The sequence below is a fragment of the Lissotriton helveticus genome, chromosome 5_1 (genome assembly GCF_964261635.1).
Source record: "Lissotriton helveticus chromosome 5_1, aLisHel1.1, whole genome shotgun sequence".
Lineage (NCBI taxonomy): Eukaryota > Metazoa > Chordata > Amphibia > Caudata > Salamandridae > Lissotriton > Lissotriton helveticus.
The window spans coordinates 1,144,547,695-1,145,124,410 of record NC_136065.1 but is presented as its reverse complement, the minus strand read 5'-3'; positions in this window follow the sequence as shown (position 1 = coordinate 1,145,124,410).

The following is a 576,716-nucleotide window of genomic DNA, read 5'->3' as shown; positions in this document are numbered from 1 at the left end:
TACGAATCCCAACAGGCCCCCATGTCCACAGGGAGGGTGGTGGTGTGTGGTGGGAGGTGGGAGGGGTGTGTGAGAGACCAGCACTACGAATCCCAACAGGCCCCCATGTCCACAGGGAGGGTGGTGGTGTGTGTTGGGAGGGTGGCGGTGTGCGTTGGGAGGTGGGTGGGGTGTGTTGGGAGGTGGGTGGGGTGTGTTGGGAGGTGTGAGGGGTGTGTTGGGAGGTGGGTGGTGTGTGTGAGAGACCAGCACTACGAATTTCAACAGGCCCCAATGTACACAGGGAGGGTGGTGGTGTGTGTTGGGAGGTGGGTGGTGTGTGTTGGGAGGTGGGTGGGGTGTGTTGGGAGGTGGGAGGGGTGTGTGAGAGACCAGCACTACGAATCCCAACAGGCCCCCATGTCCAGAGGGAGGGTGGTGGTGTGTGTTGGGAGGTGGGTGGGGTGTGTTGGGAGGTGGGTGGTGTGTGTTGGGAGGTGGGTGGGGTGTGTTGGGAGGTGGGAGGTGGGAGGGGTGTGTGAGAGACCAGCACTACGAATCCCAACAGGCCCTCATGTCCACTGGGAGGGTGGTGGTGTGTGTTGGGAGGTGGGTGGGGTGTGTTGGGAGGTGGGTGGGGTGTGTTGGGAGGTGGGTGGGGTGTGTTGGGAGGTGTGAGGGGTGTGTTGGGAGGTGTGTGGGGTGTGTGAGAGACCAGCACTACGAATCCCAACAGGCCCCCATGTCCACAGGGAGGGTGGTGGTGTGTGTTGGGAGGTGGGTGGGGTGTGTTGGGAGGTGGGTAGGGTGTGTTGGGAGGTGGGAGGGGTGTGTGAGAGACCAGCACTATGAATCCCAACAGGCCCCCATGTCCACAGGGAGGGTGGTGGTGTGTGTTGGGAGGTGGGAGGAGTGTGTGAGAGACCAGCACTACGAATCCCAACAGGCCCCCATGTCCACAGGGAGGGTGGTGGTGTGTGTTGGGAGGTGGGTGGGGTCTGTTGGGAGGTGGGTGGGGTGTGTTGGGAGGTGGGTGGTGTGTGTGTGAGAGACCAGCACTACGAATCCCAACAGGCCCCCATGTCCACAGGCAGGGTGGTGGTGTGTGTTGGGAGGTGGGTGGGGTGTGTTGGGAGGTGGGTGGGGTGTGTTGGGAGGTGGGAGGGGTGTGTTGGGAGTTGGGTGGGGTGTGTAGAGAGGTCAGTGATATGTAATATTTCAAAGATTAAAACATGTCATGTCCACTGCATTGATCATTAAAATCTTGTCCCTCAGGTGATCGCAACCTGACTGGCGAAACCAGCAACTGCCTGCAACAGTCACCACACTCACAGCACGGACTCTCTGGGGACGATCCCACTGTCAGCTCCGGTGCGGAGGACGAAGGGGGCCCAAGCCGACTCCCAGGGCCATCTGCCTCACAGGACATCCCTGCCTCCACAACCTTGGCCTGTGTCACCCCACCGACACCTGCCATAGTGACCTGTGCAGCCACCACCACCATCACCACCACCACCACCTGTACCACCACTCCTGCCTGTGCCACCCTGCCTGAACCATCGCAGGACGCAGGCCCATGTACATCCCAGCCAAGCAGAGAGAGTGGACGGCAAAGGACAGACCAGAGGCCACATCTCACCCACAGGAGTGCCTCTCACCGGTGAGGTGTGGAAGGACACCCACCCCATCCTGCTGCAGAAACACTGGAAGCCCTAGCCAGAGTCCAGGCCTCCTATGACCGGGGGCAGGCACAGACTGACCGTGCCCACCAGGACTCAGTGGAGAACACAAATCAGTTGCGGTCAATTGACAGGCGCATAGGGCAACTGGTGGACATCATGGGCCAGGTAACATCACTGTGGAGGGACTGGTTATCCCGCAACACCCCCCCCGCAGCCAAGTGCCCAGCCGCCACGGTCACCAACACCACGGCCACCGCCACCTGAGCCCATGGACATGGATGTGGCCCCTGACCAACCTGCCCCCCCAGCTGTCTCCGCTCTGGCTACAAGACTGAGGGGCCGTCCGAGGCTGGAAGTAGGTGAGGGCAGCGGGGATGCACCATCCACCCGCCCAAAGAGGGGCCGCAAATGACATTAACCGTGCCTGAACCTGCCATTCACCCACCAACTATCCTGTCCCACAACGCCAAGTATTGGCACCGGTCTGCTGGACTAGCTGGACATCACCCAATGTTGTGTCACCACGGTCTTTTCATCTACCATGACCTTCAACTCACACTCCCCCACCCAACACTTACTTGTAAATATCCACCTGCATCAATTCACAACCTGTAAATAAATTTCACTTACACACTCAATTATGTGTTGGCTCCATGTTTTAATCACATGATTGTATCTGAATCAGACGTCACAAGGCGCAGGGAACTATATCGGTGAGAATTATGCCTCAGTGGGAGTGACCTAGGGAAAATGAGAGACAACAAACAAACGTCAGGAAACTGATTCACACCCATCACAACACACTGTACTGCAACATACCACACTCACCACCAAATCTGTGGATGAGAGTACACACATCATGGAATACAACACACACATGCAAACATAACAAACCAGAACAGCCAGCTTCCAAACACCACATCCACACACCACCAGCAAACATGCATCACACATTGTCAACCTGCACAAGAGGTAGTCACTCACATTCAAGGAAAATAGCGATCAATGAGCTGACGCCTCTGGTCCACACCTTCTTCTACACCACTATCCTCATCAGTCGACATGGGTGGGATGGGAGGCCGAGGGACTTGTTGGTCTTCAGGGTCCAAGATCAGTTCAATGTCATTGCGCACGGCCAGGTTGTGGAGCATGCAGCAGGCAATCACGATCCTGCATACTTTGCCTGGTGAGTAAGGCAGGGCTCCTCCGGTTTTATCCAGGCAGCGAAACCTAGACTTTAGTAGTCCAAAAGTACGTTCCACCACTCTACGTGTCCTTCCATGGGCATCATTGTATCGCATTTCACCAGCTGTAGTTGGATTACGTATGGGACTCAGCAGCCACGGCCTGTTTGGGTACGCTGAATCGCCTATGTGGGGGGATGACAGACACAGATATCACTACCAGGATTTGTGGGTACCCCATGCCACACAGAATACACAACTGTCCCCACAGCATACTCACCAACGAGCCACGCACGTTCTGGTCGCAGATTTGCCATCAGTTGGGGGACAATGCTGCTCCGCATGATGTGAGAGTCATGTGCGGAGCCTGGAAATCTGGCACACACATGTGATATGATGTTGTCGGCCAGGCACACCACCTGCACGTTCAGCGAATGAAAGTGTTTCCTATTGCGATATACAGGCTCACGTGCCTGGGGTGGAATGAGACCGATATGGGTGTCATCAATGGAACCCACTACGTGTGGGATCTGGCCCAGTGCATAGAAGTCTGCTTTGACTGCTGCCAACTCTGCCGCCCGTGGAAAATGGATGTAATCATCCTTGAAAATCATCATGTACCTGAGAACATCCCGCAGTACCATGCTGAACAGGGACTGTGACATCCCCCCGGCATGTCCAACTGTGTACTGGAAGGTGCCAGTTGCAAAGAAGTGAAGTGCCACCATCACCTTTGCTGTGGGTGTAATGGAACCAGGATATGTTCTTCGTGGCTGCAGATGAGGAGACAATTGGTCTACAAGCTCCAGCAATCTACATCGATCAAGCCTGAATTTCCTGATCACCTCCTCGTCAACCATGTCCTCCAGCACAGTGTATGGGCGATGCACATTAGGAGCCCTCCTGTGTGGGAGTAGATGTAGTAGATGTCAATTTACCAACAACGCATAGCTGTGCCACTCTATCACATGTAGGACAACACAATCAAAATGAGAAAAGTAGACAACAATTATCATATGTGTGACATGTCTGCAATTACCTACAATACAGAGTAGCATGCAAACAATGTGCAGCCTCTAACAACATGATGTATGCCAACATGTACAATGTAACGTACTCACACGTCAAAAGAACTGCCAACAAGACATGCCTAATGACCCTAATGTGGACAAGCGTCATCACAGACACACATGCACGTGCACACACAATACAATAATACTAAACACACTCCATATCTTCATGCACCAATTACCACTCCTACAATAGTGAGCATCCTCACATTACATGCATGGTCACACAAGAGGCAACACACATACGCATACACTGAATCCATGTGTACTCCCACCATTGTTACTTGCACGCACATACCACACACTCATAACAGATCCTGAATGTGGCCAGACAGCCTTGATGTAGTGTGTAGATGTGTATGAGTTGAAACGTGTGTACGGTAAAACAAGAGGTCGACACGTAGACATGCACATGTGTAGCAAATTGGGTGCACATCAATGGCCATAGTGTGAACACACATGATATAGTGCATGACATATGGTGTTTTGCCATCACGTTCACACCCCTCATGACGCATGTGCGGACTAACACGACGGTGCTGCATTTGTAAATATACAATCAGTGGCGTCGACATGGCGGTGCACGGCTTCCGCCATTGTCGATGGCGCATACGCGCCCCACGGTACCTCTTCCCATTGGCTGCCTGTGCACGTGCCGTCACGGACACACATCGGCAACCGCAAGTGCGCACTACCGCGATGGTTGGATGTTTTGCAACAATGTTCAATCAGTGGCGGCACCATGGAGGTGCACACCTTCCGTGGGGGTGGTGCAGGCCAACACATACTTGTGATTATGGAAATCAAAATGGCAGTTCATGATCCCCCTTACAGTCACATTGCATCATCCAACATAGACCGACCCTCCCAGCCCGGTCACCCACCGCCGTTCCAGCCCGGTCACCCACCGCCATTCCAGGCCGGTCACCCACCGCCGTCCCAGGCCGGTCACCCACCGCCGGGCCAGGCCAGTCACCCACCACCGTCCCAGGCCGGTCACCCACCGCCGGGCCAGGCCGGTCACCCACCGCCGTCCCAGTCCGGTCACCCACCGCCGGGCCAGGCCGGTCACCCACTGCCGTCCCAGCCCGGTCACCCACCGCCGGGTGTTGACTGGCCTGGCCCGGCGGTGGGTGACCTGCCTGGGACGGCGGTGGGTGATCGGGCTGGGACAGCGGTGGGTGACCGGCCTGGCCCGGCGGTGGGTGACCAGGCTGGGACGGCGGTGGGTGACCGGCCTGTCCCGGCGGTGGGTGACTGGCCTAGCTCGGCGGTGGGTGACCAGGCTGGGACGGCGGTGGGTGACCGGCCTGGCCCAGCGGCGGGTGACTGGCCTGGCCCAGCGGTGGGTGACTGGGCTGGGACGGCGATGGGTGACCGGCCTGGGACGGTGGTGGGTGACCGGGCTGGGAGGGTCGGTCTACGGTGGATGATGCAATGTGATTGTAAGGGGGGTCATGAACTGCCATTTCGATTTCCATAATCACAAGTATGTGTTGGCCTGCACCACCCCCACGGAAGGCGTGCACCACCATGGTGGCGCCACTGATGGAACATTGTTGCAAAACATCCAACCGTCGCGGAAGTGCGCACTTGCGGTTGCCGATGTGTGTCCGTGACGGCACGTGCACAGGCAGCCAATGGGAAGAGGTACAGCGGGGCGCGTATGCGCCATCGACAATGGCGGAAACAGTGCACCGCCACACAAGGGCCTGTCATTGGCCCTTTTCGTATGAGGCATCCAGGGGGAACCAATAGCTGGCGACGTGTGCCACTGACATGGCCTCTGGGCCCTATATATGTGTGACTTTCACAAGCACACATTCACTGCTTTGATCCAGTGCTGCCTGTGACCATCACCTCGACCTGCTGCTGCTGAGCTGTCCAACGGCTGCTGCCTGTGACCATCACCTCGACCTGCTGCTGCTGAGCTGACCAACGGCTGCTGCTGCTGTGCCACAGTCCAGGACCTTGCCATGCAGGGAGTGCGAGAGAGCGGGTCTCGTCCCTTCACTGCAGCGGAGCTGGATGTCCTTGTGGACGGTGTGCTCAGCCACTACCAACGGCTCTACGGTGCACCCGGACAGGTGGTAAGTACAGTGGTGCACATGTTGTTGGTCATGAGGTGTTCAGTGGCTCCTGTCTTCTGCAAGCCTGGCGGTGTGCTGTGGGACCTTCACATGTGTAGTGCTGAGCATGGCTGCATGTAGAAACGTGTTACTACGATGTTTGTGCATGTCATACTGTCCACTTACGTTACCCTCTTGTCTCCCATCATGGTAGGTAAAGCTGCACCTTCGCAAGGCCGTGTGGAGGACCATAGCACGTGATGTATGGGCAGTGGGGGGGTGCAATAGACGATACACACACTGCCACAAGCGCTGGGACGACATTTCCAGGCTTAGCAAGAATGTGGCGGAGATGACACTGGGGCTGATTCCAAGATCTACACGTCTGGCCCGCCGCACCATGACCCCTCTTATGCACCGTATCATTGCTGTGACGCATCCTGACCTGTCCGCCCGGCTGAGTGGGGATCCACAGCAAGCGGTAAGCAGAATGTATGTGTATGTGACTTGGGCCAGCAAAGCATGTATTGGTGCTCACACACAGTAGTGGCTTCCGTGGTGCGTATGTTTAGCTGAAATACCATGCTGGTGCCATTAGCGGAGTAAGCGTTGGCATCCATGTCCGCCAGGTGGACAGCCCACTTGCTTAGTAGTTGAGGGTTCCAGGACATGCCGTTGAGGTCTGTGGTCCCATGGCATGACATGTGTGCAGATCTACAGGCACTTGCCATGTTCGGGTGATGTACATGTTTGACAGCCAACACCGGTTCTTTGATGTGAGGATCACTGGTAGGGGTGGGACGTGTGCAGGATGTGTGCTACATGTACTATGTATGTAATGGAATACTAGATCTGTTGTCCTTAAGTACGTGAGTGTGGCACTTACTCACACCTCGTTTCTCTCTATTTCAGCTTTGGCAGAGAGCACTGACCCACAGACTACGGAGATGAGTGGTGGCAATGCTTCTGGATCAGAGGTCACACACACGCAGACTGACACTGAAGAGGGCAGCCCCGGAGAGGGGAACAGGACCGTTCCTGAGGACTCACATGTGGAAACACCATCGCCCTCATCCTCAGAAAGTGTTGGTGAGTCCGCACTGTTGACACAGACAGGGAGTGGGCAATCGACACCTTCAGTCGGGACACAGCACACAGGGCCCACACTGCCACCCACTGCAACATGTACTGCTCGTGCTCGCCAGAGGAGGGGGAGCAGAGTTGCCTTCGGTGCAGGAACCGCCGCCCCTGCCCCAGTGACACAAAGTGCACTTTGTGCAGAGGCTGTTGATCTGCTGTGACAGCTGTGTGTAGGGCAGACCAACATGATCAATGCATTCCAAGACCACAATAGGAAGTTGGGGCAGGTGGTGGCATTCATGGAGGGTATGCATGGCGATGTTGCTGGTCTACACAGAACAGTTCAGTCATTGGCAAACACTGTGTCTTCTGCCATTGTACAGTCGCAAAGACAGGGTGCTACTTCTGTTCCCCCATCCACACCACTTGATGTCTCAGGGGGGAGTGACTTCTCAGAGCAGGACTCTTTTACAGGTTATTGCACTAGGAGCAGCAACAGGCAGCAGGGCAGGGCACGGAGAGCACAGACCCCATCCCCTAGGACTGGTAAATCTGGCACCAAACACGACGTGAGCTACACTGGAGTTGACACACATGATCCTCAAGGAGTGTGGGTGGAAATGGCTTCACATGCTACACAGGCATCCCCCACAAAAGGTAGTCCCAAGGGAAGGGCAACTCCCAAGTCCAAGGACACCACGAAGGAAGGTACAACTCCTAAGAGCAGGGACACTCCCAGGGACAAGAACACTACAAAGGCAAGGCCACCTCAAAAGAGCAGGGACACTCCCAAGGACAAGGACACTACAAAGGAAGGGGCAACTCCCAAGAGCAGGGACACTCCCAGGGACAAGTTTGCTTCTAGAGACAGGTACACTACAAGGGAAAAGTCGGCACCCAGGGACAGGGCACCGCCCAGGGAACAGGGAACTTCCAGGGACAGGACACCTCCTACGGCCAAGGCACATCCAAGGGACAGGGCTACTCCCATAGACACTAGCTCCATCAAGGACAGGCATACATCACCCCTGGCTGCACTGCGGCCGATGTTGTTGAGGGAACATATTAAAGATGTGTCCGCGGTGGAATCCCCCATACCTCCACTCCCATCCAGGCCCGTCAGAAGCAGAGGAAGGAGTACCCTGTTGTTGCATCCCCCATTAAACATGATGCAGAGGCCAGAAGGCAGGCACACAGCAAACGACAAGCAGGCTCCAGCGCGTCCTCAGAGAGCAGACCCCCAGCAGCAGATGCTCCACCTTTGGTGGGTGATATTTCATTTGAGTCCGCACCACTTGCCAGTCCTGTCATGTCCAGGGTGCCCTCACATGTCCCTAAGAAACGTAGACACACACCATTGACACATGAACACCCCGATGTTGCTCCAGTACAGCTATCCCCAGCTCCCAGAGCCACCCTGCCTCCTGGCCCATTCAGCCCTGTGGCTCGTCATTTTCAGTGGTACCAGTGGCGCAGATGCAGTTGACTCTCATGTGTCAGATAGTGGCACTGTGTCTGTTGTTTGCTGTCATGCATCATGTAGTAGCACTGTCTCAGTTGTGCCCTCTCCTGTTTCTGGTGCTGGCAGTGTGTCTGGGTCTGTGGCTCATGTGTCAGTCACTCGAGCTGTGGCTGTGTCTCACATTCCTGTTTCTGGTGCTGGCAGTGTGTCTGGGTCTGTGGCTCACGTGTCAGTCACTACATCTGTGGCTGTGTCTCACACTCCGGTTTCTGGTGCTGGCAGTGTGTCTGGGTCTGTGGCTCATGTGTCAGTCACTCGAGCTGTGGCTGTGTCTCACACTTCGGTTTCTGGTGCTGGCAGTGTGTATGGGTCTGTGGCTCATGTGTCAGTCACTCGAACTGTGGCTGTGTCTCACACTCCGGTTTCTGGTGCTGGCAGTGTGTCTGGGTCTGTGGCTCATGTGTCAGTCACTCGAGCTGTGGCTGTGTCTCACACTCCTGTTACTGGTGCTGGCAGTGTGTCCGAGGCAGGTAGTTCAAGCAGTCCATCTGATTCTGTGATGTGAGGTGCTGTTCACTTCACTCACATGTCTTTTCACATGGTGTGTACATTGTCCATTGTAACCAGCCTTGCACTGTTGTTGTCCTTGGGACGGGTGGCTTGAAACACGTACTTGTGTTGCTAGTGATGTACCTGCTCTGTTGTCCACAATGCCCTGTTGCTGTTCTGATACTGCATTCTGCCCTCTCACGTGCTGCCTCTGATGTACCTGCTCTGTTGTCCACAATGCCCTGTTGCTGTTCTGATACTGCATTCTGCCCTCTCACGTGCTGCCTCTGATGTACCTGCTCTGTTGTCCACAATGCCCTGTTGCTGTTCTGATACTGCATTCTGCCCTCTGACGTGCTGCCTCTGATGTACCTGCTCTGTTGTCCACAATGCCCTGTTGCTGTTCTGATACTGCATTCTGCCCTCTCACGTGCTGCCTCTGATGTACCTGCTCTGTTGTCCACAATGCCCTGTTGCTGTTCTGATACTGCATTCTGCCCTCTCACGTGCTGCCTCTGATGTACCTGTTCAGTGCAATGGACTGTTGATGCACTTAGCCCCTCTCATGTGCTGCCTCTGTTGGACCTGTTCAGTGCAATGGACTCTTGATGCACTTAGCCCCTCTCACGTGCTGCCTCTGATGGACCTGTTCAGTGCAATGGACTGTTGATGCACTTACACCCTCTCATGTGATGCCAGTGATGTACATGATCTGTTGTACCCAATGCCCATGCTCTTTGATATTCTGATATTATGCACCTATTATGTTGAATAAAGCTAATAAATCATGTTTTGTGGTTTGTCGCTGTCATTCCTGGTTGTGTACTTCAATTGTGTATATTTTGGTGCGTTCCTCAATGTATTTCCTGTGACATGACACTCCCCCTCCCAACGTCACAGCCCTGCCAGATACTCCCCTTCCGACAGTAAATGGTGTGTAGCGTACCTGCGTCGTCGTCGATGATGGTCCATGACTTGCTGGTGGAGGATCGCGAAGAGTATCGGAAAAGCGTGTAGTGCTGGGTCCATGTGGGCGAGCTGCTTGTGGTGGGTATCTTCGCAATGTGTGGTTTGTTAGCTGTGGGGAATCCGCCATGTTCAGGCAGGTTGTTTTTCCGCAGTGGTTTTATGTGTGTTTTCCGCCATCATGATTTGGGACACGGTCGGAGACGTCATTCCGTACGGCGGTGTCTCTGGATTGGTTACGTCTGCCGCGGGGTCGGGTGTGATTCCGCAGCGGTGCGTTCTCTTCCGCCGCGTACGGAGTTTTGGCAGTGTTTCCCATCCTAATATGGCGGTCGGACTGTCCGCCGCAGGCAGACGGAAAAAGGCTTTTTCCGCCTACACCAGGACAGCGGTCGTCCTTCCGTCCGCCATCCTAATGAGCCCCTTAGTTTGAACTTTAAAAGACACAGCAGTAAAATCTGTTCTCACTTTCAAAATGCAAACAAGATTGCATTTCCACATGCAACTTAGCATCTCCCCATATGTAAAAACAATGCCGGCTCAAGAAGGAAAACGTGTGTAGTGACGGAGGCGCTGGATGGTTGTGGTGTGGGTGTATACCAGCCACGAGGGACTGTGTGTGCCGATCTGACAACTAGACCTGGAACTAAGAAATCACTACAATGGAAATCTGGGCCATATACTGTTGTTGTGTTTTCCTGGTAGCATAGATCGGGTCACGTGTGTAGTGACGGATGCGCTGGATGGGTGTGGTGTGGGTGTATACCAGCCATGAGGGACTGTGTGTACCTATCTGTCAACTAGACCTGGAACTAAGAAATCACAACAATGGAAATCTGGGCCATATACTGTTGTGTTTTCCTGGTAGCGTAAGCACAGTGGGCTGTACCAACATATTCAGTCTCGATTAATTTACACCTCCCCCCGGGGCTTTTAAATGTTGGGAAGGGGGCCGCGCGGCTCCGGGACACTGCAGAAGCTGGTCTTGGGGTGTGGCAGTCTCCAGGGCCTTCGAGGGCTCTGGACATAGGGTCACGCAGTCTGCCACACACAATACACTAAAAAGAAGAGAAAGTGATGAGAGATGATTTCTGACGTGTTTAGGCTTCAGAGCCTGGATAATCATTAAATGGGGTCTTGCAGTGAAGTGCGTACTTATTCTGGAAGAAGCCTTTCGGGGTCTTGCGAAAGCAAGTCATCTTTAATAATTGCCTCTCGCTGCGTGTACATGCAAACATATCTGATTTGCTTGTATGTTAAAAACAGAAACTTTCAACATCTCTTTTTGATTGGTTGTGAAGCATTGTAAGAAGACTATTCACCTGTGAGGATTTCCGGGCGCTGGGGGAGTATGTGGGGGGGATTTGTGCAGCTTTCATCATTCCAGAGGCAGGTGTTATGGCTCTACCTGAATGCTTTCAGTGTGGGGGTTCATCTGATGCTGAGGGGGAGATCTTTGCAGGCCTTGGCCATGATGTAGAAGAAGTGTGTGCCTCTTGGTTATCTCATTACAGAGGATTTCAGCCATGGCCTGGTCACAGGAGTGGGCCCCCCTCTGGGCCACCCATTATAAATAAGAACATTCCCCCCCTGGATTTGGCCCCCCGGGGGGCTAATTAACAATAAAGCGGGCTTCGGTTTTTTTTCTTCTTTTTTACAGCATTCGCGTACCTTACGCGTATACCGCGACTTTTTATTTTTTAAATGTTTTTTGCCTAGGCGGTCCTTGTGGGACCCCCTGAGCAGGCCTACGGGGTCAGGGTGTTTCTACCCTGCCCCCTTTGAGTGTTTTTCACGTTTCTTTCGCTGCTTTCTTGTGCCTCGGTTCTACCGAGGCACAAGATGGCTGCCAACACTTCCTGGTTTGGAGTGTTGACAGACAGTCGACAGCCAATTAGCATGCAGCTCATGCTCGTAATGGTATGCACACTATCCTCGGACAGTACTCGTACGGTACTTCATCTATAGATATATCCATAATTTTACTTTAGATTTTCTCAGAAACTACTGAACGGATTTACACCATTTAACAAAATGCGTAATCTGCGAACCAAACTCTACCTTTTTGCCAAATTTGGTATAATTCCTGTAGCCCGTCTAAAAGGTCCCTTTGGGAAATTGCATGGAGAAAACACATTTTGGGACCCCCCTTTTTTCTCGGCCCCCGCTTCACAAATCACCTTGAAACTTTCAGGGAGGGAGCGGAGTGGAGCAGGCCATTTTCTTGGACAATTTTACGTGTATTCGTTGACCGGTCTCCAAAGTTATTCCAAATAGAATGATGCGGATTTCCTATGGAAACTAGGTCCTAACTATAACTACCTACTGGCGTCCGAGCGCCAGTAGGTTTTATATATATATATATATATATATATATATATATATATATATATATATATATATATATATATATATATATATATATTCACTGAAAAAACCATAGGTTATAGACTATATATAGTTAGGAATTAGCATTTACAAAACCTTGAAAATTCACTGAAAAAACCATAGGTTATACACCATATATAGTTAGGAATTAGCATTTAAAAAACCTTATTTTACTCACACAAAACCATTGAAATTCCATATATAGTTAGTTGCACTAACTATATATCGCGCACCCGCAATCCACTGCTGATCATGTCACATATTACATCATTCATGACATGGTCAGTGACATCACTGATGACATCACTGATGACATCTCAAATGACATCACTGATGACAACATGCAGTGACTGTATTTTTCTGTAAAGTTAAAATATGTCTTGAGTGGATGTATAAGTGTCTGGATGAAGGATTTAGTAGGTGCATGACTGACTGTATGAGTGAGTGATTAAATGTGTCTCACTGAATGCATGGGTTAGTGACTAAACTGTCTTAATTTGTGCATCATTATGTCTGTTGTTCTGTAAACTGCTGCATGTGTTGATCATTAGCTATACGAGAGGCTATATGTGTTATTAATTGGTTGCCCAAGTATTTCTATGGGAGATTGAGTTTGTGTGGGGGTGGCTGGAAGGTGTGTGACTCTATGCATAGATGTGTGAGCAGTTTATTCACTAGGTGTATGAGTTCAAGAGTGCATGTGGAAACAGCTACATGGGCAGTTGACTGTGTGCATGAGTGTATTGATGAGTGAATGGATATCTCAATGCTACATGTCATAGTAAGTACATATGTAAAACACAGTACATGTGAGAGTTGGCATATATAAATAACTGTGCATGAGAGCCACTGAATGAGTGAGTGGTTGTATCGATCATTGTGAACTTGTATCAGGGATTGTATAAGAGAGTAAATATGTGTTAGTATATGTTTCAATAAGTAAGGTGTGTTTAACTGTATAGTTGAAGAAATGGAGGTGAGATTGTTTCTTTGCATGACTGACTGGGTGTGTGAGTAACTCCATGGATGAGTGGCAGTGTGTGAGTGTCTGTTTACACTGAGTGTATCTAAGGTTATATTAGAGTCTGAAGAGGTTTATCGTATTAGCACAAGAATGATGTCAAATGAGATGTCATCAGTGATGTCATCAGTGATGTCATTTGAGATGTCATCAGTGATGTCATCAGTGATGTCACTGACCATGTCATGAATGATGTAATATGTGACATGATCAGCAGTGGATTGCGGGTGCGCGATATATAGTTAGTGCAACTAACTATATATGGAATTTCAATGGTTTTGTGTGAGTAAAATAAGGTTTTTTAAATGCTAATTCCTAACTATATATGGTGTATAACCTATGGTTTTTTCAGTGAATTTTCAAGGTTTTGTAAATGCTAATTCCTAACTATATATAGTCTATAACCTATGGTTTTTTCAGTGAATTTCAATGGTTTTTTAATAGCAAATATCATAAGCTGTCGAATGTCAAGTACGTGGTAAGTAAAAACATTTTCGTGTTTATGCACACTGATCTGCTTTGAATACTGCCCCCCACCCCTCATTTCTATTAGGAGTACTCTCTCTTTGCAGATAGTGAAGGGTAGTTAACGCAGCCCTTTGCCCCCTTTGTAATACGTCGTGCCTGCTTCTCTCTCCATTTGATTGATTGTTCTCTTTGGTTCATTCTCTATTTACAAACAAGCACAGAGTCGCAATACTCTGTTTAGTCTTTGCAGATAGCGAAAAATCGTGTAAAAAAACAAAAGGAATCGAGCAAAATCAGTAGGCCACTAATGGGATCTCTTTTTGACCTCGCTAAAATAGAAACATTAGGAACAACCTGTTGAAAATAGCAATGCGTATGTACATAAGCGGCGTTCATTTGTGTTCACAGTACCCCTTGTTGATTGTATCAATCGAGCATTGAATTGTTCGAAGTTAATTCTCTTAAGGATCTTCTCTACCTGCAAACGAGGAAGAATAGGAATATTCTCTCTCCCTTTGCAGATAGTGAAGGGTAGGTAACGCAAGCCTTTAACACGTCGTACCTATTTCATTCCTCATTGATTGATTGATTGTCCGAACATTGACTGTTTGGGAATTAGTTATTTTTGGAGGTATTCCCTGTTTGCATATAAACGTAGGAAAATCTTTGCAAGTAGTGAAAGGGTACGTAATGCGGACCTTTCTCCCCCGTTGTAATCTGTCATGCCTATCTACTCCCCACTGATTGATGCACCTTTTTCACCCGGACCATTTACTAGAGATACGTCATCTGGCCCGACCAGAGAGCACCCCTAGTGAAAAGGACATATGCAATAATAACGAAGTGATCACTGTATCCTGTTAACAGAAACTTTACCATGAAACAACCTGGAAAGAAAAAAATAGGAAAACGAAAATCAGTAGGCCACTGATGAACATGAACTTTTATTAAACAACAAACAAAGAAACGATAACATAACGTAATGATAAAACCTATTAATGTCCTAGAAACAAGAAAACGTTAAACTATGCCAGTGGTGAGAGACCAGAAAAACAGTCCGAGAAACCAAATCCGAGAAACCAAATCACCCCTCGCTGTCCCAACTCATGCACTCTGAAAGTTCAAAGTTTTGAGGAGTGCTTGTAACATTGTCTGAAGCCTATTTGCAATTGCTTCATCTTCACTATTCTTAAAGTAAGTGGGGGCTGTTGTGATGCGGTGCCACCCTGAACCGCTTGACGGAGGCCCCCGAGGGACGGTGTCATGTCGCGGACTCGGAGGGGGCGCTTGGCTCCGGCCCCCTCCCCAAGTCGTGTTGCCCTGGTGTGGCCTGAGATCGCCCCCGACATAGGTGGCCGGCTCCCGGGGTCAAGCGGAACTTTTTTCCTTTTGGTGACTCTTCCATTCTTCACCTTGTCCCACAATCCGTTTCACCTAAAGACACGCTGTAGTGGGGCACCCCTTTTCCGTTTCATTTGCCATTCAGCCCGCTTTTGCTACACTGTGCCTCTTCCGCTATTCAGCTGTTTACCGCCCGCTCTTTCGACTACAGCGTCTCGCTCACCATGTACTTGAGTTGCTCCCGCTCTTGCGGCGCAGCGATAGGCGGCTGCCACAGGACTCTCAAAATGGCGGCCATCTCTTCAGATTTGGGCGTGGTCCACTAAAATGGGCCTGCGACACCTTGGAACTCGGACGCTTGTCTGCTAGAGCTTGGGCTCCATTCTCGAAAGCGTCCCCTCATCCTTGAAGATTCTACAAAAGTCTTGGGGGGCCCCCGACTCCCGCAGGCTTCTGGTGGGGAGCGCCTAGCATGATTGCTCGTGGAATGGCCACGACGGAGCTACGAAATGGTGGTGCTCTCATGCTAACGCCAGCTTCAGTCTGAAACATCCAGAAACACTGTAGACTACCAATTCGATCAGTTCCGGTAGCGCTCCAACGTGACCCGGTAGAGAAGAACTTGCCCTCCCCTCTTTGACTGATGGTTCTTGTTGCCTGTCCCTTCTGTTGTCATTTAACAGAACTATTTAGCCTGCTGAAAGGGGTTGTGTGCCGTCCGCTGGTTGGTGGAGACATTTTCACTATATTCTGGACCTGCGTTGTCGCGTAATGCGTCATATGACGCGCCGCGTTAGAAAGTTTAATAAATTATTAAACACAATAAACAATCCTTAAAAAATAAAAGTCTATCATTCATTTTTCATTGCAGTACGCTGCCCAGAAAGCTTCCCGGTTCCCGGACCGGGCGCTACCCACGCAAAAAAACAAAAAAAAAATTATTTTTTTTTGCCCCGCGGGGCCGTTTTAAAGCCTCCACATTAAACCTAGGGGGTCAGGGAGGATCTACTATGCCCCCTTATGGTTATTTGCCCCTTTGTTTTGGCCTCCTCTTGTCTCTCGATCCTACCGAGAGACAAGATGGCGGCAGCTACGGACTTTTTGGAATGTTGACAGACGCCAGAGAACCAATCAGCTTCGCTTCACAAAGCTCCGTTGCGCGAAAGGTACGCGTCCTGGAGCGCTGCCCGGTCCGCTGCTACAGATATATATCTTTTTTTAAACGTTAATTTCTCAAAATCCACTGGAGCACATATATTGAGACCTACAAAAGGCACATCGGGCTACCAGTCCCTACAATTTTGCCAAGTTTCGTGCAAATCTATTCAGCCGTTCGGGCTAAAAGTGAGGCTAACCGCCCTATGGAAAAATCAATGTTAAAAACACGTTTTGGGACCCCCCTTTTTTCTCGGCCCCCCCTTGACGAAACCCCCCCAAATTTTCAGGGGCTGCTCAGAAACAAAATGTGCCATTTTCCTGAAAATTTCAGCCAATTCCGTCCACAAACGCCAAAGTTATTAGACATAGAATTTTCAAAAAACCCATAGGGAAAAAATCCTAACTATATATACCTACTGGCGACCGCCAGTAGGTAATATATATATATATATATATATATGAGAGAGAGAGAGAGAGAGAGAGAGAGAGAGAGAGGAGCGAGATGTTATTCTAATTCCTTGAGGCAAAACTTGAAAAGGGCTGTCATCTGCGGTGTTCTTTTTTATTCCCATTGACCTTGGGCCTGTGTTGTCTCTCCATCTTGTGTTTGCTCTCTGTTTCATTGTCCCATGTGTGCTTTTTCATATGCATAGAAGATAGCTATTCTGGATTTTACTATTTTTAGCACACCTACTTAAAGTTTTACAATAGATTTTAATATTTGCTTATGTGTTAGTTAACACCTTCAAGTTTAGCCCTTCTATTCTATTCTGGTGCACCAGGTATTAACCCCTTCTATGCCATGTGCGTATGTTTACGTTCTCAGCTGCGGTGCACCTGTGAATAGGACGTAACCATTACTTTCTTGACATAGTAGTCAGAAATCCCTCCGCTGTAAACAGCAGAGAGATTTCTTTTTTTCTTTTTCAGCCTCTGGAGCTTCCCCAGCTGCCTGTGGCATTTATTTTTGGTGCAGTGATGATCGACGCGCATGGCAGACTGAAGCAGAAACAGCCGGTCTCATTTCTCTTTCACTGTCTAAGTGCTCCTGGGGCTACCTCGGCCCCCCAGGCACCTAGGCAGATGGGAGAGGTACCATTGGAATGGGGAGACCCTCTCCTATTCATTGGTACCCTTGTCCAGTGGATCCCTGCTTGGACATTGCCACAGCAGGGTGATCCACCCACTAGACACCAGGGATGTGGAAGCGGCCTCATGGGCAAGGGCATTTGCTCCCCCATAAAACTTTGGACATTTTCAGTCTTTCTGCCCCCAATCTAGCTCCCTGGGGACAGAAAGCACACTAGACACAGGGATTTTTTGTGTGAAAACTTAGAGGTGGGGGCTGCCCTGAATGGGTATTATAATGCACCCACCCCTGTCAAAAAATTGGCCCGCCTAGTCTATATACCCTTCCTGGGGAACAGATGGGGCAATATCTCCCAATATGCCCATCCTGGAGGCAGAAAGCCCACTAGGTACCAGGGATGATTTTTCTTTTTTATAAAAGAGGGTGTGGCCTGCCTACAATGTGCCCTCCGAACACAAAAGGGACAGTCTTTCTGCCCCCCCGGAGGCAGATCGGGATTATTACCCCCAATCTGGGCCGGGGGGACAGAAAGCCCACTAGACACCAGGCATTTCTTTTGTGAAAACGTAGAGGTAGATCTGCCCGTAATAGGCATTATAATGCCCCCACCCCTCCCAAAAATTGGCAGTCTTTCTGGATGCAGAATAAATAAAAGAGGGGTGCAGGCTGCCCACAATCGGCATGCCAATGCCGCCACCCCCAGGACAAAAGGGACAGTCTTTTTGCCCCCAAGAGGCAGATGAGGGTTATTTTGTAGCTAAATTTGAGGTTTGAGGAGGATTCTGAGTAGGAAAATGATGGGGGATCCACACAAGTCACACCTCCATAGACTTCCCCAGGAGTGTAGATTTCAAAAGTTTCTGGGTTTAGTGGGTTTTCCTAGATGGCCACCTAGTGCGGGACCAAAAATGCAGGTGCTCCCCCATGGAAAACAAAGTTGTTTCATGATACATCATGCTGTTGGCTCCACAATACGTTTTGGGCCCTTCCTTGTCGCAGGTACTTGGCCCACCCACACAAGTGAAGTACCATTTTTGCAGAGAGAACTGGGGGAATGCTGGGTGGTAGGAAATGTGTGTCGGCCTAGTGATCCCAGAACTTTCCTACACAAAAAGGTGAGGTAAATGTGATTTCTTTAAGCTAAAAAGTCTGAGTTTGGTACCTCTCCCTAGATGGCTGTCAAGCCCGTGACCAGATGTGGGTGACACCCTTGCAAAACCATGATAACTAATTTTGATGTCTCCAAAATAAGTTGTGGCCCATTACCTGTTGCAGACACTAGGCCTACCCACACAAGTGAGGTATACTTTTTATCAACAGACTTGCGGGAATGCTGGGTGAGTAGACGTTTGTGGCTCCCTGCAGATTCCAGAAGTTTCCATGACAGAAATGTGAGGAAAATGTGTTTCTTTTGACAAAGTTTGAGGTTTGCAAGAGTTTCTGGGTAACAGATCCAGGAGAGTGCCACACATCTCACCCCATCCTAGAGTTTCCTGGGTGTCTAGTTTTAAAAAATATACAATTTTGCTAAGTTTCCCTAGGTGCCAGCTGAGCTAGGGCCCAAATCACAGCTAGGCACATTGCCAAAAAGGGTCAATTTTCAATGGAAAAATGTGATGGGCCCATGTTGAATTTCGGGCAGTTTACTGTTGCGGCCATTGGGCATACCCACACAAGGGAGGTACCATTTTGATTGGTGGACTTGGTGAATACTGGGTGGGTGGAAGTGTGTGGCTCCCCACAGATTCCAGAACTTCCCATCACAGAAATGTGGGAAATTTTTGTTTTTTGACAAAGATTGAGGTGTGCAAGGGATTCTAGGTAACAGAACCTGGTGAGAGCCACACACTTCACCTAAACCTTGATTCCTCGGGAGTCTAGTTTTTAAAAATGTACAGGTTTGCTAGGTTTCCCTAGGCGCTGGCTAAGCTAGGGCCCAAAATCCACAGCTAGGCACATTGCAAAAAAGGGTCAGTTTTCACTAGAAAAAATGTGATGTGTCCATGCTGCGTTTTGGTCCGTTTCTTGTCATGGGCACTAAGCCTACCCACACAAATGAGGTAACATTTTTATCGGGGGACATGGGGAATGCTGGGTGGGTGGAAGTATGTGGCTTCATGCAGAGTCCAGAACTTTCCATGACAGAAATGTGAGGAAAGTGTATTTTGTTTTACAAAGTTTAAGGTTCACAAGGGCTTCTGGGTTACATAAGCCTGCGGAGAGCCACGCAAGTCTTCCCCCTTCCTGGATTCCTCTGGGTGTCTAGTTTAAAAAAATGTACAGGTTAGCTAGGTTTCCCTGGTTGCCGGCTGAGTTAGGGCCCAAAATCCACAGCTAGACACACTGCAAACAAGAGTCAGTTTTCACTGGAAAAATATGGTGTCCATGCTCCGTTTTGGGCTATTTTCTGCTGCAGGAACTAAACTTATCAACACAAGTGAGGAACCATTCTTATAGGCAGAATTGGAAGAATGCTGGGTGGGTAAATGTTTGTGGCTTCCCGTAGATTCCAGAACTTTCCATCACAGAAATGTAAGGACAATGTGTTTTGTTTTTACAAAGGTTGAGGTTTGCAAGGGGTTCTGGGTAACAGTACCTGGTGAGAGCCACACAGACCCCCCCCTTCCTGGATTCCTCTGGGTGTCTAATTTTAACATATTTATGGGTTTGCTAGGTTTCCCTAAGTGCCGGTGAAAAAAAGGGTCAGTTTGCATTAGAAAAACGTGGTGTCCAAGTTGCATATTGGGCCGTATCCTGTCGCAGACACTAAGCCTACCCACTCAAGTGAGGTACCATTTTTATCGGGAGGCTAAGGAGAACACAGAATAGTAGAACAAGTGTTATTACCTCTTGTCTTTCTATACATTTATGCCTTCCAAATGTAAAACAGTGTGTAAGAAAGAAGTCATTTTGAACAGTACCCTCTAATTCACATGCTACTATGGGTATCCACAAGTTCAGAGATGCACAAATACCCATTGCTTTTAAATTCCATATCTTGTTTTATTTCAGAAATACATAGGTTTCCTTGATACCGATTTTTCACTCTTTACATTTTACCAAATTAATTACTGTATACCCGGGTTCATAATGAAAAACCATTGCAAGATGCAGCTCAGTTATTGCCTCTGGGTACCACGGGTTCTTGGTGAACCTTCAAGCCTCATATAACTCTGCAACCAGAAGGGTTCCACGATTGTACCGGTATAAAGTTTTACACTCATTTGTACCACTAACTGGAAGGAGGTTGAGAGCAGAAAAATTAAGAACAATAGGCTATGTGCTAGTAAAATGCCAACACTGTGTAGAAAATACTGATTATCTGACAAAAGTCTGCATGTTCCTGCCCGGGAAATCACCACTCGAGGAGAACATGGCGGCCGCAGGCTAGTGCGGTGCGCGCGCCAGACGCCGAGCTCCGCACCACGGAGTTGCTCTTCCTCGTTCTGCTTCTTTCAAAGCCTCTCAAGCCTGATATGACGGAAATCACTTTGCTTTTACCTGTTAGGGTCCCGAACATGTAACCACGGAACTGTGACTGCGTCTTTGTGTAAACACTGTGTCTCCGGATCCCTCGCCTGCTCGTTCACCTGAGGCCTGCGGGGGTCGGTGTTTACTCGGCGTTCCTTCGTTTCTCGGATGTGTCACGCCTCGCTATCTCCTCCCAGCAGCTCTCCGCTCCTCCAGGGCTTGTGGCACAGGGCAGCCGTGGAGCTACGTCGGGGCCGCTTGGCGCGGGGACAGCAGAGAGGTAGGCTGGGCTGTGCAGGCTCAGGGGGGGCAGAGGTCCAATTACTGCAGAAACAAGGTGGTGAATTCATTTTCCCTTTTCAAACTAGACGTGAGCAGGAGGTTACGACTGGAGGGGGTTTAGTCTCAGTGATTGGAGAAAGGAGTCGGGAGGGGGTTAATGTTTGCCCAGGGACTCCTGTGAATCAGAGGGGTGAGAAAGACAAGAAAATCTCCCAAGGAGGGGGCAGTGCTAAAAACTTTAGATCTGTAGTAGGGCACCTGGAGAGGATACAAGGGGTCAGCAAAAGGTTACTACAACTCCCAGAATCCCCTGTTTCAGGGACAGTGGCAGCAACTGACCCCTCTACACCTACTCTGACAGCGACTGACCCCTCGGCTTCTACTCTCAAAGACTTAGTAAAGGGGAAGGGGAAGTCAAACCAGAAATCTAAGCCAAAACCTAAAGGGAAAAGAAGTAAAAAAAAACAGTAATACTGGCCCTCGGGGGGGTTTTAAGGCTCTGAGCTTAACATGTAATGCTGGGAAAGTAACTCCCTCTCTGCGCTCTATTTTCAAAGTGTTGCCCCAGGTACTAGACTTGGTACCTGTTAATAATCTGTATGAGAATGTCAGTATAGGCACCCCCTCTGGTAGTCTGCCTACTAATAACACCGATCCGAATACCTATAGCTCTACCAGAGTCCCTGAAATATCTGGTATACCCACTCTAGTCACTTTAATGGCTAACCCACTGTCCCCACCGCCACTTAATACATTAGCAAATACCCTGGAAAATGATGGAGAGGGACAAGCTTTGATCTTTACAGGCGAGTTACAAAGCTTAACAGTGAGAGATAAAGAGGAAGAAGAACGAGAAAGCCATAAGAGCCCTATTAACTTAACTAACACCGAGTCTGCATTGGAGGCTCTGGTTGCCTCGATTGCCTCAATGAGAGTAGAGATCCGCAATGATTTTTTGGTCTCTAAGACAAACCAGAATGATATTCTGGCATCTTGTGAGGCACTGGAGCGGAAAGTAGATGGCCTGGGAGAAAGAACAGAGGCACTGGAGAGCTCAGTTGGAGCAATGAAAGCTAACTTAGATGCAGCTGAGTCCAAGATTCAAACTCTACGGAGAGAAGGGGACGCAATGAAAGAAAGACTGGAATCATTAGAGAATTATTCACGCAGAAACAACTTGCGCCTCTTGAAAATCCCGGAGGGAAAGGAAGGCGGAGATCTTAAAAGTTTTATAGTTAAACTTCTGAAGGAATCCCTAAACCTTGAGGAATCAGTAGAGGAGTTGGACAAAGACATACAGAGAATCCACCGTGATCCTTTCCGATTAAACTCTGGCAGAACTAAACCCAGGAAAGTTCTTATAAATTTCCTGACCTACGCCTTGAAAGAGAAAATTCTGAATGTGGCACATAAACCCTTTTGAAGTCCGCTCTGATCTATCCAAGACCACGCTTGATAGGCAGTGGGAGCTGGGCCAAAAGATGGATAAATTTAGAGCGGCTGGCGCAACAGTTCAGATGAGGTTCCCGGCGTTCTTACGTGTTATGTATAACAACAAGATGCATAATGTTAGATCCTCTTACGAGGCATACGAACTTTTGGAAACCATCCGTAATTACTCTCAGGGTAAACTGTGACCGGAAATATTAAGCCCCGTTTTCTATTATACTGCACCAGCACCAGTTGAATCATAAAGGGGCAATATACAGGCTTATAAGGGCTACAGAAAGTTTTCAGGAAGGAAGGATGGGAATCCACAGATATGGATATTTGTTCTAACACAATAAAAAAAAAAAATAATAATAAATAAATAAAATGAATAAATAAATAAATAAAATAAATAAATAAATAAATACATATAAAATAAACATATGAACAACAAAAAAAGGGGAAGTAATATGTATAAAGCCCCTGTACAGGTAAACACACAGGCAACTTCTTCTTTAGTTTTTGTAGGATGAGCACTTCGTGGTGAGGGAGGAGAAGGCGCAGTCGGCGCGAAACCGCCCTTACATCTGGTCGGAGTAGGTATGGGAGGGTTCTCCAAGGGGGGGAGTTGGGAGTTGGTGGGGGGGGGCACAAAAATTCAAAATAATCATCAGGAGTCAGGTCCTCCAAGACTAGGTTTCTTATTAAACAAATCAACTGCCACAGGCAAGATAAATAAAGTTAATAAAGGCAACAATTTAAATGCCGACAGTAGAGAGGCATACGCTAGGGAGGATTGTGATAAATGACCTCAATCCAGTTTCTATCTTGGAATGTCAATGGTCTGCGCGTGCGAGGGAGAAGAGAACATATTTTACAATATCTAGAAGATTCCCCAGCGCAGATCATTGTCATCCAAGAATCCCATCTTTTAAAAAGTGAGGCCAACGAGATATTGAAAAAACAGAAGTGGATTGACAAATTCATCAGCACTGATCATAACGCCAACATAAGAGGAATCCTTTTAATTTGCAAAAAAGCTGCAAAGGTGCAGATTCTTAACTTCAACGAGGACAACAGTGGAAGATGGCTTTTAGTTAAGCTGTCTATTGATGGGTGGGTGTGTAACCTAGTTGGCTACTATGGTCCCAACATAGACGATCCATCCTTCTTAGAAACAGTGAGGAATAACTTAATGACCACTTCGGAACCTATAATATGGACAGGGGATTTCAATGTCATATTGAACCCAAAACTAGATAAATCCACCCATTACAGTAGACATAAAGGTCATCCTACATCCAAAGCTAGACAGTCTCTCAAAGGAATTCTGGAGCAAATAGGTCTGGCAGATTTATGGACGGAAAGGGTGGGCTCCAAACAAGGGGTATCTTTTAGGAACCTAAAATATAAACATACCTCAAGAATCGATTTTGCCTTGTTCAGCTACTGCCTTCAAAACTCTATAGCTAGCATTAAGTATCTGCCCTCCCACTTATCGGACCACTCGGCTCTCTTATTTACACTTAAACTCCCAGATCAAGTTAAACATCCCTCTTGGTCATTCGACCGTACCATTTTATTGGAATCGGAGGAAGTGACATACTTAAAGACCGAAATAAATATGTTCCTAGAAATAAACTTGTGTTCAGCCTCTCTTGATACAGTCTGGGAAGCTTTAAAAGCCTACCTGAGAGGTTGTATCACAAATAGAGCCTCGTATTTGAGGAAAATCTATTTATCGAAAATTCAAAATCTCGAATTGGAACTAGAGAAAGTCGAGCAGAGACTCGAGGCATCAACTGGGTCAATACAAGATCAAAAGAATCTGTCTGATCTGAGAAATCGGTTGGATAATATACTACAAGAGAGAGTAACAAAGAGATGGGAGGCTAGCAAAATTTCAAATGATGAATTCGGGGAAACAGCGGGCAAGATTCTGGCTTGGAGGGTCAAAGCAGATCATGCCAAAAGTCATATAAGAGGGATAAAGGCTGAAGGCGAAAATGACCTTAGAACATCAAATCAAGAAATTAGTACTGCCTTTAGGGAATTCTTTGAGGAAATATACAGGGAAGATATCCCTGACAACCAACAGATAAGAGACATTTGGCTAAATCAGATTCCTTTACCATCCCTTTCACCCATACAACGTGATGGGATTGAGATGGATATCTCTGAAATAGAAGTAAGGAGGGTCATTCTGTCACTTAAACATGGTAAAGCTGCAGGTCCGGATGGACTCCCCGGGGAACTATACCGCGTCTTGGTTGACGAAATTGCCCCTACTTTAACAGCCCTCTTCAATGGCATCTTGAGGGAGGGATTCGAGCCTCCCCGATCATGGAGTGAGGCTACTATAGTATTGATTCCCAAACCTGGCAAAGACCCAACTTTATGTGGGTCATATCGCCCAATATCTCTATTGAACAGCGATTATAAGATCTTCGCTTCCATCTTAGCATCTAGAGTGGGCTCAGTAGTGGGGGAAATTATTCACCAGGACCAGAAGGGATTTATTAAAGGCCGCCAGCTTTCTGACCTAACGTACGACCTTGTGGGGGCAATTGACATCGCCTCATCCTTTTCCCTTCCGCTGGCAACACTCACCTTAGATGCGGCTAAAGCCTTTGATAGGGTAAATTGGACCTATCTTAACGCTGTACTGAAGAAATTCAACTTCGGGGAGAGATTTTGTCGTACCATTGAACTTATGTACAACTCACCATCTGCCCGGCTCCTAATAAATGGTACACTGTCTGAAGCATTGGGGATTTCGAGAGGCACTAGACAGGGCTGCCCGCTTTCCCCCCTCCTCTTCAATCTGTACATTGAACCGTTTGCGGAAGTCTTAAGACGAGATGTACTTATTCCATCTTTCAGGTTTGGAGAGTGGGAAAAGCGGGTAGCTCTTTATGCAGACGACATCCTAATCTTTACTTCAGACCCAGAGACAACATTTCCAGAGGTAATAAGGAGAGCCGTAGAGTTTGGCCGTATCTCGGGCTATGAGATCAACCCAAGTAAAACCGACATCATGGCTTGGAACATTCCTGACTTACAGCTAAACGTAACCAATTCGATGAGATATCTGGGTATTCGGATAGTCCATGACATCGACAAAATCGCTCAAGTTAATCTCGCGAGAGTGTTTAATGAAAGTAAGAAACTCTTAAAATCTTGGTCTAGTCTTCCACTGACTGTCCTCGGCAGAATAAGTCTGATGAAGATGTCCATTCTTCCTAAATTCACTTTTATTTTTAACACTATCCCTCTCGCTTTTGATAACGTGGCCTTGGAGAAATGCCAAAGAGAGCTTAATTCCTTTGTTTGGTGCTACAAATCGGCAAGAGTGGCATGGAAGAAACTGAGAAGGAGGAGGGAAAAGGGGGGATTGTCTCTGCCTGATTTGCAGTATTATGTGTGGGCATTCCAATTGTCTCATTCAAGAATGCTCTTAAAAGTCCCAACTAATACATCTACAGGTCTCATGTTTAATGCGATGCTTACCGGAGCCGGTTTACCAACTAAAGGCTATATGTTTAAATATGGCGATCAGAAATACTTTAAAAAAGTGAAATTAAAAATTCTTATGTCCCAAGCGAAGGCCTGGTCACATATAAGGAGGAAACTAGGATTGCCATACTATTCTAACTTTGCACCCATTTGGGAATCTCCGGGTTTGCCACTTTGTCTGGAAGACAGGCTGGCAATTCCGTTGAGAGAAGGAGGAATAGCAACATGGGGAGATCTGCTGGCAGGCGAAGCATTGAGGCCTTGGGAGGAGTTACGGGACCAACTGGGCTCAGAGCTCTCGAGGTTTAAATTTCTACAATTAAACAGTTGGTTTAAAGCAATGATCAGGTCAGGGGTAACATTTGGGAAGTGTAGCACCACTGAAGAGAAATTGGTAGAAAGACCAGGAGGGGGTAAGGAAGTCTCGCAGTGGTACTGGAGTCTGTTAGAAGAGATAGATGGAGAGTTTATCCTCCCGGAACAACTACGGGGCATAGAACTTGGGGCCCAGAGTATTGAAATCTGGCAGAAATCCTGCACCCTGCTATATAAGTGTGTTAAACCAGCATGGCTTAGGCGTAACCATCTCTTTACGATACATCGAGCCTATTTTACCCCTTTAAAACTGTCTAAATTCATTCCAGGGAAGAAATGTAATAAATGCAATTATATCGCAGCTTCGGACATTCACATGTTTATAGATTGCCCTACACTATTGCAGTTCTGGAATGAAGTAAAAGCGACCCTGGATTCGATCCTTAACATCTCGATTTCTCTTACACTTCCCTAAGCGTGGGCGTAAAATCCGCTCCGCATTCCGCAATCCGCGAACTCTCGCGGATGTAGCGAAAATACGCAAATACGCGCGCTGCGTATTTTTTGCTTGTGTTCGCACTGCTCGCGGTCCGCGGCGCGGGCAGCAACAATCTCGCACTCGCGAAATTATAAAAATTACAATTGGGGAGGGGTGAAGGAAGTGGCCCAGTCTCCAACTTCCTGTTCCTGTCCAGCAAGCTCCTCCCATTGCTTAGTCCATTTCCTGGCCACTTTGAATTCGATCTTGACTGGGAAGGATTACTTTTTGTGGATGCTGCTGGAGATTTGGCTTTGAGGCCTTTTGGATTACTTTTGGATTCGAAATTTGATTTCACAAGTAAGTTGATAAGTTGATGTTGTTTGTTTGTGGTGATTTTTGTGTGTGTTTTTCGACTTTTTGGGGTGGGGTTGGGGGCTGGCTATGTTGGTGGGAGGCCATTTTAAGGCATGGTCCTGCAGGTCCTGGCCATGTGGATGGGGTCAAGCGGCCATTTTGAAGTCAGGCAGTGTGCTTTGTGCCCTAGGGCTACCCAGTCTGCTCTGATTTTTTTCATTATGCCCAGGCGAAAATCGGATTTTAAAAAAAAACTTTTGCCTGTGTTCGCACTGCTCGCGTCCCGCGCAGCAACAATCTCGCACTCGCGAAATTGTAAAAATTACAATTCTGCACATGAGTTGAAAACTACCAGGCTTAGTTATGGGTGCATGCATGATACAACTGTTTTGTTGAATTTTAACATGATTCTGGCCAGGGCATGGATGGCATTGGATTGTGGTGATATTTGTATGTTTTACGACTTTTTGGGGTGGTGTTGGGGGCTTGCTATGTGGCTGGGGGCCATTTTATTGCCTGGTCCCGTGTGGGTGGGGGTCTAGGGGCCATTTTTAAGCCAGTTTGTGTGCTTTAGGCCATAGGCCTGCACCCAGTGTGCTGTGATTTTATCATGCCCAGGGGGCCCAGAATCGGTCTGTTCGCGGATTTTGCTGGTTTTTCGCCACGTTTGCGTCGTGAAGCAACAACCTCGCACTCGCGAAATTGCAAAAATTGCAATTCTGCACCAGAAAACCACAAGCAGGCAGCATAAACCTTCTGAAACTTGATGGATGGCATTGGATTGTGGTGATTTGATTGGTGTTGTGTTTTTTGACTTTTTGGAGTATGGGTTGGGGGCTGGCTATGTTGGTGGGGGCCATTTTGAGGCATGGTCCTGGCCATGTGGATGGGGGTCAAGCGGCCATTTTGAAGGCAGGCAGTGAGCTTTGTGCCATAGGCCTGCACCCATTTTGCCTTGCTTTCACCCATTGTGCCCAGGGGGAGTCAGTGGTACATGAAACTATAACCCTTTGTGTGTGTGCTATCTTGGATCAATGTTAAATTCCTGTTTCCCAAAAATTTAGCAATTCTTAATTTTGAAATTTCCACGTGTGTATTCATAAGTGCCTACTTGCAAACTATTTATTGAAGCGCTACATATGCAACATATATTTACTGATGTTCCTGTGTCTTCGTTTGCTTTTAGGTGCACAAAGTCAATAACTCCGCATCATCGTTGAGCATCAGTGCCAGGAAGAAGTCCTGCTGCGGCCTGCTGTTCCGACATCTGAAGAAGATGGCTCCAAAAAGAGGTGACCGTAGCTCCTCTTGCAAGAAAGATGTCTCTACTAAGGAGAAGAAGAAGCAAGTGCACCACTTACCAAGGAGACTGGTGGCTCGACCACTAAATTTTTGTGGAAAAAACAAAGGCCCACCATGAGTGCTGCACAGGTAGCCTGTTTAGTGGTTCAATCACCAACGACCAGTGATGTTGACTCATCGCAAGAAAGTAGCAGCACACCATCAACACAGGTTGTAACTCATCTCACAAGTACTATTCAACAACCAAAGCCGCAACAACAACTGCATGGGCTACTAGTACAAGCACAAGTACATGCGCAAGGAGCTGTCCGAGAAGGAGCTGTCCGAGAAGGAGCTGTCCAAGAAGGAGCTGGCCGAGAAGGAGAAGGTCGAGAAGGAGAAGGTCGAGAAGGAGAAGGCCGAGAAGGAGAAGGCCGAGAAGGAGAAGGCCGAGAAGGAGAAGGCCGAGAAGGAGAGGTCCATGGAGAGTTGCAAGTAGAGGTCAGTGAAGAGGCCCATGTAGCGGCGCATGGAGCGGTGCAAGTGCCCACAATGGTTCTTCTTCCAGGAGTAGGGGCACAGGAGGAAATTGACTTTGGAGCCGGGGTATCATGTCAGGAAGACGAAGGCACTCCTCCTGATGATTCATTTTCTCCCAGCTCCCCAGCAAGGAAAAGATCAAAGAGTGTGTGTAGAAGTTCCTTTTCAAGCCCCGCCTCATCGGATGATCTGGATCTAGATTGGCAACCATCTCCGACGTCTGAGAGGGAGGCACACCATTCGCTGCGAAAGGTATCAAATGTTAAAAGGAAGGGCCCCGGAAAGCTCATACTTATGGATCCGAACGCCGGACTTGATGAAGTGGTGCATTCTGATGTTGATGAACAGGATGACAGCAATGACCTAGTCATCACACACATCATTCCAGCCACACCGGCCATGCAGCAGACAGACATTTATACCCTATCCCAACGTCATGCTGAGCGTGACCCTGGCGACGTGGCACTGGTAGCACCAACAACGCAGTCAAGTAGTACAACAAGTTCAACAAAACCTACAGCTCCCATATTTTCTCCCCAGAGGGGGACTCCATCCAGCTCGACTCCCTCAAGTAGGGTTGCTGCAATAATTGCACAACCCAGTAGATGTCTGCAAGGCTCATCCACCCCTGCTTCATCTGGCATTGGCAGTATCATCTTGTGCGGCAAAACCAGAAGTTTCCAGTCCCCAGTTTGGAACTTTTTTAGTGTCCATGCAAAGTATGATAACATAGCCGTTTGTTGCATTTGTAAGACTAGAGTTAGCCGTGGTAAGACTGGTACCAACTATGGAACCGGAGGCCAGATAGGTCATCTTAAAAGAAGGCACGCTGTCGAATGGTTTGCGCACCTAGCAAACATCAAGGGAAAGCAATCCCAAAGGGCAAGTGGCCAAAATATACCCATACTAGGTGTTTCATCTGAAGATGACGGGGAGGTAGAAGAAGCGTCAGACATTTGTCCGGTTGCACCCAGTACCCCTGGCAGCACCACACCCTCCGGAACACATAGGAGGCACACAGAGAGTCTGGGAGACACACCAATGCGGAAAATGTCAACACTGAGCAGAAGTGGGTCGAAGAAGGCATCAGCATCATCCAGTAAATTTGTCCAGCGCACCATTACAAAAATGTTCTCCTCAGATGCGCAATTTCTACGCAACCACCCAATTGTACGCCTGTATAACACTAAGCTGGCTAAAATGCTAGCGGTGGACCTTCTCCCTTTTTCGTTTGTCGAAAATGTGGGTTTTCTTGAACTCGTGGCAACACTGGCCCCTAAATGGAAGGTTCCTAGCCGGTTCTATTTTGCCAGGGTTGCTGTTCCAGCATTACATAAAGAGGTGCTTGAGTTGGTTGGGGCAGCTTTGCAGAAGAGTGCTGTTCACACTATACACCTGACAACAGACATGTGGACCAGTTGCCAAGCCCTTGATTACATGTGCATCACTGCACACTGGGTCTCTTTTTCAGGGGTTGCAAAACAGATAAATGCAGGTGGTGACTTGGTCGAGATTTTTAAGGGTGCTCGTAAACATGCAACATTAGCCATGTTTGGCATGGAGAAAACTCATACTGCAGCCAACATTTTGGATAATTTTAACAAAAAGGTCTCGCAATGGCTGCCCCCAAGAAATTGCAACGTTGGTCATGTTTCTACTGATAATGGCAGCAATGTAGTTAAGGCCATGGAGAACGGTTACTATTTCAGAGTGCCGTGTTTGGCGCACTGTATGAACCTTGTCGTGCAAAAGTTCTTGAAAAAAGAACTTGCAGTCGACAAAATACTGACCATCTGCAGAAGAATATGCACACATTTCAACCATTCTTTTAAGGCCCGGAAGGAGCTGAGGCGCCAGCAAAATGTACGTAGAATGCCAGTGAAAGCACTTATCCAGGAGGCGGCAACACGTTGGAACTCAACCTTCTACATGCTGGAGCGTCTGCATGAGCTGTTTCCAGTAGTCAATGAGTATTTCTACAACCTGGGTGGTGATACGACAGAAATGATGCTAGCGGTGGAGCAATGGCAGCTAGTTAAAAGCCTGACAGACATGCTTCGTCCTTTTGAGGTCTTCACGCGTGACGTCAGCAGGGAGAACTGTTCTTTGAGCAAAGCTATCCCATTGTTGCTGAAGCTCGAGCACCAAGTCAATGTGGTGTCTTCAGAATTAAAAGATGCTGGAAAGAATGAAGCATATGAGTTGGGGCAGAGATTATTACAACGCCTAGTTAGCAATAAACGGCTTGTAAATATCAAGAAACAACAGCACTGCATTTGTGCTACTATTCTGGATCCACGTTACAAAAAGCCATTGTTTGGCAAAGTAATAATTCCTTTTGAAACATCAGATGTTACAGAGTACAAAGGTTGGCTAGCTCAGTCAGCCATTCGTTTTGAAAGAGAGCGGAAGGAAACTGAAGGAGAACTTGAAGACAGTACTACTAGTGAATCAGCAGGCCATCAGGCGTCCCAAAAAAACACTTCTGCATCTGTGCCTGTGGCAGAAGTGAGTGACTTTTCCTCTGAGCCGTTAACCACACCAGCAACCGTATCATCTGCACCAGTCACAGGCGATATATCTGAAGCGGATTGGCTAAGTGAGCTAGGGTTTCCTTGTCCCAGAAAGGACACAGAAGTGCAAAGTACAGGAATCCGGTAGAACATTGTTTCAATGGTGCAGGCCTATCTGGATGACTCAACAGCGGTCAATATTACTGAGGACCCATTGGCGTATTGGCATGGGAAAAGAAACATATGGCGAGAGCTCATCAACCTGGCTATCAATTACTTGTCTTGCCCACTCGCAAGCGTGTCTTCAGAACGTGTTTTTAGTTCTGCTGGTGGCATTGTGACTTGCAAAAGGTCCTGCCTCTTGCCCGCAAATGTGGAGCGGCTCACCATGATAAAGATGAACCAGCACTTCATACCACCAGATTACAAAGTACGAGAATGCACGCAGGAAGAAGAGGACACCGACCTACCTGAGGGAAGTTTTCATCAGTTACCAGAAGTACTACCGACTCAATTTGCAGAGTTTGAGGACGAGCTCTGCTTCCCTGACAGCGAGTTCTGAAAATGAGTCAATGATTCATTCATTTTATTTTTCGTCCTTATTCACTTTTATTCCTGTGTGTCTGTCTTTCTTTGTTTAGCAAGTGCTTCATCACATTCACAACAAAACTGTAATCACCCAATCAAACAACAAGCCCATCAGCAGAACTGTCTTGATTTTGATGCCGCAGCATTCCTCAGGTTCACAACAGTTAGTTGACAACTCAGTCCTGGTCGTCTATCCTCCTCCTCCAGACTCACCCTATCCATTTGTTTCCCGTAATGCTGATGCCTGGATTCTGCACAATGAAGAAACTTACGTTGACGAGTCCCCTAAAGAGGGACTGGAAGTAGTGAGTCCTCATTTAAATACATTTTGCTAAGTGTGACTTTTTTTCCCCGATTTGCTTTTTGGCTGTTTGGGGGGTGTCAAACTTGTTTGCGCTTGGGTTTACGGGTCTTGGCTGGGCCATTGCTGGCAAGGTCTATTAAGGGATGAAATTGGTTAGGCATTTACTTTGGAAAACATTTGGTCATTTACTCGTGAACGTTTAGGCGTTATTATTGCTCGCTTGCCTGTCTTAGGGGTGCTGTCTGTGGGGCTTCTAGGTTTTTTGGGTCTGTGAGCACCGCTGCCACATTTATAATGTTGATTGCTTTTGTTTTGCAGAAAATCCACGCCGGGAAACTCCAGTTGGGGCCCTGCTGCAGAACGCTTTAGGACAATGTGAATTCCAGGTGGAGCCAGCCCTCAAACACAAATTACAGGTAAGATAAGCGTTTGGATGGGAGGTAGTATAATGGAGTATTAGGAGAGGCGAGAGAGTGACAGTGGTACTAGTAGTAAAGTCCTAGGACTCTTGAATTAACAAACTCTGTGAAAGGCATTTACTTTGGAAAACATTTGGCCAATTACACGTGAACCAACACGATGACAGTGTTCAGTAAAACGAACTTACTGCAAACCCACCACCCACCAGGCTCAAAAGTAGTAAAAAACAAGTATGCTCAGATAAAGTTTGAAAAAGTGCATTTTTATATCCCTAACAAAATAAACTCCCGCAAGACCCTCCCTAACCCCAACAAATAAATAGTCCTTCAAAAGTCCCCAAAAACCCCAACTCCCAATTCCCACCCCCCAAAAGTCACTAAAAAAGGGCAAGGGACACTCTAGGGATGCATGGTGTTGACTTTGGACTCCAGGGCATCATGCCTTAGGGCCAGGGCATCATACTGCTCCCGGAGGGTGGCGTGATCTAAACGGAGGCCCTCCAACAAATTTTGGTACTCTTTCAATTTCCGGACCTCCGCCTCCAGGTCGCACACTCGGTGGATTGCACAGCGCAAGCGAGCCTTTACAGTACTATGAGGGGCAGCCTTTGCTGCTCGGCGGTGGTGTCTGACAGCACGGCTCCGTTTCGCCGGAGCACTGCGATGACCGGCAGAACGTGGGGTCACGGAGGAGGATGCAGATGTCCATTCGATGTACTGGACTGCGTGTCGTCCCCCTCCAGTTCCACCAGCTGCCGATATTGGGCAACAGTAGCATCCAGCCTCCGTTGCCGGGCCAGTACAGCCTGCATACTCCTTGTAGGTTTTGATGTTCTAGTATGACCAACTATATGAAGAAAGAAAGACATAATCTGTAACCAATGCTCTTTAAGAATATGATTAACACAAAATGATTCAGCAGGAAGTTGTGTCACAGTACAACTAGCAACTAGCCAGCGCAGTACAAAACTATTCAGGCCAGTATCATGGGCGTCCACAGGGAGGGACATGAGTTCAACCTCATGGTCATAGTTTTTTTTGTTGCTCTAGATCCACCCCCCTCCCCCACTGACCCTGCCCCCTTCGGTGCGGCCCTTGGCCACAAACCACACTGTCAATTTGGCCCCGAGAGAAAGTTTGTGAGGACCCATGCTCTATAACCACATCCTCCTGATTTAGATTGAATTGTTTTTTTCTGGCAATTTTTTATTTTTCCCTCTGTTTTAATGTAGTTGCCAGGTCGTCTGCTGTGGTGCCGCACAAGATTTTTCTCTTCCCCCTATGGGGTTCTTTGTTTATTTAAGCTCTATGTCGTGTTAGATTAAAAAAAAAATTATTTAATACTTGTGCTCAATCATGTCAGGAGTAGGACTCAGGAGATGGTGATGATGTTGCACCCCCCCCTGGAAACATTTCATAGTATGTTCGTAGTTCATCCAGTGACCGTCTACTCTCTGTAGATACACATCATATGCTATCTAAGAGTCAGATAGTACCATGATCCAGCTTACCTGTACCCGCCACCACCACTGTCTGCTTCCTCACAGTCTGTTCTTGTTCCTCTTGCGCCGCCTCCTCCCCAGAGTGGTCCTCGGAGTCGATCACCACCACCACATCCGAGCTGGCCCCGCCACCAGATGTTCCACCTACAAAGTAGATTTAAGAATGTTAGATTACACCACTCACTAGTATTTGGTCTAGGAATGAAGAATGTGAAAACAACAGAAAAAGTAATTGACTGTCTACTCTAGTCTAAAGTAAAAATGTCCCTCCTTCAAGGGAAGGCTGTTGTCTTGCTGCACTTTTTTGTCACAATTGATGAATGCTTGCTTAATTTTAACACACACCATTTTTCTCTGAACAGACAGAAACTGGACTTCTAAGGACAAGAGCAACATCAACTTCAAACCAGGTGAAAGCTCGGCTCGACCACAAGAAATGTGTTCCATTACTCATCAACTCAGCACCAAGCACTTTTCCATTTCCAGCTAACTTAATTTTAATATATGTGTTTACTTTAACTTTTAATAAAGCTTTTAAACTTGAATAGACTCTGTGGTTTTTGGTCCTCCAGACTAGAGTGACTGAGCGAAAGGTTTTGCAATTTTTGCAAGGAGGAGTCCGTGCCGCTGACACTACCAGATTTATACAGTGTGCCAAACACGCCACTCTGAAATATTATTACTCTGGTCTTTGGTGTCCATAGTTCGGTTTGTGGAGAATTGTCCCTGCAACAGTAGTATTATGGATTTTGCTCCTATCTAAACACTATTTCGAAAAAATTAAATTAGGAACGCTTGGACAACAATAGGTCCTCTATATTTAAATGAAAACTTACTGGGGCCAGCAAAGGAGCACTCGCCGCCCTGGCCTGCATCCTCCTCCTTTGGAGCCACGGCATCCTCCTTTTCCGTCCGCTTGCCCCTGGGCGGACCTGACGTACAACATGAAAGAAAGAACAGAAAACATTGATGATTGCTGTTTGTCGATGTCCTTGTCAACCAAATCAAACATTTAGAAAGAACAAGAACCAACTATTTCAGCCAAAAAGAGGGCTACAAAAGAAGGACTGCACCTGAGCCTCTACTCTAGGGGCAGATTTACAAGCCCCTTGCAGCTCTTTTGCTCCGTTCTTGCATCACTTTTGTGACGCAGCGCCACAAAAAGAGAGGCGCCATGGTGTGGCGTATATTAACAACATGACGCATATGGGAGATGCATCCCATTCTAAAGCCCTGCGCCATAAGGGAGCATTCCAGCGCAAGGGAGGGCGTTCCTGCGCAGGAACGCATGCTAAAAGTGGCTATGGGGAATATATAAAATTTCAATCAGTCATTTAGGACAATGATGCGTCACTGAAACCCTGCGCCTGCATGAAGCAGACGTACGGCTTGACGCAGCATTGCTGGAGCTGCGCCATCGTTGCAACGCATCTCCATCAATGAGCCGCCTTTACGGCACCGATGCGTAACGCTTCGGTGACGTTTTGGGACCATGGTGTGCCGCATTGTAAATACGGCGCACCATGGGTGGTGCTGGCGTGCCGCACACTTTGCAGGGATGCGCAGGTAATTGCTAATCTGACACGTAGGGGCATACTTACGAGTTCTGGGCTGCACACCTCCAGAGGTGCACCAGAACAAAAGCTTAACGCAAAACTAACCTTGCGTCACGGCAGATGCGCCGCAATTACAATGTGGCAAACCCTGGCGCAAGGGTAGGCAGATGCGTGACGCATCTCGTGACGAAAGAGGGGCGCATCTCTAGAGTCGCGTCGCAGGCGCGATGCAACTCTAGCAATGCTCAGGGCTGCCCAATACTCAACATACCGCATCAGTCCTTACGCCTGCTTCAAGCAAGCAGGCATAAAGAATTGACGTAGCAGCGTCGCGGAAGTGCCTGCGTTAAATCTTGTAGATTTCACGCAGGCACTTTTGCGAGGCGCACAGCTGCCTGACCGCCACCCCCCACCCCCCCCCTGCGTGGGAACGCATCCATTGTGGCGCAGGCCCAGGCCTTAACGTGGCGCATCTCCCTAGATGCATCACGTTGTACATGACTCGCAGGGATGCGCCACGTTTACGTCGCTGTGCGTCAGGTAAGGCAGCGTAAACGTGGCGCAAGGGGCTTGTAAATCTGCCCCTTTGTGTCTAGCATTACGCAGTTCTGTAAAGTACACTCATACATTACTCAGCCCAATTAAATGAACACAAAATAGAAAACAAATAAGCAATGGCACCGCCACAGAGAAGGAGAGCAGTGCACCTGAAATGCACAGAAGATTTTGAAATATTAATTTACCTCTCCTATCAATGTAATCGGCAGCATTATTGCTCTTTGTAAAAAAGTTAAAGCAAACATTTGCAATATAACACACAGAGCAGGAGAAAAAACAGAGTAGTGAGTGATTAAAAAATTGCTACTACTACTCACCAAGCCCGGGGACCTCCACTCCCAGCACGTCGAGCAGGTCGCGCTCCCGGTCCAGGATATCAGTCCAGCGGTGGGTCACCTGGTTGTAGGTGCGCTGGACCCCCGAGATGTCAAACAGGGCCCGGCACACCTGCTCCCACCGCTTCCGTCGCTCCTGGCGGTTGGTGTAGCCACCAGCGATCCTGCCGCCTGCCGCGATGGTCCTGGGGAGGCGGCGCTGTACATAGAAAACGAGTGCGCCCACCTCCTCAGGGCTGAAGATCTCCCTGGGCACCACCATTTCCGCCCTCAAACGGCCACACGGGAGCCGGGCACGGGCTGCGGGGCCCGTCTTGGGCAGCTTCACAGCTGTCTTCACCATGGTCTGGGCAGGTGTTAGGAACAAGGAGACAAAATGAAAAAGAATAGGACTAGGGAAGAAGAAAATAAAAGTTTAAAAAAGTAGTTGAAAAGTAAACAAAAGTAGCCTAAAACACAAAATTATAGACCTAGAAAACTAGAGGGATAGAAAAAAAGTTAAATAGATAAAAAAAAATATTAAAACAAGCAAAGGATGGCAGAGATATAGAGGATAGAAACACCATGCCCAGACACATAGGAATGAATGAAAAACAAGATGGCGGCCCGATCACGTGCGCGTAAGTAAGTTCGCACGCGATTTCTCTCGCGAACTCGTGCGAACTTGCATTCGCAAGGCGCTCATTCCGCGAGATTACACATAGCGGGCGGAAACGGAAATACGTCACGTAAACAAAATGGCGGCGCCCGTACTCAACCTTGGGGTAACTCGCACGAGTTCGCGTCTTCCACGGTCGAGTTTGCACGACGCCGTGCCTCGCGAATAGGGCGAAATTACAGAAAAACGAGTTTTGCAAAAGCAAAACCAACGAGCAGGTGCAAAAGTTCGAGCTCATCATTTGTAACCATTTCCCTGTAGTGCTTCCTGAAGGGGCCCTCCAGAATCCGGTTGCCTACTTGCAACTATTGTGTGACCCTGCTCTGACAGTCACAGAATAGTTAGAAGTATGCCATTGCATCCTGTTAAAAAAAAATTACATTGCAACAAAAAGGAAAGGGAGCAGACAAGCAGGTGCCAGCCTTCATTAATGTCAGTTGGGGCAGGGCAGGTGTTGTTGTTTGCAAAACTTAAAGCACTTAGCAGGTGTGCTTTGCTTTGCCACAATAATGTACACTCACTTGTCAATCAGAGGGTGCTGTGATGACACCGAGGGTGGCATGGGTGTGCCAGCCAGAGGGTGGCATGGGTAAACCAGAGTGCCAGTGTTGACAGAGGATGGCAGTGCTTTGCTTTGCCCCAATAATGTACACTGGTGAACCAGAGGGTGCTGTGATGACACAGAGGGTGACATGGGTGAGCCAGAGGGTGGCATGGGTGAACAAAGAGAGTGCCAGTGGTGACAGAGGGTGGCAGTGATGAAGAAAGCCTTGCAAACAGGCTGGGCACGTAGAAACAACAAGTTCGCAAAACTGGCGACCCGACAAGTAAGTTCGCAATTTGCGAAATTGTACAAAACCCTCGCGAACTTGCAGAAACCCGTGCGAACACACATCCCAAAAAAAATCCGCAAAATCCGTGAGAATTTGCGGATTTTGCGGATTTTCGCAATCCACAAATTCGCAAATCCGCAAATTCGCGGATTGCGAATCCGCAAAATCCGCCCATGCTTACACTTCCCCTGATTATTTTTGGATGGGACAATAGTATAAAGGGCCATGCAAGGACGTTTTTGTTTTATGCAACATTGCTTGCAAGAAGAGAGATATGCAAGGTTTGGATTGAAAAATCGCCACCAACACATGCAAATTGGCTAACATCTTTGTATACAAACTCTAAAACTGACATGTTGAGATCAGGTGGCTCGCGTAACCGGGCGTTTTGGAACTACTTGGTACAGTGGAAACAATAACCGGGGTTTTTTTTTTTTTTTCCCCCGGTCCAATGATTATGCCTTAGTAACTCCAAGAACTAGGCCCCCTCCACTTGGCTCCAAGGCTAGTTCAACTGGCGTAACACCAAGTTTGGAGTCACATCCCGCCCTCTCTTCAGGCCATCTCCTGCCGATGGTAACCAATCGCATTTTCATGTGCGGCAGGAGGCTTGCACTTTGAGTCACTTTGAGTCAACATGCGCTTGGCAGTTGGAGGCTGAATAAGAGGAGGATGAGGCAAATGAGGATTAAAAAAAAAAAAAAGTCTGCATGTTCCTGAAAGCTGGGAAGAGGGTGATTTTATCACCACCACCCTTTGTTGATACCATTTGCAGGGAAGAAACAGACGCTTCTGCAGCACTTTTAGCATATTTATCATCCAAAAAACAAAGTTGAGCTGTACTTTACCTAATTTCTCAGTCCTCTCCATGGGAATCCACAAACTCCTAGTACCTTTAGAATACTCAGGATGTTGGAAGAAAGGGATGCAAATTGGCCTGGATACCTTATGTGGACAAAACATTATGGGGGCCTAATTGCCACTACCACAGATACTCAAAAAAGGGCATGGTACACGGGTGGGCTGGCAGCAAAAGGGTTAAAGGGCACACATGTTTTCACACATATTTGGCAATTTCCTTATTTTCCCTCACCAAAACATCCTTGTAGACTTGTATGCGTTGGTAATATTTTACCCTTACAGTTTTGCTGCAACATTTATCCGATATTTTTACAGACTCTGTTTTGGCCGTTCCCTCTTTTAAGCTATCTGGCTTCTGGTACCCAAAACTACATAGATTATGAAAAGGAGGGAAATAATTATATAGTTATGTATTGGGATTGACCTGGTAGTAGAGTTGCGAAGAGGCTCACAAAGGCATTTACAAACCTGAGTACTTTGGAATACATTTCATATCCTCGTGAAGTCCTCTTCAGATAAAACCTTCAGGTTTCTCCCACAGAGATACATTTCTTCTTGAAAGGTTTTCAAGTGTGAAGGTAGGAACATTGAGCTGGCCAATTGTTAATGCATATTTCTATTTACATTCACTCACCTAGCATCCAATCACAGGTATAGAGGGTACTTAGGATTTTGCATTTTCTTTTTTTCTGCATTCCACCTAGGATAATATTGGTTAACCTTTCCCAATCATTTAACATGGAGTGGTTTAATTTCTTATAGCTCTCATTTCCTACATCTGATTTCTTCCTTTTTTTCTTATGTTTTCTTATCAAATGCTGGTCGTTTGCAAGGCATGGCTGTCTGACACAGTTCTAAGAGGGCTGGATTCATAAAAGAGTTTCAGAATATAACTATATATGTAATGCCATGTGTGCTCCACTATAAGGCAGAGTACATAATGGAGGGTCATGGTGACCTCAGGAAAATCCATTCTCCTGTTCTGTTGGGATGCTCTTCAGGTGGACACAGGGGACAGCACCTTCTGAACTAGGTATTGAATGGGTAACATAAACATGCAACAAATTGTTATTGTTGCAATGTGTTTACTATCTTCCTTGTTATATTTTAGGTAAGCCTTGGTGGAGTCTGCGGAGTACGCAGAACTCCGCGAAGTGCAAAAAACCTCCGCTGCGCTATGCGGAGCTCCGCGAGCAGCGCAGTGTGTGAGATAAATGCAGTTGACAGTGTTTTTCAGTGCCAGGTGCTTGTCTGGACTGTGCAATCATTTCGAACAACACCATGCACAGCGCAAGCGGGCGCGGCTTCCTTTCAGCTGCTCCAGTAGATTTTTACTCGAGCGGCAGCTTTCTCAACGTGAACGGATGGTTTCTCAACACGAGAGGTCACGAGCATACACGACCACTCGCAAGGAGAAATCTGACCGCCCACGTTGGGAAATCCTGCCGGGAGGTTGATTTTTCATGGGATGTATGACGTTACAACGCAAACTATTACAACGCATACTTTTACAACGCAACTATTACAACGCAAGTACCTTTACAACGCATGTTTTTAGAACGCATACCATTACAACGCGAATAAGGTAAAATAATATAAAAATACCTTTACAACGAAATCCACTATATCGCATACCATTACAACGCATATATAGCGAAAAAAAAAATATATATATTTTTTTGTAATATACAATCTGGCACGGGATGCAGGGAAAATAGGGGTTTTGGGTGGGGAAGTGTATTAAAATTTGGTAAAAATCTATGCATTAGATTTCCGAATTATAAGTATATTTTCATAAATTAATACTCGAGTATTAATATTAATACTCGAGTATTAAATAACGAAAACGATAATGAAAACATACATATATATTAAGTTTTCAAAAATAAATTTGAAACAAGACCTACTGAATATATATATGTTTATATATTTTTCTGTAATATAAAATCTGGCACGGGGTGCAGGAAAAATAGGGGTTTTGGGTGGGGAAGTGTATTAAAATGTGCTAAAAAACTATGCATTACGTTTCCGAAATACAAGCATATTTTCATTAATTAATACTCGAGTATTAATTTTAATACTCGAGTAGTAAATAACGAAAACGATAACTAAAACAAACATAGCTATTAAGTTTTGAAAAATAAATTCAAAACAAAAGCTACAGAAATAAGTTATATTTCAATTGAAAGTATATTAATACAATACTAAAAACTACACGAACATATAATTAAATGATTAATTATAAAAATAATATTAATACTCGAGTATTAAATAAAATATTCGAGTATTAAATAATAAAAACAGTAAAATTTGAAAATATTTTACACACTAAAATACGCTCATTTTCCATTTAAAATAATATCATTATTTAGATATTGAAACTTAATTTAAGAAAAAACAAACATAACCTAAACATATAGCAGCCATTTTAGTTAGGGAACATAATAAAATAGTCCTATCACTATTTCAACCAAGCAAATACCACAACAATGGAAACAAAATGGAGGGCAAAACGGAGTTAAAAACGAAAACATACACTTTTTACTTACTAACTAATTTTTATGTTTCCACATTAAATCAAACAATATTAAACGCTTTTTAAAACGCACTTTTTCTCGAAATTAACGAACACATTCACACAAACATATAAATACTATGTAGACACCATTTTAAAATCAGTTGATTTTCAACTCGCAGAGAGAGCAGACGCCTGAACCTGACCTTCTGACCTAGTGAACCTTGAAGAATCAAAAATTAATATTCGACACATTTCTCTGAATGAACAAGTAAGTTTAAAAATCAGAATAACCATGAAGTAATATTTCGAAAATAAACACGTATTAATATGTAAAACAAATATATTTAATTTCCAGATTATTAATGTGTTTCTGTTAAAAACGTCATTTTCTGATGTAGAACGCGAATAATTAGAACAAAGTTAGAACATATTTTAGTAAATGTATAACGTACTAAATTGTCAAACTGCAAGTTAAATCTCTATTTTATAAATTTTTTAACCTAATAACTAAACTTAAAACAGAAGAAAGATCTCATAAGCTAAATTTTTAAAAACGCATTTCACACACACACACATGCTCGTAAAGCATATATGTGTAACACAACCCAGACAAATATGTAATTCTACTAGTAGAGACTGTAAAAGTAACAGCCCATTTACATTTACTAAACTAATTAATAAATGAATGGATCAAAACAGACTAAATAGTCCACATTGATTGCAATGAACTACAAGACCAATGAAAATGAATGATTAAAACCGATTACATATTTACTGAAACGATAATTTAAAAAAATTACAAATTGGGTTTGTATCTATTCTGAATTACCTTCATTACCTCTCCTCTAAAATACCAGTTTTAAAATACATAATTGGTATGCTTGTGTATTTGAAAAATTATAAATTAGATTTACTGATATCGAGCTAGAAATGTTATAACTGCCACAATAATTCGTACTCTTTAAAAATAAAGAAAGCGCCAAAGTTACAGTTATCAATTCTGAACAAATACTAAAATAATAAATTTTAATGTTTTAAATAGTGCTCAAATATGTTAACATTTCAACATTCGCAAAAAAAACAATGTATATTTAAAAATAATTTTCTTTTTAAATTCAATCAGAATTTGATCACGTGAGCCTCATCAAAAACATCACCTTCAAGAAAGTCACCTTAAGAAGAAAAACACTCCAATCTAAAAAGGTAAATATAATCGAAAAACACTTTAACAAACAAATAGATAGAGTAGAATTAATAATAGGAAGGTGCAGCAAAAAGGAAAGTAATGGACAAAGTAAGGGTGTAATTTACTATTCCATCTGCAGAAAGATGTAGCTGTAAAAAAAATCTGAAATATTTAAAAATGTAATTTATTATTCCAACTCCAGGAAGGTGCATCAGTAGGGAAAGTGATGGACAGTGTAAGGGTGTAATTTACTATTCCAATTCCAGGAAGGTGCAGCAGTAGGGAAAGTGATGGACTGTGTAAGGGTGTAATTTACTAATCCAACTCTAGGAAGGTGCAGCAGTAGGGAAAGTGATGGTCAGAGTAAGGGTGTAATGTACTATTCCAACTCCAGGAAGGTGCAGCAGTAGGGAAAGTGATGGTCAGTGTAAGGGTGTAATTTACTATTCCAATTTTAAGAAGGTGTAGCAGTAGGGAAAGTGATGGATTGTGTAAGGGTGTAATTTACTATTCCAACTCCAGGAAGGTGCAGCAGTAAAGAAAGTGATGGTAAGTGTAAGGGTGTAATTTACTAATCCAACTCCAGGAAGGTGCAGCAGTAGGGAAAGTGATGGTCAGTGTAAGGGTGTAATTTACTGTTCCAACTCCAGGAAGGTGTAGCAGTAGGGAAAGTGATGGTCAGTGTAAGTGTGTAATTTACAATTGCAACTTCAGAAATATAGAAATATAAGTCAAACACAGTATTAAAAACTGCATCAACAACATTGTATAATAAAATAACATTGCCTTTTCCTATTTTCTTTTCTAAAACTAATTCACAGCAATCTTCTGAGATAAACATCCTGAAATCACAGAGAAGCCAAGGACAAAAAAGCCAACCAAGAAAGCAGAAAGAAAACCTGAAAGAAGACAGAAAAGGAAATAAGTACTAATCAAAAGGTAAATTTAATCCATACATGTTCTATAGTGTAAAGATCTCAAGTACAATTTCAACTCCAAAGAAGTGCAGCAACAGAGAAACATAATTATAACGAAAGAGTATTATTTAATATTCTAACTCCAAATAGAAACTACAGTATGGAAAGTGTAGGATGGTAAAGAGATGTAATTTAATCTTGTATGTCTTAGTAGATGCAGCAAAAAAGAAAGTGATGGTAAGTGTAAGGGTGTAATTTACTAATCCAACTCCAGGAAGGTGCAGCAGTAGGAAAAGTGATGGACTGTGTAAGGGTGTAATTTACTGTTCCAACTCCAGGAAGGTGTAGCAGGAGGGAAAGTGATGGTCAGTGTAAGTGTGTAATTTACAATTGCAACTTCAGAAATATAGAAATATAAGTCAAACACAGTATTAAAAACAATTTTTAACTGCATCAACAACATTGTATAATAAAATAACATTGCCTTTTCCTATTTTCTTTTCTAAAACTAATTCACAGCAATCTTCTGAGATAAACATCCTGAAATTACAGAGAAGCCAAGGACTAAAAGCCAACCAAGAAAGCAGAAAGAAAACCTGAAAGAAGACAGAAAAGGAAACAAGTACTAATCAAAAGGTAAATATAATACATATTGTGAAACAACATGTTCTATAGTGTAATGATCTCAAATACAATTTCAACTCCAAAGAAGTGCAGCAACAGAGAAACATAATTATAACAAAAGAGTATTATTTAATATTCTAACTCCAAATAGAAACTACAGTATGGAAAGTGTAGGATGGTAAAGCGATGTAATTTAATCTTGTATGTCTTAGTAGATGCAGCAATAAAGAAAGTGATGGTCAGTGTAAGGGTGTAATTTACTATTCCAACTCCAGGAAGGTGCAGCAGTAGGGAAAGTGATGGTCAGTGTAAGGGTGTAATTTACTAATCCAACTCCAGGAATGTGCAGCAGTAGGGAAAGTGATGGTCAGTGTAAGGGTGTAATTTACTAATCCAACTCTAGGAAGGTGCAGCAGTAGGGAAAGTGATATTCAATGTAAGGGTGTAGTTTACTATTCCAACTCCAGGAAGGTGCAGCAGTAGGGAAAGTGATGGTCAGTGTAAGGGTGTAATTTACTAATCCAACTCTAGGAAGGTGCAGCAGTAGGGAAAGTGATGGTCAGTGTGAGGGTGTAATTTACTATTCCAAATCCAGGAAGGTGCAGCAGTAGGGAAAGTGATGGACATTGTAAGGGTGTCATTTACTAATCCAACTCCAGGAAGGTGCAGCAGTAGAGAAAGTGATGGACAGTGTAAGGGTGTAATTTACTAATCCAACTCCAGGAAGGTGCAGCAGTATAGAAAGTGATGGACAATGTAACGGTGTAATTTACTAATCCAACTCCAGGTAGGTGCAGCAGTAGGGAAAGTGATGGACAGTGTAAGGGTGTAATTTACTCTTCCAACTCCAGGAAGGTGCAGCATTAGGGAAAGTGATGGTCAGTGTAAGGGTGTACTTTATTAATCCAACTCCAGGAAGGTGCAACAGTAGGGAAAGTGATGGTCAGTGTAAGGGTGTAATTTACTATTCCAACTCCAGGAAGGTGCAGCAGTAGGGAAAGTGCTGGTCAGTGTAAGGGTGTAATTTACTAATCCAACTCCAGGAAGGTGCAGCAGTAGGGAAAGTGATATTCAATGTAAGGGTGTAATTTACTATTCCAACTCCAGGAAGGTGCAGCAGTAGGGAAAGTGATGGTCAGTGTAAGGGTGTAATTAACTAATCCAACTCCAGGAAGGTGCAGCAGTAGGGAAAGTGATGGTCAGTGTAAGGGTGTAATTTACTATTCCAACACCAGGAAGGTGCAGCAGTAGGGAAAGTGATGGTCAGTGTAAGGGTGTAATTTACTATTCCAATTCCAGGAAGGTGCAGCAGTAGAGAAAGTGATGGACAGTGTAAGGGTGTAATTTACTAATCCAACTCCAGGAAGGTGCAGCAGTAGGGAAAGTGATGGACAGTGTAAGGGTGTAAGTTAAAAATCCAACTCCAGAAAGGTGCAGCAGTAGTGAAAGTTTAGGATGAAAATTATTTTCAATAATTAATGTACAGATAATATTTTGAATCTATTATTAAACTTAAACATATATTGATTTTTTTTCTAACTTTTTCTACAGAAAATGACAAGCCAAGCAACAGCAAAATATATCAAATCCAGGAAAGGAAACAGGTTATTACAACATTGTGGATATATATATTGCAATGAAAGGATAAGTGAACCAAGGAGACATTGGAGATGTGTACAATATTATTCAGCCAGTTGCAGTGGCAGAGCGGTTACTGTTGGTGAAAATGTTATAAAAACAACTGAACATAACCACTCTGCCTCTGCAATGGAGATTGAAATTCAGGAGACTATTAATGAAATGAAAGATATTGCATCCACCTCCAATGCCACACCTGGTTCAATTTTAAGAGAGGTTGCACAGCATGTCCCAGGTCATGTTGCTTGTAATATGCCAATTATTCCTAATTTGCGACGAATTATACAAAGAAAAAAGCAGGCAAGTAACACTCACACTGAAACTCCACAAACTTTTGCTGACATACATATTCCTAATGAACTTTCTACCTCTTTCTCCAATGAACCCTTCTTACTGTACGACAACCAAAACCCTCTGAAACGTTTACTAATCTTTAGCACTCCCCGCAACCTTGTGAAATTAGAGAATACTGAAATTTGGATGATGGATAGAACGTTTAAAAGACCCCCCATCCTTTCACCCAAATTTACAGTATTCATGCACAGATTCAAAATAATGTAGTACCCTTAGTATATAGTTTGCTACCTGATAAGCAATCAGCAACTTATACTGAATTTGTCAGTAATTAAAGAAAAAACTTCACATAAAAGTCCTAGGAAAATCATCATGGATTTTGAATTGACTATGATGAATGTTATCACCAAAACGTACTCAGATACGCAAATTCAGAGATGATTTTTTCACTTTTCCCAGGCTTTTTGGCGTAAGTTAGAAAAAACATCCCTAGTTACTGATTACTGTACAGATAGCAAACTACAGGTAGAATTAAAGAAACTAACTGCACTTTGTTTTGTACCTCCTGAAAGTGTAGATGAATACTACACTGCAATTTCTGAATCTGATTATTATATCGAAAATGAAGATAAATTGGCCCCCTTGTTAAATTACTTCGAGGACACATGGATTGGACATCTAAGTAGATCGGGTCGCAGGAGGAAGCCACGTTTCCATATGGAGTGGTGGAACTGCTACACAACCTGCTTAGAAGGAGGTGCAAAAACAAACAATGCCATAGAGGGATGGCATAACTTCTTTAACCATACAATTGGAAAACCACACCCCAATTTCTACTCATTTTTACTAACTTTGAAGAAGGAGCAAAGTTATCAAGAAATGAGAATTGCACAAACTTTGACAGGTAGCCTAAATCCACGTATTTCAAAACAATCTAAGGAAATGTCTGAGAAACTATTGGCAATACTTCAACAGTTTTCGTTGAGTGTGGCATTAGACTACCTGGAAAATGTTGCTAACATATTACATTTTAAACACATACACCCACCTTACTTGCCTGCTTTTACCTAAAAAAAAAATGTTTAATTAATTAATTAAATTGTGGTTTTTTTTTAATTTAAAATTACAATCAGGTCAACAAACCATTAATTTTATTTTTTTTATAAAAAAAATATATTTTTTATTTCCAAAAATATTTATTTTGGAAATATTTTACATATTGTTTTTATTAAAAAAATAAAAAATTATTACTAATTCTATAAAACATTAATAATATAACAAATAACTTTTTTAATTATTATTTTTTTTTTAAACTTTCCGAAAGCATTTTGAACGTAACATTTAATGTCTTTAACTCCACCTTTGCACTAAATATTTCAAAAAGTATTTTTTGGTATTATTGCTATATATTCAGCTGGTTTTTTGTTACTTAATTTATCTAAATGAATCATCTTCCAATTATGGAAAATCAAGGTTCCAAAGTATAATTAAAAATATACAAAACATTTTATTAACAAGATAATTTCAAACTTTAAATCAACAAATTTGTAAACTCCAGTGTCAAAATCAATAAATCAGAAATAGAAACATTTATATGATATTAAATCTCGCTAACTAATCGTTTTCATTATCTTTTGATTCCCTACCTGAAATATTTCTTACTAAGCAGCCCATTTAGAAATGAACTTTTAAAAATCAATGTAAACAACAATCGAATAACTAAAAACAAATCTCCAACTAACCTGACTTGAAAATAGAAAACTATTTTTCAGTAGTAACACAAAAACCAGTATGTTTATACCTCGATAGAACCAAAATACCACTTTTTACGATACTGTCATCTTTTATTTCCAACTTATTTCATAAATACTTTAAAAAAAATTATTTTCAATTAATTATTTACGTTCAAAATAATTTCTATTATCAAAATTGTACTTATTTAAAACAACTTATCCGTTTACTCTTCTATAATTGCGACCCGACAAAGGCATATTCAATTAACATAATCTGCGACATGTTACAAATTGTACAAAAACATCAAATTTAACTTAGGCAACCTCTACTTATCCTTACGTTACAATATTTATATCCACAATGTTTATATTAGCTAATATAAAAGAAATTTAAGTTTCCTACCTGTGCGCAGATCAGCTTCCAGCTACTTCCTCCAATCGATGCTGTTCAAAATGGCCGCTTGCGTCGACGTTGACGTGACGACGTCATGCAAGACAACTAAGATCAAAAAAGGACTATTTTGCCAAGATTATATTATTTAAAAGTGTTATATATGTCTAAAATGTAAATCATTTGTGAATAAATTATTTGAAATATGTATTATTTATAATAACATTTGTACAATTTTTTTTTTTTAAATAAAAATATATTATGAAACAATAAATACACTGTCATTGTATATTTTACTATTCTCTATTTTACATTTATATTAATAATTATATTAAAAAAATTAATGTTTATTTTCACTTACCTTAATACTATATGTATTTACTTGTATTTCTGCTTCTTTCCTTTTCTATAACGACTTTCAAAAGTATCACGCGGGATGCTATGGAGAAGTTATCGAAATAAAAGAAGGACAAATTACTCCATAGAAATCAATGTTAAAACGTGGGAAAAAATAAAACTTACCTTTTAATATTATATCATTTTTAAAAAAAATGTTAAATATTTTTCTAAATTAGTCAATTATACATTAGAGTACTTTAAATATATTATAGTATTTTTTTTGAATATATTTGTATATATTTATACATTTTTAACTTTTTTTAAAATGTTTGAAAATAATAATTTTACATTCTCTCTTCTAATATTTATAAAGAAAAACTTCAAAAATAATACTTTATATTTTAACATACTTAAATATTTTATTTATCTTTTTTAAATTGAAAAATGTTTTTATTAAAAATATTTCTACTTTTAAAAATCAAACTATTAATTCTAAATTACACTTCAAATATACTCCATTAAAATGTTATCTATCAATCTTATATTTTTATATTTAACTTTTTTTAAATTGAAAAATGTTTTAATTAAAAATATTTTTACCTTTAAAAATCAAAATATTAATTCTAAAACATTTCAAATATACTCCATCTAAATGTAATCTATCAATTTAATCTATCAATCGTATATTTTTATATATTTTTTTTTTTTTTGGTAAGACTTTATTTGCATTTGCCAAGTTTGCAGTACATACACAGCAGAGCAGAATGAAGCAGTTCTTAAACAATCACAGTTCTATAGTGCAACACAGCTATTCAGCCGACAACCTTCCGGTCCGGCAGCAAACGTTTGGTATAGCACATCAGGCAGTCAGAATACATCAGTAGCTGGTACGTCGTCTTACTTTTTAACTATATAAAACAAACAACCCAAACTTTAGACTCATGCCAATAAAGATAGACACAGGTAATCATTCCAGTCATCCCCAATGTCACTTACTAGGCCCAGGTTCCTATGGTACCACCTCTCCTCCTCCCCACGCCCGTTTAGTTGGTATCTTAGTCTTCCAGCTCTCCGTCATCGTCGGAGCTATCGCCCTCATCCTCCGGAAGCGGCTCGCATATGTCCCCCCTGTACTTATTCCATGCCTCCCAGATTGCGTTCCACTTGCGCGGGTTAGCCCTCATTCTGTACACTGCACGTTCGATCAGCATCAGTTTGTCCATAGTTTTACACCATAATGCTAGTGTAGGTGTTTCCGCCACTCCCCACCTCTGCGCGATGTCGCGTTTGGCCACCATAGTTCCAATTATGACCCATTGCTGTTTCCGGTGTGACAGGTCAGTCCCCTCCCACACGTTCAGAAGACACATACGTGGGTCTGGTGTTAGGGAAGTGTCAAGGGTCTGGGAAACGGTGCGCATGATTTGCTGCCAATAAGTCGAGATGGTCGGACATTCCCAGAGAGTGTGTTGCAATGTTCCTTCCTCCCCACACCCTCTGAGGCAATACGGGGTCTCCGCCCTGTGCATTTTGTGTAGCGATGTCCTGGTGTAATAGACCCTGTGCAGTATTTTGAGCTGTATTAATCTAAATCGGGCCGAGATTCCCGCCTCCCGTGGTGATGCCAGTGCGGTGTTCCAGTCTGTCTCATCCATGGAGCCTAGCTCAGATTCCCACCTCTCCTTCAGCTGCTGCAAGGGATCTGGTAAATTGTTCAATAACTTGCGATATGTAAGTGAGGTGGCGCGTGCTTGCATGAAGTCTGTGAGAAGACGGTCCTCCAGAGGTGAGGATTCCGGGACTGTAGATCCCGGTTCAATGACCGCCATGAGTGCATGCCGTATTTGTATATATCTGTAAATCTCATTGGGGCTTAATGCATATTGTTGTTGCAGGTGTTGAAAAGGGATCATGCCAGCAGAAATCCACAGGTCTCCCACCGTTGAAATGCCAATATTGTCCCACTGGGTAAAGCCCTTACTGGATCTAAGACAGCCTAATTGTTTAGTGTCCCACAGTGGAGTGAGTTTGGTTATGACTCCTTTCCATTTAAGCCGTGCCAGTGCCTTATGCCATAGTGCGACTGTGTGTTTGGTCGGACCGAGTAGTGTCTTCGCGAGGCTTGGTGTATACAGCGGGGCCAGCAAACTGTGTGTCCCTAATTGTGTTCTGTCTGCGAAGTATGCCGGGTCATTCTGTGGGGCATGGATCCAGTGATTACCAACTTTGAGTTGTGATGCCCAGTAATAGAGCTGCATATTTGGTAAGGCTATCCCTCCATCGTACCACCCACGGTTAAGCTTAGCGTGCGCTATTCTGGGCGGACTCTCTCCCCACAGCAACTCGGTCACCATTGCCGTCACTTTTCGGAAATATGATGGTGGAATCAGGACCGGGGTGTTTTCCAGCACATAAAGGAGGCGCGGCAGTGCCATCATTTTGAACAGCGCCGCGCGCCCCAGCAGTGTGAGGGGTAAGGTCTTCCAGTGTCGTACATCCGCCCGCAGACGGGTAAGGGGAGGTGTCAAGTTTAGGTCGTAGAACGCATCCTTGTCACTAGTGACCTGGATGCCCAAGTATTTAAACGAGGCATCGGCTATAACCAGCGGGCAACTGGTAGGGAGAAGTGGCGCCGGACCTTTTAGTACATAAACCACTGACTTCGTCCAGTTGATCATGTATCCTGAGTGCAGTCCATGCGCATCACAGATTGCCAACAAATTTGGAATGCCCGCTTCCGGTTGAGACAGGTAAATCAGCATGTCGTCGGCATACAGGGATATCCTGTCCTCCCAGGCATCTCCCCATGTTAGACCTTTTAGTAGTGGAGTAGTCCTAATGACAGTGGCCAGCGGTTCCAGCACCAGGGCAAACAGTAGGGGGGACAGTGGACACCCCTGACGCGTCCCCCTGGCCAGGGGGATCGCTCGAGAGATGTGGCCATTGGCCGCCACGTGCGCCACCGGTTCCGTGTACAGCAGTTTGATCCAGGAAATAAATTTGGGACCAAAGCCCATACGAGCCAGAACCGCGAATAAGTATTGCCATTCCACCATATCAAAAGCCATTCTGGCATCTAATGATAGAATGGCCGCCGGTTCCAACAGCAAGTGGGCTCGTGCCAACACCCCGTGTACACGCCGGAGGTTTAGTGCCGTGTTCCTGTGCGGCATGAAGCCCGATTGATCCGGGTGGATCAGACATTGTAAGTGCGGGGTCAGCCTGTTCGCAATTAGTTTCGCCAGAATTTTGGCTTCTGCATTGAGCAGTGAGATTGGGCGGTATGACGCGCAGTCCGTGGGCGTTTTACCTGGTTTTGAGATAGTTACTATGGTCGCTACCCGTTGATCCAGGGGCAAAATCTCCGTTTCTCGACACTCCTCAAACATGGCCAGCAGTGGCGAGCACAGGGTGTCCGACACTGCCTGAAACCACTCAACTGGAATCCCGTTAGGGCCGAGTGCCTTACCCGTACGTAATGCACCAATCGCCGTTCGGAGCTCATCCTGCGACAGATCTGCCTCCAGTTCAGTCATTGCCTCCGACGGTAAAGTAACGACCGGTATGTCTTGCAGTGCTGCTGTCGCTGCCTCAGCTGTAACCTCCTCTAGCGGGGTGTAGACCGTTTGGTAGTGGTCAGCCATGATTTCAACAATCTCGGAGGGACGTGTATGGTACGTCCCTTCCGGACCCTTTAATTGTATAATATGTCTACTACCCTCACTTTTTTTATCTAGCCAAGCCAGTAGTTTGTTGGCTTTGTCCCCTACATCATAGATTCTTTGCGCAGTCGACTCAATGTTTTCTACCGTTCGTCTCTTGAGGAGATCGCCATGTAACTGTTGGCTGAGGTGGAGTGAGTGGCGTGTATCTTCCGATGGGTGCGCCATATGGGCCTCAGTAGCTTGCTCCAGTTGCAGCTCCAGAGCTATCAGTTCTGTTTTCTGTTCACGTTTGTGTCGCGTTATCGCTGCAATCGCCTGCCCCCTAAACACCGTTTTATATGCTTCCCACAAAGTCGTTGGGGAGGATACTGAGCCTGAGTTTTCCGCAAAATAGAGTTTAGTTGTTTTCTTCAAGTCTTTACGGACGTGGGGAATCTTAAGATAACCGGGGTAGATGGGGTATATCCTCTTACGAGCCACCGCTGCACAGGACATGGACATAGTCAAGGGGGAATGATCTGATATACCTCGGGGTCGTATCTGCACATCATGCACCGTGAGTCGGCCGCCCCCCAGTGTAAGGAAGTAATCAATACGGGAGAGGCAGTCGTGTGTGGCAGAGTAATAGGAGTACTGTTGATCATCGGGGTGTAGGTGCCGCCATATGTCCACCAGCCCTTGTGCCTCAATAAACTCACTAAATCTGGACAGGCCAGGTGTCTGCGCCCTGGTCGGGAACCTATCACGTGTAGCATGGGCCAGCGCGTTGAAATCTCCTCCCACCACTAGGTCTCCGTCGGGGAGTTCCAGGAGGAACTTTCCCAGGTCCGGAAGTGCAGTCGCATGTAACGCTGGTGGGATATATACAGACACCACATTGACGGAGACTCCCTCCCACTGCCCACAGGCTGCTGCAAAGCGACCATAACCATCAACCTTGGTAGTCTGTAGAATAAATCGGGATGTTCTCTTCAGTAAGATTCCAGTCCCACGGGACCCCGTAGTGAAGTCCGAGTGTGTGATCATACGGTATCCCCGTCTATCTAGAGCCTTGTTAGCTGCACCCACTAAATGTGTCTCCTGAAGGAGGATCAGATCGCAGCGAAACTGCCTAATACTTTGAATAACCAGCCCTCTCTTCACCTTATCCCCCAGACCCCTGACATTCCATGACATGATCTGCATCGGTGGCACAGGCCCTGCTCCGGGACCATCGATCACGTTACTGGAGTGTGACAGTCCTGCCATTGTAAATCCGTAGTCACGAACTCATGACCCGGAGAGCTTGGTAGTGTCGTATCTGACGTGTACCTAATCCCAGGGCGTCCCGCATGTGCCAGCGGTGGCTGGCCTAGCGTCTTCGAGGCAGTACCAGGCCATTCGGTGTGTGTAGACAGGCACAGTGTGCCTAATGTGGATGTCAGTGTAATCAGCAGAGTCAAACAATACAAATCGATAATTCGTAACAACCCTCCCCTACCCAAAACTCCCCCCTCCCTGCCTCACGGACTCAGAACTGCCCGCCACCCCAATTTAGCAGAGTGCTTGAACGCACCCAAGTAAAAGTACAAAGTTACTTGCTCGTTGGGGGTGAGGAATACTCCAAAGTCAGCGACCCCTCATACCCTCTGCAGAGGCCCTCAGCCCAGCGTCCATGGCAGCCCAGGCAACAGCCTTTTCGTCTACGGAGTCTCGTACCTGCCGTGTCATTAAGAATCGACCTCCAGTTCAGCATCAGTATTGTCTTTTAGCGGCGAACTCCCGCCGGCCGCCAGGTCGTCCTCACGAACTTCACCATGATCCACCGGAAGCTGGTCCTTGTTACTTCGCCCTCGACGACGGGGTTGAGAGGCTGGCCGCCAGCCGTCCAGCCAGTCCCGGGCAATCTCCGGATTATCGAAGAACCAAGTCCTGTTTTCCGCTACCACCCGCAGTTTAGCCGGGAATATCATGGAATATTGGATCTCCCTCCGTCTGAGCTCTTTTTTTATGTCCATAAACGTTTTTCTCCTTCTGGCCACCTCCGCTGTGTAGTCCGGGAAGAATGCCACGGTGGAGTTCTGAATCTTCACGGGTGGGGACACCCGTGCCGCTTGCAGGATGGCATCCCTATCTCGGAAGTTGAACAGTCTCGCCAGGATAGGTCTAGGGGACGCTCCCGGTTTAGGCTGACCGCCCGGTACTCTGTGCGCCCTCTCGACCGAGAAGAACGCCGATAGTCCTTTTGGTTGGAGCTGCGATTTGACGAGTCCCTCCACAAAGAGGTCAGTCGCTGCAGTACCTTCCGACTCCGGAACTCCAAGAATTCGGATGTTGTTCCGCCTGGAGCGTCCTTCCTGGTCATCCAGCTTCTCCTTCAGCATTTTGTTCTCAGCTACGACCGCCTCCATCGCCGTCTGGAGCTCCGAGACATCCTCCACCAGTGATTTTGTGACCAGCTCTAGCGATCCCACTTTTTCGGCCATTTTGTGGAGGTCTGCTCGAATGAGGGTAATTTCAGTCGAAATAGAACCCACCGTAGTCTGGACCTGCGTGAGTGCTCGCATCACGTCATCCAGGGTCGCCTTTTTCGGCCCCGCATTGTCCGTTGACCTCGTGGAGGCGTGCCGTCCGTCTGCCGGAGGGGAGGCTTGTTTGTCACTGGTGTACCGCTCGATACGCGTCTGAGTCGTACCGCCTTTGGCGCCTTTTCCTGCCATGATGTCTACCGCACAACACCTCAAGCCAGCTGGAGGGAGGGATCGGGAGAGAAGAGGCTAACCACGGGCAAGGGCCCGCCCGCAGTCCAGCCAGGGCAATCAGCCGGATGTAGATGGGGACCGCGTTTCAGTCAATAGTAGAGAGGCAGCCACAGTACACCTGCCCTGCCAGGCGCTCCGTCCCCCCCGACCGCTCCGCCCAAGCGCCACCGGGCCGCAGCTGCGACTCAGTGTGGGGTCGTATTGCGAAGTATCACTTGTAGCGCCTCGTATCAATGATGTCTCTAGGCACCGCAGTGGGCCCGCGGCAAGCGGACGGGGCGGCCAAGCACGAGTCCAACATTCGTGCCCCTCAGCGCCTGAGCCGCGCAGCCCCACGTCGCAGATCCAGCGTTCAGCGCTGCTTCTCGGCTCAATGCGCGCGGGCGGCGGAGAGGGGGGGGAGAGCCCCGCAAGTGCCCCACAGCCCCCGTGGATCTTGTCCGCTCCGGCGGCTGTCACGGATGGCTCCTCACCGTTTCGCCACAGTCGGCCCCGCTCGGCGTCTCAGCCCTCAGCTGTCCCCTCGTCCCTCCAGCAGCACCGGATCTCCTGTGCGGTTCACCTCCGCAGCCAGTGTCGACAAGTAGGCTCGTCGAACTCTTCGCGGCGCTCCCCTCCAGCCCCGGTCACTTCCGGTCCGCCGTCGCCGGGTCAAGCACACTTCCGGTCGGCCTCACCGACCACTGGGCCCCCCGGACTCAGGCCTGCGCTCCGGGCTCACTGATACTCGGCTGGAACTCCACTCCCCGGCATCCGATTTTCATCCGGTTGCCTGCCGCCTGCACCGCCCGGTCCCGGGCCGTCGGGTCCTCCGTCTGAGGTTCAATTCAGCCACGGATCAATATACGGATAGTTGGAGGGGCCGCTTCGTGATCGGAGCTAGTCCTCTAAGCTGCCGCCATGTTCGGCCGCTAGCCACGCCCCCATATTTAACTTTTTTAAATTGAAAAATTGTTTTTATTAAAAATATTTCTACTTTTAAAAATCAAAATATTAATTCTAAAACACTTCAAATATACTCCATCTAAATTTAATCTATCAATCTTATATTTTTTTAATAAACATTAATTAATATTTTTTTAAATAAAATTACGATATAAAAACATGCGTTGTAATAGTACTTGCGTTGTAATGGTAAGCGTTGTAGAAACATGCGTTGTAAAGGTACTTGCGTTGTAATAGTTGCATTGTAAAAGAAATGCGTTGTAAAAGTTGCGTTGTAATGGCTGTTCCCCTTTTTCACGCTCTCCAACTTGTTGTTGACAATCGCGAACAAGGATAAATCTCGCTAGGAGGTGGATTTTCCTCACTCGTGATTGCCAACTTGACGTTGACGAACATGAGCGGGGGAAAAAACTCTGCTCCATTATTTTTGGAACTCCTCAAGCTCCCCGCAAGTCGGAGTGCGGCAAACTCCATGAGCGGAGCGGAGCGGAGTTCACCACCCAGACTTAATTCTAGGTAAGCGTAGGCGGAGCAGGGATAGTGCCTCTATGCGAAGTTCCACGGAGTTCTGGAAGTAGGGTCCTGCTCACTGCCTTTGCTTACAAGGCCCAGTGGTGCTGGAAGTAGGGTCCTGCTCACTGCCATTGCTTACCAGGTCCCGTAGCGCTGGAAGTAGGGTCCTGCTCACTGCCATTGCTTACCATGCCCAGTAGCGCTGGAAGTAGGGTCCTGTCCACTGCCATTGCTTACTAGGCCCAGTAGCGCTGTAAGATGAGTAGGGGCTTCAGAAATGAGACAGTTAGCTGTTTTATTTTATTTCAAATATGTTTATTAAAATTTTTGCAAAGAACAGAGGTCATCACAGGCAGAATAAAACACTGGATACGTCTTATGGCATTGGGAGTTTACTACAATAGCAAAAAGGGTTGGACTATGGTTAGGAGTAGTAATTCATCAGGTACCTTTGTGCAAGTAAGAAACAACATAAAATTGCTATAACATATGGAGATTTTGGGTATCATCTGCCATAAGGTGTATTTGGGAAGGAGGGTTAGCTTTGCACTATTGAGGCAAGCTTAATGTTTGCAGCAAGTGATGGAAGTTCGTTGATAATAATCAAGTAGAAAAACAGTTGGGTTAACCAAGTAACAAGGGGGTTGGGGGTACCATAACAGGGGATAAGGAGTGGGCGGGGGAGGAGTAAGCTTAAAGTGCAGTCAGGTAGGTTGAGTGGAAGATTTAGGGGGAAGGAGGAGCCTCATCCGAACCATATGTTGGGGGGCTGATTGGGAGCCACCCTAGAGTACAGCAGGAGAGAGTCCACAAACAGCTGCAGCGCTTGCAGCCGAGGGGGGGGGGCATAGTGACAGTTCTCTAGGCAAGAGAAGTGTTGAATAAGCGGCTGCCAGCTGTGGGCAAATTTAGTGTCTGTGTGATTTAAACGGGCAGTTAATAGTTTACAGAGCCATGACATGCCAGGGACGAAGGAACCATGTTGAGATAGGTGGGGGGAGGGAGTTTTCCAGTAGAGGGCTATAGATTGTCTTGCCTCCCCCAGCATCTGTGCTATAAGGTGCTAGTCAGAGTGGGTCATAGCAACAAGCCGAGAGGGTTTAATGCCTATCACCATGGGAGAGCTTGGTATCGGAAAGCCCACTGTGTCCTTAATGTGACTGAGGACTTCTTTCTAGGTTTGGTCAGGTCCACCAGATGTGAATAAAATCGCCTATTGCAGTTTGGCATCTCCAACATATCGGGGAGAGGTTTGGGCATATCTTCTGGAGGTGGGCAGGGGTGTAATACCCTTGCGTCCCCAGTTTGTAAGCTGATTTGCGTTGGGGAATGTTTCTGTGAATTTTGGGAATATCGCGCCAGAGCTGTTTCCAGCTTTCTTCAGCATCCATACTTCATTGTCTCTGGTATGTGTGGGATTAGATCTGGTGAGAGTTTTGGAATACCTTGCATGTGTGGAAGATTAATCCCTGTAAACCCTCAAAGCCCTGGAACAGGGCTTCAAAGGGGGTGAGTGGCCTAGTTGCTCCCTGTATGTAGTTGGGGGCGAGCAGCCAGTGACGAAGTTGGTAGTATTGTAATCTCGAGGAGTCTGCAATATGAAAATAATTTTTACATTGTTCAAAAGTTTTCAAGGTGTTCCCTCAAATAGGTCCTGGACTGGGCGACATTCACCCTCTGCCCACAATAGGAAGGCATGAGGTTGCAAGGCCGGCGGTAAGGTGGGGTTGCATGCTATAGGGGTATTGGGAGATTGGAACAATGTTAGACCTCTAGAGGCCTCTAGATACCACTTGTTTGTCCCAGATTTCAAGTATTTTTTTCGTAGGGGTAGATATATATGCACTGCAGGGGTACGCCTACCTGGGGATCCAGGCTAGGGCCCACAGGGGCCTACAGGAGACTACACGGTCCATGTGGAGCCATTCTGACATATAGCAGATGTGACATGACCAGTAATATTCTAGAAGATTAGGGCATGCCAGGCCTCAGCGGTCTCGGGGAAGCATAAGTAGTTAATTTGAAAAGCACGGGCGACCTTTGCCCCATATAAAGGCATTTAGATATTGTTGGGGAGTCTGTTTGTCTACCTGTGGCATTGGATTGGGAGGAGTTTGAAACAAATAGAGCACTTTTGGAAGAATAGACATTTTAATTGTGTTGAGACGCCCCAACCAAGAAAGAGGGAGGTTCTTACACCAGTGTCTTCCTGTATGTCACGTCTACACGATGGCCAGTTGACTTGGATCCAGGGTGACAGTGAGGGGGTGAGGCTGAGGACCAAATACCATATTGAGTAGCCCAATGTAGTGGGACTGTAGTCAATGCACCTCTGGGGTTGAGAGTGTAAGATTTAGGGCGTGTGATTTGGCTATATTAATCTTGAATCCCAAGGCTCTTTCAAACGAGTGGAGAAGCGAGGCAAGCATCGGCAGGAAAGAGTCAAGGATGGTTAAGGAAAGGAGAAGGTCGTCGGCAAAGAGAGATATCTTGAACTTGTTGCCTCCAAAGGGGATACCCAATAGGTCTGGTGATTGGCGTATTGCGATCGCCAGAGCTTCCACTGCCATGACAAAAAGGAGTGGAGAGAGAGGACAGCTTTGCCTGGTACCCCTGTGTATAGAGATGGGGGGCACGAGTCAGCCATTGTACGAATTTGGGTGCACGGACGAACATAAGGAGCCATCAGTTTAGAGATCATGACCGGGCATAGGCCTATTTTGTGTGGCACAGCAAGTAGAAAGCACCAGTGCACCAAAATGAATGCCTTCCCCGCATCTAGGGACACAAGGCAGGCCAGGATGTTTCTTAGCTGGACCTTTTCAATGAGATGGGCTGTGCGACATATGTTGTCCACCCCCATGTTGTCCACCCCCATGTGATGTCAGAGAAATCCCACTTGGTCTGGGTCTAATATACCGGGAGATAGGATTCAATATGGTGTGCAAGGATCTTGGTGTAGATCTTTGTGTCTGTATTCAGAAGAGCAATCAGCCAATATGATGCGCAGAGTGAAGGGTCTTTTCCAGGCTTTGGGATGAGTACCACTCCCACTTCCAACATTGAGGTGGTGAGGCCCGAGACTTTAAAGAAGCTGTTGAAAAAGTGTGAGAGATGCAGTTGAAGTTGAAGTAAAAAATGCAATAGATAAGTCAGTTCAGGAAATTAATCCTTTGGGAGCAGCTTTAGTGCCCATGTCAGTTTGTTTAGAGTGATTGGCTTGTCTAATAGTCGTGCATGGTAATCTCCTCCGGCGCACGGGGGTTGTCAGCGTAGAGATCCAGAATGCCAATCCTTCGTCGCGCTCAGAGGTGGCCCAAGAGCCGTCGACCCGCTTGTGGCAGGGGCTCACAGGCGGCGCACTAAGCAGGCACCGACTTTATCTTACCCCACGTAGAATTTCTGTTTAAGAGACAAAAGGGAGCACCCGCCTTGTTGGTGTGATGGAAACGCAACTGTCCCCAGAGCATAGCAAGTCGCTTTCTTATTTTGAGCCGAGGGCAGCTTATGATCTCTATGCTCTAGGGCACAAATTTGTTTCTACAAGGCGAGCTTCTAGAGATCAAGCAATGATAATGGAAGAGATAACTCCCCAAATGGTCACCTTGAGGGCATCCCATCTATTGGGTTCAGGCGGTTCTGGGGTCTTGTTCATGATAAAAAAGGCCTCAATCTCCTGGTGAATGTCTGCTAGATCTACCGGATCCCGCAAAATGTGGGACGAGAGCCATCATGAATGGGAGAGGCATGATGTCTACCTGGAAGTTGGACGATTACAGCGACATGGGAGAAATCTGATAAGGAGATGTGAGATATCTCAGCTGATTCCAAGGAGCAGTCAGGGGAAGAGAGAGAAAGCAATAATCGATCCATGAGTATGAACAGTGGACATGTGAGAAGAAGGAGTAGACCCTGGTGTCAGGGAATAGATATCTCCAGGCGTCCGAGAGGCCCAGGTCGTTGATAGCCCTCCTGAGAGCCACCGAAATAACTCTGGTGCCTTGGTATGCGGGCGTGCTGCGATCTAGATCTGAATCCTATACCAGATTGAAATCACACCAGAGAATATTCACTTCTTCAGGGACAGGTAACACATCGCCCAGATGGGTCCTCAAGAATGTGTCCTGCACTTGGGTGGGTGCATACATTTTGAGAAGGGTCATGGGATGGGTGCCACAGATGTGCTTGGACCTTTAGATAACGACCCTCGATGTCCCAGACCACCCAAAGGGTCCCCTCCTCCAGCATGGCATTTGTTAGTATTGCATCCCCACAGATTTAGAGGCAGAACAAGCCCAATAATGACATGGTTATTTGGGGTGCGTCATGAGGCGTGTGTCAGAGATGACTAAGTGAGTTTCCTGAAAGAATATAATGTCGGGATCTTGTAGGAGTTGGTAGCCCCAGACATGTCTAAGAGATGGGCATGGACACACAAAGACCCGACTTGCTCTGAACAGTGAACTGTATTTTTAAGACATAGGGGGAGTTTTTTTAACAAACTTAAAACGTCCCTCACAGGACAGGCTCACGGCCGCTAACCTGTTAGTCCAACTGTTCAATTTCAGGGAAAGCGTCAATACACCACATTCCATACAAGCATCAAGAGGAAATTTGTAACCACAAAAGATTTGTGACCAAATTAGTAAAAAGTGTGACAAAGGTCAGAAAGTACCTCACGATAGCCTCACCCTGGGGGGCTGCTGGTTGGTACTTACCAGTTTGCTCACGTTACCATCATCGGTAGCTTTCTTGACCATAAAGAAAAAGAGTACGTCTTTTTAAATTTCTCAGAGGTGAGAAATCAAAAGAAAACCTGACCTCCATGCATTGAGAATCTCGCCAGGAGATCAGCAACTTGATGTTCTTTGGGATTATAAGGGCCAGGTCTTAAATCACTTCTTCCCAAGGAAGAGGGTGTACAATTTACCAAGAGAGGTCTCCTTAAATAACAAGGTAGCAACTACCTTTAAGGTGCACGTGTGCAAGCCTGGGGCGGGCGCTGCTCAGCAAAGACTTTGAAGAAAACTCAACAGTATCAACATCACCAACAGTGTAAGACGGCAGGGAGAACATCAATGGAAGAAAGGGCAAAATCAATGTTAGGTCAGCCATGCAGAATTCATTTATCGTCAGTATAAAAAAAAAAAGATTAATTGCAAAGTCTCTTAACGCCCAGTGCTCTCTTCTGCGATGTCCTTTCTGTACGTCTGAGAAAGGAAGGAGGCTGCTTTAGCTTCCACAGAGCGCTTACAACTCATCTTTTCTGAGCAACCTATGACGGATTATATCTAGACCTTTTTCTCAATGATCGTAGTTAGTGACTGAAGGGCAATGTTGCTTACCACTGACATCTCCGGATCTGAGGTAGAATTGCACTCCAATTGGAAAACTAACATCCTCCCTGAGTAGTTTTCACTCATCAAAGGCAGTCAGTCAAACAATCAAGGTTCACTTCAGAAAGTGACACATGGTTTGGAATTGAGATACTGCATGACACGTGATAACACTTAAAGTAAATGTCTAATCAAAAACTTGGCTTTGAAAAATGTTAGGTTCCTTATGTAAAACATGTCCAGAGAACATTTCGGAATTGGATAGCGTTTTATTGACAATAGCAGCATCGGTTTCACCAATTGTTTTGATTTGGGGGAATTAACTGATGGAAATTGTATTTCCGACGGTCATCATCCCAGGATTCTTCTGGCAGCAAAAGGGTAAATAAGACATTTTCAGGAGGTGTGCAGTGCTACTGGGGCACATCATGGTATTACAACTGAGCTCCTATTAATTACTGACAATGTTTGTAATGACCAGAATTAGAACAAATGTCGAGTGATCCAGTTATTGGTCAATTACCAAATGTTCACATCAAGACCGTTATTGGAAGGTTTCTGATATACAGAAAAGTGACACGCCCCGACACGCATAGCTGAGGTATGAGTTGAAACACAAATATAGTGCTCGCATAATAAGGTAGCACAATATGAATACATGATGCCCTATGCAACTGTCATTTTACTGTGATCGTTTTTTAGAGTCCTCTGTAGACTTCATGAGCTTTCCTCTTTACTGTGGTTCATCTTTAATACAATTAGTTATTGTGGCAGAGATACCAGATGGAAGGCTCCACGGTATCAAGTTGGATATGCCATGGGGGCTGCTCAGTGGGTTTGAACCCAACTATCTTGGGATTGAAAATATTCGGAAAATCCAAATGAGTGAGCTTGGATATTAACATAAATAGAGCTGTGGTTGCCTCTTAGTATGGCCAAGAGTAAATTCTTAAGTTGACTTGGGTATTATCAAGAACATGATTCGGTATGAATGAATTGGGGTTGTCCAGAGGACAGTGATCCCGGCAGACCTGGACCTGCATGTACATATGTGTAAATGCTCTGAGGCAGCTCTGCATCCATAAATATGCAAATATGTGCAAACAAAGTCACTACAAGCCACATGCTCACATGCTTTGACTGACTGCCTGTTTCTGAAAATGATTGGCCTTTCACTAGAGACTTTCAGTATTCCACAGCATGGCGTGGCATTCACTCTCAGTAACATAACACATGTGTAAGGGCAGGTGGTGCTGTTCTGTTTTATTCTGCCAGTCCTTTCCTTTCCTTTTCAATGGCATTGGTACCTAGAGGTGGAGCAACAGCTGAGGAGAAGAGAGGTCTGAGCCCCAAATGAACTGAAGCAGAGGGCAGATCAGCAATCAACAGAGGAGGCAGCCATTGCTGGATGGGTATGTGTGCTAGAGGTTGTGGAGTGCATCAACTGAGGGTTAAGTGCATGAATGTGGTTGTGCTGCAATGTTCATATTAATACAGCATATTACAGTATCATAATTAGGCCTGTTTGAGACTGGAGCTTCTACATTTGGAGTAACCATGTGGCTATGTCTAGGCTACTTTTTGAACCTGTCCGATCCTTGATATCCGAGTAGCAGCTATAGAGACTGAGCAAGTGAGAGATGTCTAACCTCGGGCATAGCTGAGCTGTCTGATGGCTACGATTCTGTAGCTGGTGTAATTTACAGTAGTTCCATGCTCTTCCTTTCAAGTAGTCTCTCAATCGTAGTAGGAGAAGGAAAATTGACAAGATTGGAATATAGAATGGGTTAAAATTGAGGAAAGATGATCTATACATAGAGAAATATGAGGTCAAATTGCATAGAGATTATTTAAACATCCAAAAGCGTAGGCTTTGTTAGTCAATTTCTTTGAGAAGTTGGTTCGAACATAAACTCATTTGTGTTACTTTTTTTTAGGTTTCCTTTGAGGTGGACCTCTTCAACCAGTATTGGTGGAGAGGATCCAAATTGCATTGCAAACATTGGTTGTGTTAGAATATTACTTGTGCCCCTTGAGTACTGCCTAGATAATCAATTGCCTCTTTAAAAGTGTATTAATGAATTGTTTTGTAAAGTGCACAACTTAGCCCCATTGTTTCAAATGTTCTTGGGGACGGTCTTCCTAAAAATACCCCAAGAAAATTTGAAACATTGGAGCTAAGTCAATTCATAAATACATTATCTATATCACACCACTTTAAAGGTATATCAACAACCACTGACATTTTGTTGGGGTGACTCACTCACCACTAAGCCCTCGTTGCAAGGATTTGTTTAGCTCTCTGTACTATTCATTGGAAAATGTCATGAATAGCTTTTTTGAAATGGCAATAAAATCTACTTTTTTCACCAACATTTTTTAAGAATGGTTCAGAACAATGCACCGTAGAGCTCATCTTTTGCTAAGATATTATTCAGCACTGAAGCTTAGCAGATGGAGAGCCCACTACTCTGAATGAGCACACCCCTTTATGTTGTATCCATGTGCTTTTGAAAATACTTTAGAAATGAATAATTGTATCCCAATTCAAAAAAATGCTAGGGGTAGGAGAGAGGGTAAAAAGGATTAATCACTTGATCATAGAAATATCTGGGTTATCCCAATTCAAAAAATGTTAGGGGTACAGAGAGAGGGGGGAAAGGATTAATCACTTGATCATAGAAATATCTAGGTTCTTTCTGTACATGATCATTTGATAAAACCATACTTAATTGTTCAAAACTCCTACCACAAAATGAGGTCACACTATTGACTAGTCATCCGCTCTCTTACTTGTAACAGCTTCAATGCAATAAACACACCAATACCAGACAGTTATGCAACCAACACAACACCATAGTGCATAGAAATAACAATATATTGATTAAAAAAAATTACAAAACACGAACAGAAAGCCTCTATACTTTCCACTTAATTCAAAGACAGAGCTCTGAACCTACAATTCATAAACTACAGCACGAAACATAGCAGAACACGCTAAATGTGTCTGACGCTCCAAAAACCCTAACTCAAAAATGCAGCACAGCGTGGGTACTTTGTTCCTCTGTCACTATGAACGTGGTTTCTCAATTTACCAGAAAGGTTTGCATTGAAAGCAGGTAATTACCCATTCCTCTGTCCTAATTTGGAGTACACTGTTGAAAGATCTGTGACTACTGCTATCTTGAAGATTAGAAACGTTTTAGAAATCTGCCTATATCCAAACTAAGTTTTCCAGCAGTCACAGCCTGCATGGCTCTTGGGTGGTGGGGCAGGTGGGTGGGTTGGGGGCCGGGTGATGCGCGAGAGGGATGTGGGGGGCAGATGTTGTGCGGGGGAGGAGGGGTGATCGGAAATACATTTAAAAAAATTACCTCGAGGCTGGGTCCCACGTCTTCTCTGCTCCTGCTCTGCTGCCTCTGAGAGGAACAGGAAGCAGGCAGCCATGGTTCCTCCCCAAAGCTAATCACAAGGCTGCAATGAAGCATTGTGATTGGTCTGAGCGTCTTGACACGGCGCTCAGCCATAGGCTGGAGGGGTGGTCATGTTCTCCATGCAGACTGTAATGCAGCTTGCATGGAGAACAAAGAAGTGCGAGTGACTGAGTTAGGCGACCCGAGAGGGCTGACCAAACAGTCATTGCATGCTTTAGGAGTGGACAAACAACTCCTCCCCTGCCCTGCTCGAAGAACAGAGCAGACCTGACCACCCATCCACCCGCCCACCTCAAAGCAGCAGGACACGAAACATAAAATGACAATAACTCTAAGTTATTGTCATTTTATGTTTCTCACTGCTTAAAAGCAGTGGGGCGACACTCCTCCACCATAGAGGAGTAGCCGCCCCCTGTTTACCAGTAACCATTGCCTATTCTATTTATTGGCAGCTCTATCCAAAATAACCTAATACAACATAGCATATCATAATCTGTAACATAATACGAGCACCACAGTCACATGCGACACAGGATAAAAAGCCAAACAGGGAACAATGCAGCACTGTCCAACAGCAAAACCACAGACACAACCCAATGCAGAAACCATTTGCCTCACTGATACTATACCATCACCTGCCATTTATACTGTGTCCGGGTGGCCTACATCTTATCTAACATATATAAAACTGTTTCTGCATTTTTGCATTTGACTGTTGCATAACAAATTACATTAGACATCTATTCTGTTAGAGATACCAAATTCCATACTCAGTATAGTGAGAACTGTGCCACCGTCGCCCTTCAATAATACAAAAATCAGATAGCCACAAGCCTGTGGTTCTCATTCCAGGTACTTTGTGATAAAAGTGGTGCATCCATAGTTTCCTATGGACTGAACTATATTGGACTATTTAAGAGTGATATCTTTGCTGTTGTATGTTGGATTTCTTTCATTTTTTGTCTTGTTTTAGACTGAAGATTGGTTATTTTTCTAAACTGGTGTGGACTTAGTTTAAGGTGTTTTCACTGTGTTACTGTGTGTATGTGCTCACATGCTTTACACATTGCCTATGAGATAAGCCTGACTGCTTGTGCTAAGCTACCAAGTGGGTTAGCAGGGGATATTTTAGCTGTGTAATCCCCTTACCCTGACTAGAATAAGGGTCTCTACTTGGACAGTGTGCAAGCCACTGCCAACTAGAGACCCCCATTTCGAACACAATCTAAAATCTGATAATAAACTCTGTAATAAACACACTTTGTCTATTTATAAGACTCAGAGAGAACTTCTTAAACTTTAGGAGAGACCTGAAGATATATGATTTCCACTAGGCCTGTAGACTTAATTTAGGGTTCTCTCTCATCTCGCACTGTGAATACGAGCAATCAAGTCCTACTAATAACAACGGTTCACAGTAATCTGAATCCAGCCTGCTCCATAACCAGCAGTAAGGCAGTTGTAAGATCCTGTGGGTTGCCAACCCAATGGCCCTTTACATTTTTATGTATATATGTATCAACATGTTTTCATTTGTTTCAGTATAATACATATTTCCAAACTCAGTAGATGCTTCCTCAATTCGGAGGCAATAATTTTCAAATTTGCTAGCACTGACTTTTCTCAGTATAATAAAATGAACATTCATACCATCATAACAATTATTACATGGCTAAAAACGACACACAGAAGCTTTGTAGTATTTTGCCCAACACTTTAGTCTTCTCATGAATGGAATCAATAACTAGAAGTATGTCCACCACCAATTTAGGAGTATCACACAGAGGGATAATATGCTCACATTTGCATACATATGAAAACATTATTACTGGTTGACAAATTAAATTCATATACATAAAGAAAATAAAAAAAAAGGAATTTACAAAGAAATACTTTAGCTATAATTAAAGCCAGAAAAGAGTCGGTACAGGCAATTATCTGCCGACAGCATGCATATCATTTGAGCGTTATCGCGAATGATTTACATTTTAAAGAAAAATGCTAAAATGTATGTATTTAACTCACACTTTGGGCGGGTAGATCCCCCTTTACAGCACTACAATACATCATGTCAGTCTTGTGTTTTCATTTACGAAATTGCAATATGAGCATCGTAGTATTCCTTTGCTGTAACTCTCCTTATGGTCTGTCATAGGTTGGAAGGTTCAAGACATGAGAAGAAATAATTGTGTTGAATGACTTCATCTCAAAGGTACCTCGGTTTAACTGCAGAGCATGCACTGAAACTCGACTCTGAGAAGTGGTTAATCCTGAGATTGATGACTGCAATAATCTGCTCTGTGAACGAAAGATCTTAGTGCTGTTTGACAAAACCTGAAGGGTATATTGCAAGGATTTATAGAGCGGGAGTGCTCTATCCTATAAGCAACCCCCCTGGAGCTTGCATTGGTAATTCGCTCATTATTTTTCCTTTTTCGTCAGATTTTTAATTAGTTCAATGGGCGAGTTTAATGTGCTCCCATGGGTGGCAGTTTCAAGGTCAAAGGAGCTCTCTTGACAGCTGAATCCTACTTCTTAGGATTGGGGATGGTGGAGGACATCAGAGCTTTTAATATATAAATATACCAAAATGGAAGCTAAAATAGAAACCATGTGAGGTAAGAAGGGCCTTGAAATGCCTTGAAATACGAATCAAAGTATCTTACCACAAAGGGCCTTGTTCAGGAGCAAGACAAAAGGCGCACTGCGAATATTCTACAACCAACCAGCAGAGCCCACCTCCTGCGCCGGTGCCCGGCAAAGAGCTCGTGAGGGCTGGATGGGCATGGGATGCACATGAGTATGATGTTGCTGAGGAGCAAGGAGTGTGAATGCTCAAAGAAAGGAGCATCAGATGAACGTCGGATAGATAAACAGAGGAAGTAGGGAAAGAGAGAGGAGAAAAGGGGAGCCAGGATGTAGGCCTTGTCCTTGAGCCAGCAGGCTAGGTACGGACAGGCAGATTTTCAACAAAATAACGCAGCATGGTGCAGCGGGTCATTTTGCTGCACCGTGCCGTGTTAGTTTGGAAAGCACAGAGATGCGACATATTTACAAGAATATGTTGCATCTCTGTGCCTCCCCTGCGCTGGTGCAGAAAATGCAGCCATGCGCTGGCGCAGGCACGAGGATGCCTGCGTTGTGGGGAGCTTGTTTTTGTGCAGGAGGGGACACCTTCCTGCACAAAAACAATCACAAGAGGCTTTTTCCTCTTTCAATGCGTGCTGTAGAATGAAGCACGCATTGAAAGAGAAAAAAACTAGGAGAAATTAACACATTTCTCCTCGTTGAGCCTCGCTACACCACCTCTAGGGTGGCATAGCATTCACACGCATCTCCAGATTTACAATTTCTCGTAAATCTGAAGATTTGTCTTGTTCCATGGGTGTTGCAGGGGAACACCCACAGCAACACCCATGGAACGCCCCTTCCACGCACGTGCTGCGTGTGAAGGGGCCATATTTACGAGGAGTGGAAAAGTCAATAGGGGTCGCTTTTCCTCTTCTTGTAAATATGGAGGAGCCCACTGCACCACCAGTACGTCACGACAAGTGACGTAGTGGTGGCGCAGGGGGCTTGTAAACCTGCCCCGGAAAGTTTCGTTTCAAGGGATAGAAGGCAGAGCACATACAAAATGTAGGCGTTAAGTTTGGTTGAGAGTTTATTGTTGATACAAAACTGTGGAGTGCGAAATGAAAGGGTGGGAAGTTCTTTAAATGATAGGAGGAAGGATTAGTAGTAATTGATAATGTGCTGGTTGTAACATGAGAGATTGTGTGACTCACCCACAGAATGTAAACATGTGAGTAGTGTAACTAACTTCCCCCCTCTGGGTTGGACTGGCTAAAAGGGCCGGTCTGACAGGTCAGGGTGTGTCATTTTGTTGGATGTTTGAGGCCCTGTTTTATGGTCTGGTGGGCACTTTTTTACTGTTGATTTCCCTGATATTACCACGCAAAAAAGAAACACAGCGTGTCTTGCAAGTTCAAAGAAAGGGCCCGCTATAAATAAAAACAAAGTTCTACTATAATTTGTGAGCACCATTCTTCAAAAACTTCAGAAAGTTGAATTTGTGAGCATTACTTAATTTTTTTATTTACATGTATTTATTATTAATAAAACACACACACACACATATGTATTTATGTGCACATAAACTGAACTAATATTAACAGATGTCCCCACGCTGACTCATTTGGACGTGCTGGTACAGCTCTGTTTGATTTTGGAGTCTCAGTTGGGTTTGCTGTTGTAAACATCCTGCCTGCCAGGAAATTAATGGCTATGCCAGTGTGAACCTTTAACCTAGGAGTCCGTTTGCAAGAGTCCACAGTGACGATTCATGGAGGCCACCTGTCACTCATTCTCCCTGCATATGTCCTCCATTAATCTGCTGGAAATATGTCAAATAGCCCCCATGCACGGGAGAAAACCCCTGGTGCGTCAGGTCGGTTTATTTTGTCTTCAGTAAAAACAACATGCTTTTTGAGTTTGTTTTCTCTATCGGAGAACGTTGCAGAGTGGGAGGGTTTATCCATGGAGCTTGCCCTTCCTTCATGCTGTAAGGGGAACTGCGGTGGCGGCGGCTTGCTTTACAGCGCAGTGTAGTGATGACTTCAACAACACTCAGTTTAAGGAAAGTCTGAGCTGTATCTAACAGCCTGCCTGGTACGTGGCTTCCCTCCTCCCTGCACAGATCCAACTGGCACTATGGAATATACGCACTCAAAAGCTCCAATATGACATAGGTAATTGAACACAAGGCATGCGATGCCTTAAAGACATAACACATCTCCCTCCCTCCTTTACAAATAACAAGAATAAAGGAGAGAAAGAAAACACAAAAGAACAACTGAAGACAAAGGAAATGTAATAAACAAATACTTTACAATAAATACAATGTGTATAGTATTGTTTTGATAAGGAAAAGGTACAGAAACACATTTCCATTATATACAAGATTTGCTAAAAGTACATAGTAAGTTAAGGTGACTAAGCCCCAATGAGGAACAAGGGAAACAAGTTCTGCAATACTTATTTTTTTACGTAATCTCCTAAGTACACAGGTTCAGTGCAACTACTCTGATTTCTGCTCAATGATTCCTCGCCCGCTTCTCTAAAAACACCATTTCCTCCTCCCTCTCTTCTGCTTCCAATCATGTCACATCCTCCATCATAATAAAACCACGAATGCCGCTATTGTTAAGGCACAGGGACGACTCACACTCACCACCCTTCTGGTATAATGCAACTCTCCTCTTAATCTATTTGGCCCCATTCTTAAGCACAACATTCCATTCATGAACTGTCCTAACTCTAAAGATAAACCTTCCTCCACTTGTCCCTTCTTGATCTTAACCCAATCTCCTGCCTCCACCTTGTCCTTCTTGATACACACTTCACCCTCACCAATCGTGAACGTTCCCCCATGCATCAACAGCCACACTGGAAGTAACTTGGTACCTGGTTTCCTTCCTCTCATGGATTCAAAGGGAGAAATTGTGGTTGCCCCAATCTCCGTAGAGGGATAACCCCACACTAACTCATCAACCATTCTCTCCACATCTTCAACACTCTGGAGTCCCATCACAAAGGTACCTTTCATCAATTCATTAGCCCTTTCCACAAGACCATTACCTTGAAGGTTGTATAGGGCAGTGTGCTTGTGTTTGATACCACACCTTCCTAAAAATTCCTTAATCTCATGTGACGTAAGTTGAATGCCATTGTCAGTAATAAGTATGAGGGGAAATCGTTTGTCTCTAAACATCCTCTCTAACACAGACATAGTATTTATCATTGTCACCTTCTTCATAAATGTATCTAGCTGCCACTTTGAATGAATATCAATCATGACAAGGGCATATTTTAAGTCAGATCGCAAATCCTGCATGGGCTCTATAAAATCCATGCAACTGTTACACCACTGTGTTCCAGAATCCTCAATGTGTCTTCCTTCTGACTGTACCCCTTTCGTTAGCCTCTTCTCGCTCTCCTTGCAGTCCTGACACCTAACAACCCAACTTGGGACTTTCTAATTCATTCTTGGCCATCAAACATTTTACTGCAACCTCCTTTTGGCCAGTGTTTGTCATAGGTGCCCTTCTGAGCCAAATTTACAATTCATTTCCTCATACCTTGCGGAGGTACAAAATTGTCTATCCTCACCCCCCCTCCTGACCACATAAGGACAATTCTTCCAGAGTCTTCACATACAGCCTTACACTAGGGGCCAAATGATTTTCTCTTCTACCTCCTTTTACAATCATTTTCTTTACTTATTTCATCTCCTCATTAACCTCAATTTCTCTCTTCCACTCCTCCATATTAAACAACACTCCAACCTTGTTTTTCTCAATATCTACGAACCACACTGTAGCCCCTTCCTGTTCCTTAGCCACTTCTGCTTCCTTATCTGTAGCTCCCTAATCCAAGAAAAGACACAACAAGCTTACTGCTTGAGCAATCCTCCATCCTGGAATAACTCCACTCTATACCGGTATTCTTTTAACCCTGCTGCCAACTTTGCGAGCCTTGTAGATACTTTTCCTGCTCCCCAGTGTCAAAAACATTACATAGGGTGTGTGATCACTGCGGAGCACAAACATCAAACTCCACACCTATGTATGAAAATATTTAACGATCCAGGCTGCATCTAATGCTTCCTGTTCTATCACAGAGTAATTGTGCTTCATGTCAGTCATGGAATCGGAGGCAAAAGCCTCAGGGGTAGATTTACAATTACTGGCACATTCCTGCATATTGACAGGGATGTGCAAGTAAAGTGTGCGCCGCAGCTCCGCCACCCTTGATGCGCCGCATTTACAATGCGGCGCACCATGGGGCTAAAAAGCGGCGCATTGCTGGAGTTGCATCGCAAGCACGACGCAGCTCCAGCAAATGAACAGGGGGGCCCTATGTGCACAATGCTGCGTCAATCCTTACGCCTGCTTCAAGCAGGCGCAGGGCTTTGACGCATCATGGGTCCAAAAGTGACTGAGTGAAATCTTGTAGATTTCACTCAGCCACTTTTGGGAGGCGTTCCTGCGCCGGAACGCCTCCTCCTGCGATGGTACGCCTCTTCTGGCGCAGGGCTTTACAATGTGATGCATCTGGGAGATGTGTCACGTTGTAAATACCCCGCACCATGGCGCATCTTTTGCGCCGCCGCTGCGTCACAAAAGTGATGCAACGGCGGCGTAAAAGCGGCGCAAGGGGCTCGTAAATCTGCCCCTCAGTATTTTATACATCATTGTGCACTTGAGACATGATGGCTCCAATGCATCCGCTGTTAGAATCGTCCTCAAAGATGTGTCAAAGAACACAAGAATACCTGCACTACAAATTTCTTGTTTGATACAATCAATAGTATGTTGCTGCTCTTTTTCCCATTCAAAAGTCCAGCCTTTCCTCAACAGGCCTCTCAAGCTTTCAGTTTTTTCAGCAAATTTTGAAACATTTTCTACAGGACCCATAACGGAACCCATGTCTTGTGGAATGGCAGCCATTCTTCTTGCTTTGAGAAGATCATCTTTTGTCCAGTCACCTTTGCTAGTTATAGTGTGCCCCAGATACATGATCTTCTGTATTAGAAATTTCCGTTTATCCTTCTTCAGGGTGAGACCAGCCTCAAATAACCTTCTCAAAGCTTGCTTAAGAACACAATTATGTTCTTCTTCCTTCCTACCAAATACCAGAATATCATCTTGCATATAGATGATACTCCTTTCTCCCCTGAATACCAATGATACCATTCACTGAAAAACACTAGTTGAGGAGGAGAGGCCAAAAGGCATCCTGGTGATTTGAAACGTTCCCTCCATAGTCATAAAACACAGTAAGATTTTGTTTACTTCTCATATAAAAAATCTAATGGTATGCATCCTTGAGGACAAATTTCAAGAGTAAAATTTCCCATTCAATAACAAGATCATTTTATTTATATTCGATAATGGAAAACTGTCTGTAACTATTTCATGGTTCACTCTCCTCAAATGTTCACAAAAGTGCAAACAACCATTAGACTTTTCTGTGATAACCACTGGTGTCACCTATCTTGTGGCTTCCACCTGCTCGACCGGCTCCATTATTCCCTCGGAGAGCATTTTAGCCAGCTTTTTTTTACCTCTCGTCATATCACTATAAACAACCTCATCACTTTGTGTTTGACTAGTATGGCTCCCTTCCCAAGTACAATCTCATGCACCTAGCCCTTCAATTGGCTCAATTCCTCTCTGAACAACTGTTTGACTTCTCTAGGAATTCCCTCAACACTGATTACTCCAACCACTATCACTTAATTGAGCACTGAGATTTATGATTATATGAAGGTCATATTGGGGAATCCATCCTAAAATTGGTGGACCATCTTCTGCCACATAAATTTTGCCCAACACTTTATCGATTCGAATTTTATGAGAGCCAAAAGAACACTTAAAACAGTTTCTATTTGATAACTCATTGGATTGATATCCTTGGGAGACAGAATGACCTCTGACCATTTTCCACAAAATAATGTTTTTAGAATAATAGTAAGCCTGGAACGTGAATCCACCATCAATTCCACCTCACTACCCATGATCTGAAACAAAGCTACAGGTCGAGTTTTTCTGCCCACACAATCAACTCCATCATGCTGTAGCGGCCTCAATTGGAGAGTGCATGCGTTCCAGGTGAATCGCATGAATTGTGCTGGTAGCGGCCTCCTCTTTGCCCACTCTCCTCTGCTCCGTGCCTCACTTGACTTATGCTGCAATTTACCCACATCCCTTGGAATGCTCTAGCCGGCAATGCTAGTGGCACGTTTCTTCTGCCTTGCCCTGGGCTCGCGCTCGTCACCACTATAGCTCAAAAGGATTTACTCCTCAGTCAAGCGTAAAAGCTGTGGTGCTTGATGTTATTCAAGCTGCCCTGTATACTTCACTGGTCCTACGCACACATTAACAAAATGCCAGCGCTGCAGCTTACGATACCTATATATGTCGTTGGCAGTTTTTCAGGGCAATTGAGGCCCTTTATGAACGGCACCCTCTGTTGTCACAGCATGAGTTCTTTGGCCACAAAGCGGGCTGTGTGCTGGCTCCTAGTCGCCAAATTGTAGAGATAACTCCTACAACACTACACTCAGTTTACAGAAAGAGTGAGTTATATTAACAGCCTGCTTGGTACATGGCTTCCCTCCTGCTAGCACAGATCCAACTAGCACGAGTGTAATCCATGCACCCAGAAGCACCAATATGACATAGATAATGAAACACAAGGCATGAGATGACTTAACACACAGCAATCCCAGGCTGCCAGCAGGTGGTCCACCCACCCCCAGCATACTGTTGGACCGTCCACCAAGCGTGAGAGGGGTGAGTGGAATTGAATGGGGAGAAAGTGTAAGGTTAAAAATCTAAGGGAATCAGGGGAAAGAGAGGCATATGAGCTAACAGGTAAATGAAAGCAGCATACAGCATGCCGTCATGGGGCAGGTAAAGATGACAATAGCAAGTGTGGGGATGCCAGAAGAAGGAATAAGGTTGGGATGAAGGTAGGCTTTATGGACGTTAACAACACGATGACAAGACAAAAAGTGCAGAAAAGAAAAAGTCATACCACCCTTTGGTGTAAATAGTCCCACACACAAATAGAAACAACTTTAATATGCTCTATCATGAGCATAATTTTATGGGTACATTGATTGGCTAAAATGCAAAGCAGCTTCTACATGATAAATGCAAATACATTCCCAGAAGACCATATATTTCACATGATATACATCTGAAAAGATGTTAGAGGTGCTCATGTATTGGGTACAGCACTATTTAGAATAATAACAGAGGGTCAAAAGCCGTGTGCTGAGAATGCCCATTTCAACCCTGCAACTTAAAAGCACATTAACTTGTTCTGCCCTTGTCTCTGTTGACTATTAAACAATCCAGACAGACGCTGAATGAAACCTGACTTAAAAAGTGCCAGACTATATTAGCCCTTATATTCTATGCTGCCTTGTCTATTTGGTCAAAGATAGCCAGAAGTGGAGGGGTTGCCTGGAGGAAGAATGCATGGAAGTATGTCACAGTTGCAAATGCCCATTTCTGTAACAAATACTGGAAATATTTTCATCCACATTTACATAAGCCATTCTCCTTCTGTTCTCCTAGATAAGAGATAATGGTTGAAAAACCCCTCCTGATATAGACTAGATATCATTGAATTATGTTAGGCAGAGGCCATCAAACTCTAGCACTGTCACAGTTGTTGTCATTTGGCATTACCACCTGAATTTCTTAATCACGAAGTGCCTAGATGTATTTACAGGGTTATGTCCTGCCAATTGATGATCATTCTGTGCCACCGTACCAGGTATACATATGCTAAGTCATTGGCCTCTCTGCGATGGGGGTGTAGTGGGTGTGGTTGCTGTTTGTTATCATGATCCACACTATCATTGGAGTTTAGTTTCATGTACAGTGTAAAATATATAAAAACTTCATCTATGTACCAATGCAACCACAATTCATGTAGCCTGTACTTATAAAACAACTGCACCTGTGAATCTTTGCAGTCACATGTATCTGTATTCGCATTTGCTACTTTGTGCTGTTTCCTGAATTTCTTTGTGGCATATACCACATCCTGTACATGTACATCTTTATGGAAATGCCATCCCCAGAATGCTTACAGATGGCAGACTGGGGTTTAAACACTACTAAACCTCTTCTCATTCTTTTCTTTACTGCTTGTTAACGTCAGTATGTGCACTAACACATTAGTAGTTCCCATTTCCTGTGACTTACATCTGTTTCCTGTTAGCAGTTCTCAATGTTTAGCCTTATTCCGCAACCTGTGGCTCCCTGGCTTTCTCAAGTTGCCCTACTCTTCACTGTTCTGCCATCAGTAATGCCATCTTGTTCTCTTATATTAACTCATTATTACAAGGAGACTGAACCTTAGGACTATTACATTAAGGGTGAATATAGGCTCTTTTCCTGAACACCATAAGTGTTGAGGAAACCTGCTGCTCCATAAACCACTAGGGATACACCACAGGCACAACACTGTAGCTGTGAAATTGTATGCCCAAGTTTATTACTTTGCTAACCATATGGTGCTGTTTGTTTATATAAAAGCACTGAATTGTATGGAAGGTGTGAAAGACATTTTTTAGTTGCTCAGGTTTTGAATGAGACTTCAGGTGGCTTCGTGGTCACTAGGATGTTCTTTTTGCTGCACATATTATGATGTCTCCCAGGGTAAGTGTTTGCAGACTGAACAGAGAAGTTACTCAGATGAACCAGATATGGATTTAGACTACACCCCATGTTTGGCATTGGCGGAGTCCCCTTCTGGACCGCAGGTCCTTGAGCCATATCTCTTGTCGTCATTCCATCTACCCAGTAAGATAATTTGACTAAAAAAATACTGTGTGATATTACTGAATCCACTTTGTGTATATGTGTCACTATTTGTATTTTGCTAAGCGATGTGTTTCTTTCTCCTAATTTACCCAATCCACTTTTGATTCATTATATGACTTCCATCCACTGTTTTACATCCTTATGATAATCTTGCATTCCCTTCCAAGTTGCCTATGTAGTCTTTATCCTACATTAGGGGCTATGTTCTGATCAACTTCAGCATAATCTGTTTATGTTTGTATCCGCAATTGTGGATCCTGCTCTCGACTCCACATCTGGGTGCATCCATTGTCCAGACAGGTACTAGTATTACACTCAGCATACTCTGAATTTTGGAATTGTGTAAATACTCAGGCCTTAAGTAGTGTGAGCATCCCCAAACTGCTTGTTTATGTATATAATTCTGCAGATGTTAAGTAACATTAATATGAAGACTGGCCTGTATTTTGCTTCGGGCTGAACCCCTTCTCTCTCTGCATGTGGAATAAAATAATCCAAGTAAACATGTGCCTGAGTCTGTTGTACATTCTCACAGGAAGACTCTTTATATGTTATTCAACAGCCTGGCTACACTCCTCCTGCACTGCAACAGTTTTCCAAATAAGCAGACATTTTAAATTATACCCTCTTTTTTCGTTTTGCATCTTACCTAGACTACCAATCTAGGTTAACCAGTTTCTGGCAAGAGATATGATTATGCTTACTAGTCTGTGCTTAGCGAGTATCAACTCAGTGACATCTCTAGAAATGTTTTTTAGTAGAGGGTGCACAAGGGTAAAAGAAACCTGCTCTCTGCCCCAGCAGCTCCACTGTAGTGCCACTGCCGCTGCCCTGTGAAGGTAGGTGTTCGAGGCCCTCCTCCACCCGTAGGCTCCTGCTTGCGCCTCATCCCTGGTGGTCCAGTGAGGGAGCCTTGCTCTTCTGCTGGTCCCCCTGTTGTCTGTATTGTGTTGTGCCCTTTTTCAGTCTATGTGTTATTGTGCCCATTTTCTGTCTTTTTGTTTGTCTGTGTAGTTGTTATTGTGGCTCTGTCTTACTTATTTGTTATTGTTTGTGTGATTTTCTGCCTGTTCCCTTCCCGCCGCTGCTGCCCCCATGGCCCCTCAGCCTGCCGGTTCCCACTCCCAGCTGTACTTCCCTCCCCTTTCCTATTTAATGGTGGCCCGTCCATGCCCGTCCGCGACCTGCCCGCTACCAGCGCCAGAGCGACAGAGTATCAGCTGCATTACTGATCACCCCATGGACATACTTGGCCTTAAACAACACAATCAGTTTCATGCATTGTAGTACTATCTCCTTCAACAGCTGCAGCATCATTTTGCATTTAGCTGACGTCTGGTTAATGCAATTTGTTAGATCTGGAGGTCTCTAGTTGGCAATGGTTATCACCTTTGTCCAAATAGGGCCCCTTTCTTCTAAGTCAGGATAAGGGGATTACACTCCTTAATAACCCCTGCTCACCCCCTTGGTAGCTTGGCACAACCAGACAGGCTTATCTCAGAGGCAGTGTGTTAAGCATTTGTGGATATACACAGTAATACAGTGATAACACTACAGATGGACACAAAACAGGTTTTTATAAAAATAAGTATTCTTTATATAGACTTAAACACAAGACCACAAATGACAAAAATCCACAATACTACACATAAGATTACTTAAAAGATGATTAAAGTCTCTTAATTCAAGTTGTTGGTAAAGGCGACAAAGTTCTCAACAAAGTACCTGGATGCGTAAGGCAAAGTAAACACAAGGCTCTCAAAAGGGGAGATGCGTCGGTTCCATGATCCGGGAGAACGGTTGCGTCCATCCTCAATGCTTGCGCAGAGTAGGGGACTCGTCGTGAGCCTTAGCAGAGCTAAGGTCATGCGTATATTCTCTGGTTGCGGGCCCGTTGCGGTTCGCAAGATGGCGCCTTGATGCGATGCGATGATCCGGTTGCGATGCAAGAAGATGGTGCCCTTGATGCGGCGATGCGATGACGCCCTAGCAGCCTTGCGACGACTCTGTACTTTGGAGCCATGACAGGCCCTGCGACACGCTTCTCCGGTGATGCGATGCGACTCTCTCGATGTTGTCAGGCTTCTCCGGTGATGCGACAGCAGGCAGCTTCGATGAACACACGCTTCCAGGGAGGTGCGGCAAAGGCTCCCTTCACCGGCGTTGCGATGATTTCAGCTGCGGCGGCGACACTCTTCTTCTCGATGCGTCGCGCTTCCAGCTCCCAGCGGCACGCACATGACTGGAGTCAGAATTCCCAGCAAGAAATTCAGGAGGGAGCTACAGGTGAAGTCTTTTGGCCCTGAGACTTCAGCAGGAGGCAAGCCAAGTTCAAGCCCTTGGAGAATATTCCGTAGATGAAAGTCTTTACCAAGTCCTTCTCCTTTCCCTTGGCAATGAAGCAACCACTGGAGGACAACCCAGCAAACAGCACACTGGCACAGGGGCCGTCCAAACTCCTGCAGCTTCCTTGGTTCTTCTCCTTGGCAGAAAGGTTTCTTGTTCCAGAAGTGATCTAATTTCTTGGGATCAGGGTCCCAGTACTCCCAAAATCTTGTGTTCTCTGAAGGCAGAGAGGCCTCTGCCTAGTCCGAACCAGTTCCTGGGCACTTTGTTTACATGACTCCCTCCTTCCTTTCACTGTGCAGGGCAGAGACATCAAATGACCCACAGGAGGTGGAGCCAGATCAGGGGAGGGAAGATACAGCTCTGGAGCACTCAGTTGACATGATACCTCCTCTCCTTTCACAGTGCAGGGCAGAGACATCAGACAAGCCACAGGGGGGTGGGTCCAGCATTGTAGAGGGAAGGCCCAACCCTATTCAGGTCCTAGGTGCACTCCTCCCTCCCATCTGGATGTAGATCTCTCTATTCACCATTGGGCTGTCCCAGCCTGTCTCCTGGAATTCCCCAGCCCTGTCACTCACAAACCCAGACAAGGAATACCCAACCCAGCAGAGGCAGGCTCAAATGGTTAGGCAAGCAAATACCTGCTTTCTAAAAGTGGTATTTGCAAACACAGAATATTAAAATAAACTTTACTAAAAGATGTATTTTATTATTCTGAGTTCAGGCATACTACATTCGAATTTCTACCATGTTCCCTGAGTCAGTTAGGATTGTAGGGATGTAATAATCTTTACTGCCCTCATCGCATTGCCGCATCAAGGGAGCCATCTTCTCGCATCGCAACTGGAACATCGCATCGTCATCGCCTCGCATCAAGGCGCCATCTTGCGCACCGCAACAGGTCGAGAATCTACGCATCACCTCCGCACCGTTAAGGCTCACGACGAGTCCACTACTCTGCGCAAGCATTGAGGAAGGACGCAACCGTTCCCCCGGGTCACGGAACCGACGCATCTCCCCTTCTGCGAGCCTTTTGTTTACTTTGCGTGCCACATCCCAGAACTTTGTTGACAACTTTGTCGCATTTACCAACAACTTGAACTAAGAGACTTTTATCATCCTTTAAGTAACCTTTAGTATAGTATTGTGGATTTTTGTCGTTTGTGGTCCTGTGTTTAAGTCTATAAAAAGAATACCTATTTTTATAAAACCTGTGTTGTGTCCCTCTGTAGTGCTATCACTGTATTACTGTGTATATTCACAAATGCTTAACACACTGCGTCTGAGATAAGCCTGTCTGCTCGTGCCAAGCTACCAAGGGGGTGAGCAGGGGTTATTAAGGAGAGTAATCCCCTTGACCTGACATAGAAGTAAGGGTCCCTATTTGGACAAAGGCGATAACTATTGCCAACTAGAGACCCCCAGATCTAACAGGGACCAAGACCACTGGGCTGGCCCAAGGACTGTTTGAGGACTCAATGACCCCTAAAGCAAACATCTTGGAGATTTCTCCTTAATGTTAGCCCTAACCTTCTCAGTCACTCTGTAAGCCTTGTGCTTGACAGGAGGACTGTCACCAGTGTCCACATCATGGACGCACCACTCTGTGACACCAGGAACCAAGGAGAATTGCCCCAACAGCTGGCGACAATTTTGCTGCTGATCAGGGGACAGTGTGGCAGAGAGGCTGACACCATCCACTAACCCATCTTACTCTGTTGCAGACAGGAGGTCAGGTAGAGGCTCAGTCCCCTCCTCCATTCCATCATCTGTCGCTAGGAGCATGCCCACTTCGGACCTCTCTAAGTGGGGCTTTAGGCGGTTAACATGCAGGACCCCCAAGGGGTTTCTGGGAGAGCGCAAGTTCACCAAGTAGGTGACATCACTCTTGCGCTCCACCACCTCATATGGACCGATCAACCTGCCCTGGAGTGCACAAGGCTCCACAGAGGCCATGACCCAAACTTTCTGTCCGGGTTGAAGCTCAGAGTGGCATTCTGATCGTACCACCGCTTCATTTCCTCCTGGCTGGCTTCCAGATTTGCCTGAGCAAGATCCCTGAAACGCAGAGTCTGGTTCCTGAAGGCCAGCATGTAGCTATATACATCCTGGGGAGGTTTCCTGGGAGATTGCTCCCAGCCTTTCTTGACCAGACTCAAAGGTCATCTTACCGGGTGACCATACAAAAGCTCAAAGGGGCCGACACCCAAGAGACTTTTGTGGCACCTCACGGTAGGCAAACAGAAGGCATGGCAAGAGGACGTCCCACTTACGTCTCATGGGTTCCTCAAGACCCATAATCATGCCTTTGAGGGTCCGGTTGAATCTTTCAACAAGCCCATGTCCTTGTGGGTGGTAAGGAGTGGTGAACTTGTAGGGAAAACCAGACTCCTTCCACAGAGACTTCACATAATTAGAAATTAAGTTTTTACCTCGGTCAGACACAACCTCTCTGGGGAACCCCACCTGGGAGAAGATCCCCATCAGTGCACGTCCCACCACGGGGCTGTCACTGTCCTGAGTGGAATGGCTTCCGGGTACCGGGTAGCATGGTCCACCGAGACCAGGATAAACCTGTTGCCAATGGCTGTCTTGGGGTCCAGTGGCCCCACAATGTTAATCCCCACCCGCTCAAAGGGGGTACTCACTACAGGGAAGGGTTGGAGAGGGGCCTTGTGCCTCCTTCCACTTTTCCCACTTGCCTGGCAAGTTTGACAAGTCCTACAATGAGTATCTGAACTCTTTTGCATCTGGTGCCAATAAAAATGGGAGAAAAGCCTTTTAAAGGTCTTGTTCTGCCCCAGATGACCAGCTAAAGGAACATCATGAGCCAAACCCAGTAGGAAGGCTCTGAAGCGCTGGGGTACCACCAGCACACAGGTTGACCCAGGCTCAGCAACCTTAGACTTGCTATACAGGAGACCATTCTCCCAGTAGATCCAATGTGATCCAGACTGATCACCTGCTGCCTGGTTTGTGGCCTGTTGCCTCAAACCCACAAGAGAAGGGCACTTCTGCTGCTCTTCACAAAATTCCTCCCTGGAGGGACCCCCTTCTTGCTGCCAATGGGTCAGCTCAGGAAGGTTCCCCAGTTCAGAAACTTGCTCCCCGGTAGGTTCCAGGGCATCTTCCTCAAAGTCTGCCTCCTCCTGGACCGTGGGAACAATGGGGGCTGGTTTCCTGCGCCCCCTACCCCTTCTCTTTAGGGAAGGTCCCTAGGCCATACTTTCAGGCTACAGGGTCTCTTGAACACCCTTAGCTGTCATTGACCGAGAGGTAACACATGCCCACTCAGGCAGACCCAACATCTCTAAATGCGCCTTCCTCTCCACCTTAGGCCAAGGGGAGCGTTCTAAATCATTGCCTAACAAACAATCAACAGGCAAGGCTGGCCTCACAGCTACTTAAAGAGTACCAGAGACCCCCCCACTCAAAGGGAACTTGAGCCACCTTGCAATGGCTCTCTGTGTTGTCGGCGGCAACAACTAGGAAGAATGCATGAGGGACTACCTGCTCTTCAGAGACCAAGTGACATTTGACAGCTGTCACACTTGCTCCTGTGTCTCTGAGAGCCTCCACTCTATGGCCAGTGATGGTCACCCACTGCCTATATTTTTTAGTGTTAACAGGCAGCTGAGTTTGAGGGACCATCTCAAAGTCTCCTAATGAGACAAGGGACATTTCTGCGGGACCCCATCCACCTTGGGCACCCATCTCCTCCCCACCCAGGGCTGCACTGGCCATCTGATGGGGTGGTGCACGGGGTGTCACATACTGTCCTTTATGAGGACATTGGGGATCATACCAACGGTGTCCCACCTGCTTACACTGAAAGCAGGTAACAGGCCCCCTATGAACAGGTTTACCTGTCGGGGGTCCTGACTTCTTTTCAGGGGGAGGCTGGGAACCCTTACCTTGGTTCCCTTGGGAATTATTTTGGGGACCTTTTTGAAACTCCCTCTGTTTACCCTTGTCCCCCCACTCTTCTGCTGGGGACCCTGCCCACCTTTGGCGGAGTCTCCCACAAGACCCTTGTGGACCCTGGTACTGACCCAACTCTGGTCCGAGTCTTCAGCAAGCTTTCTAGGATTAGTCAACTTGCTATCACTAAGGTGCTGGTGTAGCTCTGGAAATCAATTAGCAGACAAGTGCTCCCTAGCAATCAAATCATAGAGCCCTTGAAAATTATCAACATTGCTACCCCTCACCCAACCATCCATAGCTCTTCAAAAGAAAGACACCTATTCTACTCAAATGGTTCCAACAGTAAGCTCCAAGATGCAAGACCACACGGTTCACATGGAACAAAATGATGAATCCTGGGGTTCAATTAAGGATTATGATTTAGCAATAAATGAAGAGTTACTGGATCCTCTTGAGTGTTCCATCAAAGCCACGTCATCAAATAAGCAAGGTCAATTAAACACCAGTATGGCCCAAAACCCAATCGAGTTACTGGATCCTCTTGAGTGTTCCATCAAAGCCACGTTATCAAATAAGCAAGGTCAATTAAACACCAGTATGGCCCAACACCCAATCGAGGTAGAGGTCAAAATCATCAAGCCGGCCTCAAGTGTCCCACAACATGAGCATCAACATAAGGTACCAATCTCTGATATACAGAAAGCGATCGTGATAGCAGTACCTCGGAGGACACAGAATACTACAATAAATGAGATTCCAATAGAGCCAAACGACGAAGGCGACGGAGCCGAACCCAACTACAGGGACACCCACTTGCCAGATTCCACAGCCCCGAATAATAAAGAAAAGACACCACCTTACCCGATTGAGTCGATAGCCAAAAGTGTGAGCCCTTGCAACAATTCCATGACCAGGGGTATCTCAGAATAACCTCAGACGCAGGATCAATTTGGGACCTATTCTGTAAAACATCTCAACTCACACTCGAGGCACTAACGTACCAATCAAATAAGATGGACGTCCAAGTAGATCTGCTGAACATTATGGCAACCACAATATCTGGGATTGATTCAAAGTTAGCTAATTTGAACAAGCTGATAATACAAGCTCAAGAATATACTTTAAATACTTTAAATACAGACTGTGCATGTGGGCCTACAATCGGTAAACTTGCATCCATCTCAGAAATGCTCACTACTCTAATTGATGATTTAAAAACTCACACACCTCAAACATTTTGCAACAGAATAATGGAGGCCAAAAAACAACACGTCCAAGAAAACATTATAACAACAGCCAGTGCAAACCCAATTTCTAAAATAAATACGGATTCAACAGCAATTAAACAAATTACTGAAATTCCAGCATTACGGGACAAGGAAAAGACCCTAGAGAACACTACAAAAATAGTGCCCTCAATCTCAAACTTAGACCTAAGTAACACAAACTCAATATTTGAAATCACAGAAACCACTGAGGAGGATAGGACAAAGGAGAATTCAACTAGTAATACAGAGACAAAACTCTCACGACGAGAAAAAACAAAAAAAACAACTAAAACGTCAAAAGTCTGCTCTTAAAATAGGAAACACGTCTCGGCTTACACATAGGCCCATAGAGAGTACAGACCCACCGCTCAGTCATGAAAGGCCAACACCAGGTAAATTCTACCCGATATTTATCAAAAATAAAACTCAAAATAACTCCACGAGTAAAGAAGAGCACATAAACAAGGGAATATCAAGATCATCATGGTCGCAGGCCTCGCAACACTCAAGAAGTGGCAGCTTAACAAAGGAAATTGCACCAACAATAAATGAACAGGAAAAGAAATCCGAAGATGGGGCCGACAAGGAAACTATAAGTTGGGGCGGTAAAAATCAAAGAATTGTGCAAACTACCTCGGATCATGCCACAGAGACGATAGAGCCATGGATGGAACCCTCGTTTAGAACCACACCAACCCCACCAAATGCCAGCAACAGCCATATAACAATCCTACAACCCCAGTATAAATCAAAGGGGAGGCATGACATCCTAAACAGAGGGAAACTTTTACGGCTCCTACAACACATACCGATACTATCGCACATAAAAAGTAAAGACATAGTCTCTATTCAATTTGAATCAACGAAAGAAGACACTAATAAAGAAGATACCATAGTCACCTGGTTAAACGAACCCACCGCGGCAGTAGTACTGAGAGAAAAGGATATTTTCAAAAACTGGGGAATTGGGGTGAGTCAATTAGAACAAGAAAAGTACCCATCAATTCTTCAGGAGCCAGCAAACTTAAGAACTAAAAGCATGAAAGAGCCCGCCCAAGGAATACTTAGAGGGGCACCAACAATAAACGAAGATAAAAATTATAATAAACTGATAATATCAGTCAGGAGAAAGGAGGACGCAACCATAAGTAGGACCGTAACAGATGATGACTCAACCAGAACGTATACAAATGCTCCTGCAAACAGAAAAACCCAAGAGCCACAAAGATCAATTCGATACTCCTGACGCCCAAGGGGGCACACTAGAATGGAAAGGGCGGACTTTAATCAGGAAACCGGCAGCACCGGAACCGCTTAGGGCATCCCACACTAATTATAAAACGTTCTCCAACCTCAAAATTATTTCGTGGAATGTGGCAGGGATACACAAAGCACTTAAACATGAAACCGTCCTACAAACTTTGCAGGAAGGAGACATAGTATGCCTACAGGAAACTTGGGCCACAGATAACGTACACCTCGAAGGCTATGCGGGTTTTCATAAACCAGCAACCAAAAACAATCACTTCGGTAGACCATCGGGGGGCATTTCGATCTACGTAAAACATCAAATGATGACGATGGTAAAAATGGTAAAAATAGATTCTGACTCACTACAGGCGCTCATAATAGAGGGTGATAGGACCCGAAAAGAAAGTGCACCCATTTTACTGATAAATTTATATCTCAATGCACAGGGAAAGTACAAGCTGGACGCCACCAAACTTATTATAACACTGATAAAGGAAATACTACATTCCAATGCGCTCCTGGCCAAAGTTATCACAGGAGACTTTAACCTGCATCACCTGGGTACATACCAGAGTGATACGCTCGGGTTAAGCAGCTCCGAAAGGGTCTTTAATTCCTTCCTAAAAAACTACGACCTAAAATCTGTAAGGGACACTTGGAAATCACCAGACTCTAAGCTCGTGAGTGTGGCCACATTTCGGGATTGCTCCACCATAGATTACATATTTTTGTGTAATCTCTTATCCCAGAAATAATAGCACATGAGACCAGTGATCACAAACTACTGCAGGTGGACCTAAATCTGTGCCTACTACAGAGGGAACAAGCCGAGGCTATATCGCAATCAATAGGGACCGAAGAACACTCCCTAGTCAAAAGGATAAAGTGGAACACGTCCCAAGCCAAGCGGTTCAACCTTTGGAAAAAAAATCAAGAGATGAGCCCGGGGAATCCACCCACCATGGAAAACTGGACAAAGTGGATAGGAAACCTAAAAGCTAAATTGGTCAACAATCCTAATGTCAGCAGCCCGGGAAATAAAATGCTCACCTCAAGGTTTAGACATAGTCAAATTTGTATTATGTTGTCGCGCAAACTAAAAAAAGCAAAACGAGTACACAAAATTAGAGGAACAAAAGAAACAAGGGAGAAATGCACAGACCTATCAAAGAAGAAGAGACACTTAATATGGTCACTCAAACAGGAAAAACTAGAGCACGACTGGGTAACAATACACGAGCTTTCAAAACCCAACAAACAACGACAACTTTGGCAATACATCGCAAACGTGGCACACCCACAATGAGCTAGGGCTCGCTACTCCGGCGTTGCAATGATTTCAGGTGCAGTGGAAACACGCTTCTTCTCGATGCGTCGCGCTTCCAGCTCCCAGCAGCACGCAAGTGACTAGAGTCAGAATTCCCATCAAGGAAATTCAGGAGGGAGCTGGAGGTGAAGTCTTTTGGCCCTGAGACTTCAGCAGGAGGCAAGCACAGTTCAAGCCCTTGGAGAATATTCTGTAGATGAAAGTCTTTACAAAGTCCTTCTCCTTTCCCTTGGCAATGAAGCAACCACTGCAGGCCAACCCAGCAAACAGCACACTGGCAGAGGGGCAGTCCAAACTCCTGCAGCTTCCTTAGTTCTTCTCCTTGGCAGAAATGTTTCTTGTTCCAGAAGTGATCTAATTTCTTGGGATCAGGATCCCAATACTTATACCCCAAAATAATTTGTTCTCTGAAGGCAGAGAGGCCTCTCCCTAGTCCAAACCATTTCCTGAGCACTTTGTTTACATGACTCTCTCCTTCCTTTCACTGTGTATGGTAGAGACATCAGACGCCCCACAGGAGGTGGAGCCAATACAGGGGAGGGAAGATACAGCTCTGGAGCCCTCTGTTGACATGATTTCTCCTCTCCTTTCACAGTGCAGGGCACAGACATCAGACAAGCCACAGGGGGGTGGAGCCAGCATTGTAGAGGGAAGGCCCAGCCCTATTCAGGTCCTAGGTACACTCCTCCCTCCCATCTTGATGTAGGTCTCTCTATTCACCACTGGGCTGTCCCAGCCTGTGTCCTGGAATTACCCAGTCCTGTCACTCACAAACCCAGACAAGGAATACACAACCCAGCAGAGGCAGGCTCAAATGGTTAGGCAAGCAAATACCTGCTTTCTAAAAGTGGTATTTGCAAACACGAAATATTAAAATTAACTTTACTAAAAAATGTATTTTATTATTCTGAGTTGAGGCATACTAAATTCAAATTTCTACCATGTTCCATGAGTCAGTTAGGATTAGAAATATGTAATAATCTAGCTGCTCATTCTGGCCTATGAGACCAGGTAGCCTTCAATTGTGAAAAACAAAAATGGTTGTAATTCACTATTAGAACATGCTACACACATCAGAGCATGTCCCACCTTGTACTTACAATGCACCCTGCCCTTGGGCCAACCATAGGGGTGGCTAATATGAAGCAAAGGGAAGGTTTAGGGACTGAGGTTTAGGGACTGGCAAGTAGGTGCACTTGGCCAAGTCGACATGGCAGTGCTAGACTGCACACAGGCCTTGCAATGGCAGGCCTGAGACACACCTTATAAGCTGCTTCTGTGGGTGGCACAACCAGTGCTGCAAGCCCAGCAGCAGCATTTGATTTACAAGCCCTGGGCACACATGGTGCACTGTACTAGGGGCTGACAGATAAATCAAATACCCCAATCATTGAATAACCAATCACTATATCAATTTAACATAGGGAGCACTTGCACTGTGGCACTGATTAGCAGTGGCACAGTGCCCAAAGCATAAATCCAGCAAAAACGTATCAAAACAGAGGAGGCAATCCGTCAAAAATGGAAGGGAGACTCACGCCAATGATGCCAGGTCTAACACACTCCACCTCTGTCATGTTGTCGGACCAAGAAATTACTGATTGATTGTGAAGCTGATCTTGTGAAATGGTCAATGCCACCAGGATGGGGAAAGGTTCCAAGAAACCTATGTTGGTAGTCAAACCTGGGGACCAATGCTGCACAGACCATGCTGGGTCCAGGATGACACCAAACACTTTGCTTCCTGCTGAATCTGTCAGCAGGCCCAGCGCCTCGTTGGACTTGGGGGGCTGGGCCACACCACGGAGCCATTTAAATCTCGCAGGAATGCCATGCAAGTACGCATGTCCTGGTGGGCCTCACTGGATAATCTGGTGTGGTGTGGTTCTCCCTTAGGCCTGACATTTCATGCGTGATGGAACACGAAAATGGGCGGGCCATGTGGATGATTTTCAACGCAAAATTGAACTACCCTCCAGTTTTTTGTAGCTGGTGCAAGGTTACCTTATCCTTACTCAAGCACTCCTGGAGTGCGAGTGAGAAAGCAGCACCCTTCCCGTGCGGGAGTCAGGACACCCCAGTTACCGAGTCTAGCTCGATACCTAAGAATTCAATTGCTGTCGACGGCCCCACAGTTTTGCTTGGTGCTAATGGGACTCCAAATTTGCCCATCATTGCGCAGAAAGACTCCATGCCTTCCTACCCTCTGGCAAGCCTGGTGAGCCTTTAAGTAATGCAGAACCCAACGATGGCCCGTCTCCTGCCTGAAAACCCATTCAAGAAAAGAATTGAACTTCTCAAAGTATGAGCAGGAGACTGAGCAACCCATGGGTATGCAGCATGCACTTGTCCATATAGTACTTCAACTCAAACTGAAAACCCAGCTGATGAAAGTCCTGAGGGTGCACCAGGAGTAGGCGGAATGCTCACTCAATGTCTGATTTTGCCAAGAGGGTACCAGGCCGCAGCTCATGGAGCATTTGTACCGCCTGATCAAGAGAAGCATACCTGAGCAAGCATAACGTACTGTCTTCGGGAGCGGACAAGTTATGAAATTCACTGGTTCGTTCTTGGGCACCACCTCTAGCAGTGAGCAAACAAAATCCTCCGATGGTACTGATTCAAATGGGCCAACCACCCTCACTAATCTCACTTCCTTCTCAATCTTTGCTACCCCCACTGCCCTGTTAGATCTTAAAGACCGCTGATTTCTGCAGTGGGGAATGCCCAGCTAACCTGGTGCCGGTATCTGAAAGCCTCTGTAAAACCTTCAAAAATAATTTGGGCTGTGGTTGGAATAACGTATCTATTAAGCCATGGTATCAGTGCCGGTAAATTCGCAAGAGAGGCACAGCAGTCAAATTGGCCACCTAATCAGGCTGACTAAGGATTACCTCTGCATTCACTCCTCTCCCTGGCACCTCACCTGGAGCCCCGAGACCAGCAGGCATGTGCGTCCTCGCCTCCTCACCAGGGTCCCTTCCACCCGGCCTTGAGAGCCCCGGGATCTCCTCCTCATTTACCTGCTGGGCCCCTTGACCTTCGTGGCCACTGGTGGTAATACCACAGTGCAGTGGGAGCTATCCCAACCCTCCAAGGTCTCTCCTCAGCCCTTCCATGACCATCTGCCCGAGGGCAGTTCCTCAACTCCGCCAAGGACCGGCCCATATCGTCCATCCTGTGTATCGTTGCATCCATCAGCTCCTCTATCCGTGTGTGCTTCTCTCATTTCTGTGCCCTAGGTGCCATTCTTAGCCCACCACCTAAACTTCTTGCACCAATAATCAACTGAAAAAATGCCTACCAAGTGCTGCCTACACAACCCTCACTAATTGATCAAAATGCAGCATGCAGGCCTTAAAAGCTAAGAACCTTCCCCAGTGAGCAAGCGTGCTTGGCCAATAACAGCTGCACCCTTGACTTCAACCTGGGCAGTGCCTAAACTAGTAGGGGCAACACTATCATCAATTCACCCCCCACCCCACCCCCCCCCCCGCTCACAAGGAAAAAATAAAGTACCAAAAATGCCAGCGAGCCTGGACAATATCCGCTGCACCTGTGACCCCAACCAGAGGCCAGCATCCACCGCTGTGGTTTGACTAACTAGTAAAGGAGAAAACAAGAAACCAGCTTAACTGTCCACGCAAGCACAACATAAAAGCCAAATGTGCAGCAGCAGGGAACCCAAAGGGGACCAACACCTAAACACTCTCCCCTCTTTTGCACCTCTCACCGAACCGTCACCTCACCTGGGCCTCCTTGCTAGAGCCGGTACCACAATTACCAAAATGAGGGTCAGGCGAGTTAAACACTGTGCTGCTCCCAGCTGGCCCTGAATTGCTCCTCCTGCAACTTTTAGAAAGCAGCTTACAAGGTCCGATGTCAGCAGCGCTCCTGGTGCTCGTGCAGCGTCCTTGAGTGGAAAAACAAAAAGAGAAATATTATTTCCAAGCCCCCGATGGGGCAGCTGGCAGCGAGTCCTGGAGTGAGCAGCAAGTTGTGCAAAAGAGACCGTATCGCCACTCTGCCGCCCCTTTAAAAGGGCGGATCTGGCACAATCCAGCTACCCCTTCCCCGGAAGTGCTTGAGGCACTTCGGGTCACTGCGCCGGGCGGGCCAATAATGGTCTGGCGTAATAGGGGCTGGGACCGGCAGAGTCACTCCCTGCGTCACCAGTCCTGCACCCCCTCCTGCGGGGACCGGCACACTGCCATAGACCAGCAAGCCCTGAGTCCATGGGACACCTTAGCAAATACTTTGCAAATGTGCACCCTTTTGTTCATAAGTAATGCAAAGTCTGGGAATTAGTCCACAATAATCATGAACAATTACCTGTGTTCGGCAGGCAGATATATAAATGCTTATTAACTTACCCTAGGCAGAACCTACATGGCAGAAGGGGTTTAATAACAGTACATTATAGCTGTCAGAATCTTAAAAAAATTGAAAACCCTGAGATTGTGCTCATCCACATATAATATAATAGATGTGTAATTTTCTTTTTCTCCAGATTCCAGAAGCTAAAGATTATTCCCTAATTTATAACACACACTGAGATAAATAACTTGCTGAGTTTCAAGATTTGTTGGGACAAGCTGTATCAGAGTTTTTTCAAAAGTTTAAGCAGGTTTACGCAAAGTTCAGTAAAAAAGCAAGGCCAAAATATACTGTTTCAGACATTATTTCAGTGTTCTGTAGCTGAGCCAGCGTTCTGTATCTGAGCCAACGTGGCCATTTTGAAAAGAACAGTTTAGCATCGCACATCGCATTGGAGTATTCGGGGACTTTAACACAAAATGTATTTTCTGTAAAAAAAAAAAGTTGTTGACACAAATAGATCTGTAAAATATTTGAAAACACAGTCACACACTGGTTACTTCCAACAGATATCTTATTACAAGTTAAGAATGGTGAAGAAAACAACAGGTTCTCACTGGTTTGATTCCCAATACCCCCTGTAACTTAAATTTTGATCAACTGTTTCCTATTGATTTCATTTTTGACATCCCCCCGCAATGCTAAAAATGCAAGTTGTGCATTTCAATGCACCATGTGACAGGCACCGCGCGGTGCCTTCCACGTTGTACATTGAAATGCAGGAGGTACCATAGGTACCCCCATGTGCACTCCCACTCCCCAGAATCCCTGGGGGCCTGCTACGGGCCCCCAATGTTGAAGACTGTATGCATTTCCGTGGCGGCAACGCAAGACAACAGTCTGAATGTATCTTAATAAGGATGACGGTGTCTACCAGACACCACCACCATATTAACAGCTTTTCCGCACGGTTGACTCATCACAGAAAGACCGTCCGCCAGGTACTTTTTGAGCGGAACCTGCGTGAGTCCTGTAGCTGGCTTGCCCTCCATCGCGGTCGGCCTGAACTTTGGATTTACCCCAATCCAGCACAACCACAAATAACCCCTAAGCGCTATATGTTTCTAAGCATTATTTTTACCTTATTCTTTCAAAATGTATAACTTCAGTTCTACTTTTTGGATTTTGTCACTTTGTTCTTGTTTTACCCAGAAAAATATAATCTTTGTTTCTACCCCTGTGTGGAGTATTTTGTTTTGGTGTTTTCATAGTGTTACTGTGTGTGTCGCTTTACACTTTGCCTCGTTAGATAAACGTGACTGGTCTATGCCATGCTACCAGACGGTGAGCACATATTATCTTTTAGTGTGTATCTAGCTTACCCTGACTAGAGAGGTGGTTCTTACTTGTACAGGGTGCATACTATGACAACCAGAAACCCCAGTTCTCACAGGTACAATAATTCTGGAGTGGTAGAGGGAGGTCATATCTGCTCCTATGATCTTTGCTGCTTGTTTCTTTATATCCCTGACTACATTTCTGTAGTTGCTGGGCTTTCACGTTGTGTTTCATATTTTAGGTTTGGCTGTATTCTTATTGTAACACCCCTTGATACACACCATTGTGTACAAGTTTCCAGTCCGAGGAGAATTGCTCAAGAGTGTTTGAAAAAGAAACATAACTTTTCACATGTTCCCCTCCCATTCTCGCTCTCCCTCCCTCACCAGGTCAACTCAGAATGTATACTCATCACGAGTGGTGTAAGTCTTTTACATTTGCTAGCTTCCATTTTTTGATGCTGCTTAGCTTCTGCATTACAGCAGAGGACCAGTGGCAACCCACAATTTGAGTTCTGTCTTCTGGTATTAGTCTCAAGACCTTGAGATATTGTGGGTTTGATAGTTCTCTTAACTCGTGCACCAATAGCCCTATGAAAGGTTGCTATGTAGCATCAGGCCTAACGCTTATTATCCACGGAGAATGTTAACTTCTGCATGGTCAGGATGTCCCAAATCCATAGAGGCCGGGAATGCTTTGGGGTCCAGTACTTGACAGAGAGTGCCAAGATTACTTGTGTCGCTGCCACTGTCAGCTGTTTGCCTCTGAGAGGTTTGAATGTTTTATATTTTAATATACATATTTTATGACGTTACAGTCTAGTGGATACACATTAAGCATGACCTCTTTGAAGACTCATGCATAAGTAATTACATAAAGGTGTACACTATTTTGATCGCTCATGAGGTTTTGGCTGCAGATTTTTACATAGGGCAAAGGATGTATTTCCGATCAGGTTATTCACAGGGAGTACAATTTAACTATTGGTTTCGCATATATACATAAATGAAATTAAAGAACAACGGTAGAATGAAAAGGCCAAAAGTTAACGGCCAGACTCCCATGGACTGCGAAAACGACGCTCAAGAAATGTTGCAACGCATCTGGAAATTAGTTTTGCTTTGTTTGGTACCGCAAGAAAATTGGTGTTTGAGAAAAGTGAGAATAATACGATTCAAAGAAGCTATGTTGTTGCACTAGATAGTCGTGACGGGAAGTAGACATAAATCAGTCAAATTATCTCACCTGGATATCATTTTAACATGGCAAGAGCAGAGGAGCTGATTTTCCTTACAATTTCCAGCCTAAAGCCAGCCCTGAACATATTGTTGTACTATTAGCGCAGAAATATGTAGATTTCGGTTTCATGGATATTCCTGTGCCAATGATAATAAAACAATATTAATAATCATCACTATTTACAAAGCAGACACCGCAAATGTAATTGCCGTTGGGCAGCTGCTGAATTGGTGCTACCTTTGTGTCTGTGAATTTCTGTGTCCTCCCAGATACTTCCGAGACAGAAATGGAATACAGAACGTACAATACAGAAGAGGGGTTTAGATTATTTGGTGAGGGGATGGACCCAGCCAAATATTGTCAGTAAGAGAGAGCTTGAGTGTGCCCCCTGGGGTGTGAACAGGTGGATTCACTGAGCCATTGGAAGATGACAGTCATGATAGCACTGGAAAAGAATTGCCAGACTTGCATCTGCCAAGTCTTCGCCATCTGGGTGCCCAGAACTGAGGTACCTTGAGTGGTACTGTGGTTCCCAGGGCTTACGAGACCCAATAGGCGCGCCGTAGTTGCCGGCTGAGAGGTTCACTCAGCTAGGGCTGCCTTTTCTCAAGCCCCTGGGATCTGTATTGCTGCTCCCTGCACGTCCAAAACCAAAGTAGAAATTTCCTGCAAGAAGGTTTGCAATGAATCTGCCTTTTAAAGTTGCTCTAGTTAGCCCAGTTCAGGTGTTCGTTGTCTTTCCTTTGGCATCGTGGTTGTTTCTTCCTGGGTGCCTACCTGCTGTTCCCAGTCCATTAAGTTTCTTGTCATATGCTGTTTGTTGTCTTTCCTTTCCCTGTACTTTTACTATGTCTGGTTGGAGGACGAGTTGCAACAAAGTCATTTTTTTTGCTTATTTCCTCGCTCGGGTTGACGTATGGTTCAATAAACAAAACTGACTGACCCCAAGTTGATTTCATATGTTTATTCCACAGTGAGTTTGCACAACCACACCATAAAATACACCACATTTCCTCACATTGGTGCCTAGCCCTTGGTAACAGAACTTGTGTTTAGCTGTACCAGATAAATAATATTTTGATAACCACTAAAAAATCTGCCAACAGGACACCAAAGAAGAAGTTTGAAAAGTTGTGCCAATTTCTGATTATCCAAGTTACAGTTTTCCTGAAGTTTACCAACTTTTAGAAAATGTTACAAAATGTTTGGCAAAATACTGTGAAATTATCAAAACTTTGGGGAACATAGAAATCGACGTGACCACCGTGCCCTTCCTGAGGATTAACGACCAGAGGGCTCTGTACAAGGAAAGAAAAATCAGTTGGGGCATCTCTGCCAAAAGGGAAGACCTGGAAAAGGCCCTCAGGGTTGCAGTGCAAGCCAGGAGAGGCCAAGCGTGACTATAAAGTGAAATTACCCCTGACAGTGGGGATGGAAAAGAAGGCAGAAAAGAAATCAAGGAGGAGGAGGAGGATGGGAACAATGACAGCCTGCCCACTACCATCCGTTCAAGGAGGCACTCCACATCTGTTAGTGAGATCAACTATACTTAAGTAAGGGGGCCAAAAAACCCTAAGGCCGATAGGTTTCGTGGACCTAGAAGAGCGAAAACTGACCTTAGAGGAGAGAAAGTTGGTCCTGGCAGAAAGAAGGGTCACGCTGGGTGTCATTCCCAAAGAAGATGGTGGCAGCAATGATCCAGAGGTAATAGCAAGGACAGTCTATGAATGCTTCTGTGAAGTCACAGGAGGACTGGATACAGGGTAACAGAGTAGAAACTTATGAAGGGCTCTAAAACGTAATATTTAAAGAACACATACTCACTAATGTTTCACCAGCATCCGGTAGATTCAAATCTATCTTGCCCCAGAGAGTGGGGAGTGGGACAAGATGACCAATGGGTGGGTACACAGTAGGGTGCCCAAAAATGTACATGGCAGAAATCATAAGACAGTAGGATATCCCCCATTCAGGGAATAAAAGGGGACAAGGATAAAAAGAAAGGGTCTCCCAATGAGTCCCCAAAAGATGGACAAGGGGGAGCCCAAAGCCATATCCTATTCCAACGGGAGAGGGTACCTGGGAAAGAGTTATGACCTTTCAAAGGCTGACTGTAGGAAGCCAGAGTACTAGATAGGAGATGTTGTGTGCCCCAAAAGATCACCCACTGGTGACCGTTGAAAAGGCATTTCTAGTGTAGGGATGGGGATGGGAGTTGTCCATGGAAATTGCAAAGGGTACAGAGAGGCTACCTTAGTTTCCATGGGTGGAGAGGAAGTTGAAACTATGACCCACTGGCTTCTAAGTATGGAAATGTTCAGGAAGTGGCCAGGAATCAATGGGTTTGCAGTACAGCCTCTGAGCATAACCAAGGAGATGGCTAAACTGGTTTCCCCAGATGAAATAATACAGATTGTGTAACTCTGACAATACTAAAAAAATCATATCCCTTAGCTGTAGTAGACTGCAAGTGGGGAATGTTAACTGTTCCAAAGAAGGTCCCCTACCATCCAAATCGAGTGGCTGTTGTAAAATGACCTTGAGACTGCTGCCTGGGCAGAGGTGGAGAGAAGGACTCATGCAGAAATCCTGGATGTACCTGAGTTGATTTGTGTCTCCAGAAGAGCACAAAGGGCCTGTGGAAAAGTCAATGGATCCAGGGGCATGGCATAATGGTCCAGGGCGCTACTTCCAGCCAAGAGAAAGGGTCTGAAGGCTGTTTATGCAACTTCCAAAACTCATAAGGCTCTGAAGGAGCCCAACCCTGAGGGGGGAGGCCTGGTGCCTGAAGAGGTGGCTACTTTCTTAGGAAACTTGCCAGAGTTGGCAGAACTCCAGGGAGCAGGAGGTCCCTCCAGAGAGGGCATGGGCCAGGGACAAATGTCTTGTCCCACTCTTGAAGACCTGAGACAGGTCTATCAGGCAAGAACAAGCTAATGTAAGTGTTACCCATAAGATATACTTGAGGAGGGATTCCTGTATAGCAAGGCAAGAGAGCCCAAACCAGGGGCAACCAGAAGAGTGGTGATCCTCCAGCTTCCTCCTTTACCTGGCCCATAACATCCCCTAGCTGGACATCTGAGGCCACCCAGACATAAGAAAGGTTTTTAACCATTGACACTGGCTTCAGATGTCTGAAAACATGAAGATCTGTAGTTCCTGTGTCATCTGTCAAACCAGTAACAAGACAGAGGGAAACCCAAAGGCTCCTCTAATACCACTACCTGTAATGGGGACTCCCTTTGAGATGGTGGGGATTGACATTGTTGTCTTCTAGACCCACAAACAGCATCTGGAAACAGATTATCTTGGTAGGAATGGACCATGCCACCAGATATCCAGAAGGTATTCCACTTAGATCAGTAACTGCTCCTGTAGTGGCTAGTGCCTTCTTCGGAATCTTCATCAGGGTTGGGTTCCCAAAGGAGGTAATTTCAGATAGGGGTAGGAACGTCATGTCTGCCTGTCTGAAAGCAATGCGGTACAAGTATGGAGTGACTTATAAATTCACTACCCCTACAATCCTCAAGGAAAGATTCAACAAGACCATGAAAGGCATGATTTGGGGTTTAAAAACATTTGTTGAGAACTGCATACCTTAATTAAAGTCATACTTAGCAGCCTAAAGTAATTGTATACAAGTTTCCAACTAAAGCGTGCTACACGGTATTTGAGGGCTGCCTGTCCCTCATTGAAACATACATGTAAGGTTGGTCAGGCTTTGTATGCATGATACCAATTTATGTTCATCATGATGATGTAACAATCATGAATGTTTAAATACTCAGAATGAAAAGAAGTTGAGACACTTGATCTGGAATGTTGTCTTGTGTACTATAACCCGTAGAAGTATTGTTAAATGCATTCATAACCAACTTTTGTAAAGACAGACGTATATTGATTTGTGCTGTGCACGTGGTTTCATCAGGCTACCAAGCCTGACCAACCTTACATGAATTTGGGATTGCCTGAGAAATTCAGAAAGAGATAGGATGTTCTCTTGCCATGCTTGTTGCTTCCCTCCGGCGATGTTCCACAGAAGGGATTAGGCTTCAGTCCCTTTGAGATACTCTTTGAATACCTTCTAGAAGTTCCCTGGAGTTTGGTAAGAGAGGGTTGGGGTAGACCCCTCAAAGATCCGAAGCAAGATATTGTTAATTGTGTGTTAGGACTTCACTCTAGGATGGCTGAATACCTAATAAAGCTAAACAAAAACTTGGTGGACAGCCAGGACCTTGCCAAAAAATAGTATGAACAAACATCCTCAATGTATTTAATACCAGCCAGGACAGTTGATGTGGGTGTTGGAGCTTGTGGTACCCAGAGCACTTCAGGACAAGTGGACTGGGCCTTAACCTATTCCGGAAAAGAATGGGGAAGTCACATACTTGGTGGTCTTAGGAACCCCAAGAACCCTCATAGGGTTTGGCTTTCATTGTGAACAGGCTGAGACTCCACCATGACAGAGCAGACATTATAATGCTCATGGTGACAGACAGACGGGAGGAAAAGGAGAGTGAGCCTCTCCCTGGCTTGCTGTCATCAAATGTCAAAATGGTTCCGTGGAGGGAGCAGTTTTCTTTTTCAGTCTAAAAGATGAATAGCAGAGGGACTGCTATCAGTTGTTAAGGCACTTTGCTGGTTTGTTTCCATTGATCCAAGGTCTGACAACTTGGTGTGATCATGATGTGGAAGCAAGTGACAGCTTGCCTGTCAAGAGTAACATTTACATACTGTCAGACTAGGTCAAGGCTAGTATTAAGGCTGAGGTTGCTAAGATGCTAGAGTTCGATGTGATAGAGCCATTTAGAAATTCCTGGGCCAGCCCAGTGGTGCTGGTGCCTATCCCAATCCAAAAGGAGGGATACATGAGATGAGGTACTGTGAAGACTGCAGAGGCCTGAATGCAGTCATCTATATTGATGCCCTACCCCATACTCAGATAAGTTTGAGGCTGCAAAGTATCGGAGCTCATTTAACCTGACTTTATAGTACCATACTGGCACCAGTGACTGAAGGTACTTCTAACAAACAACCCAGAAAGGTTATCTGGACTGAGCAGTATAAAAAGGCCTTTGCCATCCTCAAGGAAGATTTGTGCTGACACCTGTCTAAAAGGCACCTGATTTCAATAAAGGGCTCATTGTCCCAACAGATGCTTCTGGACATGGAACTGGAGCAGCGTTGTCAAAAGTGAATGATATGGGCCAGGATCAACCAGTTTTCTTTATCAGTAGGTAATTCCTCCTCAGAGATCAGCGTTGGGGTGCTATTCAAAGGGAAACCTTTGTTGTTGTTTGGTCCTTGGAGAAATCTTATCTGTTTTGGGCTCACTTTAGATTCCAAACTGCCCACAGGCCTCTCTGCTGGCTGATGCAGATCAGAGGAGAGAACTCCAAACTGCGGGGTGGTCGATTTCCCTACAGAGTATGAACTTTGCAGTAAAACACAGACCTGGGACTACTCATGCCAATGCAGATGGTCTTTCGAAGTTCTTCCATTTAGATGATAAAAACTACCAGTGTATAGGTTAGTTGCTTATCACTTTTCCTTTGGAGGGGGCCATGCAGAGAAATACCTATTTTTGCATGATCACCCCCAATGTTTTGGACTGAAACTGCTGTTATGTGATTCTGAGAGTGCACTGAGGCCTGCTAACCAGAGCTCATTTTCTGTGCCCTGAGCCTACAAAGTTTATGTCTGATTGGCCTACACCCAATTAGCATACCTTTACTTACTTATAAGTTATTAGAATATGGTAACAGTGGCACCCAGGGCCTGTAAAGTAAAGTACCCCACCAAGGCTGCAGCACATATTGTGCCACCCTGGATGTCACATAGTGAAAACATGTCTCCCATTCTGCCACTGCAGGCTGGAAGAGCAGTTTTAACCTGCTATCTAGACATTGCCATTTAAACTAAAGGTGAAGCCCAAACCTCACCATTTAATGAATATAATTAATTCTTGCATTAGGCCTATCGAATCTTAATTCGGGGTGTTGTTTATTAAAGAGTGGTAACATGTATTTTTACATGTCATAACATTGAAAAACAAATTTTTCTTCACTGCAGAATTGTTAGTAGCCTCATTGGCAAGCACAGTTACACATTGACAACTCAGCTGTGATAACTTCTGAATAGAACTGTTAGAGCTGATACTTCAAAGTATCAAAATGATCATTGCATTAAAACCAACTTGGTTCCCAAGTCCAATTTAATGTAACTTTTTAGGAAATATAACTTTTAAAAAGTTGCTACTCTGTTGCCCAAGCCTTCTAGTGGCCACTCGCAGATGTTGGCTAAAAGACAGCCTTCTGCCCTCCTGGAGAGAAGTGTGAGGAACTCCTAAGTGTGTGAACAATGGAGAACTGCCATTATAAGAGGTGTCATTGTTCTCTAGCTGGAAACAACACATGGTGTGAGCCCAAAAGGCAAGCTTCAAAGAAGTAGCTCATTTGAATGGCAAATAGTGAACATACATGAGAGGAGCTCCTTTTTGTTTTAGGTAGAGGGGTTGGCATCATGGACAGAGATAGGAGACCGGTTGCTAAACCGGTTTATCTGTAGGTGTGTAGTTCATTTGCCCTCAGGTAGCCACAGCTGTAGGGTGGGGTACCAAGCTCCACATACCTATAGAGGGGTCTTGCCATTGTGGGAGCAGGAAGAAAAAGCCACTCTGGGATAGCTAGAAACCGTACATCCTAAGAAGTTGTTACCAGGCGAGGAGGGTCCTAATAATCAATTGGCTTGTAACCACTACTTCCCCTGCAGGCAATATCTGGGCATAAATATGACATCCCTAGCACCCAGACCTCAGATCACATCTGTACTGGAAAGTGAACAGAAGAAGGACTGCCCTGCTGTTCCCTGGATATCGAAAGAAAGGCTTCACCAACCGTTGGACTGCACCTGCTGATACTTGGGCTAGCAAAGAACGGACTGCTGCTGTGGTTCCTGGCTCATGGAAACATCACTCCTGCACCGCAGACAGAAGAGGTGAACTCCAAGAGTCATTTGGCTGACTTCCTGTTACAGCAGTAGGGCCACAAAAAGCTGAAGAAAACCGTTCTGATCAGTCAGTAGCCACAATCACCTCATTGCCACTGAGGGCTGCCAATCAGCCCAAATGACCATGTCCCACTGCTCAAGTATTGCCCCCACGTTTTTTGGACCTAGGAGAGTCATCGGAGTGCAGTTTGGGAACCCAAGACAGACGCTAGCCTTCGCCAAAGGGAATAGCTGGTTTCAATTGTGACCGGAGACATGTGGTACAGTGGCAACTGAAGTTTTGCTGGACCAAACAGGAGTTTGAGGGACATTGACCCCATAGCCAAAGAGATCCCACCTGGACTATGATCCAAGGAGTAGCCCCAGGAAGACTTCTGTTGCCCACAGAGCATCCTCAGCATCTTATAACATCTTCAGCATCCTGTATCTCTTGCATTACAACCACTCCAATGAAATCTATGTTGGTTCTGCTGTCGTTTCTAGAACTGGACTTGAGACTGCTTTGGTGCCAATGTATCTGCCCTACTAATCCTCATTGTCCCCCTTGACCATCCTTTTGTCAGATTTGGTCACTCAAAGTGGATCAGAGTAGCCAAATATAGCCGTATTAAAGTTTTTAAAAGTTTCCAAACTCTGCAGTTACCAATGGTTGTTCACAATTTTGAGCGAAAAGTTAAGATGTACATCTTACTTAAAAATCTGTATATCCAGAACCCTCCAGGGAAGTTTGTTAATTTTGGTGTCTAAATATTTGTAAAGATAAGATCTTTTTAAAAAAATTGATGCTGGATTTCTTTCTTGTTGTGTTTTTTATTTCATTGTTTTGGTAATTCTCATTGCTTTACACTTGACGCATTGTTTAAGCCTGACTGCTCACTGCCACACCTACCCAGGGTTGAGCTAAGGTTTAATAGATGAGCCTGGCTGGATCCAAGTTGGTTTGGTGAGTGTATTCCACAGTGATATTGCACAAACACATCACGCAATGCACCAGAATTCTTTACATGGACAAACATGTGGAAGTAATGGTATGGAGAAGACATTAATTGAAACAGGAGTAAGGCAGAGCAAAAGTACTTTGAAAAAAGATGGAATAGAAAATGCTTGCTTCTTCTGTTACAATTGACTTTATTCGTGGAGAGCAAGATTCCGCAACTGTTCTGCCACAGTGATGTACCATAAGTCACTCTGGCCCATGTGTCTTCGAGGCTTCACATTTCTAAGGGATAGATAGATAAATTCCTTTATTCGGCATTGTACAAAACACCATAAAAGTTCAGATAAAAATACCAATAAAAAAAAGAGAAATATTAAAAAGAAAAGGGCACATTTCTAAGGGAGGTTGTGCTGTACTCAGAAAAAATCGGTATTGCCACTTCAACATGTTATTCCCATTTCAGGGAAAATACTTTGCAATACTTCTTAATTGACGGAGAGATATTAGCTACATTGTTAATGTGTAACTGTAGTGTCTCTCTGCATAAGTAACACATTCGTGTGATGAGATTCTTAGTATGTGTGTGTTTGTGTGTGGAACATACACACTAATTACACAAACAAAAACAAAGCATATCATGTGTCCACCACCATAATACCGGTAACCACAAGATCTTAACTATTAACTGTATGATAAAAACGACCCCTACTCACTAGAATGCAAGATCAAAGATAAACTTATATGATTCACATAGGCATTCATAGCTGCAAACACTCATCAAAAGTGGGCCAACTACTAATGTTTTAATACGCCTCCTAATATCAGTCTTACTTACAGTGCACAGAGACTACTTGACATACATTTTGGTCTCCTGAGAAATGTATTCCTTTACAGCATTGTACATATAAACCAATATATTTCAAACGATGCAGATATTAAATCCTCTAGCATACTAATTGAAGGTTATTTGCATTACAGGAAACTATTATATTAAAAATAAACAATATTCCCATAGTGAAATAATTTGCATATATTTCCATATAGAATTGATTTCCATAACACATACTATTGGCTTGGAGTATATATTAAATAATAACTAAAAGAGTACATTTTATTTCTTATTTCTATCACTCGCTTCAAAGAATATTATATTTTTTTAATTCTAGCTACATGCAAAATTAGCTGTCTGCCAGAACTCAAATGATCAAAAAACACTCAAAGGCAGAGAGTAACTTTGGAGCAGCCAAACTCAGTCATTGCAAGTCAGAATTTAATTGAACTGTAGCCATTTAACTTTGCATGAAAGAAACGTTTAGGAACTATTTGATCAGCCCCGTTCTGCCATTGTTTTGTAGCGGAATCATACATTCTTTACGAGTTCATGAGACAGTATGCAAATGCGGTGCAATGGATTATTCCTCGTCAGTCATCACTCGGTTTTCAGTGATTTGGAGGGGATAATGCACAGTGCCTCTGTGAGTGGGCGATCTGCGTATGCAGATAAGCCTGTTCCAGGGCAAAGGGAGACGCAGAGTACTTACTCCACGTGGCACACATACCTGCCACAGTCAACAACACAAAGGGGGGACTTTTCCTTCTCAGCCCAGACTCTACTGCTTCCCAGCTATGTAAAAGATCAACACAACGGTGAAAGTAATCCGACAAATCTATTTCAATGGATCAAATATAGAGGTCTGATAGAAAGTGTCGGTTTCATTTTCTGAAAGACAACTTCGCACGAAGGCGCACTCCATGAGCTGATATTTTAAATGAGGTGGTCAGATGGGAGATTGCAAATGGAAGTTGGCAGCCAGGCAACAGAGGCTTCTATGTACACCACTGCTGCAAAAACACCTGCATGCTCACTCTGCAGTGTTGCACCTTGGCGTGTGTAGTGTTGGGCCTCCGGCCCACATCACGTAAATGATTCGCACAGACACCAGGGATTGTACATCAGTAACTGGCCCTGAGCACGTGCACCCGGGCCCTTTTATTGACGGGGCTACGTCACTCGTGGCACCCGTGATGGATGGGTGTGCGTGTGCAGTGTGCCCAGCCCTCGAGGGAGTGGCTGGCGTTACAACTTCCTGCGGGACACTAGAACGTGTCTCGCAGGATACTACATTCCTCCCCAACTTTATTGAGGAACAAACAAAAATGGTAGTCCAACCTGTGGGGATAAAAGAAACAGTTAACTAGTTACCACAGGGTCCATCAGTCTATAGAGTCAGGTGGCAGGACGACAGCAGACCTGGATTAGTGACTTGGCTTGCAGCAGAACCTTCTCGGCGGGCACCCGTAGTTTAACCTGAGGGCCTCAGGGCACGACCGCTGGCTGGGAGATGTCCTCTGCATGCCGACAGTTCGTTGACGGTGATATGTCTTGCTGCCTTGCCTGGTTTCCACTTTGCTGACATCCGTGATGGTCCGTGGTGGGTTCTAACAGTTCATTGTAGTGAGCTGCGTCATAAAAATGGATGGAGTCCTACAGGAGAGTTCGCAGAGGTGTGGCTGGGCTGACTGTCATTGTTGAACGGCTTGGCTGTGACTGGAAACCTGTCGGTGAAACAGTCTCTACTCACTCTCCCGCCTGGGGAGGCCCGTTGTTGGGGTTGCTGCGGGACTGTAGGAGGGCTGCGCTGAGGGGTGCTTGTGTGCCATCTGGTGGCATCTGCAGGACCACTGCGGAGCCATTACTTAGTCAACGCCCAACTTCCACGGGTGGATGAGTCATGGACAAGACTTGCCTTTGCTGCTGTGGTTTCGGTGTATGCCAGGTTCACAGGTGGCCTCTGGTTTCTTTTGTCTGCTGGTGTGGCAACGGTGCAGGACTCCAGTCCGCCAATCTTCTGGGAGTAGCGATGTTTGACGCAGGTGATGATGGCTGTCTTGATGGCGGTTGCCAGCCATGTGGTGACTTGGGATGACAGGTGGTGGCTTGGTGGGAGTGTTGGGATGTCCGGGGGGGACTTGGCAGCCATGTGCCTCCGCTTTGCTGATGTTGACCTTAGTTGGCGGCTTGACACGTAGAGTGTTCGGTTCCTCTCTTGCCTTGGTGGGGCCACTGCCGACTCCATCTTGAGGCGGTGAGAGGGCGGGCGCTCAGTGCCGGTCTTCGCCCATGGCATCTGCGGACAGGAGCAGGGGTGCCGACTGACTCAGACTGCCGGCGCTCGGGGACGGACGGTCGCCTGGGGAAGCATTGGGATGAGACGTGGACTGCGCTTGCTGCGGCTTATGTTTGGTTCATCCGTGAGGCTGTGTCCTGGGACGTTGGTCCGTCACCTGGGGAAGCATTGGGATGAGACGTGGACTGCGCTTGCTGCGGCTTATGTTTGGTTCATCCGTGGGGCTGTGTCCTGGGACGTTGGTCTGTCGCCTGGGGAAGCATTGGGATGAGACGTGGACTGCGCTTGCTGCGGCTTATGTTTGGTTCATCCGTGAGGCTGTGTCCTGGGACGTTGGTCCGTCGCCTGGGGAACCGTTGGGATGAGACGTGGACTGCGCTTGCTGCGGCTTATGTTTTGGTTCATCCTTGAGGCTGTATCCTGGAACGCCGGTCCGCGTTGGTGGCTGTCTGGCGTGTCAGGGTGTGCTTCTTGGCTGGCTGTGAGTCCTCGGTTTTCTCCCTTTGTTGGCTTGTTCAGCCCACCTGTGCTCATCCGGTCTTTGGGGTGACAGGGCTGTCACTCTTCTTCTTTTCTTCGAGGGCGTTGCGTTTGGATCTCGAGGCGGCGCTGTCGTGGCGCCGGCTTCTGCCTTTGCTCTGGCGTGCTTGTCGGGACTAGTCACTTGGTGACGTGTTTCTTGCTTGTTGGGCGACGTGATGTCCGGTCTTGTGTCGCTGTTCGGTGGAGCGCATGGTGCTGTGGCGGCCTGCCACGTGGAGTGTGCGACTCCTCTCTTGCCTGTCGTGGGTCACCGCCAACTCCATCTGGAGGCAGTGCGAGGGAGGACACTGTTGTGTGGTCTTCGGCCTACTGCAGGGCTTCACTGTGGCGGTGGAGATGTGGGTGCTCTCCTACCTGCGTTCAGCAGTGCTTCTTTATGGAGATGTCTCCTGGGTGGTGTCTGTGCAATCAGGTGCACTGGCGCTGCTTTCTGCGTGCTTCTGGCTTTGCGTGCTCCGTTGCCTTGGATGCTTTTTCTGGCACGGGGGGTGCCTGTACACCGGGAGGAGCAAATGACGTGATGTCCGCGCTGTGGGTAGTGGCGTTAAGCGGCCACGGGTGGTGCGTGGTCTGCACCAGTCTTTTCCTGCGCTGTCAACGGGGACAGTTTTCTTGAGGGGATGCAGTTATGGTTGGACTTCCACTTTGATGATGGGGTCTATATTGCAGCAATGGTTTGCCTTGAGCGAGGGCGGTGCAGAGCTGTAGACGACCCTGTTTTCACCTGTTAGTTGAGGTGGGTTAGGGTACTCTTCAATTGGCACGCTTTCTTTATTTTCTTGGTCCCATTTGATGTGCTGGGCTAAGCTTGGCCACTTGACGGTGTCCTTGGCTAAGTTAGCTTTGTGCTCTGTCTCTTTGGCTTATCGTGACTGTAGGCACCTGCTGTGAACATGCTCTTACTTCCTGTCACTCAGGTGAGCTGATTAGGGTGGTTGTAGCTTGTGGCAAAGTCTTTCTGGCTGTGTCTTGGAGCTTGACTGGCTGTTGTTCTACTACTTAGGCTCGGCTTCTAGACTTCTGGGGGCGAGGCAGCCTGGGCTCTCACTCTGGGGCAATCAGTCTCTTCCTTTTGTTGTACTATAGGGCTAATCCAACTGGGACATTGCAGCCTGTGATTTCCTTTTGCTTTGCCCGGTGTGGCTGAGGCTTTGGGACCGACTTCTGGACGGTGGTTTCTTTTTATTCCTTGTTGTGCTTGTCTTGCTGGTCTAGCTGACTGTGCTGATAGTGGGGGAGTGGCTCTGTAATCGTCGTGCTACATTTGTCAGGACAGGCCTGCTGAAGCTATTCCCTTTTCTCCTATGCGCAACAGTTATAGTTGGCCACTAGGTGGCACTGCAGTGCAATTGTGTGTCCCGATCGTGTCAGCCGTCTTGGCCGAGGCTGGAAATTGTTCTGAAAGTGGAGAGGCATGTGAGGGGCGCCAACAGGGCTAGGGCGACTCCAACGGCCCCGAGATGCTTCACATGGTCAGGGCTGCCACACGGTGCTGGCCGTTCCTATGTCCAAAGCAGCCATGACTAGTTCAATAATGGGCAGACGAGGGTTGCTCCAGCATGGTCATCCAGCTTATGGTTTCGGAGGTTGTCCTGGCACCATTCCACTGGGACAGTTGGCGTGGGGAGCAGCTGTGTGGTCACAGGGCTAGGGGCACTGACTCGCTCCCAGCGCTGCTGCTGCTTTGCCTTTACTGTGCCCTCAGTCGCTCGTGGGGAAGGGGCTGTGCGAAGCTCATCTGGCTGCCCCGGGCGTTGGGACAGCCATGCTGTGTCGGGAGAAGAGTGTCTACCTCCTTTGTCTGAGGTGGCAGCCTCTCAGCGGGATTCGCGGTGCGGTGCTGTATTCAACCTCTAGATGGCGCGGCCGGTGCTCATGCCGTACATTGTAGCAGTTCACCTACTCGGGCTGGAGTTCACTTGTGGGTGTCTCCTGAAGGCCGCTGGGTTTCCACACTATTTCCCCATCAGCTGCTGGAGCTTGGGGCCGTTCGATCGTGGCATCGGCGCTGGGCCCAACAACGCGCTGGATGAAGGTAGGGGCGGTGCACACGGGGTGGGCAGCTTGCTGGCAGTGATGGGGTATCTTGAGCCCAGGTCGCGCAGCAATATGTTTTTTCGTGTCGTGGCTCTCGCAGCTGCAGGTTTTGCTCCGGTTGAAGACTGCCTCAGCTCTCTTCCTCGCGGGCTGGGCGCTACCCTCCCTCCGGTGCCAGCCGTTGTTAAAGGCGGTGCTGGAGCATACTGTGGGCAACTGCAGGCCTTGTATATTAGATCCGCCGGCTGGGCCTCATCATGCCCTGCGCCGGTGCGGTCTGTGGCTGCGGGCGTGCACACTCAGATCGTTGCAGCGCCTTCTTGACGTTTTTAGTGCTGTGGATGCAGGGAGCAGCGCAGTCGGCGGAGCGATGCTTAGGTTGGGGTTGGCAGGTCTGCCCTCGTGCGCTGCACAGTGTGGGTCGCAAAGCTCTTGCGGCGGCCATTGCCTGAGTGTGGGGGAGACTCACGCTTTACTTGGCGTTCGGGCGGCCGCTGCGGGGGTCCTCGTCCATGCCTCCATTTGCCGGGCGATGTGGGTGGGAGACGGCCAGTCTCTGTGTCTCCTTCCTTCAAGGTAGGGCCGTGTCTTGATGCCGAGCACAACCCTCACCACCGTCAGGGCGTCTGCTCATTACCTCCTCATAAAAGCTAGGAAGGAGCGGGCATGCGGGGTCAGCTACCCGCCTCGTCGCCAATGTAGTGTTGGGCCTCCGGCCCACATCACGTAAAGGATTCGCACAGACACCAGGGATTGTACATCAGTAACTGGCCCTGAGCACGTGCACCCGGGCCCTTTTATTGACGGGGCTACGTCACTCGTGGCACCCGTGATGGATGGGTGTGGGGGTGCAGTGTGCCCAGCCCTCGAGGGAGTGGCTGGCGTTACAACTTCCTGCAGGACACTAGAACGTGTCTCGCAGGATACTACAGCGTGCAAGCTGCCTTGGGTGACCTACCTAAGCTGGCAGCGGTGAATAATGCCCTGGACTGCTGTGGCCACCACGGCATAAGTCGAGGCCCAGGAGCCACCGAGCTATAAAGCTTACCATTACCTTCGTATTCACGCTCTTTGCTAAGGTTCAATCTCCTTACTTTCCCCGAGGCAGGGCAAAGCAGGACACCAGAGAGCTGACTGCTGCATTGCACAGAGTAAGTTTCAGAGGCACCATGGTCTATCTTTAACGAGGGGTAGAGTGAGGTCACTGCATACATTCTCCCCACATGTCAGTCTGCAAAGGGAACTAAGGAGGAGTTGTGGCAGACTCATACCTCTGCTTTGCTTTGCTTTTCAAAAGATTACCCTGGATGAGGTCCTCACTGTTCGAAAGAACGTGAGCCTAACACATGGGAGATCTCTGTCCATCAACTGTGCTCAGTGTGTGCTCTAATAAGCTCCAGCCAAACATCACAGTGTTTGCACCCATCTCCTTCCAGACCAGATCTAGCTCTAATTAAGCAAGTGTGGACCATATATGGGGTAGGAGCCTTCAACCAATACCTACAATCCTGTCTTGGTTGAAGGTCCCGGGGAAGGATTCTTCTATGTAATCAGTATTCTGGTCCAACAGGGGTACAGCAACTAATCTACTAGATGTTTAGTCCACTATTTTGAGGGGCAGGACAGATGCAATCCAGTTCAGCAGACATTGGTGGATTTATCAGCAGCTTTGAAAATCCTTGATCACTTCCTTATGCGAACGAGAATGTGAGAGACGGTGGACAGACGTGTCACAGCAGGCAAACTACTGGTTATTTTTTTTTCCAGTTTTGGAGTCAATTGAAAACCTGCATCTGGAAGACTTCCTCCACACGTTTACAACCAGTAAACATTGGGGTTCTCCGAGGTTCTTGTTTACCACTGTTTTGTGAGAATTAGCCTCTCCTTAGTCAGTTTCTACAAGTACACACCTGACACTCACCTGCACTTTGCTTGGCCAACAGACGACTGGCTGCATTGCCTTTGTTCAATATGTATTTCATAACATTATTTATGAGTAAGAGTACATTGAATATTTATGTACAAAAGTCAAACATGGCACCATAAGAATACTTGCAAGGGTATTTGATTGGTGGGCATATTTAGATTTCTCCAGAAGATCAGGCATTTATATAATGAATAAAATTACGCACACCTTAACACTCCAGTGAGGCTCATCCACATACTGCTTGAGACCTATTACCGCCTCCTTTATCTATGGGTGGCAATATTCCTTACCTAATATTTAGTTAGCAATAAAATTGGGCATTGTCACTTTTTTATAACAGTGTGTCTAATTTATTTACTATAACAGCAGTTATGCCTGCAATTTCACCCACAACATTGTCCACACACCTCAAAGGCTCCAGCTACAGTTGTGTTGTGTCTCATCTCCTCGGTGTGTGTGTGTTTGGCACATGCAATGTGTTAATATCTGTCTTTAAATGTGTGTAGTCTAGAAGTGACGAGTCGTGTTTTTTAAGTTACTAGTAATTTACATATTTTTAATTTTCCGTCTCTGTGCTTCCTTTATATTTACATTCCCATAATGTAATTTATGAAATGCATAGTTTTCTGATCATCCCTACATGAATTCATTATCTTGATTTGAGTTTTTAATGGCTTTTTTTTTAACATTTGTATGGTTGAATGCAATTTCTAATGTCATAAACCTCTTTTATTTATTTTCAATTTTTTGGGGTACTGTAAGTACATTGTGTTGTTGCTGTTATTCACTATCTCCAGTGATTCAAGTGGGATTGCCTTGCAGCACATCTGATTGTTCATGTATGTTGTATGACTTACGAAAAGGGCTGACTGGAGCAGATTTGAGCCGGTTAGGCCTGTAATACTACAGTAATAGATATGGTTGTAATATTAGTGACTGCAACTGACCTACTCCTTTTTAGGTGTGTTTTTTAATTTCCCTGTCTCTCTCCGTGCCGGTCCTATATTTCCTCTTTTCTCCTCCCATTTTGTAGTACATACTTCCTGTTTTCCAGCCACTCCCTCTCACCAGTCACACATTTACACACAACTATAGACCTACATGTTTGCAGTTCTCTCCTCTTAAAGGCAGAACATTGCACGCACGAAATCTAGGATGGGAATAGGCAGATATCTGTCTCCAGACCTTTGTGAATTGCATTTGTGAGTTTGTGTAGTATACTACAGGATCAGTACTTCACATATTTGTGAAATTTATTGTGAACTGGCCCGCTTATTTTTCAAAGTTGTTTATATCCTTTCAGTGCTACTCTATGAACATTCTGACCAGTTAATATTTCAACCACACTCATCTAGAGACTTCTATTCCCCTACATCCAGGTGCACGTGCCTACTGTACTGGTGTCACTTTCATTCTCTGTTTTATATTTATTCATTTACACACCTCACAACCGATAAGTACAATATTTTCTGCACATTTTTATTCTCAGATTGTTAAACATGTTGCACAATGTATTTTAAGTTTTCAATACCTGAAAACAACAATTTTGATTAAACATTAACGTCTTGATAAGCGCACCAAGCCTGTTCTTTGGACAATCAGTCCTCAGTCAATTGTTCAGCATCCTATTTTGTGGAACCGAGACATAATTTAAACAACAGGCATACTTCGAATACAGTGAGTTTAAAGTAAAATTCCACCAGAACAGTATCTTTATAGTATGTTATAGTAACGAGGGATCACCAGATGAGTACGTTTCAAATCGTACTTTAGGGCACATTTACCAGGGAAGTGGCGGCATGAAGCTCTAGCCTTCCTGGCTTATTGCTTCACTCCGCCACTTTAGAAAAGCAGGGCTGCACCATATTTACAAGAATATGGTGCAGCTCTGCGTTTCCCCCTGAGCTGGCGCTAAACTCAGCAGCCTAGCGCCAATGCAGCTTGCACCTTAGTGCAAGGGTGTCTGCGTTCAGGCGAAAATTGTCTATGAACAGAAAGGTACCCCTTCCAGCACATAAACATTCTTTAAATGCCGTTTCGTAACTTCTATGTAAGCAGCACACATAGAAGTTGCAAAACAGCATTTTTAAAAAATGATTGTTTTGTGCAGGAAGGGGGACCTTCCTGTACATAAACAATTATTGGTATTTTGCTGTTTCCATGTGTGCAGCACAGCGCAGCACACATGAAAACAGTAAAATCGAGGAGAAATTAAAAAAATGTCCTCGCTGCCTCAGGGTAGGGCCAGGTTTTCCCTGGTCCTAATTTTGGCGTTGCCTCCTATTTACGCCACCCTTGTAAGTAGGGGGCAGCGTCAAAATCAATGGGTGTTGCGGTGGAACACCCACAGCAACACCCATTGCTCTTCCCTTTCATGCTAAGCATAGCGTGACAGGGGGCCTTATGTACAAAGCAGCGTTAAGCTGCGGCTTAACGCTGCCTTGTAAATAAGGTGAAGCCCCTATCATCACAGGAATGTCGGAGAAAGTGACGTTCCCGTGGCAATAGGGGCTTGTAAATATGCCCCTTTGTGTGTTAGTTGTGCTATGATAAGTGTGCAACCATCAACAAGTTTATGCCCTGTGGCTTACAGGTACACTCAGCAGCCGAGGTCCTGTAGTTATCACCTAAAGTAATCCAGGTACAGAGATAAGTTGATAGCAGAAGGTTTAATGATGAGAGACAGCTTAAACAACCACCTTCAACAGATATCTAACACTAACTCGCCAACTCCCACATACAGAACATTGAGGCATGAATGTACAATAACAATTCTATTGGAACGATTAACTAAGAATGCTACACACCTTTCCCCTTTGGAAAAAAAATTAAAAAATAAGAGCAATAAAATGAAAAAAAAAACAACATAAAAAAAATTCAATGAAAATAATCACGCAACTTAACAGGAGTATGTTTAACACGGGCACTTTTTCTTAGAACAACATCTGTAGCATCAGTATTTTGTACTACAACATTATCATTTTTTCCATAGTCAATCTTCCTTGAAGCATCAGTTTGTGTACAATCATCAATTGCAGGAATAAAAACATCAGAATTTTGACTTTCACACCCAAAGGTATCTAGCATGGCAGAGCAAGATTTTTCATTATCTTTGTCTAGACTTTGTGATACATTTTCAGCATGGTTCAACATGGAATCATTAATGGTTAAAGGTAGACTTAACTGTGAACTCCAGAATTCAAAGCTTTGCATAAAGAAATCCGTCTAAAATTCCATATTTTACCACCCTCAACTCTCACTGCCTTGGAGAATATTTATGTTACCTTACATGGATCAGACCACTTGTTCCATTTATTGCCAAAAACTCTACCAAACTTGACACGTACAAAATCACCAACCTTGATCTTCCCACTACGGTTGTTTAATGCCAAATAACTACCTTTCATCTTCTCCTGATAGTTCAAAACTCTGTCTCTTACCTTAGAAGGATCAAATGAAGCCTCACAAGGAATTTTAACCTTCATCCACCAAGGAAGAAGCTTAGAGCCAGGTTTCCTACCACTAAGCATTTCAAACGGAGAGAGACCCGTAACAGAATTAGGAGAAATACGATATGACAATAATGTAGCCCGTAATGTTTTCTTCCAATCCAGATCACTTTTAATAGCCAATTGTATGAATTCTGTAACAACTCTGTTGAAGCGTTCTGTTTGACCATTGGCTTGGGGATTGTAATTTGACACACGTTTATGCACAATACCACACCTTTCAAGAAAAGATACAAATTCTTTACTAATAAATTGCGGACCGTTGTCCGACACAATTTCTGACGGAATACCTTCCCTACAAAAAACCTCATAAAAAAATTGAATCACTTGAGTTGAACCAATCTTGTCAACAATCTTTAGCTCTGGCCATTTCGAGAAGTAATCAATCAACACTAATGCAAAAACATCCTTGTGAGTAGACAAATCAAGAGGGCCAATAATGTCAATCCCTAACTTTTTCCAGGGACATGTGACAAATTCAATAGGAGAAATACCTACAGCCAATGGTTTAACAGTCTTGTCACTTCTAGCACAAGGAGAACTTGAACTGACCCATTTGTCAACCATTCTATCAATGCTCGGCCACCAATAGAACTCTCGAATACACCTCTTTGTACTGGACATTCCCATATGACCTACATGGGCCATAGAAATGATTTTTTCCCTCAACCCTACTGGAGGGATTATTTTGTCGCCCCTGATTATAAAACCCTGGTCGAACATAAGTTCATCTTTTACCTTACAAAAAGATATCACGTCACCCGAAAGATTTCTTTCATGTGGCCAACCATGCTGCAAGTAATTTACAACAAAAGATAAATTAGTGTCATTACTCATCGCTTCCTTCCATTCAGTTTCAGAAATACTGTTAGACAACTCTCCACTACCACTACCATTGACATCATCAATTGTAAAAACAAAATCTGAGTCCCTACTAAAATTTGCAAAATCAATAGAATTGACTAAGGGCAATCTGGAAATACAGTCAGCGTGTACATTTAAAAGACCAGGAACATATTCAACTACACACTGAAACTCCTGCAATTTTGCAGCCAAGCGTGCTAAACGCGCAGTGAGGGTCCTACCACCACCAGCAGCCAACATGCTTATCAAAGGCTTGTGATCTGTCGGTAACCGAAATTTTGTTCCCCAGATAAATTGTCTGAAATGTTCAGCAGCCCAAGTGCATGCCAATAATTCCTTCTCGATTGTGGAATAATTATATTCAGCACCCCGTAATGTTCTGGATGCATAAGAAACAACATATTCTTCGCCCTTGTCCTTCTGCATTAACAAAGATCCCAGTCCCACATTGCTTGCATCCACACACACTATGCATTCTTTACCCAACTCAAATGGTCTTTAAAAAGGAGCATTAATGATCTCTTGTTCAAGTAATTCAAATGAAAATTGTTGTTCATTGTTCCATACAAACTTAACAACTTTTTTTTAACAAGGTTCTTAAGGGATGTACTTTTGAAGCATAGTTTTGAACAAACTTACTATAAAATTCAGTGAGACCCAAAAATGACACAAGTTGTTGTTTACTTGATGGAGCAGGCGCCTTTGATATGCTCTGAATATGATTAAACTTTGGTTTAATACCTTGAGAAGAGATCTCATGGCCAAGATATTCCACCTTGCTTTGTCTAAACCTGCATTTAGATAATTTTAAGGTCAAACCCTTTTTTTGCACACATTGTAAAACATTTTCCAGATTCCTGTCATGATCCTCAAAACTTTTACCATAAATCAGAATATCGTCCTGAAAGGCGATAGCTCCATTGCAACCCTCCAAAACCTCTTTCATGAGTCTTTGAAATACAGATGCCGCACTGGCTTAGCCGAATGGCATTCGACGAAATTGAAACATACCTTCAGGTGTTATAAAACTGGGTAAAAATTTAGACTCATCATGTAAAACCACCTTTGGTATGCACTAGCCAGGTCTAATGTTGAAAACACACATGCACCTGATAAAGTGGAAATAAGCTTATGAATATGGGGTAAAGGATGCCTATCAATCCAGATCTCTTTGTTAAGGCTTCGAAGGTCTACACATAAACGGAGTTTGCCGTTGCTTTTAAGGGACAAAACTACTGGCGAAACCCAAGGTGAGGATTCAACAGGTTCGATAATTTCCTTAGCAACTAAATCAGACAAAATTGTTTTCAATTTATCACGATACGCCAAAGGTACATTCCTGACCTTATGTCGAACTGGAATTTCTGATTCTTTAAGAATGATGCGGTGTTTGAAATTAGCAAATACACCCAAATCATCACTGAAAATGGAAGGAAATTTGTTCTTCATTTGGGTTATGTAATTATTTTCAGGTGGTACCACATACACTGGTGGTGAAGCATTCGGATCAAGTTTAATGCCTAAATCGTGTTGATGAGGTCATCCAAGAATTGATGCACCTTTAGTTGCAATATACACCTTCCCCTTAGTTGTTCTGTCCTTAAATTTAATATCAGCCCACATAAACCCCTCTAAGTCAATTTTTTGGCCTGAGTATCCACCTGGATGTACATCAGGAGGTGACAGTTTCATTGTGCCCCAAAATTTGTTAAAAACATTTTTACCTATAATAGTATACCAAGCACAAGAATCAATGAGTATTGAAATGTTTTCCCCGTTGATAATGATAATGTCACTAGGAAAACCCTTACATTTGGTATCTCCAACACACAATAAACTGTTGATTTCTGAAATTTGCTCTGAACTTTCACCCTCATCATAGGACAATAAATTCACCTTTTGTGACGATTTACTCATCTTGTTAAAGTGACCTGGCCTCTTGCACTTTAGACATATTTTGTTCCATGCTGGACAACCCCTGTAGCTTCCCACATGATCGTTAGCTCCACATCTGTAACAAATAATCTGGGATTTTTTCCCAAAACATTTATTTTCTTTCCCAAAAGTCTCTTTTTTAGCGACAGGAAATGGAGATTTCTTATAATTAGGAAATGTCTTTACTAATGAAACTTCAGGAATTACTACTTTGCTTTTGACTTCCTGGCCCCTTATCTCACTCACAAATAACTCAGATTGTTAAATCCCTTTTGCAATGTTTAACACTGCACTGAGATTCAGTCCCCATCCACAGACGTTCTTGGATCTTTTTACTTTTTGTTCGCATCATAATCTGATCCCTCAAGACCTGCTCAAAATGTATTGTCTCAAAAGCACAGGATCCAGCTAAAGTGCGTAATGCAGCTACATAGTTTTCAATGGATTCATCTTCTTTTTGTGCACGGGAATAAAATTTAAATCTCTCCATGACCGTATTAATTTTCTTTCCAAACCTAACACTTGGGGGTCCATTATGATGATAAGTCCGCCCGCCATCACATCGGGACCCGGGACCGCCCGCCATAAGGGCGGGGGTCCCTATCAGGGCATTAGGATGCGCCCGCCACACAGGCGGGCGCATCCTGTATGGTTGCAATTGCGGCAGGCGGAGCAGAAATCTCCGCCCGCTGCTATGTGAAAAGTGCACGTTTTGCTTTTCAAAGTGCAACATGACAGGCACCGCGCGGTGCCTGCCATGTTGCACTTTGAAATGCGGGGGGGTACCATAGGTACCCCCATGTGCAACCCCCCAAGCCACGGACTCCCAGGGGGCCTGCAATGGGCCCCCGCAGGGAGTCTCCGCATGCCTTTCCGTGGCGGCATTGCCGCCACGGAAATGCCGTGAAAAGCACATTGTAATATGGCAGGCGGTGTCTACAAGACACCGCCACCATGTTACAGTTTTTCCGCCCCGGCCGCTAGGCGACCGGGGCGGAAAACAGGCGGGCGGTGTTTCGCACCGCCACGGTCCCCTCCGCCATCCTAATATGGCGGAGGGGAATTGTGCTGATGATGTCGGGCGGATTTCCTCTGCCAGGCTGGCGGTAGCCACCGCCAGCCTGGCGGTGGAAATCCGCCTGACATCATAATGGACCCCTTAATTGTTTTACAACAATTTCAAAAATATTCAAATCACCAGCACCTACATTTTCAATGGGAGGTACATTTTCTAATTCTTTAAGCCCTGCACCTCCTAAACAGTTCTTTAAAAGAGCTAATTTCCTCTTAGGTGAACAACCATCTTCTTCCACCACATCTACATATGCTAGAAAAGTTGGATACCATAAATCCCATTCCATCTTGGGATCACCAGCTACTGGTAAAAAATGCACAGGTGAGGTGATATTATTAGACATATTTAAATATAACCCAATAACACTAAGTACCTGTAAAATAAAACTAGATTGGATTACAATTAAATTCAGGAATAAAACAAATGCTAAAAATAGAAGAGAAAGAAAGAAAAAAAAATAAGATAGTCACTGTTGTCTGTTGTAGGTTAGTAAATCCGCTTAAAGACGAAAATGGTAAATTCCTACAACAAAATGAAGATTTAAAAGGATTTTATCCATTATGAGAAGAATAAAAAAAAAACAGTCTGTAGAACTTGCAATGTAAACATATCCTTCTTGAACAGTTTTAAATACCTTTAATCAAAAGAAACGATGTCCATAGGTGAGTAAATCCATTTAAACAAAATTGTGTGTTTGAACACGTACACTCGGCAAACTTAAATCCATTACAACGATATTGTGTGCTTGAACACGTACACACGGCTAAGTTGACTGGTTGCCAAGGAAACAGGTGCTTAGATTTTTAAAATGGCCGCTGCGCGTAACCTTTCAACGTGATGAGCTTATTCCTGTCAATGACGTTCTTCCTGTCAATTGACCTTTCGTGGAGATGAGCGCTGGAGAATGCTGGGGATTACCATGCGTCATACAAGACTGGTGCTCGAGCGCTCCGCGTGAGGAATCCAGCGGCAGATTTAAAAGTAAGCAGCTTGAGCGCTCACTCACCAACAGCAGAGAAACTTCACAAAACAGCCTCCGAAATAAAAAAAAAACGAATTGCTGGTCTTGTGAAAGCTACAGAATAGCCTCCGGAGCAAAACTAAATTACAAAATCAGTTCCACACACAAAAATGCATATATTCCAAAAAGAACGAAAAACGTAGATCAATAAACTCCCGCTGGTGCAATCAAAGCACTAAGGTAAAACCGCCACTGGTGCAATCAACTTACACACAAATAATAAATACCTTTTTTAATAAGGTGAACGCTGTCTCCAATTTCTTTTACTAAAAAATAAAATCTCTGTGGAGATAAACGGATTCTTTCTTCTTTCTTTAAATATCGCGATCGTCGCCAAATTATAAAGTAATCCAGGTACAGAGATAAGTTGATAGCAGAAGGTTTAATGATGAGAGACAGCTTAAACCACCACCTTCAACAGATATCTAACACTAACTCGCCAACTCCCACATACAGAACATTGAGGCATGAATGTACAATAACAATTCTATTGGAACGATTAACTAAGAATGCTACATCACCCACTAATATCATTACCTCTAACAGAGACTGCTGTTGTATAGATGCTGCATGTTGACCAGTCAGCTGGCACAGCTTAGAAATGCATGTGCTGACCCAGGTTTATTGCAGGTGCCTGTGACTTGTATTCTCACGCCATCTGTGAGAAATGAATGCCTGACCTACACAGTTTTTCTAAAGATGGCAATGCCTTCCTGGGCTAACTTATATTTCACAGTAAAGGTGCCCTGCCCCTGTTGGTGCCACAGTGCACCTTGAAGTAGATGTGCTGGGCACAAATAGGGAGAGTGTGCCCTATCACTGATAATGTACTGCCCCCATGGCAGTTGAGAACTCATGCTATCCTGGGGGTATCCTGGGGGTAGAGCATTATTGAAAGACGGATGTGCTGATTGAAGCTTTCAAAGTGCGGGCAGTATCTGTAACACACTTTCAACGGCTAGAGACTACCCCCTGCAGACAGGTGCATTGAGTGATGGCACCCGTCTGCAAGGGGATGTCTGGGGGGTCTATGGGATGCCCTTTTCTCCTGTAGAGAGGAACACCCTTTGGTGCTGCACAGTCAATGTGCTTTATGATGGCCTCCATTATAAGGTGCAGGTGGCAGAGGCAAAATATTTTCATCCTTTGTACCCAGGAGTGACTCCTCCACAATGGCGAAAGAGCATTCACCCCACTAGTCTGTCTGTCAGCGGTCTAGCAAATCACCACAGACAGACTGAGCTGATGCCTACAGTGTAGGGCTGGTCTTGACACAGCAAGGTGGAGTGGAAGGCGCAGTGTAAGTGTACATGTCTATTTGGCCGGCTATCTTCGGCTGACCAAACAGACATGCTCACTTACGTTTCTCCAACCCAGCTGTGTTACGCAGCCGAGTTGTAAAAACGTCACAGGTGCCTAGGCACTGTCTGAGCGATGAACCACACCACCCAGACCAATCCTGGTGCTGTTCTCATAGCATGAGAGCAACGCCAGGATTGGGCGCGGAGCCGTTGCCCCAGTAAATGCTGGGACTAGAGGAGAGCCGAAGAAGAGGAACGAGGTAGCAACCGCGTACTCAAGAACGTTTTTAAAATGTATTTATAATTCCCCTGTCTTTGCACCCCCACCTAAGTGCTGTGGCATCCGCCCCTGTTTGTACCTCATCCAAAATTTAGACTCATCATGTTCCAAAAAGAACGAAAAACGTAGATCAATAAACTCCCGCTGGTGCAATCAAAGCACTAAGGTAAAACCGCCACTGGTGCAATCAACGTACACACAAATAATAAATACCTTTTTTAATAAGGTGAACGCTGTCTCCAATTTCTTTTACTAAAAAATAAAATCTCTGTGGAGATAAACGGGTTCTTTCTCCTTTCTTTAAATATCGCGATCGTCGCCAAATTATAAAGTAATCCAGGTACAGAGATAAGTTGATAGCAGAAGGTTTAATGATGAGAGACAGCTTAAACCACCACCTTCAACAGATATCTAACACTAACTCGCCAACTCCCACATACAGAACATTGAGGCATGAATGTACAATAACAATTCTATTGGAACGATTAACTAAGAATGCTACATCACCCACCAATATCATTACCTCTAACAGAGACTGCTGTTGTATAGATGCTGCATGTTGACCAGTCAGCTGGCACAGCTTAGAACTGCATGTGCTGACCCAGGTTTATTGCAGGTGCCTGTGACTTGTATTCTCACGCCATCTGTGAGAAATGAATGCCTGACCTACACAGTTTTTCTAAAGATGGCAATGCCTTCCTGGGCTAACTTATATTTCACAGTAAAGGTGCACTGCCCCTGTTGGTGCCACAGTGCACCTTGAAGTAGATGTGCTGGGCACAAATAGGGAGAGTGTGCCCTATCACTGATAATGTACTGCCCCCATGGCAGTTGCGAACTCATGCTATCCTGGGGGTAGAGCATTATTGAAAGACGGATGTGCTGATTGAAGCTTTCAAAGTGCGGGCAGTATCTGTAACACACTTTCAACGGCTAGAGACTACCCCCTGCAGACAGGTGCATTGAGTGATGGCACCCGTCTGCAAGGGGATGTCTGGGGGGTCTATGGGATGCCCTTTTCTCCTGTAGAGAGGAACACCCTTTGGTGCTGCACAGTCAATGTGCTTTATGATGGCCTCCATTATAAGGTGCAGGTGGCAGAGGCAAAATATTTTCATCCTTTGTACCCAGGAGTGACTCCTCCACAATGGCGAAAGAGCATTCACCCCACTAGTCTGTCTGTCAGCGGTCTAGCAAATCACCACAGACAGACTGAGCTGATGCCTACAGTGTAGGGCTGGTCTTGACACAGCAAGGTGGAGTGGAAGGCGCAGTGTAAGTGTACATGTCTATTTGGCCGGCTATCTTCGGCTGACCAAACAGACATGCTCACTTACGTTTCTCCAACCCAGCTGTGTTACGCAGCCGAGTTGTAAAAACGTCACAGGTGCCTAGGCACTGTCTGAGCGATGAACCACACCGCCCAGACCAATCCTGGTGCTGTTCTCATAGCATGAGAGCAACGCCAGGATTGGGCGCGGAGCCGTTGCCCCAGTAAATGCTGGGACTAGAGGAGAGCCGAAGAAGAGGAACGAGGTAGCAACCGCGTACTCAAGAACGTTTTTAAAATGTAATTATAATTCCCCTGTCTTTGCACCCCCACCTAAGTGCTGTGGCATCCGCCCCTGTTTGTACCTCATCCAAAATTTAGACTCATCATGTTCCAAAAAGAACGAAAAACGTAGATCAATAAACTCCCGCTGGTGCAATCAAAGCACTAAGGTAAAACCGCCACTGGTGCAATCAACGTACACACAAATAATAAATACCTTTTTTAATAAGGTGAACGCTGTCTCCAATTTCTTTTACTAAAAAATAAAATCTCTGTGGAGATAAACGGGTTCTTTCTCCTTTCTTTAAATATCGCGATCGTCGCCAAATTATAAAGTAATCCAGGTACAGAGATAAGTTGATAGCAGAAGGTTTAATGATGAGAGACAGCTTAAACCACCACCTTCAACAGATATCTAACACTAACTCGCCAACTCCCACATACAGAACATTGAGGCATGAATGTACAATAACAATTCTATTGGAACGATTAACTAAGAATGCTACATCACCCACCAATATCATTACCTCTAACAGAGACTGCTGTTGTATAGATGCTGCATGTTGACCAGTCAGCTGGCACAGCTTAGAACTGCATGTGCTGACCCAGGTTTATTGCAGGTGCCTGTGACTTGTATTCTCACGCCATCTGTGAGAAATGAATGCCTGACCTACACAGTTTTTCTAAAGATGGCAATGCCTTCCTGGGCTAACTTATATTTCACAGTAAAGGTGCACTGCCCCTGTTGGTGCCACAGTGCACCTTGAAGTAGATGTGCTGGGCACAAATAGGGAGAGTGTGCCCTATCACTGATAATGTACTGCCCCCATGGCAGTTGCGAACTCATGCTATCCTGGGGGTAGAGCATTATTGAAAGACGGATGTGCTGATTGAAGCTTTCAAAGTGCGGGCAGTATCTGTAACACACTTTCAACGGCTAGAGACTACCCCCTGCAGACAGGTGCATTGAGTGATGGCACCCGTCTGCAAGGGGATGTCTGGGGGGTCTATGGGATGCCCTTTTCTCCTGTAGAGAGGAACACCCTTTGGTGCTGCACAGTCAATGTGCTTTATGATGGCCTCCATTATAAGGTGCAGGTGGCAGAGGCAAAATATTTTCATCCTTTGTACCCAGGAGTGACTCCTCCACAATGGCGAAAGAGCATTCACCCCACTAGTCTGTCTGTCAGCGGTCTAGCAAATCACCACAGACAGACTGAGCTGATGCCTACAGTGTAGGGCTGGTCTTGACACAGCAAGGTGGAGTGGAAGGCGCAGTGTAAGTGTACATGTCTATTTGGCCGGCTATCTTCGGCTGACCAAACAGACATGCTCACTTACGTTTCTCCAACCCAGCTGTGTTACGCAGCCGAGTTGTAAAAACGTCACAGGTGCCTAGGCACTGTCTGAGCGATGAACCACACCGCCCAGACCAATCCTGGTGCTGTTCTCATAGCATGAGAGCAACGCCAGGATTGGGCGCGGAGCCGTTGCCCCAGTAAATGCTGGGACTAGAGGAGAGCCGAAGAAGAGGAACGAGGTAGCAACCGCGTACTCAAGAACGTTTTTAAAATGTAATTATAATTCCCCTGTCTTTGCACCCCCACCTAAGTGCTGTGGCATCCGCCCCTGTTTGTACCTCATCCTGAGTCAAATGAACATCCTTCACTTTAGGCTAGGACAAACACTATCTGCATTAGAGAAGGGAACATACAACAGTCTGCAGCCCCCCTCTGTAATATCAAAGTACCTCCTAGCATAGAAAGCGGGCAATCACATCAGTTGTGCCCTATTGAAACTATTCATAATATGGTCTCAGAGGTTGTCACTGAAAATGGAAGAAATCAGTTCAATACTTTAAACATAGAGTAAGGGTAGTTTTTAGGACAAGTTACGAAGAGCCCTTCTTTTGAACAGGAAGCTGAAAAGGCAAGTAGTGCAAATTCAGCAGCCTTTCTTTATGTAATTCCATTCTTTTTGCAGAGCTGTTTGATAACGCTTTCATTAAACACTTTGCATTGCATTGCTGCACTGTCCGTTTTTAATTTTTAATATCCCACATATAACTGAATTGGGTCTTTGAAATACTGCTGAGTGCCGGCTTTAAATCGTCAAACACGCAGGTCTAAGAATAACAAGGCAGAACTGTCATTCTGGTTTCATTGTGTTCAAATGTTTGTATTCTGTAGTGTGCCAAAGTCTGGCTCTGCACAGCACTGCATTTATATTGCACAATATAGAAGTACTAAGTCGGGTGGCACAGCAATACAGTTCTGGAACTTGCTTCTTAATTTGTGCACAGAAGCCATATTGACTGATGGTCTCATGCAGAGATAAGGGTTGCAGAGCACCCAACTACTGTGGACCTCATAATACAACAAGCACTGGCAAAACCAAACAGCCTTGCCTACGCAAGTGTTATTGGCTTTGCCAATATGTTTTAGCCAAGTTGTGCACAAGCAAGTTGTACACCAGGGTGGCTGCTGTTCAGCATGGCTAAATGGTAGTCGCATAAAGGAGACTGGAGTAAAGAGAGTGGAGTGTTTTGAAGTGGCATATAGAGTCTTGAAGTGGTGTAGAGTGGTACATGGTGGAGTGGAGTGGCATATAATGGAGTGGTGTAGGCTGCTGTAGAGTGTTGTGAAGGGCATAGAGGGCCTGATGTACGACTCACCAATTTGTGACGGGCAAAGTGTGCCGCATTTGCGACTCCAATTTGCGACTCACATATTGGGATGTGGGACAGTGTCTCAGGCATTCCTAATGGGGTCGTAAATTGCATGCCTCATGAATAGTAATGAGGCTGTCACAATTAGTGACCCGATTAGGAATGAATAGCACTCCCAGGGATGGTGGCCTGCTCGTTTCAGCAGATCACCATGTCTGGGACTGCTTTTAAATAAAGCAGTCTTGTTTTTTTGTTAAACGCAGCCTGTTTTCCTTAAAGGAAAATGAGATGCATTTCAAAAGAAAAATGAAACTTCTCAGTTTCATTTTATTAAGGGCAGGCAGTGACCCTGGGACCACTGCCAGCTCTTAAAAATATTTTCTCACATACTCACAAATGGGAAGGGGTCCCCTGGGGACCCCTTCCCGTTTGCGAGTGGTTTACCATCCTCTTGAAGTAGGTGGTAAACTACAAGTGTTTTGCAGCCGCAATTGCAGTCGCAAAACAATTGTACAAAGCATGGTAACTCGAAGGGGACGTACCTTCCTAATAGCGGGAGTCGCAAATGCTCTTTTGTGAGTCAGTGACTTGCAAAATAAAATTTGTACATGCATTAACCTTTTTTGCAGTCGCAAATGGGAGGATATCCTGTTTGCTGCCGCAAAAAAGGGTCGTACATCTGGCCCATAGTGTTGTACAGTGGAAGTGTGTGGAATACAGTTGAGTGGCATAGAGTGTCGTGGAGTAGTTTATAGAGCAGAGTGAAGTGGCATAGAGGGTGTTGCATAGAGTGAAGTAGAGTGCCGTAGAGTGGAGAGACGTAGAGCAGAGGAGATTTCTGTAGAATGGAGTGGCATAGGTCAGAGTAGTGTAGGAGAGTAGAATCTCAAGGACCCACTCAATCAATCAATTAGGGTTTGTAGAGTGCACTACTCACCTGTGAGGCAGGGGTGTAACACAGGCCCACACATCCCCCGCAGTGCGGGGGGGCCCTCAAGCTCAAGGGGGCCCCCTCAGCACTGCACTTCAGCCTGAGAGCTCCTAATGGAGTCCGTAGGGGGACCCTCCACCTACCTGGCAGGGGGGCCCCCTCAATTATCGTCACACCACTGCTCTGAGGGTCTAAATGCGCTGGGGGTGTAAGCAGCTCCACTAGGGTCAGTCGAAGAGCCAGGTCATGAGGTCCTCCCTTAATTGGTGCAGTGTCAGGCACTGTCTGAGGTGAAGGGGGAATTCGTTCCAGGTCTTGGCTGCAAGGTAGGAGCAGGATCTGTCACCTGCTCTGGTTCTGTGGTAATATAGGACTAGGGTGAGGTTGGTTGAATAGAGGTTTCTCTTGGGAGCATGGAAGGAGATTTTATTGTTGAGGTATTGGGTCCAGTGTTGTGGATAGGCCTAGGCGGTAAATTCCGCTCCGCTAGCAGAATTTGGGTAATTTGGGTAATGTTGGGTTACGCGGAGGACACGGAATTGCCCAAAATTCTGCATTCCGCGGCTTCGCGGAATTGTTTGCTTTTTATGCGTTCTCAAAATGCGTGTTCACGAGATATTTCCCCCGAGCACGCAAACAGCGTCCGTGAAGAGGAAAAAAACACCGCCAACAAGCAATACCGTATGTTAGCGGAATTTCTGCCTGTTCGCAGAGATTTTTTACAGTTTCGCGGAGCTTTGCGTAGCGCGACTACACAAATTCCGCCCACCCCTATTTGTGGAGGGCTTTGTAGGCATGTGTGAGCAGCTTGAAGGTTATTCATTTTTTGATGGGGAGCCAGTGGAGGTCGAGGAGGTGTTGTGTGATGCTGTTGTGTCGTGGAATATTAAGGATAAGTCTGGCTGTGGCGTTCTGGACAGTCTGGAGTTTGCAGAGGAGTTTTAGTTGATTCTGGCCTAGAGGGCATTGCCATAGTCCATGTTGCTGGTGATGAGTGCATGAGTGACAGTTTTCCTGGATTCGGGGGATCCTCCACTTGAATGTTTTGTGTAGTTTGTGGGTGTCGTTGAAGCAAGCAGAGGATACAGCGCCGATCTGGCGATTCATGGTGAGTGATGTGTCGAGTATGATGCTAAGATGCGTGCATGGTTTGTTGGGGGTGCGTGGGATTCTGAGGGTGGGGGGCAACCAGGAGTCATTCCAGGTAGAAGGGGTGGAGCTGAGGATGAGTACTTCTGTTTTCTCTGAGTTGACCTTCAGGCAGCTGTTCTTCATGTAGGTCATGACAGCTTTCCTCCCTTCTTGGAAGTTGTGCCTGGTGGTGTCAGGTTCCTTGGTGAGGGAGAGGATGAGCTGGGTGTCATCAGTGTAGGAGACCATGTTGAGCCCCTGGTTTCTGATGATGGTTGCGAGGGGGCCATGTAGACTTTGAAGAGAGTGGGGCTGATAGAGGATCCTTTGGGTACTCCACATCTGATCTCTGTCAGTTCTGGAAAGAAAGGGTGGGAGTCTTATTCTCTGTGTTCTGCCTTAGAGGAAAGATTGTATCCAGTCTAATGACTTTTCTTGGATGCCGGCGTTGGGGAGCCTGGTGGCTAGTGTGCAGTGGGATACAGTGTTGAAGGCTACTGAAAGGTCCAGGAGGATGAGGGCTGCCATATGGCCTTGATCAAGGATGGCGCAGATGTCGTCGGTGGCGGTGAGGCGGGAGGTTTCTTGCTGCAGTTGCTGCGGAATAAGGATTGAGAGGTGTCTCGGATGTTGTTGGTTTCTATGAAGTGTGCTAACTGGGTGTTGATGGCCTTTTCGATAACTTTGGCAGCAAAAAAACAAGCAGTGAGATGGACCTGAAGTTCTTGAGGTGTGCTAGGTCTGAGGAGGGCCTCTTTAGGAGGGGGTTGACCATGGTGTGCTTGCAGTTGTTGGGGAATGTGGCTGACTTGAGGGAACAATTGATAGTTTGGCGTAGCTTAGGTGCGATGGCAGTGGCGGCTCTGTGGCTCAGAAGGTGCTCCGGAGTGGATGCTCTTGTCTATAAGGTGTCTTCTGTGGTGAGAGGGGTCCAGGCGAAAAGGGTCTTTTGAGTAGCGTTGTTGGGAGTGGGGATTGGGGCAGTGCAGTGGTCTTCGTCATCAAAGTTGGCCTACAGCATCCTGTTCTTGATGTGAAAGAAGGAGGTGGGTTTGTTGGAGAGGTCCTGGGAGGGAGAGATGTCGGTTGTTTTACTGTTGGGTTTGACAAATTCCTGTATGATGGCAAAGAGCTCCTTGGCGTTGTGGATGTTGGAGAGGATTCTGTCTTGGATTAAGTTTTTGTTTGTTGATTTGATAAATTGGTGGTGTGCTGTGATGGCTGTTTTGTAGGTGGAGCACACACTCATACACTCAGACATCGAGCCACTCAGACTCTGACGAAATCAGTCACATACCCAATCAAAACTCACGTATCCACACACAGATCTTTTTACATACTCACACACTCACTCACAGACCCACTCATACTTTCACACAACCACTCACAGACCCACTCAGACACTGACACACCCATTCACAGACCCATTAAAATTGTCATACACCCACAGACAGACCCACTCAGACACACACATACCCACTCACAGACCCACTCATACACTCACAGACCCACTCACACTCCGACACACCCACTCACAGACCCCCACGCACACGCATGAACCAACTCACAGATCCACTAACACACTAACTCACCCATTCAGATACTCACACACCCACTCACAGACCCACTCAAGCTCTGACACACACCCCACAGACTCACTCAGACACTCTAACACTCACACACGAACTCAGACTCACTGACACTCACACCCCCACTCACAAACCCACAGACACCCCTACTCACACACCCACCCAGATTCACAAAAAAACTCATGCACCCACTTACAAACCCACTTGGACACTCACACAAACATGTATACTCACTCAGTCATACCCACTCACATCCCCACTTACACTCTCACTCAGCAACTCATAGAGCTACTTAGACACTCAAATACTGACTCACAGACTCACTAAAACACTCATGCAACCATTCACAATGTTGCAGCTAGATAAAAGGGATTGGTCACCAGTTGTGAGAATTTACAAACAATTAAGTGGAAGGGGTTTGGGTAGAGATACCCTGACCTCATTTGTGCAATGTAGGGATTTATGGTGGACACATGATTGAAAAGAAATTGGCATATATGTATTGTTTCCCCATATATGTGAATTATGTCATGGCGATCTGCAAATTTGTACATAAATTAAAAAATAAATTTCCAACCACTCCCTGAGATACTCATACACCCACTCAGAGACACTTAGACACCCACTCACAGACCCACCCAGGCATTCCAACACCCACTCACAGACCCACTCAGACATTCTTGTACCCACTCACGTACTCACTCAGAAACGTAAGCACACCCTCACAGATCTACTCAGACACTCATGGATCCACTGTCAGACCCCCTCACAGGCTCTCTCCCCTACTCCTAGACCCAGTCAGATACTTGCACACCCACTCACAGACCCACTCAGACACTAACATACCCACTCATAAATCCACTTAAAGTCCATGAGTGGATCCACAAATTCACCACAAAGTTACATGGGGCTGCGCTGAGCACTGCAGTAGATTCGAGGAAAAAACTACCAAATTGGGCTTCTTCACAGAAAACCTGCAAAGGATTAAGGAAATACTGACCATTAAGAAGTGGTATAGCAAAAATAATAGGTGAATTGAAAGTTGTGATTTGTTAACTAGAACAGCATAAGAGCCCATGGCGAATATTAGCCATTTTAGCTGCTTTTGTAATGAGAGTTGATGTGAATTACCAGAGTTCTCACTGGAGATTTGAAATTAAACAGATGTTAAAACACTTTGAAATAAAACTGGGAGAACAGAAAAGAACATTTACATGTATGTTAATTAGGTTGTAGTTGATAACGTATATTTAGATAAAAAATCTGAGTGTATATAAGATGAAAGAAACTGTGTAGTTCCTAGATGCTATACTAGAAGGGAAAAAAGAAGGGAGCTTAAATGAGAACATTAACTAAAAAGCAGGAAAGGAGAAAGAGGAATTGGCATACTGAAAGTATGTCAATTTTATTAAGCCTGTATGAATGATTTTTTTTATTAGATGTGGGTGTATTCTTATAGTATGTAATTTATTAGTATGTAATTTTCACACACTAATACAGTCAGGCAGGCACTTACACACCCAGCTACACTCCCACAAAAGCACATATGTACCCACCACAAATATAGCCAGACAATGACTATAAAACTCAGTTGCACACCCACAAAACCATTCACACACCCATTTACTCACCCACACGTCCAGGATGTACACCTTTAGAGCCTGGGTATACATCCACAGAATGCAAACTGCACCACAGGAAGAGTTCGAAGAGAACTACTCAGCACTCCAGAGAAGACAGAACCCTGATTGTCAATTACTTCAGAATCAGGGCCCCAAAGGGTAGTGGCGCTGAGAAGGAGGGGGAGGAACAGAGACATGACTGGGCACAGGCTCCAGCGGAAAGAAAAGATCCCACAAAGAGATAGTTCCCCACTGGATTCGATGCAGGAAATAGTGTCTCCTCCCAAACCAAGTTGTCTGAGGAAAATAGGGCAGACAGGCTGAGAGGGACCTGAGGCTCCAACTGACCGAACTGGCTGCAGAGGAGAGAAAAGCTGAAGATCATGAACTGAATGTCAAGGAGCTGGACTTGAAGGTCAAGCAAAAATAGTGGGAGTCCATATACCCAGAGACTTGGTGCCTTTCTTTACGAAGGGGGTTATATAGGCAGGTGGTTTCAGGCATATGAATTCGCTATATAGGTACGGGGATCTCTAAAGGGGATCGGGGAGATGACATTTGGATTTGGATTCCTGGTGATGCAAGGGACACCCTACTGGCCCTAGAGAAGGGGGACAGGTTGAGGTATCCCACCACGAAGGAGGCCCTTTTCAGCATGTATGAATACACCCCAGGAAATTGCAGGTTGAAATTCAGGGGCAGTTAGAAACTGAATCACCAGTCCTGGGAGAATGATGTGGGATACTTTTGAAATGGTTGTAAAAACTACTGTTGTTTTTTAAGAAGGTTTTTTCTAACAGTTTTATACTTTTTCGTTATTTTCAAAGAGAATTGGAAAACCGGGAACAGGCTTCAGACTGTGAAAAACATGAAGGTTCAATGCAACAATGAGCTAAGAAATTAATTAAATATTTCAGCTGACAATACTTTCAACATCTATAAGATTGGAAACCCAGTACAAGCTGCTGTAGACTTTTTTCCTCAGTGTCGTCCGGAATGCTACATGTAATATACTGTTCCATGAAAGAAAGTATAGACTCATCTTTGTATATTCCAAATTTAGATGCATCTTTTACCAGAAAAGCACATGAATATGAGGAGCAGCTCTTGCTTAGGACTCGTTTTGCAAAAATAAATCCCTAATTTCTGCAAGAGGTGGATTTTTTTTATTGCAGATGAAAGACAGCAAAGTTTAAAATCTGTGATTAAAGTTTTTGTAAATATTTGGCAGATCCAAAGAGCAAAGTTCTCCTGGGTCCTCAATTTTATGCCTTTATTGTTATAGTTTGCTTCTCTCAGAAAGTCATGTAAGTCATCCCATGGGTATTTTGCACAGCTCACAGTTGGAAACCAGGTTGGTGATCCTAAATTTCTCCATCCCGTAAATCTTACATACACATGGTATGCAGTTTTGTTTTTCTTCTACAATCCTTATGATTGTTTTCCCCCTCTGTTCATTGGTGATCTTTTCAAAAGTGCATCACTTTTGGTGTATGAGTATATAACCTGCAAACAGTAAAAAATGGAAAATTCACCCACATACAATCTGATCAGCATGTGGCATTTGCATAGTGAGTAATCATCTCACATACATTTTTCAAGGCGGGTGGAATTATAATTATTGCAGCTGATGGTGGTTCTCCCTAGGGCGCTGTACAGGTGGACTGTCCTGCTGCACCTAGTTAGCCATGCATCATGTATTAGTGGCCCCTTTCTGGGTTTGTTTATACGTTCTTCACATAATATATGGTTTCCAGTGCCCCTGGATAAATGCTTGACGCAAACATTGCACTACAGACATTTATCTCTAACCTTTTCCTTTGATGGTATTGTGAGATGCTTCAAAACTTAATTTTGTTTAGTGCATCCTGAAGTACTTGTGTGCAAAAGTGCATTTGTAAATAGTTAAATAAGATATGTTATGTTATGTTGATTTGTTAATTATTTGGTTTAAAGTGTTTTGTAATGTGTTAATAAAATGTATTTGCAAAGTTATGAAAATGTAGGGTACTATTTTAACTTATGGGTCACAAACAAGCCCCTACTGGAATTCATACATGAACTCACATACATATAGAATCATTCACACATGTACTGCCACATCCTCTCATATACTTATACACCTAGTAAAACCCCATTCAGTCAGTCACACATCCATTTACACATGCAAACAGCTACTTTAAAAAAGTCATACACTCATACATCCACTTGCACCTCTCACACTGATACAACTAGTGACACACCCAGCCACCCTCTGATCTAGCAACTAACATGCCCAGACACATAGAGCCAATGGCGCACCCACTCACATAGCAATACAGCCACTTAGACATTCAGCAAAACACTGATACAGCCTCTCAAACACCCAAATGCGTACTAAAACAGACATTTACACACCCAACAATACCCTAACACAGACACGAACACACCAAGCAAAACACGAATCCATCCAACAAGACAACCAGGCATACACTGATGCCTATATTAACACACCCAGGCATACACCAAAGCAGATTCTGCCACACTCAGTCAAACACTAATGCATCCACTAATGCATCCAATAATACACCCAGGCACACACTGACGCAAACACTGACACACCCAAGGATACATCGATGCACACAATGACACACCCAGCCAAACACTAAGGCACAAAATGATGCACACACTGACACGCCCAGTCATACACCAATACAGACACTGACACACCCAGGCATACACTGAAGCAGACACTGACACACCCATCCAAACACTAATGCCTCCAATAATTCAACCAAGCACACACTGATGCATGTATTGACATACCTAGGCATACACTGATGCATACACTGACACACCCAGCCAAATACTAATGCAGCCAATAACACACCAAGGTACACACTGATGGATACACTGATACACCCAGGGACATACCATCGCAGACACTGACACACCCATACATACAGCAATGCAGGCACTGACATACCCAGCCAAACACCAATGCATCACATAAGACACGCAGGCACACACTGGTGCATACACTGACACAGCCATGGACAATCCAGTGCATACACGGACACACCCAGGCATAGAACAATGCAGACACTGATGCATCAAATAAGACAGCCAGGCACACACTGACACTCAGACTGACATGCCCAGGTATATACCAAAGTAGACATTGGGACAATAAAAGCATAGAGTTCGCTCTTTGTTTGGCCAGATGGTGGTTCTAAAAAAAAGCATGTTTTTTTCTAGAATGTTGTTTAACAGTGTTTTTTAATTGTATTTCTTCTTTTTTCATATTTTCAACTCAAAGTGAACAGAGTAGTTAGTCAAAGGGTTAGATAATATAGCCAGTCAAAAGGCAAAGTTTGGGTGTGTCTTCGGCTGACTTTGCGAATCCAGTCCTTAGATTTGCAAATTCGTAAAACTAGTAAAGTGGTTAACTTTCTTAAAAAACAGATATAGGGTGCCTTATATGTACTTGTAAATATGTTCACACTGATATCAAAATGGAGTGGTGTACGTATTTAAAATAATTTATAGTATTTTGGGTGAATCTACAGTTTTACATTTGCAAATTCATTCTGATCACATGATTGGGATTAAAAACCTGATAGTACTGGTCCTAGCTGATGTACAGCGGACCTAAAGAATAATCGAGGAAATAAACCTTGTATAATTACATTAGGAAAACCATTCAATATTTTACGTTAAGTACATATGTGATTTTCACCATTTAAAAGTATATTTATTTATAAAAAAGATTGCAGTTTAAAAATCTAAATAAATTAAAATAGACTTGGTATTAACAGTAAACCCTGGAAATTAACAGGAAAAAAACTAAACATTACAGGGACATAATACAATACATATAGGATTTGAAAAACCTTAGAAATTCACTGGAAAAAAGTATTAGAGGGACGTTATATTTAGAAAATAATAATAAAGAACCTTAGAAATTCAATGAATAAAACAATGGTTACAGAAGCATGACATTAAGAAACAGAATTTAACCTCTTCGGTGCTCATGAAGGCACCCGGCCGTCATGAGTCACGTTAGGCGTGTGCTCATGATGGCCGGGAGCCGTCCGAACGTTGCTGCTCCTCCCACGCGGTGTTAATTCCTCGCCTGTGCGGGAGAATTAATCAGTGGGCGGAGCTCGGACGGCTCCTACCCGTCATGAGCACATGCCCACCGTGATTTATGACGGCGGGGAGCGGTCATGAGCACCGCAACGACATGCCCACCCCATAGCCCCACCCCCCCCACCCCTGCAACACGGCAGACTTCGCGCCGCGGCGAAGGAGCTAAAAAACCATAGAAATTCACTGAAGAAAACAAATGTTGCAGGGACAGTATTGTTAGGAAATATAATAAAAAAAGCTTATAAATTCACTGAAAAAAAACAAAGGTAACAGGGATGTTATAATTAGGCTCAGATTTCACTCGTACAAAAACCATAGAATCTCAGCAGTTATAGTTACCTGATATAAGTATAACTTAGACCCCCGCAATGCACTGCTTATGACCTCACATATTACATCACTCATCTTATGACATCACATATTACATCACTCATGACATGGTCAGAGACATCACTAATGACATCATTGATGACATCTCAAATTACATCACTAATGGCATCACTGGTGGCATCATCAATTGAGTGTGTTTCGAAAATATGATTGGCACTTAAAGATATATACTAAGCTACTGCATAACTTAAATTACTATTCTTTCTGTACTACTAATGAGTGATACTGTTTCTTACATATGTCATCTGAGTGGTTGTGTGATTATCTGAATCTGTGTGTGAGTGGTAGTCTGAGTGGCTGTATGGGTTTATGAGTGGGTGTGTGAGTGGCTGTATGGGTGGATAAGGGGGTATGTGAGTAACTGTCTGGGTGTGTGAGTGGCTGTGTAGGTAGCTATATGGGTGGTAGGGTGACTGTTTGAGAGACTGTATTGGTTATGGAGTGACTGTGCGAGTGGCTCTTATGTGTAAGTGGGTGAAAAGGTGAGTGAGTGGCTGTTTGAGTTGGTGTAGGGGGACTTGAGCTGGTGTGTGAATGGCAATATTGTAAAGTTAGTGTCTATTTGCGTGGCAGTATTGGTGACACAGTGAGTGTGTAAGTGCTTGTATAGATGAGTGAATGGGTGTGCAAGTGGTTGTGTGGGTGAGTTAATGGGTATGGGATTGGTTGCATGGGTGAGTGGCCAGCTCTGTTAGTAGTTACAGGGGTGAGTGAGTGGCTGTGTGAGTGGCTTTATAGTTGAGTGAGTGGGTCTATGGGTGTCTCTATGAATGAGTAAGTGTGTGTGTGTGAGTGTTTTTTTGGATTTGTGAATGGATATGTGAGTGGGTTTGTGAGTGGGTATATGGGAGGTTTATGGGGATATGAGTCAGTGTGTGAGTTGTTCTGTGGATGATTTAATCAGTCATGTCATTTGAGATGTCATCAGTGATGTCACTGACCAACAAATCCACTCAAAAAGGGGGAGAGGACTACTTCCTACCTCAACCTCCCCAAACTATCACTGTCCACACAAAAGTGAGGTAGGAGTGAAGGATGTAACTGTATAATCGTGTGCAAGTGGCATGTGCTTAGTGTGAAAAAACTGCCCTCACTCACAAATTATGACATGCTTCATCATTGGGCTTGCTAACTAACACCCCCACGCAGAACAATGCCTGGGGTGGAGCAAAGGGGATGGGAAGACCATACAAACATACAAATATTAAGAGGATTTAAAAATAATAAATGTGCAGTTAGTGATCATTAAAATTAGCTTAAGTATATCCGCTGCTACGCTTTATTCCTGGATTACCCGGCCAGGGTTAAAATAGAATAGGATGGTGGTGAAAAAGATTATTAGTAACCGTTCACCCCTCCTTACTAAATGTTCATCACCATGTTTCAGCTGGTTTTCAATAGCTCTCAATAGAAGGTCTGTACGGCTTTCATCAGGACCTCTTGACCCCTTTTTAAGACCACTCCTATCCTACCTTAATTCTGTAGGTTATTTTGTGAATAAGTGGTCAGCAGCTGAAGGGGGATCACCCATTGCCCAGTGAGGTAAACTGTGTTGAGTCAAACTAAAATGTGAGTGTCACGATAACAGATCAATGGCTGATTGGGATCACCTATTGCCCCACAATATATGCTGTGCTGGGTAGAAGTCAAATGTAAATGGCACATTAATTAATGGCTGAAGTGGGCTTAGCTATTACCCCATGATGTATGTTGCATTAGGTGGGAGTAAAATATGAATGCTACAATACCTTATCAATTACTTAAGTGGGCTAGCACATTACTGTATGCTGTGATGGACACATGCAAAATGTGAATGGCCGAATAAGTGATTAGTGGCAGGAGTGGGTCCACTTACAGCCCTGTGATATATTGTGTGCTGCTGGATTGAAGTGAAATGTGACTGGTACAAAAAGGGATCACTAGCTGAAGTGAGCTGACATATTACCCAATCCTGTGGAGGGCAGAAGCAAAATGTGAATGGTTAACTAATTGATCAGTGGATGAAGTGGACTAACCCATTCACACATGATGTATACTGTGGTGGTTGGTAGTAAAATCTTAATGGCATGATAAGTAGCTAAAGTTGGGGCCAATCACTAACCAGTTGCTTAAGCAGCCTGTCACATTACCCTATGCAGAAGCAGAGGGGCATATGGAGCCGATGGCTAAATGCATTGTGAGACATCCACATTCTGCCCTCTCACAAGGAGCATGTTGTCTCTGAAAAAAGTTTCTCATGGCATCACAGACAAATATGGCAATATATACCTTTGCCTTATTGGGTGTGTTGCTATTTTATTTCGTCCTCTTTTAGCTTCTTTGAGAAGTTCATTGCAGCTTGGAGATGAGTGTATTTTCTCTTTTGAGACCGTTAGTATGAATGCATTTGACAATACACATGCAGAATTACATTGCATTCGCTCAGTCTATAGCACACTCACACACACACACACACACACACAGTATTCATTCTACGAGTACTTCTGCATTCTGCAAAGGCCAGAACGTTTTTGAAAGAAAACAGAGGACATCTCATTAGATGACTGTTTTCCAGGCTGTAACTCAAATAATGGAGGAGACCTCGGAGGCAGTGTCTGATACTGAGACAGCATCTGAGCGGGTGGGTCAGTGGGCCAGCGAACAGAATCTGGAAGTGATTTTTCAGTTGCATTGCTTCATGATGATGACTCTTTTTCCAGTGATCCTGAGGAACATGCCCAATCCAGAGTGCATCAAACACCAAAAGGTGATGGGAGAAATGCTTGCAATTGGTTCAACCACTGCTCAGGCAGAGTGTTCACATAACAGCCTCATAATTTAGCTCATCCACACATTCTCATATTCACTGCAGATGCTGGATGTAAAATCATTAGTGCATTCTTTTTACTTATTGACTAATGTCATCTTTTTCTGGATAAAGACTTCCTTTAGGAAAATGGTCACCAAAAAATGTACAGTTTATGAGAGAGGTCAAAAAGCTATTGTCCGTCCAATGTGGTTCCTCCCCTAAAACAACCGGTTGGTTTGATACCGCTTGTTCTAAAGCGTACTCCAGTCTTAAACTGGAACTCCATAAACAACCTAGACAACAACAGGAGGTAAAGAGGGCAAGAGCCACTCATAGGAAAGCAGTAGCAGATAGAAAGAGATCACTGAGGGAAGAAGCGTGGGGGGAGTTACATGAGGATGCACAAAAAAGGACTTTGTGGCCTTCTCAATCTTAAGAACTCCATCCCTGATAGGGCAGGGGAGACCTACCATTGAATTGGCCATTTTAGAAAAGGACTAAATAACCCATTACTCCACCTTATATAATGGTCCTTCTTTTAATGAGTATCCACTTCCGCAGTCCACGTCCACATACAAGGGCAACCTCCATGTCACTCTAGATGAAACTATGTTAGCCCTTGAGCGCAGTAAGGGGGGCAAGGCCCCTGGTCCCGATGGGGTTCCAGTAGATCTGTTCAAGTCCAATTAATGTTATGGGCCCCTCTTTTAACCCAGCTGATTAATGCTAGTGACCTTTCCTAAGACCTGGTCTGAATCAATCATTGTGCCAATTTTCAAGAAAGGAGATCGTCAAGATCCTGTTTGTTACAGACCGATCTCCCTTCTTGACTCCATGGTAAAGGTTGGCCGAGTCATCCTCCAACGCTTGCAGGACTAGGCAACTGAATCTAAGGTTTTATGTGAACTGCAGTATGGGTTCAGGGAGGGCCTGGGTACCCTGGAACAAAGTCTCAACCTGGCTATGTTAGTCGGGAAGTACACTCGAGCAAAAAATTGGAAACTTTATTTAGTTTTCGTCGACTTGACTGCAGCGTTTGATTCTGTTGTCCATGTGAGGCTATGGGAGACCCTTGTCGATCTTGGGGTGGACCATGGTCTAATTGCTTTCCTGCATCGTTTCTATGAGAGAGCTTCAGCCAGTGTTAGATATGGGATGAAAGGGCAATGCACCTCGGGATTTCCTGTCAGAAGAAGGGTGTGCCAGGGCTGCATGCTGGCCCCCTTTCTTTTTAACCTATATATAAATGGTATGGCCGAGGTACTTCTCAAGGGGGGCTCAGATTTTCCCCAAGTTGGCGGGAGAGGAATTCCTGCTCTCCTCTACGCCGACGACGCGGTCATCATAGCGCGCACAGGCAATGGCCTACAAAAAGCCCTGACCAGTTTTAGCACTTTTATGGGTGATCTTGGATTAAAAATAAACCTCTCTAAGACTTTCACAATGAATTGTGTATCTGGGTCTCGGAGCACTACTGGCCAAGACATCTTTCTGGAGGGAAGTAAGATAGTTAACACAAGGACCTTTTCATATCTTGGTGTCCTCTTTAGCTACAACGATACTTGGAGTCAAGCAATCGCCCAGAAAAAAAACTGTCCTTTAAAAGATCCACTAGTGCCTTGACCACTTTTACTAAAAGATTAGGGAGGAAACCACCCAGGGAGCTTCTACATATATATAAGGCTAAGTGTGTATCGGCTGCGGTATATGGGGCTGGGGTTTGGGGCATTTCTAATCCGACTTCCCTGCAAACAGTAGAAAATCTCTTTCTTCGTTTTATTCTTGGTGTTACAACCGGTACATCCTCTTTCATTTGCCATGAGGAGTTGGGTCTTTCATATATTATGGATCTTATTAAACTCGAGCCTTACTCCTTTGGCACAGGATTTGGTCTAGTGAACAGACCCAATTAAATTGTGATATCCTGTACGATTGTATGAAGCTAGATGTAGCATTGGAAATTCCTTGGCTTAAGTACATATTCCAGTTTGCCAAAGATCTTGGCCATCCTGAGAATTATTTAAAACCAAACTCAATGACCCAAATGTCAAGGAAATGCTTGAAGAAAGATTGTTTGGATATATTGGGAGTTGTGAGATTAGCAGTTGAAGCCCCAAAACCCACTGTCATCTACCATCAGCTAAGGCTTACAACTTTCGATATGGAACCCTACTTAAATTTTGTCTCTAAAGACCATGACAGAATGTTGTTAATGAGATTCCGATTAGGAATAGTCCACAGAATTTTGACTATCCCACTTATGAATGACTGGTCAAGAGAACTCCCTCGGTGCATGTGTGATTTGACATCAGAACAGTCTACCATTCACTTATTCTTTTTTTGTAAATTTTTTAATGAACTAAGGAAATTCTGGATACTTCTTTTTTAAGCTCCTTCGGCCTAAGACAATGTCGTCCAGCGCTCATTCGATTGCAATATTTAGAGAATGAACTTGTGGCTTGGAGGGTTTCTAGCTTCTTGAAGAAAGCTGTGAGGCTGAGGAAAAGTATGTGCTTTGATCCTTGATGGGCCTTTCCCATTTTAAACCTGTTTTGTATACAAAATTAAAAATGTAGAGTTTTATAATTCGCTTGAGATCTGTATTTTTATATATTGTGATTTGTCTTTTGTATAGATTCTGATGCTTGCTTTTATGATTATATGTATATGATCGAATAAAGCTTGATTTGACTTGAAAGAGAATGGAGGCACTCTGGGGTCTCACTTGAGGGAACACCTGTGGACTCCCAGTTTGCTTGGGGAGTTCCAAAACATTCCATCATAATGACCAACAAGGGACTAGTACAAAGCCCAACTGTACAACCCTTCTGATCCACTCATACAGTTTGGCAACATCCAGTTTCACAATGGTCAGGAGCCTAGACAGGGGTTTGATTTTGCACAGCATACTGTCTTTCAGTGATAATTCTTCTGCATTGCCCAAGACCACCCAGACTATGACAAGTTGTTCACATTTCAGCCAGTTGTGGACCATTTGCCTACCATGTTTCCAGACATTCATATTCCTGGAAAAATAAAGTAGTCAACAAACCCTTGATCTTATACAAAGGGTGACCACTGTTCAAACACTACGCCCCAAGTAAAAAAGCTCCTTAAGGCATCAAGCTGTGCATTGTGTACACATACACTGCATTGCTATGAACTGCTTGCAGTCACATTTTCACACACACTGAAGTATATGTGCACCCTATACTTCGCGATGAGAGCAATTCGACAAGTCCTCCTGTATTCTTGATCACAACATTAATGAGGGTGGGGTGGATAGAAATGACTACTCTTGTCAACCAATATCATCACCACTTTTGTCAACTATCATCATTGTCTACTTTATCGCCCCCCTGCCATAGACTTCAACAACTACATTTTCCTCAGCGCCCTCAACTTCCGTCTCGATGACCATAATGACATCAACACTACCAACCTCCTCAACACCATGAACAACATCGGACTCACCCAACTCATCCACAACCCCATGCACACTATAGGCCACACACTAGACCCCATCTTCCCTTCCTGCGACTGCATCAGGTACAGCCACGCCAAGAAACACACCTGGACCGACCACTCCATTGTCCTCATCAGCCCTGATTGCAGCTGGAGCAAAGTCTCAAAAGACACATGGATCCACACATGGATCAACACCCTCAACACCACCCACCCCATTTCTTCCAACAACCTAGACCAGAAAATCAGAAACTTCAATAATTTGATCACCAACTACGCCAACAACATCACTCCCATGTGCAACAACACTCACAGAAGGTCCACCAAGCAGGCTAGCTGGTACACTGGAGACCACAGAACTGTTTAACGGCACCGCAAACAATTGGTAACAAGATGGCACACCAGCAAGGACATGCCCTACAAGACCACCTTCAAGACAGCCGCTACCACAGACAGTTGAGAGAATCAAAGAAAAAGGCCTTAGCCTCATGCATTGAATCCCACTCCATTAACAGCAAAGAACACTGCAATATTGTCAAAGAATTCTCCAACCACTCATCTGCAATAAACAACATTTTCCCCTCACAAAAACTCCTTTGCAAACTTTTTCCAGTACAAGATCAACAACATCTACATCAACTTCAAACCCCAGCCAAGGCCACCGACTTCTTCAAGCAACACAATGAACTCGCTACCACCATAGACATCTAACTAACCAGATGGAGCCAGCATGCCTCACAGAACACTGCCTTCATCATGAACTCGGTCCACTTAGGGACCCCAGCCAACCCATGTCCTCACCACACTTTCAACCTAGGTAATGCCAGAATCAGCCATGTATTCACCACTGTGTTCAACACCTCAACTGCCATGGCCACCTCCCGTGAGGTTTGGAAACACACAGAAGTCAACGCCCTACCAAGGAAATCATCAGCAGACCTCTGACAACTCAACCTCTATCCAACCGATCTACATGCTCCCGTTCTCAGCCGGAGTATTAGGAAAAGCCATCAACCAACAACTCTCCTTATGTCTGGAATGGAAACTCCTACTCAACTCCTTCCAATCTTGATCTCGCAGCAACCACAGCATTGAGACAGCCCTCATCGCAGCTACCGACGAGATCCGAGCCCACTCAACCAAGGAGAGATTGTGGCTTTGATCCTCCAAGACCTTCAATATGGTCCCGCCCACACCCATCACAAGGGATGTATGACATAACAACGCATACTTTTACAAAGCATGCTTTTACAACGCAAATTTTACAACGCAAGTAACATTACAACGCATTACTTTACAACGCATACCATTACAACGCAAAATAGTAAAAGTAATGGAAAAGTACCATTACAACGAATACATTTATTACGCATACCCTTACAACGCATAATACATAGGTTTTTTTTGTTTTTTAAAATATGTACAATAAAACTGGCACGGGATGCAGGGAAAATAGGGGTTTTGGGTGGGGAAGTGTATTAAAACGTGGGTAAAAATTGGTACGTTAAATTTACTATAATGAAAGCTTTTTTACAAAATTAATACGCAAGTAATAAAATTAATACTCGAGTAATGAAATTAATACTCGAGCATTAAAATTAGTACTCAGTTTTTTTTTTTACTTGAGAATAATGACTATTCATAAATTACATTGATAAAAATTGTACATACTTACAAATGATTTTCCTTAATTACGATCTATTTACAAACTCATAGCAGCCATTTTAAAAAGTGTAGTTGCGAAAATTGTCCTACAACTCTTTTCATTAAAATAACACCACAACACTGACATCAAAATGGATGCCAAAACATATCATCGAAGTAAAATAACACTATTTTATGCATAATTATTATTTACATGTTTCCACATTAACAAAATAGTTTTTAAAAGAGATAAATAATGCAGTGTTTTTCGTAAATTAAGTGCACACTAACCAAAACTTATAAATACAACGAGAACACCATTTTGAATTCAGTTGAATATCAACTTCCAGAGTGTGCAGACGCCCAAAGCTGAACTCTGACCTATACACCTTGCGACGACCCAGAAACATAGCAAAGCCGTTTTTTTCCAACTGCCAAGTAAGTTTTAAAACAAAAAGCACAACTTGTTAGTGTTTCCCTTTCATACTACGAATTAGTATTAAAACTATTTTTTAAATAATTTGCAGAGACAGCTAAATTGTCAGTTTCGTGAATTTTTTTTTCAACTTGACAACCAATCCTTCACACATCTGTAAGCACCTAGAAATGTTCGTTAAAAAAATGAACTTTTTTTTAAAATTTGCAGCATAACGCAAGTAGTTTTAAATTATGGACATAAATAATAAAGACAAATTTCCTCATTTAAAATTATATTTTATCAATAAAAAGAGTTTGTAACAAGGCAACGAACACAGCGTTACTCATTAAATTTTGAAAAATAAATTTAGTAAAAAAGCGTGTGTTAAGAGCCATTCGAAATTAATCAAATAAATAATTAATAAACATATTTTTAACATTTCCGAAACGGATTAAAAAAATTCCTTAAAGACCGTCATTCCAAATTTTGCAAAATTAAATGAAACAATCAATATCAAGATCTATTTTTTTCAATTTTAGCAGAATCTCAACGAACAAAGCAACGAAAACCAAAGGAAAGTCAACAGCAAGATCCCAATACAACGAAAAGAGAAATAGACAAGACTAAAAAGGTAAATCAGATCTCAATACTACATTTCTAAACAAAACAACTAACAAAGCTTGAGTATTGTTACTCAAGTAAATTGCAGCATTGGTGTAAGTAAAGGATATAGCCAAATTCAAATCAAATCAAATCAAACGTTATTTCGATTGAATTTACAATCATAAAAGTTCATTGTAGTAAAATTTTCCAACAATTAAAAGAGAAAAGAGAAAAAAGAAACACTTATTAATTGCTATATACAAAGGTATAAAATTAGTAATTCCTAACATCGTCTATACATTTGGAACCTATGTGATCCCTGTGAGAGTTTATACACACAGTCAACAAAGATATTTTACGATGCAGAGACAGCAGATAGGGAGCGAATTTTCAAACAAGCCTTTAAGAAGCAGGCTATAGATTTGGCAACATATGGAGTGTCTAAAAACTGTAATGCCAAAAGGGCAGGTCTACATCTTCTCAGCCCAAACTGACGTAGTAGTGGAACCAGCCAGCGTTTACGCGGGGTCTCATACAAGCTGCAAAATAATGTTAAGTGCAAAGTGGACTGGACGGAACAATCGTCACAGGGACATCTGGATAGCCAAATTTAAAATATAGATGTATAATCCTTAAAGATGCAAAATATTGGAAATAGTGCAACAGCTGTAGGTGCAACATTTACCAATGAAACGTAAAATATGTTAAACATTAGAGAAAGTGAAGAACAGTGAGAAACCCAAAAAAACTTTTCAAAATCAAGAAAGTGGCAACAGTGGTGAAAGAATGTGATAAAATAAATAAACAATGTTCAATTTAAAATCCATGAAGATGCAGCAGCAAAAAAATTGAAAATCTTTTGGACAGAAAACCAATCAACTGTAATTTTATAAAAATATTTTAAACAAGCAATAATTAAATTTTCTGTTGTCATTATTTGCAGAAATACTCAGATCCAACGAAATAAAAGGAAAGACAACCGAACACCAAAAACACAGCTTCCCAAATAAAGGATTCAACACAATACTTAAAAGGTAAACCAGATCAGAATACAACAGAATTTAAGCAATCAAATAACAATACTTGAATATTGTTTCTTAAAGACATTATAGCATTTGTGTAAGTGAGAGATAGAGTAAATTAGAAATTAGCAATCTAAGTCCAAGAAGGTGGAACAAAACAGCCATGTAAAATATTGTAAAAAAAAATTATTAAAGCAATTACAAATTGTTATCATTTCTTTTTCAACAGAATATCAAAGACCCAACTAAATAAAAGCAAAGAAAACTCTACTTCTGCAACACATTCCACACAAAAAAAAAGACAAGACTAAAAAGGTAAATCAGATCAGAATGCAACACTGTCATACCAAAGAAATAAAATGTTTATTCTTAGTCCAGGAAGGTACAGCACTAGAGAAAGCTTGAGATAGTGTAGGGTCCAGATTTACTATTTTAACTTCATAAAGGAGCAGCAGTATGTAAAGTGTGTGATAGTGTATAAGCAAAATTTATTATTCTTACTCAAGGAAGGTGAAACAGCAGGGAAAGTGTAAGATAATGTAGGGGCTAGACTTACTATTCTTACTCCGGGAAGGTGCAGTAGTAGGGAAAGTGTGGGATAGTGAAAGAGCAAGATTTACTATACTAACACCAGGAAGGTGCAGCAGTAGGGAAAGCGTGGGATAGTGTAGGGGTTCGACTTACTATTCTTACTCCAGAAAGGTGCAGCAGTAGGGAAAGTGTGGGATAGTGAAGGAGCAAGACTTACTATCCTTAATCCAGGTAGGTGCAGCTGTAGAGAAAGTGTGGGATAGTGTAGGGGTTAAACTAACTATTCTAACTCCAGGAATGTGCAGCAGAAAGGAAAGTGTGGGATAATAAAGGAGCAAGATTTACTATTCTAACTCCTGGAAATGCAGTTGTAAGTAAAGTGAGGGATAATGTAGGGGCTAGACTTATTATTCTAACACCAGAAAGGTGCAGCAGTAAAGCAATAACAAATTGTTATCATTTCTTTTTCAACAGAATATTAAAGACCCAACTAAATAAAAGCAAAGAAAACTGTTTATTCTTAGTCCAGGAAGGTACAGTACTAGAGAAAGCTTGAGATAGTGTAGGGTCCAGATTTACTATTTTAACTTCATTAAGGAGCAGCAGTATGTAAAGTGTGTGATAGTGTTTGAGCAAAATTTATTATTCTTACTCAAGAAAGGTGAAACAGTGGGGAAACTGTAAGATAAAGTAGGGACTAGACTTACTATTCTTACTCCAGGAAGGTGCAGCAGTAGGGAAAAAGTGGGATAGTGAAAGGGCAAGATTTACTATTCTAACTCAAGGAAGGTGCAGCAGTAGGGAAAGTGAGAGATAGTGTAGGGGTTCGACTGACTATTCTAACTCCAGAAAGGTGCAACAGTAGGGAAAGTGTGGGATAGTGAAGGAGCAGAACTTACTATTCTTAATCCAGAAAGGTGTACCATTAGAGAAAGTTTTGGATAGTGTAGAGGTTTAATTTACTAATCATAACTCCAGGAAGGTGCAGCAATAGGGTAAGTGAAGTATAGTGTAGGGGTATAACTTACTATTCTTACTCCAATATGGTGCAGCAGTAGGGTAACTTTTTGATAGTGTAGGGGTTTAATTTACTATTCTAACTCCAGGAAGGTGATGATGATTTCATTATTAAAACAACAGAACACAACCACTCTGCCTCTGCAATGGAGATTGAAGTAAGGGAAACCTTAAATGAAATGAAAGAAATTGCATGCATCTCCAATGACACTACTGGATCAATATTACGAGAGGTTGCACAGCATGTTCCTACTCATGTTGCTAGTAGTATGCCTATCATTCCCAATTTGAGAAGAATGATACAAAGATAAAAGCAGGCAAGTAATACTCAAACTTCAACTCCACATACTTTTTCTGACATTCAAATTCCTAATGAACTCACTATTTCTTTTTCTAATGAACTTTTTCTCCTGCACGACAACCAAAACCCTCATAAACGTATTCTTATCTTTAGTACACCCCGCACCCTTGTTAAGTTAGAAAATAGTGAAATTTGGATGATGGATGGGACTTTTAAAAGTACACCCCATCCTTTCACCCAAATTTACACTAATCACGCAAATAATAACCCTTAGTATATAGTTTGCTACCTGATAAGCAATCTGCAACCTACACTGAGCTTTTATCAGTGATTAAAAACAAAACATCCAATAAAAGTCCTAGGAAGATAATTATTGATTTTGAATTGCCTATGATCAATGTGATCACTAAAATGTACACGGATACCCAAATTCAGGGATGTTTTTTCCATTTTTCCCAGGCATTTTGGCGTAAACTACAAACTATAAACTACAAAAAACATCCCTGGTTGCAGAGTTCTCAACTGATAGCAAACTACAGTTTGAATAAAAAAAAACTTACAGCTCTTTGTTTTGTCCCTCTTGAAAGTGTAGACGAGTCCTACACAGCTATTACAGAATCTGATTTTTTTTTAATGAAAACGAAGACAATTTGGCACCCGTACTAAATTATTTTGAAGACACATGGATTGGACATCTAAGCAGATCGGGTCGCAGGAGGAAGCCACGTTTCCATGTGGAGTGGTGGAACTGCTATACGAGCTGCTTAGAAGGAGAAGTCAAAACAAACAATGCCATAGAGGGATGGCATAACTCCTTCAACCATACAATTGGCAAACCACACCCTAATTTCTACTCATTTTTGGAAACTTTGAAAAGGAGCAAAGTTTTCAAGAAATGAGAATATCTCAAACATTAACTGGTAGTCTAAACCCACGTATTTCAAAAAAATCAAAAGAAATGTCTGAGAGACTATTGGCTATTCTACAACAGTTTTCGTTGTGTGTGGCTTTAGACTACCTTGATAATGTTGCTAACATCCTACATTTCTTACTTTAATCTACACCTTACGTTCCTGCTTTTACCTAAATTAAATAAAAAATTCAATTCAATTGGCATTCACATTTTTCTAAATTATTTTTAAAAATTTAATGTCGGGTCAGCTTACCTTGAGTTGTCTTCTATTTTCTTTCTTCATCTTGTTTCTCCAATATTAATCCATTTGGAGGCAAAAAAAATTCACCCAAACAAAAAATGCAAAAATCCGAACTCCACTAAATCCATATTTTTACAATGTCAAGCTTGAAAAGTATCTAAGATCCAAATGCATCATTTTCATTATCCAAAGTGCACAAAATACACAATTTTTTAAAATCCATCCTGAAAATAATCCAAAGTCAACGAAATCCACGTTCTATTCAAATCCATTACATCTGGTATCCTAAGTCCATATAATTTAATAAAATCATCCATACTCCACGAAAACCTTTTTTTTCCCAAGTCCATCTTGAAAATTTTTTAATGACCATGTACATCCAAAAAAACATCCAAATACTATGAAATCCATTTTGGTTCAAATACCATTGAATAAGGTTTTCAACAACCATTGTACATGCTTTTTGCCATCCAAACTCCACGAAATGCATGTTTTTCACAAGTGCATCTTGAAAGCTTTCTTTGCTCCATATCCATCCTGATAGTAGTCCTAAGTTCCCGAAATCTCTTTTCTTTCCAAATAAAACTTAAAAGGATTCTGTAGTCCATATCCATCCTGATAGAATTCGAAAATCCTCAAAAACGATTTTCTTACAAAGACAATTTTGCAAATTTTTGGCAAAGTTCAAAAACATGCTAAAGGCATCCAGAGACCACAAATTCATTTTTTTTCCAAAATCATTTTTTACTTTTTCAAACATCCATGTGGTGTCTATTAGTAAATCATAGCCCACGAAATCAGTGTCGCATTGCCTTCCGCAGTACGATACACAATTACAATTTTTTAAATGTATCACAAGATCAACACCAAATTAATCTGAAATCCTCTAAACCAGCTATATGTCAAACTCCATCTTAACTTTTTCACATTACATTTATTCTGTGCACTTTCAGATTTGTATAATCAATGCATTTCACATTATAACTTTTTACAAGCAATATAAAGTCTAAGGGGTCCATTAGGATGTCGGGCGGATTGCCTCCGCCAGGGTGGCGGTGGCCACCGCCACCCTGGCGGAGGCAATCCGCCCGACAACCACTCTCGTTTTCGCCTCCGCCAGATTAGGATGACGGAGGGGACAGCGGTGGACGGTGGACGCCTTGCGACCGCGGCGGTAAAAGATTAATATGGTGGCGGTGTCCAATGGACACCGCCAGCCATATTACAATGGCACAATGTAGGGGCCTTTCCGCGGCGGCAATGCGGACACGAAAAGGCAGGCGGAGATTGCTGCGGGGGCCCCCTGCAGGGCCCCCAGGTTGCCGCCACTGTCGGGGGGCACATGGGGGTACCTATGGTACCCCCCCCAAATTTACATATGCAAAGCGGCAGGCATCGCGTGGTGCCTGCCGCTTTGCATATGTAAAAGCGTCAACTTCTGTTTTGCATTGTGGCGGGCGGTGCAGAGAGCACCACCCGCCACAATGTAAAACATGTAGGACGTGCCCGACACTGTGGCGGGCACATCCTAATACCCCCAACGGGTCCCCCGCCCTTAAGGCGGGCGGTCCCGATCTCTGTTAGGGTGGCATCCTAATGGACCCCTAACTCTCTAATGTAAAATTTTCTATTACTTTTTTAAAACAATAAACATCTATATTTTACTTTTCCCTTTCTTTTAAAGTGACCCGACAAAGGCATAGTACAGTAAGATGATCGGCGACAAGCTGAAATAACATCGTATACATTACATCAACATATGCAACCTCTCCTTATCCTTTCTTTATAATATATATATCCTAAATTACATTTTAATGTTTATAAATAAAGTTTAATGAGTTTCCTACCTGAGCGCAGATCAGCTTCCTGCTGCTTCCAGCTTCGACGCTCTTCAAAATGGCCGCTTGAATACACGTTTACGCGTCGACGTCATCTGGAGCAACAAAAATGAAAAAAGGACTATTTATTGGTATTTATATTAATTGAAAAATAAATTTGTTTTAAAATGTTTCTTTACATTATAATTTTTTTTAAATTGTATGTAAATCAATAAAAAAAAATTTAAAATTACATGATTTTTTTAATAAAAAAATAATCGAAAAAAAGCGAGTCACTTTTTTCATTAATGTAATTATTGTTAGTTTTAATTTAAGTTACTTGTAATTACATTAATAATTATGTTAAATTCTACTTACCTCTATACTGCTGCCATTTCCTTCTTAAACTTGTCACAAGTACCTTTCTTGTAGCTTGCAAAGTTGTTCCGCGGGACTCATAACTTCATCTATGAAAATAAATAAAGGACAAAACTCTCCATTGAATTCAATTGTAAAGCGTGGGAACATTTCTTTCTATAATGTTTATTATTATTTTTGTAACATTTAAAAAGTTCATAACATTCTAGAAATGTCTTTTTATGTTTATAAATATTTTTCTAAGTTTTATTTTATTCTTTTTTTTTGTTAATTATTTTAAAATATTTCCCTAAAATTAAAATAAATAATTTTTAAATTTATATTATTAATTTATCTTTTCTTATTATCTTTTTTTATAATTTTTTTAAATATAATTTTGTTTACACAAGACATTACTTATTATATTTTTTAATAATAATTAAAATATGATATTTATTTTTAATTTTATATTTTTTATTAAATATGTCATATCACATTTTTCAATGCTAAAATAGTAGTAAAATTCTTGACCTATTTACATATAATTTTTTTAAACTTTACTACAGGTTTATTTTAATTCTATTATTTAAAAATAACACTATAGAAGTATTTTATAAATTCCCATCAAAATTTAAAATAAATTAAGTAATTGTATTTCTATACTTACATACAATAAACATTTTTTTATAATTTACTCAGTACTCTTTAATTTATTAATAATTGAGAAATATTTTTTTAATCTACTCTTGAAATATTTTTTTATTTACTTTTTTTATTTATTTATTACTTATTACTTTTTTGTTACGTATTACTTAATAATTATTTAAATAAATAATTTTTAAAATAAATTATTCACATAACATTTACTTATTTTTAAATTGAGTATTAATTTATTATAAAATGTATTACATTTACTCATTATTCATAATGTAATTATTACTTGAGTATTAATTATAACTATTTTTTTAAACATTCATCATTACTCATAATTTAATTATTACATGAGTATTAATTTATTAAAAAAATTAACGTTAACTCATTACTCATAATTTAATTATTACTAGAAAATTAAATTAAATTATTAAATTTTGTTGTGCATTCATTTTAAATATATATATTTACATTAACTCATTACCCTAAAAATAAATATTAATTATAAAATAATAAAAAAATGTTTTATTAAAGAATAAAAAAAAAAATAACCTTAAAACATACTTACGTTGTAATGGCATGCGTTGTAATGACATCTGCGTTGTAATTGCATGCGTTGTAAAGACATGTGTTGTAAAAGCCCTTGCGTGGTAAAACTTGCGTAGTAATGGAAGTGCGTTGAAAAAGTTGAGTTAAAAAGGATTTTCCCCATCACAAGACTGCACAACATAGGCATCCAAGGAGCCGCGCTCAGATGGATCGCCTCTTTCCTAACCAGAAGAAAGCAAAATATCCACCTTCTCCCCTTCAACTCTGCACCAAAGGAAATCATCTGAGGAGTACCCAAAGGATTCCTGCTCAACCCCACCCTCTCCAATACTTATATGACACCTCTGACAAGGCATCACCAAAACCCATGGACTCAACATCGTGTCCTACACTTATGACACACAACTCATTCTCTCCAAAAGACATCACCAATATCAAGACCAACTTCCACAACTTCATAACAGACGTCGCCAAGCAGATGAAGGACATCTGCCTGAAGCTTAACAGGGACAAGAAACATTTACTGATTTCCAGAAACAAGAGCTCCCCATGAGTAACATCCTGGTGGCCCTCTGAACTCAGACCTACTCCTACCTCCATTGACCTTGCCAGGAATCTAGATATCATATTGGATACCAAGCTAACCATGACGACTAATGTCAGCTCTGTCTCTTCCTCCTGCTTCTTCATCCTTTGCATGCTTCATAAGATATTTAAATGGCTACCACAAAGCTAAAGATGCACCATCACCCAGGCCCTCATTGCCAGCAAATGGAGCTATGGTAATGCTCTCTACACGAGGATCACAGCTCACCTCCTCCGATGACTACAGACTATACAGAATGCCACAGTCAGATTCCTATTGGATCTACCTAGACTACCCACATCACCCCCACCTCAGGGAGCTCCACTGGCTCCCTGTACAGAAAAGAAGCCAGTTCAAGCTCCTGACCTATGCAAATAAGGCCCTACATAACTGCGAACCCGCCTACTTGATCTGCTGCCTTAACTCACATAAACCCATCAGACACCTCAGCTTTACACACCTTTCGCTAACCCTCACCCATGCATCCGACATAACAGATGTGGAGGCCACTCCTTCTCCTATCAAGAAGCAAAGACATGTAATGAGCTACTCTATCATCTACAGACCTCTCTATCTCTTCCAGAGTTCTGAAAGAACCTGAAGACCTGGCTATTCGGCTAATCAATTAGACCCTGCCAGTGCCTTGATACCCTCATAGGTGACGAGAAGCGCTCTACAAATCTACGGATTGATTGATGGAACCGTATAATTCAAGCTATAAAATGTGCACATGGTATAAGAGGTTGGTTTTAGACTAAATGCAGATGGCTATACAAAGCATATATTGCCTATTGACAGATCATCATAGGAATACTGACATCCTTGCTTGACCTTCAGCTGCCTGATATTAAAAACATTACTGCTGTAGAAGTAGTAGCTTTGATATCATCTGGTGTGTAGGATATTGCAAGGTTTCAGGATCACCGCTTTCCTGACCCCATTTTTGGAACGGGGTAAAAGAGTTGCCCATATCTCTGATGCAGAGTTTGTGCTTGGCAAGGAAAGAAAGAGGAAAATAGATATTAAGGTGTCGATTCCGATCCGGTAAAAAAATCCGGCGTACGATTCGTATTCGTAGCCGATTCCGTACGAATGGGAAACTACCGTCCGAACAGCGAATTCCGATCCGTTACCGTTGATTTCCGTACGATTTGCTACGATCCGTACGATTGACATTCGTATACCCGTACGAATAAGCCTCGGGCAGACCACCGTACGATTCGTAATCAGTCCGTACAAACTCACACCCCTCGGCCAAGCCTACGCGAACACCCCCACCCGCCAACGGTCCGTACTACTCACTCGCACGCACAAGTACGACACGCACACCCCTCGGCCAAGCCTACGCGAACACCCCCACCCGCCAACGGTCCGTACTACTCACTCGCACGCACAAGTACGACACGCACACCCCTCGGCCAAGCCTACGCGAACACCCCCACCCGCCAACGGTCCGTACTACTCACTCGCACGCACAAGTACGACACGCACACCCCCCCAACAAGCCTACGCGAACACCCCCACCCGCCAATGGTCCGTACTACTCACTCGCACGCACAAGTACGACATGCACCCCCCCCAACAAGCCTACGCGAACACCCCCACCCGCCAAGGGCCGTACCGCTCACTCGCACGCACCAGTACCGCAGGCACACATAACGCCAACACCAAAACGACCACAAGGACCTTGCAAACGAGTCGCACTACCACACTGAACATGTCTCCTGTGTACACACCTTTGACAATCAATGTCCTGGTCACAGCCAAGCAGCCAAACAGAGGACAACACCAACACCCACCCCATATAACACCCATACCTACAATTCAAATTAAGCCACACCCACCATTTGACCAATAAAAGGGACCACACATACAACCCATCATCCTTTGCAACATACCCATTCTTGCGAGGAAACTGAGAGCACACAAACTATTGCAGACACATACCTTCACACATACACCCTATCTCATCTACACCCACACCACCCCCTTCACATTCTGACCCAAACACCCTCATTCATACACACCATCAACCCCTCAATCACATACACTACACACCATGACCGCACACAAGCATCCAAAATTCACTAACCCGGAGATGGAGATATTTACTGATGAAGTCATCAGAGTTGAGCCGCAGCTGTTTGGCGCATTGGTCAGACAGACCAGCCTGGCAGAAAGAACACGCCTGTGGGAGAGGATTGTAGACCGGGTCAATGCTGTTGCACCCATCAGACGCACCAGGGATGATTGCCAGTCCAGGTGGTACGATCTGCGGAGGATGGTGAAGAAAAAGATGGCACAGGATTACGCCAATGCACACCACACTGGAGGCGGTGGTCCCCGCAGACCTCCTGTATACCAGCCCTGGGAGGAGAAGGTCATGGTCCTACTGCCAGCGGTGGGAGTACATGGAATAGAAGGAGCCATTGAGTCTGGTGAGTGTACAAAAAACACAACTTACATGGGTAGACTAACAACAGTGCCCAGCAGCATGGGGTGGGTGGCCATGACTCCAAGCAGTACACAACCAAATGGTGGTAGTTGCAAGGGGGAGGCACATAGGGTGCAATGTGTAGGGTAAGAGGCTGCTCTCATGCCATATGTCCCAGGGACACACACAAGCATAATGCCAAATGCACAGGGATAGGTAAAGATCACACAAGATACTAGACCACAGCTGCTAAATATTAACATTTTGCTGACACACCTTTCAGAGATGCATCATTTTGTGACAAAGTAAGGCAGTGTAGCAAGAGAGCAAGCACAATCTACCTGTCTCCATCCCTGTCTCGCCCTCTGTCTCTGTCGCCCTCTGTCGCCCTCTCCCTCTCCCTCTGTCTCCCTCTCCCTCTCCCTCTGTCTCCCTCTCCCTCTGTCTCCCTCTGTCTCCCTCTCCCTCTGTCTCCATCAGTCAGTGTTTGTCCCTCGGTCACCTCAACGCACATCCCTGGGGCACACACACAGTTGCACACAAGCACTGCACAGGCCTCACAAACTCCATAGAGCTGAATGTTAAGGGATGTCTCACAAGTACCAGCAAGCATCTGCTATGTGCCTGTAAGTCACCCACCATTTGCTGTCAACACTGTACTGTGTCAGGACACACATCTCAGAAAGCTCTATAGTACACAATGGGCACAGGTGTAGGCAGCACAAGTCCCTCCTGTGCTCATTGCCAACACAAACATCAGGACAAGGTCACACATCCTGTGCACCAACACAAATCCAACATAATGGCAGCATACCACATGAGGGGACAGCCAAAACATGAACAATGGACGCTTACAATTCGCAAACAAAGTAATAGCATGGCCTGTTGTACACACCCCTTGCAGAAACTCATCCCCGGGGGACAGGCGTTGTATTGCAACACTGTCCCAATTGCCATGTACCACAACAAAACACGTACTCATATGAATATGCATACAACTCTTACATGCACATAACAGAAGCTCCAGTCCATTGTGCCCCTCTAAAAAAGCTAGTGCCCCATCTCATTACCTTTGTGGATGTACATAAGTACCAACATGGACATGGGTATTGACACGGTGATGCGTCTCAGAGAAGTGCCAAGTTCTAAAGCCATGATCTCCAAGTGGGTGTACAGGTCCAGCGGTGTTGGCATTGTTTGGCCAGCATGGAACAGCAAAAGACATCCAAAGTAGTCGCTGACATGCTAAATAATGATGCTCTGTCTCTTACATCAACATGCTGCATCTAAACTCTGTGCATGCTTGACGCACACATAAGAATTTTCACCACATCCAGGATGTTGCGTGAAACTTACAAATGCTTTACACGTGTTGGGCCGGCAACACAAGACACAGCAATGGCTGTGTCAGTCATTGTCAAGAGATTGGAAGAATGTATATACCCCATCGTACTATTGTTTTTTCTACCACTAAATACACAACTGTACAATGTCAACTATGTATAGCTTGTGGAACAGTGATGCTGATAATGGATAACCAAACCACATGTCACTTGATATAGCCCTAACAGTGTCTCTCTCTCTCCCACACACAGGGCAACGTGCGGATCTCCCCCCCAGCCAGGGGGGCCAAGGATCCCAGTCCCAGGCTCAGCAGGACCCAGACTCCACCGCCAGCGCCGTCCCTCAACGCACTGTGGATGACCCCAGCCAACCTGGATCCTCTGGATCCCAAACCCCTGCAGCAACTATACCAGCTACATCTCTGGCAACCACCGGACCTATTCCCACCACATCCCAGCAGACAGGTCAGAGCCCTGCCCATGATTCACAATCGAGCCAGTCTGAAAATGAGGGACACCCTTTGTCGGGCGCCCCTGAGGTTGGTGACAACCTCCACCCTCCCAGCACTCGGGGGGCCCGTCGATCGGATGTGCCCACAAGCGCAGGCCGTGCTCATGTGGGTCAGGGTGGTGGGAGTGGCGCAAGGCGGAGGCGAGAATCTGGGCAGTCAGCTGCAGGGACCGGTATGGCTGAACTCGGTAACATCCTTGAGGCATACCGGCGGGACACCAGTGAGGTAAGCCAGCTTGCGGAGACCCTCAACCAGCTCAAAGAACAGCAGGCAGAACAAATAGCCAGGCAAGACCTGCATTATGGACGGGTGGAGGCACACCAGGCTCAGCTCTTGATGGTGCATAGGGACATTGTCCATGTGCTACGTCAGATGGCTGCCAACATGCAGCCCCCTCCCTGTGTCACAAGGCCAGCAACATCACGGCAAAGTGCAACACCAGCCACAGGGAGGGAGGAGAGGGAGGAGGATGAACCCTCTGACGTAGCGTCCCATGCATCGTCCATGCCTGCACATGAGGGTCCCCCAAGGAAGGTGGGTCGTCCACGCCGAAGACGTTGAGGGCCTGTGGCCCATGGACTTCTCCCAGGACACTGGACCTGGCATATAGCCCCTGGGTGCAACAGCATCCCCTATGAGACTCTCCCACATGGACTTGCTGGTCCCAGTCTGCCTAATGATGTCAGGCACTGTGGGCTGGACTCTGTTGACTGAAACAGTAAGGCATCTCATCTCCAGCAGTGAATTTTGGATTCCCCCCCTTTCTGTACAGCACCTATTCACGTTTCATGCACTAGAGCACCCAATAAATAATTTAAACATCATACGCATTTGGTGAGTAATCTTTGAAACAGCATACATGTATATGTGTCAGCAAATGTCATAAATGCAAGGTATACAACAAACAGCAGTCATCCACACACTTGGATCAGAATCTGAGTGAGGACACACATTGGTCAGAAATTTCCACAAACTACATACATGGATGGTAAGACACACCTGTGTGGGACAGTCAATGCTGGAGGGGGGATTGAATCCCAATACTGCTAGCACAGGCAGGCCCAGGAGAGTCACTTTGAGGAGTACATGTCAGTGTCACAAAAGTAGTAGTCCATGTAGGGAGTACCTACAACTGTGTCCTCAGGTATGTGAGCTACCATCAGCATGATGCATTACTGTGTATGTGATTAATGCCGCACAGGATTACGGTGGCAGGACAGACTGTGGGCAATGGGCTGGAGCACTCTACACAAGCACACATGATTAGGTGACCACCCCTATGGAGCTACAAGTACTATACTACTGTAATGGGAGCAACGCATACAGAAAAACGACACACATCAGACAAATACCAACCCCGGAACGGCCAAATCACACCACACCCAAGAGACAGGGTCATGGTGTGTGTCCCATGTGCCAACTTGACTGACTGTGACAGCAATGTTGAAGTGGTGTGAGCATGTTGTGTTCTGGCACGTGACTGTAAGCTAAAAGTTTTCGGATCTAGTGGTGTTGACAAGCTAACACTGTACAATATTGTGCCTATGTAAGGTGTGTGTGTGTTGGACACGCCACATGACCTGGTGGTACGTAGACCCAATGTCATGTGAATCTGCATAGTTGTGCCAGTATGTGTTGCACACACACGCATAGCAGCAGCTATGGCTGAGTACACAGCATTTTCATAGCACGAGGGTGAATGTCTGGTGTTGTCTGTGTGTAGGGTGGCCGGAGCATGCTCTATTAATGGATGGAAGGAGGGTCATCCTGTAGGTGTCTGTGTTCCTGGATAGTGTGCGCTGCATGTTGGCTGTGTATGCAGCTGCAGCAATGAGAATGACGGCAGGAGGGGTGTGACTAATTGCTAAACAAACACATAACACAAGGGCAGCCGCAATGCACAAAGTGACATGTGGATGTGAAGGCAGGAGTGTCTGCCTCACTCAGGATCACTGACAACTAAATGGCACAGTAATCACCACACATCACAGTCAGTGGATCAGGGCCCTTACGGTCAAGTGGGGCACAAGACACACAGCGTCTGCAGGTGTATACAAGAGCTAGTATGTTCAAAGGAAAACTGCACCAACAAAGACATGTACCTCACACACAACATAGTATTCTAGCCTTCACCCACCCCATGCGTGTGGTCAATATACAGTTACACACCTAACAAGCATGAGGTAACTACGTTCAAAATAGTATATGTGCACGTTAGAAGGACATGTGTGTAGAGCCACAAGCAGGCACTATATTCTGTAGGAGTCAGACGTCATGCACAACATGATAATCTACATTGTGAGCCCATGGAGCTTTCACAATCATACATGTGCATTGTCAATAAGTCCAATTTACACTAATCATGATGTCACCTGTAATGCCGCTTTACAAATACCTACAAGGCTGTCAACGACTGGCCGTACCTTTCTTCATCAGACTGGTGTGATGCTCTAAGGGTTCCACCTCCAAATAGCCCATTGGTCTGAGTACAAACAACAGACACAAAAGGGTGATCAGGCGAGGGAAGGAGAGGATGGGAACTGCTGGGAGGGAGACCTGAAACAGAGGCAATTAAGCATTAGGACAACATTCTCATGTCACAGACACTTCAAAAACCTCATTAGCTACACTGTACCAGTCACACCTGTGAAGTGTACTGTCTGGTGACAAATAATGATGATTAATCATGCCATCACATTAGATTCGATGCTGTGACACAGACACATAAAAACTGGGACAGTCTGTCATCCATTAGAGTCATGTGTAACGCTCACAAGTGAGCACCCATGCAAAAAGATCTATGTAGTATAAACACATTCCCAGGCACAGATGAGGTAGACCTCAGTAACAAATGGAAACATATGGAAATCCAACTACCGCTAACTCTAAAGTCTGTATGTGATATTGGTTAGCCATAAGGGCCCTGTAGGCTAACTTGAGCAAATCCACTACAGCTGTTAGTATCACATATGATGAGGAAGCTAATGATCGACATGCAATGAAGGCACTCTGTAGCCAGTCTTCTGGCGTGTCAAGTATGCATCACAATGCTAAACATGATATGCATGTACAAAAAATATTACGTGCAAGTGATGTCCATCCAAGCTACATAATCAGACCCTACCATAGCACAGTCATGGTGCCGGCGACCAGAGATTCATGTGAATGACCGCACTCCACTGGTGCTACACAGAAATTCACATATGCATCTTTCACACTTTTTACTTTGTCATGCTAAACATACATGGCATCATGTGCATCTAAACATCACGGCTACTCACTGTGAAGGCTGACGTAGCAGCATTCTCAACCTGCACTGAGGTAACGACATGACAGTGACATGATATACTGCTGCAAGGGGCAATGCATCCATGTTAACTGAATCACAGGACAGTTGTCTTAAGATGTGGAACATACACTGGGCAACACCAACACCACATGGTTTCATGGTAATCACACTGGACTGGCCCACAAGCTGGAGGTGAGGATCCAGTCACATTCTAATGCACACAGTGAGGCTGCAATCCCCCCCAGAGTCCGTGGTTGTGACCTCTGACACAATGTCATGACATGGTATGTGCAATGTTGCTGTGGCAATGTCTACACACATTGATGCATTCACCAGAGTATCAAAGTACAACAGATGACAGAAGGGGTGACTATCCTGTCATGGGAGTGGCCATACATGTCATGAGGTACATAATGGAGTAGCATGTATGCAAGATGACACCACATGCACATGAACATGTACCACACATTTCTACACATACCAACGCTAAACAGCCTCATATGAGTCCTTACCCAAATTGACTTCTCCACATGTTCAAGCATGCTCCGTTGATGTGGCTGACGTTGCAATCATAATGAGCAGTAGCAGGATGACCACGATGTACCCCAACGGACAACAGGCAGGGCGAGCTGTGGATGAGAGTGGCACACAAGGGGTCACGTTCGGTATAATGTCATTTTGTCAATGTCTGTTGAATAGCCAGATGTAGTATGACACCTGTACATTCCGAGTGCACTCATAGCACGTATGTGTGTAGCATTACAACTGAACATGTGACACAGCACAACACACATCCAAGTGATCTTGCTTACAGTCTGTTGCATACACAGCATGCTACCCATGCTACTCTATAGTCCATCTTTTACTTAAACGATGAAAGGACTCACCATCATGAAAAGAAGTTGCGGATGAGGTGACCGCGGATATCATCTTCACCCTCCTCATCACTGGCATCCTGGCCAAGGCCTTCATCCTCAACGGGCGGATGTTCCAGCTCATCAGGATCCAGGTAGAGTGGCACAGCCTTCTCCACTGCCATGTTGTGTAGCATGCAGCACACGGTGAAGATGTCACACACCTTGCGTGGGCTGTATTGGAGGGCTCCGCCTGTCTTGTCCAGGCACCTGAAGCGGCTCTTCAGGAGTCCAAAGGTCCGTTCGATCACCTGCCTGGTCTTCACATGTGCATTGTTGTAACGCTGGTCTGCAGCTGTCCTGGGGTTGCGTAGCGGAGTCATTAGCCACGGCATGTTTGGATATCCAGCGTCTCCTGCAATTTGACATCATGTACAAGAGTGAATCATATGATGCAGATCATGAAGTTGTGACATACTGACATACAGAGCTCACAGTGTATGCTCACCAACTAGACATGCCCGGTGGTTGTGCAGCTGCAGCATCATCTGTGGTACCCTGCTACGCCTCATGATGAAAGCATCGTGGCACGATCCTGGATAACGTGCACAAACATGTGAGATAATCATGTTGGCAAGACACACCACCAGGGCATTTATCGAGTGGTAGTGTTTCCTGTTGCGATACGCTTGCTCCTGAGCCTGTGGTGGGACAAGAGTAACATGTGTACCATCAATTGCACCAATTACATGTGGCATACGGCCCAGGGCATAGAATTCCCCCTTGACATCTGTCAACTCTTCTGGAGTAGGGAATGTAATGAATTCATCAAGGTGGAGCAACATTGCTCCCAAAACATCACCCAATACCCGGCTAAACATGGTCTGAGACATCCCTCCCACATCAGCTATGGTAAATTGGAAGGTACCTGTGGCAAAGAAATGGAGGGCTGCCATCACCTTTACCTTGGGTGTCAGTGCACTTGGATACCTGTGGCGTGGTTGTAGGTGAGCCTCAAGCCTGCCCGTCAGGTCCTTGATCAACTGTCGGCCGAAGCGATATCGACGGATGCAGTTGCGCTCCCTCATGGCTTCCAAGTCAGGCAACGGCCTTTCCAGAGGGGGTGCCCTGCAAGACACAATTTTAAGGATATGTCTACAACTGTCTGACTAAGACTATAACAATGTACATGGCACAAGCAACACTTCTTCAAATAATGTAGACAATTTGGAGTGTGGTGTGGGATACACACAGATGCCAGCTCCCACACACTCCTCCGTGGCGAAGGAAAATACCTGTAGTGTGTGGAATGGATGTGACATGCATACAAGCCTTCAGATGTAAAGGTCTTAGTGACCATGACAATGTATCATGTCAGTGAGACACGTCATGTCAATGTCGGTAGGAGGTTGTCTGCACACCCAGAGGGCAGACTGCAATACACACACACACCACATGTGCAATCATTTGCACTGTTCAGCCTTAGTCATGTCGCGGTGTGTACTTTCAGTGACAATTACATGACCATCATCATACAGCATGATAATTACATTTGTCACTGACGGTCTGTGATGCCATCACACATGTGAACGGGTCATTAACACACGTGGCATGGTGTGTGTAGATTAGTCACCCTGCCATCACAGCAAGGACACAACATAGATGCTCCTACAGCAGATGCACAGTACTTTCAAGGACTAGTTACTTACCTTTTGTAAACCAATATCTGTAAGGAACAGTAGGCAGTAGCGAAGTGTCACGTTTCAATACATACATAGCTTTGGACTAATTAGCCTCCCTGGGTGTCATCGATCTGACCAGTGAGTGGTGGCTATCCAGGCCACACTGGAACAAAACTAGTGTTGTTGATTGGCATCCGACAAGGGCGTGGGCACGTTTTGGCCGTACCTACAACGCATACACTGGCAGCTGTTACACAAACATATCCCACAGAGAGTGTGGGTAGCAGGCAAAGATGCATGTCAAGTAGCTAAACATCACTCCCAGAGTCAGGGAGGATGATGACATCTTTGCGTAGTGCCTGTACCTCTTGGATACCCTCTACAGCGTAGGTAACGGGAATGTGTTCTGTGGTTTTGAGGGCTGCATGCAGATGCTTCCTGGGATGGGGTGGTAGGACAGGGAACATGGTCAGTCCGGGTAGGGCAGTGGGGGTCTGACAACGTGCCTATGTACAGACAAACATGCTGCGTGGCTGTACATGCTTGCAAATATACATACAGTACTCTCATCAAGATAGGCCTGCAGAGGCTCAGCGTAGCGTTAGTGTAGTTGAAGGACCTGAGTGACAAGTTGGTCCTCACCGCAGCAACAGGGAGATGAAGGGCCATGGTTCCAACCGCCCACATAAACACTACACTGAACGTTGCCCAATCATCCAAATACATCTTTTGAGTTGAGACATCACCTGTGTCTGGCTAGGTGTCCACAACACTCGCATCCCCCAGTCCACCTGTCCTGTGGTGTTGGGACTGACACTCACGTGCCAGTGGGTCTTCTTGACCCTCCCAATACTCATTAGCGCCTATTGTAATGAGGTGTGGCCAGCTCATTGATGTTTACATTCCCATGCAGCATTAAGAGCGGTGTTCTGCCACACAGTTACCACGGCGGAGCCGTACAGTGTGTGGTATCGGGGCCAGCACCACCCCAGAATGGCGCCACGGCTGACACCTGGGGGAGATCTGGCAGTGAGGTTGTGAGTTGAACCAGCGGGGACCAGGATGAACATTCCGATCATGTCTGTCACAGCGGTTCTGGGACGTATGCACCGCCTGCGTCCGTCACTCAGCGAATGATGGCGTCAGGGGCATATCAACAGAGGCGCAACTGCCCCCTGACGGGTACGGTGGGCCAGAAGCTGATGCGGAGTCAGTGGGCGGGGTGAGGGACATCATGGACATGAGGAAGTGCACTTACTCCTCCTGTGTCACATGCAGGGCTGGGACCGTAGGTCGTGGTGCTGGCTACGATGGCTGCTATTCTGATGGAGCCGTGTGGTCGCCGTCACCCTAATCCCATGCAGCATAGCACTTGCATCGTGGTTATTTGTCAATGCAATTACACATCTCTGACTTTTGTTGTTTACCTGATGAGTTTGCCCTGGGGAATGATGTACTAATGAGGGGCTCACATGTCTCCACACCCACACACATGCACTGGTCCTACATCCCAACCATGAGCTATTGTGGTGCTGTGCCAACTGCTGGAGTCTAAGTGGCTTGTGGGACATATCACACCTGGATTCATATGTCAGGTCCCCGCAATTGGAGCAGCTCTTGTTGTTGTGCCTGACGTGAAAACCGTGGAGACACAGACGGTGAGGGTCACTCACCAACATGAGGCCTTTTCATTCCTCACAGGCTTTGTAAGTGACATCCCTATTGGCACGGTCTTGAGTATGACAATAAAAGATACATGTTCTGAAGTGTTAGTACAATGATTTAGGGTACAAAATGTGTAAGCTTTAACTTAGACCGGACCTGCGTTGGTGTTGAGAAACAAACAGAGGACCTGACGTGTGGACGCAGAGGTGACATATGACTACTCAGATAACGTCATCAGGGCAGACACAACGCCAAGGATACTTGCAGAGCCAGAGGATTTACACACCAACACACAAGTGTACGGTATTACGGAAATTGCCATGTCCAGGATGACATGTGGGGATATTCTGAGGGGAGTAATACTTTACTGACCTGTTCATGGCATATGCTAACAGCATGCACAATGTAGCACATGGCACACACATGACGTGGTCACACAGGGTCATGCTGTGCGGCTATGACACCTCTGTGACAGTGGGCATGTTCCTGTCATCATGTGCCAGTTCCCTGTACTGAATTGTGGCCCATTCGAGTGTTCATGTGCCTCGCTACATGTTGCAGACGTTAATCGTGTTGAAATTGTTGAATGCATGTGATGCACATGTGCATCATGAATGATGACATGTTGTGCAAGCTATTCACACATCAACTGAGGCACAGGGTCACAATCCCTGTGCTTCTTCAATGTCTGCCAAACCTGGCACATACTGATGTATGTGTGCCATGCTGATGTATGCATCCACATGGTCGACATGAGTGTAGACTACATCCCTGCTGTGTGATTTCCTAGTGTGACTCTGCCAATGGTGACATGAAGGTGGACAGGGACGCAGCCTACACAATCGTTCACTTGACCATGTCTGACACAATGTACCCCAATGGTACGTGCCTGTGTACGCATCGTTTCCCTATCGCCTTTAGGCTCTGCGCGAGCTGAGCGTACCCCAATGGTACGGGCGAGTGTACGCATCGTTTCCCTATCGCCTTTAGGCTCTGCGCGAGCTGAGCGTACCCCAATGGTACGTGCCTGTGTACGCATCGTTTCCCTATCGCCTTTAGGCTCTGCGCGAGCTGAGCGTACCCCAATGGTACGGGCGTGTGTACGCATCGTTTCCCTATCGCCTTTAGGCTCTGCGCGAGCTGAGCGTACCCCAATGGTACGGGCGTGTGTACGCATCGTTTCCCTATCGCCTTTAGGCTCTGCGCGAGCTGAGCGTACCCCAATGGTACGTGCCTGTGTACGCATCGTTTCCCTATCGCCTTTAGGCTCTGCGCGAGCTGAGCGTACCCCAATGGTACGTGCCTGTGTACGCATCGTTTCCCTATCGCCTTTAGGCTCTGCGCGAGCTGAGCGTACCCCAATGGTACGGGCGTGTGTACGCATCGTTTCCCTATCGCCTTTAGGCTCTGCGCGAGCTGAGCGTACCCCAATGGTACGGGCGTGTGTACGCATCGTTTCCCTATCGCCTTTAGGCTCTGCACGAGCTGAGCGTACCCCAATGGTACGTGCCTGTGTATGCATCGTTACACCATTCAATGTGTAGCATTGGCAATGGCAATGTCACCGTACTTGTGTGTGGATTTTAAAATATGCATAGGGAACAACTAGGGGAACAGTGTACTGTTCAAAATGCAACCAGGTTGTCATGGATACGGAGTTTTTTTACACTCCTACAGGTGTCCTGGAAGAATCAGTTAGGAAAAAGTATACAATGTTGCGAAAGTTGTTGTTCAGCTCTGGCTCTATTTTCAAACCATGCATATGTGTGTCATGGGCATAGGTGTGATGTGATTGGATGGAACATAGGATGCAAATTATGGTGGCCTATCACACACTACTCCTTGGACTCACAGACCCTCTGCAGCACAGATATAAGGCAGCATGTGGCTGTGGGAGGGCACTTGCCTGCACAACATTGGTGTGCTAACCACAGCTGCTGTCTCTGAATCCTCTGGCCCTGATTAGCTGAACATGGAGAGGGCACCTGCATTCACTGATGGTGAGAACAAGGCCCTTCTGGATGCCCTCCTGCCAAACTTCAGCAAGCTGTATGGGAGACCAGAGGATCAGGTGAGTGATGTGTGCAATACCTTGGAGTGTGCACCTGTTGTGTGTGTGACATCATAGCCACTGTGTAGTAATAGTGGATAGATGCAATGTTGTTGTGAGTGAGTGCCAGGGTGCACAGTGTTGTTAGAAGAGAGTTATTTGTTGTAGTGTGGTGTGTGACAGCATGTCACGTGCTGCATTGCACCCAGACATAGCATATCTTGTTCAGTGAGTGTCATGCTCAAAGAGTGTTTTACAGCCCTCATGTAATCTGTAGATTTTCAATGTCATGCTAAGCAGTTGTGTTAGCACACAGGCCACATACTCCTGGACAATGATGCTAATGTGTGTGCCATACGTTGCCCTATTGTCATCATGTATTTTGTGGACATATGGGTGTCTTGGGAACATGCACCAGGTATACTGATGTTCTGTAACTTTACATTTGTGACAGGTATCTGCCTATGAGAAGGGTGAAATCTGGGTGGACATCGCCAGGGCTGTCCGGAGAGAGGGGGGGCCTCGCAGGAGGCTTCAAAACATAAAGAAGAGGTGGCAGGACATCCGGTGCTGGAGCCGCCGCATCGCCCGAGTCCAGCTGAAGCTGGAAGCTCCACGCCGGCATGGCGGCAGCCGCCAACTCACCCCCAACATGCTCCGGGTCCTGGAAGTGGTGTTCCCAGACCTCCATAGGCAGTTGCAGGAGGGACAGCAGCACGAAGGGGGTAGGTACATGTCTGTTTGTAGTCATGTGTGTGAGAAATGGTACCTGAAGAGCTCTAAGGCATGGTCACACTCCCATAGTTTGAGTGGTGTGGTCAGACAGGCAGTTCATGCATTGGAATTCGATTGTCCCTCTGTCAGCAGCTGCTTCTTTACATGCCTTGCCCTACTCCACAGTAGAGGTTTGCTTTGGCTAATGCTTGTTTTTGACATGTACTCCTATGGTGCAGTGTCTCAAGTTGCATCTTCCTTTGCACATCTTCATGTTGTAGGGGGGTATGTGACACCTGTTCGTACCTTAGATGTAGCACCACATGTGCACTATGTCTGCCCTTCTTCATATTGTGGCACTGTTCTTGAGTCTCAACAAGTGTTTTGTGCACAAGTCAGCCTCAGTGGCCTTTGTCCATGGTACACTTTCTAATTATCTTGTGTTAGCTGCAGGTGCACAATGTACATGTGCTATATTTTGGACTTCTGCATACTCACACTGGGCAGTGCGTGTGTGCATATTCTCAACATCTGTGGCATGTTCTTTGTACATAGTATTGATGGTTTGCCACACAATGTGACTTGGGATGTACAAAGCGGTGATGGCAGTGTGAGGTGATGGAAGACTTGTTTCAGGTCCCAGGATGGCATCACATGGCAGTTTGCCCAGGACTTTTCTAATGTGGCACAGAGTCAAAGCGAATCAAACATGGACAGGTCTTCATTTGGGTGGCAGGGTTGGCTAATGAACTGTTATGCATCATCAGCTATCCTGTTGTCAGGCAGTGGATCATGATTGTGTCTCTCATACAAGTATTTTCCTTGCCTATACCTTGTCTCCTACCTTACATTGAGCTTTGTGTCTCTGACATTTCTCCACAAGTAGAATTGTCATTATGAAGAGTTATGTGTCATGTGACTCATGATGCATGCCATGTTGACGAAAGAGGCCATATGATTTGCAGCTGATATGTCTGATGTGTACAGGTGACTGATATGTTTTCATTCTTCTCCTTGCTCACAGCATCATCATCTGAATCTGGAGGAGACAGAGGCGCGGACCAGGCGGAGGGACACACCGACAGTGCCACCTGCTGGGAGGTGTCAGAGGGAGGCAGTGGCACAGAGTGGGAGGAGAGTCTACAGGCCGCACGACATGTGACTGACACATCGTACCATGCCGACGAATCTGAGACAGACTCTCAGGAGGGGGGGGGAATATGCAGCAATGGTCACTCATACATCTTTGGCTGCCCTCCCCTCCTCCAGTCCCATCTCCAACCTCCCACTCCCTGGTGTGCCTAGGGTCCGTGCTAGCCCCCGTGTCTCCTTTGTTCCCGGCACCGCAGCCCCTGCCCCTGTGTCCCCTGCTGCCCTCAGTGCTGAGACAGTGGACCTACTCCGGCAGATTGCAGTAGGTCAGGCATCCATGCTGTCTGTCCTCCATGGACATACACAACTGATTACACAGGTGGTGTCGTTCATGGAGGGCATGTCATCAGCCATGTCTGATCTGCGTCGGAGTGTGGCTGCCATTGAATCAACACTGACGGCAGCTATGTACACCCAGCAGCATCTGTCCCCCCCCATCCTTCAGAGCCATCCACCTCTGCCTCTCACATACCTACACAGCATACACGCACACGCCACAGGTCAGACACACCCAGCGCACACACACAACATAAGAAGCTCAAAGCTCCACGCACACAGTCTCAAGGGCAAGTAGGCACACCCACAGGGAGAGGGGAGACACCTCACACACGCATCCACACACCCAGTAGGACTGACTCACAGCCCTGTACCTCCACCCCCAATGTGTCCCCGGGTTCAGGTGGTAGTTTTTCCGCCCTGGCTGAGGTGTGCAGCCAGGTTTTTGAATCTACTTTCTGCGATGCCCCAACCAGTGTGGATGAATCCACTACACCTGCACCCACTCCACCTGTCCTTCCCTCTCCTGTCCATGCGGTGCCGGAGGATTCCACAGATGGTGCCCCCGTAGTCAGCACAGCTGATTAAACGCCATGTGCAGGCAGGTTTGGGTGAGATGACACCCATGGAGGCACAAACTATTGCTGAGACTCTATTGGACTGGCCATTGGCCTTTAATGAGCGAGGACTCTCATTTGCTTTTATTTTGTGATTCCGCTGAATAAAGCTAATTTTTGCTTTTCAGATTTGTAGTTTGTTTGATGATGTCTGTGACTGCTGGGTGCCTGGGAGCTGGTGTGATGTTCACATTTAGGTATACTAAAATGTGTCTATCTCCTGAGGGTAATGAGGTTGACATTGGTATGTTTATGATGTACGAGCTGGGCAGTGGTGGGCACTCTGATGCTGGGCAGTGGTGGGCAGTGGTGGGCACTCTGATGCTGGGCAGTGGTGGGCACTCTGATGCTGGGCAGTGGTGGGCACTCTGATGCGGGGCACTCTGATGCTGGGCAGTGGTGGGCAGTGGTGGGCACTCTGATGCTGGGCAGTGGTGGGCACTCTGATGCTGGGCAGTGGTGGGCACTCTGATGCGGGGCACTCTGATGCTGGGCAGTGGTGGGCAGTGGTGGGCACTCTGATGCTAGGCAGTGGTGGGCACTCTGATGCTGGGCACTCTGATGCTGGGCAGTGGTGGGCACTCTGATGCTGGGCACTCTGATGCTGGGCAGTGGTGGGCACTCTGATGCTGGGCAGTGGTGGGCACTCTGATGCTGGGCAGTGGTGGGCACTCTGATGCTGGGCACTCTGATGCTGGGCAGTGGTGGGCACTCTGATGCTGGGCACTCTGATGCTGGGCAGTGGTGGGCACTCTGATGCTGGGCAGTGATGGGCAGTGGGGGGCACTCTGATGCTGGGCACTCTGATGCTGGGCAGTGGTGGGCAGTGGTGGGCACTCTGATGCTGGGCAGTGGTGGGCACTCTGATGCTGGGCACTCTGATGCTGGGCAGTGGTGGGCACTCTGATGCTGGGCACTCTGATGCTGGGCAGTGGTGGGCACTCTGATGCGGGGCACTCTGATGCTGGGCAGTGGTGGGCAGTGGTGGGCACTCTGATGCTGGGCAGTGGTGGGCACTCTGATGCTGGGCACTCTGATGCTGGGCAGTGGTGGGCACTCTGATGCTGGGCACTCTGATGCTGGGCAGTGGTGGGCACTCTGATGCTGGGCAGTGGTGGGCACTCTGATGCTGGGCAGTGGTGGGCACTCTGATGCTGGGCACTCTGATGCTGGGCAGTGGTGGGCACTCTGATGCTGGGCACTCTGATGCTGGGCAGTGGTGGGCACTCTGATGCTGGGCAGTGATGGGCAGTGGGGGGCACTCTGATGCTGGGCACTCTGATGCTGGGCAGTGGTGGGCAGTGGTGGGCACTCTGATGCTGGGCAGTGGTGGGCACTCTGATGCTGGGCACTCTGATCCTGGGCAGTGGTGGGCACTCTGATGCTGGGCACTCTGATGCTGGGCAGTGGTGGGCACTCTGATGCTGGGCAGTGGTGGGCAGTGGTGGGCACTCTGATGCTGGGCACTCTGATGCTGGGCAGTGGTGGGCACTCTGATGCGGGGCACTCTGATGCTGGGCAGTGGTGGGCAGTGGTGGGCACTCTGATGCTGGGCAGTGGTGGGCACTCTGATGCTGGGCACTCTGATGCTGGGCAGTGGTGGGCACTCTGATGCTGGGCACAGGTGGCCAGGGGGGGGGTCTCAGACACACACTCTCATACTTACACATACAATTACTTAGCAGACGTATGTCCCACACGTCTATTGCACTGGTGTTGTGCGGTGAGCTGGATGACGTACATCGAGCTGGATGACATACATGCGGCACGTATAACACTGGTGGAGTGCGGTGACGTACCGTACCCCGAAGTCGATGACGTAGGTGCGGTACGTCTCCGTATTACACTGGTGTTGTGCGGTGACTTACCGTACCCCGGGCTGGATGACGTACATGCGGCACGTATAACACTGGTGGAGTGCGGTGACGTACCGTACCCCGAAGTCGATGACGTAGGTGCGGTACGTCTCCGTATTACACTGGTGTTGTGCGGTGACGTACCGTACCCCGGGCTGGATGACGTACATGCGGCACGTATAACACTGGTGGAGTGCGGTGACGTACCGTACCCCGAAGTCGATGACGTAGGTGCGGTACGTCTCCGTATTACACTGGTGTTGTGCTGTGACGTACCGTACCCCGAGCTGGATGACGTACATGCGGCACGTATAACACTGGTGGAGTGCGGTGACGTACCGTACCCCGAAGTCGATGACGTAGGTGCGGTACGTCTCCGTATTACACTGGTGTTGTGCGGTGACGTTCCGTACCCCGTGGTCGATGACGTAGGTGCGGTACGTCTCCGTATTACACTGGTGTTGTGCGGTGACGTACCGTACCCCGGGCTGGATGACGTACATGCGGCACGTATAACACTGGTGGAGTGCGGTGACGTACCGTACCCCGAAGTCGATGACGTAGGTGCGGTACGTCTCCGTATTACACTGGTGTTGTGCGGTGACGTACCGTACCCCGGGCTGGATGATGTACATGCGGCACGTATAACACTGGTGGAGTGCGGTGACGTACCGTACCCCGAAGTCGATGACGTAGGTGCGTTACGTCTCCGTATTACACTGGTGTTGTGCGGTGACGTACCGTACCCCGGGCTGGATGACGTACATGCGGCACGTATAACACTGGTGGAGTGCGGTGACGTACCGTACCCCGAAGTCGATGACGTAGGTGCGGTACGTCTCCGTATTACACTGGTGTTGTGCGGTGACGTACCGTACCCCGAGCTGGATGACGTACATGCGGCACGTATGACACTGGTGGAGTGCGGTGACGTACCGTACCCCGAAGTCGATGACGTAGGTGCGGTACGTCTCCGTATTACACTGGTGTTGTGCGGTGACGTTCCGTACCCCATGGTCGATGACGTAGGTGCGGTACGTCTCCGTATTACACTAGTGATGTGCGGTGACGTAACGTACCCCGTGGTCAATGACGTTGGTGCGGCCTCTATCCGTATTACACTAGTGATGTGCGGGAGTGTGTGGTGCAACGTACCCAGACATGACAGTCGTGCAATGGAGATGTGCCCGTGTGGCAACACGTACAGGTATGTTGGAGTTCGTTGTACTCACCTTCTGTGCCGTCGTCGGTTTCTATATACGAGGTGGTGGGCGTACAGAATAGGGATGACACGGACGATGGCGTTCATGTCTTGCTTGTCGTGTACCGGGTGCCGGGTTTGCCGGAGTGTGGATTTACGGTAGTTTAGAGCTCTCGTAGCAAAAGAGCCGTACGGTGTGTGTTCGACACGGATCGTACTTCCTGGGTCGGAAGGCGCGGCCTATTTACGTACGGACGCTGCGTGGTGCGTCAGCCGACTGCAATTCGTATGGATTTTCGATTTGTACGGTGTTTTTTACGAGTCGTACGGAGTCACGCATTAATTTGTGATCGTACTTGCTGAATCGTACGGGGACGCCTACGGGTGCGATTCGTACGGGGAAAAACGCTCCGAACTGCAATTCGGAGCGCTTTTTACCGGATCGGAATCGGCCCATAAATGTCCCTAGTGTCCATCTCCGCATGGTTAGTGTTTTCCAACTTCCTTCAATTTGTACAACATAAAAGAGAAGTTCTGGGCAACGGACCGAAGTGGAGAACACAGACTAATAGAAGGTATCTGCTCCAAACGGCTGTCCATGGATACATACCTTTAATGGCCCACTAGTTGAGTATCTGTGCATATTTTGAAATGTGTTCATCTGATTTGGAATGAAGTACTGTTATCACTGATTCTTTCTTCCTAAAAAAGGTTTGAGCAACTGTTCCTTTGCTGACGACTCCAGTAAAGAGCATACATTGGTACTGATTTTGGCTGCTTGCCACCTTCATTGTTGGTCAAAACCTAACAGTTGTTCTGTTAACTGTATTACAAGTGGATTACAGGCAATACACTGTACATTAAGGTAAACATGACCATATTTTGACTGTGTACCCTGTTCTCCAAACTTTATTTAGGCGAGTCAGCCCTGGCATATATACCCCAGTTTTCAAATATATCTATGCTCAAACTGTCAGAGGAATGGGCCAAAAGTGCATTCACAGACACTACCATATTACTTCCAACTCATCTCCACATACTTGAAGGAGTTGTATTTAGTGCAATGAGTTTGCTGAAGGTGCATGAAGGGCAAGTCTTTCCGAGCCTAAGCAGGCTACCATGGGGAGGTATTAGTAGAAATAATTCTGGCATCCATGTGGTATTAGGACTCTGTATGAGACAGACATAACAAGAGAGTCAAAATGTAGCCAAGGTTTGATTTTATGGGAATTGTGTGGAGGTGGAAGGCAGATGGTCAAGGTAGAACTTTGTCAAGACACTAATCCCAACTGTGCCTGGCAACTGTGTGTCTGTTGGCTTATGGAATGTGCAACTCTTGGCTAGTGGTATGTTTGGTTGTTGACTGACATAATGTGTGGCTGTTAACTGCAAGATTGTGTGACTGTTGACTGGCAGTATGTGTGGCTGTTCACTGGTAAAGTGTGTGGCTGTTGGAATTTCTGACTGCTGCCTGCTGGAATATGTGGCTGTCGGCTGGCAGCGTGTTTGGTTGTTTGATGCTGATATGTGTGTTTATTGTCTAGTGGAATGTGAGGCAATTGGCTGGCAGTATGTGTATATTGGGACTTTCATTGTCCCTGCTTTCATCGGTTCCTATCAAAGGGCAGTAGGCACAGACACATAAGTGGGTTAGCAATTGTTTCAATAGAAGTGAGGGATAGCTGGGTGGTAGGAATTGTTTGGATCCGTACTGCTTTCCAAAGATTTTCTCACAGAAAAGTAAGGAAAATGGTTGAATTTGGAAAAAGCTTGAGATTTGCAGGGCTTTGTGGGTACGAAATTGTCCTGTGATCCAGGCTAGACATATGATCTTGGAATACCCAGGATGTCTTATTTTTAAATATGCCTGGGTGCGTAGATTTCTCTGGGTGGTGGCCTAGTCTAGGCACAAATGTGACAGCTACTACCATTGTCAAATCAGTTCATTTTTTTGCCAGCAAATGTTGATGTTTTCACGTTACGCTTTGGAGACTGTTGTATCCCAGGTACTATGCCGAACTGCACAAGTATAATGGCGTTTTTATTGGAAGAAGTATGGAAACAGATTAGTTTAAAATTTTTTATAATTAATTGAATTGCTCTCTATCATTGCCTTCCAAATATAAGTCACTGTGCAAGAAACATCACATTTTACGAACTACCCTCTGAATCCCATGATGGTTTGGGGAATCTCAAATTCAGAGGTGTACAAATACCCACTGATTTTAAATTCAGTGGCTTATGCACATTGAAAAAAACACATAGGGGCATATCAGCAAGGGCGGAAAAGCGGAGATAATGTTTTCTCCCTATCATCAACAGGGTGCTTACATGCATAATCGCATGTTAGCACCCTTTTCCCCACGCCTCCCTTTGCAGCTCTAATGAGATGCAAAGTGGGCGTTCCTGCCCGAAATAACTGGAGAAATGTCACTAACCGACATTTCTCCAATTATCAATGGGCACGCTAACAAGCATAGCGGTAAGAAAAGTAGCGCTAGCCGCGGTTAACACTACTTTCCTTATGCCTGCTTTTAGTTTGACTTAGCCATGATATCCAATGGAAGGTGGATATCATGGTTAAGTATGCCCTTCCCTATCAGCAAGGTAGCGCCAAACAACTCGGTTGTTTTTATCGCTCTGGAGATAAGCGTCACTGATAGCACGCTATCTTCGCGATAAAAAGAAGCGATAGCCGGCGATAATTATCCTAGCGCCAAGTGCACTTAGCGATAATTATCGCCGGCCCTTGCTGATATGCCCCATAGATTTTCTTCATATCCATATTTTATTTATTAGATTTTACCATATGAATTGCTGCAAGCAAGGTTGATGTAATATGAAAACTCTTTACAATCTGTAGCTCGGTTTTTGGCTCTGGGTATCGTGTGTTTTTGTACAACCAACAAAAAACGTTGTAATGCTGCAATCAGATGAGATGGACATAACAGTATGTTACTTTTGTAAATAATCACCAATTGCTATTTGTTCCTACCTATTTTCATAGTTTTTGTACTTCATCAATTATTTACTTTTGGAAAGCAAAGAGAAATATACAAAATGACCCCTTGATTAACTTGTGATGCTGTCTAGTATTCAGAAATAAAGAGCTTTCTGGGTTCAGCTCATACATGTTCTGCACACGTGTGTCCTCCACAAACTGTAAGTGGGTGGAAACAGCAAAAACTGCAATAAAAAACTAGGTTTATTTTACCAATCTGCTTGTTCCTGAAGGCTAGGAAAATTGTAATAATTTTGGGAAAAACATGTTTTCCTTCTCAGCACCTTTTTCCCTCGACAAGAACAATCTTTTGCTTGGTTTTTGGTATTTTCTTGTTTTCCTTCAGAAGGATCCTCAAACCCTGGGTACTCCCCGAGATGTGTGGAAAAAGGACGCCAATTTAGTCTTCGATACCTCTTTTTGAAAAAAGTTATGAAGGTCTAAGTATAAAGTGCCCTAAACATCAAAAAGTCTCAGTACTAGGGAAGGAAAAGTCTCAGGAGCTAATGGGTTAAAGACGACTAAATCAGAATGCATTAAAGGTCTACAAGCCAACTTTCCCTCTTATCAATTGTTGTCTTTATGATTCTTTGTGACCCTGCACAGCACTCCGTAGCCTCAAGATGGGTTTGCGCTATAGAAATACCATCTACGTACATACAATGAAAATGTACAACCAAATGAGAAGTCATTGCTATTTTCGTATCATTATCAATACATTGTATTGCTTTGAATCCATTTTATAAACGAGGTGACAGTGCTAAAATGTTAGGACGGTGTGAGAAAGCATTGGCAAATGCAATAGGGTACTATCTATGTACAACAGTCTCCACAATTTAAAACCTCAGAAATACATTATAACACATTTTAAATATTATTTTCCTCAAAATGGGTTTGCAAAGTTTGGTGCTCCTGCCTTGAATTAAATAAGTAATTATGTATGACATTGTGAACGCGTCCATTTTTCACTGCATTTTAGCAGAGCTAGACTGGATAGTAGTTTGATGCTGTTCTACCGTCAGGAGCATGCGGGTCGTTGAGTAGGCTCAGTTAAAAAATGTAGGCCAATAAAAGAATTTAAGACTGTGAACTGTGCGGGCTTCTAGCTGTGTTTCCTTTCTTCTAAATGGATAAACCTACTGGAAGCTTTAATGGAACAAGTGTGAAATCATAATTTCCCTAATTTAGAAACGTCCTAGAAACATTCCGGCATTTAAAATCCTATTTGCTGTCATAAACAGAATTTGACATTTCACTCCTATTTTCTGGACTTGAACAGAGGTGAGGAATGTATTATCATACAAACCGCTACAACATTATGATACTTAATAGTTTTTCATAGTAACTACTCTTCGGGGAGCAATATACTAGCATGACAAATATGGACAGAGTCAACGGATACACTTAACTGATGGCTCAGCTATTGTTTTAAGGTGTTTATTTCAGATACATACACCTGGAAGGGATATTGAGTTCTTGTGTTAATCCCAATTTGTTGGGTTCAAACATGTTAGATCCCCTATGCGCCAATAGGTAAATAAATATAAACATATCCAAGAAAAGAACTGGACAGGATAAGGTAATCTTGAGAAGAGGTTTTTAGAGGGGCATGTTATTATGAGACACATACCCACATAAGATTAAGACAATTGCTATTAACACAATACACTTTTAATTTTATCACAGCCCTAATTTTAACAATTCTGTATTTAAACTAATTTACAAATTAATGCAGAAATAAGTTAGGTTCACGAGGTAGTGTTTTGTATCTGTTTTTCGCAGTCCTAGTTTAATGGTATTTGTTTTTAAGAAAACTGCATTGATATTTTACAGAAAAATAAATTAGATTTTTTATTTTGAAAAAAACTTTATTACCTTTCTGCACTTTTCCTTCTTAGAGAGCTGTGCAGCCTGATCGGTGTGAGTCATAGTGATCTAGCGCAAACACTGTTTTAAAGTTTAAGTCATCTGTCTGTGAATGATAGTTGATAGTCCAATAGTGCATGAATCCTGACCTTTGCAATCAATCTCGCATTGCAAGAAAGCAGTAGGGGGACACTCATCAGCCATAGCGGAGGGGCCTGAGGCCTCCACTGGATCTAGGAGTACTAAGTTTCCATCAAAGGGAGGGAAATCAGTCACGGACGTACTGGTTTCCTTCCGAATATTTTAGTTTGAGCACACTGTTGCACATATTGATTTAGATATTTTCTCATAGATGGCTATCAGAACTGACGTGATCAAATCTCTAGTTTTTTTTATTCCCGAAGTTGAGCTGTAGGTTGGTCATGTTCCCACATCACGATCTGTTGTAAACCCATTAGAGGGTTTTAGAATTACAATGGTTTCTGGTGGTGCCTTAAGAGGTCCTCATGGTCTCTATGTAGTTGGGGACGCTCTGCTACCTCCATTAGGAGGGACTGGGTATCAATTTCAGTGAGCAAAGCTTCCAAGGCTAAAATGCTTCCTTTCAATGAGATAAAACAAATTGCGGCCGTTGACAGGTTGCACCTATTTTTGTATCAATCTAGAGCAATAACTAAACTGATAATGGAACCTGGAGAAAAAAGGTACAATCTCACATGTCAAGGTTTCATACTTTTTAAGGACTTTAAATATTCTAAGTGCTTATCATTTTTTCTGATGGAAAAACAATGTTGAGCTCCTTCCAAATAATGTATCTAATGTTCAAAAGCCTTCTAATTGCCAATAAATCTCTGTCACAGATACTATAATTCATCACTGAAGAAGACAGAGTTCTGGAAGAGTGAGCAACTAGATGGACTGCGCTTGCCTTTAGTTCCTTTTGCAAGAAAATGGATCTGACAGCAAAAAAAGAGGCATCTGTTACCAAAATGAAAGGAGGAAAGCATTCAGAATTTTTTAAAATAGGTGAAGTAGTGTATAAACCTTTTAACCTTGCAAAGGCTGCTTCCTGTTCCCCTCTTCAACAAAATTCGCTAGTCTGTGCCAGTCATTCATCAATGGAAGCTGCCGTCAGATATCTACCATGAATGGCCAGCGCTGCTTGGCTTTTATCATCATCCCCCATGAGTCTTTGGATCCAATGGACACCTAATGGTTTCAATCTACATTCTACACCTGTGCTCATAAGTTGGAAACAATAAGCATTCGAAATAAAGCATTAGCTTCCTGTAGTACTAAGAGGCGCACCTTTAGTTTAGGTATTTGTTATATTGAGTCACGAAAGGGCTTCACGTGGAGATGCTTTATTTTAAATTCATAAACTTCAAGCACTTCCTCTATAGCTGCCCTGGCAGCAGAGTACTTCTGTTTTGTGCCTTTCTCCGCATTTTCTGATCCTCCCTGGTTAGCAATGGGGTGATAATCATTTATAGTTTTTATAAGTGGGGTGTATAGCGTTATTGGTTGATATAGAGGGAATTCCTGCATTCTTAGTGATAGATCATGCTCAACTTGAATGTCCAAACTAGCTTGGTTTGAGGCCCATTACACCCAGCACACATCTAAGGCTCCAGGCGTTGGTATGTTTCTTTAATAGATGCCTGAAATGTCCGTATCAGCATAATTATCTTAATTTTCCTGCCTCGTGTGGTGTTTTTTCTTTTATAATGGCCATCTGCTTTGCTTTGAGGAATGTCTCTGGCAGAGCACATAATTCTTCTTTAAAGTACTAGTACTCATTTCCAGAACTTATGATCTTTCAACATCAGAAAAATAAGGGTGCTTACAGGATATGGGTATGGGCTTGGTATTTGGTGTTCCCTGATATAGCAATTCACCCAATATGCATTTCAGAGCTTGCTTTCTGTTGGGTTTCATTGGATATTACAAAGGAATTCCATGAGGAATAACTTTTTTGTTCTAGCCCACTTGATTTTATATATATGGAGCCATTTGTAGTGCCAATTTTGTCTCAAACCAGTCCATCAATGGCTGTGACACTAGTAAAGAGAAGGCTCCTGTTTCCTCGGCAGTGTTTATTTTTTACTTATGAAGACTTGCCTTCCTCGGACAGTATCATATCATGGGAATCTGTCAACTGAGTACTGAAAATCCTTTCCAGCTCACTCGCCTTCAATTTTCATCCAGTTTTTGTCAATTATAACTGGTTAATTTAGACATCTAGTTGGTATTTCTAATCCAACAAAGTCATTAGTATTCTCTCTGATCAGCAATGGCTGGAGCTTTAGTTGGGCTATTGTGATTTATGTTGTTCTGGTAAGGACGAACACCATTATTTCCCACTCTTCAGCAGATCCCTCTTTCTGTTAGACGTGCTGTCGTCTGGTAGCAGCAACTTTCATTTTTTGGGAGTACTGTTTTAGGCCCAGACCTGATTCCTTTCCTTTCCCTCCCCTCTCCCTGCTCATACAGCTGTCCTTTATCAGACCATTGGTAAGAATTGGCATCTGTAACGTCTGACTTTACTTTTAGTCCTACTATACTGTGAAGAATAAGAATGATGTTCATCAGAGGAGTGACATCTTTCTCATGAATTATGCCCTCTGTGTTCTTTGTCTTTACAATAATATTGCAATGTATTTTACCTGAATCCATGCTGTTTCTTTTATAAGAATCACTGCAGATCCAGCAATGTCTTTTCTTAGGTTTTAGGTTTGTGGTTTTGTGGTTTTGTACCCATGATGCCACTGTCCATAGGGGTATAACTTGAGTAATTATTTTCACTATCTCCACTTCTGCCTGATCATGTAGGCTGGTAACATAGCCACATTACTTTTGATGTTCACTAGAACTACTGCAGCCACCGTGTATACATTGCCTATCAATTTTATACCAAGGCCCAATGCGAATGAGGCACCAAGATCCTCCTGTACTTACAAGCGGACCTGGGGAACACAGATATTGAGGGTATGCCATCTGCAGTAATGTGTAGGTTTGGCAATTATGTTTACCATGATTGTCATTGATATGAATTTGGAACCATACCTATTGGAAGGCACATATTTAGTAGCCAATGTTTATCCTGTCAAGTGAGTGAGAATAACCAGCCTAGGTTTTTCTAGCTACCCAAGTGGTGCTTTTTACCTCCTAGCCCTTCTGCTGTAATACAAACCATCTCAAATGTCTGTATACAGATATTACCTACTTCAACATTTCCCTAGTTTCTACTATGGGCAGTCGACCACTTTCTGAATGAGGTATATATGTAGCTAATATGGGCTAATTCTACCCTGCAATGTTAGAGATTCTAAACCCAATGCATATGTTACATGCTGTTGTCTTCCTTGACACAATGTTATATGTTCTATTTATGTTAACAGCACTTAAATTAATTTGTATGTTTTATAAAGTTCTGGAGAACTTGCATAGTTCGAAAATAACCCGGTTTCATCTGCAGTTTCTCTTTCAATTCATGAATAGGGAATCGTCATCTTATATACTGGGTCTGCTTCAACTAACTAACATTTTTTCTCTCTTGGTTAATGGGAATTCCCTTGCTGCCAGTGAGGCAGTAAGGTAAGGGTGTACATTCGCTTCAAGTTCTACCTCCTTAGCTTCTCCACCATTGCTTACAAAGACTTAGAATCTAAACTAATGTTTGGGCAAAATCCTTTAAAACTGTTAAGTACTCAAAAGTAGGGGTGGGCATAGCGTGTGTGATGTGCTGTGTGCACAATGACAGAACAATGATGTGAGATTACTTGGAATTATGTGAGAAGTATAACCCTACATTTTGTGTTATTTTCGTAAGACACAATGTGCTCTTGCATCCATAATGAACCAGAGGATGCCTTTTACAATAATAAGATAGAACTAAATGCAACAGAATAGAATTATCAGTCCCCATCAGCTGTTCGCTGTCTGTTCATTTGCTCTTGGGTAGAAATCTTTGCCCAAATTTACTTTGAATTTCATGAACGGGCATAATCATGTATTTTTTTGTAATTTTACATCACAAGAGAAATGCAAAATTTCTAAAATTACTCTGCTTTAATTAAAACTTCATCCAGACCTACTCAAAAGTCCACAGTTGGGTAAAAGGGACTCATTCCTGTTACTGAGAAGAAGCATGAACTACCTGAGTATGCCTCTGGTTAAGTTTGTATACGTGATATATTTTTGGATCATGTGCCACATTGGCTATACAAGTCATGTTAACCCTAATTTGTGGGGTCCACACCAGGTAGATTCTCTCTGAAGGTAAATTCAACTTTTTGGGAGAGGAGAAGGAGCAAGATTCTTTCACTCTGCCCTCACTGGGCTAGGCTGCAATGAATGGGATTGTTAGATGTTTAGACAAACCTGTCAGACAATCTCTCATCCTCAGGTAGAATAAATACAACTTTGTGCTGTACCCTGAAATCAGTATTCACATACAACGATTGATATTTTAGAGGATGAATATTTAAGGTACATTATTTGTCAACAAATCAGGGTCATTATACTGATTGTTAATATTCTATTCACCTTAGTAACAATAATGCAAAGTAGGGGAAGTTGAAATATGTCCCAATCATGTTTCATCACATATCCCTAACCTATTTGTTTTACCGAAGCTATAACAAGCCATCTAACAGTATGGTTTGCTACGTCCTAAACAATATGCCAAGCTGTGCAATGCCTCCTTTGTACTTATTGTGCTTTCATGCTCAAAACTTCCTGTTTCAGTAGGACTCCCATCCAGAGTGAGTAACTCCACTCCACTACCAACATCCTATATACCTTTTGTAGGCATGGTACTCAATAGAGCGAGGAGTGGTCAGCTCACGCTCGTCTCCTGGATAGATGGAACACACAAGGTGATCTCCCATGTAGCTACCTTTCCGCTGCTACATTTATAAACAATCGGTTCACCAGAAAATCTAAATTCTCCTTCTTGGTCCTATTGGAGTTAGTTGAGAGGAACCATGGCCTAACAGAATAATAAAAATATCCCTAATCGGGTGAAAAAGTACAGAATTTCAACAGTACCATTTTAGAGGTAGAACACACTGTGGTGTTGAATACTCACACTGCATAGAGTGCTAATTATAGCAAAATTAGGGTCCTCAAAGGGCAGATCAATCCAGGTGGTAATACAGAAAGGCAGATTTCCTACAGATGTTTAATAATATTGTACTATATGTAGATTTTTACACAGACAATACACACAAACCAACATATGTACCATATACTTATGGTTCAGGACAATCTTCTGCTGAAAATACATTTTTGATTTGCCTATAACTATTGTCCCCATGATGGTATTCACACAAAAAGTGTGCAGTTACATAATACACGCAGCAAAGGTCCAATCTTCGTGTGGTGAAATGGAGGGGATGAGAAGTTAGATGGCAGGTAAAACAAGCACTGGAAATGCAATCAGTTTCGCATTTGTTTGTGTTGAAGCTATTGGTATTGTAAATGGGAATGGATTTTGCTTATGTGTTATGGAGTGTATGTATGTGGTGTGTGGTGGAACTATGTGGAATGGATTGGATTAGTTAGTAGTGTAATTGTGTGGAGTGGGGGTGTGTGGTGTGAAGTGAATTTGTGTAGTGGCAATTTTGTGGCATCCAGAGTAGTTGCATTATGTGTAGTGGGATTGTGTGGAGTGGTAACTTGAACAGTTTAATTGTGTGGTGTGCAGTACAATTTTGCAGCACAATGTGGAATTGTGTGCTGTGGATTGGATGTACGTGGTGTTGTGTCATTGTATGTGTGAGTTGTATTATGTGGTTTGGTGTTAAATCATGTGGTGTGGGTTAGAAATGTGTGGAGCTGTATTGTGTGACATGGAACTTTGTTTATATCTTTGCATTTTTGGTGACAGAAAAGAACAAATAGGTAGGAGATAAGCATGAGATCTATGAGTTTAAAAAAAAGGAAAGAGTTGGAGCTATTAGCATTGTAAAGGTAAATGTTTCTTACCTATGTGTTATGAATTGGAGTGGATGTATGTGGTGTGTACCAATTATGTGGGTTGGATTGGACATGTTAATTGTGGGTTTGTGTGGTGTGAAACTGTGTGATGTGGATTTGTGTAGTGGAATTATGTGGTATTGTGTGCAGTTGTATTATGTGGATTGTAATTATGTATTTTTGAGTGTATTGGAATTATGTGGTGTGAGACTGTGTGTAATGGAGTGTACGTATGTGGAGTGGTATGTTGTGTTGTGGAGTGTTCTGTAGTGGAGTTTAACTCCTTGGGCGCGGCCGCAATTCTGTGCCTGTGCGGCCGTTTTGAAGAGTGTGCGGGTTCATTATGGCCCCCAGCCGTCATCAGCACACGAGCACTGTGATGCATGATGGACGGGGGCCGTCATCAGCACGCAAGGGGTTAAAGAAGACATTGTGTCCAATCGAATGACTCTTTTAAAAAAAGGATTATCAAAAAATGTCTTTTCGGTTTTTTTTGTCCTTGCAATGCTGGCAACCACCTCCTGCCTGTTGTAATGCTTGTTTGTTATAGCTTTCTTTGTTATGCAGTGACATAAACAATAGGAGGGTGGACATTGAGAAATAGTTCCTGAATGACAACACGAGCAGCGGACGGGCACTGGGATCATTCAGATGCCAAATTCCGAGGGCAAACTGAGGTGGTGCTGAGTAATGCTGAAGTGGTGCTGAGGTAGTGGTGTGCTGGAACAGATGTGATACTCAGGTGACACTGAATGAAACTCAGGTAGTGCTAAGTGATGATGAGGTAGTTGTGTGCTGGTGTGGAGGTGATACTGAATGTTACTGAAGTTTTGCTGAGTGATGCTGAGGTGGTGCTGAGTGTTGCTGAGGTGGTGCTGAGTCATGCTGAGGTGGTTGTGCAGAGCTGGTGCTGAGGTGGGGCTGCATGGGTCCTGAGTTGCTGCTCAGGTGGTGGTGGTACACTGATGCAGAAATGGTGCTGTGCTGATGTTTATGTTGTGCTGTGCTGGTGTTGAGGTGGTGCTGTGCTGATGCTGATGCTGATGCTGAGTTGGTGGTGAACTGATGAGGAGGTGATGATGAGGTTGTGCTGAATGATGCTGAGTAGGGCTAAGGTGGTGGTGCTGCGCTGGGTCTGAGGTGGTGCTGAGCTGGTTTTCAGGTGGTGCTGGGTGATGAGTTGGGGCTGTGCTGAGGTAATGATGCACTGATGATGAAGTGGTGCTGCATTGGCACGAAGTTGCTGCTAAGGTGGGGCTGCTTTGGTGCAGAGCTGGTGGTGATGCACTAATGCGGAGATAGCACTGTGCTAATGTTAAGGTGGTGCTGCACTGGGGCAGAGGTGGTGCTGAGTCATGCTGAGGTGGTTCTGCTAGACTGGTGCTCAGATGGTGCTGAGCTGGTGCTCAGTTGGTGCTAAGTGATGCTGATGTGGTGTTGTGCTGCAGTGGTGGTGCACTGATGTGGATATGATGTTATGCAAATGCAGAGATGGTGCTGTGCTAAAGCTGAGTTGGTGGTAAACTGATGAGGAGGTGGTGCTAAGTAATATTGAGGTGGTGCTGAGTGATATTGAGGTGGTGCTAAGTGATGCTGTATTGGTGCTGAGTGATGATGAGTGTTGTTGGCTTATGCTGAGGTGGTGGTGCTGCGCTGGTGCTGAGGAGGTGCTGAGCAATGCTGAGTTGGTGCTGCGCTGATGTATGGGTCCTGAGTTGCTGCTGAGGTGGTGCTGTGCTGATACTGGTGCACTGATGCGGAAATTGTGCTGTGCTAATGCTGAGATGGTGCAGTGTTGATGTTGATGTGGTGCTGCGCTGATGCTGAGTTGGTGCTGCACTGAGGAGGTAGTGCTGTGCTGATGATGAGATGATGCTGTGCTGATGAGGAGGTGGTGCTGTGCTAATGCTGAGTTGGGGCTGTGCTGATGCTGAGGTCGTGGTGTTCAGGTGGTGCTGTGCTAATGAGAAGATGGTGCTGCACTGATGCTGAGTTGGTGCTGCACTGGTGGTGGCTTACCGATGAGGAGGTAGTGATGTGTTGATGCTGATGAGTTGTGCTGATGCAGAGGTGGTGCTGAGTGATGTTGAGGTGGTGCTGAGGTAGTGGTGTGCTGGAACAGATGTGATACTCAGGTGACACTGAATGAAACTCAGGTAGTGCTAAGTGATGATGAGGTAGTTGTGTGCTGGTGTGGAGGTGATACTGAATGTTACTGAAGTTTTGCTGAGTGATGCTGAGGTGGTGCTGAGTGTTGCTGAGGTGGTGCTGAGTCATGCTGAGGTGGTTGTGCAGAGCTGGTGCTGAGGTGGGGCTGCATGGGTCCTGAGTTGCTGCTCAGGTGGTGGTGGTACACTGATGCAGAAATGGTGCTGTGCTGATGTTTATGTTGTGCTGTGCTGGTGTTGAGGTGGTGCTGTGCTGATGCTGATGCTGATGCTGATGCTGAGTTGGTGGTGAACTGATGAGGAGGTGATGATGAGGTTGTGCTGAATGATGCTGAGTAGGGCTAAGGTGGTGGTGCTGCGCTGGGTCTGAGGTGGTGCTGAGCTGGTTTTCAGGTGGTGCTGGGTGATGAGTTGGGGCTGTGCTGAGGTAATGATGCACTGATGATGAAGTGGTGCTGCATTGGCACGAAGTTGCTGCTAAGGTGGGGCTGCTTTGGTGCAGAGCTGGTGGTGATGCACTAATGCAGAGATAGCACTGTGCTAATGTTAAGGTGGTGCTGCACTGGGGCAGAGGTGGTGCTGAGTCATGCTGAGGTGGTTCTGCTAGACTGGTGCTCAGATGGTGCTGAGCTGGTGCTCAGTTGGTGCTAAGTGATGCTGATGTGGTGTTGTGCTGCAGTGGTGGTGCACTGATGTGGATATGATGTTATGCAAATGCAGAGATGGTGCTGTGCTAAAGCTGAGTTGGTGGTAAACTGATGAGGAGGTGGTGCTAAGTAATATTGAGGTGGTGCTGAGTGATATTGAGGTGGTGCTAAGTGATGCTGTATTGGTGCTGAGTGATGATGAGTGTTGTTGGCTTATGCTGAGGTGGTGGTGCTGCGCTGGTGCTGAGGAGGTGCTGAGCAATGCTGAGTTGGTGCTGCGCTGATGTATGGGTCCTGAGTTGCTGCTGAGGTGGTGCTGTGCTGATACTGGTGCACTGATGCGGAAATTGTGCTGTGCTAATGCTGAGATGGTGCAGTGTTGATGTTGATGTGGTGCTGCGCTGGTGCTGAGTTGGTGCTGCACTGAGGAGGTAGTGTTGTGCTGATGATGAGATGATGCTGTGCTGATGAGGAGGTGGTGCTGTGCTAATGCTGAGTTGGGGCTGTGCTGATGCTGAGGTCGTGGTGTTCAGGTGGTGCTGTGCTAATGAGAAGATGGTGCTGCACTGATGCTGAGTTGGTGCTGCACTGGTGGTGGCTTACCGATGAGGAGGTAGTGATGTGTTGATGCTGATGAGTTGTGCTGATGCAGAGGTGGTGCTGAGTGATGTTGAGGTGGTGCTGAGTTGGTGATCAGGTGGTGCTGAGGGATGTTGAGTTGGGGCTGTGCTGAGGTGGTGGGGCTCTGATGCTGAGTTGGGGCTACGTCGGCGGTGGTGCACAGATCCAGGTGGTGCTGCGCTGATGCTGAGTTGGTGATGCACTGGTGGTGCACTGATAAAGGGGGGGGTGTTGTGTTGATGCTGAGACGGTGATGTTGAGGTAAGGCTAAGTGATGCAGATTCCCTCACCACCACCCGTTAACAGTGTCCCTTAAGGCTCCATAACCACTAATGTTCAGATGCATTTCATTGGTTATAAAGCTCCACACATACCAGCGTAGGGTGCCAGAGCACTTTGCATCACACACAAATTACACAGAGACAATCAATCATGAGCGTATAAATTAGTGTAAAGGAAATGTAACATAATACAGAGGACTACAGGGTGTAGGAGTCACAAGTCATGCATATTGGTAGGCAGCATTGCTTAAGAGTGCATGGGCCCTCGAAGCACAAACTCAGAATTGAAAACAGAACACCATAGTTGGGGGTTCTCTTAAATAAAAAATATCAATTTCCATCCAGGTGAACCCTTTTTGCAACTTTAATATCTCCTCTAACCTTTACTTTGCAGTGAATGCATTTCTTTGATGACAGTTATAAATTCACTGTTATGTTAGGATTTTACTCATAAGCTGCAAGTAACAGAAGAGCAGTAACCCATTGACCTATTTACATTTTATGCACTTTGTAATCTGCATGGTACACTTTCTTTGCAGCTGGCATATTAACCCTTTGGCTGCCATGCAATGAGTTAAAAATTCTTCCACTAGAGTCTGATCTTTCCATCAAGAACAGAGTTATCTTGACATTTTATTGTCTGGAAATTGCAGGAGCCCAGGAATGTGTGGAGTGCTTTTCAAAGCAAATTAAACTCAGAAAACTCTCAGCCCTTGCTCCAGCCCTGTGTTCTTGTTCTGCTCTTATTTAATGTAATACATTCAAATGCACATTTTAAAGGGGACATTTTTCCAGAAGGAAACATTTTGGCCTCAGCGCAAAACTGATGAGGAGAAACCAAGCACAAGCCCTGGAGGGAATGAAAAAACACAAGCAGCATGCATACTAAAGTATCATTTCAAGCTGTGTTTAAGTTTTTGTTTAGCTTTTTACACGATTAAGAGCTGCAGTAGCTAGAAAGCATGGCTGGCTGCTGCTGGCTTCGGAAAGGATGGACAAAACATGAATGCTGCAATAAAATGTAAGCAGTTACATCTGAGCACCCACAGTGTAACAAGAGGTTGAAAACATAATAAAATAGTCCCCCCACGTGCAGATCAACAGAACAAATTGTAATGATATTGTGCTAAGTCCCTGCTACTTGGAGAAAAAAGGAGGGACAACGAGGCAGGACTGGCCACTAGTAAGAAAGGATTTTTAAAGGACATTGATAGAAACAAATGAGAAGCACGGAATGGCATTTGGACCACAGAGATATATGTATACTTTAAACAAGAGGTCGTATGCTTACACTCAACCTAAAGATAGGTGTTTTGCCAATTTGAGTTCCATATGAATGTTTTCTCACTGCCAAGAAAAAATAGCTGAACAAATGTACGCCAAACTTAGCATGAATGTAGATCGTTTCTCCGAAATCATGCTTTCCATTGCTTGGTGTAAATCTGTTCTCCGTTTTTTGAGAAATTTAAGTTGTAACATGATGCTAGGAGGGCCTGAAAGGGTTAAGACTTTTGTATATCTTGACGATTTGTTCAATGGACGGGCCACAAAAAATATATCCATCCAGGGCTTGTGAATTAGAAGCATCTTATTGGCTGGTGAAACACAGACATCTCATAAGTGACTCACTGTGGGTGAAAACAAAATGCCTTTGTCACAGAGTTTGCAAACTTAGGGAATGGGTTAACAGATCCCAAGAAACATTCTTATTTTGTTAACCATTCCCAGATTCTGCAAACCATAAAACAAACTTTTAAAAGGGAGAAAAATGTTATAAAATAGTGGCTCTTTTAATGGAGGTTTGGGTGAGGAGTAATTTTAATTACGTCAGATTAATTGGAGTATTTTTGGTAATTCTGGATTCCCCTTTTATGAGGAATCCAGATAGTTACACAATTATGCCCGCTCACATAATTAAGAGTTATTTAGGTCTGTTTATTAGTGCAAAATAAAACCTCACATCCTTTTTGGGTGTGAAGGGGCATTTCTATGCTACAAAATAACATTAAATGCAGACTTACTCTTTTTGCATAATTCCACACAATATTCCATCCAATTCTATGTTATTAGACTACACAGCACTGATCGGAATTATGTGAGCTAGGCCACCCTATTTTGGGTATAGAGTCTGGCCCAAAGCCCAATTACTGAGGACAACCCCTGCAATGGGGGTTGCCTATCCATGGAAGTTGGAGGCAGGGCCTGGCAATCGGCAAGGCCTTCAAGCCAACCCATTTAGTGCATTGCCAAAGGCATTGTGCATTAGAAAACAAAACAAAAAAAATCTGAAATTTATGAATTATGGCTGTGTCCACAGTCTATAATTCAAATAACATCCACGCAAACCAGTGTTTGCCAACCTTGTGACTCCTGAGGACCCCCACTGAATCACTGCTGGAAGCCGGAAACGTCCAAGCAATTTGAACATTTTAAATTTCAAACATTAAAACAGTTATTCACAAAAAATGCAGAACCAAGTACACACCAAATAAGTACTCACATTTTATTATTCTCTATTGTAATATATTCAAAGGGGGTTTTGGAAGGCTGTGTCCCTAGGAAAATTTGGGAAAAAATGGTGCATTCCACAACACATTTGTCATTATATATTCAATTGTATCAGCTTTTAAAGTTTAGTAAATGATGGCCATACTATGCACCAAGATACGACAATCTTTGCTGGGGCTCTTCAAGGATTCCCTCACAATCAGCTTCCAACAGTTCCTCTCATATCTCCATGGCCCCTCTGTCACATGTATTCCATTTCTTTTATAGCACCTCTTATACCACTTTAGGGTGTCAGAGCACGTTACCTCACACACATACAGATTCAATGAATCATATGTGTGTAAATCAGTGTATAGAAAATGTTGCATAAGCCAAATGGGACCGCAAGTTGTGGGACACACATGTCATCCATACTGGTGGCCATTTTGCTTGGTATAGAGAAGCACACACTCAGGATTCAGAAAAGAACTGAGAGGTTAGAGTTGACTTTAATATTAATAACTCATTTCTACCCAAGCATCCATTTTGGCAGGATAAGGATAATGAAAGGCTGGGAAAAAATATAAATTTATGACTTGTACTATTCGGTTTGCCTGCAGCTCTATGATGGCAGTTTGTAGCTCACTGTGCAAGATTACAATTGTATCTCTATTACAAAATCAGTAATCCACTGAGCTATTCACATAAAAAACATTTTTTTCAAATACATGGTACATAATCTTTTCTGCAGTAATTTTTACCCCTACACTATCCAACACGTTCCCTACTGTTGTACTCACTGGAGTGGGAATAGTAATTTTTACCCTCCCACTATCCAACGCTTTCCCTACTGTTACACTCACTGGAGTGGGAATAGTAATTTTTACCCTCCCGCAGTCCAACGCTTTCCCTACTGTTGCACTTTCTGGAGTGGGAATAGTAATTTTTACCTGTGCGCTAGCAAATGCTTTCCCTACTGTTGCACTCTCTGCAATGGGAATAGTAATTTGTACCCCTACACTATCCAACTCTTTCCCTACTCTTGCACTCACTGGAGTGGAAACAGTAATATTTTCCCCTAAGCTATCCAATACTTTCCTTACTGTTGATCTCTCTGGAGTGGAAATAGTTATTTTTACCCCTACGCTATCCAACTCTTTCCCAACTGTTGCACTCACTGGAGTGGGAATAGTAATTTTGACCACTACGTTATCCAGCGCTTTCCCTACAGTTGCACTCACTGGAGTGGGAATAGTAACTTTTACCCCTACGCTATCCAACGCTTTCCCTACTGTTGCACTTTCTGGAGTGGGAATAGTAATTTTTACACCTACCCTATCCAACGCTTTCCCTACTGTTGCACTCTCTGGAGTGGGAATAGTAATTTTTACCCCTACGCTATCCAGCGCTTTCCCTACTGTTGCACTCACTTGAGTGGGAATAGTAATTTTTACCCTCCCGCTATCCAACGCTTTCCCTACTGTTGCCCTCACTGGAGTGGGCATAGTAATTTTTACCCTCCGGCTATCCAACGCTTTCCCTACTGTTGCACTCACTGGAGTGGGAATAGTACATTTTACCCTCCCGCTATCCTACGCTAAAAATATTGAATATTTTTTATTAATATTAAGTTAATATATATATATATGTATTAAAAAATAAAAATGCATGTTTATTATTTGTTTTAACTTACATTAATTATTTATTAATTTTAAGGTTATTTAAGTATTTTTAAATATGTTTTAGTTAATTATATTTATTATTTCATGAATTTTACATTACTTTTAAGACATTGAAAAAATTTGATAGTTTAACAAGTTATATTATTTACAACGATATTTTGGATTCAATATTTTTGTACTTAGCTGTTTGTAGATAGGAATTCGATATTCTGGCATTCTATATTTTGGCCACAATATTTTGGCAGGTCGATATTTTGCTCCTCGATATTCTGTCAGTGGTCCATCAAATGACATTAAATCATTTCTGCTATTAAAACATATTTTTACCCTGGATTATTGTGATTGTATAATGTTGTATCGCATTGATGTATTTGATTTTACGTGCTTCTATGGCAATGTGCCGAAATAAAGTTTGATATAAAGATAAACGTTATCTAACTGAGGTAGCAAAAATGCTAATTAAGCAGCAGAATCCCTTGCAGTGTTCTTTTCAACCATTTTGAGCTAGAAACATTGGGGGCTATTCAGAAAGGCATTTTTAAAAAGGGAAGCAGTACATCTCCAATACCATATCCCATGCTCACAAATTCCATTCATAAAACTCTAGCTGGGTTTTCTAACCTCTGCCTTTCCAGTCGATCTCCAGCATAAAGAAGTATGCTTTTTTGCAGTAAATGCGGCTGAAAAATATGGAGTATTTCTACTGAATGGGTGTGGTTAAGGGAAAATGAAGGACATACATATACTAAAACACACCTACAAACGAGTAAAGCAATGGCTAGCAGCAAAGGTTAAAGCAATCTACTAAAGTACTACTGACAAAACAAGCTAAAATCTACTCCAATCAAGCATCACACATGGCCAATCACTGGTATTGTAAGATTCTCCTATAGAAATAAACGGAAGATAGGAGTAACACTAGAACACATATGACAATATAGGAAAATAAAGGAAACATATTGTTTAATCTTAAAGATATTTCTTTTCATTCAATTTCTAAAATTGATAAATAGTTTTAGTTCGCACAGGTATATTAAATCACATATTCAAAAAAGACTTCCAACACATTCAATACACCTGTAACTGCATGTGGAAAGGGAGTGAAAAGCCAATGCCATGCCTATCAACGCCTCAAAGTAATTGCAGCATCAACCGATCATACAAAAAATGGTCAAACAAAACATTAGCACACAAATAAAAAAGATTTTGGTTCACCCTGTCAGTTAATATCTTTATACCGTTGCCCCTCATTTGGAGGAACAAGTGTTTGAAGAGGAGAGAAATAATTTACAGGAAGAGGATCAACATCTTCGGCATATCCAAGGTTCAGCTTCTTTCCAGATGTGATCTTTGTCGTGATTGCAGACTAGGAAAAGAAGTACATTTTACCTACAGCCCTCTCACAAGAAACCAAAATTGCATGTCAAAATACTGGCTACACTCCACAGTCAAGCCAAGTGCAATGCTTTGAATAGGTACTAAGATGCCTCGTGAACTTAGTGCACCAGTTTATTGACATGCCAATGTCACTGGCAGAAAGGCAACAGCTGTTAAGCAAATTCGAAGTCATTTCTCACTTCACATGGGTATCAGGTGCCATTGATTCCACCCATAAGGCACTTAAGACATTCCATCACAGAGAATACCCTTTCTGCCACAGACACTGCTGACACTGCGTCAGCATGCAAGCTGTCTGCACAGCATGAGCCTGCTTTACTTTTTTGTTTTCAGCATATCACTATACTTACTCCTACGTATACCCCTGGGTGCATGCATGTATAGAATGTCTGAAGCTTTTACAATGAACGTACAACACAAAATATTAGCATGTCTATGTTGTAGATGATATGTGTAAAAACAAGGACCCCCTGAGAATAAGAATTTTCTAGGACAGGGAAAACCAATATGTGGGTATATTCCTAGACAGTGTACAATGCGATAAACAATAAGATAATAGAAAATTTCAAACTAACAAAAACATGTACAGGAAAATATATTCATTGTAATTATTGAAATAGATATTTTATAAAAAAATATACATATACAATGGATTATTAATCACGATGATGTGCAAATCATACAGTACATAAAAATAATCATGAGTTAAAAAACATGTAGATATGATCAATCCAATAAAAAGGTTGTGGCTGAGCTAGTGTCTCATTCTTCGACGCGCGTTTCGGCGTGTGAGGACGCCTTCATCAGGAGATTTGTTTGTAGGCTACAATATTGCTGGGTCTGCAAGGATCTATTTGATTAATCAGCAAAACTTGGAATGCTGGAGGGATTGATCATGGTTGTCAAGGTCTGAATAGGATAGTGTGCTGCTTGGCCAGTGTAGATGGAAAGGCTTCAGAACGGGAGCAGCACTTGATAAATGTATATGGGGAAATGACTAGCCAGGATGTAGAAGATGATGATCTTCAATATAGTATTATGGGGCTCCCAGTGGTAAGGAATATCACGTAACCCTGTTAAAAGTGTTCATATGGCGCAGCGATGCTTCTGGACGACAAGGATGATTGTCTGAAGCTGACAGAATGCCGTGCAGACGATACTGGTGGCGGCTCCCCTCGGCTCTGATCTGCCCTTGTGAAATAGTCTAGGAAGATACCCACAAATTATGTTGTAGATGATACCAGTTGTGCCCTCTCACCAGATCCTCACCCCGATCATATGTCCAATTCAAAAGCCTAGAGATGTAACAGGGTACACACAAATGTATAAAGCTAACATTTTTTAAATCTTCTTGTCGCACTACAGAAGTTTTGATTTGACAGGAGTGGGGTGCTCCACTACTCCCGGGTAGATAGGTGAAAGGTTGTTGGAGCTTGTTTCACAACATCACCTTATGACAGATATATGTGCATTTGACCCATGAACTATGACCCTATCAAGGTTCCAGGATCTGGACACGTAACAGAGGTCATGGTCTGCAGGTGTGACCAACAATTTTTTTTTCCACATGAGCTGCTATTTTAGTTGCTGTATCACAGTATTACAAAAGGGGGTGGTGATGGACGGAGCATCTTAACCAATCAAACACTCACACCCAGTCAAGAGATCTGGGTTTAATCCATCACCGTTCTTTAGCCCACTCTGCCACCCCAGTTCAGACATGGCCATATGCAAATCAGTCTGACCCTGTGCCTCATGGGAACAATCCAGCCCGAACTGCCAAGCCATGCCTTCCCTGGACCGGAAACAAGCTTCCGAGGTTCGGGCTGGACTGTTCCCATGAGGCACAGGGTCAGACTGATTTGCATATGGCCATGTCTGAACTGGGGTGGCAGAGTGAGCTAAAGAACGGTGAGGGATTAAACCCAGATCAGTTGACTGCGGGTGAGTGTTTGTATTGTTAACGCTCCGTCCATCACCACCTTTGGTTTTTCTTTGTGCGCCCTAAGTTGGCAGGGTATGCTCAGACGTGAGTCCCTTGCTCACTTTGCCACTGGAGTCAAGCAAGCCCGGCTGAAGACAGCTGAAATGCCAGAAACCGGTCCTGGGAGGCTTGATTCCGGTCCAGGGAAGATATGGCTTGGCAGTTCGGGCTGGACTGTTCCCATGAGGCACAGGGTCAGACTGATTTGCATATGGCCATGACTGAACTGGGGTGGCGGAGTGAGCTAAAGAACGGTGATGGATTAAACCCAGATCAGTTGACTGGGCGTGAGTGTTTGTATTGTCAACGCTCCATCCATCACCACCTTTGGTTTTTCTTTGTATCACAGTGTTTGCACAGTGTTGAGTCTAGAAGAATGGAGGACTATTACACTTGTCAATAATGCCATCGCTGTTGTTGCACTACCACCATGCCACCATCATACACGCAAGTCTCATTGTCATATGCATTCCCTTACACATTACTTTTAACTCATTGTTTCACTCTTTACCTGTGCTTGAGTCCAACATCAATTGTATACAATACCCGTTCATTTATATAGTGATATTTTAACATTTGTTATTTTTCTGTATTTCAAGTCCAGACCTGATTTTTCAGCCTTCTCTATGTATGTAGAAATCCCCGCATTCGGGTGGACATATCCATAGCTATGCTGGAGTTCTCCACCCACTATGCCAAACAGCAAAAGAGAAACAGGAACAGGAGGTACGCCACTACTATCCATTCACCATAACAGAATCACCACAACAAAATCTTCTTTCATCCTGCTGCTCCTTTTATCAACTTTTCACCCAAAAGGGCTGTGGATCACAAATGAGAGGTCCCCTATCTTTTCTGCATAGGACTTTAACATAATTTCCATTGAGGTCCTCTAACATTATCCTCAGCTTTAAGGGGTCCTGAAAAGCGGCTGAGTAATGGAGGCTGAGATATGGAAAGGAATTACCACACAAACTGCAGTACATTCATTGGGTGTCCAAACCAAAAAAGTGAAAAGGTTCCTCAGGCTGGCAGGACCCCAGGTTCTGGGCACTCCTGAAGTCACCAGATGTGCTGTGAGTTACTTCCCAGCCACATTTTTAGTGCTTAATTGGAGCTGGTGGTTGTAGATGGGACCACCAGAACCTTCAAGAGTGGGGTTGTGTTAGTGTATTAAAGAGGCAGGAGGTTGAATGAAGACTACGCAGCCTTGGTATTCAGCACCTGCCCTTCAATATCACCGGCCATAGGATTCTGAGCTAAACTTTGATCACCAGCACTTATTATTTTAAAAACTTTGCACTGCAAGTTTGTGACACTCCAGACTGATAGGTCTGCCAGACTGATAGGTCCAGGTGCGAGGCCATCTGCGCAACTTATGGCGAAGGCCGTGAAAGCAGAGCCGAACCATGGAGGGACCATGAAGAGCACCTCCTGAGGGCAGGGCCTTTCAGAGCACAGAGGCTAAAACCTGCAAAAAGGAGCCGGGAGCCCAGGTAAAAAGGGGCCAGGTGATTGGCTGGCAGGGTTTGAACCCCCCCCCTAATCTGAGCAGAGTGCTTGGGGGAAACAGGGATAAGAAAGGGGGTAAGGGGCAGGAAGGCCATACCTTAACCTCCTGTTGTTGGCCCACCCACACAGACTGCAGAGCTGGCATCGCAGACGCAAGTTTGGAGCCGTCAAGAAGGCTATGGGAAATGGCACAAAGTAGATAGACAAGAAAGAACCTAGCCTAAGATGACAAGCTGCGCAAAACGGTGTCCTTGGGATTCCTTTTGGCAGGGGCACTGGGGGAGCAGGGGAATGGGCAGCTTGGGGTCAATGGCAGACAGTCATGACACTTACAGCCTGGGTTGGGCCTGACAGCCAGCCACTCAGATATTGGTAGCAAGGGAAGCCTGGAGGCCGCAAGTGCTAGACACCAAAGGGGGATGATCCTGTTTTGAAATAATGGGGCGAACGGATGACCAAAAGATATGCGATGTTTATGTTTCATGCTTTAAAAATAAACTGCAGCTGTTATGCACCAGCTAAAACTCTGACTGTGATTACCCACAGTAGCAAGTAATGGTGCTTGAGTAAGGCCGTGGGAGAGGGCGGTAATGTAGGGCTGGGCGTAGTTTGCGATGTAGCGCTTCGAAAGCTACGCGAAGTGCACTTCGCACTACGCGAACCACACGTAGCACTACGCAGACTTCGTAGTAGCATGTTCGCACTGTGCAAGATGCCGTTTTCAATGATTGCACAGTGCGGACAAGCATCCGGCACTGTGCAATCATTGAAAACGGCATCTTGCACAGTGCGAGCTGTAGTTTTCTGCCTCTCGAGGAGATTTTTACTTGAGCGGCAGCTTTCTCAACGGGGACTGGTAGTTTCTCATGGCGTGTGCTCGCGAGCATACGCAACCACTCGCAATGAAAAAACAGACCTCCCCGCATTGAGAATCTCGCAGGGAGGTTTATTTTCCACGCTCGGGATCGGCAACTTGATGTTGCTGATCACAAAAGAGGAAAAAGTCTTGCCAGGATGTCATTCTGCTTGCTCGCGGTCACCCACTTGACATTGAGGACCGCGAGCAAGCAAAAAATTACTGCTTCTCTACGCTACGCTACGCGTGTTCGCACTGTACTACGTGCAGTTCGTGTAGTGCGAAGTTGCGCAAACTTCGCAAACTACGCAAGCGTATCGTAGTGCTTTGCCCAGACCTAGTAATTAGCACATCTGGTAGGGGTTCGAGCCAGGCTGAACACCCTTAGTTCCGTGCAGGGGGTGTGGTCTTGTGTGTTGTGGCAGCTCTGCACAGTAGGGCTGTTGAAAGAAGGAGAAACAAGGGTAAGAAGGCGGATGAAGGCGAGTGTGTGTTTTTCGCAGAAAACATCAGTATTAAAGAGCAACACCCAGCCCGCACCACAACGTGATAACAAGATATACTAGAAGGAGCAGCTTGACATCAGCCGGAGGGTGGTGGTGGCCGTGGTCAAAGGGAGGAGGCAAATCTTACCTCATCAAAATTGCATGTGTTAATTTAATTAAAAAGTTAAAACTACGGTTGAGAGTTCCAACTAATTAGTTCACTCAAGGTTATACCAAGTAACCTGAGCTGTCTAACTCTCATTCCTGTAAGGGTTCCTGTACGGGCTTCTGAACAACACAGCTGCATTGTGAATTGTACTGCTTTATTTTCACTCACCGGTGCTCCTTGGCTGATACCAGTTTTGAGAGACTGCAAAATTTGACAAGCTTGCTGCACTTGTTTCACTAATATTGTGATAAATACATAGAAGCCTGGAGTGGCAACGAGGACACACAGTTTGCTCCCTTTCCGTCTGTGACTAGAGAAAAAAGGGAAGATCCTAAAGAAAAAGGCTTGCTGAAGAGTGCCGTTCCTCCTGCTGTGTTACAAAGCAGAAATGGTTGCTTTCCCTCTGGCATTTTGACCATCGACTCACAGATGCTTCCTATCGTGGATTTAAGGGCAGTGCATTTTAGCCCAAAGCAATTATGTTAAGACCTATTTTAAGGGAACTCTCAGGTATCTCCAGCTTGAGACAAATATTCACAAGAGTGAAGAGGAGAATGAAACCAATCCTGCTCCTTGCAGGAAATGAAGGCGAACCCCATCACCTCAGGGCATAGGACAAGACAAAAAATTCAAATGGCACGCAGCAGGAAACACCATAGAGCAAAGTGTCGCATACAAGTACCTAGGAGTAGTGGTAGACTTAAGGTTGACTCTAAAAGATCACTTATTGTACAGAAAAGCCCAGGCTAACAAACTACACTTTGCTCTAAATCTACTAAAAACAAAACTGAAGTGCCCATCCAACTCATACTTGTTAAAAGTCAATGCTGCTAAATTTCTTCCAACCCTTACGTACGGCTCTGAATTATTCAGAGGACAAGATGTAAACTTCCTGAATCTCCAACAATCAGGGTTATTCAAATACATGTTTCAGATCCCGCAGTTTGTATCTCAAGCACAAGTATGTCTGGAATTTGGGCTATAAAACCAGCACCCAGTAAGACAAGCAGCAATATTAAAAATGTGTTGAAAACTAAAAGCAGCACAAGAGGATTGCTTGATGGGGCATTGTTGGATCGAAATAAAGAATCAGACAAAGGGAAAAAAAGCCTGGAACACAGTTCTAGAAGAAGCATTGGTAACCCTCAAAATGCAAGAAGCCTGGAATATCAACTACAGCTTTGCAGCTTTTAAAAAAATAGACAACAATGCGGCAAAACAAAAAGACTGGATCATAGACAAAGCCGTCCTAGCAAAGAAAACATGGCTGGACGGTATTATCTTCATATAAGAGATGCTCCACACAACCATACCTAGTCAACTATAGAACAACAGCTATCCAAAATTGCTACTTCGAACTCGGTTGGGGGCTTATATCTCAAAAGAGCAGGTTCCAGCATGGAAGCAAACATGGCCAACAACACTCTGCATATTTTGCGGCCAAGCAGAAGAAACTCTGATTCATTTACTGTGCATTTGTCCAACTGTGAATAATTTGAGACGTTATTATCTATTACAAGCATTTTGTACATATCAAATTAGATCATGTCGGCCAGCAGTAATATTAGCACTGAATAGTCAATTGTTACAGGTAGCATGCAGGGCCACCAGATTCCTGCAGAAAGTCAGTTTCTTGCTATAGAAATCTGAAAAATAGCGCTTCTTTTGAATCTTTGGCAATGGGAAAAGTATGATGCCAAATTCACAGTTTTCTTTTCTCCTGGCATCATTTTTTAATATTTAATTTTATTATGTAAACATTATATTGTTATTTCAGGATCTGCACACTGTGGTACATTACAGTGTATGAAATCAAATGTTTATAACCACAGAACTGAGGTGTAAATCACTGCACAGCACCTAATTCAATTTACATTTTGTAAATATGATAGCATATATTACCTGTGCATCCTTTTTACCTTTTAAATGTTATCTGGATGATTTTAGCATACAAATTGTAAAGGTTTTAATTAACTATATACAATAAAATGTACTTACTTACTTACTTAAACATCACCTCAGGGGGAAACAAAATATTAGCAACTGCTCTATTAGTGCTTATCAGCAACATCTAGTGAGGATGACCAAGAAGTGGCCAGCAGAGAAGCCAAAAAATACCCACTTTCACCCATGAAAATAGTAGACAATTGGAAAATGAGCCGCTCACCCTGAATTGCTGACAGGGTGTTTTGTACGAGGTGTACGATTGCTCTGCTCAGTCTGTCACCAAAGTGTGCTGCGGGGAAAGCAGGACAGGCATTAGGATGCTCAGCCTTTTGCCCGAGGGGGCTGGGAGAGCAGAACACTACCTTAGGTCATTCGACCTGCCACCAGAAGGCATTTGTGAGAGAACAGGACAGGGTCTCATGAGGCTCAGTCTGTCACACAGGGGTGCTGGGAGAGGAGGGTAGCACCTAAAGGAGCTCAGCCTTTCACCCGTGGGTGCTGTGGGAGCACTCAGTCTGTCGCACAAAGGTGCCAGGAGAGGAAGACAACGCCTGAGGGAGCTCAGCATGTCACTCCAGCTTGCTGATGGGCAAGTTATCCAGGCATTGGCGAGCTCATCCTTTCACCCGAGGGTGCTGTGGGAGCAGGGAAGTGACTGCATGAGCTCTTTTTGTTAACGCAGGGTGCTGAAGTCATAGCAGGGCAGGCATCAAGGAACACACAATTTTGCCCAAGGGTCACAGGACAGGGCTTGCTGAGCTCAGCCGTTAACCTAAGGGTGGCAAACCAGAGACCAATGAAGGCCAGCATATCACCCAAGGGTTCTGGCCGAGCCGGACAGGGCCTGGGAGTCTAAGCCTTCAAGGCAGGGTCCTCCTGGAGGGAGAGCAGGACATGGTCAGGTCCGGATTAATTCAGCCGGTCATCAGACATGCTGACTGGACAGTAGAACAGGGCAGAGCTCGGCCTTTCACCCAATGGTGCTGATGGTGAGCTGGACAGGGTATGTATGAGCTCAGCATGTCAACCGACAATGCTGATGAGAGCAGGACATTATGGAACTCAGCCATTCACCTGAGCATTCTGATGGGAGAGTGCGACAGTACTCGACTGAGCTCAGCCTGTCATCCAAGCATGGTAATGGGTTAGCGGAATAGGATATGGCGGGATCCACGTCTTTTATCCTTGGATGATGATGGGAGAACAGAACAGTGTCTTTCACCCACCAGTGCTGATGGGAGAACAGGACCTGAGGGAGCTCAGCCTTTCACCCATGAGTGCTGATTGGAAAACAGGAAAGGGCCTGACGGAGCTCAGCCTTTCGCTCATGAGTGCTGATGGGAGAACCGGACAGGAGCGCAGCCTTTCACCTGGAGGTACTGATGTAAAGTCTTGTTTCTGTGAAAGAACGTGCAAGGAAGGAGCCTTCATGCAAACATGACCCTTACTCACCCTCACCGGCCTCTGAGTCACTGCGTCCCACCTTTTAGGCTTTGTCCCACCGTTTGTTTTCCATTAAAGCCCACAAACAGAAGCTCCCAGTTTTGTTTTTCTTTTGCCAGGTGAGCAACCAGTTTTTTTAAAGGCTTCATTTGCTTTGTAAGTAGGAAAACTGAAATGTTTACGGAATACTGGTGGTCATTTTCTGAAAATAAATTGTAGTTTCTCAAGGGCTGAGCTACCCAAACAAACAAAATGGTTGAAGAGCTGGCTGATGCCCTTGGGGTGGATTTGGCAAAGAGTGGACTCTACAGGTGTGGACGGGCCTGCCTAGTGAGCGCCCGGAGGACTGGAAAAGAGGCCAGTGTTGGCTGGTTTTCTGTAAGTATCAGTTGGGACTGGATTTGAGGCCAGTTGATTCACTAGTGTCTCGTGTTTAACTTCTAGAAGTGGAAGGACTCTGAGCAGGGGCTTTGGGCCCAGGTCCTGTTGTTATCTTCCACCTCTCTCATCAGTATTCAAAATAGTATCAGTTGACTACCCACCTCTCCCTCCACTCTTCCAAAACCTGGTCATCATGACATACCCAAACTCCAGTCCTCTCCTCTTGCTGGCTTCCTCAGCCATTTTATGCGTAGTGCGCAGACCTCACGCACATCGCTGGCTTTTGAAGTAAAACACTGTTCATAATTGCAAACTGATTGGGGGATGGAGCATATAAGCATCCCTCGTATTTGTCACAGTCACTTTGCAAGTGCAAGAAAACTTCAAATGCAATATACCTGGGAAATGTATTTTTACTGTTTGGCCTTCCGCCTAGTCAAACACTAGCACCACAACTCTCAGAATGATAAATTTCAATCCTAGGTAGGCAAGTTGGTCTGGTCTGCCTCCGAAGATCTGTTTTCAGAAGAAGGCTCACTTGGCCCACTGCTCCATCCCCAGTGCCCGGTAGGGGGAGACACCCCAAGCCATTCCTGCTAGACTTGATCAGCCAGACTACTATTGCCTGACAGCTGGAACAACGATACGGTGCACCACAAAGGGTCCGGGCCGCCTCCCTTGTACAACCTGAGCCAAAGCCGCGGGCTGTGGGAGCACCCTGCCCAAGCCAAGGTCCCACAGCTGGAGGAGGAGTGCCAGTGCCATGAGTCAAGTTCATTGCAAGGTAAGCGGTACCCCCGAGTTATGTGCCCTCATTTGAAATGGCTTAGCCAGCTTCATCAGCAACTGCTAGAAATACCTTGAGTTGGTGAACTGCCACACACAATACCCTGCTCCGGTCGAGCGAAGTAAATCTGTATTGTCAAGCGTGAGCCATAGGAATTGGAAGCTTTTTAAGGGCTGTTAGTTGTGAATAGACAGTGAATGGTACTTGGAACCAGTCACTGCCCAGGCCTAGTTAAAAGATGATGCCTTAAATAATTCAATGTGGTACAAAAGGGGGTGGTGATGGACGGAGCATCTGAACCAATCAAACACTCACACCCAGTCAACAGATCTGGGTTTAATTCATCATCGTTCTTTAGCCCACTCTGCCACCCCAGTTCAAACATGGCTATATGCAAATCAGTCTCACCCTGTGCCTCATGGGAACAGTCCAGCCCGAACTGCCAAGCCATGCCTTCCCTGGACCGGAAACAAGCTTCCGAGGACCGGTTTCTGGCATTTCAGCCGTCTTCAGCACGGCTTGCTTGAATCCAGTGGCAAAGTGAGCAAGGGACTCAGGTCTGAGCATACCCTGCCAACTTATGGCGAACAAAGTGGTACAAAAGGGGGTGGTGATGGACGGAGCATCTGAACCAATTAAACACTCACACCCAGTCAACAGATCTGGGTTTAATCCATCACCTTTCTTTAGCCCACTCTGCCACCCCAGTTCAGACATGGCTGATCAAGCACTATTTCTGATCTTAGATTTATTTGATCCCCATGCAGTCCCCAGTTTGAAAATCCACCACCCGCTCGTCCAAGCCTATCTTCTTCTTCTTTAGCAAACCCAGATGGCTGCCACCGTCCTATTGAACACAATTTGAGCAGTGGGCCCACGTGGAGAGAACACTGTTCAATCAATGAGCACAGCAATGTCCCCCCTAGGGGTATCTGGGCGCTGTGGATGCAATGTCTCCCGAGGAGCCAGTATAGAAATGAGCAGAAAGAGGAAAAATAAAGGTCAGAAAGGAGCAGAAACAGGAAAAATTAAGGTAAAAAACACTAATAGAAAGAGGAAAAATGAAGGTCAGAAACAAGCTGAAAGAGGAAAAATAATGAGCAGAAAGAGGAAACATAAAAGTAAAAAATGAGAAGAGGCAAAATAATGGGCAGAACGTGCAGACAGAGTACTTACCTACTCTGCTGACTCGCCTCCTCCATTCCTATAATGCAAATTTGGGTACTGAAATTGTTGGCCACATATATTAGGGCCAAAGACTTCCAGGAGAACTCGGGCACAGCATCCTCCAGCCTTCCGAATGGGAAGCTTTTAACATAATAATTAGGGGGACATCCATTAGTAGGACAGTCAGAATGCGACACTCAATATGCAAAGACCTAAAGCGGGTTGAGGAAGCACTATGCAGACTAGAGTAGGAAGCAGCACAAGACCCATAAAAAGCGCCGAAACTGCGGGAAGCACGTGTTGAATATGCTGACTTACTAGAAAGACTTTGAGTACTGGATCAATGCACGTATACACAGAAGATACAAACAGATGCTGACTTGCCAGGCACACTACTAGTGTGCCTTCTTAAACAGCCTCCACCAGCCACCGCTATACTAGAAATAACTACCCCAACAGGACTTTATGGCCCCCATTAGGATGGCAGGTGGACTTTGCCCGCCTGCCATCCCATTGTGGAAAGGGTCTGCCTGCCATAAGGGCAGGGGTCCTGTGGGAGAAATTAGGATGTGCCCGCCACAGTGGCGGGCGCATCCGGTATTTTTAACATTGTGGCGCAATGGTAAACATACATGTAGTGCACTTCAAAGCACAATGTGACAGGCACCGCGCGGTGCCTGCCACCTTGTTCTTTGAAATGCTGGGGGCTACCATAGGTACCCCCCATGTGCACCGCCACCCCCGAAGTACCTGGGGGCACGCAACGGGCCCCCATAGCAGACTCCATATTTGGAAAATGCCCATACTAATATGGCTGGTGGTGTCTGATAGACACCGCCACCATAGAGAACCCTTTTCCGCCCTGTCGCAAGGCGACCGGGGTGGAAAAGCGGCGGTCGGTCTTTCCGTCCGCCGCAGACCCCTCAGCCATAATATTATGGCGGGGGGTCATTCCGGCACGGATGGCGGGTGGATCGCCCCCGCCAGGCCGGCGGTGCCTACCGCCCGCCTGGCAGGAGCGATCCGCCTGCCATCCTAATGGAGGCCTATGTCACTACACAGCGAGAGATTAATACTGCATTCCTAAATTATTATAAAGCCCTATACACACCTCCTCATGCGTCACACTCACAGAAGATAACTGTTTTCTAGAAAATGTTTCAGTCCCGCAGGTAGCGGCCGAGCACAGGACGGACCTGGAAGCCCCAATAACGCACACAGAGATTAAAGAAGCTATTATGGAACTCCCTCATAATGAAGCACCGGGCCTTGACAGCCTCCCAGTTGAATTTTACAACATCTTCGTGGACAGCCTGCTACATATGTACCAAAAAGCGCAGCAAAAACACAAGCTTCCCCCTTCCAAAGCACCAGCACTAGTGACATTGCTACCTAAACCTGGAAGGGACATCGGAAGATACAGACCCCTTTCATTACTAAACACTGAGTACAAAATATTAAGTAAAATAATGACCAGTCATCTACTCTTGTTACTGCCCAAAAGTATAATTGCAGATTAATGTGGATTTATACCTAGCCGATGCACATCCTTGAACATAAGGAGACTGTACCATTTAATGCATGCCACCCCCAATGAACTCCAAGCGGCGAGATGCATCACACTTGGCCTGCGGAAGGCGTTAGATTCTATGAGTTGGGAGTATATGCTTGCCGCCCTCAATATATTTGGAATCCCTCAAGGATTTACCAAATGGGTCCATCTTCTTTATGCATCCCCATGGCGATAGTGTGAACAGGAACTCACATCTCAGAGCAGTACTCGATACAAAACGGTATGATGCAAGGACGCCCTCTATATTTATATCAATGTGGCAACAAGTTGAGGACTCTGAGATGGGGATCCCGCCCGTAATCAAAAACAGTACCAGGGAAGTATGGAGTGACTTCCTGTTAGCCAGCACCCTGAATAATTTAGGCCTCTGAGCTCGGAGTGTCATATTCCCAACTGATAATCCTGCTTCATATACCTGCATCTCGGAAACCAAAGAATCAACATTGGAATACATCTAGGTTTCAGAGGCTCACTTTAACAGAAGAAAGTATTTCAAAGTTGACTATACCAGTGACAGTGATCATGCAATGATTAGGTGCTGATTACAGGTGAGCCTATGTGTAAGGGTCCCTATTTCCCTGCTAGGCAATCAAATTGACATCACAACTATTAATAACATGTGTTGGCAATCAGAGCCTCAGGAAGAGGATATTATCAAACTGACAATGTCCTTGTCTGACTTGAGCAAGGAAAAAGGAGTCTCAACAGCATCCTAGCCTGCCAATATAGACAGCACATGAGAATGATTTGAAAGCCTGGACCCTTCTAGTGATATAATCAGGCCATAATCTGTCCTTTACTGCAATGGCATCAGGGAAATTAAAAAGAAGATGAAACCGTTGTGCCAGATCTTTGGCAAGAAATAAAGAGAAAGAGTTGGCACAAAGGAACATAGAAAGAAGAGATGGGAATCTGACCAATCATGAAAAGAAAAACAATGGATAAAGCTATATAATGTAGCAAAATCCACTAATCCCTGTGCTTTTGGGGTGCTGTCACATGGAATAATGAACGCCAGGAACCAACGAAGGTGTCGCAACATTGCAGCCTCAACTTGGTTGATCTATGCAGCATATTTGTAAGGGGCCCATCAAGAAGTGGAATAATTAAGCTCTTGTGCAGGAATAGAGCCTGCTTGTGGACAGACTCCTGATTTACAATGGCCAAGCATTGAAGAAATACAAAAGAGCATAATGTCTATGCACACAGAAGGAGCACCAGGACCAAATGGCCTTCCAGCCAGAATGTTTAAAGTAGCAAGTACTAAATGGGCAGGGATGATGCACTAGCTATTTGTTCAATGTCAGATGCATAACAATTCCAGAACGCTGGAGGGGCTCAATCCTGTTTTTTTATACACCAAAAGTGATCCAGTGATAACCCTGCCAATTAATGTGTCCATTAATTGCTTTTCTGGATGTTGACAGTAAGGCATACATCAAGGTCAGACTTCAAGAGCTAGAACAATGAACTAGGAAAAAGAGAATAATACCTCCAACCCAGATGCGTTTCTGTAGTGGCTGTGAGACAGAAGACAACCTAATGGCACTGACTTGCCTATCAGATATGGCAATGAAAAATAATTCTCTCCTGGTTCTTTTCATATTTTACCTCGTTGATATAATATCAACAATTATCTAGCCACTTTGAGAGTCTTTCCACCAAAATTAGCAGGTGCTAAGATTCACCTCTTCCAATATGCTGAGGATACCATCATATTTCATCAAACCCAAATAAGTCTGCAGCGCTCCTTGAATGCTCTTGATGAATACTGTATAATGAATAATATTTAAATTTATAGTTGGAAAACTAAAATCTTAGTGATTTCTATGAATGAAATCAACAAAGGATCATGGTATCTAGGCACCGAATAATTGGAGACAATAACAACAGCTGAATACTAGGCCCAGGTGGAGCTTACGGAGTTCCACTCCACCGAATTCTATGGAGTGAATAAAAAACTCTGCCTAATTCCACAGACTTTCATGCCAGGCGTAGTAGGCAAGTAAGGCAACCTGATGTAAAGTGCGGAACTCGCTTAGGCATAGAGAAAACAAGGGCCGCTACTTGATTGGATCACCACCTGTCTCACCACCCTAGCTCCCTGTTGGGACATGGTGTGTACCTGCAAAGAAGGCATGAAACATCATGGGGCACAAGGCACTTGGAGTGCATGACTCAAGTTAGGCAAATGAGATCGAGCGACATCAAAGTGAAACACCGTAAGCGCTATCATACCTAAACAATACACACCCCATCCCTGACATTCAAAATAACAATTCACCCATCAGTGGAGGCTGCGGTGTTTACTGCGTTAATGTGAGTCCAAAGCTGCACCAGCTCGACTACAACTACATCCTGAGGCCTGTGCAGTGGGAGGGTGTCGGGGGCTGCTCTCACTCCCCGGCACTACCCATCATGTCCTTGGAACTTCTGCTGGTACTGGGAGCCATGGCTCACCTCCTCTCTACACCGGGACTGTAGATGCAGTGGTGCAGCTAGGGCACTCGTGCTACCAATGTATGGGTGACAATGGGTTCTCCCAGCCACTGGTGCCGTTGCTTAGGTGTGAAGGCGCAGCTGCTGATTCAAAGGAAATCAGCCAGTCCTACTTCAGGGGCAGAGCTCAAACAGTGATATCACAGCCTCCCTTCACACAGAAGGTCCTGTGAGAATGTGAGAGGCAGTATGAGCAATGGAAATAGTTTAAGGACAAAAGGTTAAGATTAACCAGTCGCCATCTTGAAAGTGTGCATATTCAACTGCCCAGAACTAATAACGCTTGACACTGGTAAGTAGCAAACTCTGCTACGGCAGGTCACAGAGTTTTTTGCTGTACTCCACGCTCCATGAGGAGCGCAGAGTTGCAACACTCTGCAAACTCCGCCAACGGAGCGGAGCTTCAAACCCCCTGTTAAATACTTGGGAGTATACTTCAATGGTCGACTCAGCCATAAAGGTCATCTAGCCTCAGGTAAGCAAGTTGCCCTAACATTATTACACAAGATGAAAGGTCCACAAGTAATGCTGCTATGTCGAGTGATCAACTCCAAACTAATGCCAACTGTAATATATGGAGCCTTCACTTACAAAGATCACTTATAAGTCTGGTTTGACCGTGCCCAGACCAGATGGTATTGTGCCATCTTTTAGCTGCCTAATTGCACACCAGCAGCATGCCTGCGCCTCGAATTCAACTTGACATGGCACAGTCCAATATTAAAATCCCACTATATTGCCTATTGTGCAAAGGCATGGAGCACAGACACTGGCTCGATGAGACATTTGATCAGGCAGACATTTTCCAGCAAGGATTTGAAGTGGCATCAATATCTTGTATCAGCAGGTAATGCATTAGCAGTAGAAGAAATCTGGGACAGTAAGATACCTTTAAAACCGTTGTCCAGAGTCTTATCAAAGCAAGCCAGATACATTTCTAGATCAATGGATATTGAGGCTGTCGCAGCTATGAAGAGGCCTGTAATTCCACTCTCCCAATATAACTGAACGGGAGTACCCAAGTTTCTAGATTTGCCCTAGAAAATGACAATGATGCAGAGTTTATTTCGCCTTAGGTGTGGGGCGATACCATTAAAAGAATATACAGCCAGATTCATCAAGGCAAAATTGTCTCGCAAAGGGCCAGATTCTGAGAATCTGGCCCTTTGCGAGCGCTATTTTTGCATTTGGGATTCATCATCCCAAATGCAAAAATCGCAATTCTAGAAATCGCTAAATTGCGAATAATTGCATTTAAGCAATCTCAATTTGAGATTCCTTAAATGCAATTCATGAACAATTTTAAAATTGCGAATTTGCAATCTGGGGCCGCTATTTACCGCGAAATCTAACTACGTGCTAAATAGCGAAAACTTAGAAAAATGCACTAAGTTGTATGTTACACACACACATGTCCTTTGGACATGTGTGTGCGTAACACCAGTGTACATGACCATTTCAGGGGTGCTACAGGGTGTCCTTTGGACACCCTGGCACCCTTGAAATCGCTTCCTTATATGCGATTCGCTATATGCGAATCGCAAATAAGGAATGACTGCCCATTCATTCCTATGGGCCTTTAGGCCCATAGGAATGAATGGGACAGCCATTCCTTATTTGCGATTAGCAATTAGCGAATCGCAAATAAGGAAGCAGTAGAAATCGCTAAAAATATTGTGATTACTACATGCATCCCGTTTTGCGAGTCTTTAATAGCGATTCCTTAAAAATCGCTATTAAGGACTCGCAAAACAGGACATTGATGAATCGGGGGGATAGTTTCGGGTAAATTAATGGAACAACAGAATGGACACGTTGACTTTGCAAACTGCAGTCGGAGTCTTTAATGCACATAACTTATGTTTGTCTCTCACCTCTATGTCTCTTAGAGGATATTGGATGTTGACACTCTTCCTGCAACTAAACTTGAGAACTTGTAAAGGTACTGTTGCTGCATGTCAGTCCCGGAAATTACCACAATTGTCAACCTGCTATTTGAAATGTATGCGTCAGGCAGTTAAGCACTTGAAAGACAAAACTCTGTAAGCAGAATTCACCAGCTGAAGACTCAGGAAGTGTGTGGACTTCAACCGCACCAATGATCTAATCGACAAAGAGATTACTAACCAATTAATGAATACACACTTTGTGTTAGAATGATCAGTAGTTTTAGAAAATAATCATAGTTCATGAATTTTAAGTGCAGCATTGGACATTTAAACTAAAAAACAGCAGCTTCCACTGAACTGCTATGGCTCTCGGTTAAAGCTTTGAAACAAGGAACAGATCCTTATTACGAGTCAAGCATAAAAGAACACTTTTTAACCTATCATTTGATCGAATTGAACAATTCGTTTATGTACTTAACCACTTTAGAGATACTGGCAGTTGAAAATTGACCTCGAGGCAATCGGATGTGCTGGCTAAGGTAGTGTACCAGATTTCATATGTTGAATTGTGACATCTTTTATCATTATCTTCTGTTTCAGTGCTCTTTTTTGTATGGTATGTTTTTGTAATGATTTTAATTACCTGGAACACATAAAGAATTACTTTAAATTTCACTGGAAAAAGTGACAGCATTTCAGTCTTTGTCATATTTGCTGTTGGATGTTTGGTAAAAATGATTTTAATGGACATGAAGTATTGGACATGTACACTCATCTGTCATGTCGTGACTTGAATAATGACAGACAAATGATTATCTTTTAAGGAGCTTTATTCTTTGCATCCTTCTTCTTTCCTGTCCCTACTCTATCTGCCCCTTTCCTGTTCTCGCTCCGCCTCTTCCCCCAGCCCCGAAACTCCTCCCATCCCAACTACTAGACTGTGCACAACATTACCTCTCCCCCTTTGTTAACGAATAACCTGAACAGCTTCTAGTCCATTTCCTCAAACAGTCTCTTTGGTTTGATTATGTCTCTTCGTGGCCTGAGACGTGTCCCGGTGTCAGTCAGCGCATTTTCCTGTGACCGGTCAAACCTCAAGGACGTGCTTGGTTGACTTGATTCGCCAACCTCTGGTTGCGCTGTGTCTCTCTCAAGTATTTCTTTCATACCTGGTGTGCATTTCTGAACATGAGATGCGTTGCGGGTAATTCGTCTCTGCTCAGACTCAGCAGTAATCATGGTGCCTTTGTGCTGGGTAACAGTGAGGGGTTCATCTTTGAACCTACAATCCGTTTTCTTGGTCTGCTCTTGTTTGACCACCACACAATCTCCTGTTTGCAAGGAGGGAGATTTAGCATGCCGTCGGGCGTCGGCATATATTTTCATTCTGTTCTTCTCCGCACAGTCAGCCCTGGCTGTTTCTTAATAAGTGCGTGTCGGGGACACCGGTGCCAGAGCTCCTTCCCACGTAGGGATCCTTGTTCTGATGGGTCGACCTAGCATGAGTGTAGCAGGGCATTTTCCGGTGGTGGCGTGTGGAGTGGTTCAATACGCCCTTAATACTTCATTCAGAGCCACCTGTAGGTCTTTCTTTTCTAGCGTGGCCTGTTGAAATGTCTTCTTCAGGGTGGCCATGAATCTCTCAATGGTGCCATTGGCTTGGGGCCACAACGGGGTAACCTTTCTATGTCGAAAATTTAGATGCTTCGCAAAGTCACTGAATTCATGGCTATTGAAAGGAGGGCCATTGTCTGTTTTGAGTTCCTTGGGAACGCCCCATGCAGCAAACACTTCGTCCAGTACAGCTATTGTGCTGGAAGCATTGGTGGACGACACAAATTGAGCAATTGGGAATCGCGAATATTCATCCATGATTGCCACCACATACCGGCCAGATTGTAGGGGGCCATAAAAGTCCATGGCGAGTTCCTGTCATACTCCTTCCGGCAATGGAGTCATCTGAAGAGGAGCTGGAGGCTTGCCTGATTTTACCAGTTGGCACTGTGGACAGTCTTTCAAAGTGGACTCAACTATTTGATCTACTTGCGGGAACCAAACTCTCTCTCTTAATGTTCTCTTGGTGGCAACCACTCCTCTATGGCCTTCATGTGCCAGGTTAACCACTCCTTGACATAGCTGTCTCGGGATGACGATCCGATGGTCCCTCAGCAAGAGCCCCTCTGAGGTGGTTGACAGCTGTGGTTGACAGCTCGTCCCTGACATGACGGAAGGCTTGCATTTCCTGACGTATTTGTGAGTCTTTCATTTCGTCCTCGCTCTCATGTCTCCATCGATGTGTGCGCAATCGGCGCATTACTTTCTGGAGGATGTTGTCTTGGGCCGTAGCATCCTTGATTGCTTCTAAGGGAACTGCGGGCGGTCGGGCTACACCTACCACAAAATGTATGTACTCTTCAGCCATCGATGAGCTTGATTCATGGGATGCCTGTGGGTGTCTGGACATGTAGTCCACCAGATTCCCACCCTTCCCGGGTTTGTGAATGATTGTGAAGGTGTACTCCTGCAGTCTCAGACCCCATCTTTCAATGCGGGGTGGCATCTTGGCCTTGGGGTTGCCAAAAATGGTGACAAGAGCCTGGTGATCCGTGATCATGGTGAAATGTTTGTCAAAGATGAACACGTGGAAATGTTCACATGCCCACACAACCGCTAGGCTCTCTTTCTCAGGCTGCGAATAGGCTTTCTCAGTATCAGAGAGGCTGCGGCTGGCGTATGCCACGATGTGGCGTCGCTCCGTTTCGTTGTCATATTGAGCTAAAATGGCGCCCAGACCTACAGGCCTGGCATCCCCCGTTATTTCCGTCTTCCTTTTGGTGTTGAAATAGGCCTAATTATCCGCTGATGCCACTGCTTGCTTGATTTCTTGGAAGGCTCTCTCACACGAGGGGCTCCACACAAACGGTTGCCCCTGTTTCGTGAGGGCACGAAGGGGGTGACTGATCGTTGCATAGTCCTTGATGTATCTGGAGCAGTAACTGGCCATGTCCAGGAATGATCTGACATCGCTGACATCTTGAGGGCTCTTGGCGGTGTTGAGCGCAGTCACCTTCTCCGGGTCAGGCTTCATTCCAGCCCCTGAAAAAACGTGACCAAAGAACTTGAGCGTTGACTGGTGGAACTCGCACTTGTCTTTGTTCAACGTTAAATTCGCTTCCAGGAGAGCATGACACACTCGATCCAGGGCTTGATCATGTTCTTGGGTATTTGATCCATACACCAGTATATCGTCACTGTAATTTAGGGAGTTCGGGATATGCCTGATGGTTTGGCGTATCACCTCTTGAAAGATTTCGGCTGCGGAAGAGATTCCGAAGCTTAGTCTTTTGTAGCGGAATAAGCCCAGATGAGTTGCGAATGTTGTGATGTATCTCGATTTTTCATGTAACTCCAACTGATGATACCCCTTGTTGAGATCTAACTTGGAGAATACCCTGGCTCCATTCAACGCCGCTATCATGTCGCTCAGGTGAGGCCCTGGATGTCGTTCCCGTTCTATCGCTGTGTTGGGCAGCCTCATGTCCACACATAATCTCACATTCTCAGGGGTGCCCTTTTTGGGGACGATCACAACTTGGGACACCCATGGTGTGGGACCATCCGTTTTCTCAATAATGTTCGCTTGAAGCAGTTCGTGAATTTCGTCCTCCACTGCCTGCTGTAGGTGAAAAGGTACTCGCCGTGGATGTTGAGCAATAGGTCGCACTTGGTCGTTTATATGTAGGCGAATCAGGCACTTGTTCATTTTTCCAAGTCCATGGAAGAGCTTGGGAAATTTCCGGACAATATCTGGATTGTCATGTACTCGGTATAATATTTCGACCAGTCTGAGTCTCTCAGCCGTGGGCAAACTGAGGAGACAATCAGTCTCCGGTCCATGAATGACGTGAATATATGCTTGAATTGCTGTGGACTCATGTTTGAGCGTCGTTGCGAACTTGCCCAGACAGTGAAGTGGTTTTTTCGCCATCCAGGTGAACACTCTGACGTGTGCAGGGCTCAATGTAGGCTGCGGTCTCATCTTGTTGTATTCAGTCACGGGCATGTAGTTCAGCGATGCCCCACTATCAAGTACAAATTTGGTGGCATGAGTCCCCACTTCAATGTCCAGAGGAGGATACTTTTTTAGTTGATCCGGGTCAGCCACCATGCAGACGTATTCGTCGGTGTATGCCGTCTCTCGAGAACTTGATCTCGATTCCCTTGATAATGATCTTCTGGTCCGATGAGAGCTGTGAGACCCTCTGCTGGAATGTGACGAGCCAGAAGACGACACTGCCCTGTCTTGCACGGCCTTTGCGTGGTGTCGCCTTTTATCCGTCTGAGACCTGGTTTTTTCACTCTTTCTCTCCGTGTTGTACACTCCACACATGGCTTCAAAATGGTTCATGCGCCCACATTTCCGGCACTGTTGCCCCATCGCTGGACAAGTGTCTGTATGTGGGAAATCGTACCCACATCGATAGCATTTCCTTGGACGTTCTGGCTTCCTGGTATAGCTCGATCTCTTTCCTCTCCTTTTTGATTTGTGGCGTTGATGACTCTGATGTGTGTGTCTAGACGCTGGACGAGACCTTCTCTGATGGTCGCCGGATCTTCTCTGAGGACCAGAGCTTTGAGTCCAGTACGCCTGCTCCTTTTTCTCGCCCCGTCCTGTCTCCATGACCTTCGCGTGCTCTTCTGCCTGGTCATGCACTCTCGTCATCTCCTCAATCTCGTCAAGATTATGAGTCTTTCTCAGCAGTCGCCTGCGAAGGCTCTCTGAATGACAGCCATCGATGACTTTCAATCGGATGCATCGTCAGTTGAAAAGGAGTCAAAATTGCAATACTGTGATAGTCGACGCAGTCGTGAGATGAAAGTACTCATCATTTCCTCTTTGTCTTGGCGTGCCTGATGAAACACGTACCTCTCGTAGTCCACATTTCTTTTGTGCACAAACTTTCTGTTGAGTGCATCACGTACTGTTAGAGGAACTAGAGCTCGTGCAAGTGTCAGTTAGAGTATCAATGCTTGTTTTCTAAGATCGTGCTTCAGATAGCAGTTTAATTGCCAATGCTTGCTACTTTATGCTGTCTGTACATGGCACATTGCTCACTAAACAGTTAGTTACCAATGCTTGTTTTATCTATGCTAATATCATAATGTTGTGCCCTTGTATTTTGTTGATACCAATGCTTGTATGGTTTCTTCGAAGTGATCATTCCCCTGAGTTCTGGAACTGCAACACGTGCTCGGCGCTCCGCGTGAGCAATATGTTAATTTTCAAACTGTGAGCCTGCCGAACATATAAAAAGGGAACGCTTGTGCAAGACGGTGCTTCGTCTCATTGCACTTCATGTCAAGCGCTCCTGCCGGCTATCAAGATCCTGTCTCTCTTCCGGTAACCTCATTCCCTCCCTAGAAACCTCGGCTATTCTTCCTTTGAAGAATCTCGTCCCTGCTCCCTCCTCCCGGTTCCCGTCTCCTCACCTGGAGCTCCGGTCCGAGCATTCGACTCTGCGAGGCTTCCTGGCACCGGCGAACTTCATCTTGGACTTCAGGACCTCCAGAGGACGCGTCATCGACCACTCCCACGGGAACCAGGACATCGCCTCTAAAACAAAGGAAGGACAGTAAGAGTTAGCGGTTGCTAAGCAACTTGGAACAATTTCGAAGCTGCATTTCGTGTTTAATTTTAAAGACTACAACTTTTCTGGTTATTTTACAAAGACTATTTTCTCGAGTGTGTAAAGAATATTGTAGTGATTTCAAGACAATGTATCTTGTGTGAACTAAGAACAATTGTGTAATATTGCAAAAAGACTAAAGGGGGATTCACAGTCTACGAAGTAGTAGTATACAAACAAGCCTAAGGCAATCCAAATTGGAGTTTATTTTAGGACTAAGTTTTAACATTACCAAACAAATCGAGCGCATAATCAGCTTATGAGTTTAATAAGTTGAGCCACAGGAAGTTCTTCAATTGTAAGAATTAGACCAGGATGCTTGGTTGTTTCTTTCTTTTTATTTATTACAGAATCCCTCTTCCTGCCTGGCAACTGGGTTTTCAAGGTATGTGCATGGTGTGTGTGTGCAAGTTCTATTCATAAAAAACTAACCTCATTAACCAAGTTGTGAACTCTTGTAAAGAATAGGCACTTTTGAGAATTCTTATTCATGTCCATGACTTTTTCTTTAAAAAGGTAATCAAGAGTAAAGATAACCTTCAAACTTCAGAACCCAGTGAAGTGTATACAAGGTCTGGTTCTTTTCACGGTTGGTTCAACTCTTGAATATGTTCATACCTATAGACTAGATTTAAGGAGAGATTCTAGAAACTGATTGTATGTTTGTATAACTCCAGAGTTACGTAAAAGCTATCAAGCCGTCACCAGCCCTGAACACTTGAATGAGAAACTGCGACTGGACGAAGACAGACCAGTGTTGTCTTTTTCTTGTTGTTGTCTGTTTCTCAATCCACTTCCCCTTTCCCTTGTTGACTAGAGATTTAGCAAGTGTTCTATAATCCTTGTTGAGTACCTAGTTCACAGGGGAGCTGGGAGTTGGCGGCGTCAAGAAGGAAACACAACAGGAGCGTCTGGCGTGATTACGCAACAGAAGACGAAGCCACACCCTGTTTCCTCTTGATTCCGTTAACTCATTCCCATGGATGTTCCACAGCTCACCCAGTTAGTACAAAAATTAGCTGAGGAAATGGAGGAGTTGCGAATGGAGAATCAATTCCTTCGACAGGAATTGGACAAAACTAAAGCAGGGTTTACCTAAAAAGGAACCAGAACCAGTAAGAGCTGTTGATGGTTCTGCGTTATCATCTGGTCTGATTAGATTTCATACAGAACCATTGACCATAGTTGCTGATAATGGTCATACAGAACACACTGTGTTTGACCTAATTGATACTCCCACCTTTGAAGTTATTCTGGGTATTCCTTGGTTGGAACTACATAACCCCAAAATAGATTGGCAAAAAAGAACTGTTACTTTGGACTCTTCTCATTGTAAATTACACTGTTACCAAGAAACCAAGGATCCGGTAATGCCCTTGTTTTGTGCTGCTGCCATTCCCGAAGTCGTTAGTCTTCCATCAAGTTATAATGACTTTTCAGATGTCTTTGACCCTGTGAAAGCCACCAAACTTCCACCTCATCGGGTTTATGATTGTCGAATCGACTTAATTCCTGAAGCAGTACTACCATGTAGTAGAGTCTATGCCCTTACGGAACCAGAAAATGAGTACCTGAAAAAATATATTGATGAGCTATTAGGGCTGGGTTTCATTAGACATTCAAACTGATTGTATGTTTGTATAACTCCAGAGTTACGTAAAAGCTATCAAGCCGTCACCAGCCCTGAACACTTGAATGAGAAACTGCGACTGGACGAAGACAGACCAGTGTTGTCTTTTTCTTGTTGTTGTCTGTTTCTCAATCCACTTCCCCTTTCCCTTGTTGACTAGAGATTTAGCAAGTGTTCTATAATCCTTGTTGAGTACCTAGTTCACAGGGGAGCTGGGAGTTGGCGGCGTCAAGAAGGAAACACAACAGGAGCGTCTGGTGTGATTACGCAACACGTACTTTATCATAGGTCCCTTTATCATCTGTCGGTAATTCTTTGATCACTTTCCCAATCTCTTTGCCAACAAGATTGCGGAGTGCAATTAGTTTGTCTCTGTCTCCTGTGACCTTCGACCCTTCTAGGTAATCCTCAAAGTCTTCCAGCCACTCCTGCCACCGAGGACCCATGCTTCCGCCCGCCACCAGTGTCAATGGTTCCGGGGGGCGTAAATGTGAGATGATGGGTGCGACAGGGGCAGCCACGGCCGCGGCTGCACCACCTCCGTTTTGAGTGGGTGAGGTTGACATGGCTGGACTGACGTGGCAACAACACACTCGTGTTCTTTACGGGTGCTCGCTTTTGCACGGCTCACTGCTTGTGTCTGCAGTCGTCACCTTTATTGCCTTTTTTTTTTCACTTGCATTCGGCAATGCTTATCTGGCAATTATTGCTTGTCCTTGCACTCACCAGTGCTTGTTTTGTATTTATCAATGCTTGTTTGGATTTTGAAATGCTTGCCCTAGCTTCAAACGTGAGATGCCTGACTTCAAAATGGCCGCTCATGTACTTCACAGGGGATGTCCTGCACGGCTGCCTGACTCTAAGATGGCCGCCACAGATCACCCACGAGGCTTGACTCCTCATTCACTCTGCAGCTCACTCGGTCTCATGGGGTACTCACCGAGAGTCTCTCGCTCGCACAGCAGGAATTTTCAGCTCAGCTTCCACTTCCAGGCCACTTCCACCATCCAGGTAGGCCAGGAGCGAGCTCCGATTTCGTTAGTCTGCCGCTTGCCGTTCCTCACGCATCGGGGTTGAGACCCGATGTCGGTACTTTCTTCCGGCGCCTCTGCGGGGGTCCCTGGCTTCGTCTGGCGCTCCCCACTCCCTCAGGACACTTCAGGAGGACTGAGGTGGGCTCTCAGTGCCTTCTCCGGGGCCCAGTCTACAGGGCGCACGCGCGACTTCTTTTGGCGTGAAATAGCACGTCGGTGGCCAGAAAGGCAGCGCTGCACTTGCGCTGTTTTACTGGGGGCTCTACACGATCGGCAGCTCGAGGAGCAGCTCATCTACCGCTCGCCTAGGGCTGTAGGCGGCGGCTTCCTCGGGGCACATGTGTCCTGCAGGAGAACTTTCTCTTTCTTCGGGGTGCCCAGGGACAGGACGCTTCTTCTTGGGTTCTGGGGATGATTACCTCTCCATCATACCTTCGTCGCCAGTTGTCATGTCGTGACTTGAATAATGACAGACAAATGATTATCTTTTAAGGAGCTTTATTCTTTGCATCCTTCTTCTTTTCTGTCCCTACTGTATCTGCCCCTTTCCTGTTCTCGCTCCGCCTCTTCCCCCAGCCCTGAAACTCCTCCCATCCCAACTACTAGACTGTGCACAACATTACATCATCCTTTCTTTATTTTGTTACCATTCCATTTCAGTGGTCAATGATGACAAACCAAGAGATGAGGAGGAGGTGAGGCAAATATCTGCAGGCACATACTTTAAGTTCTACCAGTGTGGAGGAGGAGAAGTCACCCTGATCCATAAGGGACACTCTACCCACCAGCAAAGTAACTTGATTGCAAAAAGAATTACTCAGGGCAGAGGCTGTTGAGCCACATGAGGACATGGAGAAACTGATCATCATATGCTAGGAGAAATCAGATAATGTTTTCCTACTCATCTATCTAGAAGAAGATGCATCTTGGTGTCCAAGGAACAGGCTCCACCATCATCTGGGCCGGCAGCCACTCCTTCCATCACTTGAATAGCCTCCCCATCAATTGGGCCTCTAGCTGCACTCACTGATATGTCTCTAACCCCACAAAGCAATTGTCCCAGACACCATTAAGCAATCACATTGCCCCCTACCCCACATTTAAGTCACTATGGCTTCTTTCAAGGAGGCCAGGAGCAAAGTCAACTAGTCTTGAAAGTGAAGAAAATGACATGAAATACACACTTTCCAAGACATGATAGTTGGCCAGCATCGGAAATTGTGTTCCCTTATGATGTCCTCAATAGCAGGAATAATGGGTTTGCTGCCTTCCTAAACCTCCCAACATGTCTTAAAGTTTGTCTGTGTAAGTCGTTTCAATCCCGGCCCCTGTGTGTTCATATCCTCCGGGGTTATCTAGTTCTGCCAATCTAAGCCACCTGTCTGCATCACTGGAGGAATTGCATGTGATGGTGAAATCTGAGCGTGCAGATGACCAGGAACATTTGCTTTCAACACCGATTACGAGATCCCTTCTGGTAAAGGGAAAATACAACTTTTCAGTTGGACTTTTTGGCTCATCAACTGACTATTTTAGAACTTTAGAGCTATCATTTGAACTTTTTATGTTGGACATTTGTCAAATGTTATCATATGTTTCTCTTTACACAATGCAAATAGAACTGTCCCCTGATATTCCAGCTGTGGTTTGCTGTGTTGCCCTCCCACTTCCCAGTTAACTTTCCCTTAATGTCAGAAAATGGGTTGTTTGTAGACTGGGGTGTGAGTTCTGGTCAAGCAACAGGCAGAATCTCTTGCAGTGTGAATCACAAAAGGTCACTAAATTAACCTGTGTTAACCCTGGGTAACTTGGCACAAAAAGCAGTCAGACTTAACTTAGGTGCAGTGTGTAAAGTATTTATGAAGCACACAAACAGTAATAAAGTGAAAACACAACGCAAGAGAAATTGCACACCAATTTAGAAAAATACAGTAAATCTTAATACAGTATTTGACACCAATGCGCCAAAAATCCAATCAGTAGAATCGGAATTATGAATTTAAAATGGTTTTTTAGTAAAATCTAGCGCTTAAAATTTCAAAGCACCAACCACGGACATCTAGTCAAGCAAGAACAGGTAAAAGTTGAAAAATATGACCGACCGCGATGGAACGTGATTCAGATACAAAAAGTGTATTAGGGTCTGTCAGTTCTTACCTTCAGAATTAGAAGACATTTTGGGGAGAAGTTTTTTGGGGGGGTAAATTGCAGCGGGGCTAGGCTGCAGGGGGTGTATGAGTAGGGAGCATCCTCATCGGAGAGCCTTTGATAGAAGCCGCAATGAAGATTCTCAGAGCCTAGTGAGTACTTTTAATTCACCATACCACGGTTTGCACACACCTCACTGATACTCTAGAGTCTCGGAAAATTAGATGTCCCACATCATATGTCCTGAAGAGACTCTATATCGAAACGCCGTCGACAATTAAGAAAAGCGAACCTTTGGAATATAGCACTCTATGATTGTATGGATGTTATGTAATTTGCTGAAAGAAATTGGTTGCTTTTATGAAAAACAAATGACTGAAACCTTGAACGTATTTGTTTCACATATGTCATTCTAATGTTTTGGTTCTTACTCTCACTTGGGACACTTTACACACCTGTAAATAACTTAGCGTTATGTATGTAACTTTTTTACTGCAAATCAAATTTTCAATACAACTCATTGAACAACTATATTGGTGCATTGGTAATTCTTTCTCTTTGACGTCTCACCCAACCCCAGCTTTAATATACGTATCTTACGTTCTTTTTGAATTTATTATCTAGTATCTATTCCACAGGAACTGCTGTTCTTTTTAAAATAATACATGCACTAATGGCATGTATGCTGCAACATGGCACTGAAGCAATTTGTATTAAATTGCTTTTTGAGGGGTTTTCGTTATTTACCACCAACTTGTAGTTGGTGGTAAATAACGAATCCTAACATGGGATAAGCACTAATTTAAGTGCTCCCTACATTAGGAATTCGGTAATTTACCGAATCAGTATTTAAGAAATCGGTACTTTACCAATTCCTTAAATTACCGATTCGGTAAATTACCAAATCCTTAATTTCGGGCCCCCTACATAAGAAAAGCCCATTACCGGTCGGTAACGGCCGAAATTCGTTAATTTCGGCCATTGCCGACCTGTAATGAGCCACCTACATCTGATAAATAGTATACCCACTTTAAAAACAGGATTATAGATCAGATTACATATTTTAGCACTAGTATCACACATTAGCACGGAAAAAATAGTAATTTAACTTATGCAGTAGCTTTGTATATATCTTTAAGTCTAAGCAACCTTTCTGAAACACATACTCTCTGGATGATGTCATCAGTGGCATCATCAGTGATGTCATTTGAGATGTCATGAGAATTCACTGAATCCTTGTTTTATATTGCCGATTTGCTGTTCTGTCAGCCCAACTTTTAAGTTGGCCACTTGATTTGAGTTGGTTTTACAAACATTGGCACCGGAACTACAAGATGGCACTCTAAACATTGACAAATTATATAATCAGATAGACAGTTCCTCGAGGATATCCATCAAATTAAGAGAGATTCAATCATACACAAAATCACAACATCTGTATCCATTGATAACAGTATATATTGTCTTTCATTATTTAATTTCACTACATAAGCAACGTTACCATCGGTGAACAGTCAAAATATCGACTACAAAATATCGCCTGGACATAATATCGAGTTTTAAATATCGAATGGACAAAATATCGACTGGACAGAATATAGACATCAAAAATATTGTTTTTAAGGTAAGTAATGTAATATCGAATGTTAAGAATATAGACAGTTAAAATATCGAAGTATATAATATAGGTTATTAAAATGATCGAATTTTTAATAATATTGAATTTTTTATAGTGTTTTTTATGTTATTATATGTGTTAAAAGTGTGTATTTATGTTATAAGTAATTTTAATTAATGAAATATTTATTTTTTAATTTTTGCGTAATTTAATTCTGTAGCAGGTTGTGGGTTTATAGGGGAATAGGGTGGGAAGTAATTTAATTATAATTAATTAAATATGTACATTTATTTATTGTTATTCAGTTTTAATTATTTGCTAATTAATTTATATTTGGTTATTAATTAACTTTTAATGGGCAATTAATTATGTTAATTTTAGTAATTTATTTTCTGTAGCGGGTTGTGGGTTTATAGGGGAATTGGGTGGGAAGAAATGTATTTATAATTAATTAAATATGCTAACATATTTATTGGTATTGTTTTACAATTAATTGTTAATTAATTTTTTATGGGTAATTAATAAAATTAGAATTGCTAATTAATTTTATTTCATTGATTAATGGCTAATTATGTTAATTTAATAATTTATTTTCTGTAGTGGGTTGTGGGTTTATAGGGGAATAGGATGGGAAGTTATTTATTTATAATTAATTAAATAAATCAATTTATTTAATTGTATTTAATTTGAATTTATTGTAAATTAATTTTTAAATGTTAAATTATTAATTGTTAATTTGTAATTAATTTGTATTAATAGTTAAATATTTGTAATAATTAAATTTAATTTGTAATTTTAATTGATTAATTATTATATTATATTAAATTTGTAATTATTTTTAATTAATTTTTTATAGATATTAATTTATATTTATTGAATTAATATATGAAGTATTTAATTTCCCTACTGTTGCACTCTCTAGAGTGGGAATAGTCATTTTTACTCCTACGCTATCCAACGCTTTCCCTATTGTTGCACTCTTTGGAGTGGGAATAGTAATTTTTACCCCTACGCTATCCAACACTTTCCCTACTGTTGTACTCACTGGAGTGGGAATAGTAATTTTAACCCCTACGCTATCCAACGCTTTCCCTACTGTTGCACCAACTGGAGTGGGAATAGTAATTTTGACCCCTACGCTATCCAACGCTTTCCTCACTGTTGCACCCACTGGAGTGGGAATAGAAATTTTTGCCCCTACGCTATCCAACGCTTTCCCTACAGTTGCACTCTGTGGAGTGGGAATAGTATTTTTTACACCTCTGCTATCGTACGGTTATAATATTGGATATTATTTAATGATATTATGTTTATATATATATATGTTTTAACAAATATGATTGTAATTTTTTTTATAACTTTCATTAATTATTTAATTATTATAAGTTAATTTAAGTATTTTAAGTATATTTTAGTAATTAATTTTTAATTGTAATTTAATTTAACACTGTTTTAATAAAGTCAATATTTTTGAAAACTATATTTTTGTAAGCGATATTTTGTACTCAATATTTTTTACTTACCTGTTTATAGATACAAACTCGATATTTTGTCTGTAGATATTTTTTCCTCGATATTTTTGCTAGTCGATATTCTGTCACTCGATATTATGTCAGTGATCCATTACCATCAGCACTGGATAACATCCTTGTCGATATTAGGAAAGCAGTGCCAGCACAAGCAGTGCCTGGTGTGGCCCACACCAGCATTAGTAGTCAGCAAACAACAAATGCAAGAAAAGCCTAGGACCCCAAGGCCCAGGTTAAGCTAACTGCAATTGCGGCCCAGACAGCAGACGGGAGGCAGGCTCCTGAGGAAGGGGAATTACTGATATCAGGGTTAAATAACGGTGCACTAGCCGAAGGAACAACAGCAACCCTGATGAGCAAGATAATTCAACCCAGCAAATCCCCGGAAAATCAGGAACCGACAGACGGTGCACAGTTATCGTCTAAACAGCAGAGAAAACAAAGGAGGAAGGAGCGGAAACAAAAATCTATTCAGGAACTGCCACAGAGTAAGGAAGAAACATACAGTCCCCGGGTCGAACTAACAGGGGATCAATTGATCTATCCTTGTAGGGAAGAAGCAAACGCGGTCTCAGGTCGAGAAGAGGAAAAGAGCCCAACCCAGTATAAAGCACTAGAAATCACTGTGCATTCAATTTCCAATGACTCAATTACTGATGGTCCGGCACAAAACCTAAGGACCAAGAACAGGAGTACGATAGGGGAACCATTGATAACTACAACATCATCAACCACTGGACCGCAGGAGCCAGTGGGGGAAAAAGCAGCCTCACAAAGAAGCACTTGCAGGGAGGGAGAGACAACTAAAACATCAGCGTCAAGCACAGAGAAAGCCGCAGCAAACAACAGCCAGTTTCTCGGTCTGACTATACCAGTGCGGAGGCCATCACTATTAACAGAGGTCTCAATAGCAATAGAGAACACTCAGGACTCACAAACAGGGCAGTCCGGTACAACAGATACAATTATGTTCTACCCAGAGTATATATCAAAGGGACGGGTCAACATATTAAACAGAGTCAACATTTTGCGCTTGCTAAGGTCCATCAACGCTTTAAAGAACATAAAAACCTCTGACCTGGAATCAGTTGAGTTCAAAGAATTGCCTGATCACCCATGCGCAGAGTCAATGAAAACAGTCTGGGCTACACCAGACCTAGCTGAGAGAATCCTAAAAGAACAAAACAGGTTTAACGATTGGGGCATCAAACTTTGGCTACTTGAAAAACCAAGGTATCCTGACCCCTTGTTGGCCGAACCTAAGCAACGGGAAGAAAACCCTGGCTCTGGACAACTGAGCCCACGATTATTCTCAGTACAGCGAGGGGCACGTAGCAACAGCACAGAGCACAGGGGTAGTAGAGAACACATTGCACTTAGGGCACATGCGGACAGAAGCAGATCAACACCGGAGTGGAGCCGATTACCAGGACAATAAACATCAAAACTGAAAGACCGTGACATTCTCAGAAGTATGCACTCCCACTCAAAAATTAATTGAAAATCTGCTCCTGGAATATCAACGGGCTGGGGGATAAGACCTCAGACCCAGAACTGCAATCTTACCTGCAAAAACTTGATATCATTTCACTCCAAGAAACATGGAGCGAAGCACCGACGGCACTGCACGGCTTCAACATGCTTCACCTACCAGCAATTAGAAACGCTAAATTCGGACACAAAAAGGGAGGTTTAGCTACATACAGTTCTATAAGTAGTATCTACGCAGCAGAACCTTTACCATACAACCTAGCGCCACCAAACGAGATGCAAGTAATCCGAATTACTTTACAGGGGAGGATAAGAAAAGAATATATAATACTTGTGAACCTCTATCTGCACCTACGTCACAAAAACGAAGGGAGTCAAAAATTAAATGGAAGGAGCTGGTGAAAATTATAACAGAGGAGAAAACAAATAACTGGATAATCACAGGGGACTTCAACCTAAACATGCTGAGGAAACGAGCTGTTGACATGAACTCAGAAGACGATCCATTTGCATGGGAGGAAATGTCCCAAGACATCAGCACAGATGGAAGACTCACAAACACCTCAAAAAATCTGTTGTCGCTTTTAGAACAATTGGGCTCACGAGCACTAAACAGCAGATTTCCTGGAGATCGTCCACAAACAGCAACTTTTAACAATGCATTTACAAGGTCTACAATTGACATTCTGCTCTCGCTATATGTTCACAAGAGTAAAAAACTATTGCATTGGAAGTGTAGATTTCAGTGACCACTTACCCTAAGAAATCACGATAGAACATCAATCATTATATAAACTGCCCGTAGCAAACACAATCTGCTCAGATTATACCAACAACGAAAGAAGAGTAAAATGTAGAACCAATGATCCCGAGGGACTCCTATCGTCAGCAAAACAACTCTGGGAAAAAGGGAAAGCAGCCAACTCTGACATAATTGCAGGCTGGGAGGAATTCACAAATGCCCTACGTAATAGCTACGGAGATTTAAAGGGGCATTCTCGAAAGTAGGAGAATAAAGTTCCACCAAAACCTACGGTCAGGCCCCATCTTATGGAACAACGTTAAACTAAAAGAGCTAAAAGTACGGATAAACAACACACTGCGGTGGCTGAAGAACGATCACTCAGCACTGCAAGAATTGCGGCAGTTGAAAGCTACCCACAAAAAACTTATATGGCAAGATAAAAAGGAAGCCGAGGAATCTCTTTGGGCTACACTCCTGTACGATATTAAAAGCAACAACAGTGCACAGTTTTGGAAAAAGATTAATGCCCTATCTAACCCGCAAGGTCAGCACATCAGCTCCAATGTCACTGAAGAAGCTTGGATAAGCTACCTCGAATCCCATTTTAACAAAAAAACGACTTCCGAAATTGGCTTAAATACCCCGCGCCCAGCATGGAAATCCACCTGCACCAGCGACACCTCAATAAAGAACACGGTCAGAAGCTCACATTCACAAAGAACCAAGTTTATAAGAGAATTTTGAAGGGTGGGCAAGAGGGAGCTCCTGGCCCAAATGGGATCCCACCTATACTCTTCAAACAAGATCCTGAATTTTGGTCCAGAGTCCTAAAACCGATCTTTGAAGAAATCATACAGACATCAATAATACCAGCATCGTGGAGGGGCTCAATAATCTCACCCATTTACAAAAAAGGCAACAGGAGCGACCCAAAAAGCTATCGGCTGGTAGCTCTTCTGGACAATGAGGCCAAATATTATGCCGAGGTTCTTCTACAAGAATTAACAACATGGGCCACAGAAATCAAAGCAATACCGTATAATCAAACTGGTTTCTGTAGAGACATGGGCACTGCTACTAACATCTTCGCCCTCTCACTAATGATTGATACCGCACTTGTAATCAAACAGCCTTTATACATCTGTTTCATTGATTACAATTCAGCATTTGATCATATAAACAGCAATATTCTGTGGCGCAAACTAAAAACCTTAGGTATCCCACCATTACTCCTGAGACAACTAATCCTTTTGCATAGTAACACCTGGGTACAAGTAAAGCTGGGGACAGGAGACCACCTATCAAAAAAGATCAATACACAAACAAGGGTGCTTACTTGCCCCGACACTCTTTAATCTATTTATGGCCGAGCTTTCAGTCCAACTCAATGGAATTAATGCGCACGCCCCGAAGTTAGGAGGTCATCAGCTATCTAACATTCTATATGCAGATGGCTTAGTACTCATCAGCAGGACACCCATAGGACTACAACACCTGCTGGATACTACACTTCAATACTCAGACATCAATAGACTAAGCATCAACCAAGATAAAACAAAAGTCATGTGTGTAAACCAACGGAAAACAAAAACAAAGTATAACTGGCACCTGGCAAAAGTTAAACTTGAAGTCGTACAAGAATATAAATATCTGGGAGTCATGATTGATAGCAAAGGCAACTTCAAAGCACAATGCGAGGCCATAAAAAAGAGGGGATTAACAACAGCCATTGCACTAAGAAACTTGAAAAATACAACCGCTGGGCCAAGCTTTCTCCCTCTGACCAAGGTGTTACAGGCCAAATTTATTCCATCAATCACATATGGAAGCAAAGCCATGAGAGGGAGGGATGCGGAAACATTGAATAGCATCATCGCCAGAGCGCTGAGAATAATATATAGGTTGCCTGGATATACAGCTCCTGCGCAAATGCGGCTCGGATTTGGGATACAAAGACAGGAGCTAGCTAGAAAAGGAGCTTTTGTTAAAACCTGGTTCAAGATCAAAAAGGGGCAGCCAGAAACACTAAACTTCTACTTGTGGAGAGAAGTAGAAACCACAGAAACCTGCCCAGCCAGACACTTTCTGGACACTGCACTTGATCAGCTGGGGTTACGGTATCTCTGGGCAACGTCGGGGACTATGGCAAGCTTCAAAAAAATTGTGACAACATTGTTAAAAAAGAGTCCATTTTACAAGACAAAGCAGCTTTGACGGAGCGTTCACATGGCTGGCTCACTATTCAATCTTACAGTAAAGCGACTCCTCAAGCTTATCTACTCGCCAACTTCTCTAAAGCCACCAAAGAGAAGTTTTACCATCTGCCCTGAACTGATGCGGGAACGCCGGTAACTTCTTAGACCCATTTTTAACAAAAACCAAATATGGACGTGCCGACAAGCAGTGCTTGCAAGCTTCTCAGGCGATGACATTCAATTAAGCTGCTACTTGGTAAAATTTTTAACTGCAGCAGATCTTAGATTAAAACAGTTATCATCGGATCATCGATGAAGCTGTACTGGAACAGAGATGTGACGACCTGTCAATCCTCTGCGCTCACATCTGTAACTTTGTTTTTAAGCATACAATTTTTAAGCATTTTTTTTTGCACAGACAAGCTCCAAAGAAAAATATCAAAAGGTTATTTATCCTTGTATAAACCAATGAATGTTGAGACATAACTATGCACTACAAACATGCACTGATCACGGCCTCACGAACTGCTATTTACCTCAACAATGTGCACTTTTTAATTGAGGTCATAAGCTTATTTTAAACAAATGTTTTATTGCTTATAAACGATGCTCATATATTTTTTTTGTAATGGTTTTAATTAACTGCACAATAAACATACCTTACTACATAAGCAGTGTAGCATTGTAGAGTGATCTGTGCATAGTGAAATGTGCTGAGAGGCAGTGCGCATGCATAAATATACGTACAGTATAAATTAAATTGGTAATTTAATTGTTCCAGTCTTTCTATCTTAATTTCAACATTTGTTTGGACCATGCAGTCTTCATGGTCTCTTAGTGATAACCATCCGAACTGTGTGGTACACACAAATCATTGTGTTGACATTTCAACCCCAGTTAAAGTTCATGCTATTTGTTCGTCTATCAGGGTTTTGCTCAGGTAAATATGCAGAGACCTCCTGTATGTCGAGAGAATGCAATTATGATCTACATTATGAGGTCGATTCCGATTCGGGAAAAAGCGCTCCGAATTGCGGTTTAGAGCGTATTCCCCCGTACGAGTCGTACCCGTAGGTGTCCCCGTATGAATCAGCAAGTACGATCACAATCTAAAGCGTCACTCCGTACGGCTCGTAAAAAACGCCGTACGAATCGTAAGTCCATACGAATTGCAGTCGGCTTACGCTCGACGCAACGTCCGAACGTAAAAAGAGCGGGTCTCCCGAACCAGGAAGTACGGATCCGTGTAGAACACACTCCGTACGGCTCTCTTTCTACGAGAGCTCAAAACTACCGTAAAACCGCACTCCGGCACGAACCGCACTCCGGTACGCGACAAGCAGGACATGAACGCCATCGTCCGTCTCATCCCTATCCTGTACGGCCACCACCTCGTACTTAGAAACCGACGACGGCGCAGAAGGTGAGTACAACGAAGTCCAACATACCTGTACGTGTTGCCACACGCGCACATCTCCATTGCACGTCTGTAATGTCTGGGTACGTTGGTCCACACACTCCCGACCTCGGGGTACGGTACGTCACCGCACAACACCAGTGCAATACGGAGACGTACCGCACCTACGTCATCGAAGTACGTCACCGCACTTCACCAGTGTAATACGTGCAGCATGTACGCCATCCAGCTGGGGTACGGAACGTCAACGACCTCGGGGTACAGTACGTCACCGCACAACACCAGTGCAATACGGAGACGTACCGCACCTACGTCATCGAAGTACGTCACCGCACTTCACCAGTGTAATACGTGCAGCATGTACGCCATCCGGCTGGGGTACGGTACGTCAACGACCTCGGGGTATGGTACGTCACCGCACAACACCAGTGCAATACGGAGACGTGCCGCACCTACGTCATCGAAGTACGTCACCGCACTTCACCAGTGTAATACGTGAAGCATGTACGCCATCCAGCTGGGGTACGGTACGTCAACGACCTCGGGGTACGGTACATCACCGCACAACACCAGTGCAATACGGAGACGTGCCGCACCTACGTCATCGAAGTACGTCACCGCACTTCACCAGTGTAATACGTGCAGCATGTACGCCATCCTGCTGGGGTACGGTACGTCAACGACCTCGGGGTACGGTACGTCACCGCACAACACCAGTGCAATATGGAGATGTGCCGCACCTACGTCATCGAAGTACGTCACCGCACTACACCAGTGTAATACGTGCAGCATGTAGCCATCCAGCTGGGGTACGGTACGTCAACGACCTCGGGGTACGGTACGTCACCGCACAACACCAGTGCAATAGACGTGTGGGACATACGTCTGCTATGTCATTGTAAGTGTAAGTATCAGAGTGTGTGTGTATACAACACCCCCACCACTGCCCACCAGGGCCCACCAGTGCCCAGCATTGCCCAGCATCAGAGTGTGTGTGTGGACAACACCCCCACAGTGCCCACCAGTGCCCAGCATAAGAGTGTGTGTGTGGACAACACCCCCACCAGTGCCCAGCAGTGCCCAGCATCAGATTGTGTGTGTGGACAACATCCCCACCAGTGCCCACCACTGCCCAGCATCAGAGTGTGTGGGTGGACAACACCCCCACCAGTTCCCACCAGTGCCCAGCATCAGAGTGTGTGTGTGGACAACACCCCCACCACTGCCCACCAGTGCCCAGCATCAGAGTGTGTGTGTGGACAACACCCCCACCAGTGCCCACCAGTGCCCACCAGTGCCCAGCATCAGAGTGTGTGTGTGGCTGAGACCCCCACCACTGCCCACCACTGCCCACCAGTGCCCATCATCAGAGTGTGTGTGTGGACAACACCCCCACCAGTGCCCACAAGTGCCCAGCATCAAAGTGTGTGTGTGGACAACACCCCCACCAGTGCCCACCAGTGTCCACCAGTGCCCAGCATCAGAGTGTGTGTGTGTGGCTGAGACCCCCACCAGTGCCCAGCATCAGAGTGTGTGTGTGGACAACACCCCCCCCCAGTGCCCACCAGTGCCCAGCATCAGAGTGTGTGTGTGTGGACAACACCCCCACCACTGGCCACCACTGCCCACCAGTGCCCAGCATCAGAGTGTGTGTGTGGACAACACCCCCACCACTGCCCACCACTGCCCACCAGTGCCCAGCATCAGAGTGTGTGTGTGGACAAAACCCCCACCAGTGCCCACGAGTGCCCAGCATCAGAGTGTGTGTGTGGACAACACCCCCACCACTGCCCACCAGTGCCCAGCATCAGAGTGTGTGTGTGGCTGAGACCCGCACCACTGCCCACCAGTGCCCACCAGTGCCCAGCATCAGAGTGTGTGTGTATAACACCCCCCCCCCACTGCCCAACAGTGGCCAGCCTTTACAACAAAAACCTATCATTCTTATCCACATTACCACCAGGAGATTGACACATGTCAACATACCTAGATTTTAACATCACACCACCTCCCAGGCACACAGCAGTCACAGACATTTTCACACAAACTAAAGTTCAGAAAAGGAAAATAATAGCTTTATTCAGCTGGTTCAAAATAGAAAAGCAAATAAGAGTCCTCACTCATTAAAGGCCAATGGCCAGTCCAAAGATGTCTCTGCAACAGTCTGTGCCTCCATGGGTGTGCTCACACCCAAACTTGCCTGCACATGACGTTTAATCAGCTGTGGAAACTACGGGGGCACCATCTGTGGAATCCTCCGGCACCGCATGGACAGGAGAGGGAAGGACAGGTTGAGTGGGTGCAGGTGTAGTGGATTCATCCACACTGGTTGGGGCATCACCAAAAGTAGCTTCAAATACCTGGCTGCACACCTCAGCCAGTGCCGAAAAACTACCACCTGAACCCGGGGACACATTGGGGGTGGAGGTACAGGGCTGCGAGTCAGTTCTACTGGGTGTGTGGATGCGTGTGTGAGGTGTCTTCCCTCTCCCTGTGGGTTTGCCTACTTCCCCTTGAGAATGGGTGCGTGGCGCTTTGAGCTTCTTATGCTGTGTGTGTGCGCTGGGTGTGTCTGACCTGTGGCGTGTGCGTGTATGCTGTGTAGGTATGTGAGAGGCAGAGGTGGATGGGTCTGAAGGATGGGGGGGGGACAGATGCTGCTGGGTGTACAGAGCTGCCGTCAGTGTTGACTCCATGGCAGCCACACTCCGACGTAGATCAGACATGGCCGATGACATGCCCTCCATGAACGACACCACCTGTGTAAGCAGTTGTGTATGTCCATGGAGGACAGTCAGCATGGATGTCTGACCTACTGCAATCTGCCGGAGTAGGTCCACAGTCTCAGCACTGAGGGCAGCAGGGGACACAGGGGCAGGGGCTGCGGTGCCGGGAACAAAGGAGACATGGGGTCTAGCACAGACCCTAGGGACACTAACAACTGGGAGGGTGGAGATGGTACTGGAGGAGGGGAGGGCAGCCAAAGAAGAAGATGTGACCATAGCTGCATATTCCCCCTCCTCCTGAGAGTCTGACTCGGAGTTGTCGCCATGGTAAGATGTGTCAGTCACATGTCGTCCGGCCTGCAGACTCTCCTCACCCTCCGTGCCACTGCCTCCCTCTGACTCCTCATAGCAGGTGGCACTGTCGCTGGGTCCCTCTGCCTGGTCTGCGCCTGTGTCTCCTCCAGATTCAGATGATGCTGCTGTGGGCAAGGAGAACAACAAAAACATATCAGTCACCTGTGCACATCAGACATATAAGCTACAATACATTTTGCCTCATTTCTAAACATGGCATGCATCATGAGTCACATGACACAGAACTCTGCACAATGCAAAGTCTAGTTGTGGCCAATTGTGAGAGACACAACACTCAATGTATAGTAGGATACAAGCAACAGGCAAGGAAAAAACTAGTATGAGAGACACAATGATGATCCACTGCCTGACAACAGGATAGCTGATTATGCATCCCAGCTCATTTTCCCACCCTGCCACCCAAACCCAGACCTGGACATGTTTGAATTGCTTACACCTTGTGCCACATGGGACAAGTCCTGCCTGAACTGAAATGTGATGCCATCTTGGGACATGAATCAAGTGTAACATCACCTCACACTGGCATCACAGCTGTTGACACCCAAAGCCTCATTGTGTGCCTGACCATCATTATTAGTTAGAAACAACATTCTACGTATTTGGCAAATATGCACACACGCACTGCCCAGTGTGAGTATGCATAAGCCCAAAATATTGCACATGTACATTGTTCACCTGTATCCAACACATGACAATTCGAAAGAGTACCATGGACAAAGGCCACTGAGGCAGACTCGTGCAGAAAACACATGTTGAGACTCAAGATCAGTGCCAAAATATGAAGAATGGCAGACACAGTGAACATGTGGTGCTACATGTAATGTACCAACAGGTGTCACAGACCCACCTCCAACATGATGATGTGCAAAGGAAGATGCATACTGAGACATTGCACCATAGGAGTACATGTGAAAAACAAACATCAGCCAAAGCGCAGGGCAAATGTGGAGTACGGCAAAAATTGTAAAGAAGCAGCTGCAGAAACTGGGACATTCTAATGCCAATGCATGGAGTGCCTGTCTGACCACACCACTCAAACTATGGGAGTGTTACCATGCATTGGGGCACTGCAGGGAGCATGTGACACACATGACAACAAACAGACATGTACCTACCCCCTACTAGCTGCTGTCCCTCCTGCAACTGCCTATGGAGGTCTGGGAACACTACAACCAGGACCCGGAGCATGTGGGGGGTGATGTGGCGGGTGCCGCCATGCCGGCGTGGAGCTTCCATATGCAGCTGGACTCTGGCGATGCGGCGGGTCCAGCACCGGATGTCCTGCCACCTCTTCTTGATGTTTCTGAGCCTCCTGCGAGGCCCCCCCTCACTCCTGACAGTCCTGGCAATGTCCAGCCAGATTTCACCCTTCTCATAGGTAGATACCTGTCACAACTGTAAAGTAAAAGAGCATCAGTACACCTGGTCCATGTTCAAAAGACACACATATGTGCACAAAATACTTGATGACAACAGGGCATCATAGGCTCCACACATTTGCATCATTGTCCAGGAGTATGTGGCCTGTGAGCAAACACTGCTGCAGTACATGCCATTGAAAGGCTACAGATGACATGTCGTGCGCTAAACACTCTTAGAGCATGGCACTCACAGAGCAATGTATGCTACATCTGGGTGAACTACAGCCCGTGACACGCTGTCACACACCCCACTACAAGAAATAACCCTCTTGACACAACACTGTACACCCTGGCATTCACTCCCAACAACATTGCATCTATACACCATACATACACAGTGGCCATTATGTCACACACACAACAGGTGCACACTACAAGGTATTGCACACATCACTCACCTGATCCCCTGGTCTCCCATACAGCTTGCTGTAGTTTGGCAGGAGGGCATCCAGCAGGGCCTTGTTCTCAGCATCAGTGAATGCAGGTGCCCTCTCCATGCTCAGCAAATCAGGGTCCAGAGGATTCAGAGACAGCAGCTGTGGTTACCACACCAATGTTGTGCAGGAAAGTGCCCTTCCACAGCCACATGCTGCCTTATATCTGTGCTGCAGAGGGTCTGTGAGTCCAAGGAGTAGTGTGTGATAGGCCACCATAGTTAGCATCCTATGTTCCATCCAATCACATCACACATAAGGCCATGACACACATATGCATGGTTTGAAAACTGAGCCTGAGCTGAACAACAACATTTGCAACATTGTATACTTTTGCCCAACTGAATTTCCTAGATCACCTGTAGGAGGCTAAAAAAACTCTGTATCCATGACAAGCTGGTTGCATTTTGATCAGTACACTGTTCCCCTATATGTTGGCTATGTATTTATTCAAATACCCACACAAGTACGGTGACATTGCCGTTGCGTATGCAACCCATCCAATGGTGTTACGAGGCGGACACACGCACGTACCATTGGGGTATGCTTGGCTCGCGTATGGCTGAAATGCAATAGGGTAACGAGGCCTACACACGCACGTACCATTGGGGTACGCTTGGCTCGCGTATGGCTGAAATGCAATAGGGAAACGAGGCGTACACACGCACGTACCATTGGGGTACGCTTGGCTCGCATATGGCTGAAATGCAATAGGGAAACAAGGCGTACACACGCACGTACCATTGTGGTACGCTTGGCTCGCATATGGCTGAAATGCAATAGGGAAACGAGGCCTACACACGCACGTACCATTGGGGTACGCTTGGCTCGCGTATGGCTGAAATGCAATAGGGTAACGAGGCGTACACACGCACGTACCATTGGGGTACGCTTGGCTCGCGTATGGCTGAAATGCAATAGGGTAACGAGGCGTACACACGCACGTACCATTGGGGTACGCTTGGCTCGCGTATGGCTGAAATGCAATAGGGAAACGAGGCGTACACATGCACGTACCATTGGGGTATGCTTGGCTCGCGTATGGCTGAAATGCAATAGGGAAACGAGGCGTACACATGCACGTACCATTGGGGTACGCTTGGCTCGCGTATGGCTGAAATGCAATAGGGTAACGAGGCGTACACACGCACAAGCCATTGGGGTACGCTTGGCTCGCGTATGGCTGAAATGCAATAGGGAAACGAGGCCTACACACGCACGTACCATTGGGATACAGTGCTTCAGACATGCTCAAGTGTACGATTGTGTAGGCTGCGTCCCTGTCATACCCCATGTCACCATTGGTAGAGTGACTCCAGGAAATCACATAGCAGGGATGTAGTCTACACTCATGTCTAGGATGTGGATGCATACATCAGCATGGCATCCATACATCAGCATGCCCAAGGTGTGGCAGACATAGAAGAAGCACAGGGACTGTGACCTTGTGACTCAGTTGATGTGTGAAGAGCTGGCGAGACATGTCATCAACCATATTTCACATGTGCATCACATGCATTCAACACTTCACACCGGAGTAAAGTCTGCTACATATTGTGATGCACATCAACACTGGAATGCCACACCATTCAGTACAGGGAACTGCCACATGATGACAGCAACATGCCCACTGTCACAGAGGTGTAATAGCCGCACAGCATGACCCTGTGTGACCACGTCATGTGTGTGCCATGTGCGACATTGTGCATGATGTTAGCATATGAAATTTACAGGTCAGTATCATATTACTCACCTTTGCATATCCCCAAGTGTCATCCTGGATATGGCAATTACCGCTCAGCACTACACTTGTGTGTCGGTAGGCATGGCCTGCGGCTCAGCATGTGTTGTTGGCGTTGTGTGTGCCGTGATGACGTTGTCTGAGTACTCAGACGTCACCTCTGCGTGCACACGTCAGAATCTTTTTTTCACAACACAAGCGCTGGTCCCGTATGAGTGTAAGCGTAGTCATTTTTCAACCAAAATCATAGTATGTTCACTTCTGACCATTTCACTTGGATTGTCTGACTCCGGACGGTGCCAATATGGATGTCCGTTTCAAAGCCTGTTAGGAATGCCAACGACTCATGTTGGTGACTGACCCTCGCCGTTGGTGTCTCCACTGTTTTCACGTCAAGCACAACAACAAGAGCTGCTCCGACTGCCAGGAACACACCTATGAATCCAGGTGTGATTGGACCCACAAGCCGCTCAGACTCCAGCAGTTGGCCCTGAACAACTATAGCTCATGGTCTGGACGTAGGACGAGTGCCTGGGCGTGGGTGTTGAGACATCAGAGCCCCTGAATTATACATCAGTCCTCCAGGGCTGAGTCGTCACGTATCCCAAATAAGTCGAAGATATGTCATCGCACTTCCAAATCCCCACAATGCACGTGCAATGCTGCATGTGATCCGGGTGACACCGGCCATGCGGCTCTGTCAGATTAGCCGCCGTCGTAGCCTGCACCAGGACCTCCGGGCCCTGCCCTGCATGTGAAGCAGGAGGAGTCAGTGCACTTCTTCATGTCCATGATGTCCCTCAACCCAACAACGGCCTACGCGTCGGCTCCTGGCCCAGTGGACCCGTCTGGGGGCACGAGCGCGTCTGGTGAATTGCCCCTGACGCCATCACTCGCTTTGTCCCTGACGCAGGCGGCGCATACGTCCCGGAACCGCTGGGACAGACAGGATGTGAATGGTCACCCTGGTCCTCGCTGGTTCACCTCACAACCTCACTGGCAACAGTCCCCCAGGTGTCAGCCTTGGTGCCGTTCTTGGGTGGTGCTGTCCCCAATACCACACACTGTACGGCTCCAGCGTGGAGACTGTGCGGCTGAACACCGCTATTAATGCTGCATGGGGAGTAAAACTTCAATGAGCCTGCCACAGCTCATTCCAATCGGTGTTAATGGGTATTGGTAGGGTCATGAAGACACAGTGGCACGTGAGTGTCAATCCCAAGACGACAGGACAGGTGGACTGGGGGATGCGAGTGGTCTGGACACCTAGCCTGACACTGGTGATGTCTCTACTCCAAACGTGTTTTTGGATGAGCGGGCAACGTACAGTGTAGTGTTTACGTGGGTGGCCGGAGCCTTGCCCCTTCATCTCCCCGTTGCCGCCATGAGGACCAACCTCCTCACTGAGGTCCTTCAACTCCACTCATGCTCCGCTGTGCCTCTGCAGACCTATCTTCAGGAATGTACTGTATCTATATTGGCCAGCATGTACAGGCACGCTGCATGTTTGGCTGTAGATAGGCACGTTGTCAGACGCCCACACCCCTCCCCGGACTGACCATGTTCCCTGTCCTCCCACCCCACCCAAGAGAGCATGGGCATCCAGGCCCCCAAATCACAGACCACATTCCCGTTAGCTCCGCTGTAGAGGGCATCCAAGAGGTATGAGCACTACGGAAACATGTTTTCATCCTCCCTGAGTCTGGGAGTGGGCTCTTCCTACATCACATGCCTCTTTGTCTGCTACCCACACTCTCTGTGGGACATGGTTGTGTAACTGCTGGCAGAGTGTGCGTTGTAGGTACGGGCAATACTTGGCCACGCCCTTGTAGGATGCCAATCACCCACACTGTCTTTTTTCCGGTGTGGCCTGGATAGCCCCGACTCACTGGGCAGATCGATGGCATCCAGGGAGGCAAATTTGTCAAAAGCTTGTCATGTATTCAAAGTCGGGATTATGCGACTAACTACTGTTCCTTACTGATATCTTGTTACAAAACATAAGTAACTAGTCCATACATTTTAGTACATGTGCTGTAGGAGCATCTATGTTGTGTCCTTGGCGTGATGACCTGGTTTCTAATGTACACACACCATGCCCCGTGTGTTAATTACCCACTCATATGTGTGATGGCAGCACAGACCATTTTTCACAAATCTAAGATTTATGATGTATGATGATGGTTATGTAATAGTTAGGGAAAGTAAACACCGCAACATTAATAAGGCAGAACTGTGCAAATGATTACACATGTGGTGTGTGTGTATGTATTGCTGTCAGTTGTCTGGATGTGCAGACAAGCTGCTACTGACATTCACATGACATGTGTCACTGACATGATACACTGTCAATGCTCACTAAGACCTTTCCATCAGATCATTTGTATGCATGTCATATCCATTCCACACACCACAGGTCTTTTACTTTTCACGGAGGAGTGGCTGGGAGCTGGCACATGTTACATCAGTGTGTATCCCACGCCACACTCTAAATTGTCAAGATAATTTGAAGCTGTGTTGATTGTGCCATGTACATTGTTATTGTCATAGTCAGACAGTTGAAGACATATTTGATAAATTATGTATTGCAGGGCACCCCCTCTGGAAAGGCCGTTGCCTGACTTTGAAGCCATGAGGGAGTGGAATTGCATCCGTCGATATCGATTCAACAGACGGATGATCAAGGACCTGACGGACAGGCTGGAGGCTCACCTACAACCACGCCACAGGTATCCAACTGCGCTGACACCCAAGGCAAAGGTGATGGCAGCCCTCCCTTTCTTTGCCACAGGTACGTTCCAATTCACCATAGCTGATGTTGGAGGGATGTCTCAGACAATGTTTAGCTGGGTATTGGGTGATGTATTGGCAGCTATGTTGCTGCACCTGGATGAATTCATTACATTCCCTACTCCAGAAGAGTTGACAGATGTCAAGGGGGAATTATATGCCCTGGGCCGCATGCCACATGTAATTGGTGCAATTGATGGTACACATGTTACTCTGGTGCCACCACAGGGTCAGGAGCAAGCGTATCGCAACAGGAAACACTACCACTCGATAAATGCCCTGGTGGTGTGTCTTGCCAACATGATTATCTCACATGTTTGTGCACGTTTTCCAGGATCGTGCCACGATGCTTTCATCATGAGGCGTAGCAGGGTACCACAGATGATGCTGCAGCTGCACAACCACCGGGCATGTCTTGTTGGTGAGTATTCCCTGTCAGCTATGTATGTCAGTATGTCACAACTTCATGATCTGCATCATATTACACACTCATTTCCATGATGTAAATTTGCAGGAGACGCTGGATATCCAAATATGCCGTGGTTAATGACTCCACTACGCAACCCCAGGACAGCTGCAGACCAGCGGTACAACAATGCTCATGGGAAGACCAGGCGGGTGATCGAGCGAACTTTTGGACTCCTGAAGAGCCGGTTCAGGTGCCTGGACAAGACAGGCGGAGCCCTCCAATACAGCCCACGCAAGGTGTGTGACATATTCACCGTGTGCTGCATGCTACACAACATGGCAGTGGAGAAGGCCGTGCCACTCTACCTTGATCCTGATGAGCTGGAACATCCGCCCGTTGAGGATGAAGGCCTTGCCCAGGATGCCAGCGACAAGGAGGGTGAAGATGATATCCGGAGTCACCTCATCCGCAACTTCTTTTCATGATGGTGAGTCATAGCAGCTGTAATCTGAAACATCTACTGTAGAGTTGCATGGGTAGCATGCTGTGTATGCAACAGACTGTATGCAAGCTCACTTGGATGTTTGTTGTGCAGTGTCACACAGGTGCAGATGTAATACAACACACATACGTGCTATGTGTGCATTTTGATTGTACAGGTGTACTACAACATCTGGATAATAAACAGGACATTGTCAAAATGACATGAAACAGAACTTGACCCCTTGTGTGCCACTCTCATCCACAGCTCGCCCTGCCTGTTGTCCGTTGGGGTCATCGTGATCATCCTGCTATTGCTCATCATGATTGCAACGTCAGCCAAATCAACGGAGCATGCATGGACATGTGGAGAAGTCAATTTGGGTAAGGACTCATATGAGGCTGGTTAGCGTTGGTATGTTTTGAAACGTGTGGTACATGTTCATGTGCATGTAGTGAGACCATGCATACATGCAACTACAAAATGTTACTTATTACATGTATGCCCACTCCCATGACAGGATAGTCACCCCATCTGACTGTCATCTGTTGTAGTTAGAGATTCTGGTGAATGCATCTATGTGTGTAGACATTGACACTGCAACATTGCATATACCATGGCTTTACATTGTGTCAGAGGTCACAACCACGGACTCTGTGGGGGATTCCAGCCTCACTGTGTGCATTAGAATGTGTCAGGATCCTCTCCTCCAGCTTCTGGGCCAGTTCCGTTTGATTACCATCAAACCATGTGGTGTAGGTGTGGCACAGTCTATGTTCCACATGTTGAGATAACTGTCCTGTCATTCTGTTTACATGGATGCATTGCCCCTTGTTGCAGTATATCACTGTCATGTGGTTACCGCAGTGCAGCTCGAAAATACAGCTACACCAGCCTTCACAGTGAGTAGCAGTTCTGTTTTGATTCACATGATGCCATGAATGTTTAGCATGAGAAATGACAATGTTTAGGTGATGCATATGTGATTTATTGTGTAGCACCAGTGGAGTGTGGTCATTTCCATGAATCTCTAGTCCCGTGCAGCATTACTGGGCAATGCTAGGGTCTCACTATGTGGCTTGGATCAACATCACTTGCACTTTATATATTTTAAACCTGCATATCATGTTTAGCATAGTAATACAAACTTGACAGATCAAAAGACTGGCTACTGAGTGCCTTCATTGCATGTAGATCTTTAGCTTCGTCATCATACGTGATACTTACAGCTGTTGTGGGTCAAGTCAAGTTGGGGTACATGGCCCTTATGGGTACCCATAATCACATGCAGACATTACAGTTAGCGTAAGTAGCATTGCCATATGTTTCCATTTGTTTGTAAGGTCAATCTCATCTGAGCCAGTGAATGATTTGTAACAACATAGATCTCATTGCATGGTAGCTCACTTGAGAGCGTTACACATGACTCGAATGGATGACAGACTGTCCTAGGTTTTATGTGTCTGTGTCATAGCATCGGATCTCATGTGATACCATGATTACTCATCTAAAATTGTATACAGTCAGTAAACTTCACAGGTGTGACTGGTACAGTGTAGCTAATGATGTTTTTGAAATGTCAGTGACATGAGAATGTACTCCTAATGGTTATTTACCTCTGTTTCAGGTCTCCCTCCCAGCAGTTCCCATCCTCTCCTTCCCTCGCCTGATCACCCTTTTGTGTCTGTCGTTTGTACTCAGACCAAGGGGCTATTTGGAGATGGAACCCTTTGAGCATCACACCACTCTGATGAAGAAAGGTACGACCAGTCCTTGACAGGCTTGTAGCCAATAGTACTGCTGCATTACAGGTGACATCATTAATAGTGTTATTTGGAGTTCTTGCCAATGCTCATGTATGTTTCATAATGCTCTATGGGCTCACAATGTAAATAATCATGTTGTGCATGACGTCTGACTTCTACAGATTATTGTGCCGCCTTGATGTCAACGCACATGTCCTTCTAATGTGCATGTATACTATTTCGCATGAAGTTAGCTTATGCTTGTTATGTGTTTACCTGTAAAGTGACCACACGCATGGTGTGGGGGAGGCTTGAATACTATGTTGTGTGTGAGGTAGATGGCTTTGTAGTTGCTGTTTGGCTTTGAACACACTAGCTGTAGTCTACACCTGCTGACGCTGTGTGTCTTGTGCCCCACTTGTCCGTAAGGGCCCTGATCCAGTGGCTGTGATCTTTGGTGATTACTGTGCCATTTTATTTGCAGTGACCCTGAGTGAGGCAGACACTCCTGCCTTCACATACACATGTCACTTTGTGGCTTAAAAATGCCCTTGTGGTATGTGCTTGTTTTGCAAGTTGTCACACCCCTCCTGCCAGCATGTCTGCACTCATTGCTGCTGCGGCATATACAGCCACCATGCAGCGCACATTATCCAGGGACACAGAGACCTACAGGATGACCCTCCTTCCATCCATTTATAGACCATGCTCCTGCCACCCTACACACAGACAACCCCAGACATTCACCCTCCTGCTATCACAATGCTTCTAACTCAGCCATTGCAGCTGCTATGCCTGTGTGTGCAACACATACTGGCACGACTATGGCAGATTCACATGACATTGGGTCTATGTACCACCAGGTCATGTGCCGTGTACAGCACACACACACGTTCCATAGGCACAATATTGTACAGTGTTACCTTGTCAACGCCACAGCAGCAAAAACATAGCTGACACTGTCAGTCAAGTAGCCACAGGGGACACAAACCATGACCACGTCTCTTGGGTGTGGTGTGATTTCCCCGTTCTGGTGTAGGTATTTGTCAGATGTGGGTAGTTGTTCTGTATGCGTTGCTCCCATTACAGTAGTATAGTACTTGTAGCTACATAGGGGTAGGTCACCTATTCAGGTGTGCTTGTGTAGAGTGCTACAGCCCATTGCCCACAGTCTGTCCTGCCACCCTTGTCCTGTGCGCCATTCATCACATCCACAGTACTACATCATGCAGAACATAGTTCACATACCTGAGGACACAGTTGTAGGTACTCCCTACGTGGACAACTACTTTTGTCACACTGATCTGTACACCTCAAAGTGACTCTCCTGGGCCTGCCTGTGATAGCAGTTTTGGGCTCCAAACCCCCCTCCAGCATTTACTATCCCACACAGGTGTGTCTTTCCATCCATGTATCTAGTTGTTAGGATTTTGGGCCCAATGTGTGTCCACACTCAGATTCTTAACCAAGTGTGTGGTTGGCTGCTGTTTGTTGGATACCCTTGCATTTCATACATTTGCACACACATATCAATTTATGCTGTGTTTCAAAGATAACTCACCACATGCGTATGAGGATTAGTATATTTATTGGGAGATCTTGTGCAGGAAACGTGAATAGGTGCTGTACAGAAAGGGGTGGAATCCAAAGTTCACTGCCGGAGATGAGATGCCTTACAGTTTCAGTCAACAGAGTCCAGGCCACAGTGCTTGGCATCATTGGGCAGACTGTGACTAGCATCTCCATGTGGGAGAGTCTCATAGGGGATGCTGTTGCACCCAAGGGCAATATGCCAGGTCCAGTGTCCTGGGAGATGTGCATGGCCCACTGCCCCTCAACGTCTTAGCCGTGGACGACCCACCTTCCTTGGGGGACCCTCAGGTGCAGGCCTGGACGATGCATGGGATGCTACGTCAGAGAGTTCCTCCTCCTCCTCCTCCTCCCTCCCTGTGGCTGGTGTCACACTTTGCCGTGATGTTGCTGGCCTTGTGACACAGGGAGGGTGCTGCATGTTGGCAGCTATCTGACGTAGCGATTGGCTCATTTCCCGATGCACCGTCAGGAGCTGAGCCAGACTTGCCTCCACCCGTCCATAATGTAGGTCTTGCCTGGCTATTTGCTCTGCCTGCTGTTCTTTCACCTGGTTGAGGGCCTCCGCAAGCTGGCCTATCTCCCTGGTGTCCCGCCGGTATGCTTCCAGGATGTTAGCGAGTTCAGGCATACCGGGTGCTGCAGCTGACTGGCCAGAATCTCGCCTCCCCCTTCCGCCACTCCCACCACCCTGACCCACACGAACACGGCCTGCGCTTGTGGGCACATCCAATCGACGGGCCCCCCGAGTGCTGCCAGGGTGGAGGTCGTCAGCAACCTCAGGGGCGCCCGACAAAGGGTGTCCCTCATTTTCAGACTGGCTCTCTTGTGGATCATGGGCAGGGCTGTGACCTGTCTGCTGGGATGTGGTGGGAATGGGTCCGGTGGTTGGCTGAGATGTAGCTGGTACAGTTGCTGCAGGCGTTTGGGATCCAGAGGAGCCAGGTTGGTTGGGGTCATCCACAGTGCGTTGAGTGGCGTCGCTGTCAGTGGGGTCTGGGTCCTGCTGAGCCTGGGACTGGGATCCTTCTCCCCCCTGGTTGGGGGGGGGGGGCACACGTTCCCCTGTGTGTGGGAGAGACAGACACTGTTAAGGCACTATCAAGTGACATCTTGTTTAGTTATCCATTATGAGCATCACAGTTCCATAAGCTTTACATTGTTGACATTTTTCTGTTGTGTATGTAGTGGTAGTAAATTGACATGTACTCTGGGGTATTTTCATTCTTCCATTCTCTTGACAATGACTGACACAACCATTGCTGTGTCTTGTATTGGCGGCACAACACATGTAAGGCATTGGTCATGTTCACGCAACATCCAGGATACGGTGTTAATCCTTATGTCTGCGTCAAGCATGTACAGATACAGCATGTTGATGTAAGAGACAGAGCATCATTAATTTGCATGACATCTACTACTTTGGATGTCTTTTGCTCTACCGTGATGGCCAAACAATGCCAACACCCCTGGACCTCTACACACACTTATAGATAATGGCTTTTGAACTTGGCACTTCTGTAAGACGCATTACCTTGTCAATACCCATGTCCATGTTGGTACTTCAGTGCATCCACAATGTTCATGAGATGGGGCACGTGCATTGTTTGAGTGGCACAATGGACTTGAGCATCTGCTATGTGCATGTATGAGTAGTATGAGTTTTCATATGAGTGAGTGTTTTGTTATGGTACATGACAATTGGGACAGTGTTGCACTCCAAAGCCTGTCCCCAGGGGATGAGTTTCTGTAAGGCGGGTGTAGGATAGGCCATGGTAGTAGTTAGTGTGTGATTTGCAAGCGTCCATCGTTCATGATTTGGCTGCCCCCTGATGTAGCATGCTGGCCTAATTGTGGTTTTGTGTTCATGCACAGGGTGTGTGACCTTGTCCTGGTGTTTGTGTTTGCTGTGATCACAGGAGGGACTTGTGCTGCCTACACCTGTGGCCATTGTGTAATACAGAGGTTTCCGATATGTGTGTCCTGACACAGTACAGTGTTGGCTAGAAATGGTGTGTGTGTTGCAGGCACTTAGTGGATGACTGCTGGTAATTAGGAGACATCCCTAAACATTCTGCTATATGGTGTTTGTAAGGCCTGTGCAGTGCTTGGGTGCAACTGTGTGTGTGCCCAGGGAGATGCGGTGAGGTGACAGTGGGAGGGAGGGCGACAGAGGGAGGGAGGGCAACAAAGGGAGAGGGTGACAGAGGGAGGGAGGGCGACAGAGGGAGGGAGGGTGACAGTGAGAGAGGGTGACAGTGGGAGAGGGTGACAGTGGGAGAGGGCGACAGAGGGAGAGGGCGACAGAGGGAGAGGGCGACAGAGGGAGGGTGGGTGACAGAGGGAGGGAGGGTGACAGAGGGAGGGGGTGACAGTGGGAGAGGGTGACAGTGGGAGGGGGGTGACAGAGGGAGGGAGGGCGACAGAGGGAGAGGGTGACAGTGGGAGAGGGTGACAGTGGGAGAGGGCGACAGAGGGAGGGAGGGCGACAGAGGGAGAGGGCGACAGAGGGCGGGAGGGCAACAGAGGGAGAGGGTGACAGTGGGAGAGGGTGACAGTCGGAAAGGGCAACAGTGGGAGAGGGCGACAGAGGGAGGGAGGGCGACAGAGGGAGAGGGTGACAGTGGAAGAGGGTGACAGTGGGAGAGGGCAATAGAGGGAGGGAGGGCGACAGAGGGAGAGGGCGACAGAGGGAGAGGGCGACAGAGGGAGGGAGGGCGACAGAGGGAGAGGGCGACAGAGGGAGGGAGCGCGACAGAGGGAGAGGGTGACAGTGGGAGAGGGTGACAGTGGGAGAGGGCGACAGTGGGAGAGGGCGACAGAGGGAGGGAGGGCGACAGAGGGAGAGGGTGACAGTGGGAGAGGGTGACAGTGGGAGAGGGCGACAGAGGGAGGGAGGGCGACAGAGGGAGGGAGGGCGACAGAGGGAGAGGGCGACAGAGGGAGGGAGGGCGACAGAGGGAGGGAGGGTGACAGTGGGAGAGAGGGCGACAGAGGGAGGGAGGTTGACAGAGGGAGAGGGCGACAGAGGGAGTGAGGGCAACAGAGGGAGAGGGCGACAGAGGGAGAGGGCGACAGAGGGAGAGGGCGACAGAGGGAGGGAGTGCAACAGAGGGAGAGGGTGACAGTGGGAGAGGGTGACAGTGGGAGAGGGCGACAGTGGGAGAGGGCGACAGAGGGAGGGAGGCGACAGAGGGAGAGGGTGACAGTGGGAGAGGGTAACAGTGGGAGAGGGCGACAGAGGGAGGGAGGGCGACAGAGGGAGAGGGCGACAGAGGGAGAGGGCGACAGAGGGAGGGAGGGCGACAGAGGGAGAGGGCGACAAAGGGAGGGGGGGTGACAGAGGGAGGGAGGGAGAGGGTGACAGTGGGAGAGGGTGACAGTGGGAGAGGGCGACAGAGGGAGGGAGGGCGACAGAGGGAAAGGGCGACAGAGGGAGGGAGGGCAACAGAGGGAGAGGGTGACAGTGGGAGAGGGTGACAGTCGGAGAGGGCAACAGTGGGAGAGGGCGACAGAGGGAGGGAGGGCGACAGAGGGAGAGGGTGACAGTGGAAGAGGGTGACAGTGGGAGAGGGTGACAGAGGGAGGGAGGGCGACAGAGGGAGAGGGCGACAGAGGGAGAGGGCGACAGAGGGAGGGAGGGCGACAGAGGGAGAGGGCGACAGAGGGAGGGAGCGCGACAGAGGGAGAGGGTGACAGTGGGAGAGAGTGACAGTGGGAGAGGGCGACAGTGGGAGAGGGCGACAGAGGGAGGGAGGGCGACAGAGGGAGAGGGTGACAGTGGGAGAGGGTGACAGTGGGAGAGGGCGACAGAGGGAGGGAGGGCGACAGAGGGAGGGAGGGCGACAGAGGGAGAGGGCGACAGAGGGAGGGAGGGCGACAGAGGGAGGGAGGGTGACAGTGGGAGAGAGGGCGACAGAGGGAGGGAGGGTGACAGAGGGAGAGGGCGACAGAGGGAGTGAGGGCAACAGAGGGAGAGGGCGACAGAGGGAGAGGGCGACAGAGGGAGAGGGCGACAGAGGGAGGGAGTGCAACAGAGGGAGAGGGTGACAGTGGGAGAGGGTGACAGTGGGAGAGGGCGACAGTGGGAGAGGGCGACAGAGGGAGGGAGGGCGACAGAGGGAGAGGGTGACAGTGGGAGAGGGTAACAGTGGGAGAGGGCGACAGAGGGAGGGAGGGCGACAGAGGGAGAGGGTGACAGAGGGAGAGGGCGACAGAGGGAGGGAGGGCGACAGAGGGAGAGGGCGACAGAGGGAGAGGGCAACAGAGGGAGGGAGGGCGACAGAGGGAGGGAGGGCGAAAGAGGGAGAGGGTGACAGTGGGAGAGGGTGACAGTGGGAGAGGGCGACAGAGGGATGGAGGGCGACAGAGGGAGAGGGCGACAGAGGGAGGGAGGGCGACAGAGGGAGAGGGCGACAGAGGGAGGGAGGTCGACAGAGGGAGGGAGGGTGACAGTGAGAGAGGGTGACAGTGGTTGAGGGTGACAGTGGGAGGGAGGGCGACAGAGGGAGGGAGGGTGACAGTGAGAGAGGGTGACAGTGGGAGAGGGGGACAGTGAGAGGGAGGGGGACAGAGGGAGGGAGGGCGACAGAGGGAGGGAGGGCGACAGAGGGAGAGGGTGACAGTGGGAGAGGGTGACAGTGGGAGAGGGTGACAGTGGGAGAGGGCAACAGAGGGAGGGGGAGACAGGGTTGGAGGCAGGTTGTTTGTGCTTGCTCACTTGCTATACTGCCTTACTGTGTCACTAAATATTGTATCTCTGGAAGGTGTGTCCACAACATGATATTGTTTATGAGCTGTGGTCTACTTTCTTGTGTGATATTTCCCTATCCCTGGACATTGGGCATGGTGCCTGGGTGAGGCCCTGGGGCATATTGGATGAGAGCAGCCTCCTACCCTCCACCTTCCACCCTTTGTGGGTCCCACTTGCAACAAACCACTTTTAGTTGTGTCATGCTAGGACTCATGGCCACCCACCCCATGCTGCTGGGCACTGTTGTAAGTCCACCCATGTAACATGTATTTTTTGTACACTCACCAGACTCAACGGCTCCTTCTATTCCATGTACTCCCACCGGTGGCAGCAGGGCCATGACTTTCTCCTCCCAGGGCTGGTATACAGGAGGTCTGCGGGGACCACCACCTCCAGTGTGGTGTGCAGAGGCGTAGTCCTGGTCCATTTTCTTCTTGACCATCCTCCGCAGACCATACCACCTGGCCTGGCATTCCCCCTTGGTGCGCCGGATGGGTGCAACAGCATTGACCCGGTCTACGATCCTCTCCCACAGGCGTGTTTTTTCTGCCATGCTGGTCTGTCTGACCAATGCGCCAAACAGCTGTGGCTCGACTCTGATGACTTCATCTGTAAGTATCTCCATTTCCGGGTTAGTGAACCTTGGATTCTTGGGTGTGGTCATGGTGTGGGGTGTATGTGATTGAGGGGGTGATGGTGTGTATGGATGAGGGTGTGTGGTTGTGATTGTGAAGGGGGTGGTGTGGGTGTAGATGTGATAGGGTGTATGTGTAAAGGTATGTGGCTGCAATAGTTGGTGTGCTCTCTGTTTCTTTGCAAGAATGGGCATGTTGCAAAGGATGATGGGTTGTATGTGTGGACCCTTTTATTGGTCAAATAGTGGGTGTGGCTTAATTTGAATTGGTTGTGTGTGTGTTATATGGGGTGGGTGTTAGTGTTGACCTCTGTTTGGCTGTGACCAGGACATTGAATCTGTATGGTGTGTACACAGGAGACATGTTCAGTGTTGTTGTGCCACTTGTTTGCAAAGTCCTTGTGCTGGTTTGGGTGTTGGCGTTATGTGTGCGTGTCGTACTTGGGCGTGCGATTGACTGGTAGGGGCCGTTGGCGGGTGGGGGTGTTCGCATAGGGGGGTGTGTGTGTCGTACTGGGCATGCGATTGACTGGTACGGGCCGTTGGCGGGTGGGGGTGTTCGCTTAGGGGGGTGTGCGTGTCGTACTTGGGCGTGCGATTGACTGGTACGGGCCGTTGGCGGGTGGGGATGTTCGTGTAGGGGGTGTGCGTGTCGTACTTGGGCGTGCGATTGACTGGTACGGGCCGTTGGCTGGTGGGGGTGTTCGCGTAGGCTTGTTGGGGGTGTGTGCGTGTCGTACTTGGGCGTGCGATTGACTGGTACGGGCCATTGGCGGGTGGGGGTGTTCGCGTAGGGGGGTGTGCGTGTCGTACTTGGGCGTGCGATTGACTGGTACGGGCCGTTGGCGGGTGGGGGTGTTCGCGTAGGGGGGTGTGCGTGTCGTACTTGGGCGTGCGATTGACTGGTACGGGCCATTTGCGGGTGGGGGTGTTCGCGTAGGGGGGTGTGTGTGTCGTACTTGGGCGTGCGATTGACTGGTATGGGCCGTTGGCGGGTGGGGGTGTTCGCGTAGGGGGGTGTGCGTTTCGTACTTGGTCGTGCGATTGACTGGTATGGGTCGTTGGTGGGTGGGGGTGTTCGCGTAGGGGGGTGTGCGTGTCGTACTTGTGCGTGCGATTGACTGGTACGGCCCGTTGGCGGGTGGGGGTGTTCGCGTAGGGGGGTGTGCGTGTCATACTTGGGCATGCGATTGACTGGTACGGGCCGTTGGCGGGTGGGGGTGTTCGTGTAGGGGGTGTGCGTGTCGTACTTGGGCATGCGATTGACTGGTACGGGCCGTTGGCTGGTGGGGGTGTTCCCGTAGGCTTGTTGGGGGGGTGTGCGTGTCGTACTTGGGCATGCGATTGACTGGTACGGGCCGTTGGCGGGTGGGGATGTTCGCGTAGGGGGGTGTGCGTGTCGTACTTGTGCGTGCGATTGACTGGTATGGGCCGTTGGCGGGTGGGGGTGTTCGCGTAGGGGGGTGTGCGTTTCGTACTTGGGCGTGCGATTGACTGGTACGGGCCATTGGCGGGAGGGGGTGTTCGCGTAGGGGGGTGTGCGTGTCGTACTTGGGCGTGCGATTGACTGGTACGGGCCGTTGGCGGGTGGGGATGTTCGCGTAGGCTTGTTGGGGGGGTGTGCGTGTCGTACTTGGGAGTGCGATTGACTGGTACAGGCCGTTGGCGGGTGGGGGTGTTCATGTAGGGGGGTGTGCGTGTCGTACTTGAGCGTGCGATTGACTGGTACGGGCCGTTGGCGGGTGGGGGTGTTCGCGTAGGCTTGTTGGGGGGGTGTGCGTGTCGTACTTGGGCGTGCGATTGACTGGTACGGGCCATTGGCGGGTGGGGTTGTTCGCGTAGGCTTGTTGGGGGGGTGTGCGTGTCGTACTTGGGTGTGCGATTGACTGGTACGGGCCGTTGGCAGGTGGGGGTGTTCGCGTAGGCTTGTTGGGGGGGTGTGCGTGTCGTACCTGGGTGTGCGATTGACTGGTACGGGCCGTTGGGGGTGTTCGCGTAGGGGGTGTGCGTGTCGTACTTGGGCGTGCGATTGACTGGTACGGGCCATTGGCGGGTGAGGGTGTTCGCATAGGCTTGTTGGGGGGGTGTGCGTGTCGTACTTGGGCGTGCGATTGACTGGTACGGGCCGTTGGTGGGTGGGGGTGTTCGCGTAGGCTTGTTGGGGGGGTGTGCGTGTCGTACTTGTGCGTGAGCGAGGGGCACGCGTGTGGTATGTGTTGACGCTGCTAGATGCGAGCCGCATATTGCCGTACGAATCATTATTCAAGTGCGATAACTTTGTTCCGTAAGATTCGCTGTCAGGCTTCTCGTACAGGATCGTACTTGTGTGTTTGTACGGGCTGGTTACGAATCGTACTGTAGGATTCCCGATGCATGTTCGTACGGATCATCGACTGTGATTCGGACGGTTCGGTGATATTCGTACGGAAATCGACGTGAACGGATCGGAATTCGCAGGTCGGACGTAAAGTTCCCATTCGTACGGAATCGGATACGGATGCGAGTCGTACTGCGGAATATTTTACCGGATCGGAATCGAGGCCAATGTGTGTGTCTGATCCTAATAGAGCTTTTAAAGTTTAGTGTAAAAACTAGCCACTTACTAAGTCTCCTTCGAAAGATTAATATAAATCAATTATGTGCAGTAAAATATCTGACTTTGGGGCGGAATTTATTTAGTAAGCTTCTCTTAGTGTTTCCCACAACACATAATATTACATGGAAGGGATTTGTAAAAAAATACTCAGCATAAAAACGGGGTAATCATCGAATTCCAGATCGTATATTTGAGGGCCGTTTTCAGACTCTTACCTCCCCCCTAGTGCACGTATGCTATAAACATGTAACAAGACTGGGAGTCACCCTACATTGGGAAAGTTGTGTGCAAGCGACTCTGAGCTGATGCACGGTAACATCCTCTACCAAGATGTCTGCTCGCCTGCTGTGCGCTAGTGTTTCAAGCTAACTGTGTATGAGATTGCGTGCATAAAATTTGAACTGTATGAAACACTTTTTCATAATCTCTATAAAGCACCACAAATACACTGTGTCACAGAGCAGGGTTAATGTGTTAATGATGTGATAAGTCATCTATGGGATATCGTCACGTGAACAGTTACACACTTGCATGACAAGAGTAAGTCATAAGAATTGCACAAAAAAATCAAAGACACATTATCCTATCCGATTGCAATACTATGTAAATCTCAGTATCAGCAACCTGCTACAACATCTCAAGTAATCAACAAAATAAAACGGGCAAGATAAACAATTGCGCATTTTTACAAAAATTAGACCACCATTGTGAAGAAATAAAAAATACAGACGCAATGGTATTCTATATGATTTTTTCTGAAACCAACTATTTAATCTAATTTACCTGATGTTTGGCTCTCTGGAAATGCCTATGTGTCACACATCCTATCTGGCTGTAATTTTGCAGGATTCTAGATTTAATCTTTTGTGTTGTCTGGCCCAAGTATACCAGATTACAACAACAGTTAATCATGTAGATCACATTTGTACGATTGCTATTGGTAAAACTGTTCAGCGTGATCTTGAGCTTGTTGTTTATGCATTCCTTAGTATCATGCACAAGGTCATATAGTTTGCATTGCTACATTTATAGTGTCCCTTACTCATTACTGAGCAGCGGAACGCCCGTACGTGGACTAGGGCCGGAGACTGGGTGACTGCTAGGGAGCAACTGTGGAGTGTGATGAAAGATTACAAACCATTTGTGCAGTAGCATGCCCTTAAGCACATATTGGCTACTGATTGCACTGTGGGAACAGTGTTTCAATGATGTAGCACCCAGATTATTTATGATATTAGGGATCATGTATATGCTGCTGATATGGCACCTGGTGAGGTTTTTATTAGTAACGCTGGTCACCTATTGAACTAGGCTGCTTGAGAAGAGCCCAAAGACAGTATCCCAGTTTCAGCTGGGGGAAGTCCATCCCATATACCACCCTGAAATACCAGAGCTAAGGGATCAGCATAATGTTGTTACTAGACCACGGGTCGAGGCCCGGTTCCAAGAACAGTGGGTTTACACTCCATGGAAAAGGAGTGAAATTGTATTCCTTAAGACTCAGTTGCCTGATCCTATGAAAAAACTGACAGCATACCATAGGAAATTGACTGAGGCTGCATTCTCAATGGTTATGACTCTTGAGAATATTGAGACGTTCTTTGGCTTGTTGGTTCCGGTTGATATTTGGAGACAAGTGCACAAGCAAGATCATGCTGCAGAATTGGGGGGTACCTGGGATCAAATAAATGCATGGGATCAGGAGAGGAAGCCAGGAAGACTTGCCTTGCCCAGCCGTATTATTACTTATACGCATTCTCTCATCGCGGCTAAAAAGGTAGATTGGGACAAGTTCTCAGCTTGTCGTCAGAAGAAAGACGAGAGTGTGTCATATTTTTTCACTCAGTTTGAAGGTGTATTTCTAGAGTACATTGGGCAGGGTTTTCCTGTTGATGGGGGTGTCCGGTTGTTTGTTAATAGGTTTGTGTCTAATTTACTTCTGGAGATCACGACTCGTTTTCAGGCTTCTGAAAGTACTTGGTCCACTTCTTCCCCCTCTGTTATTTTGAACATGGCACAGTATTATGAGCATAGGGAAAATGAGGACAAGGAGAAGACGGAGAAAAAGCATAAGCACTTGAATATGTAGGTGTTATTGCAGCAGGCTTCTAGAGGGAATGGTAGAAGACGTGGTGGTTCGTACTGCCAGCTTCCGCGTACTAGCCGGAAAACTACACCTGTATAGCCGAATCAGTGTGCGTATTGTGAAGAGGAGGGACATTGGCGTAGCAAGTGACCGGTGTTGTTGCAGAAAGTTGGGGCCCATAGAGGACAAGGTTCTCGTGGAAGAGATCGTGGAGCTAGTTGACAGGACAGAGCTCAGCATGGCGCAGCCTCACAGGATTGTCTGGATAATAACTACTTCAATGACAATAGGGGTGGACAGAATTATCACAATGACTATGACAAGGACGGGGTGACAGGGATGTCTCACAGCAAGGAAAGCCAGGGACAGGGTGAGGGACCAGTTCAGATACCTGTAGATCAGTGCAGTCCTTACGTTACCGCAGATTTGCATGGCTCAGCTAAATCATTTTTGGTGGATAAAGGTGCAATGAATAGCTCTATTTCCCATTCACTGGTGCCCGGGGCAGCTCTGTCTGGGCACAATAATGTTTCGGTAGGATTTTCTGGTGTACCGGTTGTGAGCCCCATTTCCAAACTTCTTACACTGACTATAGGTCCTTTTACTGTGGATTCACCATTTTATGTTGACATATAATTGCGGAGAAAACCTGATTGGCTTAGACTTATTAAAGAAGTTGTATGCTACTGTTAGAAATCGGGGTCTCTAGTTGGCAGAGGTAGGTACCTTTGACCAAATGGGGACCCTTGTTTCTAGTCAGGGTAAGGGGCTACACTTCTAAAATAACCCCTGCTCACCCCCTTGGTAGCTTGACATGAGCGGACCGGCTTATCTCAGGGGCAGTGTGTAAAGCATCTGTGAACACATACAGTAATACAGTGAAAACACTACAAATGGACAACACACCAGTTTAGAAAAATAAGTAATCTTTACTAGACTTAACAGAAGACCAAATGACAAAAATCCACAATACTTTATTCAAAAATAGACTTTAAAATGGTAGGAAATAGCTTAGTTCAATGTAGATGGTAACACTTTACTCTCAAGTACCTTAGATGCGTCACGCAAAACAAACAAAAGTGTCGCAAGGAAGCTGATTCGCCGTTCCTTACACTCAGGGGAGTGGATGTGTCAGTTCCTTAGTGCTGCGCAGGGGAGTTGAGGCTCGCTTCCTTACTGTGTGGGGAGTTGATTCGTCGTTTCTTACTGTGGACCAGTGACGATGCGACAAGATGGCGCATCAATGCAATGTGACGGTCCAGTGCGACACGACGAAATGGCGTCTTGATGCGATGCGACCACATTGGATGCGATGCGTGCACGCTCGACAGCCGTGCAGAGAACTCAGTAACATCTGAGCCATGACAGGCCCTACGACGCGCTTCTCAGGTGATGCGACGGCAACCTCTGTGGCTCCAACACGCTCCTCCGGTGATGCGACAGGCTTCGTCGGTGATGCGATGGCGAACAGCTGCAGCGGCGGAACGCTACTTTGGCGATGCGATGGCTACCGCTGCAGCGGCCACAAGCTTCTCATTGCGTTGTGCTTCCAGCTCCCAGTGACAGGCAGTCTTCTCAGAGGGCCCAAACAACAGTAGGCACCTCTCTGCAGGCAGAATTCCCAGCAAGTGAATTCAGGGGAGCTGGTGGTGAAGTCTTGTATCCCTGAGACTTCAGGCAGGAGGCAAGCACAATTCAAGCCCTCGGAGATTCTTCTTCAAGATAGCAAAAGTACACACAAAGTTCCTTTCCTTGCAATAAAGTAACCACTTCAGGCCAGCCCCAATAGCACAGCCCAGGGGCAGTCTCCTCCTTCAGCTTCCTTGGTTCTTCTCCTTGGCAAAGGGTTGTCTTGATTTCCAGAAGTGATCTAAAGGTCTGGGGTCTGGGTCCCCCTTTTTATACATACAAATCCCTTTTCTCTGAAGGCAGAGAGTGTCTGTACCTAGTCCAAATCAGTTCTGGTTGCATTCTGCCAGTGCACAACTTCTTCCTTTGTCAGTGTGGGCCAGGGTCATCCGATGCACCAAAGAAGGTGGAGCCAGCATTGTGGAAGGCAGGCACATCCCTATGCAGGCCCAGGTGCTACTCCTCCCACAACTCCCAATGCAGATAGGTATATTCAGCCTAGTGCTTACTCACCATGCCTCCTGGAGCCACCCCAGCCCCTGTCACTCACAAACCAGACATGGAATACACAACCCTAGCAGAGGCAGGCTGGATGGTTAGGCGAGAAAATACCGACTTGCTAAAAGTGGTATTTTCAAACTCAGAATGTTAAAACCAACTTCACTAAAAGATATATTTTATCATTTTGAGTTCAGGCATCCTAAACTCAAATTTCTACCTAGTTCCCGGAGTCAGTTAGGATTATAAGATGTTGTAAACAAACTGCTCATTCTGCCACAGGTATCCTTGCAGTAGTGAAAAATGAAATTGGCTGTAATTCACTATCAGGACATGCCACACACATCAGGACATGTCTGACCTTTTGCATATAACCTTAGGGGGGGCTAACATGTAGAAAAGGGAAGGTTTGGGGACTGGCAAGTGGGTACAATGGCCAAGTCAACATGGCAGTCCCAGACTGCACACAGGCTCTGCAATGGCAGGCCTGAGCCACATTTTACAAGCTGCTTCTGTAGGTGGCACAATCAGTGCTGCAAGCCTACCAGCAGCATTTGATTTACAGGCCCTGGCCCACATGGTGCACTGTACTAGGGTCTGATAACAAGAACATCAAATAGCCAATCATGGAGTCTCTAATTCATTAAAACAATTTATAATTGAGAGCATATGCACTTTATCACTGATCAGCAGTGGTAAAGTGCCCAGAGTCATAAAACCACAAAGAACAGGTCAGAAAAAATACAGGAGGAAGGCAAAAAGTTCAGGGATGAACCTGCAAAAAGGGCCAAGTCCAACAGCTACCATTTATTTTCCCCCGGAAGTTGTTAACATGACAATGGAACCGAATGTGGTCAGCACTAAGCAGTGTCTGTCCAAAGATGTGCCCCTCCCTGTTGAAGTTAAGGACGTGCCGCCCACTTGTGAGCAACAGGTGACACAGACGAAGGACTATTGAAGATACCCCCAGTTTCCATCAGAATTAAAGACAATGCTATTTTGCCTCATATTCCTCAGAACAAATTACTGCAAGCAGGGGAGCGAGCCTTGTTGCAAATTATACAAGACTTGATTAAGTCATGGGTTGTCGAAGAGACAACTGCGAATGTGTGTAATAGCCTTATTCTTCCCATACTTAAGAGGGCACCTTCAGGCACCTCTGATAATCATCCAGATGTTTATTGTTTTGTGATTGACTTGCGTAAAATTAATAAAATAGTAGTTCCTCAATTCCCGGTGGTCCCTGACATTACTACCCTTTTGACGATGATTCCTTCTACTGCTAAATTCTTCACAGTCATTGATCTAAAAAATTAATTCTTCAGTATTCAGATTGATCCAGATAGCAGGTACTTGTTCGGTTTTACACTAGCTGGCAGAAGCTTTAAATTCTGTTGCGGTCTTCTGGGCTATACTGGGAACCCTAGTAGATATAGCCAAGCTTTAAAAGCCTAATTGGATTCCCTCACCCTTCCCTATAGTAATGTATTGCTCCAATATGTAGATGACCTTCTCATTGCGTCTGACAGAGAAAAGGGTTGCAAAGACAGTACAAGTAAATTGTTGCATGTGGTTCACCGCGGACATAAAGTGTCCCTTTCCAACTTTCAACATTGTTGACAAGAGGTCACCTACTATCGAAGGAGGGTAGGAGATTGACCCCTGAGAGCATCAGCACCATTGTTAAATTGCCTATCCCTAAAACTCACACATTTTTATTGGCTACTTCCTATTGTCGCCAATGGATCCCTAACTACTCGTTACTAACAAAGCCCCTGCTTGCACTAACCATTAAAGATGGGCATGAACCCTTGCCTTGGATGCCTGATTGTCAGCAGTCTTTTGAGCAATTAAAAGTTGCACTTTGCTCTGCACCTGTGCTTGGTACACCTGACTATGCGAAGCCGTTCGTGGTGTACGTACACAAGACGCCTGGCTGTGAACTTTCTGTCATAACACAGGCCTTTGGAGGTAAGCAACTGCTGTGCCCTTATTTTTCTGCCCTTCTTGACCCTGCTACAAGAGCCCTCCCGAGCTGTCTAAGAGCGGTCGCGACTGTGACCGTCTCCATAAGGCAATCGGCTAGGTTCATACTTGATACTGATCTCACAGTCATGGTGCCCCAAGATGTGGATACCCTTTTGAATAAGACCAAGAAGCAGCACCTCACCAGTGCACGTCTGACCGGTTATGAGCTAACTCTCTTTGCACCACATGTCACAATCAAAAGATGTGCCACTCTGAACACAGCCATGTTACTACCCCTCCCTTCTGAGAGTGAGGAAATTGACATACATAATTGTATCTTCCGGATGGAGGAAGAGACGCAAGAACGGGTAGACCTGACTGATGTTCCCTATTCTGACCCCCAAGGGGAACTATATGTTGATGGCTCTGGTTTTAAGTTACCAGATGGCACTACAACCGCCGCATATGCGATCATCACACTGTACATGGTAGTTGAGACGTCACAAGTTCCCTATCACTTGGCAAAGCAGCAGACTCATTGCCCTTATTTGAGCCTGTGAGTTGAGTGAGGGACTGACTGTCAATATCTATACTGACAGTCAGTATGCATTCGGAGTTGCCTATAATTTTGGACTGCTCTTGGCAGAGAGAGGGTTTCTCACTGTCCATGGGATGAAGATCTAGGATGGTACCTTACACATAGGCTCTTGTCAGCTTTGATACTCCCCAAGAAATAAGCGATAGTAAAGTACAGCACCCACAAGAAAATTACTGGTGATGTGTGTAAGGGGAATGCCTTTGCAGACCAGACAGCAAAGGAAACAGCCCTAACAAAGATGCAAAGAATGCTTGTAGCAAGTCCCGCTAGGTGGGTGCTGGGTGCCCAATGTCACCATGTTTGAAGATGTGCTGGAGAATGTCAAGGATATAGAGAGTGAGGCAATTTTTGAGGAATTAGCACTATGGCAGGCAAGCAGGAAAGCACAGCACTTTTGGATGAGGAGGGGTGTTGGACTGATAAGTCAGGGAAACAGAGATCGATGTTACTCGATGCATATGTTCTTCCCGTAGTCACCATGGCACATGGTCTAACTCATATCAGTGCTAAAGGTATTTTTAAGTGGTTTGACCTTGTATAACAAAATGATAATATCCCAAAGACTGACGCTCCTTTGGTCAAATATTGCATGGTGTGTATGATGCCCAATCCTGGAAAAGGTACCCCTACGCCACCTGGTAAATTTACACCTCCCACTTTCCCTTTTGAGGTCCTTCCGAATGATTATATAAAAATGGATCGAGTCAATAATTTGAAATATGTGTTAGTGGTTGTTTGTGCATTCAGTAAATGGGTTGAAGCCTATCCCACGAAAATACAGACATAGCGACTGCAAAAGTACTCCTGAAGAAGTTATTTCTTCGCTTTGGCTTGCCCCGTTTTATTTGGAGTGATAATGGAAGTCACTTTAAAGCCAAAGTAATACAGTTAGTTAATGTCAGACAGACGTTTCATGCTGCAAACCTCCCCCAGTCCTCAGGTTTGATTGAGAAGTACAATGGTACTCTCAAACTGAAATTGGCAAAGATTCAAGAGACCACAGGGTTGCAGTGGCCAGATGCTTTACTATTAGCCCTTTTGTCCACAAGAACTACAGTGCATTCTAGAACAGGACTGTGACCCTACGAGGTTGTGTTTGGGTACCCGGCAAATGTCTGGGGCGTCCCGCGTCCTCATAGATTCTCTGCAATTGAATATGCTCTGTTAGTGGATTATCTGTATGAGTTAATTAAAAGTTTGCGTTCTATCCAGGATTCTCTTCCGCCAGTACCCAAGGGGCCAGGACCTGATATTTGGCCTGGTGATTTTATACTAATCCAGAATTTTCAGAGAAAAAAAGAACTTGGAGCGGAGGTGGAAGGGGCCAGTCCAGGTCCTCCTTGCCACCCGCACTGAAGTGAAGGTCACTGGCCGAAAGAACTGAATTCACAGTCAACACTGCTGCAGTGTGCCTGTACCCTTTCCCTATGATCAGTGGGTCAAGGAGGGAATAGGGGACTCGGAGTAGGAGTAAGTCCCACGATTTGTCTCCTTTTCGGATGCTAAGCTCAGCGGACCCAATCTGAAGCCAAGAACAATGAAGTGCTAAATGTGGCAGTGCCCCCGGAGATTAAGGCAGCTCAAGAGCCCCTTCCTACTGGACCCTCTGTGTCTGAGCACCTTTTTACTGACCCCTCTGTCCCTGAAGTAGCTAGGTAAAATTTACGCCCCAGAAACATTGCACCAAAGTATGAGTCAGATTAGCAGGGATGAACTGTGCAAGTTAGGGTGTACTTTGCCTATAGTACCAACAACAACTTGCTGGGTCTGTGGCCTGCTCCCCTCATTTACTCCCAAAAGTGCTAACTTGTTGTCCATGCCATTGTCGTGCTTGGGAAGTTGTGAGGGATGGTTTGAACTGATTATCATGGTGCACTACCATTTTCTATGCTAATCAAATGGAGGGGGGAGAAGGAAAGTACTGATCCCTCAGTTTCCTTGGGTAATTACAATTAATCAAGAGGGAGGGATCACTTGTCCTGCGTGAACCAGGGTATGCAGGAGATCGAACAACGGTGTCTCCAAAATTAAACCCTCATGCACGTGTAGGGTAGCGTGGTAAGCGGTATATCTTGATTCTCCGCTCTTCTGACACGTGTGTGCATAATCATCGGGTTTTTCGGTATGCAGCCTCCACCAGGAGGATCTTACCCTCGGTAAAAACAGTAGTGACCCAGTGATGTGGAGGGAGTGTAGGACAATAAAAATCCCCCGGAGACCCAGTAAACGGACTTTTATTAAATCTGGGTTCGGGTGGATCCCATTAGGGGAATGCTCCAATAATGTGCGCTCTGTTGAAAAAGTTAAGTTTTCAGGACGCACTAGCATTCAAAATAATTTAAAATGGCCAACATGTTTCAGCCCTCTAAGAAAGAGAGAGTTGACACTGCCAATTACTGGGGGTTACGAAGTATTGCTATTTTAAGTTGCAACAATCTGCATTGATTAGTAGTGAATTCACTACATTATGTGTCTCCCTTACCCTTTTTGTGTATTTGTGTATGTCTGTGTATGTCTCTTATCATTATGTCTGAACTATAGGTACATCGTGACCTCGAGAACCAAGAAACAGGTTGAGAATTTCCCTTTTTCTACACACCTGCTTGCTATAAATATAATAGTCTAGCATCACTATCACCTTTCACCACGGGTCCTGAAGAAAGCCCTAAAGTCCGATTCACTGCATAGAGGGCTGAAACATGTTGGCACGTGTATGCAAATCAGCCTTGACCCTGTTCCTCATGGGAACAGTCCTGCCCGAACTGGGGTGGCGGATTGAGCTAAAGAACTGTGATGGATTAAACTCAGATCAGTTGACTGGGGGTGAGTGTTTGTATTGTCAACGCTCCGTCCATCACCACCTTTGGTTTTTCTTTGTTCGCCCTAAGTTGGCAGGGTATGCTCAGACGTGAGTCCCTTGCTCACTTTGCCACTGGAATCAAGCAAGCCCGGCTGAAGACGGCTGTAATGCCAGAAACCGGTCCTGGGAAGCTTGATTCCTGTCCAGGGAAGACATGGCTTGGCAGTTCGGGCTGGACTGTTACCATGAGGCACAGGGTCAGACTGATTTGCATATGGCCATGTCTGAACTGGGGTGGCGGAGTGAGCTAAAGAACGGTGATGGATTAAACCCAGATCAGTTGACTGGTGGTGAGTGTTTGTATTGTCAACGCTCCGTCCATCACCACCTTTGGTTTTTCTTTGTTCGCCCTAAGTTGGCAGGGTATGCTCAGACGTGAGTCCCTTGCTCACTTTGCCACTGGAGTCAAGCAAGCCCGGCTGAAGACGGTTGTAATGCCAGAAACCGGTCCTGGGAAGCTTGATTCCGGTCCAGGGAAGACATGGCTTGGCAGTTCGGGCTGGACTGTTCCCATGAGGCACAGGGTCAGACTGATTTGCATATGGCCTTATCTGAACTAGGGTGGCGGAGTGAGCTAAAGAACCGTGATGGATTAAACCCAGATCAGTTGACTGGGGGTGAGTGTTTGTATTGTCAACGCTCCGTCCATCACCACCTTTGATTTTTCTTTGTTCGCCCTAAGGTGGCAGGGTATGCTCAGATGTGAGTCCCTTGCTCACTTTGCCACTGGAGTCAAACAAGCCCGGCTGAAGACGGCTGTAATGCAAGAAACCGGTCCTGGGAAGCTTGATTCCGGTCCAGGGAAGACATGGCTTGGCAGTTCGGGCTGGACTGTTCCCATGAGGCACAAGGTCAGACTGATTTGCATATGGCCATGTCTGAACTGGGATGGCGGAGTGAGGTAAAGAACGGTGATGGATTAAACCCAGATCAGTTGACTGGGGGTGAGTGTTTGTATTGTCAATGCTCCGTCCATCACCACCTTTGGTTTTTCTTTGTTTGCCCTAAGTTGGCGGGGAATGCTCAGACGTGAGTCCTTGCTCACTTTGCCACTGGAGTCAAGCAAGCCCGGCTGAAGACGGCTGTAATGCCAGAAACCAGTCCTGGGAAGCTTGATTCTGGTCCAGGGAAGACATGGCTTGGCAGTTCGGGCTGGACTGTTCCCATGAGGCACAGGGTCAGACTGATTTGCATATGACCATGTCTGAACTGCGGTGGCAGAGTGAGCTAAAGAACGGTGATGGATTAAACCCAGATCAGTTGACTGGAGGTGAGTGTTTGTTATGTCAACGCTCCATCCATCACCACCTTTGGTTTTTCTTTGCTCGCCCTAAGTTGGCAGGGTATGCTCAGACGTGAGTCCCTTGCTCACTTTGTCACTGGAGTCAAGCAAGCCCGGCTGAAGACGGCTGTAATGCCAGAAACCGGTCCTGGGAAGCTTGATTCCGGTCCAGGGAAGACATGGCTTGGCAGTTCGGGCTGGACTGTTCCCATGAGGCACAGGGTCAGACTGATTTGCATATGGCCATGTCTGAACTGGGGTGGCGGAGTGAGCTAAAGAACGGTGATGGATTAAACCCAGATCAGTTGACTGGGGGTGAGTGTTTGTATTGTCAACGCTCCGTCCAGCACCACCTTTAGTTTTTTGTTATAATTTGTGATGTCATGTGCTATGAAGTCACTTGCATACTGCCTAACTTGATTAGTCCCCCCACGTCTTTTTTAGGACTTTTGCCCTGCTTAGAAACAATTACCTCACCCTGCCATGACAATGACATGAGTGCAAGTTAGTTGTAATGTGCGGTCTGTATGTAACCTAGATTCTTATTATGCATATAGTAACATTATAGTTTATTAAATCAAACACAAAGAGGTTTTAGTGCAGCACACATCCTGAGTTCATGTATTTAACTGCACGCTCATATATTCTAATGAAGTAATTAGCAAGTGTGAGAGCACCTTAATATTTTGGTCAGAATGTGTGCTGCACTAACAGGAATCCTTTTTGTACAAGACACATCCTCATCTCACATATTTCAATGAATTCTCATATGTATTAATGCAGTCATCAAATTAATTTACAAAAGTGAACCCTTTCGAACTCAACTTCCATAAAGCATGAAGTTACAATTCCAGTGGTTGCAGCAAGGTAGCATAAATGCGTTTAGTGCCTCTAAAATTGACTATAACCTTTGCCAATAATTTTCGGGTAAGAGGAGTCAAATATCAGATACTGTTAAATCTCTTCAGTGGTGATAATACAACACCTATTGCGATGTGCCATTCAGGTAAATGCTTATGGTTTGACAGTGACAGGCGCATAATGGCTTTTTTTCTTTGTGTGCAGTAGATAATACAGAGTGCACTACAAGGGTCAACCTAGTCTTTAAAGGTCCAGCTGCTGCTAAAGTTCTAAGAGGCCTCCCAAATGACATCAGTGACCTATACAGGCAGACAGACATAAACCATATACTTGAGAACATTTTGCACAGTGCCAATCTTGAACAAACGTATTTTTATGTGGCCCTAAAACATTACGATGAAGCAGTGCTACAAATGGAGACAATTTAACCTGAATACCATAAATTGGGGGTCAGGGTATAGCAGCAGAGAGACAGGGGCAGAGCCATGAAAAGTGGAATCTGACAGTTAAATTAATAGCTGAAACATAAATGGTAACAAGGACAAACCAGATAGAAACATCACAAAGAGGCAGCATTACATAATATCTTAAGAGTCTAAGGGAAGGCACCGTCTGCAGAAAAACATTGGGCCTCATTTATGGGGATTTGACATAGCACAGTGCAGCAAGTTGCTGCACTTTGCTGCCCTGCATCAAAGTGAAAGGGCAGGAATGCACCATATTTATCCACTATGGTGCATTCCTGTCCTTTCCCCCTGGGCTGGTGGCATTTCAGCAGCCTAGCGCCAATGCAGGCACCTTGCACCATGGAGCAAGGGTGCCTGTGTTGTCAGCAGGATTGTTTAAGTGCAGGGAAGGGCACCTTCTTACACAGAAACAATCCAATGAAATATGTACCTCTTTCTATCTGTGCTGCAGACATAGAAAGATAAATACATTAGGAAAAATAAAGTAACTTATCCTCGTATGCCTCATATCAGGAGGCGTACGATTTTGGAACATCCCTAGGTTTATATGGTCTTGTAAATCTAGGGAAGCATCAAAATCCATGGGTGTTGAATGGGAGCACCCATTTGCAAGGCACATGGAACGCCTACCTAGTGCAAAGTAAGGCACCACAGTGATCTGCACTGCCTTGCCATACTCCATATCTATGACGCTTTATAAATAGGATTTGGTGGCTTGCCCACCAGAGTGTCACAAAATGTATGCTTTGGCAGCACAAGGGGCTCATAAATATGCCCTGTTGTGTGCACAAAAGGGGGTGGTGATGGACGGAGCATCTGAACCAATCAAACATTCACACCCAGTCAAAAGATCTGGGTTTGATCAATCACCGTTCTTTAGCCCACTCTGCCACCCCAGTTCAGACATGGCTATATACAAATCAGTCTGACCCTGTGCCTCATGGGAACAGTCCAGCCCGAACTGCCAAGCCATGCCTTCCCTGGACCGGAAACAAGCTTCCGAGGACCGGTTTCTGGCATTACAGCCGTCTTCAGCGCGGCTTGCTTGAATCCAGTGGCAAAGTGAGCAAGGGACTCACGTCTGAGCATACCCTGCCACACTTATGGCGGCCAAAGCGGTACAAAAGGGGGTGGTGATGGACGGAGCATCTGAACCAATCAAACACTCACACCCAGTCAAAAGATCTGGGTTTGATCCATCACCGTTCTTTAGCCCACTCTGACACCCCAGTTCAGACATGGCTCAGAGTGTTTGATTGGTTCAGATGCTCCGTCCATAACCACCCCCTTTTGTACCGCTTTGGCCGCCATAAGTGTGGTAGGGTATGCTTAGACGTGAGTCCCTTGCTCACTTTGCCACTGGATTCAAGCAAGCCGGGCTGAAGACGGCTGTAATGCCCGAAACCGGTCTTCGGAAGCTTGTTTCCGGTCCAGGGAAGGCATGGCTTGGCAGTTCGGGCTGGACTGTTCCCATGAGGCACAGGGTCAGACTGATTTGTATATAGCCATGTCTGAACTGGGGTGGCAGAGTGGGTTAAAGAACGGTGATGGATCAAACCCAGATCTTTTGACTGGGTGTGAGTGTTTGATTGGCTCAGATGCTCCGTCCATCTTCACCCCCTTTTGTACCGCTTTGGCCGCCATAAGTGTGGCAGGGTATGCTCAGACGTGAGTCCCTTCCTCACTTTGCCACTGGATTCAAGCAAGCGGGGCTGAAGATGGCTGTAATGCCAGAAACAGGTCCTCGGAAGCTTGTTTCCGGTCCAGGGAAGGAATGGCTTGGCAGTTTGGGCTGGACTGTTCCCATGAGGCACAGGGTCAGACTGATTTGCATATAGCCATGCCTGAACTGGGGTGGCAGAGTGGGCTAAAGAACGGTGATGGATCAAACCCAGATCTTTTGACTGGGTGTAAGTGTTTGATTGGTTCAGATGCTCCATCCGTCACCACCCCCCTTTTGTACCTACCTGTTGTGTGCACAGCAATTTCCAGAGTATACCAACATTAAGTGATTTGCCTGGAATCACAGGATGTTGAGCAGATTCAGAAACGTGAACTTGGATCCCCAGCTCCAGAGACAGCAGTTCTGGCCACAGTGCCACATCCTCTCCCTCATCATTAAGAAGCCCCAATCAAGCTGCAAGCAATAGGTTTAGAAATGTAAGGCTTTATTTATAATTTGGTGGATGTGTTACTCTACCACAAAAAGACGGATATTCCGTCCACTTTATTAAAAGTGCCATAGTGTGAGAAATTGTTTTGTTGGTTGAGGGTGTGTGAGCTCTTCTCAACCAACACCCACAATTCCTGTCTGGGTGAACCACAAACAGTCACTAAATTAACCTGTGCTTAAACCTCTTGCAGTTTCGCACAAACTTAACATAGGGCCAGATTTAGATCTTGGTGGATGGGATACTCCATCACAGGATTGTTTGACTGTCTGGGAGGAATAAACAAAGGCCAACTGCCAACTACAAGTAGTCATGTCATCCAGAAAACAGTCTGCAGGCATCAAATGGTTAGGACTAGAAAATGCGAACTGTCTAAAAGTGACATTTTCAGAATTGTGACTTTAAATCCGACTTTACCATTTATGTGGGTTTTAAATTTTAATTCCTCAGACACCAAACATGATATTCCTATCTGCTCCCAAACAAAAGTCATCACTTATCAAATCTAATAAGGTAGCCCAATGTTACCCTGTGGGAGAGGTCAGCCCTACATTAGTGAAAAACACATTTGAGAGTTTTTCACTGCCAGGACATGTAAAACCTGTCCATCTTTTTCAATTCAACGCACCCTGTCAGGGCCTATCCCGGGGTGACTTATATGCATTAAAAAAGAAGGTTTAGGCCTGGCAAAAGGTTTATTTGATTAACTCACTGAAGATATATACTCCTACAATTTGAAAATAGAGTGGGGAATATGTGAAAAAATATTCCCTTTAATGGATGAGAAGCCTCCCTCACTCAAAGGTGACATGCTTCATCATTGGGCTTCCTCCACACATCAGGCCCACAAGGTCCCTGATGTCGGCTATGACTCCCCACCAGGTGTAATGGGTGGGGAGAAGCTGAGGTGTTTCAAGACAAAGAAACGTGAAATTGTATATGAAGGTTAAAACTATCTCATAGGCACAGGCAATTTTATTCTGTAGTGTCTTTGGGTAGGATTAAAAGAGCAGAGGACAGGAGGTTCAAAACAAATATAACTCCTTAGAGGTCAGAGGTCAACATGTTTCTGCCTTTTACAGGCTCCGATGGAGTTCTCAGGCATTCTTCAGAACCAAAAATTTGAACTAGTCACTCTGTAAATTCTGACACATTCGTATGCGTGAAGATGGAATACCGACCGTGTTTTGAAGCTGGTACCCCTCAGCCCATCTGGCTAATCAAACTGAAAAAAATACAAGAAAGAAAACATAATGGCAATCAAGGAAGAAACAAGGCTATTTATCTTATACAGTATAAAATGACAGGCTCAGCCAAAGGGTCCCTTGACAGGCCAACCATGCGAAGGTGGCCTTTGAGATGAGTCAATGACATGAGGATATAGGCAAATTCAGACAATCACGGAAAGCTAATGCTCCATATGCTTATCATAGGGAGGAAACCTTTGCTTCTCAAGATGTTACGGTTAGGGGCATGTATTACCCTGGGGGCTACCAATCTTTGTGTCTGGGGTCAGGTATCTCAATAACAATGCTGATCCAAGATCTAAATTATTGTTTTCAACTACACGACCCACCGGGAGAAAAGTGGCACCAAGACGGATGCAGATTTTCTTGACCGAACTATCATTCCCATCTATGAAGGCCAATCATAACATATATACTAGGCACTATAATTACACCAAAAAGCGTTAGTGGGGGTCAGGGATCGAAAGAATTCAGGAAGTAGTAAATTAATTTAAAGAGGCCAAGAGAGTCAAAAGTGTACCCACAACGCAAAACTAAAAAGACATGCGCTGAACTTCGACGTTCAGCGCTCCGACTGTTAGAAAATATAGGGTCCACAAACTAATTCGTTTCTGTACTCACCACAGTCCTCGGCCGAGTGTCCTGTGTGTAGTGGTCCTGGCGAGAGAGACAAATCGTATGTCAGTCATCATTTATCAAAAAGGACAATCCTTCCGGTAGACCACTAACTCCGAGTTGTATACAAAGCAGATGGCTCGCAACTCGCTTCTGGAATACATCAGTTTCCACCCTCATTCTCTGAGGAGTAATCTACCAGTGGGCCAAAGGGGGGTCAAAACGTGTCTTAACTGGAGATATATTACCTACTGGCGGTCGCCAGTAGGTATATATAGTTAGGATTTTTTTGAATAGGGATTTCTGAAAATTCTATGTTGAATAACTTTGGCGTTGATGGACGGAATTGGCTGAAATTTCAGGAAAATGGCACATTTTGTTTCTGAGCGTCCCCTGAAAGTTTGGAGGGGTTTGGTCAAGCGGGGGCCGAGAAAAAAGGGGGGTCCCAAAATGTGTTTTTAACATTGAGTTTTCCATAGGGCGGTTGGACTCACTTTTAGCTCGAACGGCTGAATGGATTTCCACAAAACTTGGCAAAATTGTAGGGACTGGTAGCCCAATGTGCCTTTGCTATGTCTCAAGATATATGCTCCAGTGGTTTTTATGAAAATTAACTTTGAAAAATATATATTGGGCTACATTGGGCTATATATATGTTAGAGCCCAAATGTAGCCCAATGTAGCCCAAAGATGGCCACCAGAGACAAAAAAAAACAAATGTAGCCCAAATATCAGCCAGATGTAGCCCAACTATAGCCCAGTGACAGAATGTCCCAGAGTGTTCTAAAGAACAACTAGAGCGCTAACAGTCTTACTTATGACAAAAGTATGGCACACCTGAAGTCATCTTGATTGGAATAAAGTGTTAACACTTAAAACCTTTAATTTGCAAAGGAACAAAATGAGGGGTTTCATTTTGCCATAGAAATGTTATATATTACCTACTGGCGGTCGCCAGTAGGTATATATAGTTAGGATTTTTTTGAATAGGGATTTCTGAAAATTCTATGTTGAATACCTTTGGCGTTGATGGACGGAATTGGCTGAAATTCTCAGGAAAATGGCACATTTTGTTTCTGAGCGTCCCCTGAAAGTTTGGGGGGTTTCGTCAAGCGGGGGCCGAGAAAAAAGGGGGGTCCCAAAACGTGTTTTTAACATTGAGTTTTCCATAGGGCGGTTGGACTCACTTTTAGCTCGAACGGCTGAATGGATTTCCACAAAACTTGGCAAAATTGTAGGGACAGGTAGCCCGATGTGCCTTTGCTATGTCTCAAGATATATGCTCCAGTGGTTTTTACGAAAATTAACTTTGAAAAATATATATTGGGCTACATTGGGCTATATATATGTTAGAGCCCAAATGTAGCCCAATGTAGCCCAATGTAGCCCAATGTAGCCCAAAGATGGCCACCAGAGACAAAAAAAACAAATGTAGCCCAAATATCAGCCAGATGTAGCCCAACTATAGCCCAGTGACAGAATGTCAAAGAGTGTTCTAAAGAACAACTAGAGCGCTAACAGTCTTACTTATGACAAAAGTATGGCACACCTGAAGTCATCTTGATTGGAATAAAGTGTTAACACTTAAAACATTTAATTTGCAAAGGAACAAAATGAGGGGTTTCATTTTGCCATAGAAATGTTATATATATATATATATATATATATATATATATATATATATATATATATATATATATATATATATATATATATATATATATATATATATATATATATATATATATATATATATTACCTACTGGCGGTCGCCAGTAGGTATATATAGTTAGGATTTTTTCTCTATGGGATTTTTGAAAATTCTATGTCTAATAACTTTGGCGTTTGTGGACGGAATTGGCTGAAATTTTCAGGAAAATGGAACATTTTGTTTCTGAGCAGCCACTGAAAATTTGGGGGGGGTTCGTCAAGGGGGGGCCGAGAAAAAAGGGGGGTCCCAAAACGCGTTTTTCCCATGTTAATTTCCATAGGGCGGTTGGCCTCACTTTTAGCCCGAACGGCTGAATGGATTTGCACGAAACTTGGCAAAATTGTAGGGACTGTTAGCCCGATGTGCCTTTGCTAGGTCTCAATATATGTGCTCCAGTGGATTTTGAGAAATTAACGTTCAAAAAAAGATATATATCTGTAACAGCGCTCCGGGTAGCGCTCCGGTTCGCGTACTTGACGCGTAACGGAACTTCGCGAAGCGAAGCTGATTGGCTCTCCGGTGTCTGTCAACATTCTAAACAGTCCGGAGCGGCCGCCATCTTGTCACTCGGTAGGATCGAGAGACAAGAGGAGGCCAAAACAAAGGGGGAAATGACCATAAGGGGGCATAGTAGATCCTCCCTGACCCCCTAGGTTTGATGTGGAGGCTTTAAAAGGGCCCCGCGGGGCAAAAATAAATAAATAAATAAAATCGTTTTTTTCCGTGGGGTGCGCCCGGTACGCGTAATGGAAAGCGGACTGGGGAGCGTACTACAAGGAAACAAGAATGATTGACTTTTAACTTATTGTATGTTTATAGACTTTTTTTTTTTTTTTTTTTTTCTGATGAGTGACGTCTCGGCCTATCTCCACGGGATGCAGTCCCTACCATCTCGGCGTTTAAGCCCAGGGGGACCGGTAGTGTGGGAGAGATAACGTCTGTTAACGTTCGATTCGAAGGAAATCAGGAAGTGTTGAAAAACATTGTCTGCGCCATCTTGCCTTTTTTCAAATGCCACACTTTTGTCGTGCACGGCAGCCATTTTAGATGCCTTGACCAGACCCACTCTCTGCACGCTGTCGATCCTTAGCATGGCTCCCCACCCTCGCAAGCATCTCCCCCAGGCACTGGTCACCCCCGCTCTCTGTCTTATGCATGGGCAATAAACCTCCCCCCATCTGCGCTGCTCTTCCTTGAGAATCACACCCTGTGCCCGCCCGACACCTCCCTTTCGCCCTATTCACTACCGCACCCTCTGACACTCCTCTTCCTCTGTGTCCGATTGTCCAGGCCGGTCCCAGGCTATCACCTAGCCTTGCAGATGTAGTTTATGGCCCCAGCTGTAAAGAATCAACCCTCTTCAAAGGAGTTACAGTAGATCAAGGCCCCCACCCGATGAGATCCGTCACACCACACGCGTTCCTACTATGTGAAAACCATCCTGTATTGTGATTGGGGAGGGGACCGAGCCTGAAGCGGAAGATTCCAGGGATGCCTCTTTGTACATCAAAGTTTTTACAATTATGTGTCACATTAAAAATATATAGCACTCCAACAAAGTAGTAGGATTATAAAACTTTAATAACTTATAAATATATACAACGCAACAAAAACAGTAAATACATTTAAACATTTTTTTGAAAAAAGAAGCAACAATGGTCAGTAGCTGTGTTTTGTGCGAATAGTCCCAAGGCAGCACAACGTGCTGAGTTCTGGACGGCACCCAGGTGATGTTACCTGGGTGCCGGACTGGTTTTTGGTATCCTACAATGCACCTCCGAAAAACGGCGTGGGGCGTCCCGGGGGGTGCGGGGGGAGGCCTCGTCAGTAGCGGTCTGTTGTGCGAATAGTCCCAAGGCAGCAGAACGCGCTGAGATGTGGATGGCCCCCAGGTGATGTCCAGTAAGTTGCCGCACTGGTTTTGGTATCCTACAATGCTGCTCCGAATAACAGCGTGGGGCGCCCCGGGGGGGGGGTAAGGCGGCGTGAACGGGCCTCCCCAGGTGGAGGCTCGTCTGCTGTAGTGGGGCGCCCCTTTACCGTTTCAGTTGCCATTCCGCCCGCTTTTGGTACACTGTGCCAAAATCCGCCATTCAGCTGAGTTGCGCCCACTCTTGCGGTGCAGCGATAGGCGGCTGCCACAGGACTCTCAAAATGGCGGCAGGCTCTTTCCTTTTTGGGCGTGGTCCACTGAAATGGCCCTGGGACACCTTGGAACTCGGACGCTTGTCTGCTAGGTCTTGGACCCCATTCTCGAAAGCGTCCCCTCAGCCTTGAAGATTCTACAAAAGTCTTGGGGGCCCCCGACTCCTGCAGGCTTCCGGTGGGGAGCGGCTGCCATGATTGCTCGCGGAATGACCACGACGGAGCCACGAGATGGAGGTGCTTTCATGCTGACGCCAGCTTCAGTCTGAAACATCCAGAAACAAGGTGGGGCTTTCATCGTTTGGGAAAAAAAAATGTTTTAATCCAATGAAAAGTGTTATTTTTAGGTCATATGATCAAGCCTTCCATCATTAGGAAACCAAAAGTAAAATGAACCAATGAAAAGTTTTATAAACAAGTCACATGACTTGTTATGCGGCATAGGGCTATAAAAAGCGTAGAAAATCCGTTGGCACGTAGCGGACCGATGTGCGAATAGGCCGAAGGCAGCACAACGCGCCAAGATCCGGATGGCACCGAGGTGGTGTCCAGCAAGTTGCTGCACTGGTGTGGCCATCCTACAATGCTGCGCCGAAAGTCGGCGTGGGGTGCCCCGTTGGCCTGTGAGGTGGCGTCAGTAGCGGACCGATGTGTGAATAGGCCGGAACCAGCACAAGGCGCCAAGATCCGGATGGCACCGAGGTGGTGTCATAGTTGAGAGTTCTGAGCAGCGCTTGTAACACTGTCTGAAGCTTATTTGCACCTGCTGCAGCTTCACTATTGCCCTGGTATGGCCTAAGATCGCCCATGACATAGGCGGCCGCCTCCCGGGGTCCGGCGGAACTTTTTTCCTTTTCCTTTGTGCATCTTGTCCCACAATCCGTTTGACCTGAAGACACGACCATGTCCCTGAATGTGTGCAGGGGGACGCTATTGATTGAATCAAAATGGCGGCTTCACACAAAGCTGACTCAAGCGTTGCTGCTGATGCTATACAGACAAAAACTGGTTTTCAGTTTGTACATTCTTCAGGATTTTTCCATCCAAGGCTGGTTGAGAGTTTGTAGAACAATGTCTTCAGATTTTCAACATACTACTCTTCAACATTCTTCCTAAATGTAACAATGTGAGAGTCACTAGGAGAACGGTGTAGTGAGGGCCACAAACGGCTGTTTATCTTTCCTTTCAAAATGCTGCCAACAATATTTTCGGAATGGAAGACACCACAAGGCGCTGAGATTCGGTTGGCACCGAGGTGGTGTCCAGCAAGTTGCCGCACTGGTGTGGCCATCCTACAATGCTGCGCCGAAAGTCGGCGTGGGGTGCCCGAAGGGGGGGGGGGAGGCGGCGCAAACGAGCCTCTCCCGCTTCTCCATGTGGAGGCACTTCATCTGCAGTGGGGCGCCGAGATCCGGATGGCACAGAGGTGGTGTCTAGCAAGTTGCCGCACTGGTGTGGCCATCCTACAATGCTGCGCCGAAAGACGGCGTGGGGTGCCCGAAGGGGGGGGGGGAGGCGGCGCAAATGAGCCTCCCCCACCTCTCCAGGTTGAGGCACTTCATCTGCAGTGGAGCGCCGTCTAGCTGAGTTTCACCCGCTCTTGCTGCTACAGCGACAGGCGGCTGCAACAGGACTCTCAAAATGGCGGCCTGTTCTTTGGATTTGGGCCTGGTCCACTAAAATGGCCCTGGGACACCTTAGAACTCGGACGCTCGAATTATTTTTCCTTTCCACTACATGCAAAAAAGGTAAATGCCCGGTACGTTACCTGCCTCATCTGCTACGATGTACTCTCCAGAAGAACCGAAAAAAAATATAGTTATGGTAATTATACCATGCATCGTCATATGGAGAGGTGGCACCGATTAATTATAGTGCTGCACAAAAGAGAGATTTGGAGGACAACCCCCGACCTGCCAGTACATTCACCAAAGAAGTGGCAATGACAGCATGAGAGGCAAGGGAAACGGTCCCAAATATTCAGAGGAACTTTGGAAAGATTAAAATGACATGTTTAGATTGTGGCAAATTAATTTCATGTGGACAGATGAGTGTTACTCTAATAAATACAGCATATGAACATCATCATAGTCGATGGTTGGTGGAGACATTTTGACTATATCCTGGACCTGCCCGTCCTCGCCCAAAATGGCGCCGGAATAAATGGGACTCGTAACTCCTTGTTGTGTACTGGTTGCACAACCTTGATATCACGAGATACGTATGCAGTTTTGAAGCACATGGCGGGCGGGGACGAGAATTGATTGAATATTTCGACATCCCTATTGATATTAAGTTCTGATGTGTTATTGATTACTGTACTATTGAAAGTTCGAATTAACGTCACCCATGGTACTTGCCCGCAAATGTATATCTAGATAATTTTATTGTAACTGGCCCTGTCGTATTTTAATTATAAAATGTACGTCCACCGATTCCGCAACTGTTAGACACCTTAGTTCTTGCAACCTAATGGCCCGCCCGTTACGTTCCTCTACAGTGTAAATGTCTCCTCATCATACACGATTACAGTTTGCTCCGTGGCCAGCCCACGTGGTTATAGGCCCGTATTTGTATACTGACATTTTCACAATAAAGGTTTTTAAAAGAAAACATGGTAGTAGTATTTACATTGGTAAAGTTTTTAATAATAGTCACTGTTTTCGAATCAGTAAAAGGCAAGTGAAATAAAGCAGTCCAATTACATGAAGGGTAAAAGGTATAATACGCAGGAACGCAGTAAAGATAAATGGTCAAGGGCTGTTGTGTTTTCTACTCCTTCAACATAAAGTGATCGATAAGAATCTGATATTCAGGCGTATCGGCGACTAAGACAGCAGGCCGAGCCTCTTTTGCTCAACGGCTCCGTCATGGGACGAAGAAACGCCCTTTTTCTCGAAAAAGGAATATATTTTACTTGCAGGACAGTTGTAAATTTTCCGGGAAAGTACATTAGCTTGGAACATTATAACATATATGTTTAAGAAAAAATAATGTTCGAAAGTAATAAAAAGTGTAATTTTTAGGTCATATGACCAAGCCTTTCATCATTAGAATAAGAAAAGTAAAATGAACCAATGAAAAGTTTTATTAACAAGTCACATGACCTGTTATGCTTATGTTACGCGCTGCGCGCCGCGCCCCGGATCGCTTCCGGGAAGCTGCGCTTCGCGCACCGGAGCACTTCCGGATGCGCTAACGCGGCGCGTCATATGACGCATTACGCGACAACGCAGGTCCAGAATATAGTCAAAATATCTCCACCAACCAGCGGTCGGAACACAACCCCTTTCAGCAGGCTAAATAGTTCTGTTAAATGACAACAGAAGGGACAGGCAACAAGAACCATCAGTCAAAGAGGGGAGGGCAAGTTCTTCTCTACCGGGTCACGTTGGGGCGCTACCGGAACTGATCGAATTGGTAGTCTACAGTGTTTCTGGATGTTTCAGACTGAAGCTGGCGTCAGCATGAGAGCACCACCATCTCGTAGCTCCGTCGTGGCCATTCCACGAGCAATCATGGCAGCCGCTCCCCACCAGAAGCCTGCGGGAGTCGGGGGCCCCCAAGACTTTTGTAGAATCTTCAAGGCTGAGGGTACGCTTTCGAGAATGGAGCCCAAGCCCTAGCAGACAAGCGTCCGAGTTCCAAGGTGTCGCAGGGCCATTTTAGTGGACCACGCCCAAATCTGAAGAGCCGGCCGCCATTTTGAGAGTCCTGTGGCAGCCGCCTATCGCTGCACCGCAAGAGCGGGAGCAACTCAACTACAAGGTGAGCGAGACGCTGTAGTCGCAAGAGCGGGCGGTAAACAGCTGAATAGCGGAAGAGGCACAGTGTAGCAAAAGCGGGCGGAATGGCAAGTGAAACGGTAAAGGGGTGCCCCACTACAGCGTGTCTTTAGGTCAAACGGATTGTGGGACAAGGTCAAGAATGGAAGAGTCACCAAAAGGCAAAAAGTTCCGCTTGACCCCGGGAGCCGGCCACCTATGTCGGGGGCGATCTCAGGCCACACCAGGGCAACACGACTTGGGGAGGGGGCCGGAGCCAAGCGCCCCCTCCGAGTCCGCGCCATCACACCGTCCCTCGGGGGCCTCCGTCAAGCGGTTCAGGGAGGCACCGCATCACATTGTTTTCAAATGCAGTCACGTCCTCAAACAGCCCCCACTTACATTGAGAATAGTGAAGCTGTAGCAGGTGCAAATAAGCTTCAGACAGTCTAACAAGCACTCCTCAAAACTTTGAACTATCAGAGTGCATGAGTTTCATGCTCGATCGATTGAGCTAGCCGGATCAGGCAACAAAAAGTATAAAATAGTTATGTAAATAGTTATTTAATAAAATGTTTTACCCTGTTACTTTGCTGGTGTGTTGTATATATTTGTAATATTTGCATAGAGTTTATCGTTATTTTGGGCGGGGTGGGTGTCGGAGCCGAGCTGTCTTGCAGCCATCATGGTGTGGAGCTCAGTTCATCTCACTAGTTTCGTATTTCTCATGAGGGGTTGTTCCTAATGTTTCTATTTTAGCGAGGTCAAAAAGAGATCCCATTAGTGGCCTACTGATTTTGCTCGATTCCTTTTGTTTTTTTACACGATTTTTCACTATCTGCAAAGACTAAACAGAGTATTGCGACTCTGTGCTTGTTTGTAAATAGAGAATGAACCAAAGAGAACCAATTCTAAAACAGTAAATGCTTGGATAACAATCAATCAAATGGAGAGAGAAGCAGGCACGACGGATTACAACGGGGGCAAAGGCCTGCGTTAACTACCCTTCACTATCTGCAAAGAGAGAGTACTCCTAATAGAAATGAGGGGGGGGCAGCATTCAAAGCAGATCAGTGTGCATAAACACGAAAATATTTTTACTTACCACGTACTTGACATTCGACAGCTTTTGATATTTGCTATTAAAAAACCATTGAAATTCACTGAAAAAACCATAGGTTAGAGACCATATATAGTTAGGAATTAGCATTTACAAAACCACGAAAACTCACTGAAAAAACCATAGGTTATAGACCATATATAGTTAGGGATTAGCATTTACAAAACCTTATTTTACTCGCACAAAACCATTGAAATTCGCATATATAGTTAGTTGCGCTAACTATATATCGCGCACCCGCAATCCACTGCTGATGATGTCACATATTACATCATTCATGACATGGTCAGTGACATCACTGATGACATCACTGATGACATCTCAAATGACATCACTGATGACATCTCATTTGACATCATTCTTGTGCTAATACGATGAACCTCTTCAGACTCTAATATAACCTTAGATACACTCAGTGTATACAGACACTCACACACTGTCACTCATCCATGGAGTTACTCACACACCTAGTCAGTCATGCAAAGAAACAATCTCACCTCCATTTCCTCAACTATACAGTTATACACACCTTACTTATTCAAACATATACTAACACATATTTACTCTCTTATACAATCCCTGATACAAGTTCACAATGATCCATACAGCCACTCACACATTCAGTGGCTCTCATGCACAGTTATTTATATATGCCAACTCTCACATGTACTGTGTTTTACATATGTACTTACTATGACATGTAGCATTGAGATATCCATTCACTCATCAATACACTCATGCACACAGTCAACCGCCCATGTAGCTGTTTCCACATGCACTCTTGAACTCATACACCTAGTGAATCAACTGCTCACACATCTATGCACAGAGTCACACACCTCCCAGCCACCCCCACACAAACTCAATCTCCCATACAAATACTTGGGCAACCAATCAATAACACATATAGCCTCTCGTATAGCTAATGATCAACACATGCAGCAGTTTACATCACAACAGACATACTGATGCACACATTCAGACAGTTTAGTCACTAACCCATGCATTTAGTACGACACATTTATTCACTCACTCATACAGTCAGTCACGCACCTACTAAATCCTTCATCCAGACACTTATACATCCACTCATTCTTCAATATATCAAACATATTTAAACTTTACAGAAACACACAGTCACTGGATGATGTCATCAGTGATGTCATCAGTGATGTCATCAGTGATGTCATTTGAGATGTCATCAGTGATGTCATCAGTGATGTCACTGACCATGTCATGAATGATGTAATATGTGACATCATCAGCAGTGGATTGCGGGTGCGCGATATATAGTTAGCGCAACTAACTATATATGCGAATTTCAATGGTTTTGTGCGAGTAAAATAAGGTTTTGTAAATGCTAATTCCTAACTATATATGGTCTATAACCTATGGTTTTTTCAGTGAATATATATATACATATATATATTCACTGAAAAAACCATAGGTTATAGACCATATATAGTTAGGGATTAGCATTTACAAAACCTTATTTTACTCGCACAAAACCATTGAAATTCGCATATATAGTTAGTTGCGCTAACTATATATCGCGCACCCGCAATCTATATATATATATTCACTGAAAAAACCATAGGTTATAGACCATATATAGTTAGGAATTAGCATTTACAAAACCTTATTTTACTCGCACAAAACCATTGAAATTCGCATATATAGTTAGTTGCGCTAACTATATATCGCGCACCCGCAATCCACTGCTGATCATGTCACATATTACATCATTCATGACATGGTCAGTGACATCACTGATGACATCACTGATGACATCTCAAATGACATCACTGATGACATCACTGATGACAACATCCAGTGACTGTATGTTTCTGTAAAGTTAAAATATGTCTTACATATTGAAGAATGAGTGGATGTATAAGTGTCTGGATGAAGGATTTAGTAGGTGCGTGACTGACTGTATGAGTGAGTGATTAAATGTGTCTCACTGAATGCATGGGTTAGTGACTAAACTGTCTTAATTTGTGCATCATTATGTCTGTTGTGATGTAAACTGCTGCATGTGTTGATCATTAGCTATACGAGAGGCTATATGTGTTATTAATTGGTTGCCCAAGTATTTCTATGGGAGATTGAGTTTGTGTGGGGGTGGCTGGAAGGTGTGTGACTCTGTGCATAGATGTGTGAGCAGTTTATTCACTAGGTGTATGAGTTCAAGAGTGCATGTGGAAACAGCTACATGGGCAGTTGACTGTGTGCATGAGTGTATTGATGAGTGAATGGATATCTCAATGCTACATGTCATAGTAAGTACATATGTAAAACACAGTACATGTGAGAGTTGGCATATATAAATAACTGTGCATGAGAGCCACTGAATGAGTGAGTGGTTGTATCGATCATTGTGAACTTGTATCAGGGATTGTATAAGAGAGTAAATATGTGTTAGTATATGTTTCAATAAGTAAGGTGTGTATAACTGTATAGTTGAAGAAATGGAGGTGAGATTGTTTCTTTGCATGACTGACTGGGTGTGTGAGTAACTCCATGGATGAGTGGCAGTGTGTGAGTGTCTGTATACACTGAGTGTATCTAAGGTTATATTAGAGTCTGAAGAGGTTTATCGTATTAGCACAAGAATGATGTCAAATGAGACGTCATCAGTGATGTCATCAGTGATGTCATTTGAGCTGTCATCAGTGATGTCATCAGTGATGTCACTGACCATGTCATGAATGATGTAATATGTGACATGATCAGCAGTGGATTGCGGGTGCGCGATATATAGTTAGTGCAACTAACTATATATGGAATTTCAATGGTTTTGTGTGAGTAAAATAAGGTTTTTTAAATGCTAATTCCTAACTATATATGGTCTATAACCTATGGTTTTTTCAGTGAATTTTCAAGGTTTTGTAAATGCTAATTCCTAACTATATATGGTCTATAACCTATGGTTTTTTCAGTGAATTTCAATGGTTTTTTAATAGCAAATATCATAAGCTGTCGAATGTCAAGTACGTGGTAAGTAAAAACATTTTCGTGTTTATGCACACTGATCTGCTTTGAATGCTGCCCCCCACCCCTCATTTCTATTAGGAGTACTCTCTCTTTGCAGATAGTGTAGGGTAGTTAACGCAGGCCTTTGCCCCCGTTGTAATCCGTCGTGCCTGCTTCTCTCTCCATTTGATTGATTGTTCTCTTTGGTTCATTCTCTATTTACAAACAAGCACAGAGTCGCAATACTCTGTTTAGTCTTTGCAGATAGCGAAAAATCGTGTAAAAAAACAAAAGGAATCGAGCAAAATCAGTAGGCCACTAATGGGATCTCTTTTTGACCTCCCTAAAATAGAAACATTAGGAACAACCTGTTGATAATACCAATGTGTATGTACATAAGCGGCGTTCATTTGTGTTCACAGTACCCCTTGTTGATTGTTTGAATCGACCATTGAATTGTTCGAAGTTGGTTCTCTTAAGAATCTTCTCTGCCTGCAAACGAGGAAGAATAGGAATATTCTCTCTCCCTTTGCAGATAGTGAAGGGTAGGTAACGCAAACCTTTAACACGTCGTGCCTATTTCGTTCCTCATTGATTGATTGTTTCCCCAAACATTGACTGTTTGGGAATTGGTTCTTTTTGGAGGTATTCCCTGTTTGCAAATATACGTAGGAAAATCTTTGCAAATAGTGAAAGGGTACGTAATGCGGACCTTTCTCCCCCGTTGTAATCTGTCATGCCTATCTACTCCCCACTGATTGATGCACCTGTTTCACCCGGACCATTTACTAGAGATACGTCATCTGGCCCGACCAGAGAGCACCCCTAGTGAAAAGGACATATGCAATAATAACGAAGTGATCACTGTATCCTGTTAACAGAAACTTTAGCATGAAACAACCTGGAAAGAAAAGAATAGGAAAACGAAAATCAGTAGGCCACTGATGAACATGAACTTTTATTAAACAACGAACAAAGAAACGATAACATAACTTAATGATAAAACCTATTAATGTCCTAGAAACAAGAAAACGTTAGAAATATGCCAGTGGTGAGAGACCAGAAAAACAGTAAGAGAAACCAAATCACCCCTCGCTGTCCCACCGCCTGCCACGGCAAAAAAATCGATAGACTAGGGAAAATGCAAGTCAGTAGAACATCCGCCCCCACTCTGGAAACTTCCAAGGTGGGGCAGGGTTGCGGCTACGCCCAGCCGAGAGCAGCCCATATAAGGCGGGTCCTGCTGCCACGCCTCGGCCAGGAGATCCTAACGTAGGGTGTAGCCGGAGGAGAGGCCGAGGCCAGCGGGACCCGGCCAGGGAATTGCCTTTACAACGCTGAAGAGTTGCAGGGGGGGGAATGTCTCCTCGACCCTCCCCTCTCTCTCCCAGTCCGGCCGCGGTGGCCCTTGAGAGTTTCAGGTAGTCCCGCCACATGCTCTTCCGGTCCGGCCACCAACGGTCGGGGGGCCGAGGCCGACGGGATCCGGCTGCAGCCGATAAACCAAGGAACCCGTTCATGGGGCCAGAGCCAGGGGCGTCCGGCCGACATCCACCGGAAGCCTGGCCCAAAGACGGACGGGACATTTTTTCTTTTCTCCTTCGTAATAGCAGCGGCAACACGCCAGGCACCACTTCTTTCTTCAAAAATGGCTTTGACAACACTGGGGGGGATGTCTTGCACATGCCTCCGACCCCCCCACCCCGTCCTCATCGCCACCGGCCATAACAAATGTCAAGCGGGGCGCCGTGGGGTGCACTGGGAGGGAGAGACGGTGCGAACAGGCCTCTCCCGCCTCCTCAGGTGAAGGCTTCCCAGCTGCACCCTCAGCGCTCCAGGCGCCCCGAAAAGGGTTCGTCCACTGTGGCGATGCTGCAACGTCTCGCCCGGCAGGGTGGAGCCCGTCCGCTCATGTGACCCCGCGATCGCCGGTAGCTGCCGAACTCTCAAAATGGCGATCGACCTGGCAAGAGCGGGCCCAGCATTAAGAAATGGCCCGGTCACTGGTTGACTCCACCACCGTAGTCCTCCACGACCTTGAAGATTCTACAGGAGCCGCGGGAGTCTCCGACCCCCAATGGGGAATGACTGCCATGATCGCCCGTGGAGTGACAAAACTGTATCCGCGGGACGTCGGCGCTCCCATGCTGGCGCCAGCCTCACTTTGAATTACTAGAATCCTGCAGACCTCAGTTCCGGTGAAAGCACAGTGTGACCCGGTAGGAAAAATTGTTGCACCCCCTCCCCTTTTGAAGTGATAGTTCAAACCACCGATCCTTTCCTTTGCCCTTTTAACGGAACTTTGGACTGCCCCCCCCTATTTTACATTTTCTAGAGAAAACAAAACATTAACCACTACATTACCATAGCAGTTGACACCAGAACTGTTTTCAAATTGAAAACCAACAACATCTTCAACAGAATCCTTTTTGTTTCTGCTGTGACCCTGCTACAGCACAGGCATTGTCCCCAGCAGTAATTCTGCAATGCCGGTAAGAATAGCTGTGGTGCCTACTGGACTCACTCACCCCCGCGGCGCCCCACGCCGTTATTTGCTGGGCGGCAACTTACTAGACATCACTTTCGTGCCATCTAGATTTCAGCGCGTTCTGCTGCCTTGGAACTATTCGCACAACAGACTGCTACTGACGACCCACCCCCAGGCAACATCTTCTGAATTTTCATAATTTGAAAGAACTAGTAACATGTCCTCATCAGGAATTCAAAAGAAATTGCCACGGTCTCTTCGTTGTTTAAATGTTTTTATTGTTTTTGTTTTGTTGTATATATTTATATGTTATTAAAGTTTTATATTCCTACTACTTTGTTGGAGTGCTATATATTTTTAATGTGACACATAATTGTAAAAACTTTGATGTACAAAGAGTCATTCCTAGAATCTTCCGCTTCAGGCTCGGTCCCCTCCCCAATCACAATACAGGATGGTTTTCAGATAGTAGGAACACGTGTGGTGTGACGGATCTCATCGGGTGTGGGCCTTGATCTACTATAACTCCTTTGAAGAGGGGTGATTCTTTACAGCTGGAGCCATAAACTACATCTGCAGGCCTAGCTGATAGCCTGGACAACCGGACACAGAGGAAGAGGAGTGTCAGAGGGTGCGGTAGTGAATAGGGCGAAAGGGAGGTGTCGGGCGGGCACAGAGTGTGATTCTCAGGGAAGAGCAGCGCAGATGGGGGGAGGTTTATTGCCCATGCATAAGACAGAGAGCGGGGGTGACCAGTGCCTGGGGAAGATGCTTGCGAGGGTGGGGAGCCATGCTACGAATCGACAGCGTGCAGAGAGTGGGTCTGGTCAAGGCATCTAAAATGGCTGCCGTGCACGACAAAAGTGTGGCATTTCAAAAAAGGCAAGATGGCGCAAACAATGTTTTTGAACACTTCCTCATTTCCTTCGAATCGAACGTTAACAGACGTTGGTGCATATTACCAAACTTAAGCGATATTTATCGCTAACGATGCTTACCAACGAATTTTTTACCGCTAAGCATCGTCAGAAATTATCGAAGATAAACCTTGCTATTATCAAGGTTTATCGCAAATGCGATAAAAAACGGCCGCAATGCATGAATATCGCTAAAAAGTCAGCGATATTCATGCATTACCGAGCTAATGCTCTTAGCCATGTTATCCACCTCCCATTGGATAACATGGCTAAGAACTGCTCAGGGCAGGTGTTACTTTTTGGAGATATTCGCGCTTAGCGCGAATATCTCCAAAAGTTGGTAATAGGAGATATATATCTTGCATGTTGTAATGCAAATTATTGTGGTATATGGAACTCATACCATAATCTCTCAGGAAAGCAGAAACTGATCCTTTTGGGACCGCCTGAGAAGGCCTAGGGGGTGAGGGGTACTCTACTTTGCCCCCTTTTCACGTTCCGAACTATTTTATTTTACTCTCTTCTGTAATTACACAAAATAGCAGCGATAAGATGCATCAGAGACACACAGTGAGAGAAAGGAGGCCGGAGATGAAGAAGAGATGTCAAATACACATTGGAGATAATATAGTGGGAGAAGGGAAGTAAATATGAGTAAACTTACCATGTAACATAAAAATGTTGCACTCTATACTATAAGTCTCATTTTATACTACAATCACTTCGCTACAACCTCATAAATTAAAAATAAAAATGAATAATGTCTCAAACAATTTTTGATTTCTAAATATAAATTTATTCTTCAGAATTTTCTAAATTTGAAAGAACTAGTAACATGTCCTCATCAGCAATTTCCTCTTCAATCATCTCATCTGGAATCTCCTCATTAAAAGTCTGCAATGATGATTCTTGTAACTCTATGGTCTCCAAACATTCGATAAATTCGCCATCAACAGATTGATCAAAAAAATCATTCAAGTCATCTCCTCCTTGTGACAATATTTCATTATTGGTGCTGTCAATTTCAATCAATGTAGTGGAATCATTCAAGTCATCTCCTCCTTGTGACAATATTTCATTATTGGTGCTGTCAATTTCAATCAATGTAGTGGAATCATTCAAGTCATCTCCTCGTGACAATATTTCATTATTGGTGCTCTCAATTTCAATCAATGTAGTGGAATCATTCAAGTCATCTCCTCCTTGTGACAATATTTCATTATTGGTGCTGTCAATTTCAATCAATCTAATGAAATCATACAAGTCATCTCCTCCTTGTGACAATATTTCATTATTGGTGCTCTCAATTTCAATCAATGTAGTGGACAATGCAAAAGAAATTGCCACGGTCTCTTCATTGTGAGCCATTTTATTTTGAAATTGCTTGCTGTAAATTGCAGAAAAAAATAATCACTTTCATTTATCGTTTTTAGTAATACATAATATAAAACTAACTTTATCAAGTATTTAGTATAACAGAAGGACTGCAAATAAATAACAGAAAACATTTTTCAAATTATCTTCAAGTGTACAACATAGTTCCCCTTACAAATTAACAACTCACCTTTTTAAAAGTAGGAGAAGTGTTAGTACTGTGTAAATCAAACACCAGAAATTCACCACCAAAAATTCCTCACAAATGTACCTCAGACAGTAGTATCACAAAATGGCTGTGGTTTCCTCTCATTTGAGATATATACATAACCAATTAACTTTCATCACACACAAATACAAAACCAAAGTAACATTTTAATTGGTTCTAAATTTCAACACTTTCAAATGTGTTTTCCCCATGCAATTTTCCATAGGACATTTACATACGTCTACATCCTGAATGGCTGAACGGAATTACACCAAACTTGGCAAAATGGTACATCAAACCGAAGAGGTCAGGAAGGATCTACTATGCCCCCTTATGGTCATTTGCCCCTTCGCTTTGGCCTCCTCTTGTCTCTCGATCCTACCGAGAGACAAGATGGCGGCCGCTACGGACTGTTTGTAATGTTGGCAGACGCCGGAGAACCAATCAGCTTCGCAAAGCTCCGTAACGCGAAAATGAACGCGAAGCGGAGCGCTGTTACAGATATATATCTTTTTTTGAACGTTAATTTCTCAAAATCCACTGGAGCACATATATTGAGACCTAGCAAAGGCACATCGGGCTACCAGTCCCTAATATTTTGCCAAGTTTCGTGCAAATCCATTCAGCCGTTCGATTATTGACATTTAGATACGTCTACAGCCTGAATGGCTGAACGGAATTACACCAAACTTGGCAAAATGGTACATCAAACCTAAGAGGTCAGGGAGGATCTACTATGCCCCCTTATGGTCATTTGCCCCTTCGCTTTGGCCTCCTCTTGTCTCTCGATCCTACCGAGAGACAAGATGGCGGCCGCTACGGACTGTTTGGAATGTTTACAGACGCCGGAGAACCAATCAGCTTCGCTTCACAAAGCTCCGTTGCGCGAAAAGTACGCGAACTGGAGCGCTGCCCGGTCCGCTGTTACAGATATATATCTTTTTTTAAACGTTAATTTCTCAAAATCCACTGTAGCACATATATTGAGACCTACAAAAGGCACATCGGGCTACCAGTCCCTACAATTTTGCCAAGTTTCGTGCAAATCCATTCAGCCGTTCGGGCTAAAAGTGAGGCCAACCGCCCTATGGAAAACTCAATGTTAAAAACACGTTTTGGGACCCCCCTTTTTTCTCGACCCCCCCTGGACGAACCCCCCCCCCCCCAATTTTCAGGGGCTGCTCAGAAACAAAATGTGCCATTTTCCTGAAAATTTCAGCCAATTCCGTCCACAAACGCCAAAGTTATTAGACATAGAATTTTCAAAAATCCCATAGAGAAAAAATCCTAACTATATATACCTACTGGCGACCGCCAGTAGGTAATAGATATATATATATATCTATATATATATATATCTATTACCTACTGGCGGTCGCCAGTAGGTATATATAGTTAGGATTTTTTTGAATAGGGATTTCTGAAAATTCTATGTTGAATATCTTTGGCGTTGATGGACGGAATTGGCTGAAATTTTCAGGAAAATGGCACATTTTGTTTCTGAGCGTCCCCTGAAAGTTTGGGGGGGTTTCGTCAAGCGGGGGCTGAGAAAAAAGGGGGGGTCCCAAAACGTGTTTTTAACATTGAGATTTCCATAGGGCGGTTGGACTTACTTTTAGCTCGAACGGCTGAATGGATTTCTATGAAACTTGGCAAAATTGTAGAGACTATTTGCCCGATGTGCCTTTGCTAGGTCTCAAGATATGTGCTCCAGTGGATTTTGAGAAATTAACGTTCAAAAAAATATATATATCTGTGACAGCGTCCCGGTTAGCGCCCCAGTTCGTGTACCAGACGCGTAACGGAACTTCGCGAGGAGAAGCGGATTGGCTCTCCGGTGACTCTCAACATTCTAAACAGTCCGGAGCGGCCGCCATCTTGTCTCTCGGTAGGATCGAGAAACAAGAGGTGGAAATATACGAAGGGGGAAATGAATGAAAGGGGCAAGGTAGACCCCTCCTGACCCCCTAGGATTAATGTGGGGGCTATTAAAGGGCCCCGCGGGGCAACAAAATAAAATACATTTTTTTTCGATTTTTCGCGGTGGAAGCGCTACCCGGTACCCGAAATGGGTAGCTCACCGGTAGCGTAACGGGAGTCCGCCATCTTGTGTTTCGGACGAATTTAGTCACAAGATGGAGGATAAACAATGTTGGGAATGGGTATAAGGGGGCACGGGAGACATATCCTGACCCCCTAGGTTTTCTGAGGGTGGCTGAGGAGGCCCATATATGTAAAAAAACAAAAACCTTTTTTTTTCAAAATTTTGCACGGTTAGCGCCCGGTCCGCGCACCGGGTAGCGTTCCGGAAAGCGTAACAAGGGGAAAACCAAGGGAAATAGTAAAATAATATTTTAGAGTGCTTTGAGGAAGGGTAGCTCTGAATAGAGCTGTTGTGTTGTGTGGGTGATGTAAGTACCAACATGTAGGTACCAATGAAGAGTCTAAAATTCAATGTACACCGTCTCCTCTGTAGATATTTTGTATGTTCTAATATGGGTTATTTAAATGTAAATGTGTGGAAAAGCACTTCATGCTTTAAAGCAATTGTATTTTTGAACTGATTGTTCTTTCCTCTTAGTCCTCCTCTTTGGTTTTTTTTCCCCACACTCTTCTTCAGCATGATAGTTGATAAATTCGTTCCCTCAAAATATTTATATACATAAAAAAATTATATTAAATACATATAAAATATATTTTTCCTTTAAAAGAAGAATGCATTTTACAGCTTTTGATATTTGCTATTAAAAAACCATTGAAATTCACTGAAAAAACCATAGGTTATAGACCATATATAGTTAGGAATTAGCATTTACAAAACCTTGAAGATTCACTGCAAAAACCATAGGTTATAGACCATATATAGTTAGGAATTAGCATTTACAAAACCTTATTTTACTCACACAAAACCATTGAAATTCGCATATATAGTTAGTTGCACTAACTATATATCGCGCACCCGCAATCCACTGCTGATCATGTCACATATTACATCATTCATGACATGGTCAGTGACATCACTGATGACATCACTGATGACATCTCAAATGACATCACTGATGACATCACTGATGACAACATCCAGTGACTGTATGTTTCTGTAAAGTTAAAATATGTCTTACATATTGAAGAATGAGTGGATGTATAAGTGTCTGGATGAAGGATTTAGTAGGTGCATGACTGACTGTATGAGTGAGTGATTAAATGTGTCTCACTGAGTGCATGGGTTAGTGACTAAACTGTCTTAATTTGTGCATCATTATGTCTGTTGTTCTGTAAACTGCTGCATGTGTTGATCAGTAGCTATATGAGTAACTATATGGGTTATTGATTGGTTGCCCAAGTATTTGTATGGGAGACTGCGTGTGTGTGTGGGTGGCTGGGAGGTGTATGACTCTGTGCATAGATGTGTGAGCAGTTGATTCACTAGATGTATGGGTTCAAAAGTGCATGTGGAAACAGCTGTATGGGCGGTTGACTGTGTGCATGAGTGTATTGGTGAGTGAATGGATATCTCAGTGCTACATGTCAAAGTAAGTACATATGTAAAACACAGTACATGTGAGAGTTGACATATATAAATAACTGTGCATAAGAGCCAGTGAATGTGTGAGTGGCTGTATGGATCATTGTGAACTTGTATCAGGGATTGTATAAGAGAGTAAATATGTGTTAGTATATGTTTGAATAAGTAAGGTGTGTATAACTGTATAGTTGAGGAAATGGAGGTGTGATTGATTCTTTGCATGACTGACTAGGTGTGTGAGTAACTCCATGGATGAGTGACAGTCTGTGAGTGTCTGTTTACACTGAGTGTATCTAAGGTTATATTAGAGTCTGAAGAGGTTCATCGTATTATCACATGAATTATGTCATCAGTGATGTGATCAGTAATGTCAAATGAGATGTCATCAGTGATGTCATCAGTGATGTCATTTGAGATGTCATCAGTGATGTCATCAGTGATGTCATTTGAGATGTCATCAGTGATGTCATCAGTGATGTCATTTGAGATGTCATCAGTGATGTCATCAGTGATGTCACTGACCATGTCATGAATGATGTAATATGTGACATGATCAGCAGTGGATTGCGGGTGCGCGATATATAGTTAGTACAACTAACTATATATGCGAATTTCAATGGTTTTGTGTGAGTAAAATAAGGTTTTGTAAATGCTAATTCCTAACTATATATGGTCTATAACCTATGGTTTTTTCAGTGAATTTTCAAGGTTTTGTAAATGCTAATTCCTAACTATATATGGTCTATAACCTATGGTTTTTTCAGTGAATATATATATATATAGAATTGTGTACGGTGGAAAATGTATTCTGTTTTTAACAGTCGGAAGGATTTGAGTGTCGACCCATGCATTATGTCGCCTAAAGTGGAGATGCCAATGACATCCCATGCCCGTAAACCTGGGAGTGCAGCCACTGGACATAGATACGTTCCTTGCCACAGAGGGGTTGCCTGAGCCAGGCGCCCCTCCCAAACCATCCTTTTCACTGTGTGGCACCAAAGTTGTATAGCCAACAACAAGGAGCTTTAGAGGGAATAAAGGTCATAGGTCGCCCTCCACTCAACATATGCTTTCCACAAATATGACCTAGACCAGATTGGCACCTAACAAATAATTATTTCAATAGTGTATCTTGTGCTGGAAAACCATTCCAACTAACTCCCCTATTTTGATTGATGGGGTAGGAGATACACCTATATTTTGCCACGTTAAAAATAGCCCAATCCCTTTAAACAGACGTTGTGAGACACACTACACACACCCATGTGTTAGACTCAGATAAAGAAAAAAGTGTGTATGAGTGAGATGGAATCTATGACAGATTATCGAGGGTCAGAATATCGACAGACAAAATATTGATGCTTGAATATCGAAGGCAAGTATATCGACACCCTATCTACAACATGGTAAGTACAAAAATATCGAAACAAAAATATCGATGTTAAAAATATCGTAATTAAAAATATTGGGTTTTTTTGTGAAAAAAACAAAGTTAAAATAAGTTAATAATACTTTATATAATTTAAACTTATTTAAAAATATGTTATAATGTTTAAAATGATTAAATAATACATATTTAATATTAAACATTTAATTAAAATTAAACATACAATATTTAATATATACTTATTTAATAATAATATATAAATAATTTTTAATTATTTAAAAAATATTAACAAATACTATAAATTGCAAATACATCAACACTCATAAAATAATAACATAAATAATATTAAATAATTATATTTAATAAATAAAAACAATTAAATATACTTTCAATATTATAAAAAATAATTAAATACAACATTATGTAACATATTAAATACATTAATAAATATAAATAATATTGGATAGCGTAAGGGTAAAAATTACTATTCAAACTCCAGAGGGTGCAACATTAGGGAAAGCGTTGAATAGCTTAAGAGTAAAAATGACTATTCCAACTCCAGAGGGTGCAACAGTAGGGAAAACTTTGGATAGCGTAGGGGGAAAAATTACTATTCCCACTCCAGAGAGTGCAACAGTAGGGAAAGCGTTGGAAAGCGTAGGGAGAAAAATTACTATTCCCACTCCAATGAGTACAACATTAGGGAAAAGGTTGGATAGCGTAAGGGTAAAAATAACTATTCCAACTCCAAAGGGTGCAACAGTAGGGAAAGAGTTGGATAGCGTATGGGGAAAAATTACTATTCCCACACCAGAGAGTGCAACAGTAGGGAAAGCGTTGGATAGTGGGTGGGTAAAATGTACTATTCCCACTCCAGTGAGTGCAACAGTAGGGAAATCATTGGATAGCATACGGGTAAAAATTACTATTACAACTCCAGAGGGTGCAACAGTAGGGAAATCATTGGATAGCGTTGGGGTAAAATTACTATTCCAACTCCAAAGAGTGCAACAGTAGGGAAAGAGTTGGATAGCGTAGGGGGGGAAATTACTATTCCCACTCCAGAGAGTGCAACAGTAGGGAAAGCGTTGGATAGTGGGTGGGTAAAAATTACTATTCCCACTCCAGTGAGTGCAACAGTAGGGAAAGTGTTGAATAGCGTACGGGTAAAAATTACTATTCCAAATCCAGAGGGTGCAACAGTAAGGAAAGCGTTGGAAAGCGTAGGGGGAAAATTTACTATTCTAACTCCAAAGAGTGCAACAGTAGGGAAAGCGTTGGATAGCATAGGTGGAAAAATTACTATTCCAACTCCAGAGGGTGCAACAGTAGGGAAAACGTTACATAGCGTAGGGGGAAAAATTACTATTCCCATACCAGAGGGTGCAACAGTAGGGAAAACGTTGGATAGCGTAGGGGGAAAAATTACTATTCCCATACCAGAGAGTGCAACAGAAGGGAAAGCGTTGGATAGCGGGTGGGTAAAAATTACTATTCCCACTCCAGTGAGTGCAACAGTAGGGAAATCATTGGATAGCATACGGGTAAAAATTACTATTCGAACTCCAGAGGGTGCAACAGTAGGGAAATCATTGGATAGCGTAGGGGTAAAATTACTATTCCAACTCCAAAGAGTGCAACAGTACGGAAAGAGTTGGATAGCGTAGGGGGAAAAATTACTATTCCCACTCCAGAGAGTGCAACAGTAGGGAAAGCGTTAGATAGCGTAGGGGGGAAATTTACTATTCAAACTCCAAAGGGTGCAACAGTAGGGAAAGCGTTGGATAGCGTAGGTGGAAAAATTACTATTCCAACTCCAGAGGGTGCAACAGTAGGGAAAACATTGGTTAGCGTAGGTGGAAAAATTACTATTCCAACTCCAGAGGGTGCAACAGTAGGGAAAATGTTGGATAGCGTAGGGGAAAAAATTACTATTCCCACTCAAGTGAGTGCAACAGTAGGGAAAGCGTTGGATAGCGTACAGGTAAAAATAATATTCCAACTCCAGAGGGTACAACAGTAGGGAAAACATTGGATAGCATACGTGTAAAAATTACTACTCCAACTCCATAGGGTGCAACAGTAGGGAAATCGTTGGATAGCGTCAGGGTAAAATTACTATTCCAACTCCAAAGAGTGCAACAGTAGGGAAAGAGTTGGATAGCGTAGGGGGAAAAATGACTATTCCCACTCCAGAGAGTGCAACAGTAGGGAAAGCGTTGGATAGCGGGTGGGTAAAAATTACTATTCCCACTCCAGTGAGTGCAACAGTAGGGAAAGTGTTGGATAGCGTAGGGTGAAAAATAACTATTCCAACTCCAGAGGGTGCAACAGTAGGGAAAGCTTTGGATAGCGTAGGGGGAAAAATTACTATTCCAACTCCAAAGGGTGCAACAGTAGTGAAAGCTTTTAATAGCGTAGAATTTTAATTTAACATACTTATAATTAATGTTTATATTTGCAATAATGTATAATTAATTTTTTTAATACATCAACATCAATAAAAAACTATTAATAATTATTAAAAACAATAACATAAGAAGAATTATTTGACAATAAATTAACAAACACCAATAAATAATAATTATTAAATATTACTCACCAAATAATAAATATAAAAAAATAAACTATTTATCATAAAAATAGTATGTATTTTTTAAATTTAAATCACAATTCTAAAACATTAAAGAAACAATATACAAATTTTAAAAAATGTAAAAAAAGTTTACCAATTAATTGATGAATATTTCTACTGATTAAAATATAATTACAAATTACAAATATTAATTGCCAATTAAATAAATTAATTATGTATTCAAATAATTAATTGCCAATTAATAATTAATTAATACATTAATTATCCATAACAAAAAATGTACAAATAATTAAATATTTACAATTAAATTACTTCCCACCCAATACCCCTATAATCCCACAACACGCTCCGGTACTAAAACATAACATTTAATTTAAATTAACATTAATGACCAATTAAATAATTAATTTATCAATTAAAAATATTAATTGCCAATTAATAAGTAATTACAAAATAAATTATACTTAACAAAAATATTTAAATACAATTTAATTACTTCCCACCCTATTCCCCTGTAAACCCACAACCCGCTCCGGTACTAAAACAAAACATTTATTAAAATTTAACATTAATTACCAATTACATAATTAATTTACCAATTAAATAATTAATTTATCAATTAAAATAATTAATTGCCAATTAATAATTAAATAAAAAATTATTGATACATAAAAAAATCATTAATTATTTACAATTAAATTACTTCCCACCCTATTCCGCTATAAACCCACAACCGGTACTAAAACATATAATTTACTTAAAAATAAATTTATTAATATATAAAAATAATACACATATAATATAAATTAATTTAAATATTTAACAGAAACATATAACACATACATAATAAAAAACATAAAATTAATAACGATATTAGTGACATCGAAATTAGTTACATCGATATATATGCTATCGATATTACTAACTTCGATATTACTTACCTTAGGGTCGATATTCTGTCCTACGATATTCTTGACATCGATATTCTGTACCTTCGAAATTTCAAACACGATATTTTGGTAGGTCGAAATTTAAAACTCGATATTTTGACTGTGTACCAGCGAGATGGCACCTCCCGGGCGAACCACCAACGGGAACCTGGCAGGTACTCACCAGGATTGCCCTTTTCTCATCATTGGCACCATCAAGCTCTAAAGAAAATGTGTCCAAAAACAAACAATGTGTTTGTGAAAGAATGCAGTGTAGAAAAACCACGAACAACACATACGGTGTCAAAACAACATATAAAACCACAAACAACACGATCTCTAGCTTTATTCTGTCTCTTTCGTGTTGGTTGTGGACTCTAAAAAAGTAGGTACGGCTCCTACTTATCCCACCATACTCTACTTACTGCCAAAGTTGTATGACAGTGCAACATGCTGGGGGTAGATGCTCAAGGATGGAGCAGCTATTAAGAAGCCCCAGTCTATCTACTGCATACTCTGGTTCTGAATGCAAGCCTTACCACCACTTGTTTATATTCAGCAGGTGGGAAGCAGCATAATGCCCAAATATATCAGCTGCCTCTATCCCACCACAATATGTCGACTGAGTGCAGGTATGTAATGCAACACGGACAGCCCCACCCTCCACAGGAAGCCATTCAGGAGTGTGTTTATTTGGGTAAACCAAGTCTGTGGGATGGGATATGGATACTTTTGGAGCTGGTACAGGACACGCGGAAGGGAAACTATTTTAAAAATAGCTGACCGCTCAAACAGAGACAGTGGCAGAGGTGACCATCTCCTTGTCTCCTCCTAGAGCCGGGACAGGAGAGGGCTGATATTCTATGACCAGGACATTTTTGGATTCGGTGAGATATAGACCCCTAGGTATTGGAAGTCCTCATTTGCATGGGACAGTTGTGATGCCCATGTCGCACGGCCCTGGTCGCCGCACACTGGGAACAATAATGATTTTGCTGTCCGTCAGGAAGAAAAGCACACCATCCACGTATAACACAATCCTGTCGGACCTGTCTACTGACCAGTCAAAGCTCCTTATCACAGGGTCACGCCTCACCCACACCACCAGGGACCAAATTGCCAGAGCGAATAATAGCGGAGAAAGTTGACACCCCTGCGTTGTACCCTGATGGATGGGGAAGTGCGCCGAGCACCTCCCCGCTTCCCGCACCAAAGCTGAGAGTCCTGTATACAGTAATTGTACATAGGACAAAATGCATCTGCCAAAGTTGAGGGCACAGAGGAGCTGGAATAAGTAGGTCCAACTTAAGGAGTCGAACGCCTTGTCTATGTTGGCTAACAAGAGTGCTGCAGGGCGGCCCAATTCCAGGCCTTTCGCAATGGCATAATACACTTGCCGAATATTGTGCCGGGTGGAGCGGTGTGGCATAAAGCCGGACTGGTCAGGGTGAACCAGCTTCTGAATGCAGGCACCAAGATGGTCTGCAATGACCTTGCCCAGCAGTTTAGATTTTAAATTTAAGAGGGAAATTGGGTGATAGGATCATGGCTCTTTCGGCTGGCGCCTTGGTTTAAGGAACACCATAATTTCAGCGTGATGCCAATCGGGGGTAGAATGTGCTGTTAAAAAGCTTTATTGGGTGCCGCTGGGAGATGTGGACCTAGTTTGGGCATGTGGGAGCATCAGAATTTGCTGGGAAATACATTAGGGCCTCCTGCGCGGTCGGGGTATATGTTTGACAGGGTTATTTCAAGCTTTGCCACAGTTATGGGAGCATCCAGCTGCTCGAGCTTATTGTCCGATATCTTTTGAGGAGGTATATTTTTTAGGAATTCTTCTATTGGCTCACTCGATATAAGATCCTGCTGAGCGTACAGGGATGCATAGTAGGAAGCAAATGCTTGGGCACCGTGTCAGGGGTTGTCCATAAGATTTCCTCCGTATTTTGCAGCACCAGCTCTGGGGCGGGGGACAGCGTAGCTTGACACAAGCGGTGTAGCATCTTGCTCAACTTGTCCCCCCATTGATAAATTCTGTGTTGGGTCGCTAGCCATATATCCCTAGCCTCATTAGTAAGGTGTTGGCGTAGCTGCTGCTGGGCTTGGAGGAGGTGGCATTGTGATGCTGGGCCTTTAGCTTCCCTTACCTCAACTTCTAGCTCCCGCTTGTGATTCTCAAGGGCCACTACATGGGCTAGGTGGCTGTGTTTTTCACCTGCACGAAAGCTGATGTCTACACCACGGATCGTGAGCTTGAGGGTTTTCCACAATATTATACTGGAGGGAGCAGTTTCGACATTGGATGTTAAATAATCTGAAATCGCCTGCCGAATGGCAGTTTGATAAGCTGGGTCGCGCAAGTGCCACTGTGGCATTCACCATCTGAAGGGAGGTTTGTTCGGCCCAATGCTTAGTTTGAGAGTGACCGAGGAATGGTCTGAGAGACCACTGGAGAGAATAGAGACCGACAAAGCACTATTAATGTATTGGCATGGGCAAAACAAATAGTTGAGCCTGGATAGAGACCCATGTACTGAGGAGAAGAAGCTGAAGCCAAGTTTGGCTGGGTGGTATGCATGCCATGCATCCGTCCACCCCAGGTGGTGCAATTTTGATTCTCCTCTTTGTGGACTGTGATTTGTCTCCCGCCAGCAATCCATGGGCTCCATGATATCATTCCAATTGCTGCCCATCACCGTCAGACCGTCCGGGAGTTCCCCCCAAAGTCATGTAATTCTATCTACATAGGTCTGCCTCAGTGGGGCTGGGGCGTAGAAGCTGCCCATCATTAATGTTTACCCATGCAATAAATGTGCCGTCACTATGATGTAGCGCCCACCGGGGTCTGACCAGTGTTTGGACACCATGTACGGGATCCTATGATGTATGAGAATGGCTGTGCCACACGACCTCAGAGCAAACCCAGCATGATATACTCTGTTGTAGCCGAAATGGGCCAGGCATGGGGCTTTACTCCCCAACAGGTGGGTTTCTTGTAGAAGGAGGACATCAGATTCGAGTTGTTTGGTCTGCCTAAGGACTGCACCCTTTTAAGTTTATCGAGCACCCCTGGACATTCCAGGTCATGATGGTGAGCCCTCCTAGTAGGGGATTAGTATTGTTTGCAGCCATCTATCGCTTAGGGAGTCGCTGTGTCTGTGCCTTAACTGAGCTAACTTTTGCACTAGTGTACCAAATACCCCATCCCCCACCCCAATACTTCCATAAACAGGGAGTATATGTTGTGGTCTGAGGGTACCCAAGGCCACAATTGGGGACCTCAAGTCACCTCCACCAATAGTACCTCAACTTCCCAAAGTACTTAATCATAATTGCTCAGGGCGTGCAATGGGCACTGGGCCTGGACACCAGCCTTGTACCACAGACAAGAGTTTGTGTCTGGACTCATAACCACCGACAGGGAAGGGGCGTGGCTTAGCGTGCAACGGAGACAGACGCTCTGATGTAGAGCTCCAGCCCGAGCTCTCCTTCTCCAGGCGTTAGCCCCGTAAAATTTCTCCGAAACCGGCCCAAACACAGGGCGCTGCCGGGAGAAGCTGGAAGCTACCACTGGGTAAATTTTGAGGCCCGGCGAGCATCTCCGCCCGCACCGAGGTCTCTTGACAGGCCGTGGTCGCCTGCGCTGAGACCTGCGCGGCAGGTTGAATTACGAAATCCGGCCTTAACATGCGGAGCCCACAGAGAGCTGGAGAGACTGTATTTTGCGGGGACGATCGCGGGTGCGGCCAGTGAGGTCGCCGGAGGCTGCCCCTGCCCCTAACTACTGCCGGACCTGAAGGGAGGCCCCCACCCTCCTCTCCTGACCCGCAGAGCCGAGCGACCCCTTGATGCAACTGGAGGGCGCGGGACACGGCATCAGACGCGGAGTGGCCCCGGGTGCTGGACTTGCCGGCGGGGGGGAGGAGCAGAGGGGCTAACAGTACGGAGCCCGCACGACCGCCCACGCCGAGACTAGCACGGCACGTTAAATCACGCGACATAGAGGCGGCAGGTACCGGTGCAGGCCCGAGGTGTGGCCTTGAAGTAAGGAGGTGGTGGCTGGCTGGGGACACTGTGCCACGCGAGGGCGATTACACTGTGGCAATCCAGGGGAACACTTAAGGGGGCTCCCCCCCTCCCCGATCTGCTAGGTCGAGCGCCCACCTGAAACACCCGGAGGGGTGCAAAGTGCAACATTGGCCATAATACGGCCCGGAGAGCTGGGAAAAACCCGAATTGGGGGGTCACGGAGGAGTTAACTGCGCAGAGCCCACCCGAGGGAACCCCCCCAACATACAAGTGCTGAGGCCTCGCTGGAGAGCAACAGGAGACAAGGGAGACACTCGGGGAGGCCCACATGAGACCCCTTGCCTGGCACTAAGCGGAAACACCGGACGGGCCTGGGAGAAGATACTGGCGACCCCCTTTGCTGCTGCGCCACTGCCGGCGGCGCATCGCCGGGGCACCCTACGTCTGGCTGATGGGCCCATCTTCTTGCAGCCCACAGCACCCGAACAACCGGGGGCTCCCCTTCCCCCCTCCCGGGGCCCTTGACACTGGCTGGAGTTCTGCGGACTGTGAGACATCGCTACTCTGGGCGCTGACTCCATACTCACTGTGCCGCCCATGTCTGGGGGCACCAGGACGAGAGCTGGCTCTGGCAGTACACAAACAAAAGGGAGAATGGAGAAGTCCACCAAACCGGCGGATCCTGACCCAACTGCGACCAAGCTTGACACAATGCTGGCGGCCATGGAGCGGCTGGAGAAGTCGATGCAACTCACTCACACCTCCCTGGAGACTAAAATAGACAGCGTGGCTGTCGACCTCACGCATCTGCGTGCCGACCACAAGAAGTTGGCAGAACGCACCACCACCTTGGAAGGCGCCATCGCAGATCTCATGCCCAGAGTTGCCCAGACTGACAAGCAGGTGCAAAACCTTCTCAACCGGGTCGAATTCTTGGAAGACCGTGCTGAGGATGCGGAAGGACGGGCGCGAAGAAATAACGTAAGAATAGTAGGGGTGCCGGAGAAATGGGAGGGGAGAGAGCCTGCGATACATATGGCGAATTGGCTGAAATTCTGTTACCGGACGGGACATTGTCACCTCATTTTGTCGTGGAGCGGGCACACAGGGCACCAACGAGACCTTTGCCTACGGGATCAAACCCACGGCCAATGCTCCTCAGAATATTGAATTACCGTGACCGTGACTCCATATTGCGGGAAACCAGACAACTTAAGGACGTCCGCATTGACAATGCCAAAATCATGTTTTTTCCAGATTACACAATACAGGTTCAGCGCAAGAGGCACTCCTTCCTAGCAGTCAAGCAGAGACTACGCCAACTGGATCTTAAGTACTCCCTTCTCTTTCCTGCCAGACTGCGGGTGATCGCACAAGATAAAGCACACTTCTTTGCCAATCCAGAGGAGGTCGAGACCTGGCTGGATAGCGGAGTGGACACGGGATCCAGATCAACCTCGGTCCCCTCCTCGTTGCCACGTTTCAGAGGACCGCGATGCCGCCACAGGAACAGGTCATCCCCAGTTCGCAAGACGCGAGCAGAGCCACAAATTAACCCACCGGTGGAACTCATACACAGTGAGCAACAAGACGCTCTCTGAATGGTAACGGAACTCAGTGGCTCCCCAAGTACGGATGCTGCACTGGACGCCAGCCCGCGAGAATTGCCTAGCGATGACGAGAACGTCTATGGCTTACCCGACTCCCAGATGTTCACGGACCAACCAGACGTGACCCCACAAACAGCAGACCTGATCCATTGACTGGCTAACTCCCTTATGCACATTTGCACACTCGCCCTACAGTGACCCTGAATTGCAACAAGATCAAATGCTGGCCAGACCCCTGGACCTGATGATGTTTGGAACTGGACACCTGCTTTGATCTTTGCTGCTGGCCCGGGTCGCAGTGAGTACCAGCGCTGAGTCGACTGGTCTCTGGGACGGGAGAGTTCTGCCGGGAGCTCCCTGGCGACCTGTGTGGGCGTGCATGACCTGGGGCCCCATTGCATTGGCAAGGAACTGTGGTAATTGCTGAGCTCCCAAACATGGGCCCTCCACTTCTTCTCTGAAACTCTGAAGGTCACCTATAGCAGGTAACACTATTTCTAGCTGGTACATTTTCCATCTGCTTACCCTGATACGGGATGCCTGGGGACGGAGACTTTCAACCCAATTGTTCCACAGTTGTAACATTACAGCTGTGACAAGCGCGCAGCGCCCCCCCTTGGACTTAAATACGTGTTACCTCATTGGAGAGTTTGGACGGCGATATGTTGGGTTGCCGACCTTATGGTATTTTCTGCCTGTTGTGTATCCTTAGGTTGTATGCGTTGTTAGGACTACAATTGTGTTTTTATTTGGTGCAGCATTCACAAGCATTCACTGACGTGTTTTCTGAGGATTGTGGGCAGGGGGGTGGTAGAGGGGCCGGAGAGGTCACTTGTTGTAGAGATGTGTCGACTGAGGGATGGGGAACTTGCTTAAGACTGTAAACGTCAGTGACTAAAATATGTACGTGGAATGTACGTGGTATGCACACACCTTCCCGCAGATACCAAATCCAATCTTATCTTAAGCGTCATAACGTGCACATAGCCCTCTTACAGGAAACGCACCTGAATGGTGCGGAAGTACAGAGCCTGCGCCGTAGATGGCGCGGACAACTCCATGCTACTGAGTACTCGTCCTATGCTCATGGGACGCTGCTGTGGGTAAGGCCCGGGACCCCTTTTGCGATCTCCCATTCACACTCGGACCCTGAGGGTAGGTTTGTAATTGCACAGGGCAAGCTAGATGGTCAACCAATAGTCCTGGCCTCGATATATGTCCCGAATAAGGATCAGGGAGTTTTCTTTGACCGGTTGTCTACAGCAATGGTGACCTGGCACGAGGTCCCCTGGGTGCTGGGGGGAGACTATAATTGCATATTGAATATTGCCTTAGACCGCTCTTTCCCGCCCCTGCCTGTGGCTCCTGTACATGGCGCTATGCAGTCACTGATAAATTGGGCCCTACATTGGGACTTACACGACGCCTGGCGGATCCATAACCCGAACACGAGGGTGTATTCATACTACTCGGGCGCACACACCTTGCATGTCCGGTTAGATATATGTTATCGGGCGAGATGCTCCCACATGTCACGGACACATACTACATGGGTCGCACCCATTCAGACCACAACCCACACGTCTTAGAATTGGCATGGGAATGGCCACACCCACCAATACCCACGTGGAGACTTCAGCCTAACCTACTACTTGACGCGCCCTTCCGCAACTCGCTACACACATGCCTAGCGCAATATTTTGAGGAAAACGACAACACCGCATCTACCCCTTAATTTGAGTGGGATGCATTTAAAGTTGTAATCCGAGGCCACTGCTTGGGCACTCAAGCAGGTATGCAGAAACAGCTAGACACGGAACTGAAGCACATAGAGGCTGATTTACTTGACAAAGAATGCACAGTGGTGGAGGGTGACAGAGAATCATTACGGGAGGCACGCGCAGAACATGCTTGCCTATTAGAGAGATTACGTCATCTTAACTATGCGGCCCACTCAGCACGCACCCACTATCTCGGAGACAAGCCAGGGAAATTACTGACGTGGCTGATTCAGCAGGACACACGGACAGCGCATGTGGTGGCAATATGCAATAGCCAGGGAGATGTAGTATACACACAGCGCGGCATACATACAGCTTTTGTCCACCATTACACGGAACTATATCGCTCTAGGCTGCGACTCTCTCTTGCCGACATAACTGCATACCTCTCTGACATAGAGCTGCTGAGGTTACATGATGCGCAGCGCGATGAGTTAGAAACCATACTCACACCTGAAGAACTGCGCACCACTATTTTTTCCCTCTCTAACGGAAAGTCCCCAGGCCCAGATGGGCTACCAGCCGAATTCTTTAAGGCCTACTCAGATCTACTGATCCCCGAGCTTTTGAGGGTATATGCGGCAGCCACCACAGACTCTTCCCTCCCCCACTTGATGAATGAAGCCAACCTCATTTCACTCCCCAAGCCTAACAGGGACTGTTCACAACTAGGCTTGTACCACCCACTGGCCCTTCTAAACACTGATTATAAGATACTTGCTTCCATGCTGGCACAGCGGCTGGCCCCCTTGGTCCCCACCCTTGTACACAGCGACCAAAATGGCTTTGTGCCCACCCGGATCACCTCCCACAACATCCGACGCTTGTTTAGGGTGCAAAGCTATGCCGTGCAGCAATAGCCCCGATCTGGGTGCTTGGTACTTGACCTAGAAAAAGCATTCGACTGAGTGGAGTGACCCTACCTTGTTGAAGCGCTGAGGAAGTACGAACTCGATGACGATTATATTCACATGGTTGGCTTGTTATATCAGAGGCCCACGGTGTGAGTACGTACCGGTAAACTGATATCAGATACTATCAGCGTCAGGAGGGGCACCAGACAGGGGTGCCCTTTGTCCCCGCTGCTCTTGTCGCTCGTGATGGAGCCCCTTGCGGCACTATTGCGAGCCCAAGGCGCGGAATGGGGATCCCTCTAGCGGACGGCCTACACACAGTATCGTTATATGCCGACGATTTATTATTGTATGTCAGGGACCTGACCCACTTCCCACCGACCCTGTCTAGCACCTTCAACGTATTTGAAACCATGTCACGACTGAAGGTTAACTGGGCCAAATCTGGGGTGTACTACTTCAGCGCAGACACACAGGAGTGTGAGATTTGTATTAGCAATGAGAGACTCACTTGGCACCCCACCACGTTCCGCTATCTTGGAATACACATCTATAGATCCCTGCCAGAAGTACTGGATGGCAACATAACACGAGCCATATCCTCCCTGAGGGCGCAGATGTCCTTCTGGAAAACCCTGCCCCTGAATGTCCCTGCTCGAGTCACATTGACGAAGATAATCGCCCTACCTAGACTACTATACTATTAATACCGGTGTACGTCTGTAATACAGTTGACAAACTTCCTAAGGTCCTGTCGTAGGAAGGAGACCTATGATCCCACTGCACTGATCTTCGCATCCAGCGTATCACAAGCCTGGGTAATTGCAGCCAGTAGTGCAGCATTGTCAGGGTTGGAGATTCCACTATCATCATTACCAATGCTGCCTGGGGCCACTGTAAATTGGTACAACGTACTTTGCTTGGTCATGTGGCCCGATGACTTATCCTTCCTCGTGATGGCTGGAATTGGTCAGGGCCATGTGTGCACTGCACCTGCCTGCTCCTTCTGCTCGGGCTCTATTTAGTTGGATTGCGGGCTTCTGCGTGAGGTATACCTACCACATGAGGTGTTCTCTTGCAGGAGTATGCGCGCAGACCGCCACGGGTCGAGCCTCACAGATTCAGGCCTCCCTAGGCTGCAAGCCACACCAGGCCTAGCCTGACTGCTTCTCCAGCCCAGGGCAGCTTGCCAAGGGGGGCCCCTAACAGGATCCGACTCGCCAGACCCCCAGCTGCAGCTGCACCTGCGTAATCACAATCTTCCACGGTAACCTGTCGCCAGGCTCCACGAGGCACCAGAGGGTGAGGCTGTGGTCCGCTGCTCCTGCAAGGTCCACATGGGTCGAGGTGCCTCCAGCTGCAGACCACCCCTGGCCCAAACCAGATGCTCAAGATTAGTCCTCACCCCAGTTTTCCAAGAGAGAAAAGACAGGGGCCCGGCACTGTGAGCCTACCTTACATCACAGCCGAATTTAGAGAGCTGCTCGGGCTCTTACCAGGCTATTCCTGCTGGCCTGGCAGAGAATGAAGTCTGGGTGGTGTGGCCCAAGGGAAGGCCGCCGCTCGAATCAGGCTTCAGCGGATCCCACCACTGTGCCGCTGCCACCAGGCCGCCACCCATCTCACAGGCCGCACACCGGGCTCTCTTGTGCATTCATGATGATCCCTTCAAGCCACACCCCGGCACCCGCCCTTGCCCGTCCCAGGCACTTATGGGCACCTCCCGCGAGGTGGCAGACCCACCCTCGGCAGGACAGAATGCAGCGGTCCACTTGGGGCCCAATGCTGCAGGTCTGGTGCTTCGCACCGGCAGGGCCTCCCTAGCCACCCGGGCACCTACGAGTGGCACAAGAGGCTCACCCCCAGCATATCAGGATGCTTCGCCCGCCGCAGCCAGATTCATAGGGTTCAGTGCCCCACACTGGACACCTCCAGAAACCGCGGGCCTCATCCACGGCCCTAAGTGCCCACCTACGGTTGGCTTTGACAGTCGATGCGACCCTGGTCCATGAGTTCGCAACCTCTCTCCCCGAGCTCGGCCCACCAAACACTGCAGTCAGATCCCCAGCCAGGGCACTGCTTTCCAGATCGACGTGTCCTGGGCTGTCTGTGCTTGGTTGCATCGGATTATGGCAGATAACGGGCTTGGGCGGCCAGAGCTCTTCTAAGCTGTGTCCGCCATGATGGCTGTCCACGCCACGCCCCCAACTTTTACATTTTTTAATCGTATAGTTGGATTTTGGGTCAAAATTCTTGAAATTACAGTTTTTTTGGCCAATCCATTTGGTGCCTGGAGCCTGTTCCTGGGTCAAATGCTAGGAGTAACAGGCAGTGGTCCTTTTTGTATTGCTCCCATACAGTGAGATATTGGAAAGATATGTGTTTGGCAGGATGAGCCACTCTGACTTAATGAGGGGGCAGCACTGTTCACCTACCACACTTGCACATCACAAAGACCCTGTATGAACACACTTATAAAGGGTATGTCACTATTCAAATTCAAATTCAAAATTCCTTTATTCGACTGTATAAAATGCAGTCATAAATGTACAATAAAAACAGTGTATACATTCAAAACAGTATTAAAAAAGACAGTTTATCAATAGCGAGAAATTACAAAGAGCAAAAAAGAGACCATTTCCTGAAAAAAGAATATGAATAATCTAAGGAACATCTTATTCAGGGGGGCATATTTCCTGGGAGAGTTAACCTTCCATACTTTTTCTGAATTTCAGGGCTGTTTTTAAAAAGTTACATAAAAACAGTGTACTTTCACAATGTAGCATTTGAAGATAAAATAATGCAGGTCTTATTTGTACAAAGTTCATTTGTTTAAAAAGAGGTTTTAAAAACAGTTTTCGTGGTATCGTGTAATAGGAGCATATAAATAAAAAGTGAGCCAGATCTTGTGGAGACTTATTGTCGCAGCCGCAAGCTGGCAACACTTGGGTATGTCACTAGTTTTTTTGTATCTCCAGACAAGGTGGGGCCAGGGTGGGGAGAAAGGGGATGCTTGACACCTCAGGGTAATGGAAGTCTCCTGAACATTCTTCTACTTCAAAGGCGGTGCCATGAATGAATAATGGACCCTCAAACTCAACTCTTCAGTACACTTCCGGTCCTTTGGAAAACTCAGAAAAAGGACTGCTATGCAGCTTTGCTGCAAGAAGGCCTGCCACTCTGCTGCCCTGTTGTAGTGCCCTGCTGCCTGTGTGAGAAGGACCAAACCTCCATCTTGAGCCCAGGACCACCAGAGTGACTCCAATGACTAGTTGCCAGGCCTCCTGATCATAGCATAAGGGACAGAACAGACTCAAACAACCTTGCCACCCCAGTCCTTGGAAGTGGGCCTGAAGGTGCTCTGCTAGCCCAGCTGTAGTCCCATCAGAACCAACGTAGTGCTACGCATTGTAAAAACTCTGCATCAGAGCCACTGCACGACACATGCCCAATGCAGGACATCATATCACAGCCTTGCAGCTTCCCAGAACTGCTCCTACATAACGCATCTCCACACCAGGACTTCATATTGCCTCTGCTGCACGACACATCCTCGACTATGGACAATGAATTGCTTCTCAACCAGGATTTCAGGAACTAACCTAACTGGGCCCCTGTATCCAGCCTGTGCTCCATCATGTTCGGCCTGAACTTGTGACTTTGACCTGGTCTAATGTGGCCATATAATCACAGTTGGCAGTCTGTGCTTTTCAGTGCTATTGTCACTTAAATCTTTAAAATGGCATTGCTCTGGTTCTATTAATTAGATTTTTGTCATTTTGGTCTCAAAATGATTTTTAAAAAATACTCTATTTCCTTTAATAGGTGTGGGATTTTTCATGTGTTGTCTTGCACTTTATTTCTGCATAAATACTTTGCAAATTGGCTCTAAGTTAAGCCTGACTAGTATGTGCCAAGCTATTAGAGGTTTGAGCACAGGTTAATTTAGGGTTTGCTTATGACTTCACCCTGACAATGGCTTTGGTTGCTAGTAGGGTTTCACCCCCTACCCTAACTAGAGACTCAATGTCTTATAGTAGCATTTAATTGACCAGGTAATATGGTACCCACTTTACTAGGGACGCACAATTAAATGAAAAATCTGGTATAAGCCAAAGTTATCATGTTTATAGGAGAGAGCCAAAACACTAGTTAGCAGTAGTAAAGTTCACAGGCCAGATTTAATGAATTCTTTGTATATAGGGTTGAAGGTCCCAGGGTGACTAGTCATGTCTCATAGTGCTATAAGTGCTGAAACACCATTGACTTTGAAAGAGTCATAGAGGGACTTGTAAGATTCAGTCTGCTTGTAAAGCCTAACCTGAAAGTTGCCTGCTAGGAATGGGGAATAATCACTACCAATATTGAGCCAAGCGGGGCTTATGGGCCTGCCTATCTAACACTAGAATGCTGACCTCAGCAACTCTTTAATGGGTGCTGACACAAATCACATGAGAGTAAGAAATCATAAGGTCATAACTCAGATGTTCATAAAAACTGATACTTTTGTCAAAATTGATTCTATATATTTTTGTGGTGCATTTGAATAGGCATTGCAAGGCCATGATAACACTAAAGGTTCTCTAAATCACAGGGTGTTCAGGGGGCTGGTTGAGTTTGTCTCTGGCACTGATAGTGCAATTAAAAAAACTTCATTTACAGTATTGCAGCAGTGACAGTGCAATTTAAAAAACTGTTTTTTTTAATACACTTCCAAGACTATTCAGATTTAGTTGATGTCCTGTATACTAAAAGCATTAAGGCATTAGGAGAATACATTATACTACAGCAGAGAAGCACTGATTATGTGGCTATCGAAGCAGATGATACCACTGATGTCTTTACTAAAGACTCAGTCAGTGCTTGTCTCTTGCTAAATTGATGGTAATTACAAGGTAATTGAAAGTTTATATTGTTTCACACATCTGAAGGACAGTTTTCAGAAACAATTGCAGCAGGGATATTTCATGAATTAAACCTTGTTTTCCTAGAGCAATGTTCTAAAGAAAAAATACTTGCTCAAAGCTATGATGAGGGAGAGTCTGAACCTGTATCTGACCTAATAAACAAGGCTAGATTATGGTGTGCTGACTCTTTAGTGGCGGGACGAACATTTCCAATTTGATTATTATGGAGAGAAGGGTGGGTTGGATTGGAAATTGTAGAAAGACGGTAGAAGGGGGCTGTGTCATAGTAAACTTCGACAGATCTGATCTGGCTGACAGATTGTTCTGGGATGGATCGGAGATTTCAGAAACAGCCCAAATGAGACTGGTTCCCCTGGGTTTTTTCTACCCACCCCCAGACTCACACCACGGGGCACGCCGCCCAGCCATGGGAGGGAGGGGCTGGAGCTCAGTATCAGGAGGTGTAAGATCAGTTGTAAATTTTCGCCCGTATCCCTCAAAGGGGGGCCAAGTTGCCTCGACGGCATTTCACCCCCAGATAGTTCATACACCTGTTGAGGGGCTTGGGCTGGTTCTGTGCAACCGATTTTCCCCTCTTTCAGATATAGAGGAAAACGATTGACAGCCAGTCTCGACGCCGCTTGTCACGTCTGGGGTTTTCAACCCCGACGCGACAGCGGCATGTAAATTAATCAGTTGGAACGTAGCTGGCATCAGAGCAAAAAGGGCAGACACAGCTTGGGTTGATTATGTCACCAGCCATGACTTCATAGCTATTCAGGAATACTGGGACTCTTCCTCTAGCTTTTGGTTGGATGGCTTTGCCAGTTTTGCCGTCCCGGCCATCCCAAGCATTGCGGGCAGAGCTTAGAGGGTGGCCTCATTTCCCTTTTTTCGTTAAAACTCATGGGGACACTAAACTTGGTTAAGGCCGGTTCACCAAACCTTTTAATTGTGGAATGGGTAGTTTCTCCCACCCGCAAAATTATTCTAATTAACTTTTATAATTCTTGGGAAAGGGACGATGGTAATGAACACATTGTCTCCTTAGAAAACTTTTTATCTAACTTTAGTCAAAACAATCACACTAACTTCGAGCTCATTTTAATGGGCGATTTTAACATTCACCCCTGTAGCAACCTATGCTACACAGGAGAGCATGAGGGACCAACAGGCTCGGTGGCACCTCATTTCGAGCACACAAAGTCAGGAGAGGCCCTCGAAGAGTTGCTGGCCAATTTTAAGATATTATTATTATTATTATAAAGGCTTTTGTAGCGCGCTCTATTACTAAAAAATAGTATCCTGGCGCGGAAAAGTGAAGGCAGAGCAAAGGAGTTCCTGGAATGAATTACAGAGAAAGGAAAGAGACCTACAGAGTATTGTTAAAAAGATGGGTCTTCAGTGCTTTCTTAAAAGCAATGATGGTAGGCGCTGTTTTAATGTGAAGGGGGAGAACATTCCAGGCTTTCGCGGCTCTGACTGCGATGGATTGGCCGCCTAGTCTGCAATACTTAAATTTAGGCACGGACATTTGGCACAACTTGGCTGACCGGAGGGAGCGGTTAGGGACATAGAGGGAAAACCTTTTCCTCAGGTAAACTGGGCCAATTTGATGAACCGCACGATAAGAAAGGACAAGAATTTTAAACATAATCCTATGGGCAACTGGGAGCCAATGGAGGTCACGAAGTAGAAGGCAAACACTGGAGCATCCAGGTATGTTGAACAGGAGTCTCACAGCGGCATTTTGTATGACCTGAAGACGGTGGATCAGATAGGCCGGTAGTCCACAGAACAGGCCATTCGCGTAATCCAACCTGGAGAGTATCAGAGCGCAAATAACAGTCTCTTTGGCCTCTCTTGGGAGGAGGGGAAAAAACCTACGTAGAGTTTTCAAAGTGGAGAAACAGACCCCCGTAAGTTTTTTTAAATGATCCTCTAATTTGAGGTCATTTCCGAACCAGACTCCTAAATTTTTTGCGGGGCCGCCAATGGATTTAGGCAGGGCAGGTCAGCAGGCCAGAGGAGGTCACTAAAATTGTCAGGAAAGGAGCCATACAGCAAAATCTCAGACTTACTTTCGTTACACTTTAGCTGGGCGAGTGCTAACCATCGGAAAACAGAAGATAGGCAAAGTTGGGCCGCCGACGTGTCTAAATTATTCTTAGGCCAGGTGAACAAAAGTTGGGTATCGTCGGCGTAGGCCATAATTTTTGCCCCTAACTGTTCTGCAAGGTAAATTAAAGGGGTATGATAAATGTTAAAAAGCAGGAGGCTGAGAGTGGAACCCTTTGGGACTCCCGTAGTAAGTTTCTTAGGGGAAGAAGCAATACCGCCTCCTCTACCCAGTGGACAATCATTCCTAGAAATTTTGTAACCCCGTGGAATAGCAAGTTCAACTGATGGGGCGCAAGTCTCATTAAGCCAGGTTTCAGTAATAAAAAGTAGGTCCAGCTGATTCTCACTCAACAGTTCAAAAATATCTGCTGCATGCTTGACCAGTGACCTTGCATTAATCAAACCTGCTCTAATGAGTGAGGAATCAGCAAGACTTCGAGCAGGATGATTTAGAATGGGTTGGAAGCGAAAATTACACGCATGACAAACCCGAGATGCACTGTCTGCCACCTCCCATATAGCATTGCACATACAGGTCCTGACTTTCAGTGCCATGAGGTACTCACAGGAGTATCGGGCGGTGGTCCTATAGGGCATCCGTGAAGCACCGGCAGGGGGGCTGGCACTGGGCACGTCCGGGACACGGACGGGCACAGACGGGCCCTCCTTTGGCGCTCCTTCGGCGCGCCCGCTGCGCGTGGCCGCTGCGCGTCTTAAAGCGCATGACTATTTGTAGACCAAGCCCCTCCCTCCGCTGGACCGCTAACTCGGGTCCCGCAGGGTCCGGGCCTCACACTAATTGAACCGATTAATACCGAGGGGGGGGCTAGAACAATTACCTATAAGGATACTGACCCTGGTTCAGTCATAGATTATATTTTTTTAACCCCCGGTCTCCTATATAGGGTCGTGACCTATAAAGTAACTGTCTCGATATACAGTGACCACAACCCGGTGTTGCTTGAGTTGTACTGGGGCGACTCCACGTGTTTTAAGCCCTGCACCTCTCAATTGAGGTCTGCCCTACTCCCCACGGACCAAGGGAGAAGGCTCAAGTGGGCTAAGGTGGTCCCCGAAAATTTCACGGCTATATTATTCCCCAAAATCGAGGGTTACATGGCGATCTGTCAGGATCAAAAAGCTACCAACTTAGATATCATGGGGGCCTTTGAGCTAATATGCGTACAAATCTCAAATGATTTGACGACTAAAGCAGGCAAGGGAGATAACAAGCCCTATAGATGGTTTGACTCTAACTGCACAAGAGCCCACAGGGCACTAAAACAAGCATTGCAATCTTCCCCAAGAGATAATGCAGTTATTGCCAAACTGAGGAAGGTGTATAAGTTAACTACTAGCGGTAGGAAAAACGACATAAAAAAGGCAGCATGGGAAAAACTTCTTTCAATCGATGTACTGCGCGACAGCAGACAGTTCTGGGCCACAATTAATCAGCCCTTTTTCTCAGACTTAGATAACTCGGTCATGTACTGTGTTATCTCTGATGATAAATGGCTTCTTCATTTCAAAGAAGTTTATGGTGACTCAGATCCTGGTGCCCAATGTTGTTCACTGGTGGCCCCCGAGTCTGCTCCCCTACTTTTCAATTATGACAAAGTGGAGAGAGCAATTTCAGAGACCTCGAAAAACAAGGCGCCGGGGCCGGATGGCGTCCCGGCAGACCTTTACAGACACTCACCGAAACTCTGGGCAAAGGTGCTAACAAACATCTTTCGTGCTGCTAATGGTAACACTTTCCCTACCGCCTGGGCCACTTCAATCATTGTGCAGATCTTTAAAAAGGGTCAGCGTGATGACCCGGCGTGCTATAGACCCATCTCCCTCCTAGACTCTGCGATTAAGATACTAGGCAGAGTCTTATTGTTTAAGTTAAGGGATAGCATAGAGAGAAGTGGGGTTCTCTCAAACATACAATATGGGTTTAGAGAGAAGAGAGGCACCCTGGATCAATGTTCAAACTTGCATCTTTTAATTTCTAAATACAGGGTAGCTAAGGAGGGGTCGTTATTTCTGGCCTTTAGGGACCTCTCCTCGGCTTTCGATTTAGTAAACAGGGACAAGTTGTGGACAATCCTATTGGAGACCGGGATTGACTCGCCACTTGTAAACTTTATGGCGTCCCTTCACCAGGAGCTGTTTGCTACGGTTAGGGTCACCAGGGAGGGCAGGTGCACTAGTCGTTTTAAATCAGAGAAAGGAGTGCGCCAGGGCTGCATTTTGGCCCCCCTACTCTTCACCATTTATATTAATGGTTTGGGAAATGATTTAGAGGCAGTGGGGGTGGACGTTCCGCGTGTAGGAGATGCAACAATACCGGTTCTCTTATACGCGGATGACGCAGTTTTATTAGCCCGCACTGGCATCGGACTGCAGAGATTGTTGGATCTATTCGGGCCTTTATGGATCGGCTGGACCTAAAGATATACGCTAAAACATCCCATTCAATGGTGGTTGGCCACCATAGAAATAAGTGCAAATCCAAAATCTTCGTGTGTAAGGGTGAGGTGGTCTCCATGGTTGCCGTTTTCCCCTACCTAGGGGTTCTCTTTGACGAGAAGGGGCCGTGAGCCCCTCAAATTAAGGCCAAGAGCATATCCATGGCTAGATCTACGTCAGATTCTCAAAAAGGTTAGGGGCGAGGCCCATGGAGGCCCTCTTAAATGTTTTGGACACCAAATGCATCCCAATTGCCACATATGGCTCCCCGTTATGGGGCTATGTATCTCACGAAAAGATCCAAAGAGTGGAAAATGGGTTTTTGAGATGCCTTTTGTCTGTTCCCCAGTCCACCCCCACCTTTTCGATCCACTCTGAGGTGTGCCTGGACTACATTACAGACAGGTTGAAATTGGCCCCACTAACATTCTGGGCAAAAACATGACTCAATCAAGAATTAACTCTGAATCACGGTATCTTGATTGATGTCATGGCTTTGGATCACGCAAAAAAAATACCCTGGCTGGAATACCTGAGAAATGCTTTCACACAGTTAGGACACCCGGAACTCTTTCTGTCACCATCTAGCATTAGGAGGGAGTACGTTAATTGGATTAAGAAGCACTTCATAGATAGGGCTAGATTGGCTCGTGAGGAGCAGGAATTGTTGAAACCTACAGTTAGATCGCACTATATGCTATCAATTTCCCCCTCACTCGAGCCATATCTTAAAATCGTAACTAAACCTTTTCATAGATTTTTATTGATTCAATTTAGATTCAACCTGATTCATCTTTCCCTGGGTAGCTACCAATCATGGTCCAAACCCGAAGGGGGACCACCTTGTAACTGTGATAAATTTTCCCAACAAGATACTATGCATTTTACCATGTTTTGCGGGTTTTATTCGGTTTTAAGGAAAAAATATTTGTTACCAATCCTGAGAGAGGCCGGCTTTATTCAAGTCAGGCCCGCACTAACCTATCTCCAGTCATTGAGTAGCACCCGCATCATATTTTGCGTGGCCAGTTTTTTAGTGGCGGCAAATAGATCTAAAACAAATAATGTGCCACCCAATGTATTTGCTTAACTAACTGTTTTATCCACGCTATTCTAACCTGTCTAATTGCAGTGTATCTGTTTATAAGGGCCCTGTACTGTATTTGTAAATATATGAATTGTTTGTTTTTATGTATGTATGTTATCTTTTATGCCCTTTATGATTTTAACAAATCGAATAAAGTGTATTCGACTGACTGACTACGTGCTTTGCAACCATTTCTTTGTGAGAGAAAATATATAGACAACACATAAGGATACAATGCGGTTTTGGTGCAAAGTACATATAAAAAAAACAATGGTCACAAGACAAACATCAAAAACTTATGTGTGCCAGCCTGAAATTAAACCAGTCCTGTGTTTATACTGGAAACACTAGGCGGACAATTGCTCATTCAAAAACACATGTCTACTGTCCTGCCTGTGACAGGATGGGTATACAGATCATATTACTGGGTGCTGTCAACATAGCAGAAAGGGAAATAATTTCATTCAATTCCCTTGTGGCACACCCTATATATAGTCCCACATACTCAGAAGCCAACGAGTTTCGAATCCCCAACAATTCCAGGATTCTCTTCAGGACTCGGACTTGGTTTTTATGGCTCTAAAAAGTGAAAAGAAAAGATTGTTGCTAAAAATCTGACGGAACCTTGTATGAACAGAGCTTTGTGTATTAGGTACCTTAATTGTACTGGAGACAGATGTCCAATATCTGTGCTTTAGCTCTCAGTACTGATCGAGGCTAATGTGCTAAATGGGGAACACTCATCGTGCTGCAGAAGTCAAAGGAACCGAATTCCTACCTTGAATTATTTGGGATTGTGGAAGCGCTCGGTATTGTTTAAAAAGCAGTCCAAAATCTAAAGACAACAAATGAGATCAATATCAGCACCCACTCTGTCTGGGGTCAGTGTGCGCAATACAGTGCGACCAGGAAATGCTGACTGCCCTGAAAAGTTACCTTGAAAATCAAGAAGTGCGGTGAGTTTCTTCTACAGTGTTTTATGTCTGTTTCCTGTGCGGACCAGGACAAAACACCCGCGAAAAACAGCCCGGCCCAAACAGCAGGGACAGGGATCCCAAACTCCCAGGACACCCAGAAAAGGGAGCAAACACAGGCGAACCGCCACACGAAACGCAACACCGGGGGGAACAAGAGCAAGAAAAATGGCCCCCCAAACTCCCACCAGCCCAAGGCGCACCACCAGCCAAAATGCCAGGGCAGGAGGTGCACACTCCAAGGGTACAGGCACCCTAGGGAAAGGAAAGACCAAACCACAGCCAACAGCCAGGCTGCAAGGGGGCCCGGGGCACCAAGGCCCCCAACGGAAGGCCAGAAGTAGACCTCAGGCGCACCGCCCAACCACCAAAACGAAGAGCACACAGAGGAAACAGGCCTCAAAAAAGACAGGGAACAAACACCAGCACCAACCACGAAACAGGAGAGCACATGCACCAAGCAGAATCACCTTGCAGAAAGCAGCCGCAGCAGGAGCGACAACAGACCGAGCAGCACCACCGGTCGAACCAGGAGACAGGGGAAGCCCGACCAAAAGAGAAAGCAGAGGCCACCGAAGCAAGTCCAGCCAACAAACACAAGCATGCGAACAGCGGAGAGCCCAGAACGCCATGAAGAGGTACCAGGGCAGCCCCTGAGAAGCAAGTGGAGCACAACAGAAGTGCCAAGCCAAGGATCCCATGGAAGCCAGGAACTGTGCAACTGCAAGAGACAGCAGCCCCCAGCCCGGAAGAGACACGCATCCGGACATGGCAGCTGCCAGCCAGACTGCACGAAACAGCCCAAACGCAGAAGACAAACTCCCCAGGCCACACGCAGCCAAAGCCAATGCGGAAGAAAAGAGCACCCCACATGCAGGGGGCCCCAGGCACAAAGCCCTGCACCCTCAGGCCACACAGGGCTCCCAAGAACAGGAGCACACAGAAGCCAGCGCAGCAGGAGGGGACAAGAAAGGAAAGCCAGCCCCCTCCCCAAAGAGTAGACCGACCACCCTAAGGCACACCCAGCAGACACAGAGCCACAGACCGACTCGGACCGACAGCGGGACGAACCCCGGACCAAAACAACAGGGCTGCCGCACCCGAAGATCAGGCCCGGGATCACCAGAGCATGAACAGGAGGGCCAAAGTCAAGGGACCCAAGAGCTGGGACCAGACCAGAAACATGCAAACCACAGGAAATCATGAGAAACCACTCCAGAAGAAAGGAGTCCCAGCAAACCCAGAGAGCAGGAACCCATAGGGAGGCAAGGCCACAGGCAAATGGGGGAGCACCGCAGAACAACAGCCGAGAAGACCAACACACAAAACACCGATGGCACCCGACGAGGGGGAGGGCGACAGGCCCCACGCCACCTTCAGGCAACCCACACCCAACTCAAAGGCCAACAGCACCTGGCAGCCCCAGGCAGCCACACATCCAGGAAGCAAAACTTCCGCGACCAGAAGAGAGCAGGAGCAGTCAGGGTGGCACGGATGGCGGCAGAGAAGGAACACTCAGCAGCAGCGCTACCCCAGTAGCAGCCGGCAGCAGGAAACCAGGACAGCCAAGAGGGCAGCAACAGAGGTCAGTCAACCAGCAACCACCAGCTGCAGGGCCCGAGGAGACAAATAGAGCCATGGGGGCGAGTGTCAAAGTAGCACCCAGCAGGGCACAACACCTCTGGCCCCCAGGCCACGGCAAAAGGAGGAGGAACAATCCCGAAAGACGCCCGGGCCAGAGCCAGGCAACCTTGAAGGACACAACCAGTGGTGCAGAGGACCAGCCGGGCAAAGACACAAGCCCAGGAACCAAAACCAGGGCAAAGTACGCCTACAGCACCTGGTAATGCCAGGCAACCACCCATCCAGGCATGAAACAGGCCCAATGCCCCACAACAGCTAAAGCAGAGCACGCTGCACAGGCACCAAGTGACGAGCTGCATCGCAAGAACTGGTACTATACAAACAAATGCACAACTCACACATGAGCACCAGGTGCATCACAGACAAACATAGCACCGTTTATGAGACTAGACGAGAGCAGGTGCAGCAAGGCAGCGAGGGCAGTAGTAAGTAGGAAGCAGGAAGCCAAGCGGGGACATCGAGTCCAGAATCGAGGCCACCGAGCTCCAAGGTCGTAACTCAGCGCAGAGCACTCACTGCGGTTCAACAGCCCGTTGGAACGACACAAATTCAACTCATGGTAATGAGATGTATGGTGAATACCACCTGTTCTGCCACTAGTGTGCACAACATGGTGAACATGAATAATGCCAAACTCCAATTAAGTAATCAGTGCATGGGGTAGGTTACTACAGTGAAACCATACACGAGCATCACACGAAATGCACCAGCACGCGTCAGACGGTGCAATGGCAACAGTTCTAGCAACTGGTGATTACAGCACAAACCCACCTACTGCTTCCCAGCACTGCACCCCCCCACCAGACAAAGGAAGGGACAGGAAGGCGGGCACGAAACACAACAGGGAGTGTAGGAAGGGGAAATAAGCCCGCTAGGCGTGACTCACCCGGAGCAGGGTCGAGACACCACCAAGAACACAGCCCTCTCCCAACAGCCCACCCAAAAGATCCAAGCCGGCGGTCCCATCAGAGCTGGGAACACCAGGAAACCAGCAAGCACGGCACGTCCCTTCCCCCCCGGCCAGGCCAAAGGAAGACGCGCATGCAACCCGGAAGCAACCAGGAGGCTGCGCACCAGCCGCGAAGGGCCGAGAGGCAAGGGGCAGAGTCGGCCACAAACAGTCCTGCCTCACAGCAAGCCCAGCAGGCCAGGAGGCAGACCAGGAAACACCCCCCCATCCGCACAGCCAGGCAGCCGGGCGGGGGGAGGACAGAAGAACCGCCACCCCTGCCCTGCAGGAGCAGCACCAACATATCCAAGTCCATTCTGTCGACAAACAGAAAAAAGAGAACAGGCGGGATGCTGGGTAAGTACTGCTTATGTACTCCCGGTGAGAGGGACAGTATTAGGGTCCCAGCATTCCTCTGGTCTTTTTTTCTGTCGGGGAGATGGTTATCTCCACATTGTCAATGAATGGGACGAGGACTTAGCGACCTGGGGATAATGCCTCTTCCACCATCCTTTACTACCGCCCTTTACTCTTGCACGTTCTTTTAACCAATGCTTTCTCACATTGTGAATAATTCTCTATAATTCTTTTCCTCATTCAGTGTCTCTTTTCTGACTTCTGATAGAGGAAAATAAATCCCAGTCTACAGAATAGGTTCTTGTGCTCTCTGCCTGCAACTACTGGCACAAATCAAGCACTTGTGCTACGGTGTTTTAAAATGATATCCATTTTAAACTTTAACTTTAGACATGGAAAATCTTACTCTGTCTGACATCCCAGTAAAAATATAATTCCTTTTGTAAATAACCTAATGTGTCTTACAGTATTGGAAAAACTTGCCATAAAACCACAATAAGGGCAATATTTAAAAACAAGTCATGCAATGCAACACAGCAAGACATCTTTCTGCTCTGCCCTGAATGAAAGGGAGAGTCGCGGAATGACCCATATCTATTGAGCTATAGTGCATTTCTGCGCTCTGCCTGTGCTGTTGCACAAACTGCTGCCTTTTGCCAATGCAGGCACCCTTGCACCATGGTGCAAGGGTGATTGTGTTACAGGCAGTGTACCCTCTAACCCGCGCGCCTGGGCGCCCGCGCACCTTCAAGGCACCGAGCGCGCAGTGCCTCTTGTGAAGCGCGCACACGTTCTGGCCGCCGCCCGCTTTAAACGCGAGCGGCGAAAAACGGCAATTAACTGGTTGCCTGAGGCCTTACAAATGCCCTCAATCAGCCCGCAGCCTCTCTCTATTCAGAAAAGCCAAGCATCAATTCCAAAAGCATGACGTGTGCTTTACACGTCATGCTTTTGGACTTGCTGCATTTCTTTTCTAAATAGAGCGCAGCTGGGTGCTGATTGTGGCCCATTGTAAAAATATTCCTGTTAATTGCAGCACATTTAACAGCAATACTTTCACAACGGCCCGCAATCAGCACCCAGCCGTGGTCTATTTAGAAAAGAAATGCAGCAAGTCCAAAAGCATGACGTGTAAAGCACACGTCATGCTTTTGGAATTGATGCTTGGCTTTTCTGAATAGAGAGAGGCTGCGGGCTGATTGAGGGCATTTGTAAAGTATTCCTGTTACGCTGTGATTAACAGGAATACTTTCACCATCAGTTTTCGCCTCCCTTCTGGAATTGCTACCGGGGTCTCAGTTGCGGGTCCAGCTGGGGGAGGGGGGCACTTAAGGGGGCAAGGCCCGGTTCACCGGCCTGGAGCATCGGGGGGAGAGGGGCTGAGGGCCCCCGGTACCACAGCTGTGTTGAGGAGATGCATGGAGCACTAACGCTACAGCCCCCACACACAAACACACCCTATGGCTGGAAGGGCTCCTGCGGCAGCCCAAACCCCCTTCTGACCACCCACACCCTTCCAAACTCGGGGACACAGGAGCAGCCTCGTCACGCCCACTGGAACAAGCAGGACCAACACCGCCCCACGGTGCCACCTGTCGTCACACCTGGGAACTGTTTGGATTGACACGCAAAAGAAAGTGAAACAAGGCATGATGTGAAGGAATCTGCAGCCTGCCATCAGACGTCGGCGAGCATCGAGTACGGTTACAACAAGCATATAAATATGAAAGCCCACGCATGAGACTTCGAGGAGTTTGCAGAGAAGGACAACCATTGCACAAGATCTAGGATGACTCCTGTCTAAATCTCCAAACAGGTCCAGCAATACATCGAACATGTGTACAGGTGATGCCAGGCCTTTCCTCGCACTTTGAAACGTGGCGCTTCAGCAATCATGAAGAAGTTAAAGAGACTTCTGGGCAGTACCAATTTACAAACCAAGCGTGCACAGACAGGAGTGCAACATTTTAATCTATGCTAGATGAACACTTCTGAGTTCCCATGCTACCATTTTGTGTGCTGGAGGCATTTCTCCAAAAGGGGATTGGGCATTCGGGAAGCCAGAATGACTCCGTTTTCTGCTGGAGCACACTAGCATGAAGCACGTTTTCACATCATGACCAGCCTAAAGCGGTCCCAGACTTATAGAGCAGTTGCTAGTGTGGCACAGGCTATTGGTGCAGATGTATCTTCCAAAGCCTGCTCCGATTATTTTTATGTGTGATGTTTCAGGTCACAGAAGGGCACTTTAGGGTCTTCAGCAATGTCTCCTTTTGGGCCGCCACTTAGAGAAAGTTCCCATCATACTTATGCCACCCCGGTGTTCCTAAAATGGGAGTTCGGGCCAGGATTGCTGCCTGGCCACCTCGAAAGGATAAATAAGTAAATGCAAGCCGTAAGGCAGTCATTTACAGAAATTGCTTTGTCATCCCCTTGAAGGCTAAGAATCATTCTGCCATTAGACACGTTACCAAATTACACTGGCACAGAAGCTGTCCCTTCAAATTGAATTACTACCAGCAGTTTCCCTTTATGTCATATATTTTATTTGTACTGTATTGTTTTCCTTGAAATGTATTTCATCTCTTGGTATCAGAGTACTTAAGGAACATGTTTTATATTTATTTGTAAAAGACAGTATATCCCATTAACCAATTCTTGAGGCAAAGCTCATCGTACTCAAAGATAGCGGTATTTGTCATACTACAAGTAATTCTAGTAATTATTTTGAAAGAAGATGCAGCAGTTATTAATCAAAAATGTAACAAAAGTAGTCCAGTGTGAAACTTTATTGAGACAAGCCAAAATGTCTGAAGTTTTTTCATCTAACATTGTGCAAAATTTACTAAAGTTTTCAAAATGTCATATTATTCAAGTTTAGGTAAATTATGCATGCAAGGAGAAATCACTTGCGCTGCGCTGCGCTCGCTGGCCTCTCACATAATTTTTTTTATGCTAGATAAGCCCTCGAGTGAAAAAGTAATGAGAGATAACTGGGAGTATATTTATGAAGGGGTTTTGGGTTGTGTTTGCACCACACAACATGGAGAAAAGAAATGCAGCAAGTTTTTATATAGTGCAAACTCAACCGAAAAAGTATTGGAGCGCTTTACATGATTTATTATTATATATTTTTTTGTTTGCATGGGGAGATTAATTGATTTGCCCAGATTCACAGGATTTTATTCTGACCTGAGACTAAAAACCCATCTCCAAAATCGACAGCTCGAGCATTAAGCCACAACCCCAACCACAAGAGCGGAAGCATTTTCATTATTATATACAACTTGATGCAAAAAAAACTATTGATAAAGCCAATAGTCTTGGCTAGGGCTCGAGTCGGGGTACCACGCGGGTGGACGGCGTCCCCCCACTTATTTTACCGGGAGCTCGATAAATGGAGCCACACATTCACTCTTTGGCCTCTCTGGGGCGGGATCGGAGCCCATTCAGAGCGCTGCTCACGCACTGGCTTCTCTGATGCAATCGCATTTAAGGGGTGAGTGAGGGGAGGCAATGAATCTGATGTTGCAAGCCACCTTTGGTGACATCACTTCCTGTTGTGACGTCAGCGTCCCCCCACTTCTTTTTAGGTTTCGCCTGGCGACGGAGCTCCTAGCTCCGCACAGGAGAAATCTTATGTCCCTACAGTGTAGGGCTTAGTCCCGCCTTCTGTTCCATTGGCTAGCTCCATAAATGGAGGCTAGGCATTGGAACAGAGATCTGTCCGTCATGGCCGGACCAGATTCATGGGCGTTCCCGAGATTTTTTCGCTCTCCGCCTCTGCGATGTCGTCATCGCGGCCGTGGGCGGGGTTTATTTTTGTTTTTGTCGAGGTTGCCTTTCGTCATTCCGCCGCCGGAGGAAGTCCAGGTGAGTGCGTTCCTTTCCCGCCGCCCCCCCTCCCGCTGTCCGTTCCTTTCCCGCCCCCCCTCCCGCTGTAGGTGTCCTCGTAGGCCCCCCTCCCGGTGTCCGTGTCCTCGTAGGACCCCCTCCCAGTGTCCGTGTGCCCGCCCCCGAATGCAGCGAACGAAACATAAATCAATGACAATTATTCAGAAAACCTGAGTAGCGCTTCGAGACAGCTTTGTCAATGTGTGGAAGTGTAAAGTGCATTAAAAAAAACACATATAATGTTTCTTTCTTCCCCTCTCCACCGGACCCTTCTACTCTCAGATTAGCTTTCATGCCACTCTCGCTTTTTCTGTCGGCAATCAGCGCTTCGAAGTCGCCTACGGACAAGAAGGCGGTTCATTGAGAAGAGGCGGCATGGCATGACTCGAAAGGTGGGGAAACGGGAATGAAATGAAGATAACTGTCGGGGTGGGGGTCGTTTTAAACAGTGACAGGGGGTTGGGGGGGACTCGAGTACACCACAGATAGAGTACCTGGTCAGAGAGCGCATGCGTCTGATAGATGAAGCGCAGTGCATAGGACTGCTGCAGCCATGAGCGGCGGAGGGCAGGGTGGCAGCGAGGGATGAAAGCAGACCTGCCCCCGGCGTTTGTACCGTACCTTCCTGTACCCCATACCACGGGTCTCACGGGCGACGACGCCACTCTGCGCGGAGCTAGCACGGAGGACAGCGCCGGGCACACTTCCACAAGGGGCAGGTCTGAACCTGCCCCTGGCTTTTGTACAGGGTGAAGGTAGGGCTCCCCCCACCCCTGCATGCCATTTAACACCGCCTTGTCTCAAAGCGCCCACAGCCTGACTCTGCCCCAAAGGAAACTTACAGTTTCAGTATCCTTCATTTATGCGGAAAAGGTGGTGGCAAAATCACATAATTCTAGTGTCACTGGTCCTGACGCAGTGCTTCTTAAAGAGCTGTCTTCAACTCGTTCCTTAATTGCGGGAGGTTTGGCTGGGGTGCTCCTAAGGGACACAGGTGATTTGCCCAGAATCACAGGATGTTGAGCCCACGTGAAATTCGAACCTAGTTCACCAACTCCAAAGTCACTAGCTCTTGCCATTATGCCACATCTTCTCCTATCTTCAGTTATTGGAAAAAGTCATGAGTTCAAATCAGAATAAGGCAGACCCAGTCTTTTATTCCTCCGAGAGGTGGTGGCAAAATCACATAATTCTAGTGTCACTGGTCCTGACGCAGTGCTTCTTAAAGAGCTGTCTTCAACTCGTTCCTTAATTGCGGGAGGTTTGGCTGGGGTGCTCCTAAGGGACACAGGTGATTTGCCCAGAATCACAGGATGTTGAGCCCACGTGAAATTCGAACCTAGTTCACCAACTCCAAAGTCACTAGCTCTTGCCATTATGCCACATCTTCTCCTATCTTCAGTTATTGGAAAAAGTCATGAGTTCAAATCAGAATAAGGCAGACCCAGTCTTTCATTCCTCCGAGAGGTGGTAAGTCCATGTTTTACAGTGTTTAGAAACAGCAGAATAGTTGCGTTTGGTGCTATACAAAATGCATTATTATTTCTTCTAGGTACATATTTGTTCTACTGGTCCTTCTCAGAGACTTTAGTGGCAACTGGAGTGAAAGACACTGACCCTACCACTCCATCACTCCACACAGACCCCCGCTGCATCCCGTCTGTTATTGAGCTCCAGCCCCTGCCGAGCCTCAGCCAGGCTCCCTTCCAACCCTCTCATCCTATCCTTCTCACATCTCCTTCACTTCGTCCCTCCTTCTCTCCACTACCCGGTTTCACTCAGCCATTCTTCCTTCTGCAGCCAGCTTGTCCGGCCCCCTTCCTTCAGCTCTCCTGACGTTTCTTCTCTTCATCTCCTCCCTCGTCTCCCCCCTTCCATTCCGGCCCCTTCCCTTCGTACCCACTTCCTACGACCCTCCCTATCCCTACACCCAATAACTCTATCCCTCCTCGTCCTTGTATACCACGTCCACCATCCGTCCTTGGCGCCCCACCCCCCTCCCTACGACCCCCTCGTCCCTCCTTCACCCCATCTCTTTTTGCCCGCCAACCCCCATTCACAGCATAATCTGAAAAAAGTGTGGGCAGAAGGTGAGGTGGGGAGCTAGAAGGGGGAAGGAAGGGAGAGAATCGGGTGCTAGAAAAACTCGAGGAAGATTACTTCATATCATTTTTTACACCTCGTTTTATTTTATTCTAATTGTAACAGATCTTTGTGTAGAGTGCAGAGTAGTGAGTGTGCAGAGTAGTGAGTGTGCAGAGTAGTGAGTGTGGCGTGCTAGAGAGTGTGGCGTGCTAGAGAGTGTGGCGTGCTAGAGAGTGCGGCGTGCTAGAGAGTGCGGCGTGCTAGAGAGTGCGGCGTGCTAGAGAGTGCGGAGTGCTAGAGAGTGCGGAGTGCTAGAGAGTGCGGAGTGCTAGAGAGTGCGGAGTGCTAGAGAGTGCGGAGTGCTAGGGAGTGCAGAGTGACTAGGGAGTGCAGAGTGACTAGGGAGTGCAGAGTGACTAGGGAGTGCAGAGTGACTAGGGAGTGCAGAGTGACTAGGGAGTGCAGAGTGACTAGGGAGTGCAGAGTGACTAGGGAGTGCAGAGTGACTAGGGAGTGCAGAGTGACTAGGGAGTGCAGAGTGACAGTGAGTGCTGAGTGACTAGGGAGTGCAGAGTGACTAGGGAGTGCGGAGTGCTAGAGAGTGCGGAGTGCTAGAGAGTGCGGAGTGCTAGAGAGTGCGGAGTGCTAGAGAGTGCAGAGTGACTAGGGAGTGCAGAATGACTAGGGAGTGCAGAGTGACTAGGGAGTGCAGAGTGACTAGGGAGTGCAGAGTGTGCAGAGTGACTAGGGAGTGCTAGAGAGTGCAGAGTGACTAGGGAGTGGTAGGGAGTGCAGAGTGACTAGGGAGTGGTAGGGAGTGCAGAGTGACTAGGGAGTGCAAGGGAGTGCAGAGTGACTAGGGAGTGCAAGGGAGTGCAGAGTGACTAGGGAGTGCAAGGGAGTGCAGAGTGACTAGGGAGTGCTAGGGAGTGCAGAGTGACTAGGGAGTGCAGAGTGACTGCTAGGGAGTGCAGAGTGACTGCCGAGATTAAGCTAATGGCAATGTAAATGACAATGCCATTTATTTATCTGTTTTCAAAACCAACACATAAATACAAATTTTGTCATTTACAATGCCAATAGCTCTAACTTTTCCAAAGGCGAAACCATTGCATTGTAAATGCTTGTTTTAGGACTTGTGCCCTGGTCTTGGCTTCTTGTAGGTGTAATGTTACTTTTATTATATATCTGGATGCAATGACAGAAGCAGCAAAGTATCAGTAGTGTGGCACACTATACGATGCACTCATTTTTAGCTTAATTGCTTTGAAGCCACACCCTTAATTGCATTGGTTACGCCCCTTTGAAATATCCCCGAGTATTTTCATCCCACTCAAAGCCCTGGTCTACAAACGCGGTCAGGTTCTTGGCGCACATAGCCTTAGCTGCAGCGCACGGAGACCTTACTCTGCCGCACACAGAGGAAAATAATTAGAGGGAACATTGGTTACAGGTAGGATTAGTTTTGTGCAGGAAAGGACACCTTCCTCTACAAGAACAATCCTTCCTCCTTCTACATATGCTGCAGATGTAGAAAGAGAAAAAACGAGTAGAAATAAAGATATTTTTTCTCATTACGCCTCTCCTGTGATGGAGTAGCATTCTGACACATTCACAGGGTTACCAGTGATGGTAATCTGGGAGTGCTTCAGAGTCCATGAGTGGATGCATGGGAACATTCATGCATCCACCCATGGAATGCCTCCCTGGGGCAGAGTAATGCAAAGCAGTACCTTGCACCTCCTTTTATTACTCCAAGCCATGTGGTGCCGTACAAGGTGGACTTACGTGGCTTGGTAAATCTTATCATTGGGTTTGCAACACCATGTGCCCCCTTGCACGGGTGACACAAAACCCTTGATAAATATATGAACCTAAATGTTTAGTGACCCAAGAAATTCTTGAATGTCTTTGACTTTAGAGGATACTTTCCTTTGGTCTGCAACTGCAACCTTCTTAGGGTCCTTCTTCAATATTTTGCTTGTGATCACAAAAACATAAATTCAACACAAGTGACTTGGATCTAACTTTTTCCAGGAATTGTTTGTTTTATCACAGCCTTGTCAACATGGCTATTTTATGTAGCATATGCTCAGCTTCATAAGTGAGGAATAGCAGAATGTTATTGATATACAGTATGAAGAATACTTTAAACACTGATGTGCATATTTTTGAACTTTATTTTGTAGTACTACAATAGTTCTCATACAGCCAGATTCATGAAAGAAAATTTGGCTCGCAAAGGGCCAGATTCTGTGTAAATTTGCATTTCAGATTTGCTACAGGGTGTCCTTTGGACATCCCTGGCACCCTTGAATTCGCATTTTTATTTGCGATTAGCTAATTGCTAATCGCAAATAAGGAATAACTCCCCATTCATTCCTATGGGCCAAATAAGGAACCTGTAGGAATCGCAATAAATATTGCGATTCCTACATGAATCCCGTTTTGCGAGTCTGTAATAGTGATTCCTTATGAATCGCTATTAAAGACTCTCAAAACGGGTCTTTGATGAATCTAGCTGATAGTGTATTGCAAAATGCTATTCACAAACCTAGAGTCAGTGCTTAATTTGAAAAATAAAGAAATGCCAGGGCCCATGTCAGGAGGGCTCTGCCTGTTGCACCATCCATTTTGCCCCTTTCAGCACTGCCAACAGTATGAACACAGCTATTAATCATCACACTCCTACAAGTGTGCCAATTCAGACTATTTCAGGCCCACAAAGTTATAAGACTGGCTTGGGTGGCAGATGATAGTCATTTTCAATCTATTTTCAGTTAATAAATGACTGTTGTTGTGCTCATCTCTAAATTAGATAGGCAGCCCCATCATGTGGCAGACAATTAAGTGCTGGTGCTGAGTTCCGGAAACCACCAACTCAAATTAAACACTGTCTAGAGGTGTAAATCCCCACCTCTACCTCTCCTACCTTTTCTATGCAGAGATCCTCACACAAAGTTTGCTACTTCGGGTCCGATTCCGATGTCCGGCGGACCGGAGTCCATCCAACATCGGACAGGAACTGGAACCGAATGACCTATTGTTGTCGGTTCCAGATCTACAAGTACGATGGGTCGCAATCCCATACCTAATAATGGAAGCATGCATTCCAAATGGACTGTATGCTCACATTGTTAATTGCAGAGGTGCAGTTCATTTTTGCACCCCGTGGCACACCGGGTGCAGGGATCAACAGGGGGCACCTTAGGTGCCCCCCTTGGCCATCATTCAGCGGCCTCGCACCCATGGGGGGCCTGCTGGGGGCCTCAAGAGACAGTTTCGCACTGCTTTTTTGTGCCAGAAAGACAGGCACAAAAAGGCAGTGGGAAACTGCCATTGTACTACCTCGGCCGGAAAGAGGCGGCCAAGGGAGTACTGAAGGGTTTCCAGAGGGCGGACGGGCTCTCCAAGCGCATCGTAAGCCATCTGGAAAACCAAATCAGAATGGCTCGGTCGGAAAGGAATCTGAACGGCATATTCCTGCCTGCATCGGAATCGGCCCCTTAGTAGTGAAACTGGGAGGAACTTAGGGAGTAATTGGAAATTGGGATGAATTTATTGCAAAATAGGTGGGGACTTAGGGTGGAGTTAAGATGGGGTAAGGGAAGGTTAAAGAGGGGTTAAGGAAGGAGACAAACCCACCCACAAAAGAGTACGCACATTTGTATTCACAAACTGCACGTCTAATGTTACTACATCCAGAAACCTAAAACAGTAATAAATTGATTCTAGCTCAGAGCTAGGGTAAGTCCAGCACCGCACATTGCCAACCACTGTTACTGCAACACCTTTCCATTAAAATCAGAGGAGGACAAAACTTAAAATAAAAGCTTATTGGATAAATACAATTATTTAAACTATTGAAAAATATTTACATAAATGCAATTTAATGTTTCAAAAAATACAAATATTTAAAACAGGTTTATTAATAATTATTTAAATTTAAAGTAACCATTCTGTTATTGCACATTAATGAAACTACTTTTTATAAATTTGATACATCACTTTGATTAATTATTTGTATGTACTTCTTTTTCTTTAGATGACATTTTTTTAATTCATACTCCTGAAAAACTATTTCAATTTCATTTGATAGATCAAAATTAATTAAATATTTAACTCAAAAGTACGTTAATAATGCCATAGCATTTTCCTATTTTGTTCTACATTTAAAGTAAATATATTTAATTATTATACATTGAATTTAACATAAAAATATTATTTTATTTATTTTTGAAATATACACTGATTTTTTTAAATTATTAAAATGAGTTTATACCGACAGATAGATAGATAGATAGATAGATAGATAGATAGATAGATAGATAGATAGATAGATAGAAACACAACATATCAATACAAAACATGAATACCAATCCAATTGTCATAGTCCTGCTAATGTTTAGGTGGCACCAGTCCTTATGTAACACATAGAAAACAGGCGGACCAGTCACATTTCAAAAGATCCTGCCTGAATGATGGACCTAAGGCAACACAATTGTAAGTGGGGTAGTGTAACCATTGGGAGAAAATTACTTTACACTAATTCCCATGTGCACCCCAACACTACTTATGCCACAGCCCAAAAGCCAACGCGTTTCGAACCCTGACTTGTTCTGGGGCTCTCCTCAGGACATGGACTGGAAAGGACCTTGACTGCTAATAAGTGAGGTTCCCATGTAATTTCTTCATGGTGCAGCTTTGCTTTCATTCATCCGACTTCTGTGGAGCAGTGTGGATGGAAACCTCAGTAAGTGGAAAACTGCCGTTGTGATGAACTGCAGTCCACAGAAGAAACGTTCATGAACTGAAGCAGACGAAAGGTTGAGTTCCATCCAGAACATAGAAGGGTAGCATCGAATATTTTAACTGCACGTTTATCACTGCGGCATTTTTTCACGTTCTGATGTTTCCATCCACACTGCTCCACAGAAGTCAGATGAATGAAAGCAAAGCTTCACTCCCAGGCTCCTGATGGTTTCTGCTGAGGAAAGGGTTACCAGTGATGGGCGGCTGGTGACATTTGAACCTGGTGGGAAGGAAAATGATTTCCGCACTGTAGCTCGTGAGCGCGGCGCGCGTGCCCTAACACCCCCCGCCCAACCCCCGCCCCCCCCCCCCCCCCCGAGAAAAATGTGAAAATCGAGTGGACAAATGGTGCATTTGCAAGCAATTTTGAGAAGGAAGGAAGGTTAATAAAGAAATTGTGAAAGTGCAGTTATGACAGTAATAAAGAGATGTCATACAACATAGGTAGCTACCTGCTTATTCAATATGTGGCTTCATAACAGACTTTGAGATACAATGCATTTCTGACTACCTCACAGAGGTTTTTATTTAAAAACAAGTAAACAGATCGCAAACCTGACTGTGCTGCTCTGACCTAAGGGATGTGTCCTATAGCTGAGTGGCACATCTAACCTTTTGCCTATTTATGGATCAATGACCTGAAGTACAAGGGTGGCAGACGTGTGAGAGGGAAAATCCTTTAATCGGATGAAGAGCAGTGTTATATATATATATTTTGCAAAAATTCCTCTCTCCTGCAAGGAGAATGCAGCGATTTCTCATACTTTCTGCAAATATCCCAGGGCTGAGGAAATAAATAGTGGAGGTGGCCTGCTATCTCTTACCCTTCTCTGCCTGGCTGTGCTATACATATGTATCCTGTCGACCATTCACTTGACCACATTCACATCATAGTTCGCATATTCTCTGGAGGGGCCTGCATCTCCAACTGCAGCTTCAACAGAAACATTTTTTGGTGGCTCGGTGCCTGCCTCCAGGCAACCCAGGCAACTACTATTGTCAGAAACGGTTACCAGGGAACTTTCATACTGCGTAACGGCCTCCACCAAAATACTTATACGTTGCCTCGGCAACCATCATGCATAGAATCTTCGCTATCAAGGTATCCATTGGCATAATGGAAAAAACACTTCAGCTTCTCTAAGGACATCAATTCAAGCTCCCCTGATATTATCTGCATCCATTAGTGGTTGGGACAGTCGAAACCAAGGCCACATCAATAATACAATGGCCGGGCAGAGGCTGGGCGTGAGCCGGGTGCCCGGGCAATTATCCGGAACAAGAGTCGCGGCACTACAAAACATCAAACCTGCCATAGGAAGCACTGTATTTAAAAAAAAAAAAACTTACAGACCAATGATGCCAGATGCCCAAACCCGCCATGGCACTCTCAGGGGTACAGCTGTGGGGGATCATGGGTTCATCAATGTTCATACTATGATGATTTTAAATATATGTGATTTTATATTGTGTTTTATCTTAATTCATATTTTGTATCGCATTGCATTGGTTTTAATTAACTGTGCAAATAAAATTATCTTATCTTATCTTATCTTATCATGGGTAATACTTAACGGGTGGGAGTTTGAAATACAATACAAAAGGGCGGTAATCACCATTGTGATCACCATCACCATTGTGGCTCACTTCAGTAGTTCTCGTTGTCGATGTCCAGTTACAGTACGGTAACGGTAGTAGTCCAGCTTCACGACCACGAGGCAGGAAGAGTTACCATCAGGACAGGAGCATGCACACCATGCTTGAAGCGGGCAGCACTGTGTGTGGCAGTGGCTGCGGGTGCGGGGTGAGAGTGACTAAGGAGGTGACGTCATGTCATGCCAGACGTCAACAGGCAGGTCGGACTGACTCCAGCTCAGGATTGGCTGGAGCAGCCAAACTCCCCGCCCCATTAGGAGGCCGGGGCTGCGGCATGAGGCAACCCCCGGTTTCCCAAGGGGGGGGGGCTAGTGCGCATGTTCCCGCCGGGCAGAAAAATGACCTGTCCGAAAGAGGACACGCGCACTAGCGCGTCTGCACAGCCCCACCCCCCCCCTTTTCCTGATGGTTTCTGGTCCGGCCCGGTGACCGGCCGGCCAGAAACTAGTTGCTGAATGTTTGATTTTAGGCACACAGTGGCGGTCCCGGATGGCGGCAGTGCACATTGGGAGGGCAACGCCCCAATGGACGCACCGCCGCTGGTTTAAACTGAGTTTCGGTAGTCACCACAGATTGCCTCACAGATTTTTGTTTTCCGGGTTACCAACATGGATATCAATTCACCAAAATGCCTGGGGAAGTGGAAGCGACGTTATCCTTTAGGTCAGTCACTGATGACATCACAGGAAGTGATATCACATGACCTTTTGACTCTGTAGATGTTAGAGTGTGAAGTCACATGACCATTTAAATAATGGCATCAAAGTAGTGATCTTGCTGAAATCGAAATACGAACAATAATTAAATTGTGCCATGAAGATTATACGCTATCAGTGTAGCTATTATATGCAGGGAGCGCTGCCTTGATACATCAGGTTTATAGCTGTAATCTACCCAGATACACTTAGCATGGACACATCCAAACAGCCGCGAAAGAAAGGTCCAAGCAATATTTCAGGGGCCCATCACACACTGTGACACATATTTACAAACACTTTGCCTCAGGATTGCATTTTTAATGCAAACCCAATGCAAAGTAATGTGGTGGGATGTACAATCCAACGCAAATGATGATTTTTTTTGGATTGTAACCTTCACTAATTGAAAGCTGCTCAGAGCTCTGCCTTGTGCTAATTTGCACCAAGGGGACATTTTCTGGGTGATGTGTGGGCATGCCAATGCAACCACGTATAGGGTTTGACACAAACCTGTCACTACAAAGAAATGTAGACAGGGATTTGAGCCAAGGAGAAATGTTTTCAATTTCCCTTATATTTCCTTCTTTGAACCTGTACAGCATTCTACAGCACACAAACAAAGTGAGAAACACCTTAAAGCATATAAAGTTTAGCAATTACTCCCCTGCAATCAATTGGGTCATTTATACTAAACCTGCAAAAAAAAAATGTTTTAATTCATTTGAGTGTGCATTGCACATTCTACAGAATGCTATCTACTTGCAAAATAAAAACATTCTGAAGTGGGAAAGAAGCACAATTAATTAAAGCTCCTGTTTCTGTACGAATAACAGAAAGTAACTTGGGCCCCTACGAGCCGCTGTTTCCCTTCTGTTCCTGCCACCGTCTTTCTGATTTGAGAGGCCAGAGGGTCGCATGGGTAATGCCAAGTGTCGCAAGGATCAAGTCAGGGGTCGCACATGTGTTACCCCTGGTGACCCCTAAATGATGTTCGTGGCTCCCCGTAATTCCATCCTATCCATGTTGAGCTATATATGGTTTTTGGTTATCCGGGAAGTAATAGAGAGAAGACATTGCCTAATTTCTAATTTAATTTAATTTCTAATTTAAAATACTTCTAGAGCGCAGCGTACACCTTGCGGTTTCTTGGCGCTGGGGGGATCGGCAGCTGAGGGGGAAAGACCAGGGAGAGGTGAAGGGAATTTTGAGGGAGATTAAGTGAGGAAAGCCTGGCTGAAGAGGAACGTTTTCAGATCTCTGCGAAAGGGGAGATACTGAGTGGCAGAGCGGAGGTGGTCAGGGAGTGAGTTCCAAAAGGTTGGAGCCAGGGTAGAGAAATTGGCCCCGCCCCACTTTTTGCGAGTGAAGCGAGGGATATGGAGGAGGGACTTGGAGGAAGACCGGAGTTCTCTTACGGGTACATAAGACTTGATTAGTGAGGAGATGAAGGCGGGGGCAGTGCCCTGGCGGGCCTGGAAGACCATACAACCGATCTTAAATAGGGCCCGTTCCTTTATAGGGAGCCAGTGAAGCTCCCTGAGAAGAGGGGTGGAGTGGTGATACCGAGGAAGACCGTACACCAGCCGGGCTGCTTGGTTCTGAACGGTCTGGAGTCTACGCAGACTGTATGCGGGGATACCGTGGTAGAGAGCGTTTGCGTAGTCCAGTTTCGATATCACAAGTGCGGCCATAATGATCTTAAGTGCCTGGGGGGAAAAGAAGCGGGAGACAGTGCGGATAGTGCGGAGAGAGAGGAAGCAGGAGGACACCACAGAGCTGATTTGTGAATGGAGGGTGAGTTGGCTGTTTATTTTGACACCAAGTGTTTTGACCGTGATGGAGGGGGTCGGTGCAGTGCCAAGGGAGGGGGGCCAGAAGAGAGAGTTCCAGGGACTGGACGAACCACCAGTGAGAACCAGCTCGGTTTTATCCGGGTTCAGCTTAAGGTGGTTGTGGTTCATCCAGTCCCTGATGAATGTCATAGTTGACTGGAAATTAGAGACCGAGAGAGGGGAAGGGGACAGATCAAAGATGAGCTGGAGGTCATCCGCGTAATTATAGACGGTGACCTCCAGCTGCTGTAGTGCAAAGATGAGAGGAAAGATATAAAGGTTGAAAAGTAAGGGGGAGAGAGAGGATCCCTGAGGGACAACACAGGTGACAGGGAGGGGAGTGGCCGTGAAGTCGCCTAGCCGGACCGCCTGAGTGCGTTCCCTCAGAAAGGAGGAGAGCCAGATCAGGGCTGATCCCCCGATGCCGGCCGCCTTGACACGGGTAAGTAAGATGGTGTGGTCCACCGTGTCAAAGGCGGCGGATAGATCAAGGAGGACCAGTGCCTGGTGTTTGTTTCCATCCATACCCTTTCAGAGTTTGTCCAAGACTGAGACCACGACTGACTCGGTCGAATGCCTGGGACGGAACCCGGCTTGGCGGGATGCCAGTCCCCCATTTGCCTCAACATGGGCGCTGAGCACCGCGGTAACATGGCGTTCCATCACCTTGCCCAGAAAGGGTAGCAGGGAGATGGGGCGATAGTTGGCAGAGATAGAAGAGTCAGCGCCAGGTTTTTTCAGGATGGGCACTATGGTAGCTGCCTTGAGCGCAGAGGGCACTACGCCCTGTGCCAGGGAGCTGTTGAGGAAGGCAATGGGGGGGTCAGGGCAGCTGGAGTATATTTGCTGCAGGACTCGTGCTGGGCAGACGTCCGCGGGAGACCCCGACTTCACTTTAGGGAGTATCTCCATAAAAGAGTCCTGAGTGAGGGGGGGGATGGAGGTAAGCAGGTAGGGGAGGGGAGGGGGGGAGGGATCGACGAAGGCAGAAGAAGGTGGAGGGATATTGAGCTTGATGGTTGCTATTTTATCTAAAAAATAAGTATTGAGCTGGTCGCAGAGTGGTTGGGAGGGAGGGATATTGGGCGAGGTTCGGTCTGAGAATGCCAGGTCATTCACTATCCCGAAGATTTCCCTGGGTTTATTTTCGGCAGAAGTAATTTTTGACGAAAAGTAGGCGGTCTTAGCAGCCAGGATTGCTGTTTTGTATTTGTCCAGTGCTGAAATGAAGTGAGTTTTTGATAAGGGATTGTAATTTTTCCTCCATTGCCTCTCTGCCCGTCGGGCGCTCAGTTTGAGATCTTTTAGGTGGTCATTGAACCATCTATTAGCGTCCTTTGGTCGGCGGATGGAGATGCGGCGTAGGGGCGCCACAGAGTCGCAGCCTTCAGCCAGCCAGGTGTTGATGGCCTTGGCTTGAGAGGTAGATGGTAAGCCAACAAGAGTAGGGGTGGAGTCGCGGAGCATGGAGGTCAAGGAGGGGTAATCCAGTCTATTCCAGTTCCGTGCCCAGATGTTTTTGGCATGCGGGGTTTTAGGCATCGCGTTACGGGGAATAGAGAAGGAAATGAGGGCATGGTCGGACCATGGGCACGGCGAGACGGTGGCCGAGGCCACGGGGAGGTTGAGGGACCAAACCTGGTCCAGTGTGTGCCCATGGGAGTGGGTGGGAACGGATATGTGCGACACGAAATTAAGGGATGAAAGGCAGTCTGTAAACTCTTTTGAGGCTGAGCACTCGTGTGGGTCGGAGGGCCAGTAATTAAAGTCCCCTAGCACCAAGACCGAGGCGTAGTTGACCACCAAGTTGGCCAACAGGTCTTGAAAGGCCGGCAAGAATGCGGGCGAGGGCTGGGGAGGCCGGTACATTAATAGGCAGGTGATGGGGGGAGAAAATGAAAGAGAACGGACTACCAGGAAGTCACCAGGGGGAATGGGGGGGGAGGGAAGTGATTGGAAATTCAACTCGGACCGAGCAATCAGGGCGACCCCACCGCCTGCCTTGCCTGCCGGCCGGTCGGCTCGCAGGGCCACATAGGAGGGGGGTAGGGTGGCCAGGAGAACGGGGAGGGAAGTGTCACAATACCAAGTTTCGGTCAGGAGCAGTAGGTCAGGTTTCTCGGAGTCGAGTAAGACGAACAGCTCAGGGTGGTGCTTGACCGCTGACCTGGTATTGAGTAAAAAGACAGACAACGCTGGCGAGCGGGGGAGGAGGTCCAGGGGGAGGGGACGGGGTGACAGGGGAGCATGTAACGGGGGATGAGGGGCTGTGGGGGAAGAGGAGGCCAGGCCTAGAGAGGAGATCAGTCTGCGGATGGGATCTGGAAGTAGCCAATGGCCTTGAAGAGCAATTAGATCCTTGGAAGAGTAGGATGTAGTTTTGGCATGGAGTCGTGCCCCTAGCCCCGTCCGGCCGCGGACGGGCGCAGACGGGCTCGCCTTAGGCGCGCCTTCGGCGCGCAAACGTCGCGCCCGCTGCGCTCGTCCGCTGCGCGTCCGACCAAGACACATACTTTATGCCGCTGATCGGGAGGTTGGAGGGGGCGTGGCCAGTCGAGGGGGCGTGTCTCGCCTCGCCCTCGTGAATGGCGTCGGAATGAGGGGGTCGTTGCAGCGAGGAGCGCTGTTTGTGAAAGCCCAGGTACAGGTTTAAAAACAAAGTATCACACACAATAGTTAAAAATCAATTTGTCCCCTGCTCCCGGCTTTTCGCCTCAGGAGCCAATCAGTAGTGCGGCGCTTGGCGTTTGGCGCGCTCTATTTGTCTGTTTTCCTGGCGGGGGGGCGTGGCCAGCCGAGGGGGCGTGTCTCGCCTCGCCCTCGTGAATGGCGTCGGAATGAGGGGGTCGTTGCAGCGAGGAGCGCTGTTTGTGAAAGCCCAGGTACAGGTTTAAAAACAAAGTATCACACACAATAGTTAAAAATCATTTTGTCCCCAGCTCCCGGCTTTTCGCCTCAGGAGCCAATCAGTAGTGCGGCGCTTGGCGTTTGGCGCGCTCTATTTGTCTGTTTTCCTGGCGGGGGGGCGTGGCCAGCCGAGGGGGCGTGTCTCGCCTCGCCCTCGTGAATGGCGTCGGAATGAGGGGGTCGTTGCAGCGAGGAGCGCTGTTTGTGAAAGCCCAGGTACAGGTTTAAAAACAAAGTATCACACACAATAGTTAAAAATCAATTTGTCCCCTGCTCCCGGCTTTTCGCCTCAGGAGCCAATCAGTAGTGCGGCGCTTGGCGTTTGGCGCGCTCTATTTGTCTGTTTTCCTGGCGGGGGGCGTGGCCAGCCGAGGGGGCGTGTCTCGCCTCGCCCTCGTGAATGGCGTCGGAATGAGGGGGTCGTTGCAGCGAGGAGCGCTGTTTGTGAAAGCCCAGGTACAGGTTTAAAAACAAAGTATCACACACAATAGTTAAAAATCATTTTGTCCCCAGCTCCCGGCTTTTCGCCTCAGGAGCCAATCAGTAGTGCCTGGACCTTCCTTAGCCATATGAAGTGTTGTTCACAATCAATTCCGTTTCATCAGAATAGGACAATTCCTTGAAACCAAAAGACCTGACCAGAGCTGCCAGTTTGACCCTGCATCACTTTAATTAGTGTTCCCTATGCTCAATTGTTCCTTTAGGAATGTAAAGTTTCCCTTCCCTTACCTTTGAGCGTGAGTAATGAGTACGGATCCTCCCAAATGGAGTCCTCAAGTCTGGGCAGCTTTTGACCTTTCTCCCCGATACTTTGTGTCATTTTTAGGGCAAATACATAGGGTGGCCTTGTCTATGGCTTGAAGTGGGACTTCAGAGGCTGAAACTGACTATTGGGCTTCTTCTCATAACCCTTTACCTCAGTAACAAGGGTGGTCACCAGTCACTGGTGAACCTGACCTGCTCTTGGGACTTTTTTCAATTTAAGCTATTAAAATACATCGATCTTCAATCCAATGACTGGTCAATCTGTCTGTCAAGCTGTAAAGAGCAGTCGGGGCTGCTGTATATGGGCGTAAGGTGCGTGACCCCACTGGTCATGGGAGGGGAGAGAGAAGAGAGGCTGGAACACAGAGCACCTTAGCAATACAAGGCCAGGCGGGTCCATTTCAATTAGCTTCAAAATATATATTTTTTTGTCATGTAGGAGAAACTAAGTATGTGCCAGGCGAGGGCCTCTGTCGCCCTTTTGGCACAAGCGATGATAATTATATCAGGTGTGAGGCGGTGTCTTGTTTTAGGTACTTCAATGTTGATTTCCTCTGGTGCACACTTATCTGTCCCAGGGCGTCGTCAGCCATCTTCCATTGAGAATCGATGGCTGGGGCAGGACACACTGGCTGAGTCAGGTAGTAGATGGGTGGTCTTTGGTAGCTGGTTCCTCTCATCCTTATGTTTTCATCAGTGGTTGGGAGGGATAAGTCACCAGGAAAACCAATCTGTGGTTCTGGGACATTTTTCACCGGTGACGGCCTTGCGGCACTGGAGAATCACTTCTTCCTACCAATGAGTGCTCTAAACTTTGGTGGCATGCCTGCTCCAGTCCTCTTTGCTCTGGTAGTCGCTTCTGTCAGTACGACGCTCATCCTGACAAGTCAGTCATGTAGTTCACTGCTGAAGGACGAATTATCTCCCTCCCCCGAAATGACTGCAACATGGAGTGCAACAAGTTAACATTAAAGAGTGTTAACTGAAAAATCGCACTCTTTGTTGCTGCCCCTCTCGGCGTTGGCTCAATGTCCTGTAATTCTAGGCAAATCACTCAATCTTTTTTACCAAAATATGAATGTACTGTTGTGTAATGTTATTCGTGCATATCTAAAGCTCTCCGATACCTTCAGTTTACTTTATAAAACAAAATAGGAATGGGCCCTGTTGCAGTGAATCGGACGGCTGAGTGGTATTTAAACGTATGTGTTTGTGCTCATTCTATCACCACAAATAAAGTAAAGCCGTCTGAAATAATGTGGAGTTACAATGTACATTTCAACTTGCCTGCTCACTTCAGCCCTTCACTTTTTATAGTCAACAAATGCCACTGGTAAAGAGGGCCTTACTCTGATTGGAGAATGAATGACAAGTGACTTTCTGAATGAAGCCTGACATGTTCTTTCTTTTTTTTGTTTGCAGTTTAGCACAACACGAACTCGACTCAAATGTATTGGAGAGCTTTACTTGAGAACCATTTAAATTATACAAGGTCACATTCATTAACTTAGCTTATGGTTAACCTGTTTCCCGTTAGAACAGTTCACTATGCACCATTTATTATTTATTCTGGTACATCCTGATAGATGCTTGACTCTCTCCCGTACAGCAAGTGTAGACTGTTGCAAATACATGTTTTTTTCAATGTTCAACTATTTAAGCACCTTTTGCACTTTATGACGGTATTTTGGCACCTGCATCTATTTGCAAATCAAGTGTATTGTTGCACTTAATCAGAATACAACTGTCTTTCCTGTGTGCATTTGACCTCCTTCTTCATCTACTAGTGGGCAACAGGGTGGAGCTTAACATATGGTCCTTTTTCTAGAAGCAACCCATTTTGCTAAGGCAGAAATATCACTCATGTACCAAGCAGTTTCCTGGGGTTCAGAAAAGCAGAGGACTGTTTCCTTAAACCATCCCAGATGTGCAAGTAACCCCCCCCCCCTCCACCGCCCAAGGCCTTGCTCATGCACCATTACCTATCCGGGTTATCAGAGTCTTAGCTGTTGCATATTGGCCACAGTTTATTTGACAGCATGAAAGATAAACATTGCATTTCTTTTTGGTCATTCGAATGCTTCAGGGTATCAACACTACATCACATTTATAAAATTATCACATTCTGATGTATTTGTCCATAAACTCCTTCCAGCATTTCCAGAATAGCCCCCTGAGTGATGCCTCCAGGTTTGGTGTCTAGCCCTTGCAGCCTTTAGGCTTCCCTTGCAACGGATATCTGAGTGGGTGGCTGTTAGGCTCAACCCGGGCTGCAAGTGCTGTGACCCCCTGCTGCTGGCCCCAAGCTGGCTATTCACCTGCTCCTCCAGTGCCCCTGCCAAAAGGCATCCCAAGGACACTCTTTTACATGGCTCGTCATTTTAGGCTAGTGTGCTTTCTTTTCTGTCTACTTTGTGCTGTTTACACCACACTGCCTGTGGTTTCCTGACCTCTGGCTCTTCCCCTATGTTCTCCTGCTTGATTATGAAAACACCCACTGCACCAGCGCCCCTATCTGGTTAAACAGGTATGTGTCTATCTCCACCCCGTCAGATGACAGCCGTCGGACTTATAGTACCCTGGTGTCTTAGGACTGATAGGACCGTGCCTCACGAAACCCCACCCATTCCCCCTGCAGACTTTGCCATTGAGATATTCAGCTTTCTTGTAGACCTTACAAGCACTGTATCGTTCTGTGCGCCCCACCATTCATGCCATGCTATGACCTCACATCATATGGTGTCTGCAGGGCGAATTAGCCTTGTGACCACTATAAACCATGATGTCTTTCTTCCCCAGGGTTTCCAGATCGTTCCATCCAAGGTGCACCAGGAGTGATTCCGCCCTTTCTCCTCGCCGTAGCCCGATATCTTTTTTCTTTCTTGCGCACAAGAACATTGTCCACCAACACCCTTAGGTCAGCTCCACCAGGCCCCACATCTGCTCGGGCACGGTCATTCTATTCTGATCAGCGTGTGGTGCCAACTCTCAAAATTGCAGCCATTGAAAACAGGACACCACATCAGGTATGGAATTATCACAAATGGGCACATGCCTAACGTAATCGCTGTATTACTTCTCAGCGGGCAACCAACCATATGCCTTAACAGCTTCACCAACCCTGGACATTTTGCAGTGCCTAAATTTAATGCCTGCACTATCGCATGGTTGTCCACTCACAGCGTGATTTGCTTGTTGATGAGTTTGTCCTTCCAAATCATGAATGCTACGGTGATAGGGAAGAGCTTGAGCAAAGTGATGGTTTTGTGATCCCCGCTTTGTGCCAAGACTCTGGCCACCAGGCCACCGTCCAGGCAGTGCCCAATACTGCCCCAAAGCAGCATCTTGTGAATAGTTCCAATTGTTTGGCTATCACCCATGGGGAGTGCCACATCAGCGACCCATTAAAGTTGGCTAGGAAGACGTCCCACAGTCACAGGTCTTCATTCACTCCCTGAGGCAGACACACCCTGTGATGCTGTTTTGAAAAACCCTTTATTAGCCATGTCAGGCACTGTGCAAAAGGGTATTGTTTGAAGTGGGGGTCCTTATCGCCACCATCAAATGCTGGAGGCGGGAGTCCCCGACTCCTCGCTTCAACGTTAGGCTAAGTAAGGATACTGTCTGAGATAGCCTTGCTCACCCCCTTAATAGCTTGGCATGAGCATCCAGGCTTATCTCCAAGGCACGAGTGTACAGTATGTGCAACCACACTCACATCAACCCAATGATGTTGCAACAAATAGATTCCAAAATGAGTATCATCTTTATATAAGAAGTTATACTATATGACCATACTGTACAAAACCAACATATAAGAATGGGTAGTATGCTTTCCGGTGGGTTTGTAGGCTCTAATCCCAACCACCGCTTCTAACCAACAATTAAGCTCACTTCTAACAGTTTCCAAAATGTTAGGCCAGTTGTATTGCTAGAATCACACATGTTGCAAAAGAAAACAAATACTGCAATGCATAATGATATTCTCTTTTACTGTGCAACAGAGAGACAATGCCATACGTGGTGACACAGTCATGTACTTTGCAAGAGAAGGAATAATGCAATGCGTATCTCTACCAGCATGCTCTATACCGGGATGAAACAAAGCAATGCATCACAAAACAATCCCGTACTGTGCAATGAAGAAATAATGCACTGCGCCACGTTATAATCAGATAGTGTGTAAGGAAGAAATAATGCACTGCGCCATGTTACAATCAGGTAATCTGTAAGGGAAAAATAACGCAGTGCGTAGCACACCAAGCATGTAGTTCGTCAGGCACAAATGAGGTCAGGCCTCTTACGGCAGTTCGATAGTTCGTTAGCAGCAATAATGCAAAGTGTAATGCGACAGTTTAGACGCTCCGTTAACAGTGCCCCCAATATGGATCAATGATGACACAAAAGTACTGCTTCTCACTCCGGCCCCAGTTCTGCCCCTCCTTGGGTCAGCACAGCCCGAGATCTGAGCCAAAGCAACAGGCTCGCGCAGCTGTCAGAAGTGAGAGCCTGAGAGAGTGTCCCTCCGGGCCCGCACCCCACCCCAGGTGGTGATCCACATTACTGGGGGGGGGGCACAACCCCACTCCCCTCTCCGACGTCAGCGATTCGGGCCTTGATCCAGAACTCCGACACGGGGTGCAGCTAGCTCGTGCCGGCAGATCAGCTCCTTCGGGGCTGCCGGTCTGGGCCGCTGCTGTTTTACTCTGAGGGCCCAATGACTTGGCCCTCCTTCCGGCAGTCTCAGTGACACCGAGATCCGCCTTCAGCCCTGTGGCGAATTAACTTCAAATTCGGTGTACACCCTACCCAGGCACTCCTCACCAGCGCCTCAGGTTACACCTTGACATGCACACTGCACGTCCGAGACTCGCCTCTTCTCTGGTACTGACAATGACCCGGCGCTCCTCACCAGTGTCTCTGCTTGCACCTCGACACGTACCCTGAGCGTCCGAGTCTCTCCTCTTCTTCTGGTGCACACGATGTCTAGGCACTCTTCACCAATGCTCTGGTTGTACCACAACACGCACTCTGCGCATCCGAGTCTCACCTCTTCTCCCGGTGCACATGATGACCAGGCGCTCCTCACCAAAGCCCTGGCTGCACCACGACATGCACTAGGCGCGTCTGAGTCTCACTTCGTCTCCCTGTGCACACCACGACCAGGCGCTCCTCACCACCACCTTGGCCTGCACCACTAGATGCACTCACCGCATCCGAGACTCCGCTTACTCCTGCATGCCCACGATCACAATGCACAACTTCTGAGGGTCTCAAGCTGCAAAAGCACGCGCACACCGCGTTGCTTGGGACTTCTCCAGAAACTTTTATGATCCTGTATTTCCATACAGGGAGCCAGCTAACCTCGGGCCCTTGCAGTTACAAGACACATCACAAAGCACAGTTTTCTTCAAGTAGGGGGACCCAGTGCCGCCACGCACAGTCCCAACAGCCTCTCCCTTGGTTAGAACAGCAAACCGCAGACCAGCCCCAGATCAAGAAGCAAGGATTGGTCTTTCCACAGTAGTCTCTTCAGTTGCTCCTTCTTTGGCAGAGGTTCCTCTTAATCACAGAATAGGTCCAAGCCTTTTCAGTCTCAATCCATTTCTGTTTCATTCCAATGTTCAGGAGTTTCAGCTCTCATAGTTATACCGCTAAATGCATTTTGTATTTGAAGCTTATATGTGCACAGGGATCCCTGACCCCTCCCTATATCAGTTCTGGGTGTCTCCCTCCCAGTGTCAGCTCTCTCCCTTTGATACTGGGGGTCTGGGTCCTTAATCACTCAGCAGTTGATGAGTTATTTTGTTTATAGCACCAGCTCAGGCCTTTTCACCTCCCGGGCTTCTCCTTCCCCTACTCTCCAGATCCAGGGCAGCCTAATTCCATCTCAACCCCTCCCTGGGTCAAGACCTCTCCCAGCTCCTCTCACCTTTCAGCCCCTCCAGTGGCCGCTGAGAGCTGTGTATTGCGGTGTTTCAGCCCCCCACCTGGGTCCTATAATTCAGAATGCTTGATGCCCCCCCATGGCCTCCCTGCAACTCATGCCATTTCACCCAGCCTGTAGCGCTTGGCACCTGCTTATCATTCATTCTTTCTTTGTCCCCCTCACTCGCCCTTCCTTAACAGGCAGGTGAATTTGCGCTGCCTCCTCGCACCCTCTGGTCCTCGCCTTCGCTCTCCTCAGAGCCGCCTTCATTGCTGCTGGACATTGCCCTTGAAGATCCCCCTGCCACCCTTCGTCCTGTGCTCCTTGGGCGTTCTGTATTTGCCACTTTACCTTTTCTCTCTTTTTTGTCCTTTATTTTCTGTTCATGTCACGGGAGGCTGCTGTTCCGGCTGCAAGCCTCCCCCTTCTTGGCCCCTTGTCTGTGTTACCTACTGAGTCACCCACTCGTGCCCCTGGCTTGAAGTTTGGCCAGCAGCGCCTCGAGAAATTCGTCTAGCTCGAGGTGTCTGCCCCTCTCAGCCAGATGCCCTCATTTGCTCCCCCTCATGCTAGGCAAAACGGGTGGGCCGATGACATTCTCGCGGCTCCCTGCGCTGCTTGGCAGGCATACTTTTTTGCTGCTGTGAACTCACACGGGTGCAGAGCGGATTGAAACGCCTGTGCACGCTTTGGGGGTGAGGCGGGGGTGGGGGGGGCGGTTGTGCAAACTCAAGTTAGACGGGGCTATGCAGTGGGTAAAGAATGAACCTAGACCGTGTTACTTAGTCCCGGGTGGCCGCTGTCCTCCACCGCCTGAGCCCTCAGCTTCTATCCTTTCTAGGCTGCACTTCACCCACATGCCACGGCTTGCTTCCTGTGCCCGGGTCGTCCAGCGAGGACCAATGGTCAGTTGCTCCTTCACTCTGCCGATTTCCCCCGATACCAGCCGATGCACCCTCAGATGCAGGACAATATCCAGCAGCAACCCTCTCCAACTTTGAGGTCAAGGTATGCCTTACTTGGCCTTGCCCGAATTTCTTATGCCCCTGCCTTGTCCGAGCCCTGTGCTCGGATTGGGGAGTTCAAACCCCTCCAGCCAGTCACCTGCCTGCTTATTCTCAGGCTCCCGGCTCCTTTTGCAGTCTTTTTTCTCCATGCTCCAGAAAGTCCTGCCCTCGGAAGACATTCTTCGCGGGCCCTCCACGGGTCCAGCTCTGCGCCATTAACAGGTTCAATATCTGTCAGCCTGCTTTCTCTGCAGTGTTGTCAGAAATAGGTGCCATCTCGAGGCAAATGATGATCTCTTGCATGAACTGGTACTTAGTGCTTCTCGAATGGTCCAGTTGAGTGTCATTACCTAAAGGGAAATGTCATGATCCGTAAAGCTCTACAGGCAACTCTCCCGGAAGCAGTGATGCTCGTCCCCACTCTTTTGAGTCTACTCAGACACTACCCCCTGAAATAAGGATTGGAATAAGTATGGGATCCTAATGGAACACCCCTGATCAAGTTTCTCTCCTTCTCTCCTGTGCCACACTGAGACGGGTCTACTTTCATAAACCAGGGTTCTTTTGAAAACGTTGAATCCAATAACATCACATACGATTAATTGAGAGGGTTGCTGCAGATAAGCATTACTCATCTAAACACAAGAAAGCGTAGTTGATATCTGAGGGTCTCTCTGGGAGCAAATGTAGCTTGTCAATTCCGTTCACAGACAAATCCTTGAGCATCTTGTAAGATGCGGAAGCATTTAGCTATTTGTCCCACGAATGATATAGAATGTTCAATGTGTAATGAGCATCTTGCATGGAAAATTACAGAAACATTTTCAAAGGGTTGATTTCCCAGATGTGCAGATATGAAGAGATTTCGACATTATGATGCTAAAATAATCCATAAAAACAGAAAGAAGCAATCTGTAGCTTTGTAAATTTGAACAAATACGTTCCTGAAAACTATTGTGCCTGTAAGTATTTCAACATTAACATGCAGGTCTCGGGAGCAAACAGAAAGCCACTGAGCTGTGAAGCATACAGATTGTTAGCCATCTGTGCATCTTCCGTCTTCTCTTCAATGCTGTCAAGGTATTGGCTCCTCCATCACCAGAGGGTTGTGTACTCGTTACATCCAATGAAAACAGGTGCTTCTTCATGCAGCTGTGAGTAAAGCAAACAGCACCTTTGTTAGGAAATGAAGAACTTTCTTATGTGCCATACTTTTGTATGCACTTGTTCCCAGTGCTTCTGTGTTTAAAATATGGGACATTTATATGCCGTGCACTCATCGAGGTTAACTCGGGACTTCCTTACCTCAATGTTGCTCAGGCCACTGGGCCTTATGAACCAATATGTAGTTCTGCTAATAGAAATTCTGCTGCAAATACTTCCTCACCACAAAGATGGCGCCTCGAATACGTATAAGATCGCAGTCTGTAGCTGACCCTGACCGCCAAGGAAGCATGGAGCAGTGGTAGAGCTGGGCGCGCTGGTGATTAGAAGTGACAGAGCTTTCATAGTAAAAATGACAGTGTAATCCGACATACATTTCAGATCCTAAACTTTCTTTGTACAAACCTTTTGTGAGTTGTGTTATGCCTAAGCTGCCAGAATGCAGTGAATTGTTGCATGAAAACGAGCAGGTAAAGGATAATGTTGTCCTGACATGGGGCTCAAGGCAGTTCCGTCCTGTGCACAGACTCATGCTTCCCTTTGTTGGAGGGCCTCAGAGTGAACACCAGATTCCATATACAGGGGTGACATTTATCCAGTCCCCTTTTCCATCCACCAGAACCAGGCATGCTGGGTGGTAAAGCCGTAAACGTGAAGCCCCAGGTACCAGCATGGCTGGGGCTGGTTAATGAAAAAACAAGACTGGCCACAAAGCAACGCTGTGACATTATTATTTAAGATAGGGATGGTTTCTCCTCAGAAAATATTAGGGATATGTATTAAGTTAAGAAAACTATTACAACTAAGACAAGCCTTTGAGCCATGACCTTCATGTTGGTTTTAGTCAAACAAAGTGTGATGGCCCAAAGGAGTGCAGGGTTGCACCGGGTACACAAAGGGGGCCCTCCTAAGAGGGCGGCCCCCCTTCCTGCCACACGATGGCACATGAGTCAGCCACACACTGTTTTGGGACACTGAAGGGTCCACATGCCTGTGTCACTTCCGGGCAGGAGGGAGGCGGGGGGGCAAGGTACTTATACCTCTCCCGCCCACTGGTCACCCGCTTTGTTCTGCTGCCCTGACGCCGTTTGGACGTGGGATCTCCAGGAGCTGTCTGCGGTGAGTGCATCTCCTCCTCCCCCACTCTGGGACAAGGCTGCCAGGTTCGGCCATTGCCGTGGCTGCGAACGCCGTGTGGGGTAAGACAGCTCCTGGACTCCAAACAGCAGCGGCCCCGTCCCCTGGTCGTGGGCAACATACTGTAGATCAGGGAGAGTCTAAGGGCGGTCGAAGGCTTTATTCTCTCAAGCCTCCCATCTGGCCTACCTGACTGCGGGGCCCCGGCCCTCGCTGGCCAGTTGTTGCGGGGTGGGGGGCGGTGAGCGTTGCGAGCCCCCCTCGCCTGTCATTTGTGCAGGCCACTGCTGGGGACTTTTCACGCGTGGACCTGCCATTTGGGGGGGGGGTGCAGCGAGGTTGCAGGAGAGCGACAAGCTCTGCCAGTCTGCCTCCCCTTTCACTGCCAAGCCAGTGTAGCGTCACGTCATTCCGCCAATTAGTATTCAAGCGCTGCAGTGCTCGCTTCCTTGCCCTCGCGTGGTATCCACAAGTGTGGCCACAGTAAGGGGGGGCGCACTGCAGGGTTGGATTGGGATTGAAAATCGGCCCGGGCACGTAAAAAAAACTGGCCATATTTGCATATTGCGTTGTCGCAAAACACTGCTGCAGCGAAATTTTATTAAAAGGTATGTGGGGGGGCGTAAAAAAAAAAAATTGCGATTAGTTAACACTGATGAAGCACATCTGAAGACGTCGGGCCAATTTTGCTCAGGCCCCCTACACCCGCTCAATATGCATATGTTAATGGGCCGGCCCAGCGAAACATAAGGAGTGACACCTCTGCCCCTTGGTAAAAGGGAGGTAATGGACGCCCATTTACCTCCAGAAAGGCCACTAAGACACCCACTGGGCCGTTGGTGGCATGGAACAACTCCGAAACTGCCCAAATCAGCCCCCAGGCTGCTCAAAAAAGAAGCCCACAACTGGAGCTTGGACACCGGCCCCTCGGGCATTGCCCGAGTGCCCTCATTACCAATCCGACGCTGGCGCACTGCACAATGTCGTGGGGGCTGTGCCTTCACCTCATCCAGGGCGCACTCCACCCCAGGTGCGTGCTGTCCCTTTTTATTTAGCTCGAGGAGGGATTGGCTTCTTGGCTATTGCTGTCTGCCTTTAATCATGAGGAAGCAGTTTCGAATCCCGACTACAGCCTAATATCAATATGCTGTGATTCTGGGCAACTTTTTGTGCCCCTCATTAGGAAATAGCTTTCGTGGCTGTATTTTTTCCAGCTCCACGGAAGCCAAGAAACGGGACCCAGATACGGGTGGCACACTCGCCGGAGCTTTCTCCACCCGACTGCACGTCCCCGCGGGGGTGGTGGGGCAGCAACGATGAGTGGGCCCTGCTGCAGTGGGGAGGGGACAGCAGCTCGGTCAAAAAATCGGACTGCTGGAACCAGTGCATGGACGAGACAGGTGGCATACGGCACTGTTGGAAGCCCCCCACACATTGGGTTTCTCTCTGTGGACTCCAGTTCGGGTTGGGCTGATGGGTCCGCTAGGCATTCGGCGTCCCGTGCAGCTGGCGGGGAACCAGGCAACTGGGGGGGCTTTGGGTTTAGAGGGAGCACACCCACACAAGCAGTGGGTGCGATGGTTTTAAGCATGAGCGTAAAATCCGTTCGGCTCGCGGATTTCGCGGATTTTCGGTAAATTCGCAATCCGCGAACTCTCGCAAATTTGCCGAAAATCCGCAAATTGGCACGCGGCGGATTTTTTTGCTTGGTGATACAATATTGCGGCGCGCGGCGTTCACTTACCGTCATTCAGCGTTTGCCGAGTTGTTTTTCTCGATATTTTGAGAGTGCTGCGCCATTTTGGATCTTGCTGCGGGATGCCGCGGGAGTTTGGCGACCGCGATTACGTAATCGCCGCTTGCCACCTTGCACAGCACGCATCGCTAGAGTTCGCAATTGCGAACACGTAGGTGCGGCGGGCAGCAACAATCTCGCACTCGCGAAATACAGAATTTGCAATTCTGCACAAGAAATCCACCTGCAAACAGCATATACCTTCAGAAAATGATGATTTTTATCAGAATCACTCCTCAGGTTGACATTTGCCTGCACTTTTTTTTGCAAGGAGTCCATTTTGGGGGGGGGAGGAAGTGCCCCACAGTCTCCAACTTCCTGTTCCTGTCTTGGTAGTTTGGTCTGCCCTGTTCCCATGATGCACTGGGCCAGGGACAGACTAATTTGCATATAGCCAGGTTCTGAGCTGGGATGGGGCAGTGAGCTAAATAACGGTGATGGATCAAGCCCTGATCTTTGGACTGGGTAAGAGTGGTCTGCTTAATTCAGACACTCTGTTCATCACCACCCTCTTTTCTGAATCATTTTGTCCACCATAAGCGTGGAAGGGTATACTCAGACATGAGTCCCTTGCTCACTGCTCCATCAGGATTCAAGCAAGCCGGGCCGACGACGCCTGAAATGGCAGAAACCGGTCCCCGGAAGCTTGTCTCCTTTCTGGTGAAGAATTGGCTTGGTAGTTTGGTCTGCCCTGTTCCCATGATGCACTGGGCCAGGGACAGACTAATTTGCATATAGCCAGGTTCTGAGCTGGGATGGGGCAGTGAGCTAAATAACGGTGATGGATCAAGCCCTGATCTTTGGACTGGGTAAGAGTGGTCTGCTTAATTCAGACACTCTGTTCATCACCACCCTCTTTTCTGAATCATTTTGTCCACCATAAGCGTGGAAGGGTATACTCAGACATGAGTCCCTTGCTCACTGCTCCATCAGGATTCAAGCAAGCCGGGCCGACGACGCCTGAAATGGCAGAAACCGGTCCCCGGAAGCTTGTCTCCTTTCTGGTGAAGAATTGGCTTGGTAGTTTGGTCTGCCCTGTTCCCATGATGCACTGGGCCAGGGACAGACTAATTTGCATATAGCCAGGTTCTGAGCTGGGATGGGGCAGTGAGCTAAATAACGGTGATGGATCAAGCCCTGATCTTTGGACTGGGTAAGAGTGGTCTGCTTAATTCAGACACTCTGTTCATCACCACCCTCTTTTCTGAATCATTTTGTCCACCATAAGCGTGGAAGGGTATACTCAGATATGAGTCCCTTGCTCACTGCTCCATCAGGATTCAAGCAAGCCGGGCCGACGACGCCTGAAATGGCAGAAACCGGTCCCCGGAAGCTTGTCTCCTTTCTGGTGAAGAATTGGCTTGGTAGTTTGGTCTGCCCTGTTCCCATGATGCACTGGGCCAGGGACAGACTAATTTGCATATAGCCAGGTTCTGAGCTGGGATGGGGCAGTGAGCTAAATAACGGTGATGGATCAAGCCCTGATCTTTGGACTGGGAAAGAGTGGTCTGCTTAATTCAGACACTCTGTTCATCACCACCCTCTTTTCTGAATCATTTTGTCCACCATAAGCATGGAAGGGTATACTCAGACATGAGTCCCTTGCTCACTGCTCCATCAGGATTCAAGCAAGCCGGGCCGACGACGCCTGAAATGGCAGAAACCGGTCCCCGGAAGCTTGTCTCCTTTCTGGTGAAGAATTGGCTTGGTAGTTTGGTCTGCCCTGTTCCCATGATGCACTGGGCCAGGGACAGACTAATTTGCATATAGCCAGGTTCTGAGCTGGGATGGGGCAGTGAGCTAAATAACGGTGATGGATCAAGCCCTGATCTTTGGACTGGGTAAGAGTGGTCTGCTTAATTCAGACACTCTGTTCATCACCACCCTCTTTTCTGAATCATTTTGTCCACCATAAGCGTGGAAGGGTATACTCAGACATGAGTCCCTTGCTCACTGTTCCATCAGGATTCAAGCAAGCCGGGCCGACGACGCCTGAAATGGCAGAAACCGGTCCCCAGAAGCTTGTCTCCTTTCTGGTGAAGAATTGGCTTGGTAGTTTGGTCTGCCCTGTTCCCATGATGCACTGGGCCAGGGACAGACTAATTTGCATATAGCCAGGTTCTGAGCTGGGATGGGGCAGTGAGCTAAATAACGGTGATGGATCAAGCCCTGATCTTTGGACTGGGTAAGAGTGGTCTGCTTAATTCAGACACTCTGTTCATCACCACCCTCTTTTCTGAATCATTTTGTCCACCATAAGCGTGGAAGGGTATACTCAGACATGAGTCCCTTGCTCACTGCTCCATCAGGATTCAAGCAAGCCGGGCCGACGACGCCTGAAATGGCAGAAACCGGTCCCCGGAAGCTTGTCTCCTTTCTGGTGAAGAATTGGCTTGGTAGTTTGGTCTGCCCTGTTCCCATGATGCACTGGGCCAGGGACAGACTAATTTGCATATAGCCAGGTTCTGAGCTGGGATGGGGCAGTGAGCTAAATAACGGTGATGGATCAAGCCCTGATCTTTGGACTGGGTAAGAGTGGTCTGCTTAATTCAGACACTCTGTTCATCACCACCCTCTTTTCTGAATCATTTTGTCCACCATAAGCGTGGAAGGGTATACTCAGACATGAGTCCCTTGCTCACTGCTCCATCAGGATTCAAGCAAGCCGGGCCGACGACGCCTGAAATGGCAGAAACCGGTCCCCGGAATCTTGTCTCCTTTCTGGTGAAGAATTGGCTTGGTAGTTTGGTCTGCCCTGTTCCCATGATGCACTGGGCCAGGGACAGACTAATTTGCATATAGCCAGGTTCTGAGCTGGGATGGGGCAGTGAGCTAAATAACGGTGATGGATCAAGCCCTGATCTTTGGACTGGGTAAGAGTGGTCTGCTTAATTCAGACACTCTGTTCATCACCACCCTCTTTTCTGAATCATTTTGTCCACCATAAGCGTGGAAGGGTATACTCAGACATGAGTCCCTTGCTCACTGCTCCATCAGGATTCAAGCAAGCCGGGCCGACGACGCCTGAAATGGCAGAAACCGGTCCCCGGAAGCTTGTCTCCTTTCTGGTGAAGAATTGGCTTGGTAGTTTGGTCTGCCCTGTTCCCATGATGCACTGGGCCAGGGACAGACTAATTTGCATATAGCCAGGTTCTGAGCTGGGATGGGGCAGTGAGCTAAATAACGGTGATGGATCAAGCCCTGATCTTTGGACTGGGTAAGAGTGGTCTGCTTAATTCAGACACTCTGTTCATCACCACCCTCTTTTCTGAATCATTTTGTCCACCATAAGCGTGGAAGGGTATACTCAGACATGAGTCCCTTGCTCACTGCTCCATCAGGATTCAAGCAAGCCGGGCCGACGACGCCTGAAATGGCAGAAACCGGTCCCCGGAATCTTGTCTCCTTTCTGGTGAAGAATTGGCTTGGTAGTTTGGTCTGCCCTGTTCCCATGATGCACTGGGCCAGGGACAGACTAATTTGCATATAGCCAGGTTCTGAGCTGGGATGGGGCAGTGAGTTAAATAATGGTGATGGATCAAGCCCTGATCTTTGGACTGGGTAAGAGTGGTCTGCTTAATTCAGACACTCTGTTCATCACCACCCTCTTTTCTGAATCATTTTGTCCACCATAAGCGTGGAAGGGTATACTCAGACATGAGTCCCTTGCTCACTGCTCCATCAGGATTCAAGCAAGCCGGGCCGACGACGCCTGAAATGGCAGAAACCGGTCCCCGGAAGCTTGTCTCCTTTCTGGTGAAGAATTGGCTTGGTAGTTTGGTCTGCCCTGTTCCCATGATGCACTGGGCCAGGGACAGACTAATTTGCATATAGCCAGGTTCTGAGCTGGGATGGGGCAGTGAGCTAAATAACGGTGATGGATCAAGCCCTGATCTTTGGACTGGGTAAGAGTAGTCTGCTTAATTCAGACACTCTGTTCATCACCACCCTCTTTTCTGAATCATTTTGTCCACCATAAGCGTGGAAGGGTATACTCAGACATGAGTCCCTTGCTCACTGCTCCATCAGGATTCAAGCAAGCCGGGCTGACGACGCCTGAAATGGCAGAAACCGGTCCCCGGAAGCTTGTCTCCTTTCTGGTGAAGAATTGGCTTGGTAGTTTGGTCTGCCCTGTTCCCATGATGCACTGGGCCAGGGACAGACTAATTTGCATATAGCCAGGTTCTGAGCTGGGATGGGGCAGTGAGCTAAATAACGGTGATGGATCAAGCCCTGATCTTTGGACTGGGTAAGAGTGGTCTGCTTAATTCAGACACTCTGTTCATCACCACACTCTTTTCTGAATCCTGTTCCTGTCCAGCAGGCTCCTCCCAGTGCTTTCTTCATGTGCTGGTCACTTTCATTCGGATCTTGACCTGGAATGATTACTTTTTGTGGATGCTGCTGGATATTTGGATTTGAGGCCTTTTTGACTTTCTTTGGATCACTTTTGGATTAGAAATTTCACAAGTAAGTTTGTTTGGGGCATTACAGTTGCTGCAACTACAATTTTGGAATTTTCGATTTTTGGGCTGTTGTTGGGGCCTTTTGACCAGGGGTAGTGAGTGGTGCATGGGCCTAGTCTTTCTGTGTGGTGTCTTGAATTTAAACATCATGGATGGCATGGGATTGTGCTGTTTTTTCTGTGTTTTTCGATTTTTGGGCTGTTGTTGGGGCCTTTTGACCAGGGGTAGTGAGTGGTGCATGGGCCTAGTCTTTCTGTGGGGTGTCTTGAATTTAAACATCATGGAGGGCATGGATGGCATGGGATTGTGCTGATTTTTCTGTGTTTTTCGAATTTTTGGGGTGTTCATGGGGACAGGCCATGTGGGTTGGGGCCATTTTGAGTGCTGGTACAGGCAGGCCCTGGCCATGTGCTGGGAGGCAAGGGGCCATTTTGAATGCAGGCAGTGTTCTCAGGCCTGCACCCATTTTGCCTAGCTTTTATCCATTATGCCCAGGGGTAGTGAGTGGTGCATGGGCCTAGTCTTTCTGTGGGGTGTCTTCTTGAATTTAAACATCATTGAGGGCATGGATGGCCTGGGATTGTGCTGAATTTTGTGTTTTTTTTCGATTTTTTTGGGCTGCTGTTAGGGCCTTTTGCCCAGGGGTAGTGAGTGGCGCATGGACTGAGTCTGTCTGTGGGATCACTTTAATGTAAACATCATGGATGGCATTGGATTGTGGTGATTTTTGTTTGTTTTTCGTTTTTTTTGGGGTGTACTGTTGATGGGGACTGACCATGTGGGTGGTGGCCATTTTGAGTGCTGGTACAGGCAGTCCCTGGCCATGTGTTTTGGGTGCAAGGGGCCATTTTGAAGACAGGCAGTGTTCTGAGGCCTGCACCCATTTTGCCTAGCTTTCATCCATTATGCCCAGGGGTAGTGAGTGGTGCATGGGCCTAGTCTTTCTGTGGGGTGTCTTCTTGAATTTAAACATCATTGAGGGCATGGATGGCCTGGGATTGTGCTGAATTTTGTGTTTTTTTTTCGATTTATTGGGGCTGCTGTTGGGGCCTTTTGCCCAGGGGTAGTGAGTGGTGCATGGACTGAGTCTGTCTGTGAGGTCTCTTTAATGTAAACATCATGGATGGCATTGGATTGTGGTGATTTTTGTGTTTTTCGTTTTTTTTGGGGTGTACTGTTGATGGGGACTGGCCATGTGGGTGGTGGCCATTTTGAGTGCTGGTACAGGCAGTCCCTGGCCATGTGTTTGGGGTGCAAGGGGCCATTTTGAAGACAGGCAGTGTTCTGAGGCCTGCACCCATTTTGCCTAGCTTTCATCCATTATGCCCAGGGGTAGTGAGTGGTGCATGGTCCTAGTCTTTCTGTGGGGTGTCTTCTTGAATTTAAACATCATTGAGGGCATGGATGGCCTGGGATTGTGCTGAATTTTGTGGGTTTTTGTCGATTTTTTTGGGCTGCTGTTGGGGCCTTTTGCTCAAGGGTAGTGAGTGGTGCATGGACTGAGTCTGTCTGTCGGGTCTCTTTAATGTAAACATCATGGATGGCATTGGATTGTGGTGATTTCTGTGTGTTTTTCATTTTTTTTGGGGTGTACTGTTGATGGGGACTGGCCATGTGGGTGCTGACCATTTTGAGTGCTGGTACAGGCAGTCCCTGGCCATGTGTTTGGGGTGCAAGGGGCCATTTTGAAGACAGGCAGTGTTCTGAGGCCTGCACCCATTTTGCCTAGCTTTCATCCATTATGCCCAGGGGTAGTGAGTGGTGCATGGGCCTAGTCTTTCTGAGGGGTGTCTTCTTGAATTTAAACATCATTGAGGGCATGGATGGCCTGGGATTGTGCTGAATTTTGTGGGTTTTTTCAATTTTTTTGGGCTGCTGTTGGGGCCTTTTGCCCAGGGGTAGTGAGTGGTGCATGGACTGAGTCTGTCTGTGGGGTCTCTTTAATGTAAACATCATTGATGGCATTGGATTGTGGTGATTTTTGTTTGTTTCTCGTTTTTTGGGGGGTGTACTGTTGATGGGGACTGGCCATGTGGGTGGTGGCCATTTTGAGTGCTGGTACAGGCAGTCCCTGGCCATGTGTTTGGGGTGCAAGGGGCCATTTTGAAGACAGGCATTGTTCTGAGGCCTGCACCCATTTTGCCTAGCTTTCATCCATTATGCCCAGGGGTAGTGAGTGGTGCATGGGCCTAGTCTTTCTGTGGGGTGTCTTCTTGAATTTAAACATCATTGAGGGCATGGATGGCCTGGGATTGTGCTGATTGTTATGTGTGTTTCGATTTTTGGGGCTGCTGTTGAAGCCTTTTGCCCAGGGGTAGTGAGTGGTGCATTGACTGAGTCTGTCTGTGGGGTCTCTTTAATGTAAACATCATGGAGGGCATGGATGGCATTGGATTGTGGTGATTTTTGTGTGTTTTTCGTTTTTTTCGGGTGTACTGTTCATGGGGACTGGCCATGTGGGTGGTGGCCATTTTGAGTGCTGGTACAGGCAGTTTTGGTGCAAGGGGCCATTTTGAATGCAGGCAGTGTTGTCAGGCCTGCACCCATTTTGCCTAGCTTCCATCCATTATGCCCAGGGGTAGTGAGTGGTACATAGGCCTAGTCTTTCTGTGGGGTGTCTTCTTGAATTTAAACATCATTTAGGGCATGGATGGCCTGGGATTGTGCTGAATTTTGTGGTTTTTTTCGATTGTTTGGGCTGCTGTTGGGGCCTTTTGCCCAGGGGTAGTGAGTGGTGCATGGACTGAGACTGTCTGTGGGGTCTCTTTAATGTAAACATCATGGATGGCATTGGATTGTGGTGATTTTTGTGTGTTTTTCGGGGTGTACTGTTGATGGGGACTGGCCGTGTGAGTGGGGGTCATTTTGAGTGCTGGTACAGGCAGGCCCTGGCCATGTGCTTGGGGTGCAAGGGGCCATTTTGAATGCAGGCAGTGTTCTCAGGCCTGTACCCATTTTGCCTAGCTTTCATCCAGTATGCCATGGGGTAGTGATTGGTGCATGGGCCTAGTCTTTCTGTGGGGTGTCTTGAATTTAAACATCATGGAGGGCATGGATGGCATTGGATTGTGCTGATTTTTATGTGGTTTTCGAGTTTTTGGGGTGTATAACTGAACTGATGTTCCTCTGTCTTCCATTGCTTTTAGGTGCACAAGACTTAAGAGAACCACCAGTGCCAGGAAGAAGTCCTGCAGCGGTGTGTGTGTGCAGCATAACGTCACGCGTCGTCACGTCTAGCCACAGACAACTGTGCAACTCGTGCAACTGCGGCCTGCTGTTCTGACCTCTGAAGAAGATGGCCCCAAAAAAAGTTCCCCGTAGCTCCTCTAGCAAGAAAGTTGCCAGTAAGAAGCAGAAGAAGCAAGTTACCAAGGAGACTGGTGTGCCGCCCGCCACATTTTTTGGGAACAAAAAAAAAGTACACCTGCAGCAGCAGCGGGATCTGCTGGGGACCAAGCTGGGAGCAGCACCCCCGCTCCATTGGGCTCAGTGCCACCACCACCACGCCAACTTAAGTCCAAGCCCTTGAGTGCTGCAGAGGCAGCCAGTCTACTTGTTCAATCACCATCGACCAGTGATGTTGGCTCATCGCAAGAAAGTAGCAGCACTGTCCCTCAATCAACACAGGTTGTTGTAACTCATCTGACGAGTGTTGAACAACCACAGCCGCAACAACAACCACATGCGCAAGTACAAGCCCAAGTACATGTGGAAGGAGAGGCAGCGCAAGGAGATGCGCTAGCAGAGGTGCATGGAGGGGCACAACAAGTGCCCACAATAGTTGTTCCTCCCGAAGTAGGGGCACATCAGGAAATCGACAATCAAGCCGAGGTATCATTTGAGGAAGCCACTCCTCCTGATGATCATTCATTGTCTTCCACATCCCTAGCAAGGAAAAGTGGAGAGGTGTGGCTCACTGGTTAGAGGCGGCAGGCCTGTAAGCAGAGAACAGCTCGGGACCAGGGTTCAATTCCCGACGCGGCAGGGTCTTGGACCAGGGTCAACGGACTCGATAATTCTCGCCTCAGTGCCTACTCTAACCAGGGAACACACTCGGTAACTCTGGGCATTAAGCTTGCCTCATCTCTACAACGGCCCCCCACAGACACCGGGGATGCCTGGTTTCACCCTGGAGATACCCAGAAAGGGACCATCTCACAGGGAAAACCAGGACGGGTTCCCCAGCGGTCTACAGCGCCAGGACACTTAGGTAGAGTAACAGTGCGCTTTACAAGTATCCCACATTTACATTTAGATTTACATTTACATCAAGGGTGGTGTCTACATCTTCTTCAAGCCCACCTCCTTCTGATGATATGGATCTTACTTGGGAACCAGCACCACTGCCATCTGAGAGTGAGGCTGAGGCACACCATGATCTGACAAAGGTATCTAAGCGTAAAAGGAAGGTCGTCGAAACTCTCATAGTTATGGAGTGTGATGACGCTCAACAAGAAGTGGCGTATACTCCTGCTGCTGAAGACTCTCACGACGACGACGCAGTCATCATAGGCTTCACTCCAGCCTCAGCGGGCATGCAGCAAACAGACATTATGACCCTAGCCCGAAAAGCTGCTGAGCGAGATGATGTTGTCAACGAGGAGGCAATGGGAACACCACAATCATTGGAGTTAACTAGTACACCACCACCTACCGCTTCCATTTTTCTGCCGCGCCAGAAGGGACCTCCATCCACCTCGACCTCAATTAGTGGTGGTGAAAGTGCACAACGTAGTAAAGTTCAGCAATACACATCCTCCACTTCATCTGGCATTAGCAGCATGACCACCACCAGTATCGCCTCCTCCGGCCCCCACAGACATTTCAAGTCCGCAGTTTGGGACTTCTTTAGTGTTTGCCCAAAAAAGGAAAACATAGCCATTTGTAGCATTTGTAAGCTTGCAGTTAGTCGTGGTAAGCTTGGTACCAACTATGGGACCGGAGGCCAGAGAGGTCATCTTGAGAGACAGCACGCTGTCCAATGGTTTGCGCACCTAAAGGAGATCAAGGAAGCCTGAATTGCAAGTCAAGAAAACGTTGATGTTTCATCTGATGATGACGAGGAGGAAGAAGCGTCACACACTTCACTTACACCCAGTACCCCTGACAGCACACCCCCTGTGAGCCACACTAAGAGTGTGGGAGAGAGTGAGACACCAATGCGGAATAAGTTTATCAGCGAGCGTAACTGGGTCGAAGAAGTCATCATCATCATCCCGTAAAATGGTCCAGGCCAACATTAGAACCATGTTGTTTTCAGACGCTCCATATGAACGCAACCACCCACTGATGCGTCTGTATAACACTAAGCTGGCTAAAATGCTAGCCCTGGACCTTCTCCCTTTTTCTTTTGTAGAAGGGGTTCATTTTCTAGAATTAGTGGTAGCGCTCTGCCCTAAATGGAAGGTTCCTAGCTGGTTCTATTTTGCCAGAGTTGCGGTTCCAGCACTACATGAAGATGTGCTGGAGGTGATTGGGGCAGCTTTGCAGAAGAGTGCTGTTCACACTATACATCTGACAACAGACATGTGGACCAGTGGCGCAGGCACTGATTACATGTGCATCCCTGCACACTGGGTCTCTTTTTCAGGGGTTAAAGCAAAGCTAAACGCAGGTGTTGACCCGGACCAAGTTTTTAAAGCTGCTCGGAAACATGCAACACTAGCCATGTTTGGCTTGGAGAAACGTCATACAGCAGAAAACATTTTGAATGAGTTTAACACAAAGGTCTTTCACTGGCTGTCCCCCAAAAAACGCGAGATTGGTTATGTTTCCACGGATAATGGCGCCAATGTAGTTAAGGCCATGGATCTGGGTCACTATTGCAGAGTGCCGTGTTTGGCGCACTGTATAAACCTGGTTGTTAAAAAATTCTTGAGTGAAGACAGTCCAGCGTGCGAGTTAGTGGCCACCTGCCGAAGAATGTGCCACCATTTCAGCCATTCTTTTAAGGCCCGGAAGTATCTGAGGAGCCTGCTACATGAACGTCGAATGCCATTGAAAGCACTCATCCAGGAGGTGGCAACACGTTGGAACTCAACCTTCTACATGCTTGAGCGTCTGTATGAGCAGGTTATGGTACTCGATCAGTATTTCTTAACACTGGGTACAGCTCAGAAGGACCTGAGGCTAGATGCGGCGGAATGGAAGCTAGTTAAAAGCCTGACAGACATGCTTCGTCCTTTTGAGGTCTTCAAGCGTGCAGTCAGCAGGGAGGACTGTAATTTGGGAAAAGCTATCCCATTGTTGCGCATGCTGGAGCACAAACTGAAGGCGGTGTCTTCTAAGTTTCAAAAAGATGAAGAAAAGCAAGAAGCTTTTGTTTTGGCGGAGAAATTATTAGAGCGCCTACTTGGCGATGAACGTCTTCAAAAGATCCACTCAGAACAGCATTACATTTGTGCTACTATTCTGGAACCACGTTACAAAAAGGCGCTGGCAGGCAGGGCATTATTTCCTTTTGGTGATGAAGATGTTACAAAGTACAAACGTTGGCTAGCCTTGTCAGCCATGAGGTTTGAAAGAGAACGGCAGAAAATTGAAGGAAAAGGCAGTACATCAGCATCAGCAGGCCATCCCCAGTAAAAAGAATCCACTTCTGCACCTGTGGCTGTGGCAGAAGTGACCTCTCAGCCGTTAAAGACACCGGCAACCGGATCATCTGCACCAGACACAACAGAAACATTGGGTGAAGAAGAGGATTGGCTAACTGAGCTTGGGTTTGGTTCTCAAAAGGTCCCAGCAAAAAGTAAGCATAGTGGAGGAACCGCGGAGAACCTTCAGTCGATGGTGCGGGACTATCTGAATGACTCAACAGAGGTCTATGTTAATGCTGACCCATTGGCGTATTGGCATGGGAAAAAAGAATTGTGGCCAGAGATCACCAACCTGGCTATAAATTACTTGTCTTGCCCACTCGCAAGCGTGTCTTCTGAACGTGTTTTCAGTGCTGCTGGTGGCATTGTAACTTGCAAATGGACCCGCCTCTCGCCCAAAAATGTGGAGAGGTTAACAATGATCAAGATGAATTAGCACCTCATACCACCAGATTACAAATTACGAGAATACACGCCGGAAGAAGACGAGGAGGACAGCAACTTAGATGAGGGAATTTCTTCTGTGTTAGGTGACACTGACCTACTCCTGCCTGAATTCGCAGAGTATGAGGACGAACTCTTATTCCCTGACACCGAGCCCTGAAAATGAGCCAATGAATCAATAACTTTCTTTTTCGTCCTTATTCACTTTTATTCCTGTGTGTCTGTCTTTCTTTGTTTTGCACAGTTAATATAATTAAAACTTTAATCACCTAATCACAAAAACAAGCCCATCAGCGGAACTGTCTTCACTTATTTGCTTATTGATTTGAAGGTGCCGCAGTCTGCATTCCTCAGGTTCACAAGTTCACAAGAACATGCTCCTCTATCCTCCTCCTCCAGACTCCTATTTCCCTCAAAGCAGAGGGCTGGATTACGCCCAATGAAGAAAGACTCTGCACTTGAGGGGGTGTTCTACTTCTTTGCGGGTGAGTTGGCGGGTCTTGGGGCATTGCTGGGAAGGTCTAATACCGGATAAAACTGGTTTTGACCAAATCAGACTTGAAAACGTTTTTTGACTTTTTGCTCACTATCATGTTTTCAGGGGCCTGTTTGGGGGGCTTCCTGGTGTTTGTGGGTGGGTTTTGGGGTCTGGGAGCACTGCTGACACAGTCTAGTTTTGATTGCATTTGCTTTTCAGGAAATCCATGGTGGAAAACGGGAGTTATGACCTAGCTGCACAGCGCGTTTGGACAGAAGGCCGAAAAATATTGTAAGTAATATGAGATTTTCCATTTTGGCTTTTTGGCTGTTTGGGGGTGTTGTTCTTTTTTGCGGGTGGGTTGGCAGGTCTTGGGGCATTGTTGGGAAGGTCTAATACCGGATAAAACTGGTTTGGACAAAATCCATGAGGAAAAAGTTTTTGCATTTTCCGACATTTCGCTCAATGTAGCGTTTTCGGGGGCCTGTTTGGGGGGCTTCCTGGTGTTTGTGAGTGGGTTTCGGGGTCTGGGAGCACTGCTGGGTATGGATAGTTTTGATAGCAAGAGGTTTGAAGGAAATCCATGGAGGCAGAGGGGAGTTAGGGCCTAGCTGCAGAGCGCGCGCTGAGTGATTTTGGAAATTTCCCCAAAAGTGACAAAGTCCCCATTTTTGTACTTTTGCTTTTTGGCTGTTTGGGGGTCTTCTACTGGTTTTCGCCTGGGTGGACGGCTCTGGGGCCATTGCTGGGAAGCTCTAATACCGGATAAAAGTGGTTTGGACAAAATCCATGAGTAAAAAGTTTTTGCATTTTCTGACATTTCGCTCAATGTAGCGTTTTCGGGGGCCTGTTTGGGGGGGTTTCCTGGTGTTTGTGGGTGGGTTTCGGGGTCTGGGAGCACTGCTGGGTATGGATAGTTTTGATAGCAAGAGGTTTGAAGGAAATCCATGGAGGCAGAGGGGAGTTAGGGCCTAGCTGCAGAGCGCGCACTGAGTGATTTTGGAAATTTCCCCAAAAGTGACAGAGTCCCCATTTTTGTACTTTTGCTTTTTGGCTGTTTGGGGGTCTTCTACTAGTTTTCGCCTGGGTTGACGGATAAAAGTGGTTTGGACCAAATCGGAGGCGAAATATTTTTTTGCGTTTTTGCTGACTTGCTTGTCTTTGAGGGGGTTCCGGGTGTTTGTGGGTGGGTTTTGGGGTCTGGGAGCACTGCTGGCACAGTCTAGTTTTGATTGCATTTGCTTTTCAGGAAATCCATGGTGGAAAACGGGAGTTATGACCTAGCTGCACAGCGCGTTTGTACAGAAGGCCGAAAAATATTGTAAGTAATATGAGATTTTCCATTTTGGCTTTTTGGCTGTTTGGGGGTGTTGTGCTTTTTTGCGGGTGGGTTGGCGGGTCTTGGGGCATTGCTGGGAAGGTATAATACCGGATAAAACTGGTTTGGAGAAAATCCGTGCGGAAAAGCCTTTTGGCACTTTTTGTAACTTAGGGTTCGTTAGGGTTAGCCCTAGCAGCAGGATTGCATGTGTTTCGGGGTGTTCTAGATTTTTGCAACTGAGTTCTGGGGTCTTAGAGCACTCGTGGGAAAGTGTAATTTTTTTTGCAAGTGATTTGAAGAAAATCCATGGTGGGAAAGGGGGGATTTGGCATAGTTAAAGAAAGCGTTTGCCACTATTCTTAACTTAGGGCTCGTTAGGGTTAGCAGTATTTGTATTGCATGTGTTTGGGTGGGGGGCTGTTTGTGGGGGGGGTTTGCGAGTCTTGGAGCGGTGCTGGGTATGGATACTTTTGCTTGCTTGCAAGTGCTTTGAATACAATCCACGGTGGGTAAGGGGGGATTTGGGCCTACTTTTACTTTCAAAGTACGTTTTGTCACCAGTTTTCTACTAGGCCTCGTTTTTGGAGATCTGATTGGGGGTCTTCTACATTTTTGCGACTGGCTTTAGTAAGGGCCTGGGTGGGAGCACTGCTGGGAAGGTCTAATTTTGTTCTAAAACACAATTTACAGTACACCTAGCTTGAGGGGAAAGATCCGCTAAACTAATTTGCCCATACTTATTTATCCTTCAAAAGGAGACTCAGACAGAGTACGCACTTTCAAAAATATTGTACTGTCTATTAGGAAACTCAAAGTGTGACTTTTTGCACTACACAGCTTACATACCTTATATTTATTTGTCAGTGGTGTTCTAATATCACTTCCTGTTTTTCCCTCAATAATTACAGGCCGGGTTTCAGTCTGTGCAATGGGAAAAAAAGGATGAATGTGCAAATAATTTGTTATGGGTCCCGCACTCCTAGGTAGTTGTTTTAAAAGGTTGTTTAATGTGTGTAATACTGTCGTTGGTGCAATGGATGGTAATCTTGCTGGGCTTCCAAGATCAAGATATATCGTTATTGGACTATGTATCCTGTGAACACAAGATGCATTCCATCCATGCACTCCTTTTCAAACTTTCATAAATTTTCGTGCAAATCTTTTCATATTGAATAGTTCATTTATTTCTCATTTTGTTCAAGGTATGTCATTATATTCATGACTGTTCAACATATTCCATGTCTCAAAAACATTTTTTTCACATTATTATAGTTGCCCAATGCATTTCAAGCGAAAACGCCCTTCCTCAGGGGACTTCATAAACTCTTAATACATGGAATTATTCGTTCGGGGTGTTTAGCGGGGTACTGGGAACGTGGAGTCTCCCTCGCTAATCTCGGCGTGCAGAGCGAGGGAGACTCCACGTTCCCAGTACCCCGCTAAACACCCCGAACGAATAATTCCATGTATTAAGAGTTTATGAAGTCCCCTGAGGAAGGGCGTTTTCGCTTGAAATGCATTGGGCAACTATAATAATGTGAAAAAAATGTTTTTGAGACATGGAATATGTTGAACAGTCATGAATATAATGACATACCTTGAACAAAATGAGAAATAAATGAACTATTCAATATGAAAAGATTTGCACGAAAATTTATGAAAGTTTGAAAAGGAGTGCATGGATGGAATGCATCTTGTGTTCACAGGATACATAGTCCAATAACAAAAAAAGGATGAAGTCAGGCTTCACATTAGCGAGCCGCAATTCAGCATCCGCCAGGCAGGCAGTGGACAGGGTGTCTTCTGGTCACCAACATTGATGGACGGAGCATCAGCTGGAATGGAGGAGTCCCGCTAATAAGAGGAATGGTTTGATGCATGCAACTTACCAAATTCAACAGGACACCAACACAACATACAGATTAAGCATGGGCGGATCTAGCGGATCTCGCGTACGCGAATTTGCGTATTTACGGATTCGCAATCCGCAAAATCCGCGAACTCTCGCGGATTAGCGGATTTTTATGTTTTTTTGTGTTGGCGAGCGTTCGCGAGGATTTGTGGACCATTTCGCAATTGCGAACTTACTTTTCGGCTCGCAACGGCCGCGACTATGTTGTTTCTACGTCTGGTTTATCATCACAGGTTCACAGCACCCTCTGTTTCACCACTGCCACCCTCTGGTACACCCATGCCACCCTCTGGTACATCCTCACTGCCACCCATTAGGTTTGTTTATCACTGTAGATTATGGGGGTGAAAAAAAGCAAGCACACCTGCCCTGCTTCAACTGCCATGAATTAATTTGGGGTTGATTAATGTGTCACTTATTTTTAAACTTCCAGTCTGGCTGGCACCAGCTTCCTTCCTTATCTGTAATTTGCTTTCTGTTGCAGTGCAATTTTTTTTCACAGGACCTTTATGGTCTACTTGTAGCTATTCTATGAGCCTGCTGTTTGGGTCATAGCAGGGTCATGGAATAGGCGCAAATCCGTGCGAGATCGATTTCGGAAGCCGCGAATGCGTGCAAATACACTATTTTTTTTTGCGGCGTGTATGTTCGCGTGATTTTTTGCGTGTTCGCAAGGCGCTTGTAGCTATACGTTTGCGAAGTTACCCTAGCGGTCGTACACGGGCGCGGCCATCTTGTTTGCGTGACGTAATTCCGTTTCCGGCCGCTATGTGTAATCTCGCAAAGTGTGCTGCTCGCTAGTACAATTTCCCCCGTGATCGCGAGGAAAATCTCGCGCGAACTTACCCACGCGGTCGTGAATGGGCACGGCCATCTTGTTTCTCATTCATTGCTATGGTTCTGGGCATGCTTTCTGTATCCTCTCTGAATCTCTGCCATCCTTTGCTTGTTTGAAGTTTATTTGATCTATTTTACTTATTATCTATCCCTCTATTTTTCTAGCTCTATATTTTTGTGTTTTCTGCTACTTTTTGTTAATTTTAAACTACTTTTTTAAACTCTTTTCTTTTCTTCTTCCCTATTCTATTTCTTCTTTATTATTTAACTCATTTCTGCCCAGACCATGGTAAAGGGAGCCGGGAAGCACCCTGAGAAGGGGAAGGGTCCCGCACCCCGTGCCCGGCTCCCGTGCGGGCGTTTGAGGGGGGAGCTAGTGATGCCACGGGAGATCTTTAGCGCGGAGGAGGTGGCCGCACTCATCTTCCACGGCCAGCGCCGCCTCCCCAAGACCATCCTGGGAGGCGGCAAGATCGCAACCGGCTATGGCATCCGGGAGCGCCGGAAGCGGTGGGAGAAGGTGTGCCGGGCCATGTTTAAGCTCTCTGGGGTCCGGCGCACCTATAACCAGGCCACCCACCACTGGACGGATGTCATGGACCGGGAACGGGACTTGCTGGACGCGCTCGGCGTAGAGGTCCCCGGGCTTGGTGAGTAGTAGTAGCTATTTCTAGCTATTTCATCACTAATCTGTTTTATCCGGCTCTGTTATTTGCAAATCTTTGTTCTTTACCAAGAGCAATAATGCTGCCGATTACATTGTAGGTAAATTATATTTCAAAATCTTCTATGCATTTCAGGTGCACTGCTCTTATTCTCAGTAGCCTTGCTTGCTACTATGCTTATTTGTTTTATATTTTGTGTTCATTTCATTGGCCTGAGAAATTATGTATGAGTGTAGTGTAAAGAACTGCGTAATGCTAGACACTAAGGGTCATATTTTCAATTACCGGGGCATCCCTGCAAAGTAGCAGGGATGCGGCAGTAATTGTGCGCCATGCCACCACCACCCATTGGCCCAAAACGTCACAGAAGCCTTACGCATCTGTGCCGTAAAGGCGGCGCATTGCTGGAGTTGCGTGCCAACGATGGCGCAGCTCCAGCAATGCTCTGGGGTGCCCTATCTCCCCAATGCTGCATCAAGCCGTACGTCGGCTTCAAGCAGGCGCAGGGTTTGAGTCACGCATCATTGTCCTAAAAGTGACTGATTGACATCTTGTAGATTTCCCTCAGCCACTTTTAGGATTCGTTCCTGAGCAGGAACGCCCTCCCTTGCGCCGGAACGCCCCCTGATGGCGCAGGGCTTTACAACATGATGCATCTCCCATATGCGTTTTTTTTTTATATATACGCCGCACCATGGCGACTCTTTTGTTCTGCCGCTGCGTCACAAAAGTCACGCAACAATGGAGGAAAATGAGCCGCAAGGGTCTTCTAAATCAGCCCCAACAGACTGAAGTCCAGTCCGTCCTTTAGACACATGGCTATAAGAAGAAATAGTGGTGGTGGTCGGTGGATTGATAGTTTGAGTATTCACTGATCTGCAAGCAGGATGGACTTTGTCTGTCACTTCGCTTGCTGCGGACTGCTGCCTGCCAGGCCTTAGGCAAACCTTTTCAGTAGTCTGTTTAGTGAGTTACATAGGAACTTTCAAAGTCAACGGTCCGCAAATCAGGCAATACGAATAACGTAGTATACCACATGAGATAGGTCAATATATCCCGTGGAATAGTTGTCTATCTATTTGCTATTTCTCCAAAATATTTTGTTATTGTTCTTTTGAAATGTTTGATTTGGTTGACAAATCTCATCCATGTTTTCTGGTCTTTCTTTCTTTCATGTTGTACATCAGCTCCCCCCAAGGGCAAGAGGACACAGGAGGAGGAGGAGGAGGGTGCTGTTCAGGAGGATGCAGGCCAGGATCGGGCAGGCGAGGGCTCCTTTGCTGGCCCCAGTAAGTTTTAATTTTAATATAGAGTACCTATTTTTTCCTAGCGTTCCTCATTCGATTTTTTCTAAATTGTCTTTGATCTTCTTGTAGACTGGATATAAATTCTTATCCTGCCTCGACTATGACTCCCTGTGGTATTACTAGATTATTCTTATTAGTCTGTCTGTGTAGCTAACTAAGATTGCACATTTGGCAATTCCATTGGACTCCCATTCTAGTCAGCAATAGCTCTATGCACTGAGTGCAGTCCTCTGGGATTGTCCATAATGTCTTTTCAAGTCTTCTAAATGTTTATGCTTTGACAATTGCCAACAATAAAAAGGTGAATGACCACCAAGAAAGAATAAGATACTACTTTAATTTTGGTTTGGATAGGAGGACAATCCATTCTACTACTGTTGCAGGGACAAATCTGCACAAACCGAACTATGAACACTAAATAGTGCATTGTTTATCAATTATAATAGGCGCAGGTAGACTTTCTTTCCACATTCCTCAGTGATATCAGACTTTGAAGAACCCCCAATCTCCTTACTGACTAGATAGTGTGGCAGAGTCATTTAGCTCCCAAAGTCACCGATGATTGATCCCCAATGATCATTAGATTATCCAACCCAGGACAGGAGTACGGAGTCAGAGTCAAGAAGTGCCAGAGGCACTCATGCTTGCAAAAATTCCAAAACCTTTAACTCATCCACTCTAGTCTGGAGGACCAAAAACCACAGAGTCTATTTAAGTTTAAAAGCTTTATTAAAAGTAAACACATTTATTAAAATCAAATTTGTCATAAAAGTAAACGTTTAACTGAAAATGGAAAAGTGCTTAGTGCTAACGATTAATTGGACACATTTCTTGTGGAAAAAGGGACATTTTTACTTTAGAGTAGACAGTTACAAATTATTACATTGTATTTCGTTTTTTTAACATTTGTTTATTCCACCTAGACCAAATATTATATAGTAGTGAGTGGTGTATTCTAACATTCTTAAATGTACTTTGTAGGTGGAACATCAGGTGGCGGGGCCAGCGCGGAGGTGGTGGTGTTGGGCGACGACTCTGGGGAGGAGGCAGTGCAAGTGCCGGATGTTCCTGTGAGGGTTCGCACGGTGGTGGCGGGAAGAGGTAAGCTATATATTCCTTACTTATTGAGATTGATGACTGCATGGTGTGCTTTCTGCACGGGTGTATTATAAATCAACCAGGTAGTAGCCTCCTCTAAATGTACTTCGACTTAGCTGTGAAGTTTTTGGTGAGAAGAATCCCAATAAGATCTTAGATGAACTTGATGGATGGGATGAACGAAAAGCGAAAGAAGGGTGTAAGTAAGTGTGGAAGGACGAGAAATGTTATGATGGCTGGCAAAGAAGAATGATATGTGTTTGCTTGGCCCCCGAGGTGGCTGGGAAGGAAAGAATATGGTATGGTGCATGGCTGGGTCAATGATGAAGCAAGGATGGGTGAAAGGACAACAGCCTGGGTGGGTGAAACAGAAACTATATGTGTGCATATACTTTGAATGGATGGATGCCTGGAGCATGGTATTATTTGACTCTTAGATAGCACATGTGTATCTAGAGAGAGTAGATGGTCACTGGATGAACTGAGTGTTACCTTGAAGAGCATGTAACACCGCACCCGCACGTCCGTTCCAGTGTAGGGAAGGCAAGGAAAAGAAATTGTAAATTTGTCCAATACTACCATGAATAGTAGCAGTAGTTTGTATTGCAACTGCAAGCACAGCATATATCCGGTTATTACGGTGGACACTCCGTACCTCTCTTAATAACTTTAGTTTAGTAGTAGTACGTCATTCATGTGTGGGTGTATCACTGTTCACTCAATAATAAGCAAAGCACCTAAAGTCATCCCATATGTCATCAAATACATCCCATGTGAAGTGATAGATAATCAAATTATTTAGCTTCTTCATTTTCCTTTTCTAGTACTCATTTGCACTGTAGGGTGAAAGGTAAATTAATTAAGCAGTAGCCCTTGTAACAGAGTATTCTCAGTGCCACCCGTAATAGAAAAGTAATAGCTTCACCACCTGCATGTACTGGACCGGTACAGTAACGCAAGTCTGTCTCACTCATCATGGTGTGCGTCTGTTTTTCTCGGGTGCAAGTTCACTGCGCTGGCATTCTGCCGGCTTGCATAAGATAACGTACCAATTTTCCTAAACAAGAGAGAAGAAGAAGAATAAGACTGGTGTACTGTCATAGTCGACTGTAATGGAAGTCCATAGTGGTCGTAGAATTTGTTCATTAAACTCCCACTAATGTTAGAGCAAGGATGCAGAAGTGGGAGGTTAGATAGATACTGTCCTCTTTAGTTATGTACTGTACTTTCAATTTGCTACTTGTACTGTGACACAACTTTCGGCTCAATCACTTTGTGTTATTAATGTTAAGGAGCATTGGTTACAGACTATGTCTTTCTTTCTTCATATAGTTGCTCCTTCCAAATCGACATCACGGAGGGAGCAGGCTCGAATGGCCTGGCAACGGAGGCTGGATGCCACTGTCGCCGAATATCGGCGGCTGGTGGCCCTGGAGGAGGAGGACACGCAGTCAACCGGTGGAACCACAACATCCTCCACTGGGACAACTGCATCCTCCTCCGTGCCCCCACGGGCTGCCAGCCAGCGCAGTGCTCCAGCGGTACGGAGCCGGGCTAACAAAGCCAACCGCCACCGCCAAGCAGCAAAAAGACCAGCTGCCCCCCACAGGAGTTGTAAGGCACGCCAGCGCCGCCTAGGAGTCAGAATGTCCTACCTGGAGCAGGAGGTCCTTAGGTACAAGAACTTGGTGGAGGGCCTCCACTTCGACCATGCCACCCTCCGCAAGGAGTATGATGCCCTGGCCGCAAAATTCATCAGCACCCTCCAGTAGTGGAGTGTCCCTTGCCCTTTTTTTAGAGACTTTTGGGGGGTGGGATTTGGGAGTTGGGTTCTTTTTGTGACTTTTCAAAGACAATCGTTGGGGTTAGGGAGGGTCTCGAGGGAGATTATTTTGTTAGGGCTACATAAATATACTTTTTTAAACTTTATCTGACCATACCTGTTTTTTACTGCTTTTCAGTCTGGTGGGTGGGGGTTTAACAGTAAGTTTGTTTTCCTGAAGAGTCCTAGGACTTTAGTAGTACTACCGTCAATCTCTCGTCTAGTCCTAATACTCCATTATACTACCTCCCACCAAACGCTTATCTTACCTGTAATTTGTGTTAGAAATTAGGGCTAGGCCCAGGGCTGGCTCCACGGGAAATGGGGATTAAGGTTGGCAATCCTGGGCGGATGAAATTTCCTCGTTGCGGTGGTACTAGTGGTGTGACACAGTGGCAGTTGCATGCCTATGGAAAAAAGAAAACGAAACCTGGTTTGTCCTTACTGTAGCATTACAACGGTTACGGTACGATAGAGAATATAGCAGGTGACAGTACACTAGAACAGTGCCACAATGTAGCCTAACAAATGGTAAAGTATTGCAAGTATAACTAGTACTTGCGTTGAATTTATTTGACATTGGCTCCTACTACTACAAGAAATAGTACTGAAGCTGAGTAAGTCTAGAATATATCCTCGTATTCCTTCACCAGCCTGTTGCTATGACCTTATCCTCCCCAGCAAGTGTGTGGAATTATTGATGTCATTTAGTCAGACATCAAGCAAAACCACACAGCCCAGGGGAAGAGGGTTAGGGTTTGGAAAATGGATGGGAATGGGGGTTTCTTTTTGGGTAGGTTTTGTTGAGAGAAGAAAAAAAAAGCACAGCATGGACAAACAATAATTGAAGATAAAGAAATCTTTGGGTACAAACTAAAGCTAACCACATGCAGTCACACTCATAGAAGAAAACAATGGATACTGTATCTGTATTCTGTATGTTGTTGGAGTTGTCCTGTTGAATTTGGTAAGTAAGTTGCATGCAGCAAACAATTCCTCTTATTAGCGGCACTCCTCCATTCCAGCTGACGCTTCGTCCATCAATGTTGGTGACCAGTGACCACTGACAGAAGACACCCTGTCCACTGCCTTCCTGGCGGATGTTGACTGAAACCCGGCCTGTATTTCTTGAACGGAAAACAGGAAGTGCTATTACAATACCACTGATAAATAAATATAAGGTATGTACGCTGTGTGGTGCAAAAAGTCACACTTTGATTTTCCTAATAGACAGTACAATATTTTTGAAATTGCGTAATCTGTCTGAGTCACCTTTTTAAGGATAAATAAGTATGGCCAAATTAATTTAGCGGATCTTTCCCCTCAAGCTAGGTGTACTGTAAACTGTGTTTTAGAACAAAATTAGACCTTCCCAGCAATGAACCCACCAAGACCCTTACTAAAGCCAGTCGCAAAAATGTAGAAGACCCCCAATCAGATCTCAAAAAACGAGGCCTAGCAGAAAAATGGTGACAAAACGTACTTTGAAAGTAAAAGTAGGCCCAAATACACCCTTACCCACCGTGGATTGTATTCAAACCACTTGCAAGCAAGCAAAAGTATCCATAGCCAGCATCGCTCCAAGAGTGCTCTAAGACCCCAGAACTCAGTTGCAAAAATCTAGAACACCCCGAAACACATGCAATCCTGCTGCTAGGGCTAACCCTAACGAACCCTAAGTTACAAAAAGTGCCAAAAGGCTTTTCCTTATGGATTTTGTCCAAACCACTTCTATCCGGTATTAGACCTTCCCAGGAATGCCCCAAGAGACCCGCCAACCCACCCGCAGAAAAGCACGCGACAACACCCCCAAACAGCCAAAAAGCAAAATCTCATACTTACAATATCTCTCGGCCTTCTGTCCAAACGCGCTGTGCAGCTAGGTCATCATCATAACTCCTGTTTTCCACCACGGATTTCCTGAAAAGCAAATGCAATCAAGATTAGACTGTCGCAGCAGTGCTTCGACAGAGACCCCGCAACCCACCCACAAACACCAGGAAGCCCCCCAAACAGGCCCCAGAAAATGCTACATTGAGCAAGATGTCAGAAGAAATAGCAAAAAAAAGGCTTTTCCTTATGGATTTTGTCCAAACCACTTCTATCCGGTATTAGACCATCCCAGGAATGCCCCAAGAGACCCGCCAACCCACCCGCAAAAAAGCACGCGACAACACCTCCAAACAGCCAAAAAGCAAAATCTCATACTTACAATATCTCTCGGCCTTCGGTCCAAACGCGCTGTGCAGCTAGGTCATCATCATAACTCCTGTTTTCCACCACGGATTTCCTGAAAAGCAAATGCAATCAAGATTAGACTGTCGCAGCAGTGCTTCGACAGAGACCCTGCAACCCACTCACAAACACCAGGAAGCCCCCCAAACAGGCCCCCGAAAACGCTACATTGAGCAAGATGTCAGAAGAAATAGCAAAAAAAAGGCTTTTCCTTATGGATTTTGTCCAAACCACTTCTATCCGGTATTAGACCTTCCCAGGAATGCCCCAAGAGACCCACCAACCCACCCACAAAAAAGCACGCGACAACACCCCCAAACAGCCAAAAAGCAAAATCTCATACTTACAATATCTCTCGGCCTTCGGTCCAAACGCGCTGTGAAGCTAGGTCATCATCATAACTCCTGTTTTCCCCCACGGATTTCCTGAAAAGCAAATGCAATCAAGATTAGACTGTCGCAGCAGTGCTTCGACAGAGACCCCGCAACCCACCCACAAACACCAGGAAGCCCCCCAAACAGGCCCCCGAAAACGCTACATTGAGCAAGATGTCAGAAGAAATAGCAAAAAAAAGGATTTTCCTTATGGATTTTGTCCAAACCACTTCTATCCGGTATTAGACCTTCCCACGAATGCCCCAAGAGACCCGCCAACCCACCCGCAAAAAAGCACACGACAACACCCCCAAACAGCCAAAAAGCAAAATCTCATACTTACAATATCTCTCGGCCTTCGGTCCAAACGCTGTGTGCAGCTAGGTCATCATCATAACAACTGTTTTCCACCACGGATTTCCTGAAAAGCAAATGCAATCAAGATTAGACTGTCGCAGCAGTGCTCCCAGACCCCAAAACTCACCCACAAACACCCGGAACCCCGCCAAAGAGCACCTCAAAGGCAAGCAAGTCAGCAAAAACTACAAGAAATTTCCGCCTCATATTTGGTCCAAAACACTTTTATCCGTTATTAGAGCTTCACAGCAATGGGCCCAGAGCCGTCAACTCACCTGCAAAGAAGTAGAACACCCCCACAAGTGCTGAGTCTTTCTTCATTGGGCGTAATCCAGTCCTCTGCTTTGAGGGAAATAGGAGGAGGAGGATAGAGGAGCATGTTCTTCTGAACTTGTGAACCTAAGGAATGTAGACTGCGGCACCTTCAAATCAATAAGCAAACAAGTGAAGACAGTTCTGCTGATGGGCTTGTTTTTGGGATTAGGTGATTAAAGTTTGAATTAAATTAACTGTGCAAAACAAAGAAAGACAGACACACAGGAATAAAAGTGAATAAGGACGAAAAAGAAAGTTATTGATTCATTGTCTCATTTTCAGGGCTCGGTGTCAGGGAATAAGAAGAAGATTTCGTCATCATACTCTGCGAATTCAGGCAGGATGAGGTCAGCGTCACCAAACAGAGAACAAATCCCCTCATCTACGTTGCCGTCCTCCTCGTCTTAATGCGGCGTGCTTTCTCGTACTTTGTAATCTGGTGGTATGAGGTGCTGATTCATCTTGATCATTGTTAGCCTCTCCACATTTTTGGGCGAGAGGCGGCTCCGTTTGGGAGTTACAATGCCACCAGCAGCACTGAAAACACGTTCAGAAGACACACTTGCAAGTGGGCAAGACAAATAGTTTATAGCCAGGTTGGAGAGCTGTGGCCACAATTGTTTTTTCCCGTGCCAATACTGCAATGTCTCATCATTAAGAAAGACCTCTGTTGAGTCATTCAGATAGTCCTGCACCATCGACTCAAGGTCCTCAACGGTTCCTCCACTTTGCTTACTTTTTGCTGTGCCTGTGACCTTTTTTCGAGAACCATACCCAAGCAAAGTTAGCCAATCCTCTTCAGCAGCCACTGTTACTCTTGTGTGTGGTGCAGATGATCTGGTTGCCGGTGTCTTTAACGGCTGAGAGGTCACTTGTGCCACAGCCACAGGTGCAGAAGTGGATTCTTTTGACTGGGGATGGCCTGCTGATGCTGATGCTGATGTACTGCCTTCTCCTTCAATATCCAGCCGTTCTTTTTCAAACCTCTTGGCTGACCAGGCTAGCCAACGTTTGTACTTTTTTAACATCTTCATCAGCAAAAGGAAAGAATGCTTGGCCTGCCAGCGCCTTTTTGTAGCATGGATCCAGAATAGTAGCACAAATGTAATGCTGTTCTGAGTTGATCTTTTTAAGACGTTCATCACCACGTAGGCGCTCTAATAATTTCTCCGACAAAAGAAAAGGGTCTTTGTTTTTTTCATCTTTTTCTAACTCAGAAGACACCGCCTTCAGTTGGTGCTCCAGCATGCACAACAATGGGATAGCTTTTCCCAAATTACAGTCCTCCTGGCTGACTGCACGCGTGAAGAACTCAAAAGGACGAAGCATGTCTGTCAGGCTTTTAACTATGTCCCATTGCGCCGCACCCATTCGCAGGTCCTCCTGAGCTGTACCCTCTTTTAAGAAATAGTGATCGAGTACCGTATACTGCTCATACAGACGCTCAAGCATGTAGAAGGTTGAGTTCCAACGTGTTGCCACCTCCTGGATGAGTGCTTTCACTGGCATTCGACGTTCAAGTAGCAGGCTCCTCAGATGCTTCCGGGCCTTAAAAGAATGGCTGAAATGGTTGCACATTTTGCGGCAGGTGGCCATTACCTCACACGCTGGACTGTCTTTATCACTCAAGAATTTTTGAACTACCAGGTTGATACAGTGCGCCAAACACGGCACTCTGAAATAGTCACCCAGCGCCATGGCCTTAACTACATTGGCGCCATTATCCGTGGAAACATAACCAATCCGGCATTTTTTTGGGGACAGCCAGTGAAAGACCTTTTTGTTAAACTCGTCCAAAATGTTTTGTGATGTGTGACTTTTCTCCAAGCCAAACATGGCTAGTGTTGCATGTTTCCGAGCAGCTTTAAAAACTTGGTCCGGGTCAACACCTGCGTTTAGCTTTGCTTTAACACCTGAAAAAGAGACCCAGTGTGCAGTGATGCACATGTAATCAGCGCCTGCGCCACTGGTCCACATGTCTGTTGTCAGATGTATTGTGTGAACAGCACTCTTCTGCAAAGCTGCCCCAATCGCCTCCAGCACATCTTCATGTAGTGCTGAAACCGCAACTCTGGCAAAATAGAACTGGCTAGGAACCTTCCATTTAGGGCAGAACGTTGCCACTAATTCTAGAAAACCTACCGCTTCTACAAAAGAAAAAGGGAGAAGGTCCATAGCTAGCATTTTAGCCAGCTTAGTGTTATACAGACGCGTCAGTGGGTGGTTGCGTTCATATGGCGCGTCTGAAGAAAACATGGTTCTAATGTTGCCCTGGACCAAGCATTTATGGGATGATAATGACTTCGTTGACCCAATTATGCTCGCTGGTGAACTTTTGCGCGTTGGTGTCTCACTCGCTCCAACACTCTTAGTGTGCCTCACATGGGGTGTGCTGCTGACAGGGGTACTGGGTGTAAGTGAAGTGTTTGACACGTCTTCTTCCTCCTCGTCATCATCAGATGCAACATCAACATTTTCTTGACTTCCAATTCGGGCTTCCTTGATCTCCTTTAGGTGCGCAAACCATTGGACAGCGTGCTGTCTCTCAAGATGACCTCTCTGGCCTCCAGTCCCATAGTTGGTACCAAGCTTACCACGACTAACTGCAAGCTTACAAATGGTACAAATGGCGAACTTTTCCCTTTTTGGGCAAACAGTAAAGAAGTCCCAAACTGGGGACTTGAAGTGTCTGTGGGGGCCGGAGGAGGCGGCGATACTGGTGGTGGTCATGCTGCGAATGCCGGATGAAGTGGAGGATCTGGATTGCCCAACTTTTGTACGTTGTGCACTTTGACCGCCACTAATTAAGGTCGAGGTGGATGGAGGTCCCTTCTTGCCAGAAAGAAATATGGAAGCGGTACGAGTTGGTGTACTACTTAACTCCAATGATTGTGGTGGTGTTTCCACTGCCTCCTCGTCGACAACATCATCATCATCACGCTCAGCAGCTTTTCGGGCTAGGGTCAAAATGTCTGTTTGCTGCATGCCCGCTGGGGCTGCAGTGACCTTTATGATGACTGGGTCGTCGTTGTCAGAGTCTTCATCAGCAGCAGTATCCACCACTTCTTGCTGAGCCTCATCATCACACTCCATAACTCTGAGACTTTGGACGAGCTTCCTTTTACGCTTAACTACCTTTGTCAGATCATGGTGTGCCTCACTCTCAGACGGCAGTGGTGCTGGTTACCAATTTTGATCCGTATCATCAGAAGGAGGTGTGCTTGAAGAAGATGTAGACAACACCCTTGATCTCTTCCTTGCTAGGGGTGTGGGAGACAATGAATGATCATCAGGAGGAGTGTCTTCCTCAAATGATACCTCGCCTTGATTGTCGATTTCCTGATGTGCCCCTACTTCGGGAGGAACAACTATTGTGGGCACTTGTGACCCTCCATGCACCTCTGCTTGCGCATCTCCTTGCGCTGCCTCTCCTTCCACATGTACTTGGGCTTGTACTTGCACATGTGGTTTTTGTTGCGGCTGTGGTTGTTCAACACTCGTCAGATGAGTTACAACATCCTGTGTTGATTGAGGGACATTGCTGCTACTTTCTTGCGATGAGCCAACATCACTGGTCGATGGTGATTGAACAACTAGACTAAGTGCCTCTGCAGCACTCAAGGGCTTGGACTTAAGTTGGCGTGGTGGTGGTGGTGGCACTGAGCCCAATGGAGCGGGGGTGCTGCTCCCAGCTTGGTCCCCAGCAGATCCCGCTGCTGCTGCAGGCATACTTTTTTTTTTACTCCCAAAAAAAGGGGCGTCCGGCACACCAGTCTCCTTGGAAACTTGCTTCTTCTGCTCCTTACTGGCAACTTTCTTGCTAGAGGAGCTACGGGTAACTTTTTTTGGGGCCATCTTCTTCAGAACAGCAGGCAGCAGTTGCACGAGTTGCAGAATTGTCTGTGTCCAGACGTGACGTCGCGTGACGTTATGCTGCACACACACACCGCTGCAGGACTTCTTCCTGGCACTGGTGGTTCTCTAGAGTCTTGTGCACCTAAAAGCAATGGAAGACAGAGGAACATCAGTTCAGTTATACACCCCAAAAAATGGAAAAACACAGAAAAATAAGCACAATCCCATGCCATCCATGATGTTTACATTCAAGACACCCCACAGAAAGACTAGGCCCATGCAACACTCACTACCCCTGGGGATAATGGATGAAAAGTAGGCTAAATAAGTGCAGGCCTCAGACACTGCCTCTCTTCAAAATGGCCCCTTGCACCCCAAGCACATGTTGCCTGTACCAGCCAGCACTCAAGATGGCCACCACCACCACCCACATGGCCAGTCCACATCAACAGTACACCCCAAAAAAAACAGTAAAACACCCCAAAATCACCACAATCCAATGCCATCCAGGATGTTTACATTAAAGAGAGTGAGACCCCACAGGCACACTCAGTCCATGCACCACTACCCCTGGGCAAAAGGCCACACCAGCAGCCCCAAAAAAACGACAAAAAACACAAAAAACAGCACAATCCCAGCCCATCCATGGCCTCAATGGTGTTTAAATTCAAGAGGACACCCCACAGAAAGACTAGGCCCATGCAACACTCACCACCCCTGGGCAAAGGGCCCCACCAGCAGCCCCAAAAAACGACAAAAACCACAAAATTCAGCACAATCCTAGCCCATCCATGCCCTCAATGGTGTTTAAATTCAAGAAGACACCCCACAGAAAGACTAGGCCCATGCAACACTCACTACCCCTGGGGATAATGGATGAAAAGTAGGCTAAATAAGTGCAGGCCTCAGACACTGCCTCTCTTCAAAATGGCCCCTTGCACCCCAAGCACATGTTGCCTGTACCAGCCAGCACTCAAGATGGCCACCACCACCACCCACATGGCCAGTCCACATCAACAGTACACCCCAAAAAAACAGAAAAACACCCAAAAATCACCACAATCCAATGCCATCCAGGATGTTTACCTTAAAGAGAGTGAGACCCCACAGGCACACTCAGTCCATGCACCACTACCCCTGGGCAAAAGGCCACACCAGCAGCCCCCAAAAAACGACAAAAACACAAAAAACAGCACAATCCCAGCCCATCCATGGCCTCAATGGTGTTTAAATTCAAGAGGACACCCCACAGAAAGACTTGGCCCATGCAACACTCACCACCCCTGGGCAAAGGGCCCCACCAGCAGCCCCAAAAAACGACAAAAACCACAAAATTCAGCACAATCCTAGCCCATCCATGCCCTCAATGGTGTTTAAATTCAAGAAGACACTCCACAGAAAGACTAGGCCCATGCAACACTCACTACCCCTGGGGATAATGGATGAAAAGTAGGCTAAATAAGTGCAGGCCTCAGACACTGCCTCTCTTCAAAATGGCCCCTTGCACCCCAAGCACATGTTGCCTGTACCAGCCAGCACTCAAGATGGCCACCACCACCACCCACATGGCCAGTCCACATCAACAGTACACCCCAAAAAAACAGTAAAACACCCCAAAATCACCACAATCCAATGCCATCCAGGATGTTTACATTAAAGAGAGTGAGACCCCACAGGCACACTCAGTCCATGCACCACTACCCCTGGGCAAAAGGCCACACCAGCAGCCCCCAAAAAACGACAAAAACACAAAAAACAGCACAATCCCAGCCCATCCATGGCCTCAATGGTGTTTAAATTCAAGAGGACACCCCACAGAAAGACTAGGCCCATGCAACACTCACCACCCCTGGGCAAAGGGCCCCACCAGCAGCCCCAAAAAACGACAAAAACCACAAAATTCAGCACAATCCTAGCCCATCCATGCCCTCAATGGTGTTTAAATTCAAGAAGACACCCCACAGAAAGACTAGGCCCATGCAACACTCACTACCCCTGGGGATAATGGATGAAAAGTAGGCTAAATAAGTGCAGGCCTCAGACACTGCCTCTCTTCAAAATGGCCCCTTGCACCCCAAGCACATGTTGCCTGTACCAGCCAGCACTCAAGATGGCCACCACCACCACCCACATGGCCAGTCCACATCAACAGTACACCCCAAAAAAACAGAAAAACACCCAAAAATCACCACAATCCAATGCCATCCAGGATGTTTACCTTAAAGAGAGTGAGACCCCACAGGCACACTCAGTCCATGCACCACTAGCCCTGGGCAAAAGGCCACACCAGCAGCCCCCAAAAAACGACAAAAACACAAAAAACAGCACAATCCCAGCCCATCCATGGCCTCAATGGTGTTTAAATTCAAGAGGACACCCCACAGAAAGACTTGGCCCATGCAACACTCACCACCCCTGGGCAAAGGGCCCCACCAGCAGCCCCAAAAAACGACAAAAACCACAAAATTCAGCACAATCCTAGCCCATCCATGCCCTCAATGGTGTTTAAATTCAAGAAGACACTCCACAGAAAGACTAGGCCCATGCAACACTCACTACCCCTGGGGATAATGGATGAAAAGTAGGCTAAATAAGTGCAGGCCTCAGACACTGCCTCTCTTCAAAATGGCCCCTTGCACCCCAAGCACATGTTGCCTGAACCAGCCAGCACTCAAGATGGCCACCACCACCACCCACATGGCCATTCCACATCAACAGTACACCCCAAAAAAACAGAAAAACACCCAAAAATCACCACAATCCTATGCCATCCAGGATGTTTACCTTAAAGAGAGTGAGACCCCACAGGCACACTCAGTTCATGCACCACTACCCCTGGGCAAAAGGCCACACCAGCAGCCCCAAAAAAACTACAAAAAACAAAAAAACAGCACAATCCCAGCCCATCCATGGCCTCAATGGTGTTTAAATTCAAGAGGACACCCCACAGAAAGACTAGGCCCATGCAACACTCACCACCCCTGGGCAAAGGGCCCCACCAGCAGCCCTAAAAAACGACAAAAACCACAAAATTCAGCACAATCCTAGCCCATCCATGCCCTCAATGGTGTTTAAATTCAAGAAGACACCCCACAGAAAGACTAGGCCCATGCAACACTCACTACCCCTGGGGATAATGGATGAAAAGTAGGCTAAATAAGTGCAGGCCTCAGACACTGCCACTCTTCAAAATGGCCCCTTGCACCCCAAGCACATGTTGCCTGTACCAGCCAGCACTCAAGATGGCCACCACCACCACCCACATGGCCAGTCCACATCAACAGTACACCCCAAAAAAACAGAAAAACACCCACAAATCACCACAATCCAATGCCATCCAGGATGTTTACCTTAAAGAGAGTGAGACCCCACAGGCACACTCAGTCCATGCACCACTACCCCTGGGCAAAAGGCCACACCAGCAGCCCCCAAAAAACGACAAAAACACAAAAAACAGCACAATCCCAGCCCATCCATGGCCTCAATGGTGTTTAAATTCAAGAGGACACCCCACAGAAAGACTTGGCCCATGCAACACTCACCACCCCTGGGCAAAGGGCCCCACCAGCAGCCCCAAAAAACGACAAAAACCACAAAATTCAGCACAATCCTAGCCCATCCATGCCCTCAATGGTGTTTAAATTCAAGAAGACACTCCACAGAAAGACTAGGCCCATGCAACACTCACTACCCCTGGGGATAATGGATGAAAAGTAGGCTAAATAAGTGCAGGCCTCAGACACTGCCTCTCTTCAAAATGGCCCCTTGCACCCCAAGCACATGTTGCCTGAACCAGCCAGCACTCAAGATGGCCACCACCACCACCCACATGGCCAGTCCACATCAACAGTACACCCCAAAAAAACAGAAAAACACCCAAAAATCACCACAATCCTATGCCATCCAGGATGTTTACCTTAAAGAGAGTGAGACCCCACAGGCACACTCAGTTCATGCACCACTACCCCTGGGCAAAAGGCCACACCAGCAGCCCCAAAAAAACGACAAAAAACAAAAAAAACAGCACAATCCCAGCCCATCCATGGCCTCAATGGTGTTTAAATTCAAGAGGACACCCCACAGAAAGACTAGGCCCATGCAACACTCACCACCCCTGGGCAAAGGGCCCCACCAGCAGCCCCAAAAACCGACAAAAACCACAAAATTCAGCACAATCCTAGCCCATCCATGCCCTCAATGGTGTTTAAATTCAAGAAGACACCCCACAGAAAGACTAGGCCCATGCAACACTCACTACCCCTGGGGATAATGGATGAAAAGTAGGCTAAATAAGTGCAGGCCTCAGACACTGCCTCTCTTTAAAATGGCCCCTTGCACCCCAAGCACATGTTGCCTGTACCAGCCAGCACTCAAGATGGCCACCAGCACCACCCACATGGCCAGTCCACATCAACAGTACACCCCAAAAAAACAGAAAAACACCCAAAAATCACCACAATCCAATGCCATCCAGGATGTTTACATTAAAGAGAGTGAGACCACACCACAGGCACACTCAGTTCAAGCACCACTACCCCTGGGCAAAAGGCCACACCATCAGCCCCCAAAAAACGACAAAAACACAAACATCAGCACAATCCCAGTCCATCCATGGCCTCAATGGTGTTTACATTCAAGAAGACACCCCACAGAAAGACTAGGCCCATGCAACACTCACCACCCCTGGGCAAAGGGCCCCACCAGCAGCCCCAAAAAAACGACAACAACAACAAAAATCAGCACAATCCCAGCCCATCCATGGCCTCAATGGTGTTTAAATTCAACAAAACAGTTGTATCATGCACCCATAACCAACACTGGTCCTACTGGATACTGTGGCTACCCACAATATATTTTATTTAATGTTCTGAAAAAGTTCCAAAATTGTAGTTGCAGCAACTGTAATGCCCCAAACAAACTTACTTGTGAAAGTTGATTTCTAATCCAAAAGTGATCCAAAGAAAGTCAAAAAGGCCTCAAATCCAAATATCCAGCAGCACCCACAAAAAGTAATTCTTCCAGGTCAAGGTCCAAATGAAAGTGACCAGCACATGAAGAAAGCACTGGGAGGAGCCTGCCGTACAGGAACACGAAGTTGGAGACTGTGGGGCACTTCCTTCCTCCCCCCCAAAAATGGACTCCTTGCAAAAAAAAAGGCCATGCAAATGTCAACCTGAAGAGTGATTCTGATAAAAATCATCATTTTCTGAAGGTTTATCCTGTTTGCTGGTGGATTTCTTGTGCAGAATTGCTAAATCTCTATTTCGCGAGTGCGAGATTGTTCCTTTCCCCCGCAATTACGTGTTCGCAATTGCGAACTCTCGCGAGGCGTGCTGTGCAAGGTGGCAAGCCGCGATTACGTATTTGCGGGCGCCAAACTCCTGCGGGATCCCGCAGCAAGATCCAAAATGGCGCAGCACTCGCAAAATATGATCGAGAAAAACAACTCGGCAAACGCAGAATGACGGAAAGTGAACGCCGTGCACCACGCCGCGCGCCGCAATATTGTATCACCAAGCAAAAAATCCACCGCGAGCGAATTCACGGATTTTCGACAAATTCGCGAGAGTTCGCGGATTGCGAATTTGCCGAAAATCTGAAAAATCCGCGAGCGGAGCGGATTTTACGCCCATGCTTAATACAGATACAGTATCCGTTCTTTTCTAATTATCTTTAAAGTAATGTTATTGCTGTGAACTTCTATGAGTGTGACTCTGCATTTCTTGGATCTCCATTCTCTGCTTCTAAATTGATCCCTACAGCCATTCTATAGGTTTTACTTCTGCTATTTTTTTAAACCTAATTTAATGTACGAAGTGTTTCTCTGAGTGCAGAGATAGGCAAGTGAAAACGCTGCAGCCCTGTATTGTCGCATTCTGTCATTCACGGTTGTCGAAAATAGTACTTACTTTTCAGTAACCATACATGCAGTCGTGCATGCACTTCCTTTATGTCACTTAAAAGATTTATGGTTAGCTTTGTACCCAAAGATTTCTTTATCTTCAATTATTGTTTGTCCATGCTGTGCTTTTTTTTTCTTCTCTCAACAAAACTTACCCAAAAAAAAAAAAACATTCCCATCCATTTTCCAAACCCTAACCCTCTTCCCCCGGGCTGTGTGGTTTTGATTGATGTGTGACTAAATTACAGCAATAATTCCACACACTTGCTGGGGAGGATAAGGTCATAGCAACAGGCTGGTGAAGGAATCCGAGGATATATATTCTATTCTTACTCAGCTTGACACTCAGTCACTATTGGCAAATGAAAGCAGATTTTCATGTGCGCCATCAACTTGATAGGTCATCAAGATTAGAACATCCTCCTCCTAGACGTGGCAAATTATTACGCTGCTGTGTCCTTCACCTTCGGTACTATTTCTTGTAGTAGTAGCCAATGTCAAATAAATTCAACGCAAGTACTAGTTATACTTTCAATACTTTACCATTTGTTAGGCTACATTGTGGCACTGTTCTAGTGTACTGTCACCTGCTATATTCTCTATCGTACCGTTCTAATGCTACGGTAAGGACAAACAAGGTTTAATTTTCTTTTTTTTTCAGATACTGCAACTGCCACTGTGTAACACCACTAGTACCAACGCAATGATGACATTTCATCCGCCCAGGATTGCCAACCTTAATCGCCATTTGCCGTGCAGCCAGCCCTGTGCCTAGCCCTATTTCAAAACACAAATTACAGGTAAGATAAGCGTTTGGGGGGAGGAAGTATAATGGAGTATTAGGAGAGACGAGAGGCTGATGCTAGTACTAGTAAAGTCCTAGGACTATTGAATTCACTTACTCTGTGAGAGGCACTTAGTTTTGAAAACATTTGGGCAATTAATTACACAACTTGAATCAAGATGCCACTTCAGTTTCACGAAAACAAAGTTACTGTTAAACCCCCACCCACCAGCCTCAAAAGCAGTAAAAAAAAACACGTATGCTAAGATAAAGTTTAAAGTATATTTATATCCCTGACAAAAATAATCTCCCACAAGACCCAACCCACCCCCACTCCCTAACCCCAACGAATGTCCTTGAAAAGTCCAAAAAAGTGAAAAAACCCAACTCCCAATTCCCACCCCCCAGAATTCTCTACAAAAGGGGCAAGGGATAGTCTCGCCTCCTACTGCTGGAGACTGCTGTTGACTTTCCGGGCCAGGTCGGAATGCTACTTGCGGAGGGTCTCGAGCAGGGTTTTCGTGTTGAGCAGCTCCTGCTAGAAGTAGGAAACCCTCAGGGAAAGGCGGTGCATCCGTTTTTTGTAACTGCTGTGGGGGGCAGCTGATTTCTTTGCTGCTCGGCGGTGGCGTGTGGCTGCGGCAGCGGTACCCCGGCTCTGTACCGCTGGAGACCTTCTGCGCTGACTGGGTGACCCAGGGAGCGCGGAGGAGGATGCAGCTGTGCCGGTAGATGTTGTTGTAGACTGCGTGTCCCCCTCCTCCTGGGCCACCAGCCGCCGATATTCAGCGACAGTGGCCTCCAGCCTCCGTTGCCAGGCCCGTGAAGCCAGCTCCTTCCGGGTTGGTTTGGAAAAAGCATCTATATGAAGAAAGAAAGACATAGTCTGTAACCAATGCTCTTTAAGATTAACACAAAATGATTCAGCAGAAAGTTGTGTCACAGTAGAACTAGCAACTTGTAAGTGCAGTACATAACTATTGTGGCCAGTATCTATCTAACCTCCCACATCTTCACCCTTGCTCTAACATTAGTGGGAGTTTAAGGAATCAATTCTACGTGCACTATGGACTCACTCCATTAGAGTCGACTATGACAGTACACCAGTCTTATTCTTCTTTTTCTCTCTTGTTTAGCAAAATTGGTACGTTAACTTCTGCAAGCCGGCATAATGTCAGCGCAGTCAACTTCCACCCGAGAAAAACAGACGCCCCCCATGATGAGTGAGACAGACTTGCATTACTGTACCAGTCCAGTACATGCAGGTGGTGATGCTCTTACTTTTCTATTATGGGTGGCACTGAGAATACTCTGTTACAAGGGCTACTGCTTAATTAATTTAACTTTCACCCTACAGTGCCAATGAATACTAGAAAAGGAAAATGAAGAAGATAAATAATCTGATTATCTATCACTGCACATGGTATGTATTCGCTTACAAATGGGATGACTTTAGGTGCTTTGCTTTTTATTGAGTGAACCGAGATACACCCACACATGAATGACCGAGTTCTACTAAACTTATTAACAGAGGTAGTGACTAGTGAGTGGCCATCGTAATAGCCGGATATATGCTGTGCTTGCAATACAAACTACTGCTACTATTCATGGTAGTATTCGGACAAAATTACAACTTCTTTTCCTTGCCTTTCCTACACTGTGACGGACATGCGGGTGCGGTGTTACATGCTCTTCAAAGTAACACTTAGTTCATCCAGTGACCGTCTACTCTCTCTAGATACACATATGCTATCTAAGAGTCAGATAGTACCATGATCCAGGCATCCATCCATTCAAACTATGGGGCAGATTAGGATTGCGGATTTCCCACATCCTCCAGGCCGGCGAAATCCACCGCCGGCCCGGAGGATGTGGGAAATCCGCTGCGGACTGAAAAAGCCAGATTAGGATGGCTGGGGGATCGTTTTTGAGTCCGCAGCTTTTCCGCTGCGGTCGCCTCCCGTCCGCGGCGGAAAAGCACTAACATGGCTGGCGGTGTCTATCAGACACCGCCAGCCATATTAGGATGTCTGGAGGAACATGCCTTTACACGGCGGCATTTCCGCCGTGCAAAGGCATACGGATTTTTGTTTGGGGGCCCGTTGAGGGCCCCCAGGGGTGAAGGGGGTGGGGGGGCACATGGGGGGTACCTATGGTTCCCCCTGCATTTGCCTGCACAAAGCGGCAGGACCGCGCTGTGCCTGCCGCTTTGTGCATGCAAATGCACAACTTACATTTTTATCATTGCGGCGGGTGCTGCAATGATAAAAATACAGGATGTGACCGCCAGGGTGGGGGTCACGTCCTAATTACCACGGAGGGACCGCCGCTTCCCCTGCGGATGGTCCCTCCTACTCTATGGTGGCAGACGGACTCAGGTCCGTCCAGCGTCATAATAGGCGCCTAAATGTCAATCATTCTTCTTCATGTCTCTCATCTGGACAAAGCTTACGTTTTCTCACGGGGAGCAGCACACTATGCAGTCTGCAATCTCAATAAGTAAGGAATATAAGAGCTTACCACTGCCCGCCACTACCGTGGCAACCCGCACAGCAGTTTGGTCCGGCTGCGGCACTTCCACCGCCTCCTCCTCAGAGCTTTCCTCCTCCACCTCCGCGCTGGGCCCAGCACCAGATGTTCCACCTACAAAGTACATTTAAGAATGTTAGATGTCATAGACCTACACCACTCACTAGTATTTTGTCTAGGAATGAAGAAATGTGAATACAGAAACCAATATAATAATTAGTGACTGTCTACTCTAAAGTAAAAATGTCCCTTTTTCCAGGGAAGGGTGTTGTCTTGCTGCATTTTTTGGCACAACTGATGAATGCTTGCTTTTTAACACGCACCATTTTCCTCATAACAGACATAAGCTTCACTTCTAAGAACAAATCATTAGGACGAAGGGACCAATGATTCAGCACCAAAAAGAAAAATGAAAATTCAAAGCAGGTGAGGGCTCGGCTTGCCCACAATAAATGTGTGAAATAAAAAATGACTAAGCACTTTTCCATTTTTAATGAACCGTTTATGTTTTATGACAAGCTTGATTTTAATAAATATTTTTACTTTAATAAAGCTTTAAGACTTAAATAGACTTTGTGGTTTTTGGTCATGAGTGAATGAGCAAAAGGTTTTCCAATTTGCAAGCATGAGCCCGTGCCTCGGACACTTCTGGACTCTGACTCCGTACTCTTGTCCTGCGTTGGATAATCATCATTGGGGATCAATCATCGATGAATTCGGGAGCTAAATGACTCTGCCACACTATCTAGTCAGTAAGGAGATTGGGGGTTCTTCAAAGTCTGATATCACTGAGGTATGTGGAAAGAAAGTCTACCTGCGCCTATTATAATTGATAAACAATGCACTATTTAGTGTTCATAGTTCGGTTTGTGCAGATTTGTCCCTGCAACAGTAGTAGAATGGATTGTCCTCCTATCCAAACCAAAAGTAAAGTAGTATCTTATTCTTTCTTGGTGGTCATTCACCTTTTTATTGTTGGTAATTGTCAAAGCATAAAGATTTAGAAGACTTGAAAAGACATTATGGACAATCCCAGAGGACTGCACTCAGTGCATAGAGCTATTGCTGACTAGAATGGGAGTTTCGTTTTACACCTTTTGCCAAATGTGCAATCTTAGTTAGCTACACAGACAGACTAATAAGAATAATCTAGTAATACCACAGGGAGTCATAGTCGAGGCAGGATAAGAATTTAGATACAGTCTACAAGAAGATCAAAGACGATTTAGAAAAAATAGGTACTCTATATTAAAATTAAAACTTACCGGGGCTAGCAAAGGAGCCCTCGCCTGACCGATCCTGGCCTTGTTAAGCAGCAGCAGCAGCCTCCTCCAATGCCCTCTTGCCCCTGGGGGGAGCTGATGTACAACATGAAAGAAAGAAAGACCAGAAAACATGGATGATATTTGTCAACCAAATCAAACATTTGAAAAGAACAATAACAAAATATTTTGGCAAAATAGCAAATGGACAAGTATTCCACGGGAAATATTGACCTATCTCATGTGGTCTACTACGATATTAGTATTGCTTGATTTGCGGACCGTCGACTTGGAAAGTTATGTAACTCACTAAACAAACTACTAAAAAGGTTCGCCTAGGACTGGCAGGCAGCAGTCCGCAGCACGCGAAGTGACAGACAAAGTCCATCGTGATTGCAGATCAGCGACAACACTAAAACGTTTCCTACTACATTAACCAGTCATTAAAATACTCAAACTATCAATCCACCACCACTATTTCTTCTTATTGCCAGGTGTACAAAGGAAGGACTGGACTTGAGTCTGTAGGGGCAGATTTAGAAGCCCCTTGCGGCTCTTTTGCTCCATTGTTGCGTGACTTTTGTGATGCAGCGGCAGAACAAAAGAGGCACCATGGTGCGGCGTATATTAACAACGTGACGCATATGGGAGATGCATCACATTGTAAAGCCCTGCGCCATCAGGGGGCGTTCCGGCGCAAGGGAGGGCGTTCCTGCGCAGGAACGCACCCTAAAAGTGGCTGAGGGAAATCGACAAGATTTCAATCAGTCACTTTGAGGACAATGATGCGTGACTCAAACCCTGCGTCTGCTTGAAGCAGACGTACGGCTTGATGCAGCATTGGGGAGATAGGGCACCCCAGAGCATTGCTGGAGCTGCACCATCGTTGCGACGCAACTCCAGCAATGCGCCGCCTTTACGGCACAGATGCGTAACGCTTCGGTGACGTTTTGGGCCCATGGTGCGCCACATTGTAAATACGGCGCACCATGGGTGGTGGTGGCGTGGTGGCGTGGCACACAATTAACAACACCACCAGCTGATCCACGCCACCAAGAAAACCACATTCAAGGAACGACTGGACAACAACGCACACAACAGCAAGGAACTCTTCAACATCGTGAAAGAGCTCTCCAACCCCAACGCCGCAAACAACGACATCACCCCTTCGCAAGACCTCTGCAACTCCCTCGCCTCCTACTTCCACAACAAGATCGCGGACATACACAACAGCTTCAGCACTCAACCACCGCACGCCGCGACCGAACCACCGCCCCCCACCACCACCCTCCGCGCCTGGACCCCGATCAGCACCGAAGACACCATCCGCACGATGAATTCCATCCACTCCGGATCTCCGACAGACCCCTGCCCTCACCACGTCTTCAACAAAGCCGACGCTGTCATCGCACCCCACCTGCGGGACATCATCAACACCTCCTTCGACAACGCCACCTTCCCAGAGAGCTGGAAGCACGCCGAACTCAGCGCCCTACTAAAGAAGCCATCAGCCGACCCCACCGACCTCAAGAACTACCGCCCCATCTCGCTACTCCCATTTCCAGCAAAGGTCATCGAGAAGACCGTCAACAAGCAACTGACGGCCTTCCTCGAGAAGAACGGTTCCCTCGACGTCTCACAGTCTGGCTTCCGGTCCAACCACAGCACCGAGACCGCCCTGATCGCAGCTACCGATGACATCCGAGCCCTGCTCGACAACGGAGAAACAGCGGCCCTCATCCTCCTGGACCTCTCCGCGGCCTTCGACACCGTCTGCCACCGTACCCTAGTACAGCGCCTCTGCAACGTCGGAATCCAGGAGAAGGCACTTGAGTGGATCACCTCCTTCCTCGCCGGAAGGACACAGAGAGTCCGCCTCCCCCCGTTCAGATCGGAGGCAACCGAAGTCATCTGCGGCGTTCCTCAAGGCTCCTCGCTCAGCCCAACACTCTTCAACGTCTACATGAGCCCCCTCGCAGCCATCGCACGCCAGCACAACCTCAACATCATCTCCTACGCCGATGACACCCAGCTGATCCTCTCCCTCACCAACAACCCCGCCACCGCCAGAGCCAACCTGCACGAAGGGATGACAGACGTAGCCAAATGGATGTCGAACAGCCGCCTGAAACTGAACTCGGACAAGACGGAAGTCCTCATCCTGGGATCCTCACCCTCCGCCTGGGACGACTCCTGGTGGCCCACCGCCCTGGGCAGCGCACCCAAACCAACAGACCACGCACGCAACCTGGGCTTCATCCTGGACTCCTCCCTCTCCATGACCAGACAAGTCAACGCCGTCTCCTCGTCATGCTTCAACATCTTGCGCATGCTTCGTAAGATCTTCCGATGGATCCCCACCGAGACCAGGAAGACGGTCACCCAGGCCCTCGTCACCAGCCGTCTGGACTACGGCAACTCCCTCTACGCCGGAACCACCGCCAAACTCCAAAAGAGACTCCAGCAGATCCAGAACACCTCAGCACGACTCATCCTGGACATCCCCCGCCGAAGCCACATCTCCGGACACCTGAGAGACCTTCACTGGCTCCCGGTCAACAAGAGAATCACTTTCCGGCTCCTCACCCATGCACACAAAGCCCTACACAACCAAGGCCCAGGATACCTCAACAGCCGCCTCAACTTCTACGCTCCCAAACGCCAGCTTCGCTCGACCACCCACGCCCTCGCCGCCGTCCCCCGCATCCGAAGAGCCACCACAGGAGGAAGGTCCTTCTCCTACCTGGCCGCCAAGACCTGGAACTCCCTTCCGACCCACCTCCGCCTGACCCAAGACCACCGCGCCTTCAGGAAGCAGCTCAAGACCTGGCTGTTCGAGCAGTAGCGGACCCCCCCCCCAGCGCCTTGAGACCCCCCGGGTTCGTAGTGCGCTATATAAATGCTTTGATTGATTGATTGATTGAATTACTGGCGCATCCCTGCTACTTCGCCGGTAATGAAAAATCTGACCCTTAGCGTCTAGCATTATGCAGTTCTTTAAACTACACTCATACATAATTTCACAGGCCAATGAAATGAACACAAAATCGAAAACAAATAAGCATAGTAGCAACGCTACTGAGAAGGAGAGCAGTGCACCTGAAATGCACAGAAGATTTTGAAATATAATTTACCTACAATGTAAGCAGCAGCATTATTGCTCTTGGTAAAAAACAAAAATGTGCAATATAATAACACACAGAGCAGGAGAAAACAGAGTAGTAAAGAAATAGCTACTACTACTCACCAAGCCCGGGGATCTCAAGGCCGAGCAGGTCCAGCAGATCGCGTTCCCGGTCCAGGAGATCCGTCCAACGGTGGATGGCCTGGATGTAGGTGCGCCGGACCCGAGAGTGTTGGTACATGGCCTGGCACACCTTCTCCCACCGCTTCCGGCGCTCCCGGATCCCGTACCCGCTAGCGATCTTGCCGCCTGCCATGATGGTCCTGGGGAGGCGGCGCTGAACATAAAAAACTAGTGCGGCCACCTCCTCCACGCAGAAGATCTCCCGGGCTGTGACATTCTCCCCCCTCAAACGCCCGCACGGGAGACGGGCATGGGGTGCGGGACCCTTCCCCTTCTCAGGATGCATCCCGGCTCCCTTTACCATGGTCTGGGCAGAAAGGAAGCTAAATAATAAAGAAGAAATAGAATAGGGAAGAAGAAAAGAAAAGAGTTTAAAAAAGTAGCAGAAAACGCAAAAATATAGAGCGAGAAAAATAGAGGGATAGATAATAAGTAAAATAGATTTAAAAAAAGGATGGCAGAGATTCAGAGATGATACAGAAAGCATGCCCAGAACCATAGCAATGAATGAGAAACAAGATGGCCGCGCCCGTTCACGACCGCGTGGGTAAGTTCGCGCTAGATTTTCCTCGCGATCACACGTGAAATTGTACTAGCGAGCCGCACACTTTGCGAGATTACACATAGCGCCCAGAAACTGAATTACGTCACACAAACAAGATGGCCGCGCCCATGTACGACCGCTAGGGTAACTTCGCAAACGTTGCGCTACAAGCGGCTTGCGAACACGCAAAAAATCACGCGAACAAACATGCCGCAAAAAAAACAAATCGTGTATTCGCACGAATTCGTGGCTTCCGAAATCGATCTCGCACGAATTCGCGCCCCGCGAATGGCGCGAAATTGCAGAAAAACGATTTTTGCAAAACTGAAAGCACTCAGCAGGTGCAAAAGTTCAATCTTAACATTAGTAACCATTCCCTCTAGTGCTTCCTGAGGGGCCCCTCCAGAGTTCAGTTGCCTATTTGCAACTATTCTATGACCCTGCTCTAACCCTCACAGCAGGCTCATAGAATAGCTACAAGTAGGCCACAAAGGTCCTGTGAAAAAAAATTGCACTGCAACAGAAAGCAAATTACAGATAAAGAAGCAGGTGCCAGACTGGAAGTTTAAATTCAGTGACACATTAATCAACCCCAAATTAACTCATGTCAGTTGAAGCAGGGCAGGTGTGCTTGTTTTTTTTCACCCCCATATTCTACAGTGATAAACCAACCAGAGGGTGGCAGTGATGTACCAAAGGGTGGCATGGGTGTACCAGAGGGTGGCAGTAGTGAAACAGAGGGTGCTGTGAACCTGTGATGATGAACCAGACGTAGAAACAACATAGTCGCGGCCGTTGCGAGCCGACAAGTAAGTTCGCAATTGCGAACTGGTACAAAACCCTCGCGAACTGGCAGAAACCCTTGCGAACACAAAAAAAAAGCCGCAAATTTGCGAGAGTTCGCGGATTTTGCGGATTGCGAATCCGTAAATACGCAATTTCGCGGATTGCCAATTCGCAAAATCCACCCATGCTTAGATGGCTTCTACACAGATTTGCTTGGGAGGCTTCAGGAGTAGAGGGTTAGCAACAGTAGGCCCGCACCGGCAGCCATAACTCCGCACGATGTGGGAGTCACAGGCCTCTGCCTTTGACCGATTTTGAAACCGTGGAGTCTCCCCACCCCATGCAAGGGTGTTACTCTGCGGGGCACGAGCCGGCCCCAGCTGATCTTCACTAGCCAGGCAACCATTAAGGGCCATGCCTCCTGGCCCCTGATTGACTCTGTACAATCTTAAGCAAGAGTCCAGGTGAAAATAAGGTAGGATGTCGACATTTGTGCCTCCTGGTCACCCCGTCTTCCGTGGATCGTCGCATTCCCCGGGTCCGGAGGTACCACAAGCATTGGTTGGTCGTGGTGAGTTGGGAAGTCTGCGGCCCACTGTCCCTGCAGTATTCATGCAGATGGACTGGACGGGTACTGTGAGGCCGGGAGGCAGTATGCAGCACATCCAGGGTGTAGTCGTGCAGTGTCTTTGCTGATCGTCCCTCAGGGTATCCTTCTGTGAGTTTGGGCACCCACCGACAGCAATTAGGACCAGTCGAGATAGTGTCTGTATATACTTTATATGTCCAGCTTAATTAAATACATGCCTTTGGCATAGGTGTCACAAATGTTCACTCCCTCGTGCAACACTCCCATCACTGGGGAATTCGCTTTTTCCTGAAACCGTTTCTTGCGCTTTTGTTAGTGTAATGCTGGTATCGGCACGGTCACGAGTTTTACCCATGTAGGTCTCAAAACGTAACTGAAAGCTGGGGCCTGTTAAGGCTGAAAATGGACAAGGTAGCAGAATGGTTTTATGTGCGGTTATGGGGGGCATCTGGTTACATGGCCTTAGGTTCACAGCAGCCGCAACGTTGTAGGTTTAGAGGCCTGCTTGCAAACTGTGCCCCCATATATAATAGCACAACAGACTACCTAATTTGTTGTTCATCATGTTTTGATTAATTGTAAGGTTACAGGGTGCTTTGTAGGGAGGGGGTAGGGCCGAAGCTTGTGTTTGGTACAGGTAAGACAGCACAACTACCTGCCACTAATAAAAAAGCAGAAGGGAATCGTCACGTAGCTTGGAGCAATCAAAAGATCGTCTCTTCAGCAAAGGTTATGCTAGGTTGTTACCAACGTCTGAACAGTGATAATATATGGCCCTGTGGTGTCTGCCCAATGGCGTGGGGAGGAATCATCTGTTGGGTGATGGCGCATTGCACGTTCCAGTTAATGCTCAGTGTTCATCGTAATTTTAAATCCTGATGGGGCAGTTCTTAATTTGAGCATGTGCTTTCCGGGGCCCGATAACGGCACTTATGTGAGCACCGGCACTTAGGACAGCTGCTCATCTAAAAATGAGCAGAAAAGTAGTTGTTTAATAATTCAAATCTTGTTCAAAACAACTAATAATTGCCAGCCAAACAATTCTGAAAGCTTGGGGGGGCCTGACCAGGGGTGTCTCTTAGCTCCCTTATTGTTCTCTTTATATCTGAGTGATTTACCGGAAATTCTTAATCAGGTCAATAACTTCCCGCCGAAGATCGCTTTCACCAAAATCCACTGTATGATGTATGCCGATGACGTAGTAATCCTGGACCTGACTCCATTCGGCCTCCAACGAAACCTCTCGGCACTCACCAGATATACAGATGAAAATGATTTAATTCCAAATATCACTAAAACTAAAATTCTACCATTCACAAGAAACAAGACTCATTACAAATATAACTGGTCACTAGGAGGAAAACCATTGGAAATTGTTAAAGAATACATATATCTCGGGAGAACTTTTACTCAGTCTTTGCACAACCAGCCTCATCTGCATAAAATGGGTCGTAATGCAGATGTTCATTCAGGGGCCCTCCAAAGACTTTATTCATCCACCGGTCGAAGACAATTCTCCTCCTTGCTCCAGGTTTATAATTCAAAAATTCCAGCAGTTTGATCATACACAATAGAATATATCCCAACAAAAGAATGGATTCAAATAGACATTAAAGAAGGGAAAATCCTGCCGAAGTTAACCAGGATGCCACAAGCAGTTCCAGTCCAAGCTCTTAGGTTAGAACTATCGTTAGTCAGTTCCTATGCCAGAGGGATCACAAACATAATTTGATGGGTATATAACCTGGTTCATGCTGATCCAGGAACCCTTAGAGCCTTGCTAAAAACAGAGACACTGGAGCAAGACTCTCCAAAGTATGTATTTGGTAAAAACCTAAGCAAAGCTTTTAACACTATCAATGCTACAGCAATTCATCCTCTCTGCTGCAGATCCTTGAATCCCATTGTTCACGACGAGCTCAGCTCGTCATGAGCACACAAGCAGTGTACTGCATGACCAGCTGAGCTCGTCATGAGCATGGAAGGGGTTAAACTAACATCAGTTTCCCTAGAAATGTTAAAATCTTGGACACCAGCTCAGCTGAAACTTTGCTTGAAGCACCTAACACCAAGGCTAAGCATGGAACTTGACATTGAACACTGCTCCAGGCTCCCAACGTACAAACAGTACGCGGACACAATAGTTTTAAAAAAACGCAACCATATATCTTTTTTAATCTAAATCATGGAGTAAGGCGAACTATTATTAAAGTATGGCTAGGAATACTACCTCTGAAATCATACACTTTTAAGTGGTCATCAAATCAAGGAGGGACTAATCTCTGTGACTTTTGCAAAGGTGGGGTGCAAGATCTAGAACATGTTCTGTTTGTATGTCCAAATGAGACCATTGTAGCAGCCAGGAACAGATAAATTACTCCGATCAAAATAAAATGTAATATAAATTCGGTCCAGATGTTGATTTCCCTCTCTAAAGGTCCACCCAATGAATTTGTGTGTATTAACATGTATAACTTTTTAAAGTCTTTTTTAAAATTATATTAACATGATAATTTTATTAGCAAAAATTGTGATTTTTATAGTTTATAAATTTGTTGTTCTCGTGAGAGAACTGAATTGTCACACTTGTAGCAGTGTGAGGTTAGAAGTTGGGTAGGTCTGACATTAGCAGTGCTGGCAGTGGCAATGTGTGGCGCAAATTGCGGTGGCCTCATCACAAGGACAAAGCCCCAGACCTAGCTTGTATCCCGAGTGCAGCTTATTTGTAGTATGCAACTAGTGACCATTGACAAAGCTAACAGTCATGACTTGCTGTAGGCATGTTACTTGTTATATCAGATATCCGCATGCAATGAAGGAAACAAACACTTGCAAGTTGGGCGGCTCACTAGTCTAGGCACAGATTCTTAGCGTACGTGTGTTAAGCCACGCCCTTATTTACATTGGCCACATTCCCCTTTTCTCATTCTACTTAGAACATGGGCTGGTACATCGCACACTTGCAGAGCGGATACTGTTGACTGTGGGCTCGAGCGGGCCTGCTCCAGGGTTGCAGGTCTCCTCGAGAAGCGAGTGCAGTTTCAAGCATGGCGAGGGCTCAGCAGCCTGTGATACAACACATGAATATGTGCTTGAGTAATTAACTGAACAGGTGCTATGTAAAGCGCACCAATATCTACGCCCGATTTTGCACTTACACTGCCAATAGTAAAACACATCAAATAATGATATAGTTTAGTTACATGCAGTTTTGCCGCCCACCTCGCATCAATAATACAGCCCCTTTGCATGGGGCAAATTAGTGGGAGCTGGGTCTCATGGAGGTCCCATCGGAGCGGCGAGGCTTGTACTGCGGTGGCAGTGGGTGTTGTCTGCAATGAAAATTGCTGGGTTTGGGTCTCTTGTGTCCCCCGTAGCTTCTCTTTCCAGCGAGGTCACTCTGTGGTCCCCAGACACGGCAAAGACAGATGGTTGTTTACTGGGGATGTTGAATCCCAAGACAGACAGCGCAATCATTTGCCTCGGCGTAGCCTGTGTTTTTAGAGGTGTGACCTATGGCCAGAGCTCTGTGTTGTGCAGCTGTGTACTGGGATTTCAGGTCCCAATGACTGCTATGCGTTAGGTGCCAGGCTGAGCTCTCACATGACAACTGGTGTCTGGGGGAGCACGTTTGGGCACAAGCAGTTCACGGGTGTCCCACCCACTGTGCTGGGACGAGCGACATGGGGGCTGCTAAGTGGCGCTGGTGCCCCTTTCGGGGGAGGTGTTGCCTTGTACCATGGATGTTCCCCCACTCAATGTAAAGATTCTTAGTGGTAATGGTTTCTGGGTCTGATGTTCCTTTCTGACCATGCGGGACGCTTAACAACATCTTAGTTTCCCTGCATATAGCCTGTCTTGTGTTTTTCCAACTGTCGCACCCCAGAGACATTTAAGGGTATGTCCATGGTCTATTGCATGGCTAATTAATTTTTTTTTTACATAAAGACACCCAGTGCTAGGAATAATGTTATGCAACTAACAGGCATTGACAAAGCGAATAGTACTGGTTGGTAGGTGTAAGTTTAAGTTTGGAGGGGAAAATCCAGAAAATATTCTTACAGCAAAGCCATAAATTGTGCCATATTTCTTCGAGGGGAAGTCAGAAGCTGGTCAGCGTGTAGATCTATCTACAAGGGATAGAGTTCAGAGCCAGCAGCTCCGGACGTCTTAGCGCATCAAATATTTAAATAGTGTTACAAGACTGTGGTTCAAGTTAAGGGGTTGTTGAAACGCCAGAGCTGCCCATTCACGGGGAATGATACACACTTTACATAGTCGGCCCCGGCTTTAAATTTACAGCCTCTTTTGTTTAATGCCATACTGTGAGACGGTTGCCCATGGACTTTGCCCTTGACCTTTCTGACTCGAAAGCATGGCATAGCACTATACCTGCAATATTACATACATCCTCCAGTTATCTGCAATACACCCGCAAGCCCATTTCTCACACCTCCTTGGCATCCCTTAGGGAGTGCACCATAAGATGAGGTTACCATTCCATGGGGTCGGGGTCCTCTTTGTAAGAGGGGGCTGGATTTGGTGCGGGGTATAAGGGGGAACTCAGTTTTCCAGAAGCAAAATATTTAGGCTGTCAGGGAGCTTGTTCTTATGGCGATTAGGGAGTGGACTGATTATGTGTCTTTATTTATCTGACATGGTATCTGTCTGTGTTATCCGGGGAACTGAACTGAGTTGTGCTGCCTGGAGGTATGTGCAGGGAGGGAAGGGCCCCGCAGCGTCAGTCAGGCAAGTGTACCAATGAGAGGGCTTATGGCACCTAGTTCAGTAACAGACTCCTGTCATTAAGAGCTAAGTTACCTTCGGGTGGGTGGCATGCAATTACAGGTTGGGGTTGACACAACCAGGGCTACCTCAATGCTTGGGAACGGGATGAACTAATATAGCTTACATAGACAACACAGGGGAAGCTTTACACAGTGGATGCCTGGTCCACATGTAGTGTAAGGTGCCCTTTTGTGTGGGGTACACTGGGGATAGGAAGATGGCGGACAAAGTGTAGCAAAGCCACACGTTTTTTCTCTCCGGCATCCCAGCATTACTTCCATTCTGGGTAAGGGGTAATCCATACCAGGGTGGGTGCGTCGGTCGGCTATATATCGCTTGCTTCTAGCCATAGTTAGACTGGGGTGGGACTCTGTCAGCTGAGCAGGACCTCTTATTCCTGGTTTCTGCTGGCTCAGCGCCTCAGCGTACACTGCGGGGGGTGGGTTTCTACCTCACGGTCACGGTCACCCCCCTCGTGGGGGTTCCTGTCAGCCTGTCACCTCCCTCTTCAGCTCCAACATGCACACAGGTTCAACCACCTGGTTCTTAGAAAAATGCCACTGGCGATTGGAGAGCTTCAGCACAAATAGAAAAGACTGCAAGGTATTGGACTTTGAGCATTCACATATTTTGAAAGGGCAGGCAAACTACTTGATTTTTCGCCCCACTCCAGTAGCTTTTCCACAGGCAGGCCTGCATGCTGGTATGCGGCAGCAGGAGTCTGGCATGGGCTACTCATGTGAGGGTGGGGACCTGGGCCAGCAAATGGGGACGACTTACTTGGCATGCTCCCTGCAGTCCTTCTCTCTGACTAGAGTTATGCAGGGGACAGGTTGCAAGCATGCGCTGAGGGATGGGTTCTTTGACTTCATCCACATGTGAACGTGGTTAGTTTCAGGCCAAGGAGTGACTGCATGACCCCGGGTGAGGGGGAGGGTTTTCTGGGTGGCAGCTTTCCCAAATATTGCACAGGTTGTTGTTTCCTCAGAGTGTGGTCAGGTTAGCAGGCCTCCTCTTTTCAGGGTTTGAGGTGTCGGTCGGTTCTTTTAGACCGAGTACATATAGGCTCTATCCTGTCAGCTGGGGCATGAGTTTACCATTCCCAAAAGGGTGCTGGTACCCTAATAGTGTTGTAATAGAGGGTTAGGAGCACAAAGATGGACTACTAACAGAGCACATTTTGCTTTTATAGTTAAGAGGGTACAGGTACACTGACCATAGGTTTACTCTATGTCCTCCGATCCACAGTGGCATGATACAGGTTGCTTCGGTTAAGCAAATATCATTGGGAGCGGTCAGCCAACAAGGGGACTAATGTCCCAATTTTGGCCTAGGGAGACTAGCGGGTGTGGTGCTCTCTTACAAGGGGTAGGGAGTCGGGCACATGCCGACCAGGCTTGACTGAAGGGTATTCTGTTACACCCATCTGGGAGATCAATGTATTGCCCAGTGGGTCTGGTCGCCCCTTACCTGGCCCTTTGGAAGAGGAGTACTCTCTGGTTCATGCTGACAGCACAGCCCGTACCATTTTGGGGCTGAACGGGTATACAAGGCATGATTAAATATGAGGCTTGAGGGCTCTGGCAGGCAACTTTGCAAGCATTATAGTTACCCGAGGGGACATGTTGTGGCACCAAATGTCGGTGGCTTGTAGTGGAGTGTAATAAAGTGCAATTTTAGAGGTTGTACTTGCGAGTGTCACGGTGGGCGCACAGCAGGAAATGGAGGCACGGCCTTACTGCCACAAAGATTATTTAGCTGGGATACCCAGGCATGCGCTGGAACTGCTTACTGAAGAAACTGAAGCAGAAACTGGGGGGGTAACTCTCCACCCAATATGTTGGTCATACACCTGGGAGGGAATGATCTGGCATCTCTGGGAAGAAGGGCACTGCTGCAAGATATGAGGTCCACAATGTGTAAGTTGAGCAACCAGATAGGGACTGGTGAATTATGATGGTCGGAAATAACCCCCCGGGATGTGTGGCAGGGGGGCGCATTCAGGGGAATCCAAAGAGACCTCACGCAGAAGGGTTACCAGCGGCCAGCGAAATTTCATTGAACAAAGGGGGTTTGGACTCATCCAACATGGATTACTGCATGTTAAGTCCATAGGGGGTTTTGATGAAGATGGGATACACCTGTCCACAGTGGGAATGGACGTGTTCTTGCCTGATCTGGGGGAGGCCTTGGAGTCAGCAGGGTGTAGGTAACTAGGCCTATCTTGGTGGGGGGCCCTGGGGTGACGGTGGCCACACCTAGAGTTGTGGCATAGTTACAGGGCGATCCAGAGGCTGTAAGGTGCAGAGGGGTACCACAAGAGTGCAAAAGCCAAATATCCCCAGGGAGGTCCTCGCATTGGGCTCTGGAGGAGCAACGTGCCCCGTTAGTCCTACGGGCGGTTGTGGACCTGACCAACCAGGGGTTGCCTGCAATGCTCCGCCCCCTTACTGGGGGGCATGAGTAAGGGGGTAGACTGGCGGTCCACTGGAGGGAGGGGCTATCCCCTCCCCCAAATCTGGCAAACACCGGTTGGCTAAGGCCGCAGTGTAATTCGGCTCATCAGGTGGGCAGGCGTTGAGGGGCTGCCTGCCCTAGGATCGCCCGTAAGATAACCCACCATGTTGGCATATTTATTACGCAAATAAACCTGCAGCAATTTTCTCCACAAAGAAGGTGTCTTGTCTGTTTATTTCTCCAGTATATTGCTCTGGGAGGGATGGGGATTGTTGCCGATATTGGCACTATGCAGGGCTGCCCTGTGCCCACAAAGGGGGCCCTCCTAAGAGGGCAGCCCCCCTTAGTGCCACACAATCAATCAATCAATCATATCATTTGTAAAGCGCACTACTCACCCGTGAGGATCTCAAGGCACTGGGGTTGGGAATGCTGCTACTGCTCAAAAAGCCAGGTCTTGAGGAGTTTTCTGAAGGTCAGCAGGTCTTGGGACTGCCATAGGTGGATGGGTAGGGTGTTCCAGGTATTGGCAGTGAGGTGGGAGAATGATCTGCTGCCTGAGGTCGCTCTTCAGAAGCGGGGGACTGTAGCGAGGGCGAGGTCGGCGGAGCGGAGCTTGCGGGTGGGGGTATCGAAGCTGAGTCGTCTGTTGAGGTATGTTGGTCCGGTGTTGTGGAGTGCCTTGTGTGCGTGGGTGAGAAGCTTGAAGGTTATCCTCTTGTTGACCGGGAGCCAGTGCAGGTCTCTCAGGTGGGGTGTGATGTGGCTGCGGCAAGGGATGTCGAGGATCAGGCGTGCAGAGGCGTTCTGGATGGGTTGGAGCCGTCTCAGGAGTTTGGCCGAGGCTCCTTCGTAGAGGGCGTTTCCATTGTCCAACCTGCTGCTGACAAGGGCCTGGGTGACTGTTCTTCTCGTTTCAGTGGGGTTCCACTTGTAGATCCTACAGAGCATACGGAGGGTGTTGAAGCAGGAGGAGGAGACGGCGTTGACCTGTTTAGTCATGGAGAGGTTGGCGTCGAGGATGACCCCTAGGTTGCGTGCGTGGTCGGTGGGTGTTGGAGTGGTTCACAGTGCGGTCGGCCACCAGGAGTCGTCCCAGGCCGAAGGGTTGGATCCGAGGATGAGGACCTCCGTCTTGTCTGAGTTCAGCTTCAGTCGGCTGTTCCTCATCCATTCAGCAACGACCTTCATTTCTTCGTGAAGGTTGGTGTGGGGGTCCTTGGTGAGGGAGAGTATCAGCTGGGTGTCATCAGCGTAGGAGAGGATGTTGACGTCGTGCCGATGGGCGACGTGGGCGAGCGGTGCCATGTAGATGTTAAACAGAGTTGGGCTGAGGGATGAGCCCTGGGGTACGCCGCAGATGATCTCGGTGGCTTCGGAGCGGAAAGGGGGGAAGGCGGATGATCTGTGTTCTGCCGGAGAGGAAAGAAGTGGTCCAGTCCAGGGCCGTCTCTTGGATCCCAGCATTGTGGAGGCATGTTCGTAGTGTGTGGTGACAGACCGTGTCAAAGGCGGCTGACAGGTCCAGGAGGATGAGGGCTGCCGTTTCTCTGTTGTCCAGCAGGGACTTGATGTCATCGGTGGCGGCGATGAGGGCAGTCTCGGTGCTGTGGTTACTGCGAAACCCAGTCTGGGAAGGGTCCAGGATGTTGTTCTCCTCGAGGTAGCGGGTCAGTTGTTCGTTGACGGTCTTCTCGATGACCTTTGCCGGGAATGGGAGAAGGGAGATGGGCCGGAAGTTCTTGAGGTCCTTGGGGTCCGCCTTGGGTTTCTTGAGTAAGGTGTTGATCTCGGCGTGCTTCCAGCTCTCCGGGAAGGTTGCTGTCTCGAAGGAGGTGTTGATGACTTTCCGGAGATGGGGTGCGATGGATGTGCTGGTTTTGTTGACGATGTGGTGTGGGCATGGATCTGACGGAGATCCAGAGTGGATGGTGTTCATAATCTTGATGGTGTCATCGTCGTTGATGTTGGTCCAGTAGAGCAGGCGGTTGGTGCGGATGGTGGTCGTGGGGGCGGAGGTCTCAGTGGTTGTCGGGGCGGACGTGGCGTTGAAACTGTCGTGGATGTCTGTGATCTTGCGGTGGAAGAAGGTGGACAGCGAGTCGCACAGGTCTTACGAGGGTGGGACGTCGTTGGTGTTGGAGCTGGGGTTGGAGAGTTCCTTCACAATGTTGAAGAGCTCTTTGCTATTGTGCGTGTTGTTGTCTAGGCGGTCTTTGAAGGAGGCCCTTTTGGCGAATCTGATGAGGTGATGGTGTCTGCGGGTGGCATTCTTGTGGGCGGCGTGGCTGTCCGATGTTCGTTCATGGAGCCAGATCTTCTCCAGTTTTCGGCAGGTTTGCTTGGAAGCCTGGAGGTCTTCAGTGAACCAGCTGGCTTTCTTGTTGGTATGATTGTTGGAGGGTTTCTTGATCGGGGCGAGGGTGTAGGCGCAGTCGTTGATCCACTGTCTGAGGTTGCGGGCGGCGGTGTTGGGGTTGGTATGGTCGGCGGGTGGGCTCTGGGCGAGGGTGGTGGTTAGCTGGTCTTCCGTGACTTTGCTCCTGCAGCGGTGAGGCATATGTTGGGTGCGGTGGTGCGTGGTGGGTTACTTGAAAGTGAAGTGGATGCAGCGGTGGTCATTCCAGTGGAGTTCGGTGCTATGGTTGAAGGAGATGTGGGGGCTTGTGGAGAAGATGGGGTCAGGAGAGTTTTCCTGTGGACGATGGCGATTTCTCCTCCTGCTCTGTTGGTGCGGTCCTTGCGGGTGATCTTGTAGCCTTCCAGGACAGCTATGGCTAAGTCGGGTGCTGAGGCGGGGTTCAGCCAGGTCTCCGTCAGAAAGGCGACGTCTGGGGAGGTTGAGTCAAGTACGTCCCAGAGTTCAACGGCATGTTTTCGGGCGGAGCGGGTGTTGAGAAGGATGCATCTGAGGTGGTTGGGTTCTCTCCTGGTCGGCAGCATGGTGGGGTGGATGCTTGTGAAGCTGCAGTTCCGGCAGGTGAAAGCTCTGTGGGTTTGCTTTGGGGCGGCCAGGAAGCAGGTGTGTGATCATCCGGTGTTGAGTGCGTGGAGGGTTCTGGCATCGTAGCGGTGTCGGGCGTCGTGGCGTTCATGGTGTCCAGTGGTCCTGGCGCCTGGCGCGGTCCAGGCATGGACGGGCACAGATGGGCTTGCCGTCGGTGTGACACATGAGTGAGCCGCTCAGTGTTCTGGGACCCTCAAGGGTCCACATGCGTTTGCCACTTCTGGGCAGGAGGAGGGCGGGGGGCAAGGTACTTATACCTCACCCGCTCACTGGTCGCCCTCTTTGTTCTGCTGCCCTGACACCGTTTCCCTCTCCACCACTTACCCAGTATACAGGCAGGGGGGTATGTTTATCTAACTTATTATTTTGTGTTGCAGGCGGAGTTACAGGGTGATCCAGAGTAAGTATGGGCGTAAAATCTGCTCCGCTCGCGGATTTTTCGGATTTTCGGCAAATTCGCAATCCGCGAACGCTTGCGAATTTGTCGAAAATCCGTGAATCCGCTCGCGGCGGATTTTTTGCTTGGTTGCGGCGCGCGGCGTGGTGCACGGCGTTCACTTTCCGTCATTTAGCGTTTGCCGAGTTGTTTTTCTCGATCATATTTTGAGAGTGCTGCGCCATTTTGGATCTTGCTGCGTGTTCCCGCAGGAGTTTGGCTCCCGCGAATACGTAATCGCGGCTTGCCACCTTGCACAGCACATCTCGCGAGAGTTCGCAATTGCGAACACGTAGTTGCGGCGGAAAGGAACAATCTCGCACTTGCGAAGTAGAGATTTTGCAATTTCGCACAAGAAAATCACCAGCAAACAGGATAAACCTTCAGAAAATGATGATTTTTATCAGAATCACTCCTCAGGTTGACATTTGCATGGCCTTTCTTTTTGCAAGGAGTCCATTTTGGGGGGGGGGGAGGAAGGAAGTGCCCCACAGTCTCCAACTTCCTGTTCCTGTCCAGCAGGCTCCTCCCAGTGCTTTGTCCATCTCCTGGTCACTTTCATTTGGATCTGGAGCTGGAAGGATTACTTTTTGTGGGTGCTGCTGGATATTTGGATTTGAGGCCTTTTTGACTGTCTTTGGATCACTTTTGGATTAGAAATCAACTTTCACAAGTAAGTTTGTTTGGGGCATTACAGTTGCTGCAAGTACAATTTTGGAACTTTTTCAGAAAATTAAATAAATTATATTGTGGGTAGCCACAGTATCCAGTAGGACCAGGGTTGGTTATGGGTGCATGATACAACTGTTTTGTTGAATTTAAACACCATTGAGGCCATGGATGGGCTGGGATTGTGCTGATTTTTGTCGTTTTTTTGGGCCTGCTGGTGGGGCCCTTTGCCCAGGGGTGGTGAGTGTTGCATGGGCCTAGTCTTTCTGTGGGGTGTCTTCTTGAATTTAAACATAATTGAGGCCATGGATGGGCTGGGATTGTGCTTATTTTATTGTTTTTTGTCGTTTTTGGGGGGCTGCTGGTGTGGCCTTTTGCTTGCCCAGGGGTGGTGGTGGTGCATGGACTGAGTGTGCCTGTGGTGTGGTCTCACTCTCTTTGATGTAAACATCATGGATGGCATTGGATTGTGGTGATTTCTGGCTGTTTTTCTGTTTTTTGGGGGTGTACTGTTGATGTGGACTGGCCATGTGGGTGGTGGTGGTGGCCATCTTGAGTGCTGGCTGGTACAGGCAACATGTGCTTGGGGTGTAAGGGGGCCATTTTGAGGAGAGGCAGTGTCTGAGGCCTGCACTTATTTTGCCTACTTTTCATCCCTTATGCCCAGGGGTAGTGAGTGTTGCATGGGCCTAGTGTTTCTGAGGGGTGTCTTCTTGAATTTAAACACCATTGAGGCCATGGATGGGCTGGGATTGTGCAGATTTTATTGTTTTTTGTCGTTTTTTTGGGCCTGCTGGTGTGGCCCTTTGCCCAGGGGTGGTGAGTGTTGCATGGGCCTAGTCTTTCTGTGGGGTGTCTTCTTGAATTTAAACATAATTGAGGCCATGGATGGGCTGGGATTGTGCTTATTTTATTGTTTTTTGTCGTTTTTGGGGGGCTGCTGGTGTGGCCTTTTGCTTGCCCAGGGGTGGTGGTGGTGCATGGACTGAGTGTGCCTGTGGTGTGGTCTCACTCTCTTTGATGTAAACATCATGGATGGCATTGGATTGTGGTGATTTCTGGCTGTTTTTCTGTTTTTTGGGGGTGTACTGTTGATGTGGACTGGCCATGTGGGTGGTGGTGGTGGCCATCTTTAGTGCTGGCTGGTACAGGCAACATGTGCTTGGGGTGTAAGGGGGCCATTTTGAGGAGAGGCAGTGTCTGAGGCCTGCACTTATTTTGCCTACTTTTCATCCATTATGCCCAGGGGTAGTGAGTGTTGCATACTTGCATGTCCCTAGTCTTTCTGTGGGGTGTCTTCAATGTAAACATCATGGATGGCATGGGATTGTGCTCATTTTTCTGTGTTTTGTCGATTTTTTGGGGTGTATAACTGAACTGATGTTCCTCTGTCTTCCATTGCTTTTAGGTGCACAAGAAGACTCAAGAGAACCACCAGTGCCAGGAAGAAGTCCTGCAGCGGTGTGTGCAGCATAACGTCACGCGACGTCACGTCTGGACACAGAACCCTCTGCAACTCGTGCAACTGCTGCCTGCTGACCTGCTCTGAAGAAGATGGCCCCAAAAAAAGTAACCCGTAGCTCCTCTAGCAAGAAAGGTGCCAGTAAGGAGCAGAAGAAGCAAGTTACCAAGGACACTGGTGTGCCGCCCGCCCCTTTTTTTGGGAGTAAAAAAAAAAGTATGCCTGCAGCAGCAGCAGCGGGATCTGCTGGGGACCAAGCTGGCAGCAGCACCCCCGCTCCATTGGGCTCAGTGCCACCACCACCACCACGCCAACTTAAGTCCAAGCCCTTGAGTGCTGCAGAGGCAGCCAGTAGAGTTCTTCAATCACCATCGACCAGTGATGTTGGCTCATCGCAAGAAAGCAGCAGCAATGTCCCTCAATCAACACAGGTTGTTGTAGCTCATCTGACGAGTGTTGAACAACCACAGCCGCAACAACAATCACATGTGCAAGTACAAGCCCAAGTACATGTGGAAGGAGAGGCAGCGCAAGGAGATGCGCAAGCAGAGGTGCATGGAGGGTCACAACAAGTGCCCACAATAGTTGTTCCTCCCGAAGTAGGGGCACATCAGGAAATCGACAATCAAGGCGAGGTATCATTTGAGGAAGCCACTCCTCCTGATGATCCTTCATTGTCTTCCACACCCCTAGCAAGGAAGAGATCAAGGGTGGTGTCTACATCCTCTTCAAGCACACCTCCTTCTGATGATACGGATCAAACTTGGGAACCAGCACCACAGCCGTCTGAGAGTGAGGCACACCATGATCCAACAAAGGTAGTTAAGCGTAAAAGGAAGCTCGTCCAAAGTCTCAGAGTTATGGAGTGTTATGAGTCTCAACAAGAAGTGGCGGATACTGCTGCTGATGAAGACTCTGCCAACGACGACCCAGTCATCATAAAGGTCACTGCAGCCCCAGCGGGCATGCAGCAAACAGACATTTTGACCCTAGCCCGAAGAGCTGCTGAGTGTGATGATGATGATGATGATGTTGTCGATGAGGAGGCAGTGGAAACACCACAATCATTGGAGTTAAGTAGTACACCAACTCGTCCCGCTTCCATATTTCTTTCTGGCAAGAAGAGACCTCCGTCAACCTCGACCTTAATTAGTGGCGGTGAAAGTGCAAAACGTAGAAAAGTTGGGCAATCCAGATCCTCCACTTCATCTGGCATTAGCTTCATGACCACCACCACCAGTATCGCCGCCTCCTCCATGTCCCACAGACACTTCAAGTCCCCAGTTTGGGACTTCTTTACTGTTTGTCCAAAAAATCCAAAGTTTGCCATTTGTACCATTTGTAAGCAAGCAGTTAGTCGTGGTAAGCCAGGTACCAACTATGGTACCGGAGGCCAGAGAGGTCATCTTTGGAGACAGCACACTGTCAAATGGTTTGCGCACCTAGATGCGATCAAGAAAGGCCAAATTCAAGGAAACATTGATGTTTCATCTGATGATGACGAGCAGGAAGAAGACGTGTCAAACACTTCCCTTACACCCAGTACCCCTGTCAGCAGCACACCCAATGTGAGGCACACTAAGAGTGTTGGAGCGAGTGAGACACCAACGCACAAAAGTTCACCAGCGAGCAAAATTGGGTCAACGAAGTCATTATCAGCCCGTAAATGCTTGGTCCAGGGCAACATTAGAACAATGCTTACTTCAGACGTGCCATATGAACGCAACCACCCACTGACGCGTCTGTATAACACTAAGCTGGCTAAAATGCTAGCTGTGGACCTTCTACCTTTTTCTTTTGTAGAAGCGGTAGGTTTTCTTGAATTAGTGGCAACGCTCTGCCCTAAATGGAAGGTTCCGAGCCGGTTCTATTTTGCCAGAGTTGCGGTTCCAGCACTACATGAAGATGTGCTGGAGGCGATTGGGGCAGCTTTGCAGAAGAGTGCTGTTCACACAATACATCTGACAACAGACATGTGGACCAGTGGCGCAGGCGCTGATTACATGTGCATCACTGCACACTGGGTCTCTTTTTCAGGTGTTAAAGCAAAGCTAAACGCAGGTGTTGACCCGGACAAAGTTTTCAAAGCTGCTCGGAAACATGCAACACTAGCCATGTTTGGCTTGGAGAAAAGTCACACAGCAGAAAACCTTTTGGAAGAGTTTGACAAAAAGGTCTTGAACATGCTATCCCCCCTAAAACGCAAGATTGGTTATGTTTCCACGGATAATGGCGCCAATGTAGTTAAGGCCATGTTGCAGGGTCACTATTTTAGAGTGCCGTGTTTGGCGCACTGTATCAACCTGGTAGTTCAAAAATTCTTGAGTGATAAAGACAGTACAGCGTTCGAGGTAATGGCCACCTGCCGCAAAATGTGCAACCATTTCAGCCATTCTTTTAAGGCCCGGAAGCATCTGAGGAGCCTGCTACTTGAACGTCGAATGCCAGTGAAAGCACTCATCCAGGAGGTGGCAACACGTTGGAACTCAACCTTCTACATGCTTGAGCGTCTGTATGAGCAGTATACGGTACTCGATCACTATTTCTTCACAGAGGGTACATCTCAGAAGGAGGACCTGCGGATGAGTGCGGCGCAATGGGACATAGTTAAAAGCCTGACAGACATGCTTCGTCCTTTTGAGTTCTTCACGCGTGCAGTCAGCCAGGAGGACTGTAATTTGGGAAAAGCTATCCCATTGTTGTGCATGCTGGAGCACCAACTGATGGCGGTGTCTTCTGAGTTTGAAAAAGATGAAAAAAAAAAAGACCATTTTATTTTGTCTCAGAAATTATTAGAGCGCCTACGTGGTGATGAACGTCTTAAAATGATCAACTCAGAACAGCATTACATTTGTGCTACTATTCTGGATCCACGCTACAAAAAGGCGCTGGCAGACGAAGCATTCTTTCCTTTTGCTGATGCAGATGTTCAAAAGTACAAACATTGGTTAGCCTGGTCAGCCAAGAGGTTTGAAAAAGAACGGCAGGTTATTGAAGGAGAAGCCAGTACATCAGCATCAGCATCAGCAGGCCATCCCCAGTCACAAGAATCCACTTCTGCACCTGTGGCTGGGGCACAAGTGACCTCTCAGCCGTTAAAGACACCAGCAACTGGATCATCTGCACCACACACAATGACAACACTAACAGTGGCTGCGGAGGAGGATTGGCTAAGTTTGATGGGGTATGGTTCTCGAAAAAATGTCACAGGCACAGCAAAAAGTAAGCAAAGTGGAGGAACAGTTGATGACCTTGAGTCGATGGTGCAGGACTATCTGAATGACTCAACAGAGGTCTTTCTTAATGAGGAGCCATTGCAGTATTGGCATGGCAAAAAACAATTGTGGCCACAGCTCTCCAACCTGGCTATAAACTATTTGTCTTGCCCACTCGCAAGTGTGTCTTCTGAACGTGTTTTCAGTGCTGCTGGTGGCATTGTAACTCCCAAACGGAGCCGCCTCTCGCCCAAAAATGTGGAGCGGCTGACAATGATCAAGATGAATCAGCACCTCATACCACCAGATTACAAAGTACGAGAAAGCACGCCGCATGAAGACAAGGAGGACGGCAACGTAGATGAGGGGATTTTTTCTCTGTTCGGTGGCACTGACCTCATCCAGCCTGAATTCGCAGAGTATGATGACGAAATCTTGTTCTTATTCCCTGACACCGAGCCCTGAAAATGAGACAATCAATCAAGAACTTTCTTTTTCGTCCTTATTCACTTTTATTCCTGTGTGCTTTGTGTCTCTCTTTCTTTGTTTTGCACAGTTAATTTAATTCAAACTTTAATCACCTAATCCCAAAAACAAGACCATCATCAGAACTGTCTTCACTTGTTTGCTTATTGATTTGAAGGTGCCGCAGTCTACATTCCTCAGGTTCACAAGTTCTGAAGAACATGCTCCTCTATCCTCCTCCTCCAGACTGCGATTTCCCTCCGAGCAGAGTGCTGGATTACGCCCAATGAAGAAAGACTCAGCACTTGTGGGGGTGTTGTACTTCTTTGCGGGTGAGTTGACGGATTTGGGCCCATTGCTGTGAAGCTCTAATAATGGACAAAAGTGTTTTGGACCAAATATGAGGTGGAAATTTCTTGCCGTTTTTGCTGACTTGCTTGCCTTTGAGGTGCTCTTTGGCGGGGTTCCGGGTGTTTGTGGGTAATTTTTGTTGTCTGTCGAAACACTGCTGCGAGCCTGCGACAGTCTAATCTTGATTGCATTTGCTTTTCAGGAAATCCGTGGTGGAAAACAGGAGTTATGATGATTGATGATGATGATGATGACCTAGCTGCACAGCGCCGCGTTTGGACCGAAGGCCGAGAGACATTGTAAGTATGAGATTTAGCTTTTTCGCTGTTTGGGGGTGTTGTCGGGTGTTTTTTTGCGGGTGGGTTGGCGGGTCTTGCCTGGGGCATTCCTGGGAAGGTCTAATACCGGATAGAAGTGTTTTGGACAAAATCCATAAGGAACAGCCTTTTTTTTGCTATTTCTTCTGACATCTTGCTCAATGTAGCGTTTTGGGGGGCTTCCTGCTGTTCGTGGGTGGGTTGCGGCCGGGGTCTCTGTCGAAGCACTGCTGCGACAGTCTAATCTTGATTGCATTTGCTTTTCAGGAAATCCGTGGTGGAAAACAGGAGTTATGATGATTGATGATGATGATGATGACCTAGCTGCACAGCGCCGCGTTTGGACCGAAGGCCGAGAGACATTGTAAGTATGAGATTTAGCTTTTTCGCTGTTTGGGGGTGTTGTCGGGTGTTTTTTTGCGGGTGGGTTGGCGGGTCTTGCCTGGGGCATTCCTGGGAAGGTCTAATACCGGCTAGAAGTGTTTTGGACAAAATCCATAAGGAAACACCAGTTTTGGCACTTTTTGTAAGTTAGGGTTCGTTAGGGTTAGCCCTAGCAGCAGGATTGCATGTGTTTCGGGGGGTTCTATTGCAACGCAGTTCTGTTGTTGTAGAGCACTGTTGGAGCGATGCTGGCTATGGATACTTTTGCTTGCTTGCAAGTGGTTTGAATACAATCCACGGTCTGTATTTGGGCCTACTGTTACTTTCAAAGTACGTTTTGTAACCATTTTTCTGCTAGGCATCGTTTTTGGAGATCTGATTGGGGTTCTTCTACATTTTTGCGACTGGCTTTAGTAAGGGTCTTGGTGGGAGCATTGCTGGGAAGGTCAAATTTTGTTCTAAAACACAGTAGTACACCTACCCTGAGGGGAAAGATCCGCTATAATATTTTGGCCATACTTATTGATCCTTAAAAAGGTGACTCAGACAGAGCACGCAATTTCAAAAATATTGTACTGTCTATTAGGGAAATCAAAGTGTCACTTTTTGAACCACACAGCGTAATACCTTTTATTTATTTATCAGTGGTATTGTAATAGCACTTCCTGTTTTCCGTTCAATAATTACAGGCCGGGTTTCAGTCAACATCCGCCAGGCAGGCAGTGGACAGGGTGTCTTCTGTCAGTGGTCACCACATTGATGGACGAAGCGTCAGCTGGAATGGAGGAGTGCCGCCAATAAGAGGAATTGTTTGCTGCATGCAACTTACTTACCAAATTCAACAGGACAACTCCAACAACATACGCAATACAGATACAGTATCCATTGTTGTCTTTTATTCTATGAGTGTGACTGCATGTGCTTACCTTTAGTTTGTAACCAAAGATTGTCTGTATCTTCAATTATTGTTTGTCCATGCTCTGCTTTTTTTTTCTTCTCTCAACAAAACCTACCCAAAAAGAAACCCCCATTCCCATCCATTTTACAAACCCTAACCCTCTTCCCCCGGGCTGTGTTGTTTTGCTTGATGTCTGACTAAAATGACATCAATAATTCCACACACTTGCTGGGGAGGATAAGGTCATAGCAACAGGCTGGTGAAGGAATACGAGGATATCTTCTAGACTTACTCAGCTTCAGTACTATATCTTCTAGTAGTAGTAGCCAATGTCAAATAAATTCAACGCAAGTACTAGTTATACTTGCAAGCAAATACTTTACCATTTGTTAGGCTACATTATGGCACTGTTCTAGTGTACTGTCACCTGCTATTTTCTCGATCGTACCGTAACCGTTGTAATGCTACAATAAGGAGGACAAACAAGGTTTCGTTTTCTTTTTTTCCATAGGCATGCAACTGCCACTGTGTCACACCACTAGTACCACCGCAATGAGGAAATGTCACCCGCCCAGGATTGACAACGTTAATCCCCATTTCACCTGGAGCCAGCCCTGGGCCTAGCCCTAATTTCTAACACAAATTACAGGTAAGATAAGCGTTTGGTGGGAGGTAGTATAATGGAGTATTATTTCGGAGTAGACAAGAGATTGACGGTTGTACTACTAAAGTCCTACGACTGTTCAGGAAAACAAAGTTACTGTTACACCCCCGCCCCCCACCCACCAGACTGAAAAGCAGTAAAAAACAGGTATGGTCAGATAAAGTTTAAAAATATATTTATTTAGCCCTAACAAAATAATCTCCCTCACCCACCCTAACCCCAACGATTGTCTTTGAAACATCCCAAAACGATCCCAACTCCCAAATCCCACCCCCCAAAAGTCTATAAAAAAAGGGCAAGGGACACTCCACTACTGGAGGGTGCTGGTGCTGGTGCATGATGCGGCATGGGCATCATACTCCTTGCGGAGGGTGGCAAGCTCGGAGCGGAGGCCCTTAACTAAGTTCTTATACTTCAGGACCTCCTGCTCCAGGTTGGACATGCGGACTCGTAGGCGGCGTTGGCGGTCCTTGCAGCTCCTGTGGGGGGCAGCTGGTATTTCGGTTGCTTGGCGGTGGTGGTCATCTTTCTTAGCCCGGCTCGGTACCGCTGGCTTAGTCACGGAGGAGGATGCAGTGGTCACAGTCGAGGATGTCGTTGTTGCCCCGCTCGACTGCGTGTCCTCCTCCTCCTCCAGGGCCACCAGCCACCGATATTCGGCGACAGTGGCCTCCAGCCTCCGTTGCCGGGCCAATCTAGCCTGCTCCCTCCTTGTTGTTGATTTGGAAGGAGCAACTATATGAAGAAAGAAAGACATAGTCTGTAACCAATGCTCCTTATTAATAACACAAAGTGATTGAGCCGAAAGTTGGGTCACAGAGTACAAGTAGCAAATTGAAAGCACAGTACATAACTATTGAGGACAGTATCTATGTAACCTCCCACTTCTGCATCCTTGCTCTAACATTAGTGGTAGTTTAATGAACAAATTCTACGACCACTATGGACTTCCATTACAGTCGACTATGACAGTACACCAGTCTTATTCTTCTTCTTCTCTCTTGTTTAGGGAAATTGGTACGTTATCTTATGCAAGCCGGCAGAATGACATGGACAGCACAGTGAACTTGCACCCGAGAAAAAAAGTTGCACACCATGATGAGTGAGACAGACTTGCGTTACTGTACCGGTCCAGTACATGCAGGTGGTGAAGCTATTACTTTTCTATTACGGGTGGCACTGAGAATACTCTGTTACAAGGGCTACTGCTTAATTAATTTACCTTTCACCCTACAGTGCAAATGAGTACTAGAAAAGGAAAATGAAGAAGCTAACTAATTTGATTATCTATCACTTCACATGGGACGTATTTGATGACATATGAGATGACTTTAGGTGCTTTGCTTAATATTGAGTGAACAGTGATACACCCACACATGAATGACGTACTACAAGTAAACTAAAGTTATTAAGAGAGGTACGGAGTGTCCACCGTAATAACCAGATATATGCTGTGATTGCAAACGCAATACAAAGTACTGCTACTATTCATGGTAGTATTGGACACATTTACAATTTCTTTTCCTTGCCTTCCCTGCACTGGAACGGACGTGCGGGTGCGGTGGTACATGCTCTTTAAGGTAACACTTACTTCACCTGGCGACCATCTACTCTCTCTAGATACACATGTGCTATCTAAGAGTCAGAGAATACCATGCTCCGGGCATCCATTCAGTCAAAGTATACGCACACATACAGTTTCTGTTTCACCCACCCAGGCTGCTGTCCTTCCACCCATCCTTGCTTCATCATTGACCCAGCCATGCACCATACCATATTCTTTCCTTCCCAGCCACCTCGGGGGCCAAGCAAACACATATCGTTCTTCTTTGCCAGCCATCATACAAGTTCGCGTCCCACTTACTTACACCCTTCTTTCGCTTTTCGTTCATCCCATCCATCACGTTCGTCTAAGAACTTATTGGGATTCTTCTCACCAAAAACTTCACAGCTAAGTCGAAGTACATTTCGAGGAGGCTACTACCTGGCTGATTTGTAATTGTAATACACCCATGCAGAAAGCACACTATGCAGTCTTCAATCTCAATAAGTAAGGAATATATAGCTTACCTGTTTCCGCCACCACCGTTTGAACCCCCACAGGACCGTCCGCCGGCTCTTGCACCGCCTCCTCCCCAGAGTCCTCCGAGTCCTCGCCCAACACAGCCACCTCCGCGCTGGCCCCGTCACCAGATGTTACACCTACGAAGTACATTTAAGAATGTTAGAATACACCACTCACTACTATATAATATTTGGTCTAGGAGAAATGTTTAAAAAACAGAATACAATGTAATAATTTGTGACTGTCTACTCCATAGTAAAAATGTCCCATTTTCCAGGGAAGGCTGTTGTCTTGCTGCACTTTTATGCACAACTGATGAATGCTTGCTTTTGATTTTTAACACGCACCACTTTTTCTCCTAACAGACAGAAGCTTGACTCCTAAGAACACGACCAGGATCAAGTTCAAACCAGGTGAGAGCTCGGCTCGACCACAAGAAATGTGTCCAATTTATCGTAAGCACTAACCACTTTTCCATTTTCAGTTAAATAGTTTTATGAGAAAGTAGATTTTAATAAATGTGTTTACTTTTAATAAAGCTTTTAAACTTAAATAGACTCTGTGGTTTTTGTTCCTCCAGACTAGAGTGGATGAGCTAAAGGTTTTGGAATTTTTGCAAGCATGAGTGCCTCTGACACTTCTTGACTGTGCTGTGACTCCGTACTACTCTCTTGTCCTGCGTACGATAATCTAGAGATCATTGGGGATCTATAATCGGTGACTTCGGGAGCTGAATGACTCTGCCACACTATCTAGTCAGTAAGGAGACAGTGCATAGAGGTATTGCTGAATATAATGGGAGTCCAATGGAATTGCCAAATGTCCAATCTTAGTTAGCTACACAGACAGACTAATAAGAATAGTCTAGTAATACCACAGGGAGTCATATTCGAGGCAGGATAAGAATTTATATCCAGTCTACAAGAAGATCAAAGACGATTTAGAAAAAATCGAATGAGGAACGCTAGGAAAAAATAGGTACTGTTTATTAAAATGTAAACTTACTGGGGTCAGCAAAGGAGCCCTCGCCTGCCCGATCCTGGCCTGCATCCTCAGCACCCTCCTCCTGTGTCTTCTTGCCCTTGGGGGGAGCTGATGTACAACATGAAAGAAAGAAAAACCAGAAAACATGGATGAGATTTTTCAACCAAATCAAACATTTCAAAAGAACAATAACAAAATATTTTGGAAAAATAGCAAATAGATAGACAACTATTCCACGGGATCTATCTCATGTGGTATACTACGTTATTCGTATTGCCTGATTTGCGGAACGTTGACTTAGAAAGTTCCTATGTAACTCAATAAACAGACTACTAAAGAGGTTTGCCTAGGCCTGGCACTGCAGGCAGCAGTGCGCAGCACGCGAAGTGACAGACAAAGTCCATCCTGCTTGCAGATCAGTGAATACTCAAACTATCAATCCACCCGCCACCACCGCCACTATTTCTTCTTATAGCCATGTGTCTAAAGGAAGGACTGGACTTCAGTCTGTTGGGGCTGATTTAGAAGTCCCTTGCGGAAGTTGCGGCTCATTTTCCTCCATTGTTGCGTGCCTTTTGTGACGCAGCGGCAGAACAAAAGACTCGCCATGGTGTTGGTGCGGCGTATATATTAAAAAAAAACACATATGGGCATATGGGCGATGCATCACGTTGTAAAGCCCTGCGCCATCAGGGGGCGTTCCGGCGCAAGGGAGGGCGTACCTGCGCAGGAACGAATCCTAAAAGTGGCTGAGGGAAATCTACAAGATGTCAATCAGTCACTTTTAGGACAATGATGCATGACTCAAACCCTGCGCGCTTGAAGCCGACGTACGGCTTGATGCAGCATTGGGGAGATAGGGTACCCCAGAGCATTGCTGGAGCTGCGCCATCGTTGGCACGCAACTCCAGCAATGCGCTGCCTTTACGGCACAGATGCGTAAGGCTTCTGTGACGTTTTGGGCCAATGGGTGGTGGTGGCATGGCACACAATTACTGCCGCATCCCTGCTACTTTGCAGGGATGCGCCGGTAATTGAAAATATGACCCTTACTGTCTAGCATTACGCAGTTCTTATCTTTACACTACACTCATACATAATTTCTCAGGCCAATTAAATGCTTCTGAACACAACATACAAAACAAAGAAGCATAGTAGCAAGCAAGGCTACTGAGAAGGAGAGCAGTGCACCTGAAATGCATAGAAGATTTTGAAATATAATTTACCTCAATGTAATCGGCAGCATTATTGCTCTTGGTAAAGAACAAAGATTTGCAAATAACAGAGCAGGATAAAACAGAGTAGTAAATGTACTACTACTACTACTCACCAAGCCCGGGGACCTCTACGCCGAGCGCGTCCAGCAAGTCCCGCTCCCGGTCCATGACATCGGTCCAGCGGTGGGTGGCCTGGTTATATGTGCGCCGGACCCCAGAGATCTTGTACATGGCCCGGCACACCTTCTCCCACCGCTTGCGACGCTCCCGGATGCCATAGCCAGTCGCGATCTTGCCGCCTCCCAGGATCGTCTTGGGGAGGCGGCGCTGGACGTGGAAGATCAGTGCCGCCACTTCCTCCGCGCTGAAGATCTCCCGCGGGACCACTTGCTCCCCCCTTAAACGCCCGCACGGGAGCCGGGCACGGGGTGCGGGACCCTTCCCCTTCTCAGGGTGCTTCCCGGCTCCCTTTACCATGGTCTGGGCAGAAATAGAGTTAAATGATAAACAAGAAATAGAATAGTGAAGAAGAAAAGAAAAGAGTTTAAAAAAGTAGTTTAAAAGTAACTAAAAGCTGCAGAAAACACAAAAATATAGAGCTAGAAAAATAGAGGGATAGATAATAAGTAAAATTAGATCAAAAAAACTTCAAACAAGCAAAGGATGGCAGAGATTGAGAGAGGATAGAGAAAGCATGCCCAGAACCATAGCAATGAATGAGAAACAAGATGGCCGCGCCCGTTCACGACCGCGTGGGTAAGTTCGCGCGAGATTTTCCTTGCGAGTACGCGCGAAATTGTACTAGCGAGCAGCACACTTTGCGAGATTACACATAGCGGCCGGAAACGGAATTACGTCACGCAAACAAGATGGCCGCGCCCGTGTACGACCGATAGGGTAACTTGGCAAACGTATAGCTAGAAGCGCCTCGCGAACACGCGCAAGATCACGCGAACATACACGTCGCAAAAAAAACAATTTTGTATTCGCACGTATTCGCGGCTTCCGAAATCGATCTCGCACGGATTCGCGCCCCAAAAAACGCGCGAAATTGCAGAAAAAAACGATTTTAGCTAAACTGAAAGCAATGAGCAGGTGCAAAAGTTCAAACTTAACATTAGTAACAATTCAAGGTAGTGCTTCCTGATGGGCCCCTCCAGAGTTTGCAACTATTCTATGACCCTGCTATGACCCAAACAGCAGGCTCATAGAATAGCTACAAGTAGACCATAAAGGTCCTGTGAAAAAAAAATTTCACTGCAACAAAAAGCAAATTACAGATAAGGAAGGAAGCAGGTGCCAGCCAGACTGGAACTTTCAAAATTACTGACACATTAATGAAACACAAATTAATTGATGGCAGTTGAAGAAGGGCAGGTGTGCTTGCTTTTTTCAACCACCATAATCTACAGTGATAAATAAACCTAATGGGTGGCAGTGAGGAACTGAGGATGTACCAGAGGGTGGCATGGGTGTCCCAGAGGGTGGCAGTGGTGAAACAGAGGGTGCTGTGAACCTGTGATGATAAACCAGACGTAGAAACAACATAGTCGCGGCCGTTGCGAGCCGAAAAGTAAGTTCGCAATTGCGAACTTGTCCCAAAATCGGCGCGAACGCGCGCCAACACAAAAAATGGGAAAATCCGCAAATCCGCTAGAGTTCGCGGATCTTCGCGGATTGCGAATCCGTAAATCCGCAAGTTCGCGTACGCGTGATCCGCTAGATCCGCCCATGCTGCTGGATGGTACAGAGGGGTACCCTCTGCATGAGCACCACAAGAGTGCAAAGGCCAAATATCCCCAGGGAGGTCCTCGCATTGGACCCTGGAGGAGCTATGGCACCCCGTTAGTCCTACGGGTGGTTGTGGACGTGAGCAACTATGGGTTGCCTTCATCGCTCCACCCCCTTTCTGGGGGGCATGAGTAAGGGGGTGGACTGGTGGCCCACTGTAGGGAGGGGCTATACCCTCCCCAAAATCTGGCAAACACCGGTTGGATAGGGCCACGGTGTGATTCGGCTCATCAGGTGGGCAGGCGGCGAGGGGCTGCCTGCCCTGGGATCGCCCATAAGATAACCCACCATGTTAGCATATTTGTTAAGCAAATAAACCTGCAGCAATTTTCTCCACAAAAAAGGTGTTTTGTCTGTTTATTTCTCCAGGATATTGCTGTGGGAGGGATGAGTATTGTTGCCGATATTGGCACTATGGGATGTTCATCCTGCGGACCATGTAAGAGGAAGAGGAGGCCGGGGCACTTGCTACTGTTCTCTCCTCTCCCTCGCAAGGCCGGAGCACTGATCACCAACTGCACATTTGGTACAGGGCACCACTCCCCCCTATTGCACGGCTGGAGGCAGAATACCATACCTAATGCAGATGTTCCCGTTGCACCCACCCTAGGTGCTGATCTACAAGCTTCGAAAGCATAACCTTTGTTTGAGGAGCCAAGAAAACACTCATTTCAATGCAATACTACATGGCTTCACAACTAAGCTATATGATTGAGAGGCGCTGGTCAACCATATATCAGGTTTCCATATATGTAAGTTCCCTGGTTAGCCATGAAGCATAGCCCGGGGGAGAGGGGTGTACTTTTCTCCAGTCAGCAGAGACAAACTAGAAACATCAGGCACGGTGACAGCATGGAAGGGTCTTACAAGAACATTGACATCCATAATCAGTAATTTACCCATGCATTCATCTGTAACAAATGTTCTGAGTGGCAAACCAGAAACTGCAAGAGCATGGGAGATTTTTGTGATGTGGAGGGCCTACAATCCTCCTAACAATTGAAATCCACTAGAAAGGAGCGAATGCACTATCTACAAATCAGACACTGAGTGATCGAACCATCTATCTGATCCCAAACCAATAGATAGATAACACCATTTGAGAAATGGGGCATCACCAAACACAATGACAAGCACATACTATTGGATATTTATGAATTCCTTCATGAAACGACTCCCCTAGTGAAATTCCCAGCATAAAAAGGTGGGATGAAGAATTGGAACGTTCACTTACGAATGAAGCATGGAGGCCATTTTGTATAGAACATGTACCTCAAGCGGCACAAGTAAGGAGGCCCTAGTAGCACATCTCAGCCCACATACATAGCTGGAGCCCCATGAAAACTCCGGACTGCTCCCTGGGGTGTGGGAGTATGGGAACACTGACACGCCTGCTATGGCAGTGCCCCAAACTCAGTTGGTACGGGCAAACATTATCAACTAGTATATATGCCATCTTTTCTACTACTAATCTGCAATTCTCAGCACCTATTATTCAAGGTTTACCTAACACAACTTATCCATTATGATCAGTAAGAGGCAAGGCGATCACCTTAGTTCTATATGTCACCAGGTTGGCGATCATGGCTCTTTTGGGAATTACCCCAAATACAGTACATGGCTCATCAGACTGTGTGAGCTCATAGGAATGGAGCAACTCTCAGCCGGGGTGGAGGGGAGATTAACCCTGTTTGAAAAAACCAGGGGACCCAGCATAATTTTCCTATTACAGGAGTTTAGGGCATGCACATGCCCTAAGGTCTTAGGGTTTCTTTGCCTCACACAACACAACTCAGACCATGTCCACAATACTAAATAATAGTTTCCCTAAAAAAGATAGACCTGTGAATTTCAGTGGGAAATATCCTAGCCTCATTCGCTGTTATGATTTTTGAGGCAACCTATCTCCCTAGTTTGGAGCACTAGAACGGTACGTGGGGATGGGCATGTGTGGGCGAACTTCCTTCAAACTCAGTTGTTGTGTATAAAAACCGGAACAAACAAGAACTGACTTAAAGAAATACAACATTTAAAGGCTCAAGCCAATATTACATAGAATCAGAAAATGCAGATCACAAAAATGATATAAGAATGTAAAAATATTAGATCAAAATGTATTAATGTTAGACCAGACTTTTTGGCCTCCTGATTTTGACCCTGTGTTTGTTGGTTTTAGGACTCTGGGCACTTTACCATTGCTTTTCAGTGCCTCAGTGTATATGCTCTCTGTGTAAAGTGTGTGTATGGATTGGTGTATTCACGATTGGCTTATTTCACTTTAAACTAAGTCCCTAGGACAGTGCACTGTGTGTATCCATGGCCTATAAGTCAAATGCTGCAAGGGGGCCTGTAGCACTGAGTGTGCCACCCACACAAGCAGCCTTGCAAAAGGTTCTCAGACCTGTCACTGCAATGTCTGCTGGCAGTTTTTACTGCAATCTCTACCTGGCAAGTACACCCACTTGCCAGGCCCTTAACTTCCCTTTTCTTACATGTGAGTCACCACTATGGTAGGCCCAATGTACCCCCACTTATGGGCAGGGTGCAGTGCATATGTACTGGTGTGTGTGTGTGACATGGCCCGAAAGTGAAATACAGTGTATTTAGTTTTTCACTATTATAAGGCTATCTGTCCCATAGGATAGGATGGGGAATACTTTGTAACACTATACAAGTATAGCTTCTCATTGGGACAAGATAAAGAGGTGGAAGTTAGTATGCCTGAACTCAGAATATAAAAATGCATCTTTTGGTAAAGATGATTTTGTGTTTGAAAATACCACTTTTAGAAAGTGGGTATTTTCTTGCTTAGCCATCCTGTGTGCCTCTACGGGGTTGTGGATTGACTGTTTGGCTTTTGAGTGACAGGGGCTGGGGATATGCATTCTCTCAAACAGCCACATGGGGTTGATGTGTGTCATGCCATTCCTAAGCGAGTCGGGGTTGGGCTGAATAGTCCTGGGCTCCATATAGAGTAGGGGGGATTTTCTTGTACCTGAATGGGCCTGTTCTTCCTTACACAATGCTATCTCCACTTTCTGCTGAGAAGCTTTACCAGAGAGAACAGAGCTGGTTTTGACTGAGCACAGAGCGTCTCTGCCACAAGAGAACAAAGGGAAATACTGCATAAATATTGGGGTCCAGACCTCAGAACTTTAGATTACTTCTTGACTGAAGGGGAACTTCTGCCAAGGGGATAGGGAAAGCTGATGGAGGACTGTCCCCTTGCTGTGTGCTGTCTGGGGTTGGCCTGCAGCAGCTGTTTCAGCCAAGGAGAGGATAAAGACGTTGCTGTGTGCTGTGAATCCTGCTTGAAGATCTCCAAAGGCTTGTAGTAGAGCTTACCTTCTGTTCTGAAGTCTCAGGGACACAAAGACTTCACAACCAGCTCCCCTGAACTTACTTGCTGGCAGTTCTGACCTACTAAGATGTGCCTGTTGCTGTGTTGGGCCTCTGGAAGTTGTTCTTTCTGTTGGTAGCTGGAAAGGAGACGCAACTAAGAGAAGCGTGGCGCATCTGCACCTGTTTCCAACACATTACCGCTGTGCCACTGAAGAAACCGATGCAGCGCCTGCCTGCGGCTGGGGAAATCGGCACAAGCAGGATCCTGTGCACTGATCTCTGACGCACACCCTGGTGTGAGGCTGCAAGAACCAATGCATCATGGGACAGCAGCTGGAGAGAACTTACGCATCCTGGATCACCGTGCGTTGCACTGGGGCAGCACTTCTACAAGAACACTTGGGCCGCAGTAAGAAACAAACGCATCACCTCCTCACACAGTAAAAAACCGATGCATCACCTCCCTTTCAGTAAGGAACCAACCCATCACCTCCACTGCATAGCAGTAAGGGACTGATGCATCACCTCCCCTGAAGTAAGGAACTGATGCATCACCTTCCCTGGGAGTAAGGAGCTGACGCATCACCTTCCCTGCTGCTGTTTTTGTTTATGATTTTGAAGCATCCAATATACTTTGTGTTGAAAGTGTCGCATCTATACTTTGTAATGGACAGAACTGTTTTTACCTTCCCCAGAATCACATTTTGAATATTGTATGTTGGATTTTTTTCATTTTGGGTCTTGTTTGGTTTAGATAAAGATAACTTATTTTTCTAAACTGGTGTGTTGTCCATTTGTAGTGTTTTCACTGAATTACTGTATGTGTGCACAAATGCTTTACACACTGACTCTGAGATAAGCCTGCCTGCTCATGCCAAGCTACCAATTGGGTGAGCAGGGGTTATTTTAGCAGTGTATTCCCCTTACCCTGACTAGGAAGAAGGGTCCCTACTAGGACAAAGGTGCAAACCATTGCCAAATAGAGACCCCCATTTCTAATAATTAACAATATTGTGTTTTTATATAGCATATCAAACTGCATTCCTGCCTCTGATAAGCATTGTGTATAACACGCTACTCAACCTAATGACTTAATTTACTGATCTTGGAAAAATGGAATGGATAGCTGGCATTGCCCATATTTCAAATCATGCGGAGTACGTCTGAGTTTGAAACAAACTTTTAAATCACATAGAAATCTTGCAGGTTTCATAATATTATGAAAATAAACAAATATTAATATCATTTTTCACTGTAAGCACATGAAACCAGTTGAAATAATTTGAAGAATAAAGTGGTACACTCTTGGCCACTATGGAAATATTTCACTCTGGGGTACACTATCAAATTCCACTTCCAGGCAAACTGTAACTGATCGAGATGTAATGTAATGTGTATACTTGTAAAGCGCACTGTTGCCAGCCAGCGTCCTGGCGCTGTATACCGCTGGGGAACCCGTCCTGGCTTTCCTGTGGGATGGTCCCTGCTGGGAATCCCCAAGGTGGAGCCAGGCATCCCCGGCGTTGATGGGGCGGTTGTGGAGATTAGGCAAGCTAATGCCCAGAGTTGCCGAGTGCCACCCCTGGTTAGAGTAGGCACCGAGGCGAGAATTATCAAGTCCGCTGACCCTGGTCCACGACCCTGCCGCGTCGGGAATTGAACCCTGGTCCCGGGCCGACTTCTGCTTCCAGGTCTGCCGCCTCTAACCAGTGAGCCACACCACTCCACTGCCTCGGTGCACCAGCCACGGACCGTGGAGGGAGTTCCGGTGGGGCAGAAAGGCAGGGGAGGGGCAGAGTGGGGTTGCTAAAAACCGGAGTATGGCTAATTAGAGGTAAGTAAACAATTTAATTAATTTAATTTAAAAAAAGATACGTTTTATTAATTAATTTGTTTACTTACCTCCAATTATCCAAAGTCCAGTTTTTAGCAAAAGTGAAAATCGCATATTAGAATTACAACAATATGAGGGGCAACATATGCTTGTTGCAGAATGTGTGAATAGTTTTCTTAAGACTTCCACAATATGTTTTTTTTTACCTTTTTAATACCACAAATTTATGACTTGTGAAATTTGATTTCACAGATAAACTCCAGTGCTCGTGTCATTTAAATCTATATCTAACCCTATTTTTTCACCAGACTATATATGAATGCAAATGGTGCATTTTGTTGTGCGAATGGCGATTAATAGATAAAATCATTCTTAAATATTACATTTCACTAAAATCAAGCATGTGAAATTTCCACAACATTGAGACTATCAAAACAGATCGTTGACTCATCATGTGAATGTTTACTATACACTTCACTGCATGCGTTCTGAAACTCGAGGAATTATATATACACCTGGGACTTCTATCAGTTTGATTGCCAATCAAAAAATCTCTACCATATGGAAGCATACACCTTGTCATGCTAGACTTTACAACTTCTTTGTAAATCAGTCTCAGGAGCCTATTTACCAGCCCATTGCATCACCGGTGCGTCACTTTCTTTGATGGAATGGCAGCGCAGTGTACCTGCCCATATTTACAAGGCTACGTAAAGCCAACCTCCCTGGTTTATTATGACCTGGTAAATATGACCCCCTTTCACGCATGACTCTGCATGAAAGGGGCATTCCATATTCCATGGGTTTCAATATTTTGACCCTGGTCAGTGCAGCAAGCCGTCCTGCTGCACTGCCATGCACCAAAAGAAAAGGGCAGGAATATGTTGTAACTACAAGATATGGTGCATATCTGTCCTTTTCTACCACACTGGCACACAATGGGCTGCCATGCGTCAATGCAGGCACCCTTGAACAATGTTGCAAGGGTGTCTGCGTTGTTGGGGCTGAATGTTTTTGGAGAGGAAGGGGCATCTTTCTACATAAAAACAATCATGAGAGGTGTTTTCCTCTTTCTTTATATGATTGCTGCAGAATGCAGCACACATCAAAAATGGAAAAATTAGGAGAAATAAAGGTATTTCTCCTCATTTCGCCTCCCGTACACCTCCCCTCAGGAGGTGTCGGAATCTGACACATTCCCAGGTTTACAAAACCTTGTAAATCTGGGAATGCGCCATGGTCAATGGATTTTGCATGGAAACACCCACAGCAACACCCATGGAATGCCCATTTCAAGCAGAGTAATCTCAGAAAGGAAGCCATATTTACAAGGTCATGAAAAGCCAAGCAGGGTGGCTTTACTGACTTTGTAAATATATATGTTAAAAAAAAAATGATGGATTGAGGCCCAGATCTTTCGACTTGGGTGAATGTATGACATTGTTCTGCATTCTGCCTATCAATTGTTCTTTTTGCATTTGTCACCCTGAGTGGGAACGGCATGCCCAGAGTTGGGTCTCGTGCTCTCCATGCCACTGGAGTTACGTTGAGGTACGTTGGTCCGGTGTTGTGGAGTGCCTTGGGTGCGTGGGTGAGAAGCTTGAAGGTTATCCTCTTGTTGACCGGGAGCCAGTGCAGGTCTCTCAGGTGGGGTGTGATGTGGCTGCGGCAAGGGATGTCGAGGATCAGGCGTGCAGAGGCGTTCTGGATGGGTTGGAGCCGTCTCAGGACTTTGGCCGAGGCTCCTTCGTAGAGGGCGTTTCCATAGTCCAACCTGCTGCTGACAAGGGCCTGGGTGACTGTTCTTCTCGTTTCAGTGGGGATCCACTTGTAGATCCTACAGAGCATACGGAGGGTGTTGAAGCAGGAGGAGGAGACGGCGTTGACCTGTTTAGTCATGGAGAGGTTGGAGTCGAGGATGACCCCTAGGTTGCGTGCGTGGTCGGTGGGTGTTGGAGTGGTTCCCAGTGCGGTCGGCCACCAGGAGTCGTCCCAGGCCGAAGGGTTGGATCCGAGAATGAGGACCTCCGTCTTGTCTGAGTTCAGCTTCAGTCGGCTATTCCTCATCCATTCAGCAACGACCTTCATTCCTTCGTGAAGGTTGGTGTGGGAGTCCTTGGTGAGGGAGAGTATCAGCTGGGTGTCATCCGCGTAGGAGAGGATGTTGACGTCGTGCCGATGGGCGACGTGGGCGAGCGGAGCCATGTAGATGTTAAACAGAGTTGGGCTGAGGGATGAGCCCTGGGGTACGCCGCAGATGATCTCGGTGGCTTCGGAGCGGAAAGGGGGGAAGGCGGACGCTCTGTGTTCTGCCGGAGAGGCAAGAAGTGGTCCAGTCCAGGGCCGTCTCTTGGATCCCAGCGTTTTGGAGGCATGTTCGTAGTGTGTGGTGACAGACCGTGTCGAAGGCGGCTGACAGGTCCAGGAGGATGAGGGCTGCCGTTTCTCTGTTGTCCAGCAGGGACTTGATGTCATCGGTGGCGGCGATGAGGGCAGTCTCGGTGCTGTGGTTACTGCGGAACCCAGTCTGGGAAGGGTCCAGGATGTTGTTCTCCTCGAGGTAGCGGGTCAGTTGTTCGTTGACGGTCTTCTCGATGACCTTTGCCGGGAATGGGAGAAGGGAGATGGGCCGGAAGTTCTTGAGGTCCTTGGGGTCCGCCTTGGGTTTCTTGAGTAAGGTGTTGATCTCGGCGTGCTTCCAGCTCTCCGGGAAGGTTGCTGTCTCGAAGGAGGTGTTGATGACTTTCCGGAGATGGGGTGCGATGGATGTGCTGGTTTTGTTGAAGATGTGGTGTGGGCATGGATCTGATGGAGATCCAGAGTGGATGGTGTTCATAATCTTGATGGTGTCATCGTCGTTGATGTTGGTCCAGTAGAGCAGGTGGTTGGTGCGGATGGTAGTCGTGGGGGCGGAGGTCTCAGTGGTTGTCGGGGCGGACGTGGCGTTGAAACTGTCGTGGATGTCTGTGATCTTGCGGTGGAAGAAGGTGGACAGCGAGTCGCACAGGTCTTACGAGGGTGGGACGTCGTTGGTGTTGGAGCTGGGGTTGGAGAGTTCCTTCACAATGTTGAAGAGCTCTTTGCTGTTGTGCGTGTTGTTGTCTAGGCGGTCTTTGAAGGAGGCCCTTTTGGCGGATCTGATGAGGTGATGGTGTCTGCGGGTGGCATTGTTGTGGGCGGCGTGGCTGTCCGATGTTCGTTCATGGAGCCAGATCTTCTCCAGTTTTCGGCAGGTTTGCTTGGAAGCCTGGAGGTCTTCAGTGAACCAGCTGGCTTTCTTGTTGGTATGATTGTTGGAGGGTTTCTTGATCGGGGCGAGGGTGTAGGCGCAGTCGTTGATCCAATGTCTAAGGTTGCGGGCGGCGGTGTTGGGGTTGGTATGGTCGGCGGGTGGGCTCTGGGCGAGGGTGGTGGTTAGCTGGTCTTCCGTGACTTTGCTCCAGCAGCGGTGAGGCATCTGTTGGGTGCGGTGGTGCGTGGTGGGTTTCTTGAAAGTGAAGTGGATGCAGCGGTGGTCAGTCCAGTGGAGTTCGGTGCTATGGTTGAAGGAGATGTGGGGGCTTGCGGAGAAGATGGGGTCAGGAGAGTTTTCCTGTGGACGATGGCGATTTCTCCTCCCGCTCTGTTGGTGCGGTCCTTGCGGGTGATCTTGTAGCCTTCCAGGACAGCTATGGCTAAGTCGGGTGCTGAGGCGGGGTTCAGCCAGGTCTCCGTCAGAAAGGCGACGTCTGGGGAGGTTGAGTCAAGTACGTCCCAGAGTTCAACGGCATGTTTTCGGGCGGAGCGGGTGTTGAGAAGGATGCATGTGAGGTGGTTGGGTTCTCTCCTGGTCGGCAGCATGGTGAGGTGGATGCTTGTGAAGCTGCAGTTCCGGCAGGTGAAAGCTCGTTGGGTTTGCTTCGGGGCGGCCAGGAAGCAGGTGTGCGATCATCCGGTGTTGAGTGCGTGGAGGGTTCTGGCATCGTAGCGGTGTCGGGCGTCGTGGCGTTCATGGTGTCCAGTGGTCCTGGCGCTGGGCGCGGTCCAGGCATGGACGGGCACAGATGGGCTTGCCGTCGGTGTGACACACAAGTGAGCCGCACAGTGTTCTGGGACCCTCAAGGGTCCACATGCGTTTGCCACTACTGGGCAGGAGGAGGGCGGGGGGCAAGGTACTTATACCTCACCCGCTCACTGGTCGCCCTCTTTGTTCTGCTGCCCTGACACCGTTTCCCTCTCCACCACTTACCCAGTATACAGGCAGGGGGGTATGTTTATCTAACTTATTATTTTGTGTTGCAGGCGGAGTTACAAGGTGATCCAGAGGCTATATGGTACAGGGGGGTACCCTCTGCATGAGCACTACAAGAGTGCAAAGGCCAAATATCCCCAGGGAGGTCCTCGCATTGGTCCCTGGAGGAGCTATGGCACCCCGTTAGTCCTACGGGTGGTTGTGGACGTGAGCAACTATGGGTTGCCTTCATCGCTCCACCCCCTTTCTGGGGGGCATGAGTAAGGGGGTGGACTGGTGGCCCACTGTAGGGAGGGGCTATACCCTCCCCAAAATCTGGCAAACACCGGTTGGATAGGGCCACGGTGTGATTCGGCTCATCAGGTGGGCAGGCGGCGAGGGGCTGCCTGCCCTGGGATCGCCCATAAGATAACCCACCATGTTAGCATATTTGTTAAGCAAATAAACCTGCAGCAATTTTCTCCACAAAGAAGGTGTTTTGTCTGTTTATTTCTCCAGGATATTGCTGTGGGAGGGATGAGTATTGTTGCCGATATTGGCACTATGGGATGTGCATCCTGCGGACCATGTAAGAGGAAGAGGAGGCCGGGGCACTTGTTACTGTTCTCTCCTCTCCCTCGCAAGGCCGGAGCACTGATCACCAACTGCACATTTGGTACAGGGCACCACCCCCCCCTATTGCACGGCTGGAGGCAGAATACCATACCTAATGCAGATGTTCCCGTTGCACCCACCCTAGGTGCTGATCTACAAGCTTCGAAAGCATAACCTTTGTTTGAGGAGCCAAGAAAACACTCATTTCAATGCAATACTACATGGCTTCACAACTAAGCTATATGATTGAGAGGCGCTGGTCAACCATATATCAGGTTTCCATATATGTAAGTTCCCTGGTTAGCCATGAAGCATAGTCCGGGGGAGGGGGGTGTACTTTTCTCCAGTCAGCAGAGACAAACTAGAAACATCAGGCACGGTGACAGCATGGAAGGGTCTTACAAGAACATTGACATCCATAATCAGTTATTTACCCCTGCATTCATCTGTAACAAATGTTCTGAGTGGCAGACCAGAAACTGCAAGAGCATGGGAGATTTTTGTGATGTGGAGGGCCTACAATCCTCCTAACAATTGAAATCCACTAGAAAGGAGCGAATGCACTATCTACAAATCAGACACTGAGTGATCTAACCATCTATCTGATCCCAAACCAATTGATAGATAACACCATTTGAGAAATGGGGCATCACCAAACACAATGACAAGCACATACTATTTGATATTTATGAATTCCTTCATGAAACGACTCCCCTAGTGAAATCCCCAGCATAAAAAGGTGGGATGAAGAATTGGAACGTTCACTTACGAATGAAGCATGGAGGCCATTTTGTATAGAACATGTACCTCAAGCGGCACAAGTAAGGAGGCCCTAGTAGCACATCTCAGCCCACATACATAGCTGGAGCCCCATGAAAACTCCGGACTGCTCCCTGGGGTGTGGGAGTATGGGAACACTGACACGCCTGCTATGGCAGTGCCCCAAACTCAGTTGGTACGGGCAAACATTATCAACTAGTATATATGCCATCTTTTTTACTACTAATCTGCAATTCTCAGCACCTATTATTCAAGGTTTACCTAACACAACTTATCCACTATGATCAGTAAGAGGCAAGGCGATCACCTTAGTTCTATATGTCACCAGGTTGGCGATCATGGCTCTTTTGGGAATTACCCCAAATACAGTACATGGCTCATCAGACTGTGTGAGCTCATAGGAATGGAGCAACTCTCAGCCGGGGTGGAGGGGAGATTAACCCTGTTTGAAAAAACCAGGGGACCCAGCATAATTTTCCTATTACAGGAGTTTAGGTCATGCACATGCCCTAAGGTCTTAGGGTTTCTTTGCCTCACACAACACAACCCAGACCATGTCCACAATACTAAATAATAGTTTCCCTAAAAAAGATAGACCTGTGAATTTCAGTGGGAAATATCCTAGCCTCATTCGCTGTTATGATTTTTGAGGCAACCTATCTCCCTAGTTTGGAGCACTAGAACGGTACGTGGGGATGGGCATGTGTGGGCGAACTTCCTTCACACTCAGTTGTTGTGTATAAAAACCGGAACAAACAAGAACTGACTTAAAGAAATACAACATTTAAAGGCTCAAGCCAATATTACATAGAATCAGAAAATGCAGATCACAAAAATGACATAAGAATGTAAAAATATTAGATCAAAATGTATTAATGTTAGACCAGACTTTTTGGCCTCCTGATTTTGACCCTGTGTTTGTTGGTTTTAGGACTCTGGGCACTTTACCATTGCTTTTCAGTGCCTCAGTGTATATGCTCTCTGTGTAAAGTGTGTGTATGGATTGGTGTATTCACGATTGGCTTATTTCACTTTAAACTAAGTCCCTAGTACAGTGCACTGTGTGTATCCATGGCCTATAAGTCAAATGCTGCAAGGGGGCCTGTAGCACTGAGTGTGCCACCCACACAAGCAGCCTTGCAAAAGGTTCTCAGACCTGTCACTGCAATGTCTGCTGGCAGTTTTTACTGCAATGTCTACCTGGCAAGTACACCCACTTGCCAGGCCCTTAACTTCCCTTTTCTTACATGTGAGTCACCACTATGGTAGGCCCAATGTACCCCCACTTATGGGCAGGGTGCAGTGCATATGTACTGGTGTGTGTGTGTGACTTGGCCCGAAAGTGAAATACAGTGTATTTAGTTTTTCACTATTACAAGGCTATCTGTCCCATAGGATAGGATGGGGAATACTTTGTAACACTATACAAGTATAGCTTCTCATTGGGACAAGATAAAGAGGTGGAAGTTAGTATGCCTGAACTCAGAATATAAAAATGCATCTTTTGGTAAAGATGATTTTGTGTTTAAAAATACCACTTTTAGAAAGTGGGTATTTTCTTGCTTAGCCATCCTGTGTGCCTCTACTGGGTTGTGGATTGACTGTTTGGCTTTTGAGTGACAGGGGCTGGGGATATGCATTCTCTCAAACAGCCACATGGGGTTGATGTGTGTCATGCCATTCCTAAGCGAGTCGGGGTTGGGCTGAATAGTCCTGGGCTCCATATAGAGTAGGGGGGATTTTCTTGTACCTGAATGGGCCTGTTCTTCCTTACACAATGCTATCTCCACTTTCTGCTGAGAAGCTGAACCAGAGAGAACAGAGCTGGTTTTGACTGAGCACAGAGCGTCTCTGCCACAAGAGAACAAAGGGAAATACTGCATAAATATTGGGGTCCAGACCTCAGAACTTTAGATTACTTCTTGACTGAAGGGGAACTTCTGCCAAGGGGATAGGGAAAGCTGAAGGAGGACTGTCCCCTTGCTGTGTGCTGTCTGGGGTTGGCCTGCAGCAGCTGTTTCAGCCAAGGAGAGGATAAAGACGTTGCTGTGTGCTGTGAATCCTGCTTGAAGATCTCCAAAGGCTTGTAGTAGAGCTTACCTTCTGTTCTGAAGTCTCAGGGACACAAAGACTTCACAACCAGCTCCCCTGAACTTACTTGCTGGCAGTTCTGACCTACTAAGATGTGCCTGTTGCTGTGTTGGGCCTCTGGAAGTTGTTCTTTCTGTTGGTAGCTGGAAAGGAGACGCAACTAAGAGAAGCGTGGCGCATCTGCACCTGTTTTCAACACATTACCGCTGTGCCACTGAAGAAACCGATGCAGAGCCTGCCTGCGGCTGGGGAAATCGGCACAAGCAGGATCCTGTGCACTGATCTCTGATGCACACCCTGGTGTGAGGCTGCAAGAACCAATGCATCATGGGACAGCAGCTGGAGAGAACTTACGCATCCTGGATCACCGTGCGTTGCACTGGGGCAGCACGTCTACAAGAACACTTGGGCCGCAGTAAGAAACAAACGCATCACCTCCTCACACAGTAAGAAACCGATGCATCACCTCCCTTTCAGTAAGGAACCAACCCATCACCTCCACTGCATAGCAGTAAGGGACTGATGCATCACCTCCCCTGAAGTAAGGAACTGATGCATCACCTTCCCTGGGAGTAAGGAGCTGACGCATCACCTTCCCTGTTGCTGTTTTTGTTTATGATTTTGAAGCATCCAATATACTTTGTGTTGAAAGTGTCGCATCTATACTTTGTAATGGACAGAACTGTTTTTACCTTCCCCAGAATCACATTTTGAATATTGTATGTTGGATTTTTGTCATTTTGGGTCTTGTTTGGTTTAGATAAAGATAACTTATTTTTCTAAACTGGTGTGTTGTCCATTTGTAGTGTTTTCACTGAATTACTGTATGTGTGCACAAATGCTTTACACACTGACTCTGAGATAAGCCTGCCTGCTCACGCCAAGCTACCAATTGGGTGAGCAGGGGTTATTTTAGCAGTGTATTCCCCTTACCCTGACTAGGAAGAAGGGTCCCTACTAGGACAAAGGTGCAAACCATTGCCAAATAGAGACCCCCATTTCTAATAATTAACAATATTGTGTTTTTATATAGCATATCAAACTGCATTCCTGCCTTTGATAAGCATTGTGTATAACACGCTACTCAACCTAATGACTTAATTTACTGATCTTGGAAAAATGGAATGGATAGCTGGCATTGCCCATATTTCAAATCATGCGGAGTACGGCTGAGTTTGAAACAAACTTTTAAATCACATAGAAATCATGCAGGTTTCATAATATTATGAAAATAAAGAAATATTGATATCATTTTTCACTGTAAGCATATGAAACCAGTTGAAATAATTTGAAGAATAAAGTGGTACACTCTTGGCCACTATGGAAATATTTCACTCTGGGGTACACTATCAAATTCCACTTCCAGGCAAACTGTAACTGATCGAGATGTAATGTAATGTGTATACTTGTAAAGCGCACTGTTGCCAGCCGGCGTCCTGGCGCTGTATACCGCTGGGGAACCCGTCCTGGCTTTCCCTGTGGGATGGTCCCTGCTGGGAATCCCCAAGGTGGAGCCAGGCATCCCCGGCGTTGATGGGGCGGTTGTGGAGATTAGGCAAGCTAATGCCCAGATTTGCCGAGTGCGACCCCTGGTTAGAGTAGGCACCGAGGCGAGAATTATCGAGTTCGCTGACCCTGGTCCACGACCCTGCCGCGTCGGGAATTGAACCCTGGTCCCGGGCCGACTTCTGCTTCCAGGTCTGCCGCCTCTAACCAGTGAGCCACACCACTCCACTGCCTCGGTGCACCAGCCACGGCCCGTGGAGGGAGTTCCGGTGGGGCAGAAAGGCAGGGGAGGGGCAGAGTGGGGTTGCTAAAAACCGGAGTATGGCTAACTAGAGGTAAGTAAACAATTTAATAAATTTAATTTAAAAAAAGATACGTTTTATTAATTAAATTGTTTACTTACCTCCAATTATCCAAAGTCCAGTTTTTAGCAAAAGTGAAAATCGCATATTAGAATTCCAACAATATGAGGGGCAACATATGCTTGTTACAGAATGTGTGAATAGTTTTCTTAAGACTTCCACAATATGTTTTTTTTACCTTTTTAATACCACAAATTTATGACTTGTGAAATTTGATTTCACAGATAAACTCCAGTGCTCGTGTCATTTAAATCTATGTCTAACCCTATTTTTTCACCAGACTATATATGAATGCAAATGGTGCATTTTGTTGTGCGAATGGCGATTAATAGATAAAATCATTCTTAAATATTACATTTCACTAAAATCAAGCATGTGAAATTTCCACAACATTGAGACTATCAAAACAGATCGTTGACTCATCATGTGAATGTTTACTATACACTTCACTGCATGCGTTCTGAAACTCGAGGAATTATATATACACCTGGGACTTCTATCAGTTTGATTGCCAATCAAAAAATCTCTACCATATGGAAGCATACACCTTGTCATGCTAGACTTTACAACTTCTTTGTAAATCAGTCTCAGGAGCTTATTTACCAGCCCATTGCATCACCGGTGCGTCACTTTCTTTGATGGAATGGCAGCGCAGTGTACCTGCCCATATTTACAAGGCTACGTAAAGCCAACCTCCCTGGTTTATTATGACCTGGTAAATATGACCCCCTTTCACGCATGACTCTGCATGAAAGGGGCATTCCATATTCCATGGGTTTCAATATTTTGACCCTGGTCAGTGCAGCAAGCCGTCCTGCTGCACTGCCATGCACCAAAAGAAAAGGGCAGGAATATGTTGTAACTACAAGATATGGTGCATATCTGTCCTTTTCTACCACACTGGCGCACAATGGGCTGCCATGCGTCAATGCAGGCACCCTTGAACAATGTTGCAAGGGTGTCTGCGTTGTTGGGGCTGAATGTTTTTGGAGAGGAAGGGGCATCTTTCTACATAAAAACAATCATGAGAGGTGTTTTCCTCTTTCTTTATATGATTGCTGCAGAATGCAGCACACATCAAAAATGGAAAAATTAGGAGAAATAAAGGTATTTCTCCTCATTTCGCCTCCCGTACACCTCCCCTCAGGAGGTGTCGGAATCTGACACATTCCCAGGTTTACAAAACCTTGTAAATCTGGGAATGCGCCAAGGTCAATGGATTTTGCATGGAAACACCCACAGCAACACCCATGGAATGCCCATTTCAAGCAGAGTAATCTCAGAAAGGAAGCCATATTTACAAGGTCATGAAAAGCCAAGCAGGGTGGCTTTACTGACTTTGTAAATATATATGTTAAAAAAAAAATGATGGATTGAGGCCCAGATCTTTCGACTTGGGTGAATGTATGACATTGTTCTGCATTCTGCCTATCAATTGTTCTTTTTGCATTTGTCACCCTGAGTGGGAACGGCATGCCCAGAGTTGGGTCTCGTGCTCTCCATGCCACTGGAGTTAAGATATCCTGGGGTGGAAACCCCAGAACCGGTCCTAGGATGCTTGTTTCCAGTCCAGGGAGGACCTGGCCTAGCAGTTCGGGTTGGACTGCTCCCATTGGGCGCAGGCTTAAGACTGATGTGCATATGGCTGGGTTAAAACTGGAATGGCATGGGGAGAAAAAAAACAATGATGGATTTAGGCTCAGATCTCTGTACTGTGGTGAATGTATGACATTGTTCTGCATTCTGTTTATTAATTGTTCTTTTTGCATTTGCAAATATGGGAAGGTGAAGTGCTCTGCCAGTACGTCAAAAAAGTGATGCACTGGTGGCGCAATGGGCTTGTAAATTAGTCCCCATGTGTGTTGCTGTGGGTGTTCCCACCCAGCATCCATGGAACCTGAAGTATTCCCAAATTTAAAAGGTTTTTTAAAGCTGGGAAGGCGCCAGATTCCTATGCCTCCCCAGGGAAAGCGTAACGAGGATAAATATACTAATTTCTTCTAATTTTTCCTTTTTCTACGTGTGCTGCATTCTGTGTGTCCCTTCCTGTACAAAAACAATCTCCCCTACAGCGCAGCTACACCGTGGTGCAAGGTTGCTTGCCTTGGCACATAGCAGCCCTTTGTGCACCAGCACAGGAGAAAAGGACAGGAATTCTCAATATCTTGTAGATACGGAGCATTCCCGCACTTTTCTTTTGACTCAAAGAGTGCAGCAGGAAGGCTTGCTGTGCTGCCTTGTGTCTAAATATTGGAAATGAGGCCCTCAGTTTGTAAGGATTTTGTAAGCAGGTGCATTGAAAACTTACATCTGTTTTCCTAACCTTCAGTATGCATAATGTTCACAGTGAGAGCAGCAGGAATGAGATAATGCAGACATTTGATAATTAATTGATCTTTGCATTTCTGTCCAAATTCACACTTTACAATTAACTGATTTCTTGTGACATCTTCCCTGCATACAACATGGGTGAACTTTAGTGCCTTTTTCTGAAGAGCTTACGCTAGTGCTTTCTCTATTATTAGTGAATATTAAATAAGTTACTGCTTTTTAGATCTACAATAAATCAGTGTAAGTACTTTATTTGTCCCCTTTACTATTGTCATTTTTGTTTAATCTTTCATATGCTATGCATTCTTAGTTAAACGTGTTTTGCGAACATTTCACACAGGAGAAACACTGGTCTGTGGATTGTCCTGTGCTTAGTTTAGGGAATAATTATTTGTTGTTTGTAGGTGTATATTATGGCATATCAGGCCTAGGCATACAAATAACATCCTATAAGTAAAAAAAATAGCTGTGCACTAAAGCATCAACTTTGAGACAAAAGCTGTTCTGTGATGTACAGCGTGATGGAACGCCAATTCATATCTCTTCAGCACATCTGTTGCATGAATATGAAAAGAAATATGGGTCCAAGGAAGAGTAGTTCCTTCCTCTTACAAACATCATTCTACCAGTCACATGGATTAGCATTACCTGGCCATTATCTGTAGGTCGTAGTATTATTAACTACATGCCATTCACAAGAACAACCCTTCACTCGTAAGAGACCTGGTATATTCCTATATATATATTTTTTTTTAAGATCTCCCAACATCTTCTAGTCCTGTAGAGACATAATATCTATAGGACGGAGATGAAACCTAGTAGAAATTATACCAACAACGTAATGGTGGTGCGAATGTGTAAAAAAGTCAAAGACATGTAAGCCATATGGAATTGAAAATATGCAAGGTTGTTTGTTGTTGAAACACACAGCTTGCTCTGTCTCTTTTTGTTGATTGTATATATTGAAGTCTGTTGGGTTTTTCACTTGCCGTAGTAAGTATTGTTCGTTTTGTATGTATAAACCACAATGTTATTTTTTTTTAAGTTCAAAATAAGTTTATTAAGTACATTACAAGGTAGGAATACAAAATATAATTAAGGAGTTATGAGGAAAAACAATAGGGGGAAAGGAAAGGAAGGGGAAACATAATGATGATAATCAAAATACATTGCAATGTGAAATGAGCAATAAGAAACACAATAAACTAATCATGGGTATCGAAAAGTAAAAAGAAAGGTTACAGTAGTTATACAATAAAAGCAAAGCAAATGCAATTATAAATGTCCAGTAAAACATCTTAGCAGAGAAAAAGGAATGAGAAAGGGCATCAAGGGGGTTTGGAAACCTCCTGCTGAGCAGGTCGTAGACGGAAGGAATGAGTTGTGCATTTATCTAAATACATCGTAACAGGAAGCCATAAATCAGCACGCTTGGTTGCCAACTGGGTAGGAAAAACAAAAGTAGTATCAAGTCTATGATTGTGACAAACATTATACCACCATGCTTTGAAAGTAATATTAGAAGAAGACTTCCAATTAATAGTAATTTGTTGAAATGCAGCAGCCAATAATAAATCAACAATACGAACATGAAGATCAATCTTATCCCAACAAGGGGAGAGACTACGCAAAAAGATATGGGTAGGGGAGAATGGAATACTAGTGCAAAAAATAACATTAATTTGTGCCCAAACTTGTAACCAGAAGGCACGTACATTTTTGCAAAGGAATAGCATATGAAATAAAGTGGCATTAGTTAGAGAGCAAGGCCAGCATGTATCTGGAGTAGTAGGGAAACGCTTGTGAAGGGTAGAAGGAGTGTGAAGCAAGCGGTTATATATAAAGAATATAGATTGCGTTAAAGATGCAGCTCTGGAGGTTTTACGAATCTTTGTCCAAATCTTGTCCCAGAGAGATATTGGCCATGATAAGGAAAAATCATTCTCCCAAAGCTCCTCCACTTTGGATTTGGGTCTGGGAAGTGTATGTGCATGGAGGTGTTTATAAATAACAGAGGCTTTAGGAAGGGTTTGTAAGATAGAATGAAGGTGAGAGGTGGGGTCAGGTGAGACGGAAGAAGGAATCGACTTGGAAAGTCTATTGTAAGTTTCCATGACTGTTGATTTAACCGCTACCGCGCTAGTGGGTTTTCCCGCTGTGCGCTGAAATTTGAAAATCGCGCGGTTTGTGACAAAGCCAGCTCGCCATTCGCGTAGCGCAGGTAACGCCCATGACGAGCTGGCTTTGTCATCCGCATCGAAGGGGTTAAGAAGGAAGTATTTGGGAGCAAATGAGAGGGGCAAATCAAAAGTGACACAAAGAGTGTGGAAAGGCAAAAAGGTAGAATATAGGAATAATTGTGATACCCAAAGCAAACCTTTGGTTCTCCAAGATTTCCAGTAAAAGGGCTTGCCTCGGAGTAGAAGGTATTTATTGTGCCAAATAGTTGATGAAAGGAAATCGGCAACACTTACAGGAGGGGGAGGATTAGAGGATAGGAGGAGTTTGAGAGTGAATTTATGGATCGGAGTAGGAATGGAGGAAGGCTTGCGCGAAAAGGAAATGTACTCAGCAAAAGAGAAAGGGGAAAGGAACAGGCGTTCAACCTTAGTCCACAGAGGGCAAGGGGAATCTGGATCTTGGAGCCAAAAGGAAGATTGACGAAACAAAAAAGCCTTGTGATAAGCCGGGAAGTCTGGAAAATTAACTCCACCTTCGGAAACGGGGCGAGTGAGTTTAGCAAGGGACATTCTGGGTTTATTGTTATGCCATAAAAAGGAAGCCAGGACTGAGTTAATTTTCTTAAAAAACTTAACTGGAATAGAAATGGGGATATTGGAGAGGGTATAAAAAACAATAGGGGAAAGCATAATTTTAATAGTATCTAAGCGACCCCACCAAGACAGGTAGAGAGGATGCCACTTAGCTGTAAGGTCGGATAGTTTCTGAATGCATTTAGTAAGGCAAAGGGAAACAGTTTCAGAGATGGAAGGGGTAATATGTAATCCTAAATACTTAGGGGCAGATTTATGATGACTGGCGCATCCCCAGGAATGCGCCAGTCATCCTGCGCCGCTGCTCCGCCACCCATGCTGCGCCGCATTTACAATGCGGCGCACCATGGGGCAAAAACGGCACAGATGCGTGACGCATCTGTGCCGTAAAGGTGGCGCATTGCTGGAGCTGCGTCGTAAGCGCGACGCAGCTCCAGCAAGGCTCGGGGGTGCCCCATCTCCACAATGCTGCGTCAAGACCTACGCCTGCTTCAAGCAGGCGCAGGGTTTTGGCGCAGCATTGTCCTGAAAGTGACTGAGTGAAATCTTATAGATTTCACTCAGCCACTTTTGCGAGGCGCACCTGCCCCGGAACGCCCCCCCCTGCGCAGGAACGCCTCCTTTGGCGCAGGGCTTTACAACGTGACGCATCTCCTAGATGCGTCACGTTGTAAATAGGGCGCATTGTTTGCGCCGCCGTTGCGTCAAATAAAGTGACGCACCGGCGGCGCAAGGCCTTCATAAATCTGCCCCTTAATGTGAGAGGAGCTCCAGGTGAAATTGGAGGCGCTAAAATCAGGCTTAAAGGTGAATTTTGTCAAGGGAAGGATCTCGCATTTCTCATGGTTAAGTTTATACCCAGAAATTGAGGAATAGGTCCGTACTTCCTCCAGGAAAGCGGGGATGGAGACCGTAGGGTTCGAGATGAAAAGTAATATGCCATCTGCATAGACAGCAAGTTTGATGGAGAGATCTTTGGTCTGAAAGCCGTGGATATTGGGATTTTGGCGTAGTCTAGACAAAAAGGGTTCTAAAGCAAGGTTGAAAAGAAAGGGTGAGAGAGGACATCCTTGGCGAACACCTCTACCAAGGTCAAAATAAGGAGAAATTTGGCCATTAGCATAAACTGCAGCTCGTGGACGAGAATATAATAGTGAGATTAGGGAGGTAAATTTAGGGCCAAACCCGACCCATCTAAGAGTATGAAAAAGATAAGGCCATTCGACCCTGTCAAACGCTTTCTCAGCGTCCAGGACTATCGCCGCGAGGGAATGTGGAAAATGGGAGGATTTTGTTAAAATGTTAAATAAGAGTCTGGTATTGTCAGTAATGTAATGACCTTTAACAAAGCCTGATTGTTCCTCACCTAAGAGTTCAGGGAGCAAATGGTCCAATCTTAACGCTAGGGATTTGGCAAAAATGTTATAGTCGATATTGACCAGGGAGATAGGTCTATAGTTTTTGCAATATTGGACGTCTTTTCTGGGTTTGGGTATTAAACAAATGTGTGCGTCTGAAAAGGTTCCTGAGGAAGTACCCAATTCAGCAAAAGAGTGGAGAAGGGAATCAAGCTTTGGAATCAATAATTTGGAGAAGTGGGGATAAAATTCAACGGTAAAACCGTCTGGGCCAGGAGCTTTATTAAGTTTAAGACGTTGGAGGGCAGTGAGCAATTCTTTCTGTGAGATGTCAGATTCTAAGGAGGAGAGGTCAGGAGGGAAAGGTGTAGGTGTTTGAATGATGGAAAAGAAGTGATTGAGAGACTGAGGAGAAGATTGGGTGTCAGAAGTATATAAGGTCTCGTAGAATTGGGAAAATGTAGCATGAATATCGGCATCCTTATGTTGTAAGTGTGCACTAGTATCATAAACCGATTCAATGTACACCTTATTATGCTTCACCTTTAAGTAATTAGCACGAATTTTCCCAGCTTTATTCCTACCACCATAAAACTTGGCACTTGACTTAAGCAAATACAAAGAAGCATCTTCAGTAGACTTTTCGTTAAATTTGAGCTTAGCAGCGACCAGAGCTGTCAGACTATCTGAGGAATGTGAAGTAAAATAGGCGTGTTCCAATTGCTTAATGTCATGAAGGAGGGATTTAGTGAATTGGCGAGCAATCTTGCGTTTTTTATCGTCAAAGTTAATAATGAAGTCGCGTGCAGCTGCTTTAAAAGCATCCCAGAGATTGTGTTTCGAAATGGGTGGGATATCATTTTAAAGAAAAAAATCATCAAAAAAGGTAGTAAAGGCAATGGAAAACTTGGGATAAAAGGAGGGCATTATTAAAACGCCATCTTTTGGGCCCATCAACTTTAGGGATAACCTCAAGGCTAATGACTACAGGGGCATGATCAGAGAGCAATATCAGACCAATTTCCGCCGCAGTGAGCATTTGAGCAAGATCGTGGGAAACAAAAATATAGTCAATTCTTGATTGGGAACGATGATAGGGTGAGTAAAAAGTAAACTCTTGTAGAGTTGGGTTACATAAACGTCAGGAGTCTACAAGCTTATGCTGGGATATAGCTTGGGTAGAAAGTTTATGTGATTTTGTTAGAATATAAGTGGCATCAGACTTCCTATCCAAAAAAGGATCAAGAGGGTTATTACAGTCTCCCGCAAGGATGAAATTATCATCCATGAATTGGGTAATGGGTGGAGAAAACTCAGCCCAAAAAAGGGGTTCACCGTTGGTTGGACCATAAACATTAAGAAGAGAGAGTGGAACACCTCTAAGTGATAGTCTGACATGTGTCCATCTGCCGTTAGTATCTGATTCTTGGCGAATGATTTTAAAGGGGAGCAACCTGCGAACTAGAATTGCAACACCATTACGCTTACCATCACCTTGTGAGTAGAAGACTTCACCCACCCAACCTCTTTTAAGCTTAGCAGATTCTATATTAGAACGGTGAGTTTCCTGAAGAAATGCAATATCAACATTTAGTTTAGCAAGATGAGATAAAATGCGCTGTCGCTTAATTGGGGAATTGATACCCTTAACATTCCAAGAAGTTATGTTTAAGGACATAATTTGTACAATAAAGCATCAAATTTGTTACATAAGAAACCCAGAAAGAGATCATTAAAAGTGAGGAGGTCAAGAGAGAAAAAAGAAGCGAATAGAAGTGCAAGAAGAAAGAGGAGAGTGAATTGAACAAGAAGAAAACAGTGTGCATTGAAGATATATGTAGTTATATGAGAAAAACCCAAGATTAGGAAGGAAGAAGTAGGAGAGGAGGAAGCAATATAGAAGAGAAAATGAGAGAGAAAAAAGAAGTTAGCGAAAATGAAAGCAATTGTAAGGAGAAAAAACAGGGGAAAAAATAGCAGGGAATCCAAAAGAATTGATGAAAGGAAGGAGGAAAAAAGGGAAAAACTACAATGTGGAAAGAGAAAGGTTATAACCGCAAAATAGACAAGAAAGCTGAAATACATGAAGGGAAGCATGAAAAGAAGGGAACAAAGTAACAAAAGGAAAGAGGGAGAGAACATACCTACAAAAGGAGAAGACAAAAAGGAGGAGGATGAAGAGGTCGGCCAGGCGGGGAACCGGGGAGACAAGAGCAGACGAGGAAAAATTCCTGCGAAAAAGGAGAAGAGTAACAAAGATTAGTAGGGAAACAACATAAATTTGAAAACAAACAATAGCGAACAACATCTAGACTAATTAAGAGAATGGAGCAAGATAAACAGGCAAAGGCATGACCCAAGCAAGAGCATCAGGAGAACAAAAACAAGAAACAGCAATGTTCAGCCAGGATGAGACGAAGATGATCCAGATGAGTCCATGGTTGTGGTCTTGTTCGCATTGATAAAACTTTGTAGACGTACTGGATCTTCATATGTGGTCGTCCTGTTATTGTAGGTGAATTTAAAAAAGCAGGGATGGTACAAACCATTACAAAACAAAATGAGAGAGTAAGGGTGTTAAACCATAAGTAAGGTAGGAACTCCTGGTCCCCTTCTTCAGTATTAAATAACAAATGGAGGAGTAACCCCTAGAGTTCTTTTCTCTGCTACTCTCCTAGGGGGTACTCCTCCATTTGTTATTTAAAAATGGTACAAACCATACCTGGCCCCCATAGAACGAAGAACATCTCTCATGCCTAAAAAGGCTTTCCGATGATTAGCAGTCGCCTTAGCATAGTCCTGAGCAAAGAACAATGGGAAACCAGACCATGCTAATTTTGTGAAGCCTTGGCAGCTGCAAGAACCTTCAGGAGGTCAGTGTATTCCAGAAAATAGAGAATGACACCTCTTGGTCGCTGTGACATAGAAGGAGATGTAGGTAAGCGACCCAATCGGTGTGCACGCTGAATGTTGAGGGTTGTACCTTCTGGCAAGTGAAGCAACTTGGGAAGAAAGGATCGGAAGAAAGTGACTGCGTCCGAGCCCTCAAGGCCTTCAACCAAGCCGTAAATACGAAGGTTATTACGTCTATTTCTGTTTTCCAACTCCTCCACCTGCCGCTGGAGGACACCAACTTGTGAAGTTAAATGGGAAACCGCTGACTGTGTCTCGTTAAATGAGGTGACAGACTGTTCGACTGAAGAGACTCTGGCGTCAATTTGCGACCAATTATCCGTAAGGGTCTGAAGCTTGACATTGGTTTCCTCCATGAAAGGACGCAAAGTGCCGATCTCCTCCAGAAAAGGACGGAAGGATCTAATTTCCTCCAGCAGGAGTTCCATTGAAACAGGTGTAGAAGACTTGAGAGGTGAAGGAGGGTCTTTCTTGAGTCTTTTGGTGTTGGTTTTCCCCGATGTTGACTGGGACGGTTCCATGGCAGTGTCCGAGCCAGATGAGGTAAAAGAATCCTCTAGTTTAGAAAAAGCTGAGAATACTTTGGAATTCTTCACAAAGGCCACCTTCGTCGTAGATTTGGAATTCATGCGTGACACAGATTTAAGCCGTCCCATATAAAGTATAATAAGTTATGACAGCCCACAGGGCATGCAGTACCTCCCAAAAACAAGTGGGTTCCAACACAGGTGGATGCGTAAGAGTATATGGTGATGAAGAAGAAAATAGTCAGATGAGGCTTTGCTGAAGGTAACAAAAATTAGTCTAGAAAGATGCCAAAATGAGAAAATGTGACCATTTCGTGTTGGTTAATGACTGGAAAGCAACGTGACCATGTCAACAGAACAAGGCCAACAAGCGACAGCAAAGGCAGGAGCGGTAAGTAAATGAAGAGCAGGAAAACAAGAAGTCAGAAAAAAGGCAATGCAGGTGAGGCAGACTGGAAACCTACTTGGTTCCTGTTCGGTACACCCCGTCGAAGTCCCTCTAGGTACAGAGTTCTTTTCTCTGCTACTCTCCTAGGGGGTACTCCTCCGTTTATTATTTAAAAATGGTACAAACCATACCTGGCCCCCATAGAACGAAGAACATCTCTCATGCCTAAAAAGGCTTTCCGACGATTAGCAGTCGCCTTAGCATAGTCCTGGGCAAAGAACATTGGGGTACCAGACCATGCTAATTTTGGTGAAGCCTTGGCAGCTGCAAGAACCTTCAGGAGGTCAGTGTATTCCAGAAAATAGAGAATGACACCTCTTGGTCGCTGTGACATAGAAGGAGATGTAGGTAAGCGACCCAATCGGTGTGCACGCTGAATGTTGAGGGTTGTACCTTCTGGCAAGTGAAGCAACTTGGGAAGAAAGGATCGGAAGAAAGTGACTGCGTCCGAGCCCTCAAGGCCTTCAACCAAGCCATAAATACGAAGGGTATTACGTCTATTTCTGTTTTCCAACTCCTCCACCTGCCGCTGGAGGACACCAACTTGTGAAGTTAAATGGGAAACCGCTGACTGTGTCTCCTGAAATGAGGTGACACTGTTCGACTGAAGAGACTCTGGCGTCAATTTGCGACCAATTATCCGTAAGGGTCTGAAGCTTGACATTGGTTTCCTCCATGAAAGGACGCAAAGTGCCGATCTCCTCCAGAAAAGGACGGAAGGATCTAATTTCCACCAGCAGGAGTTCCATTGAAACAGGTGTAGAAGACTTGAGAGGTGAAGGAGGGTCTTTCTTGAGTCTTTTGGTGTTGGTTTTCCCCGGTGTTGACTGGGAAGGATCCATGGCAGTGTCCGAGCCAGATGAGGTAAAAGAATCCTCTAGTTTAGAAAAAGCTGAGAATACTTTGGAATTCTTCACAAAGGCCACCTTCGTCGTAGATTTGGAATTCATGCATGACACAGATTTAAGCCGTCCCATATAAAGTATAATAAGTTATGACAGCCCACAGAGCATGCAGTACCTCCCAAAAACAAGTGGGTTCCAACACAGGTGGATGCGTAAGAGTATATGGTGATGAAGAAGAAAATAGTCCGATGAGGCACTGCTGAAGGTAACAAAAATTACTCTAGAAAGATGCCAAAATGAGAAAATGTGACCATTTCGTGTTTGTTAATGACTGGAAAGCAACGTGACCATGTCAACAGAACAAGGCCAACAAGCGACAGCGAAGGCAGGAGCGGTAAGTAAATGAAGAGCAGGAAAACAAGAAGTCAGAAAAAAGGCAATGCAGGTGAGGCAGACATGAGGAAATACCCAATGCAGTAACAACACGTAATCTGCTGCAACCGTAGGGCAAAAATAAAGCTCTAGGATTCAATAGTCATAATAAGAGCTGTATCCTATGCGAGGATGGAAACGTCGTAAGACGCGAGGTATGAGGTCTGAAAGACCAATGACGCGTTAATGAAGGAGGATAAGCTCTGTGGGGCACAAAATGGCGGTTTAGCGAAGAAAAAACTCACCAAAATGCTTGAGTGATGAAGTATGGCATGCAGGAATCACAGAACACGTTGCCATGTCCAATAAAAGCCTTTGGTAATCCTCTTGTACATCAAAAGCTCTGGGCGGCGATTTCCTGAGAGAAATAAGAGAAATGCGTGCTCGGCAAAACAGCATCCAGAATGGCGGCCGTGCCGCCGACGCTCCGCTTGTGGCGCTTTTACATCTGAGAAATCCTTTAATCAAAGAATGACATGGTCCGAAGTGGAAGCGGAAGCTTAAGGAGCCTTTCCGACGTCAGGACATGAGGTTTCCGCAGGGGAAGACGACACAGGTTCGGAGCAGTCCCCGGAGCCTCACGGAGCCTCACGCAGATGCCGCCATCACCGACGGGCGCCAAGCCACGCCCCCCCACAATGTTATTTTTAAATCGAGTGATTATCATTTAATTGATTCTATGCATTACTTGAAAGTAGTAATCTTAACTGATAAACCATAACTGGATGAGTAATGACACTAATGAAAACCCCTATCTTTATATAACAGACTGTACTTTCAAGACACAATATACAAGCAAAGCAAGCCTGCAATGCAGCCAGGATTTTGTGCAACCTACAGAATCATACTCTGTGAATTTTGGGTGACATAGGGTAGAAATATCAACATTAATCAATTCTGCAAATTTTAAAAGAAAAATATTATATTCCTCATCATCTATCTCCACAAGAAGTGACAGCACTGGATTTCCCATCATCCATCTGAGAGGAAGTGACATAACTGGTTCACCACCAACTTACTTTTTAAAAGAAAACTAGCAATGGGAATTAATTTCTCATCATCCATCTGCACAGAAAGTGGCATCACTGGTTTGTTATGTTAAGTTAAGCTATATTGATTTTTATAGCGCACTAATTACTCGAGAGGTGGCATCCAAGTGCTTAGACAGGTGTTTATGTTTGTGGTCCCTGAGGTGCTTATACGAAGAGCCAGGCCTTCGACTTCTTGCAGAACTCAAGAATTGAGAAGGAGGCTCCGGTGTGTTGAGGGAGGTAGTGCCATGTCTGTGTGATGTAGGAGAATGAGCAACCTCTAGTTTTGCTTTTGCTGATGTGGGGAATATGTACAAGTGTGAGTGAGGCAGAGTGTAGGTATTGGATGGGTTTATGAAACTGTATCCTGCTACTCAAGTATTCTGGTCCTGTGTAGTCCTGTGCTTTTTATGTTTGTGTGTCCTGCCAAAGCTATCTTTAAAAGAAGAAGCCAATCAAGAAGATGATGCCTTAACCTAGACCTTAATCAAACTCTCTTTGGGGATGTGTAATAAATCTGGTACACTGGATGAGGTTGAAAGTTGAAGGTTTATTGAAGAGGATGTAGGTAAATACGGAAGTAACGTCCCACCCACACAGCACCAGCAGCAACAGACCGGTGGGAGTTCTAAAGACACTCAAATCAGATGAAGGTGCTAGAATAAAGAACCCCATACTAAGTGAAATCCACAGAACATGATGACACGCAGGTTAACATGACACGCAGGTCATTACACACCTTCCCCCTTTACACAAGAAGAACATAAAGGGGGTTAGGGAGGAGGGAAGAAGAAAAGCAAGGAGAAAGGAGGAAAGAAGTTAAGCAAGAACAATTAAGGAGCATACAAAATATTAGTGAAGCACAAAATCATGCAGTTGTGCCAGAGTCTTTCCAGCACGAGAACTCCTACGTTAAACAGGCAATTCTCTGAGAGGACTATTAGGAACAACCAACCCAGGGTGGACTTTGGTGCATATGGGAGCAATCCTGTTTAAGTTCCAAATACAACCATCATTCAATATCATTCAATTTTACAGCATTCTGAAAGAGTTCCTTTACGACATAAGGTGAGGAGAATTTTGAGACTCCAGCAGATTTCTGGGGAAGACGAACTCGCACCCTGTCTCCCACACGCACGCGAGTGTGGTTGACAGCATGCCCAGTGTCAAAATACTTTTTCCTTTTGGCAATCTTCAAATCCTGACCTGCTTTTCAGGACACAGCACCAGGATCCAGACCAGAGGAAACTGTGCTAGAACCTCTAGTAGGAACCAACACAGCAGAACCAGCATTCAAACCCACACTCACACTTTTGTCTCTCATCCTTGCTTGTAACATCTGGGTTTTGGGATTCCGCCCTCAGAAGAGCTCAAAGGGAATTTTACTTGTGGTTGAGTGAGGTGTGAGATGATAGGTCACTACTCGTTTCACAACGTCAGACTCCCAGTCTCTGTTTTGGGCTTTGGCTAGTTGAATGGATTCTTTTAAGACACGGTTGACCCTTTCCACCCTACCGTTGGTTTCGGGATTGTAGAGGGTGCACCGCTATGTCTGATCCCCTTTTCTGCCAAATATTCCTCCATTTCCTTCAAGACTAATTGAGCCCCGTTGACAGTCCGGGAGTCTGTCTCGGGAGAAGACTTCATCAAGGAACTTAGTGACGTCCTTAGTCTCGATGCTGTGAGCGATCTTAATCTCCGGCCACCTGGAGAACATGTCAATTAGCACTAGGACAAAGTATTGGCCAGAGCTGCTAGTAATAGGACCCAGAATATCCAATGCTACTTCTTGCCAGCAACGAACAGGGGCCTCACGCATAACCATAGGTTGGACTCTAGTATTATAGACTTTGTCAGAAGCATTACACTCAGAGCAATCTCTCACCATGTGCCCGACTAAGAGATCGATTTCGGGCCACCAAAGTACAAACAGATCCTTTCTTTGGTCTTGGAGATGCCCTGGTGCTCTTGATGGGCTTGTTGAACAATGTTTTAGCCTTACAGGAAGGTGTGGGACAAGCTTGGTACCTCTCCAAAGCAAGCCAGAGCTTGCCTTTTTTAACTGTAGGAAACAAACAGCTCATGGCGTATGTTCCAAAACTTTCGTCTCTCCTCACTCAGACCTTTAATGCCCCCCCAACCTCCAGTCACTAATCTGCGAACCTTAAGAATTGTGGGGCTGCTGGCGGAGAGAAAAAGCAGGTCGACACTTTAGAAGGAGTGCCCAAAGAAGAAATGTAAAGCAAAGCAGGTCGCAGTTCAGCTAAGGAAAGCTCAGAGGCATCCACGGTTGCCCAGCAACGTCACACTCCATTCCGCAAAGGTGACATGAATAGTCATTAGTTATTAGGCAGAAAGGCCACAAAGCGTCCTTGGTTGCTTGGAAACGTCACACTCTGTTCGGCGTATACGGCCTTTAATGTGTCATAAGTTGTCAGGGAGATATGAGGAGCATGCTCTGAGCAGCGGGATACGGCATCAGAGAGGCCTCGTTAAGCCAATAATTGTCGCTAGGTGGGGAGGAATGGTTGGTAAGGCCAGCGCGAGTCACTGGGGCGCAGGTCTAGCCTTTTTTAACGGTAAGCTTATAGTCAGAAAAGTCTGAAAGGAGGGGTTTTGACGAGATTGACACGCAGGGCAAGCAGGGAGCAATCACAGTACCTTGTGAATGAAGTAGTATAGAGGTGGGGTGGCCTTGCAGCAAGCTGAAGATACCGTAGTGTGTTAGGACGTCTGTAGAAGTAGGTCAGCAGAATGGATGGCTGTGAGTTAATTGTATCCTCATGCCAGTGTAATAAAGCTGGTATACTGGATGAGGTTGAAAGTAGAAGGTTTATTAAAGAGTATGTAGGTAAATACAGAAGTAACGTCCTACCCACACAGCGCCAGCAGCAACATACTGGTGGGAGTTCTAAGGACACTCAAATCAGATGAAAGCTCTAGAATCAAGAACCCCATACTAAGTGAGATCCACAGAACATGATGACACACAGGTTAACATGAGACGCAGGTCATTACAGGATGCTCTCTCATGCCTACTCCTTATTATCAATGCCTTTCTCACTCAAGGCACCTTCTAGAAGCTCCTAAAACATGCCAGTTCACCCCACCCCTAAAGAAACCTACAACAGACCCTGCTGACCTTGCCAAATATTACCCCATTACTCACTTACCATTAATTGAAAAGATCATCGAAAATGAAGTCTATTTGTAACTCCAAGGCCACATTGATGCTAACCATCTCATGTAGGACTATTAATCTGGCACAGAGACAAATATCTTCCAGATTGTGACTGATGTCCTCCTGACCTTAGATGAAGATGACCTCTGCCTACTGATATTGCTGGACCTCTTAGTTGCCATTGACACAGTTGACCATTTCACCCTCATATGAACCTTGGAGTATTAAGTGCAATCCATTGGCAATGTCCTTCGCTGGATCTCTTTCTCTGTTCCCAAATGACACCAGTTTGTTCACATAGGCACCTACAGGACCGAAAACATCCCTATCATCTGTGGAGTCCCCTGGGGATCCATAATGTCACCTGTCATTTTCAAACTCTACATGATGCCATCAGGTCCCATTTCACTGATAACAACATCAATATTACCAATATGATGATTAAACACAACTCTGCCTGAAAATCTCCTCTGTTTTAGACATCCATTGCCTTGACCACTGCCTGAACATCATCCAAACCTGATGTTCACTGAATCTCTGAAGCACAAGCTGACCAAGACAGAGCTTCTGCTAAGAACAGCAAATAAGAAACAGTAAAAACCTGGTTGAATACCATGAACCTTGATGTCTTTAACCCCAACTTTCAGTAAATGCCATATCATTTGGATTAAGCCTGGACACCACCATCAACCTCAACACATTGCTCAATAACACATACAGTGTACAACCAGCTCTCTTCTAAAGACATTAACATCATTTCTTCGAGTAAGTGACTTCCGAATTGTTGTTCAAGCTCTTGTTCTCTCACATCTGGATGGTGGTAATGCCCTACTCATTGGTCTCATAGATTATACACTGGCATCCCTGAGCGCATCCTACATACTGCAGCACCTCTGATGCCGGATCTGAAAAATATGATCACATCACAGACCAATCCTTACGGAACTTTATTTGCACCTCTTACTGCCCTGTACCATCTACTATCTTCAAACTCAGCAGCATTATTTACAAAGTGATAACTACCAGCATCCCCCTTCCCCCGCAGACCTTCAATTGTCTTGCAGACAAGCTCACCATCTCAAGTGTTTTCCTGTATACCCGCAGCCATGACAGAAGATCACAGTGCATTAACAGTCCACAAACTAGCTACTTGTCTTATCACTTTTTGATTTTATGCTGGACTCTGATAATTTTCAGTGCTCCACTGTCTTTTGGCTCAGTTTGTGCTGTAGAATTACTACATACATACATACATACATACATGTGCAGTGGCTGCCATTGTGTGCCATAACCGCCAGTGGCTGATATGTGAGTTAACGCATGAATCCCATCACAGGGACATACGCCGACATGAAGGTGCACCTACAGGGTATGCCAGAGGACATTAAAGGAGTTGCACAGGCTGTATTCAAGATTCCAGGCTAGCCCGCTCAAGCACACCAGCATACAGCTTTGGAACAGTCACAGAGCCAAAGTGCGTGAGTTAGCCTATTCCAGCCATATCCTGAGCAGAACATCTTTTAGACATTATGAAGTCTTTGTTCAGGCTTTGTTAGAGGCAAAATAGTCCAATCCACGGCACTGATTTAAGATCTCATGGCCATATAACAGCTCAATGTCGTATCACGACTCTAACAACTCTCAATGGCAGCGAGGATTTAATATGTACTGCCAATGTGCCTGTCTTCAGATGCCCAACCATCACAGGCACAGGAGGATAGATGAGGAAAGCCAGGGCAGCGATGTGGATGAAGATGGCTGATGTAGAAGACACAGATGCCATTCAGTTATTTCAAATGATACTTTTAGAAAACGTTACACCCACATTTGCACTTGATTTAAGTTTTAGTTTTGTTTTTTTATCAGGAGCATGACACCTTCATTTTCATGTCCATGTATCTCCTGAAGTAGGTTAGAAAAGGTTATTGTGTGTCTGCAAAATATTGGTGCAATGTGATTCCCTTGTCTGAAAAATGACTTTGTGTGACTTCCTTCCTGCTTCCACACCCTTTTATGGCTCTGTCAGCCAACATGTGCGCCATCAGTATTGTCATTGTCATCCCCCTCCTCTCCGATGTAACACTTCACACCTCTATGCATTGCTGTGTTTTGCAACTGTGTTATATATGGCAATAATCCCGCAGCATATAACATGCCTCACCTGATGTGTTTAGGGCACCTGTGCCTTCCTTTCAAAATTCAAAAAGTGAGCACAAGAATGTTTCAAGTCCTACTGTGAGCTCTTTTTGTATCTCTTCTACCTTTCTATGGTGTCAGGAAGATAGGGTGTATGGATCCACCTATGTACATCATAGACACTGACACCTGGAATATAAAAGCCATATGTATGAAAGGATTTAACATTTCTTAACGGCCGAATTGCAATTTTGGCCCATTAAGAAAGGCTAAATTGTATTTCCCTATGTACAAAGGCAGATAGAGTACCGCAAAATGGGAAATCATAGGCAAAATATTTCCTAAAAGCGAAATGGGCATTTCCGAAATGCTATTACCATCGATTTCAAGTCGATGATAACCATGTGCAATTTAAAAAACTGAACCCAAAATATTTTTTTTAAAGTGCCATGTAACACGCATATCATCCAAGTGCATTTATGTGCATTACATGTGCTTAACGTCTTTTTGGGGTGCATCAATGGGGGCCTTAGGCTCATAGGCACCCTTGAGTTTGCATTTCATAAACAGTGATTTCCTAATAGTGATTCCTACTCTGTAGGTATTGCTATTAGGACATCTATGTTTTTATACATTTCATTTTGCATTTCCTAAACAGCGATTTCTTGGGATTCGCTTTTAGGAAATGCAAAATGGAAATTTCGTACATACGGCCTTTAATTTCAATCCATTAAAATTTGGAGTGACATTTTACACACAATCCTGCATATGCATTGCTATTGCCTTACAAAGTAGCCATCTATAGTCATGTTTATTTTTTTTTATTGGTGGTAAATAGCAATGCGCCTGAATGTGTACGTCATGAATGCTCACTGGGTACTTTGCCACTTTGTTTTTGATTAAGTTTTTGTTCTAGTATATGAGCTGGGTGGCTCATGGTGGATGTATCAATATATGTGTGCCGTCTGTGGAGCTGTAACAATGAGGAAGTGTGCTGTGTTCACAATGTGTGAGGCATTTGAGTGTCTTGGAAGTGGATTTGTTTTTATTTGTTCAAATTCATGGGTTTTATCTACCCTTTGATACCAGTGGAATAAACATCAGAGTGACTGCCGTTGTAATAACACTGCAATGTTGAGACAACCCTGAGGCAAGTATATGCAGTGCTGTGAGTACATGCAAGTGTGGTGGTAGTGTGTGCCTCTTCTGTTTCTTACTCTCACATCATTACTGGATGTGGCTCTTGTATAGGTTCTACTAGCTGCTCCCTTGTCCAGCTCTAGTGTGTGTAGACTTTCTCATCACTCTGCTGCAGTAAAGGGCCCTTTCCTTGTTTTGCTTTCCTTTGTTCATTCTCTGTAGCCTGTAAGGAGCGGCATCTTACCACCAGAGAGCATGCTGCCATTTTGGAGATTCATGATGCATGATGATGAGCCTCCTATTGTAGCTGCACTTCTTTACTCCTATACTGACCCGGGGCAAAGTTTACATGTTTCTTACGGCCACATGCATCATTGTAGGATTTTGCAATTCCTAAATTGCGAAAATTAACGAATCGCAATTTAGGAATTGCAAAATCCTATGCATCAAGAAATCTTAAACTTTTTTAGGATTTCTTAATTTTCGGTATTTGCGATTCCTTAATTGCGAATCGCAATTAAGGAATGGCATCACATTGATTCCTATGGGCCTAGCAGCCTGATTCATGTACGGGCCGTTTTGCGTGTCCCTAATAGCGATTAATAGCGACTCGCTATTGAGGAAACGCAAAACGGCATTCATGTACTTTTCGGGGAAAAAATAGCGAGTCGCACGCGGGCGCTAAAGGCGTTAGCGACCTACAAAAAACGCAGAAAAATCGCTATTTCCGGCTACCTGCGATCGGGATAGCGACTCGCAATCCCGATCGCACGGGATAGCGACTCGCAATCCCGATCGCACGGGATAGCGACTCGCAATCCCGTGCGATCGGGAATGCGAGTCGCAATCTCGCGGGATCTGGAAAACGGGAAGACGCATTCCGAGCACCGTGATGACATCACAACCAGGAAGCAGCCAAATCCCACCCCCAAACAACACAGTGACGCTATCAGTCGAGTGTTCACGACCGAAAGCTGCCGCTAAACCGCCGTTAGCGACTCCCGACCCCGCCGAAATAGCGACCGCCATGTCGGACGAACCCCAGCCAGGCCCCAGCAACAGCGCTGGCCGCAAGCGCAAACTGAAATTCTCCGAACAGGAGCTGGAGAACCTCATAGAAGGGGTGGTGGCCAACCAGGACCAGCTGTTTGGTGCCAACTCCCGGAGGGTCCCAGAGCAGGAGAAGAGGAGGATCTGGGTGGGGATTGCCTCCAGCGTCAACTCTGTTGGCGTTGCGGACAGGTCTCTGGAGGAGCTTAAAAAGCGGTGGTACGACCTCCGGGGGCGTGCCAAGGAGAGGGTGGCGGAGCGCCTTGGTGAGGCATCAGGCACCGGAGGTGGTGGACCGACTGTCCCACCCAACACCCCCCTGGAGGACCAGGTAGAGGACACCTTGGAGAGGGAGGCGTGTGTTGGCGTGACCCCTCTGGACTCCTCCCGCCCCACCCAAGACACCCAAGGTAAGTGGCATGCGACTGCGACCCTGTCCCCTATGACCGCCCCTGACCAAATAGGCTCACTCATTGGCCCTTAGTCATGCCTATGTTGTGCATCAGGAAATGCCCTGAAGCATTGTGGGAGACGTAGTATGGCCACAATGTAGTAGTACCACAATGCGGCCAGAAAGGTTCCAAAGTGCGCAAATACACAGCCACCCAGGGAATGACACCCAGCATGCATGTAACATCTGCACGTCTGACAGTCACATGCACCTAATGAGTATCCACTTACCCTCACAGGTGCGGGTGATAGCAGTGACAGCGAGAGGCTGCTGATCGATGAGGAGGCCCAGGAGGAGGAAACCCTACCTGATACCCAGCCACCAGCCCCTGCGGCAGCGCCAACACCAGCAGCCAGGCCCCCCACCTTACCTGCTGCAACACCTGCAGGCCCACCGGCTGCCAAGGCCAGGCCCCCCGCCTCTGCTGCTGCAACATCTGCAGGCCCACCGGCTGCCAAGGCCAGGCCCCCCGCCTCTGCTGCTGCAACATCTGCAGGCCCACCGGCTGCCAAGGCCAGGCCCCCCGCCTCTGCTGCTGCAACATCTGCAGGCCCACCGGCTGCCAAGGCCAGGCCCCCCGCCTCTGCTGCTGCAACATCTGCAGACCCACCGGCTGCCAGAGCCAGGCACCCCACCAATGTGCCTCCAGTGCCTGCCGCACCTGCAACACCAGCTGCTACAACACCTGCAGCACGTCCAATAAGATCTGGGCCAGCCACATCCGCTACACAGCGGCCCAACAGCAGGCGGGGCAATGGGCATCTCCATGCCTGCATGAGCGTGGAGCGGCGCATGCTCCGCATACACCAGCGCCAGTCCCAGCAGCAAGGAGCCATCCAGCTCCAGCTGCATAAGATAGGCCGCAATGTGGCGGGAGTCGGCGAGAGGATGGACCGCATGACGGCGGCCATGAACCGCATGACGGCGGCTATGGAGGACAACACAGCAGCGCTGGTGAAGCACCGCAGTGTTGCAAGCAGGCGCCACCACCAGCTGCTGAGCCGGCTGTCCACCTACAGTCGCTCCAATTATGTCTCGGCAAATGCCACCACCCAGCTTGCGCGGCGCTCGTTGACCCAGCAGCACCAACTGGTCCAGTGCTGCGAGGACATTACCCGGGTGCTGGAGCACTTGACCACCGCCGTCACCGCACTGCACGCACCTGTGCTACCGGCCATTGTGGGGGGAGATGATGCGAGTGAGGGTGCCTCCAGTGTCAGCAGTCACTCTGCCACGCAGGCCCCCCCACCTAGGCGCAGCACCAGGGCTACGCCTGGTACAGCTGCCCAGGATGAGGAAGAGCCTCACAGGCGCCTGGGAATTGTGCGCCGGAGGCGCCAATGACATTGTGTCAGGGACACAGGCGCAGGCTGAAGCTAAGCCTGCCATGAACCGTCTCATGCAGTATGCATGAATACTGCATTTTGTAAATAGTTGTTACCATGACCCTTTTTTTTTGTGATTCAAACAAATACATTTATTTTGCTGCACACGTACGCCTTGTGTAATCATTACAGTTTGCATGCAATTGTGATATGTGGGGTGGGGGAAGGGGGTGGGCTAGAAATTGTTAGCTGTGATGTGGTTGCGACGTCTGTGGCCTTCAGCTGGGTTCTCCCCGCGTGCATGGTGCGCATGTGCTGGTGGCCGGTCGTCCCCCTCAGATTCACTGCCTGAGATGTCAACTGGTATCCGGCGCTTGGTTGCAATGTTATGAAGCATTGCACAGACAGCCACAATGCGGCAGCACGCTGCAGGACTGTAATACATGGCCCCACCTGTCTTGTGCAGTATACGGAACCTGCTCTTGAGCAGGCCAAATGTCCTTTCAATACAGTTCCTTGTCCGGATGTGCGCAACATTGTAGCGGCGTTGCTGAGGTGTGGCAGGGTTGAGGTAAGGGGTCAGGAGGTATTCCCGTAGGGCGTAGCCACTGTCACCTGAATGAGAGGAGCAGATGTTGATTGCCTGTGCAGCGCAGTTACTTCATGGCAATGTGACATTGTTGACAAAGTGTACTTACCAAGTAGGTGTCCTTCCCCAAACTCTCCCCTGATCAGTCGTGTATGGAGTCCGCTGTGCCTGAAGATAAAGGAGTCATGGGTACTCCCTGGGTACTGGGCCACAATGTCAGAGATGATGGTCTTGGCATTGCAGACCATCTGTATGTTGAGGGAGTGGTACGACTTCCTGTTGCGGTACATGTACTCCGTGCCAGCTGGTGGGCAGATGGCGACGTGGGTACAGTCTATGCAGCCAAGGACATGGGGAAAATGGGCAACATTATAAAATTGTAGTTTTGTGAGGTCCAAATCCTGTTGGCTCGTGGGAAATGTGATGTGCCGGTGGAGCTGGCTGAGCATGGCGTCAACAAAAGTGTGGAGGCAGCGTGACATGGTGGGCTGGGATATCCCCCCAGCAGCGGCTACTATGCCCTGGAAACTGCCGGATGCCAGGAGGTGCAGGCTGCACAATACCTGCACATGTGTGGGCACAGAATTGTTTCGCCTTGTTGGGTGCTGCATGATGGGGTCGAGTTCTTGTATCAGCCAGGTGATCATTTCCCCATTCAGCCTGTATTTAGCATAAATCTGTTCTCTGGTTTGCCCCAGCAAGGTGACCCGCTGCCGGTAAATCCTTGCCTGCCTCATGCGTCTCCTCCGTGCTGCTCGCTGTAGCCTTCGCCGCCTCACCACCATGTACATCCCAGGCATTGTGGAACGCCTATTGCTGCTGCTGAATGTCCTTATGTGTGATTGGTCAGGCCTGGACCTGTTGGTGATTGGCTAACAGTTTTTCAAATTTTGGTTAATCATGGCTTTTATGGTTACCACCTGCTTTGAGTTGTCCTTAAATTGCGCCGCGCAAACGTGCGATTTAGCGCTTTTTCGCTAATGTATTTCTTTCATGAATGCCGATTGAGACAATATTGCGTTTCGCTATTCAATTCGCAGATTCCGTGGTTGGTCGCTATTTCAGTATCGCTAATGCTCGACTTCCCGGAGTCTGCGACTATTACAGCGTAATCGCTATTCCGCTCGCTATTATTTTTTTGCGATTTCGCTATTTCGTACTTGAATGCCGATTCCGTGTTTTGCACCCGCAATTGCGTTTTCGCAGCCATTGCGGGCGCTATTTCGCTTCATGAATCAGGCTGTAGAGGCCCATAGGAATCAATGCCTTTTTGCACTTTTTTATTTTGCGAATCCCATTTTTTTGATGCATTTCAAGGGTGCTGAGGGGGGTCCAAAGGACCCCCCCTGCACCCTTGAAATGTTTTTTTAAGTGCAAGTTTCACACACACATGTCCAAAGGAAATGTGTGTGTGTAACATGACACTTTCAAAAATGCTTATTTGAGCATTTTTGAAAGTTTTCGCAAATTAACACGAGGGTCAACCTCGTGTTAATTTGCACCTCCTATTTCAGAATTCGCAATTTTGAAAACAATCATGCATTGCATTTAAGGAATCGCACAAATGCGACTCCTTAAATGCAATCGCATTTTTAGGAAATGCAAAAAATTGCGGGTTCAGAATAATTGTTTCATGCATACCAAAAACTGATTTTGGAATCGCAAACGGCCGAATTTTCCGATTCGCACCGTTTGCGACTCCAAAATCGGTTGATGCATGTGGCCGTTAGTGTTTTTGAACTCATCCCCAAGTTTGCATTTGCATGTGATTAGTAATTTACAAAGATATTTTTTGCATTTCCGAAACAGATTTCCAGTCAATCAGCTGCAGGTTTTCCACTGTGGGTTCTTTTTTGACTCTGCAATTCCTTTGTGCACTGCAAATTCACTTTACGTGCTTGCAAATGGCTTTGGGATGTCTATCGAATTTGGAATGGCTTTGTCCATGAGGCCCAGGGGTTTGACTTTGACATATTGTAATCAGTTTCTTGCTTTTCAAAATGTTTGTGTGCATCAATGTATAAAGTACACTTCAAATGTTCTTAACATATATTTTTAAATGTCTGTTGAATACTCAGCCCAGAGGGCTGGGGCCACCTCTTTATCGATAATCCCAAGTTTTGTCAGATATGAGAAGTAACACACAGGACAAAGAGGTGCTGTATACAGATTTCTACAGGGTGATGAAGACGAAAGGGCAGGATAACAACTTTAGAATTCTAGCACAACATAACAATCTAGCAACCCTCTTGATCATATATTTACGTGCAAGTAAATCGTCAAGAGCTCTTAGCCCACTTCAGATGTCCAGACTAACAGCTCACATGAATACATGGTTAAAACTCCAAAAAAGGGTCAGGCAACAAAAGTGTCTCAAATCACTGCCACTTAAACGGTTCAGGGAAGAGAGCAAAACGCATTACTTGGGTACATCTGCCACTAGGTATGTATACAATCTAATGTACAAATGATACCATTCTAAGATTATAAATTCTAAAAATAATATTATGTTCTTATTTTGTTTTATGTAAAGCTAAAATAACATGTGATCATCTATTTGTACCACTTTGTGCCTAAGGAAACAGGGAAGAGTTAAATAAACCTACGATGTGTTGCAAAACAGCCAGGCATTCAGCCTTGATTAATCTAAGCAAAACAGCTTAATTGCTTGTTCTGGTGTTGTGTGCATTGAAAAGCACTTACTCATACTCTGGTGTCTGAAAAGGAATAATTTGTAACTGTAAATGAAAAGGTCACCCGAGTTGAGGCCAGCACCAAATGGAGTCAAATAACAATAAAAATCAAGATGTCAAAAAGATGATCTTTTGTGATCTTTCAACATATAAAAAAAAATTCCCACCTCCTGAAATTTAACGTCTTCATGTTTTCTTTCTTGAACTTTGCTTTTTACTTGCTTGCAACACAACAAGTGACAAGAAAATGCTTATTGGAATACTGAGCAAAATATATACAAATTGAAACTAATGAGCGTTTCAATCTGCAGACTTTTAAAATGCCCGAATTCTTATTTCACGGTCGACATTTTCAAATAATTATCTTACGTTTTTATTTTGGGGATTGTTGAAAAGGCAATTAAAAAAAAAGAACTAATTTTATAATCGCCTTCCTTACTGTAAGTCAACTCTGTGCCTTGAGACATTTTTCTCATCAGCAAAGGCCTGGAGGAAGGATGGACCAAGAACCAACATCTCAAAGTGCAATAAGCAGAGTGGCCACTGCACCTGGTGAGCATATTTCTTGGTACCCTTTGAAATGTTTTCAGCGCTTGAAAGCAATGATTAAACGGCTTGTGTTTTTCAATTGACTATTATGGTGACACTAGATGTCTGTATTAGATCACCCATAGTGTGTTAGGCGCATGAGGAGGATAATGTGGCTCTGAGTGGCTTCATTTCTCTGGAGTAGCACAATGCAAATCGCTGCATTGTGCTACTCTGCCCTGGGCAGGCATTTCTTGGGCATTGCTGGTGGGTGTTCCTAAGCAAACCCCCGTGGGTTCCGAGATTTTCAAGAACTTGGCATAACAATGGGACATTCCTTTATTTCCTCTTTCTATGTGTGCTATGTGCAGCACACATAGATAGGTAATATGTCTCCTGAGATTGTTTTTGTGCAGGAAGGTGTCCCTTCCTGCACAAAAACAATCCTGCCAACAACACAGGCACCCTTGCACCATGGGGCAACGGTGCCCGCATTGGCACTAGGCTGCCTCAAGTGTGCCAGTGCAGGGGAAAAGGCAGTAATGCACCATATTCCCTTAGACACAGAGCATTCCTGCCCTTTCCCTAGGACACAGCACAGCAAGATGACTTGATAGTGCTGCGCCAAAGTTTCATAAATATGCCCCTTAGAGGTTTTGGTTTGCTGGTGTACAGACTGAGTTTCCTCCAAGGTACATTTGAGGGGTAACTTGACCCTTATGGACTTTCTTACTTGCGCAATCCCCATAGGCTAGGAGGCGATTAGAGGGTGACACCATCATTATTTCCACCTGTCATTTCTTATAGTGTGCATACGACGTGCAAGTCCCCCCAGTGAAACAACATACTTATCCTTATTATCACCCCTTGGGCACCATAGAGAGACATAAGGCAGATAGTTGGTCATCACTGCGTAGACCTTTGTTACACCGTAAAGCAGAGTAATCTTTTTATTGTTCTTGACTGAACCACTTCACCCTTTATTCAAGGCATAGATAATCAACACACGCTAGCCAAAAGAGGTAGGTTATTTCCATTCCAAGGAATACATTTTGCAAAAGATATTATTTACATTCTAAGCATGGCCTTAGCCATCCGTATATCAATACAAGCACTTCGGTAATGAATCCCTTGTGCTTGCTATGCCAGAAGGCCCCAACTTGCACTGTTTTAATCCAGAGTAACTTTCAGTCCTCCATCCCAGAGAGAGGCACTACCACAAGGGCGCTGCTTACGCCTTGGCCCCACCGGGGTTCCTGAAAACCGGACACCCCTCCAAAGTTTAACACAAAAAACAGAGGCATCTTGGGTAGGGCAGAAGAGTCCAGGACCACCAGCAGGTCAGTCTCCCCTTCCGCCAGCCTGGAGCCCCCATTGAATACTCGCCCTGTTCCAGGGTCAGACAGTCCATGCCGACTTTTATCCTTGCCGAGGGGCCGAAGACAACCACCTGCGCCCTTTGATGACGTTGAATGGGGGTCGCCCACAACACTCTTCTCTTCAGGCCCCCCAACCTGTTCCACCAATTGGAAAGAAACAATACCAGCTCCCACCCAAGATACCACTAAGGGCGCCACGCCCCTAGGAGAGGGTGGCGCCGATCAATGCATGTATTATGTGTAATGCACCTTTTTCCTTCTTGAAAGATAAAGCACTGCCTGGACAACAATTGTTGTTTGCTGTGTCGCTGAGTACTGATTCTCTAGCCTACAGCACTCCCTAAATAAACTGGACTGCTCTGCCTTACTATCCTGATAGTGAAATACTTAAAAGGGGTAATTGGTTCCCAGTTTGGGGGTCCACAGGGTGTGGCACAGAATACAGAAAAAGGGTCACAGTTGCTATAATTTTGACGAATCACCTTCTGACTTCCCTATGACCCCCCCACCCCTGATCAGGATTTGTCATAATAATCACCATTAAAGAAATCTGTAGGACAGAGGGCGAAAACAGCAAGCAAGACAGCAGCAGTCAATGTTGGTATTTTTTCGAATTTCCTATTTTTAACCCCTCCATGCTCAAATTCACTGACTTTTTCCACTCTTTCTCCTCCCACTGTTCCACAAATGCTTTTTGGGAAACTGTAACTGTGCTTTTCTCTCACTTCATTGTATTAATTGTGATGTTTTGACAATGTTTTCCTTGATTTGTAGTTTTTAACAGTTATTTTTTCTTTCTTTATTCATTTCTGAAGTGCAAGTTTGACAAGATCATGCAAGAGAGTGGGGTCACAACCCTTCAGCTCCTTAAACACAAGAAAACCACAGACAAATTTTCCCTTTTTTGGGAGAAATGATGATGTACAGCTTGAGTCTTGGTAGCAATGACATCTGAACCGCATGTCAGAGAATATCCACACCTCTGAATATGACTCATGTATAAGTATAGCAAGCATCCCATCAATGTCCAGCATCATCGCAGGTGCAGGCACATCCTTATGCACCACAGCTTCAGAACAGACCTTCAGGTTCTCCTCAATGGCCTCAATTTGGAGACAGCCTGGAAGGGATGCACAGCGTTACCACAAATGCCTTTAACATGCATTCCTTTACTCTTCATGTAATATAGCGTATTGACGTTTACGATGCTGTGTGGGTCTTCCTTGCATTCATGGAAAAACCAAACGTCAAAGGAATGTTATAGTTAGGAAAGATACTTAGAATTTAGGTTATATTAAAACAATATAGAAATTGATTGAAAAACCTAAAATTATAGTTAGGCCTCAGAATAATGGAAAAACGAGTGTTTTAAAACTAAAAAGACACCAAAATATACCAATTATAGCTTACTGCATAGCATATTAAATTACTCATGAGATGCTCAATAATACCATTGATGTCATCACTGATAACATCTCCAGTGACATCACAGTACTCCCAAAGTACTCCTGCTGTACTTCTAGGGTACAAGGCTGGAACTTCATCACAACATTGGGGGTGGTATCCTTGCAGAAACGCTCGAATGGGAGTGAAGAGGTTATAGCTTTTGCATCCCTTATGCTACTTTGAGCTGAAGCTACTTATTCAACCATTGAGAGGGAGGCTTTAGCTATGTTTTGGGGAACTGAGTACTTCAAGGCTTACTTGTGGAGAAAGGAGTTCATTCTACTTATGGACCACAAGCCTTTAGTGGATTTATTTAGTACTCGTGGTGGAGGGAGAGCTACAACCCATATTGCCAATTGGCAGTATTGCATGCAAGAATTCCAATACGTGTTGTAGCATGTATCTGGCAAAAGGAACTTCGCAGCAGACTGTTTGTCAAGACTACCTGTGCAGGACGATTGTGGTGTAAACAATTCTGATGATGATGATGATTTAGTTATTGTCTGTGTGATGAGTTCTGTGGGTAAAGTGTTGTGTGAAAAGGAGTGGAGGGAAATATTGGAAAAATATAATGTCTTATCCCTTGTTAAGACGTATATAGTACAAGGGTGGCCCGAGGCAAAGGTGTTACAGGAAAGTTGTTTTGCTTTTGAGAAAGTGAGTGATGAATTATCCATTCTCGATGGTATCGTACTGAGAACGGGTTTATTGGTAGTTTCTGAGGTCTGAGAAGGAAGGTTTTACACCTGGCACATAGTGGTCATGGTGGCATTAGAGCATTTAAACAGAGGATCAGGGAGTATTTCTGGTGGCCAAGTGTGGACAAGATGGTGGAACAGTTTGTAGCAATAAGTCTCAAGTCACTGTACCGACTCCCATTGTATCGGTAGAGTCGCCATTTATGCCTTGGAACAAATTAGCTTTGTATATTTCTGGGCCGTTTGCGGTGTTAGGAAGCACACCCAAGTTTGTTTTAGTACTGATTGAATATTTGTCAAGGTGGGCCGAGGTGAAGGTGGGTTGAGTGTATTTCCACTTCTGTTGTTTTGGATTTTCTGAGCGATGTTTTTGCCAGAGTAGGTTATCCTGAGGAACTGGTCACAGATAATGGAAACCAGTAAGTATATTTGGAGATGAGTGAATTCCTTCAAAGGAATGGTATTCACCATATTAAAACATCTCTTTACCACCCCAGGAGTAATGGTTTGGTGCAGAGGTTTAATCTTGTGGTGAAAGATCAATTGCAGTTAGCTTTAGTGAATAACTTGAGTTGGAAGAAGGTCATTAAGGAGATGTTGTGGCATACAAAACAACTCCACATAGTGTCCCCTTTCACCCTTATGAGAGGGAGAGTAGCAGGGACTCATTAGAATAAAGATTGATAGATAGGAAATTGGTGGACAGTGATGTGCTTGGAAGAGAGTTGGATGTGGGAAAAGCATTGACCAGCAAAGCGGGTGTGAAAGCTGGAAGGAGGAGACTATTGGTCAAAATTGGTGATTGGTTTTGCATCAAGAAACCGGGTATTGTAAGAAAGGGTTTGTCTAAGTTTTCTACTCCTAAAAGGATGGTCAGGTTTGGAAAGGTGTGTAGAAAGGCAAAAAGGTGTGGAATAAGAGTATGGTTTCTGTGATTCCTAAAAACATAACCACTGTGGTTTGTGACAGTTTGGGTGGATTCGATGATGTTGTGTTCAAGAATGGCAGGGTGCAGCTGGTTAAGCATTGAAAAGCACCGATGGTTCTCCAGATGGTTCCGCTACTTGATTTGGTTTTGCTGCCGCTCGAGCAGATTTACTAATCGAGCTGCAGCCTCCTGACTGTGAATGGTTGTGACTGCTCGCATTACAATATTCTTAATGGATGTCATCCTTGTGACTGGAAATCTCACTAGGGGACACCATATCTCACTAGTGCTTGCCAACTTACTGTTCTGGAGCCACGCACGAGAAAAAAGTCCAAAATCCGGAACTCCACATTAAAAGAGTAACGCTGCGTAGCCAAAGTTACGCCAATTCTGATGAAATTGAATTTTGCCCATCCCAGTTGTAAGCATGGCTTCAAGGTTGTATACCACAGTGCCCATCTCAGGAATGCATGTAGGCTTTCGAGTGTTGTTCATACTGGCTGGAAGAAAGTGTCTTTCAAATGTATTTCTGTCAATCTCCAAACTGAACATTGTGGGTCATGTAAAGTATTTAAAGGGTAATCCCATTAGGGTGAATATAGTCTGTCCGCAGCTGTAGTGGGTTGAATTTGGCTTTAATTCTCTTCACCTCTTCCTTCCCCTATGCATGGAAAACGCTGCATACCTCCTGGAAGTGACACAGAACGTGTAGATCATTGCTTTGCTACTTTGTTTGCGATAAGGTTGAAGACCCTATGTATTAAACAATGACTAAAACTTCACAATTCACTTAGTCATTAATATTGGCAGTGCCTGTTGAGTGAGGAAATTGCATTAAAATGCCAATCAATCTACCAGTTAGGAGACGTTTAAGCAAAAGAATGCTGAAAAGAGTTTCAAGTGCAGGAAGAACAACAGCAGCATACAGAACAAGAGCATGAGGTGCCCTTCCAGGTCAACTGCAACCATAGAAGAGGCAAAAGGACATAGCAAAGAGATCAAGTCTGAGTGCCTTATGAGGAGAAATTGAAGTGAACTTCATCATGTGATTCACAGACATCCCAATTCACACCATTCCCATATTCACACCCAGATCAAGCAAACACATTCATCCCAATAGCACATGGATGTTCTGGCCCTGCACTCTTAGCAACACTGCCAAACTAACAATTGTACACTCCTCTCCAGTCAAATTGCATGAACGAACACTTCTACACACTTCTCAACATATCGGAAACAAGACAACTCACCTAAAATCCAATCCATTCCAAAAGCAGTACTCTCAACCCCATCCTAAAAGCAACCCCTAATAGCCCCTGACAAAGACTTATAACGCTGAACTGTACCAACCACTTGACTATGCCTTCCACCATCATGAATAGTACACCTCAGAAAAAGGAGAATCGAAAAGAGGAAAAATAGCATTTCACTGTAGCAGAGTTATCAATCTAGAAACAATTCCAAGAAGAACTAAACAACCTAGCAAAATACTTCCAGCTTGCCACTGATGCCAATATTCCATCAACATGTGAAAGGCTTTGATCCACTAAAAACATGATCAACCAAGCCAAAACTATCAGCACCTTGATAAGTACAAGATCCCAAGAAACTCACAGATGACCTCCCCTATGCAAAACGCATCAATCTAATTGCTTATCACTCATCATTGTATCTAATGGCTCTTACCATTAAATTACTATCAGTAAGGCAACCAATAGAAGCAAAACCTTCTTCAAGGCTGTCAAACACTGCAACATCCATTCATAGAATCCAAATCCCTACTTCAGTTAACAAATCCAACGCCACCAACCTCTACTACTTCAAGATTGACAAAATAGAATCAAACATCATTATAACCTCCACGGTCCTCGCAATTCCTGCCCACTCAGCACCTCACCAACTATAATACCTCTTTCAATCCAGTCTCATACATATATGAGTCAAATATCCTGAACTATCTCAAGGTAATTGCTGTGAAGGCAACACCCTTTCTTATTCCATCTTCAAATTACTTCAAGATAAAGCTGCCACTCACATTTACCACATTGTCAACACTACAGAAAATTCCAAAATTCCTTTACCATGCTAAAGAAACTTGGCCAGATGTACAACCCTTTTCTGCGGCCGCAAACAGGAGAACCTCCGGTTTGCGGGCGCAAAAAAGGGTAATAACATGTACAAATGCCATTTTGAGAGTCATTGACTCACAAAATAGCATTAGCAACTCTCGCTATTAGGAAGGGGCTTCCCTTCCTAATAGAAAGTCAACATTATATGTACTAGTGTTTTGCAGCCGCAAAACACTCGCAGTTTACCACCTACTTAAAGTAGGTGGTATACCACTCGCAAACGGGAAGGGGTCCCAGGGGATCCCTTCCCCTTTGTGTGTATGTTTGAAAATATTTTTTTAAGAACAGCCAGTGGTACCAGAGACAGTGCCTGCCCTTAAAAAAATTAAACTGAAAAGTTTCATTTTCTTTTTTTAAATGCAACCTGTTTTCCTTTAAGGAAAAACGGGCTGCATGTGCTTTTCTGTTTCACATGTCCTAGTAATAAAAAAATCACAGATTTGTTATTTACAACCGTGAGGCCTACTTCTCTCACAGGATTAGATTGAGTTAACATATTACATTTAATAAGTGCTAATGTTTGATTGGGTGAAGGTAGTTAAGGCAAGACTGGTGTCTGAGGAATTATAATTTAAAATATTCTTTAATGGTAAAGTTGGATTTTAAGTCACTATTTTAAGAATGCCACATTGAAAAAGTTGGCATTTTTTGTGCCCTATCCAGATTTGCTTACATGTATTTACTAATACATTTCATAGTGACTTTACACGTTCTTGTTATTCACCATTTCTGTCAGTAAAATTACTCCTCTATATAGACTTACATGCCTTCAACGGCTGGTGGGACCACCTGCACCAGGATTTAGGAGTGAATAGTTACTACTCATTACTTTTGACACTTAGGTGGAATCCTCTACCTCTGTGGCAGCGACCTTCCTATGGTACACTATAGGACAATTTATTAAAGTTGATACATTCTCGAAGGATAATTAAACATATTTTAATATAAAACATTAATGAAAAAGACATCTAAATATTTATTGTCAACCTAGAACTGATAAAATAAAAATGTACAGCACATTAACATACATTGCATTAATTAATTAATTAATGTAGATTTATTTATCTTAATAATGATATTTTTAAAGAATTATTAAAAAAAACACCAGTATTGGCATTTTCATTTTGATATAATATGTATTATAATTCCTGAATAGTTTTGTATAGGATTCATTTTCAAGTCCTTGATATACGCGAAGGCTGTGCTAGAGTTGATTTATAACTGTTTGGGTCCTTTTTGGCAGTAGTCATTTTAAACATGTTGTTTTTAGGTCAAGCCTAGGCAACGCGCATGTGCTGATTGCAAGACCTGATGTATGTAAAATATGAGCTGTCACCAAGCCCATCGATCGCCATTGGTTCTTTGTTGTGACAATCAAAAATGCTGCTTTTTTACTGGAGCACTGTCTCTCTTTTGGGCTCTTGGTTGCCTCAGAGGAGATTTCACTCATTGTTTACTTTGGTTGTCCATCCCAATGTGTTCATGCGGGAAACAGGGTTTACAACTCTGTCATTACATCATGTTACACTTACAACGTCGTCATTACACTGACCCCTTTGTAAGAACACAATACTTTTACATGGCAAGTCTTTGGATTGACTTGCTGTAGGGGGCGCTCTTACCTAAGGAATGGTATAATTTACTATTCCAATACCTTCCCTACTGTTGTGCATGCTGGAGTTGGAAAAGTAATTTATTCCATTCCTAAATCCAGTGCGCTCGATTTAATGACTTGCGATGTAAAGGTATTGCGTTCTAACAACGTGGTCGTTGTAACGACCGTGTTGTAATAGAACGTGAAGTAAAAGCATGCATTGTAACATGCTATATTATTTCAATCCTTCAGGCTGGCCAAGTTTCACTGTTAAAGAAGAATACACTCACCATTCCTAAATGTAGATTAAAAGGTCAAAAGAGGAGTTGGCACACACTTCTAGTAGAACTTAAAAATCACATTGAAACACAGCTATGTAAGAATGAATGTAATACTCGGCTACTTTTAAATAGTCTCCCACCTGTGCATGTTATCTGGCATTTACCAAATGGAAGGAACAAATATTTACCCAGCAGCAGAGCTTGTATTACTTGGGGATTAAATGTGCAGATTGTGAGGGTCCTGAATGGCAATGTTCCTAACACACGTTTGTTCATCTTTCGTTTAATCACATGAACACCAATGTACCGGCACAAGTGCTGTACTGTCATTTTTTTTTTATTTCCATGCTGAACTACGCTGTAAAATGTGGCGGTGCCAGTTCCAACGAAATGAATAGTGGTCTAAATACCAATGGCACAATTTCCATACAGCTCAAATTCCTGTCTATCAAACACATCAATATTGCCGTCTTTCACTGAATAGTTATAGTGTCACCATAGTGTGAGCATCAGAGAGTTTTTCAAGGTGACACTTTCTCTTTTCAACTGTTAACGGTCATTTTTGCCCAAAAGTGCCGTCAAAAACGCTTAATTGTGGTTTGTCTATTTGTAAAATGGAGAAACAGCTCTTCTAGTAGACGTTAGACTTCTTTAGAGTTTATTCTCTTCAGTGTGTGTGTGTGACTTGAGGCTCCAAAATATGCTAATTACATGCTTCCATATACATTTGCCACGATTATATTACAGTCCTGCTCTGTTAAGTGATCTCTCCAACTCTTTGGCAGAAAAGTGCCGCTAACAAACAAAACGTGCTTGGATATGTCTGCTTCCCTTTTTTGCAAAGGCCTCGTATTTATTTTATTTTTATTTTTTTTTATTTATTTATGCATTTTTATATAGCGCGGACTTTACCCGAAGGTGTCAGAGCGCTTTACAATAGGAACAGAACTGATACATGAGAAAATTACATGTGAGCAAAATACAAAAGCAAACGTTACATTAAATAAAGCAAAATTGACAATTGTGAGCCAGCAAAATACAAGAGGTAAATGACAATCGTGTGCCAACAAAATACAAGAGGTAGCAAACGGTGCATTACAAAAGTGACAATCGTGAGCCAACAAAATACAAGAGGTAGCAAACGGTGCATTACAGGAGGAAAAAGTGACGTGTGCCGGTTACAAAAGCGTACAAAATAAACATAAAGGTATAATACTGCAATATAAGGAAGACACTCAAGCACAAGAACAAACGTTACGTAGCCACTGGTGGCACTTGTGCAGGTATCGAAAACAACCAAATGTAAGAGGTAGAAAACAGTGTGTGTTTCAAGAGAAAGTGACGGGTGCATGTTACACACGAGTACAAAACATAGGTAGAAGGAAAATACTGCAAAAAATGGCAGACTCTCAGACCACAGGAACATACTGGGAAGACACTTCCATAGTCAAGTTAGTAGATTAACAAAATGGAAGGGTTTTCTTCAGATAATAGAGAGGGCATGGATTACATTTGGAAGTGTCTTTGAAGGAGGAGAACTTTGAGGTCAGATTTGAAGGCCTGGGAGGAGGTGGTGGTCCGGAGCTGAGGCGGAAGTGAGTTCCAGATTCTCACTGCGCTGCCGGAAAAGGATTGGGCCATCGATCTTTCCTTCTTGAAAGTGGGAGGTTCAAGCAGTAGATTTTCCGCATTTCGTGATGGTCTAGAGCCTCCAGAGAGTTTCAGTTTATTCGCCAGGTAGCGCGGGGAGGAGGAGTGCAAGGCTTTGTGGGTGATGCAGGCAGTCTTGTAGATAGCTCTAGCCTCGATGGGAAGCCAGCAGAGGGTGGATAGCATGGGAGTGATGTGGTCGCTTCTTTTGGCCTCAAAAATGAAACGAGCTGCTGAATGGAGAACAGACTTAAGGGGGGACAGGTGGGATTTGGGGAGGCCAGTCAGAAGAGAATTGCAGTAGTCCAGTCTGGAGAGGACCAGCGATTGGACCAGGGTTTTAAGGTCATGCTCCGGGAAGTAGCGACGAATCCCCCAAAGAAGGCGCAATTGGTATCGGGCAGACTTTGCAATTGAATTAATATGGGAAAGTAGATTGAGTTTTGTGTCGAGTATGACACCAAGGGATTTTGCGCTGTCAACAATGATGGGTTTATTGTTCAGCAGATTCATCTGGTCCATCCATGATTGAACCGGGGGAGGAGAAAGTGAGGAGGAGAGGAGGAGGAATTCAGTTTTGGAGGGATTCAGAATCAGTTGATGTGTTGACATCCAGTTTTGAATGGAGTCAAGTGTAGAGCTAAGGATGGAGAGATCGTGAGTGGAGGCAACCTTGAGGTAGACTTGAGTGTCGTCTGCGTAAAGATGATAGTTGACCCCAGATTTACTTAGGAGATTTCCCAGAGGTTCCAAGTAGAGATTGAACAATGTGGGTGCAAGAATAGAGCCTTGGGGAACACCTTGACCCACCGCCGAAGGAGATGAAAGACTGTCCGCTATTTTGATCATTTGGGATCTATCAGAGAGGAAAGAAGAAAACCATTTCAGCACAGTGCCCTCCATGCCCATTCTCTGTTGAAGAGTGTTGAGGAGGGTGTTGTGATTGACAGTGTCAAAGGCTGCCGAAAGGTCGAGGAGAATTAGAAGACAAGATCCCCCCGAGTCTAGAATTCGGAGCGCGTCATCGATCACTTGCAGTAGGGCAGTTTCAGTGCTGCAGTTTTGGATGAAGCTGGACTGATAATTGTCAAGAAGATCATTGTCCATGATATGACGAGAGAGTTGTTTCGCAACACATCTTTCTGTGATCTTCGCAAGAAAGGGTAGGTTAGTGATGGGGCGGAAGTTGTTGAGGTCATTCGCATCCGCAGTGGGTTTTTTAAGCAGAGGGGTGACCTGCCCAGTTTTGAAGGGAACAGGAAGGGAGCCTTGATAGAGTGAGAGGTTGACCAGAGTGGTCCAATAGGGAAGAGAATGGGTATAGAAGTCAATGGCAATGGCACTAGGGATGGGGTCGAGCGAGTGGTTGGAGAGCTTAGTTTCGAGGATGCACTTGAGGAGGACATCTTCAGAGATGGGGTCAAAGTTCTGCCAAATGACTAGTGATTTGCGCTCCTCTGGAGGGGTAGGATGAGCGACCTGAGCCACAAGTGATTTCACTTTTTCGTCAAAGAATACAGCGAAATCCGCAGCTTTCTTTGTAGAATCCTCCAATTTCGAGGTTGGGGGAGCGAAGTTGGTATTCTTGATGAGATCAAATCGTTTTTTGGGTCTATTTTTGGCTGAGTCAAGGAGTGTTCTGAAGTGTGATGCTTTCCCCAGGAAGATGTGCTTGTGGTATTTGGATCTTGCTGAATGAAACGTAGCCAAATTATCGGTGGAGGGGGCTTGCCTCCATTGTTTCTCCAGGATTCTTAGGTGCTTCCTCTCTTCATATAGGGATTTGTTGAACCAGGGTGCTGAGGGAATGGGCCTTTTCTTTTTGATTTGGAGAGGAGCAACGCTATTGATTTCGACTGCAAGGACTGAGAGGCATTGTGAGGTGAGATCGTCAACATCTAGGTTCGGTGACCGTCCTGCCCTGGACACTAGTGGTCGCTCCCCTTGCCTCCTCCTCTGCTGAGATCTGGGATTGCAGCGCCTGTCTCCACTTCTGGCAATAGTAACGTAGCGCTTGACTGCAGACCGGTATTGTAGCGCCTGACTCTGCTTTAGGATTTACTATCGTAGCGCTTAACTACAGATTACTCACCCATAACCCAGGGCTTGACTGCACAGCCCTTAGTCATATCGTAGCGCTTGACTTGATATTGCTATTTAGCAGCGCTAGCGCGCACCTCTTAGCTGTGTATGGTAACGTGATTTGCATATTATCAAGCGCCCACACTTCCACTGCTCCTGAGTTTATTGTTGTTGCTATACACATAGTAGGGTAATATTAGGGAAATATTTAATGACCTCGCATTGCTGTGATCCCTACATGCAATACAAAAACTTTACACAGACAATGGGTCAAGGTTACTGGAAGCTAAATAGTAAACTGTACAATGATTGGGATACAAACTAGGAATCCATGGTTTTCATAGTGAAAAATTGTGTTCCCATCAGATACCCATCCTGTTCCGCCCTACATCATTTGGGATCCTTCACCCGAAGGAAGTGGAGACTTGTCCACTATGGATTGGGTAGATTGTAGCCCAATCCTTGTAGAGGATACTGAAATATGATGGTTGGAAAATGGTGACAGGTGGGAAATGACTAGCAGTGCAAAGAAAAAGTGAAAAGTTCAAAGGAACTATGTGATGTAAGTTAATATTGGGTTGTGGGAATGGAAAACAACTTTTTATATGATCCTACCCACACCCAAAGCAATAAAAACAGTGCAAGTAGTGTAACAAATAACTACTTAGATGTTAGGAGGTCGACATGTTTCTGCAGTATAATGGGGTCAAATGATCCCCGTCTGCTTCTTCAGGACCTTGTTAATGCTACTGCTTCCGTGTGAAAAAATGATTAGGTAAATAAAATTCATATCACCTGAGATCGCCCAAGTAGATGATCCAATCGGTCATGTGAACATGTGAAACAAAACCACACAGAACAACTCGCTTCCTGTCCGTTCGGTACCTCCCACTAGACAGCCTAGACGGCCGTCAGGAGTACCGACGGACAGGTAAGCCTATGACACGGGGATTGGGTGCAGAGCTGTTCCGCATCCTCGCTCGATTTTTTTCATTGCCTTCAATACAAACGGGCGTTTACATTTCGGCGATGTGTGCCGAGTCTGACCTGCATCCCCGCTCGATTTCTTCATTGCTGCCAGACCAACACAAACGAGCGTTTTACATCACGGCGATGTGTGCCGAGTCTTGTGTCAGTAATTCTGACGCTGTGTCCCCACTTAGTGATATTCTAATCTTTGGTGGGGCGTCACTGCTTACATGCCAGCGGCACATTTTCTACCAAGCAGTCAGCCTCGCTGACATTTTCTAGCATAGCGCGGCTGTTTCCAGCGCATATCAATATAAAAAACTGTAAGACAAATCAGTCTTTTGCGAGATGTGTTATAAAACATCTATTACACACAATGCTTGTCTTTTAAATAGCGCTGATCAGATAAAAAATAATAACATATCAGGTCTAGCTGCTTGTCGCATTTGGTTCTTCCTCTTTCTTTATTATTTCTCCTGTTTCACTCTATAGAGCGGTGCTCCATTTAAACCTGAGCTGTAGCCGGGTGAGGTGGAGAGTTCATTCCCCAAATAAAGGGTGAGTGGGCATGGTGGTACCCTGCCTTTGTATCCATTTTTGCTCTGTAGCAATTAAGTTGACTTTTCTGCAACCATTGATCATTATTTCTTGACATGATTTTTAGACCAATGTGTATTTTCTTTGAAGCTATAGATATTAACTGTATATGTGTATCTGTGTGGTTTTGTTTCACATGTTCACATGACCGATTGGATCATCTACTTGGGCGATCTCAGGTGATATGAATTTTATTTACCTAATAATTTTTTCACACGGAAGCAGTAGCATTAACAAGGTCCTGAAGAAGCAGACGGGGATCATTTGACCCCATTATACTGCAGAAACATGTCGACCTCCTAACATCTAAGTAGTTATTTGTTACACTACTTGCACTGTTTTTATTGCTTTGGGTGTGGGTAGGATCATATTAAAAGTTTTTTTCCATTCCCACAACCCAATATTAACTTACATCACATAGTTCCTTTGAACTTTTCACTTTTTCTTTGCACTGCTAGTCATTTCCCACCTGTCACCATTTTCCAACCATCATATTTCAGTATCCTCTACAAGGATTGGGCTACAATCTACCCAATCCATAGTGGACAAGTCTCCACTTCCTTCGGGTGAAGGATCCCAAATGATGTAGGGCGGAACAGGATGGGTATCTGATGGGAACACAATTTTTCACTATGAAAACCATGGATTCCTAGTTTGTATCCCAATCATTGTACAGTTTACTATTTAGCTTCCAGTAACCTTGACCCATTGTCTGTGTAAAGTTTTTGTATTGTTGTTGCTGCCATTTTGTTTGGAACCCCTGGCCCTTCCTCCACCTCGCTCCCGCCTCCCAGCTGACCCGCCCACCCACTGAAGCTGTAGACCGTCCTCTTACTCTGGTACAGCTGTGACCGTCCTACCCTGGACACGAGTGGTCGCTCCCCTTGCCTCCTCCTCTGCTGAGATCTGGGATTGCAGCGCCTGTCTCCACTTCTGGCAATAGTAACGTAGCGCTTGACTGCAGACCGGTATTGTAGCGCCTGACTCTGCTTTAGGATTTACTATTGTAGCGCTTAACTACAGATTACTCACCCATAACCCAGCGCTTGACTGCACAGCCCTTAGTCATATCGTAGCGCTTGACTTGATATTGCTATTTAGCAGCGCTAGCGCGCACCTCTTAGCTGTGTATGGTAACGTGATTTGCATATTATCAAGCGCCCACGCTTCCACTGCTCCTGAGTTTATTGTTGTTGCTGCCATTTTGTTTGGAACCCCTGGCCCTTCCTCCACCTCGCTCCCGCCTTCCAGCTGACCCGCCCACGCTCCGCCCCCTCCACTATCCATTTGAGATGGATGGACTTTCGCGCAGCGTCCACGCGCAGCGGACGCGCCGAAGGTGCGCCAAAGGTAAGCCCGTCTACGCCCGTCCGCGCCAAGCCCGCGCCCAGCGCCAGACCCCCTGGCCCCCGTACCACCCACCCCTCCCGCATTACATACGACCCCTCCACCCTCTTAGCCCTAAACCCCGGTCGACTACCCAACTGCGCCCAAGCCGCCCCTGGACACACCCATGGACCCTTCACATGCAACTCCTGCAAGTATGACGGCACAAAGACCAACTCCCCATCCACTAACACCAAACAGAGATCTAACACCAACCACCTAAAATGCATCCTGCTCAACACACGCTCGGTCCACAGACACGCCATCGACCTTTGGAATCTTCTAGACACCATCTCTACGGACGTCGCCTTCCTAACAGAAACATGGATGAACGCCTCCTCAGCCCCAGACATCACCATCGCCATCCCGGAAGGCTACAAGATCATCCGAAAAGACCGCACCAAGCAAACAGGAGGAGGCATCGCTATCGTCCATAAGAATTCCATCCGCATCTCAACCAGCTCAGACGTCAACCTCGCTAGCGCCGAACACCTTCACTTCCAAATCCACACCGACCCCAAGACCACACTTAGAGGCACCCTCCTCTACAGGCCACCTGGACCCCGGGCACAATTCAGTGAAGACATCACCGACTTTATCACCCCACACGCCCTCCCCTCCGAGGACTACATTCTACTGGGAGACCTCAATTTTCACCTGGAAAAAAGCAACGACAACAACACCACCACCCTCCTGGACAATCTCGCCAATCTCGGACTCAAACAACTTGTTGATACCCCCACTCACTACGCAGGTCACACACTCGACCCTATCTTCACCTCCAGCAAACATATCTCCTTCAGTCACACCACAGTTCTCCACTGGACGGACCACAGCTGCGTTCACTTTATCTACAATAAGACCACAACCCACAACCATCCTCAACCTACTCTGCGAAGAAACTGGAACAAAATCACCATCGACCAGATCTCCTCATCGCTTCTCCAAAACCCCCCTGCCCAATCTTCAAACCCCAACCAAGCAGCCATTAACCTCACTCAATGGCTAACCAACAGCGCCGACAACCTAGCACCCCTGAAAAAAACGTTAAATCAAACTAGGCAGAAAAAACGCCCCCTGGTTCAACGATGATCTTAAGAAATCCAAGAAACTCTGTCGCTCGCTTGAGAAGGCCTGGAAAAAAGACCCTAACACCAGCACCAGGGACGCCTTCAAAAACGCCACCCGCATACACCACCAACTGATCCGGACTGCCAAGAAAGCCGCTTTCAAAGACCGACTTGACAACAACACCCACAACAGCAAGGAATTATTCAACATCGTCAAAGAGTTTACCAACCCCACTGCCAACTCCAACGACATCACCCCCTCTCAAGCCCTTTGCGACTCCCTAGCTTCGTTCTTCCACGACAAAATCGCAGACATCCACAACAGCTTCGACAACCAACCCAGAGACCAACCCACCCAACATTCCGCCGTACCTTCACCCCCCTTGAACATCCTTACTGACTGGAACCCAATCTCCACTTAGGACACCATCCGCCTGATGAACTCCATCCACTCAGGATCCCCCTCAGACCCATGCCCTCACCACATCTTCAACAAAGCAGATTCCATCATAGCACCACACCTCCGAGACGTCATCAACTGCTCCCTCATCTCCGCCACCTTCCCGAAAAGCTGGAAACACGCCGAACTCAGCGCCCTTCTGAAAAAACCCACAGCTGACCCCACCGAACTCAAAAACTACCGCCCCATCTCGCTCCTTCCATTCCCGGCCAAAGTCATCGAGAAAGCTGTCAACAACCATCTCGCCGCCTTCCTCGAAACCAACAAATCCCTCGACTCCTCACAGTCCGGCTTCCGAGCCAAACACAGCACTGAGACCGCACTCATCGCAGCAACAGACGACATTCGAACTCTACTGGACAATGGAGACACAGTCGCCCTCATTCTCCTCGACCTCTCCGCAGCCTTCGACACAGTCTGTCATAGCACCCTGTTACAACGCCTCAGAAACATCGGAATCCAAGGAAAAGCACTGGAATGGATCACCTCGTTCCTTGCCGGAAGAACCCAGAGAGTCCGCCTCCCACCATTCAAGTCAGAGGCCACTGAAGTCATTTGCGGCGTACCACAAGGTTCTTCACTCAGCCCCACCCTCTTCAACGTATACATGAGCCCCCTCGCAACCATCGCACGCCAACACAACCTCAACATCATTTCCTACGCTGATGACACTCAACTGATCCTCTCACTCACCAAAGACCCTAACACCGCCAAAACCAACCTACATGAAGGAATGAAAGAAGTAGCCGAGTGGATGAAGCACAGCCGTCTGAAACTGAATTCCGACAAAACAGAAGTCCTTATCTTAGGTACCTCCCCCTCCGCCTGGGACAACTCTTGGTGGCCAGAGTCCCTTGGAAAAGCACCCATCCCGACAGACCACGCACGGAACCTGGGCGTCATTCTAGACTCCTCACTCTCGATGACCAGACAAGTCAACGCCGTTTCATCATCTTGCTTCAACATTCTTCGCATGCTCAAAAAAACATTTAGCTGGATCCCCACCGAAACTAGAAAAACGGTCACCCATGCACTGGTTACAAGCCTCCTGGATTACGGAAACACTCTTTACGCCGGCACCACCGCGAAACTTCAGAAAAAACTCCAACGCATTCAGAACGCTTCAGCCAGACTCATACTAGACATCCCGCGCAAAGACCACATTTCTGGCCACCTGAAAAACCTCCACTGGCTCCCCGTCAATAAGAGGATAACATTCCGCCTCCTAACCCACGCACACAAAGCACTTTACGAACTCGGACCAGAATGCCTCAACACACGACTTTCCTTCTACACCCCCTCCCGCCAGCTACGCTCCTCCAACAAAGCCCTTGCTGCTGTACCTCGCATCAACAAAACCACCATGGGAGGAAGATCCTTCTCCTACCTGGCGGCTAAAACCTGGAACTCACTTCCCATTCACCTTCGCCTCACTCAGAACCACCTAGCATTCAGAAAGCAACTTAAAACTTGGATATTCGACAAGTAACTCCCCACCCTTCTCCAAGCGCCTTGAGACCCTCTGGGTATGTAGCGCGCTATATAAATCAATTGAATTGAATTGAATTGAATTGGGTCCAGCCTTGGAAGTGACAGCAAAGCTGATTCACAGAGGGAAACAGTGTCAATGTTTTTAGCGTCACGGAACCAGGAGGTAGCACTCTTAGGTTGGCCAAGAGTTATAGAGTGAGCTAGGTGAAGAGAGAATGGGATGAGGAGGTGGTCAGACCAGTCTACGTGAATAGGGGTAGCGATAGAAAGCATGCCTGCTTTAGAAATCACAAGGTCCAGGATTGAGCCCTTAGAGTGTGTTGATTCTGTGCAGTGTTGGATAAGATCGTTTGTAGAGAGGAAGGTGGCCAGCAAGTTCGCAGAAGAGTCATGCAGGGAGCCCCAGTGGAGATTGAAGTCACCCACGAAGGTTTGATTGTCACTTTGTGCGTATTGGTCGCTGATGAAGTCCGTGAGTTCCTCCATAAACGAAGGGCCGCTGCCAGGTGGGCGGTATATGACATGGAATCTGAGGGGTGAGCGGTGGTGTATTTGAAGCTCAAGAGATAGACATTCAAAAGTGCGGAAGGCGCTGATGGGAAAAGCCTTGAGTTGAAGGGAGTTTCTAAAGATGACTGCAACACCTCCCCCAACTTTGATAGGTCTGTCATTCCTGAAAATAGAGTAGCCTGTGGGTAGAAGGAGATCAAACATAGAGTGAGATGTATCGTTGAACCAGGTCTCTGTTAGGAATAACAGGTCAATATTGTGAAGGGTAATGGTATCAGAGATTTCGAGTTTGTGTTTTATTGCAGATCTGCAGTTGTGGAGTAGGCAGCGCAGTTCTGTCGAGACTATTTTGGTGACGGGGGCACTGGGGCTAAGAAGGGTGACAGGGATATTATACCTATATGAGGGTGCACGGAAGGGTTTAGGTGGAAGCTTGGTTCTGACAGAGGAGATGGTTGGAATAGAGTAGGTAGTTGGGTTACTCGGAGATGCTGGTTGAAGAAGGGTGGCGTTCAAGGGCTTGTGTGAGTGAGCGATGTTTGCAGACGACAGGATATGCTTGGCTATGATGGGGTGAGGGGGCGAGGTGCATCTCGTGGGAGGGTGAGAGTTTTCCAAAGGAGTTGAGGTGAAGGGGAAAGTTGAAATGTTCGAGCTTAGAAGTGAAATGGAAGCTACGAGCTGGGAGATTGAGGTGATAAGAGACCATAGCTTATTTTCAAGAGAGAGTAGGGCAGAGCACGGAAGGTTGGGTGTTTCGATGACAAAAGGAGGGGATGAAATAGGTGGTGGGAGGCAGGGAGAGGTGGGAGAACAGGAGGAGAGTTGAGGTATAGGGTTCAAAGGTGGGGAAAGGTGGAGGTTGAGAGCGGGGGTTGGAGTATCAGAGGTAAGGGGATAGTTGTTTTTGGTGGCGTTGCACGAAGGAAAGGAATTTAGGACATGTTTATGAGGAGATGGGTGCAGAACAAGACGGTGGGGAAGAAGGAGAGGGGAGGACTGTGAGGTGTCATCGGAGTGTAGGAGGTTTGGGGGGAAAAGCGGGGAGTTGATTGGAGAGGTCCTGTTGGCTAGGAGAGGTGGCTGTGAGGGAACCGGCATCTGGTAGAGTGGGGGGGTTGGGAGAAGGGGAAGTTGACGAGAGGAAATGGTTCTGCTGGGCCTGATGGGGTAGGTGGATGGAAAGGGTTACCAGGGGGGTAAGGGGGGCAGCACAGCAATGCTGGCGGAGTGGGGGGATGGAGGGAGATGCAATGGGATTGTGAAGAAATCGGGGAAGGAAGAGAGGGGAGGAGGGGGTAGAGAAGAGGGGGAGAGGGAGGAATGAGGGGAGCATATGGAAAGATTGCTGGGGGAGGAGGTTGGCGGAGGGGTGGACTAAAAAAGGGAGTAACAGATAGGAATAGGGGTGACGAAATGAGGTTGGGGTACCGGGACGGTGCAGATTGGACGAGGAGCTTATTGCCTAGTGGTAAGGCTGACGTGACGAAGGGGGGGGGTAAACTGTGAAGTGGGAGGAAAGGGGGAGGAGGGCAAAAGGGAGGGGGAGGGAAGAGGGCTGACCTGAGCCTCCCGAGGGTGCAGCCTATTGGAGTGTAGGGGGGTCAGGGGAGTAGAAAGGGAGTAAAGGGTGGAGCTAGATGGAGAGTCAGGGAAAAACCTGGTCGCAGAGGAGGGGAGTAGGGAGGGGAAGAGGTGGTCAAAGAGAGAGAGACAGGTGTCTTTGCCTTGGATCAAGACAGTACCATTGTTATAGATTGAGATGGTGAGGGAGCCGTTGAAATATGCAGAGGGGGAAATCTTTAGTTGTTTCCCATGAGGGATAGAGGAGGAGCAGGTGACATTAAGGGAATTAGATAAGCTGGAGGCCCACGAAGGGGTGTCGTGAGTGAAGAAAATGAAATCATTTTTGCGCCTCCCAAAACGACAGTTGTAAAATTGGTCAACAAAAAGGGAATCAGGGAAACGTTCAATAGTCTTATGCTTCAATCGTTTTACTGAAGCTTTAGTTTGGCCAGGAGGATAGATGATTTTGTAGCAGTTAATTCCATCCTTAACTCGAGAGGTGGCCATTATGGGAACGAGAGAAAGAGTGCGGGGGGGTATGAGACTGGTGTTACTAGGAGAGCGGTGGTGATGAGAGGAATAAGGACTAAAAGGGGGCACATATTCCAGGCGTCGGGAGTGGGAAACTGAACTAATGTGTTATCCGGGAAGAGAGGTGGGTATTTGTTGGGCCCTTCTTCTAGGTGTGAGTGAAACCAACTGGCACAGGATAATATTTACATGTGAAATGATTGAATATGATAAGACCAGCTGGATTACTGTCAAAACCATCACAATGCACAACTGACTATCATGCTAGCGGCGATTACTGACACATTTGCAAGTGCTGCTCTTTTGTTCACATTTAACAGTAGACTTCTAGATGAAAACATATTTGTTTTTAGCAAGATTTTTACCCCCAAAAATATTTCTAAGCACACAAGTCTAACGTTTGGTAACATCTTGGGTATAACGTATTGTTCGAATTTATTATGTTAACCGCCTGCTCGTTTCTTCAAAACCCATTGGCGGAAACGTTGATAGCAGACGTGCCACAGTCAAGCTTCTTTCCCTGAAACTATGAGGCAAGTGATTACAGGTCAGTACAGTGGTGTAGCAAGGATGCCAAGGGCCATAATACAAGCATGGAAAACTGAACCCTCTCCCACTGGTCATTGTTAGGTATTTAAAACCAGACATAATTTGACTGCCCACACACACACCTCTGGGCACTGATGTCACTGCACATGCTGCATTACTGACAGTTACATTGCGTTTTAGTCCTTTAGTATGATGAACAAGATGTGTGACTACAAACCTTTACATGTGCTGATTTTGGCAGACTGTGAACGCCGCCACAAATGGAGAAAAAAACACATATTTGAATAACTTCATGTCCTTAAACAACGTCCACTGAATGGTATTTTCCACCCACTCCAATGTCCTAAAAATATTGTTTTAAAATGCACATTTGCTTTAAAGAAACCAAATAATAATTTAGGCAATACCACCATTCTTTAAACTGTTCTAAGGAAGAATATCTGAAACTTGTTTCTTCTCATTAAATTAAAAAGCATTTGCAATGCAAAAGGTCTCGCATTAGTGTAAGTTTGGGCTATTGGCGTTGCAAATGCTAATGTATTTTTTTATTTTAAAATATACCAGCAGTAGCATGAATAATAAATAAAAATCAACTAAGCAAGGAAAGGGTGTATTAACACAGGCTGGTAAAAGGTGTCTATGTGGAGTTGTAAAGGGACCTCTGTTAGTTACATAAGGTACTGCACCCTTAATACAATTATAAATAGAAAAATTGCAGCTGAGCATACATGTTCATTTGTTTTTATTGGAAGTTAGGTTTTTGTTAGTTTGCATTTTACAAATACACTATTTTATTAAACAACAACAGTGCATTTTTAGAATGCATGCTAACAAAAATCTCACTTAAAATAAAAACAAATGGAAACATATGCTGAGCTGCAATATTTCTCTTTATAATTGCATTAAGAGAACAGTACCTAATGTGACCAACAGAGGTCCCTTTACAACTCCACTGTGACACCTAGTAACAGCCTGTGGTACTGCACCCTTTAATTGCTGCGTGGAATATCTTTTATTACTTATGCTACTGCTGGGATATTTTGTATCCAAAAAAAACAATAAACATTAGCATTTGCAATGACAATAACTCAAAGTTTCACTAATACGAGACCCATTGCATTGCAAATGCTTGTTTTTTGCTTGGCCCTCCCACAACCCCTTCTTGGCCCTCCCTAAATTCTTTTGATTTAGGTGTAAGTACTCTATATTTCCCAGCCACTCCACTCCGCACTTCACACATTTACTAGTAAAATGTAGATCTATGTGTGCATAGATCTATGCACAAGTAGCAAAGGTCTCTATACAGAAAAGATAGGTATGGCGGAGGTGAAGGTCTCTACAAGTAGGTTAGCAAATAGCATTTTGTAGTACATGAGTAGTATTAGTGTAGCGCTACTCACGTATTACAAAATGAATTAGTATAGATCCTAATTCACTTATCTAATAGCATACCTTAAGCGATAACATTTGTTTTGTAGGGTGTTGTATTGCAAAACTACTAGTTTGTGGGTAAGGCCCTCCAACCCAAAAGTAATCAATGAAAGCTATGTTTGGGATTCCAACACCTAGAGTTAGTTTTCAATATTAAGGTAAAACATTCACTTTTTTGTGGATAGAAGAAAGGCTAGACAAATAATGATTTTTCACGATTGTATATTACATTACAAAAGACATAGAACAAATATATCTGATGTCTTTATAACAAGAAGTACTTGCAGGTGTTTAAACATCAATGTAGCTATCATAAGACATCTGGAATGAGATGGAAATGAATAATAATATATTCGGCGGACTCTCTGTTTGTCTCAAAAATAGTTCTTCGATAATGTTATTTTCAACACATTAATCAATGCTAATTTTGACGTAGCCAGGTTCTGCTTAGTTTGCACTTTTTTTCATTATCTTAGGCAGCTATTTTTTCCAAGGTACGAGATCTATGTGCAGTCTCTCGGAATTCCACCAGACGGTTGGACTGACCTCTCGTTTTTCCTGCCTGCAGATGGCAGGGTGGCTGTCCCGTCTTCGGGCTCTGCATTTGGATAAGACAATGGCATGCAAAATTATGCAGTCTACATGGACAACTGAAACACTTTATATATTTATACCCAGTAGTCTGAGGACTAACACTTCCTCCTAGATCTGCAAGTGGTCAGGAATGCAGATCTGGTCACTCTGTTACACTGAAGTTGTAGCCTTCCAGACTTTGGGCCTGATTTAGATCTTGGCAGATGGGTTACTTAATCGTAGCGGTGATGGTTATCCCGTCCGCCGAAATATAAATCCCATTATAGCCTACAGGATTTATATTTCAGTGACAGGATATCTATCACCATGCGATGGACTAAGCCATCTGCCAAGATCTAAATCAAGCCCATTCTGTTCTTTCCTTATCTATTCACATGTTGAATGGGTGAAAAATGCATGCAAGGGTTCTGTATGTTACAATTGTATCATCAGTGCTATTCCTGAACCATCCTCAGCAACAATGATTCACATCCCAGGCATTAACTGGGGTGAACTACATCACCAAATTAATGAGTGGGTGTTATTTTGATTTGAAACAGCACATACTTAGCAGCACTTCACTTACACAAGGGTATGGGACATCCGTAGTTCTGGTAATAGTATTACAGAACAGGTAAGTAGAAGTCGGTGATTCGGTCAATTTCTACCCACTCTCCTTTTCAACAGATGTCTCACTTTCTTACTTCCCCCTTGTAAACCCCGTCCCAAAGTTAAGATACTTCTTCTCTTCACCAGCAGTTCTCGCTTCACCTCTTTCCATCTTATCATTCGTCTCATCGCAAGGCTCACTACCGTGACTAATGCAAAATGATGCCACCCATAGAATGTGATATGGTGCCCTTGAGGCTCCAATAGACCACAATTAATAATTGGCTTTGGTCTGAATGGGGGCTCCCTGAAGGGTTAGAGGACCCCTGCACCACAGGACAGTGGCTGCAGGGGCCTGTGTGGCTCACTATCCTTCAGTTTTCTACAATATCTAGGACTATCTGGGCCCACCTCCTGCATTGGACACCCTCTCAGTCACTGACATCCCTCTCAGATTCTATCTCACTGAAGCTTTCCCCTGTCCTGTGCAGTTCCACTTTTCACAAGCCACCCATTCAAGTCTCTACCTGCTCACCCACAACTTTGAGTCACCATCAACGTTCCCAATTCTCCTCTCCAGCACAGGTTACAGTCTCCTCTGGCTTCATCCATGTAGTCACCTCCTAAGGCGCTGCTCCCGTAGCCTAGGAGATGCACTGTGATTAGGCATGTTGACAGGGGGTCTAGTGGATAGTATTGTTTAAAATAGTGCATCACTCAAATACTCCTGTTTTTAACAGTTTCAAGGGGTCTTTCAATAGGAGATCTCAGCAAGATACAAGCATCCCCATCCTTTCCAATTGGCTTTTCCAACAACTGGTCAAAATGACCTTTACACAGAGATCAATTCTGTTTAGTACAAACTCAGGCAATCAACAATGCCTGAAATAACATGAGCTTTTAGGCAATATCTCTGTCTGTCCTTTCAACTAATTAGAATTGCTTCCAATGGCCCACAGTGATGCCACTCTGAGGGAGGAGCAATTGAGAAGGTATCTATTTGAAATAAAAGAAACATTTCTAGTCTTTCCCATAATTAGAATGCTGAGAAAAGTTAACTGAACTACCCCCATTTTTCTTTGTGACAAAAATGTTCACTCAAAGCTTAGCCCTTCACTTGAGCAGGATTTGCATGGGAGGAATGTTTCTGTGTTTTGAAGCAGCCAGAAAGTCCCATATCTCACAGATTTGTAAATGTGATTCATTGCTTGCTACATTTACTCTGCAATGTCTGGTGTCCAATCTTGCGCCAGAAACACACAGTGGTCCACGCTATGGGACCTTCTGGCTGAGAAGGAGCTCCTACGCCAGAAACATTGTAACACTGATGTGATTTATCTTTTTGTTTGTTTTTCTTTCTCTTCTTACAATCTAGGTTGGATAACCAAAGTTAAGGATCCAATAGGTGGTACCACCCTACTAGGGGGGCCTCTCTCAACTTTCACTACATGCAATTTTTCTGGTCCTGAAGAAGCATCAGGGATCTCTGTCCAAGACCAATTGGGGCGCGAAACATGTTGACCCATTTTTTTATTCACATTCACATTTGACTAATAATAGACATTACAACCCACTAGTAGCAACAACCATCTGTTTTTTTAATCTGACATCCCACCCATTGAAATATCATATTACCGATATCTCCTAGTCAGTATTATACTCACTCACTACCTTAGGATCACTCTCTCACACACATCATTAGGTGAGAATATCAAAAGATCTCCGCTAAAGTGACCCTTCGGGGGAACCCGAAGGGCTTTGCAGCACCGGCCCAACAAGGAGCATCTGCCATATGATGAAGCATGATAACCCCCAGTTGGAGAGTTAAAGGTTTATTGTGACAGGCCGAAAGGGCGGTTTAAAACTGCACACACAGGCTGCAATGGAAGGCCTAAGACATGTTCAAAGTGCTACTTAGGTTGTTGGCACAATCAGTGCTGCAGACCCGCTAGTAGCATTTAATTTACAGGCCCTGGGCACATGTAGTACCACTTTACTAGGGTTTTTAAGTAAATTAAATATGCCAATTGAGTATGAGCCAATGTTACCACGTTTTAAGGAGTGAGCAAATAAACTTTAGCATTGGTTAGCAATGGTAATGTGCACAGAGGCCTATGGCCAACAAAAATGAGCTCAGCAAAAAAATGGAGGCGGAAGGCAAAGGTGTTTGGGGAAAGACCACCCTAAGGCATATCATTCTGATTCGGTATTTGGTAGTGCCACCGTAAACACAGCCTCCAAAATTATAAATTGGTATTTGTTCACAGACCCAAATTACCATTTAATAGTGTTACCAAATCCCAATTTGGGTTTCATGCTTGACAAAAAGCCTCTTTCACATTGCAAATATCCAGATTCTGTGAATTGGATTGTTTGTGCTTGCAAAAAGCCTTCATACATCTGGCGCAAATATTCTAAAGTTGTTTTGCCAAGCAGCATGGTAGCCACGGCAGGCAAATTGTTAGAGAAAAAAAGTCTGTTGGAACACCTCAGCTCAGTGGAGGTCAGCAATAGGGATATGAGAGACAGGCGTAAGAGAGGATCAAAAATGGAACATGAGGGGTTTATGCAAGCGGTTTGTAATGGCGGTTTATGCAAGCGTTTTGTGATGGCGGTTTATGCAAGCGTTTTGTGATGGCATACATATATAGTTGGGGGAATTATTTAATAGAAGGATAGGCTATACTGGTAAATAAACCCCCACTCAAAGACATCTCCTTGTCTAAGGCCAAACATTCATCGCCATTGGTGACATATAAATGTGGCTGAAATAGGCAAATTACTTTTGCTCTCTTTGCAAGGAACAAGACTCCTGTTAAAACATTATACCCTTGCGTTGCAAACTATGCTGTGCTGAGACTAAAGTGCACTGTGAAATAATGAATAGCAATGGTAGCACTCTTGGTAAGTAGAAAGAAAATATAAATCTTCCTCTGTGTTGCTGCTCTATGGCCATTTACTTTTCATTACCAATACAAATGATGTTGCCTAATAGGACTGAATTGTAACTGTCATAACATAAAAAGCAAAATTGAGCCAGTATTTTTCAAAGGTTTGCAGAAAGCTAATATATTGATACACAATAGATAAGCAAAGCATGTTAGGTGTCAGTTTATGTTTAGGTATCTGGTATTAAAGAGCCGGGTGATCTGTATACGTATAAAGCTTCCCAACCTTTCTCCTCACCCCCACCCTTCCAGACACCTTCATTGCAGGAATTCCAAATGATGTCTGCCTGTCTGAGAATACAAGTTCATTTGCAACAATAATAGGACAGATGGTTAAATGCTACAAAATATTCTAGTTAAGTGTACTGTTGCCACACCAAAGGGTTTCTATTGGATCTGTAAAAACAGCTCAGTGTGTTGATCCTGCTGCAAGATAGCTCATTAGGAAAAACTCAGGCTTCCGAGACATTTATGTAACCAGCATCACCACCTCAGGAACGGCAGCTGTGTTTTGACGGAAAAGTCCCTCACATGGTCATCAATGTGTACCCCTGTCCTGTGAGCCCCATCTTCTATGATGTTTGGATCCCTGGTACTGATTTTTTGGGCTTTTTGAAGTGGGAGCGGTGCCCAAAGTATTGAACTCACTGTGGTGAAAGGTTGCTGCCTTTACCAGGAGTTAAGCGGCATGAGCACAGTGGTGGCAGCATACTTTGTAGTGATCAGTTGGAGTGAACAAAACTTTTTACCTGTGTCACTGGAGTGAGGCCTAGAGGGTCATTCATTTTAAGTGCTTCTGCTATTTGTTAAACTCAACCGTAGCCTACATTCGAGTGGTGTGCAGTGCTACCCTATGCATATGTGTTATATACATGTACATGATGTATGTGTGCCTGTGAATGGTACAATACAGGGATGGGGCATTGCTGGGCAGTGTGTGTGTACTTACAGGTGCTTCGTGTAGGTGTGCCTGTGAGTGGTAAAATACATGGAAGATGTAGTGCTGTGCAGTGCATGTATGTGATAGAGTCATTTTTAAAGCATAAAGCTTTTTTTCTCAATACTCCAAATGCACTGGATCCACCTACGATTAGGGTATACTGAATTGCTTTTTATCTCTAAATCCTCAATGGACTTTTTTTAGATAATAGGAGGGGTAAATTCCCATATTCTAGAGAATACATTTTCTTCACTTACTCAATACGCCCCTTCCCCCTTCCAAAATGGTTGCACAGGTCAATGAAACAACATTGACACAAATCAAAGTCACATACCAAAGTTATTGTATTACATATACAAAATCCATTACAATCAATAATCTTTTCAGTATTTCAGTTAGTAAAACAATAGTTTTAATTAAAGCTTTCAGCACTTATGTGAGACACTCAGAATTTGAAATACAGAGGTATAGAATCCAAATACCATTGGTAGAAAGATAATTCTCCAGGTTAACAAGGAAGATCTACACTAGTCCAGGGATGGGAAATTGAAAGTCTCTATGGGAATTGTACATTAGCTAAAGATCAGTTCTAGTGCGGCAAGGCAAGCTCAGTCCATCTGCTGCTCAATGTAGCATAGAGCCATAAATCCAAAAGTAATTAGCAATCCTCAAAGATCAGTCAGCATCGAAAAGCAAAGTGTGTCTCGTCACTCAAGGAAAAAAAAATGAATTGAGTGTGATGCGTTGGCCATGAACGAGAAAACAAAACCGTTGTCCCTCCTTTGAGGTTTCATCTTATATAGGATTTGTTACAAAAATTCAAGTCAGGTGGTGTCACACCATCATCGAAAGACTTCACCAGTCCAGGATGTAGAATTAACTCAGTTAGAAAGTGGATACTTCATCAAGTCTTCCCATGCACTCCATGAGCACAGAAAAGTATAAGTCCATATCTACTACTGAAAAGAAACATATTAGTAACTTACATACTATGGTTAGCATAACTTCAGAGTTTCGATATTCTCATGAGAACCGAATCACATATTGTCTATTGGATGTTCACTCATTTTTTTAATTTTTTTGTTTGCACAGTGTTTATATATGTACACACACTAGAAGTGATGATACATTCATAACAGTAGTGCATTTTTTCATTTTTAACCCCAACACACCCACCCAGAGGGTCTGCTCACTCTGTAGGCATGGAAAAAAAATATAATATCAATAGTCCATTCTCATAGCTTAGAACGCGTTTAAACTAGTCACTAGCATGAAGCATTGCTCAACTTCAGATTCATATTATTAGTTTCATAAACAACCTTAAATTCATTTGAAATAGAATTAATTTCGTAAATCAATGTTAATTCTCATATCTCTTGATAACTACACGTTATTCATGTCAAGGTACACTCCATTACTGGAAATGTTTACTATTACATGAAACATTCACGTTTTAATTTTTCAACAATTTCTTTGTGGTTTCTATTATTTCATAATCTATATTACTTCTAATATTGTTACCTAAAATTTCAAGTGTCTAGCATGTATTTTAGTATCAACACCACCCCATTTTTCTTTTTTTTTCACTAAAGTTGTTTACCCATAGTACTTTTATGACAGCAGGCCATAACTTTTTCTCAACAATGTATATGCAAGTATATAAAATGTACATGTATACTTTTCTTTATTTTATGAAAGCACTCTTTTACAATGATTCTGCTTCTTTAAGCGCCTTTTTCAATTTATTTCTATCTAATGTGTGCAAAGTGGAAAGACTCCGAATTACTGTTTCATGTTATTTGCTCTTTGAAAAATAGTTTCAAGATTAATTCGCCATCATATGTTATATGTATATGCTGGGTGTATGTGTACCTGTCAATGGTAAAATATACATATTGGTGGATTGCTGCATTCCTATGATCTGGGTGAGACACACTGAAGGATGGGAGAGCCAGCCTCTTCTGTGTACCTTTAAAGGGTATTATTTTATTTAGAGAGAAGTCACTGGTAAAGGGCCAGGGCACATGTCAGTAAGGAGATGGGCTGATAAGAGTTTCATAAAGAGTAGGGCTCGGGCTTTGGGGTAATCTTATGATTCACATATCACTGTGACTGACATACATGTGTGTACCTCTATCACTCCCAAGACTTGTGTTGTAGGTTTATCAGATTTGGAGTTGCTCCTGCAATGACAGACTTCTTTCTGGAGGGAGGTAAGGGCTAAGGAGCAGCACTTCAAAAGGAAGCAGGCCCCCAACATAAACATCAAAAACACAGACTATAAATTACATTTGGTATCTGGAAATGGTCTATAAGAAGTGGAGCTTGAGACCCTAAAAGAGGCCAACTGTCAAGCAGCTAGTCAAGATCTGTGAGGAGGGGAAGCTCGGCAAGACTTCTATATTTGACCAGGGCTGGAGGCAAACACCTGAGAGTCTCCCAGCTGGGGAGGAGACAGTACCCAGAGAATCCACAATCACCTACCCTTGGAGGCTGGATTACCAGTGCCTGCCTGCTTGCCCAGTGTCCCCTGTGAGGAAGAGGATAGCCATATAGGCAGCTATGTCCAGTGGAGGATCCTGGTGATTGGATCCCTGTAGCTAGGTGTGAGGATACAGCTGCTGCACTGATTGGGTCATTGTCCATGTGCTGGTTAAAGTCAGTGACCCTAAATTCAGAGGAAGGCCACAATGAAGTCAGCTCTGAAATTTACTGCACCGATTGGGTTGGGTAGTCTGAAGGAAGTGGCCCGATTAGGGTAACCCTGGTCACTAATGACCACCTCGCAGCCTTCTAGACCAAATGAAGAGTCGGTCAGACAGTAGAGAATACAAACCAATAACTGTTTATTAGATACACTCAGAGCGGAGCCCAGTCTGCCCAGTCGCTAGGAGTGCTGCACAGGGACAGAAAGCTACAAGCATTAAGATAGATTATGTGCATGAGGAGCAACAGAAGGGAAGGCACTGAATAAGGGCACAGCAAAGCACCAATATTACAATCAGATAAATCACTTTTTTAAGAATCCAGCCCTAGCCACCAAAAAGGGACCAATTCCAATTCCCACTTTCCATTCCCTTAATGTTCTCAAGGATGTCTAATATGTGTTTGGTAATATTCTTTTCCATATTTTGGATCCCGACTGCACACTGGCCTCCCACTATCGCACCTGCACCACCACTCTTGGCTACGATGAAATCAACTACATATCTAGTCTGTTCAGAATATATCTGCATACTTTCCAACTGAGTGGTGATTTTGCGTAAAGCTGCCACTGTAGTATTAGATAATATTTGTAACTTGCACCCAAAATATTCTCTGGCTTTCTCACCCCGGGCCATAGAGGTACCACACAAAGTAAAAATAGAAGAAAGAATGTATCCAATTGTGATCCACTTACTATAGTTATTGATCTCTGTTAGACCTGGCATCCTTGGGGTGAGTCTCCCTTCCATTTTGACGGATTGCCTCTTCTGTTTTGATATGTTTTTGCTGGATTTATGCTTTGGGCACTGTGCACTGCTAATCAGTGCCACAGTGCAAGTTCCCTATGTTAAATTAATGTACTAATTGATTAGTGCGTGATTGGGTTATTTGATTTACCTGTCAGCCCCTAGTACAGTGCACCATGTGTGCCCAGGGCTTGTAAATCAAATGCTGCTGGTGGGCTTGCAGCACTGGTTGTGCCACCCACAGAAGCAGCTTGTAAAGTGTGTCTCAGGCCTGCCATTGCAAGGCCTGTGTGCAGTCTAGCACTGCCATGTCGACTTGGCCAAGTGCACCCACTTGCCAGTCCCTAAACCTTCCCTTTGCTTCATATTAAACACCCCTATGGTAGGCTCAAGGGCAGGGTGCATTGTAAGTATAAGGTAGGACATGCCCTAATGTGTGTATCATGTTCTAATACTGAATTACAACCATTTTCGTTTTCATTATTGAAGGCTACCTGTTCTCATAGGCCAGAATGGGCAGCTAGATTATTACATTCTTATAATTCTAACTGACTCAGGGAACATGGTAGAAATTTGAATTTAGTATGCCTGAACTCAGAAAAATAAAATACATCTTTTAGTAAAGTTTATTTTTTTCTTGCCTAACTATCCAGGCCTGCCTCTGCCAGGTTGTGTATTCCTTGTCTGGGTTTGTGAGTGACAGGGCTGGGGTATTACATGAGACAGGCTGGGGTAGCCCGGTGGTAAATAGAGAGATCTGCATCTAGATGGGAGGGAGGAGTTTCACCTGGGACCTGAATAGGGCTGGGCCTTCCCTCTATAATGCTGGCTCCACCTCCTGTGGGGCGGCTGATGTCTCTGCCCTGCACAGTGAAAGGAAGAAGAAAGTCATGTAAACAAAGTGCTCAGGAACTGGTTTGGACTAGGCAGAGGCCTCTCTGCCTTCAGAAGACGAAGGATTTTGGGGTATAAATATTGGGACCCTGATCCCAAGAAATTAGATCACTTCTGGAACAAGAAACCTTTCTGCCAAGGAGAAGAACCAAGGAAGCTGCAGGAGTTGTACTGCCCTTCTGCCAGTGTGCTGTTTTCTGGGTTGGCCTGCAGCGGTTGCTTCATTGCCAAGGGAAAGGAGAAGGAACTTTGTAAGGACTTTCATCTACATAATATTCTCCAAGGGCTTGAACTGTGCTTGCCTACTGCTGAAGTCTCAGGAACAAAAGATTTCACCTCCAGCTCCCTCCTGAATTTCCTTGCTGGGAATTCTGACTCCAGTCACTTGCCTGCCGCTGGGAACTGGAAGCGCGACGCATCGAGAAGAAGCGTGTCGCCGCCGCAGCCGAAATCATCGCAACGCCGGAGAAGCGAGCCTTCGCCGCATGTCCCTGGAAGCGTCTGTTCATCGAAACTGCCTGCTGTCGCATCACCGGAGAAGCGTGATGCCATTGAGAGAGTCGCCATTGCATCACTGGAGAAGCATGTCGCAGGGCCTGTCGCGGCTCCAAAGTACAGAGTTGTCGCAAGGCTGCCAGGGCATCATCGCATCGGCATCGCATTGCCGCATCAAGGGCGCCATCCTCTCGCATGGCAATCGGATCACCACATCGCATCAAGACGCCATCTTGCGCACCGCAACGGGCCTGCAAGCCGAGAATCTACGCATCACCTCCGCACCGGTAAGGCTCACGACCAGTCCCCTACTCTGCGCAAGCATTGAGGAAGGACGCAACCGTTCCCTCGGGTCACGGAACTGACGCATCTCCCCGTTTGCGAGCCTTTTGTTCACTTTGCGTTACGCATCCAGGTACTTTGTTGAGAACTTTGTCGCATTTACCATCCACTTGAACTAAGACTTTAATCATTTTTTAAGTAATCTTAAGTGTAGTATTGTGGATTTTTGTTGTTTGTGGTCTTTTGTTTAAGTCTATAAAAAGAATACTTATTTTTATAAAACCTGTGTTGTGTCCATCTGTAGTGTTTTCACTGTATTACTGTGTATATTCACAAATGCTTAACACACTGCCTCTGAGATAAACCCGTCTGCTCATGCCAAGCTACCAAGGGGGTGAGCAGGGGTTATTACGGAGTGTAATCCCCTTATCCTGACTTAGAAGTAAGGGTCCCTATTTGGACAAAGGTGAATACCATTGCCAACTAGAGACCCCCAGATCTAACAATCTCTATATCGATCACTCCCTCACAGAATTCTTTGGTCAGAGTCCTCTTAACTCAACGAATATTAGGCTTAGTGTATTTACAGGGCAGACCTAAGGGCAACGCCATCCCAAGAGCGACATCATTGTTACCATTAGAACATTAGAATAAGTTCCTTTAGACAAAAAGTAAAACCCCAGGTGTGCATAAATCGGTCCTTCTTAATCTACTGCAGCATATCGGGAGTTCATTCCAAATGTACTAGGTCTTTATCATTCACTAGGGGCATTGTTTTATTGTGCTGCACTATTCCAAACCAGTTGATATACAAAAAAGTGGCCATACTATTCAAGAAAGGACAACAAGCAGGGTAAAAACCAGCCTCTTGGGTAACTAGCAATTCCATATAATGCCAGCCCACCAGTGAACAATCTGTTCTTCCATGTAGAAGTTGCCACAATATATATGTTGTTATCACACCCTGGATAACCCATCCACAGTGGCTTTCTATAATATAATCAGGGACCCGGATAGCCAAAACCAAAAACTCCCTTTACTTCTGTAAATTGTGGTGGACGAGTATAAGTATAGTTCACAGGACATAATGGGTATGCAGTCCATAAACTAGTGGCAGATTCAGTGGGGTAACAAGCGGTCCCTCTCCGAAGAATCTCTTATGTGTGTCTAGAAACACATTACTTTGGACTGTCCTTTTCTTTCTTGGTGGGGAAATCATTTTAACCTTGGTACGTAAAGGCACTTCCTGATCATTTTCAAAAACTCATGATACCTCACACAATATCATTAGTAGTAAAACCCTAAGAGCAACACATTTTATTTTCTGTTTGCGGGTTCACACCATATTATGCTGGGCAACAAGAATCACTGGCTGCTTTTCCTCAGCAACCATTCTACCAAATTGATGTATAACAAATGATAAAATGGGGGCAAAATGCAAAAGAAATATACAAGTTCAATCAAGGTTTTATACCTTCAGGGTATACTTCGGTCTTCCCTATCTAATGTTTAGACAACTAAAATGAGGTACATAGAAATACCTCACTAATCTTAACTAATGCTGTAGGTACTAGGCTTCAGTACAACCTATCTTGCAAAGTCCATCCCTAATCTCTTTTCTCGTTAGACGCAGTTTCCCTCAGCCGAGGGCGCAAATTGTACCTGGTAGCCAGAGGCACGGTTTGATCCATGAATAGAGGCTCCTGAACAGCTCGTATCTCTGGAGGAACAGCCTCATTTAACACACTTTCATTTTCCTTATCCGTCTGTGTCCACATTAGCTGGGCGTCACTGAACCGGATGAACCGAGGCACCTGTTTGCACTCGGAGTCCCCAATGCCGTCCTTGACCCACTGATCGTAGGGTAGAGGCACAGGAACCCTCTGACAGTGGGGCGCAAACTTTTCTTACTCTGCAATTTCCTTAAAAATGCATAATCACCGGGCTGGATAGCGTGACCAGGTTCCTCTGGTGTGGACGGCAGGGACTCATGCACCTGTTGGTGAATAGAACGTAAACGTTCAGTTAACTGGCCAAGATAATCAAGCAACGCAGGGTACTCAATATCAGAAAATCTACGAGGACGCAGGACGCCCCAGACATTTGCCAGGCGCTTAAACATGACCTCGTAAGGAGACAATCCTGTCTTAGAATGAGCTGTTGTTCTTGTTAACAAAAAGAGCTAACGGTAAAGCATCTGGCCACTTTAGCCCTGTAGTCTCTTGTATTTTTCCCAATTTTTATTTGAGAGTACCATTGCACGTCTCTACCAAACCCGCTGACTGTGGATGATTAGCAGCATGGAATTTCTGCTTCTCATGAAGACCCTCACAAATCAATTGAATCACTTTTGCATTAAAATGACTTCTGCTGTCACTCCAGATAACTCAGGGCAAGCCAAAATAAGGAAAAAACTCCTTCAGGAGCACCTTTGCAGTCGTAATGGCTGTATTATCTTTACTGGGATAAGCCTCAGCCCATTTACTGAATGCACATACAACCACCAAAACAGATTATTGCATCTCTCTAATTCGATGTAGTCCATTTGAAGGATTTTAAAAGGAAAAGTGGGTGGTGCAAAATTACCAGGTGGTGTGGGGGTACCCTTCCCTGGATTATGAATCATGCAGACCATACAGTATTTCACCACGTGTGCATCTGTCTTTGAGATGTTGTCATTCTGCAACACAGGGTGTAACAATTTACAAATGCCTTTTGCACTAATATGAGCTGGGAAATGATCCATAGTAACCACACGAAGAACATATGCATCTGGTAACATCCATCTCTGTTTCCCTGTTCGGGCTGTTTCCTTAGCTGTCTGACCTGCAAAAGCATTTCCTCTACCCATGCCATCAGTAACCTTCCTGTGGGCACTACACTTTATTATGGTGAATTCCCTGGCTAGCGTTAAAGTGGAATAAAGCCTCAATATGAAGTGCCCATGCTAGATCTTGCTGTCATGTGAAGTACGAAACCCTCTCTTTGCCCAGAGTCGCCCAAAGTTATGCACCACCCCGAAGTCAAACTCTCTGTCAGTATAGATATTGACAACAAGTCCCTCATTCAATTCACAAGCTCGAATAAGAGCAGCGAGCTCAGCAGCTTTAGCCAACAGATTGGGGACCCGTGATGTCTCTACCACTGTACGCAACATAGTGATAGCGTAAGCTGCAGCCGTAGTGCAATCTGGAAAATTAAAACAAGAGACATTGGGAGTCAGATAAGGAAACATCAGTCTACCCGTCCTTTCGTCTCTTCTACCATCCAGAAGATACAATCATCATTCTCGGAAGGGAGGGGTAGTAACATGGCTGGATTCAGAGGAGCACATCTTTTAATTGTAATGTGTTTTAGCAAACAATGTCAATTCATAACCAGTAAGACATGCACGGGTGAGGTGCTGTGTCTTTGTCTTATTCACAAGTGTATCCAAAGCATAGGGTACCATAACTGTGAAATCAGTATCAAGCACAAATCCAGCTGATTGTCTGATTAAAGTGGCCACAACCACAACCGCTCTTAGACAACTCGGGAGGTCCTTCGCGATGGGATCGAGAACAGCAGAGAAATAGGCAGACAGCCATTGCTTATCCCCATATTCTTGAGTTAGGACAGAAAGCGCACGACCAGCCATATCATGGACATACAACACAAACGGCTTGCCATAGTTAGGTGTACCAAGCACTTGAGTTGAACAAAGTGCAGTTTTCAATTGCTCAAAAGACTGCTGACATTCGGATGTCCAAGGCAAAACCTCATGCACTTCTTTCATTGTTAATGCAAGCAAAGGTTTGATAAGTAACGAGTAGTTGGGGATCCACTGGCAACAGTAGGCAGTGATACCTATAAAAGCAAGCACATATTTTTGAGTTTGTGGTATGGGCATTTTAGCAATGGTGCTGAAGTGCTCAGGGGTCAACCTCCAAACCTCCTTCAACAGTAGGTGACCTAAGTAGTGACCTCCTATTGACAATACTGAAACTCAGAAATGGAAACCTTATGTCCATGATGGGCAAAATGTAACAATAATTTAACAGTATTATCTCTACAACCCTGTTCTGTATCATTAGCTATAAGGAAATCATCCACATACTGCACCAATACATTACCTGAGGGAAGTGACAAGGAATCCAACTGACCTTTTAATGCTTGACTGTAGATACTAGGACAATCTGTATAGCCCTGAGGAGTGCAACAGAATCTAAAGCTCCTTCCAGCCAGTGTGGGCGCAAATAAACATCTACTGTCTGGATGGATAGGAATACTAAAGAAAGCATTTTTCAAGTCGATAACAGAGACAAATTTAGCAGTAGAAGGAATCATTGTGAAAAGCACAGCAATATCAGGAATCACAGGGATCTGTGGAACCACTATTTTGTTAACTTTGCGCAGATCAATCACAAAGCGATAAACATCATCAGCATCCTCAGAGGAACCTGAGGGTGCCCTTTTAAGTATCGGAAGAATAGGATTATTACAAATATTGCCTGATGTTTCCTCAACTACTCCCTTTTGTATCAAATCCTGAATAATCTGAAGAAGAGCCCGTTCTCCTGCCTGCGGTATCTTATACTGAGGAATTATAGAGCAAAACAGCATTCTCTTTGACTTGTATAGAAACTGGTGGTATATGCAACAGTTTTACGTCCATTTCACCTGTGGCCCATAGAGTGGGTGTGATATCAGCAAATTTAGCAGTAAAGGGTGCATCCTGAGACAAACATTATTTAGTACTCACATCCGGACCCATTGTAATATAGACACCCTCAGTAGAGATATAGATTGCAGCATACAACTTCTTCAAGAGATCAACACCCATCAGATTCTCACCACAATTGGATGTCAACAAAAACAGGGACTCCACAGTAAAAGGACCAACAGTCAATCCAAGGGATAGTGAAATGGGGCTTACAACCGATACACCTAAAAAACCTACCGAAACGTTATTATGTCTAGACAGGACTGCCCCAGGGACCATATATCGAGAAACAGAACTTTTCGTCGCACTTGGGTCCACCAAAAATTCCTTAGTTGAGTCCTGCAAATCTGCAGTGACATAAGGACCACGCTGAACTACAGGTATTGGAACTGGTCCCTCTCCCTGTCGTTGGCTGTCTTACATGTAGGACATGCCTGTCGCCTCATCCATATCTTAATCATCATGATAATACTGGTCATCTCGGAGGATCATCAAAGTAGTTGTTATCAGAACGACCCTGTGAGGCAGTAACATTCTGAGCTTTCTGCATCTCACGACCCCGTCCACCAACACCTCGCCCTCTAGGTGCTGCTACTTTCTGTAAAAGCACATTGCACTGGCAAAGCAATGAGCCTCCTCCTCACAATACGCATACTGATTTGGCCCTAGCTGTCATTTAAGGTTGCCTACTAGTACATGGAAGCTTCCTAGAAGGACCACCCCGTCCACTATTATTCCCCCTGAATGCCTGCAGTAGCAGCACCTTCATCTTCAAGTCCTTATGTTTCTTATCAGTCCGATCCTTTTCCTCCTGATTTTGATGTCCATAGTGCCAAACCATATTCAAAATGAAGTGGACCAGGTACTCTCAGACACCTGTAAATGAGTAGCAATTTCAGGAAGAAGATTAGAAACAAATATATCAACAAACATTCAAACACTTCCCTCAATTGAAATATCTTGCCCACTATAGTAAAAAAACGTATCTTCCAATCGGGTAAAAAATAGGACACACGTTCATCCTTCTTCTGTCGACAAGCCATCAGTTTATCCCAGCTCACCTTCTTAGACGGAATAAGGGAATGCATATACGTAATAATGCGACCTGGCAAAGCTAATACCTCGGCTTGAGGTTTATTACCTGGCTTCCTTTTCCGTCCCACCCCATATTCATATCCCATGTACCACCCAACTCTGCAACATGATCTTGAGTATGAACCTGTCTCCAAACATCAACCAGAACGAGAAGACCAAAGAACATTTCAATATCAGCAAGAATCATTACAATAGAAGAGGTAGCCTCTGTCAATTCTTTATAATAAGCTGTTGGATTCTTCCTAGGATCAGGCAAATGAGCCTTAGGAGGCAAAACCTCACTTCTTTTCCATGGAGAATAAACCCATTACTCCTGAAAACTGGCCGCTACAACTGACCTAGTAATATATCCATGCTGGTCTGTTATTGCAGGCAAAGTTGTCACATTCCCAAATACTTGCCCTTGCTCCAGATCAGCAGCATACACACAATCATTAATATCAAATAAAATCTGAGGTGCTATTCGGTCCCAATATGTTGTTGCCAAAGACCAATCAGTGCAGCAGACATATGCTTAAGGTCATGCTGCTGTATAAAGGGTTCAAAATCTCTCATAGCTTCCCAAACGTCCTCCACACTATGAATCACATTACGAGTCACCACGCAGCCTGGTCAGCTATTACTTGTTTCTCTTCATCCCCCACCCCGGATCGCACTAATGGGCCTATTCGCTCCTTGAATTTCGTCAAATCTCTATCCTCAAATCTGCGTACTGGCGTCTCAACATTCAAAGGTGTCGGAGGATGAAAAACCATGGAAGGAGAGACAACAGAAGTGACAGGTAAAATCGTCACTGGCGCTTGAACTAGAGGGGAGAGAACAGTGGATACAGGAGTCGCAACAGTAGATGTGCTGAGGGTCACAGTTGCCAAAGACGGCGAGGGTAAAGAAGGAGCGGGAGGTGCTGTAGCCACAGCCGTCGAAACAACAACCGTGGATACAGGAACAGCCAAAACAGATATAACAGGCAGCTGTGACTGTAAGGAAATGGCGGTATATATCTTCTGTGGGGCATAAGGGGGCGGGGGTCGAGTATCTAACAACTCGTCTGCAAATGTATTATCTTCTTCTTTGGTCAAATACGAATTTTCTATATGCAACCGAAATCTCGTGGCTTCACATTCAATTCTAGACTCTTCTTTTTCTCTATCTTATGCCACAGCTTTCTGTTTCAATGATTGCATTTTCCCTTTCATTGCATCTCTCTCCATCTTTAACCGTCTCTGTCTAGCCTCCTTCTGCCGAAATTCTAAGAGAAACAAACATAGACTGTCTACTTCTTTTCATAAATAATTGCTCATGTAAAAATCCAATTTTCAGTTCATTAAAAGTGCCCATCAATGGCTACTGCAACTCTGCATTGTCCCTTCCTTTGTATACTTGAAGAAGTAGCAGTCCCAAGTTCCCTTAGGCTGTCTCCCTGGGCACAGGTAAAAAATGCTGTGTATCCAGCCAAGTTGAACATAAAATAATGCTATGTATACTCTTCAGTCTTTATCATTCAATGTGTTTAATTCACACCATTTTCCTCCATGTATCGGTGGAAACTTATTTTCCCATAATGCAATATATTCACATATTGGTATTCATGCGTATTTTCCTCCCTCCCAATGCAATGCACAAGCCTTCATCAGGGGATTATCGGAATCTCGAATGCGGTGATGGTCTCGCCTGCACTAGAAGACTAGTACAGGCGAGTCCATCACCGCAGTCGAGAATTTAAAGAATGGTTCCGGTATAAATATACGGAACAATAACATACGCGAGAAGCCACTTCTAATTACCTAAGGAAACTGGGCACCGCGCTATAGGACAAACTTAAAAAGATACGATCACCGGCTCCAGAGAGTCCAACAACAGTTCAAAGAAGCAAAGGAAAGGGAAATAGATAAAGGGTGAATACTGACTACCCTCACCGCGACAGAAATATCTTTTGTCTTGAAAAAGATGGTGTGAAAAAGCTGTAAACCATCGAAACATGTCGACGCAAATAGAAGTACAATCCTAGAATGGGCACAACTGTTTAAATATGGATTCTATTGATGTATTGAGCAAAGTGCTAACATTTTGGATGTACTCAAGTATTGGACAAGTTTTATGTCATACAACCTTTCTGTCTGTCTTCAATTATGCAGGTCATAATTATTATGTGTTATATGTGATTTTTTAGGCAATTATGAAACTGTTTTAATTTAGATAGATATTATCAATGTATTGCGCATAATTTTATATGTTGAAGAAATATAATTTTTCTAATAAAGTGTATTTTAAATTAGCAGTATAGTTGTGAAGGATCTCATATTTAGTCTACCACTATATGCTTATATGATTGTTGGGTCACGGGGATTACATTTTTACTTGGTACTTGTACATCAATTCCCTTGATACATTTAAGGGGTACCTCTCATATCTCTAAGCTAAACAATGGAAGACAATAAAAAAACAGTCTCAGCACTCTTATCTTACACAAAGTTACAAAGTCCTAGGTTGTTCCAGGTGGGCCTGTCAAAAGACCAGTGGGATAGGACTTTTATTTAGAGGGAAAGGTATGCACTAATATGAACAGTGTATTCATTAGTGAAGCAAAACCTAACATTGCAGAAACTAAACCTAACAGAGGAATTTTCTCCGAAATAGCAGAAAATGTGTTTAGATCATGATTCAAAATGGCACCTGAACCGAAAATGGTGCCGCGAATGCTAACTTCACATAGGCAATGCTCAAACACGAATATTTCTATTATAACATCCGTGTGCAAATTCAAGTTGGCAACCTTGTATGCCAGATGGGGTCTCCATGAACTTGTGGCTGTATCGATTGGGCCATAGCTCATGTGCAGAGTGAGAACAGTGAGATTGGATGCCAGGAAAGGCTACCAGGAAAAAAGGCAGGGGGTGTGGTCTTGTCAAAATCATCTTTGAAAGGAACAAGCCACCATTGAGACCCATGCAGACCCAATCCCTGACTGAGGACCAGCACCAGGCGTGTCAAATCCATCCCACCACCTGTGGGGAAGACCCAAGGAAATTTACTGACATTGAAAGAGCGTTGAGGACCTTCCAGACTGTTGCCTTCGCAAGATTGCTTGTAAACAACTTGATTACGCCTGACCGCTGCTCATGTAGGGCAATGTGCAGCGGTCTGAAGCTGCTGCAGCTGCAGCATCCGTGAAGGGGGAATGCTTGGAGACTCTGGTTGTGCAGGTCCTGCTGGTGCTGGCAAGACTGATTCACATGCCAGACTTCCCCTGGTGAACTTGCCTGTTGTATAACTCTTCGGTGCTGGAAAACTTTGACTTAATAAGAGAAAGCTCCGAAAGGGAAATAAAGAGTCGAAGTAAATAATGAAAAACAAAAGAAAACCAAAAGAAGATGCAGAGAAAACTGCCCCAACAGGCGGGCATCGATTATTACCCGGCTAATTGGACGGAGTCAGCCAATTAGTGAGATTATCCCAAACCTCAATACCTTTCTTTCGGCCCCTGCGTCCCTTTTTTGCGTATACCGCTATTTCCAAATGATAAGTCGCCATAAATCTGGCCAGCCATTGAGAGAAAGAAGGGGGCTCTGGATCTCGCCAAGCTGTAGCAACACAGATCCTCCAAACAGCCATTGGTACAAATGTTAAGCCCTCCCTTTTCAGATGTGGAGTTTCTGCTTGTGTTCCAAGCAAAATGGTAGTGTTGTTCAAAGTTATTGGCTGAGCGGTGACGTCTCCTAGAAACCCCTGTATACGGTTCAAAGTAGCTTCGTGCAAGAGGCAAATATGTGTATGGAGTTGGCCCCGAATTCAGCGCATCTAGGACAAAGAGTACCTTGACCGGTCCCCCATTTTGCGATTTTACTAGGGGTGATATATAAGAAAAACATTGTTTTAAAGTGCTGAGCTTGTAGTTTGGCAGACAGTAAAATATTTTGTGAGAGGGTAAGTGAATTAAAAAAAAACATTCCTAGTGGAGTCAAGTTTGATATTCCATTTGCCTGCAACAGCTTGTAAATCGTCAGGAGTCTGTCTATTTAGGATACTGTATAAAAGACCAATTCGGGGGGGACAGAGGTTTCCGTAGGACGTTAAGGAGTTCCACTTCTATAAATCCAGAGGTACCCCCGACCTTCCTAGAGAGAAAGTCGTGGATAGACATATATTTAAAAGCATCCTCTTTCTTGAGACTGAATTTATCTACAAGATCAGGGAAGGGGATAACTCCCTCGCTGTTAATTAGATCACCTAACTTTCTAATACCAGCCCTATGCCAGTCAGAGAAGTATGCCCTTCCAAAGATATCAGGGAGATTGCTATTATTTAGAGTGGGAGAATAATGGTTGTATCTGCCTATACCGAGATGTCTACGGATGCTTCAAAAGACCTTAAACAAATTGAGCAGGGTCTTAATCTAACCCGTTTAAAGTATCCAAAGGTTGTTTCACGTAACAAACACCCCCAGTGGGGTTCTCCCACCAATAGTTGACAGGGAGAGGGAAGCGCTGTATAGTACCTATCAGGACGTTCTTTAGTAAGCTCGGTGCTGTATTGCATGACTGCGGTCCAATAATACAAAGTGATGTTGGGAAAGGCCCAGCCTCCCCGATCTTTAGGCAAGCATAGTTGTTTGAGTGCCCTCCTGGGTTGCGAGTATTCCCAAATAAATTGTGTGTATATTTGTTGGAATTTCATAAGATGAACTTTACTAAATTCTAAAGGTATTGTCCGGAAATAGTATAAAAGTTTGGGAAAATAGGTAATTTTTACTTCATTACATCTGCCAACTAGGGTGAGGTGAAGATTATTTATTTGCTTCAGTGCTTTCCTGGTCTGTGTAGCGAGCGGGAGTAGATTATTAGAAACAACTTCGTCCAGATTCGAAGAAATAAACACTCCTAAATATTTAGCTTTCGGAACAACCCTGTGGTCAGCCCAGGAGATTTTGCTATTTGTTATTATCTGTGTCTTGTTTTTATTAAGTGTATAACCAGAGATCTTTCCAAACTTTTTTGCCTCAAGTTCAAATCCCGTTATGGCTTTTAGGGGATCTGGCGATGTAATGACCAGGTCATCTGCGTATGCTAAAATGTTTGTACTGCAGCTTTGGAAACTTATCGGTGGGATGTTACGGCTTTACCTTCGGGGAGGGACTTAAGAGATTCCTGTATCTCTTCCCAAGTAGGGGTTAATTCTAATAGATCAATAGAGTTAGTGGAAAGTGTTTGGACAATGATCTCGTTTAGATAGCTGGATATGTCGTTCTCAATTAGGTCAGTCGAATCTTTATTCTCCTCAGTGTACAGTTTAGCATAAAAGTCCTGAAAGCCCTTACGTATTAAATCAAAGTCTTTGGTCTCCTCTCCTGATTGTAGTTTGATTGTGTCTATTTCATTGCTCGAAACCTGCTGTCGGGTCTTGACCGCCAATAGGGCCCTACACTATCGCTACATTAATAATTTTCCTGTCGTGTAGGAGCCCACTTTGCAGCGATTTTATCAGAAAAAACGGCTCCAATTTTAGCTCTAGCTAGGACAACCTCATCTTGGATAGCCTCAATGTTTAGCCCTGCTTGGATAGCGTGTGTTAATTTGGTTTCAGCATCCTTAAGCTTCTCCTGGAGATCAGTGATAACAAGTCTCTCCTTTTTGTTTTTCCCCACTGAGAAACCAAGAGTCTCGCCCCTGATGCCTGCTTTAAGAGTGTCCCAGACCACATCCAGGGGAGCTGACCCTATATTTATTTCAAGAAAGTCCTGTATCCAACCCTGCATATGCGTCTGGTATGTTAGATCCTGAAGTAGAGCTTTCTCAAAGCTCCAAGCGGAAGGTGTTCTAGGTTTTACCAACACCTTGATGTTAAGAATAAGGGGGTTGTGGTCGGACATAAAGCGCGGGACTATCTCAATAGTACAGTTGTTAATAAGAGAGGATGGGGTGCCGCTCGCAGTCGTGAGTTGCAGAAGCATTTCCTTCAATCAAAAGACATTTCCAAATCGAACTGTGTCCTGTAACTTGGGAGCCCGTGTGCTCAGTTACCAACCTTGCTGTGGGGAGCCTACGCCTACGTCTTGCAAACGGGAGCGGGACTGCGAGGACCAGAGGTGCTTGCGCCAGAAGATCGCGCGCACCTGGTGCCTCTTCCCGCCCCCTCCTCCCTGTGGGCCATATAACGACTCGCGGCCCCCGCTTTGCGGGTGCCGCTCGCAGTCGTGAGTTGCAGAAGCATTTCCTTCAATTAAAAGACATTTCCAAATCGAACTGTGTCCTGTAACTTGGGAGCCCGTGTGCTCAGTTACCAACCTTGCTGTGGGGAGCCTACGCCTACGCCTTGCAAACGGGAGCGGGACTGCGAGGACCAGAGGTGCTTGCGCCAGAAGATCGCGCGCACCTGGTGCCTCTTCCCGCCCCCTACTCCCTGTGGGCCATATAACAACTCGCGGCCCCCGCTTTGCGGGAGCCGCTCGCAGTCGTGAGTTGCAGAAGCATTTCCTTCAATCAAAAGACATTTCCAAATCGAACTGTGTCCTGTAACTTGGGAGCCCGTGTGCTCAGTTACCAACCTTGCTGTGGGGAGCCTACGCCTACGCCTTGCAAACGGGAGCGGGACTGCGAGGACCAGAGGTGCTTGCGCCAGAACATCCCGCGCACCTGGTGCCTCTTCCCGCCCCCCTCCTCCTCCTCCTCCTATTTAGCCCAGCCCGCGGACGCGATCGCGGGACGCGCGCGGACGGAAGTGCGGGCGAAGACCGGGCAAAGAGCGGGCCGTTTGAGGCCGTTCGAGGACGAGGGAGGACGGGCTACCCCCCTTGCCCGGATAAGCTCTCTCGATTCACCGGAGAAGACCATTGGATTACCTGACACTGGGAATGTCAACGCGGCAAACCAGGAGCAAATCATCTATGGAAGCGGTAGGAGCAGCCCAAGGTACTATTGATAACTATTTTGTAAGGGCCGGCGCAATTCTGATAGAAGATATAGAAGTACTAGAACGACGGATCTCCCAGGAAATCGACTGGGTGCGGAGGTCCTCAATGGGCCCGCTTGCCCAAGCCAAAACACCAGAGGGGGGGGAATCCTCACTCAGCATACCGTAGGGGAAACAGGATTAAATCAGACTCCCATTAACTCCGATATTGATTTTGATGACATGAGCTTATTGACTCTTCCCAATACACAGACACCTTATACTGCCATCTCTAATCACCTTCAAGACCCAACCTCACATACCCCAAGTGGGAAAATCCTCGATAGCACAAGAGGGGAAAAGGAAGGTGCTATTCCAAAAAGAAAGAGAGGGGGGGGCTACCAAGGGGGGGAAGAAACCAAAAACCCCTAGGTCCAACATTGCAAGTAAAATTCCGGCGAGGGGTGAAAACACCTCGAGTGTCCTGTCGGTGGAAGGTGACGAGGCTCATCCAACCGAAAGAGTAGTATTGGATCCAGCATCCTTGTATAATAATTCTATACTGGATCCCTCTAGTGAGGATATCACACTGGCGGACATAGGCGCACTTATTAGGTCCCTCCTAAGTCCGCTAGAAGCTCGTCTAATAAAAATAGAAGCCAGGCTTATTAATATAGAAAAATCCACAGTTCAGTTGGCGGATTCAACAAAACCAAAAAGGAAAGGTAATACAGGGGGGCGGGCACTACTAGCTGACAAGACCCCTCAGCTGGCAACGACACTGAAGGAAAAAGCTATGGGTCCCACACAAAATACCCAAACCAAAATTATTCAGAATAAAACTCCCCAAATATCGAATGGGAAAATAACTGCCGCGTCACAACCAACCCTAGTAGCACCACGCGCCCTAAATACACACTCCAAGACTAACAACACGACTACTCCTAGTCAATCACAGAAAGATCAGCCACCATCAGCCAACACGAAAACAAATATCCCCCAAAGCAAAACTGTGAATCTCCCGCCTGAGGCAGCACCATACACAATAATATTAGCTGGGGTACCCGAGTTAAAACCTAATATTAAAGAGGCTGCCTCCTCCCTTAAAAATTAGGCTATTGACTGGTTGTCTAAATATAGACCACTCCCTCCTTGTATAACAGGACAAATTCTTACGGCGCGGAGAGCTACTTGGGTAGGAAACCAGAGGAAAACAATCGCAGGGATTGTATCCTGGTGAGGTTCAGGGACATTAACACAGCTGCTTACATATGCAGCTGGCCCGTTGACGACCAGGATTGCCCCATCCAGCCTTTACCTCTTTCATTCTTCTACCCTTCAAGTGCTTACGTAGCAGATAAGCAGAGATGGGGGTTCCATCAAGAGAGGAGGGAGGAGGGAGGAGTGGGGACCTAATAGGAGAGATAGGTGGGACAATTACCACAAAGGACACATGATTGCCAACAACTCGCCAGTGTGTGATGAGGAGGAGGGCTGGGGCCTTGGTAGTAGAAGGGGGTGGGGGTGGGGGGGAGTGTGGAAGGAGGAAAATACAATAGGCAAATGGCGAAAGAGTATACACGACCTTATGAGGAGGAAGAAGGGTGGGAGCGTGTCAACAGGAGAAATAGGTTTGGAGGCGATTGGGGGGGAAGCCGGGGAGAAATCCCATGGTCATACACTACACCTCATTTTGGCTATCTTCCGACCTTTAACAGATACAGTAATCTCGACTTGGTCGATTGACCACTAGAGCAGGTAACTAGTGAGCTGCCCACAGTAAACTTCATAAGGGATAGGTCACCACATTCGGAAGACTCCTCATTACAAAGGGAACACAGGGCTGCCCTGAAAATCCAAATAACTAGCCAAGGTGTAAGTTGCCCGCCGGAAAAGACTCCGGCCGAATCCGATGGGGACAGAATGAGGGGCGATGTCATACTGGGACCCCCAAAGCCAAAACTGGCAAAAAATAAACCGCAGGAATCAATACGTCCCTTATCACTGAATCTAATTTCGTGGAATGTGGCGGGCCTGGCTAGCAAGCTAGATTGCGAGGAGTGGTCTTCCTTTACCAACTCGAGAAGCATCTGCCTATTTCAAGAAACTTGGGCAAGAGAAGAACACACTCGCTATGGCTTTGCAGTCTTCACGAAACCCGCGAAGTGGGGAGGACGAGGTAGACCCTCGGGAGGCCTGGCAACCTGGGTGGCTATCCATTTGGGCTGCAATGCTACCGTCTTAAACGTGGATTCAGATGACATTCTGGCGGTGCAGTTAGAATGGCCTAACTCCTACAAACTTCTATTGATAAACGTCTATTCGAGACCCACGCCCGCATCTAAAGAATCAAGCACAATTGAAGAACTTTCTGTGCTTTTGAGTCAAATTCCTAGGGAACTTCCCTATTTAGTGGGAGGTGATTTAAACGCACATTTTGAGCCGCTGCCAGGCCTTCTTGATGGACCCTCCCAAGAGGAGGATTCAAGATGGCTGGTGCCGGCAACGTTGGCACCCCCCGCAAGGGCATGGACCCCTCTCGCTCTGCAGATAACAGCTCTCACACTCAATCACGGCCTCAGGGCATGTAATGGTCGCACGAAATCAGACGTTCCAAGTAAATTCACATTCAACAAAATTGGAAGTGAATCTAGACTGGACTATGTTTTAGTCCAAATGTCTTCATGGCCGCAGGTCATTGATTTTAAGATAATAGACAGGTTGGACAGCGACCACAACGCTTTAGAACTTGACTATGCCATCCCAGGGACCTGGGCTGAGGGAACAACTAAACAGAGGCCAAAGACAGGGTTGGCACTCGAGAACAACAGAAGGAGAGTGAGATGGGAGAAATTGATCTCACGTGATGATAAACTGCCAAAACTCTACGCCGAAATTATGCCAGTATTGGAAGAGACACTTGCCCATGGGGAAGGCCCCTACAACGATGAAACTAGAGCTCAAATGTGGCAATCCCACGAAGATCTCATTAATTTAATGGAGGCAGACCTCTTTAATAAGGGAAATGATAGACGTGGCGGGAATAGAAAAAAGACTTGGTACAATTCCACGTGCCGTAAGTCTAAATGCGACCTCCAGCTAGCTATCAAGGCGGGTAACAATAGGGAGGAAATACAACGTAGAAGAAGGTCACATAAGAAACTCCTGGAAAATGCAAGGCTGGAATGGGACGAGGCCCACTGGGAGGAACTTTGGGTGCCCTAGGGAATAGGGACTCTCGTAAATTTTGGCGATTTGTAAATCATGGCTCGGAAGATCTCCCTTCAGCTATCGAGCCAAACATCGCCCCAAGTTTGTGGCAATCCCACTTCGAGTCCCTATATTCCTCAGAAGAGGAAACCTCGAACTATAACACATATACCCTGGAGGCTGCCACAGAATGCGAACCCTTTTCAATAAGAGAGGTTCAAAAAGCTATTGAAGGATTGTCAGCAGGAAAAGCCCCTGGCCTAGACGGGGTACCAGGCGACCTATACAAGCAGGAGCCGAGGATCTGGGCACCATATTTATCACAAATCTTCAATGGGATCTTGGGAGGAATGAGGGTGCCGGATACTTGGCTGGGAGCAGAGGTAGTCCCTGTATTCAAAAGGGGATCCCCACTGCTCCCAGCCAATTACCGCCCCATCAGTCTGATAGACGTCTCTCAGAAACTTTTCGGGAGGCTGGTGCTGGATAGGCTCCAGAATTGGCTGGAGGAAACTAATACCTTGACCCCATATCAAGCGGGATTTAGGAGGGGGGTCTCAACGGTCGACCAGGTCTTTAGACTGAGTCTCATCTACTGGAGGACGGCGCTGATCGAGGCTGGCGCGCTGTACACGGTTTTTGTGGATCTGCGCGCCGCATTCGATCTGGTGCCCAGATCCAGGCTGTGGAGGGTTATGGAGGACTTGGGGGTCCCAAAAGACATTCTTGCAATCCTCATGAAATTACACCAAAACAACTTTGCACAAGTCAGGTGCGGGAACAACGGTACTCTAACTAAGAGGTTCCCCGTCCGGAGAGGGGTAAGGCAGGGTTGTGTGCTCGCACCGACCCTGTTTTGCCTCTTCGTGAACGGGGTAATAGAGCACCTGACCAGGATTGCTAACACCGATGCCCCGAAATTGTGCGGCAGCAGGGTTCCCGCAATAATGTTTGCAGACGATACCCTGCTGCTGTCCAAATCCCCTATGGGCATCCAGCGGGTATTAGATGGGTTTCTGGGCTTCTGTGAGGAAAGGGGATTAGAAGTTAACCCACAGAAAACAAAATTTATGATTTTAAACCCAATGCCGACCAGCCGACCGAACCCCAAGCTAGGAGAAGTAAGCCTAGAAAGAGTGAAGACATTCGAGTATTTGGGGATAACTCTCAATCAAAACTTGACGTGGGAGGCCCATCAAGCCAAATCGACCATGAAACTGACCCAAAGGGCGGGTGGTATTCTAAGAATTGCTGGTAAATCTACCTACCGCCCCCTTGGACCAGCAATTCAAATTTACAAAGTCCAGGCTCGGGGAGCAGTTACCTATGGTGGAGAGCTATGGGGCCACATACCATCCCAAAGTTTGTTAAGCACTGAAAATAAGTTCTTAAGGCAACTAACATCTCTCCCCTGTAGTACACCACTCTTGCCCCTAAGATTGGATCTGGGCGTGAGGCCAATCACCGAGGAACTTCGCCTCAAACCATTGGCTTTTTGGTGCCGCCTATGGAGCACTCAAGAGCTGATAACATACAGAGCGGAGCTCCAGGAATTTTTAGCTGCTCCGAAAGCAAGCAGTATACCTTGGTTAAGTTATATAAAGACCATGTGTGAGTCCCTTGGAATCCCAGGACTATGGACAGATCCTGAGAGAGCCAGCATCAGCATCTCGAGGAAGATGCTGTCCAGAATTTATAATGACTATATGCTTGCCGGAGCACTGGACAATGTCGGTGAAGGATCCCGAACCTTCCATTTCATCCAATCTAAAGACACTTATACCATGGAATGTGTATTGAATGATATCATGTCTCCCTTAACAAGGAAATTATTTTTGCAGTGGAGGTATGGGACATTACCTTTGGGGTCCTTTACTAAAGGATGGTCGAGCCAATCCGGCACCGGGACATGTCCTATTTGTGCCAATACACAGGAGACCGATGTGCATGCTGTATTTATGTGCCCAGCCTATCGAAAAAGCAGAAAGTATTGGATCGTTCCGCTACTCAAAAACTGGGGTTTTAGACAACTTCTACCAGCTTATAGAGTTTTAAAAACTGACTTATCCTCGGTAACTGTTCTGGCAATGTCAACATTTTTAACTGCAATGTGGGTTATACGTGCTAGGCTGCTAAAGGGCACGGGGAGGCAGAGCTAACCAATTCACCCCGCTTCAGCGAATTTATCTTTTAAATTTATTGTGGACCATTCTGATTTTTATTTTATGTTCTTAAAAATGTGTTTATCACTTGGTTTTAATTATGTAACAGTTATATGTATATCTTTTATGGTCCTGGGACCGAAATAAAGATTTGATACATAAAAAAAATAAAAAAATAAGAGAGGATGATATGAAGAAATAATCTAACCTTACTAGAGTGTGGTGAGGGGCAGAGTAAAAAGTGTAGCAGGGGACAGAAGGTTTCACACTAGCCCAAACATCTTTCAACCCATGCATCTCAACCAGGTTAGTTAGGGCCTGAAAAACCAGTGGCTTTCTGCCCTTATATTTCCAGGTGCTCTTGGTGGCCCAATTACTGGGCAAGTGTAGGTTGAGATTGCCACAGAGAATTATGGGCATGGGCCAGTGTGCCAATTCCCCTGATACAAAATTAATGACCCCGGGATCATCAGTATTGCTGCCATATATTGAACAGAGTGTGAATGAAGGGGTGCCAGATAAAATACATTCCGTTATGACCCATCTACCGAGAGGGTCTGCTTTGGCCCTGAGAGTATTAAGAAGGATCCTTTTTTCCGCCAGGATACCCACCCCCCTAGTTTTAGTCCCTTGAGAAGTAGCCCCCAGAACTTTAAATCCTAAAGGGTCAAGTAGGTGTCTCTGTGAGCCTTCGACATGTGTCTTCTGAAGACAATAGATGTCTCCTCTGAAGGTTCTGAGGCCGTGTGAAACACTTTGTCTTTTGGAACGATCATTTAGCCCACATATGTTTACACAAACAATTCTTAAAGTATCAAGGTTAGCCATTTAGAAGAAAAAAATGTGCTTGCCGTTTAGTGCCATGAAATACGCAGTCTGCTTGTATATGCATAAAATACCTAAGTGGTAAATTGAAACAAAATGTGTCGCCCATTTTTCCAATAGAAGTGCAAGTGCCTCCCCCCTCCCCCCGCCCCCTTTTCTGAGCAATCAGGTAAACCCTGAGTAATGGCAATCTACATGAGCCCCAGCCGTCAGCCACACCAGAAATGAGAAAAGAGAGTCAAACCCGGATTAGTTCCATCCTCTAAATAGGCCAATGTCAGAAATCCTCATATTAGTTACTATGTGTGGACGGACTTAAACTAGGAAAGGATACTAAAAAAGAAAAGAAAAAGAAGAAGTAACAGTGCAGAGGCGTACGGTATAAAGGCATCATTATGTGTGGCATAAAGGCCAGAAATAGTCAATAATAAATAGTCAGTGGTGGTTTACAATAGGAGCATTGCAGGCATCCTGCCGGGTGGGCAGCGTCGGCTAAGGCTGGAGCTAGAGATAGAGTTTTTATTCATCTGTTGTTCTTCTTGGACTTCAGCTCGTCTAGATACTCCCCAGCTTTTATTTCAGAAAGGAAGATTTTGGTTGTTCCATTGAGTATAACCTTGAGTCTGACGGGATTCAAGAGGTATACGTCTGCTCCTTGCTGCTGAAAAGGAAGAATCATTTGTCTTAGGCGCCATCTGCGCTCGACTGTCTGATGACAGAAGTCCGGTTTAGCAAAAAAAGTAATTCCGTTGGGGCCTTTTTTAGAGTTGAAGCGGGCTTTGTCGTAAATCATGTCTCTGAGAAGAAAGTTTCCAAAGTAGACAAAAAAACACTCTCGGGTGTCCTCCAGCTGGATTGTGTTGTCGTTTTAAGTGAAAGGGGAAGCGGTGCGCCCTCTGTACCTCACGGTCCCAGTCCCAACCTGTTTCGTCAGGGAAGGACTCTTGAAGCAACTTGACGATGAAGTGTCTAGGATCTTCTTCCCCCTCCTTCCCTTCAGGAATGCCAAGTAAGCGTAAGTTGTTTCGACTCTGGCGGTTTTCCTGGTCCTCCGTCTTTGTCATTAGGTCGTTCATACAGGCTGTGTTGGACTCCCACTTTGTTTGGTTGCCAGGCTTTCTGTTTCTAAATGTTCAGTATGTGCCTCGACCATGGCCACACGTTCGCTGATATCAGAGCAGGTATTATTCAGGCGCCTTAGTCCACCTTGCAGTTTCTTGGCCGCATTTTTGGCTGCCCGATTATCCGTCCGCACTTCTTCGTGGAATTCCTTGATTGAAGCTAGTATAGATGCAAGGGAGGGCTCGTTAGCATCCGCCAGCAGATTTTTGGAGCTTCCCCACTGGGTCGAGTTGTGGTCATCTTCCTCTGCAGGATAAGACATTTGGGAGTCAGAGTAGTCCCATTTTAGCTGACTACGCCGCTTGCTCTTGTTGCCATTCTTTTTAGGTCTTTGAACAGTGCCAGTGTCCTTAAGTGATACCTCTCTGTCTCCTTCACTGGCACCATCAGACAGATCATCATTAGAGGAAGATTGAGTGCCATCGGAAACTGAGTAAAAGTGTTCCAGGCCCGCCTCGGGCGTCCAGGGGTTTTGGGAGCTAGAGGGCACAACCACATTTTGGATAACCTTGTCAATCCCTTCTAGTTGAGACTCATTAATCTCCTGTGGGTTAAGAGCAAGAGTTGGTGTCTCTGGGTATTTGCTACCTGTATCAGGTACCTGAAGTATAGAGTGGTCGCTGGAGAGTTGGACTGACATGGAGTTTAGAGAAGGAGTATCAGTGCTATCAACAGCTCCTTACTGATCAGGTGCAGATTCTGCCTGTGGGCTTTTGTTCGTGACACTGTCCTCTTTCTGAGAGACCGCTCGGGGTTTTGCATTTAAGGAGTTGAGGTGAGACTTTTTGGCGCCTAAAAATATTTTTGCAGGGGGAGGGTGAGCCCCGTCTGTATTTTTGGCATCTTTAGGGTCTCTAGGTACCGCCCCCCCTGTTCTAACCACCAGCTTCCCCTGCGATTTCACCCCAGCACTAACCTCAGATCTGTGGCTGGCAATAACGCCTGAGGCTCCTCCTGAAGTAATAGCGGCGACCGTTGCTATGGCAGAATCCTTGGAGCACTTAGAGTCACTCGTGGCAGCCGGAGTCTTTGTTTTTGAGCCTCTCCTTATGCATCTAGAGCTCATAATGTTCCTGTCCTGGTTTAATGGGCTCGGACCGTGGTATGATCCATGGTGCAGTCCGCCTTCAGCCGAGGAAACAATGGAGAGAAAAGCGGCTTGAAAAATGCTTAGTGTCGCTGTGCAGAACAGGATCGCTAATGCCTGTGAGCCTGGAAAGATTGCCTCGAGCACCGCACACCAAGTCTTTATTTCACCGAGTGTTATTTGTGAAGGGGAGAGCTTCGGTATCCCGTATCGCTTCTGACCTCGCCGAAATCAGCCTCTGCATCTGTCCCATTCTGGTATCAGTCGGGTCTGCGCAGGGCAGCTAGCCGAGCGTAACGCTTCCGGCGTGAGCGGCTGGGAGACGGTGACTCACGCAGATTCCATCTTGCTCCTTAGTACCGGCTATCCTGAGACTTGGACTACTAGTTGGGCTTAACTTTAATCCCGCCTATAGTAAATGGGGACTAACCACCAGGAAGAAGTGAGTGGGACTCTGGAGCCTGCCTGTTAAAACACTACAGCCCTGACCTTAGGGGACTGTGTGCATCATTTGTGAGTGCTGTACTTTACTTTGTGTTGTTATACTCAAGTATTTGATTGGACAATCATTTATTGCTGTTGAACATGTTTTAAGTTGTGAACTTTTATTCACAGCCTTGTATCTACCCCCCCTCCCCTGGGGGGCCTTAGACTGCTCAACTCATGCTACCACTGAGAGTTAAATGCTGAAGGGGTACTTGACCCAGTTGTTGAGGATCCATAGAAGGATGGGTACTGGGACATCAGGGCTAAAAGGCCTCACTTCCCACTGTTTGGGCCCGGTATCTCCTGCTTGCCCCAAGCGCTCTGAAGGGAATTCTAACAAGGTATAATTGAAGATTCCTGGATATACTAGGGAAAGAGTAAGTGCAAGGGTGAGAAAGAAAAGCGTAATGTAGCAATGTGACGTTGAGTGTCGCCAATATCTTTTGAACTCACAATGTTAGCACTTTAATTCCTTGCAAATATAAAGAAAAGTGGAGGCAAAAAGGCATTCTCGCTTCCTTTTGGTTCTCAATATCATGTATTAAAGTTGTGTGACTCGTGGTGCTGAAACAAGCATTTGAAGTTTGTAAGTTAGTAAACATCCGCTATGTGGCGCTTGTCGCTGGAGGAGATCGTCCAAATGTGAGTGGCAGTTGCAGCTTTTGGTGGGAGCAGACAGCGGTTCAATGGAATGCCACATGGGCCCCCTGATGTTCTTCTCCTAGTGCCCCACCTTCCTTCGCAATGGACTGTGCAAATATGAATACAGATGGCGGTTTTGTGTACTTTGCAGACACATCCATTACCCCCAGGTCCCTCCGTCCTCGACACCTTCATACTTACAAGTGGAGATGATCATCTCCCGACAGAAAAAAACAAGAGGAATGCTGGGATACTAATACTGCCCCTCCCCCGGGAGTACATAAGCAGTACTCACCCAGCAGCCCTCCTGTTCTTTTTTTCTGTCTGTCGACAGACTGGTTGGTGTGCTGGTGCTGCTCCTGCTGGGCTTGAGTGGTGGCGCTTCTCTTCTCCCCCCGCCCAGCTGCCTGGCTGTATGGGCGCAGGGTTCCCTGGACTGCCTCCTGGCCTGCCTGGCTTGCTGGGAGTCAGTCTCTGCTTGGTGCCGGTATTGGAAGGATGACGGAGTTCCCGGCTTTGTTGTGTGCTGCATGATGCACTTCCCGGCCCTTTGTGGCTGGTGCTGGAGTTCCCGGTTGCTTCCGGGTCGCGGGCTGGGCTACCCGAGCCTTGCCGGGGAGCCGTGCCGCGCTGGATGGGCTCCTGCTGGATTCTGGGCAGATGGTGGTGTGGGGGCCTTGTTCCTGGGGTTGGCCCCCGCTCCGGGTAAGTCCCGTTTTCGGGTTCCTTAATTTCCTGCCTTGCGCACTTGGAGTTTTGGGTCTCCTGGTGTACTTTGCTGTGATGTTGACATGCTTCATCGCTTTCTGTGACTCTGGTGTCCGGCCTGGAGGTGTTCCCTGCATGGTGGTTGTGACGCATGCTGAGGACGCTTTGACTCCTGCTGGATTCTGGAATGCCGGTGGGGTGGGGGCCTTGTTCCTGGGGTTGGCCCCCGCTCTGGGTGAGTCCCACTTGTGGGTTTTTTCTTTCTCACCATTTGCATTTCCTTGGGCCCTTCAGCAGTGTTTGAGTGTGGGGGTTGACGCTGTTTTTTGCCTTTTCCCCTGTGCCTGGAGTGACGTTGATTGGTTGCCTTGCTCTGTGCTGTGTAGAAGGTGCTGGGCGAGTGCTACCTCCGTTCTGTGTCCAGTGTTCCCCGGCCGGCTCTGTGCCTCTGCGGCCCCGCCCTGCAACATGTCCCGGGCTGCCTCGGTGCCGGGGCCGGCGCTGTCCTTCTGTGGCTGCTGCTGCAGGTTACGGCAGCTCCACTGCCTCAGCAGACCCTCCCTGCTGCAGGCCCCTTCCTGCTGCATTTCCCGGGCTGCCTCGGTGCCGGGGCCGGCACTGTCCTTCTGCGGCTGCTGCTGCGGGTACTGGCGGCTCCCCTGCCTTGGCTGGGTGCCCTCTGTTCTGTCCTGAAGAAGTACTTGCCCCGGGCCATGTCGAGGTGGTAAGTGCGTGCCTCACCTGGGTCAGCTGGTTGGTTTTTCATGTACCATTTCGCTTGCTGTGGTGGTTCCTCTCAGAGTACAGATGGCCCTTGCTAGAGAGTCTTTACTTCTTTCAGGATGTGCGTGTTCGACCCTCCATGTACCTATTGTCCTATGCAGATGATGTGACGTCTTGCATATTGGTTCGTTGGTGTGATTGCCATTGTGTTGGGTGTCACTTTTACATCTGTTATTCAGCTCCGCTTTGCCCTTTGTGGTGTTCGTTTTCTTTGCATCCTGGGTGGCTTTTTTGTGTTGCTGTGCCCCGTGCTCTTCGTTTCCTGAGGACACTCTCCGCCTTCTGGGCTGGTCCCCTGCTCCTTCCTGGGCATGGTTGTGCTGTTGGTGGATGCTTCTGGGTTGGTTCTGCTGGACGCTCGCTCGCTCGCTCGTGGCTGGAGCCCTCGCTGTCGCTTCTCGTCCCTTTGGCCCTGGCCTTTCCGCGCTCGGCCGGTTGGGTTTCATGGGGTTGGCGTCCCTGGGATGCCGTTCTTTTTGGCGGGCTACTGGGGGGGTTTTTGGCTGTTGGTCTCGGGCGCTGGAGTGCTGCGTTCCTTTCCCTGTTCCTCGCCTGTCTGTCGGTGTTCTGGGTTATCTTTGGCTGCTCGTACACCTGCGCCCTTCTCTGGGTCTGTGCTGTTTTTTTCCATGTGCCGGTGCGGGCCTTGTTGTGCTGTTGGTCCCCGTTCTGGCTGTTTCACCCACATTTTCTTCTTCTGGGTGTCTCTTGGGCTGGTCCTGGTTGTGGGGGCTGGCTGTCCTTCTGGCTGTGACGTGTTCCGGGGTCTTGGTCACCTGGGGGTGCCGCGGTTTGTGCGGGAACCTCCTCCTTGGGGTGCATGCGTTCGGCGCTATGCTTTGTCCCCTCTTCTTTTTTGAATGAAATGGCATTTGTAATGCGAACTATGCCCAATGGGCGTCAAGGCCATGGATGGTCTTACTGCTGCCGCGGTGCCCGCGCTGCTTGCTTCCTGTGGGTGCTCAGTGGCGGGTGCTTCTGTGTGCTCTGTTGCCCCCCCCCGTGCGGTGCGTGGGTGTCTGGTGGGTGCTGGTTTGTCTTGCCCTCTGCTGCTCGTCTGTTTGGGTGGCTTCTTCGGCGTCTGCCTTCTCTGTGGGTGGCCTTGTCTCCCCGGGGGGCTGGCTGTGGTGGCCTTGCTCCGGTGGTGTGCCCTGGTTCTTCGCCTCCGCTTCCTGGCTTCTATAGGGTTGGTCGGCGTTTGGACTGCGCCTGGTTCCTGTCCTTGGATGCTTGCCGGTGTCATGCCGGGGGCTCTCTGGGGTGCTTTGTCCCCTCTGCCTGCTTTTGGGTGGCTTGTGCTGCCTTGGGTTCGGCTGTTCTGTTTTGTTCCGCCCTGCCTGCGCCTGTTTTCGTTTGTTCCCTGTGGTTTACTGGGTCTGGCCTGGTTGGTGGCTGCTTGGGTGTACGTCTGGGTCTTCCTGGTGCTGTGAGCTTCCCTTTGCTCTGGCCTGGGGCTTCTGGTGTTTGTCCCGGGGCCTTCTGTGTGCCTGGCCTGGATGCTTCTGCTCTGGCTCTCCCTGTGCTTTCCTTTGGTTTGCTTCTGGGGTTTCCTGTCCGCCCCTCCTGTTTCTGTCATTGGTGCCTGCCTGGGTTGTTCCTGATTGCTGCCATGCCCTGTCGTGCCACCTGTTCTCCGGTGTGGTGTGCTGTCCCTGTGCTCCGCTGTCTTTCCATGGTGGGTTTGCCTGGTCGGTCCGGGTTGGTGACTGCCTGGCCTCCTGGGGCTGCTGGCTGCTGTTGGCTTCTTGGTCCTTCTGCTCGTGGGGGTGTTTGCTCCCTGGGTTGTTCTGGTCTCGTCTGGTTCCCTTGGTGGGTGCCTGGCTGAGGTTTTGGCTGGGGCGTGCCGCTCCTGCCTGTTAGGCTCCTTTTTGGGCTCTGCTTCCTTGCTGGTATCCCTTTGGGTCCTGGCGGGGTGTTCTGCGTAGGGGCCGCTTCCTGGAGGTTCCTTCTGGGCCTTCTCCTGCTGTTGGTTCTCTTCCCGGGCTTGTTTTCCCGGTGTTGTGGGCCTGTGTGGGGTTCTGTGGCTACGGTTCTGCCGGCTTCTTGCTGGTTGTGTATGGCTTCGGGCTGTGCCTCCTGGGTTTTTGGGCTGTGTTGTCCCTTTTTGGCCTGCTCTGGGGGTTTGTTGCCGGCCTTTTCCGGGTTCTTCCTGGTTCTGTGGTCCTGGCTCGCTCCTTCCTCCCTTGCTTTCCCAGGCTTTGTTCCCAGTGTGGATCTGTTTGGGTGCCCCTCCCTCTCTGGTTGGGGTGCTGTTCTGTGGTGCTCGGCCTTTGCAGGTCCCTCCCTCCTGGCTGCGGGTTGTCTGTGGTTTCCTGCTGCTTGGTCCTCTGCTCTCCTTCTGGGTTTGCTTGGGCCTGCTGTTCCTCCTGCGTGGTCGGGTTGCTTGGCTCTGGTCCTGGCTTCCCGGTTCTGTTGGAGTTTGTTGGCTTTTTTGCAGTTTGCTTGGCTCCTCTCCGGCGTTGCTGGGTTGGGGCCTTGTGGTTTTGGTCTGGGTGCTGTGCTCCCTGGGCTTTCTTATTCCTGCTGCTCCCGCCCTTGCTGCTTGCCTGGCCTGGGTGTGGGGTTCCTGGGTGGTCCTGTGTTATTTGGGCGCCTTCTTTGTGCTGCCCTCTGTGCCTCGTTGGGCGGCTGCTGGGGTTTCCCAGTTGCTCTGTGCTCCCCTCCTGCCTTGTGTTCCATCCCTTTGGGGTTGGGGTTTTCTGGGCTTTTGGTCGGTTCCTCTGTTCCCGACCTGGTTGTGTTTTCTTTGTTGCTGGTTTCCAGTCTTGTTGGCCTCTCCATGTTTGGTGGGCTTTCGGCTGGGTTCTGGGGTTCTTCCCCGTCCCTGTCTTTTGGGTCGGGTACTCGATCCTGTTCGGCTCCTGGGTGCTTGTTGCTTCCTGGGCCTCCTCGGCCGGGTTTCCTCCTCGGGTCTCTTGGGCTCGAGTCCTTTCTTTTTGGGAGTTTTGCCATGTTTCTGGCCTGTGCTTCTCTTTCCTTTTTGGGCTGGGTGCTTGTGCCTGCGCTCTGTTGGCCGTTTCTTTCTTTCGCTTTCTTCCGGGTTGTCTCATCTTCCTGGTGGGTCTGCCTGGCCCTGTTTGCCTTCCTGCTGGTTCTGGCCTTGGCGGTCTTCTCCGGTGGGTTGTTTTGGCTGGTCTTGGTGTCCTGGTCCGGGTCCCAGTTGCCGGTTTCTCGGGTTGGCGGCCTCCTTTCTTTGGAGCCCTGGCCTTTTTTCTTTCTCTCCGGTCCTTGCCCCTGCTGTCCTTTTCTGGGTTGCGGGCCGGCTGTTTCCTGCGGTCTTCATTTCCTCCTTCTCGGTGCTCCCTTGGGTGGCTGCTTTTGTTGTGGTTTCCTGGGTGTGCTTGTGCGTGCGGAAGGCCGGGTTTTCTGCTTTGGTGTTCTCCACTTGTAAGTATGAAGGTGTAGAGGACAGAGGGACCTGGGGGTAGTGTCCTATTACTTACCGGTAATCTTCATTACTCCGGGTCCCGTAGTCCTCGAAATGAATGAAATGAAATTAAATGAAATTGAATTTGTAAAGCGCATGGCTGCCCGAAAGCGTCCCAGCGCTGCCTAACAGATAACAGAAAACTCATAAGGAACAGGAAATTATTTTTTTTAAGGAGTTTTAGGGAAAAGAAAAGATTTAAGGAGCTTTCTAAACTTAAGAAAGGAAGGTTCAGTGCAAATGTGCCTCGGGAGGGCATTCCAATTTTTTGCCGCATTTACAGAAAAGCGGCGGCCTCCTGTTCGGGCCTTCCTTACTCTAGGAACTATGGCAAGGTTTTCAAGGTCCGAACGGAGGGCCCGAGGGGGTCTATAGGGGCAAATCAGGCTCCTCAGGGCCGGGGGACCTTTGCCTTGGAGTGTTTTATGTACCATACAGGATGATTTAAAGGCAATACGCTTGCGTACTGGAAGCCAGTGGAGAGCTTTCAGCAACGGTTTGGCGGACGCTCTTCTTGAAGCGCCCATGAGCATCCTGGCAGCAGCATTTTGCACCCGTTGTAGGGTGTTAATGGTGGCTTCTGGTGCTGCCAGGAATAGCGCATTGCTGTAGTCCAATCTGGACAGAATTAATCCCTGGATCAATAATTTCCTGGATTGAAAGGGTAACAGGGAAAGAACTTTCCGCACTGTCCGGAGCAGGCCGAAACATACGCCCGCAACTTTCTGGGCATGTGACCTAAAGGTTAGTTCGGGCTCAAACCAAACCCCTAGGCTTTTGATTTTTTCTTTCGGTGAGGGCAACTCGCCCATGCAGGGCGGCCAAAAGGCTTTGGGCAAGGATGTAAATTGGTGGCCCAAAATAAGAATCTCGGTTTTTGCCCCGTTCAGTTTCAGCTTTGAACTGGTCATCCAGGAAAAGATTTCAGTGAAGCAGGCCGAAAGATTATCCGAACATCCCACTTGTTGCATCAGCGAGACGACTAATTGGGTGTCATCTGCGTAGGTGACGGATTTGATCCCGAAAGGGGCTACTACCTCCTCCAGTGGGGCCATATACACGTTGAACAAGGTAGGGCTCAATGATGAGCCCTGGGGAACTCCACACTGGAGGGGAGTAGATTTGTACATGACGCCATTTTCCCAGATCCTGAACGCTCGTTTATCCAGAAAGGATTCCAGCCATCCCAGGGCTGATCCTGCAATCCCCAATCTAGCAAGACGGTGGACTAGTATTTTGTGGTCCACCGTGTCGATTGCAGCGCTTAGATCCAGGAGGATCAGAACTGCCGAACCCCCTGAATCTAAGATGCATCTTGCCTCCTCGGCCACCACTATAAGGGCTGTGTCGGTGCCCTGTCCTGGGCGAAAGCCCATTTGCGAGTCACTCAACAGGCCATTGCTTTCCAAGAACCCCGAGAGCTGCTGATTAACAATCTTTTCGGCAATTTTTCCCAGACCAGGTAACAAAGAGATCGGGTGAAAATTGGCTAAGTCAGCTGTATCTAGGCCCGGATTTTTTAGATGAGTCTTGATTCTGGCTTGTTTCCAGCTGGGAGGAACCACCCCGTTGGAAAAAGAGGAGTTTCAATCAATCAATCATGCCATTTGTATAGCGCACTACTCACCCGGTAGGGTCTCAAGGCGCTTGGGGGGAGGGGTATGCTACTGCTCGAACAGCCAGGTCTTGAGTTGTTTCCTAAAGGCGAGATGTTCCTGGGTCAGCCGAAGGTGGATGGGGAGGGAGTTCCAAGTCTTGGCAGCCAGGTAAGAGAAGGATCTTCCTCCGGCGGTGGCTCTTCGGATGTGTGGTACGGCTGCGAGGGCGAGGTTGGTGGACCGTAGCTGGCGGGTGGGCGTGTAGAAGGTCAGGCGGTCGTTGAGGTACTTGGGGCCCAGGTCGTAGAGAGACTTGTGTGCGTGGGTGAGGAGCCGGAACGTGATCCTCTTGTCGACGGGGAGCCAGTGCAGGTTCCTCAGGTGGCTGGAGATGTGGCTGCATCGGGGGACGTGATGTGATGTGATGTGATGTGAAAGATTCTTGTATAGCGCGACTAACACCTGAAGGTTTCTTGGCGCTTGTGTGGAGAAAGCGGAAAAGAAAAGGGGTAGAGAGCTAATTGTAGGCTTCAGTGAACAAAAAGGTTTTAAGGAGAGATCTAAACCTGGTGTAAGTGGAAGGTAGCCTTAGAGAGAGAGGAAGGGCATTCCAAAAAGAAGGAGCTAAGAAAGAAAACCTGAGGCCACCATGTTTCTTCCTCTTAAATCTGGGGACTGTCAGCAAGGCCAGCTGAGACGAACGAAGGCTACGAGAGGGAACATAAGGGTGAAGCAGGGAAGAGATAAATGAGGGGCCTCCGCCTGCAAGGGATTTGAAAATTATGCAGCCTAGTTTAAACTTGCAGCGAGCAGTGACCGGAAGCCAATGTAGGCTTTTCAAGAGGGGACGGACGTGTTGATGTCTGGGTTGGTGAAAAATGAGGCGGGCGGCCTGGTTTTGAATCAGCTGCAGTCTTTTGGCTTGGTAGTCTGGGATGCCTACATAGAGTGCGTTTGCGTAGTCGATTCGTGAAATGACTAGCGCCAGCAAAGCCAGAGTGAGGGCCTCGGAAGTGAGGAGGCGGGAGATCTTACGGATCTTCCTGAGCTGGAAATGGCTGGAAGATACTACCGCACTAATCTGGGACTTCATTGAGAGGTCACTGCTAATAATGACCCCCAGGCTTTTAGCAGAGTTGACTGGGCAGGGGGGACTGCCCAGTCTTGTCGACCAAAAGGAAGGTTGCCAAGGGTTAGGGGATCCCCCGACAAGAACCAGCTCGGTCTTGTCGGGGTTGAGCTTAAGATGGTTTGAGCTCATCCAATTACTGATAAAACAGAGGGTGGTTTGGAAAGTGGAGATTGACTGATCCGAAGGGTCGATGGTAAAGACCAATTGGATGTCATCCGCGTAATTAAACGCGGTGACATTCAGGCTGCGGAGGGAGCGGATCAGGGGGGCCAGGTATAAATTAAAAAGAAGTGGGGACAGGGAAGATCCCTGAGGGACGCCACAGGTTAGCCCAACCTGGTCAGCTGAAAACTGGGACAGCTTGACCGCTTGTTTGCGGTCAGACAGGAAAGAGTGGACCCAGTCAAGGGCAATGCCTCGAATGCCGGCCTCTCTGACACGGTCGACAAGGATACCATGGTCGACCGTGTCAAAGGCGGCCGACAGATCCAGCAGAACCAGGGCCTGACAGATGTTAGCATCGGCCCCTCTGCGCAATACCTCCATAACAGAGAGTATGACAGCCTCTGTGGAATGCGCAGGTCTGAACCCAGCCTGCTGGGAGTCCAGAAAACCAGATTCCTCAATAAAGGAGCTGAGGGTGTTGGTGACATGTGACTCCAGCACCTTACTGAGGAAGGGAAGAAGAGATATGGGGCGAAAATTGCTCATAATCAAAGGGTCTGCCGAGGGTTTCTTTAGGATAGCCACCACCTCTGCCAGCTTAAAGGAGCAAGGGACCTCACCCATGGCCAAAGAGTTGTTCAGGAGGGCCAGGGGGGGTTCAGGGCAGATGGAGAAGGCTTCACGGAGAACGATGGGAGGGCAGCAATCGCTCGGTGAGCCAGAAGAGACTTTATGTAACAGAGTAAGAAAGCCTTCCTTCGAGATGGGAGGGATCTGGGATAGGGTATGGGAGTCGAGTGGGGAACAAGAGGCGTCCAGTAGAGGGAGAATAGGCACGACTTGAGCAGGGATACTGTTTTTAATCTTAATTATCTTATCGATAAAAAATTGGTTAAGGGAGTCACAGAGTCACTGGGAAGGGAGAGGTGCAATGGTGACTCTGTTGGGGTTAGATAACTCCTCTACAATGGAAAGGATATCTTTAGATTTATTGATCAAATCCAGGATCTTTTTAGAGAAATACACAGTCTTGGCTAAAGATATAGCTGTTTTGTACTCTTTGAGTAAGGTGGAAAATGTCAATTTTATATCTAAGCTATAGCCCCGGCGCCGTTCAGCCTGTCGGAGCCCAAGTTTCAGGGCTTTAAGGTCCTCAGTGAACCACCTTTGGGCACCTGGCTCTAATCGACTTTAAGGGTGCCACAGAGTCGGAAGCAAAGGTGAGCCAGCTGGTCAAGTCCTGTGCTTGTGTGTCAATAGATCCAGAGCTGGAGGGGGCAGATGTACTAAGGAGGGAGGTAAGTTTACTAAGATCCGCCCTATTCCAATTGCGAGCAGAAAAATTTGTCTCTAGGGCATTAGTGACGGTGAGGGTCATGGCTAGAGAGAAAGTGATCATGAAGTGGTCAGACCATAAACAAGGAAGAACCAGGGGAGTGGAGATATCCAGACAAGAGGTCCAGACCTGGTCCAAAATATGGCCCTTAATGTGTGTAGGTGAATGTATTTGCTGGAAACAATTTAGACCCAACATGAGGTCAGAAAAGGCTAGAGAGCATGGGGTCTCATGAGGGTCAGAGGGCCAGTAATTAAAGTCGCCAACGACCAAGATATTCGTGTTATTGATGGCTAGTTAAAACATGAGATCACCGAACTGAGCCGAAAAATTGGGCATAGGCTGGGGGGGCGATAGACCAGGACACATATAAGAGACGAGCCTGGCTGCTCCAGCCTGATTACCAAACAGTCGGTCATATGAATAGAAGGGGTGGCTACAAGAGAGAAGCAAATTGAGTGCTTAATAATGGCTGCCACGCCTCCACCGTGTTTACCAGGGGGGCGGTTTGCCTGGAGGATATAGTAACCCGGCGGAATAGCCGCCAGGATATCGGGGGACGAGTCCTCATTGAGCCAAGTCTCGGTAAGGAGTAAGAGATCAGGTTGCTCAGATCCCAAAAGATGCAATATGTCTAGCTGATGGCCCACCAAGGAACGGGTATTAAGATAAATTACTGAGAGCTTGGGTTTGTGAGTCCTGACGGGGAGGGAGGAGCTGAGCCTAGAAGGCCAAGCGGGCGGGTTAGGAGCATCAGGAAGAGCTAGAATTTCAGGAAAGGCTCTTCTAGGCGTAAATAAACCCAGTGAAGTAAGTCTGAGTGAGAGCTCAGGGGGGGGAGTGCAGGGTCATGGAGATGGATAACGGGGGACGGGCAGAGTGGCATGCCCCGTGCCCCGGTCGGACGCGGACGGGCGCAGACGGGATTAACTCAGGCGCAACTCCGGCGCGCATCCGTCGCGCCCGCTGTGCTCGTCCGCTGTGCCGACACATAGGGCACGTTTAAATAGGGCAGGATCTCGGGGGGTATGGCGATGATGTCACTCGCCTGACCAGCCCACTCCAAGATGGCGCCCACAGCCGCTGTGAGCCCGCCGGGACGATCAGCACACAGCCGGCAGCCGGGGCTCCCTGGAAGAAGGAAGCAGGTTAGTGTCCTGTCACAAACTTTGAAATACAGGAGAGTTAGTGGGGCTGACAGAAGAAAAAAACATATATTCCCTAGTTAAAAACGCGCGTCTGCTATCAACTCAGCAGAGCACTAGTAAAATAATCCACAAGATGCACTATCGTGAACAGCTTCAAAATAGAGCGCGTCCGCTTCTCCCACCACAGGCAAGGACCCACTGCCACTGGGTCACCCGCCACTATCAATGGAGAGCGATAAAGGACACTCCTAAATAGGGCAGGATCTCGGGGGGTGTGGCGATGATGTCACTCGCCTGACCAGCCACCCCAAGATGGCGCCCACGGCCGCTGTGAGCCCGCCGGGACGATCAGCACACAGCCGGCAGCCGGGGCTCCCTGGAAGAAGAAAGCAGGTTAGTGTCCTGTCACAAACTTTGAAATACAGGAGAGTTAGTGGGGCTGACAGAAGAAAAAAACATATATTCCCTAGTTAAAAACGCGCGTCTGCTATCAACTCAGCAGAGCGCTAGTAAAATAATCCACAAGATGCACTATCGTGAACAGCTTCAAAATAGAGCGCGTCCGCTTCTCCCACCACAGGCAAGGACCCACTGCCACTGGGTCACCCGCCCGCTATCAATGGAGAGCGATAAAGGACACTCCTAAATAGGGCAGGATCTCGGGGGTGTGGCGATGATGTCACTCGCCTGACCAGCCCACCCCAAGATGGCGCCCACGGCCGCTGTGAGCCCGCCGGGACGATCAGCACACAGCCGGCAGCCGGGGCTCCCTGGAAGAAGAAAGCAGGTTAGTGTCCTGTCACAAACTTTGAAATACAGGAGAGTTTGTGGGGCTGACAGAAGAAAAAAACATATATTCCCTAGTTAAAAACGCGCGTCTGCTATCAACTCAGCAGAGCGCTAGTAAAATAATCCACAAGATGCACTATCGTGAACAGCTTCAAAATAGAGCGCGTCCGCTTCTCCCACCACAGGCAAGGACCCACTGCCACTGGGTCACCCGCCCGCTATCAATGGAGAGCGATAAAGGACACTCCTAAATAGGGCAGGATCTCGGGGGGTGTGGCGATGATGTCACTCGCCTGACCAGCCCACCCCAAGATGGCGCCCACGGCCGCTGTGAGCCCGCCGGGACGATCAGCACACAGCCGGCAGCCGGGGCTCCCTGGAAGAAGAAAGCAGGTTAGTGTCCTGTCACAAACTTTGAAATACAGGAGAGTTCATCAGGATGAGTCGGGCGGAGGCGTTCTGGATGCGCTGGAGTCTTTTCTGTAGCTTGGCTGTGGTTTCGGCGTAGAGGGCGTTTCCGTAGTCCAGTCGGCTGGTGACGAGTGCCTGGGTGACATTCTTCCTGGTCTCGGTCGGGATCCAGCGGAAGATCTTGCGAAGCATACGCAGGGTGTTGAAACACGATGAGGAGATGGCGTTGACTTGTCTGGTCATCGAGAGGGAGGGGTCCAGGATGAAGCTCAGGTTGCGTGCGTGGTCGGTTGGCTTGGGCGCGGTGCCCAGGGCTGGGGGCCACCAGGAGTCGTCCCAGGCGGAGGGCGAAGATCCCAGGATGAGGACTTCCGTCTTGTCCGAGTTCAGTTTCAGGCGGCTGTCCTTCATCCACTCGGCGACGTCTTTCATCCCTTCGTGTAGGCAGGTTCTGGCGGTGTCGGGGTCTCTGGTGAGGGAGAGGATCAGCTGGATGTCGTCGGCGTAAGAGATGATGTTGAGGTTGTGCTGGCGTGCGATGGCTGCGAGAGGTTTCATGTAGATGTTGAAGAGGGTGGGGCTGAGTGAAGATCCTTGCGGGACGCCGCAGATGACTTCGGTGGCCTCGGAGCGAAACGGGGGGAGGCGGACTCTTTGTGTTCTTCCGGCGAGGAACGAGATGATCTACTCCAGTGCCTTCTCTTGGATACCGATGTTGCTGAGGCGCTGGACTAGGGTGCGGTGGAAGACCGTGTCGAACGCAGCGGAGAGGTCCAGGAGGATGAGGGCCACTGTTTCCCCCTTGTCGAGCAGGGTCCGGATGTCGTCGGTGGCTGCGATGAGGGCGGTCTCGGTGCTGTGGCTGGCTCTGAAGCCGGACTGCGAGGGGTCGAGGGATCCGTTCGTCTCAAGGAAGGCAGTCAGCTGTCTGTTGACGATCTTCTCGATGACTTTAGCAGGAAAAGGGAGGAGCGAGATGGGGCGGAAGTTTTTGAGATCGGTGGGGTCCGCTGTAGGTTTCTTCAGGAGGGCACTGATCTCGGCGTGCTTCCAGCTCTCCGGGAAGGTGGCGGTGTTGAAGGAGGCGTTGATGATGTTCCGGAGTTGGGGTGCGATGGTGGAGTCGGCCTTGTTGAAGACGTGGTGTGGGCAGGGGTCGGTCGGTGATCCGGAGTGGATGGTGTTTATCGTGCGGGCTGTGTCTTCGGTGGTCACCGTGGTCCAGGTGCGAAGGGTGGCAGTGGGGGGCATTGGTTCGACGGTTGGGTGCGTGGGTGGGGCGCCGAAGCTGTTGTGGATGTCGGCGATCTTGCGGTGGAAGAACGAGGCGAGGGAGTTGCAGAGGTCTTGTGATGGAGTGATGTCGTTGGTGCCGGTGCTGGGGTTGGAGAACTCCTTGACGATAGTGAAGAGCTCTTTGCTGTCGTGGGCGTTGTTGTCCAGTCGTTCCTTCAGGGATTTCTTCTTGGTGGTGCGGATGAGCTGGTGGTGCTTGCGGGTAGCGTGTTTGAAGGCGGTCATGTTGTCGGTGGTCCGGTCGAGGAGCCAGGCTTTCTCGAGGGTGCGGCAGGTCTTCTTGGAGTCCTTGAGGTCGTCGGTGAACCAGGATGCCTTCTTGCTTCTGGGTCTGCTGGGAGGGTTCTTTAGTGGCGCGAGGTCGTCGGCGCAGGCGGTCAGCCACTGTGTGAAGTTGCGGGCTGCTTCGTTGGGGTCCGTTGTGTTGGCGGGTGGGCTCTGGCTGAGGGAGGTGGTGAGCTGGTCTGCGGTGATCTTGCTCCAATTCCTGTGAGGTACCTGTTGTGGGTGGTGGTGGGTCGTGGATCTTTTGAAGCTGAAGTGGACGCAGCTGTGGTCGGTCCAGTGGAGTCCAGTGGCGTGGCTGAAGGTGATGGACTTGCTGGAAGAGAAGACGGGATCAAGCGTGTGGCCGGCGTAGTGGGTGGGGGTGTTGACCAGTTGCTTGAGTCCGAGGTTGGCGAGGTTTTCCAGCAGGGCGGTGGTGTTGCGTTCCTTGTTGTTCTCCAGGTGGAACTTGAGGTCTCCGAGGAGTATGTAGTCAGTGGAGGGGAGGGCGTGCGGGCTGATGAAGTCTGTGATGTCTTCGCTGAATTGTGTGCGTGGTTCCAGGGGTCTGTAGACGAGGGTGCCTCTGAGGGTCGTCTTAGGGTCGGTGTGAATCTGGAAGTGGAGATGTTCGGCTGCGGCGAAGGAGTCGTTGGCGTCGGTCGTGATGCGGATGGTGTTCCTGTGGACGATGGCGATCTCTGTTGCGAGGGGGGCAATGGTATCTGCGGCTTGTTTGAGGATGTACATGGGCGCCGGGTCGGATGGAGAACCACTCTTCACAGCAGAAAGCGTGTTACAAAAATCATCCTTAGTGATGCGTCTAAGGGCATCCAGCCGGGGGGCAGTGATGGGGGCCAGGAAGGCTTCATCACCTGCAGTGGGGACAGTCTGTGGTAAACTATCGAGTATTCATTGTACCTTGGTATCAAAGTACTCTGCTAGCAGGTCACATCTAGCTTCCGTGCAATCCTGATTGATAGCTGGGGTGGATGTTTTGAGCAGTTGCTTTACAATTTTAAAAGTCTCCTTGGAAGAGTTGGCAGAACGGTTAATTTTATCCTCAAAAAAGGACGCCTGAGTTTTCTGTCGTGCTGCTTTATATAGTCTCAGGGCAGCCTGATAGGAGGCTTTACTGTTGACTGCCCAATCCTTCCTCCAGATACGTTCCAGCTTTTTACAGCTTTTTCTTAGGTCTCTCAGCTCGGTAGTGTACCACGGTGATTTGAAAGTACTACTTTTTTTTTAGATCTTTTTGAGGGGCAGTACTACATTCAGGGAGTCGTTGAGCCAATTCTGAAAGTTTAAATCTGCTACTAATGGATCTAATTCTGCTACAGGGGCCATTTGTTCTAGGGCACGAGTCCATTCTTCCACCGATAATTTTGGCCAGGCTCTCTGTAGTATGCGCGGGCGGGGGGCACTTCTCTCTTCTATAGACATTTTCAGAGAAAAAGGGACCATAAAATGGTCAGACCATGGCAGTGGGGATTTAACCATAAGCTGGTTGTTATTAGAGAAAATGGGGTCCAGCAGATGTCCCCTGATATGAGTGGTATCTTTGTTTAAAAGTTTCATTTCGAGAGCTTTGAGGTCCGTACTGAGGTCAGAGGCCGCCTTGTCACTGGGATCATCGAAATGCAAGTTCAGGTCTCCCAAAACCAAAAAGTTGGGTGACTGGGCTGCCGTCGCTAGTATAGTTTCCAGCAGGGATCCTGCGAACTGTTTTATGTGGCCTGGCGGGCGGTAAATGAGGATTCCTGACATAGAATTAGTAGAGGTGATTTGGATATGAAAATAGGCACTTTCAGTGTCTAGGATGCCACCATCCTCAATTCTGCAGGTATAGGTGTCTTTGTAAATTATAGCGAGACCTCCTCCCTTCCCTTGATCCCTGTGCTGGCTCTGAATGAGGAAACCGCCTGGAAGAGCAATGTTGATATCAAATTCCGAGTTTGGGTACAACCATGTCTCGGTAAGGAAGAGCAGATCCAGGTTGTATTCTTCAATCAGTAAGTTGATCTCTACTGCATGCTTTGGTAAAGATCTACAGTTCAATAGTGCCATCCCTAGGTCTCTACAGGCCTCCTTACCATTTTTTCTCCCAGGATTAAGGTTCGGACAGTTTTTACATCGGCAAAATTGGTTGTCGAAACAATCCATCTGGCGACACCACAAGCCACTCTTGTCTTGTAGTAACAGGAGTTCTTCCCTAGAGTATGTTATCAGCCGCGTGGAGTCGACAGGCATAGTGGCTGGCCCTAGGTCCGATCGACACCTTCATACGCCCCTCTCTCCCTCCCGGGCAGCCGGCCTTCCTGTCTGGGCTTGTTAGTACAGGAGGGCTGCTGGGTAAGTACTGCTTATGTACTCCTGGGGGAGGGGCAGTATTAGTATCCCAGCATTCCTCTTGTTTTTTTCTGTCGGGAGATGATCATCTCCACTTGTAAGTATGAAGGTGTCGGGGACTACGGACCCGGAGTAATGAAGGTTACCGGTAAGTAATAGGACATTTCTGCATTCACGTTCTTTCGCAAGCATTCGCAGTATGATGAACTCTGCCCCATCTATTAATGAGGCAAGATTTCTGGAAGTACTTGTGAGAGTCCCTTTCGTCCTGCTCCGGAATGGTGCATAGTACATACATTTGGCAGAGTGTCCACGTGATGCTAACACAGCAATATGACCTCGACAAATATACAACTTGCTCTTTACTACTTCCAGGATACCTGTAAAATCATAGCAATCATTAAACAAACCAGGCCATGAAGCACAAATCGCCCCCCTCCCCAAACGCATGGGTCTTCAGCTGGCTGAGAGACACATGCACAGACACGGCTGAACGCCACTCTTGTTTATTCACAAGCATAGTAAAGTAGCTCGGAGACATGTGCCTGTGATTATCACCCGGGAAATCAACACTCCGGCCTCCATACTCATCCCACACCCCCTGGAACAGAGCCAGCTAGCACTCTCATCTTCCCTATGCAGAATCCGCTGCAATCTTGTCCTCAGGGTTTGTTCAGGCGGTTTAACAAAACACTTTCATGAACCTGATGAATATTTAGCAGATGGGAAATAGGTAGTTTGAAAACATCGTAGCATTTTCTTCTCAGAAATACACAGCTTAATGATTTGTTGTGCTGCTTCACTTCATGAAAAGGAGCTACAGAGGCTGAAAAAGAGAAGCTGCGGAAACATAATGTACATACCGAAAGCAACCTATCATGCTGTAGAGGAAGAGGCCGTTTCACCAAACACAGTGAATCTGCATCTGTCTGGTGCTATATACTGGGTGCTATACAGGTCCTGGTCCTGGTTACCCTCACAAATGTTGTAGTGGATCGATGTTTAAGTCCTGGCACTGGTCACATCATAGGTTATGTACTGGGCTATATAAATGGCTGTGCTTTCTCACACATGCCAGTGACTTCCAAACTTGGAACTGGCAGATGGTCTCACTGATCGCCACGCGCTAATACGGACGGACCTAATTGCTTGGGACTTCTGTGATGATCTAAGTGTGGATTTTAAAGAGCCGACTTTGAGGCATCAGGATTAGACAACCTCAGCATGTGAACGATCTACAGAGTTTAGAGGGGTTGTGCCAGATGACATCCTTTGTCCAGATGAGACCCACTGGAATTAGGGTGTGGGTTGAAACGTGGCCACTGGATTAGGGATTGTCTGGTGTTTTTATATTGTTCAATGCCGAGATCAGCATTTCTATCGAACCGTGTATCGTTATAAATTTGTGGACATCCCCACTGTATGTATCATATTTTACTGTTCACGTCACTGCACCTATGAGCACTGCACCATCTGCACCAACGTAAATTACAAACTACCTATCTGGAGAATAAATGCAAGAAGTCGGCTTTGTTGTATTGATGTTAACATCAAAAATGGCAGCTGCCCCTACATTAGGGTGGAGGATCGTTGCTCACCAGCCACCATCCCAAAAATAAACCGATTTAAACAAATAGGATTTAACCCAATTTTATTATCGTTTTATTTTAATCCACCAGGACTCGCCCCCAGGACTCTGGTGAGTTTTGGGGGCAGGTCCAGGGGAATGACACTGTGGTGGGGGAGTGGTAGTGCTCCCTTGTCCCGTATCTGTGAATGAGGGTTTGGCCGGCCATCTCATGCGGGCCATACCCTCATGCGCAGTGAAGCTTTCTCCAGCCCCAACTGTGTTGCTGGGCCTGGAGAAAGCAGGCACAGGCTCCCAGTCTGCCTGAGAGCGAAGAGCGTGAAGCAGCAGACAGTGGCAGCGATCAGGTAAGTTTTTAAAATATTTTTATTATTATTTTGTACCCTGGCATCCCCCCCCCCCTCCACCCGCCGGCTCCCTCCGCCGGCTCGTCCACCACTTTAGCAGGGGTTGAGCCACTACTGAACAAAATAAGTGACCTCACTGAACCGTTGTGTTTATTCTGTGTTGTACCCTGGTTCCGTTATTAGGCAAAAAGGCAGGGTTTGATCCTGTGTATTTTTTCCTGGGTCATGATGAGGGGGCACTTCTTGAGTATGGCATCAAGAACTGAAGGGAGGGAGAATACATCAGGATAGAACTATGCATTCACTCAGTCAAGTGTTGAAATTGGTAATTGTACTAATAAATATTAACACCAAAAATATTGTTGCATATTAATTTCAAGGGCAGAATATCGTGGGGACAAAATATCAAAAGGTAAGTGTCTAAGGAAGTATATGTTTTCTTTTCCTAACACCACATATGCATACTTTGAAGATGTATGGACCATGTAGGGACATACATGTGAAGTTAAGTACATAAAATCTAGGCTTACTTACCTGTCGAAATGTTATTTTTAATACTCTGTCCCCTCACTCTTATTGATTCGCTCTTCAAGGGGCACACCAATATTAGGATCGGATGAAGGGAATATAGAGACTTAAAAGGTGGCAGCAGCACCATGAACGCGGTTATAGATAAATGACAGACAATCTAATGAAACGTGGAAAATCGGCCCGACAGAAAAGTACATGCTGTCCTGCCTCACCACAACACAGCATTGATATAGCACATCGTAGGCTTCACAGTAGAAAGGCGAAGAGGAGGGAGGCAGTGCACCCTGTGGCGTAAACATTTGCATTCCAAGGGAGGAGGCAAGTTTTGCAATCTTTTCATTTTGGGAATAGGCATACAATTGCACGTGTTCTGAAACATTTCATTATTTTCTTCCATGAAGATTAAAACATTCAAATGAGCCACTGCATAGTATTATATGTCAGCTGGGAGAGAAAATAGCCCTTTTATGGCAGACATATCTCTGCAACCTTCTATGTGGTTAAAGTTTTACCAACTACATAGGCGCCCATAATGAAAGAAGAGGCGCCAAAGCAAAGAGCGGAGTACCTCGGCTCCATGGATGAGAGAGGGTAATGAAAGGGAAGTGCCCCTCGAAGTAACATACATCTCAGTAGAGGCTCAACAAGGCAATTTGATCCAGTGACTAGTTATTCTCGCTCTGTCTCCTAAGCATCAATACTCGAGGAGCCAGTGGGCTGGGTAATTGGAAACAACAGCAGCGCCTTCTGAGGGCAGAAACACAGGTCCACCGAGAGCGGCTTTACAGATGCTTGACTCCATATTTTTAATCAATGTTGCAAGACGAAAGGAAAGTCGTATTTGTCCACCAGGAACGGAATCACCTAATGTATCCAAATAATGTACATGGGCAGAAGACTGTGACAGCACTATTGGCCACAGCGCACAGATTATTGCAGTTGAGTGGAGCACACCAGTACTCAACGTCAGCCCACACCACACGCCTGGCCTTCGTTCAAAACACGCCTGGGCCACTGGCAAATGACCATTACCCTCTTTCAGCCATGGAGCAGAGGTACTCCGCTCTTTGCTTTGACGCACTTGCCATTCCTTTCATTATGGTCGCCTAAATAGTTGGTGAAACTCTAACCACATAGAGTGTTGCAGAGATTTCTCTGCCATAAAAGGGTTATCTTCCCTTCCAGCTGACATATAATACTTGGCAGTGGCTCATTTGAATGTTTTAATCTTCATGGAAGCAAATCATGAAATGTTTCAGAATGTATGCCTATTCAGAAACTGAAAAGATTGCAAAACCTGCCTCCTCTCTTGGGATGCAAATGTTTACTCCACAGGGTACGCTGCCTCTATTCCTTTCATCTTTGTGCTGTGAAGCCTACGATGTACTATATCAATGCTATGTTGTGGAATGCTGGACAGCATGCACTTGTCTGTCGGACCGATTTTCCATGCTGAAATAGATTTTTTTAGTCATTTATCTATAACAGCGTTGATGGTGCTGCAGCCAACTTTTAAGTCTCTATATTCCCTACATCCAATCCCAATATATATATATATATATATATATATATGTATATATATATATTCACTGAAAAAACCATAGGTTATAGACCATATATAGTTAGGAATTAGCATTTAAAAAACCTTTTTTTACTGACACAAAACCATTGAAATTCCATATATAGTTAGTTGTACTAACTATATATCGCGCACCCGCAATCCACTGCTGATCATGTCACATATTACATCATTCATGACATGGTCAGTGACATCACTGATGACATCACTGATGACATCTCAAATGACATCACTGATGACATCACTGATGACATCTCAAATGACATCTCTGATGACATCTCAAATGACATCACTGATGACATCACTGATGACATCACTGATGACATCACTGATGACATCTCAAATGACATCACTGATGACATCTCAATTGACATCACTGATGACATCACTGATGACATCTCATTTGACATGACTGATCACATCACTGATGACATCATTCATGTGATAATACGATGAACTTCTTCAGACTCTAATATAACCTTATATACACTCAGTGTAAATAGACACTCATAGACTGTCACTCATCCATGGAGTTACTCACACACCTAGTCAGTCATGCAAAGAATCAATCACACCTCCATTTCCTCAACTATGCAGTTATACACACCTTACGTATTCAAACAGATACTAACACATATTTACTCTCTTATACAATCCCTGATACAATTTCATAATGATCCATACAGCCACTCACACATTCACTGCCTCTTATGCACAGTTATTTATATATGTCAACTCTCACATGTACTGTGTTTTACATATGTTTTTACTTTGACATGTAGCACTGAGATATACATTCACTCACCAATACACTCATGCACACAGTCAACCACCCATAGAGCTGTTTCCACATGCACTTTTGAACCCATACATCTAGTGAAGCAACTGCTCACACATCTATGCACAGAGTCATACACCTCTCAACCATCAACACACACACTCAGTCTCCCATACAAATACTTGGGCAACCAATCAATAACCCATATAGTTACTCATATAGCTACTGATCAACACATGCAGCAGTTTACAGAACAACAGACATAATGATGCACAAATTAAGACAGTTTAGTCACTAACCCATGCACTCAGTGAGGCAAATTTAATCACTCACTCATACAGTCAGTCATGCACCTACTAAATCCTTCATCCAGACACTTATACATCCACTCATTCTTCAATATGTAAGACATATTTAAACTTTACAGAAACATAAAATCACTGGATGTTGTTATCAGTGATGTCATCAGTGATGTCATTTGAGATGTCATCAGTGATGTCATCAGTGATGTCACTGACCATGTCATGAATGATGTAATATGTGACATGATCAGCAGTGGATTGCGGGTGCGCGATATATAGTTAGTACAACTAACTATATATGGAATTTCAATGGTTTTGTGTCAGTAAAAAAAGGTTTTTTAAATGCTAATTCCTAACTATATATGGTCTATAACCTATGGTTTTTTCAGTGAATTTTCAAGGTTTTGTAAATGCTAATTCCTAACTATATATGGTCTATAACCTATGGTTTTTTCAGTGAATTTCATTGGTTTTTTAAAAGCTAATATCTATAGCTGTAAAATGTATTCTTCTTTAAATCCAAAAATTTATTTTATATGTTTATTATTATTTTTTTTTATTATTATGTTTTGGTTCGCTCCCGGTTCGCGAACCGGGAAGCTTCCCGTTAGCTCAATGTGGTGCCGCGACCCGGTCCGCGAACCAGTAAACGTTCCGTTTGCGCAACTGCCGCGTTAGAAATCAACATCGTGACGCGTCGCGGAAGCGTGATGTATCGCGTTGTCGCGTAATGCGTCTTATGACGTGCCGCGTTAGCGCACCCGGAAGTGCTCCGGTACGCGAACCGCGGCGCGAAGCGCAGCTCCCCGGAAGCGATCCGGGGCGCGTCGCGAAAGCGCGACGTATCGCGTTGCGGCGTAATGCGTCTTATGACGCGCCACGTAAGCGCACCCGGAAGTGCTCCGGAGCGCGAACCGAGGCACGAAGCGCAGCTCCCCGGAAGCGATCCGGGGCGCGTTCCGCAGCGCGTAACTTAAGCGTAACAGGTCATGTGACTTGGTAATAAAACTTTTCATTGGTTCATTTCACTTTTGGTTTCCTAATGATGTAAGGCTAGGTCATGTGACCTAAAAATAACACTTTTCATTGGTTTAGACCTATTTTTTTTCCAAAATGATGAAAACCCCTCCTTCTTTCTTCACTCTGACTTTCATCTTTGTGAGAGGAAGACCCTTTGTGATCACTGAGCAATGGCTTCATTAGTAGCTTCAGCTGGTGCACCCCCACCACCACCACCACCTCCTCATAGGAAGAGAGGACCACCTCCACAGTTCATTACCAACACAGAGGAGGAAGAGGATGAAGAAGAGGAACAGGAGATACAGGAAACACCATTTTTACAAGAGGAGCCCCGGGTATCTCATCATAAAACTAGTTTCATTTGGCAGTTTTTTTCATTTCCTGAAGGACAGAAAAAAGTTAATGCTCGATATGTGACGTGCCTGATATGTAAAGAGGACTTATCTAGAGGCACAGAAAAGAAGTATAGTTACGGCAACTATACTATGCACCGTCACATGCTGAGGTGGCATCCACTAAACTACAGCCGGGCAGAGATGCGTGACCTTCAGGACAATCCACCAACTCCTGTGGCCAGGACATCGTCACAGGTATCTCTGTCGGGGCCAGAGGCACGGGAAACCGTGCCAAACATTCAGGACAACTTTGTCCATATGAAGATTACCTGTTTATATTGTGGTACATTGCTCTCATGTGCCAATATGAGCATTAACTTAATAAACAGAGCATTTGAAAACCACAAGTGCTCTAAACGCCCCAAAAAGAAACATTTTTTTTTGCTCCTGTTGAGCCCTTTCCAATGCCTGTTTTTTGTTGTTTCCCCCCCAAAAAACCAAAAAAAACATAAAACTGTTCAAAAAATACAAAAAAAAATGTTCAGAAAAAAAAAATATATATATAAAACAACAAAAACATAAAAAAAAAGTTATTTTCAGAACTACCTCCCCTTTATAAAAAAATTGCTAGAATGTTTAGCACTCTGGCAAGCTCTATTTCTTTTGGTTCGCTTCCCGGTTCGCTCGCCGGTACGCGAACCGGGAGCGAACCAAAAAAATTTTTACAAAAAAAAAGAAGAGTAAGTATAAGGGAAGTAAACAGAGAGTAATGTTAAAACAAAGACAGCTATAGGGACTAAACCAGAGATACTGTTTAATAGATTTATTTACCGAAGAAAAGATGGAAGAGGGTATAATTGTGAAAAAGAAAATAGATAAGGAAGTGAAAGAAAAAAAGGAGAGTAGAAGAATAACAAAGAAGAGTTTCTTAAAAATGTGAGTGAATGTTCAAAATAAGATTAAAACATGTGGAATAACAGAGAGAAAAAACAGAAAGCAGAAAAGAAGAAGTAACAGAAAAGGAATAATTGAAACAGCAAAGAAATGTAAATAACATAGGGGCATATTATCAACATAGGCAATAAAAGTTTCGCAGCTTTTATTGGCAGAAATGTGTCACTAAAGCCGCTTTTGCAGCAGAAAACTGCCGCTACAGCCGCTTTTGCAGCAGTTTTCTGCCGCGAAAACGCAGCAATAATTTTATTGGCTGTGTTCATAATATGCCCCTTAGTGTGCTTCAACTACACAGAGAAAGCATAATGAACAAGTAGTGAAAGAGTGATCAGTCAGAGACACTAAGAGTAATAGAGACGGAGTGAGTGAACAAGAGTGAGGAACTATGAGGAGAGGGACTGAGAAAAGGAGTGGAAGGAGTAGAGTAAGTAAGTAAGTAATAGAGAAAGGAATGAGGGAAGTAGCAAAGGCAGGAAAGTTAGGGTTAAAGAAATGAAGCAGTGGAACTAATAGTAGTTAAATGTGATAGAAATGTAACGAAAAGAGTACAAAACATTTACCTTATAATTGTCGTTAACTTAGTCACTTGTTATTTTTATACTTTCAATCTGTGAAAGAGAGAACAAACATTTGAAAAATATTAAAACATGTATTTAAAAATTAGAAAAGACAAGGGAAAAGATTGAAGGACAAACAGTTTTTCAACAACTTTGACACTTACAGAAGCTTCTGCTTCTCCAGGCCCCCTACACAGTCCTAAAGATATACATTTTAAACTAACAGTATCTTGATGCAGATGAACTGAGGCCTATCTTGGAACATGGTGCATCTTTTGCACTGCTGTTGTCTCACAAAAGTGACGCAATCGCAGCGCAAAAGAGGTGCACAATCATCATAAAACTGTTCCTAACATTTTAAATGATTGTTTCAGGATGGCAATAAGGTGTATCCTATCCAGACGTTTGTTTCAGGTGAGGCCTACTCAGGGTTGCAGATCAAATTTAGCCTTGTTGAAGAGTACAGAGGAGATAATACATGTGCAGGGCAACCAATAAAGTTCAGACTTCCTCTGTTTCCCTGGAGAGGCCTAAACTTCATCTGCACAATTTGATTCGTAATGTTACGAAACACAGGTAATGTATTTGAAAAATATGCAATTTCTTTTGCTCATTTCACAATCACATCACTTGTGTTTCCTTTGGTTAGGTATCTCATTATGCAGATGTAGTCCAGCATATGAAAGAGTATGCACTGAATGCAACAACTTTGACACTTACAGAAGCCTCACCTTCTCCATGCCTCCTACACAGTTCTAAATGTACATCATAAATACAAACAGTACAGAATTAACTATACATGTTAAATGGTTTATTTTTGCTGTTCTCAGAATGTATCAAATTTCACTAAAAACAGTGACTTGAAGGTATTCATCATATAACAGCGGGGAAAAAAAAAACACAATCAAAATGATTGTGTTTAAAAAACCCATATAACATAACCAATCAGAAATCAAAACTCCTCAAAAGTAACTTACTTTCCATGACGTCGAAGGATGTCCTATGAACAGCTTACACTCGGTTGTGCTGTTTTTTCAGCCCGCCACTTTCTGAAAGAAAAGCTCCATCGTTTTGAAAAATATGTTACATACAATAAATGACTTCTCTAAGAGTAATAGAGACGGAGTGAGTGAACAAGAGTGAGGAACTATGAGGAGAGGGACTGAGAAAAGGAGTGGAAGGAGTAGAGTAAGTAAGTAAGTAATAGAGAAAGGAATGAGGGAAGTAGCAAAGGCAGGAAAGTTAGGGTTAAAGAAATGAAGCAGTGGAACTAATAGTAGTTAAATGTGATAGAAATGTAACGAAAAGAGTACAAAACATTTACCTTATAATTGTCGTTAACTTAGTCACTTGTTATTTTTATACTTTCAATCTGTGAAAGAGAGAACAAACATTTGAAAAATATTAAAACATGTATTTAAAAATTAGAAAAGACAAGGGAAAAGATTGAAGGACAAACAGTTTTTCAACAACTTTGACACTTACAGAAGCTTCTGCTTCTCCAGGCCCCCTACACAGTCCTAAAGATATACATTTTAAACTAACAGTATCTTGATGCAGATGAACTGAGGCCTATCTTGGAACATGGTGCATCTTTTGCACTGCTGTTGTCTCACAAAAGTGACGCAATCGCAGCGCAAAAGAGGTGCACAATCATCATAAAACTGTTCCTAACATTTTAAATGATTGTTTCAGGATGGCAATAAGGTGTATCCTATCCAGACGTTTGTTTCAGGTGAGGCCTACTCAGGGTTGCAGATCAAATTTAGCCTTGTTGAAGAGTACAGAGGAGATAATACATGTGCAGGGCAACCAATAAAGTTCAGACTTCCTCTGTTTCCCTGGAGAGGCCTAAACTTCATCTGCACAATTTGATTCGTAATGTTACGAAACACAGGTAATGTATTTGAAAAATATGCAATTTCTTTTGCTCATTTCACAATCACATCACTTGTGTTTCCTTTGGTTAGGTATCTCATTATGCAGATGTAGTCCAGCATATGAAAGAGTATGCACTGAATGCAACAACTTTGACACTTACAGAAGCCTCACCTTCTCCATGCCTCCTACACAGTTCTAAATGTACATCATAAATACAAACAGTACAGAATTAACTATACATGTTAAATGGTTTATTTTTGCTGTTCTCAGAATGTATCAAATTTCACTAAAAACAGTGACTTGAAGGTATTCATCATATAACAGCGGGGAAAAAAAAAACACAATCAAAATGATTGTGTTTAAAAAACCCATATAACATAACCAATCAGAAATCAAAACTCCTCAAAAGTAACTTACTTTCCATGACGTCGAAGGATGTCCTATGAACAGCTTACACTCGGTTGTGCTGTTTTTTCAGCCCGCCACTTTCTGAAAGAAAAGCTCCATCGTTTTGAAAAATATGTTACATACAATAAATGACTTCTCGCTCTCTACCACACGTTTCCTCAAGGCCAAATCGTGTAAGAGCCATTTATAACTCTTGGAATTCTTGTAAGCAAATCCCGTCATTTTGTATTTCCGCAACTTTCAGAAAGAAAACGTTCAAGATCACTTTCACAATCCTAGACTAGTAATATCTTACCCTTTTTGCTCACTCATGTTCTACATTTCCTATGACACTGATACTGCTTACTATGAAGCAGACTTACACTACCTCTATGACTACTACAATTATTTAATTCTCTACATCACTTTTAATCACAAAGCAATATAAAACAGTAGATAAAATTATATCAACCCCTAGAATCATTATACGCCAGTTACCTACCCTAAATTCTCGTTTCTGAAAACAGAAAGTAAGAATATTTTTTAGTAAAAAGGCAACATTGTATCGTAGTCAAATGGCAATAATTTCCGAAACAGCAAATTTTTTTACATTTTCAATAACCTGTGTAATAAGCGGATCTTGTCAAATAACCATCATGCAATATAATAGCTGCAGTTACAAATCTTCTTCCTAAAATCAACGACTGTGTAGCCACAACATTTGTAATTAAAGTTGAAGACTTACTTTCATCAGGTTTATATAATTGGATTTCTAAAATGACATTATAATCTAAAGTTTGGACCAATAATCTAGACAGCATTGCAGACTTACATTCCCTCTACTCCATGTTTTGATTGGCTGCTTGAATTAGCTTATAAAAAGAAACAGTTTTTCTGAACTCATTCAAAGTGCAGTTATTTTTCCATGACGTCAAGTGTTATGGTAAGAAGACTGTTTGCTTTGGGAAATACTCTGTTGTCCTTCAACTAATCTGTGCCCACCACTTTCTGTAAGAAAATCTTCTTTTTTTCCAGGAACTATTGTCTCTGTACTACACTTATCCTCAAGGCCAAATTGTGTAGGAACCATTAGAACCTCTTGAAATTCCTCAGAGCACATCCCAAGATTCTTTCCCTAAAATTTTGGTTTTAAAAACACCAGGTAAGAATTTTTAAGGTCATACGGCAATTTTTTTTTGAAAGTTAAAACAGAATCGTTGCAGAATGACCAGCCGTTTCTAGACTTTAAATAAGCTGTGTAATGTCCTGATGTTATTGAAGGACCATCATGATATATAATTGCTGCAGTTACAAAAGTCCTTCCTGATATTGACAACTGCGAAGCTACAAAATTTTTAATTAAAGTTGTCAATTTTGTTCCATCAGCCCTACATCGTTGGAACATTAAAATGACATACTGGCCATATGTTCGTATAAATAATGTTGACATCATTTCAGATTTACATTGGCTACACTCCATGTTGTGATCAGCTGCTTTTACTAGCTTATTAAAGGACACTGATTTACTGTCTGGCAAAGTTAAATATATAAATCTTTCTGAGTCTACACTAGTAGTACTTGATACCCTACAGTTCTCGCAGTCATGCTGCCATTGATAAGAAAGCCCAAACAGGTGATCTACATCTACACCTTCAGCATGCAATACATCAAGCATATACATTAAAAACTCCTGACAATCTTGCTGAATATTTTGAGAGAATTGTGTTTGACCTGAACATCTGTCTAACAGATTTCGAATTTCAGACACACTTTCTATTTTTGTTCTATCAGTGCTACATTTCTCTAACACAAAATTTAACAAACTGCAAAATCTGTGATCCGAATTGACCACAATCTCTTCTTTTACATTTTCTAGAGAAAACAAAACATTAACCACTACATTAGCATAGCAGTTGACACCAGAACTGTTTTCAAATTGAAAACCAACAACATCTTCAACAGAATCCTTTTTCTTTCTGCTTATAATTTCAGGTTCAGCAACTTTTCGTCTTTTTGGTACAACCTCCCTAGTATTGGTCACATTTCTTCGTTTCCGGCCTACCACACGTTTCTCAAACAAAGGATATTGAGGCAAATGTGGCGCATACTCTCTTCTTAACCTATTGTATTCCTTAACACAATCTAGATCCGCACAAATGTTTGTGACATCACACTCAATCAAGTACAATCCCGATAAAGTTCTAACTCGTGACAATGCCACATATGCCATACCCTCCTTGAACACAGAACTGCCAATATTCACCAATGCACTGTCTACACTTAAACCTTGTGATTTATGGATTGTCACCGCATATGCCAAGCAAACAGGAAACTTCTTACGGCGAACATATAAGTCTTTTACAAGCAAAAATCTAGCAGAACACAACCAATTAGCTGTACTTCCTCAATGCCATCAAATTTAATTTTTAAAAATTCAATTCCATCTCTATTTCTGTATTTCACAAAATCAACAACATTACCCATTGATCCATTTACCAGACCTCTTTCAACATGTAAATTCCTTCTTAAAATTATACGGCAATTTAAGCACACATTCAGAGTCTTTTCAAAACCTGCAGTTTTAGATATAGTCTTCTCTAATGAATCCAATTTTGTTTTCAAATTCTCAGACAAAATAATTGTTGATCCCATATGCTCTACTCTGTCAATAGCTTCCAGTTTCACAATCTCTTGGTTTTCTAAATACAACATTTTGTTGTTGAAGATGGCACATTCTGCAAGAGTTGGCATCAAACATATTCCAGATTTCTTCTCAGTAATTTTCTGAAAAATATTCTCAGGCACAACGTCTTGTTCTGGATATAAATTTGACAGTAATCGTGCATGTAAAGCTTGTTTCCCATGCTCGGTCACTTTTCCAATTCTAACATCTTGTAGAATATTCTTGTAAACTTCATCCTTCGCCTGACGCATATTTTCATGCAGTTCAGCATAATTGAAGTTTAACCATATATTGACGTTGCCAATGCTCCCTAGGCACTTCCTGGTATCTTCATGCGTGAGCATTTTGAACACAGGTTGTCCTTTCACTGGTGTCAGCTGCAGAAGATCTCCGAAAACAATGATGTGTTTGCCACCAAATAACACATCATACTCTGTTTTAAGAACTTCTTGCATTCTCAAATGCACAAAGGCAAGCATGACATTGGAAACCATGCTTACTTCGTCAATGATAAGAAGTTTCATTTTCCTCAAGACTCTTGAAACTTCACAACAAGCATCTCCAGATAACTTGTGGTATTGTAATTTGTTATCATGCTCCACTGGCAGCATCAGTAGACGATGCAAAGTAATACCTTTAATGTTATGTGCTGCCAGTCCAGTTGGAGCGGTGACAACACAAGACAGCGATGACTCAGTCCTTTCCTTCAAATAACATGAAATTGCTTTAATGAGGAAACTCTTTCCAGTTCCCGCTTCTCCACTCACGTACAGTCGGACAGGCTTCAACGATGTACATGAGCACTCTTTCTTCTCATGACTTAATCCATGATCAATTTGCTTGGTAACTTCGTCATATATTTTCCTCTGCTCAACGTTGAGTTGTCTTTCCAAGTCTTCTAAGTTAACCGCATCCTCCTGAGCATGTGCCATGGCTCTTTCCACTTCATTCATGGCAGTGGCAGCTTCATTTTCGATAACAGGTCCTCCTAGTGGATCCTGACTCTATGAAACAGAACTCTGACTGTCCTGAGAACTGTCTCTGGCAATCTCGGCTGCAATCGTTGCTTCCTGCTCGATTTCCGCATTCAACATTTGTACATATTTGGGAAAAGCAGGACATTCTATGGTCTCCTTGGCGGCAGTGAAAGAGTCTTCATAACAGAGGAAATCTCCAAGCAGTTCCTCTTCTGCACGCCAAGGCTTGAAAAGTTGCAAAAGTGCTAAATAGAAAAACTCCTTTTTTTCAGGAGATTCGCCACTCAATTTTCGATGGTTTACCAAGTGGCATTTTCTTTGCTTGACCAGACATCCCTCACTTCCAATTACAGCATACACTCCTTTATCAATATCTTCTTTGATGTTCCTCTTGAATATGTAATTTTGTAGAACCTCATACAGACAAACATTCTCGAGGTGACTGCTTCGATTTGGATAATATGTATCCAACATGTTGGTCTTCAAAATGTCGGTACTGTTTGGCTCCTTTTCCGCCAAATACTCAATTTCCCGCACAGGTTTCAGAACTCGATTACGCGTTGCAGCAAGACCAAGACTCGCCCAAACGATACTCCTAGATTTGGCATAGAGACTTGCTGAAGACAACCGGTCAGAACATTCGTAAGCTCCGATTTCTCGATGCGACAACATCTTCAGACTGAAACTGTACAACTTCTTACTGAGGCTCTTTTCATGGGAAATGTCCTCCCACATATCCTTCAATTCTGTCTTTTCTTTTTTGGTGATGTAAGATGTCACATACCGAGCCACAGCCATACAGTTATCAGCCACAAACTGTATATCCATGTTAGCATTCCACATGGACAAAATCACTGGGTTGTAGTCGTTGATGTACTTGGACTCTTCGTTCCTCTTCAAATTGTACGTGTTTTTAGGTGATTTCCTTGTCACATTATGTCGCAGCGAAGACATCAAACTGTTCACTCTTCCTTTAGAAATCACCGGTCGTGGAAAGGCGAAACGACATTTGGTGTAGAACTTGTCCTTGTTTCTGAATTTACGACGACAGTACTTTCCGCAACAATGGCTTTGGAAGCGTAGAACTTGTTCTCTTAGGCTTTTGTCCTCCTTTGCGTTTGGAACAGCACATGTAGAATACTGTTCTATGAAACTCATCACTAAGTCTTCTGGATCTGTTCCAAATTTAGGTGCATCCTTGATCCACAGCAGCATATGTATATGAGGAGCACCTCTTGCTTGGTACTCCTTTCTCCAGAAGAAATCCAACACCTCTCCAAGAGGTGGATTCTTCTTATTCATGATGAAAGACATCATAGCTTCAAATCTATGATTGAAGTACCTGCATACATTCACTGGATCCAAAGAGCACAGTTCTCCGGGTGTCTTGAATTCGATGTTTTCGATGTTTCCATTTGCCTCTCGTAGAAATTCAAGTAAGTCTTCCCAGCCATACTCGGCACAGCTCAGAGTGAGGAACCATGTGGGAGTTCCTAAGTTCCTCAGCATACATTTTAAATCACCATGACGACGGTACCAGTACTCATTAGTACCACGCTGACACGCCATGAGATTAATCAGGTGACAATCCAAAATACTGTCTTGGACATTGACTTTATCCATAAAGTCACTTGACGAGATGTTTTGCATCTGTATACCACTTTTCAAGATGTGGTTCACTGCATATGACAGTCCAGACAGATCGCTTTCAAACAGGAGATGAAACAAATAGGGAATGCATTGTCGAAACCTAGCATCTTCTGCATACAATCGTAAAGTCCGGTATTCAGAAGCAGGAATTTGATGAGGTCGCTCATCATATCTTCCTCCTTGACCTGTTGGAAATAGCTGTGGGAAACACCGAGCTTCCAAACTTTCCTCCCAGACACTAATGGGACTCCCTTTGGCTTTCATTTGAAACAACTCAATAGCATTCCCCATGACTTCCTTGGAATGCAAAGGATGAACACTATAATGTTCATATATTTCTTCACTTTTAGAGGGTTCTACTTTCTCAATTTGACCAGCACACAAATCGCTATCCTCTTCCTCACTTACTTCCTCTTCTGCAACATATACATTCTTATAGTACTTATTATTTTTTTTCAAATAAAATGTTGCCTTTTTTACTTTCCTAACATCCACTAAATCTTGCCATATTTTTTTATTCTTTGTCGGAACCCCATTAACTAAGATAACCAGAGGTTCCTCTTCCACTTTTTCTACTCCAATTGTGTTAATGTTTTTCTTCAAATCTAGAGGCAAATAAACAACTCTTCCCTTTAATCCTCTCTGTAAATCTGATGGAGGCAATTTCCCTGTCTTTGGCTCCATTCTTACAATAGCCTGAAAGGGATGGATACTTTGAATCAAAATAGATTCATAAGTATTTAAATCCTTCAATTCAGAAGGAATCTCAACCAATTCCAGATTATTATGAACCGCTCTAGCAGGCGTCTGGTTTTGATTTAATTTGTTACAACAATAAGTACACACACGTTGATCCGATCCCAAATCAAAACAATTTTCTACCATCAAGTATGTAGCGAAATCCTTCCATTCACTATTATTTTCCCTTTCACGTCTTGCATATAAATCCACTAACTTAGTCTGATTCTTATAATAAGTGCGTTGACAACACACACAAGTGAAATTAGGCCTCTCACTTGATTTCACCTGAAACGTGGCAATTTCCTTCTGAAAATTATCTGTACTGGAAACCTGTACACTATCTTCCACATTACCCTCTTCTTCTGGGTCAATTTCAACATTCTCCTCTTTACTTCCAAAGTAACAAAACTCAATTTCTTCACACATATTCTTCACATCTATTTCAGAACCATGCAAAAGAGCAGCGCATAATTGTTTAAGCATAACTGCTGGACTCTTAGCATAATACAACATTCTAACTAATTTCCTCACTTTATTATGATGCACTGCTAGCATCCTGAAATGATGAAAAACACTCTGGCATACTCTCCTGGAAAGACAAGCCAGTGAATGACCATGCAAACCTGTCACTTCTCTCACTCTGCAAGGATCTTATTCTTGCAACAACTTCATTTTCTGCTTCAAACTTTTCTTATTAAATGTCCGTACAAAATCACAAAGCAAATTGATGGAATCCTGTCGCACACTGCAAATACTACTACACTTCCAGGTGTACACAGGTCCCTTAGGACGTCTTCCTAAAACCTCATTACCTAACATCTCTTCTGCCTCTGTTGTCACAAGTTTTTCTTTTTCAACTGGACAACCATCTTTCACCTCATAAGCTCGACCGCTGGTGTCAACTGCATGCACCAAATCATTATCCTGGAAATAACTCTCCTCATTGAAAAATGCCTCACAACTTGAACTATGCATCCATTCTCCGGAAAAAACTTCACAAAAATTACTACGATTAACTATTCTCTTCCATCTACTATTTCTTTTGAAATCATAAATTGCCTTGTTTAGCTTCCTAATTCTATTGATTATCAAAATAAATAACTTTCGTTTAATTAAAAATGCCTGATCAATAACTTTCTCAACTTTTTTTTTTCTCTTATAAAAAACCACTTTCTGTTGACCTTTCTTAATATTTTTTAACAAATTGCCAATTATCCTGTTGCGGAACATTCGTTTACGAATGTCCCTAAACTGTTGTTTCCTTCTACTATCATGCACAGAGTTATCTCTTGCTCTAGCAGTAACATTTTTGATTGGCCTTTCCTTTCCGTTTAAATTGCTTCTCTTTTTCTGGACAAAAACATTTTCTGTAGTACTACTTTTTTTTCTAGAAATGTTTCTTATGAATGTTTTCGTGGTCTTACCCGGTGCTTTCTTGGTGACTTGATGATTTTTTATTGTAGAGGACTGCTGCTGTAAATGATGGACCTGCTGTCTTTGACGTTTTGTAGCCTTTCTCATTCTCTCTTTAGTTGGCATTCTCAAAATTTGAAATGATCTGCAGTTGAATCTGTGGTAAAATATAATAAAAAATGTTATTAACCACTATTACCAAACAGTAAATCAATAACAGTCATCAAAAACTTAACACACTACTTAACATTTTTACATATAATATTTTTTAGTGCTTTGGCAAATTTAGAATACAGAAATAGCAGAAAAGAAATTGAATTCTTCTTCATTTTACCTGTCTTGTTTTATATGTGAATCTGATCTAATTTTATGAGCATATTTTTATATTTTATTGAAGACACTACACATAACCTGTTTTTGAAGGTGTGTTTAATTTAAAATTAAACAGTTTACATTTTTACTTTTCATTTATTGTAAATTTTAAAAATAAATGTTTATAGTTCCATAGGCTCAAGCAGGTCAGCTTCCCACCCTATGTCATACAATTCTGACAAATCGGCATCCTCATCATATTCTTCATCATCCTCAGGATTTAAATCATCCAAGGGGTCTACTTCCACTGACGTTTCAATTACAAGTTCAATGATGAGGTCGAGATCAACTGATTGCTGATTGTCACTCATGTTGATGTTGTCGTTATCTTTAAAGAAAGAGAACAACAATGAGATGTTGCAGAGTAAGAGACAAATCTCAGAGATTATAATAGTAAATTTGTTTAACAAGAGTAACATTTTGCAGCTATTATTTAGCCATGTCCAGCGATGCTGAGGAGGTGAGGCCTATGTCCAAGTTTTCAGTGAACAGGACTCATCTCTTCTTAACCTTGGATAAGCCTCACCGACTCTGCGTCCCCTGCTCATACTTAAATGTACAGGGGCAGATTTATGCTAAGTGGCGCATCCCCACGGATGCACCAGTTAATGTGCACCGCTGCTCTGCCACCCATAGTGTGCCGCATTTACAATGTGGAGCACCATTGAGCAAAAACAGCACAGATGCGTCACGCATCTGTGCCGCAAAAGCAGCACATTGCAGGAATCACGTCATAAGCGCGACATGTCTACTGCAATGCACAGGAGGAAGCCTCACATTGCATGGTGCATCACTTCTTATGCCTGTTTCAAACAGGCATAAGGATTTGATTCAACAATGCTATAAAGCTGACTCAGTGAAATCTTCTAAATTTCACTGTGTTAGTTTTACAGGGCTTTCATGCAAATTAATGCATACCTTGCAACAAAACACTTATATGAAAACTGACGCAGGTTTCATGTGGCACAGGACTTTACAGCATGACACATCTGCCTAGATGCATCAAGTTGTAAATATGTTGCCACATAGCAAATGTTTTGCACCGCCGCTGCGTCACAAAAGTGACGCACAGTGACGCAAAAGAGACATACACCTATCATAAATCTGTCCCTAACATTTTAAATGATTGATTCAAGATTACGATAAAGTGTGGCCTATCCAGAGGTTTGTTTGAGGTGAGGCCTATTCAGAGTTGCAGATGAAATTTACGCTTGTTGAAGAGTACAGAGGAGATAATACATGTGAAGGCCTACCAATGAAGTAAGTCATATCCACTTCACTCTTGAACAAAGGCCAGACCTTTTCTGTGTCCATGGACAGACCTAAACTTCATCTGCACAATGTCATTCGTAAACTTAGGAAACACAGGTGATGTAATTGAAAAATGTGGAGTTTCTTTTCCTCATTTCACAATCACATCACCTGTGTTTCCTTTGCTTAGGTATCTCATAGTGCAGATGGACTCTAGCATATCAAAGAGTACACATAAGTTGAGCAGTGTATACAACAAATTTGACATTTACAGAAGATTCAGCTTCTTATCTTGTTGGAGATGAAATGAGGCCTGTCTTGCAACATGGTGCATCTTTTGCATCACTCCTGCATCGGTTTCATGTGGCACGGGACTTTACAGCATGACACATCTGCCTAGATGCATCAAGTTGTAAATATGTCACCACATAGCAAATCTTTTGCACCGCCGCTGCGTCACAAAAGTGACGCACAGTGACGCAAAAGAGGCATACACCTATCATAAATCTGTCCCTAACATTTTAAATGATTGATTCAGGATGACGATAAGGTGTGACCTATCCAGAGGTTTGTTTAAGGTGAAGCCTACTCAGGGTTGCAGAAGAAATTTACGCTTGTTGAAGAGTACAGAGGAGATAATACATGTGAAAGCCTACCAATGAAGTAAGTCATGTGCACTTCACTCTTGAACAAAGGCCAGACCTCTTCTGTGTCCGTGGACAGGCCTAAACCTCATCTGCACAATGTCATTCGTAAACTTAGGAAACACAGGTGATGTAATTGAAAAATGTGGAGTTTCTTTTCCTCATTTCACAATCACATCACCTGTGTTTCCTTTGCTTAGGTATCTCATAGTGCAGATGGACTCTAGCATATGAAAGAGTACACATAAGCTGAGCAGTGTATACAACAATTTTGACATTTACAGAACATTCAGCTTCTTATCTTGTTGGAGATGAAATGAGGCCTGTCTTGCAACATGGTGCATCTTTTCCATCACTGCTGCATCGGTTTCATGTGGCACTGGACTTTACAGCATGACACATCTGCCTAGATGCATCAAGTTGTAAATATGTCACCACATAGCAAATCTTTTGCACCGCCACTGCGTCACAAAAGTGACGCACAGCGGCGCAAAAGAGACACACACCTATCATAAATCTGTCCCTAACATTTTAAATGATTGATTCAGGATGACGATAAGGTGTGGCCTATCCAGAGGTTTCTTTGAGGTGAGGCCTACTCAGGGTTGCAGATGAGATTTACACTTGTTGAAGAGTACAGAGGAGATAATATATGTAAAGGCCTACCAATAAAGTAAGTCATGTCCACTTCACTCTTGAACAAAGGCCAGACCTCTTCTGTGTCCGTGGACAGACCTAAACCTCATCTGCACAATGTCATTCGTAAACTTAGGAAACACAGGTGATGTAATTGAAAAATGTGGAGTTTCTTTTCCTCATTTCACAATCACATCACCTGTGTTTTCTTTGCTTAGGTATCTCATAGTGCAGATGGACTCTAGCATATCAAAGAGTACACATAAGCTGAGCAGTGTATACAACAATTTTGACATTTACATAAGATTCAGCTTCTTATCTTGTTGGAGATGAAATGAGGCCTGTCTTGCAACATGGTGCATCTTTTCCATCACTGCTGCATCGGTTTCATGTGGCACGGGACTTTACAACATGACACATCTGCCTAGATGCATCAATTTTTAAATATGTCGCCACATAGCAAATCTTTTGCACCGCCGCTGCGTCACAAAAGTGACGCACAGTGACGCAAAAGAGTCATACACCTATCATAAATCTGTCCCTAACATGTTAAATGATTGATACAGGATGACATTAAGGTGTGGCCTATCCAGAGGTTTGTTTAAGGTAAGGCCTAATCAGGGCTGCAGATTAAATTTACGCTTGTTGAAGAGTATAGAGGATATAATACATGTGAAGACCTACCAATGAAGTAAGTCATGTCCACTTCACTCTTGAACAAAGGCCAGACCTCTTCTGTGTCCGTGGACAGACCTAAACCTCATCTGCACAATGTCATTCATAAACTTAGGAAACACAGGTGATGTAATTGAAAAATGTGGAGTTTCTTTTCCTCATTTCACAATCACATCACCTGTGTTTCCTTTGCTTAGGTATCTCATAGTGCAGATGGACTCTAGCATATCAAAGAGTACACATAAGTTGAGCAGTGAATACAACAATTTTGATATTTAGAGAAGATTCAGCTTTTTATCTTGTTGGAGATGAAATGAGGCCTGTCTTGCAACATGGTGCATCTTTTGCATCACTGCTGCATCGGTTTCATGTGGCACGGGACTTTACAGCATGACACATCTGCCTAGATGCATCAAGTTGTAAATATGTCACCACATAGCAAATCTTTTGCACCGCCGCTGCGTCACCAAAGTGATGCACAGTGACGCAAAAGAGGCATACACCTATCATAAATCTGTCCCTAATATTTTAAATGATTGATTCAGGATGACGATAAGGTGTGCCCTATCCAGAGGTTTGTTTGAGGTGAGGCCTACTCAGGGTTGCAGATGAAATTTACGCTTTTTGAAGAGTACAGAGGAGATAATACATGTGAAGCCCTACCAATGAAGTAAGTCATGTCCACTTCACTCTTGAACAAAGGCCAGACCTTTTCTGTGTCCGTGGACAGACCTAAACCTCATCTGCACAATGTAATTCGTAAACTTAGGAAACACATGTGATGTAATTGAAAAATGTGGAGTTTCTTTTCCTCATTTCACAATCACATCACCTGTGTTTCCTTTGCTTAGGTATCTCATAGTGCAGATGGAGTCTAGCATATCAAAGACTACGCAGAAGGTTACAACTGTATGGAACATGGCTATGTAAGTCAAAAAATCAAAATCTAAATTTGCCAAGCACACATGGGGGCGTATTTACAAGGACCTTGCACCACAGGGAAAGGTCTTAAATTAAAATGGGAAAAATAACATCAGAGAGACTCAAAGGCCTTATAAATATGCCCCAAGCAACCTATGAAGCTCTAGCATTACATATCAAGAAACCTAATTGATTTCAAAAATCGTTTTTAAACACATCATCTAAATAAATTATATACCTACATTCATCAGGAAGTGACTTAAAATGCCCTAAGACACATGAAAGCGTTTTTTTTAAGCCCTTGCTCCATTTTTAGATCACTTTTAACATGGCTATGTAAGTCAAATAATCAAGATCTAAATTTGCCAAGCACAGATGGGGGCGTATTTACAAGGACCTTGCACCACAGGGAAAGGTCTTAAATTAAAATGGGAAAAATAACATCAGAGAGACTCAAAGGCCTTATAAATATGCCCCAAGCAACCTATGAACCTCTAGCATTACATATCAAGAAACCTAATTGATTTCAAAAAATGTTTTTAAACACAACTTGTAAAGCAATTATATTCATACATTCATGGGGAAGTTACTTAAAATACCCTAAGACACATGAAAGCGTTTTTTTAAGCCCTTGCTCCATTTTTAGATCACTTTTAACATGGCTATGTAAGTCAAATAATCAAGATCTAAATTTGCCAAGCACAGATGGGGGCGTATTTACAAGGACCTTGCCCCACAGGGAAAGGTCTTAAATTAAAATGGGAAAAATAACATCAGAGAGACACAAAGGCCTTATAAATATGCCCCAAGCAACCTATGAAGCTCTAGCAGTACATATCAAGAAACCTAATTGATTTCAAAAATCGTTTTTAAACACATCAACTAAATCAATTAGATACCTACATTCAAGGGGAAATGACTTAAAATGGCCTAAGACACATGAACGCGTTTTTTTTAAGGCCCTTGCAACATTTTTGGGTCACTTTTAACATGGCTATGTTAGTCAAAGAATTAAAATCTAAATTTGCCAAGCACAGATGGGGGCATATTTACAAGGACCTTGCACCACAGGGAAAGGTCTTAAATTAAAATGGGAAAAATTACATCAAAGGAAGTCAAAAGCCTTGAAAATATGCCCCAAGCAACCTATGAAACTCTAGCAGTACATATCAAGAAACCTAATTGATTTTTAAAAACGTTTTTAAACACATCTTGTAAAACAATTATATTCATACATTCATGGGGAAGTGAGTTAAAATACCCTAAGACACATGAAAGCATTTTTGTAAGACCCTTGCACTTTTTTTGCATCACTTTTAACATGGCTATGTAACACAAAGAAACAAAATCTATTTGTAAAACACTTGACACAAAGCAACATTTTAAATACACAACTTTCTTCATAATTTTCTCCCTAAACCATACTATTCTCTACCTAAATTAAATGAATCTTTTCTCACCTTAGCAAATACTTTATGAGTTTCAAAACAGTCTCAGAAACACACCAAATTGTCTTTAGCAGAGCAAAAGGTATGCACTCCAGAGTCTGCAGCTATGAAAAGCACAGAAATGCTGTAACTCATCACACATATCTCTCATGTCACCCAATCAAAACTCTTCCCTCACTTTTTTCAAATCAACACCCTTCCCCCCTCTGGCCTTTCTGCCTTTTTTGCATAGCAACCACCTCCTGAAAGACCTCTCATGTTTGCAAGTTCACACAACAATGTTTCAATTGAACTCTGAACTCTCAGTGCACCTGCGTATCCAGTGCAATCTTTCATTAAATGATTTTTACTTGACCATTCAAATTACACCTTTCAAACAACACATCCATGCACCCTAACTTTCTGTTTTCAGCAATCAAAATCCACCAATGACTGCTACTGCTTCCTTAACACAGAAACTCCACAGTTTTTTTCATTTTAAACTCTTATTTTTTCAACTCCCATTTCATTGCCACACTTCATCTGACTGCAGCAGAACCTCCTCTCACCATGTTTTCTGTCTGGATTTTTGGACATAGTTACATCTACTGGGCTCAAAGGTATGCTGAGAACAGAAATTTACCTAACCTCAATTTACAAGATGTGGAAATTAAGTGGTTTGGCCACAGAGGATTAAAATGTCACCAATTGATACCATTGGTGAAAACCTTTATGCATTTGCCTAAACCTGACCTGTTAATTGTGCACTGTGGAGGAAATGACATAGGCACTTTGACTGGTGTAGGTCTGGAAATGCTTTTAAAGGACACCTTTGAGCAATTGATGGCACTTTTTCCTCAAACTGCCTTGGTATATTCAAATATATGCCAAAGACAGAAATGGAGGTGGTCGAACCAATTTTGTCCACAAATTGAGAAGTCGAGGAAGCATGTAAACAAATCTGTTTCAGCTTACATGAGAGACCATGGAATGGGCTCCATGTACAACAATAACTTGCGTTACTACATGCAAGATATCTACAGAGGAGATGGAGTTCACTTCTCAGATGAGGGCAACAGAGTTTTCATTTTGAATTTAAGACTGTGCATTGGTACCTACTTATAAGTACCTAAATGTACCATAAACCCAAAAGCTCTTCTCAGAGCTACCCTACATCTGATCACTCACAATTATTATTTTACTCTAACTTTTTTCACAAATTTTCAACAAAGTACGCTCCCTGGAGCGCTACCCGGTACGCGAACCGGAAGCTAACCACGCGAAATTTAAAAAAAAAATGTTTTTTTTCCGCACATATGGGCCTCCTCAGCCACCCTCAGAAAACCTAGGGGGTCAAGATACGTCTACCGTGCCCCCTTCTACCCATTCTGAACATTATTTGCCCTCCATCTTGTATCTTAATTCGACCGAAACACAAAACGGTGGACTCCCGTAACGCTGCCGGTTCGCGTACCGGGGCGCTCACCGGGAAGCGCTCCATCAAAAAAAGTGGGAAAGTAATTTACAGAAGAAACCCTGGAGGCACTTTCACCAAATATAGATTAGCTCATACTACATACCAATCCCTACCATTTTCACAAATTTGGTTGGAATTCCATTTAGCCATTTAGCCTGTAGACCTCTCTAAATACCCTGAGGTAAATTACTTCACAAAACACATCTGAAGTGTTGGAATTGACAACCAATTAAAATGTTACTTTCATTTTCTATTTTTTTTTACCTGACATTTGATTGGTTATGTACCTGAAAATATATAAAGGAAGAGAAGGAAACACAGCCATTTTGACTACTACTTCCTGGTGTACATTTCAATAGGATTTTCACTAATAACTTCAACTTCTTTTGAAAGGTAAGTTGTTATTTTAAAAACTGAAGTATATTGTGCACTTTAAGTTAATATGGTAAACTTTTTCTGATAGTTATATACTATCCCTCTGTAGTAGTTATAGATTTAGATAGACTTCTCTGTTATAGTTATGGATGGACTTAGGCTTCTCTTGAATAATTATGAATTTACTTACGTTAAATCACATACACTTTTTTATATTCCTACTTCCACTCTGATACTATACACTGCCCAAAGATAAATTCACTGTTAAAAACTGCCTATCTAAAATTAATCCCAACAGTGCCCTATCTCTACTAATATATATTTTTTTTATGCAAATTTCAGACAAAATGGAAGGCGAACAGAAAGTTTCATTTGAAATTGTCCTTGCAGAGACCAACCAAGAAATCATTGATCCAAATGACATTGAATTTATGGATGAAACTTGGGACCAAGAACTACTGCAATGTGTGCAATCAGTAGATGTCCTCCTTGAAAATGAGGACATTTTACACACTCAAAAATTACAAGCTATGTTCAATGAAAATAACGACATTTCAGACAGTGAAATGTTAGACGTTTTATTAAATTTTGAAACACAATCACAATAATAAATAATTGCTTAAAAAATAAAGAAATAAAAAAAAATCAACAAAACAAACAATCAATTAACATACAATATTTGAAAAGTCTATAATTCTTTTTTCCTTATAGTACGCTCCCCAGAGCGCTTCCCGGTGCGCGGGGCCCTTTTAAAGCCTCCACATCAAACCTAGGGGGTCAGGGAGGATCTACTATGCCTCCTTATGGTCATTTCCCCCTTTGTTTTTGCCTCCTCTTGTCTCTCGATCCTACCGAGAGACAAGATGGCGGCCACTCCGGACTGTTTAGAATGTTGACAGACACCGGAGAGCCAATCAGCTTCGCTACGCGAAGTTCCGTTACGCGTCAGGTACGCGAACCGGAGCGCTGCCCGGAGCGCGCTTACAGATATATATCTTTTTTTGAACGTTAATTTCTCAAAATCCACTGGATCACATATATTGAGACCTAGCAAAGGCACATCGGGCTACCAGTCCCTACAATTTTGCCAAGTTTCGTGCAAATCCATTCAGCCGTTCGGGCTAAAAGTGAGGCCAACCGCCCTATGGAAATTAACATGGGAAAAACGCGTTTTGGGACCCCCCTTGACAAACCCCCCCCAAATTTTCGGTATCTGCTCAGAAACAAAATGTTCCATTTTCCTGAAAATTTCAGCCAATTCCGCCCACAAACGCCAAAGTTATTAGACATAGAATTTTCAAAAATCCCATAGAGAAAAAATCCTAACTATATATACCTACTGGCGACCGCCAGTAGGTAATATATATATATATATAGATATATATATATATATATACAAAGCTCCTGGTAATATTGCGTGGTAGTTGTACAAAAACCAGAGCCGAGGCCCAAATGATGCTCAGTGCAGGATTTTATTGGCACACGAAAGACAAAACCCAACGCGTTTCGAAGTACACGGACTTCTTGCTCACGGGTAATTTCATAATGACGGCCATTCTTTTTAAAGGTACATAATTGTGAATTAACAACGTGCACGTGATCAACAACATGAAAGAAATACTATGTTGCAATGCATTGCCAGTTTCAATAAAGTTGTAAAATAAACATCGAGAGTGTTACAAGCAATTATAAAGACACCAGCATGAATCAATTTCAAACAAGTTGATGTCCAATTAAATAAATAAATCAAATTGGGACTCCCAAAAAAAAAAACTGCCGAGTCCGATTCGGTTTCTTACGCCACCATAACTAGTTTCAAATTGCCCCAGTGGGCAATATTCGTTTCAACGTTCATATAGTCTTTCATGCAGCCCTTGTGGGCTTTAGTCCCAAATAATGAACTTATCAATGTCATTATTCATGTTTCTTCAGTGTCGCCCTAGTGGGCTAATTAGATCCAACTGCCCAACACCTCTTCAAGTGTAATCTGTAAATGAAAAGGACAGCATGCATACATTTTACTATAATAACCTAATTGATCACGTATGATTAAAAACAATTTTTTCATAAAAATCTAAGAATGGAAATGACTTAAAAAGACAGCTTCGAATTTTATACATGTTTATCATGCCTATAAATGAACTGCTAACTCCTCCCCTAGATTATGACCTGTGGGGTATGTTGTGTTGTATCGTATGATGTACCGGGATTCCAATTTCCGTAATTCCAACAATCTGTTACCCCCCTTTCTCTCTTGTCAATACAGTCAATTACACAGAATTTAAGCAAATCCGGATTCTGGTTGTGTTCTGCAGCAAAGTGCCGTGCTACTGGGTATTCCCAGGTGATTCAGAAGTAACCCCCTCTGCACTAGAGACCATCCTCCAGGCTATAGCAGCCCACAGAGAAGAGACGGCCCAGGATAGCAAAAGATCTCGTATAGCCTTGCGTAAAATGCAGGGGGTTGTAAAGAAATTATCCAAGACATGCACAAGGATTGGAGAGCGGGTAACTGAGATGGAACAAAGGGTAATGGCAGCAGAGAAAGATTCTTCCGAAAACTGTGAGAAAATTAAATTACAGGAAGCAGAACTGGTGGATATCAAATGGAAGCTCGAGGAATTCGAAAATAGGCAACGCCGCAATAATCTTCGCATTCTGGGAATTCCAGAGAAAGTTGAGGGAGAGAACATACGAGCTTTCATTATTAAACTTTTTAGTGAAGCAATGCCTGAACTACAGAGTTGGAATTGGGAAGCTGAAATCCAAAGGGTACATCGTTTCCCTTTTAATCTTCCACCGAAATCAGGACCATATCCAAGAGCCGTTCTAGTGTACTTTGGTAATTTTTTACTAAGGCAGGCGATAGCAGATAAAGCAAGACCAGACCGGAAGATAGCTTGTAATGGTTTTTCTTTCTTTGTGAGACCTGATTTTTGCCATGCAACCGTCGAAAGACGATGGAGGTTGCGAATGCTTATTAAATCATTTCAAGAGAAGGGTGCTCAGGTCTACTTGAACAACCCGGCAACTCTCAAGGTTGTCCACCATGGTCAGACTAAGTTTTTTCAGTCAGAGATAAAGGCAAAAGCATATTTAGACGAGATGTCGTAGAATATAACTCATCTGGACTATAACACTCTAACAATTGATAGGGAGAATGTCTCCATCTTCATGTTCTGACATTATCTTTTGATGGGCGAATTAAAGACGCTTCTCTTTGGGGAGATAGTATATAAAGTAGGAAATGTTTAATCTAAGGATGTATGATATAGACTTTATATAAGGGTTTTTCTTATTTCTTTTTCTTTGTTTTTTTGAGAAATAATATGATATAATATGATATACTTGAATGTGATGTAGAATCCTCGTAAGAATACTTTGTTTTATTTCTTTTCTTTATGTTACATTGGTAGCTCAGTAGAAGTGCAGCAACTTCATCACACAGACTCTGGGTGAGTCTGAAAGCCTCAGCAAGAAGGGAGGAAGCGGAGAAGGGGTGGGTAAGAGGGAGGGACGACGCAGAGGGAGAGGGGAAGGGAAGGGGAAAATGGAAAAAAGGGGGAAAAAATCAGGCATAATAGCAGGAACAGAGTTAATTTTGGAAAACATAAAGCAGGGTGTGTATATGAAGTATGATTTGAGCAATACTAATCGACAAAGCTACCATATCAATAATGGGTAAACTTAATATACAAACCTGGAATATAGGAGGATTACTGACTGGAGATAAAAGAGTACGACTTGAAGAATTATTAAAACTATACCCCGTAGACATTTTATGTCTACAGGAAACCCATATTCCATGGAACAAAAGAGCATTATTAAGACTGAGGGGATACCATCTGATAGTAGCTTCAACTCAAACGACAAATATAAGGGGGGTTGCAATATTGGCCAAGAGTTGTTATGGACAAGGAATACGCTGCGCATCAGATCCATATGGAAGATGGGCAATTGCCAAATTAGCTAACGGTATTACGATATGCACTGTTTATGGATCCAACCAGGATGATCCTATAACTTTTGAAAAATTGGAAACCGAATTAGCCATTTGGCAAGGGCCATTCATTTTTTGCGGTGATTTGAACATTTCCTTAATACCATCCTTGCCGTCGCAGGTAACTGGATTAAAATATAGTGGTCGGAAACCAAAGGTTTATCAGGCTATTAGTAATTTAATTTGTAGCCTAGGGCTGACTGATATTTGGATGCAAAATAACCCAACAGACTCTGGCTACACGTATTACTCACATCCCCATCAAAAATATGTACGGATAGATTACATTTTTACATCAAAAGATTTAACTCCCTCTTCGCAAATAAAGAAACTTTCGAAAACACTATCAGATCATAATCCCTTAGTATTATCAATTAATTACCAAACTAATTATAGTCAAAAAACTACATGGTCCTTCGATAGGAAATTACTATGCAACCAAGAATATATTGATTTTATTAAAGCTTGGACTGAAGAATTTTTAAGCATGAATCGATTTAGTGCTTCAAGGAATACTGTTTGGGATACTTATAAAGCCGCTCTAAGGGGAGAAACTATTAAGTACCAAACTAAAATTAGAAATGGGGAAAAACAAGAATTTGGAGCGAAAATAACTGCTCTAGCTAAAGCTGAAGAAGAGCATATCAGTAAAATCAGGCTAAGACAAGATATAAGCCAGGTGATGATGCAGATAGCTATACTAAAGTCAGAATTAAACTCTAAACTCAGTCAGAAGGCTGCTGAGACATATCAATCACATAGGAAACAAGTGTATGAAAGCGGAGAGAAAGTGGGCAGACAACTGGCACTTAGTACGCGCCAGAAAATCACAAAAAGGGACATAGCTACTGTAATAGAAAACGGACAGACATTTACTCATCCAGCTGGAATCAATTCCCAGTTTCAAGGGTATTACCAGAAATTATACACAGAGGATATTAACAGATCAGATAAAGAAATAGAAGCTTTTTTAAATAATTTTCTTAGTAACTCCGAGGCTATAGAAACATTGGACACTGATTCAAGGGAGGACCTTGAAAAAGAAATAACAATTGCAGAAGTAAGGACCGCATTATCATTGTTAGCCTCTGGCAAAGCAGCAGGTCCAGATAAAATACCGATTGAGCTATTTAAGATACTTAGCAATCAGTTATTACCGATCCTACATGATTTATTTCTTGGAATACAATACAATGGTGTACCTCCAACTTCCTGGGAGGAAGCTAATATAATTGTCTTTCCAAAAAAGGGAAAATCCCCAGAGCTCCTCACATCATATCGCCCTATATCCCTTATTAATTCGGATTCTAAATTATACGCAAAAGTCTTAGCACTCAGGCTCAGTGGGGTCATAGAACAGCTCGCTTCCCCATGGCAACATGGTTTTATCCCTGGAAAGGGAACCACTGAACACATCCGCAGGGCAATTGCCTTATTTGACGTCATGACAGCTAAGGGGGAGCGAATGTCTATGATTTTACTGGATGCTGAGAAAGCTTTCGATCGTGTTACCTGGAAATTTCTATGGGAAGTTATGGCACGCAATAATTTTGGCCCCAAATTTATTAACTCAATAAAATCAATGTATCACCGCCCCAAAGCGAAAGTCCTCGCGGCCGGATTATTCTCTGAATCTATTGATATAACAAGAGGTACTAGACAGGGTTGTCCATGCTCACCCCTGTTATTTGCTTTATATATCAACCCTCTTATTGTGAAATTATTAGAGAGCACTATTATTAAACCGATTGTTAGTTATCAGCTTGAAACGAAAGTACTGGCATATGCTGACGATATTGCGATAGTCACATCTGATCCTACAGAAGCTATTCAGGAAATAGAGGTAATTACGTCGGAATTTGGGACTTACTCTGGGTATTCTCTTAACAAAGGAAAGACGATTATAATAAGCACACCCGACACAGTTTGCATTGATCCTCGAAGAGTTGAAAAAGCTACTTATTTGGGTATTGAACTTTGTGCAAACACTAAAACAATATCACAAATTAACTTTGATCCATTACTGAAAAAAATTGAGAACGACTTTAAAAGGATCAATAGCCTTCATCTGTCTATTATAGGGAGAGTTAATTATGTTAAAATGAACACGTTACCCAGATGTCTCTATTTATTTAGAGCAATACCGTTAGCTATTAAAAAGGAGGTTTTAGCAGCGATTAACTCACTTATATCTAAGTTTGTGTGGCAGAATGGAAAAATAAGGAGGTCTATTGAACTACTGTCTCTGCCTATCGAGAAAGGGGGTCTTACTATACCTAATATGGAACTATATTATTGGGCAGCACAACTAAAACAACTTATGCCATTACTTAGAGGCTATAGTGAACAGAATTTGGAGGGGCGTGTCGAAATACCGTCAATATATGAACTTATAGTTGGGCGGGAAGCAAATAGCTTGTTACTCCGAAAAACTGAGACAAGAAACTATAAAGCTTTTAAAGGGGAAATTATGATCAATGTCTGGAAAATTTGGAGCCAAATTGCTAAATATAGTAAAGTTGAGAAAATTAATCGCTATACACCACTTCTCTATACTAATTTTATTCAAGTACGGGATTCAAACGTCTTTTTGAAACATTGGGCAAAGATAGGAATTAAGACAATTGGTGATTTTCTAATAAAAGACTATGACACAACTTTTTTAGATTTAAAAATTAAATATAATTTACCGAATGGGGATTTTTTGAAGTTCGCACAAATATTTGCCACACTAAAAGCCAAGGAATCACTAATCTGCCTAGATAAGTATGAAATTATGGATGTAATTTTTAGGACAAATATTAGAATTGGAACTTTATATAATACTCTTCTAAGTATGAAGAAAGATGATCTTGATAAAACGGAAAAAAAGTGGTCTTTAAAATTGAATAACCCAAATGTGGATTTAGACCAGGTGTTAAATATGAGTCAAAAGTTATTGATGGCAAGTAATCTTAAGGCACAATTGTACAAAACTATTTTTGACCTTTACTTTACTCCTGCTAAACTATTCACATGGGGTAAACGAGACAATGATTTATGCCCAAGGTGTACTCAAGGACCGGCAACTCTTACTCATATGATGTATACTTGTCCTAGTTTGACATTATTGAAAACCATGATAAAATCCTTTTGGGAGGAAATTTTTGGACACATAATACCAGTATCGGAAACCCTATTTCTTTTTGGTTATGACCTTACCTTAAAACTAGAAAAAGCTGAAGAAAGATTAGTTTTTATTGGCATGGCTGTTTTCAGGATAATCCTATCTGCGAGATGGAAAGACGCAGAGCCTCCAAGTTTTCAGATGTGGTTAGCACGCCTTTTGGCAGCGTATAGATATGAATCTGCAATATTTAAAACAAGAGGGATACGATCCAAATTGCGAGGAGATGCGCTTTGGTGCCCAATAACTGATTGGAAAAATAGCATCGTCCCTGGTGGTATTGGGTGATTATTGACCATATTTATAATTGATTTAGAGTGTGTTTATATTATTGTATAATTTATAATTATCTTAAATTCTATCTATGTTGATTACAAACCCTGCGATTCATTTATTTATAACATTGCATTATTTGAGTTAAATTTGAATTGATCTACTGTTGTAATGATGTCCTACTTATTATGCCTGAATAAAAAAAAAAAAAAAAAAAAAAAAAAGAGAAACTTTCAAAAAAAAAAAAAAAAAAAAAAAATATAAAAAAAAAAAAAAAAAACCTTTTTTTACTGACACAAAACCATTGAAATTCCATATATAGTTAGTTGTACTAACTATATATCACGCACCCGCAATCCACTGCTGATCATGTCACATATTACATCATTCATGACATGGTCAGTGACATCACTGATGACATCACTGATGACATCTCAAATGACATCACTGATGACATCACTGATGACATCTCAAATGACATTACTGATGACATCTCAAATGACATCACTGATGACATCACTGATGACATCACTGATGACATCTCAAATGACATCACTGATGACATCACTGATGACATCTCAATTGACATCACTGATGACATCACTGATGACATCTCAATTGACATGACTGATCACATCACTGATGACATCATTCATGTGATAATACGATGAACTTCTTCAGACTCTAATATAACCTTATATACACTCAGTGTAAATAGACACTCACAGACTGTCACTCATCCATGGAGTTACTCACACACCTAGTCAGTCATGCAAAGAATAAATCACACCTCCATTTCCTCAACTATGCAGTTATACACACCTTACGTATTCAAACAGATACTAACACATATTTACTCTCTTATACAATCCATGATACAATTTCATAATGATCCATACAGCCACTCACACATTCACTGCCTCTTATGCACAGTTATTTATATATGTCAACTCTCATATGTACTGTGTTTTACATATGTTTTTACTTTGACATGTAGCACTGAGATATACATTCACTCACCAATACACTCATGCACACAGTCAACCACCCATAGAGCTGTTTCCACATGCACTTTTGAACCCATACATCTAGTGAAGCAACTGCTCACACATCTATGCACAGAGTCATACACCTCTCAACCATCAACACACACACTCAGTCTCCCATACAAATACTTGGGCAACCAATCAATAACCCATATAGTTACTCATATAGCTACTGATCAACACATGCGGCAGTTTACAGAACAACAGACATAATGATGCACAAATTAAGACAGTTTAGTCACTAACCCATGCACTCAGTGAGACATATTTAATCACTCACTCATACAGTCAGTCATGCACCTACTAAATCCTTCATCCAGACACTTATACATCCACTCATTCTTCAATATGTAAGACATATTTAAACTTTACAGAAACATAAAATCACTGGATGTTGTTATCAGTGATGTCATCAGTGATGTCATTTGAGATGTCATCAGTGATGTCATCAGTGATGTCACTGACCATGTCATGAATGATGTAATATGTGACATGATCAGCAGTGGATTGTGGGTGCGCGATATATAGTTAGTACAACTAACTATATATGGAATTTCAATGGTTTTGTGTCAGTAAAAAAAGGTTTTTTAAATGCTAATTCCTAACTATATATGGTCTATAACCTATGGTTTTTTCAGTGAATTTTCAAGGTTTTGTAAATGCTAATTCCTAACTATATATGGTCTATAACCTATGGTTTTTTCAGTGAATTTCATTGGTTTTTTAAAAGCTAATATCTATAGCTGTAAAATGTATTCTTCTTTAAATCAAAAAATGTATTTTATATGTTTATTATTATTTTTTTTTATTATTATGTTTTGGTTCGCTCCCGGTTCGCGAACCGGGAAGCTTCCCGTTAGCTCAATGTGGTGCCGCGACCCGGTCCGCGAACCAGTAAACGTTCCGTTTGCGCAACTGCCGCGTTAGAAATCAACATCGTGATGCGTCGCGGAAGCGCGACGTATCGCGTTGTCGCGTAATGCGTCTTATGACGCGCCGCGTTAGCGCACCCGGAAGTGCTTCGGTACGCGAACCGCGGCGCGAAGCGCAGCTCCCCGGAAGCGATCCGGGGCGCGTCGCGAAAGCGCGACGTATCGCGTTGCGGCGTAATGCGTCTTATGACGCGCCGCGTTAGCGCACCCGGAAGTGCTCCGGAGCGCGAACCGAGGCGCGAAGCGCAGCTCCCCGGAAGCGATCCGGGGCGCGTTCCGCAGTGCGTAACTTAAGCGTAACAGGTCATGTGACTTGGTAATAAAACTTTTCATTGGTTCATTTCACTTTTGGTTTCCTAATGATGTAAGGCTAGGTCATGTGACCTAAAAATAACACTTTTCATTGGTTTAGACCTATTTTTTTTCCAAAATGATGAAAACCCCTCCTTCTTTCTTCACTCTGACTTTCATCTTTGTGAGAGGAAGACCCTTTGTGATCACTGAGCAATGGCTTCATTAGTAGCTTCAGCTGGTGCACCCCCACCACCACCACCACCTCCTCATAGGAAGAGAGGACCACCTCCACAGTTCATTACCAACACAGAGGAGGAAGAGGATGAAGAAGAGGAACAGGAGATACAGGAAACACCATTTTTACAAGAGGAGCCCCGGGTATCTCATCATAAAACTAGTTTCATTTGGCAGTTTTTTTCATTTCCTGAAGGACAGAAAAAAGTTAATGCTCGATATGTGACGTGCCTGATATGTAAAGAGGACTTATCTAGAGGCACAGAAAAGAAGTATAGTTACGGCAACTATACTATGCACCGTCACATGCTGAGGTGGCATCCACTAAACTACAGCCGGGCAGAGATGCGTGACCTTCAGGACAATCCACCAACTCCTGTGGCCAGGACATCATCACAGGTATCTCTGTCGGGGCCAGAGGCACGGGAAACCGTGCCAAACATTCAGGACAACTTTGTCCATATGAAGATTACCTGTTTATATTGTGGTACATTGCTCTCATGTGCCAATATGAGCATTAACTTAATAAACAGAGCATTTGAAAACCACAAGTGCTCTAAACGCCCCAAAAAGTAAATTTTTTTTTTGCTCCTGTTGAGCCCTTTCCAATGCCTGTTTTTGGTTGTTTCCCCCCCCAAAAAACCAAAAAAAACATAAAACTGTTCAAAAAATACAAAAAAAAAAATGTTCAGAAAAATAAAAAAAAATATAAAACAACAAAAACATTAAAAAAAAAGTTCTTTTCAGAACTACCTCCCCTTTATAAAAAAATTGCTAGAATGTTTAGCACTCTGGCAAGCTCTATTTCTTTTGGTTCGCTTCCCGGTTCGCTCGCCGGTACGCGAACCGGGAGCGAACCAAAAAAAAATTACAAAAAAAAAAGAAGAGTAAGTATAAGGGAAGTAAACAGAGAGTGATGTTAAAACAAAGACAGCTATAGGGACTAAACCAGAGATACTGTTTAATAGATTTATTTACCGAAGAAAAGATGGAAGAGGGTATAATTGTGAAAAAGAAAATAGATAAGGAAGTGAAAGAAAAAAAGGAAAGTAGAAGAATAACAAAGAAGAGTTTCTTAGAGAATGTGAGTGAATGTTCAAAATAAGATTAAAACATGTGGAATAACAGAGAGAAAAACAGAAAGCAGAAAAGAAGAAGTAACAGAAAAGGAATAATTGAAACAGCAAAGAAATGTAAATAACATAGGGGCATATTATCAACATAGGCAATAAAGGTTTCGCAGCTTTTATTGGCAGAAATGTGTCGCTAAAGCCGCTTTTGCAGCAGAAAACTGCTGCTACAGCCGCTTTTGCAGCAGTTTTCTGCCGATAAAAGCAGCAATAATTTTATTGGCTGTGTTCATAATATGCCCCTTAGTGTGCTTCAACTACACAGAGAAAGCATAATGAACAAGTAGTGAAAGAGTGATCAGTCAGAGACACTAAGAGTAATAGAGACGGAGTGAGTGAACAAGAGTGAGGAACTATGAGGAGAGGGACTGAGAAAAGGAGTGGAAGGAGTAGAGTAAGTAAGTAAGTAATAGAGAAAGGAATGAGGGAAGTAGCAAAGGCAGGAAAGTTAGGGTTAAAGAAATGAAGCAGTGGAACTAATAGTAGTTAAATGTGATAGAAATGTAACGAAAAGAGTACAAAACATTTACCTTATAATTGTCGTTAACTTAGTCACTTGTTATTTTTATACTTTCAATCTGTGAAAGAGAGAACAAACATTTGAAAAATATTAAAACATGTATTTAAAAATTAGAAAAGACAAGGGAAAAGATTGAAGGACAAACAGTTTTTCAACAACTTTGACACTTACAGAAGCTTCTGCTTCTCCAGGCCCCCTACACAATCCTAAAGTTATACATTTTAAACTAACAGTATCTTGATGCAGATGAACTGAGGCCTATCTTGGAACATGGTGCATCTTTTGCACTGCTGTTGTCTCACAAAAGTGACGCAATCGCAGCGCAAAAGAGGTGCACAATCATCATAAAACTGTTCCTAACATTTTAAATGATTGTTTCAGGATGGCAATAAGGTGTGTCCTATCCAGACGTTTGTTTCAGGTGAGGCCTACTCAGGGTTGCAGATCAAATTTAGCCTTGTTGAAGAGTGCAGAGGAGATAATGCATGTGCAGGGCAACCAATAAAGTTCAGACTTCCTCTGTTTCCCTGGAGAGGCCTAAACTTCATCTGCACAATTTGATTCGTAATGTTACGAAACACAGGTAATGTATTTGAAAAATATGCAATTTCTTTTGCTCATTTCACAATCACATCACTTGTGTTTCATTTGGTTAGGTATCTCATTATGCAGATGTAGTCCAGCATATGAAAGAGTATGCACTGAATGCAACAACTTTGACACTTACAGAAGCCTCACCTTCTCCATGCCTCCTACACAGTTCTAAATGTACATCATAAAAACAAACAGTACAGAATTAACTATACATGGAAAGGAGGTCAAGAGAGTCCCCTCCTTTCCATACTTAGGAGTGACTTTTGACGATAGGGGTACTTGGGGCCCCCAGCTTTTGGCCAAAAGCAGCGCTGTCGCTAGAGCGGCCGCAGGGCTGCTAGGGTTTGCCAAGAAACTGGGTGTCCGTCCCATGGAAAGTATCATCAAAGTTTATAAATCCAAATGCTTGTCAGTCGCCCAGTATGGCTCTGTAATCTGGGGATATACTAGCTCAGCTAAAATACAGAATGTAGAAAATAAATTTTTGAGATCTTTGCTCTCTGTTCCCCAATCAACTTCGACCTTTGCATTACACACAGAGTTAGGTCTGGGCTATATCTCTTATACTTTAAAACTAGCCCCAGTGATTGGTTGGATAAAAACATGGCTCAACCAGGAGCTCACTCTAAATCATACCATCTTAAAAGATTGTTTAGCCCTGGATAGAGCCCTCTACATTCCTTGGTTAAGATACGTCAAAACACAGCTTACTTTGGCAGGCCGCCCAGAGCTTTTCTCTTCTCCTGACGGGATAACTTATGATGATTTAAAATCAGTCAAAAACACCTTGACAAACCTATACGTCATGGAGAGGGAAGAAGTAGAGCTAAAAAAAACTACGGTCAGGAAGCACTGTATGCTCTCCTCAGCTCCAGGAATGGAACCTTACCTCCTCTTTATTACAAATCCTTATCATCGTTTTCTCTTAACGAGATTTCGCTTTGATTTAATTCATTTCGTACTGGGCAACTACAGAATTTGGTCTAGACCTGATGACGCCGAACCATGCGACTGTGACCACTTTTCAACACAGGATACGATGCACTTTATTATGTTCTGCGGACATTACAATGAGATCAGGAAAAGTTATCTGCTCTCTATTTTACGTAACCAGGGCTTTATTCAGGTTAAACCAGCCCTGTTGTTCTTGCAACTTCTCCCCGATGTTAAAGTAGCTTTCTCAGTTGCTAGTTTTCTAGTTGCAGGTGCACGTTTGAACAAGCATCGCACAAGGCACAGGCACTTTATCTCCGATAAATGAACTTTCTCTTTTTTCCACTTTATCTAAATGAGTTGTGTTTTAATAAGTCCTTCTTCTTAGCTCTTTTTAAATATTTATGTATGTTGTATTGTAGATTATTTGTCTTTATAATAATGACTGTACGTTTTAAATTCGGTAAAATTTTTTATTTTTTTGTGCTTCATCGAAACTGTGATATGTAACACTGCTCGTTCTTTTATGATTTTCAATAATCGAATAAAGAAAATTGACTGAACTATACATGTTAAATGGTTTATTTTTGCTGTTCTCAGAATGTATCAAATTTCACTAAAAACAGTGACTTGAAGATATTCATCATATAACAGCGGGGAAAAAAAAACACAATCAAAATGATTGTGTTTAAAAAACCCATATAACATAACCAATCAGAAATCAAAACTCCTCAAAAGTAACTTACTTTCCATGACGTCGAAGGATGTCCTATGAACAGCTTACACTCGGTTGTGCTGTTTTTTCAGCCCGCCACTTTCTGAAAGAAAAGCTCCATCGTTTTGAAAAATATGTTACATACAATAAATGACTTCTCGCTCTCTACCACACGTTTCCTCAAGGCCAAATCGTGTAAGAGCCATTTATAACTCTTGGAATTCTTGTAAGCAAATCCCGTCATTTTGTATTTCCGCAACTTTCAGAAAGAAAACGTTCAAGATCACTTTCACAATCCTAGACTAGTAATATCTTACCCTTTTTGCTCACTCATGTTCTACATTTCCTATGTCACTGATACTGCTTACTATGAAGCAGACTTACACTACCTCTATGACTACTACAATTATTTAATTCTCTACATCACTTTTAATCACAAAGCAATATAAAACAGTAGATAAAATTATATCAACCCCTAGAATCATTATACGCCAGTTACCTACCCTAAATTCTCTTTTCTGAAAACAGAAAGTAAGAATATTTTTTAGTAAAAAGGCAACATTGTATCGTAGTCAAATGGCAATAATTTCCGAAACAGCAAATTTTTTTACATTTTCAATAACCTGTGTAATAAGCGGATCTTGTCAAATAACCATCATGCAATATAATAGCTGCAGTTACAAATCTTCTTCCTAAAATCAACGACTGTGTAGCCACAACATTTGTAATTAAAGTTGAAGAATTACTTTCATCAGGTTTATATAATTGGATTTTTAAAATGACATTATAATCAAAAGTTTGGACCAATAATCTAGACAGCATTGCAGACTTACATTCCCTCTACTCCATGTTTTGATTGGCTGCTTGAATTAGCTTATAAAAAGAAACAGTTTTTCTGAACTCATTCAAAGTGCAGTTATTTTTCCATGACGTCAAGTGTTATGGTAAGAAGACCGTTTGCTTTGGGAAATACTCTGTTGTCCTTCAACTAATCTGTGCCCACCACTTTCTGTAAGAAAATCTTCTTTTTTTCCAGGAACTATTGTCTCTGTACTACACTTATCCTCAAGGCCAAATCGTGTAGGAGCCATTAGAACCTCTTGAAATTGCTCAGAGCACATCCCGAGATTCTTTCCCTAAAATTTTGGTTTTAAAAACACCAGGTAAGAATTTTTAAGGTCATACGGCAATTTTTTTTTGAAAGTTAAAACAGAATCGTTGCAGAATGACCAGCCGTTTCTAGACTTTAAATAAGCTGTGTAATGTCCTGATGTTATTGAAGGACCGTCATGATATATAATTGCTGCAGTTACAAAAGTCCTTCCTGATATTGACAACTGCGAAGCTACAAAATTTTTAATTAAAGTTGTCATTTTTGTTCCATCAGCCCTACATCGTTGGAACATTAAAATGACATACTGGCCATATGTTCGTATAAATAATGTTGACATCATTTCAGATTTACATTGGCTACACTCCATGTTGTGATCAGCTGCTTTTACTAGCTTATTAAAGGACACTGATTTACTGTCTGGCAAAGTTAAATATATAAATCTTTCTGAGTCTACACTAGTAGTACTTGATACCCTACAGTTCTCGCAGTCATGCTGCCATTGATAAGAAAGCCCAAACAGGTGATCTACATCTACACCTTCAGCATGCAATACATCAAGCATATACATTAAAAACTCCTGACAATCTTGCTGAATATTTTGAGAGAATTGTGTTTGACCTGAACATCTGTCTAACAGATTTCGAATTTCAGACACACTTTCTATTTTTGTTCTATCAGTGCTACATTTCTCTAACACAGAATTTAACAAACTGCAAAATCTGTGATCCGAATTGACCACAATCTCTTCTTTTACATTTTCTAGAGAAAACAAAACATTAACCACTACATTAGCATAGCAGTTGACACCAGAACTGTTTTCAAATTGAAAACCAACAACATCTTCAACAGAATCCTTTTTCTTTCTGCTTATAATTTCAGGTTCATCAACTTTTCGTCTTTTTGGTACAACCTCCCTAGTATTGGTCACATTTCTTCGTTTCCGGCCTACCACACGTTTCTCCAACAAAGGATATTGAGGCAAATGTGGTGCATACTCTCTTCTTAACCTATTGTATTCCTTAACACAATCTAGATCCGCACAAATGTTTGTGACATCACACTCAATCAAGTACAATCCCGATAAAGTTCTAACTCGTGACAATGCCACATATGCCATACCCTCCTTGAACACAGAACTGCCAATATTCACCAATGCACTGTCTACACTTAAACCTTGTGATTTATGGATTGTCACCGCATATGCCAAGCAAACAGGAAACTGCTTACGGCGAACATATAAGTCTTTTACAAGCAAAAATCTAGCAGAACAACGACCAATTAGCTGTACTTCCTCAATGCCATCAAATTTAATTTTTAAAAATTCAATTCCATCTCTATTTCTGTATTTCACAAAATCAACAACATTACCCATTGATCCATTTACCAGACCTCTTTCAACATGTAAATTCCTTCTTAAAATTATACGGCAATGTAAGCACACATTCAGAGTCTTTTCAAAACCTGCAGTTTTAGATATAGTCTTCTCTAATGAATCCAATTTTGTTTTCAAATTCTCAGACAAAATAATTGTTGATCCCATATGCTCTACTCTGTCAATAGCTTCCAGTTTCACAATCTCTTGGTTTTCTAAATACAACATTTTGTTGTTGAAGATGGCACATTCTGCAAGAGTTGGCATCAAACATATTCCAGATTTCTTCTCAGTAATTTTCTGAAAAATATTCTCAGGCACAACGTCTTGTTCTGGATATAAATTTGACAGTAATCGTGCATGTAAAGCTTGTTTCCCATGCTCGGTCACTTTTCCAATTCTAACATCTTGTAGAATATTCTTGTAAACTTCAACCTTCTCCTGACGCATATTTTCATGCAGTTCAGCATAATTGAAGTTTAACCATATATTGACGTTGCCAATGCTCCCTAGGCACTTCCTGGTATCTTCATGCGTGAGCATTTTGAACACAGGTTGTCCTTTCACTGGTGTCAGCTGCAGAAGATCTCCGAAAACAATGATGTGTTTGCCACCAAATAACACATCATATTCTGTTTTAAGAACTTCTTGCATTCTCAAATGCACAAAGGCAAGCATGACATTGGAAACCATGCTTACTTCGTCAATGATAAGAAGTTTCATTTTCCTCAAGACTCTTGAAACTTCACAACAAGCATCTCCAGATAACTTGTGGTATTGTAATTTGTTATCATGCTCCACTGGCAGCATCAGTAGACGATGCAAAGTAATACCTTTAATGTTATGTGCTGCCAGTCCAGTTGGAGCGGTGACAACACAAGACAGCGATGACTCAGTCCTTTCCTTCAAATAACATGAAATTGCTTTAATGAGGAAACTCTTTCCAGTTCCCGCTTCTCCACTCACGTACAGTCGGACAGGCTTCAACGATGTACATGAGCACTCTTTCTTCTCATGACTTAATCCATTATCAATTTGCTTGGTAACTTCGTCATATATTTTCCTCTGCTCAACGTTGAGTTGTCTTTCAAAGTCTTCTAAGTTAACCGCATCCTCCTGAGCATGTGCCATGGCTCTTTCCACTTCATTCATGGCAGTGGCAGCTTCATTTTCGATAACAGGTCCTCCTAGTGGATCCTGACTCAATGAAACAGAACTCTGACTGTCCTGAGAACTGTCTCTGGCAAGCTCGGCTGCAATCGTTGCTTCCTGCTCGATTTCCGCATTCAACATTTGTACATATTTGGGAAAAGCAGGACATTCTATGGTCTCCTTGGCGGCAGTGAAAGAGTCTTCATAACAGAGGAAATCTCCAAGCAGTTCCTCTTCTGCACGCCAAGGCTTGAAAAGTTGCAAAAGTGCTAAACAGAAAAACTCATTTTTTTCAGGAGATTCGCCACTCAATTTTCGATGGTTTACCAAGTGGCATTTTCTTTGCTTGACCCGACATCCCTCACTTCCAATTACAGCATACACTCCTTTATCAATATCTTCTTTGATGTTCCTCTTGAATATGTAATTTTGTAGAACCTCATACAGACAAACATTCTCGAGGTGACTGCTTCGATTTGGATAATATGTATCCAACATGTTGGTCTTCAAAATGTCGGTACTGTTTGGCTCCTTTTCCGCCAAATACTCAATTTCCCGCACAGGTTTCAGAACTCGATTACGCGTTGCAGCAAGACCAAGACTCGCCCAAACGATACTCCTAGATTTGGCATAGAGACTTGCTGAAGACAACCGGTCAGAACATTCGTAAGCTCCGATTTCTCGATGCGACAACATCTTCAGACTGAAACTGTACAACTTCTTACTGAGGCTCTTTTCATGGGAAATGTCCTCCCACATATCCTTCAATTCTGTCTTTTCTTTTTTGGTGATGTAAGATGTCACATACCGAGCCACAGCCATACAGTTATCAGCCACAAACTGTATATCCATGTTAGCATTCCACATGGACAAAATCACTGGGTTGTAGTCGTTGATGTACTTGGACTCTTCGTTCCTCTTCAAATTGTATGTGTTTTTAGGTGATTTCCTTGTCACATTATGTCGCAGCGAAGACATCAAACTGTTCACTCTTCCTTTAGAAATCACCGGTCGTGGAAAGGCGAAACGACATTTGGTGTAGAACTTGTCCTTGTTTCTGAATTTACGACGACAGTACTTTCCGCAACAATGGCTTTGGAAGCGTAGAACTTGTTCTCTTAGGCTTTTGTCCTCCTTTGCGTTTGGAACAGCACATGTAGAATACTGTTCTATGAAACTCATCACTAAGTCTTCTGGATCTGTTCCAAATTTAGGTGCATCCTTGATCCACAGCAGCATATGTATATGAGGAGCACCTCTTGCTTGGTACTCCTTTCTCCAGAAGAAATCCAACACCTCTCCAAGAGGTGGATTCTTCTTATTCATGATGAAAGACATCATAGCTTCAAATCTATGATTGAAGTACCTGCATATATTCACTGGATCCAAAGAGCACAGTTCTCCGGGTGTCTTGAATTCGTTGTTTTCGATGTTTCCATTTGCCTCTCGTAGAAATTCAAGTAAGTCTTCCCAGCCATACTCGGCACAGCTCAGAGTGAGGAACCATGTGGGAGTTCCTAAGTTCCTCAGCATACATTTTAAATCACCATGACGACGGTACCAGTACTCATTAGTACCACGCTGACACGCCATGAGATTAATCAGGTGAGAATCCAAAATACTGTCTTGGACATTGACTTTATCCATAAAGTCACTTGACGAGATGTTTTGCATCTGTATACCACTTTTCAAGATGTGGTTCACTGCATATGACAGTCCAGACAGATCGCTTTCAAACAGGAGATGAAACAAATAGGGAATGCATTGTCGAAACCTAGCATCTTCTGCATACAATCGTAAAGTCCGGTATTCAGAAGCAGGAATTTGATGAGGTCGCTCATCATATCTTCCTTCTTGACCTGTTGGAAATAGCTGTGGGAAACACCGAGCTTCCAAACTTTCCTCCCAGACACTAATGGGACTCCCTTTGGCTTGTTTCATTTGAAACAACTCAATAGCATTCCCCATGACTTCCTTGGAATGCAAAGGATGAACACTATAATGTTCATATATTTCTTCACTTTTAGAGGGTTCTACTTTCTCAATTTGACCAGCACACAAATCGCTATCCTCTTCCTCACTTACTTCCTCTTCTGCAACATATACATTCTTATAGTACTTATTATTTTTTTTCAAATACAATGTTGCCTTTTTTACTTTCCTAACATCCACTAAATCTTGCCATATTTTTTTATTCTTTGTTGGAACCCCATTAACTAAGATAACCAGAGGTTCCTCTTCCACTTTTTCTACTCCAATTGTGTTAATGTTTTTCTTCAAATCTAGAGGCAAATAAACAACTCTTCCCTTTAATCCTCTCTGTAAATCTGATGGAGGCAATTTCCCTGTCTTTGGCTCCATTCTTACAATAGCCTGAAAGGGATGGATACTTTGAATCAAAATAGATTCATAAGTATTTAAATCCTTCAATTCAGAAGGAATCTCAACCAATTCCAGATTATTATGAACCGCTCTAGCAGGCATCTGGTTTTGATTTAATTTGTTACAACAATAAGTACACACACGTTGATCCGATCCCAAATCAAAACAATTTTCTACCATCAAGTATGTAGCGAAATCCTTCCATTCACTATTATTTTCCCTTTCACTTCTTGCATATAAATCCACTAACTTAGTCTGATTCTTATAATAAGTGCGTCGACAACACACACAAGTGAAATTAGGCCTCTCACTTGATTTCACCTGAAACGTGGCAATTTCCTTCTGAAAATTATCTGTACTGGAAACCTGTACACTATCTTCCACATTACCCTCTTCTTCTGTGTCAATTTCAACATTCTCCTCTTTACTTCCAAAGTAACAAAACTCAATTTCTTCACACATATTCTTCACATCTATTTCAGAACCATGCAAAAGAGCAGCGCATAATTGTTTAAGCATAACTGCTGGACTCTTAGCATAATACAACATTCTAACTAATTTCCTCACTTTATTATGATGCACTGCTAGCATCCTGAAATGATGAAAAACACTCTGGCATACTCTCCTGGAAAGACAAGCCAGTGAATGACCATGCAAACCTGTCACTTCTCTCACTCTGCAAGGATCTAATTCTTGCAACAACTTCATTTTCTGCTTCAAACTTTTCTTATTAAATGTCCGTACAAAATCACAAAGCAAATTGATGGAATCCTGTCGCACACTGCAAATACTACTACACTTCCAGGTGTACACAGGTCCCTTAGGACGTCTTCCTAAAACCTCATTACCTAACATCTCTTCTGCCTCTGTTGTCACAAGTTTTTCATTTTCAACCGGACAACCATCTTTCACCTCATAAGCTCGACCGCTGGTGTCAACTGCATGCACCAAATCATTATCCTGGAAATAACTCTCCTCATTGAAAAATGCCTCACAACTTGAACTATGCATCCATTCTCCGGAAAAAACTTCACAAAAATTACTACGATTAACTATTCTCTTCCATCTACTATTTCTTTTGAAATCATAAATTGCCTTGTTTAGCTTCCTAATTCTATTGATTATCAAAATAAATAACTTTCGTTTAATTTCAAATGCCTGATCAATAACTTTCTCAACTTTTTTTCTCTTATAAAAAACCACTTTCTGTTGTCCTTTCTTAATATTTTTTAACAAATTGCCAATTATCCTGTTGCGGAACATTCGTTTACGAATGTCCCTAAACTGTTGTTTCCTTCTACTATCATGCACAGAGTTATCTCTTGCTCTAGCAGTAACATTTTTGATTGGCCTTTCCTTTCCGTTTAAATTGCTTCTCTTTTTCTGGACAAAAACATTTTCTGTAGTACTACTTTTTTTTCTAGAAATGTTTCTTATGAATGTTTTCGTGGTCTTACCCGGTGCTTTCTTGGTGACTTGACGATTTTTTATTGTAGAGGACTGCTGCTGTAAATGATGGACCTGCTGTCTTTGACGTTTTGTAGCCTTTCTCATTCTCTCTTTAGTTGGCATTCTCAAAATTTGAAATGATCTGCAGTTGAATCTGTGGTAAAATATCATAAAAAATGTTATTAACCACTATTACCAAACAGTAAACCAATAACAGTCATCAAAAACTTAACACACTACTTAACATTTTTACATATAATATTTTTTAGTGCTTTGGCAAATTTAGAATACAGAAATAGCAGAAAAGAAATGGAATTCTTCTTCATTTTACCTGTCTTGTTTTATATGTGAATCTGATCTAATTTTATGAGCATATTTTTATATTTTATTGAAGACACTACACATAACCTGTTTTTGAAGGTGTGTTTAATTTAAAATTAAACAGTTTACATTTTTACTTTTCATTTATTGTAAATTTTAAAAATAAATGTTTATAGTTCCATAGGCTCAAGCAGGTCAGCTTCCCACCCTATGTCATACAATTCTGACAAATCGGCATCCTCATCATATTCTTCATCATCCTCAGGATTTAAATCATCCAAGGGATCTACTTCCACTGACGTTTCAATTACAAGTTCAATGATGAGGTCGAGATCAACTGATTGCTGATTGTCACTCATGTTGATGTTGTCGTTATCTTTAAAGAAAGAGAACAACAATGAGATGTTGCAGAGTAAGAGACAAATCTCAGAGATTATAATAGTAAATTTGTTTAACAAGAGTAACATTTTGCAGCTATTATTTAGCCATGTCCAGCGATGCTGAGGAGGTGAGGCCTATGTCCAAGTTTTCAGTGAACAGGACTCATCTCTTCTTAACCTTGGATAAGCCTCACCGACTCTGTGTCCCCTGCTCATACTTAAATGTACAGGGGCAGATTTATGCTAAGTGGCGCATCCCCACGGATGCACCAGTTAATGTGCACCGCTGCTCTGCCACCCATAGTGTGCCGCATTTACAATGTGGAGCACCATTGAGCAAAAACAGCACAGATGCGTCACGCATCTGTGCCGCAAAAGCAGCACATTGCAGGAATCACGTCATAAGCGCGACATGTCTACTGCAATGCACAGGAGGAAGCCTCACATTGCATGGTGCATCACTTCTTATGCCTGTTTCAAACAGGCGTAAGGATTTGATTCAACAATGCTATAAAGCTGACTCAGTGAAATCTTCTAAATTTCACTGTGTTAGTTTTAAAGGGCTTTCATGCAAATTAATGCATACCTTGCAACAAAACACTTATATGAAAACTGACGCAGGTTTCATGTGGCACAGGACTTTACAGCATGACACATCTGCCTAGATGCATCAAGTTGTAAATATGTCACCACATAGCAAATGTTTTGCACCGCCGCTGCGTCACAAAAGTGACGCACAGTGACGCAAAAGAGACATACACCTATCATAAATCTGTCCCTAACATTTTAAATGATTGATTCAAGATTACGATAAAGTGTGGCCTATCCAGAGGTTTGTTTGAGGTGAGGCCTATTCAGAGTTGCAGATGAAATTTACGCTTGTTGAAGAGTACAGAGGAGATAATACATGTGAAGGCCTACCAATGAAGTAAGTCATGTCCACTTCACTCTTGAACAAAGGCCAGACCTCTTCTGTGTCCGTGGACAGACCTAAACCTCATCTGCACAATGTCATTCATAAACTTAGGAAACACAGGTGATTTAATTGAAAAATGTGGAGTTTCTTTTCCTCATTTCACAATCACATCACCTGTGTTTCCTTTGCTTAGGTATCTCATAGTGCAGATGGACTCTAGCATATCAAAGAGTACACATAAGCTGAGCAGTGTATTCAACAATTTTGACATTTACATAAGATTCAGCTTCTTATCTTGTTGGAGATGAAATGAGGCCTGTCTTGCAACATGGTGCATCTTTTCCATCACTGCTGCATCGGTTTCATGTGGCACGGGACTTTACAGCATGACACATCTGCCTAGATGCATCAATTTTTAAATATGTCGCCACATAGCAAATCTTTTGCTCCGCCGCTGCGTCACAAAAGTGACGCACAGTGACGCAAAAGAGTCATACACCTATCATAAATCTGTCCCTAACATGTTAAATGATTGATTCAGGATGACATTAAGGTGTGGCCTATCCAGAGGTTTGTTTAAGGTAAGGCCTACTCAGGGTTGCAGATTAAATTTACGCTTGTTGAAGAGTATAGAGGAGATAATACATGTGAAGACCTACCAATGAAGTAAGTCATGTCCACTTCACTCTTGAACAAAGGCCAGACCTCTTCTGTGTCCGTGGACAGACCTAAACCTCATCTGCACAATGTCATTCGTAAACTTAGGAAACACAGGTGATGTAATTGAAAAATGTGGAGTTTCTTTTCCTCATTTCACAATCACATCACCTGTGTTTCCTTTGCTTAAGTATCTCATACTGCAGATGGACTCTAGCATATCAAAGAGTACACATAAGCTGAGCAGTGTATACAACAATTTTGACATTTACATAAGATTCAGCTTCTTATCTTGTTGGAGATGAAATGAGGCCTGTCTTGCAACATGGTGCATCTTTTCCATCACTGCTACATCGGTTTCATGTGGCACGGGACTTTACAACATGACACATCTGCCTAGATGCATCAATTTTTAAATATGTCGCCACATAGCAAATCTTTTGCACCGCCGCTGCGTCACAAAAGTGACGCACAGTGACGCAAAAGAGTCATACACCTATCATAAATCTGTCCCTAACATGTTAAATGATTGATTCAGGATGACATTAAGGTGTGGCCTATCCAGAGGTTTGTTTAAGGTAAGGCCTACTCAGGGTTGCAGATTAAATTTACGCTTGTTTAAGAGTATAGAGGATATAATACATATGAAGACCTACCAATGAAGTAAGTCATGTCCACTTCACTCTTGAACAAAGGCCAGACCTCTTCTGTGTCCGTGGACAGACCTAAACCTCATCTGCACAATGTCATTCATAAACTTAGGAAACACAGGTGATTTAATTGAAAAATGTGGAGTTTCTTTTCCTCATTTCACAATCACATCACCTGTGTTTCCTTTGCTTAGGTATCTCATAGTGCAGATGGACTCTAGCATATCAAAGAGTACACATAAGTTGAGCAGTGAATACAACAATTTTGATATTTAGAGAAGATTCAGCTTCTTATCTTGTTGGAGATGAAATGAGGCCTGTCTTGCAACATGGTGCATCTTTTGCATCACTGCTGCATCGGTTTCATGTGGCACGGGACTTTACAGCATGACACATCTGCCTAGATGCATCAAGTTGTAAATATGTCACCACATAGCAAATCTTTTGCACCGCCGCTGCGTCACAAAAGTGACGCACAGTGACGCAAAAGAGGCATACACCTATCATAAATCTATCCCTAATATTTTAAATGATTGATTCAGGATGACGATAAGGTGTGCCCTATCCAGAGGTTTGTTTGAGGTGAGGCCTACTCAGGGTTGCAGATGAAATTTACGCTTTTTGAAGAGTACAGAGGAGATAATACATGTGAAGCCCTACCAATGAAGTAAGTCATGTCCACTTCACTCTTGAACAAAGGCCAGACCTTTTCTGTGTCCGTGGACAGACCTAAACCTCATCTGCACAATGTCATTCGTAAACTTAGGAAACACATGTGATGTAATTGAAAAATGTGGAGTTTCTTTTCCTCATTTCACAATCACATCACCTGTGTTTCCTTTGCTTAGGTATCTCATAGTGCAGATGGAGTCTAGCATATCAAAGACTACGCAGAAGGTTACAACTGTATGGAACATGGCTATGTAAGTCAAAAAATCAAAATCTAAATTTGCCAAGCACACATGGGGGCGTATTTACAAGGACCTTGCACCACAGGGAAAGGTCTTAAATTAAAATGGGAAAAATAACATCAGAGAGACTCAAAGGCCTTATAAATATGCCCCAAGCAACCTATGAAGCTCTAGCATTACATATCAAGAAACCTAATTGATTTCAAAAATCGTTTTTAAACACATCATCTAAATAAATTATATACCTACATTCATCAGGAAGTGACTTAAAATGCCCTAAGACACATGAAAGCGTTTTTTTTAAGCCCTTGCTCCATTTTTAGATCACTTTTAACATGGCTATGTAAGTCAAATAATCAAGATCTAAATTTGCCAAGCACAGATGGGGGCGTATTTACAAGGACCTTGCACCACAGGGAAAGGTCTTAAATTAAAATGGGAAAAATAACATCAGAGAGACTCAAAGGCCTTATAAATATGCCCCAAGCAACCTATGAACCTCTAGCATTACATATCAAGAAACCTAATTGATTTCAAAAAACGTTTTTAAACACAACTTGTAAAGCAATTATATTCATACATTCATGGGGAAGTTACTTAAAATACCCTAAGACACATGAAAGCGTTTTTTTTAAGCCCTTGGTCCATTTTTAGATCACTTTTAACATGGCTATGTAATTCAAATAATCAAGATCTAAATTTGCCAAGCACAGATGGGGGCGTATTTACAAGGACCTTGCACCACAGGGAAAGGTCTTAAATTAAAATGGGAAAAATAACATCAGAGAGACACAAAGGCCTTATAAATATGCCCCAAGCAACCTATGAAGCTCTAGCAGTACATATCAAGAAACCTAATTGATTTCAAAAATCGTTTTTAAACACATCAACTAAATCAATTAGATACCTACATTCAAGGGGAAATGACTTAAAATGGCCTAAGACACATGAAAGCGTTTTTTTTAAGGCCCTTGCAACATTTTTGGGTCACTTTTAACATGGCTATGTTAGTCAAAGAATTAAAATCTAAATTTGCCAAGCACAGATGGGGGCATATTTACAAGGACCTTGCACCACAGGGAAAGTTCTTAAATTAAAATGGGAAAAATTACATCAAAGGAAGTCAAAAGCCTTGAAAATATGCCCCAAGCAACCTATGAAACTCTAGCAGTACATATCAAGAAACCTAATTGATTTTTAAAAACGTTTTTAAACACATCTTGTAAAACAATTATATTCATACATTCATGGGGAAGTGAGTTGAAATACCCTAAGACACATGAAAGCATTTTTGTAAGACCCTTGCACTTTTTTTGCATCACTTTTAACATGGCTATGTAACACAAAGAAACAAAATCTATTTGTAAAACACTTGACACAAAGCAACATTTTAAATACACAACTTTCTTCATAATTTTCTCCCTAAACCATACTATTCTCTACCTAAATTAAATGAATCTTTTCTCACCTTAGCAAATACTTTATGAGTTTCAAAACAGTCTCAGAAACACACCAAATTGTCTTTAGCAGAGCAAAAGGTATGCACTCCAGAGTCTGCAGCTATGAAAAGCACAGAAATGCTGTAACTCATCACACATATCTCTCATGTCACCCAATCAAAACTCTTCCCTCACTTTTTTCAAATCAACACCCTTCCCCCCTCTGGCCTTTCTGCCTTTTTTGCATAGCAACCACCTCCTGAAAGACCTCTCATGTTTGCAAGTTCACACAACAATGTTTCAATTGAACTTTGAACTCTCAGTGCACCTGCGTATCCTGTGCAATCTTTCATTAAATGATTTTTTCTTGACCATTCAAATTACACCTTTCAAACAACACATCCATGCACCCTAACTTTCTGTTTTCAGCAATCAAAATCCACCAATCACTGCTACTGCTTCCTTAACACAGAAACTCCACAGTTTTTTTCATTTTAAACTCTTATTTTTTCAACTCCCATTTCATTGCCACACTTCATCTGACTGCAGCAGAACCTCCTCTCACCATGTTTTCTGTCTGGATTGTTGGTCATAGTTACATCTACTGGGCTCAAAGGTATGCTGAGAACAGAAATTTACCTAACCTCAATTTACAAGATGTGGAAATTAAGTGGTTTGGCCACAGAGGATTAAAATGTCACCAATTGATACCATTGGTGAAAACCTTTATGCATTTGCCTAAAACTGACCTGTTAATTGTGCACTGTGGAGGAAATGACTTGGGCACTTTGACTGGTGTAGGTCTGGAAATGCTTTTAAAGGACACCTTTGAGCAATTGATGGCACTTTTTCCTCAAACTGCCTTGGTATATTCAAATATATGCCAAAGACAGAAATGGAGGTGGTCGAACCAATTTTGTCCACAAATTGAGAACTCGAGGAAGCATGTAAACAAATCTGTTTCAGCTTACATGAGAGACCATGGAATGGGCTCCATGTACAACAATAACTTGCGTTACTACATGCAAGATATCTACAGAGGAGATGGAGTTCACTTCTCAGATAAGGGCAACAGAGTTTTCATTTTGAATTTAAGACTGTGCATTGGTACCTACTTATAAGTACCTAAATGTACCATAAACCCAAAAGCTCTTCTCAGAGCTACCCTACATCTGATCACTCACAATTATTATTTTACTCTAACTTTTTTCACAAATTTTCAACAAAGTACGCTCCCCGGAGCGCTACCCGGTACGCGAACCGGAAGCTAACCACGCGAAATTTTAAAAAAAAATGTTTTTTTTCTGCACATATGGGCCTCCTCAGCCACCCTCAGAAAACCTAGGGGGTCAAGACACGTCTACCGTGCCCCCTTCTACCCATTCTGAACATTATTTGCCCTCCATCTTGTATCTTAATTCGACCGAAACACAAAATGGTGGACTCCCGTAACGCTGCCGGTTCGCGTACCGGGGCGCTCACCGGGAAGCGCTCCATCAAAAAGAGTGGGAAAGTAATTTACAGAACAAACCCTGGAGACACTTTCACCAAATATAGATTAGCTCATACTACATACCAATCCCTACCATTTTCACAAATTTGGTTGGAATTCCATTTAGCCATTTAGCCTGTAGACCTCTCTAAATACCCTGAGGTAAATTACTTCACAAAACACATCTGAAGTGTTGGAATTGACAACCAATTAAAATGTTACTTTCATTTTCTATTTTTTTTTACCTGACATTTGATTGGTTATGTACCTGAAAATATATAAAGGAAGAGAAGGAAACACAGCCATTTTGACTACTACTTCCTGGTGTACATTTCAATAGGATTTTCACTAATAACTTCAACTTCTTTTGAAAGGTAAGTTGTTATTTTAAAAACTGAAGTATATTGTGCACTTTAAGTTAATATGGTAAACTTTTTCTGATAGTTATATACTATCCCTCTGTAGTAGTTATAGATGTAGATAGACTTCTCTGTTATAGTTATGGATGGACTTAGGCTTCTCTTGTATAATTATGAATTTACTTACGTTAAATCACATACACTTTTTTATATTCCTACTTCCACTCTGATACTATACACTGCCCAAAGATAAATTCACTGTTAAAAACTGCCTATCTAAAATTAATCCCAACAGTGCCCTATCTCTACTAATATATATTTTTTTATGCAAATTTCAGACAAAATGGAAGGCGAACAGAAAGTTTCATTTGAAATTGTCCTTGCAGAGACCAACCAAGAAATCATTGATCCAAATGACATTGAATTTATGGATGAAACTTGGGACCAAGAACTACTGCAATGTGTGCAATCAGTAGATGTCCTCCTTGAAAATGAGGACATTTTACACACTCAAAAATTACAAGCTATGTTCAATGAAAATAACGACATTTCAGACAGTGAAATGTTAGACATTTTATTAAATTTTGAAACACAATCACAATAATAAATAATTGCTTAAAAAATAAAGAAATAAAAAAAAATCAACAAAACAAACAATCAATTAACATACAATATTTGAAAAGTCTATCATTCTTTTTTCCTTATAGTACGCTCCCCAGAGCGCTTCCCGGTGCGCGGGGCCCTTTTAAAGCCTCCACATCAA